Source organism: Tyto alba, unplaced genomic scaffold, assembly GCF_018691265.1.
Source record: "Tyto alba isolate M040663 unplaced genomic scaffold, T.alba_DEE_v4.0 Super-Scaffold_38, whole genome shotgun sequence".
NCBI lineage: Eukaryota > Metazoa > Chordata > Aves > Strigiformes > Tytonidae > Tyto > Tyto alba.
In genome coordinates this window covers 18,829,819-19,403,474 of record NW_024881313.1, presented here as the reverse complement: position 1 = coordinate 19,403,474, position 573,656 = coordinate 18,829,819, and the positions used below count along the sequence as shown (strand labels likewise).

The 573,656-nt window shown below is 40.3% G+C and overlaps 7 protein-coding genes across 25 annotated transcripts; 5 read left to right on the top strand and 2 right to left on the bottom strand.

The window, feature by feature from the left end:
* Nucleotides 1–24,666: 24,666 nt before the first annotated feature.
* On the top strand, nucleotides 24,667–71,189 carry ST8SIA6 (ST8 alpha-N-acetyl-neuraminide alpha-2,8-sialyltransferase 6). Its single transcript, XM_032991605.2, has 10 exons — nucleotides 24,667–25,116; nucleotides 25,371–25,466; nucleotides 34,856–34,954; nucleotides 40,502–40,588; nucleotides 50,727–50,871; nucleotides 53,123–53,235; nucleotides 54,519–54,611; nucleotides 56,652–57,124; nucleotides 61,455–69,284; nucleotides 70,868–71,189. The coding sequence occupies exons 1-8, from the start codon at nucleotides 25,022–25,024 to the stop codon at nucleotides 57,118–57,120; spliced, it is 1,197 nt and encodes a 398-aa protein (XP_032847496.2). The 5' UTR covers nucleotides 24,667–25,021; the 3' UTR covers nucleotides 57,121–57,124; nucleotides 61,455–69,284; nucleotides 70,868–71,189.
* Nucleotides 71,190–87,345: 16,156 nt separating this feature from the next.
* VIM (vimentin) lies at nucleotides 87,346–95,657 on the bottom strand. Its single transcript, XM_042801775.1, has 9 exons — nucleotides 95,028–95,657; nucleotides 94,810–94,870; nucleotides 90,685–90,780; nucleotides 90,379–90,540; nucleotides 89,763–89,888; nucleotides 88,818–89,038; nucleotides 88,685–88,728; nucleotides 88,197–88,282; nucleotides 87,346–87,713 (listed from the first exon to the last, which is right to left on the bottom strand). Exons 1-9 carry the CDS (start codon nucleotides 95,567–95,569, stop codon nucleotides 87,672–87,674), a joined length of 1,380 nt encoding a protein of 459 aa, XP_042657709.1. The 5' UTR covers nucleotides 95,570–95,657; the 3' UTR covers nucleotides 87,346–87,671.
* A 526-nt stretch (nucleotides 95,658–96,183) lies between these two features.
* Nucleotides 96,184–139,368, top strand: TRDMT1 (tRNA aspartic acid methyltransferase 1). Of its 9 annotated transcripts, XM_032991722.2 has the most exons (12): nucleotides 96,184–96,248; nucleotides 96,417–96,525; nucleotides 97,228–97,297; nucleotides 117,461–117,570; nucleotides 120,704–120,775; nucleotides 124,497–124,562; nucleotides 126,098–126,167; nucleotides 127,195–127,278; nucleotides 127,776–128,143; nucleotides 133,056–133,113; nucleotides 134,101–134,230; nucleotides 138,608–139,368. In XM_032991722.2, exons 4-12 carry the CDS (start codon nucleotides 117,515–117,517, stop codon nucleotides 138,706–138,708), a joined length of 1,005 nt encoding a protein of 334 aa, XP_032847613.1. In that variant the 5' UTR covers nucleotides 96,184–96,248; nucleotides 96,417–96,525; nucleotides 97,228–97,297; nucleotides 117,461–117,514; the 3' UTR covers nucleotides 138,709–139,368. The 9 variants fall into 9 exon arrangements, with proteins under 9 accessions (XP_032847613.1, XP_032847618.1, XP_032847616.1 ...); XM_032991720.2 differs by lacking the exons at nucleotides 96,184–96,248; nucleotides 96,417–96,525; nucleotides 97,228–97,297 and adding exons at nucleotides 108,596–108,928; nucleotides 119,162–119,238; XM_032991719.2 differs by lacking the exons at nucleotides 96,184–96,248; nucleotides 96,417–96,525; nucleotides 97,228–97,297 and adding exons at nucleotides 108,975–109,080; nucleotides 119,162–119,238.
* An 11,230-nt stretch (nucleotides 139,369–150,598) lies between these two features.
* Nucleotides 150,599–296,252, top strand: CUBN (cubilin). Its single transcript, XM_032991812.2, has 67 exons — nucleotides 150,599–150,717; nucleotides 150,873–151,002; nucleotides 151,331–151,423; nucleotides 152,419–152,457; nucleotides 153,252–153,353; nucleotides 154,292–154,395; nucleotides 158,014–158,140; nucleotides 159,584–159,752; nucleotides 160,518–160,649; nucleotides 161,844–161,939; nucleotides 162,521–162,642; nucleotides 164,831–165,017; nucleotides 166,736–166,854; nucleotides 168,159–168,393; nucleotides 169,735–169,916; nucleotides 170,708–170,870; nucleotides 171,074–171,264; nucleotides 175,192–175,348; nucleotides 175,979–176,157; nucleotides 176,568–176,730; nucleotides 176,977–177,193; nucleotides 178,204–178,334; nucleotides 186,487–186,673; nucleotides 188,098–188,258; nucleotides 188,769–188,950; nucleotides 189,583–189,739; nucleotides 192,235–192,422; nucleotides 205,401–205,560; nucleotides 215,156–215,337; nucleotides 221,970–222,144; nucleotides 223,793–223,974; nucleotides 230,001–230,157; nucleotides 231,832–231,948; nucleotides 234,207–234,320; nucleotides 235,631–235,759; nucleotides 236,034–236,166; nucleotides 238,359–238,564; nucleotides 239,844–240,025; nucleotides 241,563–241,752; nucleotides 242,819–243,016; nucleotides 243,347–243,493; nucleotides 245,376–245,566; nucleotides 245,848–246,031; nucleotides 247,366–247,540; nucleotides 248,589–248,767; nucleotides 250,289–250,498; nucleotides 250,791–250,931; nucleotides 252,724–252,905; nucleotides 254,460–254,631; nucleotides 255,589–255,795; nucleotides 258,846–258,995; nucleotides 259,762–259,883; nucleotides 261,748–261,973; nucleotides 264,007–264,194; nucleotides 266,597–266,753; nucleotides 268,263–268,412; nucleotides 275,464–275,664; nucleotides 277,972–278,101; nucleotides 279,006–279,223; nucleotides 289,300–289,505; nucleotides 290,417–290,579; nucleotides 291,039–291,247; nucleotides 291,918–292,065; nucleotides 292,182–292,363; nucleotides 293,490–293,655; nucleotides 295,438–295,673; nucleotides 296,069–296,252. The coding sequence occupies exons 1-67, from the start codon at nucleotides 150,599–150,601 to the stop codon at nucleotides 296,174–296,176; spliced, it is 10,905 nt and encodes a 3,634-aa protein (XP_032847703.2). The 3' UTR covers nucleotides 296,177–296,252.
* A 10,026-nt stretch (nucleotides 296,253–306,278) lies between these two features.
* Nucleotides 306,279–419,393, top strand: RSU1 (Ras suppressor protein 1). Its single transcript, XM_042802044.1, has 9 exons — nucleotides 306,279–306,388; nucleotides 306,667–306,778; nucleotides 316,345–316,395; nucleotides 331,668–331,788; nucleotides 335,493–335,611; nucleotides 337,147–337,229; nucleotides 337,500–337,614; nucleotides 353,575–353,707; nucleotides 418,920–419,393. The coding sequence occupies exons 2-9, from the start codon at nucleotides 306,670–306,672 to the stop codon at nucleotides 419,020–419,022; spliced, it is 834 nt and encodes a 277-aa protein (XP_042657978.1). The 5' UTR covers nucleotides 306,279–306,388; nucleotides 306,667–306,669; the 3' UTR covers nucleotides 419,023–419,393.
* Nucleotides 419,394–441,277: 21,884 nt separating this feature from the next.
* PTER (phosphotriesterase related) lies at nucleotides 441,278–474,353 on the bottom strand. Of its 11 annotated transcripts, XM_042801916.1 has the most exons (8): nucleotides 471,124–471,278; nucleotides 462,384–462,819; nucleotides 459,941–460,206; nucleotides 456,406–456,546; nucleotides 449,527–453,060; nucleotides 446,128–446,364; nucleotides 442,356–443,499; nucleotides 441,278–442,242 (listed from the first exon to the last, which is right to left on the bottom strand). In XM_042801916.1, exons 1-5 carry the CDS (start codon nucleotides 471,192–471,194, stop codon nucleotides 452,850–452,852), a joined length of 1,125 nt encoding a protein of 374 aa, XP_042657850.1. In that variant the 5' UTR covers nucleotides 471,195–471,278; the 3' UTR covers nucleotides 441,278–442,242; nucleotides 442,356–443,499; nucleotides 446,128–446,364; nucleotides 449,527–452,849. The 11 variants fall into 11 exon arrangements, with proteins under 11 accessions (XP_042657850.1, XP_032847489.1, XP_042657853.1 ...); XM_032991598.2 differs by lacking the exons at nucleotides 441,278–442,242; nucleotides 442,356–443,499; nucleotides 471,124–471,278 and adding an exon at nucleotides 474,259–474,353 and having other exon boundaries at nucleotides 445,697–446,364; XM_042801919.1 differs by lacking the exons at nucleotides 441,278–442,242; nucleotides 442,356–443,499; nucleotides 471,124–471,278 and adding an exon at nucleotides 474,259–474,330 and having other exon boundaries at nucleotides 445,697–446,364; nucleotides 462,384–462,849.
* C1QL3 (complement C1q like 3) lies at nucleotides 443,491–450,015 on the top strand. The gene is made up of 2 exons (XM_042801926.1): nucleotides 443,491–444,578; nucleotides 449,327–450,015. Exons 1-2 carry the CDS (start codon nucleotides 443,991–443,993, stop codon nucleotides 449,504–449,506), a joined length of 768 nt encoding a protein of 255 aa, XP_042657860.1. The 5' UTR covers nucleotides 443,491–443,990; the 3' UTR covers nucleotides 449,507–450,015.
* Nucleotides 474,354–573,656: the final 99,303 nt, after the last annotated feature.

Here is a 573,656-nt window from a genome sequence, read left to right as displayed (position 1 = left end):
GAGACTCTTTTCTTTACATTTTTAATGGTAATGGTATTTTTTGTTATTTCTGTCCTTTGTCTGCTCGCTCAGAATTAAACTTTTTGTTTGTCATTTCTAGACCTTTACTGTGTCCATCATTCTTTTATCTGTGCTTTAGATTTCTGTCTTCATGGACTCTTTTCTTTTACTTTTTAATGAGCCTGGGTATTTGACCTGTTTTCCACCTTAGAACAGATGCAGTAGTCAATTGCATAAAAATTATTTTTCAAGATGTTATTGCCCTTCTGCATGGAGCTCTTGAACACCCACCTTAGCAGCCGTTCTGTCTGTGCCCAGCATGAGCTCAACAGTACAAGATTTTTTCTTTGAGATTTCAGATTAGCTCAAAAGCCTGTATCAAGTGGATACAAACCTTTACTTAACAGGGGTTCCAGTATTCAGGGTGATGTTCTGCTCACATCATTCCCTTTTGAAAAATTCTTTTCACTGTATAGACTGTGAATGACTCGTCGTTTCTTTCTAGATACACTAAATCCTACTCTGCAAGCTTTTACAAAATGTTTTTCCCTACAAATGTAACAGTTCTGGCCAAAGTCTGCATGTTTAAAACACACACATTTTGCATAATCTTTCAGATTGCTGCAGGTGCACGTTGACTCTGACTATGATTTTCAGTCTTTGGCATGTAGAAATCCTGGAATTCCCTAATTTTCCTCTGTCCTTCAGTGACTTAGGTTTTGATTACCCTCTGTACTGTAATACTATCTTCTGTTGCTTCTCACACGTGCAATCAGACCTGGTTCTGTTTTGCTAAAACTACAAAATCTATGCTTTTTCACACTTAAATCGGGACTGTTGATTAGATTTTTTTCCCTCAATTTTGATATCGGATCCCCATTAGAATCTGTTCTGACAGTGATTGTAGTAGTATGTGATGTATTTTGAGTTAAGACAAGTTATAGAACTGCTATACATGGCTCAGAAGTTTTTCCCCTCTGACTGATTCCTCTTTTAAAGCTGATACCTTTCAAGAGTACTTTCTTTCTCCTAGATGTGATATACACCTTTAGTATCTTTTGTGCTGCCTGATCACTGGCTCAGACTTGAACACTTCCCTATGCAAACCTGAATAGATGAAAATCTAGTGCCTGTCTCCTAGCAATATTTTTAAAATTACCCATCTCAGGGTCATCTTTCTTTACTGTTGCCTTCCCAGAAAACATAATGGTCACTTGAGCTTTTTTCCCCTTGTCTGATACATTTCTGGAAAACATCACCTTTCTTGCAGTTTTAACTGCCTCTCCATGAAACACATTATTCACTACTTCTTTCTTTCTCTAAAACCATCTCTCTATTTTTGTATCTACTTTTGTTTACTCTCTCATTCCTTACAGCAAGGAGTATTCTTTGGTTTGGGAGCTTTTGGAGAATTCACAGTTACAGCTTTTAAGCACAGTGAGTCATTATTACAACAAAAGGTAAAAATAAAGACAATGTGAAGATATAGTACACGAAGGAGGGAGTGGAATCCATGTAGCCCACTTTCAGCCTGCCTACACCAGCTAAATCTGACAGGATCACTCAAAGCTGACACATTTCAGTCCTGATGTGCATGGCACTCACAGTCTATAATCACCTGCACTCTAGGAAAAACACTTACTTGATCGAGTAAGTCAGAATCATGTTAAAGAAATATTCTGGACACTGAAAAACAGTAATATAGCCCTCTGCACTAGAAAGGGTGTAAATAATTATTTCAGCTATTGACAGAATATAGTAGTTGTAAAATATGAAACTTTTTTCAGAGGGTGATATTCAGTTTTTTTGTGAAATTGCTAGTTGGAAGGGAAAAAAAAAAAAAAAACAACACAGTAAAATTGAGCTGTAAGGTGGTTGTGAAAAGGATCTGTGCTTGTGGAGACTGTTGCTTCTTAAATTTCACTGGGGGATGGATATGTTTGTGCAAGACAGTTAAGCCCCACAACTCACGTTAACTCGAGAAAAACTGCACTGCTACCCTAATAGCTGCTCCCAAAATGTGCTTTTCTGCATTTGCAGGATGAACCCGACTAGTGACTAGTGTGTTGTTAGCAGCAATAAATAACTATTGGAAGGGTTGTTATTGAAAGTCTTGAGTCAACAAAGATGAAAGAGACAAATGGTTATTGTCCCAATTAAGAATCACAGCTATTTTGAAAGGTGTACCACATTGAGCAGGAGAGACAGGGATCTACCAAAAGCTCTGCAGGCATAACTGGCAGCAGGAGATGAAGCAATTTAATGATGTGAAAGGCAGCCTCTATAGGTGAAATATGGAGGATAAGGTGTCTGGGAGGAGGGGTGCTTTGCTTTTTTTTTTTTCTTTTTCCAGTAGCTGACAACAATAGCAGCAGCAGCAGGAGGTACCTGAGAGTGAATAAAAGAGAGGGAGCTGAGGTGATCAGCAAATGACAGTAAATAAGAAAAGTGACTTGAAAAGGCTCTAGGCCTGGAGTGGCTCTAAGAATAGTGAATTGGGACAACAAAAGCAAGAGTGCACTTTGAAAGAAAACACAAACATGCTTTCTCAACGGATAGATCAAGGCACAAAGCAGAGGTATTGCATCTTTCATGTGACTGTGCTGTTCTGTAATAAAACCTGAACAAACAGGTTTTGTTTACCAGCCTTCTACTGAAGCCATATTTTTCAATCAGGAATCTTCTCATGTCCTCTTCTCCAGACTACTGAAGCAAAGGGTTATATCTTCCTTTGACATGGATGAAGCTGAACCAATTTCCATTGGAGGGTCTTTAGCTGCTCACTTCAGAAGCGAACTTTCTAATGAAAAAAAATGTTTCGTTTTTGAGTATGAGGAACAAAAATTTTTTTCATGAAGCCAAGAGTTCAGTGAGAGCCAGACACCACAATTCTGTGAAGTTGGCAACAACTTTTGGTGATATCTGAATTGACAGACTTTGCAAACAGACCTGGATCATAGGCTTCAGGCAAATAGCCCTCTCTCCCCTTGGATGAACAGCTTCACAACTGTATTGTCTTACTTGCTTAGTTGGTTGGATTTTAAAAATGGGTTTTGTCAAAGGAAATAAAAATATGTTGGGTGTCTTGTAAAGCACCTAACAGCTACCTTAGTCAAGGACGTGTTCTTGCCTTGTTTTGTGCCACTGGCAATCTTAGAAGAAGCTTGAGTCAAAGTACTGTAGGTCAGGGATTTTTTTTCTGACTCAATGAGCATATTTTGAAAAAATTTCCTGTTTATCAAATTACTTATTTTTGTCTTCATATCATTGTATTTTTAGCACCTCCTTAACTGGAGACTATTTTGAGGAACAGGAGCAGCAATGAAATTGTCAACAGCATGGACATCTGACCTGACAGCAAAATTCCCTTCTCACTGTAGTGACCACAATTTGCACACATCAGAAAACCTTGTCCCCATTCATGAAAAATATAAACCCCTTAATTAAGACCTCCCAGCACTGATGGCCCCTCTCTGTGCAGACCCAGGTCAAGACATGAATACTCTTTCTGACACATCCCTCTTCTGTCTGAATACAATGTCCTGGAAAATGAAATATGACAGTCAAACTTGCCAGTGACCACGAGGTGAATAATAAGTCTTCCCTCTGCTCCCAATACGTTCAGCATTTGTAGCACTGAGTTTGGCAGAGCTGCTGGGTTTGCTTATTTCCTTTACTCTGAGCCAACATTCCCAATAGTGTCAGGACAATTTTAGAAGCAAGATGCACTCAACTCAATTTCATCTATGAAGAAATGAACAGGTGCTTATAGCTGAATTTTCATGTCCATATATTACCTTGATGACTTTTTTCTGTCTGAACTAGAGCAATTTTTGAATATGGGCTTCTGCCCAGTCCTCAGATTTCAGGAAGCCATCTACTTCTGAATCATTCTGGGGAAAATGAAAATGCAGAGAAGATAGTAACACATCTGCAGTATGCAGAGTAACTGACATAGGTGAAATAACTGTTGAGCAATATCCAGAATGATTTCTGGTGTGATAATACTCTCTCTCAAGCCTGCTAACTCAATAGATTTTAACTTCTCTGTGCTTTGCTACATTGTATGATTTTAAATTATATCTCAGCCGGGAATAGGGCTGAGAGCATCCACCAATGTAAAGAAGTAATAAGGAAAGATTAATGGGGAATCATGAAGGAAGGAGCTGGAGTTGGGGTTGGGTATATGAGGAGGAATGCATGGACACCCTGACATACAATCAGTGAGTCTAGTCTGCAGATTTTGAAGTTCACAATCTGCAAGGCTGAAGGTGTGTCAGCTCACATGCTCCAGCTGAATCGGAAGGAGCAGAGACCCCATACTGCTGACCAGATCAGCAGAGGCATAAATCATCATGAGTCTGGCTGGAGTGTCTGAATGGATACCTACACCGGCAAGTAGTGCCCTGCAATAGGAGTAGATCTGTGGAGTGAAACAGTTGGCACTGAGTATCCAATGTCCACACTATTCAGGGTGGGGGGTGGAGGGGGATGGAGGAGATTACTAATGCCATTAGTGGTTAGAGCATATTAGGTACAGTCCAGAAGCATGTCTTCTGGTTTAATTTAATATGAAAGCAATTCACTGTGTGCACCCTGAGACCACTCCACAAAGCAAACAGAAATAGGGTTGATAGAGTGACTGACTTTAAAAACATGTTCTCTGAGTGTAAAATGCTAGCACAGATGCACCCTTTCTCAACTTCTCTAACAATATATAATAATACACCTGAGTGGAAATCATTTCTATGGGCAGGAAAAGGTTTGGTAACAGGTGAATTAGTACTCAAGGAAATAAAGCACTATTTGTTCCAGAGTTCTCTATTTAGGATGTTGAAGACTTCCTCAGGCAGCTTTTAACCATTTGTAAAATACCACAGACCCACAGCTCTGGAAGAGGTTGATCGCCTGTGCCCGAGCCTCTGGTCTCTGGCACCACAGATCTCTGATCCCCCTACCAGGTCCTGGGCTGGTACTGCACAGCCAGTAATATAAACCTGTTGCTATTTCCTCTGATCATTAATCACTCAGGATTTCATTGGTACTTAATTGAGATACCTACAGTACCCTTATAAAGACTAGAAGATTTCTTGTGCTTGGAGCCCTTCTCCCTTTCTAAGGCCCTTACATTTTCTTTTTCTAGGAAGAGCCTTGGTGATAAAATGAGTCACCTAACCCTCTGCCAACAGTGAACACGATGACAGACAGTTATATGGCACCTTTCATGCTAAGAACATTTAAACCTCTGTGTGGAATCCTGTCCTGACTGCTGGCTGTGCTGACAATATGATGCCGGAGCCTTTCTACCCTCACAGGCAGAGGTCTCAGGGTGAGGGCTCCATGCCCTTCGCTACTGCTTTGGAAAGGATCTCTGTGTGTGGCTAGCTGACCTGGCTGCTGTTTGTAAGTATTAGGCAGAGAGTTATGGTGCTCATATGCCACGCCGTGGGGAAGAGCAATGGAAGGGACTGTGCAAGTCCTTGGGTGAGGGTCCTGCAGCTGTGTCACGGGCGCCTCTCCTCATCCCTCCTAACAGCAACGTGCCAACAGCTCCATCCTCTAGTGCACCAGTGCTCTCCTGGGTACTGCGGAGATACGGGCAGTTGAGTACGAAAAGGTAAGTGACGTGAGCTTTATGTTTGTACTGTTCCTACTGGATTAATTCATAAGCAGGACTTGACTGTGTGGCTTAGAAGCATGAATCACTTTCTCAGAAATGTGGTACCTAGCACAACTAACATGCATCTAAGCAAGCATAGCAACACTAGAAATAATCAGACAAAGGGAAGAGGTGTTGCTTGATGGGAGTCAGTGATGATGTTGAGTCTATTATTTATATTATACATTATAGTCTCCATTATTTTCTAATAACACATTTTGGGTATTTACTTATCTGTGTTGTCCAAGAGAACCTTTGCTTTAATTCTCATTTACACTCCTCACTAATGTATATCCTAATTGTACACAGGAGCTGGGTGGAAAAATATTCCCAGCTCAATTTTCAGAATTGCCTTCTGTAGCCATTGCTGAATTTATTTGTGGTTTTTCTCACCCAGCTGCTAACTAGTAAGATGTGATATGATAACTTTATAGAAATTGTTGCTGTAGCACTGCAAAGTTCCTGAAAAAATAAAGATGGCATTTTAGATCAAATCAGTAATAAGGTAGAATGTGAGTGTGAATGTCCTTCCTGAATTTGTCAGTCTGATCATGTAATGGCTGAGTGTACCTAATGCTATAGTTACAAAAAGGGAGTTCAGGGGGCAAGAAGAACAGGCTTTAAAAGAGCCTACAGATTGCTCCATTGTGTCAAAAAGAAACATGACTCTTAGTAAGCATAAATGTCACTCTTCCTACCTCTTTGTGTGAACAGCCAGGACTGATGCCACAGCTGCTGGCAAGGAAAGCTGTGAATCAAAGAGGAAGACTCGAATATTTAAGTGTAAAGTACAGTTCAAAAGCAGAAGTGCTTATATATGATTGAAATAAAAGGTCTGAGCTCTATACTTCAGTCATGGGCCATTAATTATTATCTCAATGCCACTCTAAATTACCAGCATGCTACAAAAGGAGAATGATATATGCTTTTTGACAGTTCAGTGGCAATTTAAAGAAGGAAAAGCCACTAGCAATTTTTAGATGACAGATTGAAGATTGGGATTATTTAATGATAATAGGGAAGCCAAGATATGCAGATGTTAGAGAGAAGACTAAATATTTAATATTAATACTGGTAGCTTATGGAACACCCTTCATGGACAGAGTCGCAACACAAAACTATCTAAGGAGCAAACAGCTCAGCTGTTCCTTCAGCCAGCCTGCCAAACACATCTTCAGCTTTTATACCACAAAGTACCTGATTCAGAGAAACCTGTAAACAGTATAGAAAAGGAATTAGAAAAGTAAAATTGATTTTAATTTTCTCTTCTATGAAATTCTGTAGGGCAGATATATAAGTTCTTAAATTAAAATTTTGTATAAAATGAAAATACCATTTAGTTACAAGGAAAGTCAGTTGTCGTGGTTTGAGCTCAGAGGGCAACTGAGCACCACACAGCTGCTCACATCCCCCTTCCACCTCCAGCGCTGAGAAGGAGAAAATAAGCAGATGCTTGGGATTCGAGATAAGGACAGGAAGGGATAAATCACCCATTATGGTTACAGGCAACAGGCAGACTCATTAGGGGAAATAAAAAAGAACATAAATTTATTACAGACACTAACAACAACAACACCACTTAACAGACAGAGTAGGGCAGTAAGAAGCATTACCACATCTTGAGAACATCTTCCCCCATCCCTCCCTTCTTCCCAGGCTCAGCTCTGCTCCTGAAATCTCTACCTCCTTTCCCCAGGGAATGGGCGGTGCAGTCAGTGCTGCCACTTCTCCCATCTTCGGGATGGGGGAACTTCTGAAACTACTTCCCCCTACTCCAGTGTGGTCCCCCTCTCACAGGAGACAGTCCTCCACAACTTTTCTCTGACTTGAGTCCCTCCCACGGGCTGCAGCTCTTCCCGAGCTGCTCCAGCGTGGCACAACCCCCACATGCCACAGTCCTCCCAGCGCCAAACTACAACAGCAGGGGCTGATTCTTCCCACAGGATCCTGGCTGCTTTTGGGTGCAACTGCCTTAACTGCTCATATGGGGCCCCTCAGAGGCCATAAATCTGTGTCTGCTCCACCATAGACTTTCACGGGTGGCAGGAGGGGCTGCCCTGCCATCTCACCACAGGATACAGGGGGGGCTCTGCTCTGGCACGCCTCCCTCCTTCTTTCTTCATCCGTTCTTCCACTGGCCTTGGTGCTCACATAGATGTCAGAACTGCTCCTCACAAGTCCAACTCCTCCTCACCAGGTCCCTTCTTAAATATGTTATCACAGAGGTGCAGCTGATTGGCTCGGCCTTGGTGCAGAGGTGGGTCTGGCTTGGAGCCAGGGGAAATTCAAGAAGCTTCTCACAGGGGCCCACCACCCTAGCCCCTTCCCCTGCTACCCAAAAACCCCACCACTCGCTCAAACCCAGGACATCAGTATTTCTGTAGCCAGAAGCAAGCAAGGGGGACAAGAGGGAGACTGAATAGGATAGTGTCATTCAGTGCATTCAGTGTTGATGGGGGCCCTGGTCTTTCAAGTGCTTGCGCACATCTGCCCAGCAACATGAGTAGTTTTCTATTTAAAGTCAAGCACTGGTTCACTGAACCTGACTCAAAGATAACCGCAGCTTGTTCCATAAACCTGGAAAATTAATCGGTGTGAAATGTATTGGAAAACAGTACAGTTATTCATGTGCCTCAGCAGTTTCCTTATTAGCTAAAACAAGCTTTTGATTGTTCTCCCAGGGCATACAATACCTCAATATGCTGCAAAATAGGCTGTTATAAAATGAGCCTGCAAGACTTACATACCTCAATGACCACTTCTGCAACAAATGCAAATTAATATTTTGAATCCAAGGTCAAAGTCTAATCATCAAAATGACAACAGCTCAGTCACTAACTAGCTTCTTTAGATGTACGCCTCACTATACATTGCTAGCTTGTCCTGGGCTAACTGGGATCCAGTGGGGTTTGCAGAGGACAGGGACCACTGGCTGCCCTTGTGATGAGTTCTCTAAGAAGTTGCAATGTGAATTCTTCTCAGCAGATGCGAAGGAAATGAGCATGTGATCAAAAGCTTCCTTTGGAAAAGGAAAGCACCACAGATTAAAATAGAAAGATTAGAAGCTCATAAAACAAAAGGGTGGGTTAGGGTTCCAGATATATCATGTTGCAAATGGTCTTTCACAGTTGGCTTCGTTCCTTGGAACTGCTGAATCATTTCCTACTTGGACACTTTTGGAAATGTCAGCTTTTTCCAGTTCAATTCTATCTGGTTGCATCAACTGAAAATTCAGAGTGGCTCAGTGACAAAGCGTGGTAAAGATAGTTGCATAGAAGAGTATCAATGAATTCGTTATCCTAGCAGAATTAAGCTTGGTTAAATAACACCACCTGAACAATGCTAGAATAAAAGTAAAGGCTAAAATAAAAAGTAAAGGCAGGTCCTTTTACAGGAAGAAGTGTCCCTTTTTAAATCTGGATTACTTCTCAGCAAGTAATCCAGGCTTGGGTAAATTGTTTTAATGGGAGGGCATGTACTAAGACTTCTGATCTCCAGTTCCAAAATACTAACTGAAGTTGACATCTGAGCCACTTCTTTGGGCTCTCATGATTAAAGCCTGCAGCCTTTTAATGTTAATTTCAAATTATACTGGGATATTCTTTAGACAGTAGTCTATTATGAAATAGATAAAGCAAATCTGTAATGTGAGTTAAATTAAAGTCTTAATGAGGAAAATTCATTGCATATAACACGAAAGCTGCAGTCATTCATAGACATAAAAATGTTTTATTAGGAATTAAGCAGTGGCTTCCAAGGAACGTGATGGAGATTGATGGGTGGAAACTCTCCTAAACTTAACCTAACAGGAAATACACCTGTCCTCTGATATTGGTGTAGGAGGGAGGGACTGTCACAGGAAGAATCTGGCAGAGTTACTTACAAACCTGAATGCATGGGGCAAAGCTAAGGTGCAGTGTCTGTGTATACAAGGATGTTTCATGACAGGAGCCAGGGCTCTTTTTCTGTCTTCTCTTCTTGTCCAAGTGCAGGTGACACTGGTTGGGCACTTTATGATGATTATGAAGTAGAAGAGTATTTCTGTTCCTGGGAGTTATGTAAGTAACTGGATGCAGGAGAGCAGGATGCTCTCTGCCTCTGCCCTTGAGGAGTGAGGTGATAAGACAGGAAATTATGCTTTCTTAACCATATGTCCAGAAGGATTCATTTTGACTCTGTAGTCTTGGTATCAGTTGTCAGCTCAAAGGAGATGAGTGTGATGGTGATGTTTCAAGGCATATTGTTGAATTGGCAGCTACTGATTACTTTCTATCCATGATCTGAAAAATGACAAGGCCTCTAATTTTATATGCCTCCAGCCTGACTGCAGACTAGTGCAAGGAGAAAAAATTAAAAGGGATGGTGAGACTGCTTTACATACATCCTTACATGTGGTCTAAATACAGGAGATTTCCCGGCCCAAGATGTGATCTGATGGTGTGAATTCATTCAGGTAACATCTGGGATGACATTAAATCAACATCAGATAGTGCATAGCACAGAAAAATCGTCACTCAAGCTGGCAGAGCCACTGCGACCAGCAGCACCTGCACAGGCATCAGCCCTTCTGAGCCCCAGCTCTTAACTTCCGGGTCCATGTGATGTGGGTAATAGACATTATATGTGTGATAATTTTGGAGTGCAGACAATTAATTTTTAAAACCTTGCCAGTATCCCTGCGGTTTGTGCACTCCCTGGGGCAGTGCTGAATGCCTGCTCACACCAGGCAAACCCTCTGTGGTGCTCCCAGGCCACCCCCAGCAACTGGGGGATGGACCTCACGTGCAGGCAAGCAGCCAGCCTGCCACCTCCTGCCCAACTCTCCTTCCCTGCAAACAGCAGCACAAGCAGCTGTACAGCAGCTACTGCTGGTGTGCCATACATCTGGGATAGGAGCTTCTCTCTGAACACTTCCAAAGTGACTGGTATTTTGAGTGTCTGGTTAACGCTGCTACTAGGGACTAATGGGAAAATATCTTGATAGGAATAAGAAGTCATAATAAGCTCCAAGTGAATTATTTATAGCGTTATGTTTATATTTTTAAATAAGGCTACTCCAACACCACATTTCTAGCGTATCTCTACATTGTGAGGGGACTGTTTCACTGTGCAAAGAGTTAACTCCGATGGCCATCTGCAGTGGGAGTGAAAAGAACTTGGTCAGAAAGCAGTGTCCATGAACAAATAACTTCTGACATGACATTTATTCTCTATTCATATTGTGTTTGCTGTTTGCAGACATTCATTTGTAAAGATTTTCTTTTTCTCCTCCTGAAAAAAATTGTAGTTTTATGAGTAAAACCATCAGTGAAGGTGGCCAGGGTGCCACTATCCCCTTTAAACCATCAAAAATAAAACATAACCCGAAATTCAACAGTGCACAGATCTTTTATGTTTGCTATCTATTATTTATATTCATTGTTAATAGTTCATCGGTTCTGGTCTGTTTTCTCAAATCATAAAGCTTGTTTTTTATGCATACAGCCATGCAGTAGAAAAAACATCATGATCAATGACCTCAATATAACCTGCTTAAAATGACCTGTTTGCATAGAGTCTACAAGCTGAAAACTTCAAATCCCATTTATACAAAAAACCCCAAACCAACGTTTCAAGGAAATTAAATTTATTCTCAAATATAAATTAATTATTTCTTACTGTTTTGAGTGAGGTATTTGAATGAATTTTCGCAAATAACAAATACACTGGCAGAAATCAGGATGAGTTTGTAAACAGCCCACAAAGAGGAAAAATTGCATTCTTCTGATAACATATCCCTTTTCATAAAGGGGCTAGTCCTACCTAACCAGGAGCTGTTTGCAAGCATTTCTCAAAGTGATGAATGTGTCTCACCATTTCCTTCTCACTTTCCGATGATCTGTTATAATGACAGCAGCTTTTATCATAACTCTATTTGTGAGAGCCCCTCTCTTTCTTCCTTCTTTTACTATAAAAGATCTCAAAGGAAGCCTTTGTATGTCAGGAGAAGCCAAATTAACATAATATGCAGCATCTATAAATAGTTCCTTCAAATTAGACTCTTCTACAAAACCTTGAGGTAATATTTCTTAGCTTTTTTTCCTACTGCTGATAAAGATACAATCTCGTATAATGTTTTTCCTTTATAAAACATTAATTTTGTTGTTCCTATTTTGGCTATTTTTCAAAGCTTTTATTCAGCCACAGGTGAAAGACAGTCAGCCCCTTGTTATTGTATTTTGAATTTGTGCAGAAAAGAGCTTCTTAGAAATGTGGCATGTAGTATTGGCAAATTAATTATCAAAGACAATGCAAAATTGTCCTAAGACAGGTATTGGAAAAATTGGATTTTTCATAAGATGTGTTTCTAAATTTTTTTCAAACTTTTTAAGAATTGCTTCCAGAGGTTAAAAAAAAAAAAAAAAAAAAAAAAAAAAGAGCTCATCAGCTGAGAAGCGTTAAGACAAGGATATTTAAATCAGTGACTGGTATGAGGATGATAAATGAGAAAATGTTAGTCACTATTTGCACACTATAAGGATCATGTGGTGAAATTATCAGATCTTTAATGTAAGTGAAATTACAGGGGTTTTCGGGATTTTTCACACAATGCCCAACGAAAGCGTAGAATGCAATTCCATGCAGCAAATGAGTTTGAGAGGAGTTTAGACAAATTCCTGGAAGAGCAATGCCTTAGGTTTATTAACAAGACAGTCCAGAGATCACCAGTAACTCAGAGACTTCACAATGCTGAGGGGGTGCACTAAGGGAAAGCCTACTGGCTGTATCCTTTTGTCCTTATGCTTCTCCTCTCGGACATGGTTGGAGAGGTATTAAGGTTACCCGCCCGAGGCCCTCGCAGTGATTGTCATGATCTTGTATGTCTCATAGTCATTACTTAGGTTTCATTCCGGAGGTGAAGACCTGGTGCCACCTGGTACTCGTTGGGACGAAGTGTATGTGTGTGTGTGTATGTATGCCCGTCAGCCCCGGGGAACCCCCTCCCCACATCTCCTCTCCCCTTTGGGACAGCCTGGCGTAAACATCTGGTCCCAGAATACGAGCACGGCTGTGAAATCTGTAGAAAAACATCACTACTGCTTGTTGATTGAGGGTAGTTGCTATCAAGTTGTTAGTACTGTAAATATTAGTCATTGCCAGGAGGCACCAGTTCCGGCTGTGCCAGATCACTCCTACCCGGCACGTGTGCCACTCGCCGTTTGCGGGGATGGAGGCAGCGCAGGGCTCTGCTCGGGCAGGGACCGGGGCTCTTCGGTCTGATCCTGATTTCTTTGGGGCTTTCCTCTAAGAACCAAGCGGTGCAAAATGGTTTAAAAATTATCGCCATGAATTACACAGTTCCTTGTCAGTATTAGTTGCTTACTACTGCTAAGAAGAAATGGCTGAGATTATCCAACACGGCTTTTCAAAACGTGCATAGTAATATACCCATTATTCCAAAATATCTTATTTTTTTTTTTCTTTTTTCTCTCTCATTTCTTTAACACTGAGGAGCTTCCTTTTTTTTTTTTTTTTTTTCTTTTTCTTTTTTTTTCTTGGCAATTTTAAGGACTGATAATTTAGTTTTTAAAGAAAAAGCTCAGCTTCTCGCTTCTCAGAATCTCATGACTCTGGTGACTGAGCAGTGGGAAAAACACTAAATATCACAAGATACATAATTGAATCACAGACATCCTTCAGTTTCTTGAGATTTTATCCTGGGAATATTCTCCTGATCTCCAAAGCAGCTAACATTTTAATCCTGGCCAGGGAAAGGCAGTCACCCCTAATCTAATTTAATTTAGGGTTTGCAGTGAAGTTAACTCGTGACCAAGCTGTTTGCTTTTTAATTCCATGGCAATATAATCCATTGCTATATCATGGGCAAATTACTGTTCCCAGATCATGTATAAATATAAAATTTATTTACATAAAGCATAGACTAAAGTATTGGACAGCTACTCAAAGAATGACTGTTTCATTCAAATTAAGCATGTGCATTGAAGGAATACTATGAAAACTACTATTTCAAGCTAATAGGGCTCCTCAATAAATATTTTTTCAAGAAAATGCAGTATCTGGAGTATCGTGAAGCAAGCTCTTTGTGCAGTGAAGCTCACTGTTTCCTGAGACAGCACCATCTACATTAATTAGTAGTTCCCTTTCCCCGTAACAGTTACTTCTTAAAGAGAAATTTACAAAATTAAAATACCTTTGAATGTTTTGCATGATGGAAATTCTTTTAATACTTCCGCTTCTTTAACTCAATACAATGACTCAAATGCAACAGAGAAAAGTTCTTGAAAAAGTTTCACAGGAGGGGTTTAGAAACAGCTTTCTTGCCCTGCTTTAATTTGATTGTCATTTTCCAGGAATCACAGAACGAGTCTTTAATTTTTTTTTTTTTTCGCAGCTTAAGGGTTTTTTTATACTGTTGCCAACCCTTTTTTTAAGTTTAGCTCCTCTTTGTTCAGTAAGATATTCCAGCTGTAATGCTGCCCGGGAAACCCTCCTGTGTGGCTGGACTGCATCTATACTCACAACGTTTTGCAGATCTCAGTGCTCTTTGTGCCCGGGCCTGTGAGCTCTGTTTGGGGGCTATATCTGCTATAATCACCTTGCACATTTATGGCTCAATACAATAAAATCTCTGGCAGCTCGTTTTCTTGAAGGAGCATGCTCAGCCTGACAGAATACAAGTTCACCCATTTGCTCCTCTCTCAGCTTTCTGGAACATTACAGCACCTAGCCTTTCATTTTTTTTTTTTTTTTTTCTCATGAATGGAAATAAAAATTTAACCCAATATTCTTTCCAAGTCTCTGAATGGAGGAAGAATAACTTGGAGAATAAGCTTTCAGTGATTGAATTTCCAAATTGAGCACACACTGTGTGACCTTCTTAACATAAACATAGTGAACAACACGCCTGGTGGTGCTCGTCACGCCGGTGCCATCCAGATTCAGGGTACCAGAGCCCTTCACAGATGATGGATGGGTTACCCTGGTGGGGAAAGGATTTTCCTGAGTAGATCCTACCAACTAATTCTGCTTTCTGGGGAATTTAACAGCAAAACTCCCTTTGATTACAGTGGTGCTTGGAAAATCCCACCCTGCTGTAAGGTAGAGGGTGACATGAGAGAGAGCGTGGCAGCCATTTTCTACATGAAAAGGCAAATTTTGGCTCTAATTTCAGGGGTTATTGAAGTAGGCAGTGTGAATGTAGCAGGGTGTCCACTGATAGGATAACTCATCAATAAGGACATAAGTGCATGCATTGTACCAAGTCTCTAGATTATTTTTCCCACATAATTAAATATACAAGTGCAATTAAAACCTAGAGTTATCAAGCCTATTTTCTGTTAAAATGTGACTTGATTCCAGCTAGTGTCTTCAGTAGAAGTTGTGTACCAGGCTATGTAAGAAATATTAATTTCAAAGTTTGCCACCATCTCATAACAATACATTTGAATTAAAGGAAACAATCTATGTTTTCAGATGAGGACAGGAATGCTTTTAATTCCCCTAAATATCTCTCATTGTCAGGGAGGAGGGCTTTAACTCACCTGTAGCTGAACTAGTCTCTCTGGTATCTTTATATAGGCGTGGTAAGAGATCTGAGCTTAAATATATTCACTTTTGGATGAGATAAATTTCTCCTCAGAAGTGATTATCTTTCCTTTAAGTATAAATGGAGCCAAGGTGAATGGTTCCAATGTGGATGTATATATTTCATATGACTGTATCTGATCCTATAAAATCCAGTCATGGTGTCCCAGCTGTGTCCCATAAAAGTAGACTTCTGTGTCTCTGTTTTTCGAAGATCTTTTAAATAAGTAGATCTAATGAGGTTGATGCTTTGCATGAAAAATGTATAATTTCATCTTTTAAAATCAGAAGCCCTTGCAAAGTTTTGTACCTATAGCTGGCAAAGCCAGCATGTTTGTACATCATTTATTCCTTTGACATCCTGCCTAGGAAAACACAGTATCTATAGGCTATTTAAAAATAAAATGTGAATGGGAAGCTAAGTTTATATTTAATAACTTAATTTCCAATAATGTTTTCTATACTTAAATGTGACTAAATATGGAATCAGGAATCTAACACAAACTTCCAAATATTATACAATCTTAACTTTATGATTACAGAACAGATCAGTACAGTCAAAGGGGGAGTTCTGTCACTTTTTTGTTACATTACCTTGACCCAGGAGTGCACATGCTCTAGTCTGAAGAACGTAATGCCTGTTCGCCATAACCAGAAAAAAACAAGAGCGATCTGATCCTCATCTGCCCATCCCACAGCTCATTCAGCGCTTCTTCACCGAGAGCCTGGGGCAAACACAGCTCCCTTCCCTGCTCTCCCCACCAACAGCTGCTGAGGGATGTCATTAGGATGATGCCTTCTGTGGGGGGAATGAGTGGGCAGCTCAGAGTACTGCCACTCATTTAACATCAGGCTCAGGACCTCAGACAGCTGGTGTGCAGGGCATGGATTGACAACAGAGCCCTACTAGTGCAAGTCCCTGTGCTCCACTTACAGCTCCCTGGCTCGCTCTTCCGTCCCCAATTTCCTGCAGAACATCTGGCATCACCTCCACATCATGCATTAGGAGTGTACTCCTGTAGTCATGTGTTCTTGCATTTGTTTAGTCTGAAATACTTTTGTGTTTATTAAAAATGTCCTGCTCTCTCTTTTTAAGTCTAAGTAAAATATATGCTCAATAAATTTAAAATGTCAGTAAATGGTAAAACATTATTTATAACTGGGCTACTGACCAGTCGTTAAAGAGCAAAACATTGAGTTACAGAGCTGTGTTGCAGCTTTACAAATGATACAGTGTCTGAACAAAGAAATCAATATGTCACAGTTTTGAATTACTCGGCACCTTTTAATTTCCAGAGATCATCTTGCTTCAGATCTTGACGTGCATCACTGGGTCAGACACGAAACAGGCCCCATGACGACCACGGCTTCCTGTCTTACAGGGCTCAGTACGCCACATGCAAATATCCCATACAGCAGCTCTTTCAGGTACCTGCCACTATGCATTGTTCATCCTTAGCTAGACACTAATGTGCCACAGAAATTAAACATGCAATTCAGTGCTGATAATTGGTTCACCGAGGTTGAGAAAGGGAGCTAGTTTCAACTCCTCCAGTGTGGACTGCATTTGTGGTCTCAACTTCATCCCTGGCAAAAAGATCGGGTTGGTTTTCTTTTTTTTTTTTTTTATCCCCAAAACTATTGCACCATACATGCTTCTAAAGAGTGAGTCACACAAGAAGAAAAATAGTGCAGAGGCTGAAGCAGCATCTCCCCCAGGAAGCGTGGTTTGGGGTGAGGTGCTGCTGTCTGTTACCCTCCGGTCAGGTGTCAGCAGGGTTCATTCAGTTTTTCATGACCATACCCAGCAATTATCAATAAAATTACATTTTGCTTACTTGTTAAATTCTCAGTTTGCTCTTAAGCACAGCCAAGCTGAGCCTGAGTACATCTGGAAAGCCTGAATAAATTTTCTCCAGCTGCAGGTTTCAAGTGATGATTCCTTGCTTTAGAATTGCCTTTTACACACGCTCAGCTATTTGGTCAAATGCATACTCATGCAATATGCAAACACGACATTAAAGGTGAAGGATTTTAAACGTTGGTATTTAAAATGCACAGCTCCCCTGCATATGATAAAGGCACTTTAAGCATCAGCATTCCCCTCGGCTGAAAATGCCTTCATCCTCCCTCCCTTCTGGGCTCCACACACCCTTGCATGCCAGAGCCCTGGCAGCTCCCCACTCATCCCCCTCACCACCCAGGGCCTCGGTCCTCCCCTGCTCCCTCCTGCTCTCACCTTTGGGTCCTCCTCCCAAACACTTACATGTTTTAAGATTCCTTCAGATCCGATGGTAATGCCGATACTGTTGAATAAAGAAGACTCAGAAATGCTATATGTAAACCGTACACTTATCAGCTTAGTCTACATAGCTGGACTTGTTAACTTTGGGGCATTTCTAAGGTTCTCACACAGTGGGCCTCATTTTAAGTAAGTACTGTGGGTGTTGTTACAGTTCTCAGGGTTAAAAACAAGGTTGAAGAAAATGAGCATGTGCTGCAGAAGTCTCATCTGGGAGCTAGGTACTGAATGCCTGTTCTGAAAATAATGCTAAATGTAAGACTATTTATTGAATCCTTCTGCTCAGACGGCACTCACTTTTCCTAGGCTACATTTGGTTTACCCCCCTGCTAGACGTTAATTCTCTCCTGCCAGGTCATTGAAAAGCACTGGATATTAATAAACCAAAATGTGCTTTCTCTGAAAGTACAGTAATTGAGAGGGAGACAAATACATAAGTGGCTATCTGAGGACCGTAAGAGAGATTCTGGCTTACCCAGCACACAGATTTTGCAAGAATGGCAGTATATTTGCAGAGCCTAATAAAAGTGAGCCAGCAGTGCAATACGATCAACAAGACCTGTCACTGAGGCACGGGATATCAGCGTATTTACTGAAATGGAGCAGGTAACATTTAAAAGAACTGTCACTTTTAATTAATGCATGAATCAGGGAGGAGATTACGTTTACATACCAAAGGATCTCACTGTGGGGATGGAGTCCTGTATGTAGCACTATATGTTTAGGGGACAGAGAGAGCCCAGCCCAAGCGACGATCTGCTGGGAGAGGGAGAAAGTCCTAGCTCCCTCCCTCGGCCTCCGCCCACCACCTTTCACAGCCCCTGGGCACAGCACAGGCTGTCCCAGGTGCCTCACTCGCTCCCCACGCCAGAGAGGGGTTTGTGCTGCTCCGGCACTGCCAGGGCTGACCCCCATCCCGCTCCTCCCACCGTCTTCCCACCCTGGCAGGACAGCAAGGCTCGTGTGCTGGCTGAGGTGGCTCCTTCAAATGTTGGCATGAACCCTACTGTGTTTTAGCCCATTTTGGACTCCTGTCTACAACTAGTACCATTCAGACAGAAAATGACTTCAGAATGGAGCTAAAAAAAAAAAAAAAAAAAAAAAAAAGACATTTGAGACAACCCCACTTTAGCATAAGTCTTCCCAAATGCCTGTATATCTTGCTGGCTCTTAAAGTAGCCCAGACTTAATAATGTTTGGAGGTAAAGTTCTTCAATTCCGGTTTATAAATGCCTCAAGACATTACAAGACGAACAGAAATAATTATCTAGAGTTTTTCTCCCCTCGGTTTAATTGAGGATCCTGAAACAGGAAGTCTACCCTGAAGCTAAGAGGTATTTTTTTGCATGACTTATTTTCCTACATCATTTCTCGTCCCAGGGCATGCTGAAGGTTCAGTGACCATCTTGCTTTTCTCCATCACTGCACAGATATGCCCCTCCCACTGTGTAAACACTGATGTTTCATTGTGGAGACACTTCTGAGATTTCAGAGGTCTTTGGCAGATTCTTCACCAGAAGCACAAGACGGGCCCCAGTTTAAGAGAAACATTCATGTGCTTAAAGCTGCATCTGAGCTAAAGCACCTTGCTGAGCTGGCTCCCTGGCCCTCAAAATGATTCATTTCCTACACAGCCCCATGACCTCTGGGGCACGGGCTCTCCCCCAGGTGATACTCTCTTCTAAGTGGGGGATCTCACAGCCATGGTCCCCAGGTCCCCCTCAGGCAGGGGGGCTTGGGCACACCCACAGCCTCAGCACCATTAACTTCCCAATGCTGCAGAAAGCTTAAGAAGTACCTGATGATAGAACACGGCAAATCTGGGATTCACAGCAGATGTGTTTCTACGGAGTGTTCATCAGTTCTTACTGCAGAGGAGAGCAGGAGAATCAGTCTTATGTGAGAATAGGTTTAGGCTGTAATTTGGGCAGTTATATTTTTAACATTATCTAATGAGGTTAATGTCTTTCCCTCAAAGACATAGGTCCAGTCTTTCTTCCTCCAAACCCCTCAAATCCACAAGTTTATGGTGCTCTGCATCACTCCAGCTTTCTTTGGTACCAACAAAGTAGTCTATCCCCATATACCAGTATACGATGCTTCCTTTTTTTATTTACCATACTCTGTGTATATTTCAACAAAGGAAATATAAGAATGTCAAAAAAATGGGCTCTAGCTTTTTTTCAGTGCACAGTGATCCCAAGAAGCCAGTTTGGGCCCAGGCTGTCAGGCCACCATCCTGGATCAAACTCAGTAGATAACCTTCCCATCCCAAGGTTAGGCCCTCATGCAGCCATCCCTTTTTTCTTCTGAATAATCCCTGCTATTTGCTTACGTCATGCATTTATTTATTTTCTTGAACTGTGGCTCTGATTTCCCATAAGCATAAATGATGATAACTGACCACTGCAGCCCATCACACATACCATTAAGGATGACTCTGAACTCCACTACAGCCCCTCATTTCTATTGCTGAGTATTTTATATGCACACTTCAAAAAACATGTGATCCTAAATTGGATTTTTCTACAGACAGGCAGCTGGGGACACTGTGCCACACTCACTGATGGAAATAAATGTTTAGCTTGCCATAATTACCTCCACCATTGACCATAGTGTCTGATGAGAACCCTTCCATTACGTGACATCCCTGGAGGCATATTCCCCCTTCAGCTGTGCAGGCATTTTAGGAACCACTGGGAGCTGTATCATCAGTCCACATGCTGATCTATGATGAGTAAATGTTGCTCGAACAGTTTTTGTCAGCGCTGATTTACCTGCTTTGTTTGTTTGGGGTTTTCATAATAGTATTAAGTCTTTGCTCCTGATGTATTTGACATTGTACCATTGGTCCATTAGGATTTGGTTGAGTGCTGTGCATTATTTTTAATTTGCATTCACAGTATGCTCTGTAATAGCTCACTCTGAATTCTAGCAATGGATGCTGTGAATTCGTATTAACAGCAGTGCTGATTTGTGCAATGTGTAGTAAAATTCTTTACAGAAGAATACTTACTGCTTCATATCCTTTAGCATAGCAGATCAGAGTTTCCAAGTAACAACAGACTTTTTTAGCAAATTGTTCCTGGACTAATCGTAATGAGAAGTATTTCAGCTTGGATGGAAATCATTGACACAAGCTGCTGTTGATGCCAACAGTGTACACGGTTTCAAAAAGCAATTAGACACAATTACAGAAGAAAAATCCATGAAAGGCAACTAAACACACAGATAGCTCTAGTTCAGAAGTTCCCTGAGCTGCTGATTGCTGGAAGCTGAGAAAGGATCCTAGGGACAGATCACTGCACAGTTCTTCCCTGGGAGCCTGCTCCTGGGCACTGCCTGAAAAACATGCTGTTCTAGTCTGACCCAATCGGGCCTTTCTTATAGTGTCGTATTAAGAAGTCATGCTGAGAGCATTTAGGAAGAAGAAAGAAGGGGGAAAAAAATATCTCTCCCTTCAGGTTAACGACTTGCAAGTTTTCAGGGTTTCTGCATCAAAATCCTCCTTTGTAACGAAGTAGAATTCAGATCCTTCCCCCCCCCCCCCCCCCCCGCCCCCATCAGCTTCCTTAGGAAGAGCATACACGCTGGACTGCACTGCAACCACGGGCATCTCAATGCCTGCGGTGCCCTTAATTGGATGAAGCGTTGCATGGTGGCTGGCAGCAGAACACTGATTTTCAGTAGTTACTGGCCCCAAGTTTGCTTATGCTACAAGACATTTTTGGCAATGAGTATTATCTGCCATGGGACAGGATCACGATTGCTAAAGATGAGCTGGTTACTTGGTTAAACTAAACAGAAGAATCTGGTGAAGAACACACAATACATTACCCTGACAATTAAAAAATCATACCCAGCTTACAAGAGTGAAAAATAATCAGTTTTGTGCACAAGAAGCAAGTAAGTGTGACAGCTTATGAGACCCTCAGCATCTTGATGACCTCTCCATGTGTCCTTTTTTCACCTTGACCTTCACTGAAGGGTGAACAGTGGATGAGCTGACACTGGCACACTTGATGAACACCTCAAAACTGGGGTACACAAAACTGCTTTTAAGCACCTAATACTTCAGCTAGTTTTATGTATACCTCAACAGGCTGTTTGGTAGCAAAATTAGTTATTACATTATTATTTTAGTAAAGTCTAATTTGTAAGTTATAGGACACAAAATCTTGTCCTGAAAAAATAGTGAAAAACATTAAGGTAAGGCTGAAAAAGCATAGCAGCAGGTGATTATTTGGCTTGATTTTTTTTTTTTTTTAAATGGGGTACAGGAACGCACATTTTTTTGCCATTTTTCTTTTGTGAAATGATCTGACAATCTGATGCCCTGGAGTTTGGTAGACAGCACCTCAGTTCTTGCTGTTTATCGTTATTTAAACCACGTTGCCCAAAACTGTAGGTGGAAATAAATGAAAAAGTTGCGAAATGCAATGAACTTTCTCTCAGTTTGAAACACATATGTTTAATTTCTGTGGGTTTGTTGGATTTTTTTTTTTTTTTTTTTTTTTTGCTACATTGATGACTACACTAAAAATACCAAAATAGTAGTCTCACACCAACACCTCACTCTGGGGACTCGTATGCTTTGCCACACTGTGGGACTCCAGTTTCACCGAATATTTTTAGTACCTTTCTCTTCCTCCTAATTGTACCAGTCATCTCCCCTTCTATTTGCAATAACTAATATCCCTATGACAGTTATTGCTTAGATGAGAAGGCAGCATTAGGAAAGCATTTAATGAACATTAATTGCTTCTTAATATGATTTAGCTGCTGGAACTAAGGCAGCTAAGCTAGCTCCATGTGACCAGCAGCCCTACAGGCACCACCACCAGAGTCCTTTTGAGATGCAATCTCATCATCCTGGGGGGCAGCAGCCCTTCAAAGATGATACCCAAGGCTACATTTTACTTTTTCAAATTAGCAGCTAAGTAGGATTGTAGGAACTCAGCAACAAAGTCATCATGACACCACCTGGCTGATTAGTGATCTATTCCTTCTGTGCAAACCAGCAATTATCAGTTCCCACCGACTTTGTAAGCTAATGGGAATCAAAGCCTGGAGGATGCTGCCAAGATGCAGCAGCTTCCAGATGTCAGGAGGACAGGATGGGACGCAGACTCGGTGTATGCTGTTCAGTCTTTGTCTTTTCCCATGTGGCATCTTTGGCATCTGTGCCTTTATCATTTTGACCCTCTACATCATGTTACCTGGCACCATCGCTTCTGACATGGCAACATGATGCAAGAGAAACTTGATCTTTGAATCCGGCATTCCTAAATTTAAATCCTGATTTACCATTGATTCTCATCTCACCCTTTAATTAGGTCACTTAACCTCTCTACTAAGCATCTCTGCCAGGAAATTAAGGCTAGTAACACCTACCGATATTGCGACAATCAATTAAATTTTGTAAAGTTGTTGGTAAACAAAAAGCACAAAGTGCCAAGCCTAAATTAAACAGATATAGTTTATATTCTTCCAATTTTCTTTGCAAGAGCTTTAATATGACACAAAGATTAACCTTCTGAACTGGCAAAAAAAAATCTCTACCAGTATTCTAGACTGGTGTTGGCAGCAGACCTCTCAGTTGAAATACAATGTCCTCACTGACATCATTAAATTTCCCATGGACTAGCTGACAGTGCTACTCCAGGACTCATGGGAAAACTGTATTGCAGAGGGAAGTAACAGTGAGGAAAAAGCCAAAATAGTTTTCTGGATAGTAATTCTTAGCCTTCTTTCATTCACAGCTGAAAGAGAATATCACTAGATTTTCTAAAATGGAAGATTTATTGTTTTATACATGGAATATTTGGTGGATATTATGAAATAGTTGATAATATCCATCAACATAAGGAGAAGCCTTCAAGTTCTAGAGTTAACAGTGGGATTGAAATTTCTAGTATCTGCTAGCCAGTGAATATATATATATATATATATATATATATATATACACACCTTGAAAAGCTTGACTGTTGGCCCCTATGCAATCATATGCAATGTCAACTGGACTTATAGGATAAGCCTAAAGCTGAATTAAGCTTTTTGGAAATGGTGATAAAACACTTCCAAGACATTTAGGATACATGACAACCTCAAAACAGAAAACTTCTTCAGGACTTCAGAAGTCCTAACGCTGGCTTTGTTTCTCTACTATGACTAAGTACTTCAAAGGCAAGAGGCAGACTGAGCTGTGCTCACAGGGGCACTTGTGCACTGAGCCAGTTCAATACCTGCTACCCCTCAGCAACATCAGCCCGCGACTGCTTCTAGCTCCCTCCCACCAGCACCCACAGCACTGCCCACCAGTGAGCTAAGAAATGCCCCCCCAAAAAATTAGGTATTTCCTGGCATAGTACATCACAGCTGGTGCTGCGCTGTTCCTCTGACAGACCACAGGCATGCTGCTTCTCACTGCCATACCTGACCACTTCCCAGTCACAACATCAAGTCCCTTGTTACTTCATTTATAGCTGCAGCAGAGCTCTTATTCTGAGGCTTTCCAGCCATTGTTTGAGAACATGAAGAGCAAATCCGAGGCTTAAGGGAACACTTGCAGATACAGAAAACAAGAAGGCTAGGAAAGAATCTGCAAAAACAAGGTATCTGTTGGCTCACAACCGAAAGGCTGCTGGAAGGTAGAGCATCTTTACTAACCACTCTCTTAACAAAAGGGACCTAATTAATGGCACCTCATCGCTTTACTAGGTTTCTCGTAGCAATTGCTGGCCCTGTGAAAACACTAAGTGAACAATTAGGTAAAAAGATGAAAACTTACTACAGAGACATTTCTTTACCAAAAGCACTGCAAATACATCTTACGAAAACCAAACGACCACCACCCTGAAGGTTATTTAAGACACAGAGCTTTTAAAGCAGCAGCGACCTCACCGCCCCAGCCCCGGAGCGGGGCTTGCTGCCCGGGTCTCCCCGGTGCCGGGTGACCCCCGCACGGTACCGCAGCCCCTCCCGATTAAAGTTTCGACAGTATTTTAACTCCTTCGCAGCCCAGGGAACCACCCCGCCGCCTTTGTTACCGAGAAACGCCCCAGGGTCTTGCCCTGCCGCCGCGGCAGCTCACCGAGCAGCAAGCGGAGGAACCGCGGTGGCGGCGGCGGCGCCCTGCCGAGCCGCGCACACACACACACACACACACACACCCCCGCCGGGAACCTGCCCGGGGAGCGCCGCGCCGCTCGCCTGAAGGGAAAGTTTGGCGGGAAGCCCGGCCTGCACCCGCCCGGCCCCTCACCGCGGCCGCCCCGGCGGTCAGGGCCCCGAGCAGCGGCCGCGGTGGGAGGGGGACTGACGGCGGCGGCGGCGCAGGGCTGCGGCCGCCGGAGCGGGCGAGGGGCGGAGCAGAGAGACCCTGTGGCTGCCATGGCCGCCTCCCCCTCCCCGCAGCCTCCCTTAAATACTATGGGGCGGCCGTAGCTGCGGCGGGCGCCGCTGCCGAGCGCATCATGCGGGCTGTCATCGCCTTGGCCGCGGCGCTGGGCAGCCTGCTGCTCGGCGGCTGCCTCCTGCGCCTGGGCGGCCAGCAGCCCCTCCGCGCCAGGTAGGGCGGCCGGGCGGCCTCTCCCGCGGCGGTGGGGCTGCGGGGCGGGAGAGCCTGGAGCCGGCGGGGGAAGAGGGAGCGGGACGTGGCGGGCCGCCCTCGGCCAGGAGAGGGGGCGCGGCGGAGCCCGGCGGGGCTCGGCTCGGTTGTCGGCGGCGTGTGAAGGTTTCGTGGGGAGGAGACCGGCGCCTCTCACGCCTGGCGATGTTTAATCACTGGTTTTGCCAACTTTGTTTTCCCGTCTTGCTTGCCAGGGGCTGGGAGGAGGACGCAGGAGTAGCTACTGTCACGCCGAAAGTGGTGCGAGTCCTTAGGTCCCCGCTAACGTCCCTTCCTCAGACCGAGAACAGGTACGGGCTGCCCGCCTTCGGCCGCTGTACGGTGGGTCCGTGCGGAAGGGTCTACAGGAGCAGAAATTTGCCTTCGCTCCGATTCATTCTTCCTTTTGTGTTGGCAGCTTAGTCAGAGAGAGTGTCGGAGAGACTTACTGGGCTGAGAAAATGAAAATTCACTTTAATAAATTATTTGCTCGTAGGCCCTCTTAATGACAGTTGTCACTCTGCCATTGGTTTTGAGCCCAATAAAATCTTGCATGTAGCAGTTTTGTTAATGTGCGATGCAAAAAGTGCTTGCTGAATGGCATGTTGCAGGTATCTTTTATTCTTTCCAGTAAGGTGGAGCTGGAGCTAGGTAATACTGTTACCATTTTTGTAATGTGTATTTAGTTAAAAATACAGATTTCTCTTTTCAAATCCATAGGATGAAGGCAAGACATGCAAAGCCTTTTTCATGTTGTGTAGCATCTTAATTTGTGGGAGCCCGTTTCTTGATATTTTAGATCAGGGTGGATTTTTGCTTTACAACCTGTTATTTTATACTGTGAAGTTTAATATGAAAATAGTTGGTAAAATTAGCTGTGGAACAAGTCATGTCTTATGTGCAGGCTTCAATATTAATGGCTGTTTTTGTGCTCTTGAGCCTTCACGCACTGTAGAAAAACTAATAGTGCAGAAGAGGGTGGTGTAATCCATGCATGAAATATTACTATGTAAGAAGTAGTTTGCAAATATTTTGCTATTCTCTTTTACTTTATACGGCCTAATTAACATTGCAGTTCCAATGATTATCATATGTTAATATATATTATGGTCAAAACCACGTGATAAAAATTAGAAGGAACTTGAGAGTTGGATCTTTAATGGGAACTGTCATGTCCTTGTTATATTGAAGTCAATGGTGACAATGCAGTTAACCTCACTGAGGCCACTATGTCAGCCAATCTAGCTGAATTTGAGGTTGAAACAACATATGCTTTCCCTAAGAGAATGCAAGCAACATTAGTTGTAGTAACCATTGCAGTGTACCCTAACAGTAGGTTTCTTATGTGTTTCCGATGAGAGACCCTTGTGCTCCTTGCCTCAAAATTTAGAACTTCCAGAAGCCGTAAGTTTATAACATCTTTCAAAATTAGAGTGAAACAGTAACATTTGCAGAATTCTAACTGCTGTTACGTGTTTCTAGACTGCTTCTCTTTCCTGTGCTCATTTTTTTCCCTTTCTCCCTTTTTTTCCTTCTTTTCCACTCCTTACAATGTACTGGTTTTGCATTACTCTGTTCTGCTTTGGATTTTGTAGCTGCCACTCCATTCTCCTCTCCACTCTGTCTGTGGTCCCCCCTGCCCCATCTTCTCATACTCTTCCTTTCCCTGCTAGTTTCTGATCTGCAGTCTCCTTCCACTCAGCTCTGTGTGCTAAACCATGGAGTCAAATTGACTAGAAATGCTGTCAGAGAGCACTTCAGAGAACAGTCTAGCTACTTCCCATCTGCTGCTAGTACGCTCACAACTGGAGCAAAGAAAGTGGAAGCAACACATACCGAAAGAGGGCTGAAAATCCACGGCACATATGGGCCAGTTTTTAATCTCTGTAATAAGGCAAGTGAGCATGAGATTTTAAATACGTGGTTTTTCTTAACCTAATTGGAGGATTTGGGCACAAATTCGGAGCTAGTTTTGATCAACCTGAAACTGTATTTCTTCATGACTAAGTGACTGCTGAAGTGTGACAAGTAAATTATTCATCAAAGGAAGTTTCATTTCACTCCAGCTTCTATAGCCATAGTGACTTTGGAGGTCTAGCTTGCTGGCTGAATCCAAGAGAGGATGTTCTTTCTCACCTGAGTGACTACGCTCAGTAAGTTGGCCTAACAGGAGTTCGTGGTGCATGTTTGGTATATGAGGAAGGAGAAAGAGCTGTTACTTAATCCAGAGAGCAGCTGGACTGGGCAGGGAGCCATGCTGGTGGGGTTTGATCCAGGCAGCAGCTGGACGGGTCCTGGCTGAAGGCCATGATGGAGAGGTTTGATCCAGAGAGCATCTGGACTCATTCAGGAGATTCAGTCCAATCCCTCAGTGATGGAGATGGATGGTCTGGTCAATAGGAATTAGATTGCAGTTTGCAGTGGGGTTTTGCTGCAGTATCCATGAGTATAGTAAAATTCCCTCGTTGAAATAGGTTGTACAGGAGTTAGTGAATTTTTGAATCGGATGCGACTACATTAATAAGTTGATGCATAAAACTCGGAATAATCTATTGGTGCGGACTTCCCAAAGTATGGTTCTCCTCAAGTACCCTGACAGTTTGAATAACATTGCTGTGTTGCTGACAGCAATGTCCTTTCCTGTGTAAGAGTAAGAGGGTGTGTGTGGATGTTAGGTTAGACTTTGATCTCTTAATCACTTTATGCATTTTTCTGGAAAGCTAAGATTTTCTCACCAACTTTGGTGGGAGGATTCAGGAAAGGAAAAAGAAAAAAAAACGGTACTATCCATCTTGAACTCTAAGTATTAAAGTAATCTAGACAATCTTCAGAATCGTAAGCTAATCTTCTTATCATGATTTCCTTTGCTATTGGAGACATATTTGTAACCAGACATCTCCTGAAGAATCTCCAACGCTCTATTATTCTGTTGCCTTGCAATATTGAAAGCTAATCTGTTCTTTTACTTTGAGTAATTCTTTTAAAAGGATGAAACTGAAGGATGAAGGGATGAAAAGCAGGGGATTGATTCAGACTGTCATAGATATTTAGGCAGCTGTTACGCACAGCAATGTTTAATTAGATAGTGACCAGGCACCTAAAGTTCTCTGAAGATCTGTCTCTTAGCAAATAATCTAGAAGATGTGGTTTGTGTTTTACAGGACATTTCTTACCACTGTTTTTTGTTAAGTGTTAGATAACTCAGTGTGACTGCATCTACAGTGTGACTTCCGTTTTTTGTCTTGGGTTTATTTCACAGCATACTGTGCCTGTTAGTAGGGTTTCTTATGAAAAAAAAGGCCATTGTTGGTAAGATTTCTCTAGTAGTCCCCAAATTTATTCACAGAACCAGTATCATTTACACCACAATACTATGGTTCTCTAGCAAATCCTCATGTCTATCCCTCATACCATCCTTTCATTTTTTAAGCTGTAACTGCAAGTACAGTTTAAACTTGCTTAAGCCAACACTACAAACAAAAGAAGTAGTCCTGCACTTGTCCCACCTTTAGATACTTGGTCCTCTCTCCCTCCCCAAGTGTGTTTGTGCTGGCATATTTTTTTGTGCAGTCACAGCACGAATAGCAAAATAGAGGGCTCTACTGCTAGTGCTTGTTGGGGAAGGTGACAATAAGAGGAGCTAGGTAGTGTTTTCTTTGTTGTGAGGCCCAGGGTGTGGTACGTTAAACTTGGGCAGAAATTCTAGCTCCTTTTGTACTGCCCAGGAATATATAGCAGATAAGTAATTTCAAGTCCTACAAGGGAAGTGAAAATAGTTTTCTCAAGCACTATTTATATATACTTCATATACAAGTAGTAACAAGGCAGCACTACCCTGAAGAACAGACCACCACCGCTCTGTTATTCTGTTTGTGTTGCCAATTTTAAGGCATTGACTTATTATTTCCCTAACTTACTCTCTGTCTTCACAGGTCCAAGGCAAGCACAGTGTAGAGACTGTTGGGGTAATTGAACAGTGGGAGGAAGTGATTGAGGAGCTGTGAGTAAACAAGTTAGTATTAATACAGTGTTCCATAGTGTTGGTTTCTCCAATTCCTCTCTTAGCAGATCTTTATGCAGGCCTAGGGAATAAACAACTATACTTAATTAACTATGCTACAGAGACCTATACATTCTGTCTCCTGTCAAATACTGCATTCTGGCAGGCAGAAGGGGAAGAAGAGACAAGCTACCGCCACAATTATGAACAGTAGTTTAGTATATTGCACAAATAATTTGCTGCAGTTTAGATTAATCAGTACTGGTAGCCACTTCACTAATTTTACTGCTCTCTTAGTACTTTTTCCTCTTCATTTCCAAGTGGTGCATGCAGACATATTTTAGGAGTGCATTTCTAACACATGCCTCATGTTTTAGTTCTGTCTAAATGTATAGGTATTCAGTTGAAAGCTGCTGCCAGGACACATTTATGTTCTGACAGTGGTGAAAGGTTTCTCAGCCTCTTTCTGTTTACTTGGTCCAAGTGAAACTGCTCTGTCATTCTGTCTATGGTGTTCTATTGTAACATCATTTTAATGTAAGTACGTTATTCTTTTCACTTTACCCACCATGAGACTCTGAATGTTGCTTGTCTTGTTACCTGTCATGCAGTTCATGGATTTTATAAATAAGAAATATCTGGTGTTATGTATAACTCTAGTGAATGTACCAAAGGTCTTCCAAATAATTTTGAAATGCAGCTTGTCTCAAAGACCTGATTTAGCATTCCTTAGACATGTAAAACCTCCATGGGAACTTGAACAAGGATAGTAGGATCAGCCTCTTTCACAGTTACTGTGATTAATGTTACAAGACAAAATCTCAGTCATATGGTTTGATAAAGCCATTTTTATAGTCCATTTCACCAAGCATTTAAATTATGTATTGCCTTATTAATCAAGGTGTTGTGAACCTTAAAAAACGTCACTATATTCTTATAATGTTTAATTTGAAATAGTGTCAAAGATAGCACTTAAGAGCACCCTTCCTGGGGAAGTATGGATTACGGGTTTTTAATAGTATTCAACTAATAGACTGTGAGATTCAAATATAAATTAGTCCCTGCAAGGGAGAGATTAAGACAGAAGGTATTCACAATCTGGATAGTGTTGTTCAGTGCCACATTGCTATGAGGATATAAATGTGTGGTTTTGCCTGCAAAAGTTACCCTTTTTAGCTGGAGATGCTCATCTGGAAGAGGGTTCAGGGGTCCTGTGCTGCAGGCAGACAAGAGCAGGAAGCCATAGAAAACATGCAATAACTAGTTCTGCTGGGCACAGAGTGAATAAAGCCAATAAGTGGGATTTTTCCTTAAATTCAGTGTGGATTTAACTCTTGCTGAATTTAGGGGTGAAATTCTTGTTGCTTTCAGTGCTGCGAGACATTCCAGTTCCGAGCTCTTTTGAAAATCTCACCCCACATTCTTTAAGTTGTTTCCACCAGATTTTGTGGGAATTCTGGAGGATTTGCATTTTAGTCTTGGGCATATCTTCATGTTATAGTAGAATTCACAGCACTAGATTTCCTTTTTCCATCTGTGTTCCCCCCACCATTCATCCTTTTTTCATCCATCTTATATCCATCCATTTTCCTTCTCTGATAACTGGGGTTGAGTTTGCTTTTGCTTTTAAAGGGCTTCCCTTTTCTTTCCCTCCCTGTACGATTGCTCCCTCAGAACTCCATGTAAACTGAGGCACCTGTCTGTCTGGTGATTCCCTGCACTAAAGCTTCCTAGTCTCAGGACTGAGTGCTACAGGTACAGCAAAAGGAGCCATGGACTTTCCATACAGTTTCTCTATTTCTTATTCTAAAGGTGGGTGCAATCCTTGTCTTAAAGAATTCTACAGTTTACAGAACTGTTGTCTTCCTGAGAGGACGATATAGAATAACGATGTGCGGATAAATACGGCACATGGTCTTAATCTACTGTGCATTTTATTAAAGGACAGATGGTGTACTTTCTGAGTTCCTAGAATTACCATAGGAAGTATGTGGTCCTCAAGCTGTTCGTATATGATTAAAAAAAAAAAAATAAACAAAGTTTTTCAGATTTTGGTCAGTGAGATTGGCTTTGAGAACATCTAAACTTTGAGAAATGCATCAGAAATTTCCCTGTTCCATCAGTTTTATGAGTTCAAGCCAACAGAATATAACATGGTTTCCACTTCAAGTTCTCATCTAGCTTAAGAGTTTGCAAAATCAGTTCAATGTAGCCTGATATCTGTGTTGTTAGGCATGTTATATGATTTCATTATAGAAGTTTTAGTGCAGTTCTAAGTATTGAACAAAGACTGTCACCCACCAGGTCAGGTAAATTCATGTAGTGATAAATGTTGCCTAGTATAATTATCCTAAGCGATCAGAAATCTAATCTAAGTCTGATGTCTGCACAACTCTGAAATTAATAATGCAGTAGGAATCTGGACTGCCCCTTGCACACCCTTTTATGTGAATGCATAAATCTTTTACTCATGTGAAGCAGAGGCCACTCTGACAACGAAACAGAAATTCCAAAATTTAACTTTTACTATAATGAGTCATTGTTTTTCATGTCTTGCAAATAAGTTGTTTTATTTTTGTATCTTTTTGTACCATGTAAAGAGCATTGAGTACATTTTGTGTGGAAAAAGCCACAGAAGCATTTGGTGATCTATCTTGTGTCTGCATTATCGGGATGAAGAATTTGGATTAAAATTTGTGTCTGGTTTTCCCCACAGCTGTTCCATTTTCACCAATCTTTACATGTGTCATGGAAAGGGAAGGAAAGACTCCTTATTCCTTTTTCTTCCCCTTGATGGCTGTAAAACTGATTGTCAGGATTTAATGACAAAACAGAACAGGGATTTGTTTTCTCATTCTTTTTTATCTGTCTTCCTCCTTTTTGAATTTTCCAAGTCTTGAAAATGTGTTCATAAAAAGCAATTACATATTAAAAACTTGCTAAAGTTGATCTTAATGCTATAAATTTAAAAAGACTAAAAGTCTGTTGAGTAGAGTTTGTATTTGGTTGAGAGAATATTTATTCACGGCCCCACTGATCTCAGGACGTTAATAGGAAGCTGTAAGGACCTTATAACGATTCTCTGCACAGAGTTGAAACCTACTTGTGAAAGAATGTTGGTTCTCCAATGATGCCTGCAAACGCACTTCACAGCGGGCTGGGGCTGATCGAGCCTAACTGCCTGCTCTGACTTGGTCTTCCTGGCAGGTTTCCTGTGTTGAAGAGGTCTCCTCTGGTCAGCTGTGGCTTCAAAGGGTTGGGGCCACTTATCAAATCAGCATCCAGCATCTTGATTTTTAGTTGCTAATTTGCAGCAGTATCATGCACTTGGCTTATGATATCAATAGTTCTTTTTTTAAGGTGCCATTCATGCGGCTAAGCTTTGCCTGTAGCCATTTCCCTTACTTGAAGCTGCAGCTGCAGAAGAATCATTTGAGCTTACTGAGTTAAAGAAGCAAGAGAGATGACATGATTTAGTATAAACTGAATTTGTCTGGGAACTGATGTTGTGTTCTTTTGTGATTGGGCCCACCTGGTTCTTTGGTGTAGACAGAACCATTCAGACCAAGCTGCAATAAACCTGTGTGTGTAAATGGCATAAGCAGAATATTTGCTGGCACTTAATATATAACATCTGCTGAGTTGTTTGTTCTGAACTGTGTGCTCTGAGAGCCTTCTGCCCTCACATTTGTATGTCACTCCCTGAAAAAGAATTAGGTAAGGAGCTGTATGCAAAATCAGCCAAGGAACTCTTGGTAGGTAGTGCCAGCTGTTAACTATTAGAGTCACTGCAGAAATGCAAGGACAGAGGTGTACGTTGTGCTGTCCTACCATTGCCCTCAAACAAGGGGCATACTTCCTTATGGGCACTGAGTGTATGCTGATGGTGGAAAGAAAGGGAGCTGATCTTTCTCTCCTCTGCAGCCTTTGCCCTGGGTGAGTCGCTTCTATGGAGTGACTGATTCACTAGAAAATTCATGGGCAATAGATAGAGAAGGAAAGGTGCTTTGTTCCTTTTCCTCACCTGTCATAACTATGAACACGCCAGTCGGTTCAGCAGTGAAACAAGCAGGCATTTATTCTGCTTTCTTCTTCAGTTAGTCTTCTCATTTGAATTGTTAAAGATTTCAGTTGTTTAAGAAGAGGAGGCTCAGGGGGGACCTTATCGATACCTGAAGGGAGGGTGCAAAGAGCATGGAGCCAGGTTCTTCTTAGCAGTGCCCAGTGACACGACCAGAGGCAGTGGGCACCAACTGAAACACAGGAGGTCTCCTCCGAACATCAGGAAACACTTTTTCACTGTGAGGGTGACTGACCACTGGCACAGGTTGTCCAGGGAGGTTGTAGAGTCTCCACCCTTGGAGATACTTAGATGTCTGAACACAGTCCTGGTCAGCTGGCTCTGGGTGGCCCTGCTTGATCAGGAGGTTGGACCAGATGACCTCCAGAGGTGCCTTCTAGCCTCAATCATTGTGTGATTCTGTGGCTTGAAATGTCATCTTTCCCAAGGCAGAGTTTCAAAATCAGCTTGTCAGAAATCTTGCTCATAACCGGTTTCCATGTTTTAACAGGTGAGGGCAATGGAGTTTTGGTCCTTGTTAGTAAAAGGAATGATGGTTCATTGTAGACAAAGCAGGAAGACCCTTTGTGTCTGACTGCCTCTGTACAGAGATGGCTCAGTTGTTCTGTGTTTCTAAGAGCAGCATGGGTTCTGTTCACTGCTGCAGCTCACACCCAGGAGTGAATGACACAGCATCTGTGTCTTCCATATTTCCAGTTCTGGTTTGGACAAATAGGTTGCAGTGTCCAAGTGGTCTGTAAGTAGTGAATCAGTGGAAAGAACCAAAGAGGAATGGGGTGGGAGGAGAGAGGAAGATGATGAGGAGCAAGGAAAGATAAAAATTCTGGAGGAAAAAAGCTTCATGATAAATGACAGTATGCACAGCAAAAGGTTGATGATGGAAGAGGCTGATTGTGTGAGGTGAACCTAGATACAGGGTGAACTGAGGTGAGTGGAATAAGACCTTTGTATCTGAGCCATTTACTAATTTACAGCTCAATCTTCTACTGGGACTGCTAGAGCAAGAGGACCACACAGGAGTTTGGTGAAAATAAGACAAGAGGAATTAAAGATCACTTTCTGGCACTTGTCTTGGTTCCTTTTACAAATATTTATTCTCACTGTGTAAATAAGGAATAAACAAGGGAGGGATTATTAAGATCAAGTCAGTAAGTTAAGGTCCAAGTAGAAAGATCCATTCCACCTGTGGTGTTTCCTGTGGATATTATTTTGGCTCTGAATATTCCATTTCATCAACAGCTTTAGGAAATCACATCTGTTAAATATTTTACTGGTGAATATTTTAAATATCTTCAAAACATAATGTTCAAGAGGCTTTCCATTTAATTTATTTTTTAAAAAATTACATTTTCTGATTACAGTGTAAAGCAAAGGATATAATTCAGACTGTGAAGTAGGGTTATTTTAAATAATCAAATATTTTATAGTCACTAGCAGCAAACTCCTCTTTTATACAGGAGCTTCACAGTAGAAGTCAGTAAGATTTCTTTGGTAATGTCTTCAGCTAAATCAACGGTTATTAATCTTATTGTTGTAGCAAAGTAAATGTGACAGCATTGTCAGAATACGTTCTTGCATTTCAAGTTTGTTGCTTTTTCTCTCCCCTCTCTTTTTAACAGAACAACCGTTAAAAAAAATGGAATTTACCAGTTTGAACAGGCTTCAAAATGTAAGGCAATTCAGGACAACATTTTGTCATCATCTACCAAGAAGAAAAAGTAGGTGTTTGCTATGCTTTCTGCTTTGTTTGTTTTAAACAGAAGAATAAAAGATTGTCCTCCTTTACATAATTCTCAGTGATATTAATGTGGAGCTATACAACAGGAAACTGAAATTGTTCAACCAATGTATGCCTGCATTTTTTCTTTCACATGAATTAGATTTATACAAAGTTGGATTTTATTTTTTTTATTTTCATAATATAAGTCAACAAGATTTCTCCTTGCCAGTTAGCAACAATTTATTCCAAGATAGTCACAAAAAGGTTGAACAGCGTCTATGTGGTATAATTTAATTCATGAGTGTCTTTTTCCTGATTGGTGAACACTCCTGCTATGAGCAACCTCAGTTAATGGATTCTTTTTGGCATATTCACTAGAGTAAGTATGGAAATATACTAGTATAAAAACTTGCTAATTAATTGCATTCATTATAATAACTAGTCCACAGGAAACTAATAATTCAATTTTAGATACATTGAAAAAATACCCCAAATTTATTTTGAGTTTCAACTTGCTGTTCAGACTTTTCCTGACATGGAAAAAAACTGTTTTATATCAGTTCTACTCAAATTCCTTGCCACTTTCTAAGGTGAAAATGGGAGAAGCAGGCCATTGCTTTTGACATGTAACATTTTGCCTGTATACATGCACCAATAAATAAAACGCTGTAAATAAGAAAGACTTGCCATTAGAACCAAATTCCAACTTAAAATTAATTATATGCCATGGTGCCTTTAAAATTGAAAGCATTTTTTTTTTTGCCTCCATTTGTGAAGAGAAGAGAAATGGAATGAGAAACAAAAGCTCTGCTAAAAATAATTCTGTGCCTTTCCCCATTCAAAGCAGTGGAGAAGTCAAATTTTTCCTTAACACAGAAACAACATTAAATCATGATTTAAAAACTTCTCCTGTCATTTCTTCCCCCTCCTTACTTTCTAATTGTGTTTTAAGATCTTTCACCTGTTTTTAAGTCACCATATTCCCAGCATTCTGTCTTTACTCTTTCAATTCATTCTTTTTTTTTTTTTTCCTGCATAACCTCTTCTCCCACCAATATTCCACCTCATCAGCAACACTATCATTGAAGTTTTTAGTCTTTTGAAAGGTGTTAGACCACTGCTACTGCTGTGCTGCTAGTGCGAGTTGAAATAGAGACTGGCAACCAGAGGTCAGAGAGTACAGTTGACTGAAAAATAACGTGGTTAACACCAAGAGAAGGACAACCAGTCACTGTACTGCCTCCAAAATCCAGTTATAGCAATATAAATGCTGTTATTTATCCCATGTATTATGAAGTTGTACAGGCTGCAGCAATGCAGACATGCTCGTCATGTCTAAAACATTTTGGAGCTGAGATTGTAGGAGAAACTTTGCAAAGTGTGAGACCTTTATTCTGTGGCTAAAGAGAAAGGAGTTGCACCATTTAACAAGGCAGAAGATTAATTGGTCAGGTAGGAAGAGAAACTGGTGCTTGGAAAAATGGCACAAGGGATTGGTTCGTTCCATGATCATTGCAACTCTGCCCTTCACTGAGAGGAGCTGCAGGGATCTTTGTTCCTCTTTCAAGGTGTGACCCACAAGCATGGTATATAAATGCTTTATATTGTAATTCTAGACTTTTGGGGACATTCTGGACCCTCTTGCCTCTTAAGTTGGCAGAAAGGGGAAAAAAAAATTCTAGTTTAAGCCTTGTCAAATGATTTGATAGTAAAAAGTGCTATGTAAGTGGGAAGTTGTTATTCTAGCAGGTATGTGCTGTTGGTGATAAAGAGCCTGAAATGCTGAGTTTTGCTGGCAGTTTTCCATTTTTATTCTAGACTAAGCCCTGTGCACACTCTGCTGAGGGCTTTAAAAACTGATAGTTGTTTTGGTAGTATTAAAGTGTTGAAAGGCAAAAGGGATCATCCTTTTCTCTTGCATTTCCTGCTGTTGTTTTTCTTTTTATTTGTTTCTTTCTTGAACATAAGCTGCCAAGTAGGAATATCTCCTTTTTTCACTCCTGCTGTTCAATTTTCCTTCAAATTCAAATAGCATTTTTTTAGGTAGGTGTTTAGTTTTAACATATAACCAGTAGGGCTGCATCTGTCTCTCTGTTCTGACATGTTACCTATTGTCTTCCTACTATCTCAACACTTCTGTCCTTGCTGTTGTCTTTTAGATATCTGACAAAAATTAGAAGATACTTATACTTTGTCAGTGCCTCAACTGTGCATAATAATTCCATCTTAGCCACTGCAGTTAATGTAGAAGGTCACTGCATACCTGACAAGTACTATAGGCAAAAGAAACCTTCCAGGTGTTACTTGTCAGCAAGGCTCATGCAGCGTGAGTTTCCTACAACAAGTTATTATAATGGTTGTGATGCAGGTGGCAGACAAAAACAGGACAAAATGTGTTTCATTCACTGTTCTCAGCACTGTAATTATTGTCTTGTCCATGTATTTTTATAGTTCAATTTACCTAAGATTTTTATTCTTAATAATAAAACCCTTTTAGGATCGGTGAATATGTGCTGTGAGCTCCTGGTTGCCAGTGGAAATATATGTATTGTCCCAGCTCTTTAAAACAGAGCAGTGGAGAAGAGGACTGTCTGGGTTACAGCGGAGCCATGAAATGATATTGTGATGGCCTTCTGGACTGATTCCATTGGAAGAATAAGTCCCCAAGGCTTCTTTAAAGCAGGAAATGCTAAAATAGGCTTTCTGAGAGGAAAACAAAGCTTTCTGGGCTGTAAACCCAGCTGCAGCAAATCCCAGAGCTTCACTTTACGTCTTTAAAAAAGTTAATCTGTGGGAATATTGTCTGTATTCAAGTAGAGTTCGTTTCATGGAAGCCTTAAGTTGGTGTGAGCAGATGTGGCGGCCGCCTTGCAGAGCTGCTGCAGTCAGGAGCTCCTGTCCCTCAGGATGTGCTGCTGAGATGTCTCTGGTGCTTGTGGTGCTGTGCCAGCGCTGGCAAAGAGGGGTTCTGACAGTCCGTAGTGTCTTTGCAAGTCCCAAGAGGAGCAAAACTGGATGCATGGGATGAGCAGAGGTGTTATCCTGCCTCGTAAAGACCTGTATGCGGTGCTTTTCTGGGTGAGCTGATGAGCTTGGACACCTCCAAACAAGAGTGATTTCATCCAGTAGAGAGCAGTGTAAAAGCACCAATGTTCTTGCACTGTGATTGGTTCTGTTACATGTATAAGAATGTCCTTACTTTCTGACAGTGAGTGCCCATGTTTCTCATGAGTCCTCAGAACTAGCATTATGGATGATGCTTTGATTTTTCTCCTTACCAAAGGTTTCCTTGTAACTTGCTAATAACTTGTCAGTCCATGCAATTTCTTTGAGCTAATGGTAATTTTTCTTTTCATTTCTGACTCTGATCTTCATCTTATCAATGTCTTCAGGCTAGAATTTGATTTTTCTATATTTTTTTTCTCCTGGATGATAGCCTAAGTAACTCTCCATGCCCTGGTATCCTTTTAGTTTTTGGAATTTTTCCATGAGTCCCAGCATTTAAGAGGTACTTACTTTTTAGCCTTAAGGAATAAAACTAGATGAGTGATTTAACATCAGCATAGGCTATTTTGGTCATGTGCTTCTATCCCATCCTCCCCCGACACGCACTCCCTGTCCTGCCCTGTGCTGGTGCTGACACTTGTCTGACTCCACGGTGAGCTGATTTAGGTAGCAGCTCCAGCAAGAAAGTCATTCCCTTTGCTCTGGCAGCAGTTCCAAGGCTGCTGATACAATACACCAGCAGGCAGCTGCCAAAATAGGAAGGCCTTGTTCCCAGTTTCTCCACTCCCATCACTCCTTGCTTATACTCACTGTGGCATTCGATGGAATCTTTCCTGATCTGGTTTAACACACTAAAGAAGAAGAAAATGTATATATGTATTTTTTTCCTTCTGGGTTATTTTTTTTACCATGGTAGTAAATTAAAGTGGCCTGTGAAAGCATTTGACAAGTACAAAAGCTGGCAAGACCAAAACAGAGGTGGTGTCAAGTAAGTACCAGCAGTGGAACGAAGGAGAGAGCAGATTCAGAGGTGGACTGGAAGGAGGAAGAATTTATTGCACCAGGGTCAGATCAGCTACAGCTGCAATGCAACTAGTTTTGCTCTTCTCCCACTTCTGCCCATTAATTCCTGCTCTCTTAATTGGTGCAAGGGCTCAGTAAAATCAGTCACAGTCATCTAGTTCCTTAAAGAGTTTGCTAAGTCTGGAGAATGGAAATCATACATGTTGTCACAGGTGCAAACTTGAGCCAAAGACCAGTTCTAATTCAGTATTTCTCTCAAAAGCTTAATTTCTTTTTCCATGTGGAAATGGGACATGATTTTACTCAGGGGTAGATAAACAAGTTAACTTTAGCAGTTGCAGTACTTCTATGAAGCAAACAAAAACAGGGTTCTGTTTTTTCAAATGTTTACCATAAAGCTGTGGTATTAAAACCATGTTGAATACAGAGAGAGAAAGAAGCTTTCAGGTTACTGACCTCTGCTGCTGCAAGCCACCACAGCCTTTTTTACATTCCTTTTTGCCAATTCTCATGCTTCATTTAAAAACAAGTGATATTTTTTGCCATCCCGATTCTTGTAAAACTGTTCAAAATACACACTTCTAAGTTCCAGCTTAAATAAACTAGTGATCATTTGATCTTGGGCCAATGCTAAGCCATTTTTGCTAAAATAATACAAGGTAGAACTTTTCTGGAGACCTGCATCCCATAGAATTTGTAGTCGTGGCATCCATATAATCTCTTCTCATTTCCCCAGTCCTCTTTATAAGTCAGTGTTATTGTTTTTAAAAAACCTATATTAGAATCCAAGCACAAATGGGAGAAGTGTTACCGCTGAACCTATAAGGGAAGAAATGTCTCCATTCCGTTGACTTGCATGTTCCGAAGTGTTTCACAAGTGGACAAATTTAAATCTTTTGAAAGGGTTTTAAAGGAGCAGAAAGCTCTTTGGTTACATGAACCAATGTAACCAAAATGCTGGTTGATGTAAAGCAACAGATTGTTTTATTTAAGAGATAATTTGAAGAAAAACTTATGTTTGTAAATATTGATCTGTGGTCTTAGATGATTCAGTTGAGCTTTGGGGACTCTATAAGGTAAATGAAAGAAAAGGCATAAGAAATATAATGTTTCATCTTAATTTGCAAGAACTACATTTCAAAATATTTTTGAAGTTTAAAACACCAAGCACAAGAGAGTTTTTTGGACTTCAGCACTTGAGATGATTTTTAATAACTTCAAGTTATTTATGATCAAATATTTAAGTTTGAAACCAGTGTACTTTTGAAAGTTTCTGAGAAAAGTTCATTAGGACATCACTGTTAAGAAGAGATGTTTAATAGGTCATGCTAGTTAAATGAGGGTAGTACTGTTATAAATTACAAAAATAAAATAGGTCACAGAGTTCTAAAAGCAATCTATTATATATGCACCGTGCACATTATTATTCATACATGCATCATTTGAATGTTTTAGAGACTGTTTCTAAATATACATACATATATATTCTAGTGTTTGATGTTGTTGCCTTTTTCAGATATTCAGAAGATTATTATCTTCACATAGTCACAAAACTGCAGAACTGCACCTGGATAAGGAGACCAGAAGAATCTACAAAATTCAGGTAATTTTTCATTTAGAAAAACTGTTTACCCTAGTTTTGTCTAACAAGCCATCAATTTAAATCTTCCCTTTTGAAAAGATAATTTTGTATTGCTTTTAGACTGCATTCATAGCTATACATTTCTATTAATCCTTTGATGCTGGGGGTCTTCTTGTTTATTTGAACCTTGCAAGCTGAGTAGGATAAAAGAACCACACAAATTAAGTAATTTCACCTATCTCCACTATAATGGATAGTTAACTAACTTAAGTAGAATGGATTAAAATATTCCTGACACAAAACCTACACTATTAAAAAAAAAAATCAGTAATGTGATTTTGTCCATCTGAACTGGCACTCTGGTAAAAGACTGTAATGAAGCAGTGTATTTCTTAGCCCAAGACTATTGCTTCTGTTACAGAAGTGCCCGAGGCACTCATTAGGTTTGATGCTGCATGTCATGGCCTCTGAGCATGCAAGAATGTGATTACATCTGCCCTTGTTCAGGGTGGCACATAAGTACATACTCTGTAGGGACAGTGATCCCTGAAAAGCTTCCACTCTCATTTGGAAATGCAGCATGCTGGTTTTAGAGAACAGCCTCACTGTGTCAAGCCTGTTTTCTCCAGGGGGAAATACTCTCTTGAATTACATTGTTACATGGATCACAATTAAAGATTCTGTCATGATCATTAAAAATAAATAAACTGACCTACCTTCCAACTCTTTGGAGTTAACTAGCAGTGAAAACACAGTATCCACATGCTCAGCACGATACCCTTGGAAAAAGTAGTTTTGGAGGAGGGGTAAAGCTTTTTGTGCAATATAAATTGCTGTGTTTGCTGTGTATCATAACTGACTAATGGTGTTTCCCAAAGTTGAGGTAGGAGAGAGAATACACAAAAGGTTTAATAAACTTTCAATTAATTCAGTCAGGCTTTAGGTCTGCATAGAGAAATCAGAGCATGATAAGGAGCTGTAGAAGCAGCCCATTTTGTTTCAGAATAGTCAGGTATCTTGTACAGAGTTGACAAGAGGTGAAGCTACTCTCGTCTGCTCTTCACCCTGCTACATTTAGGCTTTTTGCTTTCCAGTCTTTAACTTCTCTTCCATCTGAACAGACCAGCCACCACCTACCAGCAATTTGCCACTTCTCATGCTGTGTTAGGTGTTTGAGTCAGTGGCAGAGAAACCACTCCTTGTTCCAGCTTGAGTTCTTCATTTATTGCTCCTGCAGTCTCCCTTCCACTGGGCCAACTTCTACATCTTCTAGGCTTATGGGAATCAAACCTGACACCCTCTAGCTAAACTGTCATATGAGACTGTAGGACTTTAAGTACAAGATGTACCTCTTGCTGTCTTTGCCTCGCAGGAAGCAGTGTGGGTAATAAGTAGTCAAGGTGGGTTATATGACCTATGAACAGACTGTAAGTATTCAGAAGTGAAAACTGGTGTACACTAAGCCACCTAGAAAATGTGGACTGTATGTACATTGCTGGCTTTAACATAGCTCAAATGCCAAACAAAAAAAAAAAAATCTTTTGAAACCCATGGTTCAGTGTAGTCTGGACAAACTTTTTTTACTTGATAGACGTTCAGTGGCTGTGCTGTTATGATTTCATAATATTTTTAACATCCAACCTAGCTAGACTGTTAGCTAGTTCATATGTATGCAACCCATGCTGCAATTCTGATGACAATACTGTATATTCTTCTGTCCCTACGAAATTTGATCTGCTCTGACAACGTCCAAAAATTCCATTGATATGACCAAGCACTGGTACTTCGGTTCAGAGCATTGCGGGTGATTATTTTACAAAAGATACATGCTTTTGCATAAGTCTTTTCTTTCTTTTTCCATTCACTCAAACTCCTCTATTATTTTCCATAAATAGGATATTAAAATTTTACAGTTGTCCTTGTTCCCAGACCATAATGGAGATTTTCAAGGTTCTTAGCAGTTGGTCAATAGAAGCTTTAAAAAAAAAAAAAAAAAAAAAAAAGAGAAAAACAAATTCTGTATAAAATGTATTGACTAAATCTGTATACACTTCATGCTTACAGCACTCCCAAACTTATTTATCAGACTTAAGCACAAGAGCCTGGTACTAGCTTTGCAAGGACACTCCAGCTGAGAAATTTTGCATTGATAGTTCTGTGGGGAACAAAGCTTCTAGAAATGTGCTGAAATAAATTAGTTAATAATCCCTTGGTAGTACATCTCTTCCTTTTTCTAACTTTGCCTAGTGTCAGTAATGCATAATAATTGTGTAATAAAAATACTATTCAGTTCTAAAAATCTCATTAAGTAGGTAGATAAACACACCCATTTTGCAGAAGAGGAAATTTATCTCAGAGGGCAGCAGGAATTGGGTAATAGAGCTAGCCACTTTCAGGAGGAAAGTTGAAGCTGCCTGTGACATCCTATTCACCTGCCAGTGCCACCAGAATTCTGCCTGCTGACTCGACTGCAGAGAAGCTGCTTGACTTCTTTTCCTGTTTGCCCGTCTGTTAAATGGAGTGAACACTTAACATGCTTCTCAGGTGTGGTGTCAATTGTATGACACTGTATTATCCTGAAGCTCTGAAGGACAGGAATGCATATTTATAAGGGATTTAATGTCTTATGCTTCAGGGCATAAACTAACCTCTAATTAATAATGTTCAAAAGCAGCTTCCTGTGGGGTAGTGAATTTCTCAGAGAAGCTTTCTTGTGTTTTCCTTTGCAGCTTTTGCTGTTGGCTACCATCGTACTGGTAGTGGAGTAAAGGAATATGTGATCTGAGCCAGTAACTCTTATGTTCCTAGAAGACAGCACTGTGTGCCAATGAGTACACATCAGTTCTCTTTGTAAGCCACACTCCCAGCAGATCCAGGCCAAATAAAAGACTATGAATCAGAAGTGCAATGCAGGAAAAAAATACTCATCTTTGTATTTGGCTAAAGGGTTACAGTTGACAGCCATATGTGGCACAAACCACAGTGCTTCTGCCAACCCATTGTACAAAAAGCAGAGTGCAGGATTTCAGGTTGGCCCTCTAATACCTAGCTCAGCTTTGCCATGCAGCTGTGCAGACTGTGTCCATTTGTTGTCAGAGAGCTGCCCTTTTCCAGATGGCTTCCTCTAAAGCCGCTCTGCTGTGCAAGCTCACGTGCACTTGGTGAGATTGCTATCTGGCAGTGGTCAGTGGTTCTTGACAACTACGTGATGTTTACCGATGCGTTTCTCGAAATAAAGAAGAATCATGAGGCAAGTAGAAGCCATGATGTTCTTTTTAATGCCTCCCATGTCCACAGGCACTCTTCTCTGGTTGATTTTTGTCCAAGCCTTTGTCAGGGAACCAGTCTCCTGGCCCTTCACTTATTTCAGTATCTGTAATGCTGACATCGGCACTGCCAGATTTAGGCTGCCCTCAGAGGAGCAAGTGCAGGCATTTGGTTCATTGCCCTTGCAGTCTAGTTAAGATTTATTGTGCCCCACAGTAGTGTTTGTTTACCACTGCTGGAGAGGTTTTATCTAACTTCACAATAGAAGCTAGCAAAGGTGATGTACCTGAACCAGAAGTGGTGTAAATGGCATCCTACTAACAGTGATTTAGGGAAATTCTCCTCCAACGTTTACCGCTACTGGCATATAGAGAACTATTTAAGTATTTTTTTATTCAGACCTTTCCCTTATGAAATTCAGCTGTGCTTCACTTGTTCTTTTTTTATTTCTCTTGTTCTTTATGGCTCTACAATCATCTCGCATTTCCACATTATCCCTTTGTTTCTAAGCCCACCTGAATGCTTCCTCCATTTTCAAATTTACATCAGGTCTAGCTTGTTTTAGACAAAGCAAGTCCTTGGATTTCTTGGTTATAAGAGAGGCTTGGTAAAAACTCAGAAAGAGAGGGGAAATAATCTCGCAGCTGCCTGGAAGCATCATTCTTAAAGCTCCAGAAAAAAAGCCATGCTGGGTAGCTTCCCCTGCAAAAGGCTCTTCTAGCTACAGTCAGTAGAGTGTCAGGTTCCCTAGGTAACCTGAATATTAATTATTATATTAGTATTCTTCAAAGGTTTTCCACTTAAAAGAAATGTTTCATTAGTGCAACAAATTACAGAACCCAATTGGGTAGAAGCTGTAATTGTTTTTTACACCTCCACATCTCTTTGCTTTTACAGACTTCGAAGTTTGATTTATTCTCATTTGGGCTATGCACTCAGGGTGGCAAATAATCTGTAGATTTTTCGAAATAGTTGCAAATCCTGTTTTTGCTGGAAGCTAACAAATAGCTAAAGCATCCTTCAAAAATGGCTGGGGGGGAGGGAGGATAGAGAAAGGCTGGGCACATGCTGTGTTTCAGAGAATCCTCTGGGCATTGTATTTTTGGGCTATCTTGATGAGCTTGGAGCCTGGCAAAGCAGTGCAACAGTTCTTCAGGAGCAGTATCACACTGGAATAACCCTGTGTGAGCTGTGGACACTGGGCCCCCTCTCCATGGAAATACCGTTCCTGACAAACCTTATTTGCACCTGATAATGAAGGAGGAAGGAAATTCCTAGGTGTAAATACATTTCTAAAACCCCTGATGTTACACTGCAGTTTATCTGGCACCCTGCTCCATCCCATCAAAATATTTTTAACTTTTAAAAAAGAAAACATTACTACTTTAAAAAAAGAACCTTGCATCTTGAAAAGAATAGTTAAAAGATCAACCCATTGCCCCTCCTGCTTTTTATTCCACTCAAACTCTATTACACTTTTCTCACTTGAATATCTCTTCAGAAAAGTGTGTGTTAAACATTTCTGCAGATTATAAAATCCCACTCCTTCTTGAAGAGGTTAATTTGTAGTGTGCTACACTCTAACATATATAACAATATTGCTTAACACATCTGTGTACTAAAATGAACCATGGTTAAAACACAAATAGAATACTGTGCAAGGTCAATTTATGCTTACATAAGCTCACACCGCCACATAATCAATAGCTTTCCTAACACTAAACAAATCAATAATTCCACTGTACTCTCTGAAATCTTCCATTCCAGTATACAAGAAGATATGCACAAGTGAGATTACAGTGTGATTTAAGAGTACATTTGCAGCATAAGTTTCATAGATCATATGTAAAATCAGTAGTATATCTTCAGAGACATATTTCTATTTCAGAAGAGAAAAAGGTTGGGCGGAGAGAAAGTAATTGGTGACAGTTTGGAGAAATGGTTGAATCTTTTAATTGCTCTACAGACTATATACTTTCTTAAAGGTTGGAGGATTCCTATAAGGGAACCTAATTTTGAATCAGAGTTAATTATGTCTTCATGGTGGACTCTTTAAATAGTCTTTGGTTTGAAAATTTTATTATACTTTTTACTTACTCAGCCTTGATTTCAGATTCAACTCTGTTGGCTTTCATTGTCTTAGACATTTATGATGTTACTTCAGTTACAGACAGTTCAAGGGCTGTCAGTGTAACATTCCCCTTCAACACATTCTGTTTCAGGTATCAGATTTAACCACTCTTTTCTAAAAGGTTGGTATATGTCATAATATGCCTCATTGCACTTTGATGCTATTGACTTGGATTGACAAGAGTCTGGAAGAACCCGTATCATTGTCTAGAGCCCCCAGTGCAGTACAGTAAGATAATTACTTGCTCATTATAAAATATTAAAGCAGTGGACATAGATGAAAGTCTTGCAGTTTGTAGTTGCACCCTTGAAATTTTGCTGTTTTGCTGTTAGTGGAGTTTTTTGTGGGTTCTTCTCTGTACTGTCAGGACAGTCTCTTCAATATGAAGCCTCAAAGCCTTCGCTGTCTTCACATGTACAGTACAATAGCTCACATGAACTAATGATTACAAATACCCAAGCTAGGTGAACTGTTAGAACAAGCTATTCGGTAAGCATAGACTTTTTCCTGTCACTAGTAACCCACAGACTTTGTCTCCTGGAATACTTTGTCCTTTATTCAGATGATATTACAAACTGTGCTGTGAAATACACTTAGCTTCAGGCTTACAGGAATTACAACTTTAAATATTTGCTAGTCTTATTTTCTGTTTGGTTATGCCATTTATGTGGTGTTTATGTGTGTTGAGTAACTGAAGATCCACAAAGAGATATGTCTGTGCAATCATTGCTAGAGTGGATAATGTGCAAGTGCTTTTTAACAGGGCTGATATATTCTTTTTGCAAACAAACATTCACTTGTACAGATGTTTGTAAAAGGTGACTTAGAATCAAATGGATTTAGACCTTCACTGAAAGAAGTTTGGCCAGATATCTGTTAAAAATCTCCAGTCATTGAAATTCTGCACCTTGACTAGGCAACCTGTTTCAGTGTGCTTCCTAATATTGAACTTAAACTTTCTTTAGTGCAAATTAAGATGATTTCCCTCACCCTCCCCACCATTGCCTTAGAGGACAGTTGAACATCCACTACTTAGAACAATGTTTTGCATATTTTCATACTTCTGCAGTGTCCATCCCCATTCACCTTCTCCTTCCTGACACTCCGTTTAGTCCAATGTATAATGACAGTGAAATATTTCACACTGTCCTCAGCAATGAAGAATGCCTTCTGGCCCCAGGTCTATAGGCACTGCCATCACACTGAAATGTAGTCTACACAAAAATACTATTAAATTCACACAGCTTTGTCAGATTCTGCAGGCTCATGTTCCCCTGGGGGTACTGCAACCCCCTGAGGATTGCAGCTAAATGTGTTGGCCCAGTGGACCAGCCTTAGGCTGGAGCAGACAGTTCCAGTGTTATACTCTTTCCTCTGTCCCAAAGCACAAGGCTGCGTAAAGTTTCGGTGCAGAAGCAAGTGCCTTTTCACACCAGATATATGTCTGAATAAAGTATTTTTAACAATATAGAATGAAATTAATTTAGCTAAGCATTTCTAGTGAAAAAAGGTGTTCTGAGTAAAAAACATCCTACTTACTGGATGAATCAAAGGTCCTCTTGGTGCTTGTATCAGTAGTTTGGAGGAGTGGGGAGTTTTTAAACTCTGCAGAAGCTCTTTGCATGAAGAGAAATTTTACCCTTATTATAGATTCATCCCATTCCATTCAGGATAAGGGTAGTGTTAGCTTTTAGACGAGCTGAGAAACTCTGCTAGCCTTTGACTAACTGTTGGCTGCTTTAGCCCTTATGGCTGATTCCAACTGAGTTATTGGAAGGAAGATGTTGAGACATTTGCAGTCTCTTCAGGATATGTGCACACTGTGTCTTGTCGGCAGACGCATGCAGCCTGTACGCAAGAACTGAACCAACTAAAATGTGTATATTCATATTAGTGCAGAATCAAGCTGAGCTAATTAATTTTGCTACTAGGAGGGATACAATAGTTCAGGCTGAGCTTCTTGGCTACAGAGCCACTACAGGAGCTGCAAAGAATCTGTATCAGCATATTTAGATCCTGCAGATACTTACTGACTTTCACTAAATAGAGTGGACTATCCATGCAAACTGTTTGTGTTATGCAGAGGGCTTTGGAAACACGTACAATCAAGGCAGTGGTCCTCTATTAGTGCCCACAGTTCAGTGTGCATAGCAGTTGAAAACCAACATTGTTCCTTAGGCTTGTCTCAACACTTTAATAATTTACTTCAGAAACCAGGATTTTCTTAAGTTCTCAGCAGTCACAAACCTGAAGAAATTATCTGGATGCCATGTGGACTCAGAATTCCATCACAGCTGACTTAAATATAAAAAAGGGTCTGGTGTCCTTGGTCCACAAAGGACAAAATTCAGTGAAATCATCTGCTGAGCAACAAAAACATTTTCCAGTGCAACAGTGACTCTTTGTTGTCTAATACAAACAAAACTTCACAGATAAATGCAGCACACCACTCCAGTTAGGTTATTGGTTAAGACTATCACTACTGTACTTATTCAGTTTTATGAGGTATGTATTTAGCAGTCCAAATGATATAGTCTTTTTCCAGGTACTGAGTTTGTTCCTTACTCGTTACGAGTGAAATTTCCAGATAATGCAATCAACTCCCTTTCTGCTTATCTTGGGATAAGAAGTATCTATTGTTGATGTCACACCTCAGGATTTAAAAATATCTCTTAGGTCTCTACTTCCAGCTGCTTGCAGGAGAAATGTTGGAGAGAAGGCTCCCTCTAAATAAGAAACTGTCAGTACCAACCCGTATTTCAGAGGACATACTTTCCAAACCTAGGGCCCTACAAAACTGGGGTACTTTGACTCCATCTTCTTTCACTCTGCACTTCTAATGCTGTGACTGGATCATAAAAACACTTTGTTCTAGGGAAACCCCCAAGTCTAGCAGGTCTGTTAACAAATGCAACTTAAACCTTCTTACTGTAAGCTACATCCATGTTCTTACACTTATCTGAGGTAGATGCTCAGCCTGTATAGCAACATCCCATCTTCCAAAAGTTGCCCCCATATCTCAGCATTTTCTTCCAGTCAGAACAGACAACATGGATCACTTTCTACCCTTCCAGTGAAAATGCAGTTTGGCTTTAAGGTAGTACTGTTTGGTGCTGTTAAGATTTTGACCCCTGTCTCTTATCCCACTGTCTGGTTAGGAAATTCTTTGCATGGTAGGTTTTGACAATTCCTTTCTTCCCAGGTGGCATGGTACAAAAGTTAAAATGTCTTGGCTTTGCACAACCTTACATATAGCACTTGTTAAAATAATTGGCTTGTGTGATACATGTAATCTTATGAAATACATGCTCTTTAGGGTGTCATTACCTCATGACAGAGACCACACATGACATTAATACTCTGATGACAATTGCAGTAATAAATTGCTTGACCTGCCCAGTCTGTACCCCTTTCTCATTGTTTGCTGTCAGTTATAGAGGTGCCATGTATCACAGCTTGTACAAAATCCTATATGAATAGATTTCTAAATATATTGCCAGTGGGTATTGCTGTCTGCAGATTACAAGCATTCCTGCTGGAGCTTTGTGCATGGATGCTTGGGCATGGTGGAATTCTGTGTCATGATTTGATCTAAGTAAGAGTTTTCTAGTGTTACCTTCAAATTTTTAGCATGTATACTTTTAGGAAACATAAGAATATATATCATTAATCAATATGTATTCTCTGGTTCTCACTGCATTTCTGAACTACCCTGGCTCTGTTTTACTTCCTTAGTTTTACTTCCTTATTAATTCTGATACACGTTTTTCTTCCAGAAGCAATTCCATTATCAATGACTTACATTCTCTAAATGCTTAGTAGTTCTCCTAGTATCTCACCTAATAAGATAGCTGTGTCCTACCAATTGATAGATAATGGCTGGCCATGATTATTTCAGCCTTAGAGTCTGAAAATTAGATCCAGCAGAGAGAACATTGTTCCTTAAAGCAAAATGAGATATAGCATTTCAGGTATGATGGGTCTTTTAATCTCATTTTACTGTTAATAATATAGGATGTTTAGATACACAATATTTTTATAAATTTGGAGGTAACAGGAATTGTAAGATGGGCCTTCACTCCTACATAAAATTTGGGTGAATCCCTTGCAGTCTTATCTGTTTAAGGACTTCTGCTAGGTGTTTTGGGGAGCAGTTAGGCTGTCTGTCTCTACCACAAAGATATCATCTTCCTTAATTGTAATTGTGATGTATTTTATGTAACATCTGTGATACTGTGCACAGGAAAACCGTGCTGAACAGATGCAGAAATGAATTATTAATTAATTGTCTTGCAACAATCTAGCTGTTCACTAAATACTCCAGCCAGTACTTCCCATCACCATTCCTTTCATCTCCTTGGTTCTTCCTTTCCTCAGCCTTCTAATTTCTTACAATCACTCATTCTGTGTTGATTGAAATTACAGTTAATTCTTTGGGGACTGAAGTCTCTCAGTGTTTCTATAATAATCTTAGCAATTAATAATAAGAAGAAGACTGATTACAATTTTTCTGGATGGGAAGGGGAGACCAAGAGAGAGAAACAGGATAAGAAAAGGAGGTCTTGGTCTGATTAGTTTCTGAACATTTGCTGTGAAAATGGACTTGCTCTGCAAAGCAAGTCAAGGGAAATGATGTTATAGAGGGTTCCTACAGCCATTTGTTGTTTAGTTAATTAGAACTGGTTTTCCTTCATCTAGTTCACCACCACTCTCCTACTTACTTGCCAGTCTTTCAGCAGGTTTTGTTTGGGTTTTTTGCAGATCAGAATTAGCTTCCTGCTGTGATGCAGTTCACAATTTTATTGCTTCTCAAAACAACACCCCACTGGGAAGTAACATGAGTTATGAAGTGGACAGTAAAAAGACCATCCTCATTACAGAGGACATTTTTAAGATGCTGCCTGTGGTAAGAACTGTATCATTATCTGTTATTATAATTGCAGTATCATAAATATTTTGGGTTAGTAATAGAGCTGCTTTGTTTTTCTTCCTCTGGAAGAGACCCTTCACCCCCTGTATGCACTTCTTCATTCACCCTGTAAGACCTTTTTTTTAGGCTTCCTCTGCAGTGGTGGAGGCATGGACAGGGTATCATAGATCAGATTGTAGGTAGAGCTACAGAACACAAGTTGCAGCCTGGCTTGGCAGCCAGCTGAGTTCAGGAATAAATTGTCTGAGAATGTTTGCCTTGCTTTTCTCATTCCCATTTTCAAAGGCATTTCAGTCTGGAACAACATTTCATTTTTCTTGTATTCCCATGCCATTTCCAGTGCAGGCTTGGGCATAAAACTTAGGAAAGCTATTTTGGTGATAAACCTGGTACTAAGTAGCATAGCATAGCATAGCATAGAATAGAATAATTTTAGTTGGAAGGGACCTACAACAATCATCTAGTCCAACTGCCTGACCAATTCAGGGCTGACCAAGTTAAAGCATGTTGTTAAGGGCATTGACCAAAAGTCTCTTAAACACTGACAGGCTTAGGGCAATGACCATCTCTCTAGAAACCCTGTTCCAGCGTTTGACCACCCTCTCAGTAAATAAATGTTCCCTAATGTCCAGCCTAAACCTCCCCAGGTGCAGCTTTGAACCATTCCCACACGTCCTGTCACTGGATACCAGGCAGAAGAGCTCAGCACCCCCGTCTCCACCTCCCCTCCTCAGGAAGCTGTAGAGAGCAGTGAGGTCGCCCCTCAGCCTCCTTTTCTCCAAACTAGACAAGCCCAAAGTCCTTAACTGCTCCGCATAGGACGTTCCTTCCAGCCCTTTCACCAGCTTTGTTGCCCACTGGGGTGGGGCCTTTGCAGCCAGAAACACAGGTTGAACAAAGGAATCAGACTTTGTAGCTCAGGACTTACGATAAGTATACAAGCTCTGGAGACCAGACAAAGAGGGACACAGAGATATACTTAATTTCTGAAATGTAATACCACGTGTAAACCCTCTTATCCTTCTCTGGCGTTCTTGAGTTGTAAGATCCCAGCTACCGTGCTGGTGTGGATCACTAAAAACTGCATTGCAGTAGAGGTTACAGTGGTTCCAAATTTAAACTGAACGGAAGAAAAAAAGTAGTATGTTTTATGTACATATGTACTTGCTAAGCTTGCCAGAGTTGCCTGGCCTTTGTGTTCTCCTACTGTCTTTTTTGGAATTGAACAAAATATTTGAACGTACTGTTTTGTAATATATTGCCAGGCAATGTGATATCTGCCACTTTCCTCACACTCTTTATAACAGTGTCCCTTCCTGCTTCTGTTTGGGAGAGCTGATGGGAGAATGAGGAAGGATAACACTTTGTGTAAGCAGGTTTTGAGTCTATTTTACAAGTGGGTTCAGTTTCTGCAGTTGAAGTAGCCCAGCTATTGGTCTCTCTGTTGAATGTCAGTGCTCCCACAGCAGGAAAGACTGAACAAGATGAGATGTTTCTGGGACACTGCAATAACAGCCAACTATATTAATGTCAACTGAAATAGCCAAGAATTTACATTAATTTGCTAGGTTGTGATCTGTGCTGGTTCACAAGTGGATGCACTTAGCTCCCATTCACCTGCCCCACTGCAAGACAGCAACCTCTAACAAGAAAAGTAGAGAGGGTAAACAGCCAGAAACAGTGACCTCTTCAGTTAGCTGTCACATTCACCATGAGTTAAGACAGGGTACATGATTATTCTTTACAGCATCTTCAGGTTTCCCTAAATTCGTTATTTTACATCAAATGTAATTGTATGATGGCAAAGTAATGAGCATTTACAAAGTTACATTCTATTAGCTGACAAAGTCAATGACTATGTGACAACCCCCAGTCTGTTACAGTGCAAAGGAAAATGGATAAATTTAAACTATCTTCAGAACAAGTTAGTTTCTTAGCTTGTCAAGGATTCAGTCCACTACTAGATAATTTTTGTGTTAAGTGTATTTAAAAGATATTCTTCCAGTTTTAACGATCCAATGTTATTCCCTCAAAGTACTGACAACAGAAGTAGCAGTTCTCAGTCCATTGGTGCCTATTTTTGGCTCTTGGCTGTCCAGGCCTGGCAGCCCTGCCTGCTAAATGGTGAATGCTTTCACTGGGATTTACCGGATTAAACCTGCAAGGACGCAAAGAAGCAATCAAAAGATTTGTAAGGCATTGGCTGTGGCTTTTTATTTGTTTGCAGTCCTCTCCTCTTTCGGTCTATCACTTCAAGACCTGTGCCGTAGTTGGAAATGGAGGCATCCTGAAAAATTCCAGCTGCGGAGCTGAAATCGATCGTTCTGACTTTGTGTTTAGGTAAGAGCAGCTTCATCTTACTGAAGGGTGTCCAATGCTTCTAAAAACTTGTCAAGCTTGGAAGCATGCCAATGCCACTTTGTAACAATGAGGAAGGACCTTGACAATTCTTTGTTTCTGCCTCTCTAAGAATAGTCCTTCTGTTTTGGAGATTTCAGAACACCACTTCCTAAGTAAAGAGAGGACTATGTAGATACATGTATGATCTATGATTGCAAAGATAGCTTGCCAGTGATGTGAAATGTGACTGAGAACCGAAAATTTCTGCTCATTTAGGAGAGAGAACTTTTTTTTTTTTTTTTTTTTTTTAATCAGGAGAAGAGAATAAAGAAAACTCTGAAATTGAAATAAGAAAGACTGGTATTATGTCACATGTTTACCTTTACCTCTGGTTTAACAAAGGGTTTACTTAGCCTTCAGTTGGCTCACTAATGCAGTTATTTAACTGCCATGGTATTTGTCTCACTTTCTGTTAGCCAGCTAAAAAATTAGGCATCTAATTTAAGTAGTTTTTTCCAGCTCCCTCCATAGATTGTGGAGAAATCCAGGCATACTCAGAGCATAATTTGGCTCACTCTCTCAGTACACGACTCATAGTTTGTAGTTCCTGCAATGGAACAGAATAACCAAGTGAATGTTGTTCTCTCAGTGATGTCCAGTCACACAGTCTGCTGGATTTCATTTACTTTCCTGCTTTTGACTAATATTTGGGCTTTTCCAGTCAGATAACTGTCTTAATAAAAGTGGGAAATCTGCATATTAAGATGCTAAACTCACTAAATGACTGACTTTAAAAAAATGCTTTCTTTACATGTTACAGAAACCACTGTTTCTGCAGTTGGGCAGGTTATGCTGTTGTTGTCTCATGGAACAGCTGTCAACATTGCTGTGCAAGCTCAGGGACTGGTATCAATCAGACTGGTTTTAAGCAGAAAATAATAGAAGACTTTCAGAAGAAATGCATTGTTTAGGCAAGAGATGCAGTATTTCCTAGCAGCAAACACAGGGCATTCATAGACTGGCTCGTTCTGGTATTTTAACTTTACTCCTGATTTGTGAGATGATTTATGAAAATGAGCTCTCTGTGCCCTATTTTAACCATCTGTACAGTAGATTAAATATTTCTACTAGAAGTGCTGTAAGCCTTATTTAATATTTGTAAAGTGCTTAGAGATCCCTGGGAGCTGACATGAAAGTGTCATTGCACAAGAGAGGAATTTGCAAATAATAACTGTAAAGCATTTTGATGAGCACCTGTTTAAGTAAATGTTTCTCAATTTCAGGTGTAACCTCCCTCCAACCACGGGAAGCATTAGCAAAGATGTTGGCAATAAAACAAACCTTGTGACTGTTAATCCGAGTATCATAGCTCAGAAGTAAGTACTACTGCAAATCTATTTCTGTGCAATATTGTATAATTGTTTGACATGATTTAGATTTTGTTGGAAATCCATTGGGATACCAGCATAGAGAGCAGTGCATGCAGATTACTTCATTAAGATTTAGTTCCCATGTAAACTATGTACCAGTCTAAATAGAAATTTGTTAAAACTGGCCTTTTTTGTAGCAGAAGAGTCAGCAATACTCAGATTAGCAAGTGCCTTGATTGGCACCAGTCCACAATTTATGACAAAGTAAAATTGATGATTATAAGCCCAAGCCTCTTCATTCCCCCCCCCCCAAACCCTCATGACCCCAGCATAAGAAAGGAATTGTAATCATAAATCAGGAAAGCTTGGAAATGTGTGTCCAACTCTATCAGTAGAACTGCAAGCACACGTTCTTAGGTAATGTTCTTAGAGGCTGTTCTGATGAAGGCTGTTTCCTGAATGGAGGCCCAATTTCTGTAATCCATTTTCTCAATCCATATGAAAGCTGCTCACACACTTTTTCCTCAGGAAAGTTTTTTTTTTTCACATTCTTGATGAAAAGAAAATCTAATAAGGCCAGGCTGACTAATCTGACATCTTCAGCATGCTGGAGCTGCAGCTTATCTATGAAAAAGACTGCTGTGGCATGTTATTTACTGCTTACTGATCTTACTGTATCTTATTGTCTGTCATATCTGTGTTTGTCAAATAGACAACATCAGACAAAGCTTTTTTTTTTTTCCCTTTAAAGGAAGAAGGGAAAAGTACAGTGAGCATAGAAATGTCTAACAGGCATTTGTCATTGATTCAAGGATAGAACTGGCTTTTTTGCAAATGGGTACTAACTACCTTGATGCTTACCCAGCCCTTTTTGACTTTAAAAAAAATTAATTATCGCTTCCCCAATAATAGATTTAGCTCACTGCTGTTAGTTGGGCTACACAAGAACATGAGGAAGGAAAATTTTGTCCAGTGATTCAGCACCTGATGCACGATTTGTCTGGGCTTGATCAAAGTGTTCTGCCACAACTGCACTCATTTTTTAGCCAAGTTAAGCCACACCAGGGTTAATAGGAGCTACACTGAAGGCAATAGGAGCTATACCTGTGTGAAGACAAAGTGAGATTATGAGAGCACTTTAGCATTTTAAAGAAATAATTATTTAAATATTCCGAGAACACTGTAAATGCTTTTGAAGGAGGAACGGGAAGCAACTTGGCACCAGAACTAAGTTTGTTTCTTCTCTGAGAAGACCTGTTCTGACTTCATTAACTTTAGTTTCTAATTCTGTGTTTGGGTACTGGCTAGTCTGAATGTTATTATTGTTAAGGTTAATCAGCTTTTGAACTGTGTCCGTCAGGGTGTACAAAGTAGGTGAGCTCTCTTGGAGGAAAGAAGCACAGTTCTTATGGGTCCTAATGGAGCTGGGCTATACTGCACCTTACAGGGCTGGAAAGGAAAACAAGACAAGGTTGAGTTCTTCAGACTTCTAGCTAAGGAAGAACAGAGATCTGAATTCTGTCCTGAAGGCTCATTATGTACTTTACACTGAGTAGAAACAGAGAAAATTCTTGGAGTAGAGGCCAGAAGTTCACCCTTCAACCACTCTTCCTAGACATAGGCTCAGGCATTGCTTGCTTGTTTTGGCTGTGTTATTCTTGCATGCACAGGGGCCCAGGGTCTACAGGAGGGGCTGAGTCTCTCTCATTCATTTTGTTTCAGAGTCTGGTGGTAATGGCACTTTTCTGGGAAGCAGAAGCTGTAAGTTTAAACCCCTTCAGGATGAGAAGGGGTGTGTCACTCCTTGCATGAGTTCAGTTGTGCAAGAGGTAGCTAATAACTCCTCCATGAGGGTTTTGAATGGAAATGGCAGTGGCTGCTGTCCTTTCTCTTGAAGTGCTGCATGAGAAGAGGGTTTGAACCTACTCAAGTTGTGAAGAGAAATGAAACTCATATATGCAAGTGCAGTTGTGCTGTTTTGGTCTGTAATATTTATATCAATAGTACATTCTATTCATTCTTTTCCTAAAATGTTGTACTTTGCAGGTACAACAAATTAAATGAAAAGAAGACAGAATTTCTGGAGAACATTGCTGTCTATGGAGATGCTTTCCTTTTATTGCCAGCATTTTCCTTCAGAAGCAACACAGCCACTTCTTTTAAAGTATATCACACTCTGCAAGAATTCAAAGCAACCCAAAGGGCAATATTTTTTCACCCCGCTTACCTGAAAAGCCTTGCCCAGTTCTGGAGAACTAAGGGTGTGAAAGCCTATCGGTTGTCATCTGGTTTTATGATCACTAGTGCTGCTCTTGAGCTGTGTGAGAATGTGAAGCTCTATGGCTTCTGGCCTTTCTCAAAATCCACAGAGAAGATGCCAATCAGCCACCATTATTACGACAACCAGCTGCCTAAACCAGGTTTCCATGCAATGCCCAAAGAATACAACCAGATCCTTCAGCTTCACAGCAAAGGCATTTTGAAGTTGCAGTTTGGTAAATGTGAGTCAGACTAAAAAGGTAGGTCATGTTCTTATCACATAAAATGTCTTTATTTAAGTAATGTGTCAAGGGAAAATTGTTTTGAGAACAGTGTGGGTCTGTTTGTCCTTAGAGAGACATTTCTACCTTACACTCAGTGAAAGTTGTGTTCATAAATAAGTGAAAGGTTGGAGTTTTCTGAATAAATATAATGTACCACAAAGTTGAGAAATGTTTTCTAATTGTGAACTTTAAATAGGGAGCATAGCTAGGTACACATTATCAGCATAATTCACAGCCAATCAGTAGTGCCTCCTTATCTCAGATATATGTCTCTACTAACCTATGTTTGGTTTGGTATCAATTACCATAAACCAGCCTCCTTTGTGAATTGCTTTATTAAAGGCAGTCACATACTGTGATCTACAAGAGAAAACACCTAATCCTGACACTGCCTTTCCAGATGTATACAGAGGCCAAAATAATGATTAAGATTGCCCCATGACGGATTAGCATGCAGAGGTGCCCTTGTTCTCATTAAGTAAAGATAAGTTTAGAGAAGTATTTTCTCTTAGCCCTGGGCTGCTGAACAGCAGGTGGACAGCAGTGAGGAAGCTGCCATACACTACAGCAGATTTTGCTGAGGATTTGAACTCGAGGCAGGTCGGAATCTGGGAGTTACAAATATCAAATGAAGTGTCATTCCCTTTCCTCTGTCCTTCCTAACTGTCCCATCCTGCTTGGACCTCTACCTTCTGTTTATTGCCTCTGAAAAATGCAGAGTCTGGTGTCTGACCTTGAGCCACTTTGCCTTGTACAGATTACAGATGACTTTGAAAAGATTTGTCTGCATGTTTTCAATCTTGATTTGCCCTGTTGACAAAATAAGACCAATTTCTATGAATACTTCATCTTTTAAGCTAACTCAGAAATTCCCTAACTCACAATAATATTGTCAGATTTGCCTTTCGTAGAACTCTGTTTTTCCAGGGGCTTCAAGTTAATATAAGTGAAATTCACGGTGGAACTAACATTGTATACAATATGCTTTAACTGGACTGATGCAGTCTCATGACTGTATTACTCAAATTAAATGCATCAAAATAACATCGGCTTGTTCAAGTCAGAAATTTTAAGGTCAAAAGCTTAGTGCTTTTCTTCTGGCTAGATTGTGAAATGTATTTTAAAATATCCTTTGATGGTATTTAGAAAACACGCTATCAAAGATACATTCACACTTGATTCATCATCAGAGACTTCTAAATTTTAAACTGGCAGATTGTTAGTACCAAGAAGACGCAGTTTTACTCAGTTTCAGTTTATTTGAAGAAATAGAAAAATAAACTGCTTTCATATATTATTTGAATAATATAAAACATGTGAGAAGGGACCTAGAAGCCATCTAGTGAATCCATTCTCCTAGTCCATGGCAGGAGATTACCTAGGAGGAGGTGTATGTATATGCAGTTTCTTGTAGCTAAGGTATGCTTTTTTGCTTGTAAAAAGTTGCAGCATATTGGAAAGGTTAAGAAATACATAATGTATTTTTCTTAGTGGCTAAGCTGTTTATACCCTGCAGTTTCCATTGTATTTATTCTTCCTATAATATAAATCGCTGGAGACATACCATGTAATTTTAATTGTAGTAACTACAGCAGCTAAGGAAATGAAAGGCAGCTCTTTATGAATATTTAATCTAGAGAGAAGCACATAGAAACCACAAAAATGTTTAAGCATCTGGATGGGTTAATTAAATGCTGTCCATGCTTGACAGACTGAAAATCACTTCTGTGGCCAAATTTGCAAAATAGGCTGTAAAGAAAAAAACAACCAGAAGGATAAGTTGTGCTGCCCTAATTTACACTTATATTTACAAATAGAAAAGTTAGCCCTTTAAAAGCAAATAAATTAAATGCTTTCAGTATGAGCCACCATTCTGCTACTATTATCAGCTATTAGAGATAATTGAAATTCTATGAGTATATTTCACTAAAGATGACCTTTTCTAAAAACTGAACAATCTCCTTTCTCTTTTCAATTTCCCTCTTATGGTATTCTCCCTGCTCTATGCTCTTCCCTGTTAGTGGGTAGCTGAAGCTTCCTTACACCGCTGGGTGCCCACAGAAGCCTCAGGCAGAACTTCCCTCACACATTCCTGGGCCACAAAAGTTTGCTCCTGTAAATGAGAAGTGAAGCAACATGTTCTGCAGCAAGCAGCTATATTGCAAGCAGGTAGCAGGTTCTGGAACAGTATAGGGAGAGCTTGACTGCATCCCAGTGAGTCATTTTGGCAGTATTGCTCCTGAGCACCATCCTTGCCATTGTAAAGGTGAACTTTTCTTATTGTATAGAGAGAATTGTCAGATATGAGAGCCCTGTAGAGCTGGTGCTGAACAATGTGGGAAACTCCATCTGCCTTAATATCCGCTCCTGCACCTTTATGATTATGCTCAACAGACAAGTACATGTCTTCACTAAAGTAGATGCGTGCCTGTCACAGATGGTAAATGGAAAATGAGGTATCAACAAGATCTTGCACTGTAATTGAAATAATGATCTTTATTATTTTGTATTAAATTACCAAATAACTTTTCGTATGGCCCTGCAGCTGAAGGAAGTCTTGTTTGTTTGTTGATTTAACCTGATAGGCCTGAAGGGCATGTCATTAGCTTCAAGTAAACGTATGTTCGAGGAGTGGAAATGGCCTGGTTCATATCTAAAAATAGACAGAAAAATCTGATTAGAAAAATTGTCAGGTGATAAATTACTCAGACTGGCAAAAATTTGATTGTCTAGAAGCCTGGTTAAAATGCAAGTTCTGTCTGACCAAGAATCCATCAGGTTTTCTGTTTGCTAGAAAGAGACAGCACAGCAGATTAATGTGTGTTGCTTTGACATACAACACAGTAACATTAAGCAGCTGCTCACGGGAGTCAGTCAACAGAAGAAAACATAGAAAGAATGAACGAAACTGAGAATCTCTGAGCTTGGGAAAGAGAATAGTGCTCAGTCATCCGAGCAGAAGGACTGAAGGAGGAGAGCTTGAGCCAGGGGTGTGCTGGTGGCTAGGGAGTAAGAACTGCTGAACCTTCAGCTAAGTGTGAGTGTATCTTACCTGGAAAGTAAAAATTGGGATTGGGCTTTTTCATTCCAACCAGATGATTAAAAGCCATCTGTTCCTGACAGAGAGAAGAGCAGTGTAGCCCTCCACTCAGGGTGGAGCTAGCAGAGCACGTCCTGTAAAACAGGGGGCTGCCTGCTTATTTGCTCAACAATTTGCTTAACATCAAAGAGAATTATTTTGTTCCAAACTCTGACAGCATGTGATCTTTTTTTAATCTCAAAAGTTGGTGCAATACAAATAAGTGATAAATACTGTTATAAATAACCTATTTATAACAGTAGGATACCAACATGAGCTTAAATTCCACTGAAACTCTTTTATGCTTGTGGTGACTCAGTGTAGCTAGAGAAATACGAACTGCCCCACAATTCACTTTTAATTACCTTGAGAAAAATGATACCACATTTGAAAATAAGGACACCTCTGGATTCCTGTCAGGCAGCCAAATTTCAGGCTATCCTTGACTTGGGCAAATATCCAGCATGGAATTATTAGATGTATACAACACTAAAAGAAAAGTCTTCCGCTTTAATACTCATGCGGTAGGGTTTTTAACCACACACTTTGCTCACGTGTTCAGTCACTAGATAAGTATAATCATTAAGAATAGTGTCAGTAGTGAAACAAGTGGAAATAAGTTGCTTCTGGTTTAGTTAAAACCTGCCAGCATAAAAAAATACAGATTAAATCAAATTAGTATTTATGTTAGATTTCAAATCAAATGAAAAGGTATTTACAGATCTAGAAGAGTTTGGTTTGGTTTGGTTTGGTTTTTCCACAGAAGAACTAGCCTGTTGAAGAAACAGAAAAATTTAAATCTCTAACTCTTTCAAAATACGATTAAGATAATATAATTTAAAACATATCCATATTCAGATTGGCAGTGGATGTGTCCCGTGGAGATACTGATTAGCCTTGGTTAGCTTAGGAAGCCTGTAGAGGGTGGTGCAGGTGGGGTGTGTGAGCAGTTCTGGGGGTATTCAGATGAAGGAGTCCTCCTTTAGAAAGAGCAGATGCTCAAGCTAGATCAGGCATTAGCAGTTCAGCTTACCCAGGAGAATTTTGTGGGCCTATGATATTGTATTATAAATGTCACAGACTCCCAGTCTGAAATAAGGATAAAAAAACAGATGCAGGTGAAATGCATGCACAGGCGACGAAGCTGTTGGCTTATTTTGAATATAGCAAGCAGTTTTCCTACTATACAAGAAATATCAATAACATATTTTATTGTTTTAATTCCAGGGTGATGATCCTAAGGAGACAATTTGTGTGTATGTCAGCAGTTCGGTGTTGGATTTGATCTGATGTGATTTTGTGAGCATTAAACTGCGTTAGTACAATAGAGAAATATTTTACACTTGGGGAGAAAAGGAAGTGATTTTTTTCACAGTGACTGCTACATTTCTGATTTTTCAGTAATCATTTTTTAAAACACAATATAACATTATTTGAGAAATTCTGAAACTCCTGGCTATTGGTTTAATTGTAGCAAAGCACAATCTCGAGATGGTGGCAATATGTGACATTCATTATGTTTTGCTTCTTGAAGTATCATTAAAATATTTTAAAATAAGATCTCTGGTTTTGTTAATATCACGCAATACAGGCAGTTGTCTCTGTATGGTAGCTTCATGAGCTGGCAGTGAACATTTTCAATTAAGAACTTGATCCTGTAAACACTAGCATTTTTCTGTATGAGAAAGGTGATGAGAAGAGCTACAGAGGAGAAATTCATTCAGAACCATGTAATTCTTAGTTTGTCCCAGGGTGCACAAATGAGAAAAATCCCTCAGGTTAGAGATAGTCAAGTGGTTTATGGGCTTTCATTTTGTGAGCAATAGATAATGCTGTGGATTTAATGGGCTTTCATTTTGTGGGCAATAGATAATGCTGTGGATTTAATGGGATCACTCATGTGAATTATGTTAATTTTGTGAACAAGGGTTTGAAGGACCACAGCTGTATAATTGTTTTTAAACCTTTCTTCTTCTTTGTGTTCCTGTCTGAGGTCCAGTTCAGAGGATGAGGACAATAAACTAGGTTCCATGCTGCAATCCCCAGAGTCCTGATGGGGCATGACTTTGCACACATTCCTGCAATCCCAGCTCTGTATCTCAGCTGACATAAGAGAGGGACCATTCATTAGATAAACGATAGGTACCAAACCTACCGTTTCTTCTATTTCTTTTTCACCTAGCATAGCTCATATCAATATATGACTACAGAGAAGGAAACTGCACTAAGCATTAGTATAAGAATGTTTCCTTTGCAACCAACCCCAAGCTCTTCTTCTATACCAGAGAGAAGAACTTGGAGTCACTTAATTTAAAACCCATGCAGTTCTTGTGCTTTAAGTTTCCATATGGTCCAGGAATACCTGGAGCATCCTGCAACAAGAGAAAGTGAAATACCAGCCCAATGGAAAGAATCCCATTAACATTTAGAGGAGCTACAACAAGGAGTTGTTGCCCTAGCTATGGCTGCTTGTATGTTATTGCTTATATGTTTTACTGCAGGAGAAGAAACAAAAACAAGAACCCCAACAACAACAATTTTTTAATAACCAGTTTCTGTTGGAAGGTCTCAGTGGCTTTTCTGAGAGTCTATTGAATGATCAGTTCATAGATAGAGTGTCCTTCTTTTACAGTCAGATACCATCGGGTATTTTGTTTACTAAGATTCCTTTTGCCACTGTAGCATTAAATCCCCAATCAACTGATTTAAAGAGCATTCAATATTCGACTCATTGAGGCTTATATCTGCAAAAAAAGTCCTACTTAAATGAATTAAACCTTATAAAATAAGTTTCAAAAAAACTTTTGAAGGGATACTTCATAAAAGCATTTCTATATTGATGTAATATTTGAAAGCTTACCTTGCAGCAGTATTAGAATCAATCATTAGGGTTCCAGGTCTGTTAGTTGAGACACATTCAGTATCTTGATCCATTTCCAAGAAAATGGTAGCAGATTCCAATACTACTCCTACTCAAGCAGAAGTGTCCATAAATTCTGGCTACATATATCAGCAATACAGTAAATTTTTGAAAATAAGGTTTTTTAAAAATAGATAGTACTTTGGAGCATTGAATGACACCACTAATACGCGAGTGGACCTGTGAATATCAGTAGGGCTTTTAACAGAAACAAGTACATTAGAACTGAGTCGATGGGTGCATCTGTGTTACCAGCTGGCAACTGAAAGAGGCGAGCACAACAGTTTGATTTACTGTGATCTGTTATGGTTCCAGCACCACAACTTCACATTTTGTCTTCGCAACTAGTGAAAATTGTGCCAGTTTCTGGCCACAGGCATCTGCTGCTCTTGTGCAGAGAGCTGGCTGCTGCAAGACCCTGCATCCGTGTTACAAGTGTTATGGATGACTGCCTACTGCAAGAGCCTAGTTGTAGCTCCAAGACACACTTGCTCCCAAAAGAGCTCCTCCTATGTCATAAATCACTCATGCAGACTGTCCCTGAGTGTTTGTAGCTGGAGGCTGTGCAAATTGATGTAGTTGTCCTTTGGGTGATGCAAACAGCCTAGGTTGTGGAGAAACACGTCGTATTTCATCCAGAGAGACAAAGACGCACCCGTGTTCAGGCAAGGACTCTAACTTACTCCAGTCTAGTGTAGTGCGATGAGATGATCTTGGCTGTGTAGCAGCTACATGGTCTGACTTGGAAAAATCTTTTAGAGATTGAGAGGATCTTGCATTGTATCCAGAACAATTGCAAGTGCTTTGTGTGTAGGTAAGGATGATGCAAAGGGTATCGTTCATTGCTCAGATTAAATTCAATTAATTAATTACTCAGCATGAGTAAAGTGGCAAAACCTGGTTGTGTGTAAATAGAAAATGTGGAGAGGAGAAAAATTTATTAGCAGTGGAGAAGCAACTTTTTTTCAAAAGCATTTGTTAGTTAGCACTGTATTGCATTATGTCAGTGAATGAATGTATACACTGTACCAAGACATACCATAAAGAGATGAAGTTGCTGTGTGTCTGGACTATTTCTATGCAGTTATGTTATTTATAATATACATGTATTAGTAACTGGAAAGGTTATTGGGGAGGTTTTGAGAGAGGTTTAGCTGAAAAGAAGAAACCTATCCTAGTTTCCTTGATGAAAATAGGTCTTAACTGAAGGAGTGTGATGTGGCGCTCACAACTGAGAGCAAATGGAAAGCTCTGTAACATGGACAGACACTTTGACTTTTTAACGCTGTTTTAGCGAAGTTTAAACTTGCCTTTGACCTGAAGACCTGATCCTTAATGCTCTCAGAGCTCTCAGTGATTTGTGTGGAGCACAGGACTGACAAGAAATGCATCAAGGAATTGTTGACCTTTCCTACCCTTTCCTGCAAATACTCTTAACTCCTCGTAGAATAAAAATACACTCTATTAGACTTTAGATTAGGAACCTATTTTTAATGTAGCTTTCTCAGGCCTTACTCTAGACATGAAGTTATTAGGAGATGTTAGTTGCATCCACTTCACAGGAGCGCAGACCTTGTAGTCGGCTTTATTATAGCTATTGCTGATATGTGCTTGGTGGCTAGGTTGTCTTAATTTGTGCACAGGCTGGGCAAGCTAATAGTGGTGTTTCTGTGTGACAGGATAGTTAGATTGATCAAGACTTGCTGAAGTACACTCACTGTGGGAAGGGAGGTTTTCTCGGTTAGCCAAATAAATAATTTCTCGTTTATTTTCCATCTGTGATTACTCATTTATTTTATATCTGTGCCAAGTTAATGACGAATAAATGGGTTTTGTACCTGGCTGAGAATGTTTATGACACTTTTGCAAGACTGACACAAGTACAGTTTTGATTAAGAATTCTTGACCAAAGGTTAGAAAGGGCTTTTGAGTTCCTTCTACTTCACATGAAGAATAATCACTTTTAGGGTTTGTGGGCCTCCAATGCTGTCACATGCTGTGGAATGAATATTGAGATTAAATAGTTTTCTAAAGATAGAAACACTGACAATGTGCTAATAGTTCCACTGTATCTTTGCAGAAGCTGACAGTGTCCTTGCATATGACTGCTTCACAGCATCATTAGATTAAAGCCTGCTTGGCTGCTTTTATTTCTTTTTCTCCTCTGAATCTTTAATGTTGCATCTTCCTTTAGGACCTAGTGCTGCCTTGAGTTGGTTATTTCTCTTCCCCCTGTGAGGCGTTATGTAGTGCTGTTTGGTGTCTATTGGGGAGTTTGTAAGGCTGTGAATCAAACGCTGCTATGCCTGCAGCATAGCAAAACATACTTTAAATGGCTGGGTTTACATCTCAAGGAAGGTAGCATGGTAGGACATTCACATTGCCTAACTGGAGGTGCTGAGTTTGGGCTGTAGCTCCGCAGTGACTTAAGCTGTAATGACTGGCTAGACAGTCCTGTTCTCATTCTTGCACTGTACCCCTTCCTTCATGCCATATCTGGCTCCTATCTGATCCTGCACTGAGCTGTTTTGGGATACTGAGCTGGCAAAAAACCTAATGTGGCAACAAAAAGAGAAAATTGGTTAATGCCAGCAGAGCCAGGGGAAATTCAGAGTCAAAGCAAAGGAGGGGTGAGACCATGCAGGTGGGACCATGGGGACACAACAGGGGCCATTTGCTATCTGACGGCTGTTGGACAGGCCCAGTGGTCCCCTGAAACCTTGGTCAAGCCAGGAAGGTGACATCTCTGGAGGCATCCCTGGTCAGAGAGGAGAGATGGGCTCCTGCAAGGGGGGATTGCAGCATGGTGGCTGCTCTGGTGGGCAGGACCATGTCTCTCCCCATGGTGACAGCAGGCATGTAAGGACTCTAGGCATTTCTCCCCCTTCTCTTTCCCATTACAGTAATTTTTAAAAGCTGTTCACCACCAGCAGGCTCAGAAATGATAGCTATAAAAAAACCTCTTTGACTGTAAATACTATTTCTCAGTTCACTGACAGTAAACTTGCATAAACTTGCTCGTTATTCACTGCGCCTGTGCTTTCAGTGTCTGCTGATCCCAGCATCTCAAACAGCATCTGCAGAGAACAGAGCTGTGCAAGCTCTGGCAGTTTTGAGACCAGTTAATCTCACTTTGATTCTCTTTCCTTTGTACAGTAGTGAGATGTCTGACATATTACCATGCTTGAGTCAAGATGAAATTCTCTGTCTTGTGTGATTCAGGAAAAGAAACTAAATGATCTAGGTGACCTAGCACCTTCTGTGGGCTCCCCAAATTACAAGCAAAATATTTCTGTTGTTATGTTTTATTTGATTTTTATCCAGTGCAGGTATCTGGATCAGTTAGTTGGTCTGGATTCATTGATCAATGAGACCTTGAGCCTGCACAGACTCCATGGTGGAGCTACAGGCTGACATGGTAATCTAGGTTTAAAAGATGTTTGGCCTGGAGATCTTTTTGTTTCCTGTCACTTGCTCTCATGTGACAGTTCTGTAGAAAGAGGTCCTGAACATCCATGCAGTAGCTCTTCCAGGGACTCTCGGTTCCACAAAGCACATGTCCACTTGTGTACAGGAGTCTGTGTGAGATCAAGCCCAAGGAATGTTCTGTGGAGTGCTTTATTCTGAAGCAGCTTTATTTCAAACAGCTGATAGCCACTTATTGCATGCCTTGAAGCAGTAGACTTCTTACACATGAGCTTGTTAGTTAAGTGTATCTAGGTCAAAATATCACAGCCAGGTAATCCTTCATCTTGTGGTACTTCAGCAGCTGAATTCTTTCATCTTTAGGTCTGCTGCCCAAGAATGGTGACAAAGGGATGTGTATTTACTATATAAAGCCTGGCTCTCTTGATTTTTAATTCTGCCATTTTAGGCAGGAACATCATCTTTCTATGAGTTTCTGGACAGCCAGGTTTCAAAGGCTGATGATCTCTGAGTACTCTGGAGAAATCATTTGGGCCTTTCAGCTACAATGCACAATGAGTGGACAAATTTGTATTTATTAAGCTTTGTTCTAGATTTTCATAAAATATTTCTTAATTGGCTCTAAATTATCTTAATGGTCAAGTAGAACATGAAACGGTCTGTAGCATGACACTAAACAAAGGACCTATTGCTGTTATTTAGTGGTTTCCTTTCATGAAGTTGCATTTTGGAATATCTTCCTATTCTGGGAACACCAGCTCATCAGGGGACTGACCCTGGGTTACTGTGCACTGGTCCAGCTGGGGTAGCAGCCTGTCACAATGCTTTCGGTGCTGAGCAAATTCAAGCAATACAACAAGAGCTTAACACGATGGGAATACACCAGCTTGGCTTTGCCGTAGACCGAGGGGTAAACTTAGTACTGTGATGTGTGTTAATTGACTGAGCTCACATCCCTCTGTGTGAGCAATAACTGCTGTTCAGTGACAGGTGTTGGCAAATACTGGTTTAAGGATGAAGACAGTCTGGCTGTTAAATACAAGGAGTGGCATCTTCATGTTGCCATCAAATAAACAGTCAAATCTGTCTTTTGCTAAATCCTGATGTAGCTTCAGCAATACATCAGTGTTTGTTGCTGCACCTAGTACTTCTGTGCTTGTCTTTTTTTAATCCCTCTTTTCTCCAGTGAGGGAGAAAACTCAGACAATTGCATGATAGAAGTATTTAAAGATCCCACCATGAATTCGTGGTATCAGGGCAAGAGGCCATCGGAATAAATCATGCTAATGGTTGTGACAGGATAGTCTAGCCTAAGACAATATTGCCGATTTTAAATTCCTCACTATTCACTTTATTCCCTGATGAGAGGAGATTCTTCACAGCAAGTCTCTAGTTCAGCAACCTGCTATGCTTCTCAGATGTTGACGCAGCTGTGAGGTGATTCCCTAAAAACTCCTTCTTGGTGTATTTATTGTTAGTGCTTATGGTACAAGCCCATTCTTAAATTCTTGTGAAACTGAAGTATAACATCTGACATTTCTGCATGTTTTATATGCACATTTTATATGGTAGCTTCATATGCATTCTATATGTTAATATTCTTAATATTATTTTCTTTGACTATCCAATTAAAATAATTTAAAATATTCATTATATTTTATGCTACAAGAGTAAACGGTGGAGGAAGTTACATAAAAATCAGTGATACAACCCAAGATAAGTGTGTCTGACTTATTTCTAGAAGGGTATTTTCGTTAGTCATTTGGACACTTGCTTCTTAGATTTACTTTTCTAAGGTAGGTCTGAGAGGCCACCTCTGATTCTGATTTAGTTCAAGATCTGCAAGTGAGAAGATAGGCAAATTGAGAGGTTCTACAGAAGGCTGCTCCTAAGGGATGGCAAATGTGTGGTCTTTCCAGAGATTGTTCCATGTGTCAAAATGTAATTCCATAAAGTTTCCATGATAGCTTTTGCCCGGAGGTTTCATTGTCTCTTATAATGTGTATTGTTTGCATTCATTTTGGTTCCATTCTTTTCAATGCAACTGTTGAAGCAGAGTTTATCCCCCTTGGAGCTGGTATAATTGTGCTCCTCCACATGCGCCAAGCTCTGTGTGAAGCTGCTAGTGTAGGCTCTGCTACTGCTGTCTCCAGAAAGGTTCTCTCGAATTCTTTCACTGCTGAACTTACTTATATTTTCAGATGTGAACTTGGTATTGTCTGAGTAGAATGTGTGCAGTGTAACATAGAAGTGTCTCTGCGCAGAATTTAGGAGGAGGCATGGAAAGCCCCTCAACTCTGTGTGTGCTTTTATTACAGAAAACCAAGATGAATTTGTATTGCTGAGTCATCTGTTATGGCTGATTTAATTTGTACTTTGTTTTCATGTTTTAAGTGCCTAATGATTTTTTGTCAAGGATGCAATGGTTTCACTGTTATAATGCATATTTAGAATTCTGCACTTGTTACCTGTTCTGTAATAGAATATTTTTGCAATTTATGTTTGGAAATAAAGACTTATTAGGCATAATGGTATTTTTTTTTCTTTTTTGAATTCCTGAGACTTAACAATCAAAAATGTCTTCTGAGGCACAGCAGAATAGAAAATACATTAGTCTGATTCCTCTACAGCAGCGTTAGCAACTGACAGTAGAAAGATGGGCAGTTCCTTAAAATTGTACAAGGAAGAAGGCAAGCTGTGCTTAAAAACAGGTATGGGGGGTTGGGGCATTGGTGCGTGTATAAATATATATTGCTTAAATAACACCTTCTTGTAATTTCAGTATTTTATGTTCTTGTATGGTAACATAGTTAACCATCTTCTTTTGTTACTTCTAATGACTTGAAATTTTTTTTTAATTTTTTACTGATTTAAAATCAAGCAAGAAACAAAAATTGTCACCATTTTCCTATAAAAATAGCTATTAAATTTGAAAACTAACTCTAAAAATAACAGAGAACTTTGGAAACAGTGGTTAATTGAAAATGTTAAAACCACTGATGCAAAAGTTTTTCACACAAAATACTGACCAAGAATACATGTCTAGTAGATGTGTATCTAGTAGACCTCTAGACATGCTTTAGTGGCTTATGTGGTTTTCTTCATGTAGGTTTTGGTGACATACACAGATACTTGTAGTGATCAAATTTCAAACAGATGAATTTCAGAGAAAGCATTTTTCCTCAAAGCATTTACTTTTTATTTTGGGCCAGAAGGTGGCCATGTAGCTTCTGTGCTGCTTACTGTGACTTCTCCAAATCAGGTCAAATATGTACATGCAGCTGTTCTGTGATGTGGACTATTATCCTTTAGGGCCCTCTAGGGACTGAACTGCAATTGCCAAATTTTACTGCAGCCGGAACAGAGGATTAGAACTGAAAGGTTTTATTTGGCCTCAAGGACCACCAAGTGGCTGCTGTCCAACGATTAAGATCTGGATCTTTGTGGCCTCCATCCTTCCCATACTGTGTGAGTCTTTCACAGATGATGAAAACCAATAGGTTTCTTGTGTTTGCTGTGCTGACAGCTGAAATTGTATATATAAGTGATGCAGATGCAAATGTGTCCTCATAATTGGAGCAGTTTCTAAAGCAGAAGTGTGATTTCTGCTGTGGAAAGTAAGTGGCTTACAGTGAGATTAGCCATCTCAAATATTTAGCTGATGAACAACTAAATGTTGAAAGAGCAGCACTGCCTGGTGATTAGAACTGCGTGGTCCAGGTACAGAATAAGTGCTGCCCCAGACGAAGTGTGGCCTTTTGCTCATCCCCTGCTTAGAAGGGGAGCAGCCTGGGAAAAGGTGTCTGCGCAAGAGGACAGCAGGAGGGAAGTGGTTATGTACTGAGGTTAGGCCTGTCAAACAGTTGTGGTGCCTCTGGATCACACCGAGCACAAGCCATCCTCTGAGGGGCAGAGCATTTCCCATGAAGATGGCATTGCTGCTACGGGAAGCACATGGTCACTGGGGGTAGAAGGAATTTTCCCAGTACCAACAAGATTGTCCAAGAGTAGGTTAGGTTTTTCTCCTGCCTCAAAATACTGCTAGTCAAAAAAGTGTCATGTGAAGATGTTACAACATAAGGGCACTGGGTTAGTCCAGTTAATAGTGAATAGGAACGTTAAAGTCTCACAGCCTGTGCAGACTTATAGATGGAACCGTCTGATTAATGGAAACACAATAATGAAAGCATTAGCTCTTAAGTATATAAATGCAGATGAAACTCTTTTATCATGTAAGCTTAAAAAGAGAGAGCCCAGCGAGGACAGAATTTAAAATGCTGTCTGTTTTCTGCAGCACAGGGAAGCACAGCTGAATTAGTCCAGAAGCTCACGTCCTGCCGCTGTCCTTGGAGGAAGAAATGCTGGATGTGCTGGGAAAAAGAAATGGAATAACTTTCATCTTCGAAATTACTTTACTAGGTATTTCGAGAGACTTTTAGGGCAAAAATATTCCAACTGAATTCTAAGCACAGTACTGCTTGTGAAACTCCAAACCTGCAGGGGTGTTAGTTCTTTCTTTTTAGCTTTTAATCTCCTTTGTAAGGACAAAAATTGCTCTTGTATTATGTGTGGAGATTTAACAGAGTAAAAACACTCAGTAAAGGTCCCTCAATTTGAACTGGCTGTCTAAAACTGGTACTGTGCTTTGAACAATATGCATTGTGCAAAGCCTGCTGTGAGCCCAGGCAGGACTGTGGGAGTGGGCTGCAGCCCCGTGCTTTACCAGAACACAGGCACAGCTCCTGCCTGGGGGCCTGCCACCAACCCCCACCCCACCCCGCTGGCAGCTGGGTGCCAAGGACTCCTGCCAGGAGGGCAGGAATGATGGATCTGTGTCCCCCTTAGGAGAGGAAGGGGTTGAGCTGGGTGGCATGCTGCCTTGGTAAATGTCCTAAAGCTGGATTGTGATATAAAAGAGGAGCAAAAGGACTCCTACCCTAGCTGGATTTTAAATTAATTGGTTCTACTTTTCCAAAATACAGAGTTGTTATGCTCTCAGGGAAGGTTTCAAAGCTGGATCCAAAAAGACAATGATATTCTCTGAGGCTTTGGGATAGAAGAAACAAGATTTAAGGTACGCTGGATATGCTTGTGCATGTTACATCATGAAGAAATGTTGTGAAGTGTGATTATTAAGTGTCAGAGACAGTGACGTAAAATGGGAGATTAGAGTACTCTGACATCGAATACACAGTTCTCTGTCAAATGCTGGTTTAAAATAACTTGCTTTTAGAAAGCCACACATGTTGAAGCACTGAATGGGCTGGTGTGGGAGGCAGATCTAGCACTGTGACACAGGTCTACTGGTGTCCTTGGGCATCTCACCTTACTGTAAATCTGAGCGAGGTGGCAGAAGGAAATAGCCTGAGATTCATCTCACCAACCACAGTCTCCAATTCAAAGTAGGGTGACTTGTATGCTAAGCTCCATAGTCCATTAGTACAGGATGCTACTTCATATTCAGGGTGACTACTTCATATATAAATTTCTACATCATAAACAGCTACACTAATTAAATCAGACCCATCATTCCTGTCCTACCCTTTCCGTATCTATATTGAATGTTTTTGACAGTGCCTTAGTCATACAGCTCTGAACTCTGTTGGCTCTATTCACTCTGCTCTAATATAGATAATAATTTCTAGGATTAAATCTCTTTTTCTGAATATATTTATCATCTTTCAGAATAGTCTAAAATAGAAACTCTAAGAACATTAACTTAGAGCACTTTTCAAGTTCATCTTCCTTGCAGTCCATTAAAGTGAAGTGACAACCGAAGTGTGACATGAAGTAATTATACTGATTGTGTTGTACGTGCTCCGCGGGAGCTGAATGATTTGCTGAGGATATTAATTTCAAAAGTCAGACAGCAAGAGATCAGCTGAGATGGAAGATCACTGCAAAGTGACCTCAGACCAGGGGAAAAGAAAAAGGAGAGGATTGTGTCCCAGCGCAGGAGTTCAGTGCTGTATAGTCTAGCAGTGAACAGAAGTAGATGCATTTTGACACCAAAGGTGGTGTCCGTGTAACTGAATGCCGGTGTCAGCACTGGAGTTCAAAGTCTTCACTGTAGGTCCCCTTGATGGTCTGTGGAGAGCAATGGAGAATAATTAAATCTGGCTTATTTTAGGTATCTACGTTAGGATGTGATAAATCATGCCCTGGATTCTCTGGTTTATAAGGGAGTGTAAGGTGACTGGCTGGGCCATAATGTCTGTAGTTCAATGATCCACCCTAAGGGACTAATGCAGGTTCAAGCCCAGACTGAGCTACCATCTATCTTATTCATACAAACTCACGGACTTGTCTGTGGCCTGATCATTACACCTGAGGTGTTACATTTTGTGACCTGGGAAATAGTAGCTAAGTAGCAGACTGTATAACATGACTTAGAGATAGCATATAATGAGGTCAAGTTGATAAGGATTCTGTGAAAGAATTTGTACCTTTGCAAATAACAAACATAGTGCACTTAATTTTTTTGATCTCTAAAACAATTTTTCATGGTCACAAGAAATTTATCAGAATGTAAAAGTTCTTTATCAAATGTTCACTATTGAAATCAGTATTGGATTTGTGTGCTTGAACTGTTGTGCAGCCCTGAATAGATATTTTAAAAGTAGTTTAATTTCATCGTACTTTGGCTTTAGCTTAGTTCAGCAATCTAGCAGTGCAAGTAAAACTACTTTCACTTAGGGATTGTCACTGCTTCACTTAGATAAATGCATTAGCAAGACATAAAGTAACTGTGAGTCTGAGGGGCTTTGGGAGCCATGCGCTAGATCTTCCTCTGAGAACCAAAAAGTGGACGTAAGTAATAGCCAGTTCTCGGTGCAATACAACATTAATGAAAAAGATGTCATGAAGCTTGGCTGGGCAGCATATTCCTTGAATCTGGATATCCACACTCAGAGAAAGAGGTAAGCAGTAACAAAAGCATGATTCTGTGCTAACAGGGACCTCAACACTCAATCTATTCCACACACCTTCATCTATCATTTACCAGAAAAAGTGACAAACTAGTTTCACTAAAGTGTTGACTTGGCCAAGAAACAATTTTAGCACATCCAGACCAAAACAAAAGTCTGTATTCATCATGGTCATCACTGCTACTGACTCATAGACTTTGTGGAAAAACACAGGTAGTCCCTGAGTTGAAGGCCTTTGGCTCAAGGGCTCTGAGCACATGTCCAGGGATCCCTGGTCCCTCGTGGTTTTGGCCACTAGGGCTCAGCCTGTACTTAAAGGGAGACTGGCCTATACAGCCTGCCCCAGGTTGACATCTGGGCTGATACAGCAGCCTTCTGTAGTCAGTGGACTATTGGAAAGAGGCCCTTTACCCCATCCACCACAGTGCTGTTACGCCTCCACTGACAATAGAGGGCCAACCTGAAAAGACGTTTAGGGTTTTGACAGCTGTAAATGAGAGGATCACCTTGCTCACTGACTAAGGTTGTATCCTTGCATGGCACCATTATCCGCATCAGTACTCCAGTCCCTGCAACACAGGCACCATCCACAGATATTTTGATTATGCTCTGAACACCCTGAAGTGAGAAGGGATGCTATCCAGTCTGTGGCCATCAGGAATCTTTTCTCTCTTTCCGTTCCACACACCTGGAAATGAGGCAAGACTTTGCAGTTCAGAGTGAAGGATGCCTTTGTGGGGATCTTTTATTTTTTAATCTCCTTGTAGCAAGAGTAGAGAGCAGTCCCTTGATTTTTCTATGGCCAAGCGCTTAGTCCTCTATTGCTCCCTCTTCAAAATGGGGACAGCGACACTTGGTCCTCTCTCAGTAGTGTTATGGGGGTAAATACACTATATCATAGATGATCTATGAGCTCCGTTTATGGTCTGTATGATGGAGACCATGCATGATCTGTAGAAAGACAGCTTCTCCTCTCTCTAAAAGCTGCAGTTTAACTCTTGCTGCTGTTTCATAGCTTGATCTATGCTTGGCTGGCCATGACATAAAGCACAACTGGACAGTTTAGATATATAGTACCATTATTATGAAATTTAAATTACAAAGATAGAAAATCAAAATAACATGGAGAGAATTTAACATTTTTGATCAGCCTTTCTCCTGCACTTTCTTACTATTTAATTTAAACCAGAGCTGTTTCTTTCCTCCTGTAATAATCATCCATCTCCAAGATGTGAAAATACACTTGCAAAACTAATAAATGAGAATCTATTTGCAAAGATATTTATTTATGTGCCTGGCACTTCAGGGTGTTTAGAGGGTAATCTCAAACTGTGAGCTCTGCACTGTGTAAATTTAGAAGCGATTTTTCTAAATGTCAAGTATTTATTACATGAAAAAAACATTTGGAGTGTGGAGCAGGTCCCCAGTGATATATGGTGCATTTGGGGAAGGGCTTCTTGGAAAAACAGAAATAATATTTGAGAGATGAAAAGCAAATCCTCTATTTGAAATTGCTTTGTGTACATGGAAAGGAGATTGAACAAAGGTAGAAGGCCAGCCCAGTACTTTGCTTTGTCTCATGCATAAAATAGTGGTTTTCCAAACCTTTTATAACCAAGCCTATACCAATCTCTTTTGTGGGTCCTGCGGCACTTCTACCACCTCTGGTTAGATTGCTGCTGTCTCCTCCTCACTCCCTTAACAGCTCCAGCAGGCTCTGTTCAGAGCACAGGCAAATAAACCTTGCAGAATTTATTCATGTAGGATTTTGCCCACATATCACCTTAATGTCAACATATCTCAAACTGCAAAGTAGTAAAGTGCACCTCTCCAGCTGGAAGCTGACGATATGGAATGTAAGGGACTGATCTGTTGTGAAAAACCCATGATGCCTGTTGTTTTACTTGGAAGTACCAGCTAGCCTGGAAGCTGCAGCAATGTGATATTCATCACAAACAAGGGAAGGACACAAAAAGTCTAGCATGTTTTAAACCAGGAAGCTTTTTCAGGCTGGTGGGTGCACAAAAGCTGAACGACTTCCCACATTCAGACCCTGCTCTCAGTTTTGGTTGTCTGTAGTCCATGGTGCTATGCAACACAAATCCCCAGCACTCAGTAGACTATTTGATCTGCTTCTGGGGACCTTCTCAGACTTGGTATCACAGACATATACTTCCTTCACCTTGTTCCTCCGATGTCATTAGTGAGGACCTCCCACCTCTTCCATTTGGTACGCTGCTTTATGCTGGCTTTTCAGTTAGTACTGGTTACTCACCTCCCTCTGAACACTGACTTCATGCCTCAACCACTAATATTCTGCAAGAGCAAGATATCTAATATAGTTATTTCTTTGTGTTCAGTCTAGGAATTAAAGTAAGATGCTTTCTATACGTAGTAGCTCTGCAAATGTTTCTCTTCTGCTCTTAAGCCTCTTTTTCTCTTCAGATAAAGCCTCGTGTTCTCATTTTACATTGTATTTAGTGCATATTTGGAAGCTACCATATTACTCCTGACTGCTGTTTTATCTGCAGATGTCTGTGATATTTTAGAGGAGCTAAGGAGAGCCCTGCTCTTTCTGGGCAAAGTGATGCAGACTGAGTTACACACATGCTGCCTCCGTGCTCTACTGAGCACTGTGTGCCTCGCTCCCACCGCATGGGAGGGCAGCAGCACAGGGAGCTAAGGTGTTCCAGGTTATGCTCCAAAATTGCCATCTACCTGTGGTCCACCTCACTCGTCCTTTCAAAGGGACACAACCTCCTGCAGAGACCCACCTGTGAGGGGACTACAAATGGGATCTTCATATGGCATATGCAGGGCCTGTGACTACACAATCAGCAGAGCGATCTCTACCCGATCCTTCAGGGGCTTGTCAAGTAGGGAGGCCAATCTATGGGCTTTAGCTAGGTTAGAGTAGCTGAGTCATGGCTGGTACGAGGATACCCAACTGCGTTATAGCCAATGCAGCTCTCCTGGTGTTTGAGGTACCAACCAGTGGAGGTGTAAATGAGGGTCTCAGTCTTTACTCACATGAAGCCAAAGTTTCCACATGCCCTTGATAAACTGAGTGCCAGGCAGCCAAGGGACAGCAGGAAGGAGGCTCTGCTCCTCTGCTGCCTCCTCTGCTCATCTCAAGTCTTGGTGGAGCTCTTGGCTCACGAGTGAAGAACAGGGCAGGACCTTCTTCAGTATCCCCACAAACTTTAGTGTTGGGACCTTCTGCAAGAAAGGAGTCTGCTTGCCTTTATGCAGAACTTTAGGCTGCTGTGGGGGACAGAAGGGAAGTTGAGGGGTTGAAGAAAGTGCAAGGGCCCCAGAAATTGAGTGAGAAGCAAGAACAACAGCATACAACTTCAACTACACATGTATATTTGCTCATTTGAAAAATGAGAAAAAAAAAAAAAAAAGGACAAAAAAAATAACATAAAGACAACAAAGGGAACAATGAATGGCCTCTCTAATAAATTCCATACAAAATATTTGAAGTCCTATAGGGAGGCTTTGGGGCTAAGTTCCCTTCACATTTTCCTCACACACCTCCCCAGGGGGTGCAGCCCTCCACAGCCTTGCCACTGCTGGTGTAACGGTTCATGAACAGCAGCCAGACAGCTCTTCTGGCAGTCCTTCCCCTCTACACCACTCTGGAGAGGGCACACCTGGAGTGCTGTGTCCAGTTCTGGGCTCCCCAGTACAAGAGACATGGCCGTACTGGACAGAGTCCAGCCACAAAGGTGATTAAGGATCTGGAGCATCTCATGTATAAGAAAAGGCTGAGAGAGCTAGGACTGTGTAGCCTGGAGAAGAGGGGAATCTTAGTATATACAAATATCTGAAGGGAGACCGTAAATATGACGGGAAAGGGAAAGGGAAAGGGAAAGAGAAAGGGAAAGGGAAAGGGAAAGGGAAAGGGCCCTCACAAAAACCCAGCCCAATTAGAAAGAACAATGAAGGAAACTACTAGAACTTGACAGAAGTCGTGTCCAAATAGGAAACCCAGGAAACTCTGGCAAATGAAAAGTATGTATCCAGTGAGATGGATCAAACAGCAGTTTGAGAGGCAAGTTTCTAATAAAAAACACTTTTGAATAAATCCAAACCATAATGTCTGCCAGAAATTCAGTGCAGCTTCAAGTAGGACAATCAAGAGTTTGAAGGATTACTCAGCAAAGATAAAGCCATAGGAAAAATCTTGTGAATATAGCTCATTAAGAACAAGGTGAAAGAGCCCCCCATGACAGATCAATCTCAAACTGAAGAGGTTTTGAATCAAATCAATATATTGACAGGTAAGAAGGCCACAGGATGGCAACCATCAAATGGATCTGGAATAGCTTAGCATGAAACTGCTAATTTGTCAGAGGAGTAGTCAATGGCCAGTATAACTTGAGACTCTAAAAAGGGTGATGCTGAAATCGATAGAGCAATAAATCTAACATTTTTACCTGGCAAAATCAGGAGGAACTGTAAGAGCAGCTGTACTGGATAGGATTCCACATGAGGAATTCCTGAGGAAGTAATGCCTCATGAATCTCATGGAAATGTCTATTGGATTTTACAGGCTTTGTGAGTAAGGGTGATGCAGATGGAAGATTTTGTCAAAAGCTTTTGCAAAATGATCACTTCAAATTCCAAAGAGATACAAATGCAGGCTGTTCCTATTTTAATCCAGAAAGTAGGAAATGACAGAAATAATGGAAAGCCTTCACTGTGAAAGGAAGCTGGCACTGGGCTCCCACAAGTATTTGCACTCTGGACTTTACTGTTCAATATATTCCTCAGTGACCTAGGCAAGGACAACTAGTAGGTTGACAAAAAATTTCATTTGGTACAAAATTATTAAGGGCAATCAGTATTAGTGCCAAGCTGAAAGTTGCAGAAGGATATCATAGTCCTGGATGACTGGGCGATCAAACAGTAGATGAAAATTTAATGCCAATGACGAAAATATAGGGGGAAAAAGTAGCTCACCATTAGGAAATAGATCTTTGAGTCACTGTGGATAACTTTGTGAACATCAGCCCAGTTACTGAGCAGTGATCAAAAAAGTAGATGGGATATTTTAACTTACTTTGAAGGTAACTGAGCACAAAACAGGAGTTCCCATTATGTCACTCTGTGTTGCTCCAATGCACATGTCTTGAAGACTGCTTGTTGTCTTAGTTGCCTTGTTTTACATAGATTATAGCAGAACTAAAATGAGAAGAGTGATGAGGATTATTAGGGTTGCAGGATGTCTTCCTGTTGAGAAGACACTATAAATGTAAGAAATATGCAGAGGTGCTGGAGGGGAGCTACTAGAGAAGTCTGTCAAATGAGGGGTGACATGAAGGGGTTGAACACAGAATGATTATTTACTATGTTTCATAACACAGGGACTACTGGAAAGTCAACAAAATGATCAGACAGTGAGGATAAAATAAACAAAAGAAAATGTTTTTCCCTGATATGCTGTCAAATTATGAAATACAGGCTCTCAGAAGCTAAAATTATAAAAGGATTCAAATAAGGTCAGACAAGTTCATCAACAACCTTGATAAAGCCACTGGCTCAAAAAGCCTCTGAATTTCCATTTGCCTGAAAATGAAAGCTATTCCAGGGAATGGAGCCCTGTTTCTTATGCCCTTTCCCTATACATACAGCAAGGACTTTAGGAGACTGGGTGGGTCACTGGTCTAACCCAGTATGGCTGTTCATATGTTGTTGTAGAGCTCTGGCCTTTAATTACCCTTCCCTCTGCCAGGTGATCACTGTCTATGGATCCTTTTCATGATCAGTCAGAGTAACTCAGTATCATGAAGTGAATTTTGCTGGGCTAGGTGAGCCTTCCCCTCTGCTCAGCCCTGGTAAGATCCCTCTGCGATTCTGTGTCTACTTCTGGGCTCCCCAGTACAGGAGAGAGATGGATGTACTGGAACAAGTCCAGCCAAGAGTCATGAAGACAATTAAAGGCTTGGAGCACCTGACATACAAGTAGAGGCTGAGATAGCCTAGAGAAGAGAAGGCTCAGGGGGATTGCATCAACGTGTATAAACATCTGATGGAGGGAGTACAGAAGATAGAGCCTCCTCAGTGGTATCCAGTAACAGGACTAGAAGCAATGGCCATGAACTGAAATACAAGAAATTCTATTTAAATATACGAAACAACTTTTTCATTTCAAGAGTAACTGAACACAGGAACAGGATTTGGCTGGGACAGAAGCATATCCTACCAAAGCAAGAATTTACCACTTCAGACTGCTCCTATGTCACAGTTCAATATTTTTAGCTTAAAGCAGCAGGGAAAGTGCTTTGTTCTGTGTTTGACAAGAGTGGTACAGGCACGCACTCCTACAGCCTCCCAGCTGCAGGCCACTAAGGTCTGATGGGGAAAGCTGGGGGCAGCAAACCTGTCATGCTCTCCAGCAAGCACCATCAAAGAAAGACTGTCAGAGCAGAAAACATGTTTGCAATTACCATCCCAAATTTGCATAATAAGCTTTAAAAATATGATTGTATTAGTTTACAGTAGGTGGGAGCCAAGGTATTTTTACAGTATTTAAACATCAGCTAGTGATGGGGATGGAAACCTGGTCTGCATGTGGAGCACTTCAGCCAGAAAAACCATGCCATATTACTCACTTTTCCATGTATAATAAAGCTGATTATATAAAAGGGCAGAGCTTTTCTAGCACATATATTTCTTGGACATCCATAAAATCTATAGAGTGTCATGTTGGGACATCTCGGCTTAAAACCTTGCTCCTGATTTGGAAAAGATGGACTTTGAATCTGGGTCCTTCTCAGCCCTCATAACCTCCACCCAGCCGCCAGGTACAGAGACACATGCACCCATCTGTGTCAGGTCTGTGTGTGGCGGTTTGTTGGTCACAGGGCAGGGGCTACAGAGGTGGCCCCCTGTGAGAAGCTTCTCGAAGCTTCCCTGGCTCCAAGTCGGGCCCGCCTCTGGCCAAGGCCAAGCCAATTATCAACAATGGCCGTGCCTCTGTGATAACATATTTAAGAAGGGGAACCTGAGAGGAGGAGGAGTTGTGAGAGGAATACCTGTGCAAACATCAAGATCAGTTGAAGAAAGGAAGAGGAGGACAGGGGAAGGTGTGCCGAACCAGAGACTCCCCTGCAGCCCATGCTGAGAGGGCAGGAAGGCGGAGGAAGTTGTTTTTATTTGTTGATGTGAGTGAATTTTGTGAAGATTATGTGATGAATGTGGATTTTAATGATAATTCTTGAGTATGTGATTCGCAGAGGCAAGGGGTGGAATGTGTTGTGTTTGTGTGTGGCAGGGTTTTGGTAGCGGGGAAAGGGGCTCCACCAGCTTCCTGAACTGCTCCAGTGTGGGTCCCTGCCATGGGCTTCTGAGAAACAGACTGCTGCTCCAGCATGGGCTTCCCTCAGAGTCATGGCCTTCTTCAGGCTCCGTGACCTTCTCCAGCGTGGGGTCCTCCATGGGCTGCAGGTTGGCCTCTGCTCCATTGTTGACCTCCATGGGCTGCAGAGGGACAGCCTGCCCTCTCAGCATGGGCTGCAGGGGAGTCTCTGGTTCGGCACACCTCCCCTGTCCTCCTCCTCCTTTCTTCAACTGACCTTGATGTTTGCACAGGTATTCCTCTCACAACTCCTCCTCCTCTCAGGTTCCTCTTAAATTTGCTATCACAGAGGCACGGCCATTGTTGATAATTGGCTTGGCCTTGGCCAGAGGCGGGCCCGACTTGGAGCCAGGGAAGCTTCGAGAAGCTTCTCACAGGGGGCCACCTCTGTAGGCCCCTCCCCTGTTACCAAAACCCCGCCACACACAGACCCGACACACCATATGAACCTCTGCTAAATTTTGTACTGTGTCTAGCTGGGATGAAGGTAACTGTCTTCACAGTAGCCTCTGTGGTGCTGGGGTTTATACTTGTGGCTAAAATGGTATTGGTGACACATTGATGTTTTGGCTGTTGCTGAATAGTGCTTTCATAGTGTCAAGGCTTTCTCTTTGTTTCCCGCTCTAACCCCTCAATGAGTAGGCTGAGGGTGGGAAAGACGTTGGGAGGGGACACAGTTGGGACAACTGACCTGAACTGGCCAAAGGGTTATTCCATACCATACAACATCATGCTCAATCAGCTCAATCATCAGCAATAAAGACTGAGGTAAAGGAAGAAGAAGGAAGGGGTTTGTCTTCCGAGATGGCCATTGTTTGGAGACCATGTGTGCAGACTGTGGGGCCAGGGTGTGAATGCCTTTGTTTTTCTTGGGGTGCCCTCCACACACCACCAGCCCTTTTCTTCACCTATTAAACTGTCTTTATCTCCATCCACAAATTTTCTCACTTTTGTTTTTCTTGTTTTCTCACCTGTCCTGCTGGAGGTGACAGTGGTGAGCCAACAGCTGTGGGTGCTTTGCTGCTGGCTGGGTTCAGCCCCCCCACCATTCTCCATCCTGAACATGTGCTTATTTGCTGTCTGCCAAGTATGAGACACCTTGGTCTTCAGAATCACAGTCAGCAGCAGAGAATAACTGCAGAACAGTTCTTAGAGGAAACTGAGTCTCTTCCCTTTGCGGCCATATCTTCCTGCGTGGTACACTGCAGTCAATGATCCACCTTGGAGGAGAGGAGAAACGCTCCGTACAGGATGTCTTCCCCTTGCAGTTCATGTAACCCACCACAGGGAGACAGCTGCAATACATCTTTGAAAAAGAAACCAGCCGAAAAAGTCAGGTTGAGGATTTTGTATGGAAACTATTACACACCACTGTGCAGAGGCTTGGCTGCTGTGGACTTGCCCATTTCTGAACCAATGAGTTTGGCTGCTGTAGACTGAAGCCCATAAGCAGCTTTTACCTTTGACCAGTTCATGGGTCTGGGGAATGACCTTGAACAGGACTGTGAAGGGGCCTGTTAGCAAGAGCATTGCTGCCCTTATTGCAGAAGAAGGGAACTGTGGAATGAAGGATGCAATATGCTGTGGAAAGAGAAGGGTCCTACAATTAAGGTAGCTCTACACCGTATTGGGGAACTGGATTTTTTTTCCTGCTTGTGCTATAGCTTTCCTGGCCAAGGCTGGGAATTTCACTTGAACTGTGCTTTGCAGTGGTACGCCTGAATGTCTGAGCTTAGTTTTGTGGGAACTTGATTTGAGATCTGGACTGAGAAAGTACCTGGACCTGAAATCAATAAGTGCCTTAAAATGCTAACTGGCCTCGCACCAGACCACTGGGGTTAGCTTCCACTGCTGAGCTTGAGTGCTGTGCTCCATGGTCCCATGTGTGAAACAGGGCTGATAATACCCCACCTCTCTCAGGGGTGTTGTGAGGAACAGCAGGGGTTACCCTAGAGGAAAATAAAAATTTAGACGCTTTAAAGCAGATAGATAAACTGGGGGAAAACACACGCAGGAGGTCTGTAAATGCTCTAGCAGCAAGTGGTAGTGATTCCTGAAGTGCTGTCTGATATGTACACCGAACGAGACAAAGTCCATGAACTTGCAGCTGAAATCCATAGCATTATGTGTGAGCACAAGGGGAGAAAATGAAGGTTGAAGATGTAATTTTATTTTTGGCACTTCCTAATTCTGCATACGTGACTGTACTCAAGCAAATGTCTTTTAGAGCAGCTTATTGTATGTAAATGACTTTAAAAATTTCAGTAATATTCAGTCTTGTCTTCCCTTCCCTTCCCTTGTGGAAGGATTTGCAATTAAAATCTCTGATACTTACCTGCTATTAGGGCACCAGTGAGATTCTCTATCCAGCCACTGAGCTGCTCACCCTCTCCAAATGTGGGAATTTATCTCCCGCAAGCACCTACCCTTCCACCAATTGGCATAGGCAAGCCCTGGCCAGGAGCGGGAGCCTCCCAGCACCAGGTGTGACCCAGGAGGACACAATCTTCACACACCATAGGTCCTTGGTGACTGCTACCACCAGCCAACTCTATGACAGGGACGTCAGCCACAAGGTTCTCCATGCTCCTTGGACCTCTAAAGGTGATTGAGAGTCTACAGAATATGTTCTAATTGACTAATGGGAGAACAGACGAGTCCAAAAATGCCTAGTAACCCACTTACATGTGGGATTTTGCACCTGCAAATAGGACTGAGTGTGAGCCCCATAAGTGCTCTAACCACAGGCGACACTGGGCACCCTGCCTCGCATGATGAAATTTGGCCCAGACCCCATTTGGGAGATTTCACACTGGGCTAGGATGAGTGGTTTCCTATAAGCAGTTTCCTGAAGGTCTTGGTTCCTTGGGTGCTTTTGTGGCTTTGAATGAGGAACCTGGATGCCTGGCAGTCTATGGGGCAGCTTGGTGCTGTGGGGTAGCACCCTGCAACCTGAGGCACAGCAATGCCACCACCCTGCCACCACTGCTGGTGGTTGGCTTTCCACCATACAGCTGTCAGGCCTCATCCAAAGTGATCTGAATTCTTTAAATCTCACATGTAATCCAAGCTTTCGGGACTTCAGAGCTGTCTCGCAGCTATTTCCTCTGTGCATTTTATAAAATACAGATGTTCCCACAGAGCACAGTATGCTAGCAGTGAAAGCACCAGCATCATTTACAGGTGCAACAGCTGAAAAGGACTGTCACAGGGAGGGGAAGAGAGAAGGCAAGAGCCTTTGGTGAGCCAAAAAAGTATGCTCAACACTGCAATATTAGACAGATAGAGAGATGAAGAAAGGAAGGAAAATGGAGAGGGGAGGAGAGGGGAGGGGAAGAGAGGAGAAGGGAGTGGAAGGGAAGAGAAGGAAGGGGAAGGAAAGGGAGGGGAGGGGAGGGGAGAGAAAGAGGAAAGAGAGAAAGAGAGAAAAGGAAGGAAAAGTGTATTTGCTATATACTAAAGCAGACAAACTGGATGGCAGAAGAAATGTATTAGCTACATGTTCCCAGGAGCTTGGAATATGGAGTCTCTGTTAACAGTTTCCATATTTTGCAGGATAATTGAAAAAAAAAAAAAGGAAAGGAAAGCAAGCTTCTGACTACATGAAGCAAAATAAACTAAATACGTCGAGTCTTAATGATCTGAAAGATTAGTATTATTTGCTGTGAGTACAGGTCACACATTTGGAGGTAGTCGCTATGTAAGCTCGTGGGAGCAGCTTCATGGTGCTTGTTGGAGGGTAGGACAAGTGCCCAGCTGCTGGTGGGGTCTGTCCCACCCAGTACTGCTGCCGTCTGCAGTTATTAGGGTGTGAAATACAGTTCTGAGGACAGTTGCTGGTTCAGCACTAAGCAGCTTTCAGCAGTTATATATGACAAGCATAAGCCTGGTGTGCCTAGATCAAACACTGAGAAGTTTACACAGTTACCATCAGCTCTCTTCACCATAAGGGTACTCTCACAAAGCACGGGCTTTGGAGGTTTCCTGCAATCTTCCTATCCCCTTGGCAACTGGTTTTTATTTTTATTTATTTTTATTTATTTTACTATTTATTCCTGGGATTGAAAGCTCTGCCACATGCTTCTCTGTGCTCTGAATAATCCCAAACAGAGAAGAGCCAGGAATAACTCATTTGCTGCACTGTCAGTGCCTGATACAGTCACTTCTTTCATCTACTAGGTGAAGCAATCAAAGGCGACAGAAAGCAGCGAGCCAGGTAGCTGGCAGCAGAGGGAAAAGCAACATCTGAAAGGCTATCACAATTCAGGTAAACTCCAGCAGTCAACATGTGTTTCAGAAATCACGCTGTGCTGCAAATCTCTGCCCAGAGCCATCGATGGTCCCCCCTGTCCCCCTGTGGAGCTGGACCCCCGGCCTATGTGCTGCTGGATGCCACCGTCCAGTGTCCAGGGATCCCACACTGATTCAGCTGCAAGAAATAACATTGGCCCAACCTTTTCAGTGCCCAGATCCAGAAAAGGACCTCAGTAGTCTGCAATAGGCAGAATATCAGTATTTTATCCCACTCTTTTCCTGAAAGGTTGTAGACACCCGTGCCTATTAAGTGTTCAAAATTAGCTATGGCACATGCCCAGAGCTGTCACTATCACAGAAAAAAATCTGCCATGCAAGCTCGTTTGTGCTGTTTTTATCAATCTGGACGTTGATATGCAGTAGAAAACCTGGTGTCTGTAACCTCCGCAGCATGAAAGAGGCTGGGTTCATTCTTACTTCCCAATGAGACCATCCTACTCCCCACACTGTAGACCAGGTTGAATCTGTTCCGCTTTGCAACAAGCAGTGGCCAAGGCTTGGGTCCAGGTACCCTCCTCAGAGTCAATTCTTCTGGCTCTTTTGCATGGAAGAATCACCAGGACAAACGCAGGACCGGCTGCAGGACTTTTCTCTCAGGTGAGCACCTAAAGCACCAAGCTGCACAGGCACATATCCCAGCCTAATGGATTTGTACACTTCACCAAACATCAGCCCAAGTGTGGTGTAATGGAGAAAAATCCTCCTAGGTATGACAGGACATGGAAGCGAGAGGTTGAAGTCCTCTGTGAACACTTACTAGAGAAAAGCAGGGTAGAAACAGCATTGCCATGCCTTGTTTAAAAAATTAGGCACTTTTCTGTTGTGAAAAACTGTCAGCACTTCTCCCTGGGACGTTCAAAAGCAGAAACTGCAACCACATCTAGGCCCCTACCTCCAGGTTGCGGGATACCTGTGTGTTTGAGCTGTAGGCGGTTTCAGCACACCCTGGGCCCTGCCTCCCTCCCTCTTTAGCAACCTGGCTGCAGACCTCCAGACCTGGTGCTGCAACTATGATGAGAAAAGCAAACACCTACTGCCCCCTCACTCCAGTGCCTGGGCTGCATCTGGTTAGTCTTGCACTGTAGCAAAGATAAGAACTGGTAAGGATGAAAAATAATTTTCATCCCTATCAGATGGGGATAACAGTAAGTTATTCTTACAGATCAGTTCCCGAGTGCTTGTGAGTATACAACATGGAACTACAACCATTACCTTGAATGAGCACTGAATGTAATTAATACTTACTGAACAACTCCAGCTTGCACCTACTCATTCCATAAAAATTGTACCTGAGTGAAAGCTTACAGGAAGCAAGCTTTACAAGGGTAATGCACAACAAAGTAGCTACTTTTGTGAGACAAGAGCTGTGCTGAGGTTTTGACTGTTTTAATTTGAAAAGCATCTTGCTCTGCAGAAGAAAATAATTTTTTTTAAAGTGGTCACAGAGGACTTCAACCCTTCACTTCGGCCTCCCAGAGGACTATGGCAGGCCAGAGTGGAGTTTTCTCTTCCCCATGCTGCTGCACTAAGGCCAATACTCACCAGAGAACACTGAGCACAGTGGCTCTTCTTTTTTTAAAGGGGCTTAAATACTGAAATGAAGTCACGGGTAAGGGAAGTTATTCTTTCTATGCATTCCCTTTAAATGCCTCTAACCCCCACTCCAAAGAAGCCTTCATTTAGCTTCTATAATACAGACAAGCCTTTGGGAACTACGCTTTCCTGGAAAATGAAGTCAATGCAAAGTCAGCTGGTTACTTTGCAAAGGTGCTGTCTCAGATAAGGGCTTGCGTGAACTTTTTTGCAGTTACTTAACTACTATGTTTTATAGGGCTGAGTTTTAAGGTATTTTGGGTAGTCTTAGCTCTTAGTAACCGGATTAACTAGTATATGGAAGCAAGATTAATTTTTATTAGCTTGAAGTATCATTTTATTCAAGTGATAAGAAATATCATAATACATTATGCATCTGCCAGTTATATTCCATTTTAGTTGGTTCCAAAACCTAAGCAGTAATTGAATAAGACAGTTTATCTAGTTAAACTGAAAAAACAGCATTCCACACAATCAGTACTGGAGATGTCAACCGTATAGCAATTCCAGCATTATGTTGTTATGGCTTTCTGGAAAGTCATAAAGTTAACAAATTAGAACACATCAAGAGCCATTTTCCAAAGATTTATTGAAGTAGCGACAGGTTGCTCATACTGTGCTGGAAAAAGCAGTTTTATTGAATTCAGATACTTAAAAACAGTATTGCAGCACAAGATATTGCTATTTGTAAACTAGACTCCATTGTAAACTCTAATCCTTCAGGGAGAGTCAGTTTGCAAGATCTAAGACCTATTTCCTAGCATAATAATCTTGCGCTCATGGAAAAACTGCAGAAAGGCACTTGAAAGCTGTTTCTTCCTTTAAGACATGGACTTTTTAAATCTTGCTGGTAAGAATTTCTCCTGCATTTATAAGTATGCATCTTCACTTCAGCTTTACTCCAAGTCATCGTGATGCTGGGAAGTTTCATTAATAACCTGTTGAAAACCAGACACGCTTGCATGAAGATTTAGTAGTAAGATTGTTGGGTTTTTAGAGTTAGAATTGGAACACCCACTACCACAGATATGTGAACAAATGGGTATCAACTCTCACTTATGAGAAGTTCTAGTTACTAAATAGTGTGCAGAAACCATTTAAGATTTATTGACTTAGTCTGAAAACCGTATCTTCTCCCAAACAAATACCTCTATATTTACTGCCACATGTTTTCCTTGGGTAATGCAAGAAATCTTTTGAGAACTTGCTTACTTAGCTGAACTTAAATACTCACTACACAGGTGAGGCTTAACTGTCAGCCACTTAAAATTTTACTGTCAAATTAATTTTGTGATCAAGTCCACAGAAACCTGTTTGCTACACCTGTATGTTCTGCCATGCAGCTTGAACTGCCAGATGCTGTTCAAAGCAGTATTTCAAGGTAACCAGCTGTTAGACAAAATATCAAAGTTACCACCAACCTGTCCATCTCTAGTTTCGACGGTCTTAATTAGAAGTGTCCTCTTTGAGTGAGTGTCAACCATTGGCTGAGACTCAATGTTGGTTTCTGCAGAAGAAAACGTATTATTACCAATAGTCTAGATGAAGTGTAACAGATTTTGGTGTCTACTTTCAGAATCTCAATTTAGTATATATGAACAAGTCTCCTGCTCTGAATGATAAGCTAATCTTCTCCATTTTCTCCCTGTTCCTCTTAAAAGTACCTTCAGCAGGTATCTAAACAAATCACTTACTATATACTGATATTTAAAAATATCTGTGCCCAGGAGCAAAGTAGCTCCTCTTACCCAAGGTTAAGTAATTACAAATATTACAGTTATATTTAAGAAAAACATTCACATGCAGCTGCATTTATACAAGTTCAAGTACACAAGTAAAAGGAACTATCCAGGACACTTTTGCTAATGATAGAACAGCTGTCTAAACTCAAGTAGCAGAAACAGCTTACCTCTCAGGTTCAAAGAAGCAAAGGTTGGAATAGGCATGTTAATCCTGACGGAAAAAGAAATGGATGGAATCAGACATGTATAGCGTGTCTTCTAGTAACTGCTGTTTAGAAAAGTGTCTGCATGTAGTTTTACCTGCTCTCTTCACCCTCCAGCAGTTTTCTGTAGGTGGCAATCTCAATATCAAGAGCCATCTTTACATTCAGCAGGTCCTGGTACTCGCGGAGGTGGCGAGCCATTTCTTCCTTCATGTTCTGAATCTCATCCTGCAGACGGCCAATAGTGTCTTGGTAGTTAGCAGCTTCAACAGCAAAATTCTCCTCCATTTCACGCATTTGGCGCTCCAGGGATTCATTCTGGAAGAGAATAATAAAGTCAAGTACTGCTGCAGTTTAGCCACTCTTCCCCGCCCTCAAGACTCTTAAAATTTTTTAAAAAGGGAAGTTGAGTTATGTTAGCATCCTTTCTGAAAATGCCCAGAGACACACCAAATTCATCATCTCCTTTTTTTTCCCTTTGCAAAGTCAAGGTGGGCTATTCTGCTGCTTGATCTGAGAAGTGCCATGTGTTTGTTCTACCAGGTACCAAAGTAATCCCTTACAGTAAGCCCAACACGTGCAGTACAAGTCACCATGCTGGCAGTCCTCAGTGAGGGGATTTGCAGGTGTACTATACACTGTTAAATACATTTCAAGCCAGCCTTTAAGGCAGTGAGGTTCTAGTAACAGCAAGATTTGCACCTCCTTTCCACTGCTCCCCCAGCGCTTTTTACAGCTTCAGCTGTATCTGACAGACAAGCCATAAACACTTTCTGGAAAAGTGTTACGTAAACAGTGAATATTATAGCAAGAGAATAAACTCATTGTTTATACCTTAGGTAAGACTAGTTCAGTGTATCAATCTAACTAGTGCACTGTAGTGCCTGCAGCCAAATTGGGTCCATAGCATCCTTTTCAAAAAACTACTAATATGCTGCATGGTAGATTGCTTACATCTGTATCAACAATTAAACTGCAGTGTTGTACTTAAAGCTGCAAAGGAAGGAATGTCCCAACAACTGAACTGCCGTCTTCTACTTACACTTCCCTTAAGGGCATCAACTTCGCAGGTGAGAGACTGAATCTGCCTGCGGTATTCATTAGCTTCTTGTTTGGCCTGGCGCAGGGCATCGTTGTTCCTATTAGCAGCTTCAGAGAGATCTGCAAACTGTAGAAATCCCCGGTTTGGTTAGCGTAACACTTCAACAGAACGGTATAACAGACTTTTTTAAACACAGCATTTGAAGGCAACTGAAGCCATTACAAGCCTTAACACCTGAAACGTTTAAATATTGGCATTAATGCCTTTTGATTTCTAATTGTTAAATTGGAATTCATAGTTAAATGTTTCATTTGTTTCCCCACCTCCATCTTTTCATCATTTTTTTCATCCATTCATTCACTCCTTTCTCTAGTATTTCATAAAATATCTGCTTCCAGGTACAAGCATAGGAAAGACTCCAAGTATGAACCCATTACTTTGAAGCTGTAGTTATGGCACAAAATAGCATTTTCAGCTGTACTCTTACCAGACTAGGAGTTATGACCCTGTACCATGGCTGTGTTCATGTCCAGTAGAGAGACAGAGGGAACACTGCTGCAGCAAAGCTGTTCTGTACAGTTAGGGTGCCTGATGCATCTGAACAGATCTTACTTACTTTGGACTTGTACCACTCTTCAGCTTCCTGAAGGTTCTTAGCAGCAACGCTTTCATACTGTTGGCGAACATCACGCAGGGCAGCAGTAAGATCAGGCTTAGAAACATCCATATCAATTTGGATGTGCTGTTCCTGGAGTTGGGCCTGCAGTTCTCGGATTTCCTTAGAGAGAAGCAGACACTAGGTGTTACATGACAACATACAGAACATACACTGTACGTGGGGACTGTGGGCCAGAATCGGTGAGGAGCTTACTTGCTCGCTAGACTGTCAGCACCTAATCACAGACCTCATTATTCAGCTTACCTCATCATGAAGCTTCTTCAAGAAGACAATCTCCTCTTGCAGGGACTCAACTTTGCGCTCAAGATCAAGACGTGCCAGAGAAGCATTGTCAACATCCTGACCAGAGAAAAGAAGGATTAGCAGTCTTACAAAATTGACGCAGAGAAGTCTTTTATGGCAAGTTCAGTAGCATACAGACTGATGCTACATGTGAGCTTTATGGCAAGACAATACAAAATCAAGAGCTGTGAAAAACCTCTTTTTGCCACCTCCTACCCTAGCCTAAGAGACCACTATATACACCTTTATTGTGATTTTGGGAGCTATACAGCATATGTAGATTAGTTCATATTTGCCAACGTATGGCTGAGCATGATCAAGAACACACAGATCATGGTGGGTGTAAGGCAGGTACTTGGGTCAGAAGACAGCTATAAGCTCTTTTAGCTTGACTACACTGAAAAAGAGTTAGTCTTGTAATTTGCAACCTTCCATTTTTTTCCCGTGGGGCTTAAAAGGGCAACCCATGTGCCTACATGCCTATTGGTGGGCTTAATTTCTTGTTTATTTCTTATGGATTCCTTGGTGATCAACCACAGAGCCCTTTGGGTCCACAGACCACAGCTCAAAAGTGTACGTGCAAAGCTTGAGGTACATATAGGAATTGCAAGCAGTTACCTTTTCAAGTGGTTTGACAGATCTCCCTTGAGAAAAAGAAGGTATGAGCATAAACGCAAACCGAGTTAGTCATCATTGCCTACACCCTCACAGTAGCTGGCAAAGACTCCACCTTTTGCTGGACAAAGATAGTCTTAATCAACAGCAAAAATTCATTTAAGGCATAACAGAAGATACGCCATGAATTTACATGGGAGCAGCTTGAATTAGTTCAAAAACATAACTTAAGACTAAACATTGATTGGTAACTTCTTACATTTTAAATATGCAAGACAATTAGTTTGCAAAGGGGATGAATTTGTCGTACTAGCTAGATACACAGCTGCACGCTTATGTCTACATGGCGTTAACCTATCTGGTGTTCACAGCTTACACTAAAGCTGTTTTGGATTGCCCAAAGCATAAGCTAATCAGCAGTTCCCACTATTATGGCACCTCTGAAATAAGTGTTTTCTTTAGGCTCCTAGGAAACCATTCCTTGGATCACTCCTACTCTGGGGTAAGGTTCTTGCTCCAGAAGAATTTGTCTGTTTTCTTTATGCAACAGAATACCCCTTTCATGTGTTATTCCATAACTTCCCTATCAATTCCAGTTTTACACCCACACAGTTCACATCATCTGTTTTTCAACTCCGAGAAAAATTTCCTCAATTCATTTATTCTCCTCCCCTCAAAAAAAAAAAAAAAAAAAAAAAAAGATCATTCTGGAAGGGAATGACATGGCTATGACCAAACATCTTTACACAATTAGACAGACATCTGAAGAGTTTTCAGTGGATTTTACAGAAATATGCATCCTGAAGAGTAGTAATTTTTTCAGAACAACTGAACAAACAGCTACAGGATTTTTAGGAGCTTATAATAAATTGCAAACATCTCAAAATGAAGATACTTAGAATATATGGTATACACTTTAGTATGTATATTATAATTAAGTTAGGGAGTGAAGAATCAGTTTATCTGTATTTCTGAGATGTATGGAGAACCCCACAAATAAACTACTTGTAGACCGAGTGAACAAAGTGAAAAGCATACATACATGCAACTACACTACGCATTGATTTTATCCTAGGAGATTCTTTAATTCCAGTCAGGTAGTTTGCAGAGCTAAACATCCACATTTACTTCAGACAAATCTCATGTAAGCCTGTTAGTCTTGTCATAGGTTCAGGACCTATTCCTTGCTGCCAGAGTAGCTAGCAAAGCTGCAGTAAAAACCTTTCTCACTAATTGTGATGCTTGTTTTGTCCCAAAGAAAGTAACTCACTGGACCTTTAGGTTTATTTTATGTAGTACACTCCTCTGCATATGAGTACAATCACATCTTTGTTCAGGAGAATTAAAGTTCAGTACATAGGAGTTGAACCGTCTCTAAAACAGACAGCTTTTGGAAATACAAAGTTTAAGTTCAAATATTTGTTTACTTTCTCATTAAATACCGAAGTACACAACAGCTCCATCAAGTAAATTTGATGCTACAGCAGAACAGTAAGGTATCTGCTAAAGTGTTCTAAACCCATGTACACAATTTTCCAGTGCAAGAATATACTGGTTTAATAAAAAGCTATGCATTTTTTTTTTTTTTACAATGGAAAGCACAACAGGATGTTTCAACTTCAGTGTTCTATGAATCTAATTCCACCTGCAGAACTATACTTATACTGAAACTGATTTAGTTTTCAAAGCCTGCATGTTAAGTCTACACTTTCATGGTAAGGAAAAATTAGATATTACTGTTGTTCAAATCAAACACACTAGCATGAATCAGTTATGTCGTGAGTGAATTTAGTGTAGCGTTTCTACAATGACTTGCAATTCTTACACATAAGCTACACCTTAAGAGGTGAAATGGATACAGTTCTGACCATACTGCACACACAGATCTGCTAGAGGCTGAGTCCCTGAACAACCCCTTTCCCCAGTGCAGGTAAGAACTGGATAATGAATGTGGGATACGCACAAAGCCAAGTTCACTTAAAAGCACAGCACCTTCACAAAGTTTAATCGGTTTGAAATAGAGGTAGACATGCCCTGAAGTGCACCAATTAAGTATGAACGATCATTTAAGCCAGACTTAGGTCAAAGGATCCTTCAACTGTTGTCATTAATGAACCAGAATAGATTAGGTTCTCTAAAACTTAATTTAAATGCTTCTGCATGGAACTTCACACTACATTAACTTGGCTTAGCACTGAAAAAAACAGAAGCTGAAGTTAAGGCAGTATCTCAAACTGTTCTGTTTCAAATTTCTATCCCCAAAATACCATCAGAGACTGAATTCCCAGACTTAAATGAGAGTAGGTGTCTCAGTTTCCACACATTATTTCACGAAGACACATGCTCCCCTTCAGAGACTATAAATATACTGTAGTCAAAACCCTTGCTCAGGGAAACGCTGACAACCGAGTGATGATCTCCTGAACAGTAACATCTCCTAACACCAGTGAAGAGCTTTGGGACAAAGCCTGTGGCCAGCTGTCTGGAGGTGAAGGCAGCCACTTCCAGCTGGGAGGAATGCCAGTAATGCCATTTCACACCAGCAGTTTTAGGGAAGAGACCTTGTTTTGAGAAGACACATTCCTAAATAGCTCCTAGTTCAAACAAGACTTAATCCAAGCTGAAAGCTGGCTTTGCCCAAATGAAAACCTGAGCTTAACACTTTCTGAACACTGTTTGAACAGTTGGTTCTGGCTGTCATGTAGGTTTTAGCTTATCTGAATAACATCCTAGCATCTTACAGGGACTAAACTCTAACACAACTTGTGTCCTATGTTACCATCTTGTTTAGGGGATTCAATTATATGTTCGTAACAGACATCCAGAGGAGGCAGACTTGACTGTTGTGACCTCACCCCAAGGAACAAATTGTCTACTTGTCAGCACCCATATGAAAAATTTTAAACTCTTGTCCAGTAATGCACCGACCAAAGTAATTCATTAAAAAGGAGCTCTGTTTCATATAGAAACTGGACCATATGCATGATAGTCACTTTTCACCAGAAATGTGCCCACACCATTACACATTCAGTAAGAATGCAGCCCACTGCGCTCTCCCCTCTGACACAAAGGGATCTATTATTTCAATCTGCTGCCACCACACTTGCCATAATGCCTGTATCTGCATTCCACGGTGCATCCCATAGAAACCATTAATACCCTTCAGCCAAGCGAGCAGATGGCCCCCTTTCACTTTTATTGGATCGGAAAGAGACTCCACGTCGGAGCGCTTTTTGTAAACCAGGGCAGACTTGGATAAAGGAAGACAATAGTTTCCCCCCCGCCCCTCCCTTCAGACCGCAGCATCCCCCTAAAGAAAACATGGAGAGCTCGCGTGAGAACTGCTGGAATTCCTTTGTGTGAGGCAAGCAAACTCCTGCAGCCCCCCTCCTCCCGCCCCAGGCGCCGCCACCACCCCTACCTCAGGCTCTCCCCTCCTACCGCTCCCTCCCTCCCCGCAGCCCCACGAACCTGTCTGAAGGACTGCAGGGTGTTCTCGGCCTCCTCCCGCTGCAGCATCTCCTCCTGCAACCTGGAAGGGGCGAGAGAGCGGTGAGGAGGGGGCGGGGGGTCCCCCCAGATCGCCGCCTCCCCCCAGCCTCCCGCCGGCCCCAGCCCAGCGGGGGATGCTCGGGGGCCGCCTCCGCCGCGGCGGGCAACCCCGACCCGCCCTCCCCTCGCACACTCACTTCTCCCTCAGCCGCATGATGTCGTCGGCGAGGTTGTCCCGCTCCACTTCCACGCGTGCCTTGTCGTTGGTGAGCTGGTCCACCTGCCGCCGCAGCTCCCGCATCTCCTCCTCGTAGAGGTCGCCCAGGCGGGACGTGCCCTTGCCCTTGAGCTGCTCCAGCTCGGCCAGCAGGATCTTGTTCTGCTGCTCCAGGAAGCGCACCTTGTCGATGTAGTTGGCGAAGCGGTCATTGAGCTCCTGCAGCTCCACCTTCTCGTTGGTGCGGTTCGCCTTGAACTCCGTGTTGATGGCGTCGGCCAGGGAGAAGTCCACGGAGTCGTGGAGCCGCATGGGCGGCATGCTGCTCCGCAGCCGCACCGACGTCGTCTTGGTGGCGTACATGCCGCCGGGCGAGGCGGACACGTACCGGGCGGTGCTGGGCCGCAGCGAGCTGCCCAGCGAGTAGCGGCTGCTGGAGGTGATGTAGCGGGTGCCGGTGCTGGGGCGGCTGCTCCCGCCGAACATGCGGCGGTACGAGGAGTTCTTGGTGCTGATGCTCATGGCGGCGGCGGCGCGGGCTTTGTAATCCGGGAGCGGAGCGGGGCGGCTCGACTAAGCGACGGGCGAAGAAGGGCGGTGGCCCCGGCCCGGGCCCCCTCTTATGGGGCGCCACCGCCCGCCGCCGGGCCCGCCCCGCCCGCCGCCCGCCGCCAATCGCCGCGCAGCCCGCGCCGCGCCTCGCCCCGCGGGGAGGGGGCGGCGGCCGCCGGGGCGCGGCGGGGACGGGGCGGGGGAGCTGCCAGCAGCCGCCGCCGCCGCCGCGGACACAAAGGCGGGCGAAACGGCGGGGAGGGGAGGGGGGCAGCACCCGCTGCCTTCCGCGCGCGGCCCGGCGTGGGGGCGGCGCGGCCGAACCCCGAGGGCCGGCGAATTTCTCCCCGGGGCTGCGGGAGCGGCGGCCGCTGATAGGGGCGCGGGGGGAGCCCTGTGGACGGCGCGACGTGGCGCGGCGCGGCGCGGCTCAGCCGAGGGCGGGGGAGGGGGGGGGGCGTGACGGCAGCCGCATCCTCGGCTTCGCGGGAGTGGGCGCCGGTCTGTCCCTTGACTTTCGCGTCCCCCTCCGAGAGGCCGCGCCGCAACTGCAGGGGGGCGTGGGGGCGGCAGGTTTAGTATTATGCCACAGGACAGGGAAAATAACTCCATATAGCCCAGGATGCATACATTAAAAAAACCTCTACAGGTATGATGTGTATATATACATAGCTCTATATCTTTCTGAGAGCCTGTTTCTTTTTCTTAGCTTTCTGAAAGAGTGGGACCAGGGAAGAGTGATGCTAACTATTCACAAAGGGCTGCCAAATGTCCAAAATAAACAGGCAGAAAAATAATATATCTGTGTCTTCTTTAGCTGCCTCCTGTGACAGCAATCTCAGCTCCTACCTCTGTGCTGAAGATACAACATTTACAGGCTACATGTGTTTTCCCTGTATCTGGGTGAGCAACCTTACCTTACACAGGTAAGGCTTAATTCTGTCATTATTATAACAATGATCCCAGCAGTAGGTATTTTTTGGGTATGGACAGTACATTATTGAAATAGATGCAATCAGGATCTTGCTCCTAGATGCAATCCTTCTATTATCTGGGATAGTGGCAAGCTAGATTTTATCAGAGATTTGTTTCTGCACTGTTGTACCCAACAGATTTTTGCTATTAATTTCAGTAGGCACATGATCAGAGTCTTAGGAAAGCACGTGGCAAAATGATAATTATTCATTAGACGTAATCTGCAAATATCCTATGTGTGTAGCATCAAAGGCCAGACAAAAGTCCCAGTGTTTCAAGATCAATTTTACTATCAGAATGGGGCTACCAGCAGTAGAGAAGAATGATGTAGGTAGTAAAGGGCAACAGCAACGGCATAAAATTGAACAAAGAAAAACTTAGACTGAGGAGCAGCAGATTATTTTCAGTATGAATGCAGAAGTCATTTAAAGGAGATGGCAGAATGCCTGACATTTAGATAATTTAACACTTGAGTGGCCAAAGCATGAAGCACATTCTCTAATCCTGCAGTGACTCATGAGCTAAGGGACATCTTTTTCCTCTTTGCTGTGGGAAGTGGCCAGTACAATGTAGCGGTATTATCTGCAGTGTATTACTTCAGCATTTAGAGGATGCAAAACTACCACTGATTTGTAATTCTTTTTAACTTTCAGTCCTGCAGAAGCATGTATCTTCACTGGAAATTCTGATAAACCTGAACATGAACAGTGGGCAGAGAGACAGGTAATCTTCATACCCCAATTCACAGTGAAGTTAACTATTGTACTTCAGGAATTGTACTTTATGAGGAAGAATCAGAGCCCGTATATTTTTTTTGAGAATGTTTTTTTTTTTTTTGGTAAAGGAAACTGTACTTTAATTTAATTCAGATGGCAACCAGAAGTGCAGGAATGCAGTCTGTATCTAAATGTAGGTCCTTGAGGTTTTAATTTCCTTTATTCACTGAAGCTTAGTCAAGCAAATGAAGCTGACAAGGTTGAACTACTGAAGTGCTTGCAGCGTGAGCCCTGTGCTACAGCTCATTCCATTCACCCACTGAATAGGAGGCAGAGGTCACCCAGCATTCCTGAGGCTAAGGGTACCCGCAGCCCAGCCTGGACGCTGTTGTGCTGTCCAGCCCTCTGAGAGCTCTTTATTTAAGCCATCAGGTTTGAGCTGTAAGCCTTTGTGAGCCCTGGAACAAAAGGACACACTCCTATGAGCAGGCAAAAGTAAAGTAAAGCAGCACGTAACTAACAGCCCCACAGAGTAAAGATGCTTTACTCAGAAGTACTGATAGTTTTAGTCGATTGTTGGCTTTTTAAAGGTGCGGTGTGCCCAATCTCTTTTTCCCAACAGAGCACAACTTATCTATACTCCACGAAAGCTTTAATGGCACACACACGCAACAGTCATCCTTCACTTAGGCAAACTGTTTTGCCCCTAAATTCAGGGAAGTGTTTGGTTTAGTAAATAAATATGACCCACCCCCATGTTTCAAGTGTAATTTCCATATGTTTATGCCACTGCTGCCATATGTACTCTTGGCCACCTGCCTCATTGCTGTTTCTCACCATGAAATTTTCCTAGAAATATTGTGATATTGTCAGTTGTCGGGACTACAATGAGCCTTTAAGTGCCTTTTGCTGGTTGGTACTTACACAGATGCATAAATGGAGCAAGCTCTAAATTTCTTGTAAGGCTGTAATAAATTTAACACACATTTGCATCTTAAACCCCAAAGGGGAACAAGAACTGGTCCCTTGAAATGCAAAAATATCTCCACAGTACTTGTCAGAAAAGACTGTATCTCAGTGTAGCCATAAAAATAATGGAGAGTGTACTTGTTTGAATTGAAATGAAACCACAGTAATCAGTCTAATTTTAAGGAAAGTGCTATGGGACTCTCAGAGACTACGGCTGGTCAGGATCTTGACCACTTCGTACATGAAGGACAGACAGTTAACAGCATCACTAAATACCATGCTGGGGGATTATTCATAAACTATTAGCTGCCATCTGTGTTGTTTATTGCAATTCCAGTATGCAGTCAGGCAGCTGCCTGGTCAGTGGGTGATGTCACCTCTACAGAGGTAGATCAGAGGTAAGCCAATGGCACTCTTAAAAACAGAAATAGGTATTTTTATTGTGAACCTTTCAGTTCACACTGCAAAATTTGGTTTGGCATTTTTTGGCTTTTTGCCAGAGAATTGAGGTATTGGTTCACTGCCAAGAATGAAATACAGAATCAAGCCCTGGAACTGTAGCAAAAAATATTGGATTGTTGTATAACTTTCATTAACAGGGAAAATGGGTGTGCATAGGGAGGGGGTACAGATGCCTGAACGGCTTTCTACTGAAAGTCTGTTACGCTAAAAATGAAAAAGTCCTCATAACAGCCAGAATTTCTCTGATTCGCTTGCACAGATATATGTTGGTCTGCAAACATCACTGAAAAGACTGGCATTCCCTTTTATTTGATTTGCCATTTCATTTAAACATTAAGAAACTAGAGGAATTTAGTCCAAATACTGAATGTGCTTTCCAGCTATTATAGACCTTGACTAAACAGATGTGAATGCTTTCATTAATCAGATTTACGCACTTTTAGTAAAGTTTCTGCTTCCAGGAGGTATAAAATGACCTATAAATATTAAATACCCATGAAAAACATCCTGCTATGCAAATGCAATTACTTTTGTTGTCAGTACCATATAGCAACCTTAAGCCCTGACATGCATGGGGCCGTAGAGGCATTCTTCACACTTCCCCTGCTCCATGAATATTGAGCAAACTCCAGGAAAAAGGGACCTGCTTTAACATGACGATATGAAAGTCTCTTAACATCCTACAGAAAACTGAATAGGGACTCTCCATAACGCTCAGCCACAGCAAGTGCTGTGGCCTATCGCTTGAGCGAGTGTCTAACGTTTCGTCCGAAAGAGCACTTCCTCCTTTAGCTGTGGTCTGAAAAGATGAAGACTGCTATGGTTTTGAAAACAGAAAGGTTCCTGTTCCAAAAAACGGATTCTGGTTATAAATCTTCAGCTGGGGCTGGTCCCTCCCTTTAGCTGGGAGGTATGTGTAAGGAAAAGCCCCCAAGAAAGGCCGGTGCATCCCAGGAAGAGATGATTTTTCTGAACCCAGAGTATATGTCTCCCTGCACGCCACCAGGGAGAAGATGATTTTGGTTTTTGAATACCACTGGGCTGCAGAGGATCTAAATGTCCAGGCACTGAAGTCTCCCCCTGTGAATAACTTTCTTGACTCAGTATGGTCTTAAGAAAGAAATTGGCAAATTCTTTTATGAAATTTATTTTTAAAATTGTGTTGCCTACAGTCATTGCCAATGTTGCAAAGCGTAACAAACTGGTGTGACTAGCAGCTGATTTTTTAAGGAAATGACTAGGCTCTACACTCAAAACTAACCAAATCTCTCTGCAATATTATATTTTAGTGTAAAATGAACTATATGAAACTGGCAGGGGTTTCATCACTACGGAAGTGTTTTGAACATGACTCATGCCACCCAGTTGCAAGACTTACATTTCCAAAAATTATTATCATTGTGTATAAAGTTCCCCTCTGCTATGGTTTCTAATTACCAGAATAGGACATTTTCTGTATCAAAATAGGAGGTTTCTGTACCAAATGAGGTACTAATTTTCAAAGCCAGTACAGCCTTCTCCCCCAAATCCTGTGGTTGTCTCAAACACCATGCACAGTTCTAGCAACACAGAGAAGAGAAAGAGAAGTTCTTCAGTTCTATCGTAGTTATAGCAATTTATTTAATCCGTCCATTAAACAAAAAAATGGATGACAACCTGTATACTCCATCTGTCTCACTTCACTTAATAGCAATAGAGCTGACTGCTGAATGTCAGCAATATGTTTAGGAATGACTAGGACACAAAGAACAAGGTTTTCCAAACCGAGAAGAGGTTTGGCACAGTTTGAGGCTTAATGCTCAACCTGAAACTCTAAGCAGAACTAACTTCCAGAATACACAAAGTCCCTCAATCTTGATTTGGGTGCCCAAAATTAGATAATTTGATATTTTAGCTCTCTGCTGTCCTTGTTTAATGAAATTTGTATTTTCCCAAAGACCAAGGAACTGTTCAAGGATCACAATAGGCACTTTATCAGGACCATTTAACTTAAATATCAGATAAAGGTTTTTAATTCATAGTCAGCTTAAGTGTTCAGTAGGATCTATGTAAAATGTTGTATAATGTGCGGGACTTCTTTCTGTCCTTTGCCACATTGCTGACTTTACTATCTGGACCACGCTACCAAGAACAGTGCTCAGTTGCTATCCCCGCAGTAAGCTGTTGGCACAGGCAGAAGTTAACAGCATGGATGAACATTCATTTGTCACATTACAGTGGGAAGCCGTAATACTAATCTGTCTGTTATCGTTGTTTTAAATTTTGAGATTGCAAACCTTTTCAAAGATGAGTCATCCATCCATCCATCCATCCATTCTCTCTTTTGGAAAAAGCTAAAAGAAGTGATTCTAGTATGCTATTAATGAACCCTGTCAGTCAGGCATTTACTACTTCTTTTTGGCCAAGCTTTTTTAAAGCAAACTGCTTAAAGAGCTCCTGTAGCCAAAAAACAATTAAATCTGAGGAGTGATTTCATTCTTCTCTCTCCCCTAGTTCCATCACTTACACAAAGCATAAATAGCATAATATTTTCTTGCCATGATATACCAGGAAATGATGATGTTCTTTCTGAGGAAGAGGCAGGACACGGCAATGCAATCGTTAATTGCATGCAGTAATTGTTCCATTCTTCCTTTGAGATGCCCAGGACAAGCGAAACAGTACTAGCTCCTCGACGGCCAAGTCTTTAGTGGATTTCTCAGTCCAAGTTCTTGTGCCAAATCCTTGGTTCCAGTGAGACTCATAAACTGAGCGTACATTGTGTTAGCCATTCTGGGATTAGTTGGCTCCTTACAAAGGGAAGAGGCGGTGGTGCACACACCCCAAAGCTGAAAAGACTTGAGTTCCTAAGAAGACAAGACTGTTTTTACACACCAGCTCTGTGCCTAATTTTTAAGCATAAATATATTCTGTCCAGGTGGTATTGAGGAGGGAAGATGATCCAGATTTAAGCTGATAATATGCATAAAATATTGTGGGCTACAGCGAATAGAGTGGAAAACTTATTAAATATGTGCAGGGCAGATGGTGTATATGGCTGGAGAATGAAGACTGCAAATACCTCGAAGAGTGGAGGCATCTGTATTTTTTCAGGTGGAAGGGTGTCCTACTGTCCTACTTCCCATTACAAAGATAAATTCACTATCTGCCTGAAATTTTCCTTGAGAATTTGGTCCTGCATTTGGTCATTGGGTGGGAGGGAGCTTGTGTAGGATGACAGGAGGAAGGGCCTAGCAACTATTTAGGAGCTTTGTAGATGCTTTAGTTTTGCTGATTCTTAAGACTTTTGACAATGTTTGTGGCTGTTTATTTGACATGGATCGGGCATCTCCCATAAACTTTGTGACATGGAAGTTACCAAATCTGAAACACACCAGGATGCAACAATGTGCAAATCAAGTGTCAGGATCTTTTAAAGACAGAGGAATGATTTATCCTGAACGTGGTAATAATGCCACTGTAATAGAGTTGTATTCCGAAAATAATCAACTTCTGTGCTATCGAGAGAAAACTTGAGATATATCCTGCAGATAAGGGACACAGTACTATTATACTACAATATACATGATGCCTGGACTGGTAATGACAATGGGAATTATGCACAGTGTAGGTTAGTTAATTACTTGAGTTTAATTGTGTTAGTTTCTGAACAACTCTGTCCTATACCATAGGAGATGAGTGCTACATCTGACTTGGCACTGTAACTGCAATGAAGACATCCTCAGGGACTTCATCTGACATGCAGGGTTCCCAATAAATGATTCCAACAACTTCCCATTGTATTTCACTTATAAATTCTGTGAAACATGTTTGCTGGAGTTTTAAATCAGCCCAGCTCCCCACAGCTGGATACTGACACTGCCAGTCCATACTGGAATATGTCTTGTGCAAGAAGATTTCTCTTCTTCAGAAATAACCATTTTAGGCTTTCTTAACCCATTTAGGTTAGGCTTATTGGAGCTTCTCTCTTCAGACCATCTCAGCAAAAATAACATTTTCAATTCATAGACCTTTTTCAAAAAAAGGTTTTTTGCAACTTTAGGAAAACCCAAGGCTTTTTGTTCTTACTTGAGGCAATACTTAATTGGGGGAAGGGACTCCAAAAGACCTAGCAGCCAAAAATGACACTCATATATTTTAGCTGTGATTTTTTGCAAAGTAACTTTTTAGTTTATCCTTAATTTCAGTTTATACTTACAAAATCTCATGGCTTCTTGAAATCTATGCTTTTCTATAAACTATTTTCCAAGAGACTTTCTGGTAGAAAATAGCTATGTCCCAGACACTAAGCTTTAGTATATTTGTATGCTTGACAGATGTTTGTAGACACATCCAAAGTGAGAAAGAGAATATTTACAGTGCAATCACTTCTGTAATTACAGTTCATAAATGATTTCAAATAGCTTTAAATGAGCTTTAATGTAACTCATTTGCAAAGTGCCAACAATATAGCCAGGGTGGCAGACACCTCTGTGCTGCCTAGGCACCAAACACTCAGCTTCTTGGGCAGATTTTACGGTACTTACTGTGTGCAGTTCTGGTTTATCTAATTTCAAGACAATTCAGCATGGCCACAGTTACAGCTCTGCTGTGTCTGCATTAAAGATTTTCTTTCTCTCTGGAGGAAACACCCTACTACTGAAATCCTACCACCACGGTGGCCAGCATAAAAAAAAAAATCTCATTTCCCGTGCTAACTGCAGTCTCAGTCAAAAACTAAACTCATCACATGGGACTGAATGTAAAAAAAAAGTTTGGGCAGGGTCCGAACTCCTTAAGAAACAAGTCTGTGGCACAGAAAAGCTTTAGGTGGTACGAGATGGCCTTGCAAGCAAAAAGCATGATCAACATACAAGTCTTTCTCAGTTTGCACGCTACAGACTGTGCAAATCATACGGGGATGCTGGAGGTGAAAGTTCCTGTATTAAGCAAAAAGCTAAGAGGCATATCCAGGTTCAACATCTGCGCTCTTTATCTCTCCTTTCCCTCATACCCACTCCCCCCAAAAGAGCAGCAGGCACCACGTTGTCTCCTTCTGCCCTTGAAAGGGAGCTGGGATCTCCCACGCCATTACCTCATCCTGCTGAGCTGCTTGAACTGATCCCCCCTTTAACAACGCCTGGCTCCGTGCCTGCTGTCACCCGTTTCCTGTGACCCTTCAAGGGTCTGATTCAAAACACATTCCTTGCAGCAGCAATCTTTTGGCTGACTGCAGCGGGTCTTATAGAGCTCAGAGTCTGTTTTGTTCAGTCCAGCAAAGGTTTTGTTTTGTTATGGTTTGGTTTTTTGTTTGTTTGTTTGTTTGGCTACTAGCCTTTTTTTTTTTTTTTTTTTTTTTTTTTTGTCATTTATTTTTTTGGTCAAGCACTGGAATGTGTAAGTACAAGAAGAAAGTCAATAACATTATGTAAGCACATGCATCTCATCCAGCCAGGGTGACCACTGCAGGCCAAACATAACAAACAGGCCAGATAAAAGTAAAGATTTAATTAGAGATGCAATGTCTTTTTATTTCTTATTCCCTGCAGAGTATATGCATAGCTCCAGAACCTGAAAATAAAATCCTGCGATGGAGCGATTAATGTATTTGAAAAGAGAAAGGTTAAAAATGTTTGTGTCTGATGACTCTTTCAAATAATTTCAGCTACATAAATTTCCCCTGTATAGAGTTCTTAGAAACGTGTTGGGGGAGGCTAACAAACCTGGTTTCATGTTGGTTTCATTTCTAGTCTTACAGATGCATGGCATTATGAATGATAATCACAGGTTTTGTTAGCCATACTGGCATCACCCAGCAGGCTTCCCAGAAATGCCACGTCTGTGGCTGACAGCTGCCTCTACTGAGCATCACTTCAGCAGAAAGCAAGTCTGATAAATTCCCTCCTGAAACATTACATCCAGTACAGATCGATTTTGATAAACTGCAAAAGGTTTTTAGTTTTATTAGTAACCTACTGGGCCAATGGTTATAGAAACAATAATTTGTGCTAGGCACTGAATTTTTTCAATTCAGTGATTGCATTGCAAGGGTATGACACGCCTCACATTCTTTCCTAGCCACACTGATTTCTGACCCAGAACATGAGCTTCCCTTCTAGACAGCTGAGATGTCTGTATACTCTTCCTGATCCTCACTTAAATATTTAGTAGGTTATACTGGCCATTTTGACACAAGAAGCATTGTTTCTTGTCCAGCCATCAACATTAATATTTGCCTGTGCCAAAGTTTTGGCTGATCACTGTGAATGCACTTTTAAATATCTGGTGTATCAGTGGAGGGAGATTTTTGCTTTCCACTTTCTGAGTATGGACAAACACTTGACAGCTACAAGCTTATTAGCTACTTCACAACTACTTCACAAACACTTCACAGCAACAGGTCTATTAGCTTCCGTTGCCTAGCCTTATGTCGAGGGGTTACATTCCAAGAAAACTTCAACCAATTTGAACTGCTGCGGTACTGTGGCATCGATAAAACTGAGATGCACTGCAGGCTGGCAACCTCCTGCTCACAGCCGGATGCAGGTAGAGGCCTTGCTGGCACACCAGTCTTTGCTCTGCTGCAGATGGCAGGACAGGGAGAAGAGTTAACGTGTAACTGCAGAAGACTTGAGATGCCTATAAAATGCTTTGTGCGTGTTTGTTGTGTGCATTTGTTGCTGGTGTGAATTACAGAAGCACAACTGTGAAAATCTTTTCTTCTCACTATGAGGACAAGTATACGTGGTCCAGTCACAGTTTGTAATTTTACCTTTCAGTTGCCAAATACAATGCAGAATCTTAAAGCAGTGTTTTTTGCATGTTTCTGTGATGTTTGGCAGCATTGATAATTGTAACAGTTTAAACAATTCTAAAGCATTTTAAGAGAAAATATCGCAGTGGTTTCGTTTGCATGTTCCTCTTAACCACATGTAGCTGTTTCACTGGATGTGTTTATTGGTTACCAGTGCAACAGTTTCAGATCTAGCACGATTACCTGTATCATACCACTCATCAGAGATGTGGGCAAACTTTGGAAACTTCTACTTTGAGGAAATGCTGCTAGTTGCTAGGAGGCAGAAGTTTTCAAAAGTTGTCTCAATGAAAATGCTGATATCACATGCTTATGTCAATGGCTTTAAAAATGTCACTAAATAATCAGTTTGCTTAAAATATATTTTACTATAAATATATTAGAGCCAAGAAAATAGCTGCTTCATCAATCCATTATCATAGTTCTATAGATGCGCTCATTTAGAATAAACTAACATATTTTTAGAAAAGCCTATCAATTGTTATTGGAAGCCAGCTGTATTACTGAGCCATAACTGATATATGAAACAGCCCATGTATGTGTCCTAAAAAATGTTACGAGTCCAGAGGTGGACACTGGACTTCCATGCTGTTATTAATCTCCTCTGTTAATCAAATGAAACATTCATTGAGATTTACAGGAATTCTATTCATCCTATATGCACTGAGGGGAAAGAAGGAGCTGTCACAATATCTAGATTTCAGTAAGTCAGACAGACTTTCCAGCTGGGAAATTTTGCAGACATGTGACTGCTTTGGGGTCACAAGAAAAAGAGCAAGCGACTGTTTAACCTGCCCTATGGCAGTGGTAGCATGTGTTGGCAAGATTTTCTGAGTAAAGTATGAACAATTGTTTTCACAAGGCTCATCCTCTCTCTGCAATCATTCAGCTTTTCTGCAAGAAGAAAGATATGAGTGGCCATAGATCTTGGCACTTCTTGGCCATTGCCTCAGTCTGTGAAATAAGCAGGATACCTTAACTACTATCATGTAAGGTCTGTTTCAAAAAGTATGGGTATTATTACGCTGACTTTACTTTTATAAAGGGAAGAGCACTAAAAGTAACTGTTTTCCAGATTCCTTGTTTTCATTTTGGTCCTTTTCACAGCTGTCAATTAATAATGAGACCCAGGTTAGGGCAGACAAATTAGACAGAATTATAAAACTGACTACTGGCAGTTGTTTAAAAATGAGTACTAGGGAAATTTTGGTGTTTCCCGTTTTTTTACAAGAAGCTAATAAAATCCCATCCTCATTTATGAATTTCTTTGTTGCCAGAGTGGAGGTGTGTTGATCAGATTCTCCAGTTTACGACATTGGTGGAGGAGGTAGGTGGAGGATTTCCCCTGAGCAGGGAGTGTTCTACTGCCACCAGTACAGCAGAGCTATCTCTGCTGCTTTCACCATCAAACTCCACCTTTCTCTTGTGTGAATGGCAAGAATACCTTGGAGTCAGGGAAAGGAGAGGGAAAAGCAAGGCTCAGCTATGTCTCCCTGTCTGATATAAGGAAATATTGCTTCTCTGTAGCTTTAAATGCTCCAAGTACTGAGGAACTCCAAATAAATGATCTGCTCCTGGCTTCCTGCAGCTCCTATTCATCACAGTATCTAGCACTGCTGTGATGTATAGGTTGCTGAAATACTAATACAAGAAGCTTAAACTCATTCATCAGCTTTACTAATTCCAGTAGTCTAAAACCTGCCTTTTTGTTCACCTTTACCTTGCATCTGTATTTTCAAGGGGTCCTACTGAAGTTTATCTTCTTAGCTGATAACTGCCTTGCTCTTTATAGCCACCTTCATCATCTTGAACCCTCTTCTTCAGAGCATTCACCATCTTTGTCCCATGACTGTTTTCTCCAGCCGGCACATTCTTGGGTTTGTTATGCCATGTGATTCACCCTCCCTTCTCCTTCCTCCATCAGCCATCTGTGCAGGCAACCTGCCTCATCACTGGTTGCAATGTGTGCTGCTCTCCTCTGGTACCTCAGCTGCTGCAGTTCCTTTCAGAAATCCTAGAAGTAGACCTTGGACGTTGTGTTTTAGTCACTTGCATATTTCCACGGCTGGCAAATAAAGCAGCATCCCCAGGCTCTGATGATGAACATTCACAGGTGAATGACAACTGTTTCAAAAAATCTGGCAAGGACCAATATTCTTACTTTGAAATTTTATTTCTAATTCCACTGTTTTCCACAGCTGATGTGTCCCATATTCTGAGGAAGTGTGTTGAAAGGCAGCAGATTTCTCTTTTTTGCCTTCCAGTTTCAGCTAAAAATTCTTCCTCCACTGAAAGGCAAGAGGTAGGAGCTGCTATTACAACAGGCTGTATGAAGCAGCTTCTAAGGAAAAATAAATATTCCTTAAATCCACCTTATTTTTGATGGGTTTCTAAGAGTCTCAAGAAATTATTAGAGAAACATGTTTAGGGTGTTTTGTTTTTTTTGTTGTGGGATTTTTTTTTTTTTTTAATGTTTCATCTTTACTTTAGAATCTAAATGTGCAAACTGAGGCGTAGCTGAATGATTACTTGTATGTGATGGGTAACCCACATAATAGTATGCAAGATATTTACTCTGTTATATATGTGTCTAAATGCATCTGTCTAGTATTTGTTTTAAAAACAAACTACTTTTAATGGGCAACAATGTCTTTAAAGTCACCTCTTCCTTTTCAATTTAGCAATGGCAATTTCATAGTGTTGGGGCAAATTAGAACAGTTTCATCAGTGATTTCCTTCCTTCCTGTTCCACCAGCAGTGCAGGCTTTGAAATGTTCTCAGAAACATCACTGCATGCTGAAATCATGGGATGCTTAGGCCCACAAAACTGCTGAGAGCCATTTTTATCAACTTCCCAGGGGGACAGCAGGCCAGCATGCACACCCTTGCACAGGGATAAGCCCCTTTTGCCACCTCATGTCCCTTTTCTCTCCCTGTGCCCTGGGCAGATACAAGCCACCAAATTTTGGCCTCCAGCCTGCCCTTCCCTGCTGACCTAATGCTGTCAGGCATAGCCTCCACCTCCCCCATGAGTGCTGGGCACCCTGTGGTGGCACAGGAGCCGAGGAAGGGCGATGGGGTTGAGGATTTCACTGATGCCTCTGTAAGGAACCCGCAGTCAGGAGGAGACGTTGACCCCACGGGCACTGATGGTGGAGAGAAAGGCCTTCACGCCAGCCCCGACTCCCGGGAGGGTACAGGTGGCAGAGCCAGTATTGGCCCCGTGTCTGCCATTAGCCCCACGTCTGCCCCGGGGGGCAGTGGAACCAGTCATGCCAGCGGGTGGCTTCATCCTCCGGGCCTAAGCCCACTTTGGGGTTTAAGGGGCAATTAGCAACGCCGAATTACGTCGCTGCTCCGGAGCTGTGCAGCGGGTGGGGGCTGGCAAGCAGCTGTCGGCTCTGATGAGGCCGAGTAGGTGGGAACGAAAGAGCGGCGGAACGGGCGGGCGGTGCTCGGGGAGGCTGCCGGGAGGGCCGGGCCGGGCGCCGGCGGCCGGAGAATGGCGCCGCTGCGGGTATTGGAGCTCTACAGTGGCATAGGGGGGATGCACCAGGCCCTGAAAGGTACCGGCGAGCGGCCGCCACTAACGCGTCCCTCGGTGCTCGCTGGCGCCGCAGCCCCTCTGTGTCCCCGCCCGCCTCCTCATCCGTCTCCCCACTTCTGAGGGCGCCATCTTGTCGATGGGACCCCGACCTCTGAGGGGAGGCAGTGGAGGGCGACATCTTCTCTATGGGGCGAGCTAAGATGGCCCCTCTCCTCCCGCAGCCCCATCCCCAGCAGGGCATGTCGCTCCCCCTCCCGCCCCCCCCGCCCATTGCACAAGCACTGTGTGGAAGGAAGCTGTGGGGTGGGAGAGCACCCCAAGCCCCGGAGGCACAACCTCCCGCTCTGCGGGGGCAGGGAAGTGACTATAGTGGTGGGGATGGTGTTAAAGGGGGCCGGGGGCTGTCACACGGGTGTGCTGTCAGGGTCTGCGTGGGGTGTAAAGGGCAGTAGCAGCTGAGTTTTGGCTAGAGATTCGTTTGGGCTGTAAACTGAGCAGTGTCCGAAAGTATTCATGGCATGCTGAGTGGCACCAGGTATCCGGGACCACGATGCGATGGAAATTACGGATCCATGGCCCTGCTTCAGGCCAGACAGCTGCCTCTGGGAAGGCCGTGATTTTGGCTTCAGTAATATGTGCTCAGTCTTCCACTGACAAAACCCAGCTGCACATGGTATCTGATCATGCACATGGGTAGAATGATAGTCAAATTAGCCAAGGTATATCATAGGCATGCATGCAGACTTGGGTTTTATTGCGTACAGTTAGATGGATAGCTGACACATGATCCATATATGAGATTGGTATAATATTTTCTAAATCTGAAAACTAGCATAAAGAGTTCATACTAGATCATGTGCCCAGGTGAGTTTTTGATCTGGTACAAGGAACCCTGGAACTGAATTTGCTGTATTGTTAAGGCCTGGGTGACCTTTAGCAAGTCCTGTAGACAGTGACTTGGCTTCCCCACATAAAAAAAACTGAGCTAGGGCTATTGATCTCCTTTGTAAAGTACCCTGGGCCTTGTTACTTCAAAGTACAGGTTTCAGCAAAAAATTATATAACTGAAGAGAGTCACCATAATAATTTTAATTGTAACTACAATCCTTCAAATACTTCAGCCTGCATAAGCATTAGCAGCCCTTCTGTTATACTCTACAACAGAGAGCATCCTCATAAAAACATCAGGTGAAAACTTATCTTAAATTTTCCAGTGAGCTGAGTAATATTAAAAGGTTTTGCTTACAGAGTAGAATCCATTTAGTATCATTCATTCACTTAGAACATACTTACAGCTGGCAGTGCATCATTTTTTCTACTAATTTTTACTTGAATATGTATATATGTTTTATATTTGTATAATATGTAAAAATACATGACATAGTGAAATAGGTACCTACATTGTTACAGTGAATAATCCTAACTCCCTGTTGTAGGGATGCATTTTCCTTATTTCCTAGACAGATTGTTAAGAGTAAAATATATCTTTGTATGGAACTGCAGCTTTTGGAGTATTTGTGGAATAAAAAGAGGGTATTAGACATTGTATATTGTATATGTAGCTGTAATAGTAATACTCTCCTTTTCTAGTAGTCAGATTTCTGAAGTGATGGGAAACTATCTACATGTAGACAATTTCCATATTTCCACAGAATGTAGACTGGTTCCTGAAACTTAGCCTACACCATGGTCCTTCACTTAGCCATTTGTCACATGTAGGTGCGTGTATGTATATAACAAATCTTTACTGAATGTTATCTAACTCTGTTATTAATAATAAATGTCTTGTGAATGGTAATATTCTGCAATGATTAATAAATTGTAATGCCAGATGTGATGTCCTATGACTGGCTACCTGCGAAAGTGTCATTTACAACACAACAAAATACTTAAAAGAATTGCAATGTTGGGAATGCAGCCTTAGAAGATTATCAGAATACTGTAAAGTTGTATCCAGTAGATAGCTGTTGTGCATATGAAGGCTTGAGAGCATATATCATGTTTGTATCTGGTGTAGTTTGGAGGAATTAACCAAAACCCTTGTATTACTTCTTGAAAGGGTAAATTTATTTCCAAGCTTACTGTTTCTGAACTTGCTGAACAAATGCATCAGTGTCACTACATGTTGTAATTTCTGTTATTCTGGGTTTACATTTGACTGAAAAAAATACAGTAAGTATGAAGGGTGAAACAGATTCTTTTGTAGTGGTACCAGCCAAAGCAGATGAAGGGCCTGTGTGTGAGAGGAGACTTAAATTATTATTTGTGTGAATGACCCTAGGTAGTACTAAGTGGTTAAATATCAGTTGAAATTTGCAAAGTGTATAGGTATGATGCTATTTGCATTAGAGTTGCTATAACTTTTTTTCAAATTTGGGTTCTTATTTTTGTGGGAAGGATATGAGAACTCAGCCCATACAAAAGTCCAAACCATACACTTCTAGATGAAAGTCTTGCTTTGAGTGTTAAAACTAATAATTGGGCAATTTGAATAAAGGGGGTTCTATGCAATTGCACCTAATTAAGTATTTAATGGCAGGTCATTATATAAAACTGGTTTTGATTAATTGAATTACATTCAGGAATACTGTTTAAGCAAGATATTTTGATCCTTTCTGCTGTTTTTCTAAGTCTCTTAGACATCTGGATTAGTTTTCTTAATTTATAAAGGAACAGAGTAAAGTCAAGGGGGTTTTAAGTATTTACTTTTGTATGGAAATCAAACAGAAAAAAGTAAATGTTCATCTGTCGGTACATTTTGTATATAATAACAGGGTTTCTTACATGTTTTAGGCCTATATGTGTATATTAAACCATGCTGTTTGAAAATGTGTCTGATACAATTTTTTGGATATCAGTTAGCAAATGGTACATTGTTTGGCATTTTCAATTTAAATCAAGCATGGAAATACTGGAAGGGGTTTTTTCCATATAAATATGAGGCTTGAAAGAGAGCCCTCTATTTCTCCAGTGCTTTCATAAACCAGATACATGAGAGATGAAGATTATATGTAATACTTTATTTTCTTGGTATGATTTCTAGTGACTCTATACAGCCAAGAAAAATAATAGAAGCGTGTAGAAAAGAGAGAGAGTGTGGAATACTTAAGTGGCACCACTCCAGGAAATCCACTTGTTCTACAAAAGGGATTCTGCAGCTCTGGCAAGTTCTGGTTCCGTGTTGGTTCCTGGCAGGGTTATGTAGCCAGTTTTGTGGCCAGTTAGGTTTAGCAGGACTGGTCCAACTTTCTACTTTTCTGTGAAATTGCCAGTGTTTTCAGTTGGCACATAGGTGTTTTCCTGGAAATCTGATGCTGCCTTTTTTATCTTGAAGCCATTTTGGCTGTGATCTTTCATTAACTTAGTTTTAGGATAGCATATACTTGAGTTTGCAGGATGAGGATGTTTATTGTTTTGGCAGCTGTTTGAAACAGAATGCATTTGGCACCAAGTAGTATGAAATTGGTTTTGAGGTTGTCCTCTCCTACATTAAGAAATAATTGAATTTTAATAACTTCATGGAAGTTTATGGTCTCTTATAAGTGTTTCTCTATTAACAGTACATAGAAGTTATGATTACATAGTTACTTAGCTGAATTGGGTTATTTTTGACAGTGAAAAGAAGGCTGTTCCTGAATTTAGATTTCCATCCAAATCTGAAACAGAAAAATCTTGGGGATTGTCTAGCTCTGTGTTGATACTTCAGCCGTAGATAATTCAGCATATGCAGAATTTCTAGTTTTAGATTTTGAATGTTTTATAATAGTGTTTTGACAGCAGGGGCATGCATTTCTTCCTTCTTCCTACTGTGTGCTCCAAAATTTGTGAGATTTATAAAGGTTGATGTTTGGATCATATATGTCTAAACCAATGATACTTTATATATATATATGTATGCGTGTGTGTGAATGTATTCTGTATATATATAAAGTGCAGAGTTTCTGCAGTGAAAAATACAGTGTTTTATTTTTAGAAAATCTGTGGATACAAATTCATTTCCTTAGCAACTTTCCATCAGACAGCCTGCCCTTCCTCATTCCCAACCAAAACAAACTTAAACTGGTTTATTAATTTAGGCAGTTTTCCCATGACAAATGGATTCCAGGTCTCTGCGACAAGCGTTTGTGATCTGCTAGGTCACTGAAAAAAGTTTCTGTACATGAAACATGGAAGGGCATCTTTTAAGAAATACTTTCAAAAAACTTTGCAGTGATAAAGTTGGTGGTATTTTTCCTCTACAACTGTTATATTTCAATTTTACAGAGTAAGAATTTGAGTCTCTTGTACTCTGTCATCTCTGTTTATTCATTTTATTATCTCTGTGAATTGCACAGCATAATAAACTGGTGTGCGTAATTACGCTGAGCATAGCTATCTCAGGAGAAGAGGCAAAAAAACCAGGCAAGCAGCATTAGGATTCAGCACAATGCAAAACAAAAATATTGCTGGTTTGAGCAAGTTTTTACACCTAAACTCATTTTGTTGTAACGCTTCTCTAAAATATAGCCCTTGGTAACACAGTATGGTGCTGTAATGTGAATTTTCATAGTTCATATGGCCAAACATGAACAAATCCTGTACATATAGAGCAGTGAAAAAAGTTGCTAAGTATCCTGCAGGAATCAAATATCAAATTTACAGATAGTCATGTTGACTGTAGCCATGGGCAGTTCAGCCTAATCATTTCAGCCAAGAGCTGACAAGTCCTAAAAGAAATCTTTGCTGTCTGTTTTAAAAGGAAACAGGACTGACAAAACATGTGACTAATCTTCCCTTTTCCATCTGTTTCCATGTACCTGTTAGAATAGATAATTGTTCTGGCTCTGATTTTCCAATATGCTGAGATCCACCAGGCTCTGCCCTTGGTGTAACAACATGTATTTCATGTGCTCTGCTGACACTCATGATTTTATTACAAAGTATAGTGGTGAATATAAACAGATCTATGTTAATTTTAAGGTCTGCTAGAAACACATAACAAAGGAATCAATTCTTAAGAGGGAAAGGGCAGATATCGTAATGTTAGAAATTTTATTTTTGCTGTTTGAAGCTTATACCCTTTGGGTTTGTTTTTTCCAAATCAGGAGCTAATGCACGTATTCTGTCTTCCTTTGCTTCAAATGCTACACCTTCCAGTCGTGATGGCAGTGTCCCTTTCACTCCAGTGTCTACTACATATCTGAAATAGCTCATAAACATTATGTATACAACAAAATAGAGAATTGGGACCCAAAGGTTGATTGCTGCCTCTTTAGGCAGTTTAAATAAATTAGAGTTCCTGCTGTGCGGATACTAGAGGTTTTAAGACTCAAGTGCAAAATCAGTACTTTCCTAATAGGATGATACAAATTTGAGCTCACCTACTTTCAGCCAAGAGAGAGTGTTACAATCTAGTCTGCCTAAAAATAAGCTGTAACACCTCCCTCTGTAACTTCCCCATCATGTCTGTGGCTTCCTTTTGAGTTACAACATCTCATGCAGAAACGCAAAGTCCCAGTTCAAAAAATGTGGTGTTGGGGAACATTGCAAATCAAGTATTCCAGCAGCTACTTAGTTTCACTTAGAGTAAGTGTATTATTTTTCTTTAGTCTGCATAAAATTAAATTGTTTTTTGGGTAGTTGTAATTCTCTTAAATGGCTGTGTTTTGAAAATTGGACATAATTGTTCAGAAAAAGCCCCCAGCCTCTCCTGGAGTTGTGTATGTTTCTGTATTGAAGTTCTGCTATATACTGAGGAAGTGATTTAACATCTCACTAAGTCAGCAACCCAGGGGCATTTTCATATTACTGAGTTGCTTTTGTGCCTTTTGTCAGTGGGGATAGTTAAACACAATCTTAATTCTGTTTTTTTTTTTTTTTTTTTATTCTGCTTTCAGTCTTATTTATAATACATTTCTACAGTCATTTTCAAGTAATAAATGCTATAGCAAAATGGAATATCAAAGTTATCTAAATTTCAGGAGAAGTTCATTAAAAATGTTTCATTTTTGTGTTGTTTGAAATTTACACAAGCTTTTCTTTGTTAGGTTGGATGTGTGAGATCTGCTTGTCTGTTCGAGCTCCTTCATGCATTTCCAGGGTATTTCCACGCAAACACACTTAATCAGCTTTTAGGGGGAGTCTGTTCTATAACAGGAACTCCCAAGTAAGCCACAGCTTTGATTGAAATGGAGGAGAGAAGCTTTGAAAAAAATACCAGGTTTTTGAATTGGGAAGAGAGGATGTTGGGTGAAATAGTTCAGGAAAAGTTCCTGTTCCTTTTCCATGTGGGTTAACATCTCTGGTTTAGGCTGAACTTTGTATTGCAAGGGGATTCAATAAATTACTATTAGCTGTGTGCTCTCTTTTAGTATTTCCAGCCTTTTGGGCCTGTGAAGTCCCTTGCTGCAAATCCCCGGTACTTCTTTTTTACTGTATGTATGCAGGGAGAAATTGGATTGTTGTTAGTAAAAAGGGTGAGCATCTGCTGAATCATGAGTGCACACTGCCTGCCTCTCCAACTGGCATTTTTAAACTATGTTAATTTAAATAATAATTTGAGGTGGTTAGGGATATTTTTGTTTGGTTGTTTGTTTTTTTTTTTTTTTCCTGTTGGAGTGCCTGGAACACACAGGAAGGATCAGCTTGTCAGGACAACATGTTTTGAATAAGCAGTCTCTTAAACAGTATTTGACATTTGTTCTCATTATTTAGGTATTACAGCTTTGTTTTAGAAAGATGAAAGTGTCGGTTCTTGAATATGCTTGTAAATTGAGACAGTCAACCTGCTAAGGTGATGTTTGTTTCACGCTAGGTGTCAGTGTTAACATACCTGTTCTGTAATCTCAGGTGTAGTCATTCTGTTGTCCTCATGTATGCACCTGTATTCGATACTTCAGTTAACAGTTTATGGTCAAAATTTCAAGACAGTAGCTGCAAATAATGATTTGTATGTTGACCCTTCATGGGTGGCCATTTGTAAATCTTTTTTTTTTGTGAAACTCATATTCTTTTTGTAACTCTACTATACCAAATAAACCTAGGAGAACCAGGTTGGTCTTTGTTAAAATGTCTGCTGCAATCTTTCCAATACCCAGATTTCTTTTTCATCTTCGTTTTGAATAAGGTGGCCTTGAAAACCTGAAAGATAGTACATGGTTGATAACTGGATCACTCAAAATTAAATCCATTGGGGACATCATAGTTGTTTTTTCATCCTTGCAAACTGTAAATAATTAGCTGACTAGCAGTAATTCACAAGATGTCTCATAAGGTCTTTTGTTAATGTGTTACTTGAGCATGTTGAAAGACTACTCAAAGGCATATGGCTATTTGCCTTGTTTCTTTTGGTTCACAAAAGGTATTTTTAAATTGCCTGTGTTTCATCTGGGGCTTTGTAGTGGTGGCCATAATGTAAATTTCATGGTGGTTGAAAATGGTCTTGTCCATCAGGAAGTACGGTCACTGTTTTCTGCCTGTGGCTGTAACAGTGACCACAGCCTATCTTCCTGGATAAAAAGCCTCAGCAAAGGTACTGTGGTTAGTAATAAATAGTGTGACATGATGAGCAGTGAATTAAACATTGATGTTTTTATGTCTTTAGCTTCTGTAGAACGTATTATTCTGTTACTCTAAAAGTTAGCCGTTGCTTATTTCCATTCTTTTTAGTGTATTTTTCTTTCAGGATTTTAGCTGTCAGTATACTTGTTACAGCATGCTCTCTTCTTTTCAATAACATCTCTAAGTGTCCAGAAGTACTTCCTTCTATATCAAGAGAGGAGGAGCTGCCAAATGTTGTCCTTGAAAGTGTTTGGTATTTTGGGGACCTTGAACTTGGAGGAGGCAGCAGTTTTGTTCAAGGCCCGAGGTTTTACTGGAATATAAGTATAAATGTTTTTCAGGCAACTTCTTGAAGTTTTATTGCAAGAGTAGATGTACCTCAGACATATTAATTGGTGCTATTTTTTCACAATGAGAAGTAGTATACTTCTAAAATAACACATTTAGTTCCTGTAAGTTGTCAGTGACTGGAGAGGCTGAGGCAGTGGCAGGGAGGCTCAGCAGGTTGACTCAGGCAGTGTTCTTATAGTTAAGGAACTTGGTAGCCACAGCTCCCAGCTGAATGCAGGTGGGAATGTTGTAGACATGCACCCTGAGTGGAGTTTATGTGTGACTGCATCTACAAATTAAGAAGTGTGTAATTATCTTCCATTTTTGGATATGTAAGGAAGGGGAACATTAGCCATACGATTAGAAACACGGTATATTTTACATACAAAGTTTTAAAGGCAACACAGCAAACTTTGATCATGTAATTTCCCTTTTACGTAAGAGTGTAGCTGTAATGCAACTGAACAAACACAATTTTCCAAGAATAGTAAAGAGAAGATACAGTTTTTTGATTCTTTTTTTAATTTTAGAAAGCTGCGCATCTGCAGAAGTTGTTGCTGCTGTTGATGTAAACACTCTTGCCAATGAAGTCTATAAGCACAACTTTCCCAGCACACCATTATGGGCAAAGACAATTGAGGTGAGTAATGAATGTTTTTTTAACTCTAGTCTGGCATTTGTAGAAGTAAGTTGTCTTAACTGTCCTTATTAGTAACAAGAGAAACAAAAAATTTATTTATATTGTTATGAATATAACAGTTTTACAATAACTTTGATTTCTTGTGCTATGGTTGCTTGTTGGAAGTTAGAGGGATACTCACACTGCAGTCTTTTCCTGAAAGTCTTGACTGCTGTATCAAGAAAGATTATGTGAATGCCAAGAGGAATGCTTACTACCGATAAAGGAATTACAAAAATCATATTTTTCGATTAAAAAAATATTTTCATGTATTTTGAAATAATTTAATTAAATTGCTTGGAGGCATGCCTTCCTTTTGTAGTTACAGTTGAGCTTAGTAAAACAAAAGAAAATACACTGGATGGGACAGTCGTGTGTTTTCTTGTGGGCTCAATAGATCAAATGTTTTAGGAATTCTGTCCATTTTCCAAATGATTTGAAGAAGAACTAGGTAAAACTGGATTCTTTTTTAATAGTTGAGGGTCAAACTAGGCATGTAATTTTGCCTGGATTTGGTTAGAAATGACAGTATACTTACTAATTTTCTTTTACAGTTTTACAACATGACAGTTAAAGATACTGAATTGGTTTTAAGACACCAGCTTAAGACTTAAATAGATGGCTAAAGGTTAAATACTTGTTCAGCACTCAATAATAACGGGCTAAATCATAGTTTACAATTTTATATGGGAAAAGAACAAGAATGCTTGCCTGTGTCTTCTTATAGTAGATAAGAGCAGATTATAGTCCGTAAGACCTTATTAATATTACTGGAAAAAATAGCAGCTTTTGTCTAGTTTCTGTGGGCAGTTTTGTTACACTTGCTATATAGATACTCCTCAAAATATGTAAGGTAGTGATGTCTTTGTCCAGCTCATAGTTACTTGATCATTATCATTATTTAATTATTTCTTCTCTGAACTGAAATATTTTTGCAAAGTGAAGCTTTCAGCCATATAATATCTTTGAGGGAGTTTTACCAGGCAAAAACTAGAATTAAGTAAACTATAGGAGGTGTTGGTAGTAAGCTGCTAAGAGCTAAAACACACAGTTTGGACCTGTAAAATTTATCATGTTAACACTTGAGCTACTTCAGATATTTTGTCTTTTGAGAAGATCTAATACTTTTTCACCTGTTTTGAATATATTAATATTATTTTTGCTGTACAAAGGCTTCATATCTGAATAATAATACTTTATTTGGAGGAGGGATGGGGAGAAATTACTAGTCAGTATTTTGATGTGATTTACTGAAAGAACCACTATTCACCTCTTCTGGAAGAATGAGTAGATAAAATCTTCAAGATTATGTGTAGATGCTAACATCATTAGTGGTTTTGATTCTTATTCAAAGCAATTAATGTATATTTGCATTGTGTGGTTTGCCAAGGTAGAAAAGATGGAAATTATTAGGTCAAATGAGAGATTAGATCGTTTTTTGGTAGATGAAGCATATAGTGGAAGTAAGAGGGGTAGTTTGGTCTGAAAGATGACTTGAGAGTTTCTTACAGTTTCCAACACTCAATATTCTTTTATTTTTTTCCTTATTCAGGGCATAACACTGAAAGAATTTGACAGATTATCTTTTGATATGATTTTGATGAGTCCTCCCTGTCAGCCATTTACAAGGTAGATATAGCACACTTTGGAGAAGAGTGCAGTTATTACAGTATGCACTGTTGAAGGAGAAATGTTTTCAAGAGTGGCACTATGTGTGGTTGATCTGTGTATCTTTCTCTTCCTAAGCAAAAATGTTGTAGCTCTGTTCACCATGATATTTACCGAAGCATAAGAAATACAGCAATTTGAATCTTAATTATTGATCATGTTTCTTGTAATAAATATGTATTAATTCAGTTTAAATTAAGTAAGCTTTTTACAGCACCTGTTTTGCATACTGTATTGTTCCTCTAACAGTGAAATTCAAAGATTTTCTGTTTAGGAGTATTTCCTTTCCCTTTAGATATCAGTTTGATCATTTACTTGGGCAACTCCAGAAGGAGAATTGGAATGTCTCACTTCTGTCTGAGACTAAGAGTCTAATCTGGTTTTATTTATACTTCAAAAATTGCATGTGCACATGAATAGCTTATTCGGAGGAATATTGCTATTTTAGCCAAGGCTAGGAGGATAATGACTTTGAAATGATTTTGTGGATGATATAGAGCAGTATCTTGTATCTTGCTGATTAAGAACTGAACTTACTGAGATATTAGGTAAGATTCTAGTAACTACTCATGCAAAGTAGTAACTTCATGAAAAAGTCTGTTGATGGTGATGAAACTGCTTGTGTAAGAAAGTGTATCTCATTGAATGCTTTTCAGATTTAAAATAAATCCCTCCAAAGTGGTGTGAATCTATAAGAATGTATTTGTGCAAACTTACGATGTATAAAAGGATCATTCCTTCAAATTGCTATTTTTTTTATAATAGGGTGAAAAGAAAAATCTGAGTATAAAAGAAAAATCTGAGTATGACTAATTAATTTAGAGACATGCTAAAGCTCTTCTACCAAGGCTTTATGCTTTTTTAAGAGCTAATACAAGTGTAAGTTAGAGGAACACAGGCCTGGAATTGTTATATTATGTTATCATTTTTATAACTTACATGAGCTTTCCAGTTTAATGTTACAAAATTGGTTACAGAGTTATTCATGTGGGGCTCAATCCTGCAAAGTGGTGAGCACTGAGGCTTTTATTTCTAGAAATAATTTAATATATTCAGTTTAAAATGGTGGGGTATTCCCAGGAACCCAGTGGGGTTTTTTGTTCTTTCAGAGCCAAGTATGATCAAGCAGTTTGCTGGACAAGACCAGAATCCTAAATGCTTTGCAGACTGGGGAGTGGATTTCATTACTGAATGCTTCATTTTTAACCTCGCTGTGAGCTGATGGATTCCAGGGCTAGATTTTCATTCCTTAGAGCATTTCTTAGGACACTGCCTCTGTAAGCAAGTCCTCATGTCTGGACACGATGCTTTTGCAGAATCCCTTTTTGAATCTCAAGGCAAAAAGTGTCAGCATTCTCTAGAAAAATTTCAGTCAAACGTCAGTCTGCTGCAAATAATATACAGATGTTTCTTTATTCTTTCTTAGAATTGGCCTGCAAGGTGATGTATCTGATCCACGGACGAAGAGCTTTCTCTATATTCTTGATATTCTCCCGAGGTAAAATGAACTTCTACCTCAATTCTTAACTTTGTTGAAACTAAGAGGTCTTTGATATTTCTCTGAGACAAGTAATCTGTAATGGTTTACAGGGATACTACTACAATTGTGTTGTATTATGTGTTTGTTTTCACATGATCATATTTAACTTACAAATATTTGTATTTAACCAATGCCATTATCATCTCATAGTTACTGTATATTCACTGTTCAGTTTTTATTGTGTGTCTGTTTAAACTGTGGCTATATTATGAATGAAAAAAATTGAGTTATTTTCAGTCCAACATTAAATTTGTTCTGACTTTATGTAGAAGCAGGAGTAGGTAATGTAATAATTTGCTAATGGGCATCATGAAAACATTAAAATTGTTTGAAATACCAGGGTAAAAAAGCTTTGATTTATCACTTAGTCACCTTTTGAAAAGGTAACATTTGAAAGTTTGTTTAAATATGTTACTGACTGCACAGTAAGATACATATTCTGTCCCCTTCCATTCTTTCTTAAAGTGTCTATTCTGTATTTTTGGTACTGTTTCTAGGTATCTTGAGACAGTCTGTATTTTTGGTTTGTAGTACAATCTCTTGTTTTGAGCAGTAATATTAAAGAATTCAAATAGCACAGCACTGCATGAACAGTGCCCTTGTCTTTGTATTGATCTGTCATTTTTGCCCGGTCAGACCCCAGTTCCTAGTAAAATAGTCGTAATTATTTGTATTATTTATGCTTTAAATTTTGAAACAGTAAATCCAAAGAAAGTGGTTTTGCTGACCTAAATTGTTCTTATTGAGAGTGTTAAAAAATCAGCTCAAAGTAAGGCTTTTAGTCTTTTTTGGGAAGAGGATACATAGCACTGTAGGAACCCTTCCTGGGCAAGTGGAGCAAAGAGTTGCTCAGGGACATTATGCAGCTGAAATCTCTGCTTCTGGATTGAGATGTCTGTTGGGCACCAATTGTAATGAGCCTGAGAATTCACATCAGTTGTAGTCCACCAGACACTTACCATTCTTGGCAGCCCTGCTTCTGCTGAAGACTGGGACAGCAGTTGTCTATATATTCCTTCATTGGTTAATCTTGGTGTCAGAATTGGAGGAGGATGAAGGGAGGTGGCTGCATTTTTTTTTTTTTTTTTTAATGAATGCTTTCTGCATAGGAAGAAACCAGTTCCAACAACAACCTTTCCTTCAAACTGCTGTTAACACTAGGAGAAAAGGATCTTCATCCTTCTTCCAGAAAAACTTTTTTTTTCAGCCAGCAACATTAAATGGGACTACCTGTTTGTCCTGGTCATGAGTAGATAGAGAACAGAGAAACAGAACAGCTGAATGGCTTGGCTGGGATCACCTAAGAAATCTGTGACAGAGAACAGAGGACAGAACACAATGCAGAATCTGTAGCCTAGTAAATTAGTTAATAGGTAAAAAGAAAGATTATTACTACTCCCCTGCTTCTAGCAAAGACACAAACATAGGGAGATAATGTGGGTTTCCAAAAGTTGCAAAGGATGTCTTTTCTGGAACAAGGAATGTAACTCAGTCCTCCAGACTGACCTTTCAAAATGATAAATTAAAACCAGCAGATAGTGTGTAAATTAATAATTTGTCAGAATAATAATACCTTCCTTATCCTTAAGGGAATCCTGACCTCAGTATTCCTTTCCATTAAACTGAGACACAGTTAAGAGGCTATGGAAATGTTGCTTCCTGATTGCTGTGGGCTTAGCTGGATAAAGGGCAGAAGCTTTTCCTTCTCAAAACCAAAGCTTTAGACACTGCAGCACATATGTTTTTCGTCATGACGATGCAAGAAAGCTGGGCTTGGCTGTGGCATTTTATCTCAACACCCCATGAGACCCTGCTGATGTCCCTTATCTCCCTTGGGCAGGTTGTTTCTTGAGGCAGTACTTACTATAAGCAGTCTGTAATATGTTCAAGATGGTGGCTTCTGCAGAGTTTCTCACTTCCAATAGATTTATGTTTTACTGAGATAGTATTTGTGTATTTTTTGGATATGACATGTTTGCCAGACATTGAGTGTGGAGTATTTCAGCCCAAAAAAGGGTAATTCTTAATATAGGAATTGTCACTTTGCATTCTAAATTGGTACAGCATGCATTCAGTTTATGGAAACTATAAAATAATTTCTCATCCCTTCGTTGTTCCCACCTTATGTTCAGCCTTTTATAATGAAATGTTGCTGAAATTAGGCTCAAACATACCGTGGGAAGAGAAATATTAGGGATATGGAAAGGACAATTTCAAGATCTGGAAGGACCTGCGAAATTCTTGGAGCACCCAGCCAGCAAAGTCTGACCCAAATGGTCCGGATACTGTCTATTTATCATGTCAAAGCCATAACCCAGGGAAATCTAATGCTAAGACATTGAAGTGCTACTTTTACAGGCACATTTGTAATATTAATACCTGCCAAGTACTTAATGCATACTCTTTGTATAGTGATTACTTGTCTTGTGATCTGTTTATCCTATATGAGTTCTTGCATTTCAGGCTATGCTCTGGATTCATTACTTTAAAAATAAGTTTCATAGTAGGTTATAATGATGTTGAGTGTGGGTAAACATGCCAACAGATATCTTCTCCATTCCTCTGCAGGGAATTTGTCTGCTGCTGCTTTTTTCAGTTTAGTGTTATTTTTTTCACTATTATTTTTAGTATTTTTGAATTTGACGTAGTATCCTGTACATTTTCCAATTTCTTGTGAAATGCTTTAGTTCTTTAATTCTTCATGTGATTGTCTTTAACTGATGGTAGTTAAGAACATGCTAAAACAAATTCTGCTGTGATTTGTACTGGTGGAAGTCTAAAGTCACATACTGACTTAAATAAGCATGGAGCTGCTGTCTGGTGGCATTAGTATCCTGTTTCTATATGCTGTTCTGAAGTCCCAATATGTGAGACATAGTATGTCTACGTTAGCCTTACTAGAGAATTAATCAGTGCCAGGGAATGTTCCCAGAGACTTGAATCTGAATCATCAATGCTTCTAAATTCTTAGAATGGTCCCTGGCACAGTTTGGGTATGTTCCTTTCCCCAGAGATTTAATATGCTGGTTTTGGAATAAGCCTATTTCCAGACCTCTGCACTGATCTTGCTAAAGCTCAGGCACCTCCTTCGTCTACCTCCCCATCAAAATGAAAAAATTAAGTATAGAAAATTGAGAATATCTGCAGTTTGAGTTCTAAACATGTTGTATTTCTTAAAGCAGTTAGATGAACACTGGTTCTGACCTGTTATCACTAAAGTTGATGTAACATTTTGACATTGATTTCAGGTTTAAGCACTTCAGAAAAAAATTTTCTGTTCCATGGCTGAATAGTGGTCTTTTTTTCCCTGACAATTACATTTCCTATCACAAACCCAATCTGTTGAATGATAATATTATGCTTTAGGAAATGAACAGTGGTAAGCATTTTCAGAAGTACATGCATGGGGTACAGGAGGGTACAGCAGTCTGTCTGAATATAAGTGGGTTTTGTTTTTTTTTTATAGTTACCTTCAGTCCACATTTAATTCAGTTGGGAATGATTTCATCTAGGCAGCCTTGAAAGTTGAGACGTGGGTTTTTTAAGAATGCAAAACTTTAACAGCTAGCATGATTTGGAAATACTTTGATCTTTCTTGTAGCTAAACAAATCTGTGGATGAATATAATGTACTTTACATCTTGATACTCTAATTTTTTCTTTTTTCTTTTTCCTTGTAGACTCCAGAATCTTCCAAAATACCTACTTTTAGAAAACGTTAAAGGCTTTGAATCCTCTTCTGCGAGGTAAAGTCTAATGTGTGCAGGTCTTAGTTTTTAATAGAGGACATTTTCTTTAGAAGGCGAAGGCAGGATTTTTATTTCCTAGAATTTAAGTTAACAAAATAGAGTGAGGTAGGACAGCTAGCAACTGTGGGTTAAAAATACTGTTTTAATTTAGAAATTAAAATCTTAGGTTGTGAAAAGAACTTGCTAAGTAACTATTTCTCTAAGCAGATAAAATATGTTATAGCAAGTTGACTCCATTGATTTTATTTGATGATCCTGTGTCCTGTAGAAAGGGTCAATATTAATTTTCAAAGAAAAATAACAATAGTTGAAAATAACAGAGGTTTGGGGATTTTTATCCATGATGGGAGCTCATGGTATCTTATGTTAAGATCACAGTACAGTATAGAGGCTTTTTTCAGTGCCTCTGTTGATAGTAGATTGTCACTGGTTCAGAGTTGCCATCAAATGGTCCAAAGATAGCGTATGAAGACTGTATATAATCTTTGTCTGAAATGTGGAGGAGGCAAGTTGTCAATAAGGTTATGTAATGACAGCAGGAGCGTTCTCTTCTCTTGTGGGCAAAGCAGGAGACAGGGGGTTGTGATCTTGCATTTCATTCCTTGCTGGAGTAGAGTAGCATCTTTCCATAGTATTCCTTAAAGCACTGAGAGAGCAGCCACCCTGCATATCATGCTCATTAATGAATATGGCAGCCAGCTGGGAGACGTGTTCAGCTGTCTCACTGGTTAAGCGTGCAACCGTCCTCTGGGAACACTTGAACACTGTTGGAGGTGCAGGCTGCTGCTGTTGGTCCTGAGGTTCCCTGGGATATGTCTCTTTGGCCAGTGTTTGGAACAAGTTGTAGTTCAGAAAACTCCCCAGTCAGGACGCTTGCTTTCTGTTATGACACTTGACATGCAGTGTCACATACCGTGCCAGGTATAGCTCCTCCTTTTTGTATAGTTCCAGCTTAACGCAGTCTGCAGGGAATAGAAAAGACAAGCCTTTTTAAGATTTCCACTGTAGTGAATTTTCCATTGTTTATAAAGTACAGTCCTACCTCACTTATAATCAAAGCCACCAATTTTTGTCATCCCTTGAATGAACCTTTTTGTTAGATTTAGCTGATGCCGTGTGTGTGAACAGAGGGAAGGAGTGAACTATTTGTAATGGTTTTAATCTCCTGGTTGATAATTCACAGTAAAGAGAATGCCTTGCCCTCTGGTTATTTTCCTTGTTGACACACTGTAAGTGCTCTCCTAGAGATGGGATATTTTTTGAAAGGGTGTTTGCACCCAAGGAGGTGTGAGATACCTGTGAATGTGTAATAGTAATTTTTGGCTACAGTAACACTGAACTTTGTATGTTGTCTCCTCTAGTTTAGAAATGGATGACTTCATATCTGTAATTCTCTGTCCAGTTATTTCACTGAATGTGCTGAATGTCTTGGTACCTAAGGTGTTGCATGTAATGTGTTTTCATTTAGCATAAAAATGGGACTAAAGGTTGTATGAAGGGGATAATTGCTTTTTTATTCTTTTCACTGCCAGAAATGAACTTTTGCGAACACTAGAAACATGTGGATTTAAATATCAAGAATTTCTTTTGTCTCCGACCTGTGTGAGTACTAAAACTGCTCTAATATTATTTAACTGTTCAAACTGCACTGAGCCCAGGAACATTTGAAAATGTTATGTCCAGTTCTTTCACTGAATGTGCTGGATGTCTTGTTACTTAAGGTGTTGCATTGAATGTGTTTTTATTTAGCATAAAAATGGGACTGAAGGTTGTATGAAGGGAGTAATTGCTTTTTGATTCTTTTCACTGCCAGAAATTAACTGTGTTAGAAAAGAGAGTCATGCCCAGAGCTGAAGATACTCTTCTGAATGAGTAAGCCATTGGGCATGACTTCTGATTTCTCATCAGTATACTGACATAATCATACTGCTATTATTGTTCAGATCCTAGTCCCACATTGCTTTGCTACGTTTTGATATTTTTTTTGAAAGGCATGAATTTACACCATGACCAGGAAGGTGGTTTTCCCTGCAGGAGCCTCATTGCTTCAGAAGTGCTGATGCCTGTGAATTTCCCAGAACGGAAAATGACTGTGTCATTTGTGGGAGGAGGGGCTTTGTGTGCATGTTTCCCTGGCAACTAGAAAAAGAGTTGAGAGGGATTTTGGATTGCTCAAGACTAAATGGAGACAGTGAAGTACTGTATATATCTGAGAGAAGCTGATAGAGGGTAGCTTGAAAACAAGTTGTAGTGCATTTTTTTCATGTTAGATGTCTTGTAAGTCCTTGTCCAAAAAGGCAAGGAGATGCATTTTTGCTTTTTTAATAGAAAAGAGGTAGTACCTGTTCGAAGAATTTATGATGCACACTATTTTGCTTCTTACCTTGCATAACAGCTTGTTTACATTCCTGTTCATTTCCAGAGAAAGTAAAATCCATGAGGTGCAAAGAATAATTGTCCACTTGTTTCCTTGAAAATACCTAGGCATGAGCGTTACAAGTGGTTAGGATGTGTAGTAGTGTGGCAAAGTTCTATTACTGTATATAATGGTAGATAACTTCTATGATGCTGTAGACCACTTTTCCTCTCTTTATCACATGGACTAAAGGCTTGTGGATTTTGCTTACAGCTTGGCATTCCCAATTCTAGGCTGCGATACTTTCTAATTGCAAAGCTTCACCAAGAACCATTTTCTTTTCAAGCTCCTGGTCAGGTGAGTCTACTAGTGTTACTTGATTTTGCTTTGTTTCATGGAGATTGAGCATTAAATTTTCCGTTTAGTGGTGTGTACTGATGAATGGAGAGAGGGCTAAGTGATATCAGCAGAAAAGCTGAATTCTGTCTCCTTTTTTTGAGCCTGGATACTGAGTTTTGTAAGGACTGAAATGCATGCTGTTGGCATTGGTTTTAAACAGTTGGGGGGACAGTGGCTGATAGTGAGGTAGAAAACAATGCATTCTGCTCCCATTTTCACACTCTTGGAAAGGTCTTTTTGCAAAGGCAATTATTTGCAGTTGTTCCCAACATCATTGCTGGTAGGTCAGCAAATCTTGATGCTAACATTTTTTGAAATCTTCATGAAAATAACATTGAAAGGTTACTTGCTTTATTCTGAGCACCTCTGAAGGAATTCTTACTCACTGCAGAGTCTGATGTCAATTTGTTTTTCAAATGTATTTCTTTAATCTTTTACTTACAATCTGCTCCTAGATTTTAACAAAACTTCCAGATCAGGATGTAGAAGACTTATTCAAGGACAAAGTTGCTAACAAGGGTGAGGCTAGTTCTTCCTTGTCTTCTGGAGAGAAGAATCTGGATCCGAACATTGGTCCTGATTGCAGCAGCAAGAAGAGTTTACCAAAAGGAGCTTTTCTTTTTAAGCTTGAAACAGTAGAAGAGATGGAAAGGAAACATGATCAGGACAATGATTCCTCTATTCATATGCTAAAAGATTTCTTGGAAGAGGAAAATGAAGAAATGAGTCAGTATTTCTTACCACCGAAGTACTTGGTGCGCTATGCTTTCTTGTTAGACATTGTTAAACCTACCTGTCGGAGATCAACATGCTTTACAAAAGGGTAAGTTGCACAGGAGTTGTCTTGCTCAATTGTGTCCTGAAATTTAAGTGTGTTTTTGCTTATGACATGTAAAAACAAGGAGAGCCATTTCATCAAAAAAACCCCAGGCCTCTGAAAAAAAAAAAAAAATCTCCTTATATAGTGTGCTTCCTGGTCCAGTGGAATGCCAGCATGAAAATCTCTCTGGCAGAACATCATGTGCCCACTCCAAAAAGGCATTCACAAAAGACAGTGCCATTTGTTGTTGACCTTCACAGAAACTTAATTACCCCTACGGAAATATGGTTCCAGTAGACTGGTATAGTGCTGATTAATTAATGAATTTTTTTTATATTGCTTAATGAAGTTACAAAGTGTCATGCATGACAGATCCATTCCTCATTAAAACTGTCTCCACTGCATATTTTATTGATTTATTGGATTTTTCAGCTGTGTAAGTCAGAATAGCTGTGGATTGGTCATATGTCATAAAACCAGATAGGTTGGTGCATTTCAACTCATATTTGATCGAGCAGAACATCAGTGCTTTTCTGTCTAGTAGTTTTCTGATTTGTACTTTGCAATTTTAAGTTTAATGACTAGAGGTTGTTGAATGTTCTGAAACCCCACAGACAACTAGGCAGGAGCTTTTCCACTGAATGAATTTGTATTGGAAAATGCCAGTTGGAGCTTGGACCTTTGTGGAAAATGGTATCAGTGAGTTTTTCAAATAAACAGAGTGTTTCAACAAAGTGGCTTAGTTGATGAGTAAAAGCTAATTATAACTTTTTATTTTCAATTAGTAAAAATTAGACTGCCACATTGACAGTTATGCAGATTTTGTGATTTCATCTTTCTGACAATAAAAAAGCTGAGAAGAGAATTTCAGAGGTTCAGTATTTCTGCAACATAAAAGCCCTTGCCCCAGCTCTCATTGACATATATTTTTTGTGCCCTTGCTCTTTTGAGTTGTGGGGGAATCAGCATCTTGTGGGATCTGTTTCTTAATCGTAATAATCAAATAAAAACTTTAGGTCGGAATGATCTCTTACGGATCTCACATTTGCTTCAAGTGTCATCAAAAATAAATTGGTCACTTGTGGTTTCACTAGAATACGTCATGGTAGTTTGTGGTCATGTTTATCAAAATCACACTGAAGGAGGCCCTTGAGTAGTTAATATGAAGTCTTTATATGTAGTGGTGGGAAATCTGACATGGAATGTGACTGTTGCCCTTGTGCTGATGTGGAAGGAACCAGGCCAGAAAGCTGTGGTAGTCCTTGGCTCAGAACACAGGAATCTGATTTACAGTCTTTGTTCCCTTTTTTAAGAGCCTTTGGGAAAGACAGTTTCCAACATGGCTCTCAATGTGGTCATATAATTTATAGCTCTGCATTAAGATAAAGATTATATCTCCAGCCTCATCCAGGTCACTTTCTGAGGCCAAGAATAAGTTGCTGCTGTATGTGTTCTAGGAGTTCTGGTTTTATGTTTCTCCAGAGCATGAGATTTAGGGAAGAGGACCCTGAATGGAGCAGAACAGCAATACAAGTAGTACAGAGAATCCCACTGCTGAGATGTGTGTCTAGTGTCTTTCTTACAAGTCATACTGATTATCAGCTTTGAGACTGGGAGAAAAATTTCTCTCGGTTTTGATTGGTCTTCAGATATTTCCAGCAATGTTGGTGTGATGAGGATAACCCGGGTATGCCTTCTCCAGTCCTTGCTAACTCAGGGACCTCAAACACCAATATTTCATCAGTGGTTTTTGCCTTTCTGCCTTTGTCATACCAGTATGTCTCCTGAAAGGCTTTGGTGGAGTGTAGGGCAAAATGTAACGGCCTGTGATGAATGAGAGATCAAACAGATGATCCTGTGTTCCCTTCCGACCTTGGACTTCTAGGCAATTGGAAAATGATTGCTGAGTTCCCTGAGAGTACAAAAGCCATGGTTTCTCTTAGGAGTATGTTTGTGGTGACTGAAGTTGTGAAAGGAAATTGTCCATATTAAAGGACAGAGCAAATGAAAACTACTTCCTTTGATATAATCCTTCTGGACTTTTAAATTCTTGATACGCTATTGACAAGAGAAGCAACACCTTCTAAATAGTGTAATATTAGCTACAGAAACTCTCTCTAGCAGTGTGGAAATTACCTTTTTGTTAGTCATAATATAGGACGCTATACTCAGAAATAATATTTTATGTGTATGAAATTAAAAGGGTTTTTTAAAAGCTTATAGAAATAGAGGGGGGAAAAATCTTGAGTCAGATGAAAATTGAAGACTGTAATTTCTTAAGCTAACTTCTTTCATTATAACTGGTAATGAAATGTCAGAAAATCAATGCATCATTTTTTACTGTGGCAAAAATTACCATCTTTATTTATGTTCTGAGTCTGAGGTAGGAACGTTAATTTTTCTATAGTCAGCAGCTGCAATAATAATTAATAACAATCCAGCTAACATTTGCCATCTGTCCACATTTTTATTAAGAAACCAACACGCCTTCTCCCCGGCCCCCAAACCACTTTTGCACCAACTGGGTTTTATTTTGTGAGGAGTTCTATATGCTAGTGCCGGTTATTTAGACATGGATCCTATTAAAAGATGTTTTTCCTCCAATAAAACTCTAAAATACCACTTTGAAATTTATCCTCATGTATTTATTTTGACTCAGATACATTCATCTGAAATATGATCAGATACTATATAAGAACATCAGGATTCCTCAGTGCCATGTGTTGCATTTTTAGAATGCAGCGATGTATTTACAACGCAGTTTAATTCCATGTATTTTTCATAGAATCATAGAATGGTTTGGGTTGGAAGGGACCTTAAAAATCATCTAGTTCCAGCCTGGCCTTGAACACTTCTAGGGAGGGGGTAGCCACAGCTTCTCTGGGCAGCCTGGGCCAGTGCCCCAGCACCTTCACAGTAAAGAATTTCTTCCTTATATCTAATCTAAATCTACCCTCTTTCAGTTTAAAACCATCACCCCTCATCCTATCACTATACTGCCTGATAAAGAGTCCCTCCCCTTCTTTCCTGTAGGCTCCCTTTAAGTACTGGAAGACTGCTATAAGGTCTCCCTGGAGCCTTCTCCAGGATGAACAACCAACTCTCTCGTGCTGGGGGCCCCAGAGCTGGACACAGTATTCCAGGTTGGGTCTCATGAGAGCGGAAGAGAGGGGCAGAATTACCTCCCCCAACCTGCTGGCCACATTTTCCTTGATGCAGCCCAGGATACAATTGGCTTTCTGGACGGTGAGCACACATTACTGGCTCATAGTGAGTTTTCTGTCCACTAATACCCCCAAGTCCTTCTCTGCAGGGCTGCTCTGAACCCGCTCATCACCCAGCCTGTATTTGTGTTTGGAATTGCCCCAACCCGTGTGCAGGACCTTGCACTTGGCCTTGTTGAACTTCATGAGGTTTGCATGGGCCCACTCCTCAAGCCTGGTAGGGTCCCACTGGATGGCATCCCTTCCCTCCAGCATGTCAACTGCACCACACAGCTTGGTGTCGTTGGCAAAATTTCTGACAGTGCACCCAATCCCACTGTCCATGTCTCCAAAAAAGATGTTAAACCATTCTGGTCCCAATACTGACCCCAAAATATTGGGACTTTCCCAAAGAGTCCCATGGTCTAAGTAGCCAAACCCCTGGCTGTGGCACCAGTCCCATAACCAGATGTTGATTCACCAGATTTGAACTGGTCATTTCAAACCCCTTCCCTTTGACTGAGAGGATTGATGAAAAAACGTTTTAATCTGCATCGGTGTTTGGGGCCTTTTGTTCTGATCCTACAGAAGATCTGCAAGTACTTTATTTTAAAATGAGTGTTGCTCTCACTGATATTGACAGAACTACTTGTAAGCTTTTCCAACTGAAGAAAAACTTCTCAAGATTGAGCCATGCTGGCTCATTGTCTGTGCTGAAGGGAGACTATTCCTTTGTTCATTGTGGAATTAGAAAGCTTGAAACAAAAGTTCCAGTGCCTTGCCTTACTGGGCCACAAGCGGAGCAAAAGATCATTATAACTGTCTTTACAGATGCACAGATAAAACTAAAGAATAGTATCTGTTAATGGTTGATCAGACCACATCCCTCTAATGCAAGGGATCTTCTTCCACTGTGCAAAAGCCATCTGTTGACTTGATGCAGTCTCTTTCTGTTCAGGACATTCAAACTCTATCATAGTTAGACCAGCAGAGCATGTTTCTGAAAGCCCATAATTATATTTAAATGATACCCTGGAAGAGACTACCGAGTAAACATGTTGTTATGCCATCAACCACAAAGCATCCAGAAAAGCTATTATATGGTTTTAGAATGTAAGTTTGCTGTTTAGTTGGTTTTAATTTTTTTCTTTCTTCTTTTTCTTTCTTTCTTCTGCTGCTCTGCATAGATGCCTGGCCATGCCCCATTCCTTCACTCTGTGGCAGCCCCACAGGCAACCAAAAGTTAAGCCTGTCTGAACCACTTTGTTCCTAATGGATTGATACAAAAGCTGGAGGCTCACACTAATGGTCCTCCTTTGAATATGGAAAGCCGATTTGAACCCCTAGGACCATTTGGCCTTTAACACATTTTGCCTTAATGTAAAATTGGTTTGTGCAGTGTAGATGGCCCTTTCTGATGATTCTGTGCTTGAATTCCTTGGCCTTGTATAGTTGCCTAGTTGCTTTATATAAGGCATTAGTGTGGATAAACCCTTGGGTGTTGATTGCGGACTCATGCCTAGAGAGCATGTTCAGAGGCTACTGCACTCCAGGGGTTGGCATTGTTAGTAACAAGGCCTTTTGCTTCATCTATCCAGGAGGCTATTTGTTAATCATAGCAAAGGAACCTAAGTAACCTCCCTGCATCTTTGCAGTTGTACTATGAGGTCCATTGAAAATACTAATTTAAGATTGTTACTGTTCTTGTTAAGGTATGGACACTATGTAGAAGGGACAGGCTCAGTTCTGCAGACAGCAGTAGATGTACAGGTAAGAATGTGTAGAATAACATATGAGAATTACTTGTTTTAAAACTTGTTTTTTCTGTCTTCTGCTTTGTTATTCCGAAAAACTACATTTTATGGCAACTGAGTTTCCACTTGATTTACTTTTCATTCCTAAACAACAGTTTATTTAAATCAAAATTATATATGTCCCTCTGTCTTTGGAGAAGATGAGTTGCAATTATTTTATTATCCATAGTGTCATATGGAGGTTTCACAGAATTATAATCCTATGAAAATAATACTATGGATAAACTACAGTACAGTGTTGTGAATCCAGGGCCATTTTTTGTACACAGATGATCCAGTAAGTATTGTCAAATGTTTAACATGTTTGAATTTCAAAAATATTATTTATCTGGGATGACACAGTATTTTGAAATGTTCTACTGTTGATACTAAGTTCACCACAAAGTGGTATTTTGGCATTGGGGAAGGTAAAAATAAATGTATTGGTGAATCATCATTCAAACATACTTTTCACAAAGCCTGTTTTGTACACAAGCACCTCCTCTTACACTTCTGTGCTGTTCACTAATACTATATGGCGTTTTTAAGCATAAGAAGAATGCAGCTTTAGAATTCAGGATAATTGCAAAGCAAATATATTAAAAACAGCTGCATCCATACAGCTTAATTTGTGTGGATGGTTTGCTATGGAGTTATATTAAATCACTATCCTGTCATTAACAAATGCTTGTAGTCCTTTGATTGCCTTGTTAAGTATTGGTGTAGCTTGTAACTGGAGGAAGAAATTATGAATGCTCTCATGGCAACATTGATTTCTTTCTTACAAATCCATGTATTGAGATATTGGCTGCAAAAATACACCACCATTCATACTTTCAAGCAAAACATGCTATTGTCTTTGGCACTGTGATAATCAAATAAATATTTTGTTAAGATATGAGTGTTAAATTTTGCATATTTGGCCTGCATCAGTGATATCTGTTGTTTTGGATGTTCTTCATAGCTTGAATCAGTGTTTAAACACATTGAGGAGTTACCAGAAGAAGAGAGGCTTGTGAAATTGTCAACACTAAAACTGAGGTACTTTACCCCAAGAGAAATAGCAAATCTTCATGGATTCCCTCTGGAATTTGGTATGTGCTTCAAAGTACCTATTTTTGTATCGTTCTTCAGAAATGCCAGTGTAGTCTTTTTACTGGGGACTAATCCATGCTTTTTATTTTGCATTTCTTTTTGGATTGATTCTTATGATTGATTCTTGTTATTTGGCTAACTCTGAATTTCTCTGAATTTCCACTAGTTTTTTATATTTTATAAGAGCCAGCTTCTGTGGATAGGTTTATCTTCATAAAGTAATAAAAAAGTTTTGGCATGAGAAATGCTCTGTTACTGAATGGCAGTGAAGGAATACCTTTGTTTAAAGTTGAAACTATTTATTCAGCAGCTAGCATTACTCACAACTGTGGTAAGTCAACAGACCCTGCTAGTTCAGGAGGTCTGTTAGTGGTTCTCAGTGTCTGAGCTGCTTGCTTTCTCCCTTCCACACATTTGCAGCTGCTGACAGGAATGGAATCTCAGAAGATACAGATACTTCTTTGTTCAGGAGTAACCAAACTCTTCAGTTAATGGTCTTTCAAGTCGGCTCTGTTTTCTAGAAAAGGCAGTCCTAGCCCTTGGTCAGTTACTTCATTTTCTAACTGTTTTTGTGGAGAAGAAGGGAGTCAATGAACAAGACTCATCAATACCAGTACATTGGACACAGGTCAACCAGAATTAAGCGTGAAATAAATTCACCAGAGTTCCACTTGTAAAGCAAGGCAGGCAAAAAAGTGCAGCTGTTACTACCTGCTAAGGATCTTGGCCTGCTGCTGTCACATCAGATCAATGTATTGTCTCTCAGCAACACAAGCTTCCACAAAATAAGACACCACTGATATTAAGTGATTTGTTGTATTTTTCTCTGATTTCATCAGTGACATAGAGTTCTGAGGAGTACCAATAGTTTTTAGATATTTCTTTCTTTTGCAAATTTAATTGGTTTTCTCATTTATTATGTAGTTATATTCACAATTACTACATTCAAAGAATGTTATCAAGGTTGAAAAATCAAGCTTACTTGTTTAAGACTATTTGCAGGAGTGTGCTGTGTTGAGTTACATACTAACATGCAGGATTTTTTCATAGCTTCTCTTTTTTAATAAATTTGTTCTTTTTGCAGACAGCCTTTTTCTTAGCAGAGCTCTGTTCCGTATTGATGTAGGCTGGTGTAAAGAAACTTGATCTCAACAGGATTGGTTTGGGCTTGTGTAGGTTTATTATGCTGTTCAAGCTCCCTTTTGAGCACAGAATTGCCCATTTTCTCTTTTTTAAAAAATACAGCTTGTGTTTTCCAAATGTTAAATTGGTCTTTGCAACATCACTGAGAGGTGTGGTAGGGTTAATATTGCTTGTATTTTACAGAGGGAGAACCGAGCCAACCAAGAAATCTATGTTTGGAAGACTCCATTAATTTAGGGTGATCAGTTTGCAAAACCTGGCCTTCACCATTTCAGAGTGCTTGGAATGATGCCATGCTTTCTCTGTTCAGGGATCATCGTCAGGGGCAGCTGTGAGCTTCAGTAGTTTTGCAAACCAGAACTGAACTCTCAAGACAAGTCAGGCTTCTGAATTTGAGCAGCATCCAGGTCATCACCTTCTACGAAGCACTCATTTAGCAAACGTGTCTTTTGCCACCTGGGAAATGTGGAGGGAGGAACAGGGATGGATTCCACCTTTCAGAGGGCAGTACCCTTCTGCCTTAATCATAGGACCTTCCTTACAGTTCTTGCAGTTCCCTGCCATGCTGTATTACTTTTCCAACTTCCACAACACATGAAATAAGCCTCTCTTATCTGGTGGCTTCCTCTCACATATACTCCTGATTCATAGGCAGAACAAATTTTTCCCCCTGTGCTGAGTCACAAGTCTGACATTTCTTTCTTGCGTGTTTAATCTAAGACATTTCCCACTTTGTACTTAAAAAAAAAGTGTTACTCAGCTCTAGGCTGATTGAAATATCTGGTGAATTTAGGTACTATACGTTTCTTTAAGGATTTGCAAGCTGTGGGGTTTTTTGAAAGTTGATATATTTATGGCTACAGCAAAGGGTGTTTCCCTGACAGCGTTTCTCCCATGTTAAATTTCAAGTCATTATTGTGAAGTGTGGTATTTTCAGAGGGAAATGTGCTATAATTTCTCTTCTCCTGTGTTCTGTAGTGACAGCAACATTTGGGATGAAATTTTCAACAACAGAAAGCCTGGAAATGTACCCACTGCAGATATGTTGTTGGTCCAAGGAGCTAAAGAATGAGAAAACTATAAGCTGAAAATGAAGAGAATGATAGGGAGCTTTGTAACAGATGCTGTCACTAGCTGCAGCTACAGTATTATCAGAAGAAACATGATTGTGTCTAAATGGTTCTATATTGTAACAAATTGGTGGCCTTTTCCAATAGGTGTGATCCAGAGTTAAAATCATTGTTCATTCTTAACATTACAGATTTATTTGTGCTTTTAACATCTAAATGTATAAATAGTAATTGCTCTATAGGTCGGTGAAATACTATAGTCATTTGTCTTAGCCACTACTGTGGGTCCCACGGCAATATCATTAAAAGCTATCAGAGCATTCTTGCACCTGCGACCTGCTTTCATGAGGGTAATGTCAGGATGCCTTTTCCATTTCTCCTATTAGTGATGTACACAAGCTATTAGGAAACAAATGGCAGCCTAGTGGAAAGCCAGCACAATGTGGTAGCGTGTGTTGTCAAGATGGCAACATTGTCAAGTAGCATGCATGACCTAAATGATACAGTGAGAGCTGTGCAGCAAGTGCCAGTATACTATGCGTTGTTAAATCTGTCCTTCTGATGTAGACTACACTTGAGCCAAGAAGCTAGAAGGTGCAAGGTAATGTTACAGGCAGATGGAGGAGCCTTGGGATAAAGAAAACAGTGAACCCTGAAAATGAATTCAGACTTTCAGTTGCCAAGAGTCAGAAGAAGAAACTGAAATTTTTGAGGTTCAGATAAGCTTCTTGAGCTATAAGGTCACGTATATATATGTTTGTGCATAAATACATAATTATTTTTATATAATCTTTTAAGATGTGTAGATTCTCTACCTTATTCAGTGATTTACTGTGAAAACTCCATCTAAGGAGGTGTGTGTGGGAGTGAAAGTGATTGTTCTGAAGAATGGTTGCCCAAATGTGAGTGCCAGGAAGCTGAGCAGAGTGGATAGAGCTGGCAGAAGATGTGTTTACCAGAGCAGTCCACATTGGAGGCATTAATAACTGGCAGAGGAGGATGGAACAACTCCTCCCAGACACCACCTCCTCAGTTTTCCACCCTTGGCTCAGCAGCTGTTCAACCATGTTCTTTCCTGAGCAATCCCCACAAGAGGATTTTTCAAGTGGTGTGAAAACTTCAAAATGTATGTATCACTACTTGCACACACAATGTCTTCATGCATTAAAGCTAATCTGGCTGGTGATGACCTTGGGCTCAAAGTTAGGTTTTCTTCTTAAGGAACGATCAAATAATGTGACCAAGGTTCAGCAGCTTAGCAATGACCCTACCCTAATGGTTGAATCACCACTGCTGTTCCTCTTTCACTCAAGTTGAAGCAAATGTGCTTTAGCTCAAAGCTGGAGTAAGCTAAAAGTACAAGCAAGGACAGTTACAGCAGACTGGCTGGCTCTTGGCAACTTCTTCATTCTCAGAAGCTTGGTCATCTTTGTGCACTCAGTACACAGCACAGCTTTCACAATACCTGGACCAGTTTAATTTTTTCTGTACCTCCCTTCTTTCTGCCAGTCAATGCACTTGCCATGTGAGGAACGTTTGAGATGCTGTCTGTATTTCTGGGTGCATTTGACAGGGTCAGCATTGACTTACATGGAAAATTGTTCAGCTGCTTGATCACTCACTGAATAAGCCTTGCTCATAGCTTAATCTGTACGGGTGGTATATGCACTGTGAGTGGTATATTGATTTGCCTCAACTGGTTAGAGGGGTTCATATTGGAATTGCAATATGAAGCTTACTGAGAAATGCACTTTAGTCCATCTAAAGAATCATCATTTTTTCTTTCTGCCATGGCCATGTTCCTCTGTGGATGTTCTCTAGAGTAGTGGTTGTGCAGTGTTTTAGGTGCTGCTGCCCCTCCTTGAGACTGCTGGATGTTTTGAACTATATGAAGGGAAGATAGATTGGCATTAGTTACACAACAGAGCAATGTTTTGGGGTTTCTTGTTAAACTTTAGAGATGGCAGTACTGCTAATGGAAGAACTGATACAAATCCAATGAACTGTTTGGGAATTCTTTTTGTAACTATGAATTTTAGAGGCAGGGGGGTGAAACCTGCTGCAATCCATGATAACTGAACTGTTCACTGGAAAAAGGAGTAGATTAAATGCTAGGAACAAACCCAGACTAATGATATTTCACTATGTGTTTTTTTGTTTTAGGCTTTCCTGACAAAGTAACAATAAAGCAATGCTACCGTCTTCTGGGAAACAGCCTCAATGTACATGTGGTGGCAAAATTGATCTCTATTCTACTTGGATAATTTAGAGCCTGAATCTGATGGGTACAGACTGGTGACAGAAAATACTTCAATTTTTCAAGAGAAAGCTGGTGGCAGCTGAACAAAAATCATAGCTTACTAAAATATCCGTCCAGACATTTTGCTGAACAGTTCTGATATATTTTTAATACCTTGATTTTATGGTGAATTTGAACTGTAGAGGTATTCTATTTAAATGGAAGTTTCCAGGACTTAATTGCTTTATTCAATGTCCTTTCTAGTTTGCAAAACAAAAAGGAGCAGCATTTACGTATACCTCAGTGAAAATGGATAAGACTATTTTTTTTTATCTTAAAACTGTCTCCTCAATACAGTATAAAAAGGCTGTATATGTAAAAGCTGTTATAATTAATTGCAGAGACCAACTTCTATATGTAAGATGTCTTCATCTGTAAATACCAGTGGTCCATTCTTAAAAGATTTATTGTATATATGATCTGAGATTTTGATGTGGTTTTGGTAGCTAATTAAACTATTAAATTCAATCTTTTGTATACAATTTTTCAGATGACCCAGTGTCATCTTTTGTTCATGGTTGTCTCATCCTCACTAAATACTTGTAAGTTTCTGGAACCCAACTGTATCTGTCTGGAATGATTGGTTTAGGTGCAGCTGAATAAAAATACTTTAAGATTATCACAACCCTGACAATAACTTGCCTGTTTCTGTTCTCACTTACATTATTCAGGGTAGGATCATTCCACCTTACACAAGACCTACAGATAAAAGACATAAAAACTGCAGGGGATGCAAAGAATAGTAAGAAGGGCTTCTACAGATATGTCAGCCAGAAAAGGAAGGTCAAAGCAAGCGTACCTCCTGATGAGCAAGACTGGCAAACTGGTAACAACGGGTAAGGAGAAGGCTGAGATACTCCCAACATTTTTGCCTCAGCCCTCACTGGAAGCCTCTCTTCCCACACCTCTCAAGTGGATGGACCACAAGATGGGGACTGGGGAGCAAAGCCCCTCCCAGTGTAAGAGAAGATCAGGTTTGTGACGACCTGAGGAACCTGAAAATACATAAGTTATGGGACCTGACAAGGTACATTCCAGAGTCCTGAGGGAATTGGCTGATGTAGTTGCCAAGCCTCTGTCCATGATATTTGAAAAGTCATGGCAGTCAGGTGAAGTCCCTGGGGACTGGAAAAAAAGAAACACAGCACCCATTTTTAAAAAGGGTAGAAAAGAGGACCCTGGGAACTACCAACTACTCACCTCTGTGCCTGGGAAGATCATGGAACAGATCCTAGAAGCTGTGTTAAGGCACATGGAGGGCAGGGAGGTGATTTGAGACAACCAGCACAGCTTCACTAAGGGCAAGTCCTGTCTGCCCAACCCAGTGGCTTTCTATGATGGAGTGACTAGATCAGTGAACAACATAAGAGCTATGGATATTGTCTATCTAGAATTCTATAAGTCTTTCGACATGGACCCCCACAACATCCTTCTCTCTAAATTGGAGATGGATTTTATGGGTGGACTGTTTGGTGGATGAGGGATTGGTTGGATGTTCACATCCAGAGGGTGGTGGTCAAAGGCTCAATGTTCAGATGGAGATCTGTGACAAATGGTGGCCCTCAGGGGTCCGTACTGGGACCAGTACTGTTTAATATCTTCATCAGTGATATAGACAGTGGGATTGAGTGCACCCTCAACAAATTTGCAGATGACACTGAGCTGAGTGGTGCAGTTGACACACCTGAGGGACAGGATGCCACCCAGAAGGACCTGGGCAAGCTTGAGAAGTGGGTCCATTTGAACCTGGATTGGGGCAACCCCCGGTATCGATACAGGCTGGGGGAGGAAGGGTTTAGGAGCAGCCCTGAAGAGGAGGGAGGTGATTCTCCCACTCTGCTCTGGTGAGAGCCCCCCTGCAGTACTGCATCCAGCTCTGGAGCCCTCAGAACAGGAAAGACATGGACCTGTGTCCTGGTTTTGGCTGAGAGAGAGTTAATTTTCTTCCTATTAGCTGGTAGTGCTGTGTTTAGTGTGAGAGTAATGGTGATAACACACCAATGTTTTAGTTGCTGCTAAATAGTGCTTCTCCTAAATTAAGGATTTCTCAGTTTCCTGTGCTCTGCCAGTGAGGAGGTACACAAGAAGCTGTGAAGGAGCACGGCCAGGATAGCTGACCCAAACTAACCAAAGGGATATTGCATACCATAGAGTGTCACATTCAGTATATGAACTGGGAGGAGTTGGCCTGGAGGAGCAGATTGCTGCTCAGGCATTGGACAGTGGGAGGTGAGCAAATGCATTGCGGATTACTTGTCTTTTATTGGGTTTTATTTTTCTCTCTCTTTTTGCTATATTCATTTTCATTATTGTTATTATATTATTATGATCATATTTTATTTTATTTTAGTTATTAAACTGTTCTTATCTCAACCCATAAGTTTTATGGTTTTTTTCCAATTCTCCTCCCCATCCTACTGAGAGGGGAGAGCAGTGAGCAAGTGGCTGCCTGGTGCTGAGTTGCCAGCTGGGGTTAAACCATGACAATGTGTTGGAGCAAGTCCAGAAGACGCCACAAAAATTATCAGGGGGCTGGAGCAGGTCTCTTGTGAGAACAGGCTGAGAGAGTTGGGGAGGTTCAGCCTGGAGAAGAGAAGGCTCTGCGAGACCATATTACAGCCTTTCAGTACTTAAAGGGGCCTTATAAGAAAGGTGGGGAGAAAGTTTTTATCAGGGCCTGTTGTGGTAGGACAAGGCGTAATGGTTTTAAACTAAAAGAGGATGGATTTAGACTAGATATAAGGAAGACATTTTTTACGATGGGTGTGGTGACATACTGGAACAGGTTGCCCAGAGAGGTGGCAGATGTCCCATACCTGCAAACATTCATGGTCAGGTTGGACGTGGCTCTGAGCAACCTGACCTAGTTGAAGGTGTCCCTGCTCATTGCAGGGGGGTTGGACTAGTTGACCTTTAAAGGTCCCTTCCAACCCAAACTATTCTGTGATTCTATTATAAATTTAAAAGCTCTATGTTTAGGTTCCTATGACATAAGAACTGGACAAAAACTATACAGGCTTCTTTTGAAGATTTCTTCACAAAACGTGATAGTAGAACTAGGGTTAGGAGTGTATGTTGGGATGAAACCACCACATATGGCCATCCAGAGTGCCACAGTTGTACGCCATTTCATAGAGCTGGACTGAATGTGTTTTTAGTCAACAAGTCTTGTGAGTTTAATATCTCTGAAACAATACAGAAAACTATGGGAAAACTGAAAGCTTTCTAAAGAAGCACGTATTTCAGTTCTCTGTCCTTGCAAGTAATACTGTATTGGTACCTAGAGAAAAAACAGCTTGAGGGAGCAAAAGGCAAGATGATACATAGTAAGAATCCATTAGGGAGCTGGTCTGTCTCAAATCCTGAAGGATTTCTTCAACTGATCATAGTTCCTGTGCACCAAAGCAGTAAGTTGTCAAAGCTGCCAATTCTGAAAAAGCCGTTTTTTTTTTGTTTTGTTTTGTTTTTTTTCTATGGGATGACATAGGAACAGTCATGGTGTAGTGCATCTGAGCTCGGTAATGCAGGAGAAACTAAAGACTGTAGAGAAGAGAGCTGCTGTAGAGATACTGTGGCTATTCTCATCTGCCATAGTCCTGAAAAAGAAAAGGACTGCTTCTCTAGTCCTTTGTTATTTTGTGACATACTTTATCTTATGCTGACTCCTTGTGTATTTCTTCTTCAGTCTTGATTTGCATGGTGCTTCTGGACTGTTAAACCAGGAAAAGCCTGGGCTGACCTAGTTCAGCCTGTCTTATTCTCCAAGAGCATTTGGACCACTTGGGCTGTTCCAGCAATGAAAGAGACATGGAAATGGATTCTCCTAAAAGAGCTCTGGACTAGGCTCTAGAGACGGATGAGGCTGGCCTCTATCTTTACCTGGTCTCTTGTACTACTGTAATGGCAAAAAGTACTAGACTAATGTTAGGCTGTGCCTGCTACTAAACTGCAAAGAGCAAACATGCTTTTGACAGTGTTATGAACTGTAGTTATCTGTTACCGTGGTGGTTATCGTATATATTTATCAGCCAGATAATAACTAGTAGCAATACGGTCTTGTTCTTGGAAGAAATGTGATAATAGGAAGATCTGTTGCTATCTAACATGATCTGAACATTGAAATGAAAACAAAGGAGATCAATTTTATGTATAAATTGGGATTTCTTTCTGCTAAATCATGTAAATAGTCTGTTCGTTTTCTCTTACTATAATAATATTTGGCAAAATATTACTATTTAGTTTTCAATTCCTTAATCTGTAAAACATGTTTTAGCGATTTATATGCCACTCATAAGTAAGCAGTATTAAAGAGTAAGTTGAAAGTTATCTAGCTGCATCTAAAACTGATACAGCAATACAGCCTGTTACATGTTGACAGTGAATTCTAATTCAGTGTGATTGTGAAGACTGAAATCTGTTTGCTAATCAGAGCTGTTTCTGAAGGAGGTATTTTGAAAGAACAGATGCCAGAATTGTAAATATATATTTGTGTATTGTACCCTTGCTAACCCTGTAATACCAGTGCAGCTAAATTGAGTGACTGCTTCTTATCACATCAGTTTGTCATTAATAGACTCATTTACTGAGCTCTGCTGGCTTGCACCTGCTTGACCTCACTTGATGACCATGTTGTTTCCTTTTCCAAGCAGTCTCCTAATCATAAGTGCTTTGCAGCCTGCATCAGTGCTGCACTTTGCAACTTCAGCTCAAGCATTTTCACAGCAATGAAATGTGATTACAAAAGCAGCTGAAAGGTAGATCAGTGAAATCTGGAAGACAGCTCTGGAAATGAAAGATTTCCAGAACCTGATTTTTGGTTTTGTAGCTCCCTTATTCTGCACATCTGAAACACATTTCATTATCTGTGTGACAGGATGTAGGTGTGTTCCCTCAAACTTGAGAAGCTCCACTGAGGAGAAGAGTGTCGTGTTTGGTGGTGGTATATTTATGCAGTCATTTCTGAACCTTGATGGTTGCCTTACAGAATGTCTTACCTACAAAAGCTTGTCTTTATCTGAGTTAATCTAGGGGTTCCCTATACTCTTGAAGAAACCCGTGTAGCAATGAAGTTACTAAAATACCATTTGTTTAATGCAGTGGGTTTGAATATTTTTTGATACATGAACTCAAAATTTTCCAGTGGAGGTGCATCCTTCCGTGCAGTGACCATAAGGCTCCTGCCCAGAGGCTTTTTTATCTCACCTTTAGGTGACCCTCTTAGAAGGAACATAAGGATTGTCAGGAATCTGTATTACAGGCTGGAAAAATGTTGATCTGTGATAACACCATCGTATGTCTTAAACCTAGTCATGGGTATGCCCCTTTTGTTTTCTAAAGAGACATCTCAATAGAAATCTGAACAGGTCCAATGCTTCAATGACTGTACAATCCTGTTTTAGCAGTTGTCACATGTTTCTAAAATAAATAGAAAATTTAGCAAATCCATCTCAAGGATGAACTATTCATTCTGAGCTCACCCTTTGTTTTCAGTGCTCTGTTTGCTTGTTATTCATACTGAAGTTTAACACTCTGTTGACTTATTGTATAAATATTGAATTATATTTTTTTCCTTAGCACTTCCATATATTTTGTCTTTTAGATATTTGAAACCACATATGTGCTCCGTGTATTTTTTTCCGCATGATGTTTAAAGAATATGCCATATTAGTAAGGATCTGGAGAAGACAAAGTAATAATTGCTTAAGAACACTAGGCACTTCTGGGCAGTCCTATATAAATAGTGTATAAAGTAGAAATGGTCAAAGAAATATCCAAGAAAAAATGATGTGGAAGTAGAAGAAACTAGACATAGAGCCCCAAATTCATTCCAGTAATTATTTTCCTTTTGCCTGTTCAAACATGCGTATTCTAGTGTTACAATCTCATTAGGGGAAGTTTATGCTTGTTAGTAGCAACTTGTTTGAAAAGATAATTGATATCTAAGACGCCAGGAAAAATTAAGTTTTGAGTAATGATAGTATGTCAATTTAAATGATAATTGTGAAGCGCATGAAGAGATTTGTGTTATTTTTATCTTTATTTGATTACAAGGTTCGGGAATTTATATAGCTGTTGAAGAAAAGAAATACATGGCCTTAGATGACCAGGCAGCCATCTGTGAAGACAAGACAACTGAGTTGTTCTCTTTGACTTTCCTCCACTTGATCCTTTTGACAGTGGGAGGAAGAGTGGACAAGGGATCTTTTGGTAAAAGATCTGATAAAGCAAAAAGCAGAGTTGGAGGGGCTAGATTTGAGTGGAATACAGCACTTTTAGTGAGAGGGGGTGTTGGAGGGAATTTTGGGTGGCCACTCTAGTTGGGTACCCTTTACTGGGATTCAGAAAGCTCTGCAGCAAAGAAGTCCCAAAAATCTCCTCCAGAGGTGAGCCTCTCTGATTTTAAACACAGGAATGCATCTTGAAATCCCAGCTTCATTAAGAGCATGTTTGTCTTGTCCTTTTGCCCATGCACTGGGCTGTTGTAACTGAAACACTTTTAAATTGCAACCTGGCATTTGGAAGCAAAGAACATTGATGGTGCTAATATATTTTCTCATACCGAGACACTAATAAATAGTTTTGATTAGTTCAGATGTTTGTCCTGTATATATTAAAAAAAAAAAAAAAAAAACAACCAAACCTAATCCCCTTCTGTTTATAAATATTACACTTAAAAATGGGATTCTACTCAGAATTAGTATTTCTGAGAGGCATTTTGACTGTATATTGGTCTTACCACGTGGCATTACTCATTCATTGTACATGTGTTGTAAGGTCAAGCATGGGGAAGAGTTCAGGAGAAGGCTGGACAAGTTCATGGAAGAAAAATCCTTTGAGAGTACCGAGTAAGTAGAATTCTGGCTGAAGAAGTTCCCAAGCTGCAAATAAATGGAGGCCAAGAGAGTACCTAGGAGAGGTACTGTATGCGTTTGCCCCTTTGTGTATCCTTCATTTCCTAATTATCTGCTCTTGGCTACTGTTGGAGAAAAGGTACTGACCAAAGTGTATCTTTTTTTAACTTGGTATGACCACTCTGACTTCCTTATATTTGTTTGGTGATAGAATGACAGTATTTGTAATCACAGCATCAATATACAGCTAATGATTTACGGACTTAGTTCAGATCTAAGCCTCTCGACAAAACAAACAGTGGAGAACAGAACAAATCTGAGGGAGGTTGTGCGGCCAGGTCCATTCGTAGCTTTAGGGTTATTAGTGGAGAAGGGTGATAATGCAAATGGAAGGCCCTAAGAATAAATCAGTGTACGTTAAAGCAACTGGAATGTACTAAAAGGACTGGAATAATCAATAGAAAATAACCAAGCCAATGTAACTGGAAACTTTTCATGAACCTAATTTCAGAAAAGAATGAAACAGAAAATAGGAATCATCAAAGTGGGTGGTGGTTTATAGAAACAATATATGTAGGAAGAAAAGTCAGAAAGGCAGAGGAACCAAAATACAAGTCTCATAATGAAACTAAAAAACTAATCTATAGCTGCCTCCATTGTGATAAAGGAACCCAGGGAGAGCTGGGACAGTAGATCAATTCCAGCTGAAATAGCTAACTAAATCAAAATTCATCTCTGTTACTTGCTGTTAAAAGCTGAAAACATTGATTTCCTGGCCAGTTAGTTTAACTTCATCAGCAGGTAACTTATTAACTTCATGAACTGTGTTGAGGGAGCAAGTGTCAGAGGGCAGTATGCTGAGAAGTAAAATAAACCCTTAAGGAGTGGTGTGGGAAACGGAGCCTTGAAACTCCTGCAGCCCCTGAGGAATGTGTTGTGGCCATAAAGCTCTCCAAACACAAGTAGAGAAAGAAGGAAGCGACGATGGGTGGTTATATGTAAGGGACAGAAAGGGGAACATTATTTTTCAGTCACCCCTGTTACACGTAAACCTTGTGGTTGTTGATCCTCCATGTAGGACCTATACCAGCTTAGTGCTTGGTGGTCTCAGAACTACAGGGACACACAGAAAATTCTGAATTCAATACAGAGCAGTGTTTACACCAGCAAGTTCCACATTTGTACCATGGAGGTAACAGTGCTGCTTTATATGTCGTGCGTCACTTTTGAACCCTGGACTATTATTAGAAAGGGGAAAGATGAAAGTGGATCCAGGGAAGTGAAGATGGAAGTATTGGGAGATATGACCTCAGCTGATGGGAAACTCTGGTAAACGTGCAGTACTTGGGATTAAACCAGCATTGGGGCTGGATCTATAATTATTTGCAAATATTTGAGTCATAACATTGAATAGCAGGGATCTTTTTTTCATTTATAGAAAAAAAAAAAAAAAAAAGGATTATTTGTTAGTCTACCATTAAAAAAAACTAGCCAGGTTGGAATTCACACCAATAGTTGACCTTTCCCCCTATAAAAAGGGAGCGTTGTCACAGACTTGTGTCATGTCTCTGCATCTGAGTTGACTTCCTAGGGGCAATTAACATGTATTGAATTTTTGGACATACTCTGAGTCAACTTTTGCCTTCTACAGCAGAGCCTCTGCATTGCAGGCATGTACTTCTGGAGAAGTAGAGGGTTACCACCATTTCATTTCACACAGCTACACAAGATGGTGGTCAATTGTAGTCCCTTCTAGTATGGCATGAACTTCAACCAGAACTAGATGGAGACAAATGCTCCATTACTTCCTGCCAAATCTGTGCACAACCTACAGTCTTTAGAGGTGTGTTCTCAGCCATAATGTCAGTGAGGTAATGAATGATCTGTCCTGGGAGGAGGGGTTCATGCCAGCTCTCCTTGTTAGGAAGAACAGCACCTATTCTTGTGCCAGACATTTGCAGGGTTTCCACTATGTCCCTCCAAAAATTATGTCTCAATCCAATGTATTTCAGTAAAATTAAAAGGTGTGGACCTATTTTTCTCCTTAAGATGGTTTATAGATTTCCCAACTTGGCCAGCCTAAGGTGCATTCACTAGGAATAGAGAATAAATTAACTAAAATCTGGAAGGTCTAGTGAAATGGAAAATAGTGTGTCATGCAAGGTTTAGATAGCTGTCCAGAGCACTCTTTCCATCCTGTAATCAGTGCATAATCAGAGTCACCTGATCTTCAGGTCAAACATTTTCTAAGCTGTAAATCCTGCATGAAGAGAAGGTAAAAAGAGTTATTTCTTCTTCCTTCTTGTATTAGCAGCTTTCTCCCCATCCTCTGTGGTTTATTACTCATTGCTCATTGGTATATTGGAGTTAATTAGTTGGACAGGGAAGCTTGAATCAAAGATTGACAGGTGGCAGAGAGGGACAATGCTCAGTATGCAAAAAGAATAATAGAGAAGAGGAAGGATTTTGTGAGTCACAACCGAAGTCCAGGCTGAAAACTGTCAGCATACAGTGGACTTTGTGCAAAAAGTCCCTGAGGTATGGGTGCATTCAACCAGCCTGCTAGGAAGTGCATGTGTAGTTTGCCCACAGTTTCTTCAAGCTGACACCCAACTGACAGTTATAAAAGCTTGGTAAGCTGTTAAAACAACAAAACAAAACAAAACAAAACAAGCGAAAAACCCCAGACAAGCATCAGGACTGACTTGGAGAATGTTGGTGAGCGCTAGTTTAATGATCAATACCAGGATAGCCAGAGGCAGGTGTTGTGTTGACTAGACAGAGATATCAGTAATTTATCTATGCTCTCCTATTTGTGAACAGAGGTTTCAGAGCAAAGAGCAGGATAAGAAATAAAAAATTGCATCAGGACAGATCCTCAGTTGGTGTAAAAGATCATAACTCATTTGGATTGAATGGAGCAGTGACAGTGTTCAACAACTGAGGATACAGTTCTGTATTTTCCTGTAAACACTATCCCCTATGATGGTAAAGGACAACACACGGGGATTCCTCCTCATGTTCCTCTGTTCTGGCAGCAAAAGCTGATGTACTTGGTCACCTGGAGGCCACAGACTGCTGCAGAGCAGGTGGGTATCCAGACAGCTGAGCTGCTGCTGCTGCCCCAGTAGGCATATGGGGTGGGCTGTCCCCTGTGGGTTCATGAGGAGCTGTGTCTCTGCCCTTCTGGACCTCTGGGCAGCAGCAGTAACTGCCGGCTTACCTGTGTCACAGTCTGTGTGACCACAGGAAAGATGGTCAGCAGGCTCACGCTGTTCTGAATTCTGAGATAAGTTTCTAAAAACACAAATAATAAAATGTAGTAAAAATCTAGTTTTTATGCAAACAACAGAAAATAGTGGAGATGATGGAATGCAGGTGATATAATCTCAGACATTGTAGTTATTCATAGAAAGGGACAAGTTATTAACTGTGGCAGCACCACAAACATCAGCTGTCCTGGCTTCACACTCATTTTCACAGTCTACCTGTCTGTTTGAGGTGACATACTTTTTGTTACATCAGATTTCTTCCCAGGGTGCTTTGACTTCATAACAGTTCTGTCTGTGAAAGCTGTAGAGTTCATTCAAGCCCCTTGCTCCAGGCCATGTCCCACACATATCTGTAGGTGACAAGTGCAACCTGGAGCAGAAAGGAAGGCTGCACAGGGTTAGGAAGTGCAGGAGTTCCATGGCCTCCAGGAAGGTCAGGGGCTTAAAGGATCAGGTGGCTACTGTTAGCTTCTAGCAAGAGCCTTTACAACTGTTGCTACCCTTTTCTTCTCAGTAGAAGTTTGAAATGTGAGCAACTTGAATGAGTTGTCTACTGAACAGAAAGGAAAATAAAAAAGAATGGTGGTAGGTCTGGAGGTTCGGGTAGCTCCTATCACGAGGAAGGAAAAGATACACAAAGCTCCCATAAGCAGGAGGAGGAAAGCACAGCAAGGTTTTGTACAAGGGGAATATGGAGACTCTGGAAAAAGCAAAGGGGAGGTGGGACATGGACTTTGCCATGGCTTCCAGCAGTAGCAGCCTGGGCTTGAGACAAATACCAACAAGCATCTGGATGGGACACTTCTTTTGAGAAGGCTGTGAGGTACTGCTGAAGGGTAGAGGAAAATGGGGTCAAGATTAAAATTTTGGCTCTCAGACCATATTAATTTGCATTTTTTTATTACTTTTGAGCCTCGTTTGAATTCTTCCTTGATCTGCTTTGTCTATGGCCAGCCCTGAATTTGGGAGCCCTAGTGTGTGCAATGAAGACAGCCAACACATGCCAAACAAAATGCAGTCCCCTTGGTGTGTGATTGTCTCCCCAGGATCTGGGGACTGAGTTATGCTTGAGTCAGAGCAACCATATTTGGTTAAAACTGTATTTTGCTGTTGTAATTCATGGGACTCTGTTTGGTACTGCTAACTTGTTTGTGTCATCTGCTCAATAAATTACTTGCTGGAAGCTTCTCTTTCAATACAAATATTCCTTGCCAGCCACTGTAGGTTTTATGTGTGGAATTTGGGTTTTGGTTTTAGTTTTTGTTTTGTTTTGTTTTTTGTTTGTTTGGGTTTTTTTTGTCTAACAATCTAGGACCTTTAGTGCTGCCAAATAATTTTTCCTTTGCCCTTGTGGTGCAGCATGTGGGGAGAGTGAGCCGTTCCTGCAGTAGCCAGCTGCAGATGACAAGGTGCTCTGAGACACAAGGGTGCTCAGCTGTACAAAGGTCAAAGACATAATGATAAAATACAGGCAGATTTCAATTAATGATCTTTCAAAGCTCCTTAAACACAAAGACAAAAAGAGAAGAATGCATTTAATGTCTAGAGGATTTGCACGCTGTCAATCTTTAATAAAGATACCTGAGAGAAAATTCACCCTTGCAAGACAAGACAGCAGAATGGGCATCTTGTGAATAAAGAGCTGTTTGAGAGCAAAGGGCACCTGGGCTCACAACAGTACAATTCAGCATTGGAGGTTTCACTTCAAACTCAGGACAGCTGGAGGAGAGCAATGCTTTGGGCTGCTCCTGCTCCTGGGCTTTTAGTTGCATTATTGTTACTTGCTGGATTGAGCTGTGAATCAAACCATTATGAAAATAAGAGGCAGAAAAGAACCATTTATGATGAGCAGTAAGTACCATTGCTTGCAAATGCATTTGTTCATATGGTGGCTTCTAAGTGCCAGTAATGTGAACAGAATGGCTATACTGCAGCTCTTTTTTTTACATACTCTTTGGCAGACGTGTAACTAAATGATCTCTTTGTTTTTTTCCATAATACAACAGGCCTCGTTTGTCCTCAGAGCAGGGTAATTTAGTGTTCCATGCTGGCTCCAGCAAAAATATTGAATTTAGAACTGGACCACTGGGGAAAATAAAAATTAATGAAGAAGACCTTGCAGAAATTTTTAGTCAGGTGATACACTTACTTTTCTGTAATACATTTTTGTTTTCAGTTTTGCACATTAATAGTTTAATTGTCTTCAGAATTTGTCTTAGCAAATGTTTGATGTGTTTTGTATGATTGTTTTTTTGTATTATCTATGTCAGCACTCTAATATGAAAGTAAGCTATTGCAGACGTGTAATGCCAGTACCAAAAATAATTAAAATATTAAATTGTGTATGTAACAGAGTTCTTTTTATTTAAGTGGACATTATAATAGTAAAGTTAAGCAAGAATGAAACTTTCCTAAGCTTTTGAAAAAGCTGAGCTTGTTTCATATTATCTCTGTTTAAATTTAGGTGAGAGAAAGTAATGCAGAAATTCAGGAACTTAAAAAAGCCAATGGTGTTTCTCAGAATGTGTTCCAGCAGGTTGCTCTGCTGACCTCCAAGGTGAGCTATACCCTTGTGTTATTCTCCTCCAGCATTCACAGTTTTCCTCTCCTTAGATTACCATTGCTACCTGATTCATTCTAGTATTTCTGGACTCCAGGGATCTGGGGCAGAGTCCACATTTAACATCATCTCAGAGTCTATGTTCAATGTTAAGGTACTTATTCAGTAACTCTGGAGACAATGGAAATATTAATGTAAATCCCATAATTTCCAGTTACCAGGATTCTTCTTTTGTTCACTGTCAATATCTCTATGGAATATATTCTCTAACATTTATGGAAGTGAAATTCCACTAAATTTAGGAAATAGACCATATATGTTCTTATAGTTGTTACACAGACATTCCATGGATGAAATAGGCTATAGGGGTTTGCAGTGGAAAGAAAAGACCTATGCAGTAGTTTTGTCTCTTCTATGCTACTAAAGACTTTTCTCTGTAGATGATTTTGAAACGTTTGTCTGACTTGGTCTAAGTGTCTTTTGTTAGAGTGTTGCCACAAGTTCCTTATAGGAAAATCTTTTATAGCCTAAGAGACCTCCCTTTAGGGAATTTGTGCTAATACGTATCCATCATATTCTCTGATTCAGTTTCAGCTTGCTGTTTGTGGTTATAACCCACTGAGATATGGTGAACCTTTTCTTGGCTTTTGTTGTATCATCTCAGACTTCTGTCCTTCACATGTGTGTAAGCAACCAAACAGTCCCACTGGAATATTCACATTCCCAATGTTGAGTACTTGAATACATCTCCACAAGACTGGGTCTTGCTTTCCAGAGCCAAACTGGGATTTACCTAAACTGTCATTTTCTGAACAGCCTAAAACATCAAAATCCAATTCCGAAATGGGGCTTGATTTGAACCTGATTGTCACCTGCTTTCACACACCAGCTATCTCTTTTCTCAAAATATTTTGTTAGCCTACCAGTATCCAGCATGTACCTCTGTGGACACTCTCATACCAAACACGGTGTAATTTGCATTTCTCTTGCAGATCATGAGCCTTGACAGCCGACTACAAAGCTTGGAGCAGGTGAGTAAATGGGAAGCAAACTAGAGATCAAAAAAGAAAAAACACAGCACCAAGTAAATAAAGTGAGGTTACAATGATTGAATAGCTAAATTATTTCTTCCCTCTCATGCATTACTCAGGAAAACTCTTTTTGGTAACAGAAGGTAAATAAAAGCCAAGATTTGTGGAGGAGGTGAAATGCCTTCTTACAAAATATAAACTCTGTAGGAGTCTGCATTCCTTAAAGGAGAAAACAGTTGTAAGCTCAAGAACAACAGCTAGTTACGAAGAAATAAACTCTTCCTTCACTGATTTGTGAAGACAAAGACTGGAGAATTCAAAGTGGATTTTATATTGTACTGGAAATAGGTAATTTTCAACTGTCACCTGCTTCTCCACTGAGCTTGTGACAAGCCACAGCTACAACTGTCAGTAAAAGCAGTTGTCAGATGAGTCACACATGGAATCAAGACAAAACAACCTTCCATCTAGACTCACAGTTTGCTACTGAAGAACAGTCTCTATTAATATTTACTTCTTACAGGGCTTTTCTCATTTTAATGCTTGCAGCCATCCATCCTTACATCCTAGTGCTTGCTTACATCCATCCTGTGTAGGAGCAATTATATTAGTCATTATTTTGTACAGGGATAAGTGAAACAGCTCAAAACCTTTACAAATCAACCTTGCTGAAAAAAAGGGAGGGGGGAGAACCCAAGAAAGAATTAAAAAAAAAAGGTTTATCTTGAAAATAAATGCTAATGGAATGCCATATAAGCAGGAGCCTCATTTTCTGCTCCTTTCCTGAGTTTCAGGCTCTCCAGAGGAAAGCCTGCAGCAGTAACCCCTGTGAGAACTCAGGGACCTGTGTAGACTTGCTGGATGGTTTCTTTTGCCTCTGTCCCAGCAACTGGCAGGTGAGTCTTTAGCCTCCTTGGAGTGTGTATTTTATCTGTAAGGATACACTTGGCTTAGTATAATTGTGGTGAAGTATAGCATTTTAATGTTGCTCAGGACAGAATAAGATATACTGAACAGCAAAGCAGTAGTATTGCACTCGTCGTTTGGTTGAATGGCAACACATTTGCTTCTCAACAATATCAGTAGATACCAATAAACCAAATCCCAAACCATTGGGCTAGACCCTGAACTGTTATACACAGGTGATGGCCCATGAAATCAGTGATGCTTGGCAGTTCCCACAGCAGAGAATTAGTCCTTGGCTTTTGTTGAGCAGTGGACTGAATTGCATGCCTTTCTGTTGATCTTATGTGAGGATAGAGAGAGAATGGGGGAAGGGAAGGATATGTATTCAAGCTCAAACAAATAAATGGGGGGGGGGGGGCAAGTAATCAATCCCATTCTGAGTTTTTTAAATCCAGAGTCTTTACTGACAAAGGCTTTAATGGTGCTGTTACATGCACTAGAGATGGAAAAGTTACATCTTTTACTGAAAGGGTCTCAACTAGAAAGTTGTCCTAGCAAGATTAAGATTTGGGTCAGAATTGCTGTGCTTTCAGTTTTAATAAAACAGCATCTCCTGATAGAAACAGTTTGAAAGAAAGTTTTCTGAGCCTTTTGCTAGCAAGTTAGAAATTAGGGGGGATGACAGTACTATGCTGTCCATATGCTTTCTACAAACATCTGAAATATTTTATCCCCCATCTGACTGATAACCAGGGTCACAGAAACACAGCTGAAAAATTGCATTTTGTTGTAATGTTTCATAAGGGAAGCTGTGTTGATAGCAGCCCATAGTTTGTATATCTTTGGAAACTATATTAAACATTGGCTCCATGGTTTGCTTCATTTCTGAGCTATTTGGAAAATAAACTGGTTTTCCATTTCATCTTAGGGCCTCCTGTGTTCAGTGGATGTTAATGAATGCCAGATTTATGCTGAAACAGTATTAGGCTGCCAGAATGGAGCCACTTGTATGAACACACCAGGCAGCTACAGGTAACTTTTCAAAAGTATACACAAAATCCTATGAAAAATACTCTGTTACTTTTGTACCCCACATCACACCTGCAGCACAAGTTCTAGGAATGCATCTATTTAGTATCTATGCACTGTAATCCCTTGCAGTCTGTGAGAATATAAAATCTTTAATACACTGTACACCGAGCCCACCACAGACACAGAAGGCCTTCCAAAGCAATTGTCTGCTTTGACACAAAAGCAGGAAGAACCAGATTTATCATACATCCATGCTGTGGATGCAAATTGGAGACTGGCTCCAGTGACCCCGTGCCCTGTTGTAGGTGCAGGTGCTATAATGGCAAATTACTGCACTGTGGGATGTAGGTGGGGTGGTCTGTAACCAGCACTTACCAACTTGCCCACCTAGCACAGCCATATTATCATCCCTGTTATCACCTACCCCTCAAGACCAAAGGGAGCAAGGAGATGAAGGAGGTGAACACCTTTGGTCCAGCAAAGGCTTTGTATTACAGTAGTTGGAAACATCCTGAATATATGGGCACCTTTGATCACTGGCATTCCCAGTGCACCATGTAACTCTGAGAAATGCCTTCACCCCCTCCAGAAATAGAGGCACAGCTGGGACTGCAGCAGAGCAAGCAATGCACAGTGCTGCCAGGCAGAAAGGGAGGAGAAATGCTGGCCGACTGGCCAGGAGAGTGCCTGAGTTGCCTGTGTGCAGACCCCCATAGACATGAGCTCCCTGGAGCATATCCTTCTCTGGCTGTGCCCAGCTCCTTAGGAAACATGCTCTTGTTTACAGGGTAAGCCAGCCTGAACGTTCTGGGTCTTATTTTCCAAAATGTCAAATAATCTGGTAAATAAATAACTTTCAGATATAATACAAAGCTACCTCTGTGCAATGGGAGCAAGCAGACTGAAGAGCATACCACAGCTTTCTGCAAAGCATTTTGTCTCCTGCTTGAGCTTGAAAATCTTAGCCCCCACAAATATTTGCTTAGCGTAACCCTGGCTTATAGTGCTTTGTCAATTCTTGGAAGAACCTCACACAAGGGAAGTTCTCCTGCAGTGCTGCTCACACTTCAGCATTAACATAGAGCCTGCTGAGGTATCACTGGTACGTGATGCCTCCTGACAGCTTTTCTTTGATTTTAAAGGATGTTTCTTGCTTGCCCGCAGGTGGCATTTGTCAAGGAAATGACATACAAAGCAGCCTGCCTTTACTTGTTGTTTCTTACTGTGCTCAGAGATGTGGTGTACAGGTGCACGACTAAATTAAGGTTTGAGAGGACAAACCCTCTGCCTTTCTTGCAGGTGTTGTCATTGTGTTAGTACAGTTATGATTCCTGTAAGTTTCTTCCCCAATATAATTCTTGCCTTCCTTGGTACTTGCTGAATCGGTACTTCCTGAAATGAATTAAGACCTCTTCATAAATCATCCAAATCTTAAATTACTGCTTTTGCATTACCACCTCAAGATTATTGTTTAGTACTTTCCCCAACCCCATTGTACTGTCTTCGCAGTCTCCCTTCACATACTGTCTTACTTATTTCTGAGTGCTCCCCAGATACTAAAGCCATCCCCAGGTAGAATGTGACATGGCTCTTTTCAACAACTGTGAGAACATTGCTGCTAAATTTCTGGTATCCAGCAACCCAGGTCACCTGACTCCTGATCTGGTGTAGTTATACACACCAGTGTGGACTGAGGGTAAAGAAAAAGGTGATATTTAACTTTCCATAGTCCCCAGAGATAACACCAGGTGAAGGACAGTGCTGGATTAGGTACCATGAAATGGAGCACAATGCAGTCTTCACTCCCTGTTCAGATTCTTTACCTTTACTTTTCAAGCTGTAACTCAGGAAAGCACTAAAGTATGAGGAAAAAGAAAGTATGAGGTGCACTAAAGTATGAGGTGTTCAGGAAATGCCTTCCTGAATCGGGACCGTAATGGGACATTCCATTAGTTGGATGAAAGGCTGTGAGAGTCCCCAAGTCTATCAGGCTTTTGTGTCAGAACCAAAATAACGGGGCCCTCATCACAACGTGCCATCAGCAATGGGAGAGAACCAGGACAGTACATTGCAGCAGTGCATCGCAATTTGGCTGAAGCTCCTTGCAGCGTGACCTACTTCTTGAAGTTCTCTGAGCAACTTCAGATGGGTAGCAGATTAATCTTTGCCAGACTAGGCAGGAGATAATTCCGTTGTCTTCCTCCTCTGGAGCCGGTCAGATTGCCTTGCTGTGTCCTTTGGAGCTGAACATGAAGCTCTGAATGTACTTTGAACATACAGAGGTGATCTGATTCCCTGACCTGTTGCCTCTGTTCTTGCCCAGGATGAGCTACTGCACTGGTGAGATGGTGTTGGTCTATCTGCCCTCTCTTACAATAAAGAACATGCTGTCTTACAGTACTGCAGACTGCAGTTAAGCATTAAGCTACTGTGGGGTTTAAAGCCTAAATTCATCCAGGTTGCTTGTGCTGGATGCAGCGTTTAGTTACCTGTGATTCCCTTATCAAACTGCTATTTCAGCTGAGTATGTGACACCCTGGCAGGGACAGTAGCAGCTTATTAATAAATTGCTCCAAGGTCCAGATGGCTGCACTGGAAAACCCTGATTCAAAAACTGCTGATAAATGCTTTGAGAGTAGTTTTCATTAGTCAGCTTAAAAGCAATTCAACAGGGGTATGTATCTGCCATATGCCATTGTGAGGAGCAGACATGGGCAGACATTGCAGCATATAACTTGCATCCAAGTAAGTGTCTCACTGTTATTTTAATAAAAAACTAGTGAACTGATAGGAGGCTTTCTGTAGGTTCAGGTCTCTTTCAATTTTATTTCAGAGCCTCAGATTTGGTCCATGTGGAAATAAAGGGTCAGAGAAAAGGGAAACATTACCCCATGGCTTAGAAGTTCCCAATTTCAGTTCTACTGCATATGTACAGTGCTGTGACTAATGTGTGCCCTATAAATAACAATGTGATGCAGCTGTCAGCCTGCAAGCCAGATCCCCCCTGTAGAATGCCTCCCTTTAGCCCACTACTTTGTTCTTCCCACCCCATCAGCCCTAAATGCGCCTTCCTGCCTGCCACACTCATCTGAAAGCTGGGCTGCTGCTGAGACAGGAGCTGCCACATCTTGAGGTGTGGTTGTGAAGGTAAACCACTCCCTGGGACAGGTCAGATGTGGCATTTCTGCATATTGCTAGAGGTAGGGGTTTAGGCACTTGGCATCATATGAGGGTCATAAACTGAAACACAAGGTTTAGGTGCTCTCTGACCGGAGTGGGGATTTCCAGGCTCATACTCTGCTGAAGTTTCATGTTAGACATTTCTTTTACTCTGGATTTGCATTTATGAATATAACAGAAGGCTATGGATTCTCCCATAGGTTCAGACAGTCATGGATATGCCCAAGTCTCATGTGATTTTTGAGTCTCTGCTAACAGGAGCCTTGAGTCTGTGCATGATTACTAATGGGATTGTCAGTATAGCTAAACAGATGGATTTCATAAGGAACACCACATAATTAAGAGAGTGGGGAATGATCTCTCACTATGGCAATATATGATCTTTAAGTGCTGTATAAAGACAGCATTTTGATTTTTCTGTCTGCTTTCACCATTTAGCTGCTCCTGTACTCCAGAAACCTATGGGCCTCACTGTGCCTTGAAGTTTGATGATTGCCAAGGAGGATCTGAGACACTTTGTGGTCATGGTATCTGCATAGATGCAGACAGGGATCAGCCCAACAAGGTGAGGAACAATGTATAAGTTTCATTATACAGCACAGCATGAATAAGCAAGAAACAATGCTGAGCGCCCCAAAACTATGTAGCACACACTGCTGCTGAAAAACAGCAAGAAATGCCACTGTATAACATAACCTAACCTGTTGTCCCAAGGACAGCAGAAAGAATTGAAAATGCCTTGTGTTACATTAGAGGAGAGGAACTTGGCACAGTATCAGATCTACTACTACATCTATAGGGAGCTTTGGAATATTCTTTGAATAAGTCAAAGTCTTATTTGAAGCATAATCTTACTGTTCATTATTTGGGGAGTTCTAAGTTGCTAGAATATTTTATGACTTAAATGATTTAGAAGGGCAAACATAATGAATCTTGTTTTCCTGGGAAGAGGTATACCTATGGAACAGTATCATCAGTGGCCTGGGAGCTGCCAGGGCTGTGTATCAGATGGGGTGGCTGCTGCTCACCTTTGGTGCTCCTCACTTTTGGTTGGACTTGGTCTCTGACTCCAGATGCTCTCCACCCATCTCCACTGGGTGGATGCTGGCATTCACCTGAATGGTCTTCTGGAGCAAGCCAGCTCATTCTTTTGGGGAGAAAATCTGGGATCAGGGTGTTCACTCCAAAGGGACACATGGAACATGACAACTTTGGCTCTTTCCACCCAGAACAGCCCTCCAAAACTACCCTGCCAAGCCTGTGCTCCTTAACACTATATATCCATGCACCATTCCGGACACACCACATTTTCTTTGTGCTATGTTATAAAACGAATTCTTTGCTCAATTTGTAAAACTTTCCACAACTCATCACTTGTTTTTTGCCCATTTTTTGTGGAGGAAACTTTTCAAAAGATTTCAGTGTTGGCTTAACAGTGTCCGATCCTGTGGCAGTCAACAATAAAGCTCCTATTAGCTTTAATTGGACCAAAGCTAGACAAATGCTGAAATCTGGCCATTAGTAAAGTTTACTAGAGAGAAAACTATTTTCCTCAAAGAAAATGTGTATTTGCAATTTAATGTGAGTGCTGCACATTGCACAGATTACCAAACTGTTTGTCTAAAAGAAAACAGCCAAGCTGATTTCAGGTTGCCTACAGTGATCTGTTTACCTTGGTTACAAAGCAAGTTGATGACTTTTAATTATGTTTATGTACAGTTCATAATTACTGTTCATTTTCTCTGGGAGCTTTGGGTAAATCACAGGTTTCTTTTATGAACAGAATGAATGAGCCTGTTGTTGCTTCCATAATCTAAATAGGTAAATTCAGAGGAAGAAATAGACTGAGAAAACTACTGAAGCAACTTATAAAACAGAATGTGCAAACCATGTGATGCTCTGAAAGCTTTCTTGCAGTAGTTTAAAAGACATTTTGTAAAATTAACTCCTCTTGCCCTTTTCTTGACTGTTCTGTCTTAAATGTATAATGTGGTGTTTGCTGTGGCAGCCCAAGTACCACTGTATCTGTGACACTGGCTGGATGTCCCCTCCTGGCAGCCCTGCCTGCAGTGCTGATATAGATGAATGCAGCCTCCCTAATCGTCCATGTTCACAGAATCCACTTGTGCAGTGCCACAACACACCAGGCTCCTACGTGTGTGGTCCCTGCCCCACAGGTATCACGTCCTTCCATGCTCCTGGGTGGGAAGGGGTGGCAGTAGGTAGTACTGCCTGTATGTCATAACCACAGGCACAGGATCCAGATGAGAGTAACTCCATGAAATGCTTTGGTCTGTATTCTGGAGAATAAATGTCTGTGGGTTATGTTTTACCTAGGTAATGCAGGCAGTGGCATTTAGCGTATGGTACGTCCCATGCTAAACTGAACATCTAAATAGGTCTGAAATACTGTCATGTCCATAGGTACCTTCATGTCCATCATGTCCCATTATCTTAATGTAATAGGTCTGAGGTACTTACATCCTTATGCTCACTGCCCTAAGACAATATAAAAATCTAATTGTCCCCTCAAGCTTTATGACCTATGATTCCTTTTCCTGAGTTGGTTAGGTGGTGTGTATAGGAGTAGTATTTCAAGTATTTAACCAGAGTTATGATAAAGCTTTGCTGCAAATTGCACATGTGTGCACTAGACCAGAACTGCTTCCTCTTTAGGTTAAAGTGTGTTTGCTTATGGAATATCGGGAGTACAGTTAAACAAAATGTTCTTGGACACACATCTTCACCCCATTGTGTTTGTAACCTATTTTGAAGACCAGTAATAATTTTCATCAGTTATGAGAGGGACACCTCTCCTCTTGTGTTAATAAAGTGAAATTCAAAAGTCATATTTTTTTGCTCAGTGGAAAGATCTGGTCAAAGAAGAAAATGAAGAGGCCAGGCTTTTTCTATTTTAAAGTCTTTCCTGTGCTTCTTTTTAGGCTGGCGAGGAAATGGCTACAGTTGTCAAGACATTGATGAATGTGAAAGTAATAATGGAGGCTGCTCAACAGCACCGATGGTTCAGTGTATCAACACGATGGGATCCTTCCACTGTGGGCTCTGTCCACCAGGTAAAATGGATTTTTTTTTTTGTTGATAAAACTATGGAAAGGCTTAAAAGATGAAGATTTAGCACATTTGCGCTTGCTTTATGGTAGACTTAAGAAACTGAAGATTGTTTTTTATAAAAGAAGGATCATATACAAAGCAATACTGTAATGTAGAATGCAGAGTCCAGGTATATTCAAACTGCTTCAGGTATTAATCAACATTTTGTACAGTATGTCTCTAACGATGATGCTCTGAGATGTGTTCCTCTTGTACAAAGTAGCCCTTTTCATTGTTAGAGCCTTGATTTGACAAAGTACTTCCTTTATAAGATCATTAATGGGAAACAAGGATTGCGTAATTATGATAGTAATTTCATTGTCTGTGTTAACTGAAAGAGTATCCTGTGTGCCATAAATCAGCTGTATTGTCTGTCTTAAAAAAAAGCCTTGATAATTGTCACGCTCTGAATGCTGTCTAAGGCAGCACTGTCTCTATTGCAGTAAAGGTCAAGCACCAGAAGTCATGACATCTTTGTAATTTGTGGTTTACAATTTAAAATGCTTTATGAAATGCGTGCTATCAATACTAGAAATACTAGCAGGAAAAACTGTTTCTAATTGGCCTTTCAATTGCCATTTAAATGGTAATAGACTGCAGGTAGTGAAGGCTCTCAATTACTGAGTGCCGAAGGGCAATCACCAGGCTGGAAACATCACCTCAGACAAGTTTTGGTGTGGTGCAGTGGACCTCAGTTCTGGCCGTGCAGAGCTGTGCTGCGATGCTTTGGTCCTGCTGAGCCTCCCGAGAGGAGCTGGATGTTGTGTCTGAGACCCAAGGGCAGCTCTGGCATGCAGCAGGAAGCCTGGAGGTGGTCAGGGCTGGATGGGTGCAGACACGTAGGGAGGGCAGCACTTGGTGGCTGAGAGAGCTGAGCTCCTGTGGCCTCACTGACCTCACCTATATTTGACTAACACTAACATACCTTTTTTCTAAAATCATAGGAGGATTCAGTTACAATCAGAACCCATCCCTGCAATGTAGGAGCCACAAGAAATATGCTAAGTTTTACTTCAGCGGTTACCTCAACTTTTTTACTGCAGAAGACTATGATTTTATACCATAAATTAGTCTTTTTCTCACCAGATGATAGTTTTGCTGCCAACTGTCAGAGAACATATTTTGTTACAGACTAACTGAGATTTACCTCTGAACAGGTTATGAGGGAGATGGACAAACATGTACCCAGGTCGATATCTGCTCAGTAAATAATGGAGGGTGCCATCCTTTGGCTACTTGTACCTCAGCTCCAGGTATGATGCCTTCTTAAGGACTGTAAGTAATACAAGTGTGAATCTCACAGAGAGATTGGTTAGGCTGAATCCACTTTGTAGCAACATATTTAGACAGCAGCTCCTTCTCCACAATCAGTTTTGCCTCATCCAAAGGAGTTTACAGGCAGGTTAGCTAAAGCCAGCAGGCCTTTCCACAAACGCTGATAGAAATAGATTTAGGCTCCCCCAAAGATCAGATTTCATCATAAAAATGTGGAGATCTTCACCCTTCCTCTTTGACGCGGTTTTCTAGTTTCAGCTGCTTTTACTATTCTTCCTCTTTCTATAAATACCTTTGGAACTCCTCCCACCACTTCCCACGAAGGTGACCTTTGACTCTCAGGTACTCATAGCAAAGCAACACTAGCGATCTTTCCATGGTCAAACTGGACACTGACCACAGAAGATGTCAAAAGATCAAATAAGTTAGAATTATATAAAGGCCTTTATATTTTATTATTTTATTATAATTATATAAATGTCAAGGACCTTTCCTGTCATTGATATTGTCATTGTAACAAGGACTGAATTACTTTCTGTATCTTGTCTCATCTCCCAAGGGCAAATACCATTTTGTTCCTGCACGTCTGGGTACACTGGAAGTGGATATGGGCCAAGTGGGTGCTCTCCTCTCAGTGGTATCTGTCAGCTGCAGAACCCTTGTGCAAATGGGCAGTGCTTGGTAAGTGCTGGGCCCCCTACCGTGACAATGTTACATAGTTAACCGGTAACAACACGGAGACTGGTGAGACTGAAAGCTGAGTGCAGACCTACTAGAGGTCAGCCGGGAGTGGGAGATCGACAGATACACCCGGGGAAAACAAAGTGAGTTTCAGGGCACACAAGCCATTTCTTTGTATTTGAAGTAGAGACAGCAATCTTGGCACTGATAACCTGAGAGGTTGTAGATGGTACCCCAGGCTAGTGATGGGATCCTGGTGCTGGTGGGGGAGAACTGATGTACAGCTGTCCTTGGTGGGACAGGGAAGTAATTTACCACCTTGGGTCCTGGAGGAATTACCCATGATAACAAACCCAGTACCTTTGCTGACCTTCAGTTAACAGTCATTACAGTTAGTTATATGTTCCTAGGCTGATGTTGTGAGAGCCCCCCTGAAATCTCAGGCTGCTTATATGGATATGGAAAGGGTGCTTCATGGGAATTGGTTGTACTCCTGCTGCTAGCTGGGTGTTTTGGACCTTTACTGATTGGTGGTGTGAATTCATTCTCATGCACAACAACCATTTAGTTTGTCCACATGGATCCTATGAAGGCCTTTTGGCTTCCTCAGTGAGGTGTGCTGTGCTCGGGTAAGTCCACACTGCAGACCTGGGGATTTTGATAATTCTGTTGTGGAGGATATTTATGGTGATGATTTTGGAGAATGTTCACAAATCATAAATTTGTTGTTCCAGTAGAGTCTGAGGGCATTTGACCACATCAGTCTGCGGATATCCTCCTTTTGATGATCCTGGGAGGCAGGCGGGAAATACAATACGGACTTGGTAGTGTTAGGTTAATGGCTGGATTCAATGATTTTAAGAGTCTTTTCCAACCTAAATTGGTTGGAAAATGATTCTATGATTCTATGATATGTTACCTTTCCCTTTTCCCATTTTCTGTGTGAAAGGAGATGATCCTCTCACATTCACTCCACCTCTTACCAGCATTCCTTGCTCTCTCTTCTGGAGGTACCTATTGTCTTTTCACTCAGATATTTAAAGGGCGTTTTGTGCCATGACAGATCTAATCTACTTTTTCTGATTATTTAGAAACTGTTTATTTTAGTCAGTCTATTAAAAGGTATGACATCTTCCCCTAAATATATCCTAACATAAAACCATAGTCAACCGTGGCTACAAACTATTCCATAAAGATAACACAGTCAGGTACTTCAGTAATGGGACTATAGAAGCATCTAATAAAATAGAGGAACAGCACAGCTATATTTGGCCAGTGTAATGACAGATGAAATGTAACGTTAATTAAGTATCAGGCAACGTAGATCAGAAAACTCCTTTCTGCCTTCTAAAGCAGCATTCTGAGCCCTAAATACACATCAAAATCCTTTTCCATCATACTGAAAATCTCTATTCAGGACAGAGAGAACATGAACAGAGAATGCAAAAGGAAATAGAGAATATAACACATTGATTGTATGTCATCAAAGATGAGATTGTTAGCATGTACCTTGGAATACCATGTTCTGCTTTATCTGTAAAAATCATGTCTATAAAATAAGAAATACAAGGAAAGAGGACATACGAAATTAAAACATTTAGAGATATGGAAAGACTTGATTATAAGAAGAAGTAATAAAGGTTGAGACTAAAGAAATGGAAAAGTGCCATACAGAATAAGGAATAATGCAGAGAAAGCAATGAAATTGTTCCCATTTAACATCCCTCAGGGTGAAAATGAAAGTTAACAGCCCACATAACTGCAGTGCAGACTTCCCAGAGAACAGTCATGAGAGAAATGATTTATAAACCACTGTTATTTTGGTTTGCTATTTATAAGGTTTAGATAATATTACTGACTTGTTTCTAGGGTGATAATTTTAAAGCCAAGCAAACAGTTTTCTGAATGGCTAAATGAATACAGATTTTGACTTTCTAAAAAGTAATTTGAAAGAGCCTTGCAAAGAAATAACTTAACAGAAAAAGCAAAGACTTTGATAATCTGATTAGGCTTTAGATTTGTTTTGGTATTTACCAGTGACCATGAAAGCCATTAAATTCCCAGTTCACTTCTTTGCTCTGATATCTCCACATAAAATAAGTGTAAATATCAGTCTTTCTGCCAACTACATTGATTCCTTTAGGTGATCCATACTCACCAAACTTATTGCATTTGCTTGTACCTGTAGGCAACAATTTCTGGATATTTCTGCCTGTGTAACGGAGGCTGGACAGGCCCTAATTGTACAGAGAACATTGATGAGTGCCTTAGCAACCCATGCCAGAATGGGGGGACCTGCACTGATGGGGTCAACAGCTACTCCTGTGAGTGCACCAGTGCCTGGACAGGACCACAGTGCCAGACTGCCCAGCAAGGTATGGCCAGAACCTCTTCCCCAGGAGAAATGGGCCACCAGGCTTTAGAGAGTAGATGCTTGATGTATATGATTAATATGGGAATAAGAACCAAGTTGTGATGGAAAAACCCAGTCCTCTTCTTGGTGGATTACAGGTCTCAATCCAAAATCCCTTGAAGTTAGAGTTTTCTGTGAGTTTTGTTTATAGCTGCTTTGTTTAGCAGTAGGAGTGTTACAAGTTGATCTGCAAACTCACTGGCCTTGACTAGATGCCAGACATCCTAAAATCATATCTCTGTTCCTGAGAAAGTGGTCTGATAAACTGTCTGGGAAAGAGGATCTGATGTAAGAAGAACAGATTTACAAGAGAATATATTAATGTTTCTCTTGTGTGCATATTATTTCATTTGTTGCAAAGATGAGAGGTCCTGACATTTTTAGTCAAGATGAAAAGCCAGAAAAAGTTTACAAAAAGAAATTTAATGGAAGAAATGTTATCCATGAAAATGGACTCTGAGTTTTATAGGGTGACTGCAAGGTCCTTCCTTTAACATTTCTTTTTGATATCACTTTTTTTTGTATGTTTGGGACTTTTTTGCCATTAATTTTAATTAAACAAGGTCAGGATAGCATTCCAGTGAGCGCCCCTGTGACAACTATCTGTGAGATGGCTCATATTTATTGCAGGTTGCTGAGAAGAAAACAGATTAACTTTTCACAGAATACAGAATGTAAAACTTCCACTGAGTCTCTGTGAAATCTGCTTTATTTTAGAGCTACTTCAGGCTCTTTTCTATTTTCCTTAAATATCTAATGTTTTATTATTAAACACATATGGGCAAAAATTTATTTTTAACCATTCATAACAGAAAGGATAGAAATCCTGTATTTATCCAGTGAGAAATTATAATGTATCAACTTCATTTAGTTCATAACCGAGGAAAAAATACATTTTATAACATGATAATTCTGAATGTGCTTGAGAAATGATGAGATGTTTTAGATGGACACTTCAAACAAAATTATTTTTACAACTCCTTGAAACAAAATACTTCAGTTTGCTGAGAAATCAATATTTCTTTGGCATCAGTTCAATGTTAAGCTACAGCTCTTTGCTGTACACTGTAGCTATATGTGCATTGCATCTTGGGTGCTTTATGGACATATTTTTCTGTAGCTGTTTGGAATTCCCAGTTCACAGCTTCCACTTATTGAATGGCTCAGTGAGAGAAGAGACCATGGTGTATCAGGAGAGGTATTACCTGGCCCAGAAATCTGATCAAAAAAGAATAGATGGCACAATAAAACATCTGAAGTATAACTTCTATGATGCACCACTACTGAAAAAGACAATTTTATATCATATTATCTTCTAAATGCCATTTCATTGTAGGTGAAAAATTTAAAGATTCGATCTGGGGGTAGTCTTCTGGAAACAAACTAGTTGATGGACGTTTTCCTGAGACGGAAACTACATCTTATGGCAGTATCCACATATTCCAACTAAAAATCTTTGTTATTTTTCCAGGAACTACTTTTCTCTCAGGGAGTAATTTTGCTCATTTTTTGTGATGTCATCCCACTTTAGAGGAAATCCTGAAGAGTCTTTTATAGAAGTATCTTTCATCCTTGTTTTAAATGTTTAGGAAGTCCAAGCTATGTGAGAAAGTTAGGTTTTGTTTAAGTCTGTATAGTGACAGCACAAATTAATGTTTCATTTTCTCTCTCTTTCTGCAGTTTGTGGAGGATATCTCTCAGGCTCCAGGGGGACATTCAGTTATCCTAACAACCCAAACAGCCTGCAGTACAACAGTGGGGTCAGCTGCGCTTGGGTTGTTCAAACTAATCCCAACAAGGTAAAATAGAGTTTGGGTTAAAAAACCCTTATTCTGCAGGACCCCTCAGCTCATCAGAGCAAACGTGACCACCTTCATGCTACATATTCCAATATTGTGACCCAATCCCCTCAGAATAAATAGTTTTTCAAAAAGAGTAAGTTTCCGATCCTTACAAGCCCTCAGGCTCCTTTAGCCTAAGAATTTGCCTGGGCTATGTTTTCAAGGTTTTCTCATGCAGCTAAGGGTTAGAATTTATTCACCTACCACCAGCTAGAGAAGGTTCCTGTTTTACATTGCTTTAGCATGTGATCTGTAAATAGCTGCATGAGAAAAGCTTTGCTCAGATGGGCTCCACAGTTGGTTCGTGAGCTAAGTGACCCCAGAACAGCTTAATGTTTCTGATTTCTGAGCACCAGAAGAGTGGAATACTAATTTCATATTGTCAATGGCTTTGTGTAATAACAGCATTTTAATTTTTTTAAAGATTAATTTTTAAATGTTGCACTCAAATGTATGTTCTGATTCTGATCTGCAACTAACAATTCCACTTGGGTTATAAATAACTACTAAATATGTTACTTCACACTTTAACATGGGATTTCTTATTTGGGATCTAAATATTTGTTCTATTTTTGACATTTAATGGGATGAATTAAGTAGTTATAGAAACCAGTGGTTGCTAGTGATTTATGCAGCATTCTATATATATGTATGTGACATATCCTCAGCTTTAAGCCTCAGAGCCACTACTGTCTTCAGCAAAGCTATATTAGAGCACATCAGTGAGGAGTCTGAACAATATAAAGCTGTATATTCAATTATAGTATCTAGAGTGGGTTTATGAGACACTGATTTTATATGTAAAAAAAACCCCACATTTTTTTAACTTCCATGACAACACTTTCAACCATAGCAAGGATGAGAAATGTTAATTATCTGATGAGAAAACTGACATAGGAAACCTGGAATAAAGTATTTGATGCTGTATTTCAAGCCTTTCACATGGCTTAAAATATATACATATATAACAGACACAGGCAAATGATCTCAATTATTAGTTTATAGAAATAATGCTATTTCCAACTTCCCCATCCAAATTCTTTCCTATCTATCTTCTCTCTTTCCTTTTGACCCTTAGGATTCTGTAGTGTCTTCTTCTGTCCTGGAACTTTTCAGGAAATGGCATAATGGCACCAAAGCTCATAGATTCTTATAGTTGCATGAACACATATATCTGCTCTATGCAGAGTTACTGCATAAACAGTGTATCAGCAGATGGAAAAAAGAAAAAAGAGATTTCTTGTTTTGTTACTTTCTTTTAGATTGTGCATATTATTTTCCCATTCTTCCAACTGGAGGCAAGTAATGAGTGTAACACTGAATTCCTTCAAATCCATGATGGGCCTTCGGCGTCAATGCACATGCTGGGAAAATACTGTGGCTCCTCACCTCCTGCAGAGCTTTTCAGTTCCCACAACTCCCTGTATTTTTGGTTATACTCAAACCACACCATTACAGCTGGAGGTTTTACTGTTCAGTGGGAATCTCGGGATCCTGGTAAGTTTGATGAACTGTCAAGTTGTTTAGCATCTTTATGGCTTTGGAGCAAAATGAATTACTTATTTCCTTTGATTAGGAAACATTAGGAGCAGTAGGACAGTATTTTACTAGGGAGTGAGGCTGAAATGTAGACATATATGTAATTTTAAAATATTTAAACTCCAACTCTAGGCCTCTGCATGAATAACTTTCTGCTGATTTTTAAGGCTGCTTTATACGTCCTATGAGGAATCCCCCAAAGAGCATGTGTTCCTGGAGATGCTATTCTTCTGATTAGTTCTCTTTTCTCACAGAAGTATCTAGTACTTTGAGCAGGCAAGTTACCTTTTTTTGCCACTGACAAGTTACAAGAGGATAAGGCGGTTGAACTATGCTTTCCAAACATGTTAGATTGATGGGAATTTGATTTAAAATTGTCTATGAGCTTTTTGGTATGATTTGTTGCACATTTCTGCCTGAATTCTTGGTAACGCCACTTTTGTGATTCTTCCAGGAGGTCTGGCAGTGCATTTCTAGAGATAAACCACAAATCATCTTGTGCAATGTCAATCTCACTTCAGTGTTCTATGTATTGTTTAGAAACAAAATGGTGCATTGGGATGTGTCTTGAAAGAACCATAAAGTATAAAAAGTATAGAAAATTCAGGGGGCAAATGGTTTCCTTATTTCCAGAAGTATTTATTGAAATTCTTTTAATGTGATTTTTGGTGGTTTTTTTTTTTCGTTCAATTTACGTTACTAGATAATTACTAATTGACAAATATGGATACTGAAAACAGATCTTTTTTGGGAAAAAAAGAAAGAAAGCAAAGAGAGAGAGAGGTATAGATGTGACTAAACTAACTATTCCTTAGGTATAACACAAAAGTTAATCCTACCATTCCCAACTCTCATGCTGAGAGGGATGGGGGTTTTTATTACAAGTATATAAAACAGCCTTTTCTGTAATTAACGTTATTTTTTTTAAAATTAAAACAGTTTTGTGCATGAAGACTAGTTACAAAGTACAGAAATTCAGATTAATTTTGTAAATCAAATCCAAAACACAGTGCTTCTGATCATTCTTCTAAAGATATTTCCATCATAACTGGGAATGAGTCTTTCTTTTACTGTGCAAATCAGGAAATATTTGGAGTTCTGCTTGTATAATTGAGATGTAGAATTAATTGTAAAATTAAAAGAAAGAAGTAATTTGTTGGTTTGTTTGGCTTGCTCTTTGTTTTTGAATTTATTTTGGATCCAAAAGTGGTACCTAGTTTTGATGCTACAGGAGAATTCATCTTCTGACCTGACATGCATTGTTAATGACTCTGTTCTTACATGTTTCTTTTCTGTTAGAATGTGGTGGTGAGCTGACGGGTACTTACGGTTCAATAAGCTCTCCAGGATACCCTGGTAACTATCCTGTAAACAGAGACTGTTTCTGGACCATCTCAACCAGTCCTGGCCTCTTCATCACATTTGCTTTTGGCACATTAAGCCTAGAACACCATGAAAATTGCAGTTGTGACCATTTAGAGGTAAAGTTTAATTGTGGATTATGACACCATTTTATGGTTATGCTATTGCAAAACAAAGTATTTCAAAACTTGTTGTACATACAGAAGAGGACTGTTTGAAAATCAAATCCTGGCTTGGAATGCTCATTTGTACTTACTTATTCCAGCCATCAATACACAGTCAGGTACAGGCAGTATATCAGAAAGAGGATGAGATCTTGCTTCACTGAAGTGGAGTTTTGCAATTAAAGATGATGGGATTCAGGCCAAATAGGAAACTTTCACTTTCTTACAAAGTTCAGTCTCTATACTCCTTGTCAAATGTCAACCCACAGAGAATTAATCAGCCTAAGGAAAGTTATTAGGGATAGGGAACTAAGATTAATAGAGTCATATTATAGTACAGTCCGTGACTTGATATGTGAGCTTTTTTCTCAATTGCAAAGTAATGGTTATAGATCTCACCAATAACCAGTCATGGAAATGAGAAGATGGTTTGGAATAGCATGTTCTCCAAAATCACGCAATGCAGAACATGATTTCAGGAAAACAGTTCAACAGTAGACGTCTCTTGTTACTTTCTTTCCCTTTCACAAAACTCTTGATGAATCTCCTAGGATCTCCATCACAGCTATGCTGATGGGTCTGTTTCTTGGTTCCTGTGTGTTTGGAGGAAACTTCCCATGAGCTTTCCCTCCACCCACCATCTACAACATCTCCTGAGGTCCCCAAGATAACTTTAAGAGTGTTCATACTGTTCACAATTGGCACACATCTAACAATCCTAAATACTGATCTATCATTCTGTCTAGATTCGAGATGGTCTTCTTCCACAAGACCCCATCCTTGGTAAATACTGTAGCACTGCATCTCCACCCCCACTCCAAACCACTGGTCCATATGCATGGATTCACTTTCACTCTGATAACTTAGCTACTGATAAAGGCTTCCACATCCTCTACACAACATCTCCTGGTAAGTAAAATTCAGCATTAAAGGTTGGTCTGTGACATTCCTGTGACATACCCAATAGCATATGAATGGATGGAATTAACACTTGATATTTAATAATACAGAAAGCCTCTTTGATTTGCAGCTATTGCACAGAGGCAGCCTAAACTGAAAGAGTTACCATACTTGTGAGTATCTCAAGTAATGTATTTTTTTTCTTAATGTAGCAGATCCAAGTTGTGGAGGAAATTACACAAATAGTGAAGGGTTTATCATGTCCCCTTTCTGGCCTAACCCTTATATCAACAACCGACAATGTATCTACATTATCAGACAGCCAGAGGATGAAAAAATATACCTCAACTTCACCCACATGGAGCTGGAGAGTCACACTGATTGTTCATCAAGTTATATTGAGGTGACTTTTCTTAAGCAGTTGCTATGAAAGGTTGCTTACATGTGTGTATAAAACCATGCTGCATAATTTCTGTCCCAAGGGCCACTGCAGAAATAGTTGTTAATCAAAGGACCAAGTGTACCAATTTATTAGGGTCCAAAAGTCACAGGGGCTAAAAGAGCAGAACTGTACATTTAGAATAATGCAAAGATAAGAGAAAATAAAATCTGCCTAGCTTAACACTAATTCTTGATTGGCTGTACATGATTAAGGTGGAGTTTGGACCTTTGGTAAATGCCATAGCCTCTATGCAGAATTTTCTGGAGTCATGGTGATATATGGAAATTCTTGTTCTGGCACAAAAAGGAAGCACACTATATATATATTTATATATACATACATATGTACATATATACATATGTAAAGCCAGGAGTTTAGTGTTAGCATAACTGAAATATTACACGTCTAATTCAAGAATTGTTACTAGTCTAAATCTATTTACTACAGAAAAAATAATAGTACAGTTAGAAAGTTTCTGTATGGAAAATGTAATAAGAATACAATCGTAATGTTGATTTTAACTGGGATCTGCTTGAGGTGATTTTTCTATTTGTTTTTACACCTATCTCTCTCTTCACGGTCTGCAGCTTCATGCTACACCTGAATTTACTACTAGGGTACCTTTTTAAGTATGCTAGGTACGATTTCTCCATTTTCTTTGTTACCCCTAAACCCAATTTTGTCCATCTCCCAGTCTGCGTTTCTTTAACTGACCACGGGTGGGGCTTGGCATGGTGCTGTGCAGGCCAGGGGCTCCCCAGGGCTCTGGGGGCTCCCCGAAGGGGCAGAAGCAGGACCTCACAGTCCGAGTCCCTCTCACTGCCCGGGCCAGGAGGCAGGCACCTCCGTGGGGGTGGGGATGGACCACGGCCAGGCCAGGACGTGGGCATGTGGATGAGCCTGGCTCAGCAGAGCCCATGGCTGGGCAGGGCAGGGCTGGGGGGAGCTGGAGACCGGCCCTGCTGCAGTGTCACTGGGGTGGGGACGCATGGCCCTGGGGAGCTGACATGGAGTCCTGGGCCATGGACAGGGTGAGGAGGTCCTGGGAGAGGCAAGGCTGGGCCTGTGAGGCCTGTGGTGCCCTAAAGCCATGACAAGCTCTTGATGTCAGTGGCCTGTGCCCCTTCTCCTGTCACCCTGTCCCTGTTGTCCTCTGTGCTGCACCCCAACTTGCCATGTCTCAAGGCATCTGCTGTCGTACCCAGCCTGTGTTTCTCCCTGTAGTCATAAATACCTCATCCTACATGGAATGACTGCTGGGTGCTGCTGACTGTGTAAAAGTGTGGCTGTACCGCACAGAAGTAAACAGAATTAAAACAAACTGGGCACAGACACCCAGTTGATTAGCAAAGGTGCTGCCGCAGCTGAAGCAGGTAGAAGCAAGCCCTGCTGCCCCAGCGCAGAGCTGAGTCCTGTGCTGCTGGCTATGCAGATAAGTGGTAGCATGAGTTTGGTTTTGTGTTTAATCTCTTCTTGACCAAGTGAGGAATAGGCCCCTGTGAGCTCCGTGCAGTTAATCTGTTTTTAAAAGATGTTATTGTGCTGACATCGTTCCCTTCCCTCCTCCTCTAATTCAGAGACTTTGGTTGGAATGAGGTGTAATTAATTTCTGTAATGAGAGGGGAAGTGTGTTTAATGAAAACAGACAGCTTTTGTTTGTTTGGCCTGGTACTCCTCTTGCCTAATTGCTGGCAGAACAGCAGCTAAATTCACAGCAGCCAGAGAAACAAAACCTTTTCTGTTGAACGTGATCAGTTTGTATTAGTTCAGCAAGGCATTTACCTCGCTGTTTGCTGATCAGTCACACAAGCCTTTTGGTTTCCCTGTGTTTCTGTCCTCTTCTTCCTGCCCTCTCACTCAGTGACTCAGCCCGGAGCAGAGAAACAAGACCGATGTTTTCTGACTGGGACAGTTGGTATGACTAAAGAACTGTGCTGTTTTATCAATGCCTGGTTTTCCATGTACACTTTTCTAAAATACTGTCTCACTGGGTTTTATAATGAAGTTCAGCTAGGGAAATAGCTTTTAGGTGTTAAAATGACTTTAAAAGTGACTCACAGACAATTGTTTTGTCACTTTGAAAAGACTCAGATTACTCCCATCCCTGATGATACCAGGAAACCTGCAGAGTTTCCACAGGGGCTAGACACAGCTCACAGGCACTTGCTCAGAGAGGGATGTTTAGTCTTTTACTGAGGAAGGAACAGCCTGGGACCAGGCATCTACAATAAGAAACTAGAGACAATAAAACTTCTTATTTATAAAAGACAGTGACATGGCGCTGCAGAGGTAAGGTGTTAGCCAAGGCAGCTCTTTCTCCTTGCCATCTTTCTAACTGGCAATAGGAGATACTACTCCTATGGTTTAGAGAACCTGTTATTTTTATCACTACTCACTGGGCTTTATAAACCAAAAATGTAAGGAGAATCAGCTCAAGAAAAAATGTAAACTCCTGTGAACTATACTTCTGGAAGCTTTCACTGCTGTCCAAAGATTTTGTACATTTTCTCATCTCAGTTTCTCTCCTGTAAATCCAGAATAATTCTGTCACCTTCAACTCAAGTCCCAGGGAAATTAAAAATATCTGTTAGTCAGAAAACCACTTCATCAACTAGAGATTGCCAAAGCTGGGAAAGCAGGCCAGCCACTGCCTGCTCACCAGGGCACAGACAAGGATCCCCTGCCTTCTCTCCCACTCCATGGAGAAATACAGCTGAGGAGGAAGGAAGAGGTGATGAGAGGGAACCTGAAAGCTGGATGTCCCTGACTTTGCCAATGACATATGGAATATCAGTGCCACTGAAATAATTTTTTGGAGTCAATCAACAGCATATAGGTGCATTTAAAAGCAGCTCCAGCTATATAAGCTACCACCACTTCTACAGCAGAAAATACCTATTTTCTTTTTAGGAGAATCTTTGGGAGAAAAATTCCATTTTTTTTTTGCCTGGGCAAATAGCAGGGGGCCTGATTTTGGACCTCAGCTTGTTGGCTGCCCTCTTGGGCACCTCAGAGGGCATTCAGAGCTCCTTGGCTATTCCAGTGCTCTGCCCAGTCACTTGGATACATCTATTCTTTCCCATGGACTGTGGGTTCAGGGCCTGAAGTTCAGAGGTGCAAATACCTCTTTCCTTTCTAGTCCCCTTGATAGGCAGGATTTATAATCAACTTTTGGGAAAACATATAAGATACATTTCTCCTTTGATTAGCAAATTGATTGAGTTCAGTAGAGTGGCAGTGGAGAAGGTAAAAGTTGAAAATGATTCCTCGATACAGCTTCATTGTCACTATCATTCATTGAACCCTTGGGATAAAGTAATGGAAAGGTGTCACTATACCTCTTTACTGCTTTAAGGACTCAGAGTTGCATCTCCTGTTAGTGAGCTGTCTGACTGCATTGATGCGTGGGTGTGATGGGACATGTGCTTTTTCTGGAGAAATGCCATTGAAAAATCACTAGAAGCTTTATGACCAAAGCAAGAAAATTACAAATACCCCCTTTTTTCCCCCAGCAGATTTTAGTGTTGGCAAAAATTTCATAGCTATCACTGGTGAGCACCTTACCTATCTCTCTCATACTAAAGGTGTCACTTTTGGAAGCATAGGCCCAAATTGTACGAAAGCTGAGAAGATCTGTTTCATCCTAATGTCCTGTGACAGTAGCATTTGTGTGTCTTCTGTGCTGATCATTAAGTCCTTCTTCTGAGCTCTCGCAAATCATGTGCTTGTGCCAATTACTGTGATGGCTCTACCCCTCTTATTTGTAAGTAAAATAGTTACTCCTTTTGTTATTTAGCAGCTCTTGCGAGGTTGTAATTTTATCTGGATAGAAGATCCCAATGCTGTTACGATCTGACATTTTTCTTTTTTTTTCTGTTCGATGACTAGGTTCGAGATGGTGACAGTGAGATGTCTTCCATTATTAATAAATTCTGTCATAGTACAGTCATGTCTCCAATCACTTCTACCAGCAACAGCCTCTGGATCAAGTTCAAGTCTGATGCTTCTGTGCAGAGGGCTAGCTTCAGGGCCATTTACCAAGTTGGTAAGAGGAGCTGGTGATTTGTACAATGAACTGATCTGTAATTTGGACATGTTCAGCCATTTCTGTGCTATAATATCCATATAATGGGTTTAAGACAAACTCCAAAAGAAATAAAAGAAAAAAATAAAGTCAATTTATTGATTCATTTCTGCTTTTAGAAATGATAAGATGATGTCTGCAGTAGGTCTGTTGTAGGCACTCCTTCCTAGCATGCTTGGAAATGCACCCCTTATTGCTTCTACTAATGATAAATTGCTTACCACTAACATATCAAGGATGATATAGCTATAATTCTGCCTAAATCTTTTGACTTTACTTTTTCCTATTTTTTAGTTCTTAATCACCAGCAAATCTATCTGTGTCTGTGAACCAAATGAGTCAAATCTATTAGTTTTCATGGGCACAGTTAGATTGGTCTTCTGTATATACATGTTTATGCTATACTTACAGCAATATGTTTTTTTAAATATGTTCTTAATACTACTTGGATGATCTGTAGTAGATGTTGTAAAAAGACAGGTTTTTATGAGTGGTTTTCTTCTGATTTCATAGTGATATTTGATAGACATCACATTAGTAATTCCTTGCAACCATTCATCACAAGTACTGATTCTTGGTCTCTCTTGGCAGCTTGTGGAGGCTTCTTGTCTGGAGAAGGTGCTATCCATTCACCTTACTACCCCAAGATGTCCCCTCACCCAAAGACCTGTGAGTGGATCATCTCCCAGTTAGCTAGCCAAGTGGTGATTCTTAACTTTACCAACTTTGACATTCGAAATACAACCACTTGTGACTCGGACTACATTGAGGTAAAGAATCACACATATATACTATGAATAGTAGATAGATTCTTAATAGGATCACAAACCTTTTCTTGGTCCTCCAAAGATTATATGACCATTTTGATAATCAGTGATGAGTACCGGGTATCTTTAAATAGACAGACCTAGTTTTGGAGGTTTATGTGCCAGTTACTGTTGAGGGTGTAAGATCTTGTCTTTTCTCCATCTGACATCACCATCTCCAGTGGGTGGGAGAGTGCTTCTCTGGCAGTCATAAGGTTGCATTGTATGTGCCTGTAGTAAAAACCATGCAGAAGAAAGGGTAGGGTTTGACTCACTAAGAATCTCTTTTATATGGTTCTTATGAATTCATTCATGCTTAAAACTTTAATATCATAGACATTTGTATGGGATATTTTGAATACGATGTTCTTCAGGTCAGAGATGGCAACAACACAGACTCTCCTCTTTTGAACAAATACTGTGGTACAGCTGTACCATCTAGAGTGCAATCTACACGGAACAGTCTCTATATCAAATTCAGAGCTTCCTCTCTTACCAACCTTGGCTTCAGAGCTGAGTACTGGCCATTAGATACAGGTAAGGATTTTTTTGTTGTTTTCTGTGTAGAGTGTTGGGACTTTCCAGATTCTTCTGTACACTGAAAACAGTTTGCCATCAAGTTTTGCGATGGTGTAATAGGAGATAAATTCTGCATCTGTTACTACGTAGTATGCATAGTTGAAAAAAAGACCATGAAATTTCAGAAAGAAAAGTAAGCAATTTTAGAAGTGCTTAACTTTTTTATGAATATATCATTTAACCTGATGTTTTAAATCTCTACAGGATGTAGAGAGACTCTCACTGGAGCGGAAGGAATCATTACAAGTCCTGGCCATCCAGATATTTACCCACATGGTATTAACTGTACCTGGATTATCAACATTCAACCTGGCTACCTCATCCGCCTGACATTCACTTCATTTAACTTGGCATTTGATTACAGTTGCAGAAAGAATTATCTTGAAATATATGACAACAGCACTGTGCAAAAGTTGGGAAGGTGAGCATGTCTGTTAGCCTGCAGAGCTGAATTACTGTAGAGTAAGCACAGTTCTGTTGCTCTCAACATCCAATTTGCTTCCCTAAATTTTGTGTATAGATTAATTTCTCTGCATTACAGAAACAGTAACAGCAATTTCTCTGCCTAAGATAGTAAAGGCAGCTTGCTTCCTTTGACCATGGAATGAGAAGCACATTTAATAAATATTATACTGGGAGAAACTAACGTGTCAAAGGGACAGCTTTTTTAAGGACAGGTTTCAATAGCTGGCATTGTCTGTCTCCATTAACATTATGGTTTATGGGAAATGAGTTCAAGACCATTAATATATCTGTTCCCAGGAAAAGCATGATTTGAAACACTTGCAGAAGTGAAAGAAAGATTACTGAAAAGATTGTGCATTTGGATCTCAGCAAAAACTAAACCAAAATCTGAATTTTACGGGATTTTGTATTTACTTTCTCCTGATATGCGATTTTATCTTAGGAAATAATCTTTTATTTTTTTTCCCCTTCTCCAATTGGGGTATACGCAGGGTTTCCTTGCCAACCTAGAATTCAAGAACATCTGAACTACTTGGGAACAGTGTCCAGCTGCAGCTACAGACTGTAAAGTAGTTGGCTGACATCACAGTATTTTGGAAAACAAGGAGCAAATTAGTCTTATAATGGAGAGTGTTTTGCAACTTTAGTCTTTGGCTAGCCACCCTGACTCCTACAAAAGAACAGAATACACTGTAGGTACAACATAGAATAATTTCAGTAAGGATTTTACAACTTGATGAACAGTTTCTTCTCTGAATTTGGCCCACAAGTTACATTTGTACTCTTGTACACGTAGTGTGCTATTTAGTCCTATGATACAGGGTATATGGCTGGGATCTGTATCATCCAGAGGAGACATGTGTATGTGTAGCTGTTCAAACTTCTTAAGAAAGCTGAATCCTCTTCCAGTAATACAGACAGTTCATAAAGTACTGACATTCAACTTGAGGCATCTTTTTGCTGCAGGTACTGTGGAAGATCAATTCCACCATCTCTCACTAGTGGTGGCAACATGATGATGTTGTACTTCGTGACTGATTACAGAATTGCATCTGAGGGTTTCTCAGCTAATTATATCTCCCTGGATGCATCAAAAGGTAATATCTCAGTCTGTTCATTATGCAAATTAAATGTTTCCAGCTGTCACTGTAAATAACCACTACAAGAAACAGAAATATTATTTTCTGCGTGGTGCCTTTTCTACCCCTTCCTATTTATCCTGCTTTATTCACAAGCCTTTCTGTCCCTAGGAAAGCAGAAATCAATTTCAGTAAGCAACACTGCTTTTTTCTTTAAAAAAACAGTAAGAGCTGACATGGCAGAATTGCATGAATTATTTAGGAAAAGAATTTTCTGAATTTGTTTTGTCTGTTCTGAGCTGAGCATGTGTGACCTAAGAAGATTAGCAATCATGGACAACTCAGCTGAATGGCAGACTCTCACGTGCCATAAAAATTAATTTAGTCCTTATTAAGGTGCAATATTGACAATGAGAAGAGAAGGATCATATAGGATGAAGTTTGATGAAGCAGCAAAACAACCTGAAAGCACAAGCTGCTTTTTTCATTAAGAGAGAGTGCAATGTTTCTGTCTCCGGAACAGTTCAAGGCTCCTGTTATGCCTTAAATCTGTTATTTATGTATGTCCTTTTAAGGGGTCAAGACGTACATCAGTGAGGTAAAGACTACTGATGAGAAGAATGATCATTCAATCCCTTAGTACTATAAAGCAGACAAAAACTGAGAAATTACTCTGAATTCTAATTGATTTGAAGGCTTTCCAGGGTGTGGACACATCTGCGTTTTCAAACTGTGCTGAACCCACCATACCTGATCCAGTGTTTGCACATCTCTCTAGCACTAAGAGCATTTTAGCAGTGACCAAGCTGCACTTGAAGAAGCAGCCTCTTGATGAAAGACTGTAACTACCAGTTTCACAGACCCAATAGATGGGAGTTTGCTATTGCTCCTCTCACTACTAAACACAGATCTGTAGTAGAAAAGGATTTATGTGGGTAGAGAGACAGGTTCTGCCTAGCAGAATTAAACCACAGAAGAGGCAGAGTGGGACAATGAAAAAAAGTAAAAATGAGAATACATTTGTAGCTGGGTTATTTGTGTATCCATCATTAACCAGTTTCTAGGTGGTTTGTGTATTTGAGTACAAGCTATGAGAGATTTATTAGCTGAATACCAGAAATTCATAGTACTCATCTATGCAGCCATAAACTACCAATGACTGCTCATTATTCGCTCTTAGTTTCTTTAATAATTTTATTTTTCCTATTTTTTGAGTTTCTTGAACCTATTTAAAACCAGCAAAATTTCCAATTTCTACCTTGTGAAAAATAACTGCTTTCCTGTTGGCAACTTGGAAAAATTGGCTATTATTTAATCTCTCAAACGTGTGTAAGCAAGACCAGTACAGATTTTGCCACTGTGTTTTTATTCACTACCAGATAATTTACAAATCCAAATAATCTATTTTCTCAGCTGCCTTCATTCATACTTGAGTTATCTGACATGGAAACCAAAAAAGCCAGTAAAAACAATTAAGATTTAATGAGACCTATTCCAAGGAAGATATTTATATTTGTTAGAATATAATAGGCTAAAAATGAAGCTCTACTTTTAAAAATCTTTCCAAGAAAGACTCTGTAGTTTGAAAACTGAATTATTACTAGTGGGAAATTGTGAAGTTATCAGCCTTATAAAGAAAGTCTTTTGTGACCCTGTTTTTGCAGCTGAAAACTCTAACTTCTGTAAGTATGATTGTTGCTTGTTAATGTGTTGCTTTTTTTTTTTTACTTTACCTCAGATTAATGTTTCATGGGTGGATTTGATTCCTTTCTAATTGTTCTTATAGCAACTCTTCTCACAGTTCAAGATCAAAATATTCTTTACTCAACATAAATCTATATTTCTGTCTCTGTGTAATCCAATCTGTCTGTTTCTATTGGTTTTGTTAGTGCTGTCCAGCTTCACTGCTCTGCCTCCTCCCTCCCATATTCCCCTCCTTTATCATCATCATGGTGATTGGATTTTCTCATCTTTCATCCAAAGCACTGCTATGTGCATCATGTGATGGTCAAACTTCATCAACACTGTCCCTGAGAGGGTTTCAAACTATGCCGTAAAAATGCAAATCTGCTTTCTCTTCAATGCTATTAACAACTAGAAAGTGCATAAAATGTTTATGTGAAATTAGAACTACATAATATCTTCATCCAAACTCTAAACAACAGGTATGATTTTCTTTTCCTGTAATTAACACACATATCTTCACTAGTTTTCAGCTAAACTGGGCTAACTCTCAATTTATTCTCACTCAGACCTAGAACTATGATCTCTAGAATAAATGCTTTTTCATTTCAATCACTATAGTTTATATAAGTATGGCAAAGTATCAGATAACTATAAAAACTGAAAGTAGTAAACTCATAGAGAAGTTGAAACCACGATCTGTTTTCTTTACAGAGGCTTGTTTCTTTTGGTCCCAGCACAAGCAGAGCAGTACTATAATGTTGTAATAAATACTGGACTGCTAACACTAAATTTTTATTAAGAATAAAGTGTTTTCAAACTTCTGTGGCCCGAAAGAAGGCAAACACATGTATGTATGTGGACTTTGATGTGAGAAGCAACTCCCCACTTCCCTGGAATCACACCAAGTTTAGTTTTTTCCCGCTGTGAGATGTTTAGGCCTGATATTCATCTTATGTATATCCAGTTACACTAAGGTAGCAAGCTGCTGAACATAATCATATCTGAGAGATTTACCAAAGCTATGGATTTTTTTTATTCTTTACATCTGCTGCCCATTTTAATTTTTCTGCTAAGGAAAATATGGTTCTAATAATTTTTCTTGTGCAGTAAGATTCTTTCATATTTTTGAGCTATGTTTTCTTAGCCAGCTAGAGTGTAACCAGTATCAGAACTGGTCAAAGCTGTTCTGGTTTATATTCGACATTTCAATAGGCTTTTGTCTGGAGTTATTTTACAAAGAATGAGCTATTGAAAAGATGAACAAAATTATCCCCCCAAAAAGTATAAATAGGAGGAAAAAAAAAAAAGGATAAGTAAGATCACAAAAATATTTTTATGTAAAGCAAAACTAATTTTCTTCTCCATGTATCTTAGCAAACAATGTTTTTCTTAGCATGGTTTATCTGTGATATATTAATTAGTTGAAAAGTAGCCTGAAAATAATGGCAAAGCTATATTTCCTGTAAAAATATTTGAATGCCACAAGATACAGCCATGGCCATGGTCCATAAAGTGCAAACAATTGTTTTAGCAGTCTGCCAGCTAGTAGCTGTGAATAACTCATATAGCAGCAATACAAATGGAAATCCTTCAGTCAAATATGCCCACATGATACTTAATTGTTTAAAATGTATATTGCCCACTTAAATTATCTGTACCTCAGATGCTAAGTTCTTGGCCATCTTTCTGTCTTTTAAAGGGGAAAGTCACATGGAAAGCAAGGAAATATTTGGATATATTTCCTAGAGTCCAGGTCTCAAGTAACAGATAGACAAATGTCTCAACAGCCATATAAGTGTTATGATAGATTTTAGGCTTTTCTTTTGCCTATTGTGGCTCGCCACACCACAAAGAACCTATGTAAAATTATTGAAAAATCTTTGAAAGGGCTCAGTCTTTCCTGGAAGTGTTGATCAGGGTCTTGAAAGATCCAGGCCACAATTTTCCAATAGGAATAGCCCTAGAGTCAATGCACTTATTTTATTGTCCTTAACTTTTTCATAAGTTGGTGGAAATTTATTTGTTTTACTTTGAATTTGGTCTTGGGGCTGGAGGGATTTTTTTTCTTTTCATTTGTTTGTTTCATTAAACCTTGTTTGTTTCATTAACCTTAACAAGGTTATTAGCCAACTGCTTCCTGATAGAATTTTTATTCCTGGTCTTTCTCTGTCTTTGGTGAAAGATAAGATTTTTCTTCCATATCATTCTGAATCATGAATGATATTATTTATCAAGAGGGCTAACTTGGTTTTAAATAGCTTCATTGTGTGGTGTATGTTAGCTGACAATGACTGACTGGAGAAGTCAGATCTTGAGAAGGATGAGGAAAGAAAGAAAAAACATCTGTGAACCCATGGAGTTAAAAGTGCACCTGAAAGCAATATATAGATTTGTGTGTCCTCTTTATTGATAGCTGAGTACAAGTTGAGATCTAAGTTCCCATCTTGCTGACTGAACCATGTAATTATTAGGAGGATGTTGCCTGGCTTTTCAGCTGAACAAGCAAAGACAAGAATGGCAAGTAATGTCTGACAAGTATGTGTGTGCAGAGATACAGGGCATGGTTGAACAAGGCTGAGCTAAGACAGAAAAAAAAGCTGAACTCCTGCATGCATCTTGGGCATCTGCTCAGCTCATCCTGAGTCTCAGGAAAAAGGCTTAATCAGCTGGCAACTGACAACTTGGTTATGTTTGATCAGTCTGCCTATATGTGCCTATATATGTGTATATGACTCTATCGTATGTGTGTTTATATGTAAATCGGCAGAAGAGAGTCAGATTTTTTTTGAACAGTTGTTCCCAGTGTTTCTAAGGAATTTGGGCCTGAAATGCTACAGGCATTTTGTACCTTCTTGATAAAAATCAAGCCTGTTAGCATCTGCCAGCAGCAGTAACAGAAGGCCCTGAAGTGCAGATGTGCTTTTCCATTGCCTCTGGAGAGGCATATACTTCATGTGATAGTTTCTTCCTTTTCTGTCTAAACATGCATAGTATTACATAAAGATCAAGTTTTTAGGGATCCTAGTTTTCCTTTGGTAGAATGAGATCAAAAGAAAACTCCCATTTTACATACGACACTATCATTTTATTTTTGATTAATTAGAACTGTGGCAACTGATGAATATCTCTTTATGGGAAAAAAACATGGATATAATTTTCTGCAGTATGCATGATTGCGTCAGTGAGTAGTACAAAAGCTGGCATTTTTCTCCGCTGTTGGCTATTACAGTGGATTGCTGCCATTTATGGCATTTTTTTCAGAAGAGCAAACACATTCAGTACCAAAATCAGAAAGCAGATTGAATAGCTTTCAAAACCTCACACACTGGCAAAGCAAGATGTGCGTTTGTCCTTGACAATTGCCTCCTTCTTCTGTTTTCCATGAGCTGCGATAAGTCTCTTCAAACTAAACTGAATTTATATTTTTTCCATGCATATAATAATCACATTGTGGTGTTAGACTGCATTATGAACTTTGGCAAAGGAGTCAAAGTACTTTTTTTTCCTGCTAACTTTGCTAACAGTTTTCACTGAAGGAAATATTACCGCCCAAGCACACCCCCAAATGCTGTGTTAGTAAGGTAAGAGAAAAGGGGGCACGCCACCTCTCCTGCTGAAAGTAGAGCACAACAAATGAATACAATTACCAGAAGAGAGTTGGCTGTCAAAAAACATGCGTTCATTTATGCTTTTCCTAGTCCTCATAGCTGCATATGCTTAGTCTTCACTTGAATTTATTTCACTGTAGCCAGAAGTCTGACATTTCTAAGGCAGTCCCTGTTCCACCTTCTGTATTTATCCTCCTTAGCTCATAAAGATGATTGTTATGTGAAGTGTGGATCAGTATACAGCATCCAGTTTAAAATAGCACACTTGGGATATGAGTTTCTGTATGGATTACTCCCAAGAAAGCAAAATTTGGTGAGGGAGGGAACCTGGACAACTCTGTAGAAATTGTTCTTAAAAGGGCTGATAAAAATATTTTGGCTTCCATGTTGCTAATTTTACCCTAAGGGCCCTTCTCTAGTACATCAATATTTAATATTCTTGAGGCTGAAAGCTAGTATTCATGGTCTCAGCCTCTGAGTGAATAAGGAATGGCAGTATTGCAACAGCTCTAACCATTAAATATGCATGAATCAGGTGCCTACCCTTCCAAAATCAGGAGGAAATAATTAGTTAAAAATAAGTAACCTAATAAATATACACATATTTTGATTTTAATTTTTTATTGCTTTTTCTGTAATGAGCTGTTAGGAAAAACTTGGATCACATTTCTGTGTCATATTTCTAACCTGGCAAGCAGGTTTCTCAAGAAATCATATGCCTTAAGGGTCTGGGGTTTGGTGATAAGCCCTACATATCATGAAATACCACAGGAGCAGTCAGCACAGCAAGGACATTATAAGGATTTATAAAGAAGCACAGAGTTTTTAAGGTGACCAGGACTATCCTGATTGTTATATGCATACATTAGAGCATATCTGTGGTGGAACACACAAATTACTAAAATTCTAGATAAAGACTTTAATAGATGATGATTTTAGGTAAACTAGTGCATGAAACCTTTGACTTGTCACTACCAAAGCATAACCCAATGGCAGAAAATTTTTGGCCCGTTTCTGTGTCATGTTTCTTTGTTCTCCTTGTGATGAACTAGGAAAATGAGTCTGGTAGATAGCTTTGGGGGTATTCATCCCACAGAAAACATTTTCAACAGAGGCCTTCCAGGTGACCAAGAATGAAAAAAACACCATTAAAGCAAAAGTGATTTAGTAGTTAGAATGGATAGAGAACAGACATGGAAATGACCAACCTTAGACATGGAGGGCCTAAACTGTAATTTCATCCCTTCTGCCTAAATTATTATGCATACTGAAGTGTTAAGCTGTGCTGTGTTAGAAAACAGGTTTGGGATCTGTGGCAACCAGCTTAAATGAATATAAAGTTAACCATAATATTTTGCTTGCTTTTTCATTTGTGCTTTATAATTAGTCTAACCCTGCCTATATGAAAAGAAATATTTAAGATATCTACTTATATTTCTCATATTTTCAACCTGTAGGACCTGAAACAGAGGAATGGAAGAACAGAATAAGTCTCTGGGTCATCAAACCCAGCCCACAATTTTATGCCTCCCCGTTTTTTTTTTTTTTTTTTTCCAAGAGCTACATAATGTGATTCCCTTCTTAATTAAATTAATCCAATGGTATCTTAAAAACCAGTGGACATTTTTCCCTTTTCTGCAGCTGTTATGTTGGTTGGATGATTGCTCTAAAAGCCCGCTTCCTGATAAAAAACTTTCTCCTAATTTCTGTGTATCTGTATTTATGAACAGTTTTTAACTTCAGAGCTTGTACTGTCATTGAGAGTGTATTCTATTTTTCTTCATGCTTCTTGATGTTTATTTCTGTCTTTTTTTCTCACGTACTTGCTAAGATAAACAAGTAAAGCTCTTCTAGTGTTTCTTGCCCACTAATTACTATTTTCCTGCTATCTCTACAACCTCTGTCTTTCTTACTCTCATTTGATTTCCAGAACATCAGGGACCATGGTTTTCCACATTTTTCCAGGTGACATGTCACCATTATCTTGTGCAGTGGCAGCAAGATTCCCTATTTCAACTGAAAACACCTGACATGAATCACATTTCTTCTTGCCCTTTTTCCAGCCAGATCACAAACCTTACTTTTAGACTGTGATCAACAAATACACAATAATTGTTTTCTCTGAAATAAGTCTCATGTACCATTGTATAGCAGATATTTTTATTCCTAGTCCTTATTTATGTGCTTCTGAAAGAGCTTTTCAATTATTGCTCAGGTCCACGCTATTTTCTTCTTTCCAGCTCATAATACCAAGATGCTTCTACAATACTCACAGAAGAACTGATGTAGCTGGTTTTAGAAGACCTTAGTAGAACTGCTTTGTTCTCACAATCTAAGGATTATACTATTTTCCAACTGATTGTCACTTATGGCCCAGAAAATGGGAAAATAAATGTAGACATATATAAAATCCCCATCTCCCAGGTTTGATCATGGGCAATACCTGAGAACAATATAGCACCTCCTCATAGCTAGAGACTGCCTTCAGTTTCCACCACCATTGCTTTTCAGAAATTTGGGAATCCTACCTTTTGTGTTGATCAAGACATCCCTTTCAGTTTCCTTTCTCTGCTTACCTGGGTTTTAGGTCAAAGTCAATTTAGGCAGTTGAGACTACTCTTGCATTAACTATTATTACAGACACAGTGTTCTGGTAAAATCTGAACAAATCAACTCAAATATAAGAAATCCCATGAAAGAGATGGCTTCTGGTTTTAGTTTATAGTGATGACATTCAGCAGTAAGATGTGTCCGGGAAGAGTTATAGTGCACAGGAGCATAGGATGTTTGCTCCTCTGTCTGTTGGAAACAGAAATTTCCTGTTAATTTAGCATGCATATTAAATTAATTAATATTTGTTTCTTTTCATTTTAAAGTATGCTCACACAACTACAGTACTGAAACTGGTGTGCTAACATCTCCAAACTATCCCAAGAACTACCCTGTCCGGACGGAGTGCATATACACCATCACAGTGGGAATAAACAGACAGATTGTGCTGCGCTTCACCAACTTCACCTTAGAAGGGAATAAAGCCTGTACAGAGGATTATGTAGAAATCAGGCAAGCCTAATTATTTTTCCTGTCCTTATTACTGATAACCATGGAAGTTGCCCAAACCCACATGTTCAGAAGCTATAGTTTTAACTATATACCTGTGCTTTCAATGTGGGAAAAGGACTTAATAGAGAACTTTAAAGGCTATATTTTCCTCCTCCCATCCCGCTCCATTGTTAGCTTTCCCACCTGGTAAATTCCAGTTCTCAGAGCAGGTGGGGTATGTGGACTGTGTTCCCATGCACTGCATTCTGGTTGTTTTCCTCAGTACAGAAACAAAGAGTTTTATTGCCTGTTTTGTGACATATTCTTCATGATATTTGAGAAGTCGTGGCAGTCAGGTGAAGTCCCTGGGGACTGGAAAAAAAGAAACACAGCACCCATTTTTAAAAAGGGTAGAAAGGAGGACCCTGGGAACTACCAACTACTCACCTCTGTGCCTGGGAAGATCATGGAACAGATCCTAGAAGCTGTGTTAAGGCACATGGAGGGCAGGGAGGTGATTTGAGACAACCAGCACAGCTTCACTAAGGGCAAGTCCTGTCTGACCAACCCAGTGGCTTTCTATGATGGAGTGACTAGATCAGTGAACAACAGAAGAGCTATGGATATTGTCTATCTAGAATTCTGTAAGTCCTTCGACATGGACCCCCACAACATCCTTCTCTCTAAATTGGAGATGGATTTTATGGGTGGACTGTTTGGTGGATGAGGGATTGATTGGATGTTCACATCCAGAGGGTGGTGGTCAAAGGCTCAATGTTCAGATGGAGATCAGTGACAAATGGTGGCCCTCAGGGGTCCGTACTGAGACCAGTACTGTTTAATATCTTCATCAGTGACACAGACAGTGGGATTGAGTGCACCCTCAACAAATTTGCAGATGACACTGAGCTGAGTGGTGCAGTTGACACACCTGAGGGACTGAATACCATCCAGGGGGAGCTGGGTAAGCTTGAAAAGTGGGCCAATGTGAACCTCATGAGGTTCAACAAGGCCAAGTGCAACATCCTGCACCTAGATTGGAGCAACCCCCAGTATTGATACAGGCTGTGGGATGAAGGGATTGAGAGCAGCCCTTTGGAGAAGGACTTGGGGGTACTGGTGGATGAAAAGCTGGACATGAGCCAGCAATGTGCACTCGCAGCCTGGGAAGCCAACTGTCTCCTGGGCTGCATCAAGAAAAGTGTGGCCAGCTCTGGACAGGCTGCTGAGATGAGAGAGTGGATGTACCCAGCAAACAGCTGCTTGTAGTAGGACTTGTTACTGCAAGCAGTGGGACTCCTCCAGTGTTTGGTAGCTGTATTGCTGTGGAAGATGAAGAGCCAGGATTCATCTTTCCCAGGCCTGAAAGAATCCCAAGATTTTTGATTTGTTAACATTTCTCATGGTTTCCCTCTTTGACCCAAGGTTTTTCTTCTTCATTCTAGAGATGGAGGCTATGAAACATCTCCTTCTCTTGGAAAATACTGTAGTACAGACCTGCCTCCTGTTATAATTTCTCATGGTAACAAGCTGTGGATAAAGTTTCTGAGTGACGTATTTGGCACAGGACAGGGTTTTTCAGCAGAGTGGGATGGAACAACATCAGGTAAAATGACTGCATTCAATTATAGAACCATTTTACACATCTCATTTTTGATCTTTTATTTGTATTTAATTTCTCACCTTTTCTGCCTCTTCTTTTTTGCTTCCCATCTTATAGAATCTATTTAACTATATAGCAACATATATTAATGTTGTTAAGGTCAAGGATACAACTTTCTTGATCCTTGGGCTTCTTCTCCACAGTGAAGGATATAATGTAGCATAAACTTTCTTGTATGTTTAGAAAAACAGTAACCAAGAATTTAATGAAGAGGTTTCTATTTGAAGATTAACTATCTATGAGGATCACTATTCAAATCAGATAGTTAATATTTCTAGGTGCTGCAGGTTCTCTTCTGCTTACAGTACTGTTGGCTAAATGCAGACTTTTGGGGCATCACTAAGGAGGTTCAGGGCATGTGAGGGAGGTCAGTAGTGTGAATCTCACACATCATGTCTAATTTTCTACTCTTCTAGTTGTTAAAGGTTGATTTGGTTTCTTTGCCATTTTCAGGTTGTGGTGGGACTTTGATGACAGCTTCTGGTATCCTCATGTCTCCCAACTACCCTATGCCATATTACCACAATTCAGAGTGCTACTGGTTGCTCAGAGGAAGCCGAGGAACCCCATTCGAAATCCAGTTTGAGCAGTTCCATCTAGGGTATCACTCAGAGTGCAACTTTGATTACCTTGCGGTATGTACCCTGTGACGCTTTGCTCCACAGGAGGTAGCTGAGTATGATGAGTACACAGGCAAGGAAAAACACATGGCTCTGGTCTTCAAATGTTCATAAGAGAACAGACCTAGAATAGGAAAGCTCCCTGCTGACATGCTACCTTCATATCACAGGGCAGTGAGAGGTAAGGCAGCAGTGTCTGTGTAGCTGCTGGTAAGAAAAGCATTTATGTCTAGGCCACTGAAACAAGAATCTGTCTATATCTTTTAGATTTGCTGTGTTTTGTACATTCTCTTAGTAAATTACAAGGGGAAAGGAACAACAGTGTCAATAACTTTATTGTTAATCCCAAATTTCCTATTTGAATTGTTGCATACATTACTAGAATATTTTTAATAGAGTTGAAACGGAGTGCAGTTTACCCCTCTTGGTGAGTAAGCCCCTCAAAATCCACCAGTATTCAGTTACTGGCTTCCTGTTTTTCCACTGATTTGCTTGTTTCTGAAATGCCTGTCAGGCTTCCTCTGAGCAGAAATATAATTTAACCTTTTGTGTACCCAGTAATAATTCCCTAAGCAGATGTTTGTCCTGGGGAAATTACTTGCTTTTTTTTCTCTTTTTTTTTTTTTTTTTTTTTTTTTTTTTTTAAGGTATATGATGGCAACAGCAGTAATGCTAAACAGCTGGGTAAATTTTGTGGGAATCAGATACCACAACTCATCCGTTCCAGTGAAGACAACATTTTTGTAAAACTAAGAACAGGTAGAAGTCTCCAAGGTGAAGGTTTTTTAGCTAAATACAAACAGGGTAAGTAAGTAAAAGAAGATATGGAGAACACGTTTCTACAGTTCAGCTTGTTCATGAAACTGCTTCTTGCAGCTCATGATCTTACCTACTCATGAGCAGAGGACAATGTATAGATCATATTATTGACCCAGATTCTCTAGCCTGCTACAGTCACAGAACACAGAGGGCTAAAAATTATCTTCCCATCTACCTGTGATGGAGATTATTTCCTCCCTAGAAGAAATCTGGTGAGGTGGCTCTACTTCTACTTCTATTACCTGTACCAGTGGTGCTTCCCCTCTAGATTTACTCAGAAAAACTGGAAGTCCATAACAGAGTGGATTGGACTGTTCTTGCTCATTTGCTTGCCCAGTCTCCTGACTTTTTAACAGAGAAGGCAGACAGAATGAATTTCTCTGCTCTTCTAGCTGCCTGTGAGGCAGGATGGCAAAGGACAAGTGAGTTACCTTCAGCCATCCTGGATCATTGTGGGTGCTTAGGATCATTTAGCCTACCTGGAACACTTCAAAAAGTTTAATTTTTTATATCTTACGGTAAGGGTCACAATTTTCTTGCAAACATTTTTTTTGTAAAATAGTTCTACCCCAGAAATATTAGAATAATAACATTTGGAGAAAAATCCAAGAAGATACTTGACAAATTAAAGTGACTTTGTTCCCAGTCATAACCTTGCATATTGCCCCAGTATTTACTTTTCTGCTTACACACTCTAGCATATATGGTTGTATGCACATTGGAAGTTAGAGAATTTCACCACATACAAACTGATTTGCAAGCATCTTTGCATACCCTAAATATGACATGCCCAACTGATAGGGATTGCTGTAGGTTTATAAACATTAAGTTGTCCTAGTAAACAGATTATGAAAAAAACAAAGCTATGAATCCACCCGTGGCTCATACAATAATTAGAAGATATCACAGATTCATCTACCATGTACTTTTCAGATTGCAAAGTCAAGACAATATATTAGAAAAGGGTTCCCCTTTCATTAATTAAACAGAAAGAGCACTTTCAAAGCACTCAGATGTAGAACCTGAGTGATCAGATAATGTGATCTACATTTTACATTCATATTTAATTCCTGAAGATGCATCAGAGAAAGTTTGCAATGGCTTGTGCAAAAGCTAAAATTATGTAGGAAGTAGTGGTATAAAATAAGTATGCCTAGGTGGCAGGTACATTTGTGTGTACATGAAAGAAATGTAAAGATGAGTTGGAAAACATTGCAAAAGAAAACATGGTATCAAGTTAACATTCAAAGGCACCTTTGTATCTGCTATGTTTCTAATAAAATCCTGATGGCAGGGAGTATCAGCTTTTACCCATCTTGCATTCTTCAAAATCTGTTTTGTGCTCTTCATCCTGTCCTTTCAAATAGTTGTATGCTTCAGTGTAGCTTTGCACACAAGCCCCACTCCACCTGACCTTGACCTTCAGCTGTATCCTGAGCAATTTGAAGTCCTAAAAACATAGATCTTGCTGCTCTAAATCATTTGGAAAGAATCAAAAATATTTGGAGGAGGTAGGTGTATTACCCCTAGTGACAGACAATAGAAGAGTTTTGCAAGTGAATCTCACTATTTCTGCTGTTCAAACACTGCAGATTTGCTGTATAAAACAGCCTGTCCTGCTCCTCGCCTCCTGCCCACTTCTCTGTGCATTACACTGGTCTGCCCCCAGTACACATTGTATGCTGTCTCCAGACAAGGGATTGCCCACATTGATAATTTCTGTCTTTAGTGAAAGGTGGGTACAGGAAAATGAGACTCGCTGACCTAATGCCATAATTGTAATTTCACTCTTTATCTAGTTGAGTTACTTTTTCGTTTTCTCTGTACTTCAAGGAAAACTGTCGTTATTCCAGGTGAGTGTTCAGTTCTTATGCTAGGATGCTGTTGAATGACTCACAAGGAAAATCATAGCTTCTTTTTGAAGAATTTAATGATCACTTCCAGTTCCTGGAGCTAGGAAATCCAATACAAGTAGTGTACTTTCCATTTGTTGTTTTAGCCAGGGATTATATTTTTTTTTTCTGGCTTGCTGAAATAAACCACTTTAATCCGTTAGTCAATCTTTGTTGAGCATCCTCCCCAAATTGTTTCAAATGACAGGGCAAATTTCTATTATTAGTTAAAAAAAAAAGAAAAAAAAAGAAAAAAACATGTTTCAGGAATAACCATGTATTTAGAATTAAAGAAAACTGCCAGAAAATATATGTACCACCTATACTGATGAGTCTGCAAGTATCAGAACACAAGGACATAGTATAGCTGAAAGACTCAAGTTTGGAAAGTCTGGAGTTTGTTTGCAACATATGCAATGTGTTCTTCAATAGGTCACAATTCTCTTTCTGCATGATTTATCTTCACTAATCTGTGAATGAAAACACTTCTCACCTTGTAATGCTATCAATAACTTCAATCAGTAATTTTTTGAGATATTGGGTTAATAAGGACTGCAGAAATATAATTTATTATCACTTTTTTTTCAGTTTGCCATGAAGTACTGACTGTTAATCGTAGCCATGGTGTATTGGAAAGTTTAAATTATCCAAATAATTACCCATTAAATGAGCACTGCAACTGGACTATCCGAACTACAAGGGGGAACACACTCAACTATAGCTTCACAGCCTTTAATTTAGAAGATGGACCTGACTGTGACCGGGATTTCTTGCAGGTATGTACCCAGATTCTAGAAACAAGAAAAATCAAGTCTTCACCAATAAAGAAAATAAAGGATGCAGAAGACCAAGGGGAAATTTATCTTATCTAAATTTAGTCATTAAAACTCAAGTGTTAAGTCCAAACAATTTGTCCCCATTTCCTCTGCAATCAGTAGGGAGTGAAGCATTGCCAGAAAGCACTTCATCCCACCTTAAGACAGGTGTCTGCAATAGAGAGGATGAATCACTTTACAGGTGCCTAGATTTGCCACAGAGAGTCTCGCTACCACCTTGGGTTAGATGCACTGGATTTTATGGGTGAAGTGAGCTGTCATGATTCCAGTTTTATGTAAAGAAAAAGAAATCCTGAGACTAGTAAATTGACTGCAAATGGCAATGAGCCCAGTTAGTTTCGTCTTGTTTTTATCTGAGGAGTGGGGAATGCTCAAAAACTTTGAAATGTGTAACTTCTACATTTCTAAAGGGAGGGTTGCTGTGTCTCCTGTTTCCTTTTCACAATTATTATGTTTCTTTAAAGAGACTGAAAGAAACTGAATTTACCCACAAACAAAATGAGAATTTTTTAGCCAAATAAAACCACCCAGTCAATCTAAAGCCAAGTACCCTTTATTTTAATTTCCTCAAAAATTTTTTTTCTAGAACAACTGGAAAGATGTTTTCTCCCAGTTTTGTACTTCATACTGTGGGAATTCGAGTGTAGTCATGACCAGGGCTATACTGAGGATTATAATCTCCTGCCTACTATTTCACTGTTTTGCTGAACTCATCCATCCTTCAGATCTCACCCTTGTACAGGATGCCACTGTGTAGCCCCTGTGCTCTACTTAGGTTTTGCACAAGAGGAATTGAAATTTAGAGAAGTGTTACAGCCAAGGAGAGGTCTAAGGAATAGTGTCCACATTTCTGGGGACATTTACTTACACTGGGGTCTTGCAACAGGCCTGGTGATAGGCTAATCTGTTCCCTCTATATGTCCTTCCTCACTCCCTCTACCTCCTTACTATGCCAGCTTTCACAGCTCAGAATTGGTAATAAACTGGCAAAAGTGGTGTTCTTCCAGCTTGCTTCTCTTTGTGGCCAGGAATGGAAAAAAAAATAGACATGTGAAGAAAATAAACAAGAGAGCACTGTATTGAGAACTAACTATTAAACCCTGGTTCATTTTTGTGAGGAGGCTGAAAAGGAAACATTGGAGCCAAGTGGGGAGGCCCGTGTTAGTCTCAAGATGCCTAAGCCCTTGACCCATAAAAAGCAGGAGCCGTGCACACAGTAGCCAGCCAGTGAGGAGCAAGAGACGTGCCAGAAGACGCTATTCTAGACATAACTCAGGGCTGGAGGAATAGTGCCAGAGGCAAGAACCTGATCCAAAGCACTTAAAAGAACAGAAATAAAACATATCAGAGGGAGTGAGAAGACAGGGAGCAGAAAAGTACTTGCACTCTTTGTTTTAACAACTCTTCAGTGCTTCCAATCAACGAAAATACAGACTGAAGGGGGTATAAAGAGGAAAATGCAAGGGGAAAAGTCATGAGAGTATGTTAAGGAGGCTTTAATTTGCAATTCCAGTGACATTACTTACAAATCTTTCTCCAAATGCCATTAAGAAATACCACTTGGAAAAGATGTTCTCATTTGGTTGTTGCATGCTGCACAAATATGTGCCATAGTGTAAAAATGAGAACAAGGTTGAACCAGCCAGGAAACTCAATAGTGTGTGCTCCCACCCTGCGTTTTGCGAAAGGGGAGCGTGTTGGCAAGGCTGTGAGTGCTCTGTGGTGTAGGGGAAAGGAGGAATCATCTGGAACAAGTATGCGTTTCACTTTCTAAGCAGAATGCAGATATTTGGGTCTTTTCTGTCTGAAATCCATGTGGAAGCTGACACCACTGCAAATTGGAAAAAAGGTTAATAAAAAACCCCCTGACTCATAGCTGTTCAGACTTTACTGCCACACGCTAGTTTTGAGATTCTTTTATTGCAAAGAAGCCTAAAAGGGGAAAGCTCTGATGCCCTGGCTGAGTATAACACTGGAAAACAGAGGTATAATCCCGTTCACTGTAGTTCAAGTGAGTGGTGTGTGGACCATCTGCCAGAGCCCTTCACTGTTTTCTTGGAGGAAATGGGAAGCTACTGCTCAGACAGTTTTCATGTTGCTGCACTCACAAACTGGAGTGGCCACTGGTGATGATCAGGTGCTCTTCTTCTGCAGGAGCTTTCAGGTGTCCCTTTTCCCATGTCCTTTTGGGTTTGGTGGCAGCAGCTCTGCCCCTTGCAGCAGGCAGAAACACCCTACTTGTCTCCTTAGCTCTGTGGCAGTCCTGACAGTAGCAGTCTGGTGCTCCACAGTATCTAGCAGATGGCAGGCTTGGTGACACTATTTGTTGCTACTTGCTCTGAGGCTGGGCATGAGAAAGAGAAGAGTTAGTTGTTAGGCTGGATTAGGTGATGATCACTGTTCTGGTGGTAGAGGGGATAAAGGAAGGTGATAGCTGATGGAGAAGGACAAGATTAAATGTTGCAGAGGTGTTATGGCAGATAGTTGACCTGCCTGAGCAGAGTACAATCAAGAAATGGCAGTTGCAAAAAAACAAAACAAAACAAAACAGAGCTGCTTTTAAAAGTTAATGTGAGAAACAGATTTAATGCTTGTGGATATATTTTTATGACATTGCAAATGTCTCAAACTAGAGCTCTGATTTTTTTTGAAACCTTTCTGAATTCTGAAGGAGAAAATCATGGTGCTAGGTGGGGTGGGGACAGCTAGACTGGACAAGCTACGTTCCTGAGTACTGTTGGACCTGGCCTGCTGGACACTGGTTTTTGTCCCAGTCTCCATACCAGAAAAGGGCCTGTTCTTTAGCTTCGTGTTTAATTATGACTTACACTTCTGACCCAAAACCACATGTATTATACAAGAAGAGCATTTTGTTTTGTGACTAATTCAGTCTGATATACACAGAATATATTAATTTGCTATTTGCTCCCTGCCTTAGTCCATATATGAGTCAGAAAATAAATATGTGGAATAATGACAAAACCAAAAGTTTCTACACATAGGTATTCCTAGTGGTTGTCAGCTACCAAAGATATTATCATCACTTAAAGAAAATAACTGTTCCAAATACAGGACAAGAGAAAACCAGTCAGATGACCAAAGAGTACAAGTAAGTGCAAGTACAGAGCATGGCTGTCCCAGACTGAAATGCAGTCACAGCTGTACAAAGAGAAGTCAGCAATGTATTGTGTTACCTATTTCCTTTTCTCCTTTGATCATGGGATGCTTCTTGTGAGCCAGACCACTGTTTGCAGCAGCTGGCTGGTGTTACTCATGGTGAGCAGTATTCCCTCTCTGCAGGGAGCCTTGAGCGACTCTGACTCGGTCTCACTGCATCTCCACCACTTCAGCATGTACAGCTACTTATAGTGTCAAGTAGGAAGGAAAAAGCCCTGTTCTTCTGACTTGGTGGAAATTTTCTGCCTCTGTGTGTAGGTGCCAGAAATTAAGAAGGGGCAGTGTAGGAGGGAGGTAAAACTGCAGGTTTTTATACTGTCAGTCTCTAGCATGAATCTCATATAAGCACTTTCTCGACAAATGAGCAGCGTGAAATGAGTGTTTCATGGCCTGTCAGAGGATGTTGGCTCATTGCTAGTAATGCTGACAGGATGTGTGACATTTTGGAAGGAGTTTTATAGCGAAGTTTCAAAAATATGGGATGAATTGCTTCTGATAAAGACATGTACAGAAGTGGCAACGATATGATACAAGGCATACCAAATAGTAGACTGTTTCCTAGTGATGCTGCACTAACTGAAATTAGATTGGATGGTCTTTAAATTATATTGCGTGCTGTGGCTTGGCTTAATAATCTAACATTAGTCTTTCTAGAGGAGTCATCAGGCTGTAGCCAGTGAGATATTGCAGACAATGACACAGAAATGTTGTTCCTTCCTCCACATTCACCAGGTTATTAGCTGAACAAGCATATATTTAACATCTTTAATGATGAATTACCTTCTTACTTAGTATGACAGAACATAATCTCCACACAGGCAAAGCTATTTTATAAGGAGAATGTCATATTATTACCCTAAAGATGAGAGTCTTGCAGTAGGACTGAAATTAACTCCTTTCTTATCCAAGAAAAATATGATTTGAAAACCACTAATCTTTCTGTCCTCCAGTGACAATCTCCCTCTGTGTTCTTCTGCTCAGAAAGTACAACCATCCCTTGAAGTCCAGTTTGTTTAGCATCTGCTTTTTATAAGTACAGGGAAGACCTTGTCTACCCTTTTGCAAGGTGCCACCAGCCTGATGAGCAGATAGTAAAATTGTGTTGTGAAGCAAGACAAGTTTCAGAGCTCTCTGTTTGAGTCTCACCCCTTTGGTCTATGCAGCATGTTAGTCTAGTGGCAAGGATGGAATTTTCATTGGCTTAATTCAAAAGAACAACTTACAGGGACAAATGACTGCCTGGTAACAACAATGACATCCCTTCTGTTGCAGGACAGGACAGAGTTCCTCTTTGGAATAAAGTACTTCCTTGCTTGCTTATTGCTAGTGTACTTAAGGAGTCTGGACTCTTTCAGAGTGGCTAAAATACCATTGCACCCTTGTATGTGGAATATTTTCAAACGAGTGCAGTAATTAATATGGCATCTGTTCCTGAGAACTGTTTCATTTCCTTCTGGTGGTAGCAGGATATGTCCTTTTTTTTTTTTTTCTTTCTTTCTTTTTTAAACCACAGTAGCATTCCATGGATGTGCCATAATATCCTTTTTCTCCATCTGGGAATACTGCATTAGATAATTGTTGCTTGCTCTCAGCTGGTCATCCTCATTTTTTATTAGCTTATCATAGAAAAAAAAAAAAAGCATACCCTCTTTCTAGTTTTACTCCCTTTTGTACTTGTAATTAGTAAATATGCTTAAACCATATTAGGAGATTAACATAATTACATTTTATTTATGAGTATGGCTGTTTAAAGTGCTGCAGGAATTCTCCAAGCACAGAGAATGGCTTTGCTTACGGCCATGAATTGATTTATAAAATGTCAACGGTAGTACATCACCCTGGGGAAGCAGATGATGTATTAAATATACCCATCCAGGTTCTGCACACAGACATCAAATTACAGCCTGCTGGCCAGGCTGCAGTGGTAGCCATTAACATACTGCCATGCAAGCTGGCAGCATGCCAGCCCATCCCTGAATTCCTTCAGGGCTTTATGGGCATCCACAAAAAGTCCTTCAATGTAGGACTGTAAGGATAAAAGCAACAATTCTCCTTGGGTTTCTGTGGCAGGCCTCATCGTTGGTATGCAAGGAAGTCTTAGCCCTTGCACTGATTTTCAGTGAGATATTTGGATAATCAGAAGGAGAATGTCAGGCCAAAAAGCTGCCCACCCTAGACAAGGCTGGCTCAGGGCTCAGATTTTTGTTTTCCCAATTGCCTGCATTACCAGAACTGAAGTACACTTTGGCTTTTCTGTTTGAAAGGTTACTTAGAAACAGACTTAAAACTGCATACAACCCCCCCACCCCCTCAAGACAGCTAAATTAATCAGTAATTAAAGGATTGCATGGTGCCTACAGAAACCTCAGATGACAAGAAGCACGAGTGAAGCCAGCACAGGCTCTGCTCTTGGACTCACAAAATGAGTCAGATCTTCATGGACTCAGCGTTTTCCATACCCTGCCAGCTCAGAGCAATGTGACTTTGCCTGTACCTTCAGGAAAAAGCACTGTACAATGAAGTGACTGTGAAATACTACCATATGATTGGCACTGTGCATGCCCCTTGTTGCAGAAAGGGCATTTGGGACTCGTCTAGTTGTAGCTAGATTCTTCTCACCTCCATTCTTCTTCTGTATTGCAAATCTTACTGAAAAGCCCAAACAGTATCTGTGAGAATGTCTGTGCAAGGAAGTAGATTATCCCACTCAGCCCAGGCATCATAATACAAAATTACATGGTGACTGGAGAAACCTCATCTGAATTGGTCAAAGCTTCCCCTCATTAAAGGGAAGCCCCATGACAACTCAGAGTAAACCACATTGGACTTTGAGGAAGGTCTTGTTCCTCCCCCACCATTGTTCTCATAAGCAGGTCGTTTTGCTTTCCTGAAAGCTTAAGAGGGAGGAGTATTTCCCTTTCCTCCCATCTTCATTTGCTGAGACCAAGCTGCAGGTCTCCTCAGTTGCTGTAGTTATGCATGATGCAAATTTTCTCAAATAGGGGGGTTCCCAGAGAGGATCCTGCCCTCTCTGGCCTCTGATGGGGTCAGTGTGATGTTGCTTGCACTGGCAGTTTAGTTCATCAGGGCTGGCAAAACACTCAAGGAGCAGCACCCAGCCCTGCACACGAGTCAGCAGAGCTGCAAACTGCTCAGATCCCCCTGAGCTTTTCAGAGCAGGCACACCTTCTCCATCCCCCACAACTGCCGTGTCCCTAAGCACAGCCCCGTCTTTTTGTAAGGAGCTTTTCCCACAGTAGCAGCTTTCTGCTGAAAAATAACTTTGGAAGTATTATTGTCCCAAGCTCAAAAACAGTCCTGCTCCCTCCATCACGAGTGGATTCTCACTGCCGAGGAACTGCCTCTATTTCTGAGGCATTGAGGAAAGCAGGCACTCTACCAAAATAGCCACAGCCTCGTGACCAGGCATGTGTGATCCCACTGCCACAAGGGTGTGGGTACCCAGGCAGCCCTTTGGTCAGCAAAAGCAAGAGAGACATTTCAGTGACCTGTCTGGATGCTGGCTATGGCAGCAAACTTCTGCCTGTACCTCAGGGAGGGACAGGGCGTCAGGAACAGGACACTGAGACAGCCTGGGTTTGCTCCAGGCAATGGAGCCCTGATGTGAGGTCAAAGCACCCACTGTGGTGAGCAGAAAGGCAGGCTTTTCCGACACACCTCTGCACTGGACTGCTTTGCTTTCAGCTCAGCCTGTTCTGTCCAGTGTGCATGGGTGAGACTCCAGGACTGTCACATTACAGGTGGCTGAGACCTTTTCCATCCAGACAGCATGGTGATTAGGTGGATGTGCTCTCCTAATGCAGGTTTGGGGATCTAAAATGTCATGCTGAACAAATAAGGTTTTGAGTGCAGGTCTTGCAGTTGACTAAGTGGATGTCTCCTAGGCATTCCTTTCTTAAACAGCAGTTGTTTCCTACTTCTATATTGAAAACAATTTTAAAATTTCATTCAGAGATACACCCTGCATTTCTTACATTCTTATAATAAATCCAAGGCCTTGATAAAGAAAATTTTTATTTTTATATCATTTACATAAATAAACTTTTCCTAGAAAGACAGGAATCGGCAGATTTACCTGTAGTTAGAAATTCTTGTTTTCTTTGAGAAGGTAGTAGGTGGTAATGTAAGAGATGAAAAATTCTTTTTAAGAAATATCACTGCAGTCCAATGTGGAATTTAATTTTGCTTGAAACTTTCAAAGGGCTCTGAGTATTTCATGCTTAGGTTATGAGACAAAACATAGACTCAGATACAACTCTTACTATTAAAAAACTAGAAATTTATACATTTCCATATGTTAGGTAATTCCTACTGAGATTAACCAGTGTGCCTATATGTGTAGTGATACACAATGTCAAGCTCCATTGTACTTTGGAATAAAATGGTTAATTAGTGAAAGTGTGTCTGTGTGGAGACAAAAAAGTTGCCTACGTGGTCAGAGCAAGGAGTTTTATCAAAGGTCATCTAGGGCATAAACATATTTAAATAATCCTATTAAAACATTATCTTGAATGAGTTCTTAAGGAGGACTTTTTTCTAGTGGCAATTGCAAACACTTCTCATCATGCAAGCAGAAACATAACCTTATTTTGTTCTGTTTGTGCAGAAAAAACAAGGCTCCACACAGTAAGTAGCTCAAAGTCTTAAGTTGCCTTTGTTTCTACAAAAACTATGTCATCATGGTGCTAAACTAGTGCAATGTGCCACATCCTGGAGATTTAGTTTGGTTTTTTTTTCTCTAGCTGACAGACCTGAAGGTTCTTAAGCTTGCATTCTAGTTCTTCTAGAAGGAAGTGTGGAAATGGATTATTTTTATTTGTGTTAATTCTTACTTTAACAATTAACGGTGATCTCACTTTGGAGTGTATTGTGTTACTTGGATGATGATTATATTTGTTTTTTGCTTCATTTTGTTTTCTGGTAACATATTTGTTCTGATGCCATCAAAATTTCCTTTCCAAAAAATTACCTGTTCAGGAAGAGCTGCTCAGATACCTGTAATTACTGTACGTTTAGATCAGTCACAACAATCCCATATCAGGTTTCCCACTTCTAAGAGGAAAGGGATTCTTGTGTGTGTCAGAATAGCAATTCAGGGATGTCCTAGAGGCTCCAGCAATGGGCAGGACACTCGTAGCTATACTGGTCTGATCCAAGGCACAACCTTCTTTTGTGAGTTCTGTAAATACAGCCCAGGGCTGTTGCTGCTGGTCCCTGTAAAAAGGCTTTCGGACTGCAATTTGTTTCAAGACTCAAACTGAGACAATTATTGATATAATTGCTCATAATTATATAATGAATTAATTATATCTGATAATAGACGTATTTACATTACAATAAAATGAGAACTGTCAGTATTCATAGGATGGATTTTTCCCTCACATGAAACTGGAAGTTTGTCTTTGAAGACTCCATCAGCTCTGGATCGAGACTATGTGTTGTGCCTAACTCAGGTATGGGAGCAGCTTTCTTCCGGAGCAGGTTAGGCTGGGGGGTTTTCTTTATAATGATTTTCCTGATGGAAAAGTGTCTTTTCACAGAAATAAAGTACTCCAAAAGAAAACTGAAATTTTGCCCTAAAACCAAATCAGTTTTCTGCCAGGAAAACTGAACAGATGGAGTCTCACTACCTGTCTGGAAGGGTCCTGCCAGTCTCACTTTGCAAGAAGGAATAAGCTTGACAAGGTGCTTGGCTAGAAAATGCCCCTGCTTCAAGTATGCTCAAATGGAATGTGTTCAGAGTTTCTTTCCTCCCGTTTATTCGAGATCTTTATTTCTTTCCATGAAGCAGAAACTCCATTTTCCGGTCAGCTCAGTCCTTGAGCCGTTGTTCCAGATCTGGCAATGAGCTTCTCTGTGACACAGATCATGTCGCTTTGCTTTGCTCCTCCAAAGAGAGGTGAACAGCTGTGTCCTCCAGAGCATCATTACTGGTGTCAGTGACATATTTCCAGGCTGAAGAGTCATAAAAGCCAAAATGTAATACTGGCGACCGTGGTGTCTCCTTTGGGAGAGCTACTCAAGCCGAACTCTTCCTTCAGCCTTGGCCAGCCCTGCTGTCCCAGCCCCACTCCAATGTACAGCAGATGGTTTTCAGCTGCCACTTTGCTGCAGGGCAGTCCCACAGCTTGATTCATCCCTTAGAGAGCTAGTACCTCCCCTTTTTGCTTTTGTGTCAGCCTATACTCTTGCTCTGAGGCAGCCTCATAAGGAGTTTCTCCTAACAGTTATTGAGCCCATGGCTAATAATTCGTCTGAGTGTACCGCATCCCCCCCTGGGCCCGGTGCTGGGGTGCAGGCTGATGAAATGGCACGCTCAGGGTGCTGCTGGGCAATTGCTTCGGTTAAAGAGGGGTAGCTAAGGATGTGAACATATGCTGCAGCTGTTTGCATATTTTGCTTGTTGAACTGTCTGCCAAAATCATTACAAAGCCCTTGGATTTTCTGATGGAGGCTAAAAGGTCTGAACAAATAAATAAATTACGAAACAAATATCTACACATAAAGGGAGCGAGCACTTTCTTCCCGATGAGGAGGTGGGAGGAAGCCCGATCCCTGGTTCCTAGAGTCAGTATGGTACTGGAATGGCTAATAAACTGCCCCCAAATTAATTGTCTTGCACAGTCCAAGGAAGTACCTTGACTCATATAGCCTGGGGAAGAAACTTCCCTCGGTTTGCAGCAGTTTAGGTAACACAGCTGACAAAGCATGCCCTTAGGTGAGAAACACTATCTCAGAGATCAGAAGGAATTGTGGCTCAGGGGATCTTCGTTCAGCTTCAGTTTCACTTGCTCATATTTGTGTGAGAGCAAAATGTGGTTTGAGAAGTTCAAAATGCCCTGTGAAAACACACAGCTGTTCCCTTCATTTAGAAATGACAGACAGCTTGAAAAACCCCACTGTAATTCTAGCAGTCGAAGTTCTGCCTCTCTCAATGAGTTACAGCTGGCCAGCCACTCGAATTTCCTGTGAAACTCTGCTCTGAACCCAGACCCACGGGGCAGTGCGGCATGAAGGGATTGCCATAGTAACCGTTCTTTGTGTCTTGGAAAACTGAACAACTGTTTTCAGGGGAAATTACATAGAAATGTGGCATTTGCTGCCTTAGCTAAAAATAACACTCCCTTGATGAATCAAAGGTGCAGGAGACTCAAGAAGGTTGTTTTTTTTGTTTGGATTTGGAAGTTTCTGGGCGTGATTCAGTCCATAGTTCTTTAGAATAGTTTTTTGTTTGTAATCACTAAAGCTAACGGCTAATCGTTGAATATGTATCTTAACATAGATTTTGCTGCTATTCAGAGCACAGATTAATGATCTCCACATTGACTCATTCTTCACCATTCATATTTTTCTGGTGTAAGATTTCCATGGCTTGAAGCCATAGAAATATGATTAGTATATACCATAAAGCTGTCAAAGGGAGTAGTACTATTACAAAATCTAATTGGTTCTGACTTTATTTCATTTTGCTGAACTTAAGCCATGAAAGAATGTATAAAGCTCTCAGCTTGGCTTGGAAGAAGGTCATAACTGTAATGCTGGGCATGGGACAGCTCATCTGTCAGGCAGTCTTTCAAGCTTTACATTTAGAAAGAATACAAAAAGATATTCAACTTCTTAACATCTAATATTTATGACAATTTCATATCTATTATCAAACACATCTGATCAAGGCTTTGCAAGAACTTCCAACAATGGGTCTGCAATTAGAAACTTTCAAGTTTTTCTGATTTCGCCTAGAGAAATCATACCAAATGGAGTGATAGTTCTCAAGTTTCAATACATTTCTCATGCTCTGAGCCTTTAATCATATTAGAGGATTGAAAACCAAAAGCAGCCATAAAATAGGCCATGGAATATTACCATAGAATTATTCCTGCAATTTGCCCATAACTTCTGGCTGAACTACTTCCAATTTATTTTATATTCAAAAAAGACATTCAAACTAGACTGTCTGCTTGCAGATTTGAAACTATTTGAGTAGATTTCTTGGCCCCAACTATGTCTTAAATCAACAACAAGATTTCTGAAGGTTCTGCAAGACCAACATATTGAACAGAAAAGCTGAGGATTTAATTGCTTATTCCCATATGTGAATCTGCTAGAAAACATGTGCAAAAATTAGTAGTTAGCATGATTAATCAATATTTACTGTATTTACTGTAATATCATACATCTATACTATGGGTGTTGAGTGTAGGAGAATTCTTTGTGGAATCAGAGATATTTGGAAAAGAGATTTGAACAGAGAGCAAAGATAAATAAACCTTGGCTGTTTTTCTAGCGATCATAGATTTGATTCTTTGCACAGAGAGAACTTTACGGTGATGGCTTCAGAACAGAGAAAAGTTTTTGTTGAAATTCTGAAAGGAAGCATGCCAAAAATTCACAATGAGAACATTCAGACATGGTTTCTGTGCCAGTAATTTGCTGGGTTGTGTTAGGAAGACGTGCACTGTGAGATAGAAGATTGGATGAACTGTGGCAAAGTGATAACAAAGCACAAGGGTTGCTGTTTTTCTGAACTTCAAGAATCATAGTAACAAAAGTAGAAATAATGAAGTGACTTCTAATTTGACAACAACTGGCAATCTGATTCCATAAGCCAAAGGCAATTTAGCTAAAATGTCTAATTTTTATCAGCTTTGCAAAAATTATACTCCTCACCCCTGAAAAATGACACTGAGCATTGGGATATTTGGTGAGGAACATAAATGCATATTCAGTGTGATTTACTGGATTTGAAAAAAGTCACAAAACTAGAATTTGAAAGGCCCTTTAAACATGTTTGGAGACAACTAATGTAGAGAGGCTAAAAAGCTCCAAGTATCCACTATCACCCCATGAAAACATATATTAATTGTTTTCATTTAAATGTAGTACACGACTGACTTCATATGTCAAGATTTAAATACAGGAATATTTCCTTAGCTTTTTGTTTTGTTTTTTTTTGAGTGGTTGTGTTTTAAGAATGGGATGGAGGGTTTCTCATCTATGTTTGGGGAACAGAAAGATTTTCAGGCTGGCTACATCTGCCAACACACTGACTGTCGAAGTACCATCACATAGAATATGACCAAGAGATCAAACATGAAGTGTTTCTAAGTACAAAAGTTCAGAAAGCATGGCTCAGGACACTAGCGTAAGATCATGAAACAATAACCAAACGTGTGAAGTTTGCCTTGTGATTTTTGAGGATTTACTTTGCTTTTGGTTTTCAGCTTGTCCTCACTACTCTGGGAGGCCCTGGTGATTCTGACTGCTTGGTTTTGTCCATCACAAGCTCAGTCAGTCCTGAAGTCACCTGAGTGCAGTCTTAAAGAAATGAAGATGTAAACAGAGTTGTCACCAAGGAGTTTGGAGGCACTGAGCGTGTTAGATACATGGTGAAATCAGACTCAAGACATCCCCTTTTTCTTTCTATTTCAGTTCATTGCCATTTGCCCTTTATCTTCTTCCCCAGCAGCCCCCAAACACACCAAAAGAGAAATAGCAAAACCTTTCTACTGTACACAGTGTGCAGCCAGGTTTAAAGACATATTGCTGTTATATTTGCTCATCATTTCATCCAAATCTTTCCACACTCCTCAGAGCTCATACTGCTGTGCAAAGGTGGCCAATGCGAGAAGTCTCACTGCTTTTTCTTTGACATCCTGTACAAAATGTTAAGAATTGGGGAGCTGCTTTTTACTCACTGGGATATTTTTTGCTTCATTTCAGCTCTATGATGGGCCTGATGTACATTCCAACTTGATAGGTACTTTCTGTGGACAATCTCTTCCACTGGCAGGGAGCACTACAGGGACCAGTCTTCATGTGGTGTTTTATTCTGACGGACTGAACACTAGAAGTGGATTCCAGATGCTGTGGCATGTTAATGGTAAGATAGTCAGGTTTCCTCTGGGAAGGTATGTTTCCTTCTTCTGTGTATGTGTGATGGAGTCCCAGCTTATGCCACCCTATGTCATCTAAGTAGAAATAACACATTATGGATCTAAAAACATTGCATTTCCTCATAATTCTTGAAATATTTTCCCAGTGGATGTTTCTGCACATGCACACCTTCAGAGATCATCTGATCAGAGGCCGAGATATGTTAGTGAAATATGCTTTCATTTGCAGGGGTAGGCACAGGGGTGAGGAGCATCTCCAGAATTTCTGTATTGAACATAGGATATATGCTATTACAAGGGAACTGTGGGTGACTCAGGCTTCCTAATGGGAAATACTCAGCCCTCAGTTTGCCCCATTCCGATAAACTTGTTTTCTGTGCAGGTTTCTCTCTATTTTTATTTAATGGTGCTTGTTTTCTTAGGTACTGTGTTCACTTCCAGCTGCTCCCCCCTGCCCTTTCTCTGCATGAAATAACATTGGCCAGGATGTGCCTTGGGTGTTTTTTCTCTTGTTCTTGCATGTCACGAAGACTGTCACAGGCCTTATTAAATAGGCAAGCATGTACACCAATTATAAACAAATCTGTTAATGACTGTACAACTGCAAACTATGTTTGCAGTTTCTTCACAAGTGAGGCTACAAATGCAACTTTTTCACTCAGCTTACTTAACAGCAATATTGGACTGTAACAAGATTAAATCATGTGCCGTTGTACATCCCATCAAAGAGGATCCAACCCTGAAAATAATTAAATCACCACAGTTGCCCTGTCTGTCTAATCACTTCACACCATTCAGCTTTGACAGCATTGTAAAGCAGCTGAAATCGGCTGCAGAGGCCCCACTGCGGGTTGCTGAGGTGTACGGCATGCTATACATTGTTTGAATGGGAGCTCCACTGTGCTACCACAGACTGCTAGTGTTTGTGAGCTCCCAGAGGGCTCTCGTCAACTAGACAGTGGTGTTTTGCATTCAGCAGAGGTCAAGGAGCATTTCTGGGCAAAGGAGGGACATATGCGGGAGGAAGGAGATGTGTGGCAGGAGCCAGCAGGGGAAGTGCTGCAGCACAAAGGTACGCTCTTGTGCTTCGAGGTGATGTCATTCTGGGACTGCACAAAAGAAGAAGTGGAGGCTTTTATGCACAGCCAGATGACATCAGCTCCATACAGTAGCCATGGTGCTGGGTTAACTTGCTTTTCTAAAGCTCTCAAAGCTTTCTAGAATCTCCCTGCGTGGTGAGCACACTTGCGCTTTCCCTCCACATCTCCATCCAAACATTTCCTGGACTCTCCAGCCCTCTCCCACCCACCTCCCTGCACTCATTTTCTGCACTGACACATTCACTTCTCTCAGACAGCACTGCCTCTCTCTTAATTCCCAAACGCTAAGCTGTGTCCTAAAGCTGCAAAGGGCCCAGACTGCTAATGTGGAGCTGTGTCTAAGCAACCGAGCAGGATCTGTGGGTTCAGATAGGGCTGGCTCCTAGGGAATGTCCTTGCTGGCTCCAAACGTCACAGCTGTGACTCCTGACAGCCTGCAATAGGAGTGCAAGTTCCTCCAGAGCTGACCACAGTTGTCATCTTTTTGTTCATTGCAGGCACTTCCTTTTTTTCTCCATTGCTGTCATGCATTACTATGGGTATTCCTCTTACCCTTGGTGGCTATGTTGTCTGAGCATATACTGTTGCCCTAGACTGGATAAAATTAGATTATGTTCCTGTGGTTGGGATTCTATATTTGTTTCTCCCTTCTGAAAATCTTTCAAATGCACAAAAAAAGCTCCCTGGAGAAAGTCTCCTCATCTAGGGGAACTCATCAGAAGATGCAGCCTTTGAGTTGGGTATATCACAGTGAAGCATTTGGGTCCCCTCTTGCCTGAGGGCAAATGCCTAAGAGAATCTAAACCTGGATCTGGTAATGTCTCACCTGACAAGGAAATAACAGGGCTATATATATTGCTGAGAGAAGAACTTTTACTTCTGCTCAACTGACAAATGTGTGCTGTAGAGCTCAAGCTGCTGTGAACTATTTCTCAGGCTGCCCGTGTGCTCCTTAACTGGCAGTTGTGAAGCGTCTATGAGACATATATCAAGGACATTCACATGGTTTGTTGATAAAAGAGAGCAGTACTTCAGTTTGCCACCATGCGCCTGATACAGTTCGCTTGAGACACTCTTTCTGGCAGCTTTGCTTGCAGTTATGAGTGATCATAAAAAGCTAAACGCTTACCTCACTGATAACTGACATGAAGAGCCCCTCCTGCCATGCACAACACAATTTTGAAGTGTTTTGACTTGAAACATTTGCATCTGATCTTTCTAGTGGCTGAGGCACTGCTTTTCAGTTGCTGAGTTGCCGATCTGAGTTACTAAAGGAAACCCAGCCTTTAGGCTTTCCCAAAGACAGAATTAGTAACTGATCTTAGGAGAATGGTGTTATTTATGCTTAAAAGTGTCCTATGTGATTTTAACTTGGATGAAAAGCTGTAGTGCAAAGAATTTAATTTCAAAGTGGTTGTGGTTCTGAAATAACACTGTTTATCTAAGGGGCCTTCACTGATGACACTGGTCTTAGAATTGATTCAGCTAAATCACTAATGTTTTTTTTTCTGTAGCCAAGGCCTCAGGAGGATTATTCACTAGAGGAAAGCTCAAATCTGCAAGGTGGTCATTTCACTTGTGCTGTTTATTAGGAAGTTTAATATAGGCAAATGTATTTTGGGGCATATATTGGCCCTTTGAGAAGGAACAAACTCCTGGTAACAGTCTGGATATTGCAAAGATGGCATGCCAATTGAATTGCTTTCCTTAAAAAAAAAAAAAAAAAAAAAAAAGGAGGCCAAAATGGCAAAGATTTCTCAGTGCAAAATTACACCAGTGACAACTGTCACTATCTGAGAAGAGAGGTATTTCCTAGACCCATCACTTACCTTATTAAGCAGTGTGCATGTAAGAGCTGACTGCTTTATATATACATCTGCATTTCATTGGAATCTTACTCATTTGGCTGCTTGACTGTCAGTAGATCTTACGAATTCAATTGGCTCTTCTCAGCATAGTCAAAGTTTAAGCCCACCATTCTGTTTTCTGTGGCACGTTAATTCCCCTTTTAAAAAAGAAGCAAAGCACACTACTGAGAAAAGAATTACGTAGTCCCAAAGTATTGTATTTCTATTTTCCTTCACCATCATCTTCTCTCTGTTGGATTTCCCTAAGATGATTGATGGACAAGGTGTGGAGAAAGCCACCTGGTTCATGAGAAGAAAGGTTTTAATTAGTCTAGGTCTGTATTTTCAAGGAGATGAAAAATATTAAAAATATTAAAAATAATAACTAAAGACTGGGGTTTTCAGTATATGTGTCTGATAAAATGTGAAATAGTTTGTTAGTTCTTCAGGGAAGCATAACAGCAACAGAGATTAGATTAGGATGAAGAAGCCATTCACTGCAGACTTTTGCCAGGCATCCATGAGGATTGCTGGAGAGAACATTGCTTTGCAGTGCAATGAGGATTTCTTAAACCTGAATCATAGCTCTGTTGTTGATTTGTTGTGAAGCCTCTGTTCAGTTCTTAAAAACTACTATTCCTTTTCAGTGTTTTATGTGTCACATTGAGTCTAAGGCTGCACAGGGTCTGATCTTTTGAAGTCCTGAGCAGTTGTTTTGAGTTGTGGGTGCTACTATGTTAACAGCAGGCTTTTTATATTGCAGTCTGGCTATTAAAATACAGACATGTTCCCTGTGAGAGCTAAGGATGAATTAATTTCTGTTTCTTCAGCAAGCTGGACCTTCCCCCACCCTCCAAACTAACATATAGGAATAAGGGCCAAAATTTTCTTAAAATGCTTATTGCTGAACAGTTCAATCAGTGTCTGAGAGCTAGAAAGTGGCTTTTTTTTTTTTTTAACAGTGAACACTGGCAGCTGATATGGGAACTGTGGCCATTCAGCATCTTCAAGGATTCAGCTCCTGTTTAAAAGCCTAAATTTGCCTTTATGTCTTTGGGTCCTAGTAGTCTATTTATTATCCATCTTACTGATTTCAGATTAGAACATATTAAAGAAAATACCAGAATTCATGAGACTGATAAAACAATACTAATCAAAGCTACAGAACTGATTAACAGATCAGAAAGAAAAAAAATATACCAAACAGTTTCTCACTTGAATTTTTACTCTCTTGCATAAACCCACATCACAAAAATTATCCCACTTGCTCCATTGGATAATATTCTATGAACTAAACCTACTCAAGAGAGCAAATGATTTCAGAATCAAATCCAAGTTATACTTCATGCAAGTATTAGTGAAGTACAGGCAAATGTTCATACTATATGCTCCTTGCAGCTAGAGTCAGTCAATGTCTACTGAAGTATTTCACCATGAGCACAACAAATGGAACAACTCTGAATCCTTTAATTTCCCTAACTCTGATTTTACAGGAACTGTGCCAGTTCACTTTAAACTTTATGGAAGGGATTTTTCTAGCATGTGGCTAAAACATACCCATGAATAAATCTGAAAACCTTGCAAATAATAGAGGTTTCCACAGATTACTACTTCTCTATTCAGCTATAATTATTTATGAGAATAGGGATTCTTCTTTGGTTAATGAAGACCATCTGCTAACCAGACAGGCAGTAATATGGAAAGATCTGTAAATCATCCCTTGCACAATCTTCAATGACTAGTTAGATTTTAGCCAGAAGAAAGCAAAGACACTACATACATGTTTCCTGAGCTTTCTATTTGTTGTCTGATTTCCTGGCAACTAACACCAGGCTAGGTAGTTGTTTTAAGCATTTATCAGGGGAATTCCAAGACCTTTACACTACTAAGTGAGTACCTCCCATCCCATTTTTTTCCTAGTTTAACTGTAGGACTGAAGTTTCCAAAATGACTGCAAGGAGGTCTGCACAAACTGAGCATATGCTGTATGCAGTTCAGCTGCAAGAAACTTTTCCACCGTGCAGCTGTCTGTGTATTTGTCCACATACAGCAAGACTGTGTATTTTTGTGCTGAGAAAAGCTTTTAAAGATGTTTCACTAGGAACAGAATGGTTTCAGATTATTCACTGTTATTTTAGCGAGAGCTGAAGTCATGCAGCAATTTATAGGTACTGCTTTGGCATTTTTATTTACCCCTAAAGACCAAATCTTTTTTACTTTGTTGCCATAAACAGCACAAATTCAATTTATTTGAATAGAAGCGAACTCTAATCTGATGTTTGCCAACAAAAGTAAACATTGGGAGGTTTGTATTCATTTAATGGTGATGCCAAAGATGGAAGAAGTCTAATTAGCTGAGACGATTATATCATCATTTAAACTTTTCCTATTTCAATATCTTAATAAAGTAGGCAGGCTACTTTTGTATGGAAATTACATCCCAGGTTAAATTAAAATGTATTTCTTAGCTGCTCAAAAAATAGGAAAGGGATACGGTACATACAAATTCATGCTTCAAAAAAACAGGGCTGGCATTTCTCCTGAAGTTTTCCTTTTAAATGCAAAATCCATACATATATTCACATATATTCATATATTTATATTTATAAGTAAGCATCTGCACCTACATCTACATCTTCAGCCTGAACACTATTCATATGAATGTAATTTGTTTGATTTCTTTTCTGATTATTTTAAGTATCTGCCAAGGCAGATTTCAAAGCCTAATATAAGCATCTTAAGGCAGGGAATCTGTCTTCATAGGTAATGCACAAATAATATGAAAAATACTTAGAGTTTAGTTTTCCTTCATGGCTTGTATCTGTGATCCAATCAGAGAAAGAAATAATGCTTCAAGAGTTTTGTGGCTAATAAAAATGGGGAAGACACTGAACAGATCAGGGTTCAAATTCTAAATTCATCTTTTTAAAATATTCAAGACAAAAAGTTTGTGAATAGTAAGGACCTATAGTATTCCAGGAACCAAAATACAAGCTGAAAAGTTGGTGAATCAAAGTTTGCTTCTCATTTTGAAACAGTATTCCTGGACTTTTTTTTTTTTTTTTTTTTTAATTCTGAGGCTGGACAAATCTTTCACACAAATAGTTTGTAAGCATTTCAAACAGTTTTTCTGTAATTTTTTGAGTTTTTCCTTATTTTAGTGTTCCACAGATGTAGGAAGTACGTTTAAAGGCAGGAGCATTTATTTTAATCTCTTAAGTATTTCTGTAAATACTTTGTTAAAATCATCTAACATCTATATTTTCAAAAAAGCACAACAAAACTGATTCTGACCTCATCCATATACAAGCAGAAATTTAGTATATATACTTTCTGGCCAGAGAGTATGTTTCTGCTCTGATATGGAGGTTTCTGCTTGCATATGCAGGTCAGTCAAAATACTTAAGATGTGAAGTTCACGTATTTGCAAAAAATCTGTGAGTCCTTTTTTCAGCTATTAGTCTGTGATACTTAGGCATAAACTCAAGCAATTTCCGATATGTTTGCAAACAATTAATAAATGATTGGCAACATGAGTTCAGCACATTCATTATAAGAAATGAATCAGAGATCTAAACTTTACCTCCATTTTAGTGGAGCACTTAGGAAGAGTCACTGCTCTTTTAATAAAAAGCCTTTTCTGGGAACATTTGTAGTTGGAAGAAAAGAAATGGCACATTAACAACAGTTTGACATTCTTATTCATGTGCTTCACATACCTCATCCAGAGAATCTCGATTGAGTTCAGAGAAAATATAAACCACTCTGGAGAGGGAGCATGAGTAATCTGAATGCTACCTGCAAGGGCTGCATAGAAAGAAAGGTCTGTGCCTGAAAGTGCTGCACGCAAGCTTTCCACTCATCTGAGCCATTTTGAATTTAAATAAAAACCATGTCTTTGGCTATCAGGAAACTCTTAGTAGGAGAAGCTGAGTCATAGCTGCCTGTTTAGTTTTAAAATGTTCCCAGCTTTCTTCAGGCTGAGATAAATAGCAATTGGCTTTGTTCTTGCCTGCTGAAACTCCCCTGCCTCCCCGTTCCCACCCCCTCAGGAGCCGAGCCATCTAGTTTGTTTGTTGAGAAATCTTTCTGTTTCCCAAACTGGCGAGGTGGCTTTCCCCTCCTGAAGTCTGTCCTCAGTGGCCGTGTCATTCCTGCTGCTGAGGGAAAAGAGAGTAACTCACCCTGCAAATTCAGCTGCAAGGCTCCCCCACTGCTGACTCCTTTTTTTCCTCCAGTTGTAAAAACCCAAGGACCTGGTTTCTTTTGAGGAAAATTAGGCCATTTTCCGATGGCACTGGCAAAAAAAAAAATTAGGTGGTGGGCTACACTGAAGCTTTCTTCCTCTTTGTGTCTCTGCTGAAATGTTCATGAATATCAAAGTTTCAGGGGTTTAACATTTACCCACCAGTGCTGGCAGGCTTCAGGGAAGTAAGTGCACTACCTTTTTATGTTTCTTTCTCCAGAGGGACCAAAGGCAGGATTGGTTTCAAACACACTTAAAAGCTTCTTTTACTCCTCGACTGAGACATCCGGTAGCTTGACAATGTAGCTTTGTGGCTGCAGGGCAAACCACCTCAGGGTTATGGACCATCATGTGCAGCAAGGTGGGGAAAAAGGGAGAAGAGCTAAGCCCCTGCCAATTCACCTGTGAGGTCAACCTCAGCTATGTAAAGGCTGTACTGGGTTATATTTAACTACTGTTCAGTTGTGGGAATTCTTGTGTTTAAAAGGTGGTTTTCTGGTGAGTACTGGGTGATGGGCTGGTAGAGATCTGTGTTACATTGCTGGCACAACTGGAGTCTTCCTCACATCTGCATTTAGATGTCTCTTTTCTAATTTTAAAAGGCTTCTTATGGCATTGTTGCCTTTCAGACATGCTGCTCTTTCCTCTCGTAGAATGGTATTTTGCAGTCCAAAAAGTCCTACAGCCAACTGTGGCAGAGCCAAACTCAAGTTTTCAGTGAGGATCTGGAAGACCCCGTGGTAGAGATGATGGCAAATGCTTGTGGGGCTTAGCAGCCGCCCTTCAATAACCAAAAGTTTGTCACAGAAGGTGTGGAGGAAAGTATTTGCATTTAATTGAAGATCCTCTTCCTGAAGGAAAAAAAATGTTAAGCAGAACAACGGTCAAAGATACCTAGTTCAAACTGCAAATTATGCATAGACTTAATGGAGTTTAGGGGAGTTTTACACATCTGCATGGATTAGTTGAGCCGGTCAGAGGGGAAGTTTATTTGGTTTATGTTATAAAACACCTCCTGTAACTAAAAGTTCTGATACATACGCTATTTAGCACTTCTGACACACTGCAGTATTTGCCTCTGGGAATATAGAGCTCATGGTTTGTTAGGTGGTTTTATTGAGTATTTCAGGGCTTTTTTTGCCAGAACCTTCCCTCTGGAGATGAAGCCAAAGAGATTGATGGAGTGTGGCCTTTACTTACAAAGCTCGAGTGACCCCACAAAAGCTGTGTAAGCAGAAGATTAGCTAGTGCCTAAATGAAGCACCTGGAGGCTTGGAATGTAGAGAGGAAAAAAAATGCTGCTTCAAGCCAGAGTGACACACATAAAAGATCAAATTGAACACACAATTCTCTTGCTTTCTGCATGTGACAGGCACACAGCAGCCCTGTTGGCTTCTCTAAAGGTGAGGTTTATACCATGAATGTAGCTGATCTAAATCTGCCCTGACACTGGGAAGGGCTGTTGTGCCTTCCCACCCTGCTGACACCTGCACCAAGGGACTGGGTCAGGGAGAGTGTCTTCCTGGGAACTCAACAAAAGGAGGCAAGTGCAGCAGTTGCCACATCTCCATAAAGCAATGATAAAACTGCAGTCTCAGGTGCCCATCTGCTTTGTGCTGTCAAATCACAGCCTGCATTTGATCCATTGTTCTGCCTTTTTTTTTTTTTTTCTTTTTTTTTTCTCCCCCTAAATCTAGCTCATAATAGGTAAGAACTTAATCACATAAGGAGTTGGGGCATGAAGTTAGGACAATAATGTCTTATCTGAAAAGAAAATACATAACTTTTCAAACATGGCATATCTTACAATTGCACAGTCACAATTCAATAAAAAAGAACATTAAACGCACCAAATGTCAGAAAGCCAGTTTATCCACTGTGACTTGGCAGCTTGTAATCATGCTCAGTGGGCTGAGGGAAATTGCATTGTCTTTAATTTTATGATTTCTAAAGCAGTGGGAAATGGCATTTTTACAACAATAGGAAGCCCTCCCCATGATAACTTAGTTTGTGTATTAGTTGAGGTCAGTCACAGCTGAGGATGGATCTGATTCAGCTTTCTAGAACTGACCAAAGTTAGAGGCCAATACAAAAAATGTCACTTTTTTTGCTCTGTGTCTCAGTTTCTTCATTTGTCAAAGCAGTATGGCAAGAAACATGCCAAAACAGGAGGTGAGCTGCTTATTGTACAGGCAGTGCCAGCAGGTCCAGCCTGCCATTCCTGAGTTTCTCTTCCCTGCTAGAGCTTGGTTCCCTGTGTTAGAGCAGACCCTCAAGCCCAGTATACACATTTGTTCATTAAATGGGTGCTAATCCTGTCTTCATTGCAGAGCTGTTGGTGAGTTTTTCAAGAGCCCCTCACTGATGGACTGCTTTGCTGTGTTGTCAGGTTGTGGTGGAGAACTCTCTGGCCCTTCAGGTTCATTTCACAGCCCTGGGTACCCCAACAGATACCCAAGCAATAGAGAATGCATCTGGTACATTCACACAGCGCCTGGTAGCAGCATCCAACTCACCATTGAGGAATTCGACGTTGAATATCACCCAAACTGCAACTATCTTGGTTTGGAGGTAAGAACATTAGATTTACTCTTCAAAAATACACAAGTTACATGCTTTTCTGTCTGGGGCAGATAATCTCAAGAACTGCAGGATCAGAACAAACAATTCTACTGCAATTTCCCATTTCTGCTGTGGTTACAGTTATGTTCCACAAATGTTGTCACAGAAGCCACAATGCTCTTACTGGTTTTTTGCTTTTACGGCTTTGGTGGTGTCTGTATACCTTAATCAATAATGATGCTAGGTACTATACACTTCCTAACAAGAGACAAGACTGCTTTGAAAAACGCAGTGTTAAAAAGTCCACTTTCTACAAAGAACTAAGTGGGGGTGCTGTACCATGAAGATAAAATTTCCTGATGTAAAGGATGACTGGGGGGATAACTAAGGTGAGACATTGTGTAGGACCTTCCAAGGAAGAGCAGAGGTTTATAACCCTGATCACTGAAAACTATGAAGAATCTGTGTACTCAGAAAAAAAATAATAAAAGAGCCAGTGTCCTAGTCAGCTTAGGGTGGTGGAACAAGAAGAAAAGGGACCTTTCTAAGGGTTTACTGACCATTAAGAGACCCATAAGACTGGATGGTCCTGTTATATATGACATCATTGTGCTCATGTTGGGAAGCAGCCAGTTGACCAATCCCAGCTAACATATTTGAATAGACTTCCAGTGCAGGAAAAAGGAAATAATTTCAGGAAGAAACTCTTTAGAAGTAGAGAGTTTCTAGATCGCTTTCACTAGAGACATTTGAGATCACTAATGGATGTACAGTTGTTGGGTCTTCTGATGTTAATACATGGGTGACATTTGAATGTTTTTGTAATGAAACCAAAAGATTGATTAAGAGATCTTGTACCACTCTGCTGGGGCCTTTCTTCTCCTCTTCTCCTTGGTAATGTGATGTGTGACTGGCATACAGCTAGACAGCTTTCTGTCCAGCACCTACACAAAGTCACTGCTGCGTATTCTCACCTCTGTAGCTTTGATTTCTCCAGCCTGTGGTCCTTAACACACACTCACCAGCAATATTCCTGGAAGACTTAACCCACATCACAAAGCAGGTCCTAAATGCACAGTTGCCAGATAGATGATTGCTAAGCATTTGTATGAGTAGAAGAGATGTATAACTTAACTCCAGATTTCTGGCTCGTAAACAGGCTTTCCTAGCTTAGCAATGAAATAGAAGTCTTGACCAAATGGACACGGTGCTTTGAGTATGTGAGAATCCATTGGGACTTCTGTAGGATGTGGGTGTAAGGAAGTTTTTCCATGACTTCCCCATCAGTAGCATTGGCAAGTATGACTGTATGTCACACTGCTGACACCAGTGCCTGTAAGTGACCTGTCTTGGTTGGTTTGGGTATTGATGAAGTCTGTTGTATTGCAGCCTCATTGTTGTTTGTGCCTAAAATGACTAGACTAGAGCTAATCTGCCTGTAAGCTTCAGTAATGCCTCTGATGCCCAGAGGAATCCATTAAACAGCTAGAAAATCCAAGTCTGCTGTGGTTGACCATTTGTTAAATAGTGCAAGGACAATGCCTACATCTGCAGGTGGTCACCCAGGAATGATCATGATCCAGTAAGAGTACAGATGGGTGGCAAACATTTGCTTGACAACTCTGACTAGTGGGGGTGCTGGCCTAAAACCAGTCAGTGGGTTGCCAGCCACAGACTGATTAAAGAAGGTAAGAGGATCCTACAGTTTGCTATTTTATATCCCTGAGGAAGGTATTCACCTTAGGTTTTGTTTTTCTTTCTTTACCATTTCAAACTTCAGTTGCTATCCTTTACTTCTTTCCAGCCTTACTCATTCAACAGCACAGATGCCTACCTTGCTATTTGAACTTCCCTGCCTTCCTATTCTCAGAATTGGGGTGCCTCTGAGTTACTTGTCTCCTGACCTTGGCTCATCCAGTTCCCAACACCTGTCTCTGATCTGCTGACAGATAACCTAACATAAATTAACTTACTGGGGAAAATTGATTCATGTCTTAGTGCAATATCAGAGGTTCTGCCTGGCAGCAAACAGCTTCCCCTGCCAAACTTCAGGCGTTTGGTGGAGCTTTATGTACCTTGCCACATACATATTTTCTTGCTTTTATTATAAAATTACACAATCACAGCATGACTGATATACTCTGCAGAGAATGAAGGATGACTCAGACTTAATGGGGAAACAAAAGAACATGGTTAACCATTTTCAAGAGCTGCTCTATCTTGTCATCTTCTTTCCTATAGTTGTCTACATGTGTCCAGGCTGAATACCACACACACAAAAGTTTAAAAAGTGTTAGAAAAGACTAACACTTTTTGGTGTGCCTTTGACGTAGTGTGTTTCAGTGATCACTAAGGTTCCAAACTTTTTTCACTCTCACATTATCTCCCCAAGAGTATCCTGTCTATCAATTCTTCAGGATTTGAAGTCTGCTTTTTGTCATAGTTATTCTGATTTCACTTTTTCCTTATCTCTGAATAGTGAGTTCTACCACTTCCTGTTTTCTTTCAAGACAAATAACTTTCCAGTTTTAATAGGAAGTAAAAATCAGTACTAAAGTAGCTCTTCACCCTGCTGTCCCTCCCTGTCCCATTAACTCTCTCTACTCTGAAATAAGAAGCTGTCTTTAGAACATTGCAATAAATTGTGTTCTCTTCTGTTGCTTTCCCAAAGTATATTACCTTGCAATAAAAATTCCCCAGTCATAACAAAACTTGCTCACCTGGATGCGTTTAGCTTTTGCTTAGAAACGTCACCCCTTCAACCTGGCAGAGAATTGTAGGAAAATTCTAAGAGATCTTTCCCATTGCATCACCTTTTCTTCTAACTTCATTTTTATCCCACAGTTTCTTGAATATTTCTTTCTTGCACATATTTCTGAAGCATATTTGTTTTTGTAAAATGTAGTAACTGTCTCCCTTCCCTTTGCTGTGACAGTGGCTCCTAAACAAGCTGTCACTTCCATGTCAGTATCCCAGTCCTGCCATATGTTTCACCAAGACTGTGCTATAATAGTTACACAAAAATTTTGTGTGTGGAACTCTTAAGTTCCGCCCATGGCTTCTGCATGCTCAAGCATTTGACATATTCTCCTTTAATCCTTCTCCTTGTTTCTTTTATGACACTGTTGCACTCTTTCTCTCTTCCCCATCAGATTCCATTCCTTTTATAAACATCCAGAAACAAATCTTAAATTGTTCTTAAAGATGTTTTCTAGAAATGTTTCATGGAAATAGAAGCCATCATTTTGAACAAAAGGAAAGCTAAAAATGCTTTCAAAATGTCTTCTACTGAAAGTACATACATAGAGAAAAATGACCATGTCTGCTTTGTTAAATTATGACATCTTTTCCTTAACACTGACCAGATTTTCGTAAACTATAAATATATTTTGCTACAGAAAGATGTAGCTCTGAGCTGAAAAGGAAGGAATCCTGTCAATCTATTGCACTTCTAAGTCTTTAGTAGATGCTCTGGTCTTCTCATTTAAATATAAAGCAACATCAAGTATTACCATCATTCTTAATTCTCTGTCAAAGGCAGGCTCCCTCTTTGCTGGCAGTTATATCTGAACAGGGATCAGTTTTATTCCCAGAAAATCTGTGTCATGAAGTTGACTGACCACATAAAAACAACTTTCTGTTGCTCATAACTCTGGAATGCTGACTGTTAACAATAAATGGAGCTAACGGGGCAGAAGCAAATGATAAGAACAGATTAAAACCATGGGCTTTATGGCAGTGTCCCACATCCCCGCTATGCCATCCAACATCATTTTATCTCTGGATCAGGTGCTCTGGTCAGACTAAATGTTTTTATTTTTATTTGTATCTGTTTGCAGTTTGGACATTCTGTGACTCTGAACCACACCCTGGAATTCATTCTTTCCATCCATTCTCTTTTCCCTCTTCTTTTTTCATGTGGTAACTATTGGTTTTCCTTTTTGTAGCCAAAAGTAACATTTTATTGTTTTTTGTCATGGAAACGCTCTAACTTGTTTTTGTTCCATCCCTTGTGAAAGCATCTGATTAATTGAACTGGCATAAAGGAGAAAAGAAAATACACTCCTAGCTGTAAAGAGCATGCCTTTGACTGTGCTTTTTATTTTGAAACTGTGCAGAAGGCCGTTACCGAACAATTAACAATGTAAAGGAGACCCACAAACCTCAGATTTCTATCAGTATTTCTTCCCCATCCTTAATTCTCTTCCAGCAAGTCAACTGTAAGTGTTCATCTTGGGCCAAGTTCACTTCTGAGGTAATACTACAGAAATCAGCAGGATTTATGTCAGAGCTGGGTTTAGTCCCCCTCCCATGGTGCGCAGATGGCCTCAGGGAGCACCAGGGATGATGTGAGAGGCTGGGCCATGATGCTTATTAGATGCATATTAGAAACTCCTGCTGTTTCCTCTGCCACATAGCTTCTCTGGCCTGATTCAGATGATTAAGAGCATGTGCTCCTGCTAGATCTCATGCTGTGGCTCTGACTCAGGGAGTATACCACAAACACATTTTAGAATTCACATTTTGAACAGACTTCTGACAAACGCAGCTGTCATTGGGCCTCACAAGCAGCCAAGCAGTAAGATTTTGCTGAAGACACACAGCTTCCAGTGGACAAACATGCTTGTTCCCCAGACTTTGGCTGCTTCATTACAGATTCTTAATCTGAGCTGTGATTTCATCCATTCCCACTTCTCTTGAATGCCTTGAGACGATCAATGGGACAGAGGAACCATTATCCATTCAAGTCATACAGCCTCCCTGCAGAATGCAAAAAAAGTGCTGTCTCAGTCAAAATTGAAATGTTTAAGCTATTACGCCTGTATAATCAGCCACTAAAACAAAATACAGTCTTCTGAACATCTAACAGACTATGATGTTTATAAAAAAATTAATTCCTTATTTCTTCTGGGGATGCAAGTTTCAGCTTCTGAGGTCTCACATTACCCTGCAACTATTTTTTCCAGTTAAAAAAAAGTTCTTTCACTTATACCTCTAACGACAGAGTAGTGTCAGGCACTGCAAGCAGTTAGGGAGCACACAATCAATCAAATTATGTAGCAATGCACTACATTTAGCCCTGGGGAGGTGGTGGGACTAGCTCAGCTGTTTGTAAGACTTGATTGGTTATTTAGCTTGGATAGAACCCAAACTACTTCTGAGGTTAAAAAGTATCTGGCAGAACTTATTAAAATACTGAGTTTCTCCTCAAAGAAGAGATCAGAGGCAAAAGGGCCATGTAGAAGGTTGGTTCTTGTAGTACTGCTACTTTCTGAGAAAGATTCATGGATTGATTTTTTTGACCTTTTTGATGTTTACTAGCCTAATAAAATATTGGAGCAGACTTGAGATGCTACTGGTGTAATAATCCTGATAGGATTTCTTGCCTTATTTTCATATTCCCTGGTTTTGTTGATAGAACCTGTCATTCTCTAGTTTAGCTTCAGGATTTATACATAATGACACATACATTATATATAAATATATATACAATATGCTGATAAAATGGGAATCTATCTTTTGCTAGTTCAGTTGCTGAAAGACAATAGCACACTCTTTATTTGGTGTATCTCTTTAACAGTTTTCACAGTTGAGGTTACTGTCAAACTGACTTTTGCAGCTGCCGTCCTACCAGGGACATACCAATGGAAGGTGGGATACCCTTAATATCAGGTGGCATTTCATTAGCATGCAAGAAGCCAAGAAAATTCAGTCATTGAATGGACTAGGCGCCAAAATCACATGTCTGGTTTTGAAAATTGCACTGAGTATGTGTATATTCTTCAGTTTTGAGAGGGAAGACTAAGAAAGGTGAACTAGTTCCACAAGTTATAAATGGATTCAGACTAAAATCACACGTCACTTTTGGAAAACAAGAAACAGGAATAACAAAGCTTCAGCACTGCCATCTAACTCGAACTGATTTAAAAATGCATTATAAAGTACATAGTACTGATGATGATGTTTAAGAGAGTAGTGATTTTCTGGTTTATACCTGCCTGAGGCATACTCTTCTGAGTGTGAAATAATTACTCTTAAAGTCAAAACCTGTCTTCTGTGGGAAATATGTATGAGATATATGCTTGTTTGAAGACTATTATTAAAATGTGGTTTACTTGACCAAAATCCCATAGTTTGGATGTTGATTCTGCCATTGAAGTCAATAAAATTGCAATGTTTTTTGTTTAATCGGAAAGAGTTATGAAATCTAGCCCAAATTTCAATCAGTCTAAACTGTACCTTTAAACATACAGGGTGCAAAATATCAGCACAAGTTCCTGCAGAGATGCAGTTTATTTGCAGAAGCACACAGACAAAAATCTGTTTTTATAATCCCCGCAGAAACAAAGTGCTAACCCTGGAGGGATTGGGGAAGAGAATGTGGCAAAATCCCCAAAGCAGAAGATTCTTATTTAATGCAAGGCTGTTTTGAAATCGTCTAGAATTTCATACTTGTGCAGGTGGTTCAGATACCAAGTAAACCTGCAGAGAAAATAACTTTATTAGCTACTTTACATTTCAAAATGTGGAATCATTTCAAGATTTTCAGATTTATTTTTTTCTTCCTAGCTAAACAGTTCTCATCCATTCTGTGTGTCAGTCTCTTTGAAAAACTTTGACAGTGTTTCTTCTGTTTCTAGGTCTATGGTGGCCCTGATTTCCTCTCTCCTAGACTAGCCCAGCTGTGTGCTTCAAGATCAGCACAGAACCCGCTGCGAATCTCTACTACTGGCAATTCAGCTGTTGTCCTTTTCAAGACAGATGCAGAAGTGACAGGGAGAGGTTTTAATGCTTCCTGGCAAGAAAATCTGGGTGGTGAGTATGCTGATTAATACTAGGAGAAATTCAGGAAGTCTGAGAATCATGGATCAGCCATGCAAGCATTTAAAGTAGTCAAACAGCATACAACTGAAAACTGAAGGAGACTTTGGGTGTTGCTGGATTTGGTAACACTTATGAGATGCTAAAAAACACACAGAGGGAAAAATTGTCTGATTAACTGAAATCTAGGCCTATTTACATATTTTGTAACAGTCTACCTTATTGGTATTTCTTCTGTTCATAATTAATCAAGAGGTTCCTGTGATCAGAAAAGAACTGTTGCATGCTAGCAGTTCTCCCCACCCACTCACCCACATAGAATCCTTTATTAGCTGAATGATGCTTTTGGTTTAAACTGTAAAGTGAAAAATATCTGAGAACGTGGCTTAACTTGGAGAACTCGCTGGACTCCAGAAATATTTGGAGTGATTAGTAAATACTTGAACTCCATAAGGTTCATCCATTCCCCATGTGATTATTTGTTCAAAGCCTTATTGGTAATCAGTAAAAGAAGAGACATGCATAAAAGACCCAACCACACGTCTCTACATGGGAGTTCTTATGAAAAGGCCAATTGGAAAATAATTACAACAAAAAGTGGGGAGAGCAGATTTTAACTCGTGCAGTATTGCTTGATTAAGCACACTGGTTCATTAGTTTGTCAGGGTTTATACTTCTCCATTCTCACAAGTGTTATGAGAAAGGTACGAGATTTTTTTTTTAATAAAAGAAGTCTACAGTAGTCCTTTGAATTAATCCCCTTCTGAGATCTGGCAGCTTATTTGTTTCTACTTAGGCCCCCTGAAGCTTTCTCATCCCTTTACAGCACCTTGCCAGTTGTACTCCAGCCCCCCTCTAGCCTCTAAAATACCCACTCACCAGAACACAGTAACATTATAGTTTTTATCCTTCCAGCAGGCTGCCTCCATCTATAGCAGTCCCAATGTCTTTTTCTCACCCTCCTCCATCCCTTTACAACATACAAAAGTCCATTTGCTTGTGCTACTCCTATTGAAAGCCCTGTCACTTCTGGCACAGGATCCATCATTCCAGGCTATTTAGTTATTCATGAGCACTGGAGTTGTTCTGGTCAGAAATATCTGGGGGTGGCGTCCTCAGGAAGCCCTCAACTGAATGGATAGAGAAGTAGAAACTTCAGGCTTGTAATTGTTGTACTGCTCATGGGGAAAGTGGAGCTCCTAGCTGTCTTGATATTTTCAGAAATGGTTTTCCCAACCCTATGCTCAGCTAGGCCTAGTCATTTCTTTTGCAGTATGCTAGGTCTGTGGCATTCATATGAATGATATTTTTGATTGCTTTTGTAATATCTAGGATAGAGGAGTACCAGCACTAATGCTTCAGCCTTTACAACATCTACTATCAGCCTAAGGCTAGAAAAAACTTTACTCACAAGATTTGTTGTTACATATTCACCAATAATGATAATGTTAAACTTTCCTGATAGTAATTTCCATTGATTTTTATTGCAGACACAACACTTCAACAATTGAAGCACTCATCTTACAAAAGTTTAATGCAGGAAATATAAAGATAGAGGTGTTCTTCCCTTAGTTTAAAAATACAGGTGGAATCTCACTAAGCATAAGAGAGCTTGTGATATAACTGATAATGTCTTTTTCAGGCTGTGGTGGTGTTTTCCAGGCTACCAGTGGGGAAATCCATTCTCCAAACTATCCTCAACCTTATAGCAACAACACAGATTGTTCTTGGATTATCCAAGTTGACTACAGCCACAGAGTCCTATTGAATTTCACGGATTTTGACACTGAAAATCACCATTCATGTAACTATGACCATGTTGCAGTAAGTAACAATAGAAATTTCAAAAGTTTCCTTAATGAATCTGGTGAAATGCTTTCAAAAGAGGAAGTTTACTGTGCAACCTAGGCTGCAGTTGGTTTCAGACTGGTAGTTGCATGGTCATATTTATTCACTGATGAGCTAAGTCTTAAATTTACAGCTAAATAGTTACGATCTGGTTCCCTTCACCAAAGAAGCAGGCTTCACAAATGCATTTCCGCATTCTTCCAGATTTCCACTTATATCTGGAAGGAACTTTTATTGAAAGCAGTGCATGCTGCATCCTGGCACTACATTTTTCCTTTTGGTGTTGTGAATTGTAGTTAGTACTGCAGCAATAGCCTCACACATAGATGGCTGTTATAATGGGACCCTTTCCCATTTATAGTGCAGTTTACCACAGCTTGCTCTAAGCCATAGGATGCTCTGCCCACATATATAATAGATTGCCCACACCCTGTTACTAACTGAGGAGAGAGGAAGGTCTACATCCAGAGGGAATTGTGGCTGGCTGGTTTTCTTTATGTGTGCAGTGTGTATTCAGGTGGTCCTTAGCTGTCTGTTTAATTGCTTAGTTAGAGCTGCTGCTCTCTTAAAAGCTTCACACTGATGTTGGTTTTTAAGCTTTTATTGATGTCACAGAAATTCAAATTGCTGCTCTATCAGTGCACAACAATGAAGAAATCTCCACATCTCCACTTGGCCTTTTGGGAACAGGGACATGAAATCCTGACCTTTGATGTCAGATTGCACTTCAGTCAGTACAAAGGCATGCATGATCAGTACCAGTCAGATAAAGCACAGTGGCTGTAGCCCAAAATCCACCTTTCCTGTCCTTGATAAACCATCATTCACAGAGAACTCGATTTGGCAGGAACTGAGACTCCTTTGAAAACAGCATCAGTTTTAACAGCATTCCCTCGTAAAACTTTTTTGTGCTCAACCAGAAAAAAGGAAATTTGTCCTCATTTTGCTGAGCAGGACTGTAGATTCCGTTTGGCCACAAAGCATCTTTGTACAATGACTGTTCATTTTTTTCTGGTCTTGAAGCCTAGGGAAATACGGTTATTTCTATTGTATTTGTTTAACTACATCAAGGGGATCATTGAAAGGGAAAATCTATTGGAAAAATTTCCAAGTCTTCTGTGATATCACACAGTAGTAGAATATCAGATTACCTGACAGAAACACAGGCCACCTGGATTGACAGTACTGGTAAAAATGCCCCCCAAAAATTTACAAATTAAGGGCTAAATTCTGAAAAGACCTGATATACAAGTGTCTCTTTTAAACCTGATGCCAATGGATATATGTACCTGTCTAAATATTTTGTAGAGTACTCAGCTCCGTGAGCTCCTTGCAGTTACAGGAACAACTTTCATTACCTTTATAAGCTGTATTTATAGGCACTGGGGTTTTAATCACCAAAAGGCATCAATCCTTCAGCTGACAGAGCTCTTCACATGAGCAGAGTTTGCAGACTGTTGCAGTGCAGTGACACCCGTTTTTCTCTATTGCCATATGAGTATCTGTTGTTTGCTTCCGGTTTTGGGGGGGAGGTGGGTGAGCAGGAGGAAGTTGCCTGTCAGCCCCAGCTGTGCAAACACAATTGAAGCAGCAATATGAGCAGGGAAGGAGATTTAAATTTAATTCAGGCATCAATCACTGCCCACCAAGTGGAGGGTGGTTTGAAAATGGATGAGGAAGAATGCTGATTTGAGGCCAAGTGATAATGAAGGGCTCTGAGGCATGAGATAGGGAAGAGCTCTTCAGTGCTAATGTAGGGGCACCAGCAGGTCAAGAAGGACGTGGGGTTTCTTTATCTGGTATGCCAATAAGCAGAAAAATCTCTGGTTACCAACACCTGGATGTGATTTGCATTCATGTCATTCCAAGACTTGCTATATGCCTCACACAGTAATAGGAGAACAGTGTATGAAGACAGAAAGTGCCTGGAAATATATAAGTACATCTCTGACTGTGAATGGTTTAGGAATTGTGTTCCAAAATCTGCGTAAATGGAAAATATGGGCAGCTAAGGAAGCTGGTGAGTTGTTTTTCTCTCTAATATAGGAACAACTACTGTGTATGAGTAAGACAGTGGTTCCACCCTTTTCTGTTTCTTGGAGTTTTACTTATCCTTTTTTTTTTTTTTTTTTTTTTGCTCTCTGAGTTCTCTTGGGGCTCCCCTCCACCCTTAAGTGTACCAATGGCCTTTTCCTCCATCCTTCCCCTTCCAGACACAGTAGTTTTTCCCTGTGTTATGACTCGAGATTTTTTTTTTTTTTAATGTTTCTACCATGAATTCCTTTCTATGGAGAACACATGAAAATGTATTCTTTTCCTGTAATGTTTTCCATTGCACATTTGTTATGGGAGGAAAACGGAAAGAGGGAAAATACTCATGTCTGTGGCTGCTTGGCTATGCTGCAACTCCAAAAAGCTCAGTGCGTTTTTCAATTCTGCTCAATGATTTCACATGTCAATCTGAGCACAGATCTAGGTTCAGCCAAATTAATTCTAAGCCTGTAGCTGCACCTCACGGTGTTACTGCCCTGAGCTCCCTCTAGAGTCAATGGATGGAGTGCACAGAGAGTAGTTCAGGTCACCAAAAAACACATTCGTCATTCACTTAGCTGCCTAAATTTAGTTGATTCCTCAGCTCCTATGCCTCGGTTCTGTATCTTATCTGTTCGGAGAACAGGTGAGCATCTCTTCATCTGCTAAATAAGGATGTATAGCTTTTACTTTTTCTGGTCTCAAATATAACTTGGTTATATTCTGTAGAAAACATATGATCTTTGAGAACAGTTTTTGCTGTCACTGTCACCATACATAAGGAATAAATTTTTGATTTTTCTTTGTCTACCAGCCCATTTTTATCTGGAGAGTATCTTACAATAAACAAATCTGTTTCTTTGAAGGAAAACAGAGGGAAAGAAATAATGAACGCACCAATTCCTTTTACCCTGTGTTTAACCAGTGTTGTATCTGATGCTACACCAGGAATGTAAGCAAATCAGAAAGAGTTTCAAGTATTTTGAGACTTGAAGAGTACGTGGCTCAGAAAGTAGTGCTTGTAGCACAGGCACTGAAAATGGGAGGGAGAAATAATTTGTTCTTTTCAGTTGCTTTGATTAAGTAAATGTTATTTTTCTTTCCTGTTGCAGCATAACAAGTAGTACACAAGAGTGTAGAAATGTAAGCCTCTGGGAGCTAGAGAGGAGGTATGACTTAATTTATTCCAGGAGCTGGCAGAGAGGATCTTACAAGAGAGGACACCTAGAAATATGTGGAATTTTTATGGCTCAGAAGACAAAAATTATCTTATTTTTGTCATGTGCTTTTGCAAAATGCAGGACACATTTGAACAAGAAGGCAATGAGTCGCTCAGTTATGTTCACTGTGGAAAGGGAATAGAAGAGCAACTTGCTGCTATGCACACTGTAAATGAAAACCTGGCTTTTAAGTAAGCAGATACATAATTTTCCATTACTCATGCAGCCACAGAAATGCATTTCTCAAGTGTTTTCAAAATAACTTTAAGAAGCTGCAGAGAGATGCAACTTTTTCCTGAACTAGTGTGTGAATATTGTGGTTTCTGATCTAGATTCAAGACTGAGATCCTCCCTATAAAATAATTTAAGTTAATAAATAACAGGTGAACAAAAATGATGCAGCCATAAAATACCCATGTGTTACTGTTCCAGCTTAAGTTGTAGCCACCATAACTCCTAAGAGTTGCTGCTGTATCTCACTAATGCTTATGCTGACCTCTTGCTTAAATCAGCTGTTTAGCAAGTGAAAAGGCTAGGAATCATTTCTCAGTTTCTGAAAGACGAAACAGTACTATTCTTCAAGCAAGCTGCCCAAAACCAGCAAATATACTTGATTTAGAAAACATTCCTCTGACTTCATGCTCTTCTCCCAGTACTACCACAGAAAGACTTTATTCCAGAAAGCTCTTGGAATGAAATGCCTACTTAGTCTCTTACGTTACTCATCCTTAATGTCTTACCAAGTGAGAAAGCTCAACTACTAGAGTCTCACAACAGACCATGTGTCAATGGTCATATCCTCAGCTGTGCAGAGTGGCACAGATCCATCAAAACCAACAGTTTACATGAACTGTAGTCAGACTCTCTCTCTGTGCTCTGTCAATGCAATGCTTCTTCTCAATTCTAGCATTCAGATATAAAATCCTCTCACTACTGTCTAGGGAAAGACAGTCCATTAATTCCTAAGGGTTATTTTGTTAGTTGTTACTTTTTTTCATGTTCCATGGTTTGTGGTTTTTAACTCCAGGCAGTCTGATTTATATACAGAATATATGTACAGAGGAAGAATAAACACTGCACACTATGTATTAAAGGGCTGATTGTGGCAGGATGCCAAGAGAGAAGAAAAGGTTGAATGGATGGATATTTTAGGTCTCTTTACCAGGTACTCATTTTTACAGACATTTCAGTACACTTTATACTCCGTCTCAAGGTCCCACACAGATATCTAGTGTTACAGACCCAAGGGCAAATTCATGAATACAGAATTGGCTATGTGGGGTATGTCAGTAGATTAAGCAGAGCTTTGTCCTTTGTTTTTCAGCTCTGAGGTTTATTTGAGACAGATCACCTTTCTCTCAGCTACTGTTTTTATATATTTTTTTCATTAACATGCACAAAGGCCTTTGGCTACTGGAGGGAGAAACATTGCATTGTGTTATACAATCTAGTTAGAAATTTTTCATTCATTGTTGCTGCATTGCACAGACTTGCTGGGATTTGAGTAATTTTGAAATAAAAGAAGACAATCTCAATAAGAAGTACATTTCTTCTAACCCAATGCCATTATTTTGCTCAAAGAGAGCTTTTATATAGCTTTGAACATCCTAGCACCTGAATATCTTCCAGTCATCCTATCCACATTTTTCTCCATTTTGCTATAGGAAGCTGAGTCACACGTTGTATTAAATGACATGCCTATGGTAATGCAGGACGTTAATGCTGAAACAGGAACTGAATTCAACTGTTGTTGCTGACCAGTAGCCCAAAGGCTCTTCCTCCGTGGGTCATGCAACTGTGCTTATGGCTGCAGTGCTTATCACTTCTGAAATCAGGCACAAGGGCGCTGAGACTGGCACATGGCTCCAAACACAACAGCAATAAATCACATCTGCTAGAGTGCTAGGGAAGATCAGTGGGGACTCTGAGACTGTGGCCATTTTTCTCTCTCTGTGGTTTATCTTGTTATAATTTGATGTTGCTTAAGCTAGAAACTAATTGGTTTTAACCTCAATATCCTTCTCTTCCTGATTGTGAAACAGAGAGGAAGGAAACAAAATTATCAGCTGTAAGGGGAAAAAAAGAGAAGGCAGGCATTTGTGGTAAAATTAAAAGTGAAGTTTTGTAAACCCATCTTTACTTTCTTCCTACGTTTTTTTTTAACTTTTCTTTACCCTCTGTTTAAATAACACTTCGTGTATATGTGTGTAATTCAGCACCCTAAACCTATTATAAAGCATAGATATATGGGCTCTGATTCTTGATGCTGGGTATACGTATCTAAAAACCATAATCCTAGTGTCTTCTCTTGTTATACACAGTCATAGCTCACACTGGTGCACTAGTTGCATGTTATGGCCAATTTAGAAGTCTTTGCTGAGGCAAGATGTAGGATTTAACTGAAGAAAAGCTACATGGGAACTCATGTTAACCATTAATGGGAAACAATAAATGTATGGGGATATCTGGATTGTTAAAGGAGAGTTGCTTCCATACCAGATAGATACACACAAAGGAAGATGGTTACTTGATGTGTTTTTATTATAAAGGCTACTGTAGCTTCAGCCTGAAATACATGCATTTTTTTGAAATGGCCACAGAATTGAGATAGGCAATGCACAGTTTGTTTGCACTGCCCATACAAGGGCTGTATCGGATCAAAATGTATGAAACATAAGAGAGAGAATGAAATAAAAGTCTTCTCAATACTTCTATTGAAACCAAATATTTCATCTGATCTTTTCATAACAGGTATTTGATGGTCCTAGCAATGAATCACCACTGCTTAGAAAACTCTGTGGAACACAGTATCCACCTGCTATCATATCCTCCAAGAATCAGATGTACATCCGACTGCACTCTAATACAGCCACCCAGCACAGGGGCTTCAGTGCTCGCTTTACTGAAGGTAATTTTGTCATTTACATTAATACATATATACCTAAACACCAGTTTGTTTGTATTAGACACAAGCTTTTAGCACAGCTGATAATGGGAAGTGTTTCTATACATGCAGCATACCAGTGTGTATCTTTACCAGGACAGAATTTTTCCAAATTATAGATTAAAGAATTTAAAATCTAAGGATCATCTTAGATTCTTTGGTTGGGGAAAGATTTACTTGCATCTTGAACACAACAGTTGCCTCTTATTCCTCTTCCCTAGAGGGTTAGCTACCTATAACTGTCCTGAGAAAAATGTGCAACTGGCAGTTTCCACGGACCTAGTGACAAAGTAACATTTTATATGCCTATCCACGCGCATGACTCTGAAAAACTATAAAAGAGTTCTGTGTGGTGCTGTTGATGAAGTCTGTGGATTCAGGTCTGCAAACCCTGCCAAGCATCAACTATCCAATTTGTGGAGGACTAATTGGTATTTTACATGGTTTCCTTTTCAATGAAAAATGACGCCAACTGGGCAGAATGCTTCATGAAACTACATCCTCTTTGATGATTGGTAATTTTCTGTCATTTTTTCACAATAACTTTGGAAACACTTTTTTCCCCAAGATGCAGCCATCTAGTTTTTGCAGAGAAAATACTTTTCTTTCATTTTCTTCTTAGGATCCTCTTCACTATAAATTATTAATTTTCCTAGAAATGTTTATTCCTTTGAAAATATTGGGAAAAAAATGTCAAGAGGAGGGGGAATTTGCTTCAGCAAAAATCTCAGGAACCCCAGTTATTTAGGTACTAGTTAGCTACCTAATTATGTATTTCTGACTAACAGCTATGAGAGCCTAATCTGTTAAACATTCTCAGAGCACATTTACTGGATTAGGCCCTGCACGAAACATGCCTGGTGAGCAAATGCTCCCTGACTAGGATGTAGGCAACTCAGCTTCCCTCTTCCTGAGAAAACCCTGCAAATCCCATCTCCTGCTGGATGTTTTAGGCAGCACAGCATGAGAAATGAATCTGTCTTTGGTACCTAACTCTCCACCCTGCTGTTTAAAGCAGCCATGTGTCAAAGTCAGATCTGGGGGGTTTATGATGGGTCAGTGTGCTTAGAAATGAGGCATGGAAGCACTCAGAACTGTTAGTCAAAGCTTTTCAGTCCGCCAAGCTCTTGCACATGTGCAACATTTCACACCATTGCGGTTTTGTTGACGCAGCTCACAAGAGGATCATGCCAATGCAATGTGATGCCATCCTTGGACATTGGAAGGTTCTGTAGAGCTTTTTATATTTGTTTTCTTCCTAGCTGCCAACACAGGCAAATGATCAGAGAAATGGTGTATGATTGCACTATCCTGAAACCAAATTATTTTAACCCCAAGATTGCTCTTCTGGGCTATGAGGAGCTGATAAAGATGGGGTCTATTCCCAAGTCACTGGCTTCTCTCAGTCAGTCAGGTGCAGCATGGCCTGTGGATCCAGGTCAAGAAAGTACACCTGGTAGTGGGAGCTAGTCCTTAAGTGTCGTCTTCTGAAAAATTACTGTCATGAATTTTATCCTTATTTCACATTGATGCAGTATGTTACATTTTATGCATTAATTTTCACTACAGAATCCAAGATATGTGTTTTGTATATATTAATATGTGTGTGTATGTGTGTGTATGTGTTTCATTCTAAAGCATGCGGAAGTTTCATAGAGTCAGATTCAGTTGGGGCAGCAATTTCCTCTCCTCTGTATCCTGCCAAATACCCAAACAATCAGAACTGCAGCTGGATTATTCAGGCTCAGGAACCATGTAAGTAAAAACATCTTTTATAGTTAGCTGGGATGACTAACATCCTCATCGTCTTTTCTGTAATAACAATACAAAATTCCTCCTTTATTTCTCTAGGAAGTTCTGCATCCTGGTAGTTGGAGAGTGTAGCTCTCCTAATCTGTCCTAAATCAGATTTCACTGTAAAATACTTAGTGCATAGTGAGGGAAACAGTTTACAACTTTGTCATTTTAGATGATTTACTGTGACCCAAGTGTTGCAACTATAAATGAGGTGTTGAATACTATGTGAAGTTGGATTTGTCCATGAGAAGACCTAGAGATTTATATATAATTAAAGCACTTGTATTTAGCTCACCTTATTTTGGTCTGGATTTTTCAAGCTAGAGTTGTGTTAGATCAAATCTATGCTGTTAACATACAAAAAAAAATTAAATAATGAGGAAAGGTACAGAGGAATTTCAATTTCAAATACAATTAAGAAAAAAAAAAAACAAACCAAAACAAACAAAACCTGGTCTTGTGTGCATAGATACACTCTCAGATGTTCCTATCTAATTTTACACAGATTTATGATTGGTCCTAAAACACAAAATATTTTCTATCAGATACTGGTATTACCTTTAATGCCTAGTATTACTTTTACATTGTATAAGATTCTTAAAAATATTTACAATTGAGTAATAGTACCTTGGTAACATTATTTAAAATAAATGTTTATTTTTAATGGCAAGTAAAATCATATAATTTTCCAAGCACATTTATAAGTTTATTCTGCTAAATTATAAAATGAAAACACCAAAACAAAAATCAGGACATAAGCAATACTCTTTTTTTTTTTTTTTTTTTTTAGCATAGGTTCTTATACAAATGCATGAAAAGGACATCATTAAAGTTGTTCCTCACCTATACAACATTTAGTTTTAAAGACAATCTTCTCCTGGATTGGATCCAGGTTGAAAACTCATACATAATTGTTGTTTCACGAATTGGATCAGTACGAGAGACCAGAAAAATGCTGTATATGAAGTAGCCAGTGTATATAGTGACTCCCTCAAGTTACCACCAGGACCACCACACGCCACAGGTTACAGGTACACGTGGCTTCATTACACCAGTCACACAGCATTACAGGGCAGAGCCATATGCAATGGATTTAGCCAACAGCAAACCACTGTGGAGTTCCTGCTCTGCTTTTACTGAGAAGGCCAACAAGTCATCTGCTCTTGCCAATCATTGTGTTTTTCCTTTTTGCTTTTTATCCCGAGGACCTGCATTGATAGCTGTAATTGATTGACCAGACAGGGCACAATGAGTGCCAAAGACACAGACTATGCAGCTGAATGCCAGTCAGCGGCACCCTGCTGAATGCAGTGCCTGGGTCCATGTCTGCCATTTCAGTTTATTCTAGCAAATTAACTGTAGCCCAGTGAGAAGCAAAATATTTGTGTCAAATTCAGGTTTGGTCAATGTGGGAGAAAACTTAGTTATCATCTAAATCATGAGATTTTTTCTGATCTGCTTGAACTGCATAGGAGCTCTAAGGCCAGGAGTAACCACTGGCACAGGCTGATGTTGAGGACAGCCTCTCTTCTTCCAGCTGTGACCTCACCTTTGTTCACATCAGACAAGCAAGAGCAGTACAAGAGTCAAAATACCCTGAGTTAGAAATCCTCTTTTTCAGGATATAGCCTGCACTCCAAGGGTGTGGAAAATCCAATTCTGTACAAATGTAGCTAAGGGTAGTTAACGATCCTTTAACCAGTCCAATTGATGAATGTGGAATGTTGCAAAACAATGAAAGAACAAGCTCTTTCTAAGCCTGGAGCAGGGCAACATCAATTCACATATTGTCCAGATCTATGGTATAGATCACAAAGGAACAGAAGGTCACGGATTTGTAGAAATAAGTTTTGTTTCTGAATATGTGTAAATTGTCCATGTTATATTTGCTGACACTTTCAGTATATAATGAAGCTGTTCAGATACTAGGAAATGTAGATTCATGTGTATATATTAAATCCTGTGCTTCTAATGTTGATTGTACTAGAAAGTACTGAAATATGAAGAGATTTAGCAGTACATTTGCAGTAAAGATTAATACACTTCCATTGCATTCACTCCATGTACCAGGGATTAAACTAGTTCAGTTGTTATGCTTTATGGGGACTGACTGACTTCAGGGGAGAAAAGAAAAGATGGTACATTTGTTTACATGTAATTATTTCTCTGTGAAATGCCAAATTCCTTTTTAATTTTTTACTCTTTGCTGTTGCCAGTCAACCACATCACACTCTCATTCACTGACTTTGATATTGAAAGCAATGGACAAAACTGTACAACGGATTTTGTGGAGATTTTGGATGGGAATAACTACGAGGCTCCTCTTCGAGGTATTGTACCTTTTGCTCGTTTATTTCATATATAGAACTACACCCAAGGTATGCAAAAGAAGGTTTTCTTTGAGTGGCCTCCTGTTTCATGGATTTTCTCTGATAAAGGAAGCTCCTTGGCCACTCTGGCCAGAGGAGACCGGGGATGGAGTATAAGCCTTCAGTGTGAATGGCACAGTCCTCCCAGGCTCTGTACTCCTACCAACCTGCAGTTTTGAGTTGCCTCCAGGTGCCTTTTCCTTGCTCCTTAGCTGAACAATATTGAGAACCAAGCAATTCAGTTTAAACTGAATTCCGAGTTAACTGTGTGAAACTCTAACGTAACCCACAGTCATACGCACGGTCCACGTGAAGCATGGGTGAAGAAAGCTTCAGATTTCTGGGAGCGGAAAATGGATTTTCCTCAAGCCCTGGAAAGCCTGATTTTCTGCTTGTTCCTGAAGTTTCTACAGCTTTCTCCCAACATCTCTGTCCCAAGCCATCAACTTCAAGAGGCAGGAGCAGTCTAGAGCAGCAAAATTCGGTTCTTATACTGTTGGGAAGTCATGAGAGAGCCCTGGCCACAGGGTGGTCCTGACTCCACTCACATCCCCAGGGTTGCCTCAAAATAATTTTGGGGAAATTCAGAATATCTGTGCCTGATCATGCTACCCCTTACTCTATTTTTGTATATCCTCCCTTGGCAGGAGTGGGGCTGTACTCAATTTAAATGGTTTGTAACTAAGAGCAGAATTCAGTTTTTGGTCTCCTACCCTTGGATTTCACATAGTAAGAGGACCAGGATACCAGCTGCTATCTTTCTTTTTGCTGTCAGATGCCTTTCTGCTAGATCATGATTCATATTCCTAATCCCTATATTACAATCCATTACAGGAGAACTGGTCTGTTATTTGTCACTTGGATTTGTTTGTTTGTTTGTTTTGATTTTTTCAATAGGAAACAATTGAGTGAAATAGAAACTACTGTCAGATATATTTGATGGGATTTTTTTTTTTTTCAATTAGGCTGTAATTTCTGGATAGAGGGAACACAAAGGAGCTCAGTGACAGAATAGCCAGTGACTAGAGTGCCTGGAGTGCAGGAGGTCCTTCCTCTGTTAAAAAAATATTGTCATCACAGTTAAGTTCTGTGCTAATGAAATAGAGTATTTCATTTTTATGTAGATTGAACTGGCAACTGCAACTGTAAGCAACAAATGTTACTCCTGGTTTCTGTCAGGCATTAACCCCAATGTTAAATTAGCAATAGTAATTACATATTTAACACTCCTTTTTTTTTTTTTCCCCCCTCTCTGTGTTCTTCTCTTTCAGGCCGTTACTGTGGCACTACTATGCCACATCCTATCACTTCTTTTAGCAGTGCCTTAGTGGTGAACTTCATCTCCAAAAACAACATTGCTGCCAGAGGCTTCCATGCCACCTATGCTGCATCATCATCATGTAAGTCCATATGACAAGTGTTGCTACCTTATGCCTCTGACTTTTAAGAAAAAGAACAGATCCTGTATCTCTTTGTCTCTCTGATATTTATTCTTTTAAAATACCCTATTGCCCTTCCACTTTTTGGCCAAGGTCTTGGCAAGTATATCAACAAGCTAAAGAATATGGAGACAAGGAGAAATGCTTTCCTGATTAGCAAATGCTCTGGCTTTGTCAAGTTATTTTTTTTTTATATCCTCCTTCTCTAGACTCTGCTTTCTCCTTCTTGTTGCAGCCTGTGGGGGTACTTTCCACATGGACAGAGGAGCTTTCAACAGCCCTGGCTATCCCGAGCCATATCCGCTCAACACCGAGTGTGTCTGGATGATTCTCAGCTCCCCTGGCAACCGGCTCCAGCTGTCCTTCATGTAAATGCATTGCCAGGGGTTATTATTCAGCCCTTTAACAGACCTGGAGGAAGGATGCTCTGTGTTTATTAGGAAATGTAATTACTAAGTGATAAAGCTGAAACATGTGTTTAGAGTAACTTGGAAAGAGAATACAGCAGTGGTTAGTGGCACTGTGCAATCAGTGTTCTTCTGTCTTAGTAATTGCTTATATGAAGGCATATACAGCATTATATAAATAGGTGGTTTATTCTCTGAGTGAGATGGATACTGAAGAAGCCAGTTCTCGCTCACTCAAGAAGAGGAAATGTAACATTGCTCTGCCTTTTCTTTACAAAGGAAATTCCTACTACTTTCTTACTAGCAGATTTATTGTAGTATTTATCATACAGCTGAGTAGTATAAAGGGCCCAGATACTCCACAGATTGTAAGGTTTAAATTGATATTAAACTTTTCAAAATTTCTCCAACAATTATAGCAGTGGAGGTACAACAGGGGCCAGGAGAGTATCTGAAAGAATTTTATTTTCCCTTCAGCAAAATAACTTTCTTTTGAAGACTTCTGACAGGAAAATCATGCGTGATCCACAGAACAATGTGGAGTCATTTGCCAGGGTCGTTAGGTTGTTCTTTACCCATGATGTGGATTTCTGAGCCTCTCCATTTCCCGGCATCAAACAGTGGCTGCTGCCAAGAAAGAGAGCACTGACCCTTCGCAAAGCTTATCAAGAATAAGCAGGAAAATAAAAGTAATTCTGAAACCTGCATTTACAGTTAATCAGGACAAAAAGAAAATTTGCCCAGTAACATGCTGACTGCATAAGGTGCAATTTCTTAGGCATGTACTGATTCACTAATGCAATAGAAAGGACATTCTATCCCTCCTTTACTCACTGAAGCAGAGAAAAAGTACTACAGCCTGAAAACATTTTTCCAAAATATTTGCTACAAAATAATGAATAACAACTTTTCAGAGCTAAACTGGAAATCTAGTGTGAAGCAGAAACTATCAGTGTAACATACATTCAGTTATATAAAGTGACACTGTGCAGATGTAGACTCTTTTTCTTCAGTTACACATAGCTGACAGACAAGCTGAAAATACTGGAAAGCAGGAGCAATTGTATTAGAAAGAAATATTTATTTTATTTTACTTAATATTAGGGGTTTATAAAGTTTTGTTTGCATGAGGCATTCGTTTTCTTCAGCTCAGTCTGAACAGAAATGTCTGTCTTGCAATTTGAGGGTTAGCTTTCAAGTAGTCTGAAGTATATCCAGATGAGTGGTTGGAATAATTTCACAGAACGTGTATAATGAACACATATGGCTATATCCAGAACTGAAGGGAAGGAGTTGTTACCAGAAATTCAGAAAGCACAAATATTTGGGGCACTGTTTAGAAGAGACACTTTCTGGAATCTTTACTATATATTCATAGCCTCCTTCTGAAAACTATACTGGTTTGAATCAAAGCACTTCACTTAGAATAACAGATAATGATTTTTAGAATATATTTAGCATTCAGCTTGGTGCAATAATTAAGAATTTATAATTTGATTACTAAATCCCATTCCTTTTCTAAGGTAAAAATTGTTTAGAAGAGTTCTTAGTAATTCTTACTATTATTTTGTATATTCAGCTGTGTGAAATTCAAGCCAGAGAAACAGTAATATTTCATCATTCTGGAGAAACTGCTAAGGAATTTCTGAGCTCTGAGGTGTTAACTGCAAATGAATTTAGGTCTCTGGCACTTGTTTTCTCACCAGAGAGTGTACTGAAATAAGACACGTATGAAGGGGCTGCAAGCTGATTTATAAGGCTAAAAGTATTAATTCCCTGCACCCAATAGATATGTACCAAATAAATAGTCTGACCTGGGCTTATATTAAAAATCTGCTTTAGACATCAGGTTTTTTCTGTGTTTCATGGTTGTTGTTGTTGAACCAAGAAATATTACAATGGTTTAAGAACTCTTTAAAACTTTGCAAACTGAAGTTCTGTCATAAAATAAGGGGCAAGAAAGGAGAGAGCCCTGTATCAGCACTGCCAGGTGATGAGCAATGACTTTTGGGTTCTGGAGGGTTTTGTTGCTGCCCATTTCTTAACTGTTACAGTAGGATACCAGCAACAGTGAGATTAGTGGCCTGGCAGGGCAAACTGAAGTATGTGCCAGTCATATGCCTCCTAATGCTCTTCTACTGCTGTTGAAACAGAGCGTTTCAAGTGGAAGATAGTAGTGGCTGCACCAAAGATTACCTGGAGATTCGTGAAGGGAACAATACAGGCATGCTGGCAGGACGATTCTGTGGGAACTCCTTGCTTTCAAATAATATGTCTACTGTTGGACATGTCCTGTGGGTCAAATTTGTCTCAGATGGCTCAGGCACTGATGTTGGCTTCAGGGCCACATTCTCTCACTGTAAGTAAATGTTATTTAATTGAAAACTATTGTTCTTTCATAAAAATTCCAAAATGATTCAAAAGAGTGATTGTTGGTCCTGTAAAGTCTCTTAGAAAATGTTTGTGGATGTCAGCAAGGCTGTAAATTCAATTAAAAAGTATTTTGTAGAATGTCTGCTGAATGTAAAGGGATTCTCTAAAACATGTCATAACAGGACTCGTGTGTATGTAAGTATATTAAGTATAACATAATCAGAGAATCAGACATGGCATTCCATCTTTTTTAAATTATCATAACAGACAATATTTTTTCAGATTGATCATATTATCCTTCTAGAAGCAAAAAATTCAATGCATTACAGAAAATAAAATGTCCTCTATTTCAGTGACTGTTTTTTAACAGTTTGTCAAGTGTTTTTCAGAATCTTCAGCAGTATTGGGCTGTGAAGATATGAATAAGAGCTATATACTAAAAACTTCTATGCAACCCAAGTTTACCAATATCCTGTTAGGGTTAAAAATATCTGACTATGTGTCTTTGCTACCTGAGAGTGAGCAATAGTATTTGTTTATGTTGCCATCTATTAGGCCATTGACAAATTGACAAAAAAGCATTTCTTTCCCAGCTTTCCATTTTGCTTTTTGAGTATGACAGTGTCCATCTTCCAGTTTGGATCTAGATGCCATCAACCAGCAAGCAGAATTAGAAGAAAATGAAATTATGCTAGTTCATAGATCCAAAATTTCAAGGAACCATTGCAAACATCAGTCTCACTTGCTGCATGAACAGGCTACTGGAACTAAACATCTACGGGCATTCTAGTTATGCAAGCTAAACTTCTAATAATTTTCCTTAATTTGAGACTATTACTGCTCATTTTCAAAAGGAACTATCAGTAGTTCAGAGCTCAATCAAATCAGAACCATTTTTGACCAGAACACACAAAGGCTTTTTAAAAAAATAATTTTATTATTTGATGCTTCTGGGGAAGAAATTAACAAGAAGTAGGCAGAGTCAGGTGGGAATTTAGATGTGCTGTCTTACCACCTCTCCTACATGTAGAGCCACATGGCTCACATGGGTAATTTCCTTCAGGTAAGGGCACACTGCATCCCTCACAACCAAAAAATAATTAGATGTGCATCCTAGGACTGAGACACAAGCCTATGCCTCACAGCACTAAAAAACACACATTAAATCAGACGGGCTGAAATGAAAGCTACATTCCAGGCTGGGCATCAATGCTTCTTTTAATCTATGTGAATTAGAGACATTAGTTGTCTCTCTTGTTTTTCAGTGTATGGAAATGACATTGTGGGAAACAGAGGACAGATAGCTTCACCACAGTGGCCCAGAAGTTACCCTCACAATTCCAATTACCAGTGGCGAATAAGCGTTAATGCTTCGCAAGTTATCCATGGCCGTATCCTTCAGATGGATATTGAAAATCATCACAGATGCCGTTATGACAAGCTAAAGGTGATTTCATTGTGAGAAGTTATTTCAATTAACTTTGGTAAAAATGATGAATAGAGAAACCTGCAAGAGGAAGGGGAAGAATTTCTGAAGGAACTGGTGTGGCTTATTGTTTTTGCTATGTCATCTTTTCAATAATTTTTACCTATAAGAAAGGTTACATACTCTTTAGCTCCCTAACAGATATTTCCAATCTGTAATTTTGAAGCTTATTAAAAATAAGTCCACAATGGTACAATCCTGAATTTTCAAATGTAGAGAATTTCAGATCAGATATCAGATTGAACTTTCCTTTGTTCTGGTTCAGTTGAAGACAACAGTGATAGTAACATTTCAGTACCTCTAAAAATAAGGTTATTTTAAAATCCTACAAGGAACAATCCTTTACTTGCACCTTCTTTGCTTTCTGGATCAGTAATTTGCTGTTGACAGTAGGAAGGTACCTCTTTCTTCCTGTTTGATTGTTTTCTCTATACCCTCCTAAAAAGTCTAGCCTCTTTACCAATCTAAAAATACAGCATGCATGGTGCTAAGCAAAATGGATCAACAGAGGCAACAACTTTTTTCTGAACTTAGCTAAACATAACTACTTAGTTAAATAAGGTAAATCTGTTATTGTCTATATTTTTTTTAACCAGACGATTCACTAATTCTCTTTTTCAGTAAAGAGAAAGTTAATACTAGTTCAATATATTCAATATATTAAATTAATTATTAATTCATTGATATCTAAATTTAATATTAGTTCCAAAAGGAAATATACATTTTCCCTCCATCTCTTGTTAGATTTTAACAGCATCTTTTTTCTTCTAACTGTCTGCCTTTCTTTGTCTGTCCCTCTGAAAGCAAAATGAGTTTCTTAAATCAGCTAGAGATTCAGTGGGTGTGAATCAGACTGACCTTTAGCCTGACTCAAATATCAGATCTTCAGTCTAATATTAATGTTTATTTAATATTTCCTAAGTTCTCTCTACTGGACACTTTTTACTGGGGGGAAGAGGACAAGAACACAAATAGGTTTGAAAGGTGGCAAAAGGGAAGCATTTTTTAACCAGCCAAGATTTTGGTGTATAATTACATAAAATAAAAACAATATTATTGCATATTTATTTGATAGAATTTAAAATATGTGATCCTCGGGGGGGAAAAGGAAAAAAAAAAAACAAGACAAAACAAAAGCAATACCTTTTTTTCCTGTAGGTCTTGTTGTTTTTTCCCTAGCAAGGAACAAGGTTGTACTGGTGGACTTCCTTAATGTGGGAGGCCAGTCCATGTCCCCAAAGAGCAGCCCTGTGATGGGGAATGAGCTGAATTTGATGGTTTCCATACATATCCTTCTGTGAAAGCTTCACGATTAACAGTGTATAAAGGAAAGGGAGATTTTGTTCTGTTTTTGTGAGAAAAGTTTCTCTCTAACTGGGATTTGCTGAAAGATCCCTCACTCATTTAAAGAGGGTAACTTTCTCATTGGAAACTTGCGAGTGTGAAGCAGATGAAAATCTGCCTGTGCGAGGAATGGTATTCTTCTCTCTCTCTGCAGGTTTATGATGGGCCCACCGTTCATTCTCGTCCTATTGCAACATACTGTGGTGCAGACTCTGCTTCTTTTGCATCCTCTGGCAGTTCGATGACAATCCAGTTCCAGTCAGATCAATCTGTGACTGGAAAAGGCTTTCTTTTGGAGTGGTATGCAGTGGATGCTTCTGCTGTTACACATACCATTGCTAGAGGTGGGTTTTCAGTGTTTTGCATGGTTAAAAGTGATATAGCCAGTGATATACTGAGTTTTACTTAAAAAACTCTAAACGGGCTTCTCCACAAGAGAAAGCCCTAGCTATTAACAAAGGGAAAGCTTTCACTGACATTTTAATTAAGCATTTTAGTTCCTTTTAAAACAATTTCTAGGTACTCTCAGATATACTGTTTTACAGTGTTTTAAAAATAAGCATGTTGATAGAGGGGTGTTTTTCTTTACACAGGTATTTAATGAAAGCTAAACAGTTTATATGGTTTCATGAAAAAGTATCCCTCTTGAAATACCATTCTTAAATCACTGGCCACTGTGATATGAAGCCTTTCACTATAATGCATCTCATATCCATAAATGAAGAGAATATGCTCAGTATGGTCATGTACCTCTGACAAATAGCTCCTGGAAGGAGAGGGAATACACTTCTTGTACCGCTGATTTTCTCTGAGCAAGTTCAACAAGAGAAAGTTAAGACTAAGACATAATGCAATGTCTTCTTTCTAAATCTGAGGGCAGATCTCTGGGGACAGAGGGATCAAGGATCCCTGGGGCTCTGCAGGATAGTAACAGTATGTAATGAGTTTACATGCTGTGAGAGCACTGAGCCACTAGATATCCCAGCACGGACTCCGTCTTGCTCTAAACATATAGCTGAGACATTAGGATTGGAGAAAGAAAAGTACTTCAATTTCAAGAGGGTCTAAATTATTTATGTATTATTGGTTATGTATACCATTCCTTTCTGATATGTGACCTGTGTTAAACTGTGGTAGATGCTCTTAGGTCTTTTGCTAGACATTCCTCATGGTAAAATAGGTCACATCATTGCTCCACCAGGCAGCACAGGAACATCCTTATAGGTCATGGTTTTCAGGTTTTGTACGCCCAGTCCAAACTGAAGTGGAAGAAATGCATTCCTATGACTACACACATCATCAGTGTGTCCCCACTGTGCTTAATTATAGGATTATCATCTTAAATTAAATGAGAGGAGTGTTCAGTTTAAAAAGTGGATGCTTTCATTTTTGTCTTTTTATATGTGACAGGTGCATGCGGAGGGTCTGTAACAACTGAAGAAACACCTTCATTTCTCTTCTCACCGGGCTGGCCCATGAATTACAGAAATTTTGCTGACTGTGTGTGGCTTATCAGAGCTCCTGGATCCACTGTAGAGTTCAATATCCTGGCCCTAGACATAGAATCTCACAGCTCATGCAACTATGACAGACTTATTATTCAAGATGGTGAGAAACCAATCTTGCCCTACCCCAACAGCATGCAATAGATACCCAAAGTCTCAGTACTTGGAATTCTCATTTCCATTGACCTTAAGCAACATAGACAGCAATAGGAACATGCTCTAAATCAGTATTCTTCCTCTATGCTGAGACATTCTGCTAGATAAAATAAAACTAGCAAGGTCTAGCAAACTGGTGGTCTATAAAAATATATCTCAACCTGCAGGGGGTTAAAGATCTTGAAAATCACCTGCCTGAAGGTGTAAACCACAACAACCAACAGGCAGATGTGAGTTGATTTTGTTTTAATACTAACATGTCTTCTTTTGATCTCAGGAGACACTAGTCTTTCTCCAGTGATGGCTACTTTGTGTGGACGAGAACCTCCTGGGCCAATAAGATCAACTGGAGAGTCAATGTTCATCCACTTCATGTCAGATGCAAGTGTCACTGGATCTGGGTTTAATGCCTCATATCACAAAAGTAAGATTTGCTTATCTTCTCCCCCAGATAAATGTCTGCCTTGCTGCTAACAGTGGGATAAGGAAAGACTGACATTTTTAACAGCTGTTCACAGTCTATCTAATTAATCACACAGACCAGTTATTCACATCTCATTGTCGTGGTTTGAGCACAGAGGGCAACTGAGCACCACGCAGCTGTTCACTCACCCCTTCCCCCAGCACTGGGAAGGAGGAAATGAAGGAGAAGTCTTGGGAATTGAGATAAGGACAGGAAGGGGTGACTCACCCATTATGGTTATGGACAAAAGACAGATTGATTAGGGGAAGAAAAAAAGAACATCACTTTAATTCAAACACTAACAACAACAACACTCAACAGACAAGGTAGGACAGTGAGAAGTGCCACCACATCCAAAAAACATCTTCCCCACACCCCTCCCTTCTTCCTGGGCTCAGATCTGCTCCCAATCTCCCTACCTCCTCCCCCAGCGGTGCAGGGGGCAGGGGATGGGAGTTAGAGTCAGTCCCACCTCTCCTACCACTCCTTCCTTCTATGGGGAAGGAGGGGTGAACACCGCACATTCCTTGCTGGCTCCATATGGCTCTCCTTTCACTGGAGACAGTCCTCCATAACTTTCTCTGGCATGAGACCTTTCCACAGGATGAAGCCATTCCCATGGTGCCCTGGTATGAGTCACAGCCCCCCCCTCCTACCCCCTGTATTGCAGTCCTCCCAGCAGTGAACTACAACATCAGGGGCTTCTTCCCTCAGAGTCCTGGCCTCCTTTAAGCGCAGACACCTGCTCCAGCTGCAGGTCGGCCTCTGCTCCACTGTGGACCTCCATGGTTCGCAGGGGGGCGGCCCTGCCATCTCACCACGGGATACAAGGGAACTCTCTGCTATTGTGCACCTCCCCCCGCTTCCTGCTCCTTCCTTCCATTGACCTTGGTGTTCACATAGGTGTCCTTGTAACTCCTCCTCACAAGTCCCAACCCCCTCTCAGGTTCCCCTTCTGAAATACCTTCTCACAGAGGTGCAGCCACAGTCGCTAATTAGTTTGGCCTTGGCCAGAGGTGGGTCCGACTTGGAGCCAGGGGAGCTTTGAGAAGCTTCTCACAGGGGTCACTGCTGCATCCCCCTCCCCAACTACCAAAAACTCTGCCACACAAACCCAGCAGATTCATGAATATGCATTAATAAATATCTGACTCTGCAAAGGTAAAATTTGCTATTTTCCCAGTGATATAATACAACAAAGCATGATTCAACCAGACCAGTCACTTTTCAGAAGCAAGAAAAGTGTGTGCCTAAGTTTATAACAGCTCAGCTGAAGGGTGAAAGAATGCCCAACTAGGAGAGGGAAATAAATGACTCAAATCATAGACATAAAACAGAGAGAGACAGATGCAGAAAGCTGTGTAAGTTCCATCAGGAATGTCGGCAATTTCCAGTGGCACTTCTCCCACATACACCCAGGGACAATAACATTCCTGAATCGGTTGAGGCACCAAGAAAGGAGTTATGATAACAATGGGCAGCCAGGGAAAGTTTTTCTGACTGGCAGCTTGAGTAGGTGTCAGTGGTTTGGTCCATGTCTAGAAGCAATGTACTCAGTGTAACAATTTGCTCATCCCATGGGAGGTCCTTGGCGTAGCTGCCTGCTTACTCATCTGGTAAGTCTGAGAACTGAGTCTCACTGTCAAGATGTTTGGCGTGTGTCATCTTGCAATCTACTAGCTTGTATTTGGGAGATCGTTCATTGTGTGCATTGCTTTATGCCGCTCAACTCTTCTTACAATAACTTCAACATTTGCTTTTACCTGTCACATCTTCCTTCTAAATGAACATGTGAACAGTTGATGCTAATATTTTTTATTTTGCTTCAACTTCTTTTCCTCAGGTTGCGGAGGCTATCTGCACACAGGCATGGGTGTGATAACATCCCCCAACTACCCTCAAGACTATGTTCCTAATCTGAATTGCTCCTGGCATGTAGTGGTAACCTCTGGATTTATCATTGCTGTCCATTTTGAACAGCCTTTCCAGGTTAAGAGTGAGGATACTTCCTGCAACCTTGGAGATTATGTAGAGGTGAGGTTATTGTTAAGGTCATCAAATCCTCAAAGCTATTAAAGCTACTGAATCTTAATAGATTTCAGTGTCAGTAAGGCAGTCCAGCTTGTCAGAGGGTGGAAACACCAAAGAGAAATACCACAGAGATTATTTCTCTCTCTCTTACTTATTTCTGTGCATTAATTAATCACTAGGTTATTGTTTTCCACCACAGTTGGAAGCATTAAGATGGTGTGTGATCAAAGTTTACATTCCAGCATTGTTTGCTTGAGTGACATTAGCAATTTCTCTTCTTCTAGCTGAAGAATGGGTTAGATAATGCTGCCCCACCTTTGGTGTCTAGAAGAGGGAATGGACGGTTTTGTGGAAGCAGCCCTATCTCTACCATGTACACCACAGATAATCAGCTGTTTGTCCACTTCATTTCTGACAGCAGGAATGAGGGTCAAGGATTCAAACTGAAATACGAGGCTAAGAGTCTAGGTAAGTCTAGGAAATAAACTTAAATTCTGCAACTCAATAGATAGAACTTTCAGTTTGTCTTTCTAAAGGAGCATCTTGTTATAAGTCTGGTAAAATCAGATGTCTGCAAAAAGTCCTGTTTGCTTCTTTGGTGCATGACTTCTGATCCTACTCTCAAATTTCTCCTTTTTAAAGAGAGCCAGCTCCATGTCACAAAAACTGGAGATATTAAAATTGAAAAAAAAAAAAAAAAAAAACTTAGGGGGAACCCTTTAGCAGGGAAATAGCATCTATAGTTAGGAAGAGATGTTCAAAGTTCATACAGGAAAGGAAAAAAACTGGAAATAAGAACATTATTTTGAACATAATAGTACCCAGTGCAAGTGCTAAATGATGTCAAGAACGATTTAGGTTAGTGTGTCTAGAAATGTGGTAACATTTTTCACAAGCTTTTCTCTCAGCTGAGAAAACAACATACTCTGCTAGAGCTAACATTTTTTGAAAGAAAGAAAAAAATGGAGAATCAGATCCCAGGGGTAAATCAGGGACTTGGCATTTGCAGTTATTCTCCTGTATTCATGACACATGCCGCTTGGGACACCAGGAGACCTCATGTTAAACAGTGTAACTAAGCACAACTAAGGCAACCTGACAGCCTTCTAAAATTTTTAAGTGCCTGTTTTCTGCCTACTTTTCCCTGCTGCCACAAAGACTCAGTTATAGCATTATTGTAGGGGATTCATAAAGGGAATGGATGAAGCTGTACAATAGTATTTCTACCATTTCAATTTATAAAACTTGACTAAATCCCTGTGTTAAGCCAGTATTTCTAGAACATAGTGGTGTTTTTTGACAGGAAGGTTCTAGTCAAAATAAAGATATGGATAGGACAGAAGACCTGAAAAAATCCTCATATTTGCTCTGGCTGGCATTCTTCCCACGTTCATTATTGTCTCAAACTGACATTTCGATTTTTGGAAAGCAGAAGTGGGGAATAATTTACAGAAGCATTGATGGGTCTGACTTGTAGGCTTTCTAGCTCTTGTGAATTGGGGTAGGAATAAGACAAGAAATATGCTTCCTGCTTTGTTTAGAGGCAATCCAATGAAGAACTACTAGCAGTTTAATTCAGGGCCCTGAACATTTGGAAATGAGGGCTAGATAAGAAGGAGCACAGGAACAGGATTCTACAGCATTTAAATGTTTTCCCACAGCAAGCAGTAAAGCGCATTTGTTTTTGATGTAACTATATGACATCAAAAGGAAATTGTGTTGGAATATAGTGATAACTCATATTTTTGATGCCTCACCCATTTCCTTAACATGTTTTTTATTGGTGATCTTTTCTTTCTTAGCTTGTGGAGGGAATATTTATGTCAATGATTTCAACCCCAATGGATATACATCTTCCCCCAACTACCCGAGCAATTATCCCCCGCATTCTGACTGTGTCTGGACCATAACTGCTCCTAATGGACATGCAGTAGAGCTGCACTTTGAAGATCAGTTTTACATTGAACCTTCACCAAAGTATACATCCACATTATTTTGCCTGTGTTTCTTCAGAGACTCCATTTTGATTCTTCTCTTCACGTTACTTTCTCTAATTCCTCCCAGAGCAGACTTCCAGGTTTACAATCAAAAGTGGTTAGGAAATTTTTGAGACATCACTGAAGCTATCAGGTCAATGGTATACATTCCTAGGACTTTGCAGTGTATGACTGAAATTAATGGAGTGGAAGCATCCATGGTAGAAAGGTGCTTTCTGTAAAAGCTGTGCCCTCTAGTCCTTTCATAGTCAGATTGTCAGCCATTTTGTCTCTCAGGCACTTTTAAATCCAATTGATTACCACCACAACAATTTGTCTCCCTCCTCCATTGCCTGCCTCCTGATTTGCAATGGGTCTGCATGTTTTGCACCCCTTGTCTGAAGAATAAAACAAGGCCTAGTTTCTAGCTGATGTAACTTAATTGATTTTGGGCTGGACTACTATATGGCAAAGGTGAACCTCACCTGTGGACCATGTCCAGAAAAAATGGTGCAGGATTGAGAATCCCAAAGGTGCCCTTTCCCTCTGGCTTCCCAGGACACTGCACCATTCTGAAGGCAAAGCTGTTAGTTAAGGTATTTTGGGTTTTTTATGCCCACCTAAGTAAGCTCCCAGATTTGGAATTTGTATTCCCTTCACCTGTCTTATATCTGTTCCTTAATTGAACAGTCATCGGTGAGATTTAATAGGGGATATCTACTGAATGTGAATGCTGCCAAAAAAAATATATTAAAGGTGATCACAAATATTCTATCAGTGCTGTTCATACTCCTCCCCAGGGCTTGCTTCTGTCAGATCTGATCTGATCATAGACTGGGCTTGGGATGAACCTTTTTCAATGTTTCTAGCACTTCTTTTGATTCAAATATTATATAACTATCATTGATTATGAATTTCTTGATTCTGTCCTGGTCACGCTACATGGAAACTGATCTAATTCACTACAGCTTCACAGCTTTGTGCACATACTGAAAGGATTTCAAACTATTACTGCTATACATTGAACAGAAAATTATCTCCTCTCCTAGCTGCACTTCCAGTTATCTAGAGCTACGCAACGGTGCTGACTCCACTGCCCCCATCATTGCCAAGCTGTGTGGAAGTTTGCTGCCAGATTCGCAGAGATCCTCAGGAGCCGTCATGTACCTGAGGTTCAGGTCTGACAGCAGTGCCACGCATGTGGGATTCAACGCAAGATACTCCATTGGTAATGCTTGCATTTATCAATTTCTCTGATTTTAGAGAAGAATTTGGTCTCAAGTGTGAGGCTTTTGGAAACAAGAATAGGAAAGTGCTTATAGATCTGCAGCAGTGGAAGACTGTATAACCTCTTCTCAAAGACAATTATCAAAGGGGCAGTGGGAAAAAAGGTCGACATGGAGTAAGTCATGTAACATAATTTGATTTTCAGCATGCAAAATTAGAGTCACTTTCAGGAGCAGGATCCTGAAGGGGAATGCAAAGATCAGATGCAAGTTGGTAGAAGAACAAATTAGGAGATTCTCTATGTAAGTGTAGATCAATCTATAATGACAATGCTGCTAGACCAGCAGGGGCAGCACAATGGACTGAAAAGGGAATGAACAGTAAGAACCATTATTTATGAGCTGGGAAAAGGAATACTTTAAAATTATTTGCTCTCAAGCTGTAAAAACAAGATTATAAAGCACTGCAAAGTTTTAAAATTAAATTAAAAAGTTTGAGAAATATGCTAGTTTTTTTGGTTTTGATAATAATCTTCAAAGAGTAGCAGCTATTATGTTAGTATCACTCATATAGGAAAGTCTAGGCTGTTAATTTCTCAAAGGCAAAGTATTGGTCTATATTTCTTTACACAGAATTTTGCTGATTGTGTTAATCTCAAACACATAATCCAATATAGTGTGCTGTTATATTTTTGATTGTGAAATCTTGCAACTTACAAGAAAATATTGTTAGTGTACGAAGCCACAACTTATATTTATCCATAACAGATTTACAGTATCTCAGCTGTATGCCAGTCATCCTGGAACAAAGCACTAATCTCTCAGAAGAGCAAACAGTATGAACAGAACTGATATTGCCATGGAAAGATTATAACTAGCAGACACACTGTAAAATCCAATACATTCCAGCTGGGAATATTATTTGCTCTAAGCCTTAGTATTATGAACTTATATTTGCAAGTGCCACAGAGAAATGAGTTTTGAGAGAGAAAATTAAAAATAAAAAGCTGTTTTCTGAATTGTTCAGTGATCCCTTACCATGTGGAATGTGAACAGGAAGGGACTGCAGGAAAAAGAGGAGGAGTCTGAACCATAGCTGTAAGCCCAAACCAGCAGTAAACTTTTGTTATTCATAAAAAATTTAGATCCACATTTAGCAAACTAAATTTCTTTATAATTACCTGATACAGCTTTCCAAGATTTTCTGGTAAATATGGACATGGATAGAGATTTGATATAGAACTTGAAATCTGTGAGTTTACTCAAACTAATAAGAGATATGACAGAAAGGAAGGGATGTTTGAAATGGAAGGGGCTGCATGAAAAATAAAAAAAAACACAACAAACTATGACTGGTTGAATTAGAAGGAGAATGTGGTACATTTTTAACTGGAAGGCAATTCCTGTTTTATTACCACAATTAGAGAACAAGCCAGTTGTGCCTTAGCTTTAAGTCTTCTTTAGGAAAAAGGTTGTCTCTCTGAGGCCCTTCAGTCAACCAAACAATGTTTTTCCTTTTGCAGCTCCCTGTGGTGGGACAGTGATAGGACAAACTGGCATCATTGAAAGCATGGGGTATCCTGAGCTTCATTATCAAGACAACCTGCTATGTGAATGGTTTCTGCAGGGGCCCAGGGGCCACTATCTTACCATCAGACTAGAAGGTCTAGATATTCAAAACTCCTCTGGGTGCACAAATGACTTTGTGGAGATCCGAGAATACAACGCTTCTGGTTTGTGAATTATTTCAGTGTTTGTCTTCCCTTCCCTAGTACTACTGTGAAACCTCACCAGATGTTCCTGAAAGCACTTCCCTTTTGGTACAAAGTGAGCCTTTTCGATGTACAGTATTTGCTTCTGTCTGTCTTGCTTGCTAAAGCAAAGAAAGACAAAAAACCTCCTATTTCCCAACAATAACTTGATTTTTCTAGTTTACCCCTGTCTGTCCTGTTAAATTGGAAAATGATCCTTCAATATAAATAATATATTGATATAAAATTGTGTTTCTGTATTTGATTTTTGCAGGAAAGTTGTTGGGCAGGTACTGTGGTAATACCCTCCCTGATGCTATGGACACCTCTGGCAGTTTTGCTTATGTCAAGTTTGTCACTGATGGATCAGTCAATGCCCGTGGATTTAGACTGCGCTTTGATTCCAGTACTGAAGGTTGGATTTGTAAGGTTGCAAGTTACTTTCAGGGAAGCAACATCTACCACAATCTATAATTGCAGTAATACAGCATATATTGTAGATCGCTTATTCTTGGAGTGGTGGGTATTTGCTCTTAAATTTAAACTCTGGGGCAAGTATGAATAGAGCTCTCTGATCACTACTTAGCTGAGCTGAAACTTTGAGAGACAAGCAGTCTTCCACTGTAATGGATGTTGCCATCAGTGGTAGGTCTCACACAATGAAGCACACTCTTCCACACCTTTTCTCTCCAGCAGTCAGACCAGGGATGTCCTAACATACACTCCTCACATCCCTCTTGATGAGGAGGAAGGTAAAGAAATGCTGTGATTCTCCTTTATGTTATTCTGTCCCTCTGAGGTGAGTGGTATTCATAAATCTCCCCAAAACAAATAGCTTTTAACCAGTAGGTTTAAGCAGAGTCATAGAACTGCAGAACCACTGAGGTTGGAAGGGCCCTCTGGAGATGAGGAGGTCCAACCCCTCTGCTCAAGCAGAGTCAGGTAGAGGAAGTTGCCCAGGACTGTGGCCAGTCAGGTTTTGAATGTCTCCTGGGATAGAGACTCCAAAACCTCTCTAGACAACCTATTCCAGTGTTCAACAACCCTCACATGGAAATGTGTTTTCATGTGCTCAGATGGAATTTCATGTGTTCAGTTTGTGCCCATTTCTTCTTGTCCTGAGCACAATGACGTCAAAGAGCTGCTCTGATCTGGACTAAGGACATAGACCTATTCCTGCTTCACACTTCTCTTTCACGTTCTTTAGTGCCCATGTAATTATTATCCTGCCAAAATATTGCTAGTTTTAAAAGAAATTCTTCGCAGTAGTGGTCTTGAAAAATTTCCTGCCAACCCTTCTTAACTCCTTCCAGCTCATTTAAAAACTCAGCTGAAAGCTTCCTTATTCTTCATGTTTTGTTCTGCAGTAAAATAACAGAGGGGGAAACAAACTCCAAAACAATGTTATTCCACTCCCAGGACACTCTTATGCAACCATAGAAGAGAAACTGTATTAGCAAAAATTCAATGCAGGTGGATACACAGATTAGACTATCCTGCAGGAGCCTGTGGGGGTGAAGAAAGGGTCTAAATCTCCCACTGCACTCCATTAAACTATATCTCTGTATTTTAAGAGGAAACCAAGGGTAAGCTGGTAAATTTATATCATTAGTCTCAGAAGAAAAATGTACTCTATACCCAAGATCATTAGTGTTTCTTTCCTCAGAGCACAATTTGATGTTCATAACAAAGATAAGAAAACCACAAAATAACTGAAAAAGTGTAACTTAAAATCTCTGAAAGCTTTTTCTCTACCTCTGTTAACCAGCAGAAGAAAAGCACATCCTTCATTATTACTCACTCTAAGACCCTGCTTGTTCTGTGTAGCTCTGCCCAGTCATCTGAAAGGCAGAAATGTCTCAGTCCTGCCACAGAGAGGCTTGTATCACTTGACATCAAAGCCTGTGGGTCACTCAGGCTTCTGAAGCCTGGCATGAGTCCTTCAGAGAAGGTTATATTAATAATTAGGCTAAAAGGAGCTGCTGTGGTCAATTAATATTCAACTACATTTATGATTGAGTGATAAAGACTGGCAGGAATGTAGCTATTTAGACAAACATATGCACAGGGTAGGCATATCAAATCAACCTCTCAGGGCCTCCTTTTTTTTGCACTATTAATGTGAGTTGGTTTTTTTTGTTGTTGTTGTTCTCCTGTAACTCTATAAGCAATGCTTTAAGAAGTGTCCCAATATTTGGATATTTCAGAATGTGGTGGGGATTTTACTGCCCCTGTTGGAACATTTACTTCACCCAACTATCCCAACCTATACCCACATGATCGAGTGTGTGAATGGACGATCACAGTGGAAGAAGGCCGACGTGTGACTCTAACCTTTAATGATATGAAAACAGAAGAACACTGGAGGTGCTCATCAGATTATGTGGCTGTGAGTATTGGTGTGAAGGCAGAAAAAGCTCTTCCTAATCCCTTTATGGAGCATTATTGGACATAATAGAGCTGAAATGTCATTTATAAGTCTACATCTGGTTTTAAGACAAATCATAATTTAATCTGAGGAAAACAGATAAGTGAGAGAAGGTTAGCTCTGTAGGGTATCTAAACTCATCTGCTCGTTTTAGGGTATGGAAATTTTGGAATTGGGGTTCAGCCAGAGGGCAGGACTTGAAGAAATAATTAGAATTGGCTCTTTATCAATTATGGAAAAATCTCAAGGGTTTTTGAAAGCTTTCAGTGTCTCTTCTCTGTGGACACAAAGTCCGTTAATCAGTTCCAGATATCTTTTGACTTTGGAGGTTGTTACTGCTATTGTTACTTATTGTTGTAAATTAGAAAAAAAAAAAAAAAAAGATAAAAAGAGAAATTGCAACAAATAGCTACTACTGTGTTGGACCTTGCGTATTCTGAAAGAAAGATGATGAAACCCCAGGAAATTACACCTATTTACCACCCCAATCTCCAAAAAGATAGATTTTGTTTATTTTATCATGGTTATTTAGTGAAAAAAAAAATCAAACCTGGCACACAGAACTGGACCTGGTCAGATGTACAAATGCCTCAAAAATATGAGTCCTCTATGAAATTGCAGGAACGGAAGATCTAGTTTAGTTTCCCATTTTTTCAGATCAGCAGTGCAAACCCAGGAATCGGCATGATCAGAAACTACTCCATGCACAAGTGTGAGGGGGTGAAGTAGCTCTCCCTTGTGATTTGTAGATGATCTTCCCCTTGTTTTCCTTCACAGATGCTTTAGACAGACCATGGGGAGCTGGCTTTTTATCAATTAATGAAGTAATGATCTCTTAAAGGAAGATCTGTCCTGCCAGCTTTTGTGCCTTCAGCACTCTAATGTATTCAAAATCTCAGTGGGAAACATCGTTTCTGCCTCACTTGCACTGCTGAGACAGTAGTAGAAAGGAAGAAATTCACTCATAGGATAAAGGCTGTGTAAAAGAAACTGCAAAATACATCTGGATCGTCAAAAAGTGAAATGTTTGAATGAATCAGAAATATCCACCAGCACTGAATATATTGGAGCAGATTTTTGATAAAAAACGATGTTGGCTTTAGCAGGACTACAGAGATGTTTGTTTGAAATGGAATTAATATGATCAGTAGATGACATTGTTAAGTGATTAAGTGAAGATATAGATAATGAGCTAAAATACAGTATTCTTCCCATTGAAACTGTTTCAGTTTTTGTTTAGGAAAAAAAAAAAAAAAAAGAGAGAGAGAGCATATGTTTGTGTTTTGCCAAAATAAGCAAGGTATTTTTGATGTTTTACTTTGATCCTCATCTACTCAAGGCAATGGAAGTTTGTTCCAAAGTTTTGAGTAGATTTGGGAACTAACCTGCTATGAGGGACATCAGTGAACCTTGTATTAAAGATGTGACGATTAATTGATTATGATGGTTAAATGATACAGGAGATGCTCATAGGATTGTATTTTGATCTCATAAGAGTTTATTTTGACCCAACAGGTTTACAATGGCCTCAGACAGAACTCTCCCCAGCTGGCCAAGCTGTGTGGTGAGGTAAATCCAGGCACTGAGGTGAAATCCTCTGGAAATACAATGAAAGTAATTTTGGTGACAGATATGTCTCGTGCAGCCAGAGGCTTCAGTGTCTCATACACATCTAGTGAAGATGCAGGTAGGGTGTGTTTTTGAATTAAATGTTTGATCTTTGGTAATTTCATAGCTAAAGAAATGGCACATGTCAAAAAATGACCTAGACAAACAAAAATCCTCTGATAACTTTTTTTCTTTCCTTATATCTCTTTGGTGGGAGTAGATCACATATCTTTAGTTGAAAGGATGTGAAAAACTGGTGAAGTTCTGGGAGTTACAGACTTTATCTGTCTGTAATTTCAAACTTCAAATGAAAAGAACAACCTCTGTTATGGATCACAGTCTTTACTCTCACTGCTGATTCATTGTTTTGTACTTAGTCTTGAGTCAGAGATGGTGTGAAGTGTCCTTATTCCATGAAAAGATCCAAAAAGTATAGTGCCATAGACAACTTAAATAATTCAAGTGCTTCCTTATTACTCAGGGGGGTAATTAATTTATTGTAGCTTGAGAAAGAGTGCAGCTAACCTACTTTTGCAAGCTCAGCCTCCAGAGAGGAGGCAGCTGGCAGAGCCTTACTGTTACAGCCTTGAGTCTTTTGAACTTGATTTTTCAACTCCCCCCAAAGCATCCTACTGTAGCATGAGTGTAATGCTCTTGAGGCTATGTTCCAGAAAAATCTCAAGTCTAGAATTATGTAATGGGTAGGGCTGAGCAATACTAAACTGGAGCAGCAGTGGGATTTTATCAAAATGTTAAATAATGCTTGTTGTATTGATGACACTGCTGAAATATTTTATTTGATACTGTGAATAATTGTTTCTTTGCTTTACACGTGTTTTTCAAGACTTGCCAATAAATTCTGAGACAAGAATGCTTTGTACACAGTGGTAAATAATAAAAAAAGAAGATGGAAAAAGTTTTGATCTAATCAGACATATGCTTGCTGACATATGCATATCAGAATAAGTAGGGGCAAGATTTCTCTTCATACAAGAATTACTAGTATTTTTTAAAAATCTATATTTTGTTTCTGCAGTTTGTGGTAGAGCCCTGATGGGATATGCAGTTGGGAATTTCTCTTCTCCTGGTTATGATGGTGTCAAAAATTACACAAGTAACTTGAACTGTGAATGGACCATTGAAAACCCCTCCCACTATAATTCATCCATATATATCTCTTTCGAGGATTTCCACTTGGAACATCACCAGGACTGCCAGTATGACTACTTAGAGTTACGAATAGGTTTGTATGTTCAGCAGGAAAATGGATTAAGCCTATCAAGATTCCATTTGTGCAACTGTGTTTGTGCTAAATCTAGTTCATATATATTTATAGAGAATGATTGTAGGATCTGTACATTTGAGAGAGTGTTCACATGCATGCCTTCCATGTTGCCTCCCAGACCAGGAGTGGGATTTCACTGCCAGAGCAATGGATGCATGGATTTGGTTACCCTTTCTTTCAGGGTAGAAAATGGAAAACTGGATAGGTATCTTTGGGGGATGAATTGTTTTGGTGGTTGCAATACACACCCGACTCTCTCTTTACAAGGGACAATACAAATTTCATCTCCCTTGAAAGATGGCAGTCAGGAGAAGCTGGAATCATCAAAACAATTTATTTGGTCCACAGCCCATTCTTTCCCTGCTCCTGAAATATCTCCAGGGACAGCAGGAGTGGAGCAAAGAATGCTTTAATTATTCATAGCCTCTGTGCTGCATACCCACTTTGTACCCCACTTTTGTACTCTATAAGATGATTCTCCAAAAACAAATCCATATTTCTTGGGAGACTGCATCACAAAATACAGACTAAAGCATTTAAAAGGAAAACAACAGGATTGGTGCACCAGTAATATCTCTGCATATTTGAGCATCTTTAGCTATCCATAAGAACAAGTAACTGGAAATGTCATATGAAAGTCACTCAGCTAATGCCAAGCGTAGTATGAAAGCTCCAAATGTCTTCTTCACTGAGAGGCAGTATCTGTAAGTCCCAGAGAGAGCAGATTCTAATTTACTAGGAAGTCGTTCCTGAAAGGGGGGGAGTTGAGAGATGGAATCTGTTACATCCTTATTTGCATTTATTTGAAAGAGAGTTCTTGGTTGTATAGTAACAGTTTGTCCTGTGTAGACCCAAAGCATGCATAGCTGAGTAGCCTAACATTTCCCTCCCACGTATGCACTGGAGCTGGGAAATAATAGCAAGGGAATTTGGAGAAAGAAATAATAAAATATATCTGGTCTGTTATGCATCAGTTCCCACTACTCTCACTTACTGTGAACTGCAGGCCTCCAGGCAATACAAGCAAAGGAAAGAGGGAAAAATGTAGTTGTCTTTTGCTCTACACAGTTTTGCCATCTGAATAGTAGTGTTCATTTTGACAATACTAATGGATCTTCAATTTCACAACCAGTGTCATGTCAAAGGCAGAACACCCTAATTCAGCTGTGTGTGCTGACAAGTAACATTTAATGAGCACTGAGATGCAAATAGTGCAAAATATCACTAAACTCAGGCAGGTGCTGTTTAAGACTCCAACACATCAGATGTGGACTTGGGTAAGGGTCCAATTTGACAGTAAGTCACCTGAGAGACCCCAAATGAAACTGAGATGTGTAAAATTCTTTTGAGTTACTCATACAACACATTTAATGATACTCAATGAAAAAAAAAAAAAAGAAAAAAAGCAGAATTTACTTTGTATATTCAATGGTAAATATTTAATCTAAAAAATTAAAGTAAATATCTCAAATTTCTTAGGGTAAGGCTTTTTATTAAGTTATTAAATTTTCAGGCACATGCATGTAGTCTATACATGGTAGTACATCTGAGCATATTGCTACAGTGAAATATACTCTTAAATTTTGGCTTTTGTGGAAGACTCTTTGTCTTTCAGATCATTCCCTTCACTTTGAACCAAATCTTACAGCACAATCTTTCTGTTTACATTTTCCATATATCGACGGTCTAGATCTCTGGCCAGTTGGCCATTAATGAAAACAGTGATTGGTGTCACTTTTCACACTGTAGAAATGGAATAACCTGGGTTGCATCTGTCACATGGTCAATCACCTCGCAAGAAGTGCAAAAAAGAAAAAGTACACTTCACATTTTAATGATCAAAGTAGTTATTACTACTTTTGCCAAACCATAATTTATCATGAACATCTGCTTGTGTAGCTCACTATCATTTTTAGTGCATGTTAACAAGAAAGGTTTTAACATTTCTCTTTGTAATTTACATTAATAGAATTTTATTTTATGTCACCTTTTATCCCTGTGCTTCAAGGCATTTCAAATGGTGTCTGTGTTACTGTATATGAAAGAAAGATGAAGCTACTTAGTCGCGTTATTTGGAATAACTGTAAAAGGACTTTGAAGAGTGCCCAAAGTTTCTCCCTCTTGCTCTAGTGCCTTCTTCACAAGAATAGTCTGCCACTGTGTGGAGTTAGGAGTTGCTTTTGAATGGATACTTTTAAGATCAGCTGATTATTAGAGAAAAAATCTGCTGATTATTAGAGAAGCAAACTTAGGAATGGCATTTCCTGGATCTCATGAGGAACACTATTACACTTATTTTCCTTCTGAGAATATATCAGTAATAAACAGAAACTGATACTTCTACTAATGTGATGGATAAGAGCTTACACCAACATGAGCAAACATTAAGAGTCATAGAAGTGCAATGGCTTGTATTGTGCCTTCCTTTTAGGTTTCAATGATTTGAGCAAATGGTGGCATCTTTTTTTTGCCATACAGAGAACAGTATGTTGAGTTCTCTAGGAAAGAGATGCCCATTGTTAGTACAGCAGTGACAGCTTGTTCGTGAATGAAGCACATCCCTATATGGTAGAAAACTCAAAATCCCTGTTGACTTTAATGAGGATGTCACAAACACATAGGCTTCCACGCAGTCAGGTCCTTGGGCCATCTGTTCTTCCCCAAAATGTCTGGAGTTTTGGGGCACCTTCTGTGTTTGCGGGTCTGATGGGTCATACAAAATGGAAGTGTGCAGGATGTCAGGGAGGGGAGAGAAGGAGACCAAGATATTAAAAGGATCATTAACACAGCTTTGGAGATAACTTCCTCACTGAGATTTAGATCCCAGCAATGAAATGCAGTACTCTACCTATACCCATAATAAATAATCAGTTATTAAGTGTGATAAGTACTTTTCTCTGTTTTCTAGTCAAAACAAAATTAAATGTATGTTTGCCCTATGTATTTTTTTCTATTATTGTAGCTCTTTTAGGATTGAAAAACTGTATTGTTTTTCTTTCTTTACTCAGGGGATGCTGATGGAGAGTTAATAGCCAGACTTTGTGGTCAGGCTGCACCATCTGTGCCACTAGTCATAGCTGCCCCCCAGATCTGGGTACACTTTGTAAGCGATGAAAACACAGAAGATAAAGGATTCCTGGCCCATTACAGGTTTGAAGGTAAATGGCTTGCTAGACTGTTGTCCTTGCAGACTGAGTCACTTCTGGGGAATGTTGCCATTCTTTTGAGAATACACACTATGGGATCAACTCTCAAAGAGGTCCTCGAAAGTTACACAGTCCCTGCCACTATTTATATCCAGCTAAAGCAAACATATGCTAGCAGTTGAACTTTCAGACTTATTTTCTGCCTCACTGTTCCCATTCCCCGAACCACTTTTGACTTTTTGCAATGCAGTGCAACACTAAGAACAGCTGGTTGCTCTTGGGAATAAGGATATAACAGGTAACACCAGCCAAGTTTGACTAACTTCAAATAGGCCTCCAGAGTGCTAGCATGTCTGAAATGCGTTCTGCTCCTTGAACCTTTGCACTCATTTTGAAATGCACTTAAAGCCATATCAGTGCAAATTACACCACTTTGCCATTTACATGCCAGCACAACTATTCTTCCTGTCACAGCTGAATTTAGCCTTGGTGCTTATCCAGACACATCAGCAAGTTTTTGACTTGATTGTGTTCTTCAAGAATGGCATTGGTTTGCTTAGGAGTCTGAGGTAAATAAAGGAAGATAAGGTGAAAGAAACAGCTGTGTCAGCTGTCAAAGGTTTTGCAGAGCTATATTAAGTATCAGAGTAAATGCAAAGTTTCAAGGTCACTGCATCTGTTTACTCACTATTCAATGACAAAGATTTTAGAACTTCCACTCATTTGATTATGGTGTTCAGTTACTAACATGTATTGAAATGTTACTTTTTTTCTTCAGCCTGTGGTGGTATTCAGTCAGGTGAAAGGGGAGTTATCTCAAGTCCTAATTATCCAGAGCCTTACAGCAATCTGAATCACTGCTCCTGGTTGTTGGAAGCCCCTGAAGGTGAAACCATCACTGTGAGTAACACAATATGATGATTTGTGCATAGCTGGCAGTGTGAGAAGCATCCTCGAGTCTTGAGGAGCAGGTTTGAGACAATTTGGGAAACTAGAAATGTGAAGGAATGAAGTATCTCCCCATCAGCCTTACCTAAGAAAGAGGGAGAAATGAAGACAACACAGCCAAACTAGACTGTGCTTTTTGAAAAGCAGAAGAATCCTAGTCTAACTTGACCTCAAAACAGCACTGACTTCTTTAAACAATGACTTAGGAAGCTAAAATAACTCATGTTATTAGATGTGCATGGATAGTCTCACTGTCGTGACAGTAAACATGAGGCTGACGTTTTTTCATCTGTACAGAAAAGTTACAAGCCACTAGAAAGTTACTTTCATGTCTTAGTAATTAGTTTGGAAGGTAATATGATTGCTTGTACAAATTACATCAATAAGATGCTACTCTTATTTCCCAATAACTATTAATGGGCTGCCTGAGGTGCTACTTTCTTGAGCCAAACTGCTGAGAGACCAATTTATGCACCTTTATGATCAAGCAGTACTATACTTCACTCACTGAATTATTTGACTGATCCTTTGGAGAACAGGCCCAATCAGTGAAATTTGCAGTCCAGGTCAGAAAAATATCTGCAAAGCAGTTTTGTAAAAACACATTAAAGTTTTTCATATGTAATGTCTTTCATTAATTTCCCTATCATGTTTTCCTTATTTACAACTACAAAGGTATTTCTTAGAAATGCAAACCCATAGTGCTAATTATTCTGCTGTATGATATTCTGATCAGTGCCTAGGTACTTACTTCAGGGAATACAGGATTATTTTAGTAGAACACAGAATTTCTATCTAATCCACCAATTTGTTTAAAGCAGAACTAATCTTAATCAGATGGAAGTAGATTTCTATTTTTAAAGGACTAATTAGCAGCCCCCTCAGTGAAGGCAGACTAACCTTTTCCCGTATATGCTGCCGGTTTCAGTTGCTGATAAAGTTCCAAACCATTTGAGCTAAATTTGTATTTGGTCTTTGCCTCAGGCAGAGTTCTTTTGGAAATGAATATACACAGAAGTCACAGGAAGAAATACTATGTATTTGCTAAACTTTTCCACAAAGATCCTAATCCTGGAACTGGTTAAAAAAGAACTTACTGGAAGAGGGCCAGGTAGTCATTAGTGTACATCAATATTTAAACATCAACAAATCCAGGAGTCTACGGGATCAGCAATCTAAATCTTTGAACTGGAAATCTCATCCATGTGCATATCAATTCAAGGACACACAGCATCAGTGTGGGAGGGAGACAGGGTCAGAAGCTGCCTGCCCAGCCCATTTATGTGATGCATCCAGGCTCACAGGAACTAACCATGCAACTGTTTATCTCAGATTTAATGGAAACTAGCATTATTTTTAGCAACTGTTAAGTATTCTGGTTCAAAATAATAGGAAGAAAAAAATCCAAGGCTTTTTGCTTACATAGCAAAAATTCTCTATTTGAACATGCAACTTCAGATTTCATGACCAGAAGGCCTTGAGAGCAGGAAAGTGGTTCAATACCTGCACATATTCAAGACCATTTTGAAGAACATACTTAGCTTCAAACATATGCTGAAGTCCCAATAATGTGAGTTTTGAACCTGTGTGTTCCTCTTCTGTTTCTGTCTTCATGCTAAGTAGCTGCTGTTACTTGTAGTGGCAAGACTTCAAGCAATACTTGCAGGAGAGCATCAAGGTGAAGTGAGGGTCGGATTTCTGAGCATACTCAGAGATCATTGTGCTAGGATGCCTACAGGATCTGGCTGGAATTGCTCTAACCCATTCGCTGGTGTGGCTGGTGTTAACTTCTGAATGCCATTTTTGTGTGTTGCAGCTTACTTTTACAGCCTTCCACGTTGAAAATCATTCGCTTTGTAAGTGGGACTCTGTTACTATCCTGAATGGTGGCTCTCCTGGTTCTCCTGTCATAGGAAAGTATTGTGGAAGCACATCGCCTGGGACTGTTCAGTCTGGTTCCAACAAGCTAGTCATCATCTTTAACTCTGATCATTCAATTCAAGGAGGTGGCTTTCATGCAACGTGGACAGCAGAATCTCTAGGTAAGAGAAAAAATACTGATTTTGTCAGGTCTGACATGGCAGTTTATCATGCCTGTATAGCACTTTTCCACCTAAAAATGAAATAGGATTCCTCTTCTTTAAGTTTGCATTAAAGAACAAGGAAAAATACATGCCAACATCTTCAGCATTCCTGAGAGAAGCCATCACTAAAAAAGCCAAGTATTAAGCCAGTGTTGTCTGATCTCACACAATGAAATAAAATTTGGATTGATTTTGTACTTTTTAAGCCTCCCACTGGCAGTCTCTTGATGTCTGTAAATTGATAACATTATCCTCCCAGCAGTACTATCTATTGTCAGTGACTATGAGACATTTTATTTCTTGAATAACAATTGTTTCACAGTTTGATTTGGTTTAAACACTCGAAAGAGGTCAGTTTCAAAACACAGAGGCAGACAGAACTTCTCAAAGAGCGCATGTGACAACAGCCTAAAACTCTTCTTTAGTGGAGATGTTGTTACACTTTTGAAGGTGATACACGTGCAGGATTGAATTGGTACTTCTAAAAATCTACCTTCCCTCTGTTGAAATTATCATCTCTCTGGAAAAAAAAAAAAAAATAAAAAAAAATAAAAAAAGGGTAGCTCACTACTTGCACACTGTCTTTCAGGAGGTGGCTAAAGGCAAGTGTAGATGTGCTGGCTGGTGGCAGGGCAAAATTCATTGTGCCTTCCTACCTCAGCTTCAAATGTTCTGGTTGATGCTGACCAGCTTTTGATCGGTTAATGATCTAGCAATATTCACACAGTCAGTTGATGGAGTTTCTTAAACATATCAATAGTCTGTGCTTGCATGAATATACACTTCACTTAAGCAGGTTTTTGACACTGTTCCCTGTTGTCACTGGGATTTCATGTGCAAGGAAGGCCCCTCTTCAATGATGTAGTACACATTAGAATACACTTGCAGTGTGCATAGTCAGTATTCTCTCTGTGAAAGTAGATTTCTTTTATATATCTCATTTCCTTCCTTCAGCTTTCTTCTCAGTTCTCCACTGAGAATCTCTGCCTTTACACTCTGTATGTGTGAGCAAAACTTGGCCTCATCCTTCTAAACACAACTGTCATTTCTAACATAGAAGAATTAAAAATGAAATCTGCCTTTTGAAGCTAATATGTATTTTTTTTAATTGAGGGAAAGAAGTAGAATATTCTAAACCTTTGTTTAGTCTTTATTCATCCTTTTACCACACCATCTCTGAAATAATAATAGGTTGCTAGTACTGTACACCCAGCCCTAGTAAATTATTCTTGGCATGGTATTTGCAAGTATGTTTCAAATTAACTAAACTTATTATATATAAGAACATGAGCTGCCACAGGGTCACAACTAGCTATTCCTGCTTATAAATGAATCTGTTAACAATTTTTAAAGGCATGTTTTTCATCCCTCTTCATAATCCCACTGAAATCCACAGGGCTGCCTGGGCTGGAGGAGAAGTCACCATTTTACCCCGGGTAAACGGATGTAGCTTGAGTAGTTTCACATGTGGAACTGCAATATTTGGATGTTGCAGAGAGAGAAAAAAAAAACACTGTTCAGCAGTAGTTTGAGTTTCTTTCCCTAGGGTGCTTTTCTGAATGGCTGTCAGTCATAATGTGCATGCTGCAGGGTGTGGGAAGGAACCTGCACAATCTCGGGAGAAGTATTTTTGTATTTAATATCAAAATATTAATGTATTTCTGACCCTTACTCTCTCTCTAAGTGATACTAATTTCTAATTGTCAAGAGTATATAGATGAATTAGTGCAGAAGGGTATGAACTGACAAGGAGAAGGAGTTTGTGAAGAAGAGAAAGTAAAGTACAAAAGAGACCTTCTCTAGATTGTAACTGCCTCCCTCATTCAGGGACGGGAGAGGGCAAAATCATTACAAGAGGGGTAAATGAAGTTTGAATGGATGTCAGGGCTTTCCTCTCTCACTCTTGCAGGGACAGAAGCAAGCAGCCATTCAAAGCTGACATCAACAGGAAATAGTTGAACATTTCTCCTACCTGTTGCTATTTTTTCCAGGATGTGGTGGAATTATTCATTCAGATAACGGTATGATCAAGTCTCCTCATTGGCCTCAAAACTTTCCCATGAACACCAGATGCACATGGACCATCATTACACATGAAAGCAAACACCTGGAGATTAATTTCCACAGTAACTTTCAGATTCCAGATAGCAATGGAAGCTGCCAGAGCAGTTATGTGAAGGTAAAATAATTGTTGGCATTAGATCTGCAGAGCTCTGCTTTAAGAAGTCATGATTCCAGAATCCTGTTTTGCAGTCGTCATGGTTAGAATTGTCAAGACACAAAATTAATGAAATATAAACTGAAGTCCTTATATCAATAGACTAAATTTTCTGTATGCCTTGAGAACTGACTTGCATATATTTTTAAATTTTATCAGTTTTTGAGGTTTCACCTCCAGCAGGGTCCCATCACCCTATATGCTGCCCCAAAAATTAAAAATATGAAGAAAGTACATATGACTTCAGAACCAGGAAATAATGAGAAAATATAGTGTAATGAAAAGACCTTTGCAATTACTCCAGTGAGTAAAAAAACAGGAATGTGACACTATAATTCTACAAAACTTTATAAGTCTATAAACTTATAGTTTATATATATAATATATATAATTTATATATATATTATATATAGTTTATATAATCCAAAGTGCATTAATCCTTCTTTTTTTAATCTCAAAAACCAAAGATAGTATTCTTATTTTTCATAGGCTGTCAAGAGCTACTTGTTTTCAAAGCAATAGAATGCAGTGGACATGCTTTGAATTTTTCAGTGTAAGTTTTTTCTCAGGCATTTGGCATATGTTCATTGGTTTTGTGCTCATTTTCTCCATAGCAGTACAACTCCCACTTGAAATAAAGGGCAAATATAATCTGACAACATGTAGGAAGACTTGAGCAGCTGTACATTAGATCTATACCTACTAACTTACTAAAGCACTGTTGCACTCATATTTAAGCCTGTGGGAAAAAAGTACTATTAGATTTGTCTTTTTGTAGCCTGCTCCACTGATTAATTGATGTAATATGTGTCAACAAATTTCACTAACATGGAAGTCTTAATGACACCCAGTAAATTTCCTTTAATTTCGAATTTCTGAACTGTCCTGAATGACATAGTCAAAACTGTGTCAACTGGAGATTTTCTCCATAGAGAAAAATCTGAAATTTTTGGTGATGTCCACCTCCATTTCTGAATGTCCAATTTGAGAAGTATGAAGGTGTCGATATAAAAAAGTGTGAAACAGGTGTAAGTTTCTTCCATTCATTCCAAGCTGAGCAGCTAAAAAAGAGGAATCCAAAATCAAAAGTGACTTTGCAAAATCTTGGCCAGGCCATAGGCTGTTTATATTATTACTTTGAGCATCCCTTGCCTCAAACACCTGGCCAGCTGAATGAGGTGATTCATATGCCTACACATCCAGACTAACCCTTGGCTAACCCTTTCTAGGATGGTTGCTTAGAGCAATCACAATTTCATGTTGTTGTTCTAGTTCCACTAGACTTTTTTCAAACGCATTATTTTAAAAGTCAAGTATTATTTGTTTTTAATATATTTTTGGTATAAAGTACTAGTGAAAAACCTGTTTGAATATGTCAACAAAACCCAAATCTATTACTAGAGTAAATAATTTTTTCTTTTTTCTTTTTTCTTAAAGCAGATGTTTTAAATTCTTGGCAATAAACATCCTGATACAGGAAATTACTTAAGCACTCAGAAACATCAAACATTTATGCCTATGATTAATTTTATATGTGTGTTGAAATTCAGTGCTTAAACTGTTAGCCTCAAGTACATGTTTAAGTAATTACCTGAAAAGGGTTTCACTTAAATACTTATCTAAATGTGCATGTGCTTCTTGAATGCATGGTTTGATTGAACTTAAATTGGCTATTGGTACAGCTGAAGTAATATTTTTTAAAAACTTTGTGTTTCTCTTTATTATATTTTTAGTGAATTATATTATTTTGTTAACTCTCCACATAATTTGATACTTGTCGTTGAACAAGTGAATGCAACATACAAAATTGGGAATAATTTTTAATTAGAAAGACTAGATATTAAGGATCCAGATCTTCCAGTTTGATGCCTCTATATTATCCTAGCATGACAGCTTTGTTTTTTATTGACTTATGAATAATGTAAGGATTGCTTTTAATAATTCATTGTATACACAGATATTCATAGGATGTATTGAGATAAGTTAGCAGAGACAAAATAGAGGTAGGCAATGATGTGTATAAAATTGTTTTTCTCTGATTCCCTGGACCTGATCTACGTTGGCTCTGCTGCCACCAGGGGTTCGAGCAAATGACTTCCAGATGCCCTTCAGAGGTCTCTGGCGACCTGAGTTACTCACTGTGATTCACTCCTTGGAGAAGACTTTTTTTTTCTCCACTGACTGCAGAGTGAACAGAGGGTGATCAGCTCCAATTTAGATTCAGTGAGATTCTAAAATTCAGTGTGAATTTAATCCCACCCTAAGACAATGAAAAGAACAACTGCATATGCAATTCCTGGTGGGTTCCCACATACTACATGGGCTTTGAAGGCACTAAACCATTTCCATTCTGGGCTTGTCAGGTGTGGAGAGGAAATGATGAAGAAGAAGCAGCTTTGTTAACCACAGGATGTGGAAGTTCAGCTCCTGGTCCTGTTGTTGCTCCAAGCAATGTGATAACTACAGTATTTCAGTCTCAGGATGCTCCTGGGCCAGGTTTCTCTGCATCTTTCATGAGCAGTAAGTAATATTAAAGCCAGATGGCTCTGTTAATCCATTTTGAATTAGTCTGACCTGTGTGTAGCAATTCAGACCTCAGTCTGGCAAGGCATTGAAGCCTCTGCCCAGCTTTTGAAACCAAGTTTCCTTACTGAATGCAATGGAGCTACTACTATGTGCGCCAGTGTTGGACTTGCCAAAGATCCTCCATGCAGCTATAACTTTGTAGCTATTCTTAACTACCTTTGCCTTTTCAGTGTCCTGAAAAGAAATGAATAGGCTTTAAATTTTAAGAATGTGTTTCTTTGTAGTTAAACTGCTTGGATGCTAAAGCTATAATCTTCTTAAAAAGGAAGAAGGGTCTGCTCTTCATTTAGAATTTTTATCTCTGTTCTTCTTTTCAAGGCACATGCTGAAACTGTGGTAATTTCTCCTGTGTATGGTGTAGCCTATGCCCTTCACATAAACTGCTCTTATGAGAAAAAATTACTTCTCACCACCTGCTCTGGCCTTTGTTTTGCTTTGTTGTATTTGCATTTCATGTAGCTCAAGTGGCATCTCTTGGGTGGGCCTGTCTATTTCTTTAACTATGGCATGTGCTCTGTGATGGTCAAACCTACCAGAAGTATAGGAGGTAGTAGTAGTTGTTTTTTATGTAGGATGCTGCCAAAGGAAACCACTTTCCCTTCATTGGATATAAACAGTGAGAAATTAAGTGCTTAGAGGAAGACACTATTGAAGTATACAGAATTCTGAACTGAAACTGCTTTTGTTTTTATGTCATCTGCGCTAATGTCAGTAAAAACTAACAACCTCTTAGTGGAGACAATCACAGGCTTCATATGCCTTTTCCTAATCTTACCCCAGCATTTCACTGTGCACTGCACTTTTTTAAGCCTGTAGTTTAAAATAAAGAGGAACCCCAAGGCCAATAAGTCATTAGGGTCAGAAGGAGCTCCATGAAAATGAACAGTTCTGCGTGCTTGAGAAGTTCTGGGTGGCAAACATTTCCTGCCTCTGCATATAGCAAAGCAACCCAGAGATGGCCCTGCAGACTGCATCCTCCTGGCTGTCAGGCATGAAACAAGACTGGTACCACTTGGGCTAACATGGGCATTTTCAAATGAGGCTAAACTGCTGATGTGCTCCAATAACCCTCCCAACCAATTCAGCTATATTTGTATGTTTTAAGGGATTTTGAAATGTGCAGTCTCCAAAAGTGTAAGAACAGCAATGCTGTGTCCTTAATGCCAGTGGGTTGAGGGGCTATGGCCTGGTCTTATGCAAGACGCTGCAAGATACTGTGTGAGGCTGTACATAGGCAGTCCCTGTGTTTCCCAAAAACACTGCTCTGTGTGTGCGTGTAAGACCTGCTTCTGCCATCATGCCTTATACTACTCTCCCTAGTTTTTTGACTAGCCTCTTAAGGAAAGATGAGACCCTTGTGTACATTATTGTTTTTTTCACTGCAAAATTGGAATGATGTTATCACCTGGATTATAACTGTGTCTTATTTATTTATGTTTGCAGGATGTGGAGTAAATTTCACCAGCCCTACAGGTCGTATCGTCTCTCCTAACTACCCTAGTCAGTATGATAACAACTTGAACTGCAGTTATATCATAGATTGGGGACCACAGTCACTGGTGATCCTAGAGTTTGAGACTTTCCACTTGGAAGGTAACTGGTTCTTCATAATTTCAGTATGGACTGTGAAGTGTAACTTCATACTTCAAAACATACAAGTCTTCTATCATGGAAAATAGCTGATGGTTTAATTTGCTGATCCATTCTGAAAGTCATTTACACACAAATATTTACAGAAGTAGTTTCCAAGGTTCCGTTTTGCATCACTGAAAGCTTCCAGGAAAGTGAAGATAGATCTCACCTGTTGAATATCTTACAGCAATGAAGTTGGGAATTTGCCAGGTGATTGGAGTATAAGAGTGACTGTGGCCAATTTGAGTTTTGGTTCCTGCCCTTGTTTTGCCATTGAGTTTTATAATCTTTTTGATCTTAGGCCATCTGTTTTCCTTTTCAGTGCTTCTGTTTCCTTAACTGATAAAATGGATATAAATGTACTCAGGTGTTTTACAAGGATATACAAACATATGTAAAATGTGAAACTAGGTGAAAGACTACAGTAACTGAAAATGTATAAAAGTTGTTACCCTGTACATAGTCATGAACAAAAGTCCCTCTTGAGATTTTCAAGCATGGCAATATCTAGCCAAGAAATAACAAGTATAATATCCTTGTCTCATTGATGTGAATGATAAAACTTTCCCAACTTTGACAGGATCAAATTTTTATGGGTGTAGATGTCATGATAACACAGAGTAATCAGTATGTCCAAATTACTTGGGTGACATCACATGTTTTAAGACCATCTTAATTTGTTTCCCTTGAAGTCACCTAGACAAAGAGATTTTTGAGTAATTTGTTACTAAACTGGGGTGCATAATTTGATTTTTTTTTTCAGACCAAACAATGAGGTCAGAAAATAGACTTCTTTTATTTTATTTTTAAGTCTTCAAACTGCTTTGAATTCAAGAGTATTCTGGTTCAAACTTAATTTAGGTCTGAGACAAAGATTTGAGTTGACTATGATTTTATATGAAACATGTTTTTCATTCCCTAATACAAACTGCTACTTTAAGAATTTTTTTTTTTTAATGAAACGTAAACAACAGAAATTACATAATTTCTTCATGTAGAAGACATTATTATTCAGCAGACACACTAAACATTAGGCTCAATCATATGATGCCAATGTTGACACCTCTATAAGTACATTACGGATCTATATTCTGTCTGTGCATTCAGTTAATTTATAAATGGATTCAAGCTTTTATTATCAGGAATGTTAAAGCAAAGAGGTGAGTGATACAGACATAATAATAAACATAGACCTAAATAAATACTGAAAATGTTCTACTTCTTACAGGGCAATTTACTCCTTTATTGTTATAGACTTCATTAGGCTGCGCAAATTAAAAGTCCTTAGTCACATGAAGGAAAAGAACCGTGGATATGAGCTAAAGGACATCTAGTTATGAAAGAGGAAGTATGATGCTCTCCAGTAGTTGATTATAAATATTTTTCACAAAATCTTAAAATACATCCCTGTAGCAAAGTAAATTGCCTGGGTTTAAATTGGAAAGAAGATTGAAACCACTGTCTTGCAAACTATTGAGCAGAAGTGAAAACTTGTCCAGCAGTCCCACTGAATATGTTTAGCATATGTGCCTAAGGGTTTCCAGCATGAACTCCCTTAGTTCTTTTGCAAAGGCAGGGCAACATTTGACAGCATCTGTTAAAAACATTTCTAGCTATTCCATATGCAAGCAAGCATTGCACCTGCTTAGTTTGTTGCTGAGTGTGGCCTTTAAAATTTTAACCATACTAGTACAGATGTTCTGGATTGGGTTTTTAAGTTTAGCTACATGTCCATTTAACATAATTTACTACCTATTTGACCTCTCAAAAGAAATCCAATTTTTTTTTTTCCATGGTTGTTTAGTAATGGAATTAAGTATCTAAAATAATGCCTGTAAGGCATACATATCTCATTGACTTTAACTGGTTGAGATATCTTTTCCAGAAAATTAGAAAGCAGAAGGTAATTGGCTATAGTACAGTGACACATTGGTACAAAACTGAGTGACTTCATGGGTTAGTCAAAGATCTCTGCTGTAGAGTAGTTATGTTTTCAATTATGATGAAACGCCTGTTCTAATTATAAAGAACGACTCTGAATGAGGCAGTTAACCCACAGCGATGATACAATATCACTATCTGGAACCAAATGAACATGACATGCATGTACTAAATATTAAATATGTATTAAGCACTAAACATAGCAAGTAACAGAGAAAGAGAGAACTAGAGGAAACTCCTTCTGTTGATTTTGTGATCAACTTTTAATATAAACTGGCTGCTTCCTGATAGAAAAATTGTTTTTATATGACTTTGAGCCCCTGAAAATAGACATATAATTTAGATGATCACCTAGATTTAGCTCCTCCTATAGTGATGTGGAAAAGTGCTTTAAACTCAAAACAAAATGTGTTGTACAGGTGGAATTAATTGACTTCTGAAGGCCTCCCTCACTCTCTATACCAACTATTACAGGCAGCCGTAGACAATAGCTTACACAAGATACTTAAGATTTCGGCAGCAAAATGGGCAAGCATAAACCTATGAATGGAGCTTGGCTTAGTCTCTGTGATTTCCTTGCATCCTGAAAAAAGTCTCTTTCTGTGCCAAACTGAATATGGTTACAGAACCTCTCTGATTTGCCTGTTTCAGGAAGTTGCATAGGTTCCCATTTGCTTCTTGTGGTACCACCTGCATTGTTGTCTTTGGTTATTTTATAAAGAACCAAACAAATGGGGGTGAGTTTGTTTTCTCAGCCCCACTTCTGCCATAGTGATAAGTGTTGTCTTCCATTTGTTCTCCCTCCTTGGATCAAAGGTCTACACAAATCTAACATATTAGAATTAGTAGAAGAACCTTATCTATCTATCTATCTTAGTAGACTTACTATCTAAGAAATAATTAACCACATCCATCTTTTGTTCATAAGCTTTATTCAAATGAACATCCCTACAAATATACCTCTAGGACAGCTATGGTAGTGTATTATTAAATGGCAATAATAATCTTCAAGTATGAATATAACATTAAATAAAATCTGAGTTCCAAATCAGGGAAAATTAGGGGAAATGGATGCAGGCCTCCGGCAATAGCTGCTTTTAGAATTCTGTAGTATTTATACTCTGTCCATACAAAACAACTGCATTGCATTGATACAATATCGACCTGAAAAATGTTTTAATAACTTGTTTATTTCTCCTTTAAAAAAAAAAAAGCAACTGTAATTTTGCAATCTGGGATAGGGTCACAGCTTTGTTTGGGAATCTTCTCTATCTGCTTTCTCAGTTGTTACTAGGCAATTCAGAAAATAGACAAGTTTTGCAATAGGTTATTTTGAAAGAGGATATATATATATATATATATATGAAAGACTTGTAATTCCTCGCTTTCAAAATAGTATCTTGTGCTATGGAGCTGGTTAATATATTGCACAGGAGTATATATCTGCATAATACTTCTCCTACATTAGTAATTACTAATTGTATTATCATCTATACCAGAAGCTACAGTTGTGAACCAAAACCTCACTTTTTTAAGTTTTACAAACTTTAAACAAAAAGACAGGTTCTGCCTCAATACAAAATGAAACAGAATCTATGGCTATAGACAGAGAGATGGAAAGAAGACATTCTTATTAGTGATCAGATAGTTAGGGGCCCAAATTCAGACAAGGTTTTTGTGCAAGTATATCAAATGGTTTTATGGAGAATAATGAAACTGAACAGAAATTTGTGCTAAATGGAGAGGAGACAACATAAAGGCATATTTTTTAAATGTAATGTAAGGACAGCTGAAGCTCTTATCATGTGAACTTTGCAGGCAGTAGTCAATGTATCAATGCTGAGTGATACCAAGAGATGAAATAGAGTGTAGGTACATAACAAAAGGCCTTGAAATCAAATGCATGCAGCAATTCAAAGAAAGAGGGATATGTTCATAACATCAGGCCAAATAATTGATCTCTCCAGCAGTGTTTGGAAGAAGTATTGTCAAGGCTAGAGGAACAAATAGTACAGTATCCATGTTGGAAAAATCACTATTTCTCAGGTGAGAGTCATAACTATGTGGAATGACAGGAAAGAGTTTATCTTAAAGATAATAACTGGAAACACTTGACAATATTTACATCTAGCCTGGTTGTGAAGACCTGGAGAGGTCCAAATCATAGACGTGGACCTAAGGAGGGCAGGCAAAATAATGAGGCTGTAAAGAAAGAAGATGCAAGGGATGCAGGGGGAAAAGCTCTCCTATTAAATAGTTTTGTTGAGAGACAGAAATAGGATTTTAGTCTGAGCAGAAAGAGGCCTGGAATAGGGAAGTAGACTTATGGGGTCATCAGCATAGAGATAGTAGTTGCATCTGTCCTTGCAAATGAGATTATACAGAGCTAATGTGGAGATAAAGACAGGAGATGTCTCATTGAATCCTCATGGATTAATCGGAAGAGAGAATATAGTAATACCAGAAGGATGAGCAAAAGCTCTTAGTAGACAAGGTTTATGAAAAAAAAAACAATGCTAACTATGTGGAAAGTGCCCGTTAGCTCAAAGAGGATGTGGGTCTAATTTCTGGCTAAGAAAAGATCTCTGAAGACTTGTGAAAGCTGTTCCACTGTAGTGGAAGGGACAGAAACTGGTCTAGAAAAGATCTAAGATGATAGAATTAGAGGAAATAAACCACAAAGAAGAATTTCTGATGATGTGCTGAGTATGTGTAGAGGCTGGAAGTATGACATGAGGAGATAGAATAGAGGATTCTGAGGCTGGCGATTATTTACAGAATAATTCATTTATTGTGGTGAGAAACTAAGGAAAAGTGTAAACAAGAGAATGAGTTACAGGATAGATATCAAATAATCACCAGTCCTACCAGGATTAATGGGTCATAAATGATATCAGCCCAAACAATAAGGATTCAAAGCTAGAAATTAAGCCTTTTGCTCACAATCATATGCCAACCATCATATTCTTTCTAGTGCAGCATTTTGAAACAGTTTATAATGGGTACTGTGGGCTTTTGCTTTTCTGAGAAATCCATTTCACTTCATGCCTTTCTCTAAAGTTTTTTCAGAAAAGGACCTGAGTTGCTTTCTCAAATCTTTTCCATTCTGAAATTGTACTTGTCTCCATTTCATTTTTTAAAATTTGTTTGTATTTGAAATTGATTATGTTTTTAAATTATATCACATTATCAATTATCCTTATAATAGGATAGGACATTAAGAATATTTTTAATTATTTATTAACAGTATAATCAGCTATCTGATGTGGCTGGTGGTTTTCAGCTTACTACTCTTACTAGAGTCAGAGAAGCACCATATTTCCCTATTACCATAATTGTAAAGCATGTTAGAATACATTATCTTCATTGAGAGAGAAGGAACTTTTAAATTAAAACTCCAGAGAGAATCTAAAATATATCTGACTGCTGGGATCACTCTGTTGTTCTTGTGAAACAGAATTATCACTCCATTCCTATTTGACATCCTGTTCAATACGAGTCATCCTGTTTCCTACAACACTAGGAAGCAGCTTGTTTTGACTGGACAATCTGCAGGAATCACTCTGCTGCAACAGTAGACTCAACGCCTCTCCTGTTAAATTTAGATAATTCCCTATTAATCCTTTGCAGTTTAAGTAACTGCCCCACTGTTGCTAACATATTGCTAAACATGATAACTTCAATAAACATGTGACACCCCAGCTTCCATTATGCTTTTAAATGATGAAGAGAAAGACAAAGGAAACATCGAGTTGTTCTATAAGCTTAACAACTAACGAAGCTCATTTTTCAGCACATGTACTGTGTTTTTCATTGCCAGCACTAATCTACCTTTTTTGCATAATCCATGTGGCTCCCTTCTTGCTCCCACATGATACCAGGCACCTCCAGCTCCCATCATACATCCCTTGGTGGTACCACCAACTTCTTCCTCCACTTAGGGCTCCCAGCTGGGCAGGAAGGTGGTGACATGGCTCTAGGCTACCATGGTGCCAGTGGCTGGTGCTTGGCAGGTCTCTGCCTGAACTCACAGCCCTTACACTGAAAGCACAACTTGTCCTTCTTTGGGGACATTCCTCTGGCACTCTAACTCAGCTACTTATCTTCATGAAACTTACATGAATTTAATACATTTGAGACCTCTCACCTCAGTCGAATCTGGTTGCAAATGGTGATGTGGCTAGAAAGTCAGGAAGGTAGGGCAGGGAGTCAGAAAGGGTAGCTCCTTCCTCCAGAAACCTCACTGCAAATAAGAAACTAAAAGCCAATGGGGAAAACCAGTAGAATATCACATTGCCCATTTCTGTTTCTTAGTGTTTCTGAATGGGCAGCTTTTCAGTCACCCTAATATCAGCCCCATTTGCAGATTGCTTTTGAAAATTGTTGGCTTTTTTTCCTGTTGCTCAGTCATCTCCAAGTCTCCACTGACTGCCACACTTACAGAATTTCATTGGCAAACTGCAAGATTAAATTTACATTTTTTTGTCATCTGAGTAAAGCTGAAGAATCTGGGTTTTGGTACTCCAAAGTTTGAGGGATTTCAGAGAGAAAGAAGTCAGCTCTGAAACATGCTAGTGTATGGACTGTTTTTTCATTTTCCCAAATTCTCACTCTTATGATTTCAAATTCCCTGCACTGAGTGCTGACTTCTGCATTAGGGGAAGAAACACCAGGTAGTTGGTTGCCTGTAACAAAAGGTGCATTGCTTTGATCTGAAAAGGAAATCCATGCTTTTGTTAGATCCTCTCATTTCCTCATAGATGGGTGTTTGCTCAGCTATGAACTCCCATGAACTCAAGGGGCCTGGAGCCTTTTCCAGATGATAGGATGTGTTGAACGAGACCAGTCAGATGTCTTACATACAAGGTCTCTCTGCCATTCTCTGCCTCAGTTTTTGTCTATGTTAAAAATTGGCATTTGCTTCCTCAGTAAGCAAATGAGATCCCAAGATCCTGGAATGGAAAGTAATATAAATTTTAAATCTTATCCTGTGTGAGGTCTATGTACTTGCAGGTCAGTAAATCACATGGAAAATATGCTGCTAACACTTCTGCATTATATGTCCATGTAGCCCCAGCACTCCTGAGCAGAATTTGTCTTTACGATGGAGTAAGCATCTTCAGTGGGACAAGGGTTACCTCACATCCTCTCATCACGGTCTGTGGTAATGAGCTCCCTGCCCCAGTCAGCGTCTTTGGACCTATGCTGCTCAACTTCTACACCGACTCCCACATTGCAGGCTTTGGATTCCAGGCGAGATACAGAGCAATTGGTGAGTAGTCACTGTCCTGTGCTTTAGGTGGTGGCAATACTCCAGATGGATAATGGTTCAGCGTAGGAAATGTACCTCACATTGGGAATACCTTAGATGGATGTAGATGGTTCATATTCCCTCCGCACTTGCACAAAAGAGCTCTCAGGACCAGGACGTGGGACTGTTTGGTGAATGTTGTCACTGACTGATGTGTTATCTCACAGTTCTTGTTTCAAGACACCACATGGGATCAAGTCAGAAACTGAAACACTTTTCCTTTACCATAGAAAAGAATTGCAACCCATTTTAGCCAGTCTTGGGGGTGTGGGTGGTGGGGGTGGTGTTTGTTTTATTTTAGGTTGTTTGTTTTTGTTTTGTGAAGGTTTTTTTTAATAATGCTTAAGGAGAAACATTACCAGTTTATTTAACTGAGTTCCTTTAAAAGATTATTATCACATACAGAAGAATGGTCTGATTCTCAGTTATACTAAAACTACATTTTATACAACATGGGAACCAGAACAGGATCTTTAAATGGATCCAGCTACATGCTTCCATTCGATGACCCTCTTGCCATGCCAGGTATTAATGTAAATAAAAATTGGGATGTAGATATACTTTTCCTTTTTGATAAATATTTTCATCAAAACTTTTTGTCATTCACATGAGATCTCTTTTGTTTTATAAAGGAAATATGTATTAGAAAAAGAAGTTTACAACTAAGTTTAGAATCTACTTCTGCACAAATATAAATATCCCAGAAGATTAGTGTTATTTTCAAAACCAATTTCAATATTTTCTAAGCTTAACTTGTAGAGACAGTGCTTTGATTTTTGAAAGCTATTTCATTTTTTAACTGCAGAGAAAAGTGTGAGTTCTTAACTTTGGTATTTCCCTTAATACATTCCTCATGTTTAAAGCCACAGCAAAAAGCATTAGGCTAAATTCTTTATATAAAATGAATGGCCTGATACAGATAAAACAGAGGGAATGGCACTGGGAAATGACAATGTGCAGCTACTCACAGAAAAGACCTTCATAACTCACTCAAGTCAGTTGCTGCTATCTGACTTGTGACTTCTGACATTTGAGAAAGATGACTGCAGCCTTATTAGCTTGTTGCTGTATACAAAGCAGATTCTAGCAATTAACATTCCTCTTCCCTCTAGTTGTATTGTTTGCTGGAAAAAAAAAAAAAAGGCTTCCCCCTCCTAGTGTAGAATAATGCTCATTCTTTATCCTCCCAGCTCCTGTCCTTTATCTGCCAGTAGTCCAGGCCGTCAACTGAGGAGCCAGGGGCTCTGTATCCAGCAGCACCCTGTATGGGACTGCCTTTGTTAAGGTAGTGGCCTGGGCAATGGCATGTCCTTTAAAATATGAAAAGCTGTGTGTGGCTTTGAGCTATTTATCGACAGGATGCAGGGAAGTGTTTTTTGCCAAGTTAAGATTATAAAATAAATGCTGAAACTAACAATGGAGATTAGAGTTGGTTTTGTAATCGTTTTTGTTCCCTCAAGCACTGAAGCTGGGAAAAAAACATTAGCCACATCCTGGCCTCATCAGCATCCATGGTGTGAAACCCTGAGAAGCCAAGCAGTGCCCTTAGTTCACAGCTGCAGTTTAACTTGCGCCTCAGCCAGTATGCATTCCTCCAACTCAGCCACCCTGCACTGCTGGCAAGTCCCAGCACAGCATGAGGTGGGGAACAGTCCTCAGGGTTAGTGATACCTGGGGACTCCTCTTTGCCTTTCTGCACAGAGCAAATGCTACAGTAGCTCCCCAGCCCTGCTGGGAGCTGGAGAGATGTTGAGGTTCTGTGTATAGTTATTCCAGAAAAGTCAGGGGCAGGGCTACTCATGCAATTTTGGATGGTTTTGTGTAAGTGCCAAACTTTTAGAGGCTTCCATGGGGCCAGGGTTTGGATGAGGGAACGCCTTTGCCCACATATCAGCAAGGTTTCTCTTGGCAAGCTATAATGGGTGCAGAGGTACGCCAGACACACCTCACTCATGCTGCTGCATGGAGCATCTCCACTGCAGCACACATGAAACCAGGCTCAGTCTTCTACTGCACAAGCACAGAGCCATTGCCATTTGGTCTGGACTAGTAACAACCTCTTACTTTGACACTGACTTGTCTTCCACTGCAGAGCACAGCCTGATAGACGTCTCCACATTTAACAGTTGTAGGCGTGACAATGAAGATTGCTCCTAATTTATCAGGGGCTTTTCTTTCCTTATGACTAAACTCCTGCAAGAAATATGAGAATTAGGACCAAGCTAGTATTCAGACACTAATCACTCTTTTTTTCTGTTTCCCTTACAGTTTGTGGTGGCATTTTCAATGGCTCTGTTGGTGTGATCAGCAGTCCTGCCCACTCGGTTCTTGATTATCATAACAACATGAACTGCTCATATTACATCACAGTTGGAAACGGCAAAGTAGTGGCCCTCAAGTATGTAATCCAAGTTCAGCTCATCATCAAGGGGACAGGGAGGTCTCTGATTCCAATTAAAGACAGCAATTATTGACAACTTTCTTTCTGTCTTTCCTTTTCCAAAGGGAAAGATGAACTAAAATGAGAAATGGCTACTGAAGCCACCTTTATCAACATCAGGCTCCCCTACATGTTTCTCTGTAACTTGTTATGTGCAAAATATCACCACAATTTTAACTTCCCAATTTGGTTACCAAGAAGACTAAGAAATTTTAAAAATGCAGCTCATGCTTTTAGTTAAATGCTGTCGGCCTTTGAGGAATTATGAGACTCCTGTGAGTTGATATAAGAAAAAAAATAATTATTTTAGAAGGCTGGTACTCACTTCACAACCCAAGTAATAATACCCACCCAGAAAGAGTATACGTCTGAGTGTATGCTGTCTTGCCTAAAAGAGGGATATGGCTGCCACAAAATCTTGCTACTGAGAAATTAAAAGATGGATGCATTCCTCTGTCATTTTTATGCCAATTGTGAATTAAGAGAACATTTCCCAACTAAGTGGAAGACTCAGCTGGTCTGCACTCTGAGCCTACATTTTATATGTTAGTCACGTGCCCAAGGAAATTGCAGGCTGAGCAATTTGTAGAAGTGAGAGAGGGGAGATCTACTGCTTCACAGAAAGACGAAGTGTGCTGACAGCTTGCCTTGCAAGTGGGCCCAGTGGGTGAGGGTCACTATTTCTTTGTGGCTGGTTGGATGGAGTGTTTTGCCATCCAGCTAATAGTTCCACTTGCTTGTTCCTTAAGAGTATGGGTTTGGATATTCCTATTACTTGGACCTTTCCTCAGGCACTAAAAACACATATAACACAGGAATAGAAATGAAAATGTGATGCCTAAATTCCAAGTGTATTTTACAGATTCAACAGCTTCCAGCTTGAAATATCTCCCTCCTGCTACAAAGATTATGTGGCTGTATATGATGGCTCAGACACCCATGCTCCTCTCCTTGGGAAATTCTGTGGCTCAGAACTGCCTCCAAATATTAAGAGCTCCGGTAATAACTTGTTCCTGGTGTTTAACACTGACTTCTTTGGAGCAGACAGGGGATGGAAAGCATCTTTCAGGGAGACCTTAGGTAAGACTATTATCAGACTTGTAACCCCAAGAATCTGCTGGTAATTTCTTTCCTTTGGGGAGGAGTGGTTACGGTCTCACTCACTAGGGGTGCTGGAAGCAGAAAAACATTTCTGATTTTGTCAAAATTGAGTGAATTAAGGTAAGTACTAGGCTTATGGGATCCCTGCATTCCAGCCCTGGTTCTGAACTGATTCTTTTTATTCTTTTCTAACCTTTTAATGACTCTCTGAAGGCACAGGATTTCTTGGATGACTGAAGGCTTAGCAGGAGAAAATCTAGCAATATCCAAGAACTCTCTTTTGCAGTTTGGTGATGTCTTAAAGATGCCTCCTTTCCATCCATCCTCCATTTCCTTTCCTTGCAGTTCACTGCTCACTTTTTAAAAACGGAAGTGTTAAGATCAGTTAGGATTGGTGTTCCCCCCATGCACCACTGTGCTAATCTCTGTTGATTTTGTGGATCAGTCTGGTTTGCTTGCCGTAACAACATAAGTAGGATCATAGTGAGAAGGCACTGGATGTTAAATGTTTTGATGGACACAAGACTCAGGGGAAAAGCTTGATTATTGCCTTAAAAAAAAAGTTTAAGCTGAATAGTCTATTTTTAAGATGAAGGTATAAAAGGAATTTTTTACCTTTTTGTAACATCTGAACTGTTCAGAGATGATAAGCAACAAATGATTATTACGTGTAAATGGATTTCATGTCATTGCTACTAGTTTCCTGTGTAATTAACTCAATGTTTTTGTGATCTAGAAAGAAGTCATTGTCCAGTTTACAAAGCTGGCACTCAGTTTAGAATGAAAAGCCTTTGTGACAGAACAAACATAGTCTTCTGCTGAGTCATTGAATCTCCTCCCAACACCTAGCCAGCGACTTTCTCATTCGATACAGTCTGAGAAAGTATTTACAGATAAGGAAAATAACTGGTTCTACAGTCTTTGCCAAGAAAAATATTCTCACAGAACCTCATGGACATTACTATTATTAACTCTTCCTTTGCTTCACTCTAAGTAATTGCTACAAGAATCTTTAAGACCACTGCTGTGGACTGTTATTTCAAGTAACATAATGTTGCTTCACATGTTGCTGTCTTTAAACCGTTAGGTATCTGTTGTCAGAGATCCCCTGCAGCCTGGGTTGCTGTTACTAGGGTGAGATCATCAGGAACTCCCCAAGCTCTTGCTCTTCCTGTTGGCATATAGTCAATTTTTTTTAGCCACTGAGTTTAGATTTACTTGTACAACTTGCGAGAGATTCCGCTTAAGCATACAACAGAACACAAGCCAAGCTTTTCAAGTCAGTACCATGCCTACTAATTTCCTAGAGTAAGGAGAAACCTTTCATGAAGAAACTTTGACATGTATTAGGCTAAGTTTTGGAGGGACATCCCTGCAGGCTCCCAAGGAAAGAGAGGTTGTGATGTTGCAGGAGTTACTCAGGAGCAAGTTAGAAAAGATGGCCATTCGGAGATGTGGGTTGTGTGATGAAGGCCTCGTGGTGGTGAGATGCTTAATGGTAGGTCTTCTTTCTCTGCTGTGGGAAGCAAGCCACAGGGACTAAACCACACGGCCATTAGGAAGAATCTTGATAGTCCCATGCTAGTACAGAACAGCCAAAAAACGTAGAAAAGTATATTATAAAAGGAAAACATGAGTCACAGTCCTGTAAATGTTTCCAGTTTGACTTGTCTAAAAAATAGAGCCAGGAAAATCTGTGACACATCTTTGTACTATGAGGTCTGAGATTCTGCTTCAAATGAAAGAGAGTAAAACCATGAAGATCTAAAAGCCTGTTATTCTAAATGATGCTTCAGACAAGCTCCCTCATGTCTGTCAAAAGCTAAAACCCATGTGTTTTTGAAGAGTACAAATGCAACCAGATGACAATTAATAATGATAAATCTCTTGGATAAGGAAGATGGTATCTGTAGAGAAACAAGAAGCCTCATTCTCTGTTGGATGGCAGTGAGCACATTATTCCGTAGTTACCCTAGGGAAGCACAACTGGATAACGTAATTATTGTTCTTTATTTAATATTGTGAGTGACCCTGATTATGCATTGAAAAGAAGCAAGCAGAAACAGTACACTTGTTTGTGGCAAACTGAACTTTTTCCTTTCCTTACAAGCTCTTCCAATTTCTTTCCTGATCAGGCTTCTCTCAGGAGTACTGCCAAAATCCAGGGTTATCTATTCTTTCTCTCTTTGCACTTTTATCAGTAGAGAGTCCATCTGATAACTGCTGTGGTGGAAGAGAAGATGAAGTAGGAAACTCACAGAAGCCTAGCAAGACTGATAGTAACAAGGCATTCAAAGAATTAAACACTGAAAATTCTGTAGAAAAACATGCTCTGTTTTAATTAAAACATCTTTTTTGCATCACTGATCCTGCACCCGCTAGAATATTGAAAGCCCCCCCCACTAATCAGAAAAGGGAGATTAACAGGGAGTATGAAATAGTATTAATTTGACAGTACAGCATCATCTCACCTTTTTTGTCAAATGTCTTTTCTTTTACCATGCTACTCCATAAGCTATGCAATATATTAAGTGCACATTTCACAAGCAGCATTCTTTGTCATTTGACTCTGTGATATGGTGCATTTGAAGAAGAGAAACATATGGCCCTTGTTGGTGCAGTTCAGAGGGTTTATAATTTCACTATCTCTGTTGCTAAATTTGGACACTTATCGGCCTTATTTTTGGAATCACTGGATATGGTCTCAGGCTGAGCTGGTGAACTGGGCTCATTGGAAGATCCCAGCCTGCTCCAAGTGTTAAGTTTGTGGAAAGACAGACTCCTCTTACTTTAGTTACCACTGACCTTTCTTCAGCCTTTGTTTTCAGTCTGTAAAATGAGAATTATAACTCCTTTCCACAGGGAACATGTGCTCCTCCAGGCAATCAATAAAAGGATAAGAAGGGGTAAATCAATACCAGTTTAAGGCATTTGGTTACATGAGATGTCTCTGTGAAGGAAGGAAGAGAAGTTAAGATATGTCCCCAAAGAATGAGGTCTGCATGTACTGAGCTTGTGCCTCAGCCAAAGATCTCCTGATTATCTCTCCAGCTGTAAGGGGAGACCTGAGCTTTGCAGCTGCTCTGGGCTGGCAGGGATGGAGCCTGTACGTACCTCTGCCATCCCTCTTGTGTTAGCAGGAACTCTGTACTTCGGTGATAAATGGAGCTTCTGCCTATTCCCGTCTGTCAGTGGGGTAACCTTCTCACCCCAATTTGTGCCCCTCTGAGGCTTATGATACAAAGGCTGAGAAGACATATAAGGGTTTGGGGTTTTTTCTCATTTTTAAAGTCAGCAACCCCTGTCGGGAGATGTAGCTGTGACCTTATTAACAGCACATCATTTCCCCTTGGCAGCTCTCTGTCCTCATGTACATAGCTCTATTGTCTCAGTAATGAAAAACATATCACATTCTGAACCATTGGAGAAGGATCTAGAGGTTTTCTGAAAGTCAGGTCTGCTCATGGGGGCTGTCTGAGGAAGCCACATGAATTTACAAGAAGCAGAGTGTTACACATGGTGAGATAAGTGGGTTGAGTCAGAAAGCTCTTCCTGAGCTCAAACCCCAGACAACAGGCAAAACTGAAATGGAATTGGGGCACTGGAGAAGGTGGGATGGAAGAGAGCAGGAAGATTGCCCGATTTTTCTCTACAGCCCTAAATCCTGCTTGACTTCAAGCTGTAGCCGGCTCTTTCCCCTCCCTGTTTTTATACTATCTTTTGTGAGCATGGAGGAGAAATTCACATTTATACTTTTTGAAAGAGCAGTATGGTGTACTGCATTAATACCAATGTCATCCCTTGTTTGCTCTACCTTGGGGCTTACAAGTTCATGGGCCATGATTCCACTGCACTAGGCAATGCACAGGCAGAATAAAGCAACAATCTGCTGTCACAGAGAGATTATGATTTAAACACAAGATGAGGAAAACCAGATGGCTATAGACAGGCAAGAAGAATAGGGTGGCAACAATGAGAAAACTAGTGTTGTAGGCTCTAAGGCAGACGAAATTCCTCCAAAACCTTTGGCAACCATTAGGCTGTTGGAATGTGAAGTCCTTAAACACCCTGTCCTCTGCATTGTCCTCAGTTTGCCCAGTGTTTCCCTCAAGGATCCATATATCCTTTTTATTCAAATGAACATTTCTATTGAATGAATATTAATCATTTTACACGGAGAAAAAAAATCATAAGCAAGTAGAGGTTTAGAAGGGAAATATTTGGAAAAAGGAATCTTCTCTGGTATGCCAGAAAAATGCATTAATAGGTAATAAATAATCTAGTATGCATATAATAGAAATAGATGATAATCTATATGCTTTTCTTCCTGACAATATGATCTTTAGCTTACCTGATAAATCACCCGGAGATATCTGTCTTTCCTTATTCTATTAGCTGTGTATTGAATTACTTGTTTCCTGTTTCGAATACAATACACTATCTATCACTAATGGGTTTACTGTTATGCTCTCCACTAATGAAGTTAAAGTCTACTTTTAAAAAATGGATCCAGTAGCATTTTCACAGAATTCTTATGCTTTTTTTATTTTATCAGCAAAGAAATTTGCTTAATATAGTTCTAAGTCCATTTCTGCGTGGCAGACTGAAAGGTTGGCTCACTCTGTATTCAGTCTCCAGGTGCAGATTTTCAGTAATGCTCAGCATGCACAGTTGCTGTGGATTTTTTTTTTGATTGTTCAGATTTTCTGAAAAAAGCCCCAAATTCTAAATGGGCAATATAAGGTTCGGTTGGGTTAATCTATTATTGGTTTGGTTATCCTATTGCATAGGTCAGGGTTAGGTGTTCGTTTGTGAGTCTTTTCTAAATTCTTATACCACCAGAAATAACTAATTGCACTGATTCATGTAAATAGTGTTAGCACCTGCTGCAGGTAGCACTAGACACCTGTACTGACAATAGCAGTTATAGCCTGTTAGGTGGAAAAGGACTCAGCATAGCTGAATCTCATGTGTCCTGCGAATGCTTCTTCCTCCAACAAAAAAAAATCTTAGAAGAATGTGTCCTTGACTGTGACATGCAAATGCTGTTGTATCTTCTCATGCCTTTGGAAAAGCAGCAATACCTGGCAGAGATTTCACTGCCCATTAGGGCCAGTTCTCAGGAGTGTATCCCAAGATATCCAACCTGGACTTATAGCCTGGTGCTGCAGAGGGTCTAGCTGAGAAGAAAATTGCTTGAAACTCATAAGTCTTCTTGAAAAACCTTCTTGGGGCTTTTGGTTCACACAATTTTTTACCAAATATATTACACATTAATATTACACATTTCAGATTCATTACATTGTCATGGCTTTAATTATGATTAGCTTCATCTATTAAAATAATTAATAAATTGTGGCTGATAATATCTTTTCTTGATCTTATTATAGTCTATGAAAATAAGAACATCCCTAACAAGCTCAGAATGTATGTTCATAAATCACAATTCCTGAACTGTTTCTAAATGTATTTTGAAGCTCAGATATAAAAATATGCATTAACTTGAAATCTGACTAAATTTAGAAAGCACTTGCAGTGTTGAAATACTTCTCTTCAATATCATGGAAAAGAATATAACTGTTGAGCTAAGGGATAGTCTAGAAATGCCTCTCAGAAATGTGAGTTTTTTAATGTCTGTGACATTTCTTCTCCCAAAGCAAAATAAATAAAAGTGGTTTGCATACTTGAACCGGATAGACAAGAAAAGAGATAGACTTTTAAATAAGAAATTCCTGACTGATCTGAAAAAAATTTTGGTGAAAAATAATTTTCAGACAGAGTCATCAAACATAACTTTGTAGGTAACTAAACAGTCCAAAGCCAATGAGATATTCAGATTAAAGGCACTTCAGAAAACTGTGGGCAAACTCTACCGGCCTGACTTGTCTTAGCTTCACTAAAGTCAATAACAGCTTCAGCTGAAAATCTGTCTTCCAGTGCATACAAACAAAGGGTGAGGAGACATTTCTGATTCACATCACAAGAGAGATCTGCAAAGGCCTGGGCGGCTGGGATGCTGACAAGTACGCTAATGCAGTATTAGAAAGTACTAGAATGAGGCCAGACTGCATGTCTGCCTCTGGTCCCCCAGACAAACGTTGAGGACATGGATCGGATGGTACATACACTACAGTTTTGCAGAACTAGGGCAAGCTTGGCAAAGAGCATGTCTGGACTCTTATATTTGGGATCAGCCAGTAGTCTAAAAACTTAAGAATATGAACTTCATTTGACTGCATTTGTGAAATCCTACTAAAGCAGGAGACTGGGGCTTTGCAGTCCTAAATGTCACTGCCGGAACCACTGCCAGGCCGTCAAGCCAGTCAAAACCCTTTTCTGCGTAAAGGCCAGGCTGAGGATTAAAGAGTCCTGTGCTTTCAGAAGCTCTGAAATGTTGCAGGCACTGTGGTCTGAGCTGGCTCTGCTGCCAGGGCCCTGCTGCCATGCAAAGTCACAATGCCTGTGCAGTGATCGCCAAACACAGAAACAGCTCAGCTCAGCTTGCAAAGGTTTACCGAGCTTCAGTATCAGCCATGGACGACGTGCGACAGTACGATTCCTCTCTCCAGCCCTACATCCTTCTGAGCCATGATCCAGACAAGCTATGAGCTAATTATTACAGCCACAATTAGTCCAGCCATTTCTCTGCACTGGAAATAAGAACCATCGGGAAAGGAGCATTAGTCTTGGCAGAATTAATCCTTGTGTATTCTGATTTTTAGTTCAGATCAGCAAGAGAACTAGAGTTCCCAGGGATGCTTCTAGGTGAGACCAAATGTGATTCCGAAATCTGGGAGAGGATTTTCATTAGTGTTCACGAAGAACTGGAACAATTATTTGAATTTTGCTGCTTTCTGGTAGACATTTGTGATGCTCATTTGGTTAAGAAGGGAAGGGCGGCAAAATTAGTTCATTGTGTTTAGTTGTTTCTGATAGATTTAGAACTATTCAGTAGGCTCCTTTTCATTGCATCCATGCCTGTATAAATGAACCTTCCCTCTGGCTGTGCTTCAAAGGCAGGCAGCTTCAAAGATTCATCTTCATATTCGTTCCCTATCTAGAAGATGTCACTCTTAACAGAGAAACACATGCTTGCTCTCTGCTGTAATTATTTTTATTCGCCACAGGGAATTTTCAATTCTTTCATTTTTGAGTGGTCCTTCAGCCTTTTAGTTTCATTAATGCTTCCCACCAAAAGCTGTTAGTGATGCCAGCATGTGCCCTAGTTACTCTGATATTTGTGTTCTCTGGCAAGCTGTTTATGAGGAGGACAATATTGCAATCTGATTTATGATGACTTTGTGATTTTTATGTTAAATAAGAAACCAGAGACTGAAAAACACAGTAAACCATGTAGTCAGTCCATCTGCCCACACACAACTTGTTCTATAAGGTATATTTCTCATTATTTTCATCAAGTTTAGATTTTAATATCTGAGAGGCTATTATACAAATTAAGAGACTTCTCTGTCCCAGATTTTGCCTAGGTTTTAGCTATATTTTTTTCTGGCTGTGTTAGCCAGCGATAAATATCATTCCAACAATGATCACCAGCAGGATGGATGGCTACTGTTTGGCCTTCTATTCAGAACTGGTGCTGATTTTTGAAATGATAAGTCACGTCCTGGCTAAAACGCAGTGGTGTAGTGTTTCCCTTAGTGTGAGTTCCCTCCTGTTAAGCAGTTGGTTCTTCGTTTACTTGTGGGTGTTCCCTTGATCTACACAGCTTCACTTTTCTGTAACTCTTAGTGGCTGCAATCAGATGATCAGTACTGAAAAGTAGCAAGATGGACAGATTTTTCAACAAGTTGCTGCTCTTTATTTGGCTTGATGCGGGACTACCTGATACCTGGTTGGCTTCCAGTCTAGCTGTTATTTATAATGTACTGTCCTGTAAGCATCTGACTCAACCCCAGCTGAGCAGTCTAAGCATTGTGAAAGCTAATGATGAAACCACATCTTTAGTAACTGTAAATCATACTTTTAGTTATTTATCTCCCTTTAGATACTATTTCTGGCTATACTAGCTAGAATTAATTTTCTGATATTGAAGAGTTGACTTGTTTCTCTCTCTGTCAGGTCCATTTTATGTGCTGTACACATATAGCTTACCCACATCTGTATTGTTATCTGAGTTGTCTTTATAGCTGCACACCTAGCAGTGAAGTGCACCATTGCAAAAGTCCAGACATTTGATAACCAAAAAAAGGACAGTCCAACAGCACTAAGAGCCTTCCTGTTGCAGAGGTCTGTGGCAATTCCCCGACTTCTGTTGCAGTGGTCAGACTGGCATCTCTGCAGCTCTAACCCTGAACAGGGTGAGGGGGAGCTTTGTAAGGTGTCTAACCCATGTATCACTCCAGATCAATATTGCAGGGCTAGATGGTCGGGCTACGATCTATGCCTAATGGTTACATGCTTAATGTTATGTTTAGTAGACAGTATCCAAAATGCTGAGTAGGAAATGGCTCCAACAAGATTGTTTCAGTGGGACTGAATAAATCATGCAGAAGGATGAACCCAGAGAAAAATATAGCAAAACTGCCGTCTTAGGGCCCAGGCACCATCCTGTCTGACACTTTCCTCCTTTCTAGACTATTTGTGAGAACGCGATTTATTGCTTGCATTTCCCCCACTGTTGTTCTCGGTTTCTGCGGTGGCATTGGAATGAACACTGACACTTTTCCAAGTTTCTGACTTCATTAACAGCCCACAAAACTGGACTAGAATCTATTAATTCCTGACTTTTTTTAACTTCGTAATAAGTTTCTTCTGTTCATTTTCAGTTATAGCAAAAGCTTAAATCTCATGTAATTAAGATTTTGGTTTGAAGCAAACTTCTTTTTAGGGTGGGGTTTTTCCGGCTTTGGTTAGTAGAGCAGGATGACATTTAGCCTTAGTCACTCTGGTTTAACCATTACAGTCTTGCAAGGCAGGGCTCTCTCCAACCCTGGGTTACTGATGCAATCCTGATACGTGGATGCTGATTTTTCACCAGAGTGATCTTTTGAAATATTGTAGCTGAATTAGGGTGTGGTTTTATATGACTGGAAGTATGAGTGTGTCACGGTTAAGTCACTGTATGTCAGCCAGACAGGCGTATTTTACATATGCAGATGAAATTCTGAAACTCCACTCATGTTGCTTAGCCACAGCTGTAGCTTCATTGTTATCTAATTCTCCTAAAAGGATTCACTGTGGGAAACAACAGTCTGCTTGCAGTTACAGCTTTGCTCTGTGCAGTTTACAAAAACTCTGTCTCAGACTGAAAAGCAAGAGTATGAACCATACTTTATTTGAATTTCTGAGTTTTCTAAATGGCCAGGAGACCCCACAGAGACTGAGGAAGGAAGCATAAAGTAAAGAAACTCATCAGCTTTACTAGCCCAGTCCAACCTCTGGAAGTCAAACCACACAAAAAAAAAAAAAAAAAAAAAAAAAGTAAAAGAGATTCTTTTCAGATACTCTGTATTTTTTGCTTGTTTGTAATTAGAGGCAATAAAAGGGTTCTGATCTTCAGATAACTTCTCTTCTCCAAAAGTAATTTCTTTCAGTGTGACTGAAAACATAGGGTTCAAATTTTCACAATGAGTTAGTTCTGTCTGTGGGATAAAAATGAAAAGCAGCTGGCTTTTCAGAGGGGTTCTAAGTTCCCACCAAGCAAAACACTTCCAGAAGTAAGTCCCCTTCAGCTAGATTCCTGAATATGAGTCTGGGTCCAAGCATCAGGTTCCCAAATTCAATAGCCTACGAACAAGGCCCTGTTGCCAAAATAAGCAACTTAATTTTTAACCAGATTTTCAAAGTCAACAACCCAGTGCCCCCTACTGTCCAAATATTCCTACTAGCAGGTAAGAATTACATTAAAAGACCTTTTAACCACTGTTCTTTTATTTAATTTCTGTCCTCTGTCTTCTTACTGTCCCTTTTAGTCCTGGTGAGACAGGACAGTAAAATTCTGTAGCACACAAAAAACCTGCTGGCTTCACATGAAAGAGCTGAAGATTAAAAAAATGTCAGGAATTGCTTTTAAAAAGCTTCTACTTCTTCAACAGGACCTCAGAATGGCTGTGGTGGTTACTTGACAAATTCAGCTTACGGCTTTGGCTCTCCGGTCTCCAATGTGACCAGAAGATATGAGAAAAATCTGGACTGTGTATGGATCATAACCGCACCTGTAAACAAACTGATCAACCTCACCTTCACTTCATTCGTGCTTGAAGCACAGTCTGCTCAGACTTGCCGATACGATTATGTCAAAGTAAGATAGCTGCATATTTTAACAAGAAAATATCAGTGAGATACAATCCCTTATCTTCTCCATGAGGCTAAAACTTAATTAATAGAAAATGGTCTTATGAAGAAATTAAATTGCTTAATTAAAACTTTTTTGTTGGGTTAGATTACTACTTCAGGTGACATCCTGACTTTTTGAAAACCAGTAAGTTTCAACTTTGTTACGGAGACATGCTTCTGGTCTTAGACTGACTATATAAATGAGTATTTATTTCACAGAATAGAAACAAGACAAAACTCAAGCACTTTGAAAGCAAACTTGCAGATTCAATATCATACATGACTGCTTGAAAGGACTTTTATTTATAAAATTCTGAATAAGTCTTGACACTCAATTCTCACCTGTGAAAGCTATTTTCTTGGAGATGAGCATACAAAATGTAGGATAGAAGAATGCTGCTAAACAAGATCCACCAAGGATTGTTATAGATCCTGTTGAGCATTAGAGAATCTCAGTGAAACCTGGAATTAATTCTACATTTTGGTGAATAAAATCAACCTAGCTCATCGAAAAGCTCTTTGATATATATACATATATATTATATATTTTTTTTTTTATAGAGAGAGAATATATGTTATATATATTACATATAAAAAAAGGAATAAGAATGTCAAATTAGAATAGAATACATTTTAATAGATTTGCTGAGATGGGACCAGAGTGTTCCATAATGAGATTTACACTGTCCAACAGAATTAGTTAATATGGCAGTGAATAATTATAGTCATCAAGAACATCCTGATAAAGCACAAGAGCGCCTACTGTGCTTTCAAGTAAAAGAAACTGTAATGTCAGGAGGGGTTAGAGAATTGTATTTCTGTTTATTTGTTTGTTGTTCCTAAACTCTTAGTGGTTACATACTTTTCTTCTTTCAGCTTTATGATGGAGATAATGAAAATGCCAATTTAGTTGGCACATTCTGTGGAACTACAGTGCCAGCTCCTTTTCTTTCTACGCATAATTCCTTGACTCTGAAATTTATAACAGACAATTCTGTGGAAAGGGAGGGTTTCAATGTTACCTATGCCACAGTGGATCGTAAGTATGCATATATATGCATGCATATATATTGTTGTAACTTTTTTGTGGAAATACATATTTGAATAATAAATCATCAACATTTGTTCTAGATACAGGGTTCAGGAAGGGACAAAGACAGTCCTTGGCACAGCACCTACAAGCAAGCTAAAAGCAGCACTGCTAGATCCCAATGCAATTCTCTTTTGTCCTAGCTGGTTGTGGGGTGGCTCAGTCTGGAGTGCAAAACAGGAGCACTCGTTAACAGATACACTGATAGTATAGGAAATGAACATATATTTGAGGTTTATGACATACATTGACACAGTTTTAACATGAGTTTTACTTTTTTTTTTTTTTTTTCTTCTAGAGACTGACAGGTAAATGCAAAACCATGCTGTCCAGTGTAGTTTTGCTCAATAAGTAATTTTTCCCGTTTGGAACGGTTTTCTATGATGCATCTATTACTGTTTTACACAGAACTGTGTGGAGGAATATATAATGCAACTACCACATCCCTGACCGCAACGTCTCCTAACTTCCCGAATGAATATCCACCATTTACTCTCTGTACGTGGGTCATCGATGCCCCTCTGCAACAGCAAGTCAGGGTGGTGGTAGAGGCCTTCCACCTCCATTCTGGCCAGGACTGCTCTCAGAACTACCTAGAGCTCCAGGATTCACCAACAGTAAGAAATTTACTGTTGATACCATTCCTCATTCACATTCAGCTCTCCTCCCTCTTTGTAAAGAGATGAGAAACCCACCATTTGGTAATAGATTAATTGATGATTTTGTGTGAGAGGCACATCCAAAGCATTACACACTGTCCCCACTTAAGGTGTGTAAATTGGTGCACAGACCTCGTGGAAGCACAGTATACACGCATTGAGATCTGGTGTTACACAATTTTTCATAGTTGCACCAAGTAACAGAGTCGCCAAACTTAACACCCAGAAAATACTGCCCAACAGCACGTTTTCATAAACTGATTGTAATTCCTCCCATCCAAGAACCACAATAAAATGGAATATTCATACCAAGAAGAGTGTAGTTACTAAGTTTGTAAAATGCACCAGAAAAAAAATAAACAACTGTTTATGTCCCTTGTATTATATTATTCTAAGCTTTCTTTCCTTGTTTCTTATTTTGGCATGAAAATACCTGTTACATATTATTTGTTTCTCATAACAATTGAACATAAAATATTCTGACATTATTAAGTGATTTCCATGAGAACTTTAAAATGCGATTGCATAACTGGTATAGGCAGTGTTGAGACATTTATTCACCTCAAGTTCAGTAAGTAGCAAACTGAAATGCATCATTGAGTAACTTGTGATATGTATTGAATTCCAGCACAGGCAAGGATCAGTCCATAGATTCTGTGGCACTGAAACTTTTCCAGTCCCTGAATTTTATTCTTATGATCGTACTGCCATTGTGACTTTCAAATCAGATGAATACATGATTAATAATGGAGTCAGATTTACTTATCAAGCTACAGGTAAGCTTGAAGAAATGTCTGAAAAATCTACCTACCATTCTCTTTGTTTATTCCATACAGTGAAAAACAGTACAGAGATCTGAAATGCTTACACGTTTCTGGTTTTCTGTCTCAAGGTTGCAGCAGAGAGTATAACCAGCCATTTGGTTACTTGAAGAGCCCTGGCTGGCCTGGTCGTCACCCGGATAATATGGACTGTTCTATCATTCTACGAGCTCCCCTGAATCACACAATTTCTCTTTTCTTCCACGCTTTCAGTTTGGAAGACAGCATCCAGTGTTCACATGATTTCCTAGAGGTATCAAGCAAATATACATATTTTGTGCACCTGTGTCAAAGTCTGCTGAATTCAAAGGATATTAATAAGCTTGGATCAAGTCTGAGCTGAACTGATATTAAAGACTAATTTATTGCTGCAGTTTTATGGTGAAAAGTACTCAGATGTCATACTAAGAGGTTAAACAATACATAGCATAGGAAGTCTAAAACCAATGAATAGTTTCATTATCAGCTAACTCATCTTTACCTAACTCTTGATGTTATCCAGTTAATAGAGCAAGCCAGAATAGTTTTCATCCAATATTAACATCTGTGCAGGAACAGAAAGCCATAAATCTGAGTGCTTTCATTCCAGCATTAGATTCCATCTGCTTGATATTTTTCTCTTTTTTTTTTCTTTTTTTTTTTTTTCTAAAAAAGCATTTTTGCATGGAAAAAAAGGGGGGGGGGGGGCTCTAGTAACAAGTGTAGGATACTTGCGAAGGTACTCTGTGTCAATAAAAAGCACATCCTCCTACACAGTCCTCACTCTGTCTTTTCACGCTTGTTGATTATTTCCCTGTTTGCTGGTCAGATGACAAAAATCAGATGTCTGTGGCAGAATCATTATTTAGTTCTCCTTTCATATCCTCTTTACCGTCTCAAGAAATGGATCTGAGCACCAGCATTATTGGAGCTCAGAAAAAAATCAGATTAAATCTGAGCTATGTAATACGATTGGGGTCTTAATGTGACCAGGGAAGAGAATGGTCTGCCGTGTAAAGATTTAATCTTTTCTTTTGGAATATTAACATTTCTTATGAAAAGTAAAACATAGGCTTGAATTGCAAAAGCACATCTTAGCTAATAGTCAAGTAATTTTTTTCAGGCAGGAGATGTACCACACCATAAAATTTAGCTACCTGTTTTTGATAATACTTGTTCTGTGCAATTACTTACAAAACTCAGACAGACTGGTTAATGGTTTCCTTTTTCCTTCTATACAAGAATATATAGTAGGAAAAGTAACAGTATTAAAATTGCAATTATGGTGTGCATGCAAGTCACTACATAGTTTCTGCTGTACTTGTATCGCTACATAATTGTACTGATTTATAACTGTCACAGGGATTTAATGTTGACAATGTTTTCTGTGCCCCTTAAAGGTCAGAAATGGGAGTGATGTGCAGTCACCACTACTTGGCAGGTTCTGTGGAAACAATGTGCCCAGTCCCATCTTCCCCAAAAATCATGTTGTTTACCTTCGTTTCAAGAGTGATTTTTCAGAGGCTCATGATGGATATGAAATTACTTGGACTTCATCATCAAGTGGTAAGGCTGTAATTGCAAAGTAATTCCAATTAGCAATTGTACACAGAGGGAAAACACAGAAATGCAGAATTCAGCCTGCTCACTTTTGGGCCCTGCCTCATCAACACTGAAGACCTTCCCAAGCACCCATAGTCCACCCTATTCAGTCACTGGAGAGAGGCAGGTGTTCCTCAAGACCACTGAGTCAAGATCCATTTTATGTGATGGAGGTCATTCCCTCTTTCTAATGTTGACTCTAGCAACCTCAGAGGATGTAGTCCACTTAAGATGAAAATCTACCTCTTTCACTGAGATGTCAGAAAATAGCAGGGACATCTACCTTGGGATCTACAGAGTGGTGACTCAGCCTACTCCATTAATAGTCCAGTTGTGATATGCCCGAGGATCTTGGCACTGCTAAGCCTGAAGAGGACTGAAATTTGCCCCAAGAAAATAACCTAACTATGACACTGTATAGTGACTATATCATAGATGCATTCATAAACAGCTTACGAAATGGCAGTGAATAGCTGGGTAATAGTTTGTTCATGACACTAAGTTACTGGAGGTAGGAAAGCTCATGGCCAGCTGAAAAGCACTGCAGAATAACCTTACAATATTTGCTGGCTTGATAAGGAAAAGGCAGATAAAGTTCAGTGTAGGAAAGTGTTGATTAATAACATGGGCAAAAAAAGACAATCCTAACTTCACTTACAAAAACATGGGCTCTGAGGTGACTTTTAGTACAGTGCAACAAGATCTTGAGGGGTAAAAATAGTTCCATGAAAACAAGAGCTTACTGCTCGTTAGTAGTCAAGTACACTAGCACAATGCTAGGAATTATTGGGAAAGGAAGAGACAACAAGTGAACAGCCACTGTATAAATTCATATTTCACTCACAAATTGAATGATGTGCACAGTTCTAGTCTCCTCTTCTTATAAAGGATCCAGCATACCTAAGGGCTCAGTTTAAAAAATGGCTTCTGTGTGAGATATGCTGAGACTTTTTATTCTGGTTAAGAAACTACTGAGGTCTATAAAATTGAGTGATATTGGATGATAAATAGTGATCAGCTGTTCATTGACTTTTCCCATAGAACTAGAGTATGCAGTTAAGGTGTGGAGCTCCTCCCTGTAGGATGCTACAAATTTACATGGATTTGAGGGATACCCAAACAAGTTCATGGGAGACACCCAATAAAGACGATTAAATACAAAGGTGACACATCTGGGAGCTGTGAGCTGAAAATTGTTGGTGACTGTGAGAGTAATCTGTGAGAGTGATCTGCACATGCTTACTCTTGCTCAATAAACTTGCATTTCTCCCACAGTATCTGCTTCTGCCCATTGTTGGAGATTGAATTTTAATATAAGTGGCCCTTGGTTTACTTAATATGACTATTTTCTCTGAGTTGTTCTCTGTATTTTTTTCTATCAGATGAGGATTCGCTACTTTTTATTCCAAAGAACAGCCAAAGAAAATTTGTCTCTAGTTGAGTAGTTGGGGACTGAACTGACCAAGGCACAGACTTAAGACTTTGGTTCCTGTTTCAGAGATTTGGGTGTTTTGTTTTTTAATATCCAGTAATAGTCTAATGCCCATTGCATATTCTTCTCAGCCTGCTGAAGCTAGAGCCTCAGTTTTGTCTCTTATTGGAATAATGTTCTTATCCACATTCATTGTTCCAGCTCCCAGCGTCTCTGTTTTTCAGTGCGACTACTAATACTGTACTAGTGTACTACATTGTGTAGTATCTTGTGAAACTAAGCCTTCTAAGCTAATTAACAGTGTCTGTTTCCAGGATGCGGAGGAACTTTATATGGCAGCACTGGCTCATTTGCTAGTCCCAGCTATCCAGCAACTTACCACAATAACACTGATTGTGAGTGGGCCATTACCGTGCCCAGGGGACGAATTGTCACAGTGAACTTTGATTTCATCAGCATTGATGACCCAGGGGATTGTAGTAGCAACTACCTGATCCTTTACAACGGGCCAGACACCAGCTATCCCCCCGTCGGGCCGTACTGTGGGATGGTATGTAATGCCTATTGTCTGTGACACTATAGGGGGTTAAAATGAATCTTTACTGTTTCATATTCAAGACTCTTTCCCCAATTCTGGCATGAATTCCACAAATATGAGTGGGAGTGATGGCATAATGTGCATGTGGCACCTCAGAAGCCTTGCAAAGCAGACCTTACAGTGACATCTAGTGGGAGGCATCAAGCTATTTTGCTCCGTATTTTGTTGTATTTGTGATTTAAATATTTGCACTACCCCGAGGGAGGAATACCACAGCAGTATCTAGCACAGCCTTGAGGTCACTTCCAATCTATGATCCAGTTTGTGCCTCAGTTTTACCTCTCTGGCTTTTCCAAACGATCTTGATATTCTATAAAACTTTTCATTTTTCTTGTCTTTAATTTTAGGATACAAACATCGCTCCATTTACTGCTACATCTCATCAAGTCTGTATAAAATTTCATGCTGAATATGTGACATTACCCTCAGGATTCCAGTTAAGCTGGACGAGCTAGAACACTGTTTATGAGAAATATATTACCATTCCTTGCTATACTGAAGACTTCAGATCATAACTTGAGTTTGAAAACCAGTTATGATTATTGCAGCTGAAGTAAGGCCCTTCAAAAATTACTCTAAGTATAGCTGTTATAAATTTAGAGTTCTGGGAAAAAAAAAAAATGTGATCTCCCCTTGTACTGAAAATAAACTTTTATCTACCCAAGTGGGAAAGTGAGTTTTTGCTAGTTTTTGAAACATATTTTGTATATTCTTCTACATAATTTCCAAGTTTTACATTTAATGCTATAAAAAGTGAATTAGCCAGAATAAAACTTAAACACAAAATATTCACCATGAAGTTGATAATGGGACGTAAGACATGAAGTTGTCTTTAATTAGTTCTACAGAGTTATGTTGTTTTGTCCCAAGTGTCTTTGAAAATGTTAGCTAAAGTTGTATTTGAATTAGAATAAAATCAGAAATTGCTAAAAAATGGCCCCTGTCCTACAGCCACTTACACAGATAACTTTGCTGAAGAACTTTCTGTAATACTGCGCATTGGTTGTAAGAACCCAGCTGAATAAGGACTCAGGCATTCAGTGAAGTTTAACACAGTAAGGATGTGCTGTGATGCTAAATCTTAACCACATTAAGAAGTAATGTCAGGATCAGAGCCCTATGTTCAATATATACAAATATATGTGATTATATTTATTGAGTTATATCTTCAAGCTTCAAAATCTATTTTACAACTGAATATAAAAAACTTGTGAGACTTTTAGTAACTATGTCACCTTCTTAGCCAACTTGTAGGCAACTTCCTAGACATCTACATGACATCTACAAACACATATAATTTCAGAATAGGGCAGACATAAAAATACCATTTGACCTTTGACTAGAATTAGTTTTTCCCTTCCCCAGGCTAATACACATCATACATAAAAAATGTTGTTGATAGGGTATACAAAGGACACTGATTCCCACTATGAAACATTTTTGTCACAACCCAAAACAAATGACCAATTAATTTCCTGGATGTCCCATGTGATGGACGGGCAAGAGGAATCAACACTACATCAAAGGAACCCAGGCCTCATCATAACTCTCACTTCATAACTATTGCAAAGAGTCACTCACAGTGAAAGTAATTCCTTTATGTGATTGTTGCAATAATTATGAAACATCATTAGAGTGTTAATGGCAGTTCTAACAAAATCTAGGAAGAATTTGAAAATTTCCCAGTGAATAAAGAAAAAGCTATCATTCCACAAACATACAAAACTTTATATTTGCTGAGAAGCCATCCTGGTTAAAATAAAATGTAGAAAACACAAAACAGACAAAAAGGCAGACAGCAAACTATAAAATACAAGTCAAAATCAGGTGGTAATAAGAGAGAAACCTGTGAACTTCCACTGGCCAACAGAATTAGATGTAAGCCAGCATTTCAGAATTGTCCAAGGACCAAGAAAAAAACCTAGCCTATGTAAAGGTGATACTCCTCCTAACGTGCTGAAGTATATCATGGAAAAAAAGAAGTATCTGTATTTGGATCAAACTAGGAGACATCTATGTCCTACTGAGCTGCTGGCAGAACAGAAAGTTCCTCTACTAAGGTAAGACATAAAAGAACATGTAGTCAAATTAAACATCATCAGATTGGGGGCCCAGAAAAGTTTTGCTGAGAGTCCACACCAAACAGATTTCATATTTGCAATCAAGGGATGATGCAATCTTTTGTCCATAAAGTTTATTTAAAACCCCATAAAGGGGATAGCAAGCAGTAAAGAAAACAAATATCTGAACTGTCTGGAGATAAAGCTACAAAATAAGCTCTAAAGATAGCAGTGTGTAAGACACTGCAAGTACAACCAAGCATGGCTTCAGCTGTTTGTCTGCAGAGATTGGGAGGTCTTTATTTCTTCCTTGTGGACGGCTGCATCACTGGGCTTTATGAATGTCCATTGTGGTTTTGACCTTCCTATGAAACCGTGGATTTGGTGCAGTTGGTGCAGGGCAAAGAATCCCCTCAAGATCTGGCTGCTGTCTCTTGCTGCTAGGTGTCTGGTCATGGACAGATACTCACGGATTTTAGGTGAGTATCAGCTTGGCAAGAATGTTGTGATTTTCTGCATTTCACCAGCCTGGAGCACAGCTCATCTGGAAGCCACAGGTGAAATGGAAGGGCACATCCCCCCCAGACAGCTCTGCGGTACGTTCACTTCTCTTGTTAAACGTGGATCACACCCTGACAGACAATGAGTCCTCAGGTTAAACCTTGGCCTTGTCAAGAATATGGCAGAGCATAAACTGACAAACAATAGAAACCTGTACATGGTTTTAATTAGTGAAGTTCATTAGTGGCTTTTTGAGAGTGGTGTCAGTCACACATCATACAGCTGATGGACACAAAGTTGAGTTCCCTGAGGACATCCCACGTCCTCCGTGCTCGCTGCACTGAGGCTGGGCTGCTGTTGACTTAGTGAATAGTATGTAGATGTGATCTGGTGACCTGTGATGTGCATGAGGCCATTCTGGTAACATGACCTTTGGCCTTAAACTCTAGAAGGGAACTACAATTAAACTGATGAGTTTGCTGAAATCTGATTGATTTCACTAAAAGAAAAAGCATGTTTCACTTTAAAGCAGATTAAATGTTTTGGGGCATTTTTTGATAAATAGTTGCTCTTGGCATGACTTTCTGTCACAATGTCAAACAAATTTTATTGAATCATTGAACTTCTGCAGAAGAAAAGACTAAAGAGCACTACGCATGGAAGAGAAATTTGTAAGACATTTTTTTTTTAATCTAACAATAGCTAATGCTTGGTGCACCTTTAAATGTTACAAATACTCCATACCTGTGCATAACTTTATTTACAAATGGATAACATGCATGAGGTGTTTTAGAAAAAAATGAAAGTCTAGCAGAGAATTTGCACTCATGAAGACTGTTGAATGAAGCTGCTGGTACAAGGTCCAATTGATCTAGCCCAACTGACTCTCGCCAAAAATAGTCAAAGTCTAAAATTAGAGTAAATTATCAAACCTGTTCTTTAAAAAAACAGGAACAAAGTAACACAATGCTGTCCTCTAACATTTTCTCTGAGGAACCACAACAGAAATAAGACTGCAGAAGTATTAAAGTGGAGGTCCTTAGAGGAGAGAGCTGGTGTTAAGCCATGTTTCTGTCTTGGAAGGTAAGGAGTCATTTAAAATACTTGCTTTAAAAGGAATGCACAGCAAAAGCAAACGGGAATAACAGATAATTTTAAAATAATTATTCCATGAAACTTCTATGTGTTTCTTGCAATGTACAATTCAAAAGACAAAATCTGTGTTTAATAGGATTGATGGCTTCATCTCACAATACTGCCGTGAATATCATTGCTTTTATGTCTGTGCACATTGCTGCCTATTCTGTAGATAATGTTGTAGTTGTGAATGCTGTGTGCCATAATACCTGCATGACTACAAACAACTTTCCCCCTCTCAATGACAAAGCACAGATAATGAATGTGCATGCTTTCACTTCCTAGAGCCTGCATGTTTTTAACTTACTTGTAAGTCTTCTGCATGTTACTATACATATTTATTCTTATATAAATGTATATTTTATGAGACAGTTATATATGAATGGTAAGCACTCTCAAGACTAGGATTTGAAGAACAAGCGCTAAAAGGTCCATAACAGTATTTTTTAATTGCCCTTCCCATGTGCCAGAGCTATTCTTTATAAAAAATAAATGAGAAGGTGATACCAGAATGAGATCATTGGGACTACAGTAATTTGAAGTAATGGAGAGAGAAGATATATAGCTAAAATGCTATAAATCATGGCGTTGGTCAATTTAAAACACTGCCTAATTTTAGTTAAATTTACAAAGCAATTTTGACTGAAAAACAGTTTCCACTCGGCTCACAAAGCAAAGGAGAAGGTGTCTCAGTTTCCCACAGTAACTCAAGATAAGCATTCTAGGCACCAGAATTAACATATTAAGTGTAATTATTTTTTTGTCAGCTGCCAAACTAAAACCATGGGATCATTCTGCAATCCTGATTAAAATGAAATGTAACGAAATTTCATAGCACTGACTACTAACAAATGTCTAAAAGGTTTATTAGCTGATAAGAGTAGAGGCCAAACTCTAGAACTTTGCTTTTATAAGGCAAAGATCTGCAAAATAAATATTGTGTGCCAGTTATCACACAAAATTACTGTAATGTTGATGAATTCATTTTTAGTAGCAATGCCTAGCAGTACACAACTGTTTTTGCAGGTGCATGTTGTATCTCCTTGGTTTGAGGAGCTATCTAGGAGAGCCAGAGCAAAGGCAGTGTGAGAGCTGCTCATCCCCTTGCTGCTGCCCAGCGCAGTGAGAGGAGCCAGCAGGAGGCAAGTCCAGACCTCGCTGCCTGGCTGGAGCAGGCTGGGGAAACCAGTGGAGGGAGCAACTTCTCCCTCCTCCCACCACCACACAGCAGCTGCAGCTCTGCCATACATACCATCCCTGCAGCTCTGCCATACATACCATCCCTGCAGCTCTGCCATACATACCATCCCTGCAGCTCTGCCATACATACCATCCCTGCAGCTCTGCCATACATACCATCCCGGCCGTACATCCACCTCACTGCCACCTGCTTTAGCCTACTGTCCTAAGGACAGAAGGCATATGCCAGCCCCTGCAAAGAATTCAGGCATTTTCTGTACAAACATTTAAGCCAAGGGACAAATTTAGAACAAATCTGACAGATATCAAAGATATTTTCTAGTTGTTTCATAAGCAAAAAATCAGTAGCTGGTTAGTACAGTCAGACTTGAATCCGAACAGCCTGTACTGTGGGCTCAACCGCCACACATGTTGGGGGGCTCCACTGGCCAGTCCCCAGACACAGCCTGGACAGCCGCTAGCAGGGGGTATAGAGGGAGCTAAGGATATTTGGGGTCAAAGGGGTTACAGAAGAACTAGATGTACTGGGAAGAGGTGGTAGGGGATAAGAGAGGGGAAATGGGGTTACTGCAGTGGCAGAGGCCCTCTGCAGGAAATTGCTCTTCATGAGTATGCTGATGGAACAGCCTGAAAATTAAGGTTTTGAGATTGGGGAATGACCTGACCGTTGGACAGTGTGGCATGGGTTTCCCACTCCTTCTCATCCAATTGATATTCAGTGCTTCACGAGGAGCTGAGAGGCTTTAAAAGGAAGGCTTGACAGCAACTCCTCTTCACCAAATCCAGTGCAGACCTGACTAGGATATTGATTAGCGCATTTACTCGGATGAAAGTTTTGCTAAACAGGAACCAATATAGTTCACATAGAAGGGGCGAGTGATAGATGAACTATTTACACAAGAGGATAAGGAAATGAGGTGGATGGCAAAAAAATGCACAGTCCCAACAAAAGGCAGTAAGGGCAATATTTATTAAACAAGGAGTAATTAAATACTTCTATGGTAGGGGTAGAATGTGGACATCCAGGCCACATGCAATGTAATATGCTGATGTTTTCACCACTGTATAAATGGGGCAGTGAGAAGCCAGGTGAGCTTCTCATTAGCCATAAGGACACTATTTTGTGAGTATCTTGTCACAGTCACATGTGCGTTATGTGTTAGCTGGAATAAGCAAGATAAGACCGTATTTTAGAGACAATAAATCTGCCTAAACCTTTGCTACTAAACAAAACCTGTAGTCATTCTCCATGAAACAACAACCAAGGTCTTCGAGACAGCTAACTGGTAGCAATCCAGGCATTTTCTAGGACAAGAAAGTGATCCAGATTCATGTTCCTGCAGACAAAAAGGAACTGTACATAATTGTCTTGTACATCTGAGTGACCATGTGTTCTGCTGAGCAATCTGGATTAAAGGAAGTTCTTCCAGTTGTATTTTATAAGAAAGACCTGAAAGCATTCTGTAACTTCAGGAAGGACTCAAGGTAGTAAATGCCATTTAGAGATAAACATGCTACAATTCTGCAACCCAGAATTAAATCCTTACATTCCTAAAAAAGGAAAAGCTAAAATTGCACCTCCAGCAGTGTTTCTCATTCGCTGGTTTAGGAGCCTTCCCATTTATCATCTTGGTTTCTGTGGATATTATTTATAGGCTTCTAAGAAACATCATATAGTGCACAGGGAACACATATGCAAAATTCACTGCTGTGATTCTCAATGGGTGGCCCAGCCTTAGGTCATTTTATAGATTTAGTTATTTATTGCTCTGAGCTTCCGTATCTGCTGAGTGACAGTAAGTAGAAGCTTCTTAGCTCCTATCAAAGATGTTACAAGCATAAATACATTCTAAGCAGTAAGGCTGTTTACTCCAACATCATGCTCACAAGGTCAGCTAAAAGTGCTCAGGACCTGGGCCCAGCTTTGCGACTAGTTCCGCAACTAGAGCCAACTAGAAAATCCACAAAGACACCTGAAGAAATGGAAACCAGTGATTCAGTTTACCCAATGTTATTTTTGCATTTGTGTCTTTCACCTTAGGTAGTCTTTGCCAGACTTCAGAGTGCTTTGAAACTCTGCTTGGTCAGTTCCTAGGGAGCCTGAGCTTCCCAGTTCCACAGCTCTGCACCTTCTCCCTTCTGTTGCTGACTAGCTGGGGCACAGAGCTGCCCCACTGCCCCGAGTGCAGCCCTGCCAGCTTCCAGCCCCCTGCCAGGGCACCAGGGCACAAGGAGCCGCTACTGCTAACAGCGCTCCAGCGCGCATTTCTCTTCTAGGCAAAATGTTGCCATATTCACCACAACCCATTTTCTTGGGTTCATGCTTGTAAAGTGTTTCAAAGTCCTGAAGAACTGGAAATGGGCATTAACACTGTTTTGAAAAGACACCTGTACAACCAACCATACAAGGCTTGTAACAGGAGAGGCCACAGCAAACTCAGACATCACTTTAACCCAAGTTCCCCCGCATGTACAAGCATCCCGGTGAGCCTGATGAGAAACAGGCTACCACCGGAGCTGCAGCACTAACGTAAGTTGCCAGCTCCTGCAACCAGCCCGTCCCTGGTGCCTGACAGAATGGCAGACACCACACGGCAGCCGGCCTCACAGGGCTGCGCTCCGCTAACCGGGCTGCCTACTTCTGGAGCCTGGCCGTAGCACGCGGCTGCCCAGTGCCGCGCTCACCGGGAGCCAGCCCAGCGGCGGGACGGCGCTCCCGGGCACGGCAGCACCGACGCCACCGCCTTCGGCGGCCGCGGCGCTCTGAAGGCAGGGTCGTGAGGGCGGCGCTCTGAGGGTGGTGAGCTGTGGGTAGCACACTGAAGGCAGAGCTCTGAGAGCAGAGCTCTGAAGGCAGGGCTGTGAGAGAAGGGATTGTAAAGGCGGCGCTCGCTCCGAGGGCGCGGCTGTGAGATTGGTGCTATGAGGTCAAGGCTCTGTGGGCGGTGCTCTGAAGGCTGAGCTCTGAGGACGGATCTCTGGGAGCGGCGCTCTTAGGGTACCGCTCTGGGAGCAGGGGTGTAAGGGCGGCGCTCTGAGGGCAGAGATATGAGGGCACAGCTGTGAGTGCGGCGCTCTGAGGGGCGACGCTCATGTCGCCGCTCTGCGGGCAGGGGTGTGAGGGCGTCGCTCTGATGGCGGTGCTCGGAGGGCAGGGCTCTGAGGCTACAGCTGTGAGGGCGGTGCTCTGATTTCGCCGCTCTGAGGACGGGGGTGTAAGAGCGACACACCGAGGGCAGGGCTCTGAGAGCGGCGCTCTTAGGGGATCGCTCTGAAGGCGCCGCTCTCAGGTCAGGGCTCTTGAGAGCAGGGGTTTAAGGTCGGTGCTCTGAGGGTAGAGCTATTAGGGCACTGTGGAGTGGCGGAGAAACGACACGCCGAGACGGACTCAATGTGGGTGATAGAGCATCATATCATCTTGATTGGTCCAGGGTACATATATTTACACAGACAACGCTAATTATTATGCCTACTAGTCACTAGCTGATTGGCTTAAGCTCTAAAGGTCGTATTCGCACGGTCCACCTACTTGCAGTTAGTTAACAGCACAAGCTTCTCATAACACTAAGTTTCTCATGCCACTATTTCTAATTCCTCTTAACTTGTTTTCGATACACAACGGTACCATAACACAAAGTTTCTCAGGCCAACGTTACCATAACACTAGGTTTCTCAGGCCACCGTTACCATAACACTGTTTCTCAGGCCACTATTTCTAATTCCTCTTAACCTGTTTTCGACACACCACGGTACACAAGGCTGAAGCGTCCTTGACATTCTTCATGTATCAGCAGCTGCGAGCAGCTGCAGGCAAACCCTAGTGAGGCCCACCATCAGCGAGGCCCAGCATCAGCCCCTAGAACAGGCTCTGATCGTACAACTGCTCAGTGGACTCATGACGCTTGTCTCTGAGCATTTCTCCAACAGGGCACTGCTGTGAATGCGCTCCTCTGAGGGGAGCGCTGAGGGCGGTGCTCTTCGGGCAGGACTCTGAAGGCGGTTGAGGGCAGCGCCCTGATGTCGCCGCTCTGAGGGTGGCTTTCTGCAGGCAGCTCTCAGTGCAGGTCTCTGAGGGCTTAGGTATGTGAGCACAGCTCTGACGTCGGCGCTCTGAGGGCAGGGCTGCGGGAGCAGGGCTCTGACGGCACACCTCTGAGCGCGGCGCTCTGAGTGCGGGGGTGTAACGGCGGCGCTGAGAGCAGAGCTATGAGGGCATAGCTGTAAGCGCGGTCCTGATACAGGGAACTAACTGCTTTTCAATTTCTTAACAATCCTGTTTACCTTGAATGTTATTTTGACGCCTTGAATGCTCTTTTGAAACTTGTTTATTAGAGACTGGTGCCTAAACTTATCAGGGACTAGTATTCGTCAAGGACTGTGTGTTAGACACAGGGGGAGATAACAAGAATGACAGTGTCAGATTGACCGTAAAACTGGTTAAAAGGCTGCTGAGATCACCAAGTACAAATAGAGCATGTGTGAACGGCTAAAGTTCATCTACAGGACAGAAGAGGAATATAAGACCCCTGAAGAATTAAACAACCACCAGACACAGATCTGAGTCTGCGCAAACTAACCCCACCTCGCTTATGCATATGTATGTGTGTGCTGTGTAATACCATGAATATGTACACCTGCACTGCATAAATTTCTGGCAAAATGTGCTGTTGGGGTGCAAGCTAGGAGGACCGATCTCCCTTGCACCCAGCACTGCAATAAACATATCTGCTTTACAACTCTTTGTGAGTTGTAAAGTTCGTTTCCGCGCTTCAGTCCTCTGAGGGCGGTGCTCTGGGTAGAGCTGTTAGGGTGGTGATGTGAGGGCGGCACCTGAGGGCAGCACTCTGATTTTGCCGCTGTGAGGACTGTGAGCAGGGCTCTGACAGCGCACCTCTGAGGGCGGCGCTCTGAGAGCAGAAGTATGAGGGCACAGCTGTGAGTGCGGTCCTCTGAGGGGAGCGCTTTTAGGGCGGGGCTCTGAGGGTGGCTCTCTGCGGGCGACCACAGGGCAACGCTCTAACGGCACACCTCTGAGGGCGGCTCTACACGGGCAGAGCTATGGTGGGATCGCTGTGAGTGCGGCCCTCTCAGGGCAGGCATCTGAGCGCAGTACACTTAGGGCTGCGCTCAGACGTCGCCACCTTGAGTGCGCGGCGCTGAGAGCAGAGCTATGAGGAATAGCTCCGAGGGCGGTGCTCCGAGAGCAAAGCTATGGGGGCACAGCTGTGAGGGCGCCGCTCTGAGCCGGAGCTATGAAGGCACAGCTGTGATTACGGTGCTCTCTGAGAGCAGGAGTGTAAGGGCAGCCCTCTGAGGGCGGTGCTTTAAGGGCAGGGCTGTGAGGGCAGTGATTTGATGGCGATGCTTTGAGAGCCTCGGCCACAAGCTCCTCGCGCTGCGCATGCGCCTAAACCCCGGTTGCGCAAGCTGTACCCCGGTTTCTTGCGTCCTAAAGCCCGCCACCAGCTGTGGGGCGCGCTTATTGGCCAGTGAACCTTCCTCCAACGCGTCTGGCCAATGGCAGCGGGTCTGATCCCACGATGCGCCCTGATTGGCCCAGCACCTTCCCCGCTGTAGGTGGAACCGCTTGGGCGGGCGGCCGGCCTTAAAAGGCGCGGGGTTCGCCTCCGCTCGCCCGGGCAGGGCCGCAGTGCGCATGCGCGCTAGGGCCGGGGGGGAGGCCGTGGGTTGGGGTGTGGCCGGCGCGTGCAGCCGCTGGGAGCCGCCCAGCGCCGCCGTACCGGCTCTGTCCCGCTGCAGCACCGCGCCGTGAGTCGCCCTGGGGGTAGCGGCGGGCTAGTCCCGCCGCTCGGGGGCGGGAGGGCGGCCGGATGGTATCCCAATTAAAGCTCTGCTGGCGTGGGGCGGGCGCGGGGGGACGGGACGGCGGGACACCGGCGGCGTGGGGCGGAGAGGACGAGCTCGCCGCCCTCGGGCCCCTCAGCGCCGGAGCCGTCCCCTTGCTGTCTCGGCAGGTGCCCCCGGCCGGCTCCACACACACCCACCCCTCCCCTCCCGCTCACGGTGTCCGTTTTTGCCCCTCCCAGACCATGTCCAAGTCGCTGAAGAAGATCGTGGAGGAGAGCAGGGAGAAAAACCAGCCCGAGGTGGACATGTGCGACCGCGGCATCTCCAACATGCTGGACGTGCCTGGTCTCTGTAGGTAGCGGCGACGGCGGGCGGGGAGAGCGCGGAAACTTCCTTATTTGTCCCGGGCCGGGCCGGGGCCGCAGCCGGCCCTGGGCGTGGGGTGGGCAGGGCCGCCCCGCTCCCGGCTGCTGCCCAGACCCTTGGGGATGACGGGGCTATCCGGGCCTCTTCTGTGCCGCAGGGGTCCTGAAGCTTCAGGCATCGAGGGCTTGGGGAGGGATTCGTGGCCATTGGGAAACACTCTGCTTCCAGCTCCCAACAGCGCCATAACGAGCCCTGAGTGTGTTCCGGAGAGCCCCTGCTCCACCGCAGCACGGCGACCAGTGTGGGGAGCTGGGACTCCCGTCTTTCCCATCACCTCTTCCCCTGCACCATCTGTAGCCCTAAGATTTCCCTGTCTCTCACTGCTGTCATTCTGGCACTTGAGTGGTGGGAAGACTTTGCTTCTTGTCTGTCCTTGCCTCTCCCTGCTACTGAAGCAAAACCACCAGCCAAGTAGCATCTTCACAGGTTTTTGAAAGGGATAGGGTGATGTTAGCTTGGAGCTACCTACAGCTGGTCTCTGAAGGATGGTACGGTAATGATGTATTACAGATACAGCAATATCATCCTTTGTATTTTACATGATTGCATGTGCTTCCAGAATTGTGACACTGTGTTATTGTTGGTATGTTGTATTTGCTGTAAATTAACTACAGGAACTGCAACATACCAGTAACAGCATACTCTCGTAGTTCTGGAGAACACATAAGTGAAGAGCAGGGTAGGTGGCTTTGCCTTGCTTTTGCTTTGGCTAAGAGTGCATGTAATGTTATGGTACAGCTGATACACAGTGAGTTAAAGTTATGACTGACTGTAGTGTGCCACAGACTGAAATTTTTCTGAATGCATGATGTAATGAGAAAAAAGCAAAATCTAAAACAACCAACATACTTAACTCTTAACTGTATCCTGCTTTAGCTCTTCATTATGTTTGTTAAATTTGCTAGCAAACAGGAGCAAGTGCATGTAACTCTTCTTACACAATGGAAATGAGTTCAGGGAAATGTATGGCTTACTACCAATTTCTCACTGTCTGCAGAGTTAGGAGCACACCAAAGTGTTTTCAGTTACATCAGTAAAGGATGAAGTCTTAAGTACAGTTTTGCAGAACTCTGTACTTCATCCTTTACTGATTCTTTTCCTGCTTCAGAGCTGTGCATGGGATTTCAGGAACATTAAGTCGTAAAGCCTGTATATATGAACTCATGTTAAACAGAAAGCTTCATTGTATTCCTTACTTCTGTTGGATAAACCGTTGTTTGAGACAAAATAGTGTTTAGCTTGCATTAACTACAGACCCATTTTCAGAGCTATACTTATCCCTTTCAGTTAAACTAATGCATTAAGAGTATGAGGCAGCAACAGAGTACTCTTGCTTTTGTTAAGTAGACTTGGTGCCCATTATCAACACATAATTAGCCAACTTTGATCTTTCAGGTGGGGGAAAAAAAGGTGGTGTTGAAAAGCACATAATTTTGTACAGAGACTATTTTGGGTTTGTTGTGCAGAGTCAGGAACCTGCAGTGTGGGACCCTGGGGTCCACAGGTGGTCCATGATACCCAGCTGCTAATTAAGCATATGAAAATTAGGAGGGAGTTCCTTCCTTACACAAAGTGTAGACTTGTACCTTAGTTACACTGCATCAGAGAAGCATGTTTGCAGATATCCTTGGTGCATGTGGTGTGACTTGATTTAGGGGCTTTATCCAATTTGAGATGGAAGTTAGGGGAGGGAGAAGTGATGTCTGGTTTCTGTTGAGTTAATTGAGACCTCCCTGCTTTTTTAGTTACTCTGCATTCTGGCAGAGAAGGCATGATAAGTTGGGTTTTTTGTTTTGATTTTTTTTTTTTATTGTCAAGGTATGTGCCACTTTCCATCTGGAGAAGTAATAACTTCTTCCAAATATTCCTTTAAAAAAAGTAATGAATAGGTATTACCTCTGAATTTTAGATAATGATTTGAGAAAATGTTAAACGTGCTTGTTTTCTAATGTTGTCATTTGACTCCTAATAGATGATCTTTTCTGGTATAGATTGGGTGTTTTGGGTTTCTCTGGCTCTCAGAACTGGCAGGGCAGCTGAACAAGTCTGACCTCATGCTTTCCTTCTAGGTGTGTTGGATATCTTTCCAATGTACTGCAGTGTTAAAGCTTACTTTTTCAGAAACTTTGGGTTTTTTTTTCATGAAATAAAAATTTTTGTTAAAAAGGCTATCATGATTTGTGCCCAGTGACTATTCTTTCACAGCAGCTTGTCTTTAATGAGGGTCACTAGTAGATGTTCAGAGATAAGGGTAAATTTGGGTTATGATTGGAGGGAATATTTTGGTGGTGTTTTCCCTCGTGTTTCCTTAAACCTTTTGAGATTTAAGGACTTACTCGGTTGGATGCTACTCCTAAGTTACTCTGTTCAATAGCCCATGATAAGGATTTTGTCTCATGTAATTAATGGCTGTGAATGCTCATCCCTCAGTGTCCAGTAGCTGTTAACATAAGATGCTCCCTATAGTCTTGGGTATTTTTCAAGAAAAGGACTATGCTTGTTCCACTGCATGTTTGAGTACTTGCTGCAGAGTGACTAGTGGACTTGTATTTAAGCTTTCTTAACTTAATTCACATAGAGTTAATGGAGACACCAGGATTTGGAAGCAGTGCCCTGTGTAGCATCTGCTCAGTGTGGCAATCCTCTTCCTTCAGGTGCGGACCTATTCTTGTCATGTGTGTTAAAGAAAAAAAATCATAAGTGATCATAGAAAACTGGTATTATGTGGGAGCAGAGAGGAGAAAAGAGGAAGGGGAATATATGCCCTGGCTTGGATAGGGATCTTTTCTGGCTTCCCTTTCTAGTCTAGTGAATGACTTGCTACAATACAGGGCAGCTGCTTGTCTTGTCTTTTTGCCTTGACTTCTACCCTCTGTAGCAATTGTGGAAGAAACAAAACAGACCAAACTTGCCTCTGTCAAATACCAATGTCTCTTTCAAAATCAAGATGAAATACTTTTCTGATCTGGATGGAGATTCACACTTGGTATCTAAAACTGTTTTAAACTAGTTTAGACCTAGAAGCTTGGCAACCTCTACATCTCTTCCCACTTTTGTGTTTAGTAAAGGAAGGGTGGAGCTATCAGCTTGTTTGTAATGTGCTGTTCAGATTCAGAAGGAAAAGCTCAGTAGTTCCTGAACTACTGTTTGCTCAGGAGTTCATTAATGTCATTAGAAGTGGAGTTCTATTTTTGGAATGTTCCTTGAATCCAGGCATTTCTGTGCTTTCTCCTAATGACGTAAAGTACAAACTGGAACTGTGCCACAGGCCTTCAGATCTGAATTTTGGAGGCTTTCAGGAATGTAATATGAGAACTTTTCAAATATGTTCTGTAGAAAAGAGGTTTCATTTGAGACTAAAAATATCCCTTGATCTAAATGTTCTGTGCTTTAGCTCATCATAGTAATGCAAAGACCATGTGGAACAGTTTCAGACTTTAAAAGCTTCTCTGATTATTCTGACATGGGATAAAACAAATGTTATACCATTTGTGAGCACATCTATACTATAGTTGTGCATCCATCTATGAATAGTTTTTAAAAATGTCTCACTCTGTGGAAGTGTTCTAATGTGTTTTTTTAATTCTATGTTGTGGAATAAATAGATCATATTTGTTTACAAAGCCCCCACTATGGACATGTAATGGTAGAGAGGCTTAATAGATGTCTTTGTAGGGTGAATGATTGGTTTCAGCAAGTAGGGCATGGTGTGCCTTTTCCCTAGCCTGATGCTTAGGGCATTTGGTGGTAGGACTTTAAACAGCCATCAACAGTTACAGAATTGTTCTTGGAGTAGGGACCAGTCTCTAATGTATCTTTGTGATCAATATGGGGAAGCTATGAATTAAAGAATTATTTTGCCCAAATAACTTGAGACATCTGCTGCTCTATAGTTTTGCTGTCAGGGAAGGAATATTGGATGAAATCCTATTTACTCTGTAAGTGTTAATTTGCTCTTGTTATCATTCCATCTGTAAGCTATTCATATTTTACATAAAGTACATGCTTGGGTGGTAGGAATTAACATGACTAGAATTATTTATCAGAAAGTTACTGTTGATATAATTGTTTGCTCCTAAAATAACCAAAGCACATAAGATAGCTACTTGTAAGTTTGTATGATACTGTAATGCTCATCCTGCATTAACTTCCTCCAGTGAGAGACAATGTCTTATCTTGGTTCAGCAAGGTCTCTGGAGTCTTCCTGGGTTTTTTGTTTGTTTGGGGGTTTTGTGGTGGTTTTTGTTTTTGTTTTTTTTTTTTTTTTTTTTGTGGTTTCTGTTTTTTCTTTAAAAAAAACAGTCAAGTCTTGGCATCTAAATATTGTATGTAAAGCTAACTTGCAGTGCATGGCAGCAGTATATGAAAAGGCTTGATACTGAGGCCAAAAGGAAAGAGCTTAAATATTCTTCCCTTGACCCGCTGTTTTGAAGCAATAGTGGGACCGGGGCCATAATGAGAATTAATAATTACTTGGGAAGTAAATTGCTCTGGCAAACGGTAGTATCGTGGCCCTCAAATTTCTGTGTGGATATTTGGTGCATTCTTGAAATCAAAATAACTTGCCACCTAATTATTGTAATGTTAACAAGGCATCTGAGGTCTGCAGTCCTCAGGGAGCTGCTGCTTAGTGCCTAGGAGCTCCTCTGGTGGCATCAGAGAGAGGTTATAGTAATTCCCCCATGGGAATCACAGTGCCCTTGAATCTCAGGGAACCGGCACAGGGGGTGAATTGTCTGACCTGTTGAGTGATCCTTGGCGAGTCCTGCTTGTTGTGCTTACCTGAGCTGTGTGCATCTGAAGCAAAATGGCCCCACCAGGCCCCCTTCAGCCTTCTAGATGTTACTCTGGGAAGTTAATTAGTTGCTTAAGATGGATGTCTTTATGAGAAGAGCTGATAGTTCAGTTGTCATGCGGAACTGACTTTATATATAGGATGAGGAAACCCACAGTCAGCTGTTCCCACAGCACAGCCCTTTTCACGGGAGTAGGTGAGTGGCAGCATACTGAAAAACTTGGTATTTCCAGAGGCTGGTTGTTACACCCAGGTCAGTTAAAGTGAGCAAATTCCCTGCCTTGTAAGGAGTGACCAAATGCCACTCTATATTTCGGCTCCCTTTCTTAAAATGCTTGCAAATCTGGCTCTGAACTGATAGTAGCTTTGGACCTTTCAAGATTGAAAATCTTATTGTTTAGATATGGCTAAAATGCTGCTGGAAGTAGTCCAGAACACAGATGCCTAAACCTTTGTTCTTTTCAAAAGAATACTGGAATGTTGCCTTTTTTGTTGCTTTGGAAGATCTTAGCCTGCTTTGTGGGTCAAAGATGCAATGGGATTCTTTGTCATGCATCAGGATTGACCGAGATAGTAGAGTTTCAGACAAGGTGTCTAGGCTTCAGTCGGATTTGGCCAGTAAAGTCCAGATTGTAATGTCTTTGATCTAGGGATTTTGGCCTTGAAATTCTTGATGTTGGGACTTTGTTCTGTTCTGTATAGACATGTGAGAAGAAACCCTTCTGAAAATACTCAGTTGAAGATGACAGTGATGTAACAAACATGGAGAGGGAGTAGTGAGAATAATGCTTGTAAGCTTGTGTTGTTAAAGGCCAGCAGTACACATGGCTTGATGGTTTATTCAACAGGCTTACCTTTAAAAAAATAAATGCACAGAGCTTTTTATGATATTTAAATTAATCAGGAGTTTGATGTTCAGAAGACCCATGTCTGTAGCCCCAAAGCTTAATTCCCCTTGAGTAAGTGTCCTCACTTCCTATGTGTAGAAGTGATGAAATCATGGCAGGAAAGGTTCACACATGGATGAAATCAGTCTGTCTCAGTTTTCTATTATTAAAACACTTTATTTTCTTCTCATTTGTTTCTGATTTCAGTTTGTAAGTGATCCAGAGCAGGTATTGCATGTATGCTGTTGTCTAGCAGTTAGTGCAGTTCAGTAACTTTGTACATACGTAGTGTAAGTCACGTGCAAGGGTTGTCTCCTCATTAGCTGACTTCTTGCAGGAGTTAAATATTATTTGGTATGTTTTCTCTTTTAAATATTGAATTACATCTTGAGCACAGAAACAAATTCCTAAGCACTTCTTTCAGTCTGTTTGAGTTGTGGTTCTGATTTGTGTGCTTTAAATGGGTGTTGCACTTAGTGGCGCATGGGGGGAGGGGAGCAGATCAGGACCACTTCCTTATCACTACCTTAAAGAGTTTGTTTTATTTTTATAACTTTGGACATGTCTAGCCTTGGTGTTAACAAATAATCTTTCATAGAAGTCAGGTGGTTCATAGGCAGAAAAGAGTTCAGAAAGGCCTATCATATTGATGGATGTATGAACTAAATTTGAGCCTTTCCTCGTGTCATTTCTCAATCTGGTCTAGCTGCTTATTAAAAGGCACGTAATGGGAATTGCTTGTTTTAATGTAATGAAGTTCATTATGGACTCCAACCAAGTAAAGAACAGATTATCTGAATATTGAATTCTGTCCTGAAGCTGGCAAAGCTCTATTCAAAACTGGAATGGACTGCTCAAGGCTACACAAGTGTGGTGACAGCTTCAGTCTTTGTGCTGCTTTAATAAACCAAAGGAAGTATCAACTTCAAAAGAAAAAAGAAGTAGTGCAGAAGTTCTACGAGAACTTACTCTGTGGCTGGCCACACAGCTGGACTTTCCATCACTTGCAGTTCAGCGTGGGTGTTGCAGCCCTTTGCCTGGCAGCAGCCATGCAGGGGTCCTCCCGGTTAGGAGTCCAATTGTCCGTCATGCTCGTGGTGAGATGCTGACTTGTTAGCATGGACGTGAGAGGGGAGGCTACTTGGTCTTGTTCTGCCACTTTTGTTCAACTTCTCTGCTTTAAAATCAACTCTCAAAGTGAGGTGGAAGAAACTTTGTACAGCATCAAAAAACAATAATGGATTTTTCTGAAAAAGATTAAACAAAATATTTACTTTCCGATATTACTGTCATGGGAAGGGCAAAAGTGAAATTCTTAAATGTTCCTGTACCCAAAATCTTCAAGAACAAAGCTGGAATGCCATTTCCTGGTTCTGGTGCCAGCAGCCAGAGCCCAGTTCTTGTTAACACTCCACACTTTGAGCCTATAAAGACACTTTTCAGTGTCCTTGACATGCAACACTGCCTGACATGCAGGTGTGGTGATTTCTGAAGGTACAGTGACGTAGCTTGTCTTCATCATTGCCACTGTAAGAGAGACTGAAAGTACAAAGCTGGTGGGAGTCTTCTGTACATGTTGTGTGCTTTTTCCTGCCTTTTTGATAACCAGGATTTATTTGAACATTTCAAGCTTTACTCAATATTTCAGCTATTACTTGATATTTCAGCTATTACTTGACTAATTGGACCTTTCTGGTATTGGCTTATGAAGGAGAAAAGGGCCCTCTTGGATGGGAGGACATTAGGTGGATAGACACATACGCTGTTTGAATTGTAATGCAGAAGATGCTCATTATTTACCTTGTGGGGTGGGAGTAAATGGGTTATGGAAGAGTAGGTAACTCCACTGCCTGGTAGGAAAATCATTGTTTCTCTTTAAATACAGTGGAGGAATACTGATTTCTGGTTGATGGTGGTGAGTCTAGCCAAAGCCTTAGAGCTTTAGAATGACTTGTTTCTGAAGTTAAATGCAGGAAAAGATGTTTTTTTTCCTGGCATTGGTGATGTCAGTTTGTATCTGCCTCTGATTTAGATTAAGTTGCCCTGGAGCTGGAGATCTCAGACTAGAGCACTTCTCATCTCAGGACAGCAACTAATAGGGCTACCTTTCTGGTGGCTGTGTTCTTACTAGTCAGAATTGGATATCAGGGGCACATGAAATGTTGACTTGTGCTGATTGCCACAGCTATTTAAAATATATAAACCAAGAGAAATAAATGTGTAAGGAGTACTTGGGCATTTGTTCAGATGCTCATGTGCCTTTTATGTTCTAAAGCTTAGATCTCTTTGTGGAGACTGCTGCTCGTCTGCCATTTAGTGCCAGTTTTTCTACAGTACTCTTACAGACTTTCTATGTGCTTCTTTCTCTGTTCTGTTCTGCTTTGTGAGGTGGTGCAGGCAGTACTTAGAATGTTGATATTTTAGGAGACATTTAGGGTGGGTGTGCTGTTTCTTCCTTTCTCCTCCCTGTCTTTCCTCCACAACCTGCAGTTGCACAGGGAACTGTGGTGATGCTTTTTTTTTTTTTTCCCCACACACTGAACTTTCTGATCTGTTTCTGGCTTTGAGTGACTGTTTTAATTCTGCTAATGGGTTATATTTGCCTTTAAGTCATGAGCTTTCAAGGGTCAGCTGGAACAGGTTGCTATATCAGTAAGTAAAAGCTCTCCAAGCTGTTTCCTCCAACTTGCAATTTAGTAAGTATTGATTAGTGTGACCAGTTTTCCCACGTGCTCACCAGGATACCTCCATTCCCTAAGGCATCAAGACCCTTGTGGGCTGTCTCTGGACTAATGTTAGTGATGTTTGCTGCTTAAGGAAAGCTCTGAGGGATGAGAGATGTAGCACTACAGCTGTCCTTCTGGCAGGAAAGTTTCCAGCTGCCTAGGAGGGGCAGCAAGGTAGTTTTTAGAGCTGTTTTGAAGATGATACACTGGAAGTAAGGAAAAGGTGTGAGGGAAGAAAATCTCTCAATTTTTCTAGTTCAAATAAAATACAGTAAACTTCTTACAGGGAGGAGGAAGGTGTCTGAGAACTCTTCAAGGTGCAAGTTTCTCCTCTGACTATTTAGCATGTCTTTATGATCAGATACTGTTGTCAGTTGTGGGCTGTGGATCTTCTAGGGAGCACGATGGTGGCGCGGTGGGTGGAAGTAGGCAAGAAGAAATGTAAAGGATGAAGAGGTGTAGGGGGAGTGCCAGTCTCTGTAGCTGCCCTGTGCCCTACACTTTGTTCATTAAGGTAGAAGCTGAGGGGCTTTGATCAATCAGATCATTCAGTTATTTTGAACATGTTTGAATGGTATGTTGTCACCTGGCCATTTGCCACAAAACAACAGTGCTAGTCTGCTGCTGTGCTTCGTGGATGCAAGGTTGTAAGTGCAGCTATTGGTACTTAGGACTTAAATCTAGGTGTGTCTTGATAATGAATTGGGAACATGTGGAAATGTAAGTACTTGTGTGGCACATGTTCTATTGGGATAAGTTTTGGAGTACCTATCAGTTTTGTCTTGGGAAGGATTCAATGTGTGGAAATGAAAGGTGTTTGTGTGCCCAGAACCAGGCTTCTGCTGGGAGGAACCAGTACTTACTGCTCAAGTCATGTTTGGAGCAGTAACAGAATTATGAAGTGAAAGGACAGAGGAGTGGCTGGATATGTCCTTCAGTCTTGAGTTTGTTGCCTTGTGACAGTGCAAGTGAATGTTGAATTACTGGAGTGGAGGGAATAGGGTGGGTCTCTTTTAGCTGAAATAGATACAAGCTCTCACTTGTCATGTCCATAAACTAACTTATTTCTCTCTTCATTTGCAGTTACATTGTCTCATATCACACAGCTGGTTCTGAGTCACAACAAGCTTACAAGTAAGTATACTCCTTGTTTTGGACTTCATTATGGTCAGTTGAGCAATATTGAAAAGCTGACACTGCTAGTTTGATTTTTTTTTTTTTTTTATAGAGCTTAGTGTCACAGTTACAAGTGCTTCTTGGTGAAGCACTTTATATTTAATAAAGAGATTGAAGATGTGACACAGCAGCCATGTTCGACATGCCTTTCCAACTTCAATACAGATCTGCTACGTATTGGAAGATCTGTAATTCTCAGTCTTGTTACCGGTTCAGCCAAAAATCCATTCCCTACTGTAACTTTGAAGTCCTTATGTTTAGGTAAGGACTTTTGAATTTTTTTCAACTGTATCAGAAATGATACCGTTTGCATTTTAGTAGATGGATTTGACTGAAGCAAGTGAAAATAAGTTACAACTAAACTGCATTTTATCTATAACCAAACACATGTGAGCAAGGCCAACTGAATGTGAGCTTCAGGCATAAAAGTCAAGCAGTCTACTTCTGTCAAAAAAAAAAAAAACTTTTGGCTGTAAGTTGCCTCTTGCTTGTACCTCATGGTTCTTACTTCTCATAGTAAAGAAGCCCTTAAGTGAGGTGTTGGTGAATAGCAGCATGTCATGACAGCAACATACACGTGAGACTTAACTTAGTGGAGGCAGATATCAGACTGACTTTTACAAGGCAAAAAAAAAAATGCTTCAGGCTTACCCATCAGTGTCTTGTGCAAAGATTCTTGCTTCTTGATTGTTGAAAGATAAACAATGAGTTTCATCTGATCCCTGTTACTGTGCATCTTCTAAAGATAAGTGTTATTTTTTTGTTCATGTTCTGCTTGTTCTTGTCTGACCTCTGCATGTGCCAGTGGATTTCTGTCTCAACCAGTCCTTCCATTTTTGGGACTCAATTTTCTGAGTGCATGAGAGAGGGAAGTGAACAGAGCCACCAAAGGGGGTGTGTGTTGAGGTGCTTTGGCATATACCAGACTATACCCAAGGAAAGCTTTACAAATTGAGATGGATAAAAAACAAACAAACAAACAAACAAAAAAAAACAAAACAAACAAACAAACAAAAAAAAAAAACAAAACAAAAAACCAAAACCAACCACACACACTCCCCCCCGCCTTGAACTCTAAACTATTTGCTGCATGAGCTGTAAGAGAGTATCTGTTATTCAAAACACATGTATTCATGAAAGAATCTCACTTAAAAGCTCTGAGCATTTGCAGAGGCTTAAGCGTGAGGAAAAAACAATCATATTCTTATTTCTGAGGTTCTAGCCCATAAACACTTCTTCTCTGGATGCAGTTTATTGGGTACTAATATGTAGCTTAAAGGGTCTATAGTAGTAGGAAATAGATAAAATTATGGTCACTGTGTGGGTGGCTGTGAGAAGTATGAATTACTTATTCTAGGTCCTGCTTTTGATTGTGTAGTGTCCTTTAGACTGCTATCTTGCTATTTGTTTTTGTCCCTATTGTAGTTTTCAAATAAATCAATTTATTTATAAATATGACCAGCAATTTCCAGCCATTTAACTTGTAAATGACCAACGGATAAATTCATGGGTAAATTCAGGCAAGAAAAATTGTAATCATCGCTATTAAACACACAGCTCTATCCCTGGTTTAGGAGGTCATGAAGTTATGAGTAGCTGGAAGTTGAGAGAATGTTTTGAAAAGCAGTATGGTAAACTTGCTTTGGGCGTATTGCTGTCTGGCATCTGTTATCAGCCACTGATGGAGATGAGCTACAGGGGCACCTGACTTGTGGCTTTTGTGTTCCCCTGGATCACTGTAAGGAGATGGCTGTCCCTGAACTTGAGCTGCTTAAAAGCTAGGCAGTTAATTGTATCCAGCCACTTCAGTGTTCTCTGCAGCTTTTGGAGGGTTGCGAGCATCTTGGCAGTTCATTCTGCACACCTCTAATGCCTGTGGTCAGACAACTCATCCAAAGTTGGGTCCCTAGTGCTGCCAGGCAAAGCTTTTCTCTGGTGCCGATTATTTGTTCCGCTATGTTGTCTGAATGGCTGCTTACCTGTCACAAGAATGAAACAAGTTTCAAGCATTATTCTTGGTAAACTTGACTATTCTTTCTCTAGGATTTGTAAAAATCCTACAGCTTTTGAAAACTAAGACTTTCAAGGACTTAATCATCTGTTCCACATGACACAAATCTTAAATGTAGCTAAAGTGTGAGTTCCACTGAACACACAACTGACTGGGCAGATAGCAGATATCTGCCTTGCTCTGAGGAAGGGAAGACAGGCTGAAACTCCTTCAAGGAGACTTGAATTGTGGTAAACTTGGCTGTTTGAGAGCAGAGCCTGGGGAGGGTGACACTTCAGCATGAGCACCAGAATTAAAAGCTAAGTAATAAGCCTGTGTCCTATCTATGAATCTTAGCTGTAGACCTGACTGGGGGGGGAAAAGGTATGATAATAAGAGGTGTTATAGGAGGATGTGTTTAGATTGACTTTAACTATTCAAGAAAAATGCAGAGTGCACTATTTGTTTAAATCAATTTTAGTTTTCAAAATACCAATTTAAGGATTGCCACTACTCTAAAATTGTGTACGTTAAATCTCAACTTCTAATTACTGCTTTCTTCTAAAGTAGCCCTTAGATCAGCAGGCTGCAAGTATCTGTTCTCTCAATGAGGGGATTCTGTCAACCTTTCTAATCACTATGTTTGGGTTTCTTTTATAGGAAGGTAAATGCATTGCTGCTCTTGAAGTAACTCATCAAGTCTGAAACTTACTATTCTTTCACACATTCATGTAGACATTTAAATAGACAGCACACATTTTTAAAAGGCTAAATTTCAAGTTCATATTATCATATTTGACACTGTTGACCTAATCTTTTAAGCTACGTAATTAATTGTCTTAGCAGATTGTTCTTAAAATGACTAGGAAGCTGGTGGCAGTGACACTTGACATGCTACACTAAGGTCATATTAGCATCTTCTACTAGTTTTCTGTCACTTAAACGAGTGTTCTGCTTCCTTTTTTTTCTGCTGTTTAGAGTAAATATGTCTATCTGGAAGAATAAATACATGTTCAAACTGAAATGCATATTTCTATGTAACCAGAGTTCATATTTTTGCCAGCAAACTCTATTAAAGTTTCATTAGCAAGTATGAGGACCATGCTATTAGATACATCATACTGCTTACAATATTTTTGTGGCATGGTTTTTTGTTCATATTTTTAGTATGTATTCATACTTCTAGTGCTTGTGCTTTTACATGTCTAAATCATTTAGTATCAGAAGTACCCAAATCCACATTGATTTTTCTGGAGAATATTAGACTGGATTTTTTTCAGCTGTCTAGTGCTGTGCTAATGGAGGAGTCTTGAACTGGCCACTTCTGCTCTAGGTAACTTCTGAAAGACTTGACTCCATCCTTTGCTGCTTTATGAGAACTTTTTGTGCTTCAAAATCAGAAGCAAAGCTCTAGGGGAAGCTAAATAGCTGCCATTCCGCAGTCTTGTGGAACCAGTTGCTGCATAAGTGACAAACCTGGGATGATTCCACTTTGGGGTCTCCTGTGACAATCCAGTTGAAAGCAGAGGGAGAAGATGAGTGTGTTTTTTCTTAATGTAGACATACAGGCGAGTGTCTCCATCTATTGTACTGGGAAATTTTTGTTCTATCACTTAGTGATGTAAAGCCTTCTATCCAGTATACAGCTGAGAAGCAAAATTAGAGTCATGCTTATGCTATTAGCCTACATATGTTGTCTTATACTGACCCAGGTGTCTTCTGAACCCATTGGCTAATGTCAATATAAATGGAATAGAAGTCCTGACAAATGTTTCTCAAATTTGTGGAAGTGGCTGAATGATGCAGATCTGCCCTTCATGGTGATGGATTAATGTGGGTAGGTATAGACCAAGTTGTCTTTGTTCCATGTTTCATGTAGCTGGGGGACATACAGGTGACATTCACCCCCTGCTCAGTGGGATCATTAATAGGACATGAATAACAGTAGGGAATTAGGGTAGCTGTGCTGGAGGGGTATGAAGGGAGCTGGAGCCACATGACATACTGCTGGAGAAACCGTGCTTGATCAGTTTAGTCACTCACAAATACTGTTTCCACATCTGTGCAGCAGTAATTTTTCTGGGTATCCATTCTACTGTTTTGTGCACCTCTACTTAGGACTGCTTCTCCCAAGTTCAAGTGGAACATAACTTCTCTTGAAGACTGCAGCAATCATGGCCACTTGTTCTTTCTGATGCCCCTGTGCAGGATGAAAGTGAATTTATGGTGTTGAAGATCTGCATGTTTTACAGAGCCAGCCAGCATGCTTCCTCTTACATTGCTGCTCCATGGTTGATGCTGGGGTGGCTGTGCCAGCAGCATGTGTTATGCCATGTTTGGTTTCCAACGGTTTGGATTATCATAAGGCTTCTGAAGTTTTTTAAGGAATTTTTCATAGAAGTTCTTGACACACTTTGTCCTACTTTCTTCAGACCTCTTCAGATACAGTTTGTGGTTTCATAATGGTACTGGGGGACAGGTTGGGAATTGCAGAATACTGGATGTCTGAGCAGCCCAGGTCAGGCAGAGGAAAGGCATATTGCCAAGCTTGGCTGTCCCTTCTGCTCTATGATTCACCTCATGTCATTTCAAGCAGAATGATTTGGAGCTCTGGGAGACAGTGTAGAATAGGTGAGTATGAGGGTCTTTTTTCCAGCTGGAAGTAAAGTTTGTGTATCACATTGTCTTGAGAGCGTAGCTTTTTTTATAAATTGGTTGTACTAGAACACCAAATGGCTGCCTTTGACTGGAAAAAAAGTGCCTTTGCAGGCTCGTACTGAAGTCAGCAGGGTAGATTAGGCTTTACCTTTTGGTCCTCTTATGCCTCTAGATTTGTAAGTGAGCAATAATTGAAGTAAAATCAGCAATAGAGAAACTCGCATTTTAAAAGAAACTGAGCATATATATTGTGGTTTATGCCTTATCTGACTTTCTTTCCTTGCAGACCAGCTTTTGTGAATTATTTTGCCATTAAGTATGAAGCGGTTCTGAAACTTCTAAACTTTAGATAACTAGGCTAACTCAAGGTATTCTCCAGCTACTTAAAGCGTATACAAAATTTCACATCCTAGTATAGTCTTGCTTAATATCCTTACTTGGTGTGCTGATGAAGTTTGACAATTAAATCCCTGTGCTACGTGAATAGGAAGTGGGCTTGAAGAGCTTTCAGAAGCTCGGGTTAATTGTAGTCCAACCCAGGAATGCACAGAGGGGAAGACATAGCTGGAAAGCAGGCTGGGATGTTAAAGGTTACTTCAGCATTGACAACAGGTATGAGTGCTGGTCATCAGTACATGTACATGTGCAACTATTATGCTGCCAACTTGACGTGTTTTATTTTCACTTATTTTGGGGATATGCTGTAAGTTTTTGATTACTTGTAACTACTGTAACAGTTATTTGACTTACCTGCTTGAGATGATTAATTGATGTTGTAATTATTTGGAGAATCTATTCAGAGATTCTAGCTTTTGTGTCATCTAGTCATATCTGGAGTCTGTGTTTTGACTGTCAGTGGAAATACCGGTTATTATATGATTTGTCCATTAGAGGTCACTGTTTAAATATCTTTAGCAGTTTCTTTTGTGGGAAGAAGCTGATGCTCCTGGTAGCGATTCAGCCTGCTTAGTAGGTGCTGGGGGACGGTGGCTTAGTTTTTGCTGTTCTCGGTCTCCTTAACCTCAGGTGATCCTGTGCTCACCAGCTTCACCATGCTCTTGTGCTGCCTTTAAGTGTTCTCAAAAGTTGTCTGTTATTCACAGCTCTTGATGCTTTTTCTGGCCTTTTGCCCTCATGCTCTGATTCCTGGCTCAATATTATCAAATGTCCGAATGATGAGAGATTGGGAACAACTATTTTTTTTTTTCCTCAATCCTCCCCTGTATTACCTGATGTCAAATTCTCTGTCCTTCTCTTCCTCTGAGCTGCTGTCCTATATTATCCTCTGTTCTTTCCAGTGCTTCTTCCTTGATCTTTCTTGCAAGTGTAATCCTTTATTTATCTTTAGTCCTTTACTTTTTGTGAGGTAATCCATGAGTTTTTTGTTTCTGGTTCCAACTTCCTGAATTTTGTTTCCGAGTTTACTTTTTGGTCCTGTTGGAATAGCTATGCCTCATTGATCATGTTCCTTTGACAGCCACATGGTTACCTTTGATCATCCTTGTGCGTTTTTCCTTCTCCCAACAGAGCAGTTCAAAACTTTTCTCCTTTTTTTCTGCTTACACATCTTACTGCTTCTTTGCTCTACCGTCTCCTAAATTTTCTTGCTGTCTGTGCATGACCAGCATGGAAGCTTGTCCCTTCATTGCTGCTAACCCTCTCGACTGTGTCCATCTTATTTAACATGCTGCTAAAATCCCTTGGTGGCATTTTTATATTAAAGCATCTCCTTTATAAGTCACCTTTCTGGCTGTAGTATATACCTAGATGTATTGGAGGTAGTCCAAAGACAGTTAGCAGCACTGCATCTGTCTGTCCTGAATTCCTTCTCAGTCTAGCCGCATTGTCTTCTCCAGACTGCTGAAATGTCTTATGGTGTCTCCCACTGGTATTGTCTGACACTTTGCATTTTGCCTGGTATCAGGTTATTTATATAGCAAATTTGCTGACTTCTGAAGGGGAACTAGATGCCCATGTACTCTTTACTTTGTTGCTTCCAGTATTCTCCTCTACTTCTGCTTCTGCTTCCTTCTGGTAAGTCATTCCACACTGTTGTACTAACATGCTATACCCCAAAATGGTATAAGTAAGCGATATGTGTAGTGGAAGTAGGGTTGTGTCCAAAGCAGAGAACTTGACAGTGGCCTCTCAACTGTGCTTAGGAGTGGTGCTTTACCTTTAAGTCTTTAATTTTCGTTACATGTTTTGTTTTGCTTTTACTTCCTATTTCTGGTGCAGGGATCTCTAAAGGGAATATCTATGAATGCAGTGCACAGGGAGACATGAGAAGGAAGGAAAAAGGAGATCCCTTACTAAATTTGTGACATCTGAGTTCTGCACAAATGTTTAGATTAAATACCTTGTTAGCTTTTTTCTTTTCTCACTGAAAAAAACCCCAAACCATTAGTTCTGAGAAAATACAGATGGTAGAGCATTTTAGCTTTAAATGATAGAAATTTTGGTTTTAGGAAGCTTTGGGAGAATGAAGCAGAATCATTTGTGAGTTTTGTGATTACAGTATACAGACCATGTGCTGAAACTACCCCAATTTATGCATAAATTAAATTGGCAAAGTGTGTGCTGTATGGCAACAAAGTCAGTTTTGCATCAAAAGTAAGCGTATGTATTAAATATAGCACTAGATACAAATCACTTGTCTTTAACATTAGTTTTTCAGAAGCTGTTGTTCTCTTATTAAAAGGCATCTGCAAACATATTAACTCTTTTTGTAAGTCTCCATGTTTTCTGACATGTTTTAATACAGATTTCTTGTGTCTTCACTTATCTCCCAGTGGCTTAAAATAGCTATAAATTTTTGTGGAAGCCTCATATAAATGACCTTTTCTGAAATAGTCTCCTGATCTTTATCTGAGGATGGACAATTGGTGGTAACACGGTTTCTTTTGTCTAGGAGGAATTTCTGCTGTAGCTGGAAATTAAATATATGATCAGCTAATGTAGAGGCACACGGAGGACTGTGTACAATGCAGACTCAAAGTGGCTTTAAGTACTGGGTATAGGAAGCCAAAAGTAGGAGGGAGTTTAATTCATTCCTATCTCTGAGGGCTGGAATAAGAACATGGTGTAAACACATGTGCTGACTTTGCTTTTGAGCAGTGAGCTTTTCTACTGCAGCCTCTTCCTCTGTGTGTGTTTAGAGGACAGGCTGGTGTCTCTGGTAACCAGTGTCAGCATGGCAGTCTGTGGTGCTGAATGGTGGGAAGAGTCAGTTGATCCAAGTAGCAGTGAAAAATAGTCCTGTGGGAGTTCTTCAAAACACTTAAGTGGTAGAAAAAGTGTAAACTGCTAATACTGTCCAATAAAGTGAAATTATACACTGAAAGCAGGATTTTGTAAACAAGCACTGCTACACACATGAGTAGATTGGTATTCCTGAGTGAGAGGCTGAAGTGACCTTGACCCAGGAAGGGGAACCTATAGTATCTGTTCAAGACCTGGTGCTCAGGGCATCTTTGGTTAGTCCCTCTTGTAAACTGTAGAAAGTATCTTAAATAGACTGAAGTAAAGAGAATACTGAGGGAGGGGAAGGTGAATATGCTGAACTTCAGCTGGTTTGAATTAACTAAAGCCAGCTACTGTGCAGTAGTGTAGAACTGAAAAGATCATGCTTAAACAACTTAAAAACCTGAAAGAGACTCACTGAGATTTAGTGAGACCCTTTGCAATTGCATTTGGTGGAAGCTTAATAATAAATATCAATTTAACACTATCAGCTAAATTTATTTAGTGCTGCAGAAGTTATTTTTCGTAACCATTCCCTGCTGATGAAGTATCAACATATGCAGATGATCTGACCTCTAACAAGGGGATGTAGCCTGTGTTCAACTTTTTGCATGGTGCACTACATGTGGTTTTATTTCTCCTGACATAAAAGTAAGACAGCAAAGCATCTTGACTGAAAAGTGTACTCCTCAGAAAACAATTATTGAAGCTGAAGATGCTGTAGTCCACTGCAGCACTTGCATGTCACACTAATTCAAAAAGCTTGGCTAATACTGTTTCCTTCAAAATTATTTGTAGAAATAAAGGGCTATGTTTATATCCACATTCTTATGCCCATGCTCACCTGAATAGTACTGTTCCTTACTGCTGTAGAAAAGGCAACATCAGATTTTTGTGAGCTATTTTGGTGTAGTTTCAGTTCTATGCTGTTAGGTGATTTATTTTCAACCTAGTAATCACTTCCTAACCTCAGCCCTTGATCTCTAGTATTTCTTTCCAAACTCTGAAGTACGTATTAAGCTTTCTTCTCAGAGGACAACAGATTTGTCCTTTTGTCTTCACTAGATGTCACTTGATTCCTGGTCCCTTCTCAGCCTTTCTTGTGCTTATAGCACTTCTTATACTCTGGTTTCTAAATTAAAATTGTTTATTGATAAATTACTTTGTTAGCACAGTAGCACATCAGTGAGCTATAGTATAATTTAAACATGTTCATAAGAACGTTTTAATAACTGCAGTGCTTCTGTGGATAATTGCAAAAAAAAGAACTGGTTTCTGGAAAGAGCTGGAGATTAAGGAGACATGTTTGTTTTTAATGTTTTCAGTGTGAGGAAGGTTAGTATCCATCTTTGGAAGAGGGTGGAGAGAGGGCAAAAGGGGAAACCTGAGCTACCTAATGTGTAAATTAAGTACTGTATGCTTCACTTGGGATTAGGATTCTCCAGTTAACTGCCAAGTGTGATATCAGCATGCCTATGAATATTTAAAATGAAAACTGTTGTGTTCTCCCTCTGCTAATTCCTCTTTCATTTTGATGAAGCTGATTGCTTCTCTCTCAGTATAACAGAACCCTTGTCAAAGTAATCTAAACATGACTCCAGCACTACAAGTACAGTTATATTGGATGCACAGAATGCATTATATATTTAGTATTCTAAATTCTTCCTCCCCCATGAAATGTGAGTAACATTTCATGTCTTTATGACCTTTACTCTGAGGGATCCTTACTCGTGAAAAATTCCTGTTGACACTAACTGGATTAGCAACAGTCTGCAGAACTGGGTTTATTATATTGTATAACCCACAGGTTTTACTTCGGGCTTAAGTAGTAGGTTCTTGCTCTTGGCAGGAAAACCTTACCTGAGATCTACAGTGGGCTGATAGCACTCTAAGGTCTGTATTGAGTTCTCTTTACTCTGTATGACTCTTGACCAGCTTTTAACTGGAACAGTTTAATGAGAAACTGGCATAGTCTTATAAATCTCTTCTCTGACAAGTAGCATTATTTTAATAGCTCTTCTGGATAAATATTCCCTTAGAACCTGTAAAGGTTCTGAGTACTACTGAACATCATGTTCCTAGGTACTGTAAAATTACTTCATTAACTAAAGAAACATTCTGAAAAACAGGGATTCTGCAGCTTAAAGTTTCTAAAGATGTGAACACCAAAGAAACTAATCATATTTTAAATAATTAAAATTCTTATTTCACTTGATGTCTGATTCAAAACCCATTGAACTCAATGGGAGGTTTTCTGTAGCCTTTGATTCATATTTCTCTAGGAGATTGTAAGCTTACTCGTGCAGTTTTATGAATAGGCAGACATTACAGATACTGTTTTCCAAGCAGCAGTTTGAGAATGCTTATTTTGAACATTCAGTGTTAATGTATAAAGGAACCGAAGTGCTCAACTCAGTTTACATACTTTGTGTTCCTCTCATGGAGACTTACATTTTTACTAAATCATTTAATGTGTCCAACTGTGTAGTTTATTGACTATTGTTATGTTTTTCATCTGAGCTTCCTTGTCTAAAATGTTTTATATTTTAGTTTTAAATTGTAAAGGAAATTTTAATATGGGTCTCTTATTAAGAGTGTATTCAGAATGTTGGTCCCTATGGAATACAAAAAAAAACCTGACTAGATTTCATTGTTTAGATGAAAAGCAAATAGAGCCTGAGTGTTTACTTTTAAAGTTGTGAGGATTCCTGTTGTTTTCTAGTGCTTTAAGAGAAATAATCCTGGAGATCATTTGCAGAAATACAGACTTTCTGAAACTTGTGCATTTTCAGATGTAACGAAGGGCCCTGCCACCACAAGAGAAATCGTATTGAAAATTAGGTGAATGACTAAAGAGTGGCAAAGTAGAACAGGATGGGAAAAAATGCACCTTCTTTAATGCTCTTGCATTTTCTATGTTCTTCCTTTGTCAGAAATTGGGTATACAAAAGGAGCTGGATCTAGATGTCAGTTCTTAGGTAGTGGTATGAGAGCCACTTGGCTCCCTGCTTTATGAGAAAGGGTTACATCTGAGTCACTTAACTCCAAGCTGCTTTAACTGATTTAAATATTCTCACCATGTTGCTCTTCATTAAAGCTGTCTCGGATCAAAGGTCCATCTAACCTAGTACCTGTTCTACTGAGGGTAACATCAGACCTCTAGTAAAGATAGATGTCTAGTGTTGCCTTCTGGTTCTTGATGTAGAGAGAGAACTAAGGTCCAGATCCAGGATACTTACATGTGGAATTACACAGGCATTGAATTCTAGCATTTAATCTTCCTTATGCATGTTTTGGTAATCGTATCAGATCTTTTGAACAGCTGCTGCTTATGTAGGAATAAAATGTAATAACTTGTATTGAATGAAAGGCTGCTCTGATGAGAATATATTTCAGTGCTTAAAGAATAGCTACTAACTTCAGGGCAAAAAAGAGCATATTTGTATTTAAATGCTTTGAAGTATAAGAAGCTGCCAATTCTTATTTCCAGGAGCACAAACAAGGTCCTTTATTCCTTGGTGTGCAGCCTGTAGACCCTCTCTTTCACTGTCAGCCAAGCTCTTGAAATAAAGGTGAAGTCTATCACTGTCATAGTGAATCACTATATGCAATTTCCAGTATTGAACAAGGGGAAGGAAGCTGTTCCTGGTCTTGTGAAGTGAGACTTAATATGAATGGGACTTCATGATGTGACTGAAGCTTCACAGAAGAATGCAAAGGCATTGGGCTGCCAAATTCTACTAGCATTTGCTGAGGGGGAGTTTAGTTGTTAATGACACTGGGCAGCAGATGGTCGTAGAAGAGTTGTTAAGACACTGTGGATCGTACTGTAAATATGTGGGTGAATGGAACCAGGATGCTGACAGTTCATTCTCACAGCTCATCATGAGAAGGTGACTCGAGTGGAATTCGGTATTGCCAGAACATGAATTTCTTGGTATTTGGCAGTCTGATATATATCTGCGAAGAATTCTGCAACATAACAGCGGGATGGTAGTCAAGATGCATTTAGTTATGTAAAGTTTAGAACAGAGAACATGGGATGCCTAGTCAACCTTGCCTGACCACTGCTGATCTTTAGATTGTGCAGTTTAGCTACAAGATGAGTATAGGAGTTAATTTCAGTCTTCTGTTTTTCTTTGAATCCAAGAGAGCTTTTATTCATATTACAAATGAATCTGAACTGTTGAACCAGAAAATAAGCTGTTACAGGAAGAAGTCCTCTCTTGTACCCCAAGTCTGGTCTTGACCTACTCTTCTGTTTTTCTTTCTCATGAAATACTTCCAGCCCTTCCATCCAAACCAAAAACCACAATTGTGGATTGGGGCCTTTTATTTTGATCTAACAGGGTGAGGCACAAAGTATTTCATCCAAATCTTTTGATAAATTTTTAGCCTTTTTTTTTTTTCATCTCAGCCTGCTTACCCCTGCAGCTTTTAGTATGGTTTAAGGAAAATAATGATATAAAGTATCCTAAGTGTGATTCACAACATGAAATACAGTATATGGGAATTATACAGATATATCAGAAACTTAGCAGACAGTGTGCAAGGACACAGCTCCTATTGTTCACTGGGGACACTTACTCACACAAAGTAAATGTGCTCTGACAAAAGAAAACCAAATTAAAAACCTCTGATAAACTAGCCAATGGAGGTTGAGATTTTGCCCTGTGTCTGCAAGTGGGATGAGCAGGGAGAACTTGAGACGCTTCAGCTGTGTAGTAACCCACAGAAACTAGGGTTCTCTTTGCTGTCATCTTCAGTGCAAGTGTAATCTTCATGAACAAATGCCTGGAAGCCATTTTCTTCCTGTCTTGATGTCTAGGTGTCATCTTTTTCCGGGTAATTTCATGGATTTTTTTTGTTTTGTTTTTTTGTTTTTAAGATGACTGTCCACCTTCTTCCTTGAAATTATGTTTACTCTCTTCACAGTCTCCTAGCTTAAGTTAGAAGTGAGATACAAACTTAACAATTCATTTATTCCTAAGGGTGGGAACAGGCTGGTTTGGACAGGTATTTGAAAGGACACATCCACTAAATCAGTGTGACTAGCTCAAGGTAGCTCAGTATCTGGGTCCGGCTTTGTGCTTTGGTGTCACTTACTGTTTGGCTCTGTAAGGCAGCTTGGAGGATGCTTACCTCACCTTGTGGTCTGTACACAAATGCAGAACAGCTTTGCTCCTACTCCATGATGCAAGAGGTCATTAGGTAACTAAATTCACTGTGAATAGGACTGACTAAACATAAGGTGTCTGTTAACCAACACAGATTCAACACGGTATTGTTGGCTTTGCTCACATGAGGGTAGCACTAACAAATTGTCTCTGTAACCTGACAGCTTCTGTAGTCTGGCCTCACAGTAAAATCAAAAAAGTTTCATGGGCTTGTTCGTGTGTAAGATGTACTTTAGTTGGCTTTGAGAAATTTCAGTGTCTTGAATAACAGCTTCTTAATTTCTTTATCATCTTGTGATGGTGTTTAACCTGAATAATTGAAACACTGAATTGACACATAGGCAGCCAAGCCGACTGTGTGTTTGGGAAGTCTGGCCTCCTGAACGTCGCTCTTGTTTTGGTGTTCTCACAACAGAGCTCTGCATTATATTTAACATAATGTGTGATGTCAAATTGCACTGTTTTTTTCAGGGAGAGTGTAATCCCTTACAGTGCCAAAAAGGCCAAAACCTTCATACCAATTTTTTATTTATTACATCTACAGTGTAACTTCAGAAGAATTGTATTTGGTCTCTCTATTGTTTAGGCTTTGACTAAGCTAAAACCTGTATTTGCTAGTACTTCTGATTCTGAGTCTTGCACAAATGTATATGTTTAAGAAGAGCAGAAACATGGTTTGCCAGTCCATTGCATCTCATCAAAGTCAAATTATAAAGTCTAATTTCTGAAAGGAAAACATTTTAATACTGGTAATTACAGTTCTGGTGAAATATTGAGGCTGGAAACAGCTGAATTATGTCAATTAAAATCCTCAGTTAACTTCTGTTAGGGAATAATTTAAAACAACAGTAGTAGTACATTACCCTTTACTTTCTGAAGACACATAATTCTTGCTGTCATTGAGTGACAGATACGCATGGATCAGTTGGAAAATACTGCAAAGGGAGGTCTTTTAAATGTTCAAATTTGCCTTAGTGACTTTATAAAAAAGGTCTGCTAAGAATCTCCTGCAATGAATATGACCCTCAACAGTAATATTTATGTAGTGTAATTAGAGTGTTTGTTAGGGATCCTGTTATTGTTCACAATGTAATTAGACTTATAATCTAGTAAATGTGACATACTATAATGTTCTGCTTTGTAAACATTATTGACTCCATTTTAAGACTGAGATTGCCTCATGCCAACAAATAAAAGAAAATCATGGGCTCATAAAAACTTCTAATTATTTAGATGTGCACTCTATGGGTTCCTGATGTAGTTAAAGTTGAGACTGTACCGAGGTGAATATTGAACACAGGTGCAAGCTTCAGTGCAGGTGATTTGCCAACCTCCTTTTATGTAAACTTCAGCAGTCTGCTTAAATCTCACTAAGCTTAAGGGGGGAAAGATGCAAATCTGAATAGCTTTTTAACCTCATCTGTACTGGCATATTCATATTGTGCTTCTACCTTATTTTTCATGTGTCTGGATAATAATCAGATACTGATTTGTTGGTAATATAATGTAGCCATGGAAGTGTATTGATCAGTAGTTATTCTCTCATGGGAGGTAAGTGAAAATGAACTTGGGTGAACGGTTTATCTTTTACGGTTGAACTTTATTTTTGTAAGTTTTGCTATATCTTAAATGGACAAAAACTTGGATACTAGATTATTTAGGCAGTAAGCAGAATAGCCCATTGCTGAAAAGGAATTTTTATTTCATGTTTGCTGTTAAAGACCCTTAATAAAACTGTTGTTGGTATAACTACCTATTAATTTTTTTTTTTCAACTCAAATAATTAAAGTATTGAAGTCTCTTAGGCTTTGCTACTTTGAGACCTGTGTATGCTACACAAACTCAGAGGATATCCTGCTTCTCTCTGTTAGTCTATGAGCATTTGTTGTCTTTGTCTCTCTCTGTAGTGGTCTTTGTTAGTCAAGACATCCTACAGTACTGGTAGTAATTTTCTGAAGAGTCTGAAGTGACAGCTCTCAGTGTTGAGGACAGAGTCCAAATAGGAGCCTTTTTTGACATAAACTTTGCTTTTATTGCAATAGCTATGAGATGCTGTTTCTACTGTCAGCTGCTGTACAGAGCAAAAGACATGCTAGTAGAGCATCTGTAGTATAGGTAGCTTACTCTAGTTGTAGTCGCTCACTGTGAAAACTTTCCTACAGCTGTACCAGCAAACATCGCAGACCTGAGAAACATAGAAGTGCTCAACTTTTTCAACAACCAGATTGAGGAGCTGCCTACACAGATTAGCAGCCTTCAGAAGCTCAAACACCTGAATCTTGGGTGCGTATCTTAATGCAAAAATTTGCTGTAACAGAGATACTGTCAAATGTTGCAACTGAACCTGGAACTTCTTATTTTTTGTTACTAAAGTTTATTTTTGAAAGTGTTTGTGCAGTTGTGGCTTTGGAGTGTTTACCTAGTGTCCTGGATAATCAGATACTTAAAAGTGATCAAGCACTTAGTCTGGGTATACTGATAACCATTTAAGGGCAACAGCAATTCACATTCATCTAATCCTGAAGCCAAACCTAGCAATTATTGAATTTTACTCCCCTAGCAACAGTCCTTTGATTCTGTGGTTGCAGTGTAAGAGCCAGCCTCTAGTTTCTGTTCTGCTTTGTAAAAAAACAAACAAACAAAAACAAAATAAAACAAAAAACAACCCCCCACAAAACAAAAAAAAACCCCAACCAAAAAAAAAAAAAAAAAAAACAAAAACAACCAACCAACCAAAGTCCCAACAAACCCAAAGCAAAAACAACTCCACCCCAAAACTAAATGCTAATTTTTCCATATTAGTTCAGGACCTTAATTCCAAGGTCTCAAATTCGGGATTAAAGAAATTTAAATTTCTATTAAACCTGTGAAAGAAGCAGCAAATCTTTAAAATGTGGTGTGCATTTAATTCAGAGAGCTGGTATTGATTGAATTTGAGCTACAGGCATTGCTGTTAAGTGTTCACGTAGTATACAAGTTGATGATGCTTTATAATAACTATGGTTGCAGAAGGCTTTCTTGAATTATTAAGAAAATAAAGGTGAAGCACAGAACCTTCTTAAAACTAACTGGCCATATTAAAGTGTAACTACTTACGAAAGCACTGGGAGGAGAAAGCTTTAGATTTATAGGTTTCTCATAGAAAGACTTTCTATTTTATAAATTAAAACTTCTGAATATCTTAAACTGAGAATTTTTTTACTATTTTTAGTGCCAGATGATTTGGACTAGGCTCTGTGTATCCTGCTTTAGATACTTTTGTAAAGTGCTGATAAATGAATTGCATCTTGTACTTTTGGAATGCCATTAAATACTTTCATGATGATCTGTCTTCTCTGGTCTTTTTTTTTTGGATATTTTAGATCTTTAGCATGCCTTAGTATCCGTTTGAAAGTGGAATTGCTTTTCAGAGCAAATATTAATTCATGATCAGAAATGTGTGTATCTTGGGGATTAAATCCGTATTTTTGGAATGGCATAGAGAACTATTGCAGTGTATGGAGGGAGGAAGAAGTTGGGCTCCTTCCATGGATTAGAGCAGTGACAGGTGTTCATGTGGTTCAAATACTGGTCTTCATTAATGGAAAAAATTGTAGTGCAAAAGTCCACTGGAGGTTAAGACCAGCAGACATATAGGCACCTCAGTTGCCACCATGTGTCATGTGGCCCAAAATCTCTTCAAGTGCTCTTCCTTTTTAATCTCTTTACCTGTCTTCCAGGCACAGGATTTATAGCCCAGCCTTAGCTCTGCAAAATGGGCTCTGCTTCAGAGGTCTTGGAGTCAGCGAAAAGGGAACTGTTCTGCCCTAGTAGTTTGCCAAGGGACAGCCCAGAAACCCTCTTGTCGTCTGCAGTGCATGTGTACACACAGGGCATCAAAACAGTCCTCTTGGGGAGAGGGGAAGCTTGAATAAGAGCATTTTGGTGCAGAAGGATCATGTGGAGAGGCAGAAAGAGAGAAGATGTACTGCTGCACTGAAATCTTAAAAAAATAAAATTGCAAGGCAGGTGTGACACTGTTTCTGTTGCACAAGCTCAATGTTTGAACTTCTGCAGGGCCAAACAGTGCTAGGCAGGGACTTTCAGCTGGTTCTTTTTCTATGCCAAAGAATAAGTAACCAGTCTGCCTGTTGTCAATAGGGAGAACACTCTCCCTGTTCCCTGCTTACAGGAGGGAAGGCTGCCAGGGCCACTTACTCTTTTTACTAGCAAAAAAGGAGCTGCTTTCTTTAGTACTATTTGATACAAAGAACAGTTTTTAAAGCCGTGACGAGAATGCAGTAGCAATAATGGAGAATGCCTTTCTGTATTTTAATTGCTACTCCTACAACAGTAATACTAGGTGCATGTCCTTGGTAGGGCTTCTTATGGGGAATGAGGAGAGATTATTTCACCTAGAGTTTAGCTGAAGACCTGATCCCTACAGATTCTTCTTCTGGTGGGTGTGGTTTATGCAAAAGTGGGAGAGGAAAGGTGATTAGTACCTGAGAGTCTGTGAAAGAAATGCTTTATGTGCTTCTGCCTTTGTTCACATGGTTCTGTAGTCATCATGCTTAGCTTGGAGGTGCAGCTGCTCTTGTGTTTAATTCAGTGTCCAAACAACTTTCAGAAGATCAGCTTACTAACTGTCCTACAGATGTATTTTATACTATTTATCACATAGTACAGCAGGGGTTTGACAAATGTTATATGGGGGAGGGAAGGCCCCAGAGATTAGACTCAAAAGTCTTAATTATTTTTGGGTGCCCCAACTTTGCCAATACTTTGACTTGAGTTGTCATAGTTTTTAGTGTTACATCACTCTTCATGCATTTACATTACATCTCCTTTTGACTTCAGTTGTGGTGGCTATTGCTATTTATCACTTTTGCATCAGGAGGACAGTCAAATTCAGAATATCTAGAGATAACGTGAAAGGTCCAATTATCACATAAGAATAAAATCCAGTTCTTCAAAATAGCTACGTTTATGTGCTCTTCCTGAAGATGTGCATCTTCTCTGTTCTACTTTCAAGCCCAGGTGACAACTGAAGCAAGATCCATACATGCAAGCTGTATGTTTGGTGTACATGCAATAGGGACAGCATGAATAATAAGCTGGTAGCTCTTTTCTGTTCATATCATAAACGGCCAGAGCTGTAGCTCACACAAACAGTAAGGTTCTAAGAATATGGTCTCCAGCTCCTTGCCTCTCTTGTTGTAGCAGCTCTATACATTATCTGGGTCACCTTGTTCAAGCCCTCTGAGGTCACAGAAAAGTTGCTGTCTTCTGTAGCTTGTCTGCTCCAAGTTATCACAGAAACCTTTTGTCTGTTAGCTTTCCCCATGTTCTGACTGGTGCCAGTGGAAACTGCTATCCTAACCCTCTAAGACTGACTGAACGAGCTGTGTTTAGACTAAGCCTCATCAATCAGAGGACTGACATTTTATTTACTTCCTGTTCCATGTGCATCAATAGTCATCTAGTGACACAAATTTGCTGCTCTTAAGGGGTTTGAGCAGCAATTATCAATTAACATAAATACTGTGCAGTTGAGGTATTCTTCTTTGTATCTGGTACGGTGGTGAAGAGCTGTGTGGTACAGCAGAATGGCAGATGGTCAAGATGATGTGCAAAAGGGTAATTTGTAGTTTAGCTAGAAGGTAGGTCACGTACCAAGGACCAGCTTTCTCCATGGGACACTTGGCTGAGCATAACACTGGTACCTTTCTCCCTTGTGCCTTACATTTCAGGTGTAGCTGTTGATGGACATAACAGATGGAATCCCTTGAGTGCCTAAGTTTTGGGCACATTTGTGGGAGTGAGAGATAAAAGGTCTGTGTGGCAAAAGGCTTGCTCAGCATCTTGTAGCATCAACTCCCTTTCAAAATAAAGGGGAATCTTAGTGTAGATTACATTTTTTTTTAGAACTGAAACTGTCTGTGTTATTCCTACTAGATGAAGTAAATGCTGATGTCACGTTCTGTTTTTTTCCTCTTTACCTACAGCATGAACAGGTTAAACACCTTGCCAAGGGGATTTGGCTCTTTACCAGCCCTAGAGGTTCTTGACTTGACTTACAACAACTTAAATGAAAATTCTCTACCAGGAAACTTCTTCTATCTGAGTAAGAAACTTTTCTAAAAACTCTACAATCTTCACAATATGGTGTTTTGCTTTGTGCAGTTGAAATTTATTTGATGGAGACCAACCTCCAACAGAATTTCTCTGATATTTATGTTTCTCTTTGAATATCTCTTGAATATTTCTACATAGTTCAGCAATATTTATCACTGTTATACCATCACCTGACACCAGTGGACACAAGAAAACTGGATTAGTAATGATGTATTAGTTTTCTTCTGAGTAACATTTCGTTGGGTCTCATGCTCAGTTAAACTTAAAACTTAATGGAAGCTTGCAAGCCTCAGGGGAAAGTAAAGTGTTTTGCAAGACAACTGTCATGTGTTGATTCTAAAAATAATTGTGTTCCTGATAGTTTATTATCGAAATAGTTTTAACAGCATGTGGATGTTGAAGTGTCCGGTATGTTAAAAAGATATACAAAGTTTGGCACAGAAGAATGGTAGTGCTAAGCTAACCTTTGAACATATTAAAAATACACACTCAGCGAGTTAAAATAAAGTTATTGTAATGCATATGTGCAAAAGGGCTGCATTATGGTTGCCTAAGCAACTTGAATTCTGGCACTTTCTGGATTTCAGTGATTCTGCTACCTTACTGGTCTTCTCAGTGCATTATGCTGAAGTGGGTTCAGGATCAGTGCATTTCACAGCAAAAAGCGACAGGCGAGGAGAGAGGAAGGAGTACCGCGCTTCTGAGAGATTTTGTGATTGTAACCTGGCAGAGAGAAAGTTTTAAGTCAGCATTATTAAAAATAGTCACATTTAATAAAATGAAAAGAGGAAGAGTAGTAAACTGCGTAAGACAAATGGGATCTTCTCTCTGGTGGGAAGGAGAGGTTTTGCTGACCCGACTACCTACCTTACCGCTGCACCCAACAGTTCTTTGTGAGTCTCCATTTTAATTTTTTTTTTCCAAACGGTCATGTATGCTCATTCAATAGTAGCAAGCCACATGGTTGTACTGGGTCATTTATTTTTCTTTGAATTTTGTAGAGACTAAGCATGGAAATTACAAATTATACAATTTGAGTCTTCTGTGTTGCTCTCTTAAGTTCTGTTTCCTAGTGTTAGGCTGTACTTTCTGTACAGCTTAACATAGATGTGTATTTGTTCAAAAACCTCAGATGATTTTTTTTTTTAATGTTTGTTTAGGATGCAAATTGATGTAATAAATAAGTATCGGGGGTAATAAAGAGTAATGACTGTATTATGACAATTATCATTGTATGTAGCTGAGTATTGAGACTATGTGCCAGAACCTGCCAGAGTCTACTATTGTAGAAATTGTTAATTGTACAAGTCCTTTTGAATATAGATGTTTTCCTGAACTCACCAGCAATACAATAAGCCAGTAAATCTGAGTTTGACCTGCTTCTTATTATTGTGAGCCCTGGGTATGTCAAAGGCTTTTCACCAAGTCAGGATTATTAATCAAACCTGACTCCCTTTTATTGATTAGACCTCAAATGGTTGGGTTATATGCCACCCTGTTTATATATTGCTATTTAATTTGCAGCCACCCTGCGTGCACTCTATCTAAGTGACAACGATTTTGAAATCCTGCCGCCAGATATTGGGAAGCTCACAAAGTTGCAGATAGTAAGTAATTTATCTAAATTCTTGGAAAATCAATTCACTTTTGCAACGTTTGTAGGAATAGAATCTAGTCAATTTGAGGAGTAGTTGTATATGTTTGCAGGAATAGACCACTACACCTGGAACTGTTTCTTGTTTACCAGCAGACATTTGTAAATAAATTAGAAGAACTGAGCATTTAGGAGAAAGGTGGGGGCAGAGGGAGTAGAGTTCTGGTTTAGGCTGCTTTATGGTAACAGAAAATTGTTCTGACTATTTTAAATTCACTCTTAGCTGAGCCTTAGAGACAATGACCTGATATCACTGCCTAAAGAAATTGGTGAGCTCACTCAGCTTAAGGAACTTCATATCCAGGGAAATCGTCTTACTGTGCTGCCCCCAGAACTAGGTAAGATTATGGATGATCATTTATTTGAATAATAATGATAATGACGCAGTGTGTTTCCTCTGAAATGAAACCAGTTGTTACGCTATGGGAAATCATTGCACTGAAGTCGTCACTGCTGCTAATATTTACTTTCCCCTGAGAAATACTCACTTTCACTCCTACTGGATATGCAGGAGTGGCCAGAAGATCATGCGTGTTTGGTTTTATTAGTTTTTTACATGTTATGTTTTCCTTGTGTATTAGTACACCTGACTGACAATTTGTAAATAGCATCTTGCTTTATATACCATAGAAATATTGGGTCTGCAAAGTTATTCTTGTCTCTGGCTGAGTTTTGAGACACTATTTGGATCAGCCAATATTATATTAAGCAAAAATGACAGCAGTGTAAGTGGCTTATTTTGTGACTGTTCCTATAAAAATGGAAGTTTGATCAACTAATGTAAAATAGAGATGAATTAGAGAAATGCTTTGTTTTTCTGGTTCAGTAACCTTCCTTAGTGAGTTGACAGCTCTTTCACTTAAAGCATTAGATCTGCTTGTACTTTGAATTTGTGGTATTGGCCATTTAAATAGAAAGTGGCTTCTTTCAACCTATAAGGTAGAATTTTTCTCTGAAACTTAACTATTGATTTTGCTGAATGTGTATTGCAGTATTCCATTCTATGCGAGGGCCATTAACTTCAATAGAAGTTGTGCCTCTGCCCCAAGACAGCATTTGGTTTCAGATCTTTTTAAAGATTGTCATAAAATATTTTTGTTGGGAATAATGTAGCTGCATCAATTGTTGAAACACCTGTTACACAGGGTTTATTCCTTGTTTTTTGTTATTGTGGACTGTTACATGGGGAAGCTTCTTTTTCTACTAGTACCTTCCAAATAATAGTTTCCAAAACTCAGAAAGACAGTGACTGAAGTTAGCATGATAAAGCAAAATTATTTGTTGTCATAAGAACTTGTTTTGACCCATTACAGAATGTGGCAGCTGTGTGCATAAATGTGACAATCTGCGGTGTAAGCTTTTTTTTATACAGCAAAGGAAAATATCTGCTTTTTTTTTCTATGAGGTGGGGGAAGATGCTTGTTTTGACTGTTACTCATTTACTCACCATGATTTTTTTGCCTTTATCAATCTGGCGGACTGCATGATGCTGAGTGGTTTGGGTTTTTTTGTTTGGTTGTTTTTTTTCCCTTACCACTGGTAGATGAAAGTTGCTCTCATCTTAATTTCAGATGTTTATTCCTTGTCACAGGTATACTTTCTTTAGCTTTTTGTCAATGTCATATTTATTTATAAAGTCTTTCAATAGGAATAACATTTCAGAAGCATGTAGTATCTGTAAATGTACTTTAATGTAGCTTCATAAATTATAGCCTTTTTTTTTTCTAGAAAGTGGAAGTTAAATGCTGCACTGAGTCTAACTACCTTCTGTGGCTAATTAAATGTTCTAAACATGTTGCTGTCTTACAAGCATAACAGCAAATACAATTTAAATGGTTTTACCATCATTGGCCAAACTAAATGGAAATGCTTGAAACAAAATTCTTGAAGTTTATTTTGTATTGACCTGCAAAATTTAGGATGGCCTAGGGAAGCATTTCTCCTTTTAGTTAACATTTGTTTGCATTATAGAACAATATCACTGTCTGGTAGAAAAAGGACTTGTAATTTTGCCCCACCTGACCAAGATGAGATGCATTGACACAGCTTAAGTCCTTGTCATCTCTGTTGTTTATTACTCAAGTGCTATTCTATAAATTATACTTTTCATATATTAATTTACCAATGTTTCATTTTGTGGTCTTACCCAAGATCCTAGTTCATGATCAGATGGCATAATTTCTATTGCAGTCTGTGCTATGTGTAATGCTAGAACCTTGTCAAATATTTAAAATAGCCTGGATTTTAGGGTATATTTACAGAGAACATTACACTGAAGTCCAGATTTGCAAGTTGTACAAGATACAAGCATATTTACTGTGCAAAGTAAGGTTCTTGCTTGTTTATTAAACATCTAGGCAGATGTTTAGGGAAAGGATTTTAGTAAATAGAACACCAGGCTGGGCTTGGTGGAGGGGCTTGTTTGAGATCAGGTAGGAGCAGGCCACAGGCAAGCATGAATCTGTTGAATGGTTAGAAAAAGTCATTTTATGCCTGCAGCCCTGTTTTCCCTTCTGCAAACTAGGACAATTTAGAGAAACGTGCCTTTGCAGACAGTTTTAAAGTATGCCAATGAAAGGTGGTGTGTGAGTGTTACACCCTAGTGAATGGACTGCTAATTCCATAGTTGCCACCTGAGGGAAAAACAATTTTATCTGCTGAGTTTCCCACCTAAATTTTTAAAATTGTATTATAATGTAAGGAGAAGTATTCAAATGCTTTGTGTTGTGCACGTTGGATAAATAGTTTTTCAACGAGAAGGTACTGTTTGCATTAATTGGAGGTACTGCTGTTCCGCTTAAAGTAAACAATCTTTCTTCTCTCATTATTGCTTTCATAATTAAAGATGCTGAAGACTTTTGACTGGCTTAGTTCAGGCACTGGTGGACAGCAATGAGTCATTAGATGCTCATTTACCAGAGATGGGCACAATATAAACACCAGAATAAAACAGCGTATTTGAATGAGGAGAAGTGGAGGCATACACTAAACTGTTTTCTAAAGGTAATGGAAATAAGTGCAGAAGAAGGCATGGAGAGTAGAATATGAGAAAAGGCCACAGACAGGAATTGGGTTCACAGTTTTGGAATGGAGATACCAATAAATAAAACCCAGCAGGCTGCTCTTAATTTCACCTCATATGATTGAGTATGGCATGTACCAGTAAGAGGGCTGGGAGTGATCAATATCATCCTCTGCTGTGTGTTTGGCAGAGAATACCTATCACTAATTTAAGAAAAATACTTTTGCCCAGGAAGAAAAGAGGGGGCTAGAAGAATGCACTGGTGCTCTGGGTGATGGTGCTTGTCTGTAAATACAGTACATGTGAGTGATGAAGACAGGAAATGGCCGGAAGTAGGTGGGTGGAATTTGCAGCTTGTTTTTATCATTTTGTTTCTCAAAAACTCGTTCATGAGGAATGGTGGTGGGCAGTCATATATAAACTTTAAAGAAGCACTGGCATTTTTTTCCCTAGCATTTAAAAGGTTATGTGCTGCATTGCGAGACAAATAAATCATGATTCACTTCAACAGAGTTGCAGTCAGTTATATAAATTGCCAAGGAAGCACTAAATCTGTCACTTTGTGTATTCTGACCATTTAACAATTGGAACAGTGTTTGGAAAGAAAGCCAAGTAGAAACAAGAACCACGTAAAGTGGCAGATGCAATTAGTAAGATCAATGATGGTGTTTTAAGTTCATTATCTGGTCATCTGGGTGGACCCATATATGACACACAAAAGATTTTCTTAGTGGAGTCAGGAGTGTGAGAGTGATATATAGTGCAGAATATTCACAAAGCTGTAGCTAATGTAACTAGCTTATCTGTAGGTTTTCATTTTTGATGTGAAAACAAAATGATTTTTAAAACCAAGATTCTAATGTTGACTGTGTTTGTTACCCTACTGCCAACACACGTGTGCGCACACGTACACAGAGTTCACTTATGTTTGTGCATTTGGAGAGAACAGTGATTTCTAAGGATGCATTTGTAACTACCATCCTCTTTTTCCAAAACTCAGTGTTGGCATTAATGGCTTTTAAGTATACTATTCAATACTGTTCAAGTTTATCAAATAATTTCCTCAGATAAAGAGATACACTATCAAAACTGAAGTTAGATATATACTTGAAAAGTAGAAAATTCAAGCTTTTTAAAAAAAAAAAGGCAAAACAAACCAAACCAAAATCAAATAAACAAAAAAACCCCAAACAAACAAAAAAACCCAAACAAACACTTGATGGGGTAACTGTCCATGTTCCATTTTAAGGAGGGTAAAACATTTTGTAAATTAAATCTCTGTCAGAATGGTTAAGTAATTCTTTCATCATTTTTTAGTTTTGAACAGCTAAGTTATCTTCTGCAGATAGAGGATTGACTTTAAATAGAAGGTTGAAGGAATCCTGCCAAAAGTCTCAATATTTCCATTACAGGAAGACATTTTAAAATTTAGGCTTTTGAAATGACACTAGAATTTGTGAGTGAATATTACATTACACAAAGTAGTTGCTGCAGTTGTTTGTTCAAGTTAATATTAATCGAAATAGCGGTTTACTTAAGTAATTATAACAGGCATGTGCAAACATAGGAATCACTTATTTCACAAAAGATATTTCTTTTCTAAATATACTTGACGTAAATGCCAAACTTTCCTTATTTCAGTATAAACTGCCACTGCAGTATACCTCTGACACAACACAGTGCTGCTCAAACCTGCAAATACAGGTCTGTGGTGCTCATTGAAAGCCTGAACATCCTGACACTCTTTGGACACCTGCTCTGAGCACTGGAACAACTAATTGATACCTTGCAATTTTAAAAAAATTACCTGTTACTTCTTTTGAAACTAAGGCAAAAAAACATAATCCAGGAGCTTTACTATACTTCCCAGTGGACAAGCAAAATAACTTGTTTTCTAGGACTACTGATGTAGCAGTTAAGGAATAATAGAAAAATGTACATAAAAAGATAGATCACGAACAGATTATTTATGTAAGAAGAGCATCTCTGAGAATTTGTGAATATTCTAATTGTGTTTCTCATTTTAGACTTATTTTAAGTTAAAAAATTAAAAAACCAACACTGCCAAAACCCACCACTTATGTAGTTAGAAACCAGGCTGGTTCCTCAGAGTGCTTGATGGGAATTAAGGTGTATGGGAAGAGGTGACAACTCTGTAGTTTCATTATACACAGAAAGATGTTTTCTGTAGCCCATCATTTAGAGTTACACCACAGGCATTCATTTCCTTACACTGCTGTAATTCTTGCCAACATTCCCAAGATTCAGATTTGATCTTATATTCGTTTTAAAATATGCAAGTCCTACTGTCGGTTCTCAGATGACTACAGTGTGTGTGTAAGCTTTCCTAATGTTGACTGTACTCTGATTATAAGTACCATCCGCATAATAATGATGTTTCTGTCAGCAAATATTTCATCTGTTCTGTTGGAGCTATAGTAGGTAAGAGTACTGTAATTAGAGCCAGTCTGAGCAAATGTAATATTTGTTGTTAAATTTGGTTCATTTTACGTGTTTCATAGTTCTTAAAAGTGGTTTCGCTCTTCTGAGTACTTGGCAACCTGTATTTGAATAGAAGCTTCAAAGGTGCAGGGCAAAAGCAATACATACAGTGAATCCTTTTTGAACTCATATTTTTAAATTAACTAGATTTTGGTCTGATAGGGACCCTTCAAAGAGAGAATGCTCTGTTGAATTCCCGTGTAATTGAGAATCCCAGAGGAGTTTCTGAGGTTGGAAAAAATGTGTGATATATTTCAGAATAAATTGGGATGCTGATCCTCTAAGCCTGTAATACTTCCTGTGCCATTAAAACATCTTTGATGTTAAACTACTTTGACATCATGTTAATTCCCTTTGTTCAAAAAACCGTCAGCTGCGTAGTGTGTTTCTTGGGTTTCTTCACTAAGAATACTTAGCAGTGACCGTAGGTCTGCCCCTCAAGATCCTGGTCAGTGGGCATTTGTTACACAGAGCAGTGAAGGAAATGGTATTTCCAGTGCAACGTGTCACCTTTCAAAGAAAGAAATCAGTGAAACTTGGCAATACTTGTACGTCTTCTAGTAAATGGTCTCTCTCTTACATTAGGAATGTGGGAGAAATTAATTTGTTGTAAGTAATTTGAAATAATTTTAGAAATAATATACAACATTTTGAAGTTGCTTCTTGGACTTTTGTCAAAATGCTGTTTCTTTTGCCATTCCCCTTAGCTACCCACACAACAGCATCAGCTGGGCTGGTTGCCTTGGTACCTGAAGGCTGTGTGTGATAGAGTTTGGCTGTTGAAGGAGTGTGATTTGTCATGTGGAAGTACAAGCCATTAGGAGAGTGTTGTTTTGCTAGGAGTGCCTTGTGTGCTGCACTAAGTTCCTGTTTTGTGGCCTTCATCTGTGAATGTTAATATTATTTACTCTTTCTACTAGTGGTCCTACTAAGGTCAGGTTCGTTGCGTGGAGTGATGGTAGAATTTGCCAGGGCTCTCCCCTTTTTCCCAGAGTTAACCACTCCTCCAGTCACCTGAATATAGAAATGTGAGTTTGCCTAGACAGGTTAGGTCTATATTCTGCCTGTACTTAATACCTGAAATGTGGTTTAAGGGAGAAGTTCAGCATTTCATCCATTCTCTTGTCTTTTCCAGGCTTCGTCTTCAGTCCTGACACATTCTGGAGTGGAAGTCTCCTCAAGCCAGACTCCCCATTACACTTGGGTATAAAGATTCTGGCTGACCTTTTCTGTGATGCTGGAATTTCATATAAATGTCTCAGGACTAAATTCACTTTGTTTAAAGCTCTCTTCTATGAAAGGTTTAGGCGGCACAGTGCTGGAGAGTAAAATCCTCTTCCTGTAGAATTGTAATAGCAGTAGCTGAGGCAATACTAAGTTGCACTCTATCACTTCACCTTTGCATCAAGGGTAAAGAATTCAAGATTTGGTTGGTTTGTTTTTACTTTATTTCAGCTGTGGTCCTTTTGCTGAGTTGAAGAAAATGGGGTAGCTATTCTGGGATCACAGCCTGTCAAAGGGAAGAGTGAGAAGAGACTTAGCTGCTGATCCTTACTACCTCCATGGGAAGAAAGCACAGGTCATCTTTCTCCCTTGTAGCTGGGCAGAAGCAGCAGCAGTGTTTGAGAACTAAGGCAGCTCAGTTCAGCTCTGAAGTAAACAGTGCATTTTAACAACGATAAACCGTTTGAACAAGACATCACTGGCAGAGTCTCCTTCTCCTGATGTTTTTCAGACCAGATGTTTTTCTGCTTGAAATGTTTTTGTTAAATTCTTAAATTGCCGAAATGACACAGATATCTACTGTTAGATGTATTCAAGTGAACATTCAAGGTGGGGTCTAATCTCTGAACTCATTATTGGAAATTCTCATTTACATCAAAGAAGTTGTTAAAATAATGTGTGATGTTACAACATCTGGACTTTAGTTTTCTGTCCCCAGAAATAATTGTAAAACTGAGGATGGGCTTAGGCTTCAGTGTTTGGCTTTCAGATTGTGCATTCTGCCTTCTCTTAGCCTGGGGCTTCTTGTCTTACACTCTCAGGTGAGGCTACAGACATTCCTGTCTGTGTGGTCAGGAAAACAGTCAGAGGAAGACTTCTAGCCTGCTTCTGTCTGATGGATGCTCTGGAGTCTGTTTGATTTATTTGTATGTACTGAATCTGATTACTTCTTGAATGAGACTTGAACCTTTTCCCCTGTTACATAAAACCACCACAAATGCTGTTTCAGGGTTCTGTGGAGTGCTGGTGACTCCAGGTGATACTGTTAGACCTTCTCCAGTACAGGAAAGTAGGTGTTGCTGGGTTCGATCTTTTGGAGGCGCTTCAGTCTAGGTTTAGATGTACTAGTTGTTTTCTTTTAGTGCATAGAAACTCATCAATAAGCAAATGCATATTTTCAACATATGCTATGGAGCTGTAGATTTGTTTATCATACTGAATATTTCTATGAATATTTCTGCTGGTTCCAAAAAGATTGAGTCACACTTCACTTACGTACAAGAAGTCTTTGCTCTCTGTCGTCTTACTGCTCCTTTATAACTACAGTTTAAATCTACTCTCTTCTGTTAACTAATCCTTGAGAAATGGTAGAAGTCTTCAAAGCAGAGGTGATAATACTTTCTTATAGGAATGATACGAGTTACTGATGCACAGCTTTACATATGCTTATGATTGGTGTAAAAATAATTTGCTTTTGGTAACACTTTGTGGCATAGAAATCAGTATATATTTTAATTTTTTTTACATAGATTTTAAGATATCATTCACAATTAATTGCTTTGGTATCATTTTTATGACATAAGTTATGATACTTCTTCCACCCCTATGCTTAAACCAATCTCTGTCTCTCTGGGGAGACAAAGCACATGCCACAAAAGTAATAAAAATTATAAGCCCTGTAGTGTAAAGCAAATCTATAACAAGTCAGGACAGACATATTTTTACATATGATCTAAGTTTAAATTTAGTGTAGTGGATTGATATCTTAGCATTTAATAAAACAGGATTCAAGGGTATTTATATCTAAATAAAGAAATAAAACTAATTTCATTCCTCCTGTCCTTATGTACAACAGTGAGAGAGTAAGACCTTTGTGTTGTACGGGGAAAGAACATTTAAATTGCAATCTTTAGAGGAATCACTAAAAGGGATGTGTTACAGCCTGAGGACTCTTCTTGAGGTCAGTGCTGTAGAGTATAGGCTGGAAGGTGAGTCAGGGTATCAGTGGTTCACAGATGTGAAACTCAACAGTATGCAGGCTAAAAATTATTTCCATTGATTTTAATGGAGCTCCACTAGGGATGAATTTAAACCATTACAAAGAAGCGTTGATCTGGCATTTTAGAGCTAGGATCATGTTTCGTATGCTGAATGCCAATGTTCAGTTCTCAAATGTCAGAGTTGTTTAATTACTTTATTTCACCTTTTAATTTTTGAAAGTATTTAAGGTGTTGCCAAGGGGCGATCAAGTGGAAAGGACAAGTCAGGTTTGTGTTCATTATGTTTTCTTTTGTTTGTATTGAAGTAATGCCTATGTACACTAGTCATATCTTACTATACCTTAAGTATATGTACATTGGGCAAATGTTACACACTCCATATATCATACATCACAAGAGGATGAGGGACTTAGAGTTGCATGTAAGAGGTGCTTGCGGGCTAGATCTAATGGATGGGAGGAGCCTGGGAAGTCTGGAGACACCCTTGTTCAAAGTGATAGGTGGCATTATCATAGAATAATCACAGAAGGGTTTGGGTTGGAAGGGACCTTAAAGATCATCTAGTTCCAACCCCCCTGCCATGGACAGGGACATGTTCCACTAGATCAGGTTGCTCAGAGCACTGACCAACCTGGCCTTTAACACTCCCAGGGAGGGGACAGCCACAGCTTCTCTGGGAGACTTGTTCCAGTGTCTCACCACCCTCACAGGAAAGAATTTCTTCCTTCTATCTAAACTGAATCTACCTTCTTTCGGTTTAAAGCTATTACCCCTCGTCCTATCAATACATTCCCTGTTAAAGAGTCCCTCCCTATCCTTCCTGTAGACCCCCCCTTTAACTTCTAGAAGGCCACAATAAGGTCTCCCTGGGGCTTCTCCAGGCTGAACAACCCCAACTCTCTCAGCCTGTCCTCGTAAGGGAGGTGCTCCAGCCCCCTGATCATCCTCATGGCCTCCTCTGGACCCACTCCAACAGGTCTATATCTTCCTTATGTTGGAGGCCCCAGAGTTGGACGCAGCATTCCAGGTGGGGTCTCACAAGAGCGGAGTAAAGGGGGAAAATCCCCTCCCTCAGCCTTCTGGCCACACTTGTCTTGATGCAGCCCAGGATACAGTTGGCTTTCTAGGCTGCGAGTACACATGGCTGGCTCATAGTCAGTTTTCCATCCACTAATACCCTCAAGTTCTTCTCAACAGTGCTGCTTTCAATCCACTCTTTGCCCAGCCTGTGTTTATGATTGGGATTGCCCCGACCCATGCACAGGATCTTGCACTTGGCCTTGTTGAACTTCATGGGGTTTGAAAGGACCCACCTCTCGAGCCTGTCAAGGTCCCTCTGGATGGCATCCCTTCCCTCCAGCGTGTTGACCGCACCACACAGCTTGATGTTGTCAGTGAACTTGCTGAGGATGCACTCAATCCATGTCACTAAAAAAGATGTTAAACAGCTCCAGTCCCAACACCGACCCCTGAGGAACGTCACTTGTTACTGCTTTCCACTTGGACATTGAGCCACAGACTGCATCTCTTTGAGTGCAACCATCCAGCCAATTCCTTATCCATGGAAGGGTCCATCCATTAAATCTATGTCCCTCCAATTTAGAGACAAGGATGTTGTGTGGGACGGTATCAGACGCTGTGCACAAGTCCAGGTAGATGGTAACAGTTGCTCTTCACTTATCCTCCAGGACTGTAACCTCATTGTAGAAGGCCACCACATTTGTCAGGCACGATTTGCCCTTGGTGAAGTCACGTTGGCTGTCACCAATCATCTCCTTATTTTCCATGCACCCTAGCCTAGTTTCCAGGAGGATCCACTCCATGATCTTGCCAGGCACAGAGTTGAGACTGACTGGCCTGTAGTTTCTTTTTTTCTCTTTTGAAAAATGGGCAATTTTGTTTCCCCCTTTCCAGTCAATGGGAACTTTACTGGACTGCCACTATTTCTCAGATACGATGGATAGTGGCTTAGCTGCTATCATAAAATACCAGGTTGGAAGGGACCTCAAGGATCATCTGATCTGACCTTTCTTGACAAAAGCATGGCTAGGCAAGATGGCATGGTACCCTGTCCAGCTGGATCTTAATTGTCCAATGTTGGGGAATTCACCACCTCCCTGGGGAGATTATTCCAATGACTTATTGTTCTCATTGTAAATAATTTATCTTTTCTGTCCAATCAGAATCTCCCCAGGAGTAACTCGCACCCATAACCCCTTGTCTTTTCCATGTGACTCCTTGTAAAAAGGGAGTCTCCATCTTCTTAGTAGCCACTCTTTAAGTACTGGAACATGATGGTAAGGTCTCCCATTAGCCTTGTTTTCTCAAGGCTGAACAAACGTAATTCTCTTATCCTTTCCTTATATAGCAGGCTTCTCAGTCCTTTGATCATCTCTGTGGCCCTGCTCTGGACCCTCTCCAGCCTGCCCATGGGGGTTTTTTTTGTGTGTATAGGGGGGATCAAAACTGAACACATTATTTCATTTGTGGCCTGACAAGCACTGAGTGGGGTAATGACTCCTTCATCTTTGCTGGTGGTGCCCTTGTTGATGTAATCTAGCATCCTGTTGGCTTGCTTTGCCTCTGCAGCACACTGCTTGCTCATATTGAGCTTGTCGTCCACCAGGACCCCCAGGTCTCTTTCCACAGAGCTGCTCCCTAGCTAGGTAAGATCCCAGTCTGTGCTGCACTCCTTGCACCTGGGAAAACATAATCCAGACCTTACTCCTGTCCTTGAACTTTCATAAGGTTACTGTTAGGTTGCTCTTTCAGACTTTCCATGTCTTCCTGCAGGGTGGCTCTCCATTCCGAAGTATCCACTTCCCCACTCAGTTTGGTGGTATCAGAAAACTTCATCAGGGTACACTTGTTCCCATCATCCACGTCACTTAAGACATTAAACAGTGTTGGACCCTGTCAACTGGGTATGACACTTAGCCTTGTCTCTGACACTTTCTGCAAACATGACTACAGGAGGCAGCATTTTATTTGCTTTTATGAGCTCTCTTCTGACCTTTGCAGGCAGTTGAGCAAAATATGAATGTTCACACAAACCATTTTTTATTTCAACAGCACTGAGAGAAAATAACAAGAAACGTTAGCTATCATGTTTTAGACCAAATGCAAGATAGATTTATTGAGGGGGGTGCAGGGAAACTGTAGCTGCCTTTTCCCTTAAATGTTACTCAGGATGGGGTGTGCCCACTGTCATACGAGATGTCCCTTCTGCCTACCCATGCCTGTTGGAGCTCTGAATTTAAGCTGTGGTAAATGGTATTTTTAGACAATGGATGACATATGTTGGAACACATTAATATTAAAAATATGAATACTTTGATTTTGCCCTTGAATTTTCAAAGGGTTTTGGTGTAGATCTGTTTATTGTAGCTTCCAGGTGGCAGTTCACAAGAGATCTGTGCAGACCTGTAAACATTCTGCTGCCCAACTTGCTAGTTGGGCATAGGAACAATTTGTTTTTAAGGTAGGTTAAACACAGAAGATCAGTCACACTGATCCAAGCAAACTTGATGGTTCAGGATCATCTTTAGACACAATGAGTGCTGAGACAGAAAAAAAAAATGCCAAGATCAGGTATTTTTGAGACCACACAGCTGGCTCCTTCTAGAAGCTTTTGGTCATTCTGTGCAGGTCGTCCACAGCAGACAGCTGTTAGACTGCTTTCCTTATTTCCGGACTCTGTTATCTTTTCAGTGTCTGCTCATTGGTAGCAGCATATGTCCACTTTGCATTTTTCCTACTTGGAAATTTATGTCTGTTCAAGATAGAAAGCTTAAAAAAAGTATCCTTCAGGCTTAGAAATTAGAAGGTTCCTTAAGCACATTAGTCCTGGGTTCTGGGATATATAGTTTAGATTATTTATAAGAGTAATTTTAAAAGCGCTCAAAAATAATTCGAAAAACATTTAAGTGATCTAGGAAAGGGGTTGTGCTGACTAGTCTTACAGGTAACCTCCTCTCTTACCAGAGGCATATGACTGTAATGCATTTCAGTGGAGTTGGTCTCTTCAGTATGGCAAAATAGCAAGAATATTAAGTCCATTATGAAGAAATACAATTTTAATCTACTAGTTATGCCAAATTTTAGGGGTGATAAACAAATATTTTTCTAATAGACTGTTGTACATGGGAAGAACAAACCAGCAATGGCCAATGCAATCTCCAACCCTAATATATTTTGTGATTGAATCTTCAGTACTGGATTTTCACTAGAGGCAATTTTGTATTTTGCTTACTAAAAATATCTGAGGGATTTGATGTGATCCGTGTAGCAGAACAGTATATAAATTTCCTAAAGGCCTGGGGATAATGTTCTGCTGATGCTGCTGTTAGACAATATGCATAAAGGCGCATCTGCCATGGCTCTTTCCCCGGCCTGTGGCTCTAATGCTGCAGGGATGGAATAACAGCATTTCTTAGTGCAGTGCTGCTGTAAAAAAACCTCCTAGGCAAGGAGATGGTTGGTGGGGGGGACAGGGACACATCTGTAAGGTGTCCAGTTGCACAGCACTCCGGCAGTGAGCCTGGTGCCAGATCCATTGCTTCGGGTGGGTTTGATCATCTCTTCCACATGGCTGGGTTTGTCTTGGTGCACTGGGGCAGAAGGGTCCATGCAGGGCTCCCATGTGTTCGGGTACCCCAGCATGTGCAGTTCCTGAGACTCCGGCCTTGTGCTTGGGACTCCTGGATGTCCTGCAGCCAGAGCAGGATTAGGTAGGCCATCGATTCACACGTGGCTTAGTTGTAAGCACAGAATGGACACCAGAATTTGGCCTCAAGCAATAAAAGCTTATGCAGCAGTGACATGTCTTCATCCTGTCTCAGTTTTATATGGCTTCTTTGTTCTCAAGTGGTTTGCTTTGTGGCAGGAGTGTTAGGCTTTGTTTCTTCTCTAGTGCTGATAAGGTGAATCAGGCTCTCTGTGACTTCTTACCCTCCTTAATTTTCTGCCTGTTTGTGTCCTTCATTTCCAGATGAAAATTTCAGTATCAAACAGGGAGGAGTTTAAGGTGACAGGTGCTACCTCCTTCCTGCTTTCTGTGAGACAGCCCTCCTTTACTTCCCTGCAGAGGAGCACCCACTCTCTGCCTGGTGCTTGCCATGAGGGCAGACAGGTTGTTCCTTTTCACACTACAACACTTCATTAAATTCTTCTATTAAAAACCTGGTCTGTGAAGTGGCAGCTGGCCTCTCGCTCCAGCGGTAGGTGGCCAGTGGGATGGGCTGCTGGGCCAGCTGCTGCCCAGAGGGCTCACAAGGGGGCATCATGGGCAAGGAGGAGGTAGATTTCAGTGCAGGCTATGGACTTTTGGGTGCCCTGGTTTTCTCTGTAATGAGGTGAATTTTATCCTTAGGGCCTCTGTCTGCCCCTTCCTTCTGAAGGTAAAAAGTAATAACTGTATCTGTTCCCACTGTGTTTTGGTGAAAAACAGAAGATGGAGGAAAATGAAGTGATTACTTTGGCATGGAGACCTACAGTTCATTTTGCTTGAGTCCTGTTTTTACTGTAAGGGTTCTTTGGCTTCAGTAGAATATATTTATTACAATTAATTATGTTTAAATAGGCCATGTGGTACTTGGAATGGAAGGGGGCACACTATGCTGTGAGGATGGAAAACTATGGCAGCATTTCCTGGGCAGTAAATTTCTGACACATCTCAGGATGAGAGGATCCAGCTGACACCCTGGCTATTGAGAGTTTGGGAATGTGACTTACTCCTATAAGCAACACTGAATTTGACCCATGATGGGGCCAAGCTTGCCTCCCCAGATTTAACTATTTTTATTAGTCATACACAGATTGATCATTTTACCTTGACGCAGTACTTGGAGACCTGTAATTACAAGTGAGTGCTTAGAGCGTTGGTAGTTTTGGAGAGTAATGCATGTGGGTTTTTTGCAGGCAATAAAATGGAAAATCCAATTTGCAATTGCAAAGCAAGCCCCTGAGTGATACATGATCTTCGTAGCCGCACTGGTCAGAGGGTTACGGCTAATCACAGCGCTGGCTTGCTTCCCCGGTGGCCTGTGCCTGAAAACTGAATAGTGAGCAGCACGAGCCTGTGCCTTGAGCCAACCAGCATAGATTTAGACTCACCAGTTTCTAGCTTATTAGGTCCTCTTTGTCACAGTACTTAATCCTGCTTCCTGATCCTTGTTAGAACAGGGCTGCCGAGTCCCTTAATAAAGGAGATGGGTGCGAGGCTCCTAACGAGGCGCACTGAAGCGTGAGGCAGCGAGGGCAATTGCTGCCTGACTGACAGAGGGGTGAAATGCTCCCTGCCTGTTGTTATTTCAAAAGAACAGGCCTCAGACAGCTGACAAATGAGCTTGCTAAGGTAATGGTAACTTGTTGATAGGCTGATATGAGATGCGTGACATCTTTTCACACAGTATAATGGTCTGTCTTTAATTGTGTTAACCCTTTCTACGGACAGCAACGTGTCAAGGATTAGCTGTAGTGTAGAGTGTGCACTGAAATGCCCAGTAAGCACACTGCTTGCAGCAGCTCCTATAGTATGCATGTGTGTTCATGCTACAAGTCCCTTTAATTTTAAAAAAACAGCACATCAGGTTGTTTTCAGAATTTTCTGACAGCTTAGCTCAGTCAGTCTTCAAAACTTTGTAATTTTTTTGGGCTGTTTCCCATAGTTAAAGATTTAATTTTTTTTTTGTTTCTTTATTACTTTAGATTTTGTGGGGGATGGTAGGCCTCTCTTCATTGTAAAATTCACAAAAATAAATCTAAAATGATAGCACAGATTTCTTAATTTAAAGAACACAAAATATTTCAATGACTAGACTGTTATGGAATTCAGCCTGTTTTATCCATAGTCATGAGGATTTTCAGCAGAGCATGTACCGTTTTGGTTTTGGGTGGGAAACATTTATAAAACAAACACACAAAAAACTCAAGCAAACCCCTAAAAGGTCTCTTAAGTCTTCCTGTCAACAGAATAGGTAAAACTTGCATTTTCCAAGAATGACGTTCTTTTTTTTTTTTTTTCTCAGTATAGAGAACTACAACCACGGATCAGTGATAGGATCTTGGTACAAACAAGATGCTGGGCACTGGGAAGGCAAAAAGCATGTAGAGCATCATTTGTTGACGTTATGCTTGGAGCAGTGTTTGAGAAATGCTTTGCAATGCTAAGCTTCAGCAGAGCAAACTCCTACCACAGTGTCATTCTCCCTTCATTTCTGCAAGCTATGATGGAGAGAGCCCAACACCTTTGCATTATTAAGCCCTGCTTAAAATTAATTTCATGAATAAATATTTTAAGCAGTGGGCTGAGTTCCATCCTGCTGTGCAATATTGTAGTAGCACTGAAATATATAGGGTGGAACTGCATCCATCATGGTGGGAACCACTATGTCCTCCTGTTCTTCTTAGCTAAGACTGAAATATTTGGGTTTATTATGGTTGTACTTTCTGAAATTAATGAAAAGTTTCATATTCACAGCAAGATATTTCTTTTAAAATTTTGATATTTCAAGGTTTTTTCATATGCTGTTTTGTTTAATCTCTTTCAGGTAATTTGGATTTGACTGGTCAAAAGCAAGTCTTCAAAGCAGAGAACAATCCTTGGGTTACCCCTATTGCTGACCAGTTCCAGCTGGGAGTATCTCATGTTTTTGAGTACATTCGTTCAGAAACATATAAATAGTAAGTATCACTTATATAGTGTAGCTGTGTTGATTTTTTTTTTTTTTTTTTTTCCCCCCCCGTAGTGTATTTGACAAAGAGTTATCAGCTATGTCCATCTTTCATAATCCATGCAGTAGCTTGGTATTCAGGGCAAATATGCAAACCTGTACATTTATATTAAGAAATTTTGCTGACAAGAAGGTAAATAAATGTAGTTTGGACATGTTAGGAAAGCACAGAGACTGTTTGATATTGTCCTACATTTGTTAATTTCTAAAAGCTATTAAGTAACATGAGAGATGTAAAAAAGCAAGCATTACAAACCATTGAGAAGTACTAATTTTAAGTATGTACAGTAAGGTTTTCTAGATGGAAATAGTGATTTATTAATGGTTTTGGATGCAGGTTGTTATGCTTTGAAAGAGATATCCAGAATTCAAACCTGTTTTGATCTGGACTGGTTTACAAAAGTCTACGAAACTGGTAATTCAAATACAGATACTACTACTTTTGTCAGCAGTATAACTGGAAAAAAATAAACCTCATGCTGGCACTTCTTCATTTTAATTCAAAATTCTATGTACAAATGCTTGTTTAGGAAATACTGTCTGTAATCATTCACTGAATTGAAATACATCTTTTCAGTAAAAAATTCCATGTTACCAGTCTACAGTAAAACTTTAGATGGGAATTTATTTTTACATGTCTGACAACAACTGTGATGTTGTCTTCTTGGAAACAATAGGTAGTAGAACATGTAGTACAACCTCTAGGTTAGAAAGTTAGTTTTTGCATTTCCCCTTTATTTAAAAAATATATTTTAATAATTTAAAAGCATTTCTGACTTTTTTTTAATGCGGCTGCTGTCCGAACTCAATTACCAAAGAATATTCACAAGTGAAGGTTTGGGGATTCCAATTAAGTAACTGAGATGTAAATTTCTATATGAAACTAAATGATCCAGAAATGTCTTTTGTAGACTGTTCTTCATTTATAGAATTTAAGTGAAAAGGATCACAAATGGAAGAGTGGTTACAAAAATTGTGTGTCTGTCTCTGAAGTGTCCTGATATTTATGCTGTAATATGTGTTCTCAGGATTTAGGTAGGCTGCAACACCCTTCCTCCAGTAGTACAATACACTACAGACGTGGTGTAGGGAAACCGCTGCCTGTCTCCTTAGACCATCCCTTCCCCACAGTCCATTATGAAGCTGCATCTAGATTTCTTGATAATGTTTTGTAGGTTTTTTTATTGACAATTTTATATTTCTGTTTGCTGAGCTACGTAAGTTAAGGACCCTCATGCATTTCTCAGAGGGACAGCTCTGGACACCATGAGGACAGCAAAGTTTCAAGGACTGAGGCACAGTTTCAAGAATTTGACCCATATTCAGTTTGGGGGGTTGAGGGCTGTTGTTATGTATCTATAATTAAAAAAAAATTATAGCTGTGGATATATTAACTGTTCTGGCAACTTTCCCTGTGCAATCAAAATTGATATAAAAGGTTCTATAATTTGTCACTTGCCTCAACTTTTGCTCTTTGTTTTAAATTAGCCATATTATGTTTGCTGTCTTGTTCTTTGCTGCAGTGTAACAGTGTTGTCTTGGCTAATAGGCTGATTTTGATTTTGTCCACAGTAAATATTTGAAGCCTGTATAGTTAACAGTGTAAGCAAAATCAGACTCTACCTGTTAAGGGGGGGGGCGGGGAATTAAAGAATCTTTCTATGGCTCATTCATGGCTTCTATTTTGCTATTAGAAGCTTATTCAGTTAAAATGTTATTATTTTCAAAGATTACTGATGAAAACCAAATGCATGCAGATGTTAACAATTAGATGTCTTTTATATTCAGTATATAACCATTTTATTTTTAAAACATAAATTAAAACTATCTGTATAATTGTGTTAGAATCCGGGTAGCAGCTTCTTTTGATTCTTGATTTTACTCGTTTCACATGCTATAAATAGAGTTTGTGGATTTTTGTGCTGAACAAGATTGTCCTTTTTGTTTTCAGTTTCCTTTAAATATGTGATCTGAGAATTACTTGGATGCCACCTGCTACAGACATTTTTCTGTTTGCATTTGATTTTAGGTGTTAAAACTTATACGCAATGGCATAATCTAGGTAACAGGTCTAGTAGCATTATTGTGCACAAAAGCAGATAAGCTGTGAACACAGAAGAAATGAAAACTCCACTTTGTGATTAAATTTTTCTTTTTCCCACTAACAACTATACACCACCTTCAACTTCCCGTTTCTTTCAGAGCCTGTATTGAGGTACTCTGTCTTTTTTCTCATTAGGCAAATCACAAGGTTGAGATGTGAATATAGTAATTTTCTCTGTAGATATCTAGCTAAGCAAAATTGAGCTCTTGGGAGGTTTTTTTGATCATTCAGCCAAAAGAAAAATTTAAAAATTAACTTGCGACATTTGATAGACCCAGCCAGCTTAACTTTTATTCTGAGATAGAGCAGTACAGTTAAATGGATAACTGGAGAGAATGCTGTTTAGATAACCTCACTTGCAACACTGAGAAGAGCTCACATATGCTAGCAGCTGACAATCAGATCAGTCAGTTTACTTTCAGGTACTTTCATAAACCAGGAGCTATGCATCTATATGGTAGATAGATTTTGAGCTCCAGAGATGGTAACTGTCTCCCTATACCCATTACTTTTGCTGGCTGATTGGAAATACTGATTTTACTTTGTTTACAAGTCTAACATTGTCAATAATAGCTAAGGCAGAGAGGGTACGGTCATACGATCACAGGTGCCAAGTTTCAGGGGTTAGCAAGTTATATTTCACTAGGTGGGTTTATGGTAATACAATTTGTGTTGGTGATGACTAGAACAACATATTTACTCAGTTGCTGTTATCTTAGCCAGAAAGTGGTAACTCAGTAAGTGTTGGCAATGCACTTGCTTGTGGTCATGTTACTAAACCTTAAGGTTTCTACTTATGGCTGACACAAGCCATAACTCTACACTGTGGTCAATATAGGAGATTACCACTCAGTTTCTGTGAGGTTGCACTTGTGAAGTGACTACCAAATAGATCACAAACCTCTTCTTTCCTTTGTGAAATGTACTGGCTGTTTCAAGCATATTTAGTGAAAAATTACACCCCATTTTTAGCCTTGTCTTAGGATATTCATCCTCTAGTGATTAATTGGTAAGTAGGAATGACACCCGTGAGGGATGATTATGTCTACAGATAAAATGTCATTTGTCTTGCATACTTTTACATTTTCAAACTTTTGTTTTACATGATACTCACGCACCAAGTATAGAAGTGGAATTGCACTTACTTCAGAAGCATGTTAGCCGGTTGGACCCTCAGATCAGCTCTTCTTACTTTGTAGATGCTTTCATTTCCTTTAATTTCCTTACCTTTCATGAGAAATAATGCCAGGTGATTTTTTCCAACACTCATTTTTCAAGGAAGACTTGTGCTGACAAAAAGATGGGCCATATATTGTGGCAGAAAATGTGTGTGGAGGGGCTCTTAATTCTTAACAGGAAATTCAGCAGCTCTTGGCACTTTGCTAGCTTTTGTTGGCTAAAATACACCCACTGCACATATCATCCTGTGACAGCATCGTTTGGAAACAGGTCAGTTTGCCACGTATATAATGATTCTTAATCTCTGCTGTACTAACTTTCTGAAAGTTAGTAAGCTGAATTTTGGCTTTGATTTTATATATACTCAGAAGGTGCCATTAAACTCACTGTGTGGTGTCACGATAGTGTTGAAAAGTAGTTGAAGCACTTGCTGAAGCAGTTAAGGGTAATGGCAACCTCATCTCCTCAAAGGGCTTAACTAAATGTTTTATTTTTTATTCATGCCTTTAGTCAATTTTCAAAGTGACCTTTATGTTATAAGCATATTCTCAGAGGATCTTCTCTGTCTAGGGTACTGACAAAGAGATGATGGATTGTATGATTTAGTGGTTACAGTGTACTTAGACAAGTACAGACAGACATGAATGTTTGAACAAAAACAGTGAATTAAGTTCTTATGAAGAACGGAAATCCTGTGATGCTCATCAGAATTGGTGCAAGGTAATTACTGATTTGATTAAGATGAGGTAAAGCTGAGATATGCAATTGGTATCAGTGGGTGGGTATGGTTGCTGGCATTTACAGCAAAGTTAATCCAGAAAGCTGCTCTTTAGGTACGTTTCTAGCGTTAATCATGTACTCTTGATCAATCTTCATGTGAAACTTGCTCTTTGCCTGTTTGTTCTTGTAACAGAAAGGGTAGTGATTTTGCTTTTATCACAGCAGTCTATTGCAGTCATCATCACCTGATAGTGTAATCTTAGCTAAAACAAAATAATTTGCTGTGTCCTGAGTGCTTAGAATAGCTTTCAGACTTCTAGCATTTTGAAGCTGCCATTGAACCCAGCAATCACCTTTTAACACTTTATTTAATGATTGTTGTCTTCCTGTTTGACCTCCTTATTCCTGTGAGGCAGAATTATGATAGAACAGTTACCATTTGCTAAGTTTCTAGAAAACAGGTTTTCCCTATGAGACTGTCAGTTTGCAGTCAAGAGTCTCAAGATGTTTTTGAAAGGAAGTTGCGCTTTTCACATTTCCATCAGGAAAGGTGGTAGAAGAGCAAGCCATCTTAAAGACTGACACATTAACTCTTAGCAGAGGAAATGGTTTGCTAAATGCTATGCTGACCATATATCGCTTGGCAGCATTGGAACATAGGTTTCCCTGGGCAGGCGGCTCTGTGCTAAGCATTGTAATTGAAAACCTCATTTTATCGGCAGTGACAATCTGGAAAAATCCACTCTTGAATCAGTCCTCTATTTAAAGACAATCTCCCCAGCTTTCCTCTTGAGAATGAATTGTTGTACTGGACCCCCACTATTATGTAGCAGCTGCTTCCAGGGCAGCAGACACGGGTCATGAAGTAAGAGATTCTTCTTCTGGATTGTATTAATTAAGAGTATTTCAGCATTTATTTTTAACAACTAGAGGAGACTGGCAAGATACTCAGAGTAATGCACTGGTATACAAATGGCATCCTCAATTCCTGTTCATATTCCACCGTTGTTAAATCTGTTTCATTTCAGCTGCATGATTGGTGCTGTACAAGATGTAAAGATGATGATCAGTAAAATCACCTGTCATGGAGTGGAAAAGAGGTCAAACAAGTGAAAAATCCATTTGTTGGTGGTTGGGAAGCAAGCTGGGGAAGTAGGAACTGCCAGCAGTTGAGATGGAGGCATCAGCAGGTTGAACTGGTAGGAGTAGGGATTGTCCTGGAGTGGTGTTACTTGTGCAGCACAGTCTTGGACCTGCAAGAATCTATTTTTTTTTATGTTAGCACAAAAAGCAGGAGTATTTAAGTAATGTTTACTTGTGATGCAAAGCTAGCAGCACAGAAGAGAATCAGCACACCATACAGGAAGAATTAGCAAATGAAGTGGAAGGCTTGTGTATATTAGAGGTTTTCTGTGAGCCACCAGTGTGATATGCTGGAGTGAGGGAAAGAGAAGCACAATCTCCAGAGCTGGGTTAAGAGTGCAAATTTTCCAGTACAGAAAAGGAACTAATACGCAGTTCTTGTAATCATGTTCAAGAAAGATGAATTCAGGCAGAAATGGACAAAGTGAGAAAGGATAATAGGATGATAAAAAGAATGAAAAGCAAAGAGGAATTTTAAAAGGTACTTGGTTTATTTAGCAAAGATTTGTAAGAGAGATAATTGCTGTCATTGGGAGGGAGAGGAGGGAAAGACTTCATTTAATGCATATAAAAAAAAATGGTGGACATAACAAATATAAATAAGCTGGTCAGGTGTATATTTGAAGGAAGGTCTCTAATTATTGAGGGAGCAAGGTAATAACCTTCTGATAGAAATAGCCTCCTGACAGAAAAAATAAAGGCCAAAATCTTGTCTGTGTTGAAGTGAGCACTGATCAATTTGAGCAGGAGTATGACATGATAGCTTGTGGCAGAGGACGGCATGTCTGTGATGCAGGCAGCCCTTTGTGTTCCTGTATTCATGCCTCCTGATTTTTGAGTGGAAAATTCAGACAACCACCACCCTGCTACATGCCCCTCCCCGTATATTAAGATAACTGCATAGTGCAGTTGACACTAAGATAAGGGAGAAAAAGCTCTGGTGTCTGTTAATTTAAATAAAGGAAAAGATTATTTTGCATATTCCTGCATTTAATAACTTGTTTAAATAAACATGTATGGCAGTTTTGTGCAATAGTTTAAAATTATTAAAATTTAATAACCTAATAATTACTTGATATTCCATAAATTATATAGTCATTAGGAAAAACTCGTTTGGGGTTATCAAAATCTTCATAATCCTTCTTCCAGTTAGACTGAAGAGCTACACAGAGAGAATGCTTCGTTTTGGCTGTCTCTAAGTAAAATTAAATAACTTATTTTATTATCCAGTCATTATCTAATCCTGTAACAATACCAGCAAGAACTGAATGGAGCACACACATTATGATCTCAGGGCTGATTTCTGATAGTGAGTATTCTGGACTCTGGGGGAAATAAAGATCATAGAGAGGAACACAGATCAATTACTCTAAACATCTAGTGTAGATTTGATTCAGAGGAGTACAGTTAGATGCCTCAGCTGTTTGTATGGTGCACCTAGATCAAGGAAGATTTAAAGAGCTCTGGATAGTGTGAGTCTACCCTGCCTTGCTAAGAAAAATAGCCCATAATAAATGCTATTTTCCGTCTTTATTTTCCTTTTCTTTTGTCACTAGTATTCTTTGGTAGTTTGTGGAATAGAAGGCTTCATGCATTAGTTTCCTCTTAGGCTCAGGTCTACAAATACTTCTAGAACAGGTATTCTTATTGGTCCGAGAGGAATAACTCTTGTGCATGTGCTTGTAGGATGAACCTCTAGTAAATACTTATTTTCCCTTCTCATTTGCACAGTGTGGTAGTCCTGAGCCCTGTAGAAGAAGTAAGATGGTGTTATGTGTCCAACAGTGTGTTGTTGGAGCTCGCTTCTATATTTCGGCAACTTTTTAACCTGGCATCTTTACCATTTGGCCCCTGATATGGATGCACTACCTGTGACCTCGTGTATTTTAGGATGGTTTCAAAGACTGGGTAAAGTCAGTGGAAGAGAGATGACCTCAGTGATCTATCTTAGGTGAGATTTTCTGAGATGCCACATCTCCTGTAAAGATGAACTCAGAGCAAATTAAGCTTCCCTTGAAGGATGGCAGGAAGCAAGATCCATCACAGCTAAGAAATAAACAAGTGTTAACAATCCTTGTTCACACATTTCAATCACGTACCTTTACAAAATTTTAATTAACCAATAAAAATCTTTTATCAACCTGATACAGGGAAGTATAAAAATGTCATTTACGTTTGGTTCTGTTTTATCAAAGGCATGGTACTGTATATTTTATATGAAAGCACTGATTCATATTCTGACCAAATGTTGTATTTATTGGCTGTATTTTAAAAATCGATAAATATATTAGTACATTATTTCCAACAGAGAAAATAGATGACTCAGAGTCCTGACATCTTTAGACAACATTTACATGCAAATCTGTAACTCTTCCCTAAAAAAGAGGAAACTGGAACCCATGTTGAAAGATAAACAAGAAAAACAGTATCTCTGTATTTTTGTGTTTATATATTACTAAGATGGATATGTAATAAAAACAAAGCTATCCCTGATGTATCCGACAGATATAGATACTGCACATATAAATACTGGCCTAAGTACTGATATTACCATTCCCTTTGATGTGAACTTTTGTATAAAGTTTAGAATATTATGCAGTAATCCATTTACCATGTCAAGGATGATAACCCAGGGCTTAAGTCACTGGGACAGATGGCTGGGGCTGTGCTAGAAGTGGAATTTGAATGAATTGAGGGAAGTGCAGAAGCTGAGGACTTGATAAAACCAAAGGTAGGGAAACAGTGACAGTAGGATACAGGATTTGAGAAGGGAAACAAGACAAAGTTGCATCTAACTATAGGGCAAGGCAAGATCAGTAGCTGAATTAAAAATCACTGATAATTAGGATAAATTCCAAAATGAGAAGCAGGTAGGGATGCGTCAAAGAAACTGGTGAGGAACAGAATCAAGGACCTGGCCTAGAGGACAGGTCGGGGTCTAAGCAAGGAAGTGTTAGATGTGCAGCTAAAGGCAGGCAGCACCTTGAGCGGGAAAACCCATAGATGGGATTGAATAAAAGTACATGCAGTGGGAAAGAGGGCTGATCCAAAGTGGGATCTATCTTGTTAGGCTCTTAGTCATCGGAGAGGCTGATTATGGCTATCTGATTATGATAAATCCTAGAAATTAAATGGGCCCTTTTCTGAACTATGATAGATTATTAATGATGAAGGAAGGAAAGTCATGTTCTGTTCTGCTTCTGTTCTGTGTTCAGTGCAAGCAGGATGATCTTTTAGGGAAGATGAGTTATTTCTCAGTCCACTTAAGTGGAAGCCTGACCAATGTTTTGTTGTGAGGAAATGGTTTCAGACCTCCAGGCCTGTGGACGTGCACTCAGAAGGTTTAGGAGACTTGACTGGCCAGAGCCTGGACTCACCAAAGTTCAGTCTTAATTAAATTCTGGTGTCAGAGAACTGCCAAAAAGTGACAGAAGTGCTAAGTATCCTTTCAGCATCAAGGAAGGCAGATAGACCAAACTGGGTTATTACGACCTAGTTTATTCAGGCATCAATTTTTGCTTTAATAGTGGAGAAAAGACATGGGATTCTACTAGTAAAGATTTAATGAATATGACTGCAGTATGAATATAATTTATACAATTAAGGCATGAATATGATTTTGAGAACTATTTCCTAAAGAAACGTTATAAATTTGGTGAGTCAAGGTGCTAGCAGTCGCAATCATGAATAGAACTTATCTACACAAAGCAGATAAGCAGGCACTTCTTTATTCCAGTGCTGGGGAACACAGGCGATAGCTCCACCAAAGACATGTTCACTGACAGGTACAAAACACAACATATTTATACACTTTTCAGCAGAGACATGATTACATAAGATCAACAAAATTCATAAAGTTTCGTTTGACCTTAATAATGATTGGCTTTCAGTTACCTCACCTTACCTATATTCCTATTCTGCAGAAATCATTGGTCATCTTTATTGATTGCTTTGAATAGAATGAGGGGAGGGTAATGATCAGCATATTCATGTTATTTCCTGGAAATCATTATCATATGAAAATGTCTCTAATGCATGTGTGGTTATGTTGGACGGGGGGCCTCTGGTTGTCATTAATAGTCTTCCTCACTGTGTCTGCTGATTCAACTCCATCCTCGCGCATGCTCAATTCATCTTTGGCCGATGCTCATTTCTTCTTTGGCTGATCTTCCAAACCAAACCCAGTATCTTCTGGTACCTACTGTTTTGACTCAAGATCCATAACCAATACCCATTGTTTTAATTCAGAGTCCATAACGATTCGTACAGTGTTCAAGGCACACACCATACTAGCTACCTATTCCTAAGGGCCTAAGTGTGCTTTATAGTCTCATAGCTGCTATAACTCCATTTTAAAATGAAAATCATATTATAGGATTCAAGCAATTTTATTAAGGTAACTGCAAAAAAGGCAACTCTTTACATAGAATTTTGTGCAGCATTTAGCTTGTACAGCTGCACAACATTCTCATTAGAAAATTAACACTGTATAATTTCAATAAAACACTAGGAAGAATTAACAAGTGTCAGATAGGTCTTGGGAGATAATTACCAACAAGGACATTTCTGGTGAGACCCACAGATACCTGACCTGGAACCATTCAATGTTCTCTTCAGGTATTTGGAAGCAAATACACAGTCGTTTTTGACTGAACTGTAGATGACCAGGAAGTTGGTGAAAGGTGACAGTGAAAATATGGGCTGTCCTGGATCACTTAATGAACTGTGCCTGTGCATAGTGTATTTTAAAGCAGCTCAAAGAAGAGTTACGTATCTGTGAATAAGGTATGCAGGATATACCATGCGTTGTGGTTATGATTACAGGAGAAGATAAAAAGGAGTGAATACTGCTTTCCAGAAAGCAATTGGCTCTGAAAAATGTTTTAAGAGACGCAATATAACTGAAGTGCACTGTCAGCTCACAATTCAATGCTATATCTGAAAGGCCTGTGAGAATCATTGGCATAAGACAGGAATAGAAACTTATGACTTTCAATATCAGCTGAGTCTGATACTGAATTCAGTTCTGGTGTCAGTAGTTCTAAAGGGATGTTAAAAATGTGTTTAGATACAGACATCTCAATTATTTGAGAGCAGATTAAGAAAAGAAAGCAAGGTACAACCTTGTAAAAGGATGCTTATTAGGGCAAGATGCCAGGGAAAAAAACAGATTGATTTTCTCTTATTATCCTCTGATTGCTTTGGGATACATTCTGGGAAAATGTGTTTTAGAGCAACAACTTAGTATGAAAGTTACTGTATGAACCATGATGGCTTTTAATACATTATGCCTAGTATACAAAGATGATGATGCATTGCCTGATTTTAGACTTTACCAGAACTGCCAGAATTTTTAAGGCTTCATATCCAATAATGTTCTCCACTGCTCTAGCTGCTGTGGGCATGGTGAGTCCTACTCCTCATCTCCAATGGACTCAAGGGGTTTTCTCAACATTTCTGGATAGTGTTGTTGCTAACCAAAGGCAATATGTCCAAAATGCATGCAATTAAGAAACTTGACTGATGTTCACTGAAGGTGCCTCACCTAATTTTTTTTTTTTTTTTTTAATGAGGATATTGTAGGGAACAGAATTTGGACTTTAAAGCTGGTAACAAAAAAGATAGAATATTTTAAAGAAAATCCTCAAGACCAACAGGGAGAAGAATAAACAGGAAATGGCAGACAAAACAATGCTAATTGAGAACTAAGGTGGAAAATATGTTGATAGCAATAAGGGGTTTTTGGTAAACTTAGGTAGTTAACAGTAAGTAGTGGTAAGACTGTTAACCCTTTGTAATCTTCAAAATTCAGTTGATTTGCTTTCTTGTTTTCTTCTTCAGATTGGTTCTTTACAACCAAACAAGAAGAGTTACTGCACACATTTGCTGGTTTTATTTGAGAGATAAATTAAAAAGTAGCGCTTTTATAATCAGGCAGAACTGTCTGCAATTTCTATTCTCTATGCAGTCATATCTGTTTTATTACATGCTGGCTTTTATTGAACTCCAGTTTCTTATTTCAGTCTCATGTTATTTGAGGGTTTTGTGTGATCTTTAGCAATTATTTACTCTCCTGGTAAAGGCTATCAGTTAGATAGAGAGGTGTCCCTAATTTTATGATTGCCTTTATCAACTGTTTATCCAGTGGAAGGCTGAGGTAGGAATGATTCTGATGTAATTAGCTGGAGTCACTTGTAGTGCAAGCTCTGATAAACTTTTTAAAAGCCATCATTTTATTCTAACAGGTATTACTGCCATCCAGTTTATATGTACTTTTACAGCCCCTTATACCTAAGGCACAATGTTGAAAATGGTTATGACCAGATTTCATTTTAAATTCTTGTTACTAAATTAATGTTTTCTTGAAAAATACAACCTGAAAATCAGGAGCTTCTACTGTATATGACACTGTAGAATTGTGACACAATAGAATATATGACACAGAGGATTTCTCAGTTCTCCTTTCAACGCTTTCCTCTGTCCAAACAAGAAATGCCCTACTGTTAAAGCTGGAGATAGTCAGATTTAGGCCTTGTTTAGACAAATCCTTTTGACTACATCTTTGCAATGCCTTTTTTCTATTCTGTGCCCAACTACATTAATAATTTAACCCTAAAAATCTGATATACTGAAAATCATTTAGTATGAAATATTCCAGGAAAAAATACAGTGTAGTTTTTCTTCTTTATTACATTTGGTTAGGAAATCTCAGAAGGAAGTTATAGTCTACAGTGAAGTATACAGGGGCATAAACAGTAAATAGAATTACTTAGGATACTGACCATTTCGATTGGTTCAGCTTCACCAAAGCAATAATAATAAATGGAAGAATATTAGCCCTCTTCACAGTTTTGCCAGATGTTTTGATAAGCTGGCTCCAATGATAGATGCTAATAGCAGCATTTATTTCACTGAATGGGGAACAGTGATTCCCCGAAACCTTTTTTGTATCTATAAAGTCCACTTGCAAATTTATAATCAGATAGGTTTTCAATCCTACAATCATATATCTTACAACTAAGTGCTGTCACATGACGGTAAATATATACAAAAGTAAATGGAGTGAATCCTAAACCCAGTGCTGTAAGTATGGATCCCCTTGACAGGAAAAAGAGAAATCTTACCTCTATTCATATGTATACCCCAATCCCTACCTCTGTCCTGCTCCAGTGTCTAATTTTGTGGGATTTTCTGCACGTTAAATATTTTGGGGAGTTACCCAATGAGAGCATGACCACAGAGCCCAGGATTCTTTAAAGATGCATTGCAAGCACCTGCTGCATGCAAAGGCCCCAATAAGGAGGTATCACAGTTTTGAAAGGATGAGATTTAAGCATGGATGTGTGTGTGCCAATTTTGACTCCTAAAATACAAGTGAATTTTACTTACAAAAGCTGCAAATCTGAGTAGATGGTTTTTAGTCACCTTTCAATATATGGTTCATTCCATATATGGTTCAGTATATTTCAAAATATAATTTCCAAGCTAAATTCAGAATGTTAGTTTTGATTATTGCCTTTGATATTCTGTCTCCTGATCATTTCTTGGCTGTCCAAAATTTAGATTTACTCTAATGTTGACTTTAAAAAAAGGAAAGGTATGCCAGGACTGACAGTGATGATCCTGAATATAAATTACATCAAGCAAATTGATGCAAGATAAAATTACCAAATCAACCTTTTTTATTCTATATTTTATGGAATATCTAATGTATGTTTGGCAGTAATTTACTCTTGCACATGAATTTCTGACAGTTTCGATTCTTTGGGCTTATTAATCAATGTAGTCAGCACCAGAGCAATTTTTATGAGACTCACTAGTCATCAAAAATTTATTATCAGATAAATCAAGGAAACAACTAGCATCTTAATAGGGTGAACAAAGTGGCGAGTAAAAGATCATTCAAGACTACATGTCTTTCACACTTGTGTATTGCATTTACTGCTAGGGTCAGAGGTTTTGTTTGCACTTTCATTAAAATAGTGATCACCGTGACACAACTGCTTCTTTTTTGTTTTAGACTTTTCTTCCTTCAATTTTTTTATATATATGTATATATATTTCATGTTAGCACCATTATGGTAAAGCATGAAACTTCTTTGTAAAATGTAATATAGAACTTAAATTAAAATCTGAAACTTTTATAGTTAGTAGATAGTGTGTGCTTCAGGAGTAGGGTGGGATGGAATTACATTGCAAATAGTACCAGCATGCCCCAAATATGCTTCAGTCTCTGATCTGGTTGCATAATGAGCTCTGATATTCATTCTAGTTAAAACTTTAGTATCTTATTTGATAGAGTAATCTTTCTACTTTCTAAAAAGATTGTATGATTTCCCAGTCATGCTTCTTGTGGCTGTCATTGCAACAGAGTAAAGCCAGAGCTTAATACTTCCCAGATCCACATCTTTGTTAAAGCAAAATGCTTGTCTTGACAAAACATTTTTGCATTTACCAATTGCATCGACAGTCTCCTCCCCACTCTGTGTGGGAGCAATGGGCTTCCCTGGCCTGGCTGGCCTGTTTGACTGCAATGGGACGTAGCCACAGGTGTGTGGTAAGAACATACTGGTGATGGCTGGTGGCTTCACCTTCCCCTGATAACTGCTGTTGGCTCCCTGGTGTGAATGATTTGGCAGGAAAATCCAGATGCAAGCTGGTAGCCCTGCCTCAGGGGAGGGCAGGTGTTTGGGAAATGATGAACACAGAAATTTGCATTGTTTTATAGAGCCTGGCTTCATCTCAGTACTCAAACATAGGCATGCCAGGCAGTCACGAAAAGGATGAGAGTCACCTTAGGTTGGCCCTGTAGCCAAGGGGGCACCGCAGGGGCCAAGACAGTTCACCAAAACACTAAGTCATGCTCGAGGCCCAGAGGGGAAGGCTGGGCCCTTGGCCACCACTCCACAGGTGGTATGCTGCTGGAGCACTGGAGTGACGCCAGCCCAGTATGTCCATGCCTGGTTGTGTGTTCCCACCCATGTGCCCAGGGGCTCTCATGTGACCAGGTAGCAAGGGGGTTCAGGAAGCTGATACAGCTGGAAACTATAATCACTTACCTTGGCAGTCTTAGTCTGATTTACCTCCTCGAACTCAGTGCCTGACAGCCAGCACTAGCCCAGAGGGCAGTGATGCACAGCCATAGAAGAGGTAGCCCAGCTGCGGCCCTTCTGCATGTCCAAAGGCATGAGGGGGATAGCTGAGTTCTTAGGTGCATTTTTCACTTCATGAACCAAATGAAGCAAACCTCCCCTGAAGAGAACACAAGTCCCTTTAAGAACTTAAAAATAAAAACTCCCCAACATCGGTGAACTAATGGGAAGTCCAAATTTGTCTATGTGCAGAAAATAGGAGGGAAAAAAACCCTGACAGCCTGTATATTTCCCATGAATCTGGTGATGCTAAAAATACGCGTCTCATTAGTGGACTTCTTGTAGCTACCTTTCATATGTGTTGCCTAATAAAAAAATAACTGAAGGGAGATTGAATTTATTATGTGTTAATAACCAGAGAGGATGTTTCTGGATGGCTACCAAGCGATGCAGAACTGTGAACAACACAAAAGAAACCCTACTATTTCCTCTTTTACCCGACGTATGGTTTTACAGGAGAAACATATTTCACTTCAGCATTGTCTTTCTCTGTGTTTGTAGTCCTAAGTATGACCAAAAATAAGGCTGTCTACGGGATGAACGTCATACAGAAACACTGTTGTCTTGTAGCTCTTAAAGTTTATATCCCTCTTCTGATTCCAATTCCAGTGAGTTATGACTGAAAGTGTTTGCTGTGGCTTGCTCACTTAGTGGTGTATGTAAGGTGTAAGAAAACTAGATGTAGGTCTCTTATTTCTCATATAGCTATAAAGGTATGATGGTTTTAAAACTAATCATAATATCCAGTAATCAATGCTAACATCTGACTGCAGCTGCACGTTTTCTTCAACTCTCTACCAACCTACCTACAGTTTCATTTGTGTAAATCTTACTTCAAGAGTAGATTTTTATTTTATTTTTATTTTTGGGAGAGATCTGTAATGAGAGATGAAAGTTCTAAGCTGGTATATTTGTCATTAACGTATCAAAATAACTAACCATATCTCTGTGTACCTTTTATATGACGACTGCTTAGTAGCATTTGCCTTCAGAATAGAAAGGACTAATCTTCTCTGCTCTTGATTTTAAGGCAAACTGGAGTTTGGACAGGTCCAGGTTTATGATAGCTTTGTGGTGAAATATATAAAACTACAGTTAATAGAGCTATTAAATACTGTAGATTAGTCTGTGGCTTGGACAGTGACTCAGGAGGCTTGCTTGAAATACATATGTATTTCGGAGTACTCCCAAAGTAAGTTTGGAAGCATCTGTTGGATGTATAGTGAAGTGGGAGTTTGAGATCCAAGTCTTTCTATGAACTGGAGAAGTATCAGGAAGCTGACAAGGTGTAAGTTAGAATCTGAGTACCGTGTCTGAGTTCATTATATGAGTTCGTATATGGCTTTAGTGACTTCTATACAGTGACTTCTCAAGGGTCTCAACACCAGGTAACTTTAGCTTAGGGCCATAAGCTCCTAAAGGGCATACCGGGCTACTGAATGCATATACAGTAAACAAAAACATATATCCATTTTACCATGGAGAATTTGCAGTTCGGTGGCTGGTAAGAAATCAGCCAGTCAATAGCAAACCGGCACTAGAGCACACAGTTTCTGTTTGCTTCGTTCACTAGGAACCCCCTTCACTTCATTCCTATTGCCAGGCCTTCATTTTCCCTAACTTGACTAGAAGTTTCTCAAGTGCCATAGACAGGACAAAAGCGTAAAGATCTACCCTTTCTTTAGCACACAAAGTTCAAGCGGGGTGGGTTCATGCTTCTCAGGTCCGAGATCCCGCAGCCTCTTCCACAGGACCTACTGCTGATGGAAAGGCTCAAGAGCTGCTATAATCAGCAGTACAGAGAGCTTCAGGGACAGATGATGTTTTATTTTGGTGAGGCTGTCTCTTGTACCCTGCATTTCTGTTAGAAGCTAGTGAGTGTAAATTCTACTAAGTGTATTTGGATACTTTCTCTACCTGACCTGATACATCTGAGGTGGTCTCTGGTGTGATACTTTTGATATAACTGGGAGAGATGGTTCAAAACCAGTTTTTCACACAAGTACATTTGTCTACAAATTTCTCCAACAAGCCATTTTGTATTTTTTTCATTAGTGATGTTGACTCCTTTTTCTTTGTTCATTGGCCTTAATTTGCAGTTTTACTCTGTAAATTGAAACAAAATAGTTTCTTTCTGAAGTTGGTGAAATTCTTGGAAATTCAGTCTGGTATTTCTGGCATTTCACAATGTAGATTTTGATTAATTTGTTTACTCCTTGCTTCAATTTTGAGACTATTCTGTAGACACATGCCAAAACGAGATTTTAATCTCTTCTGGAAGAATTGGTTTGTCCTACTTTCCTCTTAAGTACAGTCCCGTTTGTATGATGACATAATACCAACTAGATTGCCCTAGAGATTCAGCAGTGCTGATGATCAAAATCTGGCTTATAGTCGTGTATCAGTTCCAAGTGATTCACTGCATAGATTCATAGCTTTGGAGGTGGCAAATATGTGTCTGAGAGTTGCAATAATCTGCACATCCCACGTTGTTTTATCGAAGAGAGTTTGCAGATAAAGGTTCTTATGGACCAACTTGAAACCCACAAATGCATTTTATTAGTAACCTGAGTACTTACAGATAATTGACAGGTCAGTTTGCAAAGGTAAACATCTTCCTTTTACATACTGGTGTTGTGTTTGGATTCCCATTGAATTACGGCAGTACTGATGCTTGCTCCTTTTTCTGAAGATTTAATTTTATAAGTATTGCATTGTTTGATTATTTTTTTCAGTAATATGGACATATAAGTGCCTGGTATTCTGTGGTTTATGGCATTATGTATAGTAATTAAAACCTCATATTCCCTCTGCTTGGTGATTTATGTACCTGCTAATCTGAATAATTATTCATAAACTTAGTCCCATTTTTTGCTTCATTGTGTTTAATGTTTAGTTTTAATCCTCTGAAACTTGGTCTACTAGAGGCAGGTTTACTATGTTCACAAAGTAGGTAGTGTGAGCTGCTTCCATTACTTCCTCAGTGAAGAAATTAATATTTATGTGTGAGAAAATGAGACCCCTGTAACAAGGGTGTAGGTTAGTTATTTCTCTTTCTCTGTAAAGGACTGATTTGTGATACTACATAATACTAGGACATATTTCACATGAAATCTTCCTTTCCACAAACAAATTTCACAGACAGTGGACCTGGGAATTGGAAAGGCCACTTTCACTCAAAGTTTGTACATTGACATGGGAATATATGCATGAGCACTAGTGAGTATACATATTGGAGAAGTAAGGAGTCTGGATTAAGATAAGCTAAAACACCCACTGTGTTTCTGCTAGGAGGAGAGAGGAGGACTTCTAACAAGTTGTGAGTTTACGTGTTTGTGGTGTATGTGTCTCTGCACACACATCTATCCATAAATATTCTCCCACATTCCTTTATATATTTAGTTTAGTGCTGAAATTATGTATTGTTCAGTAGATACATCCATTAAAACAGTTCCATTTTATTCTTTTCTAGGAAGAAGGATAGATTTAGAAAAAAATGGGCATTGCAGTGTAGAATTCTGTTGACACAAAATAAAAACCTGAATGGTGTTAAAAATAAATTTGTAAAAATAATATATGTAAAATACTGAGATGATCAAAATGAATCATGGGAGGAACTGATGCAAAATGCAGATATCACAGAATCCAAATTATTATATTCATGGGGATCAAAATTAATTATTTAATTCTAGATATACACATCCTGTAGCCTAAAAATGTATTGCAGGTTTACAACTGACTAGCTGTTTTATGTGGCAGAATGTAGTCTTTGCATATTTATTAAAATTATTCATAACTGGTTGCTGCCTAGATGAACTGCTCTATTCTTATGTCTTGCTTCGATACATTATTGGAACCATTTTATTGTAATATTATAATGGAAATTTGTTTAAATTTTGGAATGATCCATGGGGCATGTTCCAAAGCCCCTATCAGCATCTCTTGAAAGCATGTATTTACAGTTTACATTTAAGAATACTTTCAAAGGATTTAGTAGCAATACATATTTTCTACATATAATTGTTTGCTGCTTTTTTTAAAAAAAAAAAAAGTTTTTATTTAGATTAAAAAGAGGTATACACTGAAAAAAGTTAGAATCTGCATTTAATTAAATTTTATGTGCCTATTCATTCTCCAGCTTAAAACTGTAAATTGCTTCTTCTAAAGATATCATAAGATGGCAAAACATCTTCATAATGCAGTTTTATAATCTTCCCCATAGATGTCCCAGCAACGTTATATAAATCAATTATATACCCACTGAGTGTGTGGTACGTCACAGCTGTTCCCCTGGATTTGTCAGGGCAAGAAGACTCTTGTGCTGAAAAATAAATGCACGATGGGAAGGCTTTCCACCACCTTGATACACAGTTAGAGTGACTATAACAGAGTCACAGTTGCCTTATCTGGTGGCTGTTATACAAACCATTGACTACTTTGTGTACACAGGGAGGAGCAACTGACATCATCTACCTGGACTTGGGCAAATCATTTGATACTGTCCTATGTGACATCCTTGTCTCTAAATTGGAGGAACATGGATTTGATGGCTGCCCCCTCCCTGGCAGTGTTCAAGGCCAGGTTGAACGGGGCTTTGGGCAACCTGGTCTAGTGGAAAGTGTCCCTGCCCATGGCAGGGGGGTTGGAACTAGATGATCTTTAAGGTCCCTTCCAACCCAAACCATTCTGTGATTCTATGATTGTCATGGTTTAAACCCAGCTGGCAGCCAAACATCAGGCAGCCCCTTGCTTGCCCTTCCCTGCCCTGGGAGATAGGGGAGAGAATTGGAGAGGTAAGGGTGAGGAGACTCATAGATTGAGATGTTGAGATAAAAAAAAATATATATATATATATTTTGAAATAAAATAAAATTAAAATAATAATTATAATAATAATAGTAATAATAGGAAGTACAAATGAGAATGGACGTGATCACCACCTGCTGACTGCTGCCCAGCCTGTTCCCCGCTAGCAATCCCAGAGAAGAGAAAATCCTGAAACCTCAGTCCCAGAAGAGAGCGATGTTCCCAGCCAAACCTCCATGATGTTGTATGATATGGAATATTCCATTAGCCAGTCTGGGTCCATTGCTTTGGCCATGCTCCCTCCCTGCTTCCTGTGTACCCATGCACTAGGAGGTAATGGGAAGTTGAGAAGTCCTTGATTTCTTAGCAACAGCTGAAACCATCAGTGTATTGTCAGCATTCTTCTCTTACCAAATCCCATACTGAATCCAAAACACAGCACTATTCTAGCTACTAAGAAGAAAAGCCAAAACCAGGATAATGATTTTATGATTGCCAATAGAATTCAAGCAGAAAAGTCTGCCTGTAGCAATATCAAGAAAGAACCCAAGGTGATACATCTTGTGTATCTTATTTTGTCGACCATGTATATTTTTAAGTAATTTGGAAGATCAGAAGAAGAAAAAGCTTCGTTTTCAGAAAGAAAAACTTAACTTGAAACTTTTGCACATTAGCAGTGTAGAACAGTTGTAAGTTGATTGGGGTTTGTTGTGTAAAGTCGAAGGAGTCTGGTACTGTAGCTGGAATATTTTGCTTTATGGTAAATACCATAGAAATAGGTTACTGTACTGACATTTGCATGGTGATACAGCATAATTTCCAGTAGTTGTCAAAAGCAATCAGAGGCTAATGAAATTCTGTGCAAACCATCAGATAGACACTTTTCATTTGATTAAATACATGTTAGTGGAGAATAAAGGAACAATCCCTTTTTATGCATTATTATTTCATGTCTTGCTGGAATATACCCAGATTCCCGTTTATAATTAAACAGAAAATAGTTTAAGAAAAAAACACTTTAGTTCAAAAACTAACCATGACAAATCTGCATGACATGTCGCTTTGTGACCGCTGCTGCCATGACCATGGTTTGCCTATAGAATGCCTGAGGTACGGCAATTGCTTTGCATTCAGACAAAAGACACAGTCCCAGCTGTGCACTCCCTGCTCCCAAACAAGTGCAGCCTGTCTCTGTTTATCAAAGGATTTTGCAAAGCATTGAAATTGTTTGGCCTCCTAAGTGGTGCAGGAAATCCTGTTGCAAGATTAAGGTCGGACACATAGGCATAATGCTGCAAATAAAACGGGGAAAAAAAAAAAATTAGAAATAAAGAAATGTGTTTTACCTTATCTCTCTGGGGAGGTTTCTAGCTGGATTTGGTGGCCAAGTGTAAATATCCATAAGGAGAAATCTGAGGAATTATTTTTTTAGCCAGCCTATTTATCCGCTTTCTGTCTAAGCTCACCCTTACATAAACTAAGTAAAATATCTTTCTATAGTGATATTTATTCATTTAATTCCTGTGCTCAGATATTTGGGGCTGTTGTACCAGGTTTGGGGGGCTGCCTTCTGTTCTAAATTTTTAGCAGAATAACGTGTGAAAAGTCTTTTTCCTCTGCAGAAAGTGTGATACTGTGGTTCAAGCCAGTAGGACCACAGTGAAAATGCGCTATTCAACTTCATTGTGTCTTGGGCAGAACAAAAACTCCTCTCACAAATTACCCCCATGCCTCTTCCCAACCTAAGGGTATTGTCTTGTAATGGTCTGTACATCCAGGTGTGCTTCTCTGAAGTGATGTGATAACAGAAATCAATTCCCAGATAGAGGTTACTGGAAGTTTTTGGTGTAGCAAGTGGACAAGACAAATACCCCAAATGACTGGATTCTGAAACCTTACAGCCCAGTAGCAGCAAATGTCAAACACTGCTGATTTGAGAGGGGTGACCCAGCCAGGCAAAGGAGCAATACATGACGAAGTGCCTCAATCCCTCTGTGAAATTGTATTTGCACTACAGTTAGCAATCCTCTTTTCTCTGTAGGCAGTCCAACGCTTTACACCTCTAGTTGGGCAGCAGTTTAAGAGAAGCACGTGGTTGTCCAAACAGCCTCACCCATCTGTTCTGCCAGCACAAGCAGTGTAGATAAAAGATACTTGATGGACTTTCTGGTAGTTTTGTAACTGGAAGGAGTTTCTCTCTGGGTATCCAGCACAAAAGAGGCAGACTCGCTGGAAGCTACTGGATGGGTCTGTGCTTGCAGGCTAATAGTGAGCCAGTGGTATTAATTTCTTTGCCAAGTTTCTGCAAGCAGTGACACTTCCTACTACCTGTGGGTTTCAGGGCAGCAGCAGGCTCAAGGTTTACTGTCAGCACAATTGTTTTGGGGATGAAAGATGGACCACTTGGAAAGCTTAACCTTTCTTTTCTCCTTCAGAGAGCAGACAGCCCTTTTCTCTCTCAGAACAACATAACATCAATTTAACCAGGGGAGGCTGAAAGTTTTTCAGCCTTCTTTTTAAACAACATAATAGAAAATTTGAGCCAATAACTACCTTTGGTCAGTCCTCCTGTAGCAGCAGCCAATGAGATACTGTCATCAATTTTATTATACCCTTTGCTTTCATGTGAACCTACTTCATTGAGGGGAAATGTTTAATGCTATTGCTATTACAGTCTCAGAAACTTTTTGAGTCAGTAAAGAGTACTGCTAGCTCAAACTCTGGGCCTTGTTCCTGAAGTCTGATTTAATGTAATTGTTATTTATGGCTTTACAAAGTGGTAAACAGCTGCTTATGCCTGCTGTTTTTTTTTTTTTGCTGCTGGTTTGTTGGGTGTTGTGTTTTGTTTTTTTTTTTTTCCCCTAATGATGCCAACAAAAGTGACCTGGTGTTTTTCCTTTAATTAAAATGGGCCTTTGTGAATTAGTGTGTGAAAATTGCGGGATACGGCACTAATTGGAGTTTAGGCAACTGTTTCCCTAACCTTTCATAGTGAAACTTTGAAATGAAATGTTTCAGTTTTCTTTTTGTAGCTTGAGAGTTTTTCATAGCTATATATAAAATAATGATTCTTGACCTTTTTGGACAAGTATATTTTTTTTTTCTGAATAAAACCTTTACAACATCATTCATTTGTGGCTAGTCTTACCTGTGGTTTGACTGCTTCAGCTTCCAGGTTCTACAATGGATATCCTAAGGACATAAGAAAAGACCTTTTGTGTTTGATCCATGACCTGTTGAGCCCAGCAGCCTCCCCTTGAGAGGAAGTAGGAGATACTGTTCAGGGAGACCCACAAGATGGGCTGCTACCTGCAGTCCCTTCCCCTTGTTCCCTCTCAGCATCCAGCATCGTTGTATTAGGGGTGATGGAGAGTACATCCTTGACTCTTCCTTTCATCGCCTATTTATGGACCTGTTGTCAGTGAATTTATCTCATTCTTTTTTGAATCTACTGAAACTGTCTGCCAGTACAGTCTCCTGTACCAGCAGGTTCTGTAAGTTCATTAACTGATGGGTCTTTTTTTTGTTTGAACTGATCTTCTCGATTCATTGGGGGCCAAGCATGGGAATAGGATTTATTATACTTAAGATCAAATTGTTCTACTAATACCCAGATAGGGATTGTGACAAAGAACCACCACTGTGCCTGGACCAGCCATAACTTTTCAGATGAGGCACCATCATGTAGAAACAGTGATGGGAGCTGAGAGCCACTCTTTGATACTTAAGTGAGGCATTGCATACCAAGTAATCCACTGCATCTTACTCCTGGAAGTGCTGAACGGGAGCTTCAGGAGCCTTGGTCTGGTGAGGTGGTTTGTGAATTGGCAGGGGGTATGCAGGAAAGGGAGTGATGAATTACTGGGAATGAGGTTAGGATCTTGTAGCGTGATGGCAGGTGTGTGGTATACGGAAGGGGGACAGTGAGGATAGTGTGGCACTGTTAAGCTGAGTTGGGGACATACGAGAGGTTATAATGTCACTGCAGCATGCACACACAGGCAAGTCAGCATGACAGTAGTGCACTGAAGAGAGAATTTGCTTCGATATAATGAATACTTGATTCACTGAAAAAAATCAGATTAAGAGTAAAGTCACTGATAACATTTACAGTTTTCTTATGTTTTCAGGCTGTGATTACGTGTACACTAGTAGTTCACAAGTCAGATGTTTGTCAAAGATGTATAGAAATAGCACAGGATTTTGACAGTGTTAATGGGTTTTAAGTATAAAATTCTAGGTGTCCTAATCGAAGAAAGAAAAGTGCTGAAGGTTGCTGTTTTGGAGGAAAGCACTCCTGCATAGATTTTGAACACCGATTATCAATCAACGCTGCAGTAGACTAGATCAAAATCAATATTTCTGCCTGCAATTCACACAACCTCTTTAAGAGATGAGATTAATATGGTTACTGTTCGACTCTATGTTCTCAATCAGCTAAGTATGTGCACTTGTCATTCATATTTTGTTTTTAGCTTGTTATTCTGACAGAAGAGTCTCAGAGGAATGAAAGGAGAGCCAGTTTGAAGAGTAAAGCAATGTAACATTTACATATTTTCACACTGTTAGGGAAGCCGGCTGTTAGATTTTGAACATTATTTATTCATTTGATGCTGCTATTTGTTACAGACCTCTGAAATAATGTTACTAACTAAACCATCCATCTTGCTTTAGGCTTTCTACTGATTGCTAATTTTGTTGACTAAGTGGTAGAAGTTGTTCAAAATATGTTATAGCTAAAAAGACAGGGTTCTATTAGGTTGTTTTTTTTTTTTTTCCTAATACCCTGCTCCCATACTGAGTTGCAAGAGAGGGTTTTTTTAATGTTGGCACATGCACTGAAAAAACCATCAAGTTGCAGGCCTTGCAAATCATGCAGATCACTTCAGTTTGTGCTGGTATGTTCTAAAAATCATGTAAATGAGCTTTCTATCACGGTTGTTTACTCAGTGGGTGGAAATATAACCATCGTATTCAAAGGGGTTGAACCAACCAACTCTAAAAACAATTACTGGCAACATTGATTTTTCCATTAATTGGCTGAACCCTTTGGAACATGAAATCTCTAAGGACGACATCTGAAATATGTTACTGTTTTTATTGTTATGATTATTAGGTTTTGGATGCTACCAAAATGTCACAGATTATCTTGAAATAGAAGACAGTTCCTGATCCTGAGAACTGAGTCTAAAAGACGAAACAATGTCAAAGGGAATAAATATTTCCCAAGTTCTTTATAATTTCGTTATTATTTTTGATAACTGCTTAGGTGCTTCACAGTATAAATGGAACCTCATTGAAAATGTTGAGTTTCAAGGGGTAATTCCTTGCCATACCATATCAGGAGAAATTTGTCCACACATGGGTTGCTGGAAGAACATCAGGAGTTTACTATGTGGGGAATGGGTAAATGGGACAATAATTTTAACATCATTGATAGGGCAGAGGAAATGGTATTGACAGGGGAAAAAAAAAGATGTTCCTGTGGTCTTTTTGTATCAGATTGGAGTTGGGCAGAGCTGACTAAAGAGAAAACAGAAGATTGAACACAATGCAGTGAAAAAGGGTAAACTTAGTTTTGGTACCTTTTGGTATGGACAGGAGAGGAATGACATATGCAGAGGGAAGTGATGTTCTTTGCTATCTGGACAGTGGGGAATGGCCAGATCTTCAGAGTGTTCTGAAGGAAACAGCATCAGGATTCAAATTCAGATCGCTCCAAAATTTGTTTGATTTCCAGTGGAAGAATTTTCAAAGCTTTGCAACAGAACTTAATTACCTCAAGACTTTATTCACACTAACCAGCCCATGTTTTATTTCATTATAGTTTTACAGCCCCTGGAGCTCTGACTCCCTCTTTGTCATTACTATGCTTGTTGCATGGGGCACCTGAATCAGAGATAGTACATAATTCACTTAACAGGTATATATTCCTTTATACATGCCTACACCTGCTGGGCATTAGTTTTAGCACTTTACTGGATCAGAGTGTAAGTATCTACATTAGAAAATGACTCTTCAGAACAACTATGAATTCTTGAGGACATTTCCAAGCCTCTTTCTTGAGCCAAATTTGAGTAAAGAAAGCTTAGAGGAAAGCAGTGGCTGGTTTTCCTAGAATAGCCAATATTGCTGTAGGAGAAATCAGATGTTTCAGCAGATCTCTGAAGAAGTTTTCCTGGATGCCATCTTTAACCCCATCTCATAGTGCAAGTCAGATCGTCTTTCCTCCACTCCTGCTTGTTTGGGAGAAGCTGTTGCTCTGCTGCACAAAGGTTAAAGCACATTCCCTTCTACTGCTAGGTCCTGAGGTTGCCATATAAGCAGTTGCTAGCTAAGAATAAAGGAAAAAAATGAAGAGATACATGATACCATGAATAACAGGGACAAGGTGTATCAGTATTTATATCAGGCATTGTTTTTCTTTCTCTTTCTGCTACTTACTGTACTACTTGCCTACTGACTGTTTAGTCATACTGTTTATTTGTATAAGAAAGTATTCCTCTGAAAAATTTAGAACTTGTATATTTGAGACCAGTAGACAAGTATTTTTATCTGTAGGTATGACAGCATGATAACGTGACTAGCAGAGTTGAAGAGAAGATAACAGTACAGGAAAGAGAGTTACAATTAAAAAAATCCACCATTGATGATTTGGGGAAATAAAATAACATTTGAAATATAAATACTACTGCCACTACTGTGTCCTGAGAAGAACAGCCTGCAGTTCATCAGAGCTGAGTGTAAAGTACTGGCTGCAGGAGTACATGGTTGGGAATTTCTGCTGAGCACTGTATCTGCAGACTGAGCTCTGGAACCACAGAGGGTCAGCAAATGCCACCACACCACTGAGGAAGTGTCTTGTGTGACATGGGAGAAGTAATGTGCCTGCTGTACTCAGTTCTATCAGCCCTATCCCAGCACATATCCCAGCTGCAGGAAAGATGGCAACCAATTAGAGAAAGTCTGGAGCAGAAGAACAGGCGCAAAGTCAAAGGCTAGAGAAGTTCACCTGTGAGGAAAGATGGACAAATCAAAGGGTTTACCCAGAAGAAGTAAATGTTGAAATGTTTCCAAATATTTTACAAGTGTTCAGAGAAGAGGAAGGGAAAAAAAGTGTGGTCTTGAGTGAGAAAAATACAAAAAAGTGGGACTCAAATTGACTTCTGTCATCACTGGAGATCTTTATAAAGATCTCAAGACAAACTTGAGTTAATCCTGTCATGAGGCAGAAGATTGAAACAGATGAGTTCTCAGTGTCCTGTCAGCCTTATTTTTCTGACTTTCTTACTATGTTCTCAAAGTCTGGCCTTTCTTTACCCTTCCTCTCCCCTTCTCTCTCCCTGCAAAAAAAAAAAAAAAAAAAAAAGAAGGAAGCAAGTACCTTGTGCTTTCTTTCTCCCTAAAAAGCTATTGAAGCGATAATTAATTAGCACCCTCTTTGTTGCTCCATAGTATTTGATGATTTTCAGATCTGCCCATGGTGCTTTATGTGCATAAATATTATATAAATACAGAATGTTTAAATGAACAAAGATTAAAACAGTGATGTCTAAATCCCAAAGGGGAAGAAGAGACCTGACACTGTATGGGCTGGGGGCTTTCCTTGGGGGGGAAAGGATTTCAGCAGAGAGATCGTGATTTTGGTCAGCAACTGTTTCCAAAGGCCACATGAAATCTGGAACACAGACTCAGTTTGCTTCTAACTTCCTCAGTGAGCAGAGTTCATTGTGAGGCAATACCTCCATGATCTTAACCTCTGTCATGGAACCGTAGTCCTCTTATTTCAGACCCATCACGTTGCTTCATAGCATATGTTTTGCTAGAGGGAGGTGTGAACCACAATAAAATGTTACAATAGATTTTCTGGGTTTTTTTAGAAACTAGGTTTCTGTCCCAACCTTGAAGACTCTTTAACATAGAAGAGGGAGAAAAGTTTATTTACTTTAAAACGAAGTCAAGAGCTTTTACAATACCCTTATGTAGCTGAAAACACAACTTTATCAGGAAAGAATGTGAACAGAAAACTTTCAAGTTTTTTAGTAAGCAAATAGCAGCATTTAAAGTAGAGAAATGTCCCACAGCATGCTTGCTACCTTATGAGGTTGTTTTCTGCTCTTGTCAAGTGTGGCTATCAAAAGATTTTTCCTTTGGGGATATTTTGGAAGCAGCAGTGAAGCCTGAAAGATTGTCTGCTGTCGGTCATCTTTTAAAATTTCAGTGTGAAAACATGAAATAAATAGAATTTCACTGTTTTGTTAGTCAACTTTTTTTTTTTTTTTGAGCTGAGAAGATAACTAGGAGAAAGTAAGAAATTAAATTAAAATTTAATGCATCAAACATATAACTTCAAGATTTCTGTTCTTATTAAAGTATGTATTAAGTATTCCTTTTTATTCATCCCATGGTATACAGATGGTATATGGCCAGTTACTGAAATGTGCTGCAACTTGCGTTGGTCAGAACCCACACCTGTGTTTAAATTGGTTTCTCCAGTGAAATCAACAACTGATTTCCTGTTTTGTTTGAAACATCAGTCTTCAGAGCAATCACTGTGCATATTATAACTAAAGTAAAAAAGATTTTTCTGCAAGCTTGATATACTGAAAATGAGTCTTATTAGGAAATTTTAACTTACTGGAAAGCAAAGCAGTGTCTGCTGTTCTCTGTGCTGGGAGTTTTCACTGTGCCACGAGAGGAAAAGTTATGCAAAACTGTTTAGTGTCAGTTGTGCAAAATGCAGATTTATTAACACATGTTTTCAAGCACAGGGAGACCTTTTTTGTGTTAGCGTTGAGTATGTGGGGAAAAAAAATGCTTGGTGAAAAAGGTTTTAGGGGAAAGAAACAAGAGGAGATGTCTTAAAAAGTTAAATGTACCATCAGACTTGTTTGTGCACAGTAGCCAAGTTAGGGTCATACGACACTGCAATCACAGAATAGTTACTCAGTATGTTCATTTATGAGTAAGATGATTTAGTCTTCCGTATTTCACCCTGCCACTCAGTAAATCACCTTTTCTTGTGCGAGTATTCTTTGCTAGGGGGGAGATCAAACACCTTAAGCTCCATCACGGATGCTGCCCACCCCCAGACCTGCTGTAGGTCCTTTGTGAGGTGAGGTCCAACACGTTCCAGCTGCCTCAGCCTTCCTGCCAGCGCGGAGGTCGGGCAGAGATGTGCACTTTGGAACTGCAGTAGTGCCAGAACATCCAAAATACAAAGTGTTACAGCTCTCTTCGACAGTTTTCTGCCAGTCTTTGCCATGAAGTGGCAGGTACACTTTCCTTCCTTTTCTTTCTTACTCTACCTTATAATATTACCAATTTACAGGTAGCAATTCAGTATTTAATACCAGAAATGTTTTAGGTATCTGACTAGTCATCTCCAAGCAGGAATAATGCCTTGTTCCGAGGGATCCTCATCATCTCAGACAACTACCTCAGTGTTGCATAAAAGGGCTTAAAATTATTCGGATTCAGAGACCTGTGTGCTGAAATCAAGTTTTTGATAGGGTTATTGAAAGATAAATATAAACTTTTTGTGTGTTGAAAAGCTTTAGTAGTAATTGCTACCCAGATTTTATGGTGGGGGGAGAGAAGGGAGTGAGGAAGGAGAAGTAACCATTTTAGGGACTGAAGCTAGAGAGGTGAGAGACAACACTTCATCAAACGTAAGCACCGCCTTAGTAAGAACAGTGGTATTTCACAGCAAAGCCCAGCAGTTCACAGAGGTGTGCTTATACTGTACACTTTATCCTCTGTGTAATCTTTCTGTTCACTTAGGCACGTGGTACCTGGGGTTTTTGTGTAAGCCAAATTTAAAAGGGCTGTTTCAAGATCCATAAACCTGATGATGTTGGATGCACACAATGACAGCAAGTGTGTTACTCTGTATCACCGTTACTTGTAGAATTATTTAAAGAACTAAGTGTTTTGTTGCCACATTCCCTCTATTTACACCTCTTAGATTTTTGGTTTATGAGCAGCAAAAGCAAACTGTCACTATTTGCTGTAAATTGAAGCTTTTAATAACTGTGTCTGTTCTACAACATTTGTCAGCTTTGAATATTCTGTCAGTAGAAAATAAAAATAGCAGGAAATCTCAGCAACAGTGACACTGTAAATTTATCTGCTTATGCTCAAGAAGGTGTAAAATACAGGCTTCACGAATAATCAATTGTAGTTTTCCTTTCAAAAAAAATTTGAGTTTGCTGTGGTTAACAGTAAGCTTGATATACATCACTGCCAAAATAAATGACAAAGTATTTGTATGTAATGTAATTATCTACACAAAATGTTATTACCCCTTAAGCAGTAAGAAATGGCCAAATAGGTAGTCTGTCTGTCAGACTTCAGCGTTAGGTGCATTGTTGAGACACAAGGGTGAAGTTGTAGAAATGGTCTGAAGAGTAGTTCTGCTCGATAACAGATGTGTTTTATCATCTTGTAAAACTTGACTGTCAGGTCAGGGTGTTTTAAAGTAAAAAAAAAAAAAAAAAAGATATTTCGAATGTAAACTGTTTCAAATATCATTATTTTATTTAACCTGGAAATGTGCTTGGTAAAATGAGTATATAATAAAAATAAAATTAAAAGTTTACATATGCTGTCTACAGGAAAACTGTATTTTGATGCTCTTATTTTTCAGTGTTGCTGAGAGAGATGTTCTTTTGGTAATTAATTGTGGGGTTTTTTAATTTCAGGTTTTCTTTATTGCTCAGTAGTATTTCTCCTTAAGTAAAAAAAAAAATAAATTACTAATTATTTATCAACTTTTATTTAGTGTTTTTATATGTTGGTGAAGCATGTTTAGAGTAACAGTACAAACTCTGAAGTACGTATGTTTTATATTGCAGTGGATCTCTTGTTACAGAACAGGAATATTTTGGGACAGCCCTGGCAGGATTTCTGCTTTTCCTTAACTAAAATGTTTCCCTTGCAATGGTACTAGTTCAGTTCTACAATCATAAATGTGTCATATCCAGCCTAAAACACTTTTCCACTTAAGGCAATTTCCCTTTCAGACTCACTTTTCTCTCATTTTATTTGTAGAACTTCTAACAAGGTGGAGTTATGGTTTTAGTCTTAGCAGATACCTGTCTCCTGCAGTCTTTCTGTTCAGTAGGGGATGGCTAATGTTTTATTTGTGTTCCTTTTTTTTCTGGCATTCACAAAGCCAGTAGCTATTGTTTTCATCTCCAATAAACCATCTCATTCACAATCTTCCTTTGAACTTGTGAGGCTTGTTTTGCCAAAAGGTGAAACCAATTAGAAAGAGAAAAACACTTTCCATTTTAGGATAGGGTCTACAAAAATTATATCCAGTCAGAAAGAAGTGTTACAAGATTGAATTCCTGTCCTCTGCAGATGTAATTTTTGTGTGACAGAGCCTTCAGTATGCTGTCAGTGTCTTTTAAGAGTAATATGGGAATGTAAAGGTGGGGGGGAGACTACGTAGAGAAGGATAAAATTATTCCTCTGGGAAATACTTTCTGTTTGGTTATTTCACAGCAAAGGCTTGAGTCTGTTCCTGCTGTTCCTGAGTGAAAGGGCAGCACAACCTAGAAGGGCCCAGCAGGGAGGTTGTGACATATGAGGATTTGTTTAATTTAGAAAAAGAAAAAAAAAAAAAAAAGAATTCTTAATTCTCTCTTTTTCCTGTTGGTTTTTGTTGGGCAGAAACTGTATTCTAGGTGAGCAGTCATGATAAAAATGTTTTTGTCCTAGAAGTCATTGTGCCAATTGAAGTCCGTAAAACAATTTCTCTTATTCAATAACTTTCAAAATATATATTAGCTTAAAATTATGTATACCTGTATCTAAAAGTGATTTGTGTAGTACACTTCTGTAAAACTACAACAAAATCTCTTCAGCATGGAATCAAATAGAAAAGGACAGTGAAAAATGAGTCCGTTGGGTGACAAAGCAAAATTTACAGTTTTGGATCAGATTTAAAGCAGAAATAGTTGGAAGGGTTGCAGATTCAGAGCTTACAGTCTTTCAGTGGCTTTACCTAGTTAGGAAGGGAAGGCATTTGAATTAATTAAGATAACTAATACTGGAAAACTGTGTATTCAGTGAAGAAGTATAAGACAAGAAATACAAATGTGCAGAAACAGACTTGAACTCTCCATCCTGGAAAGGAAACTCCCTGCTGGAACTCCATCCTGGAAAGGAAACGATCAACCACGATGTGTTAGAGAGCTGTAAAATAGTAAGTGGCATGATACCGATGAATAAGGAACTTTACTCAGAATTTACATCTGGGACAGATGTAAACCAAACAGAAGGAGGGAGATGGTTTGGTTTTTATTACATGTCATTCAGTTGTAGAGATGGATAGCAAAAACTTATTCCAGAAGCAGTTAGACAAACTGGTGGGAGAAAGTCCTGTTAAATCAGATATGCTAGGTATGACCCCAGTTCAGGAATTCTCTTAACACTGATTGCTGGAAGAGAAGAGGATCTACCACAGGAATGAGTGGTGGTACTGGGTCAAAAAAGGCTCATCCGGCTCTGTAGTCAGTAGCACGCAAAGCTGCTGAAAGGATACAAGAGAACAGGTACAAGAAATTTTTCATGTGACATCTTGTTCCTCTTCGCTTCTAGGATCATTAAGAAATACGTATATTAAGGGTGTATGCTTATTGTGCAGCTAGTTGAACACTTAGCTTGTGAAGAATCTCCTGTACAGCTTAATTCCCATGGCAGCAGCATGAACATGTGCAGACCAGCATGCCAGAGAAGGTGCTGTATGTTATACCCGAGCCTCCAAGTTCCCTGTCCAGCTGTGCGTTCCAGCCTCATTTTGCTGCTGTCTTGAGGCAAGACCACTCCTCTTCATACTTCCTTCACTGTTGTTCCCACAGAAAAGAAATTGGGGTGCATCGACCAGACAGGAACAGGCACATTGATTTGCATAATGGTGGCATGTCACAGTATGTATCTGCAGAGCAGTTTATAAACAGCCTCTGTACTAACACAGAAATCTGCTGTGTATGTAGAAACTGTGGTCCATAACACATACCATCACCTGACCCAGGCACTGCATCTGGCTACACCATTACCCCCCCAAAATTATGCAATTTTTGCCTTTGGGAAGGAGCTGCATTTCAGTCTCTTGGACATTCATTGCATGCAGCCAGAGTACTCGTGTTTGAGGTAAATGCATTAACATTTGGGTTAATGGAGATGGATCCACCTAAAGCTCTGTGGGCAGAAAAACTGTTATTATTTGGTGATACAGAGAAGATGTGAATTAGAAGGTTGTGCAGAAGTCACCTGTGGGTGACAGGAGATGGGAGTGACACATACCAAAGAGGAGATGCATTGAGACTTGGGGCTGAGAATACCTCTTTGTATGGGTTTTTCTTCCTCTTGCCCATGCACCTTCATGTTATGTCAGCCATCCGTTTGGTAAGAGTATATTGCAAAGAGGGACACGTACTTCCAGTGGCACTTAGCAGAAGAGGAGCTAGCGGTTGTAGTGTACTAAGAGGCATCCCAGAGAAGTAGCATCTCTGGCATTTGCTCCCCACCAAGCTGTCATCCCAGAAGAGCTGATTCCTCCACAGAGGATAGATACTGCTGTTAAAGTGAGCAACCCGTTTTCCTCTGGCACGCAGCGTCTTCTGGTACCTGTTGGGTTTCTGCTGATTTGGGATGGATACATGCAGTCTGATATGCCACTTGTGCGAGGTTGCTGACCCGTGATCTACATAGAGTCGCTCTGTAACCGCTACAGTGCCTGAAAGGCTACGATTAATTCAGGGCGAGATCAGCTTTTGGGCCTGGAAGCTATTTTTAAGACCTCAGCTGACACAAGTGTGCTTCCCTGCCCTTTCTTCAGTGCTGAGGCTCAGAGCAAAGGTGAGGTGCACGGTCACACCACCTTCCAGTGTACCAGCTGCTCCCTGAGACCTGTGAAATGGACCCTTGTGTCCCGAGGCGAGGGTGCTTTACCTCTCCAGTGAAAGCTTCCTGTCATTTACTGGGTGGCTGAAGGACACGGTCAGGCAGCTCCTGTGGGAGCAGCTCAGGAGCTGTAAATCCACAGCCCAGCATGCCGGTGGTGACTTGTTCATCAAATCATGCAGCTTCTGGAACTGCAGTCTGCACCTCAGGTAATGTAGGGGGCCTTTGTCCATCTTGTCTTCAGATATGTTCAGCATGCATATGGGGTTTTAGGAAAGTTTTGAAGCATGTAGAACTTAAGAAATACTTTTCTTGTACCCATAAAATCTCTCACCTCCATTTTGACAGAGTTATAGAAGCTTCAAAGCAACCGTATAACAATATGAAATAGTTTTAACAACACCTAGTGGCCCCAGTTCTTATTTACGTATCCTGGATTTGTAACTCCAACAACAGTATTTTTAAAAGTCAGATAAAGTGTTTTTATCTATTGGTTATATTTTTTGATGCTTTGGGAGATATGTTTGGTTTTTATGTTGGAAGCCGGCAGGCTATTTTAGAACCTGCTTGAAAAACGTCTGAGAAGAGGAGCAATCGTAAAGCAAGGCTTTGGGAAATCACAGGTTTTCAGGTGGAGTTGCTAGTAAATATATTAGATCTGTGGTTAGATTTAAAGACAGCAATTTTAAGGAGGATGTGCTCTTGCAGAGATAACATTTGTCATTAAATCTTTCCTCCCAAGTAAGCACCCTTAGTTCAGTGCACTGCAAGAATTTCTCAGCATGTAAATAGCACATAGAAATGTCACTGGGAGCAGGGCTTAGTGTGGGACAAGTGCTCCACTGGTGCTTCTGCTCCCGGAGAGCTCTCTCCTGTGCTTGATGTAACAGACCTAGCTGATTGCTCTACTATTTTTAAAAAAGCTTTTTTGCCATCTTCTGTCCCCATGTCTTACACACGTCAAACTTTGAGCAAATATTTTTTCCTTTCAGTCCAATTGTATTGTAGGTGCTGCCAGTTTAAATGGTTTTCCTGTGTGAATTGGCTCAGTAGCTCTGGTGAATCGGTTTGGTGACAAATGCCTTTCAAAGTTGTCCTGCAGACCCGTAGACCAGTGCTCTGGTGTGACAGGTAATTCTGGTACTTTAAAACAGGAACTCTCAATATAATTACATTTTTTTATTCACACTTGGGTGATGGTGATCTTTTTTTGTTTTCTTGAAAGTCTGTATGCCAAAGAATGTGTGTGTGTGTGTGTGTGTGTGTGTGTGTATGTAATTTAATGAATAGGTCTGTTCTCCTTTTCACCTCACTACTCTGTCCCAACCCTGAAAACAAAAAGGAGAAAGAAAAACCCCCATTTCTTGGAAACAATTTTGATTAATACATTGCTTCAAAATTCTAGCATCAGGAAATAGAAGAAACATATATTGGATAACTGGATTTTTCTGGAAGACCTACTTTTAAAAGATGACACATTAAAAGTGTTTTTATATCTTTGCCTGGGTTAAGTGATACAGCAAATGCTTTTGATATAATATTTGTGTTTCAGCTGAAGGCTGTAAATATTTTTTGCAGATCTGCTTTCTGATATCCCTACATCTAGCAGAAATTCTCCCTCTAACTGAAGCGTATCCATCATTCTTTAGGGTATCAGTCATTGCACATCCCAATTCAATAAGAGATGATATCTTATTATCCTTCCAGTGAGTCACCGTATTTATGGATTTAACTGGTATTGTCCAGATGTATCATCTTTGATGCAGCTTGTTGGGTACTGTGGGACTTAGTTTCCATACTCTGCATACCACAAGTTGCTGTTATGTGGTGCTGGACTGTCCCAGGGATCATCTTTATCTGTGAGTGGTATCAACAGATAACACTTGAGTTTTTGTCAGTGCAGAGTTTATATATTCAGTTTTGTTTAAAATGGGGAAGGCTTCAGCTTAGTTTATAATACTGAAAAGTCTAATCTGATTTGGTAGTCAGGGGTTTCTTTTTCATAGCCATCACAGAGGATTGCACATATATATATATATATTTATCCAAGTTTGGTTATTAGGTGTTATGCTAACTCTTAGTAAATATTCACCAATTCTACATGGATATTTCAACTCTTGAGAATTAAAAGGTGTAAGACATATTCAGACTGAAACTTCAAGAAGTCTTAATTGTGATGGAATATGTGACACTTGATGAGGTTTTCATTTACAGAAATACTTTATTTAAAAGATGATGCTTCACATAGCTTTGCATGTCGTTCAGACATGTCCATTTTAACTGACTATGAATGGTTGGTTGAAAGCTGGGGGTTTTTTTGATTATTGTAATTAAAGTAAGTTACCTTGTGACCTTGTTACAATTCTAAAAAACAAAACAAAACAAAACACAGAAAGAATGCAGAATCAAATGTACTTTTTTAATGATGAAAAATACAGATTTCACAAGGTTAGAGGTCAATAAAGACATATTTTCTTATCTCTGCATTTTCATAAAGTAATTTTAGAAAATAATTGAGGAGATAGCTTGCAAATAAAGCAGAATACACATGAAGAGCTTCTGTGGCAGTAGTAGTTGCTAGTAATGCAATAAAGGAAGGAAGTTAATTACAGGATTATACCAGTCTACAGTTGTTTAAAAGATGAATACACTAGTCAGAGTAATTTTTTTTTTTTTTTTAGCTTATTACAAGTGGGATATGGACAGTTTTAGCCTGAATGCTAGGAGAGACCTCCTCATAGCAAAATATAAGTGAATTAACTCTTTAGATCATACTTTTCCCTGAAGTAATTAAAACCCATTTTTAGCAGTATCTAATAAGGAGTAAATCATTCATTGCTCAGAGTATGGGGTGGGTTCTGTTTCTAGTTGCTCTGGTGCTTGAAGCACTTTTCTTGGGGCCATTCAATTACCAGCAATCTGAGGAGAAAACTGAAACCTATGCCCAGAGAGATGAATGAGATGGACCTGAGGGCAGACAGCTCACAGAATAGGCTTTTGATTAAAAAATTACCTTGTTCTTAAATACTGATTAGGGAATTTCAGAGAAACGGATGAGATCCTGATATAGCAAAATTCTTGTGTTTCCTGCTGGAGAAGAATCTTCGTGCAGGCTGAAAGCAGCCTAAATAGCCAGCTTTTAGAAAATCCCCTTTGCAGAAGTGCAGCAATTTCACTGCATTTTTGAAAGGCAGTTGCTGGTTTCTCCAACAGGTGTTCCTGATCGTTCGTACGTGCTCTTAGCAGCCAAGCAAAAGAGGAAAGTCATTCTTAGGGAAGAAAAGATATTTATTTTCAAGCAGCAAAGGCATCATCCAGATAATTCAGAAGCTGCGTTTTTAACCTTTGAAGTCCCTTCATGTAATGCCATAGACTTGCCAAATTAGAGGAGATGAGAACTTAAGAAGTGATGAAAATCATCGGATATAAATTCTCCAAGTCAATTCTAAGAGAATATTACGGGCACCCGGAGGAGGGGAAACATGCTTCAGTGGAGTTACTGGGGTGTTTTGGGGAGGGGGCTGGCTGAGCAGGCAGAGGAGAGATGTTGCTTTAAAGCCCCAACGGTTCAGTAAGCAGATGCGATGAGAACTTCTCTTTGCATTCTTCAGCACTCACGGGCCACTTAAATCTAATAGATGTATTGGCACTCCAGCATAATTCTTCATGCTACACAGATCTGGTCTGAAAGTGGTCTTTCTAGTGATGAATCCTCTGGCCCAGTGTGGCCTTCTGTATCCCACTTTTTCCCAGTTTATGGCTGGGAAGTTAGTTCCTGTATTTGGGGGATGCATGGCTAATTGAAAAAAGTTGCCTAGCTGCATTACCATGTATTAGTGATAGGTCTAATACTCAAGGTCAGCTGTGTCCTCTGAGGTCAGAGTTCATTTGATCATAGTGTCTTGCAAGACAAAGTTGTTAATTCTTCCTGAATAGCGACTGGTAAAACAGTTCTCCGGTCATATTTTATTGTACTATCCAGGCGTCCTCATGCTTTCCTTTCCTTAAAGCTGGAATGGATTTTAAACTTTGCAAAACATGTTTCTTCTGTTCTGGTGGAATTTCTTCAGATCCTATCAAATGAAAAATTAGTCATTAGTGAGAGCAGGTGTGGGGAAGGGTTGTTACCTACATGTTATTTCACTTGCACATTCACAGTGGTGGTCCTGGCCGTTCAGCTGCTGATGTTTGCGGTGCTGTTCAATGTGACTTGTCTGCTGTGTCACTCTTCTGATTCTGAAATGTATTGTCTGTCAGGTTGACAGGTTTCTTTGTACTATCATCCTGGCTTTGTACTTCTGGAAAAAATTTCTTGCAAACATAGTGATTCCTTCATCTGTCTGTCTGACTGCCAATAGGTGTGAGGCTGTGGTGTTCATTGTCCAGATTTTGGTGGGGGTTTTCAAGTTTGGCACTCCCCAAACTATGTGGTAATCATTTGTGTATGAGCCTTCCTAAGAGGCAGTTTACGTTATGGAGTTAAAGAGTATTCTTGTCTGTTAAAGAAGTTGTCACTGTCAGAACAGAAAGAAGCGTTCCCTCACAGAGAAGTAAAAGGAATATAGAAACTGTTGTTAATACTCATATCTGTAAAATACCCATGCTTTTTTTTTTTTTTCTCCCCACCCCCCCATTTTTTTCTGCAGTGGAAAGGAGGGAGCTTCAGGGTTTAATTTTATTTTGTCTATTTTTGTTCATGTCTGTCCATCTGAATCTTGTATCCTGATAATTAAATTTAAACATCCTTGCAGGCATTTCAGTGGATTTTAATCTAATCTGCTGTTGCCTTTGCAGACTATATGTGTTACCAGTGTGACTTGATTCTGTGGGTAACATTTCCGAATCATCTGTGGACTTGTTTATCACTATAGCCAGTCTACCCATTGAATTCCTGAGTATAGTCTTGACAGTTGATGTCAAGGGCTAGATCTTTTATCCTGGAATGTAAGAAAAGGGTAAAATGTAAAAATGTATATACTGTAAATTAGCCATCTCTTAACTTCTTCAAGTGATACAGAGAGATTGTCCACTGATGTAAGAGGTCAAAGGTCCATCTTGTTGTTCCAGGTGACATGTAAAGAGGATGAACCCCATGGCATGTAAATAGAACACACTTCAAATGCTGCTTTCGTCTGTTCTTTAGAGGAAAGTCTTATCCTCAGCATGCCAGAACTTATTCAAGCTGGCTTTAATGAGTAAGAATAACAGTAAAGATACAACAACATAAGGCTCAGCAGTCTTGTGCAGCTGAAACTCATAGCTCTGCTTCTTCACTGCTTGCTGTTGTCTGTGCTACCTTGGCTGGGAATCGCTTCTTCGCTTTCAGTACAAACCTGCAGTTAAGGAATGACTCGTCCCTTTCTTCCACTGACATTGACTTCAGGAGAATTATTCCTTTTCTGTGTGTGAGCAAATGAGAGGAGAATCAAGCCTGTAATCCTGAAAAGAAGAATTGCTTAAATTTGATCTCATGAATAAGTACTGAGTCCTAATTTCATACTATTTCTGGTGTTCATATGGAGACAGCAATATATTAGGTATTAAATAATAGTTTTGAAGCAGGATTGAACATGCAGCGTTTGCAGTTGCTTGGTTATGACCTTAACTGTGTAACTGCCCCCAGCAGTGGGACCCCAGCGAGGAAACAGCACTGGCTCTGTTCATTTCCTTCTGATACTGGCTGCTCTTGCCATCCAGCACTCGGGCTTTTCCTTTCTTTTTAAACAGATCAGGAGGATAAATTATTATGTAGAGTTTGTGTGCACTGAATGGCTACATATGTTTCTGTTAAGCCACCCTGTTTTACAACTAAACTGATTAATTTCAGGTGAAACTAGAATTTCCGCCTTAGTGCTTGTGTTTAGGTAATAAGACCATAGCAGCAGTCTCTGACATCTCTTTGAGAAGCTGGGGTTCAGCTGGCTGAGGTGGAGCAATGTAGCATGATTTAGTAAAGTATTAATGTCTTCCATCTTAGAGAAGGCACATTTGAAAGAGGCAGTGTCACTTTGTTGGATCCACATTCAGGACTTGGACACATGCACTGTTAGTGCTTTGTGTTTGACATGTAGAAAGAAGGTTAGTGATTTTGAGCTGCAAAAATGAAGTTCCTTGAGAATGAGCTTCCAAATTCTGGGGATGAACTTTCCACTGTCCAAAAAATAATACTTACAAAATAAGAAATGATTTCTTATTTATATGGCCTGCATCTGTGATTAAGGTAACTATGAATGAACTACGAAGAACCTTCTGAAAACCCTTTGAACTAATAGCAATGTTGTTCACAGCTATTACTCTTAAGTAAAGCAAGAGGATTAAACCTTAATGGCTTAAATATAAACGAAAAAAACCACATATATTGTTACTGAAATTTAGTTCCACCAGGTTAGATTGTAACAGTGGTTTAAAAAAAAAAAAGAAAAGAAAAGAAAAAGAAAGATCAGACCCGTTCTTGACCACCCCTTCCACTCAAACACTTTTTTGTCTCAAATGAAGAAGTTGCTCTGTTGGCTCTGTAAGAAATGACTTGTTACCCAACGGTAATAGCTGAGCTGTCATTTCTTGGGTGTTTTGTTTTGTTTCTGTTTTTTATCAGGTCTTTGTGATCAAGGTACATGTAGCTACACTCATGTTTAGGAGAGAGTAAAAAACAGCATGTTTTTATGGTAATGAGATATTGCATGATTTCTTTCCATTTGCAGTTTGTCAACGTATGTTCAGGACAATACCTTAACTGCTTCCTACTGTCTCCTGTTTGCCAATGGCAAAGACTAGATGGGGTGAGACATTTGCCAAAAATTAGCACCCAGCAGCAGGAAAGGACTTGGAACAAATCAAGATCATTCGGTCAAAATCTTCAACAATTGTAGGTAACGTAAGGAAAAGCTCTGCTGCAGCGTGGTCTGTGAAGGGTCAGGTCTGCATCCTTCCAGCACACTGAATCAGAGAACTTGGCAAACAGGTCCATCCATGTCTCTCACTGGAGCAGTTTCTGTTGGGGCCGTCTGGTTTGGACACTGGTTTGCATAGTTACATTCCCTTCTGACCAGTGTTCCAGTAAGTGGGTCCTGAGGAAAGCCATGCATTGATCTGACAACGATGTTGAAAGATCATTACTGCTGAGCAAGCCAAGGCGTTGTAAACCTGTCACGTTAATGCAGCAGTGCCTGTAACAAGGGGTACTCACACGCTCTGGTAGAAAGGGAAAAGCGCTTCCATTTCAGCCGGACAAGGTGTCCAGCGAACCTGTCCTCGTGTGCTCTGTCTCCTAGAGAGTAAGAGCTACTACATTGCTGTCTGAACTATATTCATTTGTGTGCCATTTGAACTTTCAAGCTGTAGTAACCAGCTAGAGATCAACAAGCCAAAGATCAGAAAGCAGAGCTCCAAGGGAAAAAATTGTTTACAAATGATCTGCTAGGAAAAGACCAGCAGGGTCAGGCTGACTCCCAGAGGAATCATTTCTACCTTTCACACCGGGGACAAGTGAACAGGGCGCTGGGCACTCCCCTCACCAGGCACTGCAAAAGCAGCTTAGTGCTGAGGACTTGTCCCTTGTAAGAAGAGCACAGCTGTCATTTAGAAAGATGTGTAGATGGTCTCAGATGAGAACGTTTGGCACGTGGCTCTACTCACAATGTAATTTAGCCAGTAGAAGACCCACCCACTTGTTTTTACTAAGCTGTTCATGGTAGGAAAGAATGTGTTGGGTTTTTTTTTAATTCAGCTTTTATAAAAAAAAGAGCAAATGAAACAGCAGGTATGAAGATCTGCATTTTTAAAGTCTTACACCAAACCATTCAGCCTTCATCCCTGACCGAATTTATCTAGAAACAAAGGGGGTGATTTGTCTGAGGTGGTACTTGACCTGAGAATTTCAGTAAGTGGAGGTGATGCAGGGAAATACATTTCAAAAAAGCTAACTATTAAAATGTTTTCGTATCTGAAAAAAAAGATAATGAAATTGGTGGTAAACTGCTCAAAGCGTATTTCAGCATGTTATTTTTGCTTTGTATTTTTGTGGCATGGTGTTTTTTTTTTAAAGCATAATTTTATGTGTGTTTCCAAAGGGCAGCATAAGAACGATGGGCAGCAGTGGGGGTTTGAGTGGATCCTGTGGCAATAGGAATGGTGGAAATGGATGCTCAGTGCTGGATGAAAGCCTTTTTATTTTCAAGCTGACTGGCAACAATCATCAAACACTTGATTCCCAATCCTTTAAATTAGACAGTGGAACAATGCCATTGTCAGATTGCCTGGGTAAAATGACATTTCAGTACCTAGGGAGACTTCTGTGGGAAAAATTATCATCACTCAGCTTAGCCCCCTACTTTCAGAGACAGAATTATCAATGAGACTTAGAGGATTTAACCCTAAAATCCCAAGGAGAAACTCTAACCCTGTATCTGCAGAAATAGTAATGCTCTTCTCTTCCCCCACTCCATCCCATGCCAGATAGTCTTAACCATCTTGTTCAGCCATTCATTTGTTTTCTTATGCTTGTCTATGGACAAAGGAACTGTACGTATGATTTTATACATAAATCCTGATTTGAGCTACCTGTTTCTGGATTTATCAGGTTTAGCCCATTGTGAACAGTGTAGCTGAGCTGTTGAGAACACTGAGTGACTGTTACTCAGCTGAGAAAATTTCATAGTAGGTCACTTTTGCTGCCACCTCAGTAAAAAATTGTGAAACCTGGGAATTTCATTCAACACAGAAAATAATTAGAAGCTTCAAGACAATCAGCAGGAGTCAGATTCCTTAGCTATTTCAGGAGTAGCACGAGGATAAGAGTGTAGATATATTAACCCATGGTATCCTCCTGGGAGCCTAACATCTTGCCTAACCTGATGGTATAAAAGTTAAAAGCAAAGCCCAAACCAAACAAGCAAAAAAGAAAAAGGGTAAAAGGGGTACTTGAGCTTTTGAAAACAAGAAACAATTTGTAGCCCTTCAGATGCTCAATGTAAGATCAGTTGTTACTCAGAGTACAGGGATTTGGTGTTAAACTCTGCCAAAAATATACTGGATTGTTTATATATAGATAAATTGATATTTTAAAAAATAGAGCTGGTGAGCATCTATTTTTCACATTTTGTTGCAATGAAATGTGAACCACTTGTTCCCAGGTCTTAAGCTGGACATCTGCATGAATTGCAGTGCTACTGTAAATATTTCTCAACATGGACAGGTAGATGCTATCGGAAAAAACAGAACAAATTCTTAAGTTGCCAATATTGTCACAAAGTCTCCCTGCAGAATGAAGTTGTTTGACAAAGTGTTTCCCTGGTGATTTGGCTGCAGATGAAAATGTCTTCAGCAATAAAATTCCGTGCTCAGGTCTCAGCTCTCTGTGCTCATCAATCAGCAAATGACATATCAAGGATCTTTTTTGCTGGATTAGTTAATATGGTGGGAAAATATGTGAGACATTGATACTCCTTTGAATTTCTATACATAGGGGGTTTTTTTCCATTCTTAAAAACACTTTTTTTTTTTTTTTTTTAAATACATATGTATTGTTGCCTACAGCTTCTTTTAGTAATCAATAATGCTTCAATAGGACTAATATAAAACTATTTTTTATGTACACAGATTTTCTTGCCTGGAGATAATGCCTACTCTCAGAAAATCACTGTCAATCATAGGAAAGGGAGCTGGGGGAAGGGTGAAGGAGACATGTACGTTTAATGACAGCATTTCTACCCTCAGTGCACTGTCCTTTGTGGCTTAACATATTAATATTTTGTCACTAAGTGGCATTTTGTAGATTTTTTGCAGTTCTGTGTGTTGTAAGTGCAGTTTTGCTGGGGATAATCATGTTCTGTATCTGCTGATACTTTCATAAGGTGTCACTAATGGCTTTAGAAAGTTCAATTACATGGCTGCAAAGAAATAAATCACCTTATAGTTTAATTACCTGTAATATAACCACAGCAAATATCTTCTGGAAAGCTGCCTCCTGTGTTACTAAATGACTGTCAGTGATGAAGCTGCTTTCCTTAAAGGATGCTCTATTAAGGAGATCATTTCACAGTGTTTTATGCTACATCTGTTGCTGCCACTACTAAATTTTATAAAGGAATTTAAAATATGACAGATGTCAGTAATAACTTTTATTTCATGCATACTTTTTAGGGAAAAAAAATGAATTTATTGCAATTCCCATAAAGATTTATAGAAAGTGTTTCATATGAAATCCTTTTTAAATACTTTAAAAATATTTTTTTGAACAAGGAAATGGGATCCAGGGAAATATCTTAAAACACATTATAGGAGATTCCCTCTGTGTAATGTGTGTCCATCTGCTGAGGAAAATACTAAGAAGAGTCATTCAATTGCCTACTTAAATGCCTCAGAACAGAGTAACTCCTATTCAAATCCAACCACCTGAGAGGCAAAAAGGGACCACAGATGGAAAAATGAATATCCTGTATGAAAAAAAAGAAGTGATCAAATGATGAGAAATAAGAAAAGGACAGAAGAAAGCGTGAGAGTGGTACAGGAGGAAGACCAGTAAGAAAGCGAAGGCTGACGAGCTGGAAAGGGAGGAGAAATGGGAAGAGCCAAGGTTCTCGACAGGGAAGATAAATGAGGAGAATCAGCTGATTAGGAAGAGGGAAGAGATAGGGAAGAAGTGCAGCAATAGCAGGAAAATGGAGAATTTACTAAAAGCAGAAATCAAGGACACCAAATAATCAAAGAGTAGGATGTAAAAGCATATTGGCTGCCTTTTTCTCCCATTAGCAATCAGTAGGTGGGATAGAGGGATGATGGACAAATGTCAAAGGCACAACCAGCTTGTATTTTCTTGTTTGTCCTCTTCCTAGCACTTTGGGTTTCGTCTGTGATTTTGGTTCACTATGTTTATTTTGGGTAGATAGCACCTCCTTTAATACCACCATATTTCTAAACTCTGTGACTACTTTGAATTACTTGTATCATACTATTTTGGGATCACAGCCTGAGCTAACCGGCTTTAAAATGATTCTGATCCATTTTGGATTGTCTCTTTTCCACGTGCTTCTGGAAAAGTGCAAATTTCAGTACACCCCCTCCCCCTTTAATACAATAGCTAGCAAACACTTTGACTTGATTGCTCAAACATATGAGGGGTGCAGAGCCTTCAGTGTGCCAAGTACGGTGGTGGGTAATCTTAATCATCTGCCTGTCCATAGGGTGGTGAGGTGGCTCCAGAAGATGTACAGAGCTCCCAGGATCCAGATGCTGGCCTAGGTGCATGAGTGCGTGCAGGGATGCCAAACCCTTGGCCGTGCTGTGGCCCACACTTCCATTTGCCAGCTAGCAAAGGTTAGGAGCTAGCAAATGGAAGGAGCATAAAAGAGCAGAGCTTCTTGAGTGGTAAATCCGTGGTACATTTTTGTTCTCCAGAGGAGAGTGGATCAGGGAGCGTGTCCTGCCCTTTTCTTTGGGCAATTTCCTTACAGCAATGGTTCATGCGTTGTTAACACTTTACAGGATAATGGGTAGGTTGTTAACTAATAGTGGTTTTCAGCCCCTAACATGTAGGCCATAACAATAAGAATACATTCTATTTCAAAGGGTGTCTTTTTTAAAAGGAAAAAATGACTTTTTTTGCTGAATTCAGGAGGTGGGAGTTAGGCAGCACTTAATGTATTGAATGCAGCGAGAGAAAATTTGAGCATAAGGTACAGAGACATGTAGGTTGGGTTTGGATGAACACATTTGTATGTGGAAAATTATATACTGCCTCAACGAAAATGACTTTTTCCTTCTGAAAGAAAATGTTTTTTTCTCTCATGTATTGAGAGAAGTTAGATATCTCCCATTGTAGCATGTGTAGTTTCTATCCCCATACACATTAACAGTAGTACTATTAAACTGATTTTTGCAAAAATTATGGAAAGCTCCTTCAAAAAAGTGTCTTTCTTCCTTCAATCTGTTTTAATCTTGAAGCTGTGAACCCCTGTCCTGTCCTTCATTGTTCTAGCAGAATTAAAAAATTGACCACAAGTGTATTCCCCCTCCTAACTAAAAATAATTTCTAAAATTAAAAAAAAAAAAAAAAAAAATTCAGAAAGGCTGTGAGAATATCTGATCTGAAGTTGCCAGTACTGAAATAATATTTCAAGAATATAGTAAAAAATCAGAACAGAATCAAGCTAACTGAAATCTTGTTGTTTCTCCCTGGCCAGGATTAATAAAAATACAGAATGGGTGTAATGTGAGGAATAATAACATATAGTCACAGCCCGATTAAACAAAATAGCAAGTAAGGAAGATGTATGCTGGAAAAAATCTAGATCAAAGGAAAGCCCTGTTATTTTGTCCTTCCCTCACTCTTTTTATTTTGGCTATCTACAGCTGATCTTCAATGTCTTCACTTAGCAGGGACAGCTTTTAAAAGGGAAAACTGCTCACAAAAAATTTTAAGATTTTTAAGAGAAGGTCCTCAATCTGCCTACAGTTTACTTAGAGATACTCACACAATGTGCTCTGTGTTTGGTTTTGATTTTGGCTCTTTTAACTAGCCCAGAGTGGGACCACATCTGGGGCAGCCGTGGGTTTGTGACACAGGGCAGTGGAACTATGTCAAAGATGTGGGGGCATCAGCAGGGAGTAAAACTCAGTTTTTAGAAACATTGCATGGGGAAAAGAGGCAATTCTTAAAACAGCTTAGATAAATGAGTGCAGAGCGAGCCCCGAGTCGGCTGGTGCTGTTTGCAGGATGATGGGCGTTGCCATAGTGACTGAGAAAGCGGGGAACAGAGGAGTTTTGAGGAGAATGTCAGCTGGGGCTTCAGCAATGCTAACTTAGCGTGTGACATCTGCCAGAGAGCCCTGTTAGGGAGATGGGCAGTAATGTGCTATGAGTGCACAAAAGCACCGAGGTCACCTGGCATCTGCTAGCGAGTGACTGAAGCCGTGGCTTGGACGGCTGGGGAGGTGGTGGAAGTAAATTCACCTTGTGTTCACATAAGGCAGGTTATTCCCAAGTTACCTATTGGCACATTTCCTGACAGGGTAATTGCTTCTGCTTCCTCCCCCGTTCCTGAAAATATTGGGTTTAATTCTAACAGTGACTGCTGTGGAGAGAATTCCCAGGTCCTCTGTGCTTCAAGAGCACCACTCGGGCCCCAGAGGCAGCACGGGCTCTCCTGTGCTGGCTGCCTAGTTCTCCTGGCAAATGAAAAAAACTATGAAGGGTAGCCATGGGCTGACCTCTTCCTTGTGCTTCAGCAGTATTTTCTGTGCTTTCTGTAGTTTTTTTCTCTTGATTCAGGGAAAATGTAGTTGACATCTATGGCTGGCTTGTGTTAGGGGGACAGATTAGGAGGATGAGTTACCTGCATGAGTCTCTTCACTGGAGTCCTGAATCTGCACTGTTAGGACGTAACATGGATCTTCAAAGCCAGACGCTGAGTGATGCTTGTAGGCAGCTCACTGAACCTAGTGCTTATCCCTCGAGGCTGGGGACCCACACGCTCTCTTCATGGAGCTGCAAATTTCTCACGAAGTATGAGGCCAACCATTGTGTTTGGAGCCAGGTGGCTTCTCTCTCCAAGCAGATAGTTTGAGCTGTATTGTGTCTATACTTCACAGTAAGTCACTATCCAGGATTTGCACTAAAAAACTAATTTTTGCTTAAATAAGAATTATTGTCTTTTACTAAATACATGAAGCCCATCAAGTGGGTACAGTACTAAAGATGTCGAGTGAATGAATCATGGGCAGGAAGGAGAGTCAGGACAGAGTTTGCCTCCATAGCATGGAATCAGAATCTGGACAAGGCTAAGAACTGCTCAAAATCAAGATATATGACCACTCTGATACAAAGTAAATAGCATTTTTAAAATTAATGTCCTTGGTATTGGTTATGTTAATACTTCCCTTTTGCAACATTTATTTTTTCATTAACAGAGCTAATGTGACCAAGAGATGGATGTGAAGAAGTGACAAGCACCATGTATGTTTAAATGGGAAAGGGTCTGCTGCAGTCTGTGCTCATGCTGAACGTGCTTAATCTTGAATTAATGGTACTGAAAAACACAGACTAAGGAGAACTTGCACAGCATTTGGGGGATATGTTCCTTGTATCAGTCAAGGACCCCCCATGTTCTGCTGCTCAATACCATAAGAGCTCCTTGAATTCACAAGGTCTGAATGCTCATCTATTCCTTCATTCACTCCATGCTCCCTTTCTTCACCAGTGAGAGTTGCCTGTGTGTTTCTTGCAATATACTGGTGTTGTCTTCTTTTTTCCATGCCAAGGTCAGCTGCTTTTCCATACATGAAGTTTTGTGTGTCTGTCCTCATAGCTCTTCCTTCCTCTCTTCCATCCTTTTCCTAGCTCTTACTTTCTTCCCATCCCTGAGCCAATACGTTCTGGGTGTCAGCATTCCTAAACTGTACTGGGAGCAAGCACTGCAAGGATATGGAAGGAAAGGGGGGGATCCTTAATGCTGGTAAAGAAGATGGAAGCCATCTACTGAGTCTTTGATCTGTGGGCCATTACCCACAGATCTGGATGGCTGAAACAGCTGCATCTGCTAACTAACCACAAGTAGTCACAAACCCTGTGCATATATATTTACCTTTCCACTTTCATTTTCTTGTTATCACCAAAATCAGCATGTCATTGCCCATTGCCTAGAACATTCCCTGCAATGTTGGAATTCAAAAAATAATCCAGCATCCTGAAATTATCTTGTTACAGACAAACACACAGAGAAATGCCACTCAACCAACAATCATAACATCCGGGAATGAAAACCACCCTAGTGTATGCTTTGGTCATCAGTCCATCAGCACAGTTGGTTCTTCCAGGCTACACTGAATATCTGCCAGTGTTCTTACAAATCTGTTCTACAGACTGATCTAACACCTCCTTGGCGGGAGATCCTGGCTGGCCCTTATTCTGTGAGTCTCCCTTCCATTGTGCTGGTTCCTCACCACTCTTTGTGTCAGCTTTGCATGGGCTTGTGCGGTTTGAGTGACAACAAAGCTTTCTCCACAGCAGGTATGCATGTTCCTCAGTGTAGTTATGCCTTCTGATTTATACCATCTTTTTGTTTGGGTTTTTGAATTACAAAACTGGATTGATCTATTTTCTTTCCTTTACTTTTTAGCTTTGTCTAAGGTTTCCCATGCCTCCATCACATTAAATCTGGTAACCAGACAACTGTATAGTCATGTTAACTTGCTTACCTGACAGAAGGCATGCACCTCGAAAATAAACATTTTCTAGAGCAGTGTAATTATAGTGCTCGAAAGCTGTTTGATCAAACTATACCCTGAGCACTAGACCAGGTGAAGAAGTGAAGTCAGTGTGCCTTTAGCTTTGATTGCTGGAGTTTGGCTAAGTTTATTTTGAATTTACAGTGTGGTTTTGTTTGTTTAGGTTATTTTATAAAAGGGCATATTTGTTTTTTGTTAGGCAGGAAATTAATAAAGGAAAAGGAAAGTTTCTTGAAAGAAATAAGTGATTCTGGATTTTGTTTCTTTCAATTTTCATTGTAAAGTACCTCAGAAACTCTAGTTGGGAAGTTAACATAGAGGATAAGAAATACTTTAGTATAGTAGTGTTTAACTTTTGAATTATTTTTCATTATTAAAAAGATACGTGACATATATTTCAGATTGGAGTTCAGTCTTGATCCAGTTTGCTTGCTGTGATACAAGCTGCAGTCCACTGATGCCCCAAAGAGATTCATAGAGAGCAGTAGTTCACCATAGTATAATTTCTCAAAGATAAATTATGCAGCAGTAAAGACAACTTCATAAACTTTATTGTGTTGCTTTAGTAGCAGTGCTTTTTAGGTACTACCAGGAAGGCAAATGCAACGCTAAGGCCTTCCCCAAGGTTTATTAAACTGTCTTAGAAGCTGACAGTGTAATTTTGTTTTCTTTCTAGGGTATTTTTCTGAGCTCAGTAGTGAGAGGGTGGAGGAGGAGGAGGGTTCTTTTTTTCTTTATGGTTGGTTAATCTTTCTGACTTTCTACTTACACTAGCATGTAAAAGAATCATACGATAAGAAAAAAATTATACTCTCTATATTTGATTGACTCAAACACATGTAGCTTTTTATAGGCTTGCCATTTTTCTTCAATAGCATGCACATTTGTCATAGTTTAAAAATTATCTAGAAATAGTACAGTTGCGGTTCTTAAAATTGTGTGCAGCTATGAGCAATATCTACTATCTACATTTTCCATATGTTGAGACAATGTTCTAGTTCTCTGTGTATAGTAAAAAAATTATCAGTGATTAACAGTCAAATCAAGTAGATCTGTATCTTAACTGAATACTGAAAAAATCAGGATCAAAGTACTTTATATTTGTATTCAAAATAATTTTAGGACAAAATGTTCTTCAGGTCCTTATGTGGTAACCCCGAAAGGTCTTTCTGGCCTTTGCAAAGTGTACTAGTATGCAATATTGGCACCAGAGCATTTATTGTTGTTTGCCTTTAATTGATAAATTTTTTCATAAGAATTTCAGAAGATCTTTCAGCAGCTATCATTTTTACTATTTATCTCTGGGTTTCATTTTAGGAAGAATGTAAGAATGTTGAACTGTTGCTATTCTAGCTGATGTTGCAGTCTCTTCGGAGACGTAGTTCAGACTGCAAGTTGTAAGACTGAAAGACTTAAAGAAAGATAAGGGGTAGAGTTTATGTCTCCACTGCCCAGGCAGGTGTATCTTTTACAGCACAATAGCTGTTCTCCTGTAAAATCCAAGGCACAGGGGGGTTTTTGCCACAATATCTCTGGGTGGGTTGAGTTCTAGGGAACTGCCTAGCTACATCATGGTAAATACAGCTTTGTCACCATGAAGGTGTTAGGGAGAGGGAGCAAACAAAAGCTACTTCTCTTGCAGTAAAAATCTCAATTTGACAGTTAAGTATAGCCAGTAAGAGCACTCATACCTACCCTTTGAGTCATATTTTAACTCCCACTGCCTTAGAAAAGACCTAACAGGTGAGCATCAAGAAATCAAGCACAATCTCAAGAATGTAAGCACAGTCGTTGCAAAAGGGACCAGATATTCCCCCTATATTGGAGCAGCCTTGTGGATCTCAAACCTCATTAATTCCTTTTCTTCTGAGTCCTGTTTTCTAGAGCATGTGCTAATCAAGTGGGTAAGCTGCCTGGAAACACCATTAGAAAATAACCTGTCCACAGTGCAGTTGTTCAGCTGCGGATGCATCTATTCTGTATCTGAAGTTGTGCTCTGAAAGCATCTGTTGGTCAGCTTGGAGCACTGAGCAGTGAGCTGACAGTAGCTGGGTGTTTCAGTGAAAATACAGCACTGTCTCACCGATGGATACTGGGATATATATTTCCTGAGATGAGACTGAGGGAAGCAAGCCGTCTTCTCTGTATGCCCTCGCTTTGGCACCAGGCAGCTTTCTGACTTTTGGGACTCAAGTGTTTAATCTACATGAGCCTCTCTCTACTGATGTTGCTCATTTTGTTTGTCAGTGAATAGGAGAAAGCAGCTGAAACCAGTGCCAAATTCTCCAGGGCCTGAGTATCTGCATACAACTGTTGTGTCTAGGCAGAGTTGGTATTTATAAGGGCTCTGGAGTGGTGAAGAAATGAGGCATCCTGTGTGAGGAAGATGTTTTAGGCCTTAAAGAGGGATTGATTTGTGGTTATTATTGCTGCCTTTGATCTGCCAACAGGGATCTGAAACTAATCCACCAGAGCAGCACAAGTCTGATATATAGTGCCAGATGGAGATGCCAGAATAGGTTACTCCTGCTGTCTTTGATGCTGCCTTATCATGAAATGATAAAACAGGTAGTACAAAGCAAAGCAAGCAAGGGTTAGCAGTGAGTGCTCTGCAGGAATGCTGCTGGCTGTGTGAAGTGACTGCCAGTTGTCAGAGCCACTGCAGGATCAATTAGCCATCGCCGCATTATCCTAACCCGATGAGAGGCTGGGGGACCCAACCACGCAGAGCAGTTGGTTGGTGTACAGAATTGAACATCACTGGGTACTTCCATGCTAAATTGAGGGAGTAGAAGATGCAGACTCCCTGTATTTCAGAAGTAATCCCATAAGCACAGATGCCCATAAAAGTGAAAAACAGTGTTTTGTATAAGGACTTCTATTCACCGTGAGTTCATACCCCACCTATGAAGTGTATCAAAAATTAATCTCATTTTGAAATGTTGTGTTGCGAGCAGTGAATATGGTCTAGCTGTTGAGATGTTAATGGGATTTTACCACTTCTGGTTTCATCGTGTTTAGAAATTAGAGCAATTTGGGGCTTAGTACAGCTATTAGTTCTCTATAGATGTCATGGTCATGTGAGTCAGCAAGCTCATTGCATAAGAGCTTTATATAGATGTTGGATCAATTGGCAGTGAGTTGCCAATAAATGTATCTCCTAGACACTGTGCAATTGACAGGCTAATGAAGTGCTTTCTCAGTGACAGACAGCTGTTGACAAATGTTTTGCCACTTTGCTTTTTCCACTCCTGCATTCCTCATAAATCTGCTCCATGCCTCAAGCTTGGGGAATACTAGAGTGGCTTCTCAGTAAGGGGGTGCCTGTTGGCTACCTTGTGTGTATAGGTTGGGATTTGGCAAACATGATAGTAGCCTGTGTGTTGAGGAACCAAAAAATAAGGACAGTAGTCCAAGGACCATGTTTGCCCTCCCTGCAATGTGTTTTCCAACATGTTGCTAAGAAGAGTCAGAGTAGTTGTGCTGAAGTTTATTCTTCAAGTCTGCAGCTTGGGGTTTGGTTCCCTGTTGTTGCACTCTTTCTGCCTTCATTGCTACCATGGCACCTAGACTGATTCAGTGCACGTGGTTTCATTTCCATGTTACTTTTCCTCTAGCCCAGAAGCAGGTGGAACTACTGGTTTATTTTGCATCACTCTTGAAGGCTCCCGGGGGTGCCTTTTGCAAATGTCTAATGATCGAGTAAACTGGTTCTTGTCCTTTTAAGTAAGAGTTCCATATTTGTTCCTCTAACTCATGAGCGTACGTAAGCACCAACAATTCAGGATGAGTGCTGCCTACCTATGGCAAAAAGATGTTCCACAAAACTGGATCATACTGGTATGTATAATCCCACCTTCCTTGTAAGAGAAACTATTTTGGTTACTGCGTGCATTAAGAAGCTTACAGAATGACTCATTGGCCCTAGCTATTACTAGCACTTGATGAGAAGACATGATTTTCACTCCAGTGTTCATAGCCAGCCTAGATGTTCATATGTTTGCTTCATTGTTTGGGCCCTGTGAGCTGTACTGCAAGTGCAGTTTGCCTGTTTGCTTGCATGAACAATAATGGCCCTGTGTAGATGATTTGAATAACAAAGAACGTGCTGTTTGATTAATATCGTAAGGCCATGTTTGTTTTTGCAGTTTCCAAGATATGCCTCAGTTGCCAACACTAATTACAATACAAATTATTATGAAACCACTATTGTTATACTTAAATAATCTAGAGGTCTTTGCACTTCCCAAGTCACTCTGCTCAGGAGAGAGCTAAAATAATAAATGTAGGTGATTTCCAAGAAGACAGTGATGAGACCTGTCTTATGGAATAGCCTGTGCTGCACTGTGTGCACTTGTGGATTTTCAGTTGTCAGGAATATAGTGCATGACATTTAAGGCCAAACCTTGTACCCACTGAAATCAGAAGCAAAACTTGTATTGATTTTGCTGAAATCAAAATCAGACCGACACTATGTTGCCATTTCATCTTGACAGACATCACTGGAGAGGAAGGCCTTTCAAAAGACTCTGTGTTCTTCACACTATGGACACTGAAGGACACTGAAAGCAACTTGGGAAATCATGTGGCTTGGCTGACATCAGAAGTCACTGATGTCAGTGTAACTGCTGTTTTCCAAAGGAGTGGTCAGCTTCTTGATTTGCAAGAGGCAAGAAAGCCAGTGTAAAAATCTGCAATGGAGCAGGGACAAGGATTCACATAGCAAGTGAGACTTCTTGTCTCACCTAGCTCATCCAGCACTATGGAATGCAAATCTGGGAAAAACACTGCTGTCAGGAAAACATAAGGTCTTAGTGGCATGAAAAAATATTACATGATTTTCCTGTTGTTTCAGAACCACCTCCAACTGTAGGCAAATTTGTTTTACAAAACAGGGCTTTAATAAAGAGGACAAGCTAAAAAAGAAATGGTAAATTGTCAAACAAATGTTGATGTCTTGTGTTACCTCAGGAGCGGGTTCAGTTTGCTGACTGCTCAGTTTCAGTGTGGTCTGAGTAATGAAGAGCTGACTAGTGAGCCTAGTTTGGTGTAATTCCCTGAGTACTCTTGAACCCAGAAAGACTGTAATGAAAAATAATAGAGAGGTAGCTTGGGGCTTAACTTATGATCTCTGCTCATTACCGTAAGCGACATTTTCATTGCAGTGTTACCATAAAGATTATTGGCTGCCACATAACATAGGTCTCTCCTGAAAAGATTCTGGAACAGCTTTGTTGGCACAGTAAAAGCCATGGAAAAATGCCAAAGATTTGCTTAAAACCAAGTAATTGTTTGCCAAATATGAATGGTGTGATGCTTTGTTCAAAACTGGCTGGAAGATGGGGTGAATAGCCTGTATCATTTTATTACATGGTATTTGTATGACCATCTTTGGTCTTCTGCAGTAGATGTTTATAGCTGGAAAACCATTGTATTGATATTTTTTTCTTCCATAATGACGTACTTGATCTCTGGCTTTCAAAATTCCAGCATTTTAACATGAATAGTGATGATTTTGAAATTAGCTTTGAATCTCCTTGCTCTTTGCATGTATGTAGACGTGTCTGAGCTCAACTCATCAAAGTGTCTGGAAGATTGACATAATTGGTGTGTTTGTGCCAATGTTGCCCAGGGGACAGTTGAAAGGGATATATTTGGCATCTGGAAAGAGATTTCATGAGGAAGATGGCAAAATTCAATATTTGCATTGACCTGTTATACATGCTCAGAAATTCAATCCAAGAAGGTTCCCCTGGAACAGCCTCTCTGAAAAGTATATCCAACATGAGTCAAACAAAGCTGGCTCAGGTGACTGAGTGAAATTGGATTGGCTGTGATGTGTAGCACTTCAGATGTTGTCCTTTGTGTCAAAAAGGTGAAGTGAGTTTCCTCATTTCTTCACCTATTTTCTGGTAGCGGTTTGAAGCAGCTAAAGCCAGTGGGCTGGAGGAGCCAGGGGATTCTTCCACCAATGGCAGTGAGCAGCTGCTCCATACCCCTGTTCCCTTGCCCTGCCAGCAGCGAGGCTAACCACAAATTCAGAACATGTATATATATATGTATATACACATGGCCAGCCATGAACAGATTAGCATGGTGGGAGGACAGATGGCCACATAAACACAGAGGGGACAAACAACAGCCAGACTGCATTTCTAGGTATCAGCGCTCAGGGAAAACCCTATGTCAGGAATCCCTCGCGTACCTGGCTCCCAAATCTTGATGTTTCAAGAATCAGGCTCCCAGACCCAATCTTACCAGCCTACAGACCCTCAGCTTCCCTGGGACCTGGTCCCAGACCCTTGATCTCTCCAGTATCCAGGACTCAGTCCATCCTAGTGACCAGCTAGTCTGGCTTGAACTTTGCTGATGAGTCCTGCGTGCATGCTGTCAGAACAGAGAACACATTCAGAAAACATCTAGAAACAGGGTTTAGGTAGGACAAAGTGGAGCTGATTTGGCACAGAGCTTAGCCAAACTGCTTGCACGCTGTTGGCCTCATTTATTCCCCACCTGATCCTCTCTCCATTTTTCTGCACTTGTTCTCTGCCATTCATCTTGATCCCTCCCTTCCACTCTCTTGGTCCCTCCCCTAAACATCTCGTAAATCCCGTATAATCCTTAAATACTTTTGTTCAGTTCCAAGACTCCCCCTAAGCATTCCACAGTAAGTCCTGTGCCCCCTTTACACAGTGGTCCCCAGAGATTGCACAGCCTTCCAGAAAGCTTCTTGTGTTGGATCATGCAAGTGGTTTGTGCGGCAGGACTGGGACTTAGTGCTTCAACTTTGAGAGTCTCAGGAGTGGTGATTCAGGGGTGTTAGGTTGGTTGAGTTCCCCACTATGTCACCGTGTCCCTCATCACTGGTTGGTCTTCATGTCTAGTTTGAAGAGCCGTTAGGCAGCCAGCCCTGCAGCTGGTAGGGATGCCGAAGGTAGATGCCCTGCAAGGGGCATGTGAGCCAGCCCAGCAGAGCAGGGCACCCGTGTAAACCCTGCGTGTGGAGAACTGTGGTCCCCTGAATGTTCTCCCTACTGCTGCCAGTGACATCGGTCATCCCCAGTGTGCAGCAGAGCAGGCTCAGATTAACTCAGACACTTCAGTTTTGCTTAAAAAAAAAAAAAAAGAGAGAAAAAAAGAGACTCTGCGTATCAGTATTTACCCAGCGTCGCTTCTATACATTTTATTGGTACACTTTGTCTAGTTACTGGAAAAGAAATGCATACCTGCCAGACGTAGAACAACTTAAAGAAAGTTCCTTGGCTTGCACTTAGCTATTTTTACCCTCTGTTTTCCTTCTTTTTAATGTTAATTAGGTGCACAGCAAAATGCATGTAGTAAATCAATAATAAAGATTATGTAAGGGGATTTATCTGAGCAGCAAGCCCCTTAGTACAGCATTGAAAAAGGGAAAATGAGCACTGGTTTACTTAAGCCCAAAGGACTCCATGTGGACAACAACATTAAAATGACATAAGAATGAAGAAGACTGTGTTTGGCTGCCACCAGGAAGGTGTCTGTGCTGCGTGCCAGTATGTTTTCTGCACCGCGTTCCCTGCCTGTCCGGGGTAGTTTGCGAGCAGGCAGGTGGCCCTGAATATGGCCCAAATAACATGGTTTGGTATAATGGAACAAACTGTTGATTGATCTATTGCATGCTCATGGAATTACAAATACGTAAAGACAAGGTATCTTCAGTACAGATGTCTTCAGTAAACAGAACACACTTCTTTCTCACTTGAATAGTCTTTTTTTTTCTTGCTGGTGCATTTTTCTCTGGAGCCACCTGTGCTGGCTTCTGCTAAAGAAGCCAAGCCTGTTTGTGAAGATTCTGCAGCTCTTAATTCCTTTTGCTTCATTAGGTGGAGGATGTCATTTGTTCTAGGGGATACCTCAGCCCTCAGGGTTTACAGCTGATGCCTGTATCAGGCACTAAATTGTTTTTCCTGGTCATACATAAGTGGGAAAGCACCATTTGATCTGTGAAAACAAGGGGACAAATATTCCACTGCCATCTGTGGGATTTCTCAGCTGTGAGGACTTCAGGTCTGACCTTTGAGGTTTCTCCATGCCTGGGGTGGATCCAGGGACTGCTCTGCACTTGTAGGCTGAACCACTCACCGATCCATTTAAAATGGAGTGTGAGAAGAGAAATCAGCCCTCCTGGATGCAACTGAAGATGAGTTCCAGGTGAGACATTCTTCATAATTGAGACAGTCTTGATAGGACTGTCCAGGTGCAGAAATGGATTGGTCTCTCCCTGGTCCTCTCAGGCTGCCATCTCATTATACTGGGCTAGCTGGGAGTTGTTTAATCAGCATAATAGATTCTCTAGATGAAATCTTAATTCACGTTTTTCTCTGTTATTAAAGAAATAAGCATAAGCACGTACTCTCTATTTTCATGACAGTTCCATGGAGGACCTCCTTGTGCGTGCCTGGCTTTGTAGCATGGCTGAGGTTTTCAGTGCTATGCTCCCCACATATTAGATAGGTCTAACTTTAAGAAAGCAGATGCTGACGTTCCATGAGCTTTCAAAACTCTCTCTGACAAAAGGTCTTTCAAGTTGGGTATGCAAAGTCATTAGCCAGTTTTGCAAATCTTGGCCCGTACATTTTCCTTTAAAAAAGGCTTCTTTTTTTGCTAGGTTTCTATGAGCTTCCAGCTGTGCTCCCCTCACAAGCCTCACATTTAAAGTACTTGCTTCAAAAGGCTGCTAGCCTCAGAGAATATAAGGAGAAGGCCTTCTTTTATTACTGTATATTAATTAAAGAAGTGTCTAACACCTACTTGGAATTCCTTTCTGGAAAAAAAAAAAATAGTTCTTCTTAACATGCATGATGGTGAGTTCAAAGAATCAGTGATTAAATTAACCAATTTAAGAACGGACATGTCTGGCAGAATTAAAGTTATCCAGCAATTGCCAGCCCAATAGGAGAGCAGGTCTTTGTAAATCAAAGTTACCTTGGCTCAAATCTCCTCATACAGACACGTCTCCCCTGAGGTGTCTCCAGCTGGACTGTATTGCCTTTACAACTGCTGAGCCGTCACAGCAGGACTGATGATGGTACTGTGAGGAGCACCACAGGGAGCTCCTGTGCTCAGGCCAGGAGTCCATCTGGTCAGGGTCCATCTCTGGCAGTAACCTGTAGGGAAGGAGGGTGGGAGACATGGCACATAGAGGTTGAGTCTTTCTCTTCTTCAGGTATATATCACAGCAAATGTAGAGGGGGGAGGCTGGGGTTGAGGGATCCAGCAGAGGTGATCCCTACGGGGAACTGAATGGTGAAGTGTCCAGTAGGAGATGCATGGGATAGATGGGCTTATTTTGGAGGATGAACATTCTACACAGTCACTGAGACAGTGAGCTCTGGGCCAATTTTGACAGAATACTTTTTTTTTTATTTGCTGATGGAGATTTGGAGTGTTTTTAGGCAGGAATTTGCAGTAAGTCAACTTTGGGCTGTATGACTCAGCAGAGTCTGTAATGTAAGGTAGCTAACAGCTTGTGAGAGCGTGCAAAGTGGGAACAGAAAGGGAGTGGTTGCTTTGGGTAGACTTCATCTAGCATTTAAAAATATCTAAACGTGAATGTCTACATGTCAGCTAGCTGCCCACTGTCCACTGTAGTTGGTGACAATCCGTAACAGAGTATAGCAACTAAGCATCTCACAGTAGACACTTGTATTTAGTCACCAAAAAAACCTCTCTACTCCACTGGCTTCATTATCCAGATCTCCACTGACTGCAACATGGGTTTGAGTACCTAGCTTTCCACCTGTACTGAATCCTATCCTCCTTACCTAATTTGGGCTCCAAAAAAATGAAACTAACTACAAAAAAGAGATAAACCAAGATGGGGAGAGGTGATCAATTCCCCCGTGGAGTGCCTCTGTGAAGACCTCAGAAAGCACTTGAGGGAATTAGGAATTTCTGGTGATGCAGAAAGTCTCTCTGAAAGGTGAAGAGCAGGATTTGGGGGCATTAGGAAGGGTGATGCCAGGGCAAAGTCTGCAGGAACCTTGGGTTATGAAGATTATTGGGGCAGGTGGAAGGAATGGAAAAGTATTTCAGGTTGTTACACTTTGGGAGTATCTTAGGGCTGTGCTCTGGAGTGTGGAGATTTGGGGCAGTCTGAAGTATTAGGCATACCAGAGTGTGAGTAGGCAATAGATGAAGACAAACTTACAGACTTAAAAATACTGGAGCAGTTTTACAGCACATTAAGAGCTGCAGGTTTGGTAGCCCAGAGGCTCTTGCAGCATAGCAGGCATGCAGCACCACCAGCGCCTGCCCCCCTCCAACCAGCCAGGGCTGCCTCCGTTTTGGAGCGTGAGGAGTGAGCTGGTACACAGACAGATGATAGGCTAAAGCTGAGTTTTTTGAAGAAACTTGCAGAGAGCCTCAGATGATGAACATCTCTGACACTGCTGCCATCTGCTCTCAAAGCACTCGCAAACAAGGGGCAAAAAATTAGATAAATAAAATGAGTCGCTCTTGTCTGTGCTCCTTATTAAGAATCCTAAAACTGCAGCTTGCCATCGAGTGTGCAAGGAAACCAAATATTCATTTTACTTACCCATGCAATGTTCCTCTTAATTTAAATCATCTGACTTGTGTCACAGAGAAGAAAAATAAATTATAGATAAACTACCAAAATTATATATTTGCAAAGTAATTTTAACCCCCAGTACTTTCTCTCACTCATTAATTATTGGCAAATTAAACCCCAGTATCTCTCCACTTCCTGGGAGAGGTAGTTTGAGGTGATGTGTTAGCAGTTCATACAGGAGAAAAGGCCAGTCTCAGTCACTCAGAGGGAATACCATAAGCTAGCTGTGCAAAAACTGTCAAGGCAAACGCATCTTGCAGTAAGTGCTTGAGAGTTGTAACTAATACAGGCTAGCCAGCATGTATCAGTCATGCAAGTGCTTATTTCAGCTTTGGGTGTCTAGTGGTACCCCCACTGATTCTGCCTTTCCCCTCTCCTGCTTCAGCAGCTGGAGCTGGGGACTGTCCTACTGAGGTCACTGTAAATACCCACACTTGAAGCTGCATCTGAGCATTAAATATCTGTCTGAACCTGAGTCTGAGCTTTTGGAAAAGCTAACAGTGCTGGAATGTTTCACCTTTGTTTCTCAGATTACGGTGTATACCTGGAGGTAGCATCTCTCCAGAATCATATTTAACCGTGCACATCCTTTTCATGCTGCATGCTCACCCTGGAGGTCTATTACAGACATAAAGTGTGAGCAATGTATTTCTTATGGCTCATTCTTGAAATCCTCTTTCAAAATGCTTAAACTCAAGAAAATCAATGTGTGCATCAAACAGTTTAGTTCACTAGCTTACACAAATTCACTCTTTTCATCTCTGGGAGCATGTAGCCTTCAGCTAGTGAGTATTTTGTTGTACAAGAAAGAAAAATTGTAAGCAATTGTGCTAAAGGGGGTGTTTGAAAATAGCTCTTTTGAACTTCATGAATTCTAACTATGGTTCTTTTTTAAATTCAGATATTTTGGTAGCAAGACTGTATGCTTTCAAGTTACAAGACTCCATGCAACATTTAGCAATTTGTAGTTTAATTTAGAAGGATCACCTACTTTCCTAAATGCTTAAGTAATGTGGCAGGCTGTGGTTATTGATTCTCTCTGAATTTATTACAAGAAAGCTGTATTCACTCTTTTCTCTTGGGAATGCCCCTCCTGAACTGCATGCTTGCTAGTGACAGCTTAGACCCCTGATACATAACCAAAGACCTTGCCTAATATCCTTGCAACTGCTCAGGGAATTTTTATTAAGTAAAAGCATCATTAAAGTAGACAGAATGATGAAGTTTAATGAGCATCTTTCTCACTTGATATTGTTAGTTTTGCTGCAGCAGCCATAGTGCTCTCATTTGTTACTTCCAGTGGGGCAGACAGAGAATGCAGGGAGATTTTGTTTATGTTTATATTTGCATACAAAAAAACATTTATGTTCATGAGAGATACTTGCTTTGAAAAATATACAAGGAAAGAAAGCAACTGGAAATCTCTATGTGAGGGCTTTCTGCATTTTCAGTCTTGCTTTTAATCTCCCTTTTCACCCTAACAATGAGTAGGCTGCATGCAATACTGCAGCTGCTAAGTGTTCAAAGGTTCAGCAGTTTGTGAACTGTGGTGATAACAAATATCTTCTGACTGTTGCTGCAAACCACAGACATCTCAAACATTTATTTACGCTCCATATTTTATTACTTAGCTGAGGTTTTGGTCTGTGAGCTGTGTGCAGTGTCCTCCTCAGAGCTATACCAGCCCCATGAACAGGTGACGTTCCAAAATCCAAGTGTGAAGATGTTGCCGTCAATGTATTATCAGCACTTATCTCACAAATCTGCCCTGAAACAGTAGCCACAATCTGCCCCAATATTCCCTTGCCTGTTTATGGAAACCATCTGCCTTCACTAAGGGTCTAGTCATACAACCAGGTATGTCAGGGTGCCAACTCCTTGTACATTACCATCCATCAGCTGAGCTGCAGAACTGTCCATGTGTGTGTCTTAAGCCGACCTCTGCTGCCAAGGACGGTGTGCGAGTGTCTCTGCCTAACACATTTGACTTCACAGTGATGCCAGAGCAAGAGCATGTACACAGTACAGCTTGGCTGACAGACAGTGACATGCAACCTATGGTTCCTGTGGCTGTATCCTTCCAGTAGGTACCAAAATCATTATGGACTGTATATGTAAACTCCACTTCTATTACAGCCAAAGGGTTATAGGTTCTCATGTAATTCAGATAGTTACTTTCCCATGTGGAACAGCTCCATTAGGTTTTTTCTTTTTTTTTTTTTTTTTTTTCTTCTATTTTTTTTTTCTTGGGAGCTATGAAAGTGATGTCTGTTGTTGTGCCAGAAGTTCATTGAAAATTGTGAATTCTCTTTTCCCTAGTGTAACAGAAGGCAAATTCTGTCCCAGAGGCATTATCACAGTCATTATTGTATTTAAATGTTGTTTTGGCACCATATGTCTCCTCATATTTGATGTGTGCAAACACAAGAGAGAGTTCTTGTCTGTGAAGGCTTGTATAATCTAAAAACGTCTGATCCTTGCTCTTTGTGTAGCAAACTGCTGTGTTAGATTGTAAAGCACTTTTCTTCAACTGTGATAGCAATGTGCAGCTGAAACTTCCTTGAAATTTTGCCAGAGAAACCTAAGTAGATATATTTGATTTGTTTATTTCAAACCCAATAATTATTTTCCTGAATGAAACTTCAGTGTATGTGCCAGCAGAAGTGGTTGGACATGAGACTAAGTAAAAAGAATATAAAAGTACTACAGACGTCTTCAATTCATGCACATCTACTGCTACTAACATAGTATTTCCATGAGGTGGGGGGAATTGCTGGAGTACCAATAGCACTGAATATCATAAGGAGCAAATATAAAAGAAAAACTGCTACCAAAAATATTTACAGGTCAATTGGGATTTTTATTGCTTAACACATGCAGTGGCTGCGGGACCTCATTTTGCAATCAAAAGGCCTTGCCCAAGCAGACTTTACCAGAACTCTGAAGTTCATTCAAGATTGTCAATATTCAGTTTCTGCACTTCAAAAGCATCGGTGTAGTCAGTAGTATTCCCACCACACCCTTTTACTTCAGAAAAAGTTCACTAATCTGAGCTCTACCAGTTCACAAACTTGAACATTTGCACTGAGAAAGCAGGAAGTGAGGGGCACAATGAATGCCAAAAGTGTCATCTGAGAGGGAAATTCATACACAGTTTCCAAAGCAAAAAAGTGGAGCCTAAACCAACCTGAGCAAAAAAAGGGTATGTAACACCTGAAAAACACTAAATCTGTTACAGTCCTCTCTGGGTTAGCACTAACAGGGCAAAGGAGCTGTAGGGCAGCAGGAGGTGCAAGACAGGACAGTGACAGGGGACTTCTCTTCCCATCCGCTAAGTTTTTTTGTGCTCAGATGCAGTGGATCGGTGGATTCTCTGTTAATTCAGTGTTTAAAGTCCAAAATTGGGGCTTCCTTATTATATGAAAAAAACTCACATTCTACTCCAACATAGCACTATTTCTCTAGAGTCAAAAACCAACTTGAATGTTAATTTAGCATTTAACTAACTATTGATGTTCACAGATTTGAACATGCATTTTCACTTCTCTGTTGCTGACTTCTCCGAGTTACAGAATTATTGCTGACAGTAGTTCAAATGCTGTGCTGCATATCATTGAGAACAAGGTGCTGCTTGTTTCCTGAGTTTTTCTACCCTGGATTGGTTTCTGATAGGACAGCTTCCATGAATAACACTTCTGTGCTCTTCCACAATGATAGTATTACCTGATGCCAAAACATCTCCTTCCGTATCTTCCCTCCCTCAACTCACTTAACACCTTCCAAAACAGGACAGTTACTTAGGATGGATATTTGATTAGCACACATACTGTGTACTTGGATGAAATATAGCCTTGTGGAGTTCAGGCTGTATCTCATATGAAAAGGAAAATGTGTGTATTGTAGCTAATAGTAAGTATGCAGTTATCACGGAGGGTCAGGGCTCTCTGTGTTCATCAGGAAGTGGCATCTGATCCCTTTTTGACAGTAGGTGATAGCACACATAAAATTTCAGTAAGGTGAAGTAATGTCATAGTTTACAGTTGTATTTTCCTTGAGCAAGGCTGTTTTGGGTACAGTGCACCTTGACAGCAGCCTGCTTAGCAGCATGATGTAAAAATGCAGCTGCTGAGGACCTGAAAGCAAGCGCTGCCTTTCCACCCCCCACCCTATGAGAATCTCTAATCCCATTTTGCAATCCAGGAACCCCAGGGTTGAAGTATCTTCCAGATACAGCAAAATAAAGCTCAGAACAGGTAGGAGCTTTTAACCTCCTGATGTGGAATGGAACGGAACAGAACAGAATAGAACAGACTATTTCAGTTGGAAGGGAACTACAATGATCCCCTAGTCCAACTGCCTGAATTCAGGGCTGACCAAGTTAAAGCATGTTGTTAAGGGCGTTGTCCAAATGCCTCTTCAACAGACAGACTTGGGGCAACGACCACCTCTCTAGGAAGCCTATTCCAGCGTTTGACCACCCTCTCAGTAAAGAAATGCTCCCAAATGTCCAGCCTAAACTTCCCCAGGTGCAGCTCTGAACCATTCCCACACGTCCTGTCACTGGATACCAGGCAGGAGAGCTCAGCACCTCCGTCTCCACCTCCCCTCCTCAGGAATCTGGAGAGAGCAATGTCTTAGCTAAAATCTCTCTGTATATGACATAAATAGCCCTTCCATGGCTAGCACATAGCACAGTAATTCAGGAGTATTTCTGTCTGTTTCGATCCTTGTTTAATGTCTCCTGCATACAGTTGACTACGTAGTCCACCACGCCCTGTAGAAGGAGGGCCTGTCCTCTGCTGAAATTAGTTTCAGCCTGCAGAGCAGAAGAGGTCACTGCAAATAGTCGCTTTACCTCCGAGATACCCCCTCAGAGTGATATCCACCTCAGAACTGTGTATGTGTATGTATATATCATGCTTTCTGGATAAGCAACGTATTATGAGTAACTAAGTCAGTTCCAACATGACTAAGCAAAATAGCAAAAGGATCTGTACCTGGTCCTTGTTTGCAACAAGGGCTGGGCAGACATGCAAGCTCCACACACGGACTGCAGAGTGGGTGAGTGCATGCAGGGGTGTGTGTGATGGACCAGGGCAGCTCGCCTACAACAGCTGGGACCTTCTGCTTGCCCCAGACGCATGAAGATGCAGGACCTGGGTTCCGTGGCAACAGTGCTGGCGGCCACCCATCCAGATTTTTACACAACAGGAGGCAATTCTAGGAAGACTCAGAGTTTCTCAACCCCAAGCCCCTGGTCTGTCCTGTTTCTTGACAAAGGTGCAATGACACAGGGAAGGCTGTTAGGGGAACTGGTGCCATTATCTTCTTCAGTAGCAGAATTCCTATCAAGTGGTAGAAGTTAGTGTCCAACTTGATTTGCAGCAGCCTAGTACACGATTGGGGTGGACACTCACCAACATCAGACTGAAGTATTAGCAGGGGGACACCTTTCAGAGGGATTCCAGTATTGGTGTCAACACTGCCAGTGTTTATACAGCTGAATGAGTGGAAACAAAGCTCAACTCAGTTCCCTTCTAGATGCACTGGCACCCCTGCGAAGTACGTCTTCAAAAAGCACTCTCTGTCAATAAGGGAAGTTAAATTTGAGCTGTTTATTTTGGGTAGGTTTTTAATTTAGTTTAATCAGGATTACTCATAAATTATCTATTAATTACTATGTGATATTTAGCAAGATCCTCTCAGCCATGTAGTCTATTTAGCTTCGCTGTGAATGCTAGTCATCTTAATTGTAGGATACTTTGTCAACATTTAATCAGTCGCACTTACTAATGTGGCATTGATGTGTTGGTAGCTGTCCCAGTACTATCAATCATGTGTGAGCAGCAAAGGCAGCTGTGACACCATTGCTCTCTGTCACATTATCAAGCCCTTGGGTTTTCTGGTTAGGGATGATGCTCACTTTGCTCTAAGTGGGCACTCCATCTCTTCAGTTCAACCCAATTTTTGTCATTGTCGACTTGAATACACATCCTTGCAGCTTTCCAAGCCTTAATCCCATTACTACAGACTAAAGGTTGCTAGTTTCTGAAGGCCAAACTGATTGCTCCTTCACTGCTCCAAAGGCCAGCTCTTCTTGATGTTAGTCTCCTGATAAGTCATGAAAAACCTAATATTATGGACTGCAGCATGAGATCTATTAGAAAATTCAGTGTATTGAGGCAAAATAAATATAATGACCTTCCTTTTTTTATGTATAGTAACTAGATGTATTGTTTAACATGCTGCAGAGTAAAAGCCTGTGTTTAATGGTTGTATCACAAATAATCTTTGTCTCATTTCCTTACAGTCTTTATGGGAGACACATGCAGGCAAATCCTGAACCTCCAAAGAAGAACAATGACAAGTCAAAGAAGATCAGCCGTAAGCCTCTGGCAGCCAAGAACAAATAAGTCTCTGGCTTCTGCCTCTGTTTTTATAACTTTCACATTGCTTTTGCATGTGCCTACAATATTCCTATACATCTTCTTTTACTCATAAGAAAGCAGACACTAGAGGTAAAAGCAATTTACTATGTATACTGCTTTAGAAGATACTGCTTAAGGAATACAAAATTGCATATTCTCCTAATTATGGTCACATTTATGAAGCCGTTTAATATATCACTGTCAAACATATTTTAGCTTTTCTATTTATATGTATATTAATGTCCTCTCTTCACATATATCACATCCTGTTAATATTGGGGGGGTTGCACCTATATTACATGGTATTAAATTTCATATAATATTCCAAGTGATTTTAATAAAGGTCTTTATTTGTATTGTGTTTCAGTTTCTTTAATAGGGCTTCTGAATATCAAAATCCTTGAGGAATGTGTGTGTCCAGTTTTCTGCAATGTATTAACTTCTTATGTAGGAATGCGATAGGATTTTTTCTGATACAAGTTAGTTTCAATGTAAAGCATTCTGTTCAAGGAGTGAAAAATTTTAACCAGTTTCTATTTCTTTTTTACATTGATATGTCCTGCTTTTTTACCTTGAAGTTTTTTGAAATCAAGGAGTAGGGAAAGAGAGAGAGGAAAGAAAAAAAAAAAAAAAAAAAAAGTCTTTGTAAAGAGCTGCCAATTGCCAGCCTCAATTTGGGGAAAGAGAACTTTCTCATTGGAAGAAAATGGTATTTCTGCCAATTTTTTAAGTGATTTTTTTTTTTTAGGCAGAAAACCCAAATAATATATTTAATCTCTGCTGAAAGTGCTTGTATTGAAGAGCTGTTCCAAATGGCTTTTGAAAATGCCACAGGTTCTATATTTATCTGTACAAAGCTGGCACCACAACCAAGCTCAGAAGCTGTAAATTGTTTAGCATCTCAAATAGCTTCAGGTCTTACCAGTGGGGAAGAAAAACATAAAATCTACAGACGGTGATTTCAAAACAATTTTAGTCTTAGCAGAGGAAAAGCTAACCAGGAAACTCAAGGAGCAAGAACAGATATTCATACCTAGATCACTTGTGTCAGAACCTTCCTGCCCTTGATTTCTGATTTCATGGATTTTATACCTGAATTTCATTGCTGAGTTTCGGCTACAAGACAGGAAACACACCCAGACTGCCAAAACAGGCCTGTTGTGCTCAATGAGGAAAGAAAAGGTTTCCAGTATATCATACTAAAAATGATACTCTCTACAAAAGCTGTTTTCTATCTGAAGACTGTTATCAGCATCAGCCTCTCAATCGCATTTAGGATTACCCCAGCAATTAAGTAATACATGGTTGCCTTAGTCAGGGAATAAATGTATTGACATACATTTTGCAACAGATTTTTTGAATTGGCAAGCAGGACTAGGAAGTTGGCATCAAGCTTTAGACACATTTTAAGTGGTCTTTGATACTTGAAAAGAATGAGGCAGCCTTGGTAGGCAGATGGAAAACAGTAAAAATGGTAGACTTGTCAGGAACAGTCAATTCTAAGTATCAAAAGCTCTGTAGAGGATTTTCCAGACCTCTTAAGTGATCTGTCTGGGGGAACAGGTCCAACTCAAACAGGGCCATGGAGGCACTAGGTTGGTTGCATGTTCAGAATTCCCAGCAAAAACTGGCCCCCAGCTGGAATGCACACAATTAAATCTAGTGTAGGCATTAACCCGTGAGGGTACCTAATGACAATAAGAATCATGCTACGAAAAGCCCTGAAGAAATGTCAGTGAAATGTCAGATCCCCAAACTACTGCTGCAAATTCCTTTTGGAACAGAATACATAGCAAGGGCACATCTATCGGGAAGGGGTGAAGAGGCTCTGGATCTGTCCCCCCGGTATCCGTCCCTGGCACTGAAAGCTACCCCAGCCCTCGGGGGTGGCAGTGACCACAGGGCTGAGCCGCTGCTCTCCTGACAGATGTCTGCAGCCATGGCTGAACCCCTGCTTTCAGGCTGGAGGATGGTTTACGTACGCTCACTTGCAGCTAAACTGGATTCGCCGCTCTTCTGAAATCTCCCTGGGTACACCTGGACATGGTTTTCTGTGAGTGGAGTAGCACTATGGCTCTCCTTTGCTTTGTACAGTAATCCAGGCAGAGCTAAAGGCATCTGGGTGGTGTCTGAGACTGAGTCCACCATCTGCTTTGTGTCTTTGGATTTAGAAAGAGTGGAGTTTCTACAGGGCTACAAGTGTTTCAAAGCACGGAGTAGAGGCTGCAATGTAAAAATAAAAGCTTGTAGGGGAAGGCCTGAGAATGTTAATGGTGGGAAGCTACAGCACCACTTTAAAATAAAGCTGCTGATTTTCAAGCATTAGTCAGACTTCCATTAACTGCTGTTGCAAATTTCAAAAGTGTTGAAAGACTCGTGCAAGCTCTCCTCTGCAGGGTTTCCAAGTATTGATTGGAGCATTCCTGGGTGTTCATAGCGAAAAAATCCACCCAACCTTCCCACTTCTTCCCCCAAGAAGGAGGAAGAAGCAGTTTTGACAAGCAAAAGCAAGAATGAAGGGTCTGGGGAAGAGAAAGTGAAAGGCGTAAAGATGAGAAGGATAAAAGAAATCCTGAAGGGAGAAGTATTATACTGAAGATGGTGGCAGATGGGAAAAATAGAAGTTTCTTGAAAAGAAATATGAGAAAATAAGATAATGATCTGAGAAGACGATGAAAAACTGAAATGTATAAAGCTTTACAAACAGAAAACAAAATGGGGGTCTAAGAAGTGCTCTTCAGGGGCTCAGGGCAGAATAAAAGATGAAGAAAAGCAAACCATCTGGGATGTAACATGCTAATGTTTTAGTGTTTCTGAAAAGGTACCAGCTTTTTAGGGCAAACTACACAACAGTTTTAATGTGAATTTGATGATTTTAAGTATCGGTTCTTTAGAGTCATTGCTTTTGTAATAGGTAGAAACAACTTGTTTCATTTCACTGGGTCACATGTATTTCACCACTGTACTTCAAGGAAAGGACCTGCTGTGCCCTACTGTGGTGAACAAATTAATGAGCATCACAGCTCACAATGGTCCCTCTGATGGTCCCTGTGGTCATTTCTCCAGAGGATCCATCAAACTGAGGCCACTTCCAGTGAGTCCTTGGGTCCTGCCCCAAGGTGAGCAATTGTGTTGTGCTACCTGGAGCACAGCGCTCTGTAAAGGCAGCTCTTTGCTCCTCTGGTCAATATTGTTTCACTGGCCCAGTTGACGATGAGATCCCTAATCTGAGGGAGCCTTGAAAAGGACTTTCTTGCCATCCATTCTTTCATGGTCACTCGGTCAAGTTGCCTCTTTGTGCCAACCTCTCATACAGCCAACAACGTGCCACTTCAAGGGGAGAAAATTATTCCTGTGAGAAGGAAATTTGTTTCTTACAGCTTTCCAGCACCTGGGAGCTCTTTGAAAACAATGATGCAGGTAATTCTCTGTTTTGATTTTGCATACGGTGAACTGGAAAGAGTTTAGCGATTTTTTTGCATACAATGCATCTTGACAAAGAAAACTTTTTAAAATTACCATAAGACTGATATGCTGTGCCTGTGCAAAGAGTGGCCTGGGGAATTAATGCTCCTTGCTAAAGATAGGGCAAAATTAAGCCAGAAATCCCACATGTGCAGATACCATCCACAGTTTTCTTGTACTTAAGAGTGTCTGTTAACCCTGTATTGCCTCCTGCAGCCCTCCTGATGGCCAGATAACAGATTAAAAAAAAAGAACAAAACCAACCACAAACAAAATAATCTCAGCTCTAAGAACTTGGGCACTGCTGTTATTTTTCTTATTTTTTAAAAAAATGTGGGCAACAACACTGTGATTCTAAAGTTTCACCTTTTTATGATTGGTAGTCTGGAAATGTGTTTCCCATGCAGTTGCTGGTATTCAAGCATCTTTATTTTGGTTTTAGCCAGGTCTTTCCTATTAAGGAAATGACACTGTAGCATCTGTTCATCAATTAGCTGCCAGCCTTACAGCTGGCAAATCGCACCCGCAGCATGGGCATTTCTCCTGAAGTGGCAGCTTGTCCGGAGGTGCGATCCGAGCCAGCACGGCCCTCGCTTCTCCTCTCTCTGGCACCATGTATCCTCCCCATCCTCCTCCTCCGGGCTCTCCCCACTGCGCTGCAGTGAGCAAGGCTGGGTGCTGGGCCCCTTGAGGAGCCAGGGAGAGGGAGAAACCTGCCTCCTGCTCTGCCAGACCCGCTGCTAGCTCCCAGGGAGCAGCGTGAGGTCAGGAGGCATTTCCAGCCCCAGCAATGCTTGGGTGATGGGCGCTGCCTCACGGCTTGGTGCTGGTACGAGAGCTGGGAGGGCGAGTCTGTGCCGTCCCCACGCGTGCTGAGCAGCAGGAGCTCCGGAGATGGCTAATATTTCCAGTTTGGAGAGGGTGGTAACTGTTAATATCCTCATGACAACCAGGAGGAGTGAGATTGTCATCGCTTATATTAGTTGTTAATTTTGTAAATATTAACAATTTCTAGGATTATGGCACAGGATGTGAGCTGTCAACTTGCTCTATTTTCCTCCTACTCCTTCTTGCAATGACACATCTTTTATACTCGCCGGATTCGTGCCATGTATTTGTTGCCTCACGCTGACACTGGGGCTGGCAGATGTTCAGGGATGAAACCACGATAACCTCCCAAAAGTTAGATTTTCTTCCCCTCCTGGGTACTTTGTTTCCTCTGAGCTAAGGAGAAGTAATTTGCCTGCAAAGCACGGTGATTTATAAATAAATATCCGTGTTTGGTTTCTGTCCAGCGCTGGCGCCGAAGCCACCGCCTTTGGCACAGCTGAGCTCCCGCCTCCCCTTCCAGCTCACCTGTGAGTGCCACCCGCAGGCACCACCGCTCCCCGGCCCCCCTTGGAGCAGGAACTGAATTACAGCTCGCCGGGAACTGTTTCCCTATTGTGAAAAAGCCCTTAAAAATTGTGTTTTTACAATGTATCTCAAGAGTAAAACTTTAACTGTATTTTTAGATCAAGGAGCATGGTAACTGCGCAAGTGCCAGCCATGGTAGTCACCCCTGCAGCTTGGTAGACATGTTCAGAGGTAGCTCTAGCAACAAGGTGTGGTCAGGAGCAAAGCACCAGGGAGGGTGGTTTTGCCTGGGACTTGCTCCTCACCTCGGCTCCCTTGCTGCGGGTAAGAGCCTCTCTGCCTGCTCTGCCCCACTCCTGTACCACCAGCAGCCCTGAGCACCCAAATGGTGCCCAGCTGAGTGGAGATAAGCCCCGGGCCAAGCATAGCTTCACAATTTGCCTGACATCCCTGTTATTCAGGATAACATTTCAAATGGCCTGGCGCTGGGGCAGCCACCAGCACAAGGAGTGGGGTGCGTGGCCATGGCCGGCTGGGTGCTAGCGGGGGGACAAGCCTGGTGCTGAGCTGCACCCACCAGCCTCGAGTGATCCATGCCTGCGGGTGATGATGTGAAAGCACTGGACAAAATACCCCGACTGTTTCATTAATCATGTAAATGGGGTGCCCTCTGCAAGGACGGGCATCCTGTGGGCTCTCAGGGGAAGGCTCACCCCCTGCCTGAGCCTGGGTGATGCTGTGCTTCTCGTGGGTTTGCTAATCTTTGCTCCGGGGAAACCTCAGGCTGGTGGCAGAGCGTTTCCCAGCAGCACGGATCTATTGTCAGCCAGAGCCTGAGGAGCAGGGACACCTCCTGCCCCAGCGATTGCCCCCGTCATCCTCACATGCCAACCCCGCACCCGCAGGGCCCACCCTGAGTGCGTCCAGCAGTGTTCCCCAGGACCAAAGCACGGGGGCAAAAATTGCTCCTAGGAGCCACCCCTGGGGCTGGGCAAGGCGGCACCTCACCGAGGAGCAGCCAGGGCAGGGGAGAGCCAAAGGGCTTGTCTGAGGCTCGGCCCCATGAGCCGGGGCACTGCTGGAGGCAGGGCAATGCTGCAAAGGCTGTCCTGTGTGTCAGGACGTGGGTGGCTCAGGCTCTTGGTGGGAGAGTGGATTTTAGCTTAATACTGGGTGTTGTTTTCCCTCCAGCCATGCGGTTTGGGATGTAACATCAGAGCAGTGACATGAAGAACTGGTGCTCTTGTCAACTGCCCCCTCAGATGGGTTAGTTTTAGAAACCATACTGTTGGTGGCCTGGTTTGAGCACCCTCAGCTGCCTGTTATTTGTGCTCACATTGATCCAGTTATTAGGTAGCTACTCAAACACGCCTGGCATACATGATTTCCCAAGATCACACAGAAATGAGCATCTGTGTTTGGAGCAAAAGAGATCACTGACTCAGAGGAATGAGGTGCATGGGTACTTATCGGCATATGAGTTTAGCAGTTACCATCCAGACTGTGCAAAGTGACTTTCCCATCTTCATTTCTGGTCAATTTAAACTACTCAAAGACTTCTGTTCTGCCAGTGATATCCAGAGAGGCATTAAACACCTTGTAGATCAGGAATTCAATACTAATCCATTCTGAAGGCAAACATAAAAATCAAAACATTGATTGAAATTCGGGTACCTTGCAGATAATGTGTAAGCTTGGAGCTTAATTGTCAGAAGCTCTTAGCTGCTTGTGCAAAGAGGAAGAATGACCAGTAGCATCTAGAAATGCAGTTTTCCTCCTTTACCAGCAGTGGGTGCAATAGTACAATTAGAACAGCAAGGAAGGAAAATGCCAGATCTGAACAAAAATTGAGGCGTGAAATACTTTTAATTCCTTGTGTTGCTGGTACTAAAATGTGCCGAGGCAGTTCATGGTGAGAACGACTGTCACCCCCAGGCTTGGCAGGGTGTCTCCAGGGAGTCTGCTGGTTTCTTTTCCCCTCGCTTTGCTTTTACATCAACTCCTCCAACTAAGAAACCAAATAATTCAGAGGCAGCCACATGGCACCAAGTACCATAGCAAGGGTTAAAAATAGCCCCAAAGCCTCAGGAAGAACAGCGCCTGGGCTCCACAACAAGCAGAGCCCCTTTGTGGTTGTGGTGTGCGTGAAGAGGATCGCAGCCCTGGCTGGCCCCATCGGGGGAGCAGCCAGGCCCCCAGCAGATGACCTGGCCGTCCCCCCGGGTCTGGATTTGGACGCGTTGGGAAGCCCCCGAGCGCAGGCCATGGCAGCGATGCTCCTCTGCACTGCACCTTCCCCTGGGGCAGCCCCCAGGGGGCCGGGGGTGTTGTGGCAGCGCAGGGAGGTGCACGGGCCCCCCTGGGACACACAGGGCTCTGCACTGGGGGCCTGGAGACAACTTCTCCATTCCTGAGGCAAGTGCTGACCTAGAAGCGCGTCCACGAGCTGGGGCTGGGTTTCAAGCCTGTGGCTGATGGCCTCACAAACAGAGAACCATGGAATAAAATTTAACAACCATTCCTTTTTCAGCAAGAAAACAGAAACACCACCCCCCACCCACCCAAGAAATGAAAACTGACAATCTCGCCAAAGACAAAAGAAGGGGGGGGGAACAACATGGGTTTGGGAGAAAAATGGAATTTCTTTTGAGTAAATAAAAATCCAGGGAAGGCCAGGCCACCTGGTATAGCTTCACAGCTAGACCCACAGTCCTCCAAGGTACAGGCAATTATAAAAATTAAAATAGCGCATCCAGTTCTGCACAGAAGTTTTCTGTTCTTATAAACCAAATGAAATTAATCATTACATTTATCTACAGGCTGTTCTATAAAATCAATAAGCTCTAGCACTGCATAGCAATCAAAATATGACAAGGCACTTAAACTTTGCCAACTCCATCCAATTAATGATATCTTCGTTAGAAAACAGTCATTTTTATAGAGTCGGTTGACTCTTCAAGGACTATAATATAAGCTTGATATAAGCTCATTGATTTTTACTTTATGATTTCCAGTTGAAAGCAAACAGAGATCACTTGCTTTATAAAACTGTGAAAATATGTGTGTATTTAACATACCAATATTATTTATAAGCAGCAGCTAATATTTAAGTGCCTCTTGTATGCCTTGATAAAAGTGGTTCATGAATTCAGCCCTCTCAGATGTTCAGAGGATGTTCTTCCATATTATTGCCATCGTCATTTGTCTTTCCTCTCTGACATATGCAATTTTTTATGCAGGAAAAGTGTAGATGAGGCTCGTCAGCAAGGAGGAAGGCAGCCTGAATACCTATGAGGTGTTGCTGGAAACCAAGCACCGCCAAAAAACCCAGGCGTGGCTCTCCCATCTTTTCACGCAACAGCCTGGGAGTGTGCAAGGCAGAAGGGTGACCAGGAGACCCTGAGGAAAGCAAGAGTGGGATAACACCGCAGGTGTAGGGGGTTAGAGGTAGGGAAAAGCTTATTGAGCGCTAGGGACGTTTGGGGGTGATAGGCAGAGGGAGAAAGACTTCGTTTGGTGTAGGGATTGGAGGGAGGATAAGGATCCTGAGACTCATCAGGTGCTTGTGAAGCTTACATGCCCACTTGGGAAATGAAAGCTAAAAGACAAATCCTGCAAAAACGTACACCAGGAGGTGAGCAGCACTGAACCCAGCTCCTCTTCAAAGAGTGCAAGTGGGGTCTGGAGCTCTCCTCTGCCACGAAGTGGTGGTCGGCGCTGCGTACACGTGGGTTTTGGAGGGGTGTCCCCACGCTGTGCTGCCCCTCAGCCATCTTCCACAGCAAACCAGAAGGGACAGACAGGCCCACACAAGAGCCAGAGCCACAGCCGAACCTTGGTGCTCCCTTCGGGACTTCAGCGGTGTGAATCAGAGCTGAAAAGCTAGCCAAGGTGATGCAAGCACCAGGGTGTCACTGGAGGTTACCACCCACCACTGGCAGATGGAGGGGGGATGCAGGCGGTCTGGTCTGCAAGCAGGTGAGCCTCTGCCACGGCAGGAGAGCTGCAAAGGCCGGCGAGTGGCCAGGGCCACTGCCGTCACCAGGGCATGGGCAGCTGGGCTTGGCTTAGCAGGCAGGAGGACTTGGTGGCAGGAGCCACTTGACGTATCACAAGATATAAATGGCTTCACGTCCCTGTAAGCTCGATTCTGTGGTGAGGCAAGTTGTAATGATCATAGAGGAAAGATGGTCTCAGTCCTCCAACTGCTCCTTCCCCCCCATTCCCATGGCTTCTGGATGCTGGAAAAGATATAACATGGTGAATAATTGGATAAGTCTCAAGACAATTTTTTAACGGTCTTGATATCAGCCAGGTTAATAGGAGTTCCTCAAACCAACAGAGGAAGGGGGGGGGAAAGCCACGACAAGAGGAGGCGATTAGCAGACCGCACCTGGGGAGACCAGCACGAGCCAGGGGAGCTGCTACAGAGCTGGCACTTTCTTACACACAGAGGCTTGCCTAGGGCAGATGATTAATTTCTGGCCAGGATTAAGCGTGAGCACGCGTAATGGAGGCTTCAGTGCTGCCCACTGCTCTCCTGGGGCTGAGGGGCAGTGCCGGGGCTGCTTCCCTACACTCAACTGGGCCTCCAGGCATGGGTCAACCCTGCAAAAGGACAGAGCTGTCATTAGACCGAGGGCAAACAAAGGAGAGACTGGATGCAGCAGGTGATAGCAGTGAGAGGAGACAGGCTCAACCCCGCTTTGCACATTCCCACCTGTGCAAAGCCTGTCCAGTGGCCCAAATAAACCCTGCTCCAAAAAATAACAACCCCAGGGCAGCAGCAGCAAGCTGGGGGGCTGGCAGTGTGTGAGAAGCACTGCCTGGCTGGTGCGGCCGGCCGGGGCTCTGGCGCTGTCCCTGCAGAGGGAGGCTGCTGGTGCAAACACAGCAGCAAGAAATCCCTTACAAGAGTGAGTGACAGTAATTGGGAGTAATTGCAGCAATGCAAACATGGAGAAGGCTTTTTAGTAATTCACCACTCCCTATAATACACTATGAAAAATCCCCCTCTAAAGTGATGGTTATGACTGCAGCCTCATCATTTTTTTGAGTTTCACCTTAAACTAGTTATAAACGGAGATAATCAGTTTCTGTGGGATTATTAAGAAGATCACACATCTATTATGCTTCTTAAATCAGCCATTTTTCCACCTTGTCTTTACTTAATGTCTTTTTCCTTTTATTCACCCTTTAGAAGAAGAAAATTAAATTCCTTTGTCGCTCAGGCCTGCTCACCTGGTTACAGGTGCCATGGCAGACATTTCCTACCAGGAATGCAAATAAAATTTGGCCCAAATTCTGAAACACTTTCACAGGGATCACAACTCCTATCTCCAAGGTCTTGCAGTACCTCAACTTGCTGAAGCATGATGTAACACTAAAAGAGACAGAGGCAGCCGTCAGCAGCCAGTGCAGGATCTCACTCTGGTAATAAGGGTTACTGATGGCACCATGCAAGACCATTGCCTAAGTATCATCCCTCAGACCTGTTTTGAGTGCAAAATTGCTGAAAAGCCTGAAACACATCTGCCCTGCCTCATGTCTTAGGTTTTTTTATCTGACATGGCTTCCTACCTTCCTCCCTCCTGCCTCCCAGATTGTCTGGTGGCTGTTCCAGGAGGATGGAAAGTATATTTGTAATCTGCAGCACCAACGCTCAAAAAATTCAAATGCGATTGAATAGGAAATGCTCATGTGTTCAAAATAATCCGCATTCAGTCAATATTTTCTGTTTCAGCATCATCAGCCAGCAGAGGAGACTCAGCTGCCTTTGAAGCTGTACTCATTACACTGCTGAGAGCCCTGGAGCAATGGCTGGTCTTCAGCCTAGCTTCTGGGAGACAAGAGGTAGCACTGTAAAAAGAAAGGGTGTAGGAAACCGAGGGTGAAGGGTCAAACTTCTCAAGGGAGTGGATGAAGGAGGATGCACCTGGGTGGGAGTTACATTACAAAGAGGAATAAACCTTTAGGGCCAGGACAGGGCGCAGTGCCCTGCGCAGGGGCAGCTGTTCAGCCCGCACCGGTGGGTGCCCTGCCTGCTGCCACCTCTCGCCACTCACCCTTCTGCAAGGACTGAGGGAGGAAGGCTTCTCAAAACAAATGTCCTCTGTACCCATGGTCTGTGACAAAAAGCAGTATTTCCACATTTCTGAAAGCCAGGCCTCTTACGTGGGTGTCTGAAAAGAGCTGATGGAACCACGGTGGGAATCCTCTGCCCTTATTTCACAGAGTGTGTCCCTCATGATTTCAAATAAGACAGGTTCACTGAAAAGCTAGTGGAGTTCTTGTGAACTTTCCTTCTGAACAAAGTATGCTAAATTGCTTCTGAGTAGTGTGAAATGATTTAATCTGACATTTGGTATTCTGATATGCATCTTGTATTCTTGTTTTCATCGGTCACAATTCCACTTTCAGGTAGCCGGTGAAGTGACTTCCCCTTCTGCGTGTGCAGGTGGGCTATAAAAAATGCAAGCATGTTGTAAGTAAACTTGGATATCACCCAACTTTACATTTCAGGGTTACCGTTCAGGCGCACACAGTAAACGAGGTGGGCTGTGGTGGCTGGCTGCTGTTCAGAAAGGAGTAATTCTGCAGAGTAGATCTGGCACAGAGATTAGCACATAAACCAAGGAGCAGAGGTCAGAGCAGCATGATTAGAGAATCTGAGACAAGGAAGGTTTGGATCTGGAGTTATTTCATTCTCAGCAGCTTGACCATTCTATAAAATTCTGGGAAAATATGGGCAAACACATTATGTGTTATGATTTATCACATATGGAGAATCTTTGTGCTCTCATGGCTGTTGAGCACTGGAGTGTCAGCACTCAGGTCCAAAAGAAATTCCTAAATAACTTTTTTCTACTGGTAATAAGCAGGCTTTCCTTCTGCAGCCATGCCCTAGCAGTGAGCAGAGCACTTTCTGCGGGGCAGGTCTCAGTGTCTCTTCTTCTCCTTCGTCCCTTCTGGACTTGGATGACTCTGAACCATTGCGTGGGGTTCAGCGTGGAGCAGTGTTCTGTTTCAAGATCTCCCCTCCTCAACAGAAAGCCTACATCCATCCTGAGCTTGCAGGGCAAATCTGCTGCTCTGTAGAGTCCAGAAACTTGGTTCTATACGGAAATTTACCCACCATCTCTAGAAATGATCTAGCCGGTTCATAGTATTAGGACAAAAACTTGTCAATGACGGATTAAAAAATTAATTTTATGCCTAACATGCTCAAATAACTTTGTGTCCACCATGCTGGAAATAGCTCCCCGATAGCAAAGCTCACTCATCATACAAACTCTTTCTATGCCAATAGCTAATCCTTTTAATTACTCACTGTAGAATGACTTGTCTGCCATCACACAGACCTACTCAACTCAACTAGTATAGATGTAATAGCACTCTGGGGCACTTTTCAGAAATCCCACCAATGATTAGCTGGGTTTCTGCATTTATGGAACCTACAAGCACAGGCTGGTGGCTCTTATCAATATGTGCCAGAGCTGGAGGCTTGGTCACTCTCAGTAAATCCTAAAATGCAGTTTGTGCAGTCATCCCACCGCCTGCATGGTTTTGGCATCTTCACGGTAATTCAAATAAGGCTGCTAATTTCTGAGAGAAGAATGACAAAGCCTGTTTCACTAGCAAGCTATCAAAAGCAACTTCTTTGATTACTAATTAAGGCAAGAAACTGAATCAGCTCTGTTTCCTTGCAGTGCTTTTGGTATTCTGTTAGTGTTTCTAAGATTTCTCATCTCCTGACACACTGAGACATTCATCTTCAGTTATAGTGAAAACCCACAGGTTTGCAGAAAAGTCAAAAATTTGTCCTTGTCTGCTGCTTGTGATGCAATCAAATGTTTCAACTCAGCAGCTCCAGACTATCTCATCCCTTTTGCAGTGTTTGCTCAAGTATGTCCACTTCTCCCTAGTTCTTTGCTCCTCGTGTGGTGTTTCTTGGCTAACAGCTGTGTGTGAAAAGGGCTTCGCTACGCACCTGCAGCAATACAAACATCAAGAGCCTTTAAGGTGCTCTGTAAAGAGGCTGTTAAACAACAGTGCAACTGTAGGAAAAAAGCAAGAGCAGAAGTAACACCAGCATGGCAAACTGACCCAGTATACCTCATGGAAACACATCAACAAAAACACAAGGGGTATGGGAATATCAAGTTAAACACAGAGCTACAGGTAGAGCCAGTGGGGAAAACACAGGAGGAAATACACTTTTCAGAGGGAAAAAACAAACAAACAAACAAACAAACAAAACAGCAACAACAACAGCAACAAAATACAAAACAAACAAGCATTGTAATTCTCTGCAAACATCTGAAGTGGAATATACCTTCTAGCTGTTGATAATTTTTTTCCTCAGCTGATGAACAGAATAATTCTTATGGAAAAGCACAGCAAAGATGTGAGGAAAACATATTAGAAAATCAGAATACATTTGTCAATCTAAATCACTGAGCTTTAAAAATTACCAAATACAAATAGCATCAGTAGCATCATCCACACACTCACATGAGGACCAGATCCTTGGGGCACTGGGGGAGGGCGTGGGAAGCGGGGGAGGCATTTGGGGGTTGCAGGGGCTCTAGCTCCCAGTGCCAACCCTGCTCTGAGTGCTGCAGCACAGACCTGCTGGCTGGCAGCTGCCTCCTCCCTGGGTGAGAGCATCCCCCCGGCCCCGCTGAGCTCCTGCCTACCTGCTTCAGTTCTGGCTTGGGGAGGAAAAAAACAAACCACACCGTGCTTGAGAGGAGCAGGACCCTCATACAGGAAAGAGATTGCTCACTTCTGTAATCCCTGTGGCTGGAGAAGACCTGAATTAGCAAGATTTTTTTCAAGCTATCTGCCCAAGGACATTGAACAATCAGCATTTAGTGCATCCCAACCACACCTGCAAACCAACCAATAATGTTTAGCTCGGATGTCCTTTTGGGGCATTAGTTGAATGCAGACACCTTTATATTTCTATATTTCTATATTTCTATCACACACTCAGAGCTGCCCAGGCTGCTGTTAGGCGGCACAAATCCTGTCTATTTGCCTGAGGTTGGCCCTGGCAGGAAGAAAATCAACCCCATTCAGCTGCAGTCACACAGCATTCTTTTGGGGACAAAACTGCAGTTCCAGCAAGTTTCCCTAATCTAACAGAGACAAATACCACACTTAGACATTTGCCTCTTGCCTACCTGACTCTGACAGGTAGGGACTGCATCCTGGAGGCATTGATCTGCACTGACAGGCACACTTTTTAACTTTAAAAGAGAATGTATTTCATTCATATCAAAAATGTGTAGCACCGTGAGTAGGAAGCGCATTGTGTATTCCCCAAAACTGGAAAGAAATGCAGACGTTGCTGGCTCTCGAAAATCCCCCAGGTAATTAAACATCATTTTAGACCCAGTTGAACAACAGATGCCCTGAATTAACTGAATCAATTAGAAACCAATTTTGTGTCACTGGCACAGGCCCTTGCGTGGACACTGCCAGCAGCCGGAGTACTATGTTTTGATTTAGCTGTAGTTGGGCAGAAGACTAAACCAATTTAGTTAGACTGTGAGATGTCTGGTGTAAACAAGGTGCTGTCTGACATTACACCCAGCATCATTGCTGAAGGAGTTTGCTTTGATATGAGGATTTCTTTCCAAGTCGAGCACGCCTAATTCCTGACCGGAGGTTGTTGTAAGAAGCTGTAGTGAATGCACAGTGTGTTTTACCAGCTGCGGTGCCCTTCAGCCCAGGTCGGGCATGCTCTTCTCATTATCCCTTTTCACATGGCAAAGCAACAGCTGTATCTGTCACCATAGTAGGCAAAAATCCCCTTTGCAGTGGGCAAGGGAGCTGCCTGTTCCCTTTCCCCTACAGCAGCTAAGAAATTGTGTATCTGCTGCTGCTAAAAAAAAAAAAAAAAAATCTTAAAATATGCCTTTCCTTTTGGAAAAAGGCTCTTGCTGAATTTTTTTTTTTTAAAGACTTTGAATCTGCTCACCTTCAGAGTGTGACTCTGCAAGATCCTTTGGCCAGACAGACATTGGATGTTGCCAGGCTGCAGACAAGCATGGTTTTGGTCTACAAAGACCACACTCAGCGCTGCTTCAGTGGCCTCAAGCTACTTGATATGTCAGCAGCTAAGCTGTTTTCTCTGTGGGTCCCATGTACAGCCGAGCGCTCTGCTTTCCTGGCACAAGTGGGCAGCCTCATCCTTCTCAATTTTGTGAGTTGTAAGAGCCTCAAACCAGCATTATCTTTAAAGGGGAGCAGTCAAGGAGATCTATGCTAATTATCTTGGGTAGAAGATCCTTTAGGTCTTTGCCAGTTTTTATCAAAGCATAAAAAGCAATTATTAAAATTAATGCAATTTACCATGTGTTCTACTTCTAGCAAAGCTATTTTTGGCAAGGTTTGCCATCTGTCCCATTCAGCAAGATCAGCCACAGACTTTTGCTCTCTATTCCACTTCCCACAGTTCTCATGTGGAGCTAGGCAAACACAAGCCTTTTTGCAGGATCAAGTACCTCAACCGCAGTGTCTAGCTTACCTGAAAATTGCCATCACCTGGTGACAAGTGTCCTCTGCATGACAAATACTTTTTTCTTCTTTCCCTGCTGCTCTCTGCTGGCACTGGGGATGCCCCTGAGTAGCACCACGGTGAGTAAGTGCTGCACCCTCTGCCCTGAGCATGTGTCCAGCGGGAGAGGCTGTGGGGGCAACCAGCAGAACCATCTGCAGAGAAATTGGTTTTTGTCTGTATTTTTCACTGTTCTGCAGCCTGTCTGACCTGAAGCAACTGGAAATCGGTTCATTTATGTTTTTATACAACTGAAGATAAACCAGAGCAAGGAGAATAAATGTGTAGGGAATAAAGACATGACTCCAGGATAGTGTCTGTGGGCCCACAAGCATTCAAAGTGTTCTCGCGAGGAGACTCTGGAAACCTGGCACAAACACCCGTATAACCAGGAACACAGGAGGCATGATCGTCCAGAGTGGAGGTAAGCAAATCCTTCCAGTGACTGGAGTGCTGGGGATGGTTTCGCATTTGCCATCCCCTCACAGGCCTCTGGTAGCAGCATCCTCTGCACGGAGATCTCTCCTCTGTACAAATGAAAGAGAATCTTGCAAAGAAAATAGCAAGGACAGCTCAGTCCATCCTTTGTGCCACTCGTCTGAAGTTGTGTGGATGAAGGAAGTTGGGCAGATGAAGCAGACTCTTCTAACATGACATACTGAAATCATAGCAGTAAGTCAGTTTATTTTCATTGGAAAATTAAAAAAGAAAAACAAAACCAAACTGTATTTTTACCTGTCCACTGAGCACATTAAGAGGAAGGGAAGACCAGATGTGATGCTGTCACTGAGATACCTACTTATTGGCTTCAGTCTAGCTACTTACCAGCACTGTAAAATGAAGAAAGGTGTAATAGATTGAGTGAGGAGGTGTGATAATGATGTAATTAAGAATGGAAACTTATTAAAAGTTATATGTTAAATGCTGAATAGATGTCTGCCCAGTGTAAAAAAAAAAATATCTGGGATATAATTCCTAAGGAGATGATTAAATACACAAAGAGGGACCTCTGACTCAAAGTCTTTAGACTCAGGCTGTCTGATGGCTGGATCCCACAGCATCCATGCTTGGCAGCACAAGCGTGTATTGCTTTCTGCTTGCCATACTTCCTAAAAAAAAGAACCCGAGTGACAAATTTGGTAGCAAATTAGTTTGTGCTTAAAGCCATTAATATCCCTACCTGGTGGGAGACAAATGTTGGAGGAGCAGTTACCGGACAAGTTGTCTGGGAGAAGAATTTGGTCAAAGCTGCCTTGAAGTTGCCGCCGTTCAGCTCCGCTGCAGCGCTGCTCTGTGCTTTGAAGTGCAACGATTCCTCCTGCAGACAGACTGTGTTGCTCCTGGTTCAAAATGAATTCTCAAAATAACGCCTGAATATGTCTATCTCAACATATTATCACTGCAACATTATGTCTAGAAATATTGCTCTCCAGAAATGATGTTCCCTTTGTAACCCAGGTCTACAACAGTCTCTCGGTCAGACAGTCTTACTCTGCTGAGAGGCACTGCCCTCTCCTCAGATATCCTTTTCTGAGTCCTCACAGCCTCGCAGGGAGGTGGCATTTATCATGATATTCAGTGCAAATTCTTCCTGTTTCATTCTCTCTCCCAGGCATTAAACTTGGTAAAAGATTCTTGTCTCTTTTAGGCAAGACTGATCACGAAGGACTGATATTAGTGATTTAAAGTTAGTTAAACAGAAGATTCCAGGATAAATTCTGTTCTCACAATTGTAAGTGAAACTCTAAGATAAGTTCAGTGATCTTCACTGCATAGTAACGCAGGAGCGAGGGCTCCTTTCAGGCCAATGGAGTCGCTCATGTGTTAAGTGCAAACAGCATTTGGCACTCTATCAATTAGCTCAGTAGAGTAGCTCCATGTGCACGCCAGTGATTGGAAACATTTCCATGGAGTATTGTGTATATTATCCTGCTCTTTTGCATTACATTTAAACAATAAAATGCAAAAGAGCGGGTTGATGAATTGTGATAACCACAGGTTTTAGTGTTCTGTTCTGATTCCAGAAAAACATACACATTTCTGTTTTACAATTGTGTGCATACATGTGCATGGGCATGTGTGTGTCTCTGCATATTATAAACATATGTACAATGTCTCACTACATGAAAGAAAAATTCCAGCTGAGATTTCATGTTGCTGGACAGTAGAAAATCTCAGCCCCCAGGTGATAGACATTCTCCCTATCTAGTTGTGTTCCTCTTCTCACCTTTTTGGATTTGTGCAGTAATTGTGTATAGTAGAGTCTTATTGCTGTATAGAAATAATACCAACAGTCTAGCTAAAAATGTATGTATTGCATAAGAATGCATGCATATCTCAGAAGGTGATAAATACTTTGACTTTTCTCTCCGGTCTGCATCCCTTTTTTGTTGTTATTGCTAAACGCACAAATGTAAGTCAAATTCACAAATACCAACCCCAAAGTCACATCCAATACAGGATAGGCTATTAATAATGGCATCAACAATACATTATGCTGGGAAACACAGACAAAGGTTCCTCTGCATGGCTCATATCTCTACAGTGCCACGAGGAAACCTCTTGGTCCCTTTCTTATTGTACAGGCATAACCAGACCCTGTTGGGGAAGAGAGCACTCATTGTGCCTCCCGGTGCTTTGCAGCTCTCTGAATGTGATGCAAATAGCAGACCCAATTCTGACCTCACATGCATTAGCTGACTTCTAAGTTTACGACTTATACAGATCAATATTGCAACATGCTTTTTTTTTAACGATGCAAAGCTAAATTTTACAAAATTCTGAGCACAGTTGCCTATCATAATAATCAAAGGCTCAGCATCTTGCAGGATCACACCAAAGTCCACTGTATGCCATTTTGTTGTAAAGAAGATTGTTTGGGATCAAAGAGTCTGCTGCTTTAACTATTGAAACAGATAGGAAGAAAAATGAATGATCAGAAGTAATTGCAATTTGCAAAGTAAATTACACCATTAACTACTCCAGAAATCAATAATCAGGCACAAAAAGAAAATCAGTTGAGGGGATGATAGAAGAAAAAATAAATCTCTTGGGCATCTTGCCACTCTGGGGATTTTAATTTTGAGTTTTCCACTCCCAGCTATCCACTCTTATTGCCCATCCATCAACCTCCTGATGAATATAAAGGACTCCAGTATGAAATGCCAGAAGATTGCTGGGTTGGTAGAACAATGGAAAGAGAGTCTTTCAGGTTTAGAGGAGGAAGGGTAAATTGCAGATGACAGTTTAGAAGAGCTTGTCTCTGCTCTTGTTTTTTTCCCCTAACATCTCTTTTTAGTAGCATTGGCAGTCTAAAAACCATTTCAGAGGTAGCCAAAATCATATTCATGGCCAAATCACCTGGAAATCTCCTCCTGATTGACTCTAACAACTGACATAATTTTTAATGGAAGTGCAACATGATTTATGCCTTTGCTTATTGGTATAGTTTTAAGCAGGGACAAAGTGGTTGTTTAATTTAACTCCCATGTAAGAGGCATTTATCTTCCACCCCTTTGTATGTACTATTTACATCTTCATAAGAATGCCAACACTGTAGCCTTCACTATTAGCAATACTCCTTGATTTAATAGCACTTATGAATATCTCTATTTTGGGGGATTTATTAATGAACATTGTGAATTCTTCTGTGTGTCTGCTTATGACAGGTTGTCTGCTATGGATTTTGATCAGAAGGGAGTTAAGGGGGGGGTCAAGCAGAAAGCCTACACAAAAAACATTGCAACTGCTGATCTGGTTATATAGGTAGTTGCAGAAGCCAAGACCTGTACATCAAAAGAGGGTGATGAGTTAAAATGCCCATCCTACAGGAAGGGAGAGGTGGGGTGTGTAGGGAGAAAAGGTTTTTTTCAGCAAGTCCAGATGACCCAGGCTGAGCTGGACTGTAAGCAGACACTGTCATGGTCTCCAGGGGCACTGGATGTCCAGGCTCCTGTGAAGAAAGCTGGTGGAAGTGCTGTGTAAAAAACCTCATTGTTTTAAACCCTGAAATGCAGTGCACTTACTGGCAAATTGAGGCTACGTATGGAGGAGGCATTTACTGGTTGGTGCAAGCGCTGCTCAATTGTACCTCCATGGCACTGTGGTTCTTGCTGGCCTTGCTAGAAACTGTCTGAATCACAGCTCCTCCTGCAAAGGAAAGCACGGGCCTGCCACTTGGAAGGGGTGACAGATCAGAAAAAGGATCTCAGTGGGTGCAGCTTTACCCAGAGGCTGTGACGGTGACACTAGGTACAGCTCTTGCAGTTCTGTATCATCGCCAGCGCAAGAGCAATCAACCGGTCAGGCACCACTGGGGCTGGAGAATTGCTTACATCCCGATCCAAAAACACTCCCAAGGTGGGCTGTGCACTTCCCCATGCATCACGACAGTTTTGTATTCGCCACCTTGGATCATGGGGTGGGAAGGAGGACAGAGAAGACAAAGAGAGAAGCAGGCTTGCAGCCACATAGGAAAGGAGAGGAGAAACCTGCAAGAACAATCTTTTATACTTGCAATGAATGGTTTAGTCTTTGGAATAAACAAGGGCCCTTACGAGTATCTTTTATGGTCAATTACTGCTATTTATGTTGGCAATTATCAAGTGTCATATATGATTATTTTATGTCCTTAAACTTGGTCAGTTGAATGTGTAATCTTTAGCTCCCTAAGTGTTTAAGACTTATTTTTACATATAGAGTTACGTTTTTATATCTGTGGTAATTCACCAGTCAAAACATGATATGCATAACTTGGGTACCAATCTTTCCATTTTAATTTCTCCCCCCCAACTAACCAGTCATGTTTGACTGATCTTTTCAGATTAAAAACTAAAAGGAAGAGATATGCAGAATTTATTTGCAAATTCTCCTTGTTGAGCTCTGTCACTTTAGTGACAGCCCTCTCTGAATTTCCCCCCCACCCCCTTCAGATATGAAAAGTGGCTGTAACCCTTTCAAGGCTGGACACATTTTCTTTGGCTCATTTTCCTGTTTACCTTCATGTTCAGAAGCTGATCTTCAAAAGGTATTATTAATCGTGATAAAATCTAATCTAGAAAGTTTCCAACTGCACACACACACAAAGATGGCTTAAATCACTGAATAAGAGATAATACTCTGCAGAAGGACTTCCTACCTTCCAAAGGGCAGGTAAAAGCTTCCAAAAAATCAACAAAACAATTTTTTCCTCATGTACACTGAAGCTAATTTTTCTTCCATGAGCATGAAAATCTCAATTTTATGAAAGAATCCAGTGGGCAACTTCCATCACTATAAACACAGATGGTCTTCAGTTATGCTGACGAAAACAAGTTTCTGGGAGAGCTTACTTAACGCTGGCTGTACGAGCTTCTACCAAAACTGTTGCAGGATGTGGTTCTTTCCAGGACCTACTACATGACACATGTGCCAGACTTGAGATTTTAGCAAACTGGGTGAACAGAACTAAAATAGGATAACAGGAATGGTTTAGGATAGCAGTAAAGGTGTTACCACCATGTCACCATGGTACCTTTGAGCCATCTATACTGATATGAATTTTTTTTTCCCCCTTTTATAATATGATTTAATTTGTAGCATTGAATCCACTTACCTGCTGCTGCGAGTGCATGTTGTTCCTTGACCATACCACTGGTATCCAGTTGAAATGCTAACCTTTACATACATGGTTAAACCAGTGTTTACAAAGGTACAGTGTAACAAAGCCTTAATTCTCAAGTTGACTGAAATTTGAAACACTTTAAAATAATAATAATAATAAAAAAGTTAAAATATAAGCAAGAGCAAAACAGATGCAGATAGGACTGAGCAGAAGTGGTATGGATGTCAGCACAGCTTTCAAACACTCCTTTGTTTGGCATATGCCTTTTTCCATGTTACTCCTATGCACTGTAGCTGGTAAAGGGTTGCCCTTTCTCACAGAGTATTTTTTCCTGGGCTAACCCTTTGAATTTAGCACTGCAGGCATAAGGAGCCATTTTGTGCCTGGCAACTGCAGAACTTGTTCCCCTGTGTGCCAGTGGATATGTTCTTACATGGTTTTCTCCAGATTTTCCCTATTTTAGTGCTGAGGCTACAACACAGGTGCGAAATGGACATGCATGTTATGCTGTACATCTTTAAGGCTCTGTATGAACATTAGCTAATTAGTCAGTAAGGAAAAGAGCTGCGAGAAGGCTGTTTCAAATGGCAGAAGCTGCAGGGGAAACAGCTCGAACACCAACTGCAGGTCTGAATGCATAAGGGCCTGGAGAATGGGGAGAGAAGCAAACAGGCTGAAAGGCTGGTGCAAGCCTGCAAGAGGGCTTCAAGAATACAAAGAAACTTAACACGTTAAGACTGGCAGCAGCTCACGTAGGTACAATGGTTATACTAAGGATGGACTGTCAATCTCGACTGTTAGCCTTTAGCATGGAGAGGAGATTATATTATAACATAAATGCTACCCGAGCTTTAATTAGAGCAAATCAATGCTTTGACATACCATTTCACTTCAGGAAATCAAAGGTACCATGGCAAAAAGAAGTTTCTACATTTCCTTTAACTTTTCTCCAGACTACTGAGACCTCCAGTGCATAACTTCTGAGCCCTTTGGTTCCCCATTCTTAGTTTCCTTGGAAAAGCTAGATGTTTTTCCTTTGGAACCAAGGATAATTTGGTAACTAAAACACTGGTCTAGCACTCAAGGTCCCAGGTTATGCTCCCAGCTGACATACGAGCTGCACTGACAACCCAGCACCAGTCCTTGCCCTGTTCTGACTATTACATTTGCTCAGGCTCTGATTTTTGTGGTGGTCTCGGGGAGAAAGTCTGCAAGAGTACAGCATGAATGAGCATTCTCGGCAACACGCATGAGGATAAAACTGTTTATTAAGAGGGTAAACATGGTTGGTATGTTAGGACCTTGCTTTAAAAATCAGGCTTATCATAGCTGGAGTGAGGAACTGAGAGTGTGCTTGATGCCAGTCACCCAGCATCAGTGTGGCTTGACAGACCACGATAGGTTTGTGTCTATCTGAAAGTAAGAGATTTATTATTTTCCCAATGTGTAACACAGCCATTGCAATGGAGGCTTACGCACATCCCAATGTCATGAAAACCACCTCAGTTAGGGATGACTAAATACAACGCCTCAAGGGCCCAACTAGAGACTGAGATGGACCCATCAGCCTTGGCACAACTTTTCTTTTTTTCCTGCCAATGAAAGAGCAGTGCTGAAAGCCCTTTCCTATGGGGTGAAGAGAGCAATGAGATACAAACATAATCCTCTAAGTGTGTTCAACTGCCTTCCTGGGTCTTGAGGGGAAGCCCTTAGCTGAGGGAACTGGCTAGCTCGTGTCAGTGCCAGATAAAGTATTTTTTTAAGAGAGAGCATTAGAGGAAAGAAAAAAGAACGAAAGGGAAAAAAAAAAAAAGGGGGGGAGGGATATGGATATGGAAGCTTTATCGGGAGTTTTCTGGGGAGATAAGGAGCTGGGCTGGCCCATCTCTACGCAGCATGGACACACTTACTGCCTTTGAGTCTCTCAGGAAAGAGTAAAAGGAGCTGCTGACATTTCTGCTTAAAAGGAGGAATCAATGAATCTTTGTTTCCCACTGCCTGCTTGTTTGACCTTATTGTGTTGCGGAATAGAAAAGAAAGAAAAGAGAACGGGTGAAGGGAGAGGGGATTTGTGCCAATAAAATCCAAGACAAGATCACAGCGCTCTGATCATCGCTGGAGATGCTATTATTTGGTTGTTGTCCTATTTGCTGCTGTTGCTCATTTCCGATTCTTGCCTTGCTGTAATAAGTCACACTCTTTCCAGCCATCATCCCTGTATTGACAGGCAAATGTCACCCACGTTTGATTGACGTCCATTGCTCCTGAATACAGAAGTATGATTTAGGAATCAATTCTGTTTGTTTATTTAAACAGCTCTTTGTGTACCTTGTATATCTATCTGTAAGCAGGACAAGTTCCTTAATATTTTCTTGGAAGAAATGCCACTAATGCTGCACATTCACCTTCCGACTCAGTCACAGAGGTGCCCACCAGCCCTTTGGGAAGGAGAAACCTTTCACACAGAAACAACACAAGAAAACAACGACAACAACAACAACAATAAAACAACTACAACAAAAAAACCCCCAACATTTAACAAGACACCTTGCTGTGAGTTAAGCCAGAGAGACCTTTTTCTCAGATTCAGGCATCTGTTGATCTGCATATGCCCCACACTTTCCTTTGGCTTCTAAACAAAAGGGAACTCTTTCCTTCGGTGTCAGTTTGCTAGCAAAGCGGTGGCTGGCTTTAACACCGGGAAACACTGCAGCCTGTGATGAGTATGTCAATTTTAATTCACAGAAAGAACTGTTTCCTTCTCTGCCTTTACGGTTGTAATCAGGGAGAGGGGCAAAGGGAGATCCGAAATTGTGAGAGATGCTAATCTCTATTACTGTGTGAGGTATATTTTCAAATAACTTCCACTTGGACAATCGGTAACTGCAAAGCATCCCTACATTTAAAGCGATAGTTCCCAGAAAACACTAATATGGCAGGATAGCCTCAGAGGAGCGTTAAGCAGGAGGTGGATTGACCTTTTAATTCTCGATCGGTGACCTGAAGGGTACCCAGAGGCTGCTAAGCACATCTCTTCCTTTTGGTTTGCTCCAGAAAGAGCTGTCATCGCAAGATGCAGCTAGTGAGTGAGGCTCACGATTTCACTGTTCATCCGTTTGCGGGAGGGGTGGGGGAGGGAGAGAGGAAAAAAAATATATATTTCCCACACTGCCAGAGTAATGCCAAACTCTCTGTGAGTGGGAAGAGCAGAGCAGATGCTGGAATGAGATGCCAAAGCAGCTCCCCTTTCCCCTGCGCTTTTGGGTGCCTATAAATTGCTCCAGCGCGCTCGTCAGCCTCCTCCTCTCCTGGCAGGTGGCACCCGGGCAGGATCCCGTTCTCCCTTCGGCTCCGGCTCCGGCTCCGGCTCCGGCTCCGGCTCCAGCGCGGCGCGGCGGCGCGGGCTCTTAGCGGCGGGCACCGGGGCGGTTGCGGAGCGGCCGGGAGGCGCGTCCCCTCTGAGGACTGTCGTCTTTGAGAAAGAAAAAAAAAAAAAAAAAAAAAAAAGAAAGAAAAAAGAAAAAAAAAAAAAAAGAAAAAAGAGAGAGAGCGAGTGAGGAGGCGAGCGGGGCGATCGCGAGAGGAAAGGCAAGTTCCAGGGAAAGTTGACTCGGACTGGCACAGCCTGCAAAAAAAAAAAGTCGATCGCCAGCGGGAGCATAAAAGTGCGGGCGGCCGGGGCGCGGCGGCAGCTCTCCCTCGCCCTCCCGGCCGGCCGGCGGCTGCAGCGGCCGCAGCGGAGCGCCGCGACCCGCGGGAGCCCCCGCCGCCACCGGCAGCGGGAGGGCGGCCAAGGCCCGGGGGAGCCGAGCTCGGGCGGGCTCGGCGGTTTTTCGGCTCTGAGGAGGTCCCCGACCAACCATCAAGATTTTGTCCAAAAGCAGGCAAGAGGATCGCCCTGCGCTGAGCCGGCTGGTGGGCAGCAGGCGGCGGCTGATCGCGGCCGGCGCGCTGGGGGTGGTGATGGTGCTGCTGCTGGTCATCCTCATCCCGGTGCTGGTCAGCTCGGCCGGCACCTCGGCGCACTACGAGATGCTGGGCACCTGCCGCATGGTCTGCGACCCCTACGGCGGCACCAAGGCGCCCAGCACGGCGGCCACGCCCGACCGCGGCCTCATGCAGTCCCTGCCCACCTTCATCCAGGGGCCCAAGGGGGAGGCCGGCCGGCCGGGCAAAGCGGGGCCCCGCGGACCGCCGGGGGAGCCGGGCCCGCCCGGCCCGGTGGGGCCGCCGGGTGAGAAGGGCGAGCCGGGGCGGCAGGGCCTGCCGGGCCCCCCCGGGGCGCCGGGGCTGAACGCGGCGGGGGCCATCAGCGCCGCCACCTACAGCACCGTCCCCAAGATCGCCTTCTACGCCGGCCTCAAGCGGCAGCACGAGGGCTACGAGGTGCTCAAGTTCGACGACGTCGTCACCAACCTGGGCAACCACTACGACCCCACCACCGGCAAGTTCACCTGCTCCATCCCCGGCATCTACTTCTTCACCTACCATGTGCTCATGCGGGGCGGCGACGGCACCAGCATGTGGGCCGACCTCTGCAAGAACAACCAGGTGGGCGCCGCGCCGGGGGGAGCCGGGGAGGTGGGGGCGGCGGGCGCCGTGAGGCCGGCGGGCGCCCGGGGGGGAGCGGGGCTTCCTGAGGGGAGCGGGCGCCGGGGGGCGCCGGGCTCCCTGAGGAGGGAGCGAGCGCCTTGAAGGAGGTCGGCGCCCGGACGGAGCGGCGCTCCCTGAGGGAGCGGGCGGAGCGGAGCGGCTCGGGAAGGGCGGGAAGCGGGCGGACGACGGGGCGGGGGGAGCCGGGCGGCCGCTGGAGGCGGCGCGGGGGCGTGGGGCCCGAGCCCGGGCGGCGCGCAGGCAGGGCGAGCTGCCGGGGGCGCTGAGGGGGGCCGGTGCCTGCCGCTCTGCAGCCGGCGGGGACCTTGCGGGCGGCCCCGCTCCGCCTCGGGTGCCCGAGGACCCCTGAGGGGCCGGGGGTTCCGCGCAGAGCCGTGGCCGCCCCGGGCCGCCGGGAGAATGCGAACTCAACGCACTCCTTTCCCCGCGAGCCACGCCGCTGGCGCCCGTTCCCAGCCCGCTGTCCGGGCCGGCCGGCGGGGAGAGCGGCACCTGGCCGGAGCCCGGCCCCGCGGCCGCCGGCGGCTGCCGTCCCGGCCGGTGTCGGCCAGCCTGCGGCCGCGGATCGCTGCCCACAGCTCGGCCGGGACGGGAGCGGTGGGGAGGTGGGGGCGGTCGCGCAGGCAGGGCTGCCCCCGCGGAGGGGCGAGCGGAGCCCGGTCCGGGGCCGAGCGTTCCCCCAGGGAAGGGAAACTCCCCGGGAAGGAAGGAGAGCCGGGGGTGGCGGGTGAGCTCAGGTGAGGGCGGTCCTGCGCGGGGCGAAGGGCGAGATGCGGGGGAAGGAAAGCAGCCACGGCACGGGACGGGGCTCCCACGCAACGGGGCGCCGATTTTGACACGCTCAGCCCCCGGCGGGGAGCGAGGTTTCCCTCTGCCAGGGAAAGCCGGTAACCGTGTGAGCTCGGCGTCCGCAGCCCTCGCCCCGTGGCGGGCCAGCGCCGGGGAAGGCGCCAGCGGCGGGGTCGCACGCCGGGCGAGCGCGGGCACGGCCCCAGGTCTGCCGGCACCCCCGCGGGAGGATGGGAACGTTCAAAACAGTTAAAGATCTTGCCGTGTTGCCGTCTGAAAGACAGAGGAATCACCCGTTTTAATTAGGATTCACGTTGCCAGCGCGCTCGCAGCGGCGGTGCCTCTACCATTGCCCCGGGGGGAGCTGTTCTCCGCGATTTCGCGCCTCTTCCCCACGTAGTTATCTGTTGGTTCTAATTACGACAGCGTTTAGCGATACCGCCAGGGTGTCCGCCGCCCCTCCCGCTCCGGTTGCCCCGGGGACAGTGCGCTGTGCCCGGGCTTTCCCCCGTTCCCGGGAGCCCCGCGGTGCTCCCTCCGGCCCCCCACGCGGCAGGAGGGCGCGGGACCAGCCGCTCAACAGGTCGTTCCCCGCCCGAGCCGTCCCGGCGGGCAGGCGGCTCCAGGGCCGGGCTGCCGGCTTGCCCGGCCTCGGGGAGCCAGAGCCCAGCGCTGCCGCTCTCCCCGCGCTGCTCACCCTCCGGCGGGGTTTGATCCGCTCCTCGCGGTGCCCCCGAGGCCTGAACGCGGGACTCGGTGTCCCCGCCGTGCCGGGCGGGTCGCTGAGGGGCCCGTTCGTTTGCGTGTCTCCTCCCCCGGGCAGCGCCGGCAGCTCGGCCGGGCCGGGAGCCGCTCCGCGCAGGCGGGAGCATCGGCGGGCACTCAATTAATCTGCTATGCCACTTCACCTTTCGTTTATGGCCCCTCGGAAGTACTGTGAAAACAGAATAATGAGGACATCAGCAGCAATTAATTAAATTGGAAAATGCCTACCATAAATACTACCTCAGCACATAAACCTAATAAAAAAGTACATTGTAATATAGTCACTTTGTTTTCTTCATACAAAGGCAATATTGTCGACTGCGAGAATATCATTTTACTTGAAATTAAAACATTAATCAATTTTTGACCTCTATTTACAATGTTTTGAAGTGTTTATTTTCCCAAACCCTGGAAAATAAATACATACCACTACTTTTCAAAAAGTAACCAATTATAAATATTAAATTGAGCCTGAAGTCTGTTTCCAAATACAACTACTTCCAGTACCAGACATGAGACAAATTAAATTCGCAGTGATTCAAATAAAAAAAAAAAAAAGGCGGGGGTTCTATGTATATATTTGCATATAGCTATGCAAAGATAAGTATTTAAGTAAATATCTGCATACAAATTGTTTAAAATTAACACACAGTTTTAATGCAACAGTGTTTCCTTTTTAATTACGATTTATACTTGAAACACTAAATGCTGATGTGAAGTGATAGCAGTTAATTTTGTCTTATTTGAAAGAAATTTTGGAAGCTGTTAAATGGAGTCTGGCAAAGAGAACATTATAAATTCAGTGTTTTCTAACAATGAAAAAACCCAGACTGCTGGAAAGCGTATGACTTGCAGAAAAAAATAATTCCTGAGCAGTGCACAGGAGGAACCTCAGGGTCTCCACTGTTAACATGTTACCTTCTTTAACGGTTATAAAGCTTGAACAGGGAAGCGCTGAGGTCACATAGCTTAGCTCTGTGTGTGTGTGTGCAACCTGAGAGCGTAACTTCACGAAAGATGAGTTGAGCAGTCATGCAACTTATGAAATGTATAGTCCGTTAATGGTTTAATTTTGAGATACATTTACCCTCTTGCAGCAGTACACTGAGAATTCATCTGAGACTGTTCTCCCAGGCTTTAAAAATAAATAGCTCTGCTTAACCAAACAAGGAGATAAAATCTCAAAGAATAGCACACTGGAGTCTACAGGACATTTGTTTATACATAGGGCAGTAAGATCTACACTTTGGTTTCTAGACCTTCAATACACAGGCTCTTTTCTTCTCCAGCCAGTATGAACTATCTAGAATCTTAAAAATGAAATATCCATTGCTGTTGTAGTCAGTATCCATATGCTGACACTCCTAGAATAGTCACTAATATAATTTGAATTCTCCTTTACTACCCACAGAAGAAACCTGCATTTTAGACAAATCCACAAAGTAGCATTTCATTAAGAGGTAAATAGAAATTTAGAAAGTAGTTTAAACGGTTTTGTTTGCCAGTATGCAAGATATTAGTTCTCTGTGAAAGTTTTTCTACCTCATCTATAGCCTTTTTGCTCCTTCCCATTTGCCCTTTCTGTTTACACTACCAGCAGCAGTCTCAGCCCATTGTTTCCTTTGGAGGGTATTTCCAGGGCTAATGGTTCAGAGCCTTCAACTCCACCCTGCTAGTCATTAATCCAGAGGAAATACTCTCTGCTTAGAATAACTATTGCTTAAACACTAGCAAAACAGATCACCTCTGTAAACGCCACCAGGCAATTCAGGATCAAGAAGTCTTGAAATAGGTGTGGTTTATCATCATGCCATGTATTAGTTTAAATTTGCAGGCTGTCACGCCCCTAAAAGTCTTTTAAGCCTTTCTCACTCTTCTCATAGGATGTCTAAAGAATTTCCACCTACTGTGATTTTTAAGCTGCATAATGCCATAAGATCCTGCATGGTAAAGAACCAGTTTAACATTTCAATATTAATGTGAGATCATATCACATGAAAATTTAATTTGGAAATTTATCATTTAAACTTTGAAAGGAATCCATGGAAATTTGTGACTTACAGCCTTTTTTTTCAATTCAGAACAGATAAAATCCCACATACAGTACGCCAAGTCATGCATTATTACTTAGTTCAGGTTTGCAGTACCACTAAATCACTTACTGCTCTGTAACTATGCTAGAAAAAAGAAAAGCAACAAGGAGATGATGTGTTACACTGAAATAAATCACATACAACTATGTTTAAATATTTTACCAAGCAGGGTCAGATTATATATAAATGATTTGGAGACTTAAAATGGCACAGGCTATTCATTGCAGGAAACTAACATACATCTTGAAATTACAGATTACTTCCAGTTTGCTAGTAATGTCAAATTTAATCAGTAGTGGAATAACAAGGGAAAAATGGGGAAAAAAAAACATGTTTAAGTGGAAGTTGCAAATGAAAAGACCTCAATTTCTTGTAAGTTCCAAAACCTCTTAAAGCTAATAGCAACTCTTCTGTGATTTTTCAAGTGTGTATCTCTTATAACACACAGAAATTAAATGTTTGCATATTGAAATGTGGCAGCAACAGTTTTTCCAAACCCCAACTAGGATCTTTACCTGCTTGTGTGCATTGGTGTGTGCATGTATGTGGGTGGGTGGGTACTTTTAAAATTCTTTTTGCAGCGTGATCCTATTAGTAGTATGACAATAAATCACCTCTGGAAAAAGTCCAGCCTGATATCAATAGGGCCTCACTGTGGATCCTCACCAATGTCAGTCACCTATCCCACTGAAATAAAAATTATACCAAGGTAAAACTGACACACAACCACATTCAGTTCGCTGAACTTCAGCTATTATTATGCATATATTTAAAAAGGCTCCAAACATCTACAGGAGTGCAGGCAGTTGTGTATTAATGAGAAGACTGAGAAAGGAGCATGTTATTGCTTTAGTTTCAGATGTTGTGTTGTAGGAGAAAATAAGCAGTAACCATAGGAAAAAACTACAGTGTATGTTGCCAGACGTTTAAAGTGGCAACTCATGCATGCTGAATAAAACGCCGAGGATATGCTTTAATTTCACCATGCAGGAAAAATTACCTGAGTTTTCGTAACCACTCATTATGTATTTTATGTAGGTTCGAGCTAGTGCGATTGCTCAGGATGCTGATCAGAACTACGACTATGCCAGTAACAGCGTGGTTCTTCATTTGGAGCCAGGAGACGAAGTTTACATTAAATTAGATGGAGGAAAAGCACATGGAGGAAACAACAACAAATACAGCACATTTTCTGGATTTATTATTTATGCCGACTGATAATGAGTAAAAAGACCCACCAAACCAGTCCAAAAATGAAGCTTGCTCTTCTAAGCAATGGATTTGCGTGGCAGAAGTCAATGAAACAAGCACCCCAGCAGAGAGCGACCACCGAACACCTCAGTAGCGGGGAAAAAAAGTCGAATGCTACCTGATTCACATCTGTACAACACAGAGAAACCTTATGTTAAAAAATTATAAAACAAGTTAAACAGATGTGCGATCCACTACCGCCAAAGCAAATACTTCCTCATTGTTAGTGTCCATGTGAATGAAGTCCTACATAGATCAAATTTTTATAGAAAAAAAACCACCTAAGGACACTGAGCTATTTCTTCAGTGTATATGATACCTTGATGTGTTATGATCTTGCTGCTTTATCCATACTTCAGCTTCAGTTCTTGTGACTTACTTGCTAACAATGATGCTTGGAGTCCACTCATAGTGTGGTGAGGAATGATTTTACAATAAAAGGAAGAGGTAATCAAAATATACTTTCTCTCTCCAAAGGAATTGTTTGCCTTGTACTTTTCTTATCCTTCCACTTAAAACTAGAAACTAATCAGCTTCAAGCCTTAACTCAGTGTTTCTGCTTTGTAGGTTTACATTAGACCTTTAACATAAAAATCAATTCAGTGGAGTTGTTTAAATTTTGTCTTTCCCTTAGCTGTGTTCTAAAAGAAAAAGAAGGGTAGAAGAAACACTTTCTTTTTTTCTTTCCCTGAAAAATATAACAGTTGACAAACTATTCTATTGGATCAAATCCCTGATTCCACCAAAGCCAATGGCAAAACTCCCATTGATATTAATGGAAAAAGGATTTGGCTTTTAATTTGTAAATGTGTAAATATATATTTAGACAATTATTACAGGCCCATTCTTGATGGTTAGTTGTGTAAATATTTAGCAAGCCTGGCATCCATATCCTCAGACTAAGGTAGTTTTCTTTGCAGCAACTAGTCTTCATTAGTCTTTTAGCACTTAGTCTGTACTTGGGTCCTATTTTTAATAAAATAGTTATGACTTACTGCAGATGTTCAACTAGAACATTTCGTAGGAATATAATGGGTCAAAACCTTATTTGTTTTAGGTGTCTTATCTCACTGAAGTTAGTGGGATTACTCCCACAAAGGAAGAATGGGAGATCTGACACATGAGAAAATGTTGTCACACAGACCTTTTCCATGGTAGTTAGTTACCAGTTTGTAGTAAGGCGTGCCTATGAAATGGACACAGATAAGCATATTACCAAAAATGATAACACATATGCAAAGAAAGAAGCAGATATTTACATGCAAAAAAAAAGGTGTGTATTAAAACCTATTTTTCTCATTCATATATATATATAGATATATATATATAAAATCTCAAAGAAGTTTAATCCATATAAAGGATTAATGGCTTGGAGAATTAAACTAAACACAGGTACTATGAGTTACATAGTTATAAAAATGCTTTAAAATCAGTCATACCAGTAATGTCCACAGAATATTTTTCTTGAGAAAATGGATTTATTATTTGTTTTGGTTTTGGGAGGGGAGGCTGTCTATTTCTCTCAGGTTAAAACTTGCAGATTTCATTCCAAACCTAAATTCTAGCAAGATAATTAACTAGCTCCTTAGCACAGTTGGTTATGTTATTTATTTTTAACATTTTGGCAAAATCAAGGTAACATTTCTGTAAATTGTTAAAGAGTAATAGAGGCTACCCCTATCATTTCTATTTCATGTACTTTGCCACAAGCAAACTTGTCTAATGTACTAAGGGTACAAACTCAGATTTATCTGCACTAATATGTCAAAAGTGTCTGCCACTGTGACAAAAAAGCTCTTCAGTGCTGGCTGCTCAGTAAAAGTCTGATGAAGATTTCACAAATCTATCTAAAAATCTCTCGTTTGAATGAGTGAAGCTTTTCTTAAACAAATCATGTTACTCTTTCTGTTTCTGTTTTGAGTTGTCCAGTACAAAATAAATGCCGAGTTAGTCAAGGCTGGCTGAGAGGATCACCAGTCTAACTCATCTAGGATTTACAAAGGGACATTGTGCTGCCAGTTGCTTGTGTATTATCTCACCAGAATGGTTAATGCTTTTACTTTATGACAAAGTGCCAACCTATATCCGTACATTGTAGTGATTACTCCTGTTTTTTTTTCTACAAGGTAATGTATTTCAATATCAGATGTGTGATTTCATGTCTGTTCATTCCACTGTTGCTTTTATTGGTTAGCACACTCAAAACAGCAGCGTAGCTAGAGATTTTCTACGTGGTATCAAACACTAATGTACCAAGCTAGAGATCATTTACAACTAGCAATGCATATTTACTACGGTATTTACTGAAAAAGATCAATGCTACAAGATGTTTTTGAAATGAGGCTACTGCTGCTACTGGATAAGACCATTTTTTGGATAAATCACCTGCCCTAGTTAAAGTTAGACAAGAGCAAAGAACACACTTTACGTGAAAAATACATATAAGGCAAACATTTCTTCTGTTTTCATCATATCTTGATATACTGATTTGTAAAGACTTATATCACAACCTTTGTTATAACTATTACAACTCATTAAAACTGTATTATGTAATACATTTTGACTTTTGGTGTTACATCCTTACAAAAAGAAGCTGGTGTGCATGAAGTCTCACATGATCACTGTGAGATTCCGAAAGTTCGGGACAAAAAATTAATGCGATTGAAAAAAGTAGTAATACTGCACATTGTTTAAAAGGTCATCAAGTTGCTTTATTCAAAAATATATTTTTCCATGTATTTTTCACACTTTCAGTTAAAAATAAGTAAATTGTTAAACTAGAAAGAAACAGTATCATTGTAGAATTATTCGAGATTCCTTTTGTTGTCTGTGGAAGCTATTTAAAAGTCCCAGACATTTTAGCAAGCATTATTTAAAAACTATAAAGGATAATCAGAAGATTGTCAATAATACAAGGATTAAAATCACCCCCTGGAAAAGGGGAATTGAATTGAAAACCATAATTTCCTTCAAAGTCCAGATGATGCATCTTCAAAAATATTTTTGGGTAACATTTAGTAATAGTATTAGATTACTCTCTAGAAACAATTATTTTAAAATTTTAGTGGAAAAGATTTAGCAGGTAGGCTCATATCCAGTAAATCATTCATGAACATTTTTAGAAGGGAGAAAATGCAGAGAGAATACATAATTTTATTGTTTTATTTAAAAAGAAAAGTCATCATCAGTTTGTTCGCATTTAACTTCCAGTTTCTCTGAAAAGAATCAAGTTTTAAAATGACTACTCTCCTGAAACAAATCTGAATTTTATCAAGCTTCCCGATAAAATACGGATATTTATTCATTATTTTTACTTAAAAGTTAACCACCGCTTCGGATTTGCTAGGAGTATTTTATCAATTTTATCTTGTGATATGCCTCTAATCAGCATTTTAGGAACTATATTTTTAAGGATATGTGAATATCCATGACCTCCATATTTCATCAACCTATTCTTAGTGTGCACATCATGAGCAATCAGAATTCTGTCTTCATAGCCTTCATCGATCAGCATACGAATCCTGCAGAAGTAAAAAACATGCCTGTCAGTGAAAGGTTCTCACTCTGCAACAGCACAGAACTGAGCAGGGTTTACATTTTTTACATTACTGTACTTCTGGACTGTATTATAACTGAAAATACTTATCTTTAGATACTCAGAAGACATATTCCTTATATTTAATTGAAATTAAAACATGTATTTTATTGCATGAAAAAACCTACCTCTGAAAACATACCACTACATGTCTCGAAATGGAGAAGGAAAACTCTTTCCAGCGGCCACATGACTCTGCATTCCCAATCCCATTAAGTCTACAGAGGAATTCTAAAGTTTCCAAGCATGGGACACAGGCTTTGTATACATGAGTAAGCCATAATTTCCTACAGAAACTCCTTCTCAACAGGTTAGTTCTTGCTGCTGTCAGAAAGGTAGTCCCATTACATTTGTTAATGACCAGACTCTGTGTGTGGCAGGCCCTTTAGGGGCTTTGCTCAATTACACAAATGCTTCCACATCTTTAGTTAATTCCCATTTAGCAAACCAGGTTAATAAAAATTTGAAGCTGTCAGTGCCATGTTCCATATAGACAGTTATCACACCAACATGTTTCAAAGATGTTCATTAAAGAAGATAAGTAAGACAGGCATTGCACAGTGCTAGCATATGCCAGGAAATAAGAGGAATTAATACAGCAGCCCAGCTAAGCAGACTTGGCAAAATGACAAGTCAGCTTGGAAAAAGAAGTAATCCTTCTGGTCACTCCCTTGTAGTAAATCAGCTACAAGTAGTCCTTCTGTTCCACATTTCACTCTGGTAACCTTAGTTCCTTGTTCAGCTCATTTTTAAGAATTTATTCCAGGGGTGTCTAAACTCCTGCATTGCACGACTGCTAAGTTTCCCACTAAGCTTCAGTTTAGTTTGGCAGCAGATTGCAGCGTTGAAGTGGCAGAGATGGACAGACCAGACCTGGAAAGTGCTCGTTCCTCATGAAGGCACCCAGTTCCGTCATTTGCCAGCATGGTGAAATTCTAATTCTTACCCTCATCGCTGTGCTTTGCTCAGAAAGAAAGCAAATAATAGCTTTGTAAGTAACCACACTATTATCTGAAAGGCCTTACTGGCAGTTTTTATTACAATTAGTTGTAAGGAGATACATGTAGCAGGATCAAATCAATATGGGCAGCAGGAAGAAGGCAAGTAAGATAGAACTTGGTAAAATATTAGCATCTTTCAAAAAAAACACTGTAAATTGTGCCATATAGTGCATAACGCTACATATACCATAGTATTACAACACCACAAGTATCTTCTCCAGTCTGAAATACAGAGAGAACACAAGCCAACCAGAGAGTAAGAACAATGACACTGGAGGGACTAAGTTCTCTGTGGACCAAACATCTTCTTAGAGTCATCTCCTTTCATATTTGGACTAATTTAATCGGTTGGGGAGGCATATGGGTCCTTTATATTCCATATTCATTGCTGCTTTTTGATCATTCCTGTAAGTTAGTACTGGCTTCTGACTCAAAGAAAAACTCCCTGAAAAAATTCAGGTTTTTACTTGCATTGGCAGTAGATTGCATAGGTATACACATGGCTAAACTGTGTTTGAGTAGGTATGGCATGACTATAATAGTTTACGTTTTGAATAGATGAGACCTAAATGTATATTTTCTATTTAATATTTTCATCAACATGCTTAAAGGTCAATTTGATTTCCAACTCTCTGGTGCTGTTTGATGAAAAAAACCCCAGCAAACCCTAAGGAGATTGCCACTGCCACCCTATGTCCAGTGTGGCTGCATCAAAAGCCCAACAAAATCCATTTAATGGCACTTTGAACTCAAATGCACATATTCACACCATACAAAGAGAAGACAAACTTTGTATTTTCTTCCTATTAACAGCCTGCTGCAAGAAATACTCAAATGCCAGAGAATGTAAAGAGAGACATCGGTGGCTGAGCATGGATGGAATGAAAACTTTGCCACGGTTGAACAAGCACTTGTTAACCAAGGCATAGTCCATTCCTCTACATACATTCCTCACAGTGCTTCTGTACATGCTGATCTCCCATGGCACAGGAGAGGGGAGCAACTTTACCCATTCTAAATGTGGAAACTGCAGATTCGTTGCAATGGTTTAAAATACTGAGTGCAGGAATGAGAGTCCTATTAGGAGAGAGAAACTATTTCTAGTGTGAAAAGCAGCAGCAAACACTTGGCAGTAAGTGGGATAATAACCATGGCACCTTCTTAAGAAGAGAACAGTCTGAAAACAGAGAAGATTAGTTGTGAGGTTAATCTGACAATGAGAGGGAGGGAAGCCATATCTGAAATGTAAGTGAAATCTACAGAGATACTTCATTAGTGATCAGGGATCATAAAATCTTTCTCATCAAGGAGAATGAAAGAACTGTTTGTGACTCTGGATGGAAAAAAGACACAGGCAGGACAGCACCTCACCCATCAGAAACCTGCCACTTCAGGCACTGTGTGCAAACACACTGTGGACGAACAGCACTGGAGGATCACACCTCCAGACAGAGTGGAAGGAGTGAGATGCCCATCCCCAGCTGATCCTATCTGTCTCAGACAGTTTCTGCAAGGAATGCAGCCCCTTGGAAATACCTTATGTTAGCACAGCCCAACAGATCTGCCGTGCAGCTAAGCTGAGACTGCATGTACTGATGAGAACCAGGGAAGAGGTATCCTGCCAGTGGGGCCAATATTTTCACATTGTGAGTGAGGAGCATGGGAGTTCTGAGGAGACAGGAATCTCATCCTTCAAAAGATAGAAAGGGCAAAAGACGGAGGAGAGGAGAGGAGATAAAATGTTTGGAAGAAAAAAGTCAGGTTTTCAGGACAGAAGCGCAGGATCAAATCCGCCCAAACCAACCAGTGAATTTTGCTGGGTTAGCACATTCCTGAGGAGATGTAGCAGGCTCAGATGATGCTTAGTAGTAGCACTAGGTTTCCAATACTATGTGTCAGACAAAAGCCAAACCCTAACATAAATCCATTATCTCCAGCCTTTTTTGCAGTCTATATAAATGCAGTAAGTGATAAAATTCAACCAGATCAGCGTGGAATTAGGATGGAGAATGAAGTTAAAAAGCTCCTGATCTTCTTCTGAAGTATCTTTCTACAACACTATGATTCTATATCTTCCTCTGCAGACACAAGAAATTATACATGCTGCTCTAAAGACATGACAGCAGCAGAAAAAAAAAGCCATTATTCATTATGAAAAAAAGAATTTTGAACAGCAAGCAGAATCTCACAGTGATGCCCTTAAAACAAGTACCAATAATATTAATTTGTCAATGGCAACACTATAGCTTAAACTGCATGGAGGCAGATACCTTGCAATTCTTTCGTTGTCACTCGGCATGTCAATATCAGGATGGAATTGGTAATGAAGAAATTCTGTACCAAATAGGTCATACTCTAAATAGCATCCAAGTTTAGCAAATTCCAGAAGTTTCTTTGTATCGAATATAGTCCTGCAGAACATACATATCACAAAGACAGCATTGTAACAGGAAGAAAAAAAATCTCATGGTATGAGGATGGGTATTCTGTGACTTCCTACTTGCAAGGAACAAAATCAATAATCTAAGATTTAATTCACCATTCTGAAAAACAGGACTCCTGTTTGACACATGCAACTTAAGCTGATTGTCTTTCTCACATTCATCCAGGACTTCATGCATTAAAAAAAACAAAACAAAACAAAACCAACTCTTGCCCCATGAAATAATGAAAACATTTATGATAATCTTTAATCTTTACATGGAAACAGGAAAGATACTTACTTTTGATATCACTAACCCTCTCAACAGACAACCTAACAAGGAAGGACATTTAAGGAGGAGGTTAATTCACAGTGACATTTAAAAAAAAAGACAATGGATTACTAACATGAGACAGATTTACTTTCCCAAAAGAGTTACAGGAGACAGCTACATCCAGGGCTTGTTTCATCCATCACACACCGGTAATACACAACTTTTTCTTTAGTTTCTATTCTGTACAGTGATGTTTCTAGACTGTCATTAGAACAGCAATATATCATTGTTTGCACTGGGATCTTGCCAGAATGCCTTAAGGAAACGCTCTCACCAAAATATATAATGGCACTGTGACTACCTGGGACATGGGTTTTGCAGCAGATTTGCAAAGTGAAGGAACAAAGCTACTGGAACCCATCCTCATTTGGAAAAAGAATGGCAACTGAAATAAGAGCTCCTTGAAATAATTATTTTTTTATTTGAAGCGTTTTTATCAAGAGTATAAGCTATTCAAAGGAAAACAAAACCACTCAAATGTTATATTATGATTTTATCTTTATAACAACAGATTTTCTTTAATCTAGTGAAAAAAAAAGTTCCCACAAGAACAGCACAGTTAACCAAAAGAGCAGTAGTTTAATTTTATTACTGAAGATATTGATGTCACAAAGTAATTTTACCCTATACAATTACATCACAGTCTGTTGCTATGGAAATGACTCATGTCACAATTTCAATATTATGACTTAACAACAGGACCAAGTAGGAGGAACAGATGGGTTGAGAGAGAGAAAACCCTTGTTCAAACATGCCTGCCATCAGCAGGAGTCTAAGGCTTGCCAAATGTAATTAATAAAAAATGTTATTTTAAAATAAATGTTACAATTTACAGAGATTGAACATTTATCACCAATGAGTTTTCAAAGTGCAGAGCAAGTGAATGGGTTATTTTATATCCAGCCCTGCTCAGTTCACAGGGAGACAGCAGCCAAGAGTATTCAAACCTGTGCAGGTGACAAAAACCACCCAACAATATATTTCAAAATCAGAGCCAGAACAATTTATTTTAAAAACTATTGTTTGGGTTGTGCTTTTGGGTGCTCTGTCCCAATGAAGAGAAGAACTTAATTTCCTCAACCATTGGGTCCCCTTGTAAACCACACGGATGTAGCAGCAGCAGCAGTTCCCAGCTCAAATTGCTAATCTCTGTGCTGGAATTAGGTGTTTAGGCAACATGTGTCCCTGAGTAGCCCTGAACACACAGAAAAAGAGATGGGACACAGGGAAACATCTTGTAGTTTGGACCTCATCCAGAAATCACCACAGGGACACCCACCAAAACAGTATCAAGCAGGCATTCATAGCAGCTGCTGTGAGTCTTCCAACAAAAGCTACTCAAGCAAATGAATGTTCATCTCTACCAAAATACTTTTATAACCCTAATCCCTAATAAATGGCCAAAGCCAAGACTCAATAGCTTTTGCTTGTCAGCCTTTATCTACACCATAGTTTCACTATGGACACTTGCTACCTTTTGTTCTAAAGGTAGCCAGTCTTTTAGTTCTATTATCTGATTGTAAATCCACCTGAAAACTACCATTCTGTCTATGTCAAAAGCAGACATGAAATATGGAGCTGTGTACAAATTTATCTCACATTTAAGGGACTGGGATGTTCCCATGTAGATTCTTCGCACCGAAGGAGACTGAAAATGTTAAATGCACATTGCAAAGCCAAACTTCACAGTAGTTTAGAGTCTATGTTATAGCAAGTGCCAACCTGAATGTGTGAAAGTAATGATAGAAGGACTATAAGGAAATGTCATATTGTGCATCAGAGGCTGTTGGTGAAACTGCACCTCTCTCTTGACTGTTTTCTTATTTATATTGCTTATTTTCTACCAATAAATCATTGTATACAATGACTTACAACAGCATATAAAGGTAAAAAACATAACTGGATGTTTATGTTGTAACAAAATGGCTACAAAAGTACTGACACCTGAAGCTTTATCAGTCCTCTTTCATAAAAAGATTTAAGTAATAAGTTTTTCTTTAAAAATTAGAGAAAAATACAGCTATAGATATAATGGAATGCAGGTAAATACATCAATAAGGCCCATATCATTTCTATATAATCAAATATAAATAAAATTTCATGGAACTGCATTTTATGCTGCTAAAATCCCCAAGTAAATCACTGAGCCCTGTGTGAATACAAAACACTCGTAAGCTCGATTTGCAAGCTCTTAGAGCCTATAACCACGAGAAATTTGGAGCATAGTGCTCTTGCCTGTATTACACTCACATTGAGGGCAAACAATCCAATTGCTGAGAATCACAGGACAACAAACAGTCTCCATTATTCAGCAACTGGCCAAGCTAATCAATCCTTGGACATTTTCCAGCTCACCATGACCAACACAAGGTCACACAAAACTGGTTTGGTAATAGAGGCTGTGTTATTGGAGACAGAAAAGCACCCCAATTCCTCTCCATGTCTGATGTGGTTTTTGCTCTCAAGAAAACTAAAAGTTAGTGCTCTGGTCTAGGCTAAGAACTATCCAAAACACAACTATGTTTTTTTTACGCAATATTTCTTCTGCCTGGTAGCAGAATGCTAAAAATCTGCCTCCTGCTTTGACCCAGAATCCAGACAAATCAAGGAGTTCTCCATTAGCTACTGTGGCCCAGTTTTCAAAAATGCTGGAAGCCCAGCAGCTTCCCACCCAATTTGGTGAGAGCTGCTCAATATCCAATGCTTTGTAAATACAGGTATTTGTGCAGGGATATGAATTCATGGAATTCTCATTTTTAAAAAATATGGTTACAGTTGTTCCTGATGTTGCTCCCAAGCCTTCAAAGAGAGCATTTAAAATCCCCAAATCTCCTTAACAATGTGAATCTAAACACTGATCCCGACTGAAGTGCTGGAAGCTGATCAAGCTCTATATAAGCGGTTATTTTTACGTCAGTAAATTTGAAGATAATTCTTCATGTCGTGATCCCAGTGCTCAACAGAAACCTAGCTATTTGCAGCACAGTTCCCCCAAAAAACAGTGGGTTGTGGCAACACTGCCAGAAGGACAGCAGAATAGTCTGCTTACCTGTCAAGGTGAGACATGACTGTCTTTGAAGCATCAGCCCCAGCTTCCTGCAGAACACGGATAATCTGGAACGGTGCATCACTGTTCCTGCCAGGATGGATGATAATGGGGCACCCAAGCTGTGACTGAGCCTGCGCTGTTGCCTGAAGCACTCTGTGTTCACTCTGAGTCAAAGGCCAGGAGCAACCTATTTCTCCCACCACACCACATTTGATGTTAGTCCCATCCGCTCCATTGAGTATCTCATCAACAATAATGCCTGTAAGCTAAGAGAATGGGAAAATTAGATTTTTGGTTATTAATATCATTTGTGTTAAATAGCATCAAATTTGGCCTGTGAACACCATTCTAATTATACTCCCAAGGTCTTGCTGAAATTATTTAATTAACAGTTGGGTGTATGAAAACACTGCAGTTAAAATCTGGTTTCTGTCAAGTAATGTTACGCTAGCCATTCACTAAAACCAAAATAAACACAGAAGCAAATCAATTTAACAGTATCCACTCACACAGTTGTCCAGGTTTGCCAAGAAAGCTGGTCTACATGTAATTTGAACACTGATTTAGGCTGAGACTGATGTTTCTTTAAAAAAAAAAAAAAAGTTTGTTTATCATGAAACCTGTGCTCACACTCCTGAATTGGCTCGAGAAACAATTCAGTGCAATTCCTTGCAAAACAAGGGATCCGAGAATAAAGAAACCTTGTCGTTCAGTTAGGGAAGGGAGAAACTCTGGCAAAGATCCTGAAGAGACATGTTTAAGGAAAATTCTGCTTGTGAGAATGCTGACGTAAAACAACAGGAGCTCTGCTGACTTCAGAACTACAAGATCAAGCTCAGCTGACAAATTTACAGTGTCAAATTAGCTTGCTTTTAAAATATTCATAGGCAAGAAAGACATAAGAATCACCTAATAAAAGCAGTTTGTAATAAAACCTTTAGTTTTTCTTTTCCAGAATAGGCCATAGATCTAAAAGCATACATACAACAAGAATTGAGAACACAAAATGGCACTGATGATGACCTCCTAACTCTTTGGCCCTGAATGTTAAGGAAACTGTGATTTTAAGGAAGAATAAAGTGAGCAAAGAAAGAAGGAAGGTTTGCAAGAAAATCCAGGAAACAAAAAAAACTTAAAATAATTTTCAAATAAATATGTAACTTACCTCTATTACACACCTTGTTTCCTCAACAGCCTCATACAACATATTGGTAAATACTCAATATGCCCACAAAAGTCAGTCCCAGCTATCACAATTTACAGCAGGTTTCTGCCCAACACTTTATCCTATGATCACACACCTTCTGCTTCACGTATAACCAGCCTACCAACCATTTCCTTAGACAAACAGACACAGAATTCACTCCTGTCCTGAAGAACATCTCTCAAAATATTCAAATTATCTTTTTCTAATCAGAAAATATAGGAAATACGGCAAATGAGGAACCACCAGTTAACACACTGTACAATCCCTTCTAAGAAACTGTCTTTTGGTCTGGATTAAGCACTGATTACCTGCTAAGAATGGGAACATCTGTGGGTCTCCAGCAATCCACCAAATACAGAAGGGAAACCCCTGACCCAAGAAATCTATTTGTATCAAATTTCAAGCAACGGAAGAATATTTATGAAAAGTAGTACTGTTCTGTACAGCTTGCGTCCAGTGCAGTTGGCAGAGCTGCTCAAGTTTTGACCACTGATTTTTAAAATTAATTTGACTCATTTGTAAACTGTGACAGATTTTTAAAAATTTTCTCAGCTCTGTTCATCTGCATTCACAGCCTCTTGCCCTGGACAGTTCCCTTCCCTCTTCTCCCTATCATCACATTTTCTTAATAAAAGATGAATGAATATTTATTATTATATCATATCTGGGGACCTCAGTCATTATTAACACATTGTCCTAGGCACCATACAAACAATCTGATGTAAACTCTGCCCTGAAGTCTGGATAAACAGTAGAGAAGAGAGATATAACACACATCCTGAGCAGAGCAATGATTTACAACTATCCTATAAATATTGCAATTACTTATGCTTTTTACAAGAATTCTGGGTGATCTCATTGGGAAGCAAGTAGCCAGAAAAAGAGACAGAATAGGCAAAAGGGATATACTTCTTCCTTAAAAATTGTAAAAAGAACAGGATAATTGGTGTTGTACCAGATGCTCACACATTAAGTACTTTATTTTCCTTTTACTATTGTATTATAACAAATCCCTGAGAGAAAATGGAGCTTAAGAATTGGAAATGCTGACAGACCATCCCAGCATACACAAGTAGTGCTTGTTCAGCTATAACACACAAGCAGTAATGATGTTCCCAAGATTTTCACGTCAAGAACTTCTAGATTTCATCTATTTTACTGGAACTTCTCTCCAGCTTTGACTCAGCCAGGGATAATTCATAGGAGAGAGACACTGCATCAATGGTTAACACTTACCTGTTCCACTGTCATGGCCTGTGTTTGAGAAGAATGAGTGGAATCCACATAAAACCCAGCCCCAGCAATAATATGGACTCCAGTTTCTTCAGCAAGTTTCTTCAAAGTATTCATATCCCGACCAATTCCTGTGGTTGTATTTTCCACAATCGTGCCACCACCTGCTGCTTTAAAATGAAACAGCTCCTCCTTCACAGCATCTGTTTCCTGATACAAAAGAAGGTTTTCTTTATGGCTGTAAGGATTTTGCTTAATCCAAAACAAGTTCTTCATCTCAATTGGCCCATCGGACAGAGGCTCTTGGCCTGGAGAAGGTGGACAAAAACAGCTGCTGTAGTTCATAGTCAAGTGTTCATGAGTCAACGTATAGCCAAGGTGGTTTGGCTCCACAGGGCCCAAGACAGTCTGTGCTTTCCCTCTCAGGCAAGGCATTTTTCTTCAACAAACGGAAAAAAATAATCAGATTCTAAAAGACTCTGGGAAGGAAGAAGAAAGGAAATAAAAGCATTTCAGAAAGAGCATACCTCTCTTACACAATTTCTGAATTCTCTCTTTTCTCTCATGCATGGACCTACATGCTATGTGTGTTTGCTGGGACGTTTTTAAACTCTGTTTCCAGTAGAGTGGACAATATGAAAACCAATGCATTTATTTTACCCAACTGCACTTGTATCAGTACTCTAGCATTGTAAAAATATCACATTCCAGTACAAGAAAATTGTCATCATTTATTGTGGTATAGTCAGTATCACATTAAGATAAATGTTTCCTATTTAATAACAACCACTGTATGTTCATTTAGGACTCTCTGCTCTTCAGCAGCTGTCAAATTTTGTCAGCTTGAGCCACCAGATGAACATACTTGGCACCAAGGCCGAATATTCCTTAATTGTACATTCAGTTTATTTATCTGTGTCCTCCAAGACTTGCTGTCCCCCTTACACGCCAAGGAAGCCATCTGTGTTCAGGCACCTTGTCTGCCCCTCTGTATGAGGAGCACAGGGATGAGGGTGATCACCTGCTCCTTCGGCTTCAACAGGGGCTCAGGTTCTCCTGCCAGCAGCGCTGTGGAGGGCTGGGACAGCCCAGGACAACTCCTCCAAGGCTGACAACAGCTGCCAAAGATATGGCGTGGCCTCCAGACCAGTAAGGCAGAAGCCAAAGTGCTTCTCCCATCAGCTTTATTGGCCAAATATTTTACCAGGTAAAAACAGACCTTAACCTAACAATTTATATGGCTCATCCACTAAGATACTTTTTCCTTCAACTTTAACATGAGCGAAACAATGTTATTTCTCAGAACTTTAAATGAGTCCTGATAAAGATAAACATTGAGGCTACAGCTGGTTCATGTCAAAGGCATCTGCCCTGTGCAAATTTGGCTGACTCACTAAAGGTTAGAATTAGCTGCGTCTCTCCCCATCAGGATTTTGGGTTATTTTTTTCTTTGGGGAGTGGGGGTAGTCTTTTTCGTTTATGTGCCATATTAACATTAAGCGTAGCTGACTACCCAGTTCATGTTAGATCTTCCTAATGCTAGTTGCAAAGGCTTGAGGATACACAGTTATAATCCCTAGTCAACCAAAATCATCAGTTATGAAACAAAATACATGTTGAATCATGTCCAGAGGACAGGACTAAGTAGAGCATGCATTATTGATTAAAGAGAGAGGTCTTTCCCATTTCTGTCTCCCTTTTAGTGAATAATATCACAAACATGGGTTTGTTACTGGTGAAGCCCTCAGAGGACATTTTCGTTTTAACTGCTAAAGTTAATCTACCAGGATGACAGAAAAACTGAAATCTGAAGGGTACTGAACTCTACATATCAAAGGGCACAAGAACATCAGGATCTCTTTGGGGATACTTTCATCTCATGAGAAGCAGTCGTTGTCAGAGCACCAATGCACAGAAGTGACCCAGCCTCTGCAAAAGGCAGATATCACCTGCCTAGTGAAGTCCATAGTGCTCACAGTTATTTTAGTATGAAAATTTGGCCATCCATAAGAAAGCGAAAGGACTGACTGACTAGATTTGCTTGCCTTGTGTAAAAGCAGACCTAGGAAGAACTGTTCTTTTATGAATTTCACTTCTACACTAGTGTGTTGACTTGTTTGAGAAGGCAGAAGAATAATTACTCTCATAGAAGAGACTGCTGGCTGATTAATGTAATGATTTATTTTTTGACAAATAAATTAAGAAGTGCATCATTTCAGAAAATATTATTCTCGAGCAAATAATTAAAAGCAAAATACCTGTCTTAGAAACTGCTGCTAGCTGCAATTCAATTAAGTTGTCCAACCCAGTCATTAATTCCATCCTTCAACAAAGCTGGTGCTCTATAGAGCAACCAACTATTTTGGAGAAAGTTCAATGATCTGAGTCATTCTTATATGCACAGCAAAAAGACTAATATAATTTTAAGATAATTGCATTACCTTTGCCTTTTTTTTTTTTTTAACATTAAATATCTACACTCTAGCATCCAGTAAAATCCTGACAGCATAGTGATAACTATTCTCTGCATTGAAGACACACTTTTCTTTCCCCATGTTCACTGACAATTTTCAAATCCATTTAAGTCAGAAAAACAAACCTATATAAATATTTTTTAATATCATTAAATACATAAGTATTTAAGTTCTTTTGATAAAACTTGACACAAACCAATTACAGTTTGTTTCCTTAACAAGTTTCCACCAGAGTTTTTTAGTTATTTAATAGTGCAGTTACTCAAAAAGGCCACTCAATGTGAATTTCTGCTCACTTTCAGACTACTACTTTGATAAAAAGTTGACTTTCAACATTTGTTCCCACTAATTCCTTTCTAACATGGTTAATTTAGATTACCCTCAATTAATCTGGCCTGCCCATTATGAAGACCGGTGGTTGCATGTGTGTGATCTTAGAGCCTGAGGCTGACGTCTTATGATTTATAACAGCAGGAAACATCTAAAATTACCAGTTCCAGTGCCAGGTTTCTCTTGTAGCAGAGACTAGTCTGTTGATTTTTAGACTCTAGATTTCAGATTATAGCACACATAGACAGTTTACAGATCAAGTGTCTAGCATTGAACCTTTTGATTAAGGCCAAGGATTTTTACAAATATAAGCAGCATCACAAAAACAGAAACTGACACAAACAGCATTTAAAGTAGGCCTAATTTTATCTGCATGAAAAAATATGATTAATATTAATGTCTGTGCCTGCTTACTAACACAGTTTTAGAAACTCACTGCTTTTAATAAAAAAATTATGAAAAATTAAGACAGCCAATAAGAAAAATAAAGACAGTCAACAACCAGTGACTGGAATTATTTTTAACACCACTGTCCTGATATCCTCCCTACTGTCATTTACACAGACTGCATGCCCTGATTATGCTATAATGATGCATTATTCCTAATAAGATTCACCTGATGGAACCAGAATCTAATTAGTGTCTTTAAAACAGATTTTAGGTGCAAACAGATTTTAAATGGAATAAGGACTGCTGCTTAATTTAAGCGTGTATATGTTACTACAGAAATCAATATTCATGTACTTTGCTAGTGACTTCCATGCTATGTTTTACACAGAACTTTCTTCTGAGAAAGTTTCTGCTTTCATATACCCAGGATTGAATCCATATCACCTCATTTAGCCATCTGAAATGATGTATGTCTTCTACAGAATAATCATCTAGACCATTTTCATAGTGGAGATGGAAAGACATATCCATTGACAATTCATCCAGCCTATTTTGAATGTTTGTAATAGGACAGGACAAGTCACTTTCTGTAATATTAGCCTCCTTCCATGGTCTACGGAGGGAGCCAAGAAACAATCCTAGGCAAGACAAGTATATTTTAGATGGTCCTACATAATATGTGTGAATTATATTTCCTGAATCTTAACCCAGTCCAAGGGGAGGGGGAAAGGTGCTGATGTCCGTGACAAAAGATAAACAGGTAGGCTCTTATCTGGCAATAACCGGTATTTTGGTTTTGGAAATCACTGATTTATGCTGTGGTATTGCCAAGGTGCTTCTGCATATTCCAAAGCTTCTCTGCTTGAGGTGCTGTATAAACAGAGAAATAAATGGTATTTCCTGAAAATTAAACGTTCAGATATAAAAGAAATGAGAATTACTTTAAGATATAACCAAAACTTGTATTATTTTAAAACAACCTTGAAACAATACCTTAACATTTCTGTAATAAACTCTGGACAAATCTTTACAACCACCAATTGTATGGTGCATAAAATACGACTCTCCCCATTCACCAGCTATTAAATACTGGTGAAGTAAATATTTTTCCTAGTGGTATTGTTAAGAGAAAAGAGACTTGCTGCTAAAAAGGTCATGGTACTGCAGTCCTGACTCTGGTAAAAACTCCACTGAGTTCAATAGATGTTTTGCCTGAATACTGATGACAAGATTTGTGTTTCCACTTTTCCCATCTGAAACGTGTGCTTCAGTCATTGTGTCATTTTAATGGTCTTGTAGTGGGAAGTCTCCCTAGGTTTGGATTAGTTGCTTCCTACAGTAATCTCATATTGCTGAAACATTATAATCGCATAAACACAGTTTCCACATGCTAACGCTGCATTTGTTTTGATTCGGTAAGCACATTTTAATGGTATTAGCACATATACTCTCTAGACTTGTATGAGAATCATTTTATTGCCATTACATTACAATGTGAGATTACAGCGACATTAAATCCAGATTGCTGTGACACAAAATTTACAAAAAAAAAAACAAAAAAACCCAAAAATGGTTCGATGGGTATTTATTATATTTAGAAAAAGTTAAACACAGCTGCCATTTAGAAACAAGGGCTGCCCTGGCTGCATCAAGAGCTTTGTAAGTGGGTCTTTCCTTTATAACCATGCAGTCCTAAGAAACATGACATAACGTAGGTTCACTATATATTTACAGGCAGAGTAAATGCTTTGAGCATTCAAATCTACTGTGAGCAACCTCTATGGAGCCTGGAAAAACCCCACATTAGAAATATATGACACGTATGTAGTAAATTGCCATTAGCTAGTCTATGCTGTTTTATGTCACTATTCCCCCACATGTAAGTATTTTGCAAGAGTGAAAAAAGTTAGCAAGATGAAGAGAGGCAGAGGGTAAGAGAACACATGTAGACTATGTCAGGAGTAATTTAAAAAATTAGCTTCTTTCTCTCTTCCCCCATGCTTTTGTCAACTCTGTAGAGGTTTAGCGAGTAGAGGGAACCCAATACTGCCAGCCCAGTTCTTCCTCTTCTCCACAAGACAAGCAAGTTTTCTAACTTCTGTGACAGATCGGTGCCAGATCTACTTTATCTTCTTCAAAAATTTATTCACAAGTGCTAATTACAGGACAAACATGCCTGCAGTCCAGCTCTCTCTCATACACTGGTTTCAAGAAGCATGGCTTTTTTACTCATGCACATCATGCAAGTGCAGCTACAAAGGCTGAGGAGCAGAGTTCACCACAGCTGGCTGAGGGAGAGTAGCAGCAGGACTGAACTTGCATCTGCTCCAGGACAAATACAGGTTTACTTGTCATTCAGCCTAGCAATTCCCTCTGCAGCAATGTCTGCAAAGGTGTCCCTCAGCCTGCAATGTCATACTCCTACATGGGCACTCTCACAGGACCACTCATTGTCTCTGTGTTACACCAGATTACAGCACATCTCATATTGCTTTTGGGCTATTTTGCCCAAGAAACAGAATTTGGAAATGGGGTAAAAGTACTATGAAAAAATGCAACTTCCTGGGCAAACTCCTGTCTCTTCTGCAGAAAGGGTAGATATGTTTCTCTGAAGGTGATGCAGGTTATTCTCATTAAAGTCCTGACTGTTCTTCCCTATCTTCAGAATTGACATTGGTCAGAAGTGATATTGGTCTTTTTCCTCTCTCAGACTGGTGCTATGAGATTATCATGACTTGTTGAACTTCAAGGTAACTTGGAAAAATGAGCCACGGAAAACAAATTTTTTTTTTTTTTACTTTCATACTATGTTAATAAAAAAAAAAAATCAAGCCAGTATCATGACAGCTTTTCATAGTATGGCCCCTTGCATAGTGCAGAAGTGTACTAAGGGGACAAGGGCATGTTAGTACTTCCATGAGCACCAACATCGAGGCAAGATTTTGTGTCCTAAGGATCGATGCCACACAGGAGATTTTTCATGCCTTGACTGAAGCTCTTCTCAGAGAGGAGGGGAACACTTGCAGTGCCCTTCTCCTACCAGAACTCCTGTCCAACCCCATATGAGCATATGTTGCAGCTCTTCCCTTAATGGGGCATCTGTGGTTTACCCATCATTGGGTGGCTATATTTCCATGCAGCAAGTAAGAACCTCACCATTTCAGATATGTGTAATCTCTTGACCAGGTAGAAATTGGCCAACAGATTCAAAACCTAGAGAACTCTTGGGGAAAAATATTTTAAAAGCATCACCTATCTTGACTTTGCCACATTTTTTCCCTGAAAGACACTGTTCTGGAGACACTCAGAATAGTGGGTTAATGCTGTAGCCTTCAATGACCTACCTCTGGTCCCCAAACCATTCAGAAATGTGTATTTCCTTAAGAAGCCAAGCTAAAAGAAATGCTAAATATTGATTTTCACTAGACTTTCTATATATACTTTGAGCAACTAAAAAATCTTTACACTACAGAAGTGAGAAGGGATACTGAAAGTAAGACTTTATATAAAGTTACAATATGTGCTATGAAAAAAAATTAGGAGAGCTTTAGCCAACCCTTATATAATCCTACAATGATAAAGAGAAGCCCCAGAAAAATATGCATGTACACACACCACAGCAGTTGTGCTGCTTGAGTCGCACTGTCAATGGTCACTTACATTTTAAGAGAAATTTAAACACTATTACACATACACAAAAGGCCAATATATTGATTCCCTGCCCTCACAACCTCTGAAAAGTGCACTCTGGGGAGAGGAAGTGGGCAAGTGAGAAGCAAAGCTCTTAAATGTTCACCTGAAAGGGTAAGTGAAAATCCTGACTGTATATTCCCTCTGTTGCTCAGCTAGTGGCAGACAGACAGACTGACCTTCCAGCTTCTCATGGTTTGAGGGTCACATTCTTGCTCCAGCTAAACTTTGAGCCAGACATATATAATACAGATTTCTGAGAGCTGAACAGCCACACCAGAACAAAGTACAGCCTCTCCTGTTGGTTTCACAGTATGGCCATACCTTTGGGATCAAAGCAAGCACACGTGATCTGCACATGACCACATGTGCACGCGTACAGTGATTTGTGCCAGAGGCAGACTCTAAGCCACTTAGTCTCTACTACTTTGCACATTTTTTTTTCAGTTTGATTAAAGTTCAGCTTTTGTGAACAGAATAGTCAGGCTTTTATTTGAGCCTATTTCTGTGCAGACAACAGTCTAGGCTTCCCTGAGCAAAGTCACAGTGAAATTTCTCTTCCTCGGAGAGATCTGAGACCAACATCCCCGTAAATGTTTTTTCATCAACATCTCCTTCAGAAGAACTTCAGGGGATTTTACATTTTGGGCAACTCCTGATAAAAGGTCAAACCAAAATCCTCCCCTAGGGTCCAACTTTAATTATATTTTACATGCACATATAGTGTTTTTAGGCCAAAAATCATAACTGAAGTTACATTATGCTACATGCAAATATGGGCTGAGTCCGGCATGTTGATACATACATTTGTATTCTTAAGCTAAACAGAATCATATTTGCTTCTCATGAGTGCTCGTCTACAAACACATACTCCCTTTTTTGCTAGGACAAGAAGATAGAGTTTGTGCTTTTCAGGAATGCATGTCCAGTCTTCAGTCCTTCTGAATTTCAAATTTCAAACAAGCACGCATCTGACTCCACCCTTACTATTATTCTCATTGACTTTAATTGTTTTTCTCTTTACGTAAGGTCACATACACTTAAATTTTTTCACATGAACTTAAACATTTCACTAAGCATCTTGGATAGAGCATTACCACTTGTTTGTGCAGCATCACCAAGAGCCACATCAAATCCTTCTATGGATCTTTACATACAGAAATAAAGAGAAAAAGGGATGGAGGTCTAAGATACCAAAGAACAGATATCATCCTTCTCACCACACAGATCTAAACAATGGAAGAGTGATGTTCATAACTACCTCCTCCTCAAGACTAGATGTTACTAGCTAGAAAAATTCAGATGAATGAACCCCAAGGCCAGCTTTGTGGCAGAACATACCAGCCACTGAGACCTGTGAAGTCATGCACAGTGGAAAACAGCATGGAGATAGGGTTTAGTGCCTCATTCAAGATCACAGTTTGCAGTAACTGGTAAAAGCAGGAACTTCCAGAAAACCACTTTCTTTACTAGTGAGTGGTGGCCTTAGGTGCACAGAACCAAACTCAGTTTCCCACTACTGCAAACAATTGTACCCCAAAACTTGCAACCAATCTGAAGACCCACCGGAAAAAAAATACCCCGAGAAAAGCCTTCACAGTTTCCACTGTGACTGTTCTCCATGACTGTGTCAGGAAATAGAAGCTGTATGCCCTTCTCAAGGTCAACTTCTGCTCTTACAAGAAACTAGCCCACACTAGAAAAGTTGACATGAGCCAAGGGAAAGCTTAAAGCTGATGGGTGCAATTTAAGGAGTATCTTTTAACTTACAGACTGCCTTTATAGAGTCTGCATGTTTTGTCAGTGGCCAATGACCTCGTCCTTGTACAGATCCTGTTGTTTTAAGTTCTTACACTTACCTGGGTACAATAGTGGAACAGTAGGAACAACCTACACACACGAACTGACAAGACTGTTGGATCTTCTGCATATCCTTCTGCTTGCTTTGCAGGTGTTGCTGAATATTCAGCCTTAACAGGAAGTGGACACAGATCCCTGCTACTGTTTTGTCTTTTTGTATCACAGAATGTGAAAACAAAGTATTTCTGAAAGAAGATACAAAGTCAGTATCTTTGTCCTGGAAACTATTAATCATCTGTTTTTAAAAAAAAAGTCCTTGCTACCCAGTCTAAAGTGAATAACAAGGAAATAAGTGCTGCAATAAAGTTTACAACCCACAAGAGTTCAAGCAGTAATACCAGCTGAACATTTCCAGACCCATCTGAAAATGACCCATTTTCCAGAAGGTACACAAACCACAACAAAGAGATCTATTCCTTCCATTTGGTGACTAGTCTTCACTACAGTGCATCTGGACAGGGCAAAGACAACTGTGGGATAAAACAATTCTCCTTTTACACTCTGAGGTAAGAGGTGAGATCCTGAAACAGCAGAAAAAGAGAGTACCTCAGCAGGTAACATACCATTCTGGTCCTCCCACCTCCATAGACGTTACTTCAGGAAAAGCGTTGTGGCTTTGGCTTCATGCAAAACTTAAGTTTCAGAATATCTTTGAGAAGAGCGATCCTACATATTTCTGAGATCTGACTGAAAAATTGTGATTTACTTAAAACTATCATAGAAGAAATGATGGTGTTGCTCCTTCTGCTTACTTTCTTCTTATCCAAATAGTTAAAAACTTCTGAAACATATTCCAGCCATTGCTAGGATAAAATGCCTTTCCTGGATTATTACCCACATACATATTACTATCAAACCAAAGACATGACTACTGCTTAGAAAATTTTGTGGAAGCTTTTTAATTTGTGTCCAGAAAATAGTATTAAAGCAGAAAACCTACCCTACCAGTTTTGAGAAAAAGATTAAATTTCTTTTTAGAAGTAGGGGGATGGTACACTCCCTTTCCCTTCCAATACAGCTGGTAATGCCGTGACTTCTATATTCTCCAGAAATACAGAAGACTGGAGTTCAAAATTGCTTTGAATCAAACCAGAACCCTGAACTTTAGGTTACCAGAACCTTCATGGATTTCTAATCTTCTTCCTACTAGAGAGGTGGCCAATCTGATACAAACAGAAGTCTCCTTTCTGCTTCCATGAAACCTTAAATCTTGGTTTCAGCTTACTAAAAAAAATGAACATTGTTGACTATTTCAAGTTTTTAAAGATGGAAAAAATATTTTTTACTCACAGAATATTCAGAGAAATAGTCCTTTAATAAACACAGAACTTGTTGGTGCCATATGCTTCATTATATACTGATTTTTATACGTGAGGAGCAAGCTGACGTCTCCCTAACCACAGAGGGAAGCTGTGACACTTGCTCCTGCTCTACCACGCATTAATTAAGTTAGCACTGGTCACCTGTATGAAAGATAATTAAGCATCTGAATGCCACTGTTGCCACCTTTGATTATAACTACAAAAATTAATACAATGATGGTGACATGATGGCAAATATGTCCATTAAATTCCAAAACATGAGAGGTATTCATAATAATAAATGGCACTTACATATTCCTTCATATAACAATCCCGAAGTACCTGACAAAATGATACAAAACTACCTGTTAAAAGCATCACTTCACCCATCACTGAAACAGACCCCCCAGCAGAAAAAAGGCAACAACCTTCACACACTACAGAACATACTATGTCAGAGGATGTTGAATAATGTATCCAGTATAAAGCATAGGGGAATTCCAGACAAGCAAAACACAATTTTTCAAAAGCAAGGGACCTCTGGCTAAAAATCTGTTTCATTCAAGAGTTATCACAAGCCTTTAGTATACAGAAGACGATATCCTTAACAACAGACACACCTAAAAAACCAATGATACCTGCAAGTTTCTTAGAGATCACATATACAGTCATGTACTTGGTAAGCCAAAAGACGCTCGTCTGAGTTCCTCGCCAATAGGACTTGTATGCTTCAACCTGGGGCTAAGTTCACCACAACAAAAGACCTACTGGAGAGGGGTTGCCAAATGCCCACAGCCACTGTTGGGCACCGACTTGGCTACAGCACTGACGCACACATAGCAGAGGGCACCTGAACTTCCCTCACTTGGAACCAGCACTCCTCTCTGCAGCTCACCAAAGCGGTGCAAGAGGAGAAAGCAGGGCATCTGCTGCAACTGTGTCTTGTAAAGGATAACACACCTCAGGCCAGGGAGAAAATGCATGGTGTATGGATCCCAACAGGGCTCACAGGCAAGTCTGGAGCTTTGCTGCTGAGCCTTGTCAAGCTTAAGCAACGCTGGAAGCATCTTGCAGAGGGCTGCGGATGCTTCCAGATGGAGAGGCAGCTGAAGGCAGGCTTTGAAGGTCCCAGTTTTGGATTGAGGCATTTGTTCCTTCACAGAGCCACCCTCAGGGACTGACGGGAGAGGAGTACCAGAGAGGACACAGTTTCAATATTTAACTTGTTATGACTGTACAAATATTAAATACCAGCACTAATAATAGCAGCATAGCTGCACTCACACAGTGAAGCCCGCCTGAGCTCGGGGGTTACTCTGCTGGTAACTATCATCTGACCCTGTGAAACGCTTTTCCCGAAAGGAGGAGGTGCTCACCACCTCAGGCGCCCGACCTGCCACGGCTAGCCCTGCCGGAGCCCTGCCCGCCCCAGCGCCGCTGCCGCGGTCTCCTCCCCCATCCGGCCACCGCTCCCCCTCTCACGCCAGCGGCCCCGGCTCCGCCTCAGCGCCTTTATCCGCCCGGAGCTGCGGCCCCGAAGCCCCGGTGCCCACACCTGCGGGGCTCGCACCTGCGTTCCCCGCCACGAAGCGGTGGCTGGCCGGCCGGCCGGCCCGCCCCAGGCCGCCTCCACGCTCTCCCCGACTCGGGCCGGGCCGGCAGCGGAAGGGGCGGGAGCAGCTCTTGCCCTCAACTCCGGCGAAGTTTCCCGGCCCGGGCTCTTGTCGGGCCGAGGGCAGTGAGGGCGAGCTCGGGACGGATCTGGGCCGCGGGAAGCCGCGGAGCAGCTCGGCGGGATGAGGCGCGGCCCGCGGCGCCCGCTCGCTCGCTCACCCCGCGGGCAGGACCCTCCGCCGGCAGCACGTCAACCCCGCCGGCCGCAGCAGGGCCCCTCGGCTGGCTGCCCGCCGCTCCCGCCCCGCCCGGGGCGGGACTTCCCCGCCGCGGCCCGGCCCCGGGGACTAGGGCGGGTGGTGGGAGGTGGGGGAGCGGGCCGGGGGCGGCGGCGGCGGGGACTTTGGAGCCCGGGGCGCCCCAGCCGGCTGAGCCAGCGGCGGGGGAGGAGAGCAGCGCCCCGCTGGCTCCCTGCGGGGGGGCACCCGCCCGGCTCGGCGGCCGCGGTGGGCCCCGGCGCTGGGCCCCCTCCCCGCCACCCACGGCTCGTGCTCCCCAGGAGCCCGTTCCCCCGTGGAGCGAGTGCGGCAGTGTTTCGTGTCAGCGTTGGCTCCAACTACAAATAAAAGAGTCGGTGGATGTGAGCACCCTGCCTGTCCTTGCTCGCCCCCCCTGTTTACACAGCACGGAGGATCCACTGAGTCATTTCGGGGGGTTGGGCGATCGCGCCGAATGCTTGGGCTTGCAAGAAGCATATTTTTTTTTTTTCTAATTTGCCCTTGCAATGCAAATAACGGGGAAGGTTGAAGAGGATCTTCCTAGTATCCATAAACAGGATGACAATGACAGGGATACTGGATAAAAACGCAGGTGCAAAGTACAAAATGAAAACAGAGCTGACACCAAGTTCTTACACTTAACACCCACGATCTCAAAAGTGTCTTATTTCCCTGAGGCTCACAGCATCCTGTGTGGTACTATTCCATTTTATAGAAGGGTAAACAGATGCTCACAATGTGACTAGCAAAGGCACAAAGGACGGTGAACTCTTTCAGCCCTCACACAGAGCCAAAGCTGCAGCAAAGCCACCCTGTGCGCTGTGCAGACATGTTACCCAAACCCGGAAAGGGGACCTCAAGCTTTTCTGAGAGAAGTATTTGCTGTTTTCATTGCTATCCGTTCTTCTTTGACTTTTCACTGTCCCTATTCGTACCAGGTTAGGGCCAGCTATGTCCCTGCATCCCACTGAGCAGAACCTCAACCTGCGCTCAGCACTGCAGCACGGTGCCTGCAAATAGATTCTGGTGTGCCTGACTTTAATACAGCTGTTCACTGCCTGGGGGAAATGGATCCTAGTTTTTATTCAGATCCCAGATAATCCTGTGATGCAGAAAGTGAGTGGGCAAAACTGGGAATGAAAGCCAACACATGCTGATGCTCAGGCCTTTTATCATCTATCTTACAGTGAAGGACAAAAGTGGAGGTAGTGGAAGAAAAATGAGGAGGGTGCAGAAGTAAACAACTTTAAGGAGGTAGGAGGTAAGAGAAAGTTGTGCTTTTATGAAAGTGATGGAGAAATAGAATTTTGCCCTTTTTAAAAAAAAAAACAACCAAACAAAAAAAAAGCCACAAAAAAAGCATTGTGGGAATACTTGACCTGAGGGGTAGAGTCCAGAATGACTAGTGATATTGGTATGGGGAGGGCTCGACCTTTAGGATCTCAACTGGAAGGGAAATTACTGCCCAGTAAAGGGAAAGTAAGGATGAAGAAGGGGAAGCAAGTAAATTGATTGGGATCTTTTGAATTAGCAGCCAGTCACCATGTATATGCAGCAGTGATTAGTACAGATAGATGGCTAGAGCTAAGCTGCTGGGATGGTTGCAGTTGTCAGCATCAACTTGTTTTTACGTGCTGCTCATATGAAGTCAAGTGAGTATGGGTCCTGCAAAGATTAAGTGGAGATATGAAAGCCTGTCATTTATAATGCCTTGTATTTCAACATGTTCATATTGCTGGGCAATCAATGCAGGAGAAATTATGTATGAGAGCTATGTTAAAAATAGTCATGCAATGCTTTATGGGACATCATTTGTCACTGGTCATATCAAACCTGTTTTGAAGATTTGTAATGAATTTTACATAAGGCCTGAACTTCTACATCTCTTTTGTGTTTTAAAATATAAAAGCAGTATTAAAACTTGGGTAGGTACAAAGTAAAACCGTATTCAATCTACATTTTTACACACACAGAATGAGCTTCTCTTTAAAGCAATCTTCAGTATGTCCAAATCAAAGAAAGGTACTATATTTTTATTTTTTATGTCCTTGACTTCAACCTGCTGCAAAACAGAGGCTTGTAAACATAATGAGACTGTCTCATTCAGACCAAATGTGTAGTGAACAGTGAAAACAAGTCAGCAGCTGGCAGAGTCTATACATATGGCACTGTATTCAAAATTTAGGTGATATACAACTTTATGTAATATATCTGGCATTTGTATCCCCTTTCCCAAGTCTGAAAACTAGGTTGTGGTCATCCTAGAAATATTGAATTGGTTACCACATTAAATGGCTCATGAAATTGGGGGAAACAAAACCCTCAAAAAGTCCCTCACCTGTATTGCCATACAAATAGCAATGGCAACTGTCAGTAACATGACAAACTAAAATATCCATATTGCAGGGTTCAGAAACAAGGAGAAGCAGTTTACTATTAAAAAAACCAACCAAACAAACAAAAGAAAACCCACAAAAGCAAAACCAAAAAACAATACAAAACAAAACAACAAAAACAAAAACCAAAAAATATGTTCTTTATTTTGCCAGGTGTGCACTAAAGAAAAGCTTGATATCAGTAGCTTTTGTATAAGATACAGTCTGCTCAGGGCTAAATAATGCCCGTGCTTTTGCCCATCTCCGCCATGCAGTGACCAAAATATGATGCTGCATATGACTTTTTCTTCAGGTATGACTTGAAGACAAGAGAATTCTAGTTTGATTTAATAAAAATCAGTGACCGAAGACCACAGATTTCTATTATTCGTTCTTCAGAAAGATAATAAGAAAGGAAAAGAAAAATAGGCAAAATGTAATTTCAGGAAGTATTTGTGCAAAGGCCATTGCAAACATGAGCATTTGCAAATGCTACTGAGAAATGGGAAGTGAGAGTATCGCTTACGCACATACACAATTGACAAGTTGGTAGCATGAATAAATAGAGACCCCAGAACATAAAAAACACCACAGAGAAAATTCATCCAGCAGAGGTAAAATATGCAAAATTTAATCCTTCAGGAAAACCCTTTATTGATCGTGATAAAAAGGCTTACCCCCCGGGCCCTCCAAAGCGATTCCATAAATTGAGAGGGTTAGAAAGAATAATTTGCTTGTCAGTCTGGCATACGCCTGTTGCTCTTAAATGACAGAACAACAGACAGGAGTCCTTCAGTTCATGCAGGAGATGGATTGTATGGTTTTGTAGGGTTTTAAAATCAAGCATGACTGCTTGGAAGGGGCTTTGGGTGTGTCTTTTTTGTTTAGGAAGGGTGGTTTTTTTGGTTAGTGTTATTCAAAGATGACAGTGGCTGTTCTTGCAGAATTATGATGTGCTGCAGATGTAGGTACCAGTCTGAGTGTTAAATTGCAGGCGCTCCGAGGAGCAAATAAAAATTGGAAGAGGTAGGCAGTATATAATATTTAACTGAAAATAACACAAAGCTATTCATTAACAGCAAAAGTAAATATGTCTCTGAAGAATATTGAATTACTGTTTTCTGGAGGCAAAAGGCAGAACAATGTTGACTTTGACTAAAGACTTACTTAATCTTACATTCTTAGTTATTATTTGAGTTAGTAGAGGGTATTTAGAAATAGCCAGGCTAGGCTGATCATTAAGAAAGTTTGTAGAATTCAGTTTTAATATTATTTCAGAATGCCATTACATTTCAGAATCTCCTTACATTAGGAATTAACGTCTGCTTAAAATACATGGAAATAATGCAGAGTAAATTACTTGTTATAACTGAGAGAGATTGGAGGACCAAGCATCTCTAGATTAAGCCATAGCTTTCCAGCCATTGAATACAAATCTCTTAGCACCTTAGTCTGATTTTTCTTTGTCTGACTAGGCTAGAAATTCTAAGTGGGTTATATGATGGTCCCTCTCCTGTTACCTTATTGATTAATATTTTAGAAAGGTAAGTATTTTCAAGCTTTTGTTTGATATTAAAAATATTCCTTTTTTTTTTTTTTTTTTTTTTTTTTTCCCCAGTGTATGCAGATAAGTATTCCTGGGAGTCTGTAATCTTCTGAGGTATTTTCAGCAAAAAGCACATGTTCGCTTTCTGAGTTAAGAGGAATTTTTTCAAAGACAGGCACGTAAATCTACTCGATCTAGATGACAAGTGGCTACACAGACTTTTTTTTAGAAAATGACAGGTTTACTAGTCACATGTAATCTTAAACTTCAAGTGTCTTACTGTTGATGATTACACAGTAGAGGGAGAACAGAAGGAAAGGAATGAAATCTCCAGTTGCGCTGCTGGAGTGGAAGATGGGACAATGGGGCAATTTGCATAATTTATAATGGGCTGCTAGTTGACAGTAAAAGATTCCCAAATAAACATTTCCGGTTCTTTTAAAGAAATAAATATTTTTTTACAGATACAACAGAAAAATATTAGAGTGACTTTTACTGTTTCACTATTATTGACTTCATCATCATTTTATAGTACTATGAGGAGGAATTTTGGAAACAACTGCTGCTTTGTTTCTAGCTAAGTGCTACAATGACTTCATTCAGCAGCAAAAAATTCAAGCTTATTTCTGACAGTGATCAGTAATAACACACATGAGTAAACCAAGAGTGGTCACTTTAGCCCACCACTTTACCTTAATTCTTTTGATAAATTCCGAGAGCTGAAGATAAATGACTTTGATACCCCTTGTATTTGCAGTTAGTACCAAAGTTACAAATATCTTCATGTGAATGTAATTGAGGGCAAAACTTGGGGCCACTAGATTTCAATTCACTGTACAAACACAGTTTCTTTTGGTTAGTTGCCTCCTTTTAAACTTTATGTCTTTAATGAGAGAAAATGAGAATGAGAAAACTCCTTAATGAGGGGCATTGAAATCGAGATGGCTTCACAGGCTCAAACTCAACCATAAAGGGAAGCCAGATAGTTTTATTTTCCCACTAACTCACTGGATCAAATCCTATCTCCTTAAATCAGTTCCCTATCACCCATTTCTTTATTGCAAACAAGATTTGTCCTTTACGGCTTCAAATTTCCAGTGCTTTTGAAAAAGGCCTTTGGAGGTCACAAGATTGCTTATGTTTAAGAAAAGGCAAAATTTGGTTTACAAACCTTTGGCTTGTTTGCTTAAAGCACATTTCTATTTTGTTTAAATGTGTTTCTCTGCTAATTTGGGCACAGAAATATGCTGTAAACAGTGTTCTTTAAACCTGGGAGTGAATTTAGGGGCATGGGATCAGGTCTTCTATGTTCCATGCTGTAAATCCTTTTGAAATTAGTGAGGAGAACATAACCCTTGTTCTGTCCAGACCGTTGTTGAATTATGAACATTATTTAATAAAAGATACAACTGATGGCAATGTAGAAGCCTATGGAATTAACATGAAACATCCGGGCTGCTATCCAAAATGGAACAGATGGATCTGAAATTGGTTAATGCTAGATCAAGGAAATCTCGAGTATTTGTACTTAGTGCTATCTAGGTTACCCCTAGTGATCACGATGCACCCATGCATGCCTTAGCTTGCTCGTACTTTGCACTAAGGTAGCCTGATCCAAAGTACTACACAGACAGCAAAGGAGTTATCACACGATGCCTTTAACCATTTCTCTGTTGAGTAAAACTTTGATAGTTCTGCCTCCAGCCATCCGCATCCTAAAAGTTTTATTTGTGATGGCTTCTTTTTTTAAAATTATATTACTGGTCTATATTTTTTCACAAGTAGAGTTTCTTTATTTTTTCTTCTTGCAGTATGACCATCTGCTACCACTTCAGCTTTAACCGCATCTTCTTGATCTTTTATTCTCACTTGTTCACTTACCCGTTGTTTTCACCTGTCTCTCTAAGTAATACTAAGCATACATCTTTCCATGCTTCAGTGTCTAGCTTCTTGCTCTGGTCTATCGTTTCAGTTTTTGCTCTCTGTCATGGCTCATAAGACACATGGTTCAAAACTTTCTTTTAGAGAAATGAAAGATATTGCATTTTCTCCAGTCTTCCTCTAACTCCTCACTTTAACCTTGATCTTTCCTCTGATTTTTTTTTTTTTAATATACACCAATACATAACACTAGACCAAATAGATTTCTCTCTATACAAGGTACTATATTATTATTTCCTCTCTTATTAAAAAAATATTATTAGTTTGTACTCACAGCAATTACAAAAATGTAATTCAGCTTTAGGCCTTACAGAATTGTGTTTGGGAGATTATGCAACAATTGTTCTGATCCGTGAAATTAACTACCAAACACTAATCTTGGTCAGATATAGCACACTAAAAGGGGATTCAATTAAAAATTTAAATGCCTGAGAGTTTTACTTCTGATTTATAATGCTGAATCTCACTCTTACCAACCCTGACTATATTGCTTTCCCCTAACACTTGGTTCAAGAACAGTAATTTCCATCTGGAATCTTTGCTTTAATGCCTCTCTTTCTGTACAACATCAGTGTATTTGGAGGGAAAGTCTCTCCCACTCCTACTCTGCTGTTTTATTTTCAGCCAGTAATGCTGCCGTGATGGGAGGTCTGTAAGTGACCTGGAAGCTCCCTTAGGATCAGATTGCTATTTAAGAATTGAGCCCCGTCAGTTTGCCTGCCCTACCAGAAACTTGCTTTTATCTATGGTAATTGCTTTTAGAGCTCGATTGCAAAGAGGCTCTTCTCTGAGATTCCCATGCTTCATCTTTTCTTGTAGCAGACTAGTCTCACAGCCTCACAGCTGCTCCAGCCCATTTAGGAGTCATTTTTCTTTCACCTAGTGGGTATAAATCTGCTGCATTCCACCTACAATTGACTGTCCCTCTGCTTCACTTTAGGGCTTGTCCATTCAGCACAGCTTAATGATCCTGATCCTGCAGTCCCTTGGCGTTGACTATCAGTTGGGTGGGAGAGGGGTCAAGTTTGAGGCTGATTGATAGAAGCAGAAATGACTGCCCCTTTCAAGTCAAACTAGGGTGAACAATTTCTGCTGGCTTGCTCAATCTAGGATGCAGCTGCAGTCCGTGCTATTTAAAAGCAAATGTTTACAGAAGAGAACCAGTTTTCACAAGTCAAACATTTTTCTCTGGTTCTAACAGATTTTCTAGTTATTGATCAGCACAGCTACTTTTCTGAAAGAAAAAGAAAGAGCTACCGGGGTGAACAGCAAAGTAGCAGAATTTTCACTGTATTAATTTGTATGATACCAACTGTATACTAGATGTTATTGCTTCTAGCCATATTACATAGCTGTAGAAATTTCAAGGCTGACTACTGCTACTTCCAGGGGCTATCATCAAAGCAGCTGGGGATTTCTGGAGTGAGGGTGACCTGGATTTACCTTTTTCCTGCATAATTCCTCAGTTGCAAAATTTCTAACAGGGACAAGAATCCAGCTCTGAAAGTATAAATGTATCCCTTCTGCCTTGCACACACCGTGCAGGAATTGATGTAGCCATGGGGAAAGGGAAAAACTGACAGCTCTTCAAAAATAACCAACTGGAGATCAGGCAAACAAATAAAAGGGATTTTCTCATATTGAATGTTCATAGCAAAGGACAGGACGAAAAAAAAAAAAAAACGTTTTCCATTTTGCTGTTATAAGGAGCTCCTTGAGGTTTTAGATCTATATTATTTGTTGCTCTTTAGTCAAGTGCCTGCTTTAGACAACATTTTGCATCATTAATTCATCTGATCCTGCAGGCTGTTGCATGTGGGAAGCCCTGTGCTCCCATGTGGAGCCTCACCATTTTTAATGGTGTGCTGTGTGGGCAAAGGCATCTCCCCCTGGAGAGAAACTTTCAGCATGAGGTGCATTAGTCAGTGTTCCCTTGTTTGTGTTGATCTTCCAGACAAAAAAAGGAAGATAAAAGGTAGCAAAGAACTGAAAGTCACACATGCATCCTCATACACATTAATGCAGAAGTACACATGCAAAAAGACAGGAGCAGGTATCAAAAGAAACTATTCTGCTTAATTTTTGTGTTGTCTAAATGATGAGCTAACAGTATCCCCTTGTATCCTGAAACAGCAGTCATCAATTACAAAATCTCACAGTGAAAAGTTTCACAATTTTCCTGTGTTTTGATTTCTGAAGATAGAGCTATAGTTATTTTATATGTACATTTTTATTTCTATTCACATTTGCTGCTGATTCTTAGTTTTACATCCAGATGAAGAAAGTCAAGGACAGTTCACTTTCAGCTGAAAACATTCTTTCTTTAAAAATTTGGCTGCTCTGTTCTTTGATTTATTGCCTTGCTTATGTTGGACAACACACCAAGTCTCATGTCACAATATTCCTATTATGAATGGGAGTGTTTTTTTCTCCTCTCTCAGTGACGGATAAATCAGAAAGGCTTGCATTTTAGGAGAAAAAGCTACAGTTTGCTGTTCTGAATAATATATTAATTATTTCAGACACTACACTTGGGACACTGTACCTGTCTATTTAATTGCCTTGCAGAAACTGTAAGTCTGAGTCCCTATATTGTCATGCAGGTTGTATAATCAGTTACTCCTGTGCAAAGGGGTGTGAAAATTGCACTTACTGAAATTTCTTCTCTTGTTTGTACCAGTGACAACAATCATACATGGAAGCCCGTGTTTACAGAGAGATCATTTTCTGAGCAAAACAGATGGAACAAATTAATCAGAGATAATAGTCACATTTTACAAATTTGTGGGATATTTTTGTTTCCTGTTTGAAAAGCTATCAATTAAGAAATATTAACTTGGTATGAATATTTAATATAGCTGTCTGTAACATGGGTGCCAGTTTGCTAGAAATATGCAGAGACAGATCCAGCTACTTGTGTATCAAACTGTGGCTTTCTCTATTAAATGAGGGAGAACACTTACAACTCAGAAGTGCTGTTACGTGCCAGAGTTTTGGACTCAGCCAGACTCAGTGCTCAGTGCTTAATGTGTAGTGATTTTCCAGCCAGTGGCCCTCAAAACACTATCCAGATGATGAAGATCCTGATCATAGCTCCCTTTCAGTCATATCACCTACCTCAGGGGCCCTGAGAAATGGATGCCTCCTTTAACGAGGACATCTTTACACTGGTATTAAAATGTCCCTTAAATTACTGGAAAACAGAATGTTCTGTAGAGCAACAGGACATTTGTTGCTACTTTGTCTAAGTTACCTTAAGCAGCTACTTTGTCTGGAAAAGAAGGTAGTCAGAGGCTGTCTGCCGCATGGCCAGTGGAGCTCTATTGGTCTTTCTGTTGGGAACGCAGCACAAGTGATACATAGTAGGTCAGCTCAAAAATACATCTCCACGTAAAATAGAGTGGAGAGCAAACATCCATGAAAATCCTGGAAAAAACTTTGTCATTATCTGTATCTGAGCCTGATAAACATTTAAAAAATGTCTGCTAATATTTAATAGAATGAAGACTGGGATATTATATACAAAAAAGACTAAGCAATTGTTCTGAGCAAGGTAAATATCTCTATAACCAACATCATGAAATCAGCCAATATTATGAAGCACCAAAAAAATATGTGAAAATATCTGTAGGACTGTTTATACTCCTAGCCATCCTCCCACAGAAAGACCCTATTAAGTCAAGGTAAATTGTACCAACTGCCTTAAAGTGGTACCTGTCTGTTCTAATATTTTTGATATAGCAAGCTGAAGCTTAATGTGGTAGTGATTGTACTGACCTATTAGGGCTGAAACTTATAGGAAAACGCAATTGTCACCTACAGCTTTGTTATTGTGCTGCAACAGAAATATTCTTTTCTTGCACTGTTCTTGCTTGAAAGGGAAACAGTGGTCCACTCCTTTTGTTGCCCAATTAGATAACACTGGTATGTTTTGCTATAAGGATGCATTTTAAATGGGGTTCTTTTTAAAATGCATTTGGCAGCCTGAAGACACTACCAGAATAAATTAATTATGCTTAGTACTGCCTTTGAACAGTACCTTTTCAACTGCTTTGAAAATAGAGTCACTCCACACTTTTAGTGGTTTATTACAACTCAGTACAATTTGTGCCATTCTGCTAAACTAGGTTGGTGACTTTTCCCCTCTTAATATTTTTGTGTGAATTTAGTGTTTATGAAAAATGCCAAATTAACAGCCCCCTGCAAATTTCCTTTATTTTTCCAGAGGACATGCAGAGTGTCAGCAGTGAGAATTCAGTGTTTTCTACACTGCCCCAGTAATGTGACATTTAGTTGACCACCCCAACCAAAGAAGAGGTAGTTCAGACTCCTGCAGGCTGGGTCTTTGCCTGTCCTGCTCACATGGCTTCAAAAGGAGGCATTGTAGTGATGTGTGGCATTCAGAGCTGAAATCACAGATTTTCTCCTGTCTGCCACATCTTTCTTCATAACAAGTCACTGGCTTTTCCTCACATAATTTTGCCAGGTCTGTTGCTTGCTATGGGAAAGTGTTTTACAAGATTTGATTAGAAGTGCTGTGCATTGATGGCTGTGTAGGCATGAATTCAAAAAAGCAGTTGAACATGGTCCTGCAGAAGACAATGTGCTACTTGTCTTAATTTAAGCACTTGCTTAAGTATCCTATTGATCTCATTCTCAAAGTCCATTATACTTATTTTACTAAAGGCTCTCTGCTGATAATCATGTTTGCTTAATATGGAAAGTTGTTAGGTGGTGGTCAAGTCCTCCCATAACACTTTATAAGGTAATATATGTCCAAGAACAGCTTCTGTTTTATGTACCAAAACATGCAGACATCTGAGCGTACAGGATATTTTCATGTGTGTTTAAATGACTTAGAAGGTGGCATCCTGACTGACAACTAAATGTTGTTCCTAGTATAGACATGACTTCAGGTTCAAAGAGATATATTTTTAAAACCATGATATAGCAAGTGTCAAGCTTTGCTTGCTTCTTCCACTTAGAATTCAATTGTGTAAACTCTACACCTGAGTACTTGGACCATGAACAATTTATTTGAAGATGCCAGTCAAACAGTCATCAGTACAAATACTCCCAAATGCACCTGCACTTGATTTTGCATCTACAGAAGGAAAACTGTTTTTCCGTGCAGTTGAAAGCCCCCAGATTTTGTTTCTTAATTAAAATTTTGGATTTTTTTTTTTACATATGCAATAGGGGCTGGAAGAGCTGTAGCAGGATGATTTTTCTGGCTTTTCTTTAAAGATTAGCAGAAGCATTTTGAAAACTACAATTTCAGTGCTATACCCAGGAAGGAATTAGGACATTATAACACTACCAGCAGTCTCATGATAGGTTTTTCTCAGGATTTCAGAGTTAGATTCCCAGACCACTGATATAATTTGCTCCTATACTTAGTTGACCTAATAAGATCCAGATGAAGCTTACAGAGATATTTTTTGGTGTTAGTGAAGGCACTGCTAATTCCTCTACCAGCTGACTTGTGAGTTCAAAAACAGGGAGGGCGTAAGGCAAAGCAGAGTTCAGAGTTCTGCTATTTAATCTTTCAATATATAAGTGTTGCATCAGGAGACACATTTTTTCTCAGGCCATCAGTCTGTTAACATTGAATCTTGGTGTACTGAAGCACCAGAGAATGTGTCTTCCCTCACTAGGAAAACAGACTGATGCAAATCTACAGAATATATCGGATCTACATTAAAGCAGCATAAAGTAATTGGTGCAGTTTAATATGTTAATGGGAGCTTGCTTTAGTGTAGCTAACTTAAAGACAGATCTTAGGTCTAGGCTGCTTGTAGGCCTACAGTTTTGGGTAAGCGCGTGCTATAAAATGTGATAGGTATGTGTTATGCTGTCCAAAAATTCCTGGCAATGGGTTTGGATAAAACATTCTTGTCTTCAAGACTTGGACTATGGTGTTAGTATTGATGTGCTTTGTTAAATAGCTCTTGGTTTTCAGACTAGATCTGTCTGTATTTTGCCATTAGACATGGGATGCAAGATCATGTAAATCAACTTGGCACCTCTCTGTAGGAAAGGTGCTCCATTTAGATTAAATCTGTCCTTAGTGTCTTTCCATGGCAGATTTAAAACAGAGATGTTTTCTGTAACCGTGGAGCAAATGCAAGTCTCAGTTGTGATATAAAAATGTAGACAAAATTGACTAATAGTAGCTAAAATATGAAATATCTCAAGAAACTTCCTCTCCTGAAAACAAACTGGCATTTTGGGTGTGATCCAGCTCATTCTAACGTGTTTTTTTCACGACAAGTCTGTTTCCTCATCCCCTCTGAATACTCTAATTTTATATCTCTTTGTATAAAACGTCTGCATTTCAGACATCTGAGGATCAGCAGATGCTGACAAAGAGGATTTCCTAGATACCTTAGACCAAAGGTTTAGTTCCTGCCCTCATAATAGACTGAACAGAAACAGTGTTTACCTTTTCTAAATCTCTTGTCCTTGAATATGTTTGTAATTTTTTCCTTCATGTAATCTCTCCTCTTAAAGGTACTTAAGCAGAAAAAAAAGAAAAGACCTTTTATCACATAAGATTGTTTGAAGCAAGAAAGCTCCAGAAAATCACCTTATATGCAATATACATTGTACACAATTAGTTTATATTTCTGAAGTCTTAGTCATTGTGCTTCCAAGTGTAGTTTGTAAGGAGGACATATTAAATAATTAGTGGTAATTGCATTCTGAAATACTTAACATTAACCTAAATCTGTTAGTCCATAAGCATGCAGACTTTATAATTGATGTCTGAACAAAGTTAGAGTCAAAGCTATGGATGATACTGGTTTGCAGATATTAAGATATTGTTCAGTAGCTGTAGTCCTTGAATATGCTGAATATTTCCAAATCAAGATGAATATTCTACAATTGCATTTTTTAAATACAATTTTAAACTTGAAAATTAAACTGCAGAAGGTGAAATCAATGTTACCTCTATTACCTAGAACTTGGCTACTTAGTAAATCTCACAGAATAACTGTAAATGCGAAAATAATTATCTGGCAGGAACAACATAGCTCTTCTTGGCTTGTTGCTGTTCAATTGTCTTGCTAATTATTTTTGAATCATCATGCTAAAATTTACAGATAGGTACAAAAATCACAGTGAGATAAATTATATATGCTATGCTTACCCATAGAACATACTTTTTAAGTTCATCCCCATATGAAGACTTATATCTAGACTCAGAGAAAGTATTGATAAGGTGCGAGTGTGATTCAGTAATTCTGAAAATGACATAGGAATCACAGTAGATAACCAAAAGAATCCGAGTCCCCAATCTTATGATGTATGCAAGGCCGCAGTGTAATTTCTGCATGCTTATACCTGCCAATATCAAAAAGAAGTAGGAAGATGGAATTACCTCAAATCTATAGTGATAGTGGCTCAAGTCTTATTTAACCATTCCTTCCCATCCTTACCTCTTCACAAAGGGTACTGAAAAACAGAAAGGGCTCTGGAAAGAGTTACAAGAAAGAGTCAAGGAAAACGTGAGAAGAGAGAGACCCAAAAAGCTCTGTCCATTAGTTTTCAATTATTGTTTATCAAGGGTAAGATTAAAAAATGTGATCCTAATACATTAAGAAGAGGTAGCTGGTTTTATATGGCTCTTCATCTGAAAAGTTAAAAACACTGAACCTGAGATAGATAGACTCAGATTAGAAATAATATTCTGTTGTTTAAAAAGTAAGAGTAATTAATCACTGAACTATTTATTAAGGGAGAGGGCAAGGTATCCACATCTTGATTTTAAATCAAAGGATGCATTTATATGTGATCTATAGTCATTCAACCCAAACTTGTGATTGTGATGTTGAAATGTTAGGACAAAATTCTCTGCTCCATAAGGCTCATGCTCTTGGCGTCCATTAATTGCTTTCAGTTGCTCTGCTTCAGTGCCAACATCCTGAAATTCTCCAGTACTTTCTACTAATGGCTCTTAAATATATCAGTGAGACAGTGAATCTCCACAAGATGGCAACACATCTAGTGTTAGACACTACATCAGGACTCTCAAAACCCAGGATTCATGTGTACAGTGAGCTAGCTGTTTAATCTTTTTGTACCTTCCCTCTCCTCCCACTTTCTTTCCATCCTGCTCAATTAGATCATTAGTTTTGATGACAAGAATACTGTAAAGTACAAACAAAACCATTACAAAAGTTTCCAACCTTGATTTTTAGTTTCTCTATTACTAGAGGTTCATGTTTAGACACCAAAAAAATGATCTGCAGGTATTCATGTTTCTGACAATTAAACCTAAGATATTTGCATCTCCACACACCTTTTCTATCAGTCCGAGTGTGTAAAGATTTTGCAGTCCTAAATATTTTCACCATGTTTTTTATTTTTTATATGTATATATATACATACACACATTTATGTACATAAAGATCTCTACTTTCTTCTTTTTATTCTGTCCTCTTAAATATCTCCTCAGTTTCTTCTCCTGTTGGTTTTCTCTGACAACAGTCTCTGACAGCAGCTGGATGAACAATTACAAATCCACTTAGTATTGCTGGACAGGGGATATTTTCTTAAAAAAAAAATATAGCCTTAAAAGGTCTAATTTTAAAACTTGATAAGTATTTGGGGAATTTTTCTGCCTCCTCTATGTTTAACATGATGGTACACATCGCGGCTCATTTTTTAGTGTAATAAGCACTGACTTTTGAACAGAGCCACAATTTAATATCCTTTAGTTTCTGTGCCTAAATCATTCTTTAATCCATCTTTAACACCTAGAAATGTTTCTCAGTGTCATGTGTAACTGCATTAAAAGGCTTCAGACATGTTTGTTGGTTTACAGTTGCATTTTCATCAGTTCCCTCAATAACAATTGGTCATGTTGTTAATGTCTGTGAAGACCATATGACCATTGGTATTACCACTGTGTAAAGTTCCAGTTGTGAAGGAGAATTAAATTTCATTGGTGACTTCAAAAAATTGCATGAAATACCTTAAAGTGCCTTGTTTTCACTGTGTCTTCATCAAAGTGCCAGAAGGTATGCAGTTAGATAGCAAACTGTTGGCTATTAAAGATGGATTCATATAGTTTTCAGTTTAACATTTCATAGACCTGAATGTGAAACACTTCTAGCTGCAGTTCTGCTGGTGTTTTTAATTGTGAAGATAGCTATCTTGCTGTCAAGATTTTTTTCATTTAGCGCTTAAAGGACATTTATTTTTTAACATCTTGTAAGACTCTGAAAGTGCTCTTCAGACACTAATAATATTAAATAAGTCCAAATAGGAAATGTTTTTCAGCACCACCTGGAAAAGTTTTCTTGATTGCCTGTTCCACATGGGGATGAATTCAAATATGTTCACCTGTTTTCAAACTGGAGAAACGAGAAAATCAGATAGACTGGTTCTCATTCAGGACAGACATAAATGTTATGTGAATGGGGACATGAAAAGGGAAACATATTCCCTGTCTCAGGTTTAAAAGCAAAAGTCACACCATACAAAATAAGGGGGAGACAGCCAATCCTTCCCTTGAAACTCTGTTTCTGGTCTTGCTCACCTCAGAATGACTGAAACAATATTTTGGCTACTCCTCTGAGAGAAAAAGGCTAGGATGCAAATATTAGCTTTGAAATTTTTTGTTTGTTTTTGTTTTTTGTTTTTTTTTTTTCCTTTCCCCAGCATAGTCACCTTTATTGAAGCATATCTAATTTTTTTTTTGTACAAACTCATGGTTTTGAGCTGTTGACATATTTGTGACAGAAAGATATTTTACCAGAAAAATTCCTACTAATTCCTACCAATCAATTCCTACCAACTGATTTTTTGGAAGGTAGTAGCAGGACTCCAATTCTTTCAGGAATTCCAACAGCAAATGTAGAAGTAGAGAGTTTAAGGCATATATTTTCAAATGTTTTCTCTAATTTGAGAAAGAGAATTCACATCTCCCGTTGCCTTTTGCCTTGCTTCTACAAATAAGCCAGATTTCTTCTTACTTGAAAATGTCATTATGCTTGTTCCTTCAGCTGCTCTAAGCCAGCAGAGTGAAACATCTCTATATTTTATAAAAGAATATATAAGCTTTGCTATTTGAATCTTTCTGCCTGGTTTGAAATAATCTTTATATGTGATTACGCATCATAATTAGTCTTTTGTCACATTAAGATAAAAAAACAACTTTTATATGTAAAAGGCCAGATGACTCTTTCCATTTAAGTCTTCCCAACTGTAAATGTAGAGCATGAGAGCTAAGGTACAATTATTAACATGACAGAGGAATGCATTACTGTGGTATCATATTCGGTGTGCAGGAGAGGTGACAGGGTGGGCAGCTCGGGTACAGCGTAGGGATAGATATCCAAATGTTCACCACTGCATGTCTTAAGCTGTGCATTCACCTTCTGAAATGGGAATAGAAATTGTCATGTAAATAGATTTATTATCTCTCAGAAGCATTTATTTTTAACTCATGATTTCTTAGCATCCATTGCTCTAGATTCCTGCGGCTAAAACCCTGCTCTTCTCAGAAACATAAATCTGAAAAGAAAAGTAATTGCTCTTCCCAATCAAGATAGGTTTTTCCAGTAGAACAACTATTTTCCGCCCCTTTGCCCTTGATCTGTTTCTCTTTTCTGTTTGATGCCCACTATCAGACCATGCCATTCTCAGCAATGAAGTTCAAGTGAAATTGCAATGCCATAGACTGGCTCGATAGCAAACTTTGGTGTCTAATATTGAAAAGTTTAACCCTGTTCAGCTAAGGGAATCATGGCTGAAACATGGAAAATAGTATATGTAATGAGTAGGAAATTGGAAGAAATGGTTATTTATGAGAGAAGAGGAAGAAATAATAACATTTTAAACTTGTTTTCTTCTGAAACTACATCGTACGGCATTTGTGTGCATGTACTTGTAAACAAATGGCCATCTATTGCCCTATGTGGCTATAACTGTTCAGTTTGCTAGATCTGCCAGTTCTTGTCACTGTATTTCTGATGTTGTAAAGAGATTGAAAGTCTTAACGGGGTTTTTCAGAGAAATGAAAAGTGGAGAAATTTGCACCAGACGTCCATGTTAAGAGGTTAGAGAGAGTCCTGACTTGTTTCAGTGAAATATTTGAACAGAGAAAGGGTCAGAACTGAAAACCGTGCTCTTAATATACTCTGAAATCTCTGTGCCCCTAAGCTGGCAGAATTGCTAAGTTTTCCCTGGGCTCACAAGAGAGAGCCCTGTAGTGGCCTTTTTGGCAAAGCTGTGGGATGCCATATTGTCTGCCAGGTCGTGTATAATTACCCTGATGACTTGGTGCCTGTCTACCTGGCTGAGAGCTGAGTGCTTTATTTTTTTGGTAGACATTTTAAACAAAATAAAAAACATAGCTTTATCACAAAACTTGTTAGGAACAATATATTTTAAAAATAATAATGTATTTAAAAAAATAATAATAATTTGCATAATTTTACCTTGAAAATATTATAGGCTTCAGATTTTTAACAAAACTATTTATAGGGTAAAATAGGTGGTTTTATTTCATAAAGTTATCTTATGACAAATAATTGTAGTTTTTAACCAGCTCAAAAATATACCTCTATGGATATAATAACATTCCTAGAAGGCTTCACTATTCTTTTTCACTCTGATCTGATATATCTACTTGTTCAGAGTATTCTCAGAAATGATGCTATACATTCAAATGAACCTATCATGATTTCAATGAATACCAAAGCAATTAATAATGATTAAACACTTACATTAAATGTCATTCTCTGTATTTCAGTTAGAAAATAATTTCTGGCATCTATTTTTATTTGAAGAGAGTCAGATTGCCCACAGAAAATTTCAAGTGCATACTCAAAGTTTAGTAATTAGCATAGATCAGAAGGCCAGGAACAGAACAGACAGCGAGAAGCAGTTTGGAGTTTTGGTTATTTCATGGGAGGCATGTGCTTTCTCAAGCTGTTTCTTTCCTGGAATCAAGATGAGAATCAACATACAAAATAATAATTTCCAGCTTTCTGAAGAAGAAAAGATATGGGAGAGCTTTCTTTGTTGCTGTTGTCACATTTGGCTATGAAAACCCAGACTGGAAGTTTGAGTGCATCCACTTTCCCCAGATCTTTTGGCAGTCCTGAGGTGTTAGAAGAGGGTTTTTCTGTTTAGTTTGTCACAGTGGGACTTTCAGCTGTCACTTCTGAACCAGACTGCAGGGCTAATGGAGGGCCCTCCCTTATCCAGTTTCCTTTGTGACCACACGTATTTTTATATACACAGACACTAATAGCGGGGAGGAAAATGGGAGACAATCAGAGCAGTTTCATATATCTCTGTTCATACAAAATACAATAAGCCTTGTAGTGGGGTTGAAAAGAAGGTGAAGTTATAAACAGCCTCCAGGGACAGTTTGTCATTGATTTATGACAAAATCTTCTCCAAAAATCAAATTGAAATGGTTTCCATTTTGCATTTTGTGGGCCCCACCATAGTAGCAGCCTCATTGCCTTTCAAAGGACTAAAGGTAAAAGAGTGGTAAGTTCAATGCTTGTACAACAGTTCAATATATCTAACCACAAGACTATTGAAATTATTCCCCTTTTCTGGCATGATTGTGGACTAGAAGGACATGCAATTGCTGAACTTGTAATAAGATTCAGTAGTTCTGATAAAAGTAAATTATTTATCACTCACTGCCCCTTTTATAGGCTTGATGGTGTTTATAACTCTATTACCCAGTGTCTTTCACTAGACAGGACAGAGTCTCCCTCACTAAAGAGGAATTAAATACAGCACCTGAATGACAGGGAATGGAGCAGATGGGCAAGCAGATAATGCAACTTCATTTTGGTCACTTCTTGCGTGGTGGCCTTCATGAAGGAAGAAACACATATTTTTTTCCCTTTTTCTCAGGGTATAGCAAAGTGACATTAATCTGCCGTGATTGAGATATCAGTTTGGTTAGAAGTCATGAAACAACCTTAAGCAAAAGGGCAGAGCAGCTTGAGAAATGTTGGTTGTTAGTCTTTGGTAACAACCTGATCGAGAAGCCCTGAAGTGGTTCAAATCACAGACTGCCTGCTAAGTGGTCTTCGGGGAGGCTGTTCTGCATCTAATCCCGCCAAGAGAAATATGAACAGGAGTAGACTGGAGATCAATGTAGGTGCCTTGCTCTGGGTATTAACTACCCCACCTTTACTTCTGACTCCTGCAGCATGACAACTCTATCCCCAGAGGAGCAGTGGATTCTGCTGGGGTCTGTAGCAAAGTCTGTTGAAAGCAGGAGAACTGACATTTTGCTGATTGTCTCAACTGCTTTGACATCTCACAGGCAGTACAAATGATCACTTATGTAAAGGTTATTTGAATAAAGGTAACATCCCTTGGTGTGACTTCGCTGTGAAAGCATTCCAGTTCCCTTTAGGTGTCCCTCTGAGATTTCTAGTCTCCTAAAATGTGCATGTATTTCTAATTTGCCTGTAGACTAAGAAAAAGCTGGAATATAAAGTCTGCAGAGCTTGTCTGAACCAGAAGAATATATTGAAACTAGGCTTATTCAAAAAGGCTCTACCAGGACTACAAACAAGACATGAAAAAAAATTTGAGACATTTCTGTCTCAGGGAGCATCTTCTACTAAAAGCATCAAAGCAGGAGTGGGAGCAGCTGGGGAGCTGCTGGGATGGGTGCTCCTGCCCACAGTTACTGGGTAAGCAAAGGATGTGCTTGGCAGTGAGGAGCTTCTCTGTGCAGCCCAAGAGCTGTCTGCTCCCCAGTGGCATTGGGGGGGTCCCCCCAGCAGCGTGGGGAAGGGGTTCTCTCTTCCTGGGAGCATGGGTTTTAAGAGAAGTCACAGATTGAGCTCTCATTTGGCTTCTCGGTCTTTGTGAGCAGTTGAGTCATGTTCATAGGGTTTTCTCAGCAGCTATCCTTAGGGCTAGAGATGTTGAAGAGGGAGAAACGTGCTGGTTTGTTTTGTTTTTTAAACAAACATTGAACATTTTTAGATGAAACTATTTAACCTGAGGAGGTGAAGCTTTAAGAAGCATCACCAAATATTGCAAAAGGCTCATGATATTTCAACAACAAAACTGTGTATTAGATGTGGGCTGGACACTCATTCTTCACTGTTCCTGTTGTGGGAGAGCCTGCAGTAGGGGTATGGCAGAGACACTTCTGCAGATTCCCTCTAGAAAGGGGAAAGCCCATGTCCTGGTCCCCTAAACCAAACCTGCCATGTGCTGTCAGAGCTATTCTGGAGACCTGTGCAGTTAGACCCTGCATCTGCATGACCATGTAGGCATTTTCTTCATTAACTCTATAGCTGACTATATCTAATTAGTGTACACAGACATATCTGAAACATGCAAAAATCTGTCATGGAAAATTGCAAGCGTAATTTTAGATATTGCTTTCCTTTGTGTCTGAAAAATTCTCAGATGCTTTGCTGCATTGATAGATACTGTTAGATTATAAGCCAAAATGAAGCCATGCTAGGTTAGTGAAAACGTGTAGTTAAATAAGTTCAGTTTCTTATAGTACTTGTCCTGAGCTCTGAATTAACCTGATGCAAAATCATTTTGAAAAGATCACACCTGGGATTAAACCTAATGCTACTGCATTGTGCCATAATGTGGGAACTGTGGTAAGAAGCATTTGAAACTCCCCCATGTCTCAGACACTCCCTTAGTTATGCTCCTGTGGTAAACTGGAGCTAAGGAAAGGTAGTCCTGGCCACTTTATTTGCAGAAATGTGCTGACTACCTTTGTAATTATGCTCTGGTCCTACTTCGAGGCTCCAGAGGGGTCATGAACCTGGTGCAAATGTGGCTTCATGTGTTGATTACAAAATAGCCTAGAAGTGGTGTCAGACTAAAATCATAGGAGGGTCACATGGTAGATATGTAAACAGATTTCTTATTGCTACTTTCAAAAGAGTTTCAGCTGTGACACCAAGGTCTCACCAAATATGCTGAAAATGGCCCACATTTGTACATTCTATGCAACATAGCTCAAAAGCTTTGTACCTGAGTATTTATATTCCTTAGGAGGCTTTTTTTATTAGGCCATAGACCAGAAATCTTGATTTACTTTAAAGACAGTAAACTTGATCCTACTGCTGTTGTACAGATAAGTTTTCATGGCTCTGGAAGTGGTGGCAAGGTTTCCATCCGAAAGGCACAAAACTTCAATCACTTTTCACAAAAGAAGGTCTACACTTTACTGACACAGAAAATCTATAATGCTGGTGATTTTTTCTGTGCATTTTAGTTGTAAAGTTTTGCTAGAGCTCTTTTTTAAAAAGAAAATGCTGTACCATAAGTACATTAAGAACATGAGCTGATGCCAAGCTATAGCAGACATCTGGAATTGCCTGTTGGATTCATAATTGCTGTAAATTAGTGTATGATGATTTTTATAACAAATTATGAAATGCCAAGTTAATTATTAATTATTGGACACTTGTTATACAGTATTGCCTGTCAATGAGTGACTCCATCTGGTCTGAAGCTATTGCAAATACTCTAAATTAAGACTGTTTAAAAGAATAGGAAGGACTTCATAATACGCAAAGTATAAGGATGACAAAATAGTAAAGAACAACTATTTCCAACTTTTGATTTCATTTGCTTGGGGCTGAAGTTCAGTGGAATTCTTGTTAGGCTTTTCATAGTCCTGTAAGGAATCATCCCTCCACGCAGAGCTGATTGCATGAAGTTCCCCTCTGATGCAGTCTGCCTGCTAACCTATGTGCTTACTAACATGTAAGTCCAAGACAAGTAGACTAACAATAAGAAGAAATTATTTGTCTCATGCTAATGTCATTAGTGGACTTCTGTTAGAATTTCTGTATTGAGGAAAAGCAATCATTGCTAATGCTGTGAGGAAAACTGTCTGAGCAATACAAGGTGAAGTGAATTTGATGCTGCTGTGCTCTAGCAGCTCAAACTGTAATAGCCCTCTTCACTAGGGTCATTCTAGTCAGCAAAGAATGGTGCTGAAGTCATAATTAATGACACTGCTTTGGCAGACTCTTTATAGGATCTTGCCATGGTGGTCAGATTTGTTTCTAAGTGTCCAAAAATCAATGTGCTTGATCAACCCTCACCTTTCCTGCTGCAGCTTTCTTGCATTTTCTCGTATTTCGTCATTTGCTCTCCAACAAGAGCAGGAGGATTCCTTTGCTGGATATGTTGTTTGACCTTGCACATACCATCTTCATTTCCTTCTAACATGGCGTTTCCAATGTAAAGTTGCAATTTAATTGCTGAAAGTCATTTTAGCATGCTTAGTGATAGCAGTGTGATGCCAGAAACAAGGGACTTCTCTGATGTGACTGTCACTGTTATCCCGCCGTTCAAGTAGGATGTGATCAGCTGGCCGAGCTTCATTCAAGTCTTGCTCACACCCAAAACTATGAGACTCCCCAGGTTCTGGGTTTAAATATTTTTCTTCCCAGTTTGAAAAACAGGACTCCAGGACTGAGTTGGATCTCTCAAACATTACTGAGTCAATGTGGATGATTCCTCCGCCTTTTGGGTTTCATTGTGATTTGTTTTTGATGACACACTTGCAGCTTCCCTTTAGAAAGGACTTTACTTCAGTTACACATCTGCTATTGACAGCCAGCTAATCACAACCATTTGAAATCTTTGGGCCAGAAACTCCACTGGTTTAATTTCTGTTGACATGTACTGACTTCCTGCAGGCAGATGAAGATGTGGCAAGATACACAGACCTGTCTTACAACTGCTTTTACCTATGGATGGTTGAGTAATCAGTTTCTATTAAAAGGCCAGTCATTTTCTACCCTTGGACCACAGTAAATTTTAGGTCCTTTTTCCCCTTGTTTGTTTTTCCCCTCTTCCTTCTTAAGCATCAGTGGCTTTTGTTTTTTTTTTCTCTCTGTGTTATCTGTTTTCTGAATCTTCCTCTTAATTCCTTGTTTGACTCATTTCTCTGTGCTTCCTGCAAAAAGCATCTTGTTTTTATTTCTAGGCAACATCTGACCATCTCTTCTGTTCTTCCTGCTTGTCACTGCACTCCCTGCCAAAGTCGGCACACTAAGTCAGAAAGAAACAAATGTCTCACTTGCCAATGCATTTTCCACTTTCTGCTGTCCAGACTACAAGGGTTAATTCTCATTCAAACTTCAGTCACAGGCAACCATACAGATGGATTTTTTTCACACTCACCAAAGCATTCTTCCTTCATTAAAACTCTTCTCCAAATAAAAACAATGCAGTTTAAGGCCTGACCTTGCCCAGGTGATTACTCAAAAGAATTTTCTGGATTGCACTCCAGAAGTGCTTTTATTTTCCACTGAACAAAACAAATTGCTTTCTTGCCGACCTCCAGCTGTCTCAGAACCAAATCACAGCAATTAACAAGTAAGACTGATATTCCGCAACTTGGTTGCCACTTGACTGCAGGATGTCATCAGTGTTAGCTGCTTTTTTCCCTTCCTTGGAGTAGTGCTTCTGGTGGTAGTCATCTTAGCTATCAATTACAGTGAGTGTCTTCTCAACCAGGGTTCGAACTCTGCAGACTCCCGTCACTGTGAATAGTCACACACCAAGGAAAGGTATTTTTGGTATCTTATGAGAGTAACAGGTGCAGAAATCTGATATGGAGCACTTCCACCAGCAAAGGATTGTTAGACAGAAGAACTGAATGGAGACACCTGTGTAGGGTTCAGGGAAACATCAGGTTTTCTCAGTGCCTTTTGAGGCCACTTCCAACAACCCTGGCCCTTGCCCAGGACAAGCTGCTCACTTGCAGTTTTCCATATATAATTTCTCATGCTGCAAACTGATCAGGAAGCCAGATGTGGCCAAATGCAGTGCATTTGGATGCATACAGCCAATTTAAAAAACTCAGTGAAGCAGGTTGTCCATATACCAGAAGCACAAATTATTTTATTGCTGGCAATTTTCTGGCGATAGGGCTAATATTTTTTCAGTGTTTCAGTTGCACATGGCTGTCAGCTGTCCTGAGCACCTGTGGTCACCTTTACCCACACAGCAGGTACAAGATTGCGGCCCCTAAGAAACCCCTTGGTTCAGCTTGTGGCTTGAAGGGAAGATGACAGATTCCAGGGAAAGATCCAGACTTTCAGCAGATGCAGCTACTGAGTAATATCTATTCTAGAGTCTATCATGCACGAATCCTGGCTTTCTGCTAGAAGTAACTGTCTGTTTTTATGTATATATTTTTATTTGAATCCTTGGCACCCAAGGACTGACTAGATTCTGTCATATTCCAGAAAGCGAGCAGCAAAGGAAGAATTTAGCAGTTTTCTCTCAACTAACAAACTACGCTTTTGTTGATTTATTGTTTATTTTACTTCTGTGTTAAAATGTGGTGCTTAAGAACTGTATTTATTTGCAAATGAAAGAAACATAGACTTCTTGCTTCCATGGGACAAATGCCTGCCTTCCAGGAATGACTGAGAGGACAAGGCTCTTCTGCCTTTCTCCTCAGAAACCCCGGGAAAGATCAGGAGCACGGAGGAGTTCAGTAGTGGCTGGGGAAAATGGGGTGCTCCATGGGGCAGTGAGCGTGTTGGCTCAGCTGGCAAGGGAGGCTGATGGGCACAGGCACCACGGCTGCGTGGGTGGGTGGGGAGAGCCCCACACCACATGGGATCCTGCAACAGTTCCTCTGGGCTGGGGGCTCTAAAAGAGTCAATCACTACGGGCTTGGGGTCACTGTATTGAGTATGTGATTTCTCCATAACCTGCTTTCCCTTCCAGGTGCTCCAGCTCTCTAAACTGCATTTGTTGCCATAGTGAGAAGACCCAGCTCAGACAGCAAATGCTTGCTTTTATTTGACAGAGGTCCAAATAAAAACAAGGACAGAACAGTCCTGCATAGTCCTACAGAGGATCCTTCTCTGCCTTCAGTGTTTGTCTCTCACCCAGTGAAAATTCATGCTCTTGGAAAGAAATGTGCTCAGGATGGCACACTGCAACCTGCCCTGGGGAACTGCACTCAGTAATGGAGCTACTGGGACATAACAGAGAGAGGGAATAAAAAAAGAAGACGCAGAAATGCAGAAAGGGTGTTTCATTTGTTTCCTGTCTGAGAAGGGTAAATGGTGTGGGAAGGAAGAAAAGGGAAGCATATCTGCACTGCCTACAATAACATTTTACGGCCTCTTCAAGCCAGAGGAGAGCAACCCCATAGCCAGGAAGGAAGGAAAGACTTCTCCCAGGACTTGAGCTAGCAGTGCTGTGTATGTCCTCTAACATACAGCTCCTCTGTGGTGCATGTGTATCCTAGGGGTCTAAGAAAAGGCTTTTATTTGATGCGTGTGCCCTGCAAGTCAGCAAGTAGGCTTCCCCACCTACCGAGATCATTCTACAGAGTTTTTATTCTAAATACCAGTTGACATGCACACTATCACCTGTCCAGCTGTCTCTTTCTCTACACTTACCACCTGGAAAGACTCAGAGCCAATCTTTTGCTCACCTCTGTTAAATGACCATCCTCATTTGTGACAGTGCCATGAAGGGAAGCCCCTCAAGTAGGATGAACAAGTGTGCTAGTAAGAAGGATCTCAGCCAAATATCTCCTAAAAAGACAAACATCCAGGTACAGGAGGCATTGATCATCCTGCCTGTGTGATCAATGGGAGTTTTGCCAATGACACCAATGGGAATGAATTGGCAGGAAAAAGAATGGGAAATATTTGTAAAGAAGAACATCGGATTTGCATTCATAGAAGAAAAAGCAGCTACATGAGTAACTGTCCCATTAGTAGGGAAATCGAGATTCATTGCTTCTCTTTTCCAGGCATTAACTGTACATTTTCACTCTAACTTCTGATTACAACATTTAATTGGACTAAGACCCTCCCTGTATGCAATGTAATAGGCTCAAGCAAGAAGTTAAGTTTAAAAGAAATTAGAGAAGTCTCATACAGTAGGGTGTATGGGGATGTTCTTTCTTCAGAGACTGACTTAGACACCAGCAGTCCTTCCCCCACAAGTGCTGACACGTGCCATGGGCAGACCAAGAAGGGACACTTGTCAATGTCTCCAGATAGACATGCAGGGAGGTCACATTTAAACATGACATTCACTACTGCACATACAGTAGGTGAGGACTAGCCTCCCTCAGCCATCTCACTCAACCACATCTTTGTTATTATCCAGTTTGTGAATGCAGAAGACTTACCAAAGACAATGGGTGGAACATTAAGCTTGATCTGCAAATTTGAAGGCCCCTTCTGAAAACATGATCCCTGATGGTAGAAACTTGTGTTGAAAGATACAGTAGTTTAAGCAGCAATAGTCCATGATTTCTTGGGTTGACAAAAGAGCAACGAGTGCTCTGGAGGTTACCCTGGAATATTGATTCCCTTCATGACCCAAAACTGGTCACTTGAAAGAGTGGCTTGGCAATTGCAATCGAAAGCAAAACGTATCAGAACACCAGGTACTGTGTTACATTTGAGGGTTCTGGATCAACATAACTCCATAACTGACATAGATTTTTCCTGATGAAATAGAAGCATATTCTATAACTCTACTTATCAGCCAAGTTTCCATATGTGATGTAATTCTCTTCATTAACCAGATTTGTTCCTTCATCTCTGTTCTCTAAAATAACAGCTTTTAAGACTTTGCCAAACTACTAATTCTTACTTTCCAACAGTCAGTTATGAAAAACTGGTTTTGAAAATATTGCCTTTCTGTGAGAAATCTCAGCCTTTGGCAGTAATGGTATCCCAAAATACTTCTGGAGACAAATGTTTACCCTTTATTACAGAAGCAAATGCTCCTTTTAATAGTAAATGGACAGTTACATGGCATCCGTCTTCATCAGTGACATGGAAAAATAAAGCACTAGCAAAATATGGTTGCAGTAAAGATGTCTTCTAGTATGCAATTTTCCCCTCTTTCATGTAAACAGTGTATTTGTATTTTTTATATGAAATACATTCTGAATATAGAAAAAGGAATCCCTTGGTAGAATCTGCTTTCTCTACTAATGAATGGCGTAATGTTAACAAGTATGTAATATTCCTTGCTTGTAGCTTTTCTCATTATGACATCATCCTAAAAAGTGAGTCCATTGTTGAACCAGAATATAGTGTAAAGCAACAAATCTGAAAACCCTGAAGAACTGGGCAACCAGAGGACTTAAATACATTAGGTAATAGAAAATTGGGTAAAATGTAATTGCACTTAAGGGAGAGTAACATGATCTTTTCAGGTAAAATGGGAATTCATGGGTTTGAAATGAAAAATAAGAAAACCAGGGTATGTTGCTCAATGACAGAGTGACTGTGAGCAATAATTATCATGCAGTTATGAAAAATTCAATGCTAATGTAACAAATGAAAAATTTTCAGGAAAAAAAAAAGAGGAAACTAAAAGTCATTGTGCAGTGTAGATTACTGGAAATAGCTCTGGCTATTTGTGTGCTAGGAAGATGAATTAAAATTAGAATTGGTGCAGGGAGTGAGGATGACCAGAAGAATGGAGATTAAAGCATTTGGTTGGTACATCTTAGCAGACTGGCTGGGTGGAAACTGGGAAAGCATGTGATTGTGGTCTGTAGATGCATAAAGGACATACATATTCAGAATATAGAAGAGCTATTTAAGCAAAAGAATCAAGTAGGCACAGAACAAAGAAATACATATTTTAAGATGGAAATTAGCAGAAAAACATTTCTAATTGTTGGTGAGATTCTGCAACAGCCTCACATAAGACATAGTTTCAGTAGTCTGAGCTTGGTGAGTTTATGAGAAGTGTATAGTACAGCTGTCTGGAGTTGCAGAATAAAGGACCCAAGACTTTCCTTCCTATTCCAGTTCATACACTGTGTTTCCTCACTTTACCATACAGGCCAGTGAAGAGGAGACAACAAAGACTTACAAATGAACAGGAACCTTGAACTGACAGTCCAATTCTACTAAACACTCATCCATGTTTTGGCAAGGTGAACAGCCATGGCCAAATGATCACGTTCATGGCCATTGCAATGGTTTTTCTTTAGAAAGTGTATAAAGAGTCACCGTCTGACACCAGGGAGTAAACTGTGTGAATCACTGTCTTCCAGTTAAATGTCATCATTGCTGCAGTATCTCAGGCAGCCACTTATAGTAGGTATCCTTGGTTGGGGCCCAGCAGCAGACGCCTGTGCAGCAAAAATAGACACAGGGTCCTCCCTCTGCTATACATACCAAACTGCTACAAATGCAACATTCAATTGCTAATGTGACAAATGCCAAATTCAAATTGTGTTTAACTGATTCAAGCCTGTGTTGGAAAGTTTATCATCAAGGCAGTAAGTTTCCTCTCTGTAACAATCTCTGCTACAGAAGAACCTAGGCAGTGAAGGGTCTGGGGCAGAAGTAATAGTAATAGAAAACTACTGTTGTCTAGTAAAATACTCAAAATATTTGTGTTGTTGACCCTCCTGCTCCCTCTCTGAGTAATCATTCCCTGCCCTAAAACAGGTAATTGTTTTCTTCCTCTGTCACATGAAAAGCACTCTTTCTTACCTTGTATCAAAAATTTTCAGTTTTGATTAAGCTTCAGCCACAATTTTGTGTCAGGAATTGTACTTTCTCAGAGCAAAGCAGTTTTCTGCTGTATACTGTAACTGTATTCTCCATGACTGAGTAGCAAAATTCTGCAATTCACCCTCAGCATTCAGTTATGCATAACGTGGGGGAAAAGCACTGAATTAAAATGACAGAACAGTCCTCAGACTCTGAATATTATACTAAGCATGCTTTGGCATCTTATATTTAGAGTGAGCTATTTTATGCTCATTTCCTCTTGATGCAATTTAGTTAATAGCTGAATTCAGACACAAAACCACTTGTAAATAAACACCTTGTTACAGATTACAGCATTCTCAATCTGAGTGGCTCTTTGGCTCAGTCTATCAACCTATAAAATATGCCAATATTGTATATTAACTTCAGTCATGTTTGAGTGTTTTTATACATTAATGGAGCAGCTTGTAATTTCACCATATAGGCTACCCACTCCTGGATATACAGCACATATCAGATAAATAAGCTGTCCAAAGAAGACATTTGTATTGGATGTTCAATGTTGGTTTCTTCCCATATTGCCCTCAGATGCAGAAGCTGCCCTGGGAGATGAATGTGCCAGGATAAGTTATCTGGGGCTCATAAAATCTTTTTTAGAAGATTGAAATAAAGTCAGTGCTTGCAGAAGACAAATCAATTGTGACATTTCTGAATAGAGTGCGATGCATTTAATTAGCACAAGACATACTGGCAAATGCTGAATTACCCAATAAATCACTGAATGCTGGAACCCATACAGAGCCGGGAATCAGCTGTCTTTTGAGATGTACAGCAAGTGATAATAGGAGGATCTGGCCATTTCTCCTCCATTTTCTGCTAAATTTCTTCCATTTTGACATTTGCATGCCAGACTATTTTAATTATTTTTGAGTATCAAAGAATTTCTCCAGCCTAATCTGAGAAATCTGTGCCATTATCTGCATCTGCTGAAGAATGGAACATGTATCTTACGATATGCTGCAGTTTTGCTATTCAGTCTGATGCAGATGATGGGAGTTTAGTCTCTAGGAATAAAAATATTTATAAGAAAATGTACAAGGCTGGTCCCAAGGGAAAGCATTGTAGGACCAGGCCCTGTAGCGACCACTGACATTGGCCTCAAGATGTCTTGGGGCCTCCCTGTGTGATGAGCAGCCTGGGCTTTGGGCTTGTTGCAGCCAGGGGAAAGGGGAGCGGACGAGAGGCTGAGCTTTGAGGTTTAAGTGCGCTCCCTTGCCTGAGGTCCTTGGCCACCAGCTCTCATACCACAAAGAGGTCAGGGCTGAAAGCAGCAGCTGGGTTATGGCCACGTCTGGGTACCCATAGGCAGAAGCGCCGTCCTTAATGTGCAATCCCCACACACTCGCTGTGCCCTTGCATCAGGGCTACTGATACTCCTGGTCTGTGACAGGAGGAATTTGGTAGCTGTTCAGCAAAATTTTTATTAACGTATAAGAAATCTTTCCAAGCGCTTACAGTTCTCTCGACACCTCGCTGTCCAAACTCCTCCCTTCCATCTCACTTCTCTGTGCTTCATTTCTAAGCATTACAAAAAATTCAGTAACTAGGTATAATTTTCCAGAGACTTGGGCATCTAAGATACTTAAGAAACAAAAAGCCCCGCAAATAAATACTTAAAATCCTAAGGAATATACGTGCTTTTTGAATATTTTGCACTTAGTACATTTATATTTACATCAGATTCTTGTTTGTTTGTTTATTGCTATGCAGTTTAATCACAGATTAAAATTCCATTCATTTAATGGGAAGTGATTTTACTGTTTAAAAAAGCTTAGCCTCAGGCTAGACTGAACTACCTTTAGGAATAAGATACAAAAGACACACACAACTGTACTGCTAATTCTGTGCCTACAGTGATAGAAAACTGCATATGCAACTCCAGCTATGGAATAAAGACTTTGCATTTATTAGAAAGTCTGTGATTTTTAGAATTTGGCATTTAATGATATTCCACCATGCAAGAGTCTCTGTCCAGCACCCTCCATTAGGCAAAAGACCAGAACATGGCCTCTTCTCAAGAAGAAATCCAATTGCTTTGGGTGTTGCCAGTATTTGATATTTATTTAAATATGCATTTATCACCAGTATAAAAATAAATATAAATTTAGCTTCAGTGCCCAATTTCTCTATTTCTTGTGGCTTAATATGTTCAGTGCAACATTGATATTGAATATTTTTCAAACAATTGTTCTTCGGTAGAGATTTTATTCTCTTATCAGTTTTACATAGTCCCATGTTGGTTTTCAACCTAGAAGCTATCACTGACTTGCAACAGATGATCTAAGCCACTCCACCAAGCGTACAAATGAGAGGTACAATTCCGATGACACTTTTGTCTTCTCCTTGTTGCTGACAACTCCCTGTCCTCAAGGAATCAGCAGGGTGTCCACTGGTGCTGGTTGAGATTGCCCACAAGTAGAATTGGAAAAAAATAGACTGAGGGGCTTCTAATTTTTGTTTTTGTGCTGTTCATATAACATCAGCAGCCTCCAGCTTTTGACACTGAATTTAACTGTGGATGCATAAGAATAACTAGTCTTTGAATTGATTGTTGTAGACAATGATAATTAGCAAAAATACACAATCATTAATATTTGCATAAAATGGCAGCAGAGGAACATTTAAAATCCTATCCTAGTAATTTAAAAATAAGAAAATCAAGTTTAAAGCAGCGCTCTGGTAGATGGATAAAGGATGAGAGAGGCAAAATCCTCCTACACCCTCTGTATACTCCTGTGCCTAATTCTACAGAGGGCTGAGTTCCCTCAAACGCCAGGTGCTGCAAGGCTTACTCTTGCCCTAAATTTCACTAGTTTTCCTAACTATTATAGTCTTTTAAGGCAATGAAACACACTGATTACTTGATTAGCTATTAAACAATACACTGCCTTTCCTTTTCTGTAATGAGTGAATGACCTTTCTGCTTTGGCTGTTTATGAAGGCCAGTAAGGCCACAAAATTAGAAACAGATGTAGTTTGCATTTCTCTAGTTCTCTATGTCTTTGCCTAAGTTCAGACCAGGAGAACATTGAAACTAAGAAATTAGTCCTTTTTATTATCCATAAAGATGATTATATCATCACTTCCTGAGGTATTGAACAGGACTGTTTTTATCACAACCCAGGCCACCAAAGGCCAAGGGCCTAGAAACCCATTACTATACTCTTGCTCTTATTGTGTTTGCAAAACACTGTTTTCTGTAAACAAATAAATGGTTAGAAACTCTTAAGCTCCCTAATGTGGAAGGACATGTGAATTAATGTGCGTAAACTAAGTTGATATACATAAAATATTAACAGAGGGATTTCCACCTTGGGGTTTTGATCAGGTTGGAGTTGTCCAAATAAGGGCTGCTACTTTTCAAACACATCCTCATCTACCTATCTTCCAGTGACTGTGATATCATTTCCCAAGGGCCTTTATGCCAAAGTGACAAAACGTAGCCACACAATCTCTGATTCCTTGGTGACCAGTATGGACAAAATCAGAGCTTCTGTCCCAACTCCCCAAACTTTTGCTTCCAGTATAAAGCTGCCTGATTTCATTGGTAGATGCTACTGCAATTATTTTTTAAAACTGATTGCAAACTAATGCCTGACTAAAATTATTTGTGAGCCTCTGTCCAAAACCACCCATGTAGAATTACACAGAGTACTGTCAAAACAAGCATGATCTCCAGCTAGACCATGTCCCTCTTCATCTTCTTCATTCCCCATTGCTGTGCATGTTGATGAGGCAACCCAATAAATCCTGTTCGGGACCGGCACTGAAGGTGCTTTGGGAGGGGAGGAGATTTTGACATTAGCACTGCCCGAATCCTTCCAGCACACCCAGCTCTTGGGCCCTGGGTCTTGCAGATCAAAGCTGCGGCATTACTGCAGAGAGCAGAATGGTTTGCCAAAGAGAAAAAGCAAAACCTGCCAAAAAAAAAGCTCACTGAACATTTGGGCTGTGTATTAGAAGCATCACCTTCGGTTCTTGCTGGAAGCTGTTCGGTAGCCCACGCAGACCTGCTTGCCATGGGAGCACCAGTGCCTGTTCCCCTCACAGGCTTCCTCAGGGGTCCTGCAGACTGCCCTTAAAACAAGGATGCTGTCCCCAGCCCAGAAAGGGAGTCAGCTTCTGATCCTGATGAAACACAGATGCAGAACAAGAGAGATCTCTTCTGAGCACTTTATCTTACTTTGATTTAAAAATTAATAGTGCTGAGATAAACTGTGGGTGATGATTGCTAAAAATTCACTACAGAATTAAGACTGTTAGCTTGGAGTAGCCAAAAGGATTTTTTTTTGCCCCCCTCCTACTAAATCCTAATAAGCCTTTTGTTCCATTTGTGTTACTATTCTGTTCCTCTCCTCCAGGTTCTTAAGTAATTTGTTTTTTCCTTTGCACTGTTTTGAATTCTCACCATGAAGGTGGTACTTTCCAGCAGTGTCAGAAGCACCCAGTTCATTTTGTGCATCCCTATGCTTGTGCCAGTGTCATTAGCAAAAGTTTTAAACATGTTCCATCCTAAGACTTGTGCTTTGGGAGTTCCACCAATAACTTTCTTGTTTCTTTTCCCATTACCATCCTAGTCAATTTATGAGGAAATTTATGATTCTTACACTAATGCCGATCTCTTTCAGTTTAAATGTTTCTCATATGGCACCATATGTAGATTATCTTAAATTTAGGTAGATGGAATTTAGGACATTTCATCAGCAATTACCATACAAAACCCCCAAATATCAGGACAGTTTGGCATTTTCTATTCTGGCAAAAAATGTATTTCTATCTTATTTCCTGTATATTTCTGTATCTTTCACTTTTCTTTCCTTAAGGATTCCTTCTCAAGTCTTGTATACTGTTGATGGGCCTGGGTGAATTTATCACCTCCTCATAATTATAGATATTCAATGAATTGACCTTTAATGTGTGACACATGTCTCATTTGACTGGTTCACTGAAAACCCTTCATGGGGAAATTCCAATCCCTTCTTTAGCATTTTTGTGGAGATGTAGGGATTTGGCTTCCACTTTAAATGTATTAATTTCTATCTCCCTTTCTTGAATGGTGTCAACAAGACCCAAATCTGGCCTTTTGTTGGAAGCAGCAAGCAACAGCGTGTACACAAAGCTGGAAATGCAGAGAGGGGCAGATGGGAATTTAGAGGCTGTTTTTGATAATTTGTCCTTACACATTTGTCCTAGTACACATGAGGCATAACAGTGAGTGAAAGAAAGGAAAATTAATCATATTGCTAATGGACAATTTGTCTCCTGGATGGTTCCCAATGAGGTGGGGGTCCCACACAGGGTGTGGTGTTTGTAAAATTCAAGACCTTATGTGGCACTGTATGTATTTTGCTCTCTAATGTGGAGTTTACGTGCCACATTTGACTTTTAGAGAAGCTAATTGTGAGCTTCATTGAGTATTTTCTGGATCATATACATCTGACCCACCTGGGTTCGGGTAACCCCCGGTATCGATACAGGTCAGGGGATGAAGGGATTGGGAGCAGCCCTGCAGAGAAGAACCTGGGAGTACTGGTGGATGAAAAGCTGGACATGAGCCAGCAATGTGCGCTCACAGCCCAGAAAGCCAACTGTATCCTGGGATGCATCAAGAGAATTGTGGCCAGCAGGTTGAGGGAGGGGATTCTGCCCCTCTATTTCACTCTCATGAGACCACATCTGGAGTGCTGTGTTCAGTTCTGGGGCCCTCAGTACAGGAAAGACATGGACTTGCCTAAGTGGATCCAGAGGAGAGCCACAAAAATGATAAGAGGGTTGGAGCAGCTCCCTTATAAGGACAGGCTGAGAGCATTGGGGTTGTTCAACCTGGAGAAGAGAAGGCTCCAGGAAGAGCTTATAGCTGCCTTCCAGTACTTAACTGGGGCTACAGAAAAGACGGGGAGTCGTAGGGAGTGTAGGGATAAGACTAGGGGTAATGGTTTTAAACTGAAAGAGGGTAGATTTATATCAGATAGAAGGAAGAAATTTTTCACAATGAGGTTGGTGAAACACTGGAATAGATTGTCCAGAGAGGTTGTAGATGCCCCCTCCCTGGAAACATTCACAGTCAGGTCAGACAGGGCTCTGAGCAAACTGATCTAATTGAAGATGTCCCTGTTTGTTGCAGGGGCGTTTGGACTAGGTGATCTTTAAAGGTCCCTTCCAACCCCAACTATTCTATGATTCTATGATCTTTGTAGTCAGAAGCATTCCTTATTAGTTCTCTTTCTGCAATATCTTGCACTAACAAAGAAAAGTGAAGGTTTAATTGGTTATATTGACTTATGTATTTTATATCTCATATTTATTGCAGCTATCATATCTTCAAAATACTTTTTTCTTTACCACTCCAAATATGAGTTGGCATTTGACAGTATATATATTTTGGCAGAGATGAGAGCAAGTTAACAGGCTGATGGCATTTTAATTATTTTATTGAGATGGCATTGGCCCAGAATGCTTGCTGGAATTTACAAATGTGCGTTGATTTATATTTTATTTTGTAAACCAGGCCCAAGAGGCTGACTAATTAGAAACATGACTCAAAGCTATAAGAGGTACTTATTGATTCAGATCATGAAAAGACCAGAATGATCAAAAGCAAACATCTATCTCCCTCTTCATCTGGGGTTCAGGAGGTTAAGTGCTATTTGTCTCAAATCCCTGGCATTAGCTCTGTCTTTGTAATAGAGAAGACAATTAACATCTATATCTATTCAGTTTTAGTATATACAGTATTATTTAGAATAATGTGCTTTTCAAAATTAAACCATGCACAATAAACTATTATCAACTTGTTCCATTAGGTGATATTTTGCTTTTTTCTCCCCTTAAGTTATAGTTTCCATTCTATTTATTTAAAGTTTGAAATGTATGTCTTCAATTTAGAAGAAATAATATGATTGGATAAATATACAGGTTTTGTGCTGCAAATCTAATTTGCATACCATGGCAACATATAATAACTTCATTAGTTACTTGGGACTGATTTTAAATGGCATCAACACTTCTGTGTTGCCATAATGCAGCAAAAATGCTAAAATGTTAATGCATTCATGGGGTAGTCACAGAAAAGGCAAAACAGAAGTGTTTTATAATGCCTGTGTCACTCCAGGTCTCCATTGGAGCCTGGCTTCAGGAGTGAAAAGGAAGGCAGTGTATGTTGAAAACAGACATAGAATCTAAACTCCTCCTGAATGCAGCTTGGAGAGATTTTGTTTTCTGAGAAAGAGAGAAGGCAGCATCCATACCTGCCTCCTTCTGACCTATGTCCCGTCAAAGGGGACCAGTTTCGAGCTGATCTGGGTACATTTTCCTGTGCCACCAAAGCACTGCAAAGGGACACTGTGTTTTCATGGGTGTCTCAGATTTAACAAAGCACAGATAAATGTCAGGGTCTTTTGAGCACTATTATGTCACTCTGCCAGTGTCGCCTCACCGTGGTGCACACACAAAGCAAAGCTAATTGCATTAGCACTGGGGTGCAGCAAGAAGCATGTTGAAGCAGGGCTTGGGAAGCAGTGCTTGCAGACCTATGCCTGCTGCAACCTCCTCTGCCAAAGCGATCATTACTATGAGCTGGAAATATTCACACCCTCCCACACACAAGGACTGGATTGAGAAAGTTTCATATTGCAGAGTTACTGAAATTATTAAATAGAAAAACAAAGGATGTCTCATATAGGAGACTAACTGATTCAGGTTTAGCCATGTTAATGGGAGGCAGGACTTTCTGTTCCAAATCAATGGGGTTCAGTAGCGACTGCCACCAAACCATTGCAATCTCATCGCTGCTCAGTGCCAGAGCAGAGGTGGCTTAATACTCCCAGTGCAGTCTCTGCAGAAGAGAAGAAAAGGTATTTTCTCTCGTGACAACTTTCATAGACTCAAGTGCAAGAACGAGCATTGAGCATCCTCAGCATTCCTTGCTGACGCAGGGACCTGGAGGTGCTCAGTCATGCTCTCTGTGTTGTATTCCATTTTATTCCTCAAAGGTGAGAGTTTCAGGTTGGGGCTGGCAGCAGTCAGAGGCTGTCAGGCAAAACCCTTCTGGGTGTCCATCCACGTTGCTCCTGCCCAGTGGGTGACCATGTTAGACAGGAGCAGGGGAAATGGAGACTAAGGACATGGTGCCATGGAGTGGTCCACAGGTTACAGACACAGTGAAAAGGTTTCTGCCCCCTGCTAGTTACCTCATCCCAGCTTGTGATCAGTCATGTAAAAGGATAAGTCAGGTCAATTCCAGTTTGCTCTGACTCAGTCTTTTGCACGGCAGGCCTGTAAACCGCATGTACACAGGAATCTATTTACAACAAAAAGAAAAAAAATATCTGGAGACAGCTCTTAAAAAACAAGCTCTTATACCCAAATCTGATTTAGAGTGCAGCCTACGAGACAGCTGATTTAGTTGAGCTAATCTGGCAATTATCTCCAGGAAAAAAGTGTTTGTGAATGGGGGATTTAAAAAAAGCTCTCCCCCAGTGGGAAAGAATGGGGAACCACAGCTTGAAGCTTTGTCAAGCAGAAATTTCATTTAAAAAGGACTTAAAAGAGATATTGTCATGCAGTTAAAATAGTAGGTTGGAATCATCTAACTAAATGTAGATATCTACATCTGAGTTGGTCAGCTTGGCTATGTTACAGTCAGTGGAGAGACAGTTGATATGATAAGTGGAACATAAAGCATGATTCCTCTCTTCCTAAAGATGTCCAAATTAGATGAATCCCAGCACTAAAACCACTCATTTCTCACCAGAAAGGAAGCTCCAGTGGCTAGCTCAGACATGGATCCTTGCATTATAGATGTGTAAAGTTAAGTGAACAAACACTACCCAATGTGACAAATATTTTTCCTTTTCCAAACATTCTTACCATTGCTTTTGTTCCATGAAATATTTGAACCGCAGTGACCTTGCCTCCTTACTCTTACTGTTTTGTTCTGTGCCTTATTAATTTCTTTGGGCTGCAAAGGCTGTCAAGAGGACATTGTTCTTTGCCTGACATACCTACTTACTGCAAAGCACTGTGTACACTGCTGTATAAATAACATCTCAGGAAAAAAAAATGAATAATTGAAAAGGATGGAAAACTTTGTTCAGTTGACTGAAATAATCTAGTAGAAGAGATATGAGAACAGAGTCTACTGGGACAAAATTTCCTAAGCATATCTCTTAAGAATTAATTTTGGCAGTTCTGAACAGAGTTCTGTAAAGATACAAACAAGTCAATATGCAACTTTAGAGAAGACAAGTGGTTAAGAACAAACCAGGGAGCCCTGCTCCAGCTGGAGATAAGCTTGTTGATGTCTCTTTCTAAAAATCTTCAATAGCTGGAATTTCTGGTAAGAGAACTGGTTTGTAACCTGATGGGAGGAAGAAGCCCCAGTTTTCCAATGGACCAAAGCAGTTTATTTTCCATCTAGGTTGTGAAGTGTTTGGCAGTCACCCTTCCACACTGGGTTGTTTTCACTTTCCTTGAGTGGTGCTGCTGAACCTGCAACCATTTCTGTGGAGTAGCACTTACTGTCCCACTGCCTGCTTTGACATGAAGACTGGACCACAGGGATTTCCAGGAAGGCACATCGAGTTTGGGTGAATGGCTAGTCAGGTTCAATTTCCATTGCACTGGATGAGGGATCTGTGGTGAAGCAAATGAACTTAATGAGGAGTGGATGACTCTATAATATTACTGTACATTTCTTCTCTGGCCATGAACAAAATAAAATAATTTTTCTTTTCCTTTGTGTCCTGCTAAAGATTTTGGTACAGTAATGAGACTTCCTTTAGTCTTTTTCACATGTCTTATTTAGATAAAAATCTCGGTGTGCTTTTTATTGTGAACATTTGCATTACCTTATACAGTGTGGCTCCCCTGGGAACTCTAAATCTTTGCTATAAACCAGGCAAATAATTTAATAGTAAAAAGTGGTCTACCCCTCATGCATCTCTTACACAGTAATTTTCTTCTCAATGGATCTGACATTTATCAGAGATAATAACAGTTAATAATTCCATTAAAATATATATATATGTTTCTTCAAGAACTTTACAAAAACATTTTTATGATCTTTAAGTAATTTGGGGGGGAATAATTGATGTGGGGAATGCACGTTACAACTGTTCTTTAGTGTAAACTGGAGTCAGATGTGGGGAAAGCTGTAAGATAACATCTTTGATTTCTGAGGTCTATTGCTAGGCACAAAAAGACTTAAAGGAGAGCCTCAATGTAGTAGAAAGACATCTTTAACTACTGTGCAGTGACTGTGCTGAGCTGGATACACTCTGTCAAAAAATCATACTTGCTACCAAACCTGCTTTTGTAACACAGACAACACTGATCAGAGCAGAAAGCTATCACAGGACTGCAGGACCTGTGCAGCTGAGTGGAGCTTTTGCACCAGTGGGGATCAAAAGGTGAGACATGGAAATATAATTCTTAATTAAGCAAGCAAGTGCCTGTACTTGCTAACAACTCTGTATACCATAATCTTTTTGTCTCTGAAAATTGCCACCTTTGGTATAGCAGAAGTGAGAGTCGTGCAGCGTGCATGCCCTTCGTGGGTAAAAAAGACTGCTTGAGACATGTTCAAGCTGACTTTAAATCAGCCTTCCAAGTAACCACAGAACTAGAGTCATTGTGCTACAAACTTCATGGGGAGTTGGCCACCTGAAGACCTATATAGAGTTCATAGAGGTTTATACACCTTGTGAAGAGGTCCAGGCCACTATGGCCTTTGTGCTACGTAGATCAAAGCTGACACAAATATATCAACACCTGCACCAATTGTGCCAGTGACTCAGAGCACCTGGGGGGTATGCACATACACCAGGCTGAATGCTCCCACCTATGCTAGCAGAAGGTCTTGTAAGGGTTACAGTGTATCTCCTTAGTTTATACCTCCTCTAACTAATATTTTGGCCAATGCAAATGAAGCTGGGTGGAGATTTAGGTATGCTTTGTTGTTACTTCAGAAGTTTTTTGTGTTGAGACCTTGTCGTTCATGGGATATAGACTGTGGTTTGTGCTCAGAGACTGGGAAAATAAATGTCTTTGCTCATGAGACAGACATAGAAAGGGCAAAAGTGTTTCTGGGGGAGTTGTTTGAAATCCTAAGTGAGAGCTCATCACCAGAAGGTGCTGACAAGCAGTTTGCTGTGGAGCAGTAAATTGCATAGAAAGGAACTACAAGAGGTCAGATTGAGAAGAAGGGTACCTTGTACCTCACAAGCTGCAGTGAACCCCCAGATTGACAAAGAGTATAACACTGAAAAAAAGAGAGATCTGTTTAAGTGGATTCTTTCTTTTCTCCTGTAAAAAGGAGCGCATGGAAACAGACTTCATTCAAGGTGAGACTTTAAAGAAGCTGCAGCTCCAAGAGCTTTGCAAGGAGATGAGCATTGGTTATCAATTAATGATTACAGAAACCTCAGGGACTGACTAAGGGAGTTGTCATTTCAGTCACTTAGGTGGGATCACTTAGGAAGTGGGAGAGATGGTGTGTCTGCAATGGGAGACACCCCAGGCCCGAGGCCCATACACACCTGGGTTAGATGCAACCGGGCAGGGGCTCCTCAGAGAAGAACAAGCCCTGCAACAAGGGCTTAAGAAGAGGAGCCGACACTGTCCATTTAGAAAGAGCAAGTAGTAGTGTGCTGGGTAACTGGCAAATGCAGACTTTCAGCCTCCCCCTCTTGTGAATGTGCTTACCCCTGTGGATAACCCCATTTTAACATCTTCATATGTTTGTGTAATTTTTTGTCTCACAGATAGACAGGGTGTTAGCAAGGCAAATGCTTCCCTGAAAAGTAGCATCTTCTATATGCCCATATCAGTACTGTCTTTTTTTAGGTCTAGAGCTGAGCACTTTAGTTTGTTTGAAATAATCACCTTTTTTTTTTTTTTTTTTTTTTTTTTTAATCTTTCACAGTTTTGCATTGAATATAGTGTTTGTGGGGGTGGAACTAAAAGAGAATTTTCCTTTGTTCTGGTGACCAGTATTTTTTGTAAGTATTTTCTGCCTATGGCTGTCTTGTTGCTAACAGTCAGACTCAACCCTTCTGTATTTGCTATAAACTGGACAGTGAGATCACACCACGGATAAAGCGCTTCAACCTTTGAAGACTGTGCTGGTTGCCACTCTGTATTAGACCTTAAATAGTCACTTCTCACTGATTGTATACCTTTAAGAAATATATATATATATTTAACTTGCATCTTTTATATACTTCTGAGCCATTCATAAGGAACTAAAAGAGCCACTATGAATTTGTAGATTATCTATTACTGTAAGAATTGTATAGGATGCTCACTGCTCATAGCAACACATGAATTCCCTCTCCAGTAAATCCCCACACATTTACATACAAAAGACAGCGAGAAAAAATGTTTGGCAAAAAACCCCTGCCCACTATCAGACTACCACAGCCCTCTGCCCTTCCTTTCCTCTGCTTCAGGTCCCCCCCATGGTCCTGGTGGAAAGCACAGAGCTCAGGGGGCCAGCTAGTTTCCATAGCTGGATGGCTGCCCTTGGCGGTGCAGCTCTCAGAGCCACACCTGGAGCCCTGGGGGCTGCTTCCCCCACCCCAAGGCACCTTTGGAGGAGCACGGGCAGCAACTGGCCTCAGTGGCCATCTGCTCCTCCGCGCTTCCCAGCCATGGGGAAAAGCGCCACGTGGAGAGACAAGCTGGGGTCATGTCTCAGTGCAAGGCAATGTCTCCTGAGCTCCAGTTACTCCAAAAGGCACATGCCCCACTGTCGAGCATGTTGTGTTCAACTCACTTGATATGCTGAAAATGCATCAAAAGGTTTCAAAAATAAACATACAATAAAGATGCCAGTCATATTTTTGTTTTTGTGTAATTTTATTGCAATAAAGATAGTTGTAAAATATCAGCAAAGTATGAAACCCAGTGCTTTTTAAAAGCTTATGGCTATTCACTGTTGTTCATTTTAATTCTTAATTCTGGGTCTGTAGAGAGCTGGCCACTCCTGACCTAAAGTTACACTAGAGTTCTTACAAGAAAATAAACTAAAAATCTTGCAGCTATGAAAAGCTAGGTTCTTATTGGGAATATTACTACTTATACATTTCATATAGCTGCTTCATCATGTTCCTTATATTGGCCAGTGATCCCCCAAAGGCTTCTCTCATGCCAAGGCGCCTCAAGTGTGTTGGAGGTCAGTCCGACCTTGCTGAACTGCCTGCTAGCAATTTTTCTTGCCAAGATCAACGTAATCAGCATCTGGAGGTACCTCTCTCATAATTGCAAGAAGATACTGTAGTAACTATATAGGCTGTTGTTAAAGGTGAGAAATAAATAAACCATCCTGATGGATCACTGAAAGAACCTATCAGTATTTCAGCTGCTTTGGGTACTTTTCTATGGCACTGTGGTGTACTATATAGGCATATGTCCGTGGCATAAGCCATGTTTATATACCACAGGATGACCATGGTGAGACCATTGTCTTATGATCCCTCCTGTGCACACAAGTCTGCTGGCTTCAGCAGCAGTTTCAATTCATGAAAAGGGCAGTGGGTGGCTCCTATTTTTAAATTACAAAGATCTCCTAGATCCTAGACTACACAGAGGTGGTAGTACAGTTAATTAACCAGATTCATGGAGAGAACTGTCTAGTGAAATTTGGACCTGCATAGGCTGTAAATGATTCTGGATACTGCCCTCTTCAACACATGGCATTATCCATATATGGAAGAAGAAATTAAAAAATTGTACAAACAGATGAACTGGGAATGCGGAATGATGACAAATTGTAAGTTAAGTGCTAGTGGGAATATCGCAGGATGTTACTTACTAGCTTAAATGGCAAAAGTTTTTAGGTATGATATGATGCCAAAGTGAGTGGGTGACAACGAAGGTCCAAATGCCAGCAGAAATTATTAATGTTAATATTGCCCTGGAAAGTACTCACTAAACATTAAAATAATGTTTTCACATTCCTCACCTAACTGCAATCCCTCCCGGCTGATTTCCATTCCAGATAAGTTGGCAGATAATACGGGTGGATTTCCGCAGTACTGGATGCTAGTATATGTTATTCATAGATGTTTTCTTTTCCTGTCTGATGGCCTCCATATCTACAGACCAGGTATCCTTCAAATACAATTAATCTATATCACTATATGTATCCCTAATTTTCATTTGGAAAAGATGATGAAGTGATCCTAGGTTAGGCTGAAAGTCTTGCTGTTGGCAATGGGCAATTGCTTGCACAATACAATCATTTATATTTTCTCCAGGTTCACTGGGAGTCAACGATGCATAAACTGCCTCAGACTGGTTGGTCACATGGGATTTTGAGAGCAGGTTCAGAAGCAACATCTGGACCTTATGAGTCCATTGGTCTCTCAGAGACCTGCACCACCTTACATCCCCTCAAAATATCTATTTCTCTGACTACCATGCCATAGAGCATCACAAAATGGTTCAGGTTGGAGGGGACCCTGGAGGTCACATGGTCCAATGCCTGGCTCAAAGCAGAACTAACTTCAAAGCTAGACCAAGTTGCTTGACTGCCCAGTTGTGTTTTGAGTATCTCCAAAGAGGGAAATGACAGAAATGCTCTGGATAGCTTGTTCCAGAATTTGTTTACTCTCACTGTGAAGACACTTTTCCTGACATCTTGTACAATTTCTCTTGTTGCAAGTTGTGTCTGTTGTCTCTTGTCATTTCACAGTTCATCTCTGGGAAGAGTCTGGCTTCATCTTCTCTATATCCTCCCATGAGGTAGTTGAAGAAGGCAATAAGATCTTCCCTTAGCCTTCTCATCTTCAAACTGAACAAATCTAATACTTTCAGTCTCTTTACATATTTACAGTCCTGATTTGTGCTCTGTCGTGGTTTAGGCCTGATTGGCAGCCAACCACAATGCAGCACCTCTCTCTCCCTTCCCCTCCGGCAATGAGAAGGGACAGAGAGCCAGGCTTGGGGTTCAAGATAGGACTGGGATGGGGGAAAATCCCCCTTTTATGATCACGAGCAAAAGGCAGACTCGTTAGGGGAAGAAAAAAAGAACATACATTTATTGCAGACACTAACAACACATAACAGAGTAAGACAGTGAGAAGCATTGCCACATCTTGAGAACACCTTCCCCCCACCCCTCCCTTCTTCCCGGGCTCAGCTCTGCTCCCGATATCTCTACCTCCTCCCCCAGCGGCGCAGGGGCAGGGAATGGGGGGTGCAGTCAGTGCTGCCACTTCCTTCATGTTCGGTGAGGGGAGTGTCCAAAACTTGTTACCCCCTGATCCATCGTGGTCCCCCTCTCACAGGAGACAGTCCTCCACAAACTTTCTCTGACTTGAATTCCTCCCATGGGCCGCAGCTTTCCCAACACTGCTCCGTCATGGGTCACTAACTTCCTCCGACTGGATTCTCTCCCACGGCTGCAGCCCTTCCTGAGCTGCTCCGGCGTGGGACTCCCCCGCATGCTGCAATCCTCCCAGCACTGAATTACAGCAGCGGGGCTACCTTTTCCCATGAGACCCCGGCCTTCTTCGGGCACAGAACCTTGATTAGCCGAGCAGGAACGACAGGCCACAAATCAATGCCTGCTCCACCGTAGATCTTCATGGGTGGCAGGGGGGGGGCCGCCCTGCCGTCTCACCACAGGATACAGGGGGGTCTCTGCTCCGGCACACCTCCCCCCTCCTTTCTTCCTCCGTTCCTCCACTGACCTTGGTGTTCATGCAGCTGCAGCAACTCCTCCTCACAAGTCTGACTGCCCGTCACCACGTCCCTTCTTAAATACGTTATCGCAGAGGTGCAGCCAATTGGCTCGATTTCCCAAACAGAAGTGGAGCTGACGTGGAGCTGGGGGAGCTTCGAGAAGCTTCTCACAGGGGGCCGCCCCGATAGCCCCCTCCCCTGCCACCAAAAAACTCCACCACTCACTCAACCCAGGACATGCTCCCACCCTGTAATCTTCTTGATGCCCCTCCAGTGCAATCTCCAGTTTGTTAAGATCTTTACCGTACTGGGGAACCCAAATCTAGACACAGCACGCCAGATGTGGTCCCACCAGTGCCTAACAGAGGGGAATGAGCACGTGTCTTGTTCTGCTGGCTGCGCTGCTCAGATGCAACCCAGCACATGGATGCCCTTCCCTGCCACAAGAGCCCAGGGCAGACTTGGGTTCAGCTGCCTCTTCCCCACCACCCATGGCTGGCCCCAGTCTGTGCTGTTGCAGGGGGTTTTCATCCCAGATGTATGGGAATATAGTGGTTTGTGGGCTAGCTCGGGTACCAGAAATGGGATAATCTGTCTTTTGATTAAGATTTGGTGTGGTTAAATTTGTTTGCATAGATGGCATGCTAAGATGGTTGTAGTACCTCTCCCACCATACATGATAAGATGTGCAGTGTAGTTCACAACTTTCTATTTAACAATGTAGGATGAAATGAAACCCTCCTTTTCTGACAGACAAAGACTAACTACAACATATAGAGGGTTTAGCCTTATCTGTTAAAGCAGATTCACAGTCTTTTACTGGTGAAATGAGCACACAGGGGAAAAAAACAAAGAGAAAGGAGGGATTCGATGGACTGCAAAACCCTCTTTCCTTCCAAATGTCATGGGAACATCCAGACAGGAGGTAACATTACCTTTGTTTAGTCTTCACTGTGGAGCAGGACAGGGCATGAGGCAGCAGTGAAGCAGCATCTCCATCACAGCAGTGGGGCAGCATCTCTGTAACATGATGGGCCTCCCGTGACGTTGTGGTGAGTCTCTGTGCTGTGGCACTAAGGTCAGTGGGTAGCAGGAGGCAAGTCTGTGGCTCTCCACCTCCTCCCAGAGCAAACAGATCAAAGGCAGTAATATACTGTCAGGCAGGAGACATCTGTTCTTGATAAACAAAAATAAGAAGAAACCTTATGGTCTGAAGAGTGCTGAGAGCAGCCCTGGTCCAGAACGGAATGGGACAGGGCTTATGTGTATGGATTGATGTTGCATGACAAGGATCATGAATTGCCTTTTAAGGAGTAATTCAAGTCTTGCCAGCTTGGTTGGCAATGTTTTTACTATCAGTTGAAAGCAGATCAAATGTTAGACCAGCCTATAATTTCTCTTCCAGTTGCTGTGGTTTTATAGTCTTATATTTCTGGGTTGGGTTTTCTGCTATTTTAGTTTGGGAGCCTGTATGTGTGTTTCTATAAGTGAAGTGAATGGCAGATGACTGGCTAAATTCCTTTCAGAGAGTGCTCCCAGAGACACTGTGTCAATAAACTGAAACATGCAGGATTATAATTATCTGTAATCTGTCTAATATAATAATAATTTAATACGGGTGGGCACAGAGGTTCAGCTCTTCAATTCAAATTAGCACATCTCCATTGAATTAAATGGATCCTTGCCAGTCTTCAGCAGCTGAAGAACTAGCTCAGTATTTTCAAGCAAACTGTAATTTCAAATAGTCAGTTCACCTTAAAAAGTGTGTTCACCAGTGGTACACTCAGACTTCACAGCAGAAGACGAAATGTCACTCTCTGTAGAGTGATTTGCTACTTCTTTCTGTACAGCAGTCTGGAAGCATGTGTAAACTCACTGTGGTGTTCAACAATGCCAAAAAGTAAATGCTGATCTTTACCATCAGCAAGACACTAAGTGAGGTACAATTTAGTAGAAGAAATTAGTAAAACAAGACAAAATATCTTCTCTCCCATGAATGCAGAAGTATTTTCTGATTCCCAGAACACATCCTGTGTTCATTGGATGACATGATATTAAAACTGCTGACACGTTTGGAGATGGGCTGCTCGTTTACAGTGAATTGAAATTCAGATCCATATTGTCTGAGCAGGGCTGGCTGCAGACAATTTTATATTGTTTTCCTTTCCCTGCACCATTTCTCCAACAATGTTCACACACACACACACATACCCCCTCCTCCCCCGCCCCGAAGTACTGGCTTCTGCTAACCACACAAAATATGTCTGTGCAGCAAATTCAGAAAGGTGATGGCTCAGGGGCTTTACAATCTATGAAAAATTTAATGTTTTTTTCACAGTTTTTATTTTCAGAAGATAGATCTCTAGTAGACCGATCATCTGAGGAGGCTGGTGGGATATGAGTTAGGCTGGGCCATGCTGAAGCCTCACAACTCCACCTCCTGGTTACTGGAAGCTGAACAGAAGATCCATCTCTGATGTTGTTGTGGTCAGGAAGGGAGCAAAGATTTGTGGTTGAAGGCGTTGTAGCTAGTTTGGAGAGAAACTCCTGAGCTAAGGCACCCACTGTTTTATTGATTTGTTCTCAAGGTATACTTGAATATTGTACATCACAACTCTGTGTTACTCAAAAGAGACAGGCTTGAAAAGACAACAATCAGTTCTGAAATGAGCCCAAGATAACTGAGCATGCTTAGAAACTTCATAATTGTCCATTTCCTGTAAATGATAGAACTGGAAGATAATGCTGAGTCAGTATGAATTGAAGATTTGTATGATTTCAAGCTTTTTTTTTTTTTTTTTTTTCATATTGGAACTTCCTGTACTACTTGATGATGTGTGAAATGTGGTAGTTATTCCACCATCTCAAAAACCACAACTTATTTATGCAAGCAGAGGCTCAGAAAAACCTTTAAAGCACTGCCTCAATGTGAAAAGCATGCTGTGCAATTCTTTATTGTGGTAATATATACAGGACAGTGGAGAGCATTCACTCTTTGGAATTTGTGCACAGGACAGTGAAGATGGGAGGAAGCCCTCTGATGGCTAGCCTGTTTGTGTATGGCTACAGAACACAATTTGGAAAAGCAATATTGCCTCACTCAGGATATGACAGTTTGGAAGAAAAGTCTCCTCTTGGAGTGAGACAGGAAAACTGCTGAAGTGTTTTATGGCCAATGCGCATTCTGTTATAACGTCTGAAGATAGTGATGATTTCTTCCTATCCTGCTAAAAAGCTAAAGCTTACATCTCTTTCTGCTTGCAAGCTAAATTTATTTCAAAAAAGATCTATATGCCTTAAGGAACAATAGTTTCAGGGTATATGAGATCTATAAAATAAGGAGCATCTCAGAAAGGGTTAATGGGGAATGAACCATGGCTCTGACACATCCAGTTACAAGATCTAAGAGATATATAATTTCACCAGCAGGCAAAGGGTTCAAAACAAAGGAGGTGTTTTTTACATACTAGTCAGATAGCATGTGTAACCCCTCAACTCTGAATGCTGTGAGTACTAAGAATTTACACAGTGTCAGAAACACACCTAGATAAAATTCATTTAAAAGAACCAATCAGCATCCACTGAATGGAAAGGCAACACCTCTTGTTCAGAAAGTCTCTGAGCTACAATTTTTTGGAGTCAGGGAAAGAACTCAGGGGAAATATAACCACCTGCTTGCCTTGCTCTTGCATTCATCCATTGTTAACCACAGTCAGGAACAGGATACAGGGCTTAATAAACCTATGGTCTGTCTCAGTAACACCAGTCTTGCATTCTTATGTTATGTTCCATTATTGAACTGGATCTTGAAATTACTGTAAAGACCCATTACAACTGTGAAAAACAAAGGGCTGGAGGACATCTTCTGAGACCCATCTCTTGATGTTAATTTGGTTGTTAACTAGAGTGGTATTTAATGCCATAAAAAGTTACAGGTCTGGACGACAATGTATTTATTCAATCTTCGTTGAAATCATAAGGTTTTTTTCAAAGGCTTGGTAACAGTTGAATAGGAACCTCACAGTTTGGCCAGATTTCTGCCCCAAAAGATCCATGACATGTACAGAAGTTTTGAAGTGGAGCAGCAATTGGTATGATTTTTCTTCCCTGCACTCCAAACCAACAAGATAGAGTCGTGCTATAAATGTCAGATTAAGCTAAAACAATTTGCATTATGCGGTTTGCATATATGTAATCCTGTCAAATGAAAGCCACAACAAGCTTGGTACAACAAAGGACAGAGTGAGCTCCTTATGCTGTTTGTAGTGGGAGCAGCTAAAGCCTCATCCCTCCTATAAAGCCAGTATGTTTAAAGAGACTGGGAAAGATGCCCATGTTCTAGCAATTTTTTACTTGCCTGTGTTAAACAGAAAACAAGTTATTGCCACAGTAAGAAACCAGGCTTTAAAAATGGCAGAAACATGCATCTTGGACCTGTTATATATACATATATTTATCAGACCCTACAGGAGAAGAAAGCATATTATAATATGATTACCCACAGCGAGGAGCTGCTGGAGTGCTAATCGCTCTCTGTCCTCTTGAGCTTGCAGAGCCCTCCACTGCAGTCTGGAGACTCTTCTCACTCTAAATCCAAACCTATTGTCTCAAACAAAAGTTACATTGCAAAGCACAAAAAGGTATTTTAATAAAATGGTTCAGACTAAATTGCTGACTGCAGGACAATTCTGCAGCTTCACAATAGGAATTGTAGGGTTCCTGCTGCCTTCTTAACTGCATGATAAATTGCAAACCTCTTGCTTCTGTGCCACAGGCTCAGAGAGCATTGTGTGATCACAACTGCTTTTCTGATTTATTTTTCATACTTACTGGTGCCTGTATAAGATCTCTCTCTGTTTATGCTCAGGCTCCCTCAATTTTTTTCATGGATTATATATAGTGCAACAATCAGATTAGCAATTAATGTAAACATATATCATGGATGTGATGTTAATTACATTTTAATTCTCTGTGTCCATCGCATCTGTCATCTCAGTTTGTGCACTTGCTGTAGCTATGAGGCTATTAACCCCATCAGCAGGGCTCTGGAGAGCAGTTTGCTCGGGTTTGTGCAAGGCCCGGGTCTGAACAGTTTTATACATATAGCAATGTCAAAATCTTCTGTTTTCACCCAAAGTTTGCAGAGTATTTTGCTGTGCAGGGGAAGGTGTATGCTTCTGTTATGCTGCGGTTCTACCTGTTTATTATGGCTAGAAGCTACCTTCAAGCACTAGTAATACCTGGGGGCTTGTTTTCACCCAAATCTCTGTGCCTAGTGTTTTTCTTTGAAGAGGTCCTCAGGGACATCAGGGAGTCTGGCTTTCACAACTGTTTAGGCACAAGGAGTTGGTGTAATTTTGATTGTTTAAATATCTCACTGGGGACCTTATCCAAAGTCCACTGAATTTAACAGAAAGACTGATTCTGGCTAAAGTAAGATTTGGTTCCATCTCAGGAGTGAAGACTTTGCCCTGAGTACTGTGAAATCTGAATTGGTCAGACAAAAAAATACCAGAGTAAGGAAAACCAATAAAGTAGATAGGAGTATATGGCTACAAATGTAGGGGCCTTCATGCAATCCTTTCTGTGCTAGTGAGAAACTGAACTATCTAGTCTTCTCCCAAGCCTTGGTCTTGCTGGGTTGTAAGAGTAATCTGATGGCTTCTATTCTTCAGTAAAGAGACTGAACACATTTGAGCCTAGAAAAGAGACTTCATCAACGATTTCTTTCTGAGATCCATTTGTTAGCCATTTTTTAATCTTTTTTTAGTATGTGCTTCAGTGGTTCAGTTAAACGTTTTTAATCAGGATGTCATACTGTATCAACTAAAAGAATCTGTGGAAATCTAATTGTATTATGTCAGCTGTCACTTTTTATTAAATAAGCTTGTCAAAAATACTAGCAATATTTCAGTGTTAAACACTAACATTAAAAAATTTACATCTAACATGGATGTTATTGTTTTCATTAAAGTTCTTTGTTAGTGTTCCTTATACTTGCATTTTACATTGTACTTAAACCAGTCTTTAACAATAACATATATATCATGATCAATCTTTCCCATGATTTTGCTTGGGATCACTACTAAGATAACAAGCCTGCAGCCAGTCGTGTAGTACCTTTTTGTCTTTGGAGCCTTTGCCCACTATTAACACTTTACCTGTTCATATGTACGCATCTGTCATTGTGCAGCATCAAACACAAAGTACTACCATAAAAAATATACATTTGGTGAAGATTGTATATTTCTGCATGCAAAAATTTCATCTCTACCAAAAGCACCTACAAGTGCTTTTACAGATATAGCAAAGGTAAACACAGCATAACCTCTAAATTTTGATGCAGCCTCTGGCTCTTAACTCCTGCAGGTAACACAAGCATTGTTCGGTGAAGGTAAGTTATATATACATTGGTTATATTTACACAGTGCTTTGAAGATACAAACTACTGAAGTCCTAAATAGTATTCAAACCTACATGAAGTTGCTGGTTTAGTACAAGCACTAGAGATATAGGCCACCTGAGGCAATATAAAACCTCAGTGAGCAAGAGTGTAACTAGTTAAAAGCTGATGTTCTAGTGTGACATACAAGGTCCTGGTTTATTGAAAACCCCAGAAATACCTTACAATTAACTGGCCATTTGTGAAACACCATAATGTCTAAGTTGTGTGCATGGTTACAAGGAAAGGACATACAATGACACTGAGCAATTGAATCAAATATGCTATAAAATAACAGTCCTAAAATAGTAAACGTTGCAATGAATTATTAAAGTTGCTTATTTTAACATTTTATTTACTGAATTTTGCATTATTAAAATTACAAATCATCAACTCACATTGTGTTGTCATTGAATCTGGCCTCCCTGAGATTTGCTTTGTTCCCATTTGATCTACCCGGTTGGTTAACATGATCTTGGCTCCTGACCTTTTTCTCATTACACCCTTATGATTCATGCCACTGACTCCCTTTTGCCCATTCCTTCTCACTTGAATTTTCTTGGCTGAGCTTGCAAAGCTTTGCAAAGCTCCAGCACACCATGAATCTCTCATCATGTGTTTTCCCATATGCAACACCTCTTGTCCTCCCTGTCCCAGGGTGTTAAGTTACTACCTTCTTTCATTTAATTTTATCTCTGGCACTCATCTTTCTTGCAATACTCAAATGAAAAAAAAAAAAAAAAAATTGCTTGGTAAAATGAAATCCCTCATGAGATGCCCAGCATATGCCATCTTCCCTGTGATTGTTTACATACTGTATAAATTTTCATATAGTTTTACTAAAATTTCTAGCACCGTTTCATCTATGGGTCAATCAATGGATTCTTTAGTATGGTGACAAGGAGGGACTCCTGTGACATGCCCCAAATGGACCAAGGCTTTGAGATTAAATTCCTTAAAGTGAGCATCCCAAAAGGGAGGAATCTGTAATGCTAAAAATGAAACAGAACAGAATGGAACTTCAAGCAGAAAACTTTTTAGACAAAGTGAAAGTACAAAGGATAGAAACAGCTCTACCTATACCCTTCTGAGTTCCTGGGAAAAGCCTGGATCTTTCTATCCCATCCATGGAAACAATGCTGGCCCAGCTGCAGGATGGTGTCCCAGTCTGTTCCTGCTGGTGTGTCTTTCCCTTTCAATGTCTTATCTGATGCCCACCTACAGCTTTGCCTGTAAAACATGATGTAATAAACACACACACAAAAAAGATCCGTCCATCATGATTTTAAACAGAATCTGAGTGGGCAGGTTCCATGGACAATCTTGATACCATCTTCAGCATCGTTTCTGTCCTTCTTTGAGATGAAAGAACCTTGATAAAGCTAATTTCTTCTGGGGAAAAGCTGCAGCACAGATAATCCAGACAGCAATGGCACAAGCGAGGTCTGTCTTCTCTCGTGGCTTGCATGCTTTATATTCAAAACTACCTATTTATAACATTTCTCATTTTAATGCTAAAATAGCATCTGCCATTTTTAAAACAACAGTTATCTGTTCTGGTGAAATCTTTTTATTTTTGAAACTACCTACCTTGTGAACGTAGTCATACTGCTGGCACTGACAGCTATGGTTTGACTCAAGTCACACTAGCAACAGTGTTTTACCATTACACCTCACTTGCCTTTTTCTCTCTGAAACTTATCCCAGTAGATGAACTTTTGGATATTTTCAAAATGTCAGTACAGTGGCTGGGTAATTTTGAGACTGTCAGTGATACTTGCCTAAAGTCTGAATAGTGATGGCAAATCAACTGTACCTAAGCACAACATTCACTGCCATTACGTGTCCTCAGAGCAGCCTGTGTGGGAGGAGAGGCGACACTGCTCATCAGTCAGGGTTAGGCACGTGTTTAGCTTTAGCTGCAGATGTATAGTTGATACACTACACCCTTAAACCTGCTACCTGTCACTACCTGTGTCTGAGCTTGTCACCCTGCTCCAGGGAGACTCAGGCTGTGCCGGCCAGGGAGCGGAGCGGGAGCTGCACCCCGTTCTGATGTGGGTGTCTGAGAGCTGGGCTTATTCAGACGGATGAGAGACCCTAAGTGGGATGCAATTGCTGCCTTCAGCTACCTGACAGGGTTAGAGAGAGGGCAGTCAGACTCCTCCCAGAGGTGAGCAGTGAAAGGAAACCTTCCCATGTTGCAGCAAGAGAAATTCTGATTAGATGTAAAGGGAAATTTTTTTCTTTAAGAGTGTGTTATTTTGACTGTAAAAGAGGTCGGATGAGTCATGCCATAAACGTGCTTTGGCAGTCATGTCTTCCCTCCACTGACCCTGCTGGGGAGCTGGGGTGAGCAGTTCAGCTGGAGGTGGTGGCACTGCAAACACCAGCTGTACCACAGAAGCTTCCTGGCTACCCTGCTTGGAATCACCCAGCTGCTTGCCTTTGTGCCTTTAAGGTATTTTAAGAATAATAACAGCTTCTTTAATAGTCATTGAACTGTTTTTAAGGACACATAAAGTGGAATCCATGCATTCTGGTTTATTGTTATAAATGGACACATCAAATCAAATATTTGATACACATCAAATATTACTATATGCATTTTTTCCTATTCCTAAAAATGGTATTCCTTTTCTGTTGGGCTGAAGCTCTCTTCAATATTAAAAGAAAATCCAGGGGAATCAGATAATTCCCAGGCTGTGTCCATTTCAGGCTAGTGATCAGGAAGAGCAACTACTAAAGTAGGGTGCAATTTAATACTGCTGTCAAATTCTTCATGCTTCCTTTATAGAATTGTTTATAGTCTAAATGCTGTATTGCGAATGATTCCCTGGAAGGTTAATCAAAATAATGTCAGTGTGTATTTTCTACCTTGGTCCAGCGATCTGTGCCAAAGCAGTATGTTTTATGTGGAAAAGCCAAGATACTTTTCCAAATGTAATACCTAGCACCAAGGTTTGCTATATCTGACAGTAATAGGAAGATGACTTGCAGATGCTGGCCTCTGTGATGCACTCAGTTAATCTGGCACAGTCTTATTCTGGTAGGATTCCACTCTTGGTGGGATGCTTGCAAAATCTGTCAACCTAGATGGATGCTCAGTGCTGAGTAAGCTTTGTTTACTATTTGTCTGTGTTCTAGAAATGAGTCAAAAGCTCTTTGATCACCTTTTGGCCAAAAGGTAGTGCTAGAGTTTTCTGTGCAAAGATCATCTGGAATCTTAGTTAATGTTTTCTGAATCATGTAGATGCGAAAATAAATATTGCAATACCACAGATACTTAAGTGTTTGTGAAATATGGTTTATGTGAGTGTCCCAAAGACTTCTGTCCAAGCTGGAACAAGGCAATTCCTTCTGTGTCTTTTGTTTATAAGACATTTTTTTTGCTCAGACTCAATCAGTCCTCTTGACAGAATGTAAATCCAAGAAAGTTCTCTTTATAGTATTTGGAATTAAGTACTGCACAGATATTTTGTTAACATCTGTCTGCCTCGGTTTAGGGAACAGAAACTGATTCATCTGAGGAAGCTGCTGGCAACTGACATACAGAAAAGCTGAATTACAGCCAGCATCAGAATCATAAAAATGCACTGTTTTGTTCAGAGGGAAGAATTTTGTCATTATCCATGCCAAAACCTGCCTTCGTTGACATAAATGGATGAGAGCACATTATCTTATCTCAATATTCAGTTTACCAGGTCACACACTGGCAGAGTCCTAATCGCAGAGTCCTAATCGCATCCCTGATCCCGCAGAGATGACAAAGCCAAGCTTGTTCCTGGCTCAGGAGAAATTTCTCTACATGTATGTCTTTGAAAATGGAGGGTGTGTGGCCATCCTCTGCCATGGCAACAGGCAGTCCTTGCAGTGAACCCCCTCTATGATACCGCTTTGTTCTCTTCATCCCTCTTTGGAAGGGCTCTGGTGTCAAGGAGATGCTATCTGGAGGCAGCAGCAACCACTGCTACCACTTCTGCTCACTAACCCTACACTGGACCCCTTAGTGAAGTCCTCCCTGGATAAAGGGGTTGCCACCCCAGAAAGCCCATCAGGTGAGAGATGCACCATCAGGAGCAGGAGAGGACAGACTTGCCCAAACCCTCTGTTGCTGAGAATGGAATTTTTTTGGAGAAATATCTTCATCAATGAATCTGAGGGAAAATATTGCTCCTCTCTCCAGTAGAACAGTCATTAGAGAAATCTCTGGAGATGGCACAGCCTGGGGTCTTGCAAAATATTAATTTCTTCTGAACATTTCTGGATTATTTTAAGAGGGTTTTTCTTCCGACTCATTGGTTTTGAGGCCCTACCAAGTAACACTGCAAATACTGAAATAAGAAAAAGAAGAGGAAAAGTCATATCTCTCCTAAATTTTTGTGCTTTGTCATCTTGGAAGGTGCCTTGAGTGCTTTTTTTTTTTTTCCTTCTCTGCAAGTTGTTTATACCTCCTGGGAGAGATTCTTAATAGAGGAAATCCAACTTGATCGCTCTGGGAGTGTCACCAGGAAAATACTGCCTTCTCTTGACTCTGTGAGAACAAATGTGCAGCTGAGCCTGCTAATGTGGACAGATGCTTGAACAGCATCTTTAGCACACGTGATAAAAAAGTAAAAGACTGCAGCAATTCAACAGCTCAAACTTCTATTCAAACAAAGGTATTTGTTAATTATTATACCACAGTTAAAAGACATTTGAAAGTGATAGGCAAATAGCTGCAGTCAAGAAATAATAAAGTAATAATAATAATACAAGCAATATGAGGCCATGTTGATCTTAGAATAACTTACTCCTGCTTTGAGCTAGTTACCTCTGCCTTTGTTACTGTAGTACATGACTTGCACATAATTTACCCTTATATCCAACACTTATATAAACATCAAAGATCTTTCCAAGTCTTTTCAGTAAGATTTGAAGGTAACAGAGACTTTAGGAAACCTATCAGCCTATGTGATAAGGATGTGTTTGCAGTGATCTCTTGAGCAGTTACTTCAGCAGCAAGGGTTCAGGCAACAGGATTATGCACCTTTGCTCATACATTTAACAGTTCATAGATTGCACAGCAAAGGGATCTCAAGATGTTTGCATACTGATTTTCAGGTGTTTTCAAATAAATAATTTAAAGATTTGAGGAAGTACTGCAGTAATTCTTTAAGCTTTAAACTTTTGAAAAAAAATTTTACATCATTGTATGAGGAGGCTGGTTTTTACTGATGTACACATATCAATGAAGTTCAGTGTTGTAATGAATTACTATGAACTTCTGGAAACATTTTTGGGGGACATCTTAGGTCCCTTGACCTTTGGAGGATGTCCTGCATCAACTGAATTTCTTAATGTGCGTTATGCTTCCATTATTACATTGCCAGTTTAATTTGGTATGATGGTAGAGAAGCAATAGCTAAAAACAAACACCTTCCACAGTGATCTCATTGTAAGTGTCCTGAAGACATTATAGTGGAATACAATATAGATTCTTTGTTAAATTATACAACTATTCCCATACTCTCTGTATGTGCAGGTGTGAAGAGCTCAGAAAGAAAATATTTGTAGCAATAACTTCTTCATCCACATCCATTAGAAGTTCTCTAAAAAAACAATCAAAGCAAATCTGTATTCCTCTTTTCCCAAGCGTTTCAGGGAAGTTATAGTAATAGAAGTCACACTGGGATGTCCCATAATGTTAAGACAGCAACATTGTCCAAATATGCTACCAAATATGTGCCAGAATATACTAGGCACAGGGTACAATACGTTCTTAAATCATTGTACTTGAATCACTGAGCCAGAGGAGGGCTAAGGCAATATGGTCTTGCAGTGTGCTGGGTGCCCCCTTGAAAGGTGATGCACAGGAGGAGTGCTGTGAGCACAGTGCAGGTCATGCTCCGCAACTTGCAGGATGAATCCTCTTTGAAATGAAATGGCAATCTCTAGATAGTTTCATTTATTTTATCAAAACCTTCCCAAATAAACCAGTATCCAAAGAAACGTCGCGTTATTACAGAGTTGAGAAATGGTAAGTTTCTGCTCTAATTAGGAAAATACAAATAAATAGAAAGGACACGGTGTAAACTGAAGGGTCAAATTAATGCTATTCATAAGTCTCTTATCAGAAAGCAGGGCCAGACTCACAGCTGCTGTAAATCACTGACTTCCCTGATAATGATCTGAAACTTGTTTGTTGCAAAGTGCCCTGTGACATCCTTCCAAAGGATGCTGTGCGGCAATTATTGTGCAGTATCTAAGGGTTTTGCTGTATGCTGGTTTTGGCTGGGATAGAGTTAACTTTCTCTATAGTAGCTAGTATGGGGCTACGTTTTGGATTTGTGCTGAAAACAGTGTTGATAATGCAGAGATGTTTTCATTATTGCTGAACCATGCTTACACAACACCAAGGCCTTTTCTGCTTCTCACCGCACCTGCAAGCAGGTTGGGGGCCACAAGGAGTTGGGAGGGATCACAGCCAGTACAGCTCACCCCAACTGACCCCAGGGATATTCTATACCATATGATGTCATGCTCAGCGTATAAAGCTGGGGGAAGAAGAAGTAAGCCTTGGACATTCAGAGTTATGGCATTTGCCTTCCCAAGTAACCATTATGCATGACAGAGCCCTTCTTTCCTGGAAAAGGTTGAACCCCTGCCTGCTGATGGGAAGTGGTGAATGAATTCCTTGTTTTGCTTTGCTTGTGTGCATAGCTTTTGCTTTACCTGTTAAACTGTATTTATCTTAACCCACGAGTTTTCTCACTTTTACTCTTCTGATTCTCTCTCCCATCCCACCAGGGGAGTAGTGAGCAAGCAGCTGCGTGGTGTTTAGTTGTCAGCTGGGTTGAAACCACAATGTGTTGCAATAAGGAATAAACCCATAGGGTTGTGTTCCTGAAAAAGAGTAACCTTTGTATAACAGTTTCATAAATGACCCATTATGACCGTGAGGGAGATTTGGAAAATCACATAGAGGGGAACTGTCATCTGCAGACAATGGGTGCAACTGTCCTGGAGACCACATGGTCACTAGTGGTCTTACAAAACTCAAAGTAAGCACACAAAAATTTGGCTGCTTTAATCCAAAACTTCATTTTGCCCTCTGTCTGCCATGGTTTTGCATCAGGATCATTTCAGAAAATAGTAACCTATAGGTGGCATTCAAGGATAGCAAATTACTCTGACTTTGCACACATGTGTAGTGCTGCCACACTTGGTCACACAGGAATGTTATACATTTGCTAATTTTTCATAAGCTGTGGGTGTTACAGAGTCATTCTCAGTGGGATGGGCTGGCCAGAACAGGAAAAGTGCTTGCCCTGCTGTGGTCTCTGAGAGCTGCCAGCTGCCTTTCTTCACTAACTTCTGTGTTAGAATTGGCCAACAGTCTGGATAACCAAGGGTCCTGGGCTACCTGGCTGTGATGTGAGCTCTGCAGCAGCCGAAGCCCAGCTCTGTCCACGTTGGTGAGGAGCATGGCAGAGCTGAGCCCCAGCCATGCCTGCCGTCCCCTACAGAGGTCCTCTTGCAGGGAGGCCAGTGGGGTGCAGCACAATCAAGGCGCAGCGTGAGCCATGTTAGTGGTGCTGACATACCCCCTGCCTGCTGCCCATGTCTCAGAGGGGAAGGTCTCTGCAAACTGCAAGCTCCAGCTGCCAAATCTGGGTGTCACTGGCAGTGTTGTGCTGAGCTGGAATTGAGGGGACAACTCATGGGTGCCTCCACATAGTGCCAGAAGCCGACCCTGGCTATGGTCTTGCAGATTGGCTTGGATAAAATCCCAAACAACTTTATTCCCTGGTGGAGACCAAATCCTGACAACCCAGTGCCTAGAACCTCTGTGAGGGTCTGTTGGACATCTATTTCAATCACGCATGGGCCCCTCCCTTGGGGAAGACAAGAAGCCTGCTGGAAACAGAGAAAAAGTAAAATGCTTGAAGAACATAAAGAAAGCACTTACAACATCACCACTTTCTCTCTTGCAAATATTAGTGCAGCAGGACTTGAGACAAGGTCTGAATGAGGAAGAAACAAAAGCACCTGAAAAGTCTGAGGAACAATCTGGGACCTCGAGTGGGTGCTGGGACAGGGTTACAGGTGAGAAGGATCATGTATGACTTGTTTTCCCCAGCCATCCAAGACACCGTTCAAGCAGGCCCCACTGTACCCTTGTGAGCCCCCACCACCATGGGATTTCCCTCCCACCTGGTTGTTCAGGTGGCATTTGGCACAAATCACTCTGCATCCGTGTCCCTGTGACCAGGCTGCACTCAGAAATTAGATGTTTGCTCTCCATCCTGTAGCAGCTCTTTGAACAAGCATGGCAAGCCATCAATTTCACAGTCAGCCCAGAATATTGAGGAAGCGGGACGTGTAGCCAGGATAAAATAGCAGAGCACCATCTCTTTGCTAAGATACAAACTACCCAGGAGTGTCGTGACCTGTGCAGGAGCAACCTGTTCTCCAAAACAGATCGTATATTCCACCCATCAGCACAGGCCAATCCTTTAGAGCAGCTTTACTCACTTGACTCACCTCATATCTTGGGATTTCATCCCAAAAGAGTGCTTTGACTAACTCCAAGATACTGTCCTTATGCCATGCCTCATCCTGGCTGGCACTGGGGGATGATAGTGAGTACCTATTGCCATTCATCTCATTGCAGCTGGAGATCACCATTCAGAGTAAAAATTAACCACAGCCTTATTATCTCCTAAGCATAACTCAAATTTCACAACCTGTGGAGCGTCCTCCCACCCTTACCACATGTGGTCAGTGCATTCAATGGTACAGGGCAGCCAGCCAGTGAGTGCAGATGGGCACTGCCCTTCTCATGGGGCAGAGTGATGCCTTGCTACCAGCATTGCCTGCCTTTGCTAAATCCGGTGGTCTGCAAGGTGCACAATACATTAATCCTGTGCTTAAAAAAGTTTTCTTAATGAATCTACGGTTTGGATATTACTCAAGTATAATACCCAAGGTCAAACCTGGTTTTGCCATTGTCGTGACATTCTCCTTTGCATAAGCAACCTGTCTGCACAGGTCTTTTCCTCTGCAAATTTTGTAAAGCATTGTACAGGGGGTAATTAAAGCAGTCTGTTTCTACAGCACGTTCTGTCTGTTTCTTCTTTTCATTATTAGATGTGATGACACATTTGCCTGTGTGGCTTCCCACAGATGGCACTGAAATTTTGTGATCAAATGGTAAGAGTAAACCAACTGTCAGCTCCGATCACAGCTTCCCATATTGCTCTGTTGGTGTAAGAATACTGTTTTAATAAAGGACTCCTTCTTTTTAAAGTGCTATGGTTTGCAGCAAGGTTGGAGCTTGAGAGTAAGATGTCTAATTCAATGTTAGCAGATTCAAGGCTCTATTAAGAAGTTTTATGTTCTAACTATAGATTTTATTTGCAAACACTTTTAAAAAGTCAATATATGAAGAATTCTCATTCTACTTTTTTTTTTTCAAGATAATTGGTCTTTTAAAAGCTCAGAAATTTCACTTAAGCATTTTAAAAATCCTTGTAAAAATCAGTGAAACATTTTATAGAAATGTGCTTTTTGAACATCTAGAAATATATTTTTAGAAGGATTTAAAAATCTTTGATAAAAGCAAAAGGGTTTAGTTTATGTTGTTTTTGAAATATATATATTTGAACCAACTTTACTAAAATTATCATCTTTGTACAATAATAAGAAGTGAGCATTATTAGAGAATGTGTTTAAATCCACAGGCAATTTTCATGGCAAACTGAATAAAATACAAAATAATGTAAGTAGTGAATAATTCAAATGCTTCAAAATTCTGACTTCACAATAATCAAGTGTAATATACTGCATGCACACAAAAAAGAAGAAAAATCAGACATGTTGCATGGCTTTGGTTTAAAACAGAAAACTGGTTTATAGAGAAAGCAGATTTAGGTTAGAGCTGCCCAGTGTAGTGCTAATGCAAGGCATATATGTGCCTGGCACTGACCAGCTCACCTCAGCCTCCTCTGAGTAGATCAGACTTGTCTTGGGGGCAAGTAAATTTATATCTGACATTTAGGAATCTAAGTAGGATTCCTGTTTCATAATTCAAATGCTGACAGAACAGCATAAACAATGCAGATCAAACATTTATTTGTGGTTTTAGCTCTTTCTACTATTCACAAATTATCTATGAACAGAATTTGATTTTGACAGATTTGTTCAATATTCAAAATAGTCAGAACATATTCCAGGCTACGTCTTGTTTGCAAATTATTTGTTTTCAGTATGGGTGTGTATTCAACTGTTTGCTTAGTATCATCCTCTGCTGCTGGTTGGAGGAGCAAAAAGATTTTACAACAGAGAAAAGAGAATCGAACTTCCTTATGCTAATAAGCACCTGCATGAGCAGTGAACAGGGTCTGCCCGTGGGGTCAAGCTGTGATTTTTCTTGCAGAGAGAGCTGATGGAGGCAGCCAGTACCAGTGGGCCCCTTCTCTGGTTCACCCGGATCCCTGAGCCACCTGGATTCCTCCCTTTCCCCACTTGGTCCTTCCCTTAAATGCCCCATAGGGACTTTCGCACTCAAGCGCCTTAAAACATCCCATGCATTTTACACAGTTCTCCCCTCATATGCCCCAAAATGAGTCCTAAACTCCAAAATAAGTCCCATATCCCTGAGGGCAATCCACTCTTGTTTTTCGCTTGGGCTGACCAGGAAAGGAGGGACCTCTCCTTGACCCACCTCACTGGGCTTCATCCCAGGAACAGTGGTCTGCTCAGCCTCCTTGGGTGGCCTTGGAGTAGCTGATTTGGGGGCTCTGGTTTTGCTTTCTTTACCGGGACTTGGTGTTTCATATGCTGAGCCACTGCTCAGGGAACCTAACCTGTTTAGGCATCCTCCAGTCTTTCCATTGACATTACATAGGGAGGGGAAACCTGCTTCAGTGAGGCAAGTGGTGAAACCAGCCAGTGGTCCAGGCTTGGCAGTGGAGAGGGGAAATCCCTCGATAAGGAACCCTGGTGTCTAAAGCTAATTCCAGGCTGACACTTCCACGATAATCAGATATTGTTCCATCTTCCTGGCACTCTCGAGAGACTGATTAAACAGAGGGATCAATGGATGGCTTTGCAGTAATTTCACACTCAGAGAGGATTCCTTTCGCCTCTTGTTATAACTAAAATAACTGATGTTTTTCTATGTTAATACTTTATTTCTTGGCGGGGCTTGTTGAGGTATAACAAACTCCAGCATGGACTGGCTTGCTAATGTATATTGTCCTTTTTAGTTCTATAGATACAGATGGTTTCTCAATATCACATGAAAGATCAATTTGACTAAGATATGGTATTTAGTATTAGAATTTCTCATGCGCATATTAAATAGTATTTTTAAAGGTCATAGCAATTTAAATTGTGATCTGATGAACCTTGAAGTTTAGTGCATAATGCATTAAATATAACTATTTTCAGATTTTTAAGTCAAAGACATTAAAAAACATTATTTTATAATTTTATTCTGAAATTGTTGTTTTCTATACTAGTGACCTTTAGTGCTTTTACTTTGGGCAGAAGCCATGTGATTTACTTTTACACCAGGTCCTGTATTTCCTCCAGGTGTGGGGGATGCTGTTCCCCCACAGCCCAGCACAGAAAGAAGCGAGATCACAAAAAATGTTTGTGAAAGAATCTGGACCTGAGAATATGGCATGCCAGTCTTGCTTCAGCAAGAGAGAAATAAAGTGTCTGGTTTTTAGAAAAATCAGATCAACTTCCTAAGGGTCTTGTTAAATTGCTGAGTATAAATTGCGATTGGAATTGACTGTTAAAGATCTTGGTTGAGCAGGTTAAACATCTGCTGGATTTATTACAGTTTTATTTGTACTTCATCTGTAACTGGTACAATTAAGCCAATCAGAGTAAGTGAATCAAATCTAATTTACTCTCTAATGGACCAAAAAGGAACGAATAAACACAGCACTACCAGATCCAAATGATTAAACTTGTCTCTGAGGTATTTTTTTTCTATTTCAGCATGGAAGAATCATGGTGTTTATGCTATAATTAATCACTAAGGAGTGATGTAAACTAGTTTGAGCATTCATTCATTTTTCATATGGTTTCATAAAAATGCTAAACAAAACATGTGAATGCAATGAAATAAATTCCATTGAAATGGGGTACATTTATTTATATAACCATTTACCTTATATCTAAGATCATTCTAGGATTGATAAAGACAGATATATTTAACAAATTAGATGAAAATTTGCTGTACCAATCTTTTTCACATTACCAGGCCTTTTAAAGACAAAATTCAACACGTGTAAATAGCTCCCTAAGAGGCACATATCATGTTCAGGTCCATTAGGTGACCATAAAATTTAAAGTTACATAAGCAGGATTAATTTCATATTTGATCATTTAAAAGTATGCAAAATGGAACTGGGGGACCCATCTATTCTGCACTAGATAGAAGCTTCACACTGTTAAGTCTGGAGTCCTTCCTTCTTCCCACCATGAGGAAGAAAATCTCAGCTACAGCTGTTTACTCACACTGCCACTTGGAAAGAAGATTTAATCTAAAATAAGTAAGCTAAATAAGAAAACTAAAGCATTAGTAATCAGAATACACAGAATGATTTAATCATATCATATGGAAACAACCCTTTCCTTTGGATCACCTGCTTTTGTGTGCCAGTGTGATGCCGCTAGATTTTCCTATTCTAGGAGGGCCCATTTATTAAACAATTTCCTTTGGTTCATCTGGAGACATTTCATCACAGCAGGAGGCAGTTGCTTTGCACCCTCTTGTTTCTCAGTGCACCTTTTCTTTCATTTTCATCCTTTATCTACATGTTTTGGTTCTTCCACTGTAGCAGAGAAAGCATATTGTCATGTATGAATAGGTTGGAAATAACAACGACATAGTAAATATGAATATATTTTATCACATGGTGAGACATCTTTGCAAATATCAGTATTCTGCAAGGACTGAGAGCTTCCACAACCTCCTAAAGTTCTTCTTTGTCAGGACTTTGTTAGGACACCTCTAGGGCAGAGATACAAGGAAAGTCAGAAACTGCTCAAAATCTTGTGAGAAAGCATGTTTCTCTGGAACTTCTAAGTTTACTTGGTTATTTAGCAAACAACTGAAGATAAAAATAGCAGGATTTATACTCTAAAAGCAGTACTCTTCACAACTGAGGCTACCATCATTCATCAAATCACTTACTTAAATAGCAAATCCACAGTGACAGTTTTCAGTCTGGGCTTGTACAATATCTTAGTGTGAAGGAGTCCTGGCCCACAGCTGAGGCTTCAGAATAACATAACCATCAGACATACTATGTTGCTATAGCAAATTTACCACTGTCTTGGCATAGATTATAGCGCATATTTTTATCAGTCAGCACTGTTCCCAAAAATATTTTCGCAAGTGGGGCCACCAAGATGAGAGAATCATTTCTACAACCCGTGTCAACGTGTGATTCCTGATACAACTGGGAGGTGAGCTGTGGCAGCGGCGTGGGGAGCTTCTTGTTACGTCGGTGAGCTGTGCAGGCCCGCAGAGGCATTGCGCTTGCACCTGGGCTTGGCAGAGGGCAGCGGGAAGCGCAGTAGTGCTGGGCCTCGGCGCTTACCCTGGCCTTTGGGGTGCCAAAAGAGACCCAGCCCAGGTGTTGCATCTGTGAGACGATTTCAGCAGATCCCCCATCCTGCATCTGAAGAGCCGGCCGGATAACCACATCACTCGCGTGCCTCCCAACCCTCCTGAGCCAAACCCAAACTGGGTCCCGACATCACAAGGCCTGTGAGCCCAGCTCAGCTGGGAAGTGGCAGGTGCTTAAATCACCTTGTGGTTGTCCCGAATTGCATGAGTTTTCCTTTCAGAGCAGAATCAGCTTTAAATCATGACTGACCTGGCTGATTTTGCCCTGAAATGGCATGAGAGAGCCTAGATAGTCAGTGAGAGCTGAGATGGTTAGAAATATAAAATTAGTGTAAATATATTAAAAGATTCAGCCTGTGCTAAATGTCAAATGTAGATGAAAGTTTTGATTTTTAGCAGGCATAAAATGAATTAACTCAGCATTAATGCCCAGTCACATATCTGTGTAAACATGCTATTCACATACACCCTTCCTCTGCTTGGGCTGCTGCTGTCGTGTGACACAATCCCGATGACAAGAACCAGACTCCCTGGGCATTTGTACCATGCATATTTTATATCAGGAGTGAGCTGCACGCCACAAGCTGGCTGGATAATCTGCAGATCTTTTGTGATAGTCTTTTTCTTCATAACGTTTTACTTAAGGAATTGAATCAATAAACCTATTCCTGTCATACCGTCCAAGCACTTTCCACTGTTGCTTTCAGTGAGTGACTTTTGGGATCAACAATCCATGGAGTCAGCTCAAAGGACACACGTATTCCACCTCGCTGCCTTGGGATAATTGCTGATGCTGAGTCATTGGTTATGAACTGAATCATCTCAAGGAACATGAATTCTGCACACAAGATTTTCAGAGCCGAGTGTGGGAATAGATGTTGAAATGCAACATCTGCCTACAGATTTCTCTTTCTTTGATTTTTATGCAGGCTTACAGTGGGGTGTTAAGTAATGCCATTCTAAAACATATGTAAAGGACAAAACAAGCTGTTTATTTTCAAAGTGGCAGACCAATTCAAAATTACAATGAATAATTTAACTTGCATGATTAATAATTACTTTCCCTTAAAAATATAATGAGTATGGGTTTGATGGGTGGATTTAATGCACTGTACCTAGCAAACATTGCTTTTGAAAACCACTTAAAAATACCCTAACTAATCACCTGGAAAATAACTGTGTACCAAATGAAAGGGACAGGATCCGTCTGGGGCTGTGGATCAGAGTCTTCAGTGAGCTGGCTTTAATTAGCAGCAAGATGGTGAGAAAACATCTTTCCAGAGTCATGATGCCAAAGCTAAAATTCAAAATATCTGTCACTGGAGAAGTGGAGGTGCAGATATGCAAAGGAATTTAAGCACCTACAAATGTATGAAGGGTGGGGTTGAAAGACAGAGCAATCCTAGGGCTCTAGCTGGACAGAGGCTGGAAATGGGCTGCCAAAGGGAAAACTGCAATGATGGCTTTGATGCGAGGCATGGTCAGAAGCAGGAGAGAGATGGAAATAGCAGCTAGAAGAAAAGGCTTCAGTGAGAGGTTTTCTACTCAGAAGCAGGGATGTAGAAGTGCGAGATGTTTACAGCATTTGCCTTTCATGAAGACTCCTGAGGTTTATTTCTTGATCACCATATCATTTCTTTTATGCAGCGTGACTGCATGACAACTGTTTAATACTGTATAATGCATGTATTTTTATTCATGTGTTGTGGTAAGGCTTGAAGTAAGGTCCTCCAAGCTGAATACTGTCTTCGCAAGTTTACATCATGCTTTCTCCTATGGTCTCTCTCTCTGACCCTAAAGACCTTCCCACTGTTTTTGCACAGTAGGAAACGTGTACCAGGCAGAAGGCTCATCCCTGTATGCTATACAGATCGGTATTTAGCTGTGTCTGGTGGGAAGTGAGCTTGATCTGCCTCACGCTGGAAAGGACTCAGATCTGAAGACCAGACTAGCTGATAAAATGATGTTGCTACTGACTATGTTTTTTAAAGAAACAAAGGGAGGTGGTCGTCTGTACCCAAAGGGATGATTTAAGTGATGGAGTGTTGGTCTGTGAATCTCACATTCGTTTGTCAAGCCTGGGGCCAGAGAAGGAACAGTCTGGAAGAAACACTCTTCTCTTTTTAGCACTTCCTATTGACTATTATAAGGTGTCCCCTCACTCAGTATTGATTTCCATTCCTCCATATCTAGTTCTCCCTGTGCTTTATGTAGACACCTAGCCCAGCCCTGAGAGATTAATGGAGGATCTATGCTTCTGATGTAGTGCTCTCTGGTGAACACCTCCATGTGCAGAGGCTGCAAACCCACAGTTGTAGTGAGCACAGGGTGCAGTTACTGTCAGGTTCAACCTCAGCCTTTTCATCTCAGCTCTTTATAAGTGTGCTTAAGAAAGCAAGATTGGTATGGAATCTGCCGCTCACAAAGGAAAAGTACTTTGTACCACAAGATCCTGCAGGAAGAAGTTGTGTCAGGAGAGTAAAAAAGAGGGAATGCTGTGAATGATTTTTTTGTTCATGGCTATGACCTCTTCAGAGTTACACATAGTCTTTGGTAGGTATTACTATACAAATTATCCTTTGTATGGAATAAAGGGCTCTTTGAACCACTCTCTCAGCTAAGTCAAGAGTGGATAGATACTGAAGTGCTAACTAGGTATGATACATATGTTTCACCTTCACGAAAGTTTTGCATTTTTGAATGTCCTTCTTTGCAAGCAGCTGTATGTTTTGCTAGTGCCTTTGGCAGAAACAGTGCAATCAGGAGGAGGAGAGGGTGTCAAGCACATGGAAAAGGAGACAAGAGACCCAAGACTATAGAAATAGGATGTCTGAATGTTAATATTGGCAACATTAACACTGACTCTCTTTGCTCATTAAAGGCATCACAGTATCTGCTCTTACTGAAGCAACAAGGCTTCCAAAACATGGAAGGGGATGTTTTTCTTTAGGTTACATAGGATTTACTGTTATTCTGAAGTTACCATGACTTGTTTCAATTTTATTGTTAAAACGGGAAATTTTAGTCATCCATTCTCAATCTATGGCACCTAAAATACTCATCCCAAATCCACTTCAGGTTTAAGCACATGGTACTGTCTTTGCCATGCAACCTGTGGGCTGGATTCCCAGCTGGCTGCGGAGCAATGCTTACAGGTTTTCAGTTCCCCTGCAAAACCAAAGCATGCAGGTGGGACTGTGCTCTTCATCTCAACTCCGCCTTTGCAACCTGCATGAAATGTTCATGTTGCACATAGCACAAATCCAGTCACCTGAACAGAGGCTTCCACAGAAGCCACTTTTCTTTGGAGGTGCCACTGCCAGTGCCTTTTGCCAGCACAGAGCTCTTTAAACTGCAGGCTGTGCCAGCCCCTCCTGCCCTCTCACTCAGACCCCCTGCCTGGCACTCCTCAATCATCCCAGCTAACCCAGGGCTCATATATGCACTATACCTTACCCAACCCAGACAACCCGCAGTCCGAATGCCTGTCCCCAGGGTGGACCCCCCTGTGGGACCCTCTCCTCCCATACCATCCCTGTTGACAGGCACTGCCCCCTCATATCCTCCTTCAACTCTCCCTCCCGCTCAAGGATGATGTGAAGGTGAGCATTCATAATTAGTTTTTGATTTTAAAAAAATCTATTCATCCATTCTGTGACACGGTTCGTTTGTGACTGTATTATAAAAACACAAAATTTTATTTTAAGCAGAAATAATTTTATGAGTGAAGTGCAGAGTGATGCCAGTTTTCTCCCCTGTGGCGCATCTACAAAAGGATTTGGGTGGAGATAAGAAAGGGTAGATGAGAAACATCTTATCACTGTGCCAGAGAATATGAAACTGGGAGACAGCTGACAAAAGGTGGCAATGAGACAGTTAAGAGAACCATGTTGTTGCAGAGATATAAAATCCTAATGCCATAAAAATAGCATTACTGAAAAATAAATTTAAGTTATGAGTACATATTCAAATAGAGTTTGAGGAAAGCAGGAAAAAGAATATTTATGTAAAAGGAGTAAGTCCTGTGGTTTCAGACTTTCGAGAAGCTTCTAGATGACAGGACCATTTATTGGCCTCAGCATGTGATCGGGCTGGGTTGCCACATCAGTTATCACAACCAGGTTAGCATATCACTTATAGCAATCTCCTGGCTACCCTTCCTCTGTCTTTTTCTATACATCTGAGATTCAAGCTGCCCCTTAATGAAATGTCTGAAAGGACTGATTGTACATACTTTAGTGAGTAATTGCACTCTGAATATTAATATTATAGACGGCATGATTTAAAATACCCATTTTGATGGTACAGTGTGGATAAATTTGGATTACATATGTCTTCTTATGTAAAAGATCTTCTTCTTTTAGTAGCACATTGTCTGCTGCGTTTGCCTAGCACCCCCTACCATATGCTCTTTAAAACAAGCTGTTGCATTTCAAGAACTGTCCCCAGTAATTAACAGGAAAAATATCGTAATTTTTTTCCTGAATAAACTAGAAGACCTTGCATCAATTAAGACTTATTTTACCCTCTGGCTAGTTGTTCCTATAAGCCATAAAATCACTTCCTTCTGTTTAGTCCCTTACCTCCTGCATCTCAGTTCAGCTTTTAACACCAGTGATCCCAGTAAACACAAAACAAGCTTTTTCACCCATATTTTTATCTCCCTTTTCTACTTTGTCTCTAAGCTTCTTGAAATCTTTCAAATTAATTTGCTCTGAGGTCTCCTTTTCATATCTGTTTTGTTCTTTTCATTATTGTGCATGTGTCTTTCCTCTCTTGCTTCCAGAACCCTATGTCTGAACCAGCCTCAGAGCTGCTATTTGTGTCCTCTTGGACCTCTTTTTCTTTTTTCTTCTGGACCAAGAATTAGCTTTCTTCTTTAATTCCAGAAAGATTCTGCCTCTGTGGTTTTTTGTTCTTACAGTTAATATTCCTACTACTCGATCAATCAATACTCTGCACTGTATGGGCTTCGTGTTCCATCTTTCCTTTTCAGTCACTGTAAGACTCTAAATCTTCAAATCCTTTCCCTCTCCTCCAGCACCTCAATTCTGGCCCATATAATTTGTTTACTGATATCTATAGGTATATTATATAGATACATATCAGTATCTATAACTGTGAGTCTGAGTCCCTCAACTCTGACTTTCTCTCTTCTTCCAGTTCCTCTCCTTTATGGTCTGTCCAATATCTCCTAGATACGCTGAAGCTTTCTTAAATCCAGAGTGTTGTCAGCTAAGAGAGTTGTCTATCACTGTCTAGTTCTCTTCTTTTTGTGACAGTTGCAGGTATGTTTGACATGTAGCCATCCAAAACTCAGAAAACAAGATAAATGTCCTAAGAGAAGAATGTTTTTCATCTTTTGATGCCTCGACTCCCCTTCTTCAAAGTTTCCTACTAACTTTGTATGCTATTATTTTTAAATTACTTTCAATAACTATCATATAGGAACACCTTTCATATAAACCTATAAAAAAGTTCCAAGAAAACGAGGAACTTTTTCAACCAGAACTTTGACTAGGTTTTGTTTTATTTATGTTTTTTTGGAATGGGGCCCGATGATGAAAAGGTTGTTCAAATGGCAAGCTTCCTCTTTTTCAAAGAGGAGTTTTTCAGGAATATTAAAGAGTCCACAGTTCCAAAATTAGATCTTCTTAATGGAGCATGGAAAAGAAATCTCACTGTCTTAAGAAATAAGGCTATTGTGATGTCTTATAGGCTGATCCTAATTTCAGCTTTAGGTATTGTAATTCTATATACAGGTGTATCAATTACTTTGGCCTGGTCTTCAATTTGGAAGGAGGACAAGGTTTTCTAGGAACTGAACAGGAAAAATGGTGTTCTGAAAACCAGTTCCTCATTACTTGCTCATCTGGGTTTCACACGCCCCAACTGACATCTGAAGATGTACACTTTTCACTGCTGAAGGGTGAATGCCATGGAAGACAATAATAGTATCTGTGGAATGCTTTGAAGAGATGGATCTCTTCAGGTTTGGTTCTGTAAGTATTAAGCAAAGCTAAGCCAGAGATAATATCCTACAGACATTTTGATATTCTAGAAATAGTAGCGGTTTCCTCAATTGACAGTGACCATACTTGTACTCTTATTTCAAGAAAGCTTTCTTTCAATCTTGACAACTAGTTTGCATGCTCCTCCTACCCAGAAAATTACGGGGTATCCTCTCTCAAAACATTTTTATCTTTCACAGTATCTCCTTCAAGAAAGTCAGAAAATCTCTATTTCCTTTAGATTGAATCACCATTTAATTTTGGCATGCAGAGGTTTTGTCCAATTTACAAAGACGGTCAGGTGTCTGGATCAGATACAGCAGCAGTTATACTCTGCCTCACAGGGAAAAGTTAATCCAACACTTTGACATATCAAGTGATGATGTGACTCCTCTTGGGATTCCTAAGTGATGGATTTCCTTCTTCTGAAACAGTAGATGTTTCAGATATGTGTTACCAATTAGGAAATAATTTTCCCATACATTGAGCCTGTAGAATATATGGTACATTGAGGTCCACATAATCACATTCACACATACCCTCACTACTGATTAAACCCTAAGGAACCTAAAACTCTGCTAACTACAGTGTGTAGTCCCTGAAATAGACCCATACATGGTCCAGTCATCAATACTGCAGGAGTAAATTCCCACTGGTACCACTCCAAAATTGCTCTCCTCTCGTGAGATGGCTATAAACATACAAAAGTTTTAAAAAATCTATTGTATTTAATTTCATCATGAAGATTTATTTCACGATCTGTTTGTGGCTTTTTGTTCCCCTTGCTTTCCAATTCTAAACTCCAAATAAGAAGATTTTTCCATAAACTTTGTTGCTAGGGAATACCACTGCTGTATATTACGTTCTGCACTAAGGCATGTGATAAAGGAGGTGTTTGCATCTTCAAGCCAGCCTACAGGCCTGAAGTGGAAATGTGTAATGGTTGTCTTTTACAACAGCATCTTGTGCATGTACTGTGTGGCTTAGAGGGCCAGACAAACTGCTAGACAACAGTAACATTACACCACAACGTGGTAAAAACAGATTAAGGGGAAGATCTTAGCTGCACGCTATGGAGAAGTGTGAGAGTTTAGGAGAGACTTCTTTTATCTAAGCCAGGAAAAAAAGAGGTTTCTCCTATTCTGTGCTCAGAAGCAGTAGTTGTGCTCTTCCTATTCATTCCTGTGTAAAACTGAAAGCTGCTGGGAGCTGGTTGAAGAGGAGGAGCTGTTCTCCTCCGGCTCGGGAGAGCCTCCAGACCAGCTGGTGGAGAATCTGCAACCTGCCACCACCTGAGCGAGGTCTGCCCACAGACTCCTCAGAAGCCTGCCTCCTTCGCAGACAGATATTTTGCCACCTGACTCAAAACAAATCTCTGCTCAGAGCATGCTTTTTAACAGCCAGCTTTCATCGCTGCTTCCAGATATCATCTTCCTTCTTCGCAGCCTGGAGAAGGATGGTGGACTGGGTGATTTCCAGAGGAGTAAATGTTAGCAGTGCTGGGAGCAGCTTCCCTGCATTTGGGTGTGATGGTAATGAAACAAAAATGGTGTTGCCAAGTATCACATCTTTTTCATGTAGCCTGCAATACATAGTGTTCTCTAAAGCTTCAGTTCAGAATATCATCACAAGAAAAATCTACCTTGTCTTTAATTATATTGCATATAACTGTATAGAAATACTGCAGAAAAGTAAGCTTCAAACAAAATTTAAAAAGGTCTAAAAAGCTGAGCATATTTTGATGTTCATTTGGTTTGGGTACTTCAGTCTAGTAATGAGATTTATAGCATTTACATGTAATCATAGCAGCTATCAAGGGAGTGAAATTTATAAGAAGTAAAGATTAATGACATTTTTGTGAGTTTTTATGTTGCTAGGTATGACTTATATCTGATATTTTAACTCTAGCTAAATCAACTTTTAAGCTTTTATTTTAAATTTAAAATAAAGTTTTATTAGTTTTTAAATAAATTAAATTTTAAGTAAATTAAGAAATTACTGAACTTCTTTTAAATCATGTTCAAGCTCTGACTCTTTTTAAAAAGCACTGATACATTGAGATACACCATAGAACCTAGTCTTTAAAATAAATTGGATGTACTGGGATGGAAAAGAGAGCCAGTAATGATAACAAGGAATACCACACCCTGAGAGGGTATTGGCAGTCTCATGTACCATCAGTATGGAAGTGAGAAATTTCTTATCACTTCCCTCAACTAGTTACATGGAATTTACTTCTTCCAAATTCATCTACAAAATACATAATGCTAATTTTGCCTCTTAATATGTTGTTACAAGAAGTGTATACCTGTGGCAGATTCATCAGTCACTCAAATTAGTAAACATCAGCAGGAAAGATACATTAAGAATAGCTTCTTATTGTGGAGTTAATATAGAGGACTTTCAGAGAGTCAGTAGTATAATAAATACACAGGTACAGCAGGGAGACCTTCCTTTCTTTTTTTTTTTTTTTTTTCCTGTTTTTTCCCCATCTTTGGAGGGATAAGTTCAAAAAAGTGAACTATTCACCAAAAGCAACCATATGCACTATCAGTTCACTGCAGTGGGATCCACTGAGTGTACCATCTGGAAAGGAAACTCCTTTCTCCATGTATCTGTTGAAGGACAATTCAACTAATTTATTTTCTATTCTACATTATCCAAACATTTATAGATTACCTTGAAACCTGGGGTGTAATACAAACATCTGGGAGTTCTTGCCTTCGATGGAAGTATGTTTAAAAGACTACTGGCTATATTCTGGTGTATGAAGTCTCACATATACAAACTGATGCTGCTCTTCTCACAAATGATTTGTACCTTGAGCATACTGTATTTTAAAAGGTGCAACTGTAAAGATATGCTTACAGTATCCTGGCTCTGTCTCCCACAACCATTCCCTTTCATTAATCTTAGAAAAAATCTCTAAAACCTAACAATATCCTTGATATATGTATAGTTTGTTGGGGCACCAACCAATTGCTGCATTACAAATTACTATTAATAAATCATTGCAAAAACTCAAAGAGTTTAATTGCATTGGAATAATGGATCTACAAAAAGAGAATGCACAAGGGATGAAATTGTACTGCAGGATTGGCAACTGTTTGCCTTTAATATTAATAGATTAATTAGACAGTGTGCTTGAGACATGATTGCCTGGAAAAATTTTCTTCCCAAACAACTGATGCAGTGAACTCAACAGGATGAAACTTTGGTTGTCAATGGTTACTCTGTAGATCTTTGAAGAAATTTATTTTTATAATAACTTACAAAATATTGGTATCATCATTACATGTTCAAATGTGATTAAGAGTTCTGTGAATGTGATATTTTAAAACATGTTCAAGATGTATAATGTTAATGCTCTTGAAATAAATCTTATAACATACCTTCTTAAGGTAAAGATTTCCTTTGGTCTTCCAAGACCCATATTATCCTACTGGAGACATATGATTTCTATGGATTTTTTTAATAGATTTTTTTTGTTAGTGGTTGGAATTAACACAATATGAGCAAAAGTTTCTATAACAGCCACTGGTCTGTGGAGAACAGCCTGGATGAAAAAGAACACAGAAGGAAACAGCAAAAAAACATTATTCTGAAATGCACAGTGGTACAGTACTGAGTCAGTGCAGTTGGGAGTGTGAACTGCCATTCAGAGTAATTGGTGATGCACTCTCAGTGTTGGAGTGATGTTTTTGAAAATAACTACACGTGATTGCAAAACACAGCAGTGGCAGCATCTACCAAGTACCAACGCGGCTACAAGGGCCATTGCAAACCTAGCAAAAGCAGCATCCCTAGCAAACTTGTGGCAGAAAATGTAATCACACGTTAGAGCTATAGAGAGGGCTCCATGCATCTAGACTGATAAGTCATAAACCTAAAATCGTTGATTTCTGAGAATTTATTCTTGCAGCAAGTGAACTATCGTACAGGAGTAAATTATTGTCCAAAGAAGCAAAGAGCAATGAGTTTAACTCATTGAACACAAAGCTCAGGTGAGACAGTAGGTTAAATTTCATAATGGCAGTGACCCAGCGAGGCAGTGGGAAGCAGTGGATGCAGGCTAGGGCATCTCTGGATCTGGGGATCAATGAGCCCAGCTCCTGCAAATAACAAAGGCAGAGCTGATCCTGCTGTGGGGGAGAAGGAAGAGAGAAGATCGTATCTCAGGACTGTTCCTAGTTTTATTTTTCCATAGTTATAAGTTATTTTCTTATTCTGTGTTCTACTTTTTTTTTCCATTTTGTATGTACATCTGAACTATAAGCTGCATGTAAGCTTAAGCAGTGTCCTGTGTCCATATAGTTATTTGGTCCAGTTAACATGAATTGGGTTATAGAATTGAGATGCGGAGTTTGATATTGCAAGATGAAACAAAAAGTACAAAAATGTAGCACTACACTGACATTAATTTCTTTGCAGAATGAAATCCTTAGCCTCTAGCCCTAAGGAACTTGTTCTCTTCCATTTCAGAAGCTGTCAGAACTCACATACCTTATAGTTAGTTAAAAACATGCAGTTACATATAGTGAGAAAAAACTGGCAGGAGTTGATTTAATCCAGTGTGATGGATGCTTATCTTAGAAATATTCCTAAAAGGCATAATATGAAGGCATGATACTCAAATAGCAAAACAGCCAGAGACAGACTCTATAGCAACAGGGCAGCTGATGATCTGCTTTCCCCAGCTGTTAAGCTGCTGTTTTGCTAAGTGTCTGCTAACCTCACTCTCCAGACAAGATTTTATTAAAAATGAAACCATCTTAAATGAAAGTGAAAATGCCTATGCAGATGTTTCAAAAAGCAGTGAAAAGATTACTGAATTTTGTCTCTGATCTTCAAATCACTGGTTTTAATTAATTAAGGGTAACTAGAAAAGATGAGAGGGAATAAAGTAACAAGACAACCAAAGCTGCTGTCTTCAGAAAGAATGGTCGTATTGCATTCATGATTTCAGGAACTACTTGCAGAAGTCTTTGCAAATGGAGATAAAGTGTAGGTCTTGATTTCAAATGCACGAAAGCCATTTACATTCAGCAACGGGTTGTCCAGTCAAGCACTTGGGCCAGGGCTACTGAGGTATATAGCTCATTTGCAATTGATGGATCTAGAGTTGCTATAGATCTTTATACGTCTCTGCATAAGTTTTGCGGCTTACAGTGGCCTTGGACAGAGGTTACTACCAATGCTGTGCACTATCCCTGCCTTAAAGGAACGGTCTCAGTTAGTCTTGGCAGTACATAGAGGTTCTGTCTGCAAAAAAAAGACACCCCTTTCATAACAGGATGAAACAATAAACATTCCAAACATTGAAGAGCAGTAAACTAACTCAGGCTGAAATAACCAATTACTAGCATTTAGGGTGCTAAACAACCCAGTGGGAAATGCAGGCTGAAATTCCCCATGTACTTCAGGTAGAACAGAGAAGATAACCATGGTTTCTATGCCTTAAGTGACCATTTCTGGGGAGAAAAGCTTCATTTCCAGTCCAAAATTCTATCTAAATTCTGAAAAATCTTCGTCAGTGAAACAATATGCTTTCCCTCAAAGTGCTATTTTTGACAAATGAGAGTTTTCAGAACAAATTGTGTGGCTGAAAGATTCCAGTCAGCTCTAGCACTCAGCTAGGGTGTGATGGAGCCCATCTACACAGATCCCTGGAGAGGAGCCTGAGTGGTGAGTCCCACCACCAGAAGAGTTCAACCCAGTGTCACTGGAGTTTTGTGACCCCTTTGCTTTCCCACGTGTCATTTGATTGAAAGTAATGCCAAAAACAAAGCACAAAGATCTAATATAGCAAAACAGGAGGCAACTCAGGATCAGAGTCACTGTGTCGAGTATGTGCCTCATCTCGATACAATGAGGAAGATAGTTCTTCTTTCAAAGACTCCAAATAACTAGGTTATTTTACATGTTTTACTGGATTTTTGCTAGTTAATCAGTAAAAGAGGGTTAACTGGTAATCCTCCACCTGTTTCTAAGGGATGCTGAGCCATGAGTATCTTATACCCCCTCTAATGTCACACTTGAGCGAGAGTCCATCGCCAGTTAAGTTATACTAATAGGATGTTGAGAGTGAAATCTGTTTTTTGAGTGTGTGGTGCTCCTCCATGTATATATCCAACAGCTGGCTACTGAGGCTGTGATGAGCCTTCAACTCTCTTGGGCACCACTATGATGAATACATAGCATAAATATCTGGATTGATAAAATGAAAAGTTAACAAACTGCTAGGGTAAGATCAATCCTGAAACCACAGCATGGTAGTCATGGCAATGGACAATTCAGCTTCTAATATACACTATATGGAAAATGATAATTTTTCTTTACCTTGCCACCTACTGACCTTTGTCTTAGACTAAGGTTTCCATCTCTGTTTGCCATGAGTCCACTTTTTCCTTCTGTTTGTACAGTGCCTAAGACAGGGACATCTAAATTGTAATGGGTCTTCCTAGTTATGCAAGATTGCTGCTACAAGATTGATAACAATTATATAGTCAGTCTTTCCAAGAGGTAGGATTATACTTGTTAGCAGGCTTTCGTGAAGAGAATATTGAAATTGTTCCTGCTGTTCTTATATTATGCAAAATGTCTAAAATGACCATTATTTTTTTATTTACTATACATGTAATTTTATACATGTAGTAACATTCCAAAAGCAGTGAGACCCTACATTAATTTCACTTGTGATCATAACACTAGCAGTAGTGTTTCTTAATAATTTGAATATGCAATTAAGAAAATGTCATGTAACTTCAAATTGGCAATGAGTAGGATAAACATATCTTCACCCTAAAGTGACTGAGTTAAGCTTCCTTAAAGCAACATCTTTCAGGGCTGCCCAAGATTTTACTCTTTTTCTATTTCTCTCATTCTTCTTGCTAATATAACTGGACATCTAAACATATGGGTAGCATAAACCTTTTCAAATATCTGGTACACTCTTCCTGCACAGCTGAGAAAGAGAATTTGGAAAAAGTCAAATTATGATACCAGTCCTTTCCAGTGAACCAAGCCCAGGCGTTGGATCTGCAGTTAAAGCTCGTAGAAAGGCAAGGGTAGAGCATAACACTAGAGTTCATCTTTAGATATCTGTTTCCCTACACTAGTATGGTGAGTATGCTCCGCTAGTATGCTTTCATGAGCACCAAATTATATAAAAATAAAAAAAAATCACAAAGTCTCTGCCAACCAGTAATAATGAATGTCAGTATTTTGATACACAAAGCAGCTGGTATCTCCTCCTAATATTTCAATTAGCAATATGAATGCTAGTTATAAATATTTCTGTGCACTTTGGGAATTTACAGTTGGAAGGCTTGGTTGGAAAAGAATTGGAAGTGCTAGCATTTTCTGACATAGCCTGAATACCTCTTGAAGCAGCAGGTGGACAGGGTGCTATATACTACTCAGGCATGTGTTCATATTACAAACAAGATCCCACCATTGACTGTAGTTAAGTTTTGGTATCTATTCCCGTTTTAGCCTCTCTTTTTGGTAGTTTATAACTTTGTAAAGCTGTAAGTGTTCATAACTTCTCTGCCTATGTCTTCCTATTTGGAGAATAAATTCATTTTCATTGAATTCAGCCAAAAACTGTTTGCAGAAAAGCTGGCTTTCTCATACAAGCTAATGCATTTGGGGGGCTGAAAAAATCTAGTGCCCAAAGCAGGGCATGGAGGAACCAGAAAACTCTGTTCATATGTGTCAAACTTTTGCCCAAATTGCAATTTGAAAATTCACTTGGCATAGGATCAGTAGAGGTTTATTAAAATACAGTTTCTAAATGTCCTGACAATTTCAATCATAATATGTGTAAACTAGGAGCCTGCAGGTAGGTGAAAACTGAGACGAAGAGAAGAGGTGAAGGAAGGAAAATGGGACTGAGTGGCAAAGGGTGCAATTTACTGATGAGGTATGAACCAGACTGTGAAAAGATCGAGTCAGCGGGAATTTGGGAGACTGAACTCTGGGGAGGAAACCAGCCTGGGAGAGTGCCTGAAACTGGAGACTGGAATTGTCTGGGGGAAGACATCAAAGCAGTCACACTTCCTGGGGAAGCTTCACCTTTGACTTTGCCATCCCCTGTGTCATTAATTAAATATAGAGAACAGCAATGGCACGTGGATCTTTGGCCAACTGAGGAAAGTTATGGCCTTGTAGTACTTGTGTAGTTTTCTTGTTTGGATTTTCTTTTTCCTTTTACCAAGACAGTTGTGTAACTATTTTACTTTATTTTAAAATACAACTAGAAGAAGAGATCACTTCTGACGTTGTCTTGCTCTTCCCAGCAATCCCCATCTCTGATGGGGAACATTGCCCGCTGCTCCCTGTTCCTGTGTTCCCTTCCCCCTCTGCTAGATTTGCAGTCTGGCCATGTAAAGGAGCATGTGAGTTTTCATATCCTGAAAACCAATGCAGAGGTGTTAGAAATACTGTCATAATTGTTTGAATAAAACTGCTAGCCTTTCCAGAAAGAGAGGGGAACAGCAGGAGGTTTTTTTTTTTAATGTAAGTTTAATTATAATAGCTAAGTACCTCAGCACCATGAGAACATAAGTTGCAGCTCCCTGTTTATGATACACCTGCCAGGAGGAATTTCAGATTCCTTAAGATATGTGTCTAATAACTAGTGTCAGTCCCCAAAGGCACAGGCCTTCTGCTCCATATCCTTCTCCACTTCAACTTGTTTATTTTTTATTGAACTATGAAAACACATAGCAACAAATCCTTTAAAATTAGTAATTTATACAATGAAGTAAGATTAATGAAATGCTTTATAAAACAGATTAATCAGTGACAAGGCTAAATGCTGTAGTTCACAAGTTCCGAACTTGGAAATTCACAAAATAAATCATTTCTGTTTACTCACACTGGATTTATGCAACTCAGACAGTAACAGTAACCTTCAACTGATGTACAAAGATTCAATAGAAGTAGAACAAAAGAGCCAACAGATGGCACTGCATGTAATTCTTTAACGGTGTTCACTAATTTATTTATTTTTTTGCATTAAATTATCTAATTTTTCAGGGATATTTGTGAATGCATCAACAATACTCAATTTAGTATATGATACAATGTTTTTTCATGCCCATGAGTAGCATGTCTAAAATTTTCAAGGCCAGTTTTAGCACAGCTATAATAGCTTGAGTGGAGTCTCAAAATATTTTATATCTGGAAGCTGCTGCTTTTTTTTTTCTCTCTGCTTCTTCACTGACTATCAAGACTATTGCAGGAACACCTCCCAGGCATGTTATTGTAGAATGTCTGGTGGGTGCGTGATAGTCTTCAGCTGTGGCTGTTAGTATTGTAGGATTGCTGGGCAGCAGTTCTGGACTGTATTATTGACTGTGTGCCAGTCTTCAAATCTGGTACTAAACTCAGATGCCTGTTGTCAGTGGTACTATTCCCTAGAGTATCACTTGCAGGATTAGGTATTACATGCACGATATTACACAAAGTGTACAGTTGCTGCAAAGCTGAGAGTAAGCACTCTGGAACTACTCTCTGGAACTATGCTTTGAGACCCTATGGTGGGCTTTGCTTAGTTTTAACCTTGCTCTAAATCACAAGGAACATCTTCTGCCAAGACACCAGTGGTGTAAGTCACAGCTTAAAAGACAACCAGAAGCACAATCAGGCAAAACTCTCCAAAACAAATGGCAGTTTTATAGGATTTTAACTATAGCACTGGGGAAAAAAAAAAAAAAAAAAAAAGAAAAAGAAAAAAAAAAAAAAAGGAAGGTTGGAAATGGATGATTCCTCCCACAGACCTTTTCTGGCAACACTATGTCTCCTGGAGACCATAGTACACAAAAACAGCCAGTGTAGAGTTGAAAACTAGTTGCTTTTCCCTACTTTTCTTTCATCAGCACTGACTAGGTTCTCCAGTTCCATTTCCTCAGGTTCTCACCAACTTCTGTTCAAAAATGAAGCATACTCTTCAAATACAGAAATTAAATTCCACCTGTAGACAAGAATTATCCTTCTTCAGAGGTCATTGATGGAGCTGTGATGTCTTCTGAACATTAACAAAATATATGCAAAACTTCAGGTCTTTTGTCTCTAGTTTTGTTCTACTGAACAGTTTAGCTGTCCACTTCCAAATATGTTCTCTTGAAATCTGCATTTCTCTTCCAGATAGTGTACCCCCATGGTACATATGTGAATGTATTCTCTACTTGGAGTAAAATACTCTGGGCTTTAATTCTGTTGTTATTATTTAGATACTGAAATAGTAGTATATCTAATATCTAAGCGAGATATTTCTGGGACAATGTATTTAAACACAAATTATTATTAAACAACTAAATCCACTTTTAGACATCTAAATAAGATACCAAACTTCCAGGAATGCAGAGGTAAATTAAGTGGGATTGAGCATTCCTGGAAATCAGGCCAATACTTTTATTTAGGTATCTAAAATCTTTAAAAGGAGCCTAATTTCAGGTATGTCCAGTTGATAGTTCTGGCCCCACATTTTCCCACTGAAGCTGGAGAGACATGGAGGATGAAATGGGAATGCTCAGAGGATGGGAAAGAGAAATACATATTTTTCTGTCATTCTGATGATAGTGCCACTGCCATTTCCTACCTACTTGATATCATTACTATAGAACAAATATACTTTGTTGTCTGTTACCCAGGAGTACGGCGTTCAGCTCTGGGGCCCCCAACAGAAGAAGGACATGGATCTGTTGGAGTGAGTCCAGAGGAAGCCAGGGAGCTGGATGTTCAGGGACCTGGAGCACCATCCCCCATGAGGTCAGGCTGAGAGAGTTGGGGTTGTTCAGCCTGGAGAAGAGACGGCTCCAAGGAGATCTTGCAGTGGCCTTCCAGTACCTAAAGGGGGTCTACAGGAAGGATGGGAAAGGACTCTATCAGGGAGTGTAGGGTGAGAGGTAACAGTTTTAAACCGAAAGATGGTAGATTTAGATTAGATATATGATAGAAATTATTTCCTGTGAGGGTGCTGAGGCACTGGCACAGGTTGCCCAGAGAAGCTGTGGCTACCCCCTCCATGGCAGGGTTCAAAGCCAGGTTGGTCGGGGCTTTGAGCAACCTGGTCTAGTGGAAGGTGTCCCTGCCCATGGCAGTGGGGTTGGAACTAGATGATCTTTAAGGTCACTTCCAACCCAAACCATTCTATGATTCTATGTAGAGAGTCCCCTAACATCAGCAGGGAGCCCTTGTGTCATGAAGCTGTACAACTCAGCTGCCAGCGGCCCTGTGGGAGGAAAAGAAGAACCCCAAAGAAAACTACAGCCATTTTGCACAAGTCAGCAGACCTACAGTTGCAAACTTGAAGAGCATTTTGTTCACCTCCAAAATCAAAGAGTATTTACATATACTAAATCTGAATTTATTGATGCAAACAGCTATTCAGGAAAAGAAACAGGTGATTTTGTGGTAAATGTCACAAAAATCATGGAGTTGTTCTCTGATCAAATGTAGCAAACAAAATCTAAGCTTCCCCTACTTAAACACAGACTGCTGTTTAACAAAGCCAGTGCTAAGCTTTTGCTGAGCAGGCAGATGCTGTTGTAGCCCGCCAGTGCCAGCGGCAGTGTATGGCAGGGGACCAGAGTCTGGCCAGACCCTTGCAGGGGCGGTGCGGCCTGTGCCGGTGTGAGGGTGAAGGGACTGCCAGGGTGAAGCAGCCTTCAACAGACCTGGGCCCATGCTGCCTCTTCAGGACCCACTGGCCCACCTGGTACAGGAGCCACCAGAGAGGCTTGAACCCAATCTGAGCAGGCAGTGCAAATATATTCCTCTGATTAGTAATCCTGGACCCATTTTATGCCAGAGATGAAAGGTGAGAAGCCAAGTGCTGGGACTGAGCATGATGAGAGTGGGATGGCGGCTGCAGACGCACTGGGAGACAGTGCCCGGTGCCCCCACAGGGCTTGGTGGGGGCTGCTACAGCCCCACAAAACATCCCCTGGCTTTTTGACAAGGTTTGCAGGATGGGGAATTGAAAATCTGAGGAGTGGTTGGGGGGAGAAGGAGAAAGAGTGAGTAGCGGAGAGAAAGCAATGACTGAAGGTGGTGGGGGAGCATCAGTGGAAGCAGAAATCAGAGCAAAGCCCATACAGAGGTGGAGTCTGAGGGGGTGAAACATTGCAGTGGAGAGATAGACGAGAAATGAGGAGTGGTCTGAATTTCTGCATGTCTCTTGTGGTGAACAACAGAGAATCTTAATGAGGCGTTTGAGTTACTACAGCACCATGAGCTTAAGGCTCAGGAGTGAAAAACTGCTGTTTTGCACAGATAGTAAGTTAACCCCGGCAGCTGACACTGCCACAAAGTGTTCAAAGATGGAGCAGGCAGGAAAATGTCAGAGGTGGCAATGCCAGGGGTCCACAGAAGACTCTGGAACTGCTCAGTTGTGCCTGCAGTCACAGTACCTTACTCATTTGGAAAGTGGTAATGAGAAGACATTTACTTAAAGGCTGATATTTAAAATAACAACCACCAGCTTTACAAGCATCGACTTGTACCAGTTAATAACTGTGCCAGGAAAATGGAAGGTATTTTTAACAGCCAGCTCCTCAATCTGAAAGCCTTGACATGCGAACAAGATACTCCTAGAATAACAAGTTACCAGAAGGCGATGGCTAAATTCAAAATTGCACCAGTGTGGCTTTAGATCAGCTTAAAATACATTTAATTAAATAGAGCAAAACCTCTACTTCTTCCAGTTTGTCCAAAGGTCCTATAGACTTAATCTGAACTGGATTGAATCCATATGAACCTGCTTTAAATACAATTAAGAAATGCCTGTGGATCAGCTGGGTCTTGTGTTTGTCAGCAGTAGAAGCGCAAAAATGGACCTATGACATGCTCATGACTGGACTTAAGTCAGGTAAATGGGAATGTTTTTCCTTATTAAGTAAAGTGGTGTGCTTATTCGGGCTGGGAAGATGGCCCTCAGGACCCTGAAAATGAAGTGAATTAATAGTGGTGCAGAGATCTGCACGTGCCTGATGCTTCCTCTCATATGCTGACAGCTTTTAGCTGGTAGCCATATTCAAAATAGATAGACTTTTTGCATAGTAAAAAACAGTAACAGAGAGTTGGAGAAAACTGTCTTTTTTTCATTTTGTTGATTTTTTCACACATAGCATTTTTCATGACTGTTTAAGTCTGTGAGAAAAAACAAACTCTCCTTATTAAAAATGTGTGTTTCTGAAGGGATACACATATCCAATATAACCTTCATTACGATGCTTCTAATTAACCAATCTGCTTCACAATAAAGTATCTAGCTGTCACCAAAATCAACACTTTTCAGTTATTAATAGATTAAGGAAAGAATGTTAATTTCTTCAAGCTCCATTTCATTTGGTCTCATTACTTTGCAAGCCAGATGGTAGCAGGGCCAGACCTGTCAGCAGGCACCAGGAGGAAGAATACACTCATCGAGTGCCAAGCTGCAACACACGCAGCATCTGAAAACCTGCACTCTGGGGAGGCTGCTTACGATTCCCAGGAATTATTTTGCAGAGAGCAGAAGAAATCATGAATTGATCTAATTTTGTTTGATTTTTCTCACCTCTCCCCCTACGGTACCCAACACCATCATCTCTAAAATAATGGCAGCATGTGCCTCCAGCTGTGAAGGAGGTAGCTCTCCATTCGTTTTAGGTGGCCAACTAATTGCCTTTTTCCATATGCTGATGGATTTTACCATCTCTTCTGAATTGGTTGAGGTGGTGCCAAGTTGGAAGAGATGATGCCATCTACATCCAATTTGTTAGAGACTTTCTTCCTGCAGTGTAAGTTTTAGGACTAAGAGAAAAGCACTTTGTCACGCTGATCAGTCAAAATGTGTGGTGCATTCCCAGGCTCAAATAGTATTAATATAATAAGCTCAAATATAAAAAATAGATTAAAATCCAAAAACCTCCATCTACAAACTGGGTAAAATGGCTCTCATGCTGAAATTTTAAAAGTGTTGTTTGATTTTTTTCTTCTCTTGGAAATAAAATAAGTAATTAGAGGTTTTGAAAGAGAATCGTCACTAAAACTTCTGAAAAAAAAAAAATAAAAAAGACCATCTGTTTTTCACAAAAACTCTCCAAGATTTTAACTTTTAATAAGGAAAAAACAAAAACAAACCCAAAACCAAATATTTTAATTTGACCTGAAACTAAAATTTCAGAGAGATTTTCTCAGGTTGCCTTTTGTCTCCTTGAAACTATATAGGGAAGTTCAAAGTAACACAAGGCTGTGTCGGGTTATCTTTCCATAAAGAGTCAGAACTAAACATACCGAGGCCATTCTGGAAATGTGCTCTCGAAACTTTCCATTGGGAATTCTGCCATCTCTCTGAGTAGCTTGTAACAGTAATTTTCTATTGTTATAATTATCGAGGTTTTCCTAAAGTCAAACCTAAATCTTCTGTGCTGCAGATTAAGTCAATGTCCTCTTATCCTTCCCCATGCTGAACAATTGATTACTTACCCTTTTAGCGTCCATTTTGTGTATTGTAACAATGTTAAAGTTTTCCTACCTTAAATGTTGTCTTCTGTGTATTAAAAGGATGTCTTATTTACAAGTGTGAATTTTCTAAGTTTCTCTTCATTTTTGTTCCTCTATTCTGATTTTTTCTCAATCATTCTTTTGGGCTCTTCCCCACTTACCAGTGCATCCATGACTGATTTTTTCAACTTGTTCACAGCTTAAAAATAAAACTCATTTAAAGTAAACTAATGTTTATATTTTCCTAAAAAAAGAAAAAAAAAAATTGTGAACATTTTCCACAAAAAGTATTTTTCAATTCTTTTATAGAAAATGCCCTTAGATTAAAACATTTTACCAACCCCAAACTACTATCTCATTAAACCCCTATGCATAAATGTAGAAATTGCAATATTTTTGTGAAACATTGCTGTGATAAGGCTCTGAATAGAAGCAGGGCACAAATATACTGCAACATGGGGAGACCTGTGAAGAAAAAGTATCTGTTCTGGTCCTCCTTATTTTGCTCCTCGTTTTGCTGTGGGGAGGCCAGGTTGCAATCTCCCTGTCTGTCGGAAGGGCAGGATGAGCCAGGCTGTGGGAAGGGGTGATGCAGGCAGGAGTCTCCGGCCCCGTCCTGCCGCAGCCTGCAGCCTGGAGAGGAGCAGCCGCGGTGACTGCTGCAAGTCAGTGAACGGGTAACAGTAAAACTAATGGCAGACAGAGATAACAAACGATCTGCTCACTCTAATTATAGGGTCGGGTTATAGAGTTTGAATATAAAAGGCTTTCACACAAACTCATGTGTATGATAGCCGTATGTAATTAGATATTGTAGAAGACATAGATTAATAGTAATGAAGGCCATTTTAGAAAGGCCAGCTAAAATTACCCAGAAAACGAATTGAGAGAGGAAGAACAGAGGTACTGATGGGGAATTTATCAGAAGAAAAGTCCTGTCCTTCATCTGAATAATACTGAGGGAGGGGAAGCAAGTAGCAATATCAAAATGGTAATCTGCCAAGATAAAGATAATAAATTCTGCAGTTTTTAGGAAACGAAATGAGCTCCAGCTGGTACCATACAAAGTGAAAAAGAACTATTTATGTACTATGTATAAAATGGAGTTGCTCTTGCAACTTTGTTTTGGCCTTTGCCAAACTATGTTTTCTTATCAAAGCAGGAGATGTCAAGTTTAAGACCTAGATTGCTACATTTGTTAAAGCTGAATTTATTTCAGTAACCTACATACTTTTTTGGTGGAGAGCCTGTGTATAGAGAAAGGTTGGATGAACAAATGCAAGAAAGGCCAGACCTTTCCTAGATCTTTCAGTCTTTGCCACAGGGTTATACAGCTGGAAGGTGCCCCAGGGCTCATATGGTCTGTTCATCATACCCAAAGCAAAATCAGCAATAACCATGTCCTTCATGAGAAAGGCTAGTGTAATCTGTTTAGTCTGTTCCTAGAGACCTCCAATAGTGGAGGTGTTGCAGATTTCCTTGACAATCCATTCTTACCCGTTTTTATGTACACACATATGAGATATATATTTTAACGTGTGATAAAACATTCTTGCAGCAATTCAAGTCCATTATTTCTTTTCCTATTTACTCCTGCATAACTTTCCCCCTTCTTCACTGCACTTGTGTTGAGGACTGTTGTAATCTATTCCCTCACTGTCTGGGTTAAACAATCCTTGTTCATTTGTTCTTGTCTCATACATCATATTTTCTAGAGCCTGATCATCCTTGACACTCAGCTTGTGATCCATGTTTAACATTAACTTGAACTTGTTCTTCTCAGGGATGCATTTATTTGAAGTGCAAGGCATGGTGATGAGGCTAGTTCCATCAGGGCTTTTGCCTCAGGAGATCTGGGTTATGTCTAACATCAGGGTAAACTGAATTCATTCCCTGTATCAGGTTATCCTCTAAATACCTCATTTCCTTAAAATTTGGTACCACAATTTACCTTTGCTTCTACCGGGTAAGATAAGAAGAAATCCATCAACAAATGCAGAATGTCTGCTACAGAAACATCCCCTATTGCTCAGCTATTTTGCTGCCTCTTGTGTGAGGGGGACAGGGGAATTCACAGGGGTACAGTGACAGAGGTGAGTCGGGTTTCGGCATTAGCCTTATCTTTTCTCTCCCATGGGGAGTTTGCAGCCAATTAATATTACCTCCCCAAAAAAACATCATTTGTATGTCATGTCCAGCATCCCAGTTTAATGTTATCAATAGTGAAAAAGGTCTGTATTTAAGATTCTCCATTTCAAAAGGGGTTATTTTAACTGAGGGAACTAGTTAAAGATGTCAAAATAACTGAAGAGCATCCGAACTGTCATGTAAGGGAGGGGGGGTTCAGATTTCTCTGCATCTCAGAGACAGAAATGTCTGAAACATATATACGAGCGTAGAAGTAAAAAGCTTGGAAAGAACAGCTGCAGAACTAACTGCAGACCTGAAGAGAAATACTGGGGCTAAGAAATAAGACTATAAGCAAAGGAAGAAAGAAGTGATCAATAAAGAAAACTAAGGTGTAGAAAAGTATTGAAATAGAATGAGACTCTCCAAAAAATGAAACTGAGTTAGACCTGCCAAAGAAAATGGGAAAAAAAAACAAAACAAGAGTAAATTATTCATATAATTACAAAATAAAAGGAGTTGGCTGTAATGCATTGAGAGTAGGAGATAATGACTAAAGATAGACTTAGTATGGCCTAAAGATTGATGAATACAAGTCCTCAATTTTCAATAAAGGTATACTAAAAGCCTTTCCAACTTTTTGAAAAAATGAATTGTAGAAAAAGACTTGACAAGCTCATAAAATCAGGGATTATATCAGATGGCTGGAGACCAGCAAATATGGTATCTATGTTTAGGAAAGGGAGGGCAGGAGAAAATCAATCTCAGAAACTACGCTTGAGTTCATGATCATCTTGGAACACTGTACATCTGGTGGTTTTGAGAATAAAATGTAAGAATGGTGTTATTAAAGACTCAGATGTAAACAGATGAGGATTTCTCAGACCAGGAGAGAGAAATTGAAGGGCTCTGTGTCCTCCCTCCCAGCAGCACTGGCTGGTGTTACACAGGTGGTGCCATCACTGGAAGGGTGGTAGGCAGTGGTGGAAGGGCTCTCACTTTGTTATACAAATGCACCATTCAGAGCACACTGCTGCTTACAGTCCTGTAGAAAGATGATAGGATAAAATTCAGCATAACATTCCTAATTTTTCTCTGATATCCTTAAAGCAGATACCATCAGAATAACCCATTATCTTCCCTCAATAACTTATTTTTCCATGCAAATGACATGCAGGCAATCTAAACTATCTGATCTTCAGTAAAGCACCACAGGAGCAATTGTATAGAGCAGTGCTGGTTACAGCAGGACTTTAAGGAACATAGGAAATGAGCTGGGAGATGGCCAAAGTTAATCTTGAAGGAAGAATCTGATGCTTGAGGCATCTTTAGGATCATCTGCAGCACAAATCTTGCTTAATATTTTCTTAATGACCCTGATATGAAAACCAAGAGTTTGTTGATGACAGGGCAGGGAGCATCATGATGACCTTGAAGACTAAAGTTTAAGAATTGTCATTAAATTAATCATATAAATGGTAAAATCATGCATTTATAAGCTAAAACATTTTTTATTGTTGTTAGAAGTTCAGTTTTGAAAAATGTGGAAAGTGTAATGGATTTGGAAATTACTGAGTAAGAGAAAGGTGTGGGTATTGCAGATGACTGCAACTTTCATTAGAGGTGTCTGCAGCAAGGGTCTTGTGGGGAAATGGGATAAATGGCTTAAAACTTATTCAGGAGAATCAGGGAGTCATCAATGTCCATCCAGACACTGGCAAGACATTATCTGGAACGTTATGGTGGGTGCTAGTGACTTCTGTGCAGAAGCAATGACCAAACTTACAGCAGATGTGAAGAAGGGTTACTGGGGAGACAGCTAGGAAGTAAAAGCCTGAGACCTGAAGCATTTGATTTGTAAAATCTCACAACATGCATGCTGAGATGGAATGTGATCACTCTTTATGGGTGTAACATGGAAGGAAGAAATGAGCTAAAAAAAAAAGAGCTGTTTAAGTTAACAGATATTATTAGTCTATGAACCATATTGAGCTGAGGATAAGCTTAGGCTGGGCACTAGTGGAGTCTCCTGCCATCATGAATACTATGTTCTTGAATTGTCTTCCTGCAGAAACAGCAGGAACAAAAAAACCTCTAAGTCATTCTAAGATGAAATGAGATAATTTTCTGAAAAAGGTTACATGATATGACTGACTGAGCAGCAAGAAAGATTTTATAATTAAGGAGGACACTTCCAATCCTTCTCTCCTGTTTCTTTGTGGCTCAACATTCACTTTGAGGATTAATCAAACATTTTCATTTCTAATAGCAAACAAAATGAGAACAATAAAATGCTTAAATAATTCTAAGAGTTCTCATAAACAGCCCAAGGCCTTTCCATATAAAATTTTGAAGAAAAAATAATCTGGTTACCATTCCCCTCCTTTAGGCTACTGGATAACCATCAAATTTGCACCTTTGATACTTAATATACTTACTTCAGATGCATCCTATCTGTGACTTGCAAATTAGCAATTAACTGTAACAGCCTGGCATCTCTCAGATCCAGTGCTAAGACCACAGCTGTGCAAGTGTGCCCCATATTGTGGCCTGCAGACCCAGTCCTCTGGCATCTAGAGCAGAGAGGCTCCTGGAGTTTGGTGTGACTCCCTCCTTCCCTGTTCAGTATGAGTTTCCTACTAAATGTACTGCCTGATTATGGGTTGAGGGTGCATGCAGATACACAGGTCAAGGAGCAGCTGTGTCTCCCAGTTTAGATTTACATGATGGCGGAAAGGAAGGACAACCTGAGCCATAATCTGGTTCTGGAGGGATATTATGCAATTCCTTCATTGCATACCTTCTCTTTGACCTTGGCTAAGTTTCCTCAGCTGACTCTCAGTAAAATGAGTGTGGAAATTGTCTCAGTTTATAGGATAAGGGCTGAAGAAAGAGCCCATCTATGATCATGGGAAGAGGGACTTTTTTTAATACAAGATGGTAAGTACCACATATAGTTGAGTTTCATGTACACAAGTGTCTTGGTAACAGGCGGAAAGATTTGATTTGTTAATAAATGACCATTAATTTCATTCTCTATTGAAATACAATGAGAATGCAATGAAGGATAAAACCTTAGCTCCAGAAAATGTAGCAGGACTTTGGCTATTCACAGGAATAGGCTAGAGGATTTAACTCTAAACTTGAAGAAGAAAACTTTTTACAAAACCCAGACTGTCATAAAGACTAGATTACCTGTGTAGGGTTGCTAAAGTTTAAGCTACTCTGAATTTGCCCAGGCTAATCACAACTCTGTATTACTCTTCAGTTCTGCAAGAAGCACTTGATCCGAATGTTCTCAGAAAAGGGGTATCCTTCTGACTTTTCATGGGGAAGGTCAAAGCAGGGTGCAAACCTTTAGAAATTCAGTCTTAAGTCCTTGGAAGTTACTTGTCCTTTCCTGTTGGTTTCACACATTTATGAGCAGCTGCTGCAGTCTGAGCCCTGGTGGACTGGGAGCATTGGAAAGCTGCAGGGCATCACAGAAAATAGGTTTAGGCAGCTCTGTAGAGAACCCTGGAGCTGGAGAGTGAGGGCTGATTGCTTTATTCTGGCATGGCCTCCCTAAATAAACAGGTTTTTTCTTTCCATCTCCTGGTCCTAAATTTGCTCCCCGGGAGTCCGTCAGGATGCTGACTGGTGATAGACAAGCATATCCGCCCTGAACATGCTGCCCCCAGGCCACCACCACAGCCCAGAGTCCTTCGGCAAACTCAGATCTGCTGTTCACAGTTGTTTTCCTTTCCTGCAAAGATTGACTGTGAATCTTAATAACTTGACTGAGACAGAGGAGGATTCTCAGTCTTTCTTCCCCAAGTTAGTGCCAGCGTGCTTGTTAATACAGGATAAGCTCAACTACAAATCAACTGTTTTTCCAAGCTAAAGCAAACCAAAAGGTTTCAAAGTCATTTCATGCATGTTTATAGGAGAAAATCTTTTCTGTACTTACCTTTTAACATTTAAATCCATTTCTTCACCCATCCTCCCAAATTGTGATCTGAGAGAAACAAAAGGCACTGGAGAAGTTGTTTCCTTATCTCTCATCTCACTTCCCTTTTCTTCAACCCACAGCAAAACAGCAAGAAAGATAGCACAAGAGGTATTTTTCATTTGTTTTGTAAGTTTGCTTTAAACACATGATGCACTTTGCTGAGAGCATAAGACATCATCTCTGACATGAATGGGTTAAGATGAGGAAAAGAAAGATATAAATTGCAGCTGAAAGGATATAGCTGACAAGAGTATGTGACTCAGTAACTAACAAGTTTGGTAAAGATTTGCCTTTGTGGTAGTTGCAAAAATAAGGTCAAGTTCTGTGTTCTTTAATCTGCCTCAGCAACACAGCCTCCACCAGCTCTATATGATACTGGTGGGATCTTCATCAAGCTATACAGACTTATTCTGAGATTTTAAGTTTCCTTGTGCTGTTTTAGCAGGCAGATATTTCAGATGGGCCCACAGAGACAAAAATGCAGGAAAAAAAGAAGAAATGTTCACATGGAAAAAGTTAAAATAGCACTCCAGTAGTAGAGCACATACTAAATAGCTTCAAGGATTGATCTAAAATGCTTGTACATGTGTTATTAACAGTAGTGACTTAGTTGTGCTTCTACAAGAACTTCCTCACAGATCATTGCTTGCTTGTTACTTAATGATTTCATCCATGATTACACAGAAAATCATTGCTAAAAGCATCGGTGTTGACACAAATGTCAGTGGAATTGTAAATAGCAATGAGACAGGACATCCAGGTATTTTAATGAATAAAAATATAAACACAGTTGTGCATGTGAAACAAAGACAGTTGTTGAAGGAGAGATATGAACATAAGACTTCCTGGTAAGGATGTAACTTGCCATGTTGAGACAGGCTGTGCTATCCAAGCACTCTTCTGCACCTTCTATTCCCTTCTTTTTGCAATTCAGTGGCACAGCTTCAAGGGACTACCATTTCAGATTAGAATACAGTTAGAAGAGCAGTTTCGAAAAAAAATGAAAAGTTGGATTTGAACCTACCGCATTGACTAGAAGTTAATCTTCTGTTTCCAGTGGAAGTGTCTGAGCACAAGGCTGCTGTGAAAGAGGAAGGTACCTTCTCCTCCAGCTTTAACTTGTGGGCCTTTTATTTTGGGTCCAAAGTCAGAAAGATGCTGAGTCAGAAAGGGCAAATACTTTCTGAGGTTTTCCTGATGTGTGCCACAGAAACACAGAGAACATTTTTTAGATGGCAAAGTGTGGCCACTTGGCCTTAGACCAGCACTTTGCTAGCCCTAAATAACTCTCATGAAGCCTTTTGTCTTTTCTCCTGACACCAGCATGCTCTTGTTCTTATCCACATTTTCTGCCAAAATGCTTTCAGGAAATATGAGTGTTTGTATCTTGTGACCCCCTCCAGTTTAGCACAAACTGAATCATGCTGTATAGTTCAGCTGAGTAATAAAATATAATCTGATTGGCATGAGGTATTAGAGTGGGCCACATCATTACAGATCCTCTTTTAACCCAGTTTAACAAGTTGCTCCTGAGAAGTTATTTATTCTAGCTGTCAACATCTTGTTGTTGAGATGACAGCGATCAAATCTCTCTTAGATCCTAATCTTATTCTTCTTACTCCACCTTCAAGTATCTGAGAGCCTCATATAAGCAATATCACTTTTTGTCAGCAAAATGATTTGTTTCACATTGATCATTTGCTGAAAGATACAACAATGTATTTTTTTAATATCTACAACAATTATTAGCATGAAATAGGGATGGAATATATAGCAGGAAATAGTGAATCATGGAGTGTTGAAAGTCTGGATGGTTGCTGTTTTGAGCACACTGATCCATATACAAAACAAGAATGTATTTCACAATTACGAAAACTTAGCAACGTGTTCCCAGGTGCATAGATGTCATAGCAGAAAATTATTAGTCAAAGACTGATGTTCTTGTAGTGTCCTGGGGAGACCTCACTAGCTAGCAGAGTGCCAGACTCATCTCTGTTATGAAGTTATGACAGTTCTTTTATTATGCCTCTCGATGCAGGGAACTGGGGAGGGAACAGCTATATATTATCTGTCAGACAGACTCCACCTCAACTTGAACAGTCTTCTGACTTGAGAAACTCTTGTCCCTAAATGATGCATTCTATCATGATATTATCTTCTCCAGCCCTGCCAGTCCGAGACACTTGTGCAACGCTATCATGCCATGCCATTTGCATTATATTGGACAGTGAAATTATGTGGAAATTACTTGTATTTATTCACAGACTACTTTACAAGAATGTTTTAAAGTATAATTAAATACTTATATAATATTTGGAATTTTCTTATAAGCAAAGTTTAGAATATTATTTGGAATATGTGAATCATTTTTTAATTGTGGAAAGCTTCATATTTTAGGCTTAAGACATATTTGAAACAAAACATACCACCTACTGAGTTAAAAATTATTCATTTAATATGTTATCTGTCTCTTGGGCCATTTCTGAATGCTAGAAAATCTCATTCCTACTAGGGAGTCTGAAAGCAAGTTCAATTTCAAATGTGGGTACTTAAAGGTGTTGTCCTGATTCTCATCTGAGATCACTGAGAAGTGTTCTTCTAGTGACAAAAATTTTAAACTCAATACACAGTATATTTGTGTCAGAATGGAGCCAGCTGTTGTATTTGAAGGTATTCACAAAAGTGAAAATATTGTCCTTGGTGGGGGGAAAGCCAACCTAATCAGCTCTGCATCTAGTTGACTGTTTCAGACAGTGCGTTCCAGCAGTCAGAGCAATTGCATGTGCCCATGGGCAAATAGATGCTGCCTATACTGAGCCATCCGGAACGCTCGGGCCAAGCTCATCAAGCCTTGCTGACCAGAACCAGAGCTGGTGTTGAAAATGTCTTTCTTACTAAAGTAAACCTCTTCTGCATTGACTGATATATTTCCTGTGGGGCTATACCTCTAGGAAAACATGCCATGCACTCCCCCATCATGTCATCTCAAGCATATTCAGCTGTTTATAGAAAGGAGGCAATTTCATGTTTTTCTTTTCATGCAGCTTCCTTGCTAATTCTGCAAAAACTGGATCTCCCACATCTGTTCAGTGCAATTTCTGCCTTACTGAAAAATAATGTTTTAAATAAAAAAGAAAAGCAATTATGCCTTCTCTCTTCCTCATGGACAAATGACAGTGAGTGTCATTTTAAAGATTCTCTTTACCAAAACTAAGTGTGACAGACACATCTCTTCTGGAAATTCCAATTTACCAGGGTATCTTTTCACCACAGTTGTGTATTTTACATGTTGAGGGGATCTTGACATTTACCTCTTCATTTCTTATTATGCTGATTCATTGCTTTTATTTTGGGATCTTATATTTTAGAGACTAGTATTTTTGTGCATAAAAAGCAAATGTGTTACTTTCTGATTCCCTTTGCATGGATTGGCTTTCTGCAGTGATCTCAATAAAGTCTATATTTCAGATATATATGATAAAAATCTATAGCAATCCTCGTATCTCCTCCTCATGACATCAGAGAGTCTCATGTTTTTACATGATGTTTTTCCTCTCTTTAATAAATCAATTTGGCGTCATATTTTGAAATAGTTATTTATGAAAGTGAACAGCCTTGAAATTCTTACTAAAACATTAGTTTCTACATTTCTTTTGCTGGCTTCCTTTGCTATTTCACTGCGATTTTTATGCAATTAAAAGAAAATAGTACTTCTGCATTGGTTTGTACACAGAATGAGAAGGAAGCCTGACTTTTTTTGCCATAGGAATATTTTTGAGAAATATGTTGATTACTTCATTGTTGTAACTATAGATGTAAGCTATGTGGACCTTTTCATGGTATGTATCTCTTTCTAGCATTCCTGCAGAAATTTCTGCATTTCAGAGCAACACATCTATGTCTAAATGGGTGAAGGAGACATTAAGATGGAGAACTGATTGTGAAATGTTGTAGAATTGAAGAACTCTTTTCTCTTAAAGTAATTTGACTAATAAAGGTTATTTCCCATGGATTTGTCTTACATTTGAATTCTGTGGTATCCAGCAACACTCAAATTTAGACATACTACTTTGCAGAAGACTGCCCTGAAAGCAAGCTGTGAAGCAGGCACAATGGGAACTACCCTGTTGCTCCTACTGGGATGAGTCACTGTCTCCAGGAAATGCATGGCTCAGGGAGGAAACCAGGATGACACTCCCGGGAAAAGAAATTCTGTGTCATGGCCCTTGCTCTAAGGATGGCTAGTGCATTTAGTGTGGACAAGTCATGGGACAATCCTTTAATTGGTTGGCAACGTGGTAAGAGCAGTGGAACTTGTTATAAGTGAGTTACAAGTACAAAAATCTAGTTTGTTCTGTGGTTATAATGGTGGTGTAGCTGTGTATCAGGGTGTTGTAGTTTGAGCCTGGTCAGCAGCCAAACACCACACAGCGGCTCACCCACCATCCCCTCCTACCTGGGAATTGGAGAGGTAAAGGGAGATTTGCAAGTTGAGATAGAAACAGTTTAATAATGATAATAAAATGAAAACAATGACAGTAATAGAAAATATAAATGGGCAATGCACAATGCAATTGCTCACCACCCACTGACCAATACCCAGCCCCTTCCCAGCTAGGGATCCCAAAATACTAAGATCCCGCAATCGCAATTCCAGAAGCGAGAGAGAGAGAGAGAGCCCCTTCCCAACCACCCCTCCTCTATACAGTGAGCATGACATTACATGATATGGAATATTTCATTGGCCAATTTGGGTCTGATGCTCTGGCCGTGCTCCCTCCCTGCTTCTTGTGCACTTGCACACGGGCAGGACATGGGGAGTTGGAGAGACCTTGAAATCTCAACAGCAGCCGAAAACATCAGTGTGCTATCAGCATTCTTCTCATACCAAACCCAATGCTGAATCCAAAACACAACACTATTTTAGTTACCAAAAAGAAACATTAACTCTGTTCCATCCCAAACCAGGACACAGGACTGCGACTCTGTGCATGCTTCAGGCATTAATTCCCTGGGCTGTCAAGAATCCCGAAGCCAGTCATTTGCCTCAGTGAGATAACGGGCTGGTTTGAGACAGTGGACTGGTTTAAATAGGTGCTCAATGTAGCTCCTCCACAGCAAAGTGACTTATTGCACCAGGAACTCTCCAGGTGGAATTTCAGACAGTGCTGGAGATTATTCACAGGCAACAATTTGTGTGCTCAAATGCATTGATTAGCATCTTGGCTGGAGTGTCCTAGTGATGCCCAGGCAGTTTCCACTGTAGAACTGATACGTGTACATACATAAGGCATTTTAAAATGGTAGAAATTGTTCCTGCAGCTACAGAAATGGTCACATAACTATTTTTTTTGTATGCAGTTAAGATATTTAAGAATTGTTTTGCATGTAGCTAAGATAATCATGTGCTCGAGTGGTCACGTAAGACCATTGAGTCAACCAGATAAGAACTGGGAAGAGCAGCAGCTCTGGGAATCTCAACTCACCCAAAGACACTGATGCAAGAACTCCTGCAGCAGAGACTCCTGTCACCACCAGACAGCAACTAGCAGCCATGTTTGAGAGATCTGATTCCATATACAAATGGTGTTGTAAGCCAAGATGCCAATAAATTATTTTTTATTTTTTTAACAAACTTTCTGTCCTTGCCTATGCACAAGCTAGAAAGTCAAGATCTCTAATGGACTTTGTGAATCTTGCATCTCTTTTCTGTGCTGTCATTTGGCTTTACCGCAGTGGAAAATACTCTGCTCCATCTAGGTTTTAAGGTAGTGGTTAAAATATTTTTCTGGCTAGTAGGTGCTAGAGATTTGAACTCTAGGCTGAGGAGGATCTGTATTTCTTCCACAACTGGGGTGAATGCTCTGGTGAACAGGTTCTTCTATAAAAGATGAGTACTTCTTCTCTGATCATGTTTCCAAATAAAAGTAATCCTTAGTAAATCATGACCTCAGGAAATTTATTTTTAACTCCCAAATAGAGTTAGATGGAAATAGGTGCCAAGTGTTTAGTCAGAGCAACCCCCCCCACTTTGGATTTAGCTTCATAAACTCTAAGTCATGCTGTAGGGATCGAGTGCCTCTTATTTAGCACTGGACTTCTCATCTGAGTTAGTCATTTAGATTCCTTCTACTATCAATAGAAAGAAATACACAATTCTAGGATGCAAATCATCCTACTTCCAATAGATGTTCCTATTTCTCTCCATGGATTACAATGACATCTTTGGGTAGCCAGGTTAGATGCCAACATTTGTATTGCAGATAATGAAATTTGGACAAAATTTGCCCACAGGCTCCAAGACTGTCAGGAAAAGCATTGTGAACAGATCAAGGGAAGTGATCCTCCCTCTCTGCTCATCCCTGGTGAGATGCCTGTGTAGTGCTGTGTCCAGTCCTGGGGTCCCAGTATGGGAGAGACGTGGACATACTACAGAAACTCCAGAGAAGGGCCACAGCAGTGTTGAAGAGCTTGGAGCATCTACACATGAGCATAGTCTGAGACAGCTGGGTCCATTCAGCCCAGAGAAGAGAAGGGTCTGGGGGGATATCAAAGTGTATAAATACCTGAAGGGAAGAAGTAAAGAAGAATACTGAGCCACAGTCCTCTCAGAAGTACTCAGTGACAGGACAAGGGGTGATGGACACAAACAGAAATACAAGAAATTATGCTTAAACATAAGAAAAAAAGCTTTTTTTATTCTGCAGGTGGTCAAACTCTGGCACAGGCTGCTCAGAGAGGTTGTGGCATCTCCATCCTTGGAGATATTAGAAATCTGACTGGACATGGCCCTGAGCAACCTGCTGTAGATGACCCTCCTCTGAGCAGGAGGTTGGACTAGATGATCTCCAAAGGTGCCTTCCTAGCATTCTGTGAATCTGTGGAAATTATTCCAATTCATGGCATTTACGTTTAGTCTAACAAACTTTCTTATGTCTTCTTCTGTTTCTTTTTATAGCTTTTCCTTAATCTTAAATACTGTGCCACATGTCTGGAATAACATTAGAAGAAATTGTCCTCATTTCAAGGATATTTATGATTATCTTAAACTGACCTTCCCATGCATATTCTCATAAATAATGAACCTGAAAAAAACTGTCTAATATTTAAGAAATTTGCCTCATGTCAGAAAAAAAATATGTAGAAAGGACTTCAAATTTTGTTTGCAAATCTGAATATATCTAAATATGAGTCTTGTATTTGAACAATTGCACTATACAAATTAATCTTATATGATCATTGTAACAGGGCTTTATCTTGAAACCCTAGCTCAGGTGAAAGAAATTTACTCTAACTAAAAATTGAGAAGAAAGGACTTTGAAGATATATTACTATATTGTGTAAATATGAAATATTTACTGTGCATTTGGAGCATGGATTGCATACTCTGACCTAATTCTTGCCTACAAGTATACCATGAACATACTGAAAAATTGAAAGTTTATCTTTCGATCTCCAACTCTGTGTAATTAGGACATAAGGCTTGTTTTCAGTAATAAAAAGAAAACATTCCATAGGAGAAAAATGTGTTTTGTTTTGTTTTCATGTGTGAAGTTAAACATGTAGAATACCCCTGCAAAAAGGTTAAAAGCTACATTAAAATTAGATTTTCCATTGCAAAAATCTCTCAGAACAACGTCTTTGTAATATTGTACTAAATAGAAGATGAACAAGCAATATTCCTAGTACTAGGAAAATAGAGTTTCTGTCTTTGAACCACAGCAAAGTATTTGACTAAAATTCCAGTGAAGTAAATAGTGCATCAATAATGTTTGCAGTGTTTCCTTAGGTTACTTATGCAAAACAAACAAGAGGTTTACTTAACGTTGGCATAACTATTCCCCCTATTAGTTTTGATCAATTGCTTTGTGGTCATGTTCATCAGACAGCCTAATCTGAACTGCAATTAGATTTTATCCTTTTAAAAGACAAAGCAAAATCCCAAGCCATTAATTAAAGGGTCTGACTACAGTTGGTTACAAGATGGATGTTGCATACCCTTTACTGATGACTCAACTCAGCAAAACAGAGCACTTTAGTTTTAAGTGGCAAATACTCTAGCAGTAATTGAACACAAACTTTTATTCTGCTGCAGCTGGAGAAAAGGAAATTATTTCACATGTGGATTCTGGAAGACATGAAATGATAATGAGAACCATGTGAATAAGCTAGATTTACATAGGGCAAACTGCAAGTATGATGCAAATGTTTGAAATAGGGAAGGCTGATTAATATACATTCCTGCCCCACTTATCTGCTGTATTATTTCTCCCAGACACTGAAAAAAATTTAATACTTAGTCTTCAGACCCACTGTATCTAATGCTGCAGCATCCCAATGGCAAAAAAACAATTTATGATACCTGAGAAATCAAAAAGTTTATTACTTTCTTACTACAACTGAAAGCTACAGGTCAGCTAGAACATTAATGTGTGCTTCCAGACACAAGCTCTACCTCTGCAAATGTAAGAAAACTGTCTCCAGGTAAATAAATCCAATCTATTACTTACTGCATGATTCATTACCTCTGC

What these genes read in the sequence shown, in the direction of transcription:
- ST8SIA6 (XM_032991605.2), top strand. Translation starts at nt 25,022, where the DNA reads ATGCGGGCTGTCATCGCCTTGGCCGCGGCGCTGGGCAGCCTGCTGCTC. An exon ending in CAGCAGCCCCTCCGCGCCAG is followed by an intron (nt 25,117 to 25,370) that starts GTAGGGCGGCCG and finishes CTTGCTTGCCAG; the next exon opens with GGGCTGGGAGGAGGACGCAG. An exon ending in TCATCTACCAAGAAGAAAAA is followed by an intron (nt 34,955 to 40,501) that starts GTAGGTGTTTGC and finishes TGCCTTTTTCAG; the next exon opens with ATATTCAGAAGATTATTATC.
- VIM (XM_042801775.1), bottom strand. Translation starts at nt 95,569, where the DNA reads ATGAGCATCAGCACCAAGAACTCCTCGTACCGCCGCATGTTCGGCGGG. An exon ending in CTGGAGGGTGAAGAGAGCAG is followed by an intron (nt 88,729 to 88,817) that starts GTAAAACTACAT and finishes TTTTTCCGTCAG; the next exon opens with GATTAACATGCCTATTCCAA. An exon ending in TGCTTCTTTGAACCTGAGAG is followed by an intron (nt 88,283 to 88,684) that starts GTAAGCTGTTTC and finishes TTTCTTCTGCAG; the next exon opens with AAACCAACATTGAGTCTCAG.
- TRDMT1 (XM_032991719.2), top strand. Translation starts at nt 109,017, where the DNA reads ATGGCGCCGCTGCGGGTATTGGAGCTCTACAGTGGCATAGGGGGGATG. An exon ending in AGACAGCAGTAGATGTACAG is followed by an intron (nt 133,114 to 134,100) that starts GTAAGAATGTGT and finishes TGTTCTTCATAG; the next exon opens with CTTGAATCAGTGTTTAAACA. An exon ending in TGGATTCCCTCTGGAATTTG is followed by an intron (nt 134,231 to 138,607) that starts GTATGTGCTTCA and finishes TTTTTGTTTTAG; the next exon opens with GCTTTCCTGACAAAGTAACA.
- CUBN (XM_032991812.2), top strand. Translation starts at nt 150,599, where the DNA reads ATGCTTTGGGCTGCTCCTGCTCCTGGGCTTTTAGTTGCATTATTGTTA. An exon ending in TTGCTCTGCTGACCTCCAAG is followed by an intron (nt 151,424 to 152,418) that starts GTGAGCTATACC and finishes TTTCTCTTGCAG; the next exon opens with ATCATGAGCCTTGACAGCCG. An exon ending in TAATGCCTCATATCACAAAA is followed by an intron (nt 243,494 to 245,375) that starts GTAAGATTTGCT and finishes TCTTTTCCTCAG; the next exon opens with GTTGCGGAGGCTATCTGCAC.
- RSU1 (XM_042802044.1), top strand. Translation starts at nt 306,670, where the DNA reads ATGTCCAAGTCGCTGAAGAAGATCGTGGAGGAGAGCAGGGAGAAAAAC. An exon ending in GCTGGACGTGCCTGGTCTCT is followed by an intron (nt 306,779 to 316,344) that starts GTAGGTAGCGGC and finishes CTTCATTTGCAG; the next exon opens with TTACATTGTCTCATATCACA. An exon ending in AGCTCACAAAGTTGCAGATA is followed by an intron (nt 337,230 to 337,499) that starts GTAAGTAATTTA and finishes ATTCACTCTTAG; the next exon opens with CTGAGCCTTAGAGACAATGA.
- C1QL3 (XM_042801926.1), top strand. Translation starts at nt 443,991, where the DNA reads ATGGTGCTGCTGCTGGTCATCCTCATCCCGGTGCTGGTCAGCTCGGCC. An exon ending in ACCTCTGCAAGAACAACCAG is followed by an intron (nt 444,579 to 449,326) that starts GTGGGCGCCGCG and finishes TATTTTATGTAG; the next exon opens with GTTCGAGCTAGTGCGATTGC.
- PTER (XM_042801916.1), bottom strand. Translation starts at nt 471,194, where the DNA reads ATGCAGAAGATCCAACAGTCTTGTCAGTTCGTGTGTGTAGGTTGTTCC. An exon ending in TGTTCCACTATTGTACCCAG is followed by an intron (nt 462,820 to 471,123) that starts GTAAGTGTAAGA and finishes CGTTTGTTGAAG; the next exon opens with AAAAATGCCTTGCCTGAGAG. An exon ending in GTCATGTCTCACCTTGACAG is followed by an intron (nt 456,547 to 459,940) that starts GTAAGCAGACTA and finishes TATGTTCTGCAG; the next exon opens with GACTATATTCGATACAAAGA.